Source organism: Lemur catta, chromosome 3 (genome assembly GCF_020740605.2).
Source record: "Lemur catta isolate mLemCat1 chromosome 3, mLemCat1.pri, whole genome shotgun sequence".
Taxonomy (NCBI): Eukaryota; Metazoa; Chordata; class Mammalia; order Primates; family Lemuridae; genus Lemur; species Lemur catta.
Window position 1 is genome coordinate 67,117,010 of NC_059130.1, and position 576,716 is coordinate 67,693,725.

The 576,716-nt window shown below is 39.1% G+C and overlaps 1 protein-coding gene across 1 annotated transcript; it reads right to left on the bottom strand.

Moving 5' to 3' along the window:
- Positions 1-146,753: 146,753 nt before the first annotated feature.
- On the bottom strand, positions 146,754-457,820 carry ST6GALNAC3 (ST6 N-acetylgalactosaminide alpha-2,6-sialyltransferase 3). Its single transcript, XM_045547723.1, has 3 exons — positions 457,646-457,820; positions 238,555-238,749; positions 146,754-147,230 (listed from the first exon to the last, which is right to left on the bottom strand). Exons 1-3 carry the CDS (start codon positions 457,661-457,663, stop codon positions 146,817-146,819), a joined length of 627 nt encoding a protein of 208 aa, XP_045403679.1. The 5' UTR covers positions 457,664-457,820; the 3' UTR covers positions 146,754-146,816.
- Between the last annotated feature and the right edge of the window lie 118,896 nt (positions 457,821-576,716).

A 576,716-nucleotide genomic window follows, 5' to 3' on the forward strand; every position in this document is an offset into this window, starting at 1 on the left:
CCTTCCCAAAGTTAAAATCATATGACAAAACACCTGGAAAGAGCAAGGGAAAGAAAGGACAGCCTGTGTACAAGGGAGAGGGTAGCAGCCATTTCCAAAGTCCCTGGGATACAACATCCCAAATGAGTTAAGAGTAGACATGAATATGTCAAAAGAACTTGGGAGCTAACTGTAAGAGCCTCCTACTGGCCAAAGATGGGACGATTTGAGCATCAACAGGGATAACTAAAATGGATTGAAATACTTCAATAAGTATTTCTTTTCTTTATCATGTTAAAAAATTATTGAATACCAAGGGACACTACCAGGGAACTAACTCATTATTTTTAAAGCTGTAAATAAAAAGATCAAGAAATTACCGTTCCTTGTCTGCACTAACTGTACCACTGGTAACCAAAGAGTAGGTAAGGGGAATTTTTTATTATAGACATATCACATCTAATAAGTGAAGAAGGTACAAAAAATAAAAATATCACTATTTTTAATCTCTGATTAACTAATGGATCTAGGTATTGAACATCAACAGCTAACAAATCCAAAAGAGACAATACATATAGGGTGCTTTGTATTAAGTAGACCGTATCAGATATGTAGGTGTCTTGTCAAAAAAAAATCAAATCTGAATATGATCAAACCTATAGATCTAACTACTGATTATAGTAAATAAGAGATCAAAGAACATGTGGGGGATGCAAACAGCAAAAGCTGGACTGTGAGACTCTACAGGACAAATAAACTTATATCTTCAACAAATGAGCTGCAAGGAAAAAAGAGGAGGGGGGTACCTATATGTTTTTAAAAGTCTTAAAGACATATCAGTCTATGAACAAGCAATGTATGGTCTTTAATTACATTATGATTTAAAAATATTTTATGACACATCAGATAATTGCATTAAATGAATATTTGATGACATTAAGAATTATGGTAAATTTTTTTAGTATGATATTGGCATACTGGTCATGTATAAAAGCTGACTTTTTATCTTATAGAAGTACATAAGGAAATATTTAGCAATGAAATAATATGATCTTGGATTTGCCTCAGAATAACATGGGATGGGAAAGGCTGGGGAGATGTGAGTGATTGCGGAGATGGGGCAGAGTAGACCGACGTGTTGACCTTGGCCGGGGCTGGTGATGCATATGCAGAGGTTCATCATACATTATTCTGTTTATATTTGTGTATGTTTGGAAGTCTTTACAATTAAAAAGCAAAAAGGAAAAAAAATAATACACATAGAACTCATATACCACAAAGACCAGCAGGAACTGGGTAATTTAGGCTATTTCAGATTTTCTGGTCAAGTTACCAGACATCTAATGGTCTAGTTTTCTCAGATCCAAAGCTATACCCAATATGGAAACATATGAATATATGTAAGCATGATAGAAAATAGGAATGAACTCTCTGTCTCAGTGCATTTTTATAGAATATATGTATGTCCACACACACACAAATTTGTGCGTGCGGAGATATATACTCAGATGAATCTATTATAGATATTCTGCATGAAATTGTTTTCAGCCTTGTCAAGGAGTCAGCTCAGGCTAACAACAAAAAACTCCAATACTTCAATTAGCACAAAAACACATTTCAGATTACATATCAGACAAATATTTATCTTGGTGGCATGCATAGGTAGCATATATAAAATATGTCCACGTGAATGAGCATGCAGACGCCGTGCCTCAAAGATTAAGGGAGTTTCACACTACCGAATGCCTGTGTCTAAGTCAATTCCAGCCTGGAGAAAATTACACTAGATCCAGGTATGCCATATTTTAGAGTAGCTTCAAGTTTCCTGGGGTTAATCTTTAATACTAAATGTATGGAATCTTCTTCAGTCCGACACATCAAGCAATAAAAAGATGGTTCAGCTACTTTTCATAGCAAAGGTCAAAGCATCCATTTTAATACTACACTATGAAATGCTAGCACAAGGAAGTGAAAACAAAACAACACAAGCAAACAACAACAAAACCCATACTCCTGAAAAGTAGCAAAGTCCAGATTATTATATAATGACCTCTTGTGTCTGATTGTTTACCACATCTAGTTGTTTACATAACATAGAAACCCTTGTGGGCCCCTGCATTATTAGAACAAATTAGCACGTTTCAAGAAAGTAGTGGATTATTGCAGATGAAAGTGTTTTATCAACTGGGATTTTCTGGTTGGCAAATGTGATTATATATCCATTAGCATCTGCAAACCAAACAAATATGTATCATGTACCTCTCGGAAACACCTCAACATAGACATTGTAATTTCCACCCTTTTAAACAGACAAAAAGATTTTTATCTGGGTATAGCCAAAGACAATTTTTAAAAAACTGGGTAGTAAACTAGGGCAAGTTATTTCTGTCACTGAAACAATTATCAACTCCCCATCTGCTATCTAAGGATAAATAGCAAAAAGAATCGTCTGTCATTGTCATTTTTTGAAATGTGGCAAATGTTGACCATCTACTTAATTAGGCTGCTGTTTTCATCCACTAAACATAATGAAATTTTATAGGAGAGAAACTCGGGGAAAATGGTAATAGTCCCTTTCTCCAACTGAACAGAATAAGGACATAAGGAATCAGAAAGCTGCCCCTCCCACAATCGCTTGCTCTATTAATGCAATTCTGCCAGGGTCTCTGGCACTGAGGATGCTAGTAGTTTCCATTCCTACTAATGGGAGCAACATGTGCATGAAGATGAGCAGAGGGTGTCGATGCTGAATATTTCACCACCTTATCACAGCTTTATTTTTGACGAATACTGGTATGCTGTAATGAACTATAAGTAACAGCTGGAGGAAGAAGACATGCCCAGTTTTCAAGGTCTATAAGAAAATGAATGTTTTTGTGACATGATTTGTAAATGATATTATATCTATGAAATTTTAATGCTTTAATTTTGGGCCACATGGCATGAATTAGTGAGCCAAGATACTATCAGGCCTCGTTTTTACAGGAGCAATTTCCACTAAAAGATTAAGAAGCCATAGCTCTTGCTAAAGGTTACTTTCCCAGCAGGAGGCAGTGGCAACGGAAACCTAGCATGGCCTTTTCTATGGAACAACTCCCTTGGAGGAATCAAAAGCTCTCCATTCTATAATGAAAATCACAGAAATGGGAAGATGCACAAATTTTGCTTGGATTAAATTTAATGAGGACAAAGTAAATAAAGGAAAACAGATAAAAAAAGAGTGAAAACATTTAAAAATATTTACATGCCACAACTTTCCTTCCTCTGTTTTGTTGTTGCCATCATATCTGAATAATTATGCAGCCAGTCTATAAAGGAACAGAACTTTGCATAAAGCCACGATATTAATCTTTGAACCACAGAAATAGATATTTGTTTTGTCTTCTTAGTTTTATTTTGTTTCTTCCCCCCCCCTTCCTTTTTGGGGGGTGTGGCTGCTGCTCAGTCGGTCCACACCGTACACTCACTCCATACCAGACATCATGGGAGTTGAGAAGGAAGGGCAGAACTGGGTTGAGTCTCACAGTCTAGGTGGGGAGGCGAAAGTAACCGTTACAAGCAAACTCTCAGAGTGAATGATCATGCTGTGTTAAGTCACAGATGCCAAACTATGAAGAGACAAGGATTATGGGCTTGAACAGGGTATTGAAGATGACAGAATTTTGATAACTACAAGAGGAGGGGCACTCTAGGCTAGCTAGAGATCCCACTGGATCAGTAATGGAGCTTCTAGACTTTGAATAATGAGTGTGTTTGGTATTTTCAGAAGGCTATACATAATACATACACACATATATATATATACTTACATGTAATGACCCTGAAGGGAATTAGTTACACCAGCAAATCCCTCCTTAGCTATGTGCGAACCTTTTCATTCCTGTGACTGCCCAGGAAATAGTTAATCAGGCTCCCCAGAGCTCATCCTCTGGCATTTCTTCTGACATGTCATCTGTACTTTCCAAAATTTTTATGCAGCTTTTATGAAACTAAGTCTACAAGACAGGCTCTAAGGTGTTACTGATGTCTCTTTTGTAAGCCAGATAAATTTGTACGGCCTGTGTCTCCGAAGGCTAATATATTTCAGCTCTTCTTGGGGTGTTATTACCAGTTGCGTCTGGCTTCTAGAGCGCTAGACTGCCAAGATTCCTTGGTCTAACTACAGCAGGGGAAAAGCTATCATCAATTATGGATGGGGAGCAAACAATTAACTTTGCAGGAAGCAATTCAAATGAAAGCCAAATTTCTTTTTGGACATTCTGTGCTATCAAAACTTTGGTTTATCAGTAGATACAAAAACATTTCATTTTCCACAGTGTCTATGGGTGCTGTTGAGTTCAATCCCTTGGTCTTTCTCTGTGCCTCTGTAAGAATAAAAACACCATTATGGGGAGAAACGCCCATTGCCAAATAACCAATAATCCTGTTCTCCACTGTATCTGACAGTCTCTGGGGGAGGGGGAGGAGAGAAATTTTTTTGAGCAGAGTTGCCTAAGGTTTCCCTAGCTGGCCCTGACTGCACTGGCCACCTGTTCCCTGTTTAGAGAAACCATCCTTTCTCCTCCCCAACCTTCTGTTCCTTGTCTCAGACTAATGATGATATATGGGGTGCTGTGTTCCTCCTAATTATGAAAATTGCTTTCCATTGGTTCCAGGGTTTTTATTTGATACCTTCTCAGAATCTTGGCTATCCTCTGTGCCTTGGGGCCCTTAAGTAAAATTAGATCTGAGAGCCTTCATACGGGATCTGACACACAGCTTTTAACTAGGAGCTCTTATTTAAAAAAGAAAAGCTGATGGTTCAAAGTAAAAGATGCCAGTTCTCTACCGTGTAGTCCACTACATCACCACACCTGGGCTTCCATGTCTGAAGAAAAGTTCCCAGGCCCTGATGCTGAAACACAATCATGGGGTCATGGGTAAATACATCCTTGCCCACCACCTGTTCCCTGCAGGTTTCCTTCAGTACGCTGCTCCTTCCCAGTCTGATCCCTTAGCTACATTTGCAAGAGTACCACTGTCCCCTCCACTCCACAGGTCAGAAACCTGAGAGTTACTCCTAATGCTTCACTACTTCCATAGTAGTTGCCACCAAATTTCTCTCCTCAATATCATCGAGCCCAGTCCACTGCAATCCACCCCCACTCTACTACTTTATTTGAGGTGCTCAGAATTTCTAACTTGGGTTATAGGTAACAGGCAGCAATCCATCCTCAGTCTCCCCTGCTCTCCCTGCCTTGACCCTCACTCCCTTTAACTGTTTCTACACCCTATAGTCCGAATGATTGCCCTGAAGTGCAAATCTGCTATTATTATTTCCTTCCTTCAAACCTTCTGTTGCTCTCTACTGCCTTTAGATGATATACCAGCCTCTTGCCAATGATGCCTGGAATGGCCGCCTTCTTCTGAGTAACTCTGACTTGTCCTTGGGAAACATGTCTCACAGTGTCTTTCATATCCTTGTGCACACCTTCAATGAAATACTGCTTACTAGTCTGTCTCCGGGAGCTCCTTTGGGGGTTGGAGGGGGGTGTACTGTCTTATTTGTTTATGGATCTTCAGTACTGATGATAGTGTGTGAAACAGCCTAGTATGTTTCTTGAATAAATCAATGATGAAATTAATGAACAAAGTATGTCCTCCTTTAGATTGGCCACTAAGGGGCTAAGAGGATAGGACATTAGCTTTTAGATGCCACTGGAAATCATAAGATGGAGGGAAAACTCAATTGTTTTATTTTTTCCAATGAAACTGTTAGTGTGTTTGTGATGGATGTTGCAAAGGAACATGAGAATGATTATCTTTCCATTTGTAATTAAAATGGATTTCCATTTTCTCTGCACATAACAGTAAACTCTTGGTGTGGCTCAAACCAAGACATTTCATTGCTGGTTTCTCTATGACAGCATGCTCTGCATGTTTGAGTCTCTTCCCAGCGATTAAAAAAATGCAATTCCATATTCAGAATTTCTACTAAAGTAGCTCAGCTATTCAGATACCCTTGACCAATGGAAGAGCACAGACAGAGCTTAGAGGGTCAACTTCTTTGCCTTGAGAAAGGCTTGAGAAAGACCACACACAGAGCAGTGAGCAAGGAAGGTGCCACCTTCTCCACTAGCCAAGTGCATTAATCAACTCTGCTGACAAAGAAATGACAGATGTCAAAGCCAGATCACTTCACTACTAGTTCTTCCATATGTCACTGGTGTCCTTTGCTACATTCAATTATTTTTCTTCATCAGTTTTATGGTAGAGTTTAGCACCTTAAACACCTTCAGGGCTCTTTCTGGCTGTTTGAACTCTGAAACTTGGACAAGAAATATGCTCCTGCTTCAACTTCCCTGCCTGAGACAGTTCCCAGAGACTTGTATATTACTTTCAGTAGAAGAAACTATGGGCCTGCGGATTTCAGACTGATAAAAGAAAGATCATTTTAAAATCTGGAGCTAGTGGCGGGTAGAATGGGCTGCCTTAAAATGCAGACAGCTTTCTGTGCCTGGAGATTTTAAAAAGAGGCTGATGATCGCTGCTTAATATGTCAGGAAGAGGATTTGGCCACGGGAAGGAGTGTAGAGTAGGTAGAAATGGAGATGGCAGATCATAGAAGTTCATCTCTGAGATTCTGTGATCCTAATAGATTTTACTCAAATGATGATAAATTCTATGTGCAGACTTAAATGATTGTCACAAAGCTATAAATTATCATCTAGAAATAAGACTGATATAATTGTCTTATTTTTATGTAATCTACTATTTTAGACACACAGTTTAGATAAAAATTCCTGATTCTGAATTTAATCCACTATCACTCAAAACTATACCAGAAACCAGGTCCTGTAAGTGCTTATTTAAAACAATTGGCTACAAATTTTTTATTGAATTGTCAAGTTTTCTACAGGTTGTTTCTACTCTCTCTCTTCTACTTTCCATAGATTATAACTTCCACAAAGGCATTTTTACATTATTCATTACAGTATTTCTAGTATCTAAACTGTGCTTGGCATATAGTTGGTGTTCAATGAAAATTTATTGAATTATGAGCATTTTCTTACCCACAAGATTGGACAAAAAAGATAAAGATATTTACCCAGAGCAAATATTTTCCTTGGTTTCTTGTCTACTGGCCCTTCCACCCCTGCACTCCCACCCATAATTGCTATAAGGACTCAGAGATCATGACCAGACCACTCCTTACTTCCTAGAAGTACAAGACCAGAGGACAAAAACAAAAAATGTTAACAGTATTTATCTAGATAAGAAATGTATGAATGTGTTAATTTTTTTCTTTATGCTTTTCAATTTTAATAATTTTTTCTAAGATGAAATTTTATTACCTATATGATATAAAAATAAAAGGAGAAGGAAGAAGAAGTTACCACTTGATCACACCTTCAAACAAATTGAGCCAATACCCCTATAAACATGGACTCAAGAGGACGTTTTTCCCTTTTCCTGTGCAGGGAAACATAAGCAGTGTGACCTAGGTCACATAGTCACAGATAGGTCTGGGCAAAGAAGGAACTAAGCACTTATGCTCCCTGGATCAGGGCAGGGGCCCTTCTTGGGTTGCCCTTCTACTGTGCAATTCACACACAGAGCCCTGCTCCCTCCTAAGAACACTACTCTGGGTGTTTATATTGTATGTGAGGTTTGCTCCTGTATGCCAATCAATCATGGGATTTATAGCGTGCAAGGAGGAAGCAGGTGGCACAGTGACCTGTCAGCTGGTTCATATTGCTTCTGATGTTTCAGCAAGTGACTGGATGCTTGCAAGAGGACCTGGAAGCCAGTTCCACTCACTAGCACAAGTCACCCCTTAAAAGTTGTCTGTAGGAATTGGCAGGTGCCTCGTATGCTTCCTGGATGAGACACAAAGTGACTTCTGAGGTTTGTTCAGCATTGACTTCAGCCAGAAACACAATTAAAACGATGAAGCCTATTTCTCCATGACTCCCCTGGCAACTCACTTCTAACCTGGCCACATCGATCAATGAAAAAAGATTACCCACTTCTGCAAAATTTAGTTAACTTTCTGGGCTTTGGTCTGTGATCAGCAAAACTTCTCTTTAACTGATAAGACAATTTAATTTTCTTCTCTAGTGAGCTTAAGGTACTTAGTTACTACCTAGAATTCTTCAAAATGGTATCTTCTTGTCTCTTTGCCAAGCTGTGAGACTAACAATACTTTTGACAAGCTGAAAAATGCCTTAGCTGCCTGCTGTCTCTGCAACAAATTTCCTTCATCAACTAATTCACTAATTTGGGCCTTCTTGAGAACTCAGCTAATTTGTAAGAACAGGTGGCTCATTCCATAAGTGTTCAATAAAGATTCACACATGATTACACATACAGCATTGCCTTAAAAACAAATGAAGAAATGTGAGTATTTATGGAGAAGCTAAAGAGACAGACAAGAGATTCTTCAGTAGCTAACAGTGTGCATCTGGTGATCTGGCAAAATTCTTCCCCCCCCTCCAAAAAAAATCTGGTGAGAGAAAGGAACGGAAGCAAGTGACATAAGGATATAAAGTCCTTGTCACACGGACAATTAATTTTTCTTGGGGAAACTAGCAAGAGGTGATGGATATGAAACAAACAAAAAACTACTAATCATAGCTTCACTCTTATTTTTTCTCAATTCTTATGTTTACCTGGCCTTGAATTCCTTTAGTCATGCAACATGTATAGAGCACTGGATAGCACTTAATATGTGTAAGGCACTGTTTCAGTCGCCTAAGTCAACGATCTTCTTTTATTATAAAAGGAGGAAACAGTATGTCATGTGGTTAAGAAAATATCATTATCTTGTTTATAAAATGAATTAGATGCTGAGATATTCCTAGAATAAGTAAGAAAAGAGATAGTTAATGGAAAGAATTGTAATGCCTATCATTCCACCAGTTGCCTGGACATAATCTATTAACAATTCTGACTGATGATTTTGTTGAATTTAAGGAATTGACTGGTTATTTTTTCCATGAGGAAGATTTAACTTTCTTAAGAAAAAAATGCCTAATGTTTAAGAAAACTAGAAGATAGCAAGTGGTGTTGTCATTATGTATTTTACTTAAAGAGGCAATAATTTTTGCCGAAAGAGTTGCTATATGAGAACATAGGAATTTTCCCTCCTCTTTTCTTAGTAGAGAATTAAGAAAATCTACCTGGATGTTGCATAAATCATTACCTTACAAACCTTCAGAAGCAAAGAGTACAAAGTACAGTGAGTTTCACAATAGTTTGGAATTAACATATACAAACCAGGGTGATAACAAATTCAGTTACTATGTATGGTAAACAAAGAGCACCAACTCACTCAGGCACAATGGACCTTTCTTTCCTCCTTATAATCCTTTTATTCTTTTGTCCAGGAAAAAGAAATATTTGCATACATAAGGTAATAAATACTTCTAGTGCTCTGAAGTTCTAAAACAGAGGTTAATGGCTGAGTTGGTGGTGTGTGCCTATAGTCTCAGCTGCTTGGGAGGACCACTTGAGCTCAGGTGTTCAAGACCAGCCTGAGCAACATAACAAGACTCCATCTCTTAAAAAAAAAAGAAAAAAAAGGAGATTAATGGAGGTGCAGAATTCAACACAGTTCCCTAATAAAACAGGATTTCTAAAAGAAAGAGGATCCAGTTTCTACAACCTGTGATAAAATCATGGCTTTGAAAATTCTTCAACTGATACAAGGATTACTGGCCCTTATAAGTAGGAAATTACCTTTTTAAAAAGTAGATGGATACAGTGGTAACCCACATTTTTTGGTCCAAGAGTTAAAAAGGGGTTCAGTCATTTATTCACTCTTTCTAATTTTTCCATTTGTTCTAAAAACAGTTACTGAACATCTAACAAGAGCTAGGTATTACATTAAGCTTAAGGAATATGAAAGCAAATAGCACATTTACCATCACCGACTACAGCAAAGTTCAGTCAGTGCGAAGAGAGGTGTATGTAAACTGCAGAGGGAAGTCTAAACCAGACTTTCCAGTTAGAAGCGATGATGATAGATATAAGGTTTGAAGAATAAGTTAGCCATAGAAGAAGGGGGTTGAGACATAGAAAATTACGGCAAGGGGAAGGCACACAGTGGTAAAACAAAACAAAACATGATGTATTTGTGAAAAGAAAAGCTATGTGCTTTACTGTAGAGATGGGGAGGAGCCATGAAGGTAGAAGACAAATTCAGGACAGTTTCAAAAAAGTTTCAAATGTTGAGCGAAGGGCAAGAGATAGCGGGGAACCACTGAGCGATTTTAATCAAGGTCGTGATGTGATTGGATTTGCATTTTGGAGGAGGACATGCCAGAAACAGGGATAATATTTCAGAAGATATTGTAGTAATTCAGTGGAAAAATGACAATTAAAAGGCAGTGAGAATGGGGAGAGGTGTACAGATATGAGGTAGAATAGATTAAGATTTGTTGTAAAATTGAATGCAGAAGATACTTGGGTAACTGAGATTCTAGCTTTATACCTCGTCAGAAGACTTGTGCATCACCAGTGTTAGGAAAGCAAATCAAAGAGCGGTTTTGAGAGAAGAAAGGGTATGCTTAATTTTTGACAGTTTGAGTTGTAGCTGACTACAAGGGCACTGAAGTAGAGACAACTGAAGTAGAGATCGCTGATATTTGGGTCTGGATCTCAGCAGGCATCGGCTGAGAATACGAATGTGTAAGTGGTACCTAACGACACGGATGGGCCTGGATGGAGGCACCTAGAGACTAGGTGTAGAATGGAAAAGGAGAGAACCAAGCAAAAGTCCTGGGGAGGATGATGTTCTGGGTCAAGAAGAAGATCCAAGGAAGGAGATAAAGAAAGAACAACCAGGGTGGTGTCTCCAAAGCAAGAAAAGAGAACATTTTGATAAAGGGATATGTGTCAAACAACCCAGAAAAATAAATAAAAACAAAACAAAAAACCCATGCACTTTAGCAACATAGGATGTCATCGATAAGCTAGTTAGTGTGGTAATATAAAAAACCAGCTGCATGAGTTAGAAGTAAATGAAAATTAAGGGAGAAATTGAAGGTATATACCTCTTTTAAGCAGCTTTGTTATGAAGTATGGAAGAATTTTATCACAGTAAATAGAGAAGAGTATGGGATTGGAAAAATAAAAAATAAGAAATGATGGATGGAGTTAAGCAACTGCACATGCTGCATGAAGTATAGGAAAATGATTGAAGATAGAGAAAGAAAGGAAAGAAGGGAGGTAGGAAGAGAGGCAAGGAAAGAGGGAGGAAGGTATAATAAGGACCTCTGGTCTGAGGGCAGAAGATCCAAAGCACAGGTGAAGAATTACCCATTACTATACATACATTTTTAATGAGATTCCATAGAGGTTTATATTTCATAATGATATCCCATAAAGGTTTAAATTTCTTATTGATTTAAGATGGACATTATTAGCTCAACAAACATGAGTACACACTAATCAGACATGGCTGGATTAACTACCTAAATTAGATCCATTATTTCCATAGTTCAGAGCTTGGCCCAGCCCTTCTTTAACTTTACTGCTTTATTATAGAAAATGGATTAGCCTCACACCTGGCCTCAGACAGAAAGCCATCAGTGATTTAGACTGCCCTGACATGGATGAGGCACCCTGTCACTTGACACCAAGTCACTAAGTCACTTGATTTTTGAAAAGTAGACATTAGAAACTGATTTTTTTAATTTTATGAACATCAAATCTAAGAACATAGTAGTTTCATGGCTTAAAAAAATCCCTGATGCTAATGGCACAAGTGATAAAATGTGGGTCTAATCCAAATGACTCAGTATTGAACAGTAAGCCCTGCAGCACCCAATTACTCAGTGCTGTTTCTAGTAAGAAATATGATATTCGGGGGTATAACCTAACCTGCAGCCAGAAATAATATACAGGGCGAGAATAAGCAGGAAGAATCTCCCTAAATGCTGTCCTATGAGATCTTAATTGTAGTCTTATTAGGAGAGTAATTACTTGGGGGGGTGTTTTCTTTTTCAAGCAATCAGATTTTTACATTCAGACAACACTTCTCCTAAAGTTGACTTGCTAATAAAGTTGCATTTGCAACTCGCATTAACATGATTTTATTTTGAATGTGTCATTTTGATTTGCCTGGGAATCTTGTTTTGATTTGCCTGGGCTAATTTTGCAGCAGGACAAACACAGCTTTTTATTTAGTTGTTTCAGCTCACACAAGGTTAATCTGGCAGTGCCTGTACTTGGTTAAATAAGTGACCTGCCATATTTCTATTAATTCATTTTTGCCAAGCTGAAATCCATTTTCAGACTGGAATCTTTCTTCCTCCTTGCATTTACTGAACGTGTTTTGTACCAATACAAGAAAATATGTCTTGGAAAGAAAACATAATTTGAAAATAGAGAAACCAGCAGGGTTTTTTTGCTTTGTTTTTGTTTTTGTTGCCTTCACTTCAAACAAGTGTATGTTTGGGCAACAGAGACAGCAGTATATGGCCCTTCATTCATTTCCCTAGAGAATGGTTTATCAACTGCTGAGAAAGGAGTTATGTTATTCTGCAAAATGCACATCAGATCCTTTGACAAGCAGTACTCGTTAAGGTCTGTTCTGTACGCCTGGGATGCTTCTGTAGACAAGTCATCCCCTGGAACAGTTTAACCCCATTTATTCTTCTCAATTTTCCTCCAGGTTTCTAACTACAAAAAGAAAAAAATAAATTTAAAAAAATCTATTTGGAAAATGAATCTTTTGTAATGGATCTGAGAAAATGTTTAGTGCAGGCATGAATAATACTAGCATTTCCACGCATACCCAAGATGACTTTGCTTTGATACATGAGCGGAAACACTCTTGGCAAACCTGGGATTTGAGGCAATGGCTCATTAATGCACCTGCACGCTAAGTAAGGCACTATGTGTCAGTGTTTCCACTGTGCCTCTCCATCGCTTCCTCTCCATGATGCAGAACTTCAGTCTACTATTGTTTGGTTGGGTAGAATCTGCCAGAGTCTGTGGGGAATGGTCATGTGTGTTGAAATAGGTGTTAATCCATGCATTGGTTCAATGTAGCCGGGCTCCCGTAGAGATTCCAAATTACAATGTGACTGCACAGGGTTTACAGACAACTCTCATGCTGGGATAGAGATGGTCTGCAAAGAAATGCCAGGAAGAAAGTACACACAAAACACAGAAGCGGGCTTCAGCACAAACCTTCTGGAACATTTCCATAGATAGGCTTTGGCATATTAAAACAATGTTAAATGCTTAACATACAAAATAGTTCAATTACTGGAAGAGATGTGCAGGTGTCCTGGAAAGAATGCCAGACTGTAGTTAGAAGGGCAGGGTTCGAATCACGTCTCTACTCTTTACTTGTGGTCTGATCTTGGGCAAGCCTCTGGGCCTCTCCGAGCTTTACAAGTAGGGTGTAATAGCGCCTGCTTCACGGGGTGGCTGCTTACAAGATAGAATGACATAGTAGACAAGGAACCTCCTAATGTCCACAGTGAGTTTACAGGGCATCCTGCCAGGCACTGGGAATACTAAACAATAAGATAGGATTCCTGTCTCGAGTTTGAAGTGTTTTCTTTCTTTCTTTAATTTCTAAAGCCTCTTCTCCCATTGCCATATGAACTCATTGTAGCAATAATCTTATGTTTACCATACAGATGCAACTACTGAGGCACAGAAATACATACATATATATATATATATATATAAATAATTATATATAAAAAATTATTTGCTCAGGGCAAATATAACATATACTCATAACAAAGCCTGTGGTCCTGGTACCAAATTGGCAGTTCTACGCTTAGGAATTAGGAAGGCAGGTCCTCCCTTATCTTATTCCACAAACTGATTACAAAACTCCACACCCGCTCTGGACAGGCTGCAGAATTGTCAAGGTAGATAACTGAAATGCACAGTAGGTTCTTGGGAACCACAATTTAAGTATTCAGAAGAGATACCTATTTCTCATAAGTACCAATTTGATTTGGTTTGAGATTTTCAAAGGATATCTTTGAAATACCAAATGAATTAAAACTTCAATATTATTAACTACCCCCACATTTGGATATTATTGCATCTAGTGGAGTGGCTGCCTGGTGGTGCAGCTTTAAAATGTTTTATTGTATGAAAGAAAAGAAAAATACGACATTTTATAACATTGTTTTGTTAGTTTTAGTACATCATTAGAAACAGTCTTTCATGTTGCTTGAGGTTTTTTAGTAAAATGTCATAAAGTAAATAACAATGTTGCTCCCCCCTGTTTCTTTGATTATTGTTCTCTTGTTGGTACCTTATTTTGCCTGACATATCAAAAGTAAGGGTGTGATTGCTCCCATGAATATGCATAATTTTAGAGCCTATACCAGCTTGTGTAGTATATTAAAACTGGTATTGAAATTCCTATCAGATGTGTTATAGTTTTGTGAAACAACAAAACCAAGAATAAGAGGGTCTCGTGGCTTTAAAATAAAACATATTTAATTTGATCAAGGCATTCCCTGAAAACAGAGTACAAAAACACTGTTTTGCTTTCCCCATATATTAATAAAACAGGGAAATATTAACATTCTCTCTCTCTCTCTCTCCCCCTCCTTTCTGTCCTAGCTCCCTCCTTCCTTCCCTGTGTTCCTTCTTTCCTTTCTTTCACTCCCCAGCTATTTACTGAGGGCAGGGCAGTCACCTGTCTTGGATTCACTGGGGCAGAGTGGGTTGCAAGAATGTGGGATTTTACTGGTAAAACTGGGAAATTTCCAAGCGGACTAGGAGGAGCTAGACATCATAACTGAGGGCCTACTCTGTGCGGGATATTATTCTAGGTGCTGGGCATTTGGCAGTATGTAAAGCCGACCACTCTCATGTAGTACATTTTCCAAAGAAGAGAGACAGAAAAGAAATTCTCACAATGCGAGTAAGTGCTAGGAAGCATGAAACAAGAAGAGAGAGAGTGATGGATAAGGCCAGGGGACTTTGTTTAATTTTGGGTGGTCCAAAAAAGGCTTTCTGGTCAGGTGACATTTGAACGGGGTGAGAAGGAAGTGAGGGAGTGAGACACAAGGTAACTCAGGAAATGGTACTCCAGCCATTGGAAGGGTCCTGAGGCAGGGGTGTGGGAGGCTGGGGGAACAGGACGGAGGCCAATGTGGCTGGAGCAGAGGGTGAGGAGGCTGGAGCCAAGAGGTGGGGAACCTGCAGGGCCATTGTAAAGAGTGTGAGCTTTCATTCTGAGTCCCAGGGGAAGCCACTGGATGGTTACTTAAGTTTATAAGAAAAGTTCTGGTTGCTGAGCAGAGAATAAATTATAGAGAGGGAGATGGAAGTACAGAGACTAGTTAGGAGGTTCTTGTCATAGTCCTTCTACTACTGGGATGCTTTGAATATAAATTGCTCTTTATCTTCTAGTTGTTAGGCCAGGTCCTTTTTTAAAGCTACTATATATATATCTGATATACACAGTGCTTTTGTGTGTGTGTGTGTATATATGGTCACTATTTGTATGTATGTAGTCACTATTTATATATAAATAAAAATATGTTTCATGTATATATATTTTAAATATATTTAAATATTTTATATGTAATGCCACTATTTTGGAGTAGAATCTGGGAGATACTTGCTGGTTGGGGTTTGTCTGTGCTCCAGGGTTCCATATGGCCCTGCTGTTCACTGTTACCTAATATCTACTAGCCAAAGAAGTCACTTTTTCGTTAAAAACAAAATTTTTATTTGTCAAATATAAATATGTAATTTACCTGACTAGTTCCTAAGTGATAGCAGAATACCAGCCTAGCACTTGAAACAAAAACAAACAAAAATACAACACTGCTCAAAATAGAAACACTTTCAAAAGAAAACCTGAACAAAGGGCTCTTACTAGTCTCATGGTAGAGATGATAATTTTAAATTATATGAGTGTGCTTTTTTTCTTGCAAATTTCTCTGTGCTCATCCCCGTACCGCTCCAGGGGCATCTCTTTGCCCCGGGCAGGTGAGGCTTGCAGGGCAGGATGCGGAGATAAAGGGAGAGAGGACGTGCAGCTCTGGCCGTCCAGATCCTTGGCACTGGACACAAGGGAATAGTTTTGAACAACTGGTTTTGTTGAAAATAAAAGGGATTGTCTAAAATCTGTTAGCCTCAATGAACACATTAACCAAGCCTGAAGCACAAATCCAGCATACCCCCCCCCCTTTTTTTTTCCTATAATGTAAAGAGGGCATCTCTCTGCCATGTTAGCTGAGCTGGGAGGCTCAGTGTCCCAGGAAGAAGCATATATGACTTAGAGGAAGCCCATTCAAGAGAGGAAGAGAAAATGGAGGGGCCTCCTCTTTCCCAGAGGAATTTCCCTGTGGGAGGAAGCAGGAGAGAGTGAGCTAGGTGAAGCCTAGAATACATGTCCTGATGCCTCCTGGGGGAGGAGGACAGTTAGTTGTGCTCTGAAAGGAAGCCACAGTGGTGGCCCCACCAAAATGAAATGGCCTGAGGTTATCTATCCAAAGTGTTCAACTCCCGCATGGTGTAGAAGGCCTTCGGAAGCTTCCCCTGCACTCTAGAGGACAGAAGCAGGAGGGTAGCCTGTCTGGTAAGCTTTAAGGCGGCATGTCCTCAGTTGCTCCCACCATGGCCAGCCCTCAAAGCTGAGCCATGGGAGCCCAGCAAAAAGCACAGGCACCATCTAGGAGACTAGAGGGGCCTCTCCTGCTGGACACCAGGACCGAGGGACACCCCCCACCATATACCCAACAACCACGTTTGGGTACAGAAAGGGGGAGGGGAAGAATTCTATAAAGGCCAAGAATTGTCCTGCAGGGGAATATTTTAAATAGAAAGAAAAATAAGAAACAGAATTAGCAAGTTGAAGTTTATCTACCCAAGAGTAAGGTGAAATCTCAGGAAAATTAGATCAGTTTCAAAAAATGAAGACGCTGCATTGACTTTGTGTACTTGAGTCTGGCACGTTATCATTTGATGTCATCAGTTTGGCAACACCAGGGGATCCACCACTAGTTTAGCATTTAATGCCAAATCTGGCCTTGCTGAGAAGGTTGAAGTCATTTGCTCTGGTATTCTTTTGAATTAGTGCTCTGCAGGAGTGGATCCAGGTTGTGTGGGACCTATGGCCTATACAAGTTTACCATACAGATGCAACTTTATGCATTGGGAAGTGAGGGTCTTTAAGAAAAAATAAAATTCCAAATACAAATTAGGTACAAAGTAAATATTTAGAATGAAAAACATAAATCACAACAAATTATTGGAGACTTGGAGATTCAGTTTCTTTTGAACCAATGCTGCAAGATTAAGTCCATAGCCTAATTAGGAGAAAACCAGCAGGCCAGGAGAACATGGCCTACTTCCTTTGCATGATTGTCCTTGTTGGAGAAAGGGGGATTTGGTCAAGTTCATCATATGCACACTTCCACTCCTTTTGTCTACCTCCTGGCATCCCTTCCTCCTCCCTGGACTGGGGCTGCTTAATGGATCTTTCTTGCACAAAATGAAGGGAATAATGACAATTCTCTACTGCTGAAGATATTAGGAACATGTTCTGTCTATTAGCCAAAGTATCTACAGGAGCAGAAAGGTGAAAGAACATTTGCTGAGCACTCTCATAGAAGCTGTGCTAATAACCATTCTATGAGTTTTACTATGTTTTCCCATGGAGAAAAACTTTTTTCTTCATATTTTTTCATAATATAATCAATCAAAACATATATTGAACAGCTAAACAGCATAGTTTCCCCTACTGTGTAAATTAAATAAAACAATATATGAATTACTTTGTACCATGCTAAATAAATATAAAATATTTTTATTATTATTATTGTTGTTATTATTTCTAATGTTTTAGGGCATGAAAAGTTAAATTGCTTTCTAAATATGCCTGACTTTGCCCTCAGGGTGTTGCTGAGACTTGAAATTCCAAGTATTACCTTCCTTTGGGGAATAGTGAAGAAAACTGTGTGAGTGAAAATAGCAACATTTCAAAGAAAGTGTCAGAAACAATGAGCACGGCTTCTTGTCATACCTTCCGATCCTCCTGATAAAGGAGACATCAGGCACCTGCCTCTCCAAGTTCGTCCCTTTGTCTGCGCATGGAAATTGATGGAGATTTCAAAGTAGATGCACCAACAAAGACTTAATTTTATCTCTGGCTCAAGGCCTAACCTCCCTTCCTTTCTTTGTCCAGATTTCCTGCTTGTCTGGTTTAGTGAGAGAGTTGCCAAACAAGATTGAAAACTGATTTCCCATTTTGGTACTGCTACATTAATGGTTGTATTATTCTGTGGCAATGTTAGTTACATATTTAGTAGAATCTTAAGAGAAAAATTCTGTCTGTGTAATGTAAACATATTGTTAGTTTGCCTGAAAGGGTTACATCTTGATTAAGCTGATTGTCACGAGTATTGATGGTATTTATACCTTCTCAATAGTCCAGAAAGATGCCATTAGGGAAAGCCCCATATAGAACTGGGGCTCCCACGTCTTCTGTGCACAGCCCAGATGTGTTTATAACGAGAGAGCTGACCCCACACAACATGAGGGCGTGATACCTTTCCTGCATATCTAATTAATAGTTTAGATTTTCAAAAATTCTAACTTGAGAATTTGTCTCTCAAATTCATACATTCTATAATCTACAACATATCTTGATCATTTATTAACCAAACAAGAGTTTTCAAAAGTTAGCATAGTAACATACGTATTTTTACAAGGCAGAATGAAGGACAGTGGGTGGTGGAGGATGTAGACAAGCAAATTTTGCCTTAAACAGCAAAATTAATTTAAATGGTTAGGCAGGCTAACTCAGGAGGTAGTAGACAGAACTCTGGCTCTGGGTGTTTTTAAATAAAGCGATGGTTACTACCCTTCAAAGATGTTGAGATAATGTGCCTAGCTACCTCCGTATAATCCTCTGTTTGCTCTTGCTGCGTCACCCCCATTGACACTATGCTAGTTCAAGTGCTTATGACTCTCCTGGACTACATTAACACGTCTTTGTTTGTTTTCTCATCTGTGATCTCAGCCTCTTACATCCTGTCCTCCACTATGACACCTCGTGATCTTTCTTTTTTGTTAACAGCTTTATTGTGATATAACTCACATACCATATAATTCGCCCTTTTAACGTGGGTTCAGTGGGTTTTGGTATATTCACTGAACTGTGCATCCATCACCACAGTCTAATTTTAGACCATTTTCATCAGGCTAAAGAGAAACTCTGTACTTATTAGTGGTCACTTCTCATTCCTGCTCTTTCCCCTTGGCCACAGCCCCAGGAAACAACTAAGCTGCCATCTCTATAGATTTGCCTATTCTGGACACTTCATATCAATGGAATTATGTAATGTGTGGTCTTCTGTGACTGGCTTGATTCACTTAGCATGTTTCCAAGGTTCATCTATGTTGTAGCATGTATCAATACAATTGTATTGCTGAATAATATTGTATTCTATGGACATGCTACTATTTTTAATCCGTTCCTCAGTTGATGGACATGTAGTTGTTTCCACGTTTTAGCTAAAAACAATAATGCTGCTGTGAACATTCATATAAAAATTTTTGTGTGGACATATTTTCATTTTTCTTAGAGTAAGATTTCTAATCACATGCGACCTCTATGTATAACATTTTATGGAACTGCCAGACTGTGTTCACAGCAGCTGCACCATTTTGCTTCCTCACCAGCAGTGGATGAGGGTTCCATCGTTGCCAAAATTTTGCTGTTATTTATCATTTTGATAGCAGCTATTTGGTGGGTGTGAAGGTGATAAGGAAAACCCCCATCTATTACTTGGCACAGCAGCCACCTGAGACCTCCACCCCTCATGGAAGAACCACATCAGCATAATATTAACCTATTACCTGGCCCATCAACTAATCTATTACCTGGCACATCAGCATAACACTAAACCTATTACCTGGTGCATCAACATAATACTAACCTATTACCTGATACATCAACTAACCTATTACCTGGCGGGCATTAGTCACCTGAGACCCCAGCCCTCCTTGGACAACCCCAACTTAATAAAAGTGGGAAAAATTGGGTAGATGGGGCTCAGAAATTGGTGGTGAGACCCCTCTGAGCCTGCTGGTGAATAAACCTTGATTCTCCGACTCGGTTTGTCCTTGGGACCACCCACTGTAACACTTGCTGTAACAAAGGCATATCTCATTGTGGTTCAATTTGTATTTTTCAGATGCCTAATGATGTCGAGCAACTTTTTCTGTGTTTATTGACCCTTTGTATATCTTCTTTGGAAAAATATCTATTAAAATCCTTAGACCAGTTTTTAAGTTGCATTGTAATAATTCTTTATATATTCTAGATACAAGTACTTTACCTGATATATAATTTGCAAATATTTTCTCCCATTCTGTAAATTGTCTTTTACTTTCTTGATAGTGTCCTTTGAAGCACAAAAGTTGTTAATTTTTATACAGTCTAATGTATTACTACTGTTGTTTCTTATGCTTCTGGTGTCATATGTAAGAAACCATTATCTATCCCACAATCATGGAAACGTACTCTTCTGTTTTCTTCTAGTTTTATAGTTTTAGTTCCTACATCTAAGGCCATAATTCACTTTGCTAATTTTTGCATGTTATGTAAGGTAGAGGTCCAACTTTATTCTTTTGCATGTGCATATACAATTGCATTTGTTGAAAGGTGATTTTTCTTACACAAAACATAAGGGTTCATTATAATTCACATTCAAAATCGTTTTTCAAGACATGGCCTTCATGAATCAACAAAGTAAAATAAACAATTTTGGGAGACTTTCATAGGGTTGCAAGCTTTTTATTACACCAAGTAAGGAGAGCAAAAGGGTAAACAAATACCATCTATGCATTCTCTCCATAATTTAATAAGCTATTTTGCATACACGCATGTACCAGGAAAGAAAATAATCTCAGAAGCCAAGTATTTCAATAATTTTCACTTTATTGAAAACTCAGCATATCGTCCTTCTTTTTTTATATTATTGTGTATTTGGAGAAATACTTATCACAGTTTGTCACCTGGAAACCACCATGGCCCCTCTTACACAACTTTATGATTGAGCTATACTTGAAAATATATGATTTCTTTTCTTGTACTTTCTGCTTTGGGCTGGAATGCCCTCACCCATTCCCATTCTCCTAGTGGGAGAAAGATACATATAAACACTAATACAATATAAATGTTATATTAGTGATAAAAAGGCCATCTGTAGGTGTGCAAAGGTTTCCAGTCTATCTGATCTATTTGCCTCTGGGGGAGGGAGTTAGAATAATTAATGCAAAAAACCCAAGATGAATCTTGACATCACTATTTATTAACTATGGACAAGACTTAATCTTTCTTAGATTCTCATTTATTACCTGTGAATTGGAGTATGTGCCCACAGAGTTACCATGGAAATTAAACAATGAGACACTTAAATTATCCCTTGCAGAAGCTAGATGCACAATAGGTGACCAGTAAATGTTATTTGCCTCCCTCTCAGCCCTTTATCAGTGGTTTGTAACCCTGATTGCACATTAGATTTGCCTGGGGAATTTGAAAAGTTCCATGTCCCATTGACAAGCTAACCTTAAAATTCATACAGAAATTCAAGGAAGCCAGAATAACAAACAAAAAAATTCCAAAAAAAAGAAGAAAAAATTGGAGAATTCATACTTTCTGATCTTGAAATTTGCTACAAAATTACAGCAATCAAGACAGCATGTCCTGAAATAAAGGTAGACACAAAGATCAATGGAATAGAATTGAGAATCTACAAATAAACCTATACATCTATGGTCACTTGATTTTTGACAAGAGTGCCAGAACAATTCAATGAGGGGAAATAGTCTTTTCAAGAAATGTTTCTGAGATAACTATATATTCATATGCAAAAGATTGCAGTTAGACCCCTTCTTCACACCATTCACAAAATTTAACTCAAATCATAGTCCTAACTGTAAGAGCTAAAACTATACTACTCTTAAAAGAAAATATAAGAGTAAACACTCTATACCTTGGGCTAGGCAAATTCTTCTTAGATATGACACTAAAAGCATAAGTGACAAAAGAAAAAATAGATAAATTGGACTTTATCAAAATTAAAAACTTTTGTGTTTCAAAGGACACTGTCAGGAAAGTGAAAACACAATTCACAGACTGGGAGAACCTATTTGCACATCATATATATAATTAAGGATGTTTACCTAGACTATACAAAGAATTATTACAGCTAAATAATGAGAAAATAAATAACCCAATTAAAAAATGGTCAAAGGATTTGACCCAAAGAAGATATACAAATAGTCAGTAAGTACAGGAAAAGATGAACAACATGCTTAGCTATCAGGGAAATGTAGTCAAAACTATAAGGAGATACTACTTCACACCCACTAGCATGATTATTATCAAATTGATAGATAATAACAAGTGTTGGCAAGGATGTGGAGAAATCCGAACCCTCATAATCTGATGGTGGAGGTGTAAAGTGGAACAGCTACCCTGAAAAATAGTCTGATATGTCCTCGAACTGTTGAATGTAGAGTTAACATATTAGCCAACAATTCTACTCCTAGGTATATATCCAAGAGAAATAAAAGCTATGTCCACACAAAAACTTGTGCATGAATGTTGATAGCAGTATTATTGCCAATAGCCAAAAAGTGGAAATAAGTCAAATGTCCACTAACTGATAAATGAATAAATAAAGCATACATGTATATAGGTACATATAATGAAATATTATTCACCCATAAAGATAATGAAGTGCAGATACATGCTATAGAATGGATGAACCTTGCAAATATTATGCCTAGTGAAAGAAGCCAATCACAAAAGGCCACATATTGTAGGATTCCATTTATATGAAATATCCAGAATAGGCAAAACTATAGAGATGGAGAGTAGATTAGTGGCTGCCTAGTGCTAGGGAAATTTGGAGGACTGGGAGTGACTGCTAATGGGTACAATTTCATCTTGGGGTGACAAAAATGTTCTAAAATCGGTAATGGTGATGGTTGCACAACCCTGAATATACTAAAAAACACAAAATCATACACTTTGAATGGGTGAATTGTATGGTATGTGAATTATATATCTCAATAAATCTGTTTATAAAAAATGTTGTCTTACCTCCAGAGTTTCTGATTTTATTTTCTTAGCACTCAGGCCCCTATAAAAAATATTGATCCCTATCAATTCTAATGTGCTCTTTATCAACTTCTTCCTCCAATTTTCCTTACTCAGCTACTTTAGAAAAATTTATTCTATTTGCCACTCCCACCTCCCTTGTTTATAACTGTTATTTTTTCACTCTTTTTTCAGTCTATTAATAGATTGATCCCCTCTACCTTATCTTCAAATCAGAATATCCCCCAGTTTGTCTGAACCCATCAGTGGGGCTCACCTGCTTTTGATCTCAAACTTCACCTCCAGGAGAACTTGAATGGCCAGCTTCACTTTTTTTTTGATCGGCACTTGTCATGTCCTTCACGTTGACCTGTTCTTATACACTCATTGGAATCATCAACTTACGTGGATCCTTTAAGGAAAGTAGTTGCCCACCCCATCCCCATCATTTTATGGCTAATATTAATGATATTAATTCCAGAGAAAACAGAATTCAATTCCAAGTATCTACCTACTTTGCATTTATTGAAATTTTCTTCTGTAACTATTTCAAGTAATTCTTTGTGTATTTTTTTATGTCTGATTAGACTGAAATCTTCACGAAGATCTATAGTAACTCTATTCCACGTGAATTTTTTTGTGCCTGTTAACAGAAAAATACGTATTTACTCAAAAAAAGCTGACATTTCTACTGTCTTCATGAATTCTCCCAATATAATCTTCAAGGAACCTTTTACTTTTAAGGGCATTAAGGCTATTTTATACATGGCAATAATCAACATCTATTTTATAGAAGAAAAAGGATTTAACCTGCCAAAGGAGACGTTTAGGCAACCTTGGGCAAAATTACTCAACTTTTCTGAACCTCGGTTTCTAAACGTAAAATGACCTAATATCTACTATGTATGTTTTTCTTGAGTATTAAATAAGCTAATGCTTATTTAATGTTTAGTGAGTGCTTGTATGTGCGATATGCTCAGGAAATATTAGTTACTTTTATCATCATAGTCATTATGATTAATGGACATATTTCTAGCCTGGAATTAGTCCTTAGCAGCCCCATTGGAATGTATTTTTGCTTCAGAGCACTCAAGGAGCTAGCTCTTCATTGGCCTCTTCGAGTTAATAGAGTTTCTCAGACAGCTAATTTTCTTCCAATAAGTATAAATGCTTAGAAAACTATATGCAACAAATGTTCAAAAATACTGGTTTCCACCCACCCCTACATCAAGCCACATGTCTAAAGGAGCTGGTTTTATTAACCAAGTAAACCTTCTGACTCCAGCCTGTTTTCCTAGAGCACACTGCCTCTATCAAGAAATAACATGCCCTCTGTGAAATGTCCTTGTTAGTTAAGTTCTTCCATCCATTTTCAGGTTGGGTTGTTTTTTTGGTTGTTGCTGTTGTTTTAAGCTAAGCAAAGCTGGCTTAATTGGCTTCCTTCCTGCTGCACCCTCCACCCCCACCCCAGCAGAAGTTTTGTGGGAGATGTATTTCTGAAAATCTAATTACATATCTTAACTGTAACCTGAGAAGTTTAAAATTCACAGATGCACTTTATCTGTCAAATATGGAGACAGTTGGCAAATGTAGGCTATAAAGGTGGAGATTTATACATGAATTGTTGCTGCTTTCCTATGTTTATTACTTCATAGTTAATCAAGGAGATAACTCCCAGGAGTTTGGTGTCTCTTTGCCTATGTTCCATATGATGAGGGGGAGGGAGAAATGAATATTCTCTTTGTAACACATTTTCAATTGAAATAAGGTATTTGGTTCACAAATCCTTGAAAGAAGGACTGGCATTAAATGTTTTAATCAATTTCTGAAATCTTTTTAAAAGCCAATTGGCCAGGACATCACATCGTTATTACTATGTGTATACGGTTCCTTTCTTACAGCAATTTCTCAGTTATTGTATGAATATGTGTATGTAATTAGGACAGATACTCGGAAACAGAACTGCTCAACAACCATCAAAACCATATTTTTATACTGGCTTGGCATTTTACCACCAAGAGCAGTTACACTGAAATAATATTGTAATACAAAAGCTCTAATTATTGAGCAGAACATAGTCTCTTTGCTGAGTTGGATCTACAAAACGTTGTATGTGCATATAAGTCTTAAAAATGATGCAGTTACCAAAAATGAATAAAAAAACAGAGAAAAAACAAAAGTGGCTCTAAGAGAATAAGAGCAGACCCATTCTCCATCACCAGCCAGCATCGGTGCCACCCAGGACGACTTCTAAGAAAACAAGCTGTCCCAGTTGACAAACAGTACCCAGTTACCTTGAGCGAGCAATTAAGAGCTTGTTTCCTAAATGATTCCGGATACAGGTGCCACCAGGTCTTTAGAAAAATGACCAGCACAATTTACCTCCTCTGCAAATAAGATAATTAAGGCCCTGGACCAAGTTACTCCAGAAATCCTTGGCTGATACACTTTCAAATCCTAGTACTTCTGAGGAGGTTCTACTAGCCCTTCATTTCATGGTTCAAAACAAGCAGAGCTCACACTTCTACATTTCTTCTCTCTCACTGTTCACATCTTTCCGTACAATTATACAAGTTTTATGTGTTCCATATTTTAAAACATGGAAATGCCAAAAAATGGAAGAGATAAAGAAATGGTAAAGTAAGCATACAAGATCCGAAAATAACCTATGTGAAGTCAAATTAAAATAATAATTACTCAAAACCCTTCAGATTTCCTATCCTTTAGAAAAAGACCTAAGTGTTTCTTAGAAACACTCTTGATAATCAATGTATATTATCTTAGGAATGAAAAGATGTTTCAACACTAGAAAATCAATTAATGCATTACCTAATATTAATAAATAAAAAACACATTATCTGTGAGAAACTCAATAGATAACAAAAAATATTTCATGAAATTAGATATTCACTTATGTTTAAATCTTAGTAAACCAGAAAGAAAAGGGAACTTTCTAGACCTGATAAGCATTATCAAAAACTTATAGCAAGAATCAAACTTAATAATGGAATTTAACACAGTTACCATTAAAGTTACAATAAGGCAAGAATGCCTGGTATTGCTACTTCTCTTTAATGTAGTTAGAAGATCGCAGTCAACATCATAAGGTAAGAAAACTAAATATGAGGTACATATTAGAAAGAAGGCAAGAAAACTGTATTTAAGTGTAAACAATTTGTTATATAAATAATTCATGAAAATCTACTGACCATTAGTATTAGTAAATGTTCAGCAAGGTGGCTAAATACAGGATCAACACAGAGATAAAAATAGGATTTCTACATCATAGTAATAACTCATTCAAGAAAAATAATATAAAAAATACCTTATTCACAATAGTGACAACAAACCAAAATGTAGCTAACAATAAATCTAGCAAATATACATTGATCTTTGTGGAATAAATTATAAAATTGCTTTCTAATTGGCACAAAAGAACTGAATAAACAAGGAGTTATACCAAGTTTATGGATAAGAAAGCTCAAATTAATCCATTCAATGCATGACATTTGCATTTTCAATAGGCTTTGCCATGAAACCCAATCTTGAAATTTATTTCAAAGAGCAAAAGATCAGCAATAGATAACACCATTTTGAAGAAGAAGAAAAGGGTAGAGGTGACCTGATCTATCAAGTATCACAATTAGTAATAATAAGACTGATACTATTACTACTACTACTACCAGCCAACTTTTATTGAGTATTAAAATGTGAGGCAAAAGCTTTTTATGCATTATGAGTTTGATATGATTGTTGTCACCATTTTACAGATAAAAGAGTAACTGGGGCACAAACAGATTAAGGAACTCACTCTAGGTCCATGGCGAGGCAGTGGCAGAGTTAGGATTCAGATCCAAGCAGTGTGGCTACTGAGCTGTTGCACCTAACACTATACCATAATGTCTCTAAAGCTGTAGAATAATCAAGGTTCCATATTGACACAGGGATCAAAAAATAGATCAGTAAATCATAATACAGAATCCAAAAAAACAACCATGCATAAATGGAAACTTAATATCAATCGGTGATCAAAAATACAGCATTCAGTAATGTTGCTGAGATTACTAGATATACATGTAGAAAAAAATAAAATAAAATTAGATCTTTCTATACTATATAAAAATGATTCCAGCTGGACTACTTGCGGAAAGCCAAACTTTAAAGCTTTTATAAGAAAATATGGTAGGATATCTTTTGGATTTTGGAGATAGAGATGGATTTCTTATATAAGACATAAAAAGCCCAAACCACAAAGTAATATGTTGATCAATTTTATTATTAATATATTAAAATTTTAATACTCCTATTCATAAAGTAACATCATATACAACATTAAAAGTCTAGCAACAATCTGGGAAAAGATATTTGCAATGTGTGTTAACAACAAAGAATTTCTATCCAGAATATATAAAAAAGTTTATAAATCAATAAGAAAAAAACAATCCCTGTTCTTTCAAAAAGGACAACAGATACAAATGGGTGATTTTCATAAAAGAAAACCTGATTGGTCAACATAACTATTAAAAGATCTCAACCTTCCCTGTTGCCAGGGAAATACAAAATAAAACAATGTGATACCATTTCACACCAACAGATTGATAAACCTCAGAGTCTGATGATACCAACTGTTGAGTGCAGAAACAGTTTCTCTCAACCCACTGCTTGTGGGAGTATCAACTGGCATAACTATCTTATAGTACACTTTGGGCAAATCAAAGAAAATGAAATAAATCTATCTCCTTCATCTTGTAAGTTTGCTTCTAGGTACATAGAAAACCTTACATGTGTGACAAAGAAATATGTAAAAGAATGTTAACTGTATGTGGCAATATTTGTAATAGGGAAAGACTGTAAACAAAATGTTTATGAATAGAAAAATGGAAAAATAAATGGCAGTATATTCATACGATGAAAATACTACACAGCGACATGCCAAAATTTAATAACAAGATAAACCTAAAAGGTAATAACACATTTAGTGTTTATATAATCTGTATAGTTTTATACAAAATACAATACTTACATACAACTTATAATACCCTGTAATTTTATCTTGCTTATGGATATGTATTGACACATAGTCATAGTATAAAAACACAACTAGGCTGGTAAAGCCAAATTTAGGGTAGTAGTTACTTCCAGAGAGAGAAAGGCGGGAGCATGGAACCAGGGAAAGAGACACAGGGACTTCAACTGTATTTGAGATGTTTTGTTTGTTAAAATACAACATCAACAGACTTCAAGGGCCTTTAGCAAAATCTGCAAATTTGATGGAGCTGAGTGGTGGGTATTTGAATGTTAATTATCTTATTTCATATATCTCTCTCTTTATATTTGAAATATTGTAGAATAAATAAAAAGGAGATATATTTAAATCAAATTTTGATAACCAGAATCCTATTTTCCCAGGAGGTTGTGATTATATGATCATTTCAGAGGTACTTTCTCTTCCTTCTTCATCTAGCAGCCACACAGCCCCCCAATTAAGCCCTGTTTATAAAGTGCCTGCTATTGGTCAGGCGCAGAGCTAGGGGCTGGGGATACGGTGGTGAGAGAACCAGCCATGCAAAATATATATATCCCAGTGGGATTAAAAATGTACAGCTATAACCATGATAAACACCATGAAGAGAAGTAGAGAAGTATGACAGAGAGTAACTGGCTGGGGCTGGGGGTTGGGGTGAGGTTCAGTAGTCTGAAAGTTACCCGAGTCCCTTCTCCCTTGCCTTCCTCTACTGTGGAGGTTGGAAGCTAATCATGACTTTCCAGACTCCCTTGCACGTAACACAGTTCTAACCAATTACATATAGTCAGAGCCTCTGAGGATGGTGCCCTCTCCTGAAAAAAAAAAGGCAAAGTTTAACTGGAAGAAAGCCTTTATTCCCCTTAACTCCTGCCCAGGGATCCTTCCTGGGGCATGGACCTGATACTGGGGGTGGAACAGAGAGACAGAGGGATGCTGGGTCCTTGACCACGTTGCTGAGTGGCAAGTGAATTAATAGCTCCTGACTTGAACCACTATCAATATGGTTTTCTGGTATTTGAAGCCAAAATCGTCCCAAGCAGATATACAAACATAGGGTGGCCTTTTAGGAAAGATGACATTTAAGTTGAGAGGGGAGGAGCGGGAGGGAGCCAGCCGTGCACAAAGCAGGAATGGGGCAGGGAAGTGGGAGGATACACAGGACCAGCAGAGGCAGGAACAGTGCATCTCAGGCATGTGTGAGGGACTCACGGAAGCCCTCTGAGCCTGGAGCTTCACAGTGGCACTGGGACTGCTCTGCAGTTGGCTGGGAAGCTGAATGCGAGTCTCTTATCCAGGTGCTGGGTTAAGAACAGTGTAGTTAACGGTCCATCAATAAAGACTGACTCAATAGCACCAAGGGGAGGTGCTGTTTTGAGAGACTCCTTTCTATAAAACAAAGAATTACCCTTAATTCACCGACTTGGATATTTGCAGTTGATCTTTTAAAAGTGAAGTCCACCAGGTCCACCTTCAGCCCAGAAGCACAGCCTTCTCTGCCCCTCCTCCACTGCCCAGGGTGGGATGTGGATCAGCATCTTACTTGTTCTCTTTGACATGAAGTAAATTGCAATGACAGGATTTAACCAGAATCTAGCCAACCATGTCTTAGGCATTCCTTGTGCTACAAAGGTTTCTATTTTGTTCTGTATTTGTCTGACTGGGAAGAGGCAACTTTATTGTTGAAAATTGTCTAACTTAAATAACACAACAAAAATCTAGTTCCTTTAATCCTGTCCTTACTGGCACTAAAGGAAAAGGTTGGCTGATTTTTCAATGTGCTTCCACTTGATCTAGTTCCTGGATCCTATACTCTTTCGGCAAAAGGTTATTTTACAAGACAGTATTTACTGAGCACCTGGGTAGATAGTGCTGGTTTAGGCCAGAAGCCTATGGCTTGGAAGAAAATGTCCATTTTCATCTGAAAAATCTTAATTTGATGGGTATTCTGCAAGTTTCCACTTGGCTATTTTAGAACAGACTCGAATATTTATTATTAGGTTCCTGACCTCTCCTTCTTCTTCCCTTGGCTTTCTGCAGCTAAACGACAGCTATCTAATCCTTTTAATCTTTCATCCACATCCTTTCCTCGGGCTCCTGAATTCATTCACTCTTGTTGCTGTTCTCTGCACTTCTTCCAAATTGCCTTAGCTTTCTTCGTAACGAAGTGGTGGGAGCACAACGTGTGGTGCCAGGTGCTGCTCAGCTACAACTGTCCACAGAGGAGCTGTTACTCCGCGCCCTTCTGCACAGGCGGCCTCAACCTGGACTGCTCTTCCACCCTGCCAGGCTGCTTGGCTGGCCTGAATTTAATTTGCAGACCACTGTGCCCCTGGGCCTGCTTTGGCACCACTGCGATCTGGCGTCTGCTTCCCAGAACAGCTCTGTGTTTGGAGTCTCTTTCCCCAGGTGTATTCACTGCCTTGCCTTTTTCAAATGCTCCCCGTTATTATTCCCAGCCTACACACCTCAAGTCTCTCAGGTCATTTGCATTTCATTTCTGTCGCCTGAGCTGCTCACAATACTTTCCAAATTGGAATCATTAGTGAATTCTAAAAACGAGCAGCTTCTTTCCTTTTTTTTCATCCAGGTCATGAACAAGAATGCTTAAATAAGAGTCAGGCCCACAGCGGAGGCAGCAGCATATTAGGTGGCTCAAGCAATCACTCCACCAGCACCTTCGCTCTGAAACTTCTTAGTTTACTCAAGTTTTTACAGGCACTTTTAAATCCATAAACTCAACCTTCCAAATATTTATTGAATATTATTCTGGGTACTGTATGAGGGTCTAAATCATGTAAGACATAACCACTGCCCTTCAGAAGGCTTCTATCATACAGAGTGCCTCAGGTCTTCCATAATTCAACATTTAATAAGCACCTTAAATGTGCCAAGCACCGTTAGGTGTTGAGATTCCGAATAGGAAAAGCATAGAGCTTTGGTCATCAGAGAGTTTCCATTGTAGCAGATGATGACATATAATTACAATACAATATAAAAACGCAAATGAAATGAACACCTGAGATGCTGATCGCTCAGCTCAGTTTCCTCATCTGTAAAATGGCAGCAATGTCCTAAGTTGTAGTTAAGGTTTACATACGACAGCAAACACTTAGTGCAGGGTATGACACAAAATACTAAAAATGTTAATATTAATAATGATAGGTATAAGTATTAATATTACATCATAATAAAATTATTATTACTATTACTATTATGCCCCACATTCAATCTGATTGATCAAGACTGTCTTGAACACTGTAATAGGAGAATTTAGAGACCTACACCAGATGTAGTAGAAAAGAATACCATGACGAATGCCAATACTATGATGGGCAGAGAGAGGTGATACTTATGCAAGTGTTAACTGACCCTGCTACACACAAATAACTATACTACAGTTTGCTATGTAGTCCTCTGACTGAGGAACTCCACAAAGTGCACAGGAAGTAGCTGACTTTGCCTTGTAGGACAGGACAGAACCATATCATGTTGTAGAATCTGTACCACTCTGTGACTTTTGATCCCATACTAAATTGATTCAGAAACTCCAGATGTATTTTAAGTTTGGAAAGCCTAAGAGGTCAGGTGAGGCTGGGTGTGGATAAGGCTTTCTGCTACCAAAATGGGGTCATTCCTGCCTAGGGCTGTTGCAGAAACTCTGGTGCAGTGATTTGCAACTGCTGTTCCACCACAAAGTCCTCACTGATCTGCAGCAAGATGAGAATAATAAGGGCAGGGGAGAGAGGATTTCATGCAGCTAAATGTCCTTAATTGAAAGCGCTGATACAGTGTTCTTTCTATTTTGTGTGTGTAAAATATCATCCTTTTCATGTAAAGATGCACTAAAGATTTCTCCTGTATTGGGCCTCAAAATGTTCTAAGTTCCATAGTGCTTATTCCTGTGAAACCTTATCTACTTCCACTGCTTTAAATACCATCCATGTGCTGATAACTCCTAAATGTGTATCTGGCAGAAAAACACTTCTCTAAGCTTCTGATGCGTGTATCCTCCTCCTGCTGTGGATATTTCACAGGCACCTTAATTTTTTCTTAAATGCCAATATGGGAAAGCTTTTTATTTTACGGTTTTTTTTAGATCAACACACAGTTAAATTGACTTTTTTAATGTACAGCTCTATGAATTTTATCACAGGTATATATATTTGTATAACCACCACCACAATCAGGATACAGAGCAGTTCCATCACCCAGAAAGACTCCCTTGTGCTACCTTTTATAGTCGCACCTTTCCTCCTAATCCCTGGCAAACACTGATCTGTTCTTCATCACTACAGTTTTGTCTTTTTAAGAATGTCATAAAGATGGAATCATATAGAATGTAGCCTTTTGAGAAAGCCTTTTTTTATTGAGGCTAATGCTTTTGAGATTCATCCAAGTTGTGTGTATCAATAGTTCATTCATTTTAATTGCTGAGTGCAATTCAATTGTGTAGATGTACCACAGTTTGTTTATCAATTTGTCATTGAAGGCCCTTTGGGTTGTTTTCGGCTTTTGTAATTATGAATAAAAGCTGCTATGAACATTTTTGTACAGGTTTTTATGTGAACATAAGTTTTCATTTCTCTAGGGTAAATACCTAGCAGTGGGATTGCTAGGTCATGTGATAACTGTGTTTAACCTTTTCAGTAACTGAACCAGTTTTCATTCCCGCCAGCAAAGGGATGCTTTGTATCCTTGCTAGCACTTGGAATTGTCAGCCTGGCTTTTCAAAATTTATCTGGTCTAATTGATCTATAGTGCTATCTTATTGTGATTTTAAAATTTCAATAGATTTAGGGGGCACAAGTTGAATTCCCTTATATGTATATATTGTATAGTGGTGAAGTCTGGGCTTTTGGTGTACCTGTCACACAAATAGTGTACATTGTGCCCCTTAGGTAATTCTTCATCCCTCATCCCCTCCCACCCTCTCCCCTTTTGAGTCTCCAGTGTTCATTATACCACTCTATGCGCCCTTGCATAGCCACAGCTTAGCTCCCACTTATAAGTGAGAACATGCAGCATTTATTTTTTTCTGTTCCTGATTTTCTTCTCTTAGGAATGGTCTCCAGTTCCATCCATGTTGCTGCAAAAGATATTATGTCATTCTTTCTTATGGCTGAGTATTTCTTATGGCTGAGTATGCTCCATGGGGGTGGGGTGTGTGTGTATATTTTCTTTATCCCCTCATCAGTTGACGGGCACTCAGGCTGATTCCATATCGCGATTGTGAATTTGAGGCACCTTAAATTTAACAAGCCCAAAAAGGGACCCTTAATTCTCCCTTCCTGTCTTAACCTGTTACTCTCTTGGTCTTTCTCTCTCAGTAAATGGTATATTAAATGGCAAGGTGCTCTACCCAGGAATATAGGAATCATCATTGCTACTTCTCTCTTTGTCCTCCTTCCCCTCATCTATCAATGAGTCCAAGCAATTCTAGTTCCGAAATATGTTCCAAATCCAACTAGCCACTTGCACCATGGCCATTACACTGCTCCTACTAGGCCACTGAATAGCATCCCAACTGACCTCACTCACTCCCCTCTTGGTTCTCTCCAGTCCACTCCCCAGTAGCATCCAGGGGAACCTTTTAAAAACATTAATCCTGCTTAAAATTCTTTACTTTCTATTACTCTTAGTATAAAGTTCAAAATCTTTACCAGGTTCTACAAGGCCCTGTGTCATCTGAGATTAGTTAAGTCCAAGCATCAATTTTAAAGGGGAAGATTTTCCTGACAGTCTCTGTCCATATAAAATTAACATATTACATGCTTGCAAAGAACCATGTTTATTTCCTTCAGAGTACTTATCTCAAGGTAAATTTTATGTATATTAGTGCAATTAATACTATCTCCCCCACTAGACTATATGATACTTGAGGGCCTGGAATATATCTAGCTTTGCTTTTCATTGCATTCACAAGGCATGGTTTAGTAGCTATAGATAGCATGTGTTTGATAAATATTCACTGAATTAACAAATCAGTGAAAAGAAAAATGTTTAATCATCTTTACTTAGTAAAATAAAAAAATGACCATTCTTTGTAGGATCCAATTAAGAGGAATTTTTGTTTTCCTGTTCTCTGAAATCCAAAGCTCTGTGGTTGAAAAAGATACATCAGCTTGAACCTCTGGATGTCAGCAGGAGGCAAGAGGGTTCTGCACATGGCCTTTGCGTGCTTGTGGGAGGTACTAGTAGGACCAGCTAATGCTGGGCAGGTTCTCTGCTCTCTGGGATGGAGCAGTTGCTTTGGATTAACTCTAGCCCTGCAGCTCTGGACATGGCTCTAGAACTCTTAAGTAAATGCCAAAAAATAAAAGCAACAAAGGGACATAGTACCCATCTCAAATTTAGGCTTTGCATTTTGGAAGAATATATTTGTGTATTTTTGTCTGATGTGCTGACAAAGTCTAAAGATAAAAAGATGTATTTAAGGTGAAACCATGCCCAAACATCAGTTGGCTCTCCAGTATCTCAATTCATAATAAGTGGGCTATTAATTAGACAGACAAGATTCTAAGCCAGCCAATCAGATTTGCATTCCCAGTAGCAGGTTGCATTACAGCACTTGGATTGTTACACGGAACAATTTATTGAGATCCAGATGTTCCAGGTCCCGACCTTCCCTGAGTGAGTGGCTGTCAGGTACTCATCTCTAAACGCGAGGCAGCTGCCACTTAACTGTAGGCTCCCACACTTGTTGAATGTTCTCCAAAGAATGTGAAATTGCTTGTTATCTTTGTCAAAATTACATATGAAAGGGATATTTGCTATCTGTGTTGTAATTAAAAACTCAATTAAAAGAAATTTTGAAATCATTATCAGTTTTTTCAGGCAGGAGCTGTTCTGTGGAAAAGCAAGCTGTTTATAGCTTAGGCATTTACCAGCATTCAGAAGATGGCTGGATCCCAAAACGGGCACAAGGAAAGGGTGAGATCCGGACCAAGGTGGAGGCAGCATAAGGAGCGCAAAAACACGGCACAGACAGCGACATTACCTGTCAGGCAGCAGTTCCTCTCATTTGAGCACTGGTGTGTGTAACTGCAATTCTGTAATTGGACTGTGTCATTTCATTAACATTGAGGACCACTGTCCCTAATGAGTCTCTTCAAAATGAGCAAACAGGAGGCAGCTTATCATTATGGCTCTCATTTATAATATACCTATCTATTAGATGGATATTATTGGAAAAAATTAATTGCCTTGCAGAGGGTGCCACTGAATGTAAGCACACTTGGTTCTTAGGGAAACGATTCCCCTAAGAGGCTGATCACACTAATTGACTAGAGAGAGTCGTCACCAAGTGAGTGTGCATATCTGAGAAGGAGCCTCTCCATTTCATAGCCGGGGGGTGGAGGCTGGGGGAGAAAGCAGTCCCAGCCTGTGTCCGGAGCTAGTTAAACCAGGCAATTTCTTAAATTAAAGCATGAATTATTAATACTAATAATTTAATAGCAGGACCAATTTATTGAGCACTTACTATGTACTAGCAATGAGGCTAAGCCCTTGAAATTCGTGATCACATTTAATCCTCACAACAACTCTATGAACCATCTCACAGCTTGTAAGTGGTAATCAGGAAGCAAATCAGTTTGACTCTAAGACTTGTACCCCTAATCATAGGGTTGTACATTCTAGATCCAGACTCAATGGAGAACAGAGCCCTTGGGGTACTTTTATTATTAGCCAGCCATCCCGTAAGTCTGGGCATAGCCAGTACATCTGAGATGAAGGTATCCAGGTGTGACAGTGAGTCCAAGGAGCTTTCGTGGGTATTTTTTTCTTCCATTCATTTGGAGATGGTTTGGACATGTTGGAAAACACTATTTTTTAGGAGAAAATGGCTTAGCCTTTATTTTTGTGATTGTAATAGTAATCAGCAAACAGTAGTAAACACTGATTTAAAAAAAAAAATTAGCACTGATTCAATTTTCCCTAAGAAAGGGGTGTATCGTATTCTTAGTATGCGGCTGAAAACTTGCAATGAAGCAAGGCAATGTGTGTTGGAGTATGCCATCTCCAGAGCTGCATCACTCTTCACGGAGCTGCCTGTGGCATTTCCCATCAGGTATGATGATGGGGACACCTCAGAAAAGCTTTGCTGTTCTAATTATTACTCCAGCTGTGTGATTTGCATACTACTCCGTTTCTGGAAAAATGAAGATGTAATTCATGACTGGAGCAGAGGATGCTTATTAGAAGAGTGGTTGAATTGAGGTGGCGGTGAAATAAGGCAAGACTCTTGAAAGTCAGAGTGCCCATCGAAAAGCCAGATGCTCCGGGGGAGGTTGGCCCGGTTAGCTGAGTAACTGGTATTTGTATCTCAAAATGAAATCGTTTATGGTATACTTGAATGCAGACAATCAATGGAGAGTTTAAGGGAAGGCACTGGGCATCAGGGGACCTGCAGCACTGCTGGAGAAAAGCTCATGCATGGAGCTGGGAGAGGGGATCAGACGCTTGGGCTGAGCCTCCAGGCAGCAGCATGGGAAACGTGGCTAACTGCAGGGGAGAAAGCAACCCTGAAAAGGTTTGAGAGGGGCTTCTGAAGATGAACTTCACCAGCTTAATCATTGTGTTCAGTCCTTAGGGGAATACTAACAACCTGTGTCCCAAAGCCACGAAGCATGACCTACCTCTCCTGCACTTCTCTATCGCCCACGCCCTTCCTTCCATCTATCCTTCTGGTCCCAGAGTTTAAGTCCTTCCTGCTTAAGACCAACCTCTCCTCTGGATCCCGTCCTTCTATCTCTCCCACTTCCTAGGGAACATGCTACACCATTTTTTGTGTGTGTTTTGTCACACATTTCTACCTTTGCCCACTATGATTTCCTTCCCTGCAGCTTCCAGTTTGACTTAAACTTCTCACTCTTCAAAAATCCTGCTCTTGAGACTGCATTTTCCAGCCTGGGTGTCCTAGCCATCCCTCTCATTCTTCCCATCCCAGTTTTCCATGAAGAAGGACTCTGTGTTTGCTGTCTCTGCATTTACTCCTCCACTGGCTGTTGTTGGGTTTCTGCTGCCACCATTGCAGTGACGCTGCTCTGATAAAGTCACCTAGAGTCACGACCTTTGTAAATGTAAGCGACTCTTTTTAAGTGCTTATACTGGATTTCATTGCTTCAGTCTCTCTTTGGATCACACCACCTACCTGAACCTGTATTCCTCTGGCCTCAATAAGGGACAGTGTCTTTGGTCCCTTGACACCATTTTACCTAGTCCCTCTTGTTTCTTGTTCCTGGCTTTCTCTTCTTGGGCCCACCCTCTAAAAACTGATATTCCCTGGCTCCTGTCCTTGCCACTCTTCTCTCAGTCCTCATCTTCTCTCAGAGTTTTAGCTACCATTTAGGTGGTAACTTTCAAGTGGGAATTTCCTTCCCAGACCTGTTGTTCACAATTCAGGGCCATATATCTGATTACCTCCTGGACACCTCCACTCAAATGTCTTATAGAAACCTTGAAATAAACATGACAAAAAAATGAATCCCCTATACCTGGTTCTTCTCCAGTATTCTGCACCTAAATTTTACTACAAATTAGCTAATCAGCCCAACCATAAGCTTGAGGGTCACCCTCAATAATTCTCATAATATCAATCACCGATCATTGCCTTTCCTACCTGTTTTTCAGGTTAGTCTTCTCTGTTTCACTCAACTATCCCTGCCAAAGTTCAGGCTCTTTCTCCAAGACTACAGTAATACCCTCCTCACTGCTCTCCCTGACGCTTGAATCCACCTTCCATACTTCCCAGAGTGACCACATTATTCCCTAGCTTCACTGGGTTTCCATCACCCAGAGGATAAAATCTGAACCTTTAACATCACATATAGACCTTCTGTAATCTGACCTCTTGAGACTCACCTTATGCTGTTCTCTGATATTTTAAGCTCTTGTAATATTGATCTCTTTACTAATGCAGAATATACCACGGTATTTTTTATCTCAAGGCTATATTCATGTCACCCTCTCCTCTGGAACTCCTTTACTCTATTAATATTTTCCCTAATTTCCTCTGAATTCCTTGACTCTAAAAACTTAGTTAGGGGCCCCTTTCTATCCTCCCAAGCACTGTGGCATATCTGTATCATTGCTTTCACCACATTACATTGACATTCTCGGTTTATATGTCTGTTTCCTCAACAGAATTATGCAACCCTTAAGGACAAACATAAGTAGCATTATTTCTCTGTGAATCCTTAAGGGTTCAAGAAGTCCCTGGTACACAGTAGGCACTCTTCTGGTTTTTACTGAATGAAATAACAGAAATGAATATGTATATAGGACTTGAGATTTTTTTTCAAATTGTCTTTCTATATATTACCTCCTTTAATTCATGGCAACCCATCCTAGGTATTCAAACTAAATATTTTATTTTGGTTTATACAATATGGAAAAAAAAGGCAGCTTCAGCTGAGAATCACTTGAGCAACACAACACAGAATGACATTATTAAAACACAAATACAGCCTATTTTTATTTTAATAGAAAACCATACTACTTCCCAAAATTAAGTTCATGACTAAAAAAAAAAATCCCCATTCATCATGTAAGTCTTATAATTTACTCCAGTGTTTCTGAGCTCTAAAACAAATGAGACATAGTTGTTTTCTTAAGTTGTTCTTGGCAGCTTTACATTTTACCTACCTATTTCTCCAATCTTTTGAGTAGGAATTTTAATCCTTCCTTAATCCAAAAATTCCTAGTCCATATGGAGTCCCCAACTCATTTTGTATGTTTGTATGAGTTTTTCTTAACTTTTAGATGGCAGATAAATTCAAAAATTGGTTTTTGCATGCAAAGCATTAAACTGAAATGATGTTTGATTAAGACTTCTTTTGCCCAGTAGAATAGTAGAATAAACTAGTCATCAAATGTTATTTTTGCTTATAAAGCAAATATAGTTAAGTTATAAAACCTGCAGCCCATTACGAATACCATTTAATGGTTTTTTTCTTTAAGACAAATAAGTTTACCTCCTGAAATAGAGAAAAAGAAGCCTTATAGCAACAAACAAGTTCATGGTTTAAATGCTATTTAGAATTTTAATAATGGTTTGTCCAATATTTGGATTTACTTCCCTGAGGATAAGAGAAACCAAATTAGATTATTTAGTTACTACTTCCTTACCAAAGGGAAAAATATCATCTTTATGCAATATTAATAAACTCACAGTTCTATTCTGTTTCCATTTCTAAGTGACTGCTCTATAAAAGAAATAGTCATTTTTTGATAGATAGCAAATATAGAACTTAGGATTCTGGTCCCAACATCTTTCTTGGCTGCTACATGATCTTGAAGGACAATATTCCTTTGTTTCACTTTATAAAAGCCATGGAAATTAGAACTTGTCCATTACCAGAAAGAGAAAACTGTGCCTAAAAGAAATCAGACTGTTGTCTGGTGATAATTGTCCTAAAAAAGAAATCTATACCTTTCAGCAGTGATACTAGAATTCCTGGTACCCTGGATGGTTCATAAGCTTGATGACCAGACTTCCAAATGGCAGGCAAGAGTTTATTACAAATGCTAGTGGAATTTCTTAAATTCACAAATAGTAGTAAGCACTATGTAGCAGTTACTGTGTGCCAGACTTTTTTAAGCACTTTGCAGGTAGCTCATTTTGTTCTCTCAACCATTCTGAGTGCCGAAGATCAGAACCATAGGACACACTCTCACCTCTACCCAACACAACCTCTCCCATCCCCTACTGCCTAGAGTATGATTATTCCGTAATCCCTAGAAATGATTTCCTATTGAACATTGCCTTACTTCATGTTGAAAAATTGTCAGTGAAGTCACTGCCTCAGCAAGTTAGAGTGGACGAGGATCTAAGAAATCATTTGGTCTAACCAAGACCCAAAGGAGGTACCTGATGTGGTCAGTGTCACACAATCTAGTTGGAAGCAGATTAGAAACTAGAACATAGGAATCCTGACCCCTGTATAATCCACTATTCCATAATCCTTTTCTTATGTGAAAGGTGAGACAATTTTTCATTTCAAACCTATTTCCTGATCACCTACAATATACTAGGTGACATTTAGACACTGGAGATATGGTTATGAACAGAGTAAATACCTGTGCTCATGGAGTGATGCTACTCAATTCACTAAATAAACAAGTATTTATTGAACACCACGTGCATCGCGCTCCAAAGACGGTCTACAGAGGTGGTGATGGGTGAAGTGGGAAGAGAAAAGATTATAAGAGATGGTCCCTGATCTCAAGGAGTCACATAAAGATATGAGAGAAACATAAAACACACATAGGAAAATACAGAACAGCATACTATTAAGAGTTTAGTCTTATAGTAAGTGAATGCCAAAGAATTTCAGAGAAGGGGAGACCCAGGGAGCGAGAGGGATCAGGGCGTGTAAGTTACACAGAGAGCAGAGAGGTAAAGGTGATGGTTGCCTACCATGGAGTGTGCAGCGGCAGCCACAGATTTGGAGACACGGGTGGACTTTAAAGGTATAGGGCTGAGTGAAAAAGTAAACAGATGAAATTTAACATTTGTCATTTATGTGAATTAAAATACATGTACATATAACAACGATAATGTCTTGGCAAGGATGTATGCAATAAAAAAGATGCACATAAAATACAACAGAATGCCTGCCTATGTGGAGAAGGTAAAAGGAATAGGAATAAATGTGAAAAATACATTACTTAATGAATTCATTGAAAATCAAGATCAGGGCCCTTGCAGACCAATGATGAAAATGTGTCATGACCTGAATATGTCAATCCTCTGCCACCAAGTTCAAGTAAAAACTCAAGGTGTCCTGGGATAGACACAATGGAGCTTTGCAGGATGTATAGCCCACATTCAGGGTGAGAGAGGAACGGCAAAGGCAGTCTGGGTGAGGGAACAGGACGGCCAGGGCTGGAAGGGGTTGCAGTGGAGGGAGTGGAGGAAAGATGGGGGCCTGTGTGGCATGGCTGTGAGGGGAACCCTCTGAAGACAGAGGCCTCAGAGTTGACGTGGTAGAAAACGTGGACCGAAGCAGGGTTCCCGAGCGGGTGGGCAACGCAGGAAAGAAGAGGGTACTGGGAGCCTGGTAGCTCAGATAGATGGCAAAGCCCGTAGAAACCCGAGCTGTGGACGTTCACATGTGCACGGAGGAGGGCTTGAATTAGCAGTGTCTGGGGGAATGAGAAGCGGTGAACAGGGATATGTTCCCTGAGAAAACCACAATGCCACGGGGAGGTATTAGTTTGGTTCTTTGTATAGGATGTTTTTGCAAGTTTGCTTCAGAGTAGCCGTGGTTCCTGAAAGCAGTTAAGTGGGTCACTCGCTTAGCTTTCCTTAGTGGTAGATTAATTAGCCAGCTGTAACTCCCGGATCTCTATTTTTAAATAATGACTTGCATAAAATCTCCAAAGACAAGAACTCGCCACTGGTACACAGCACATTCTGGCAGCTGCAAGTTATTATGCCCAGTGGAAATTAAATATCTTTTAGAGAAATCATGCAAGATCTCATGATAAATATGAAATTAACCCCTGCCACCTCTATGCCCACCTCATTTCTTCACTCGCCTACTATCCTAATAGCAGAGTCTCTGGGGTTATGAAATGACAGCTGAATTGACAATATTTTTAAAAAGCATTATTCATCTATGAGCACTGGTGAAACATAGAGCCTTTGTCCCTGGTTGGGCTGGAAGCTCTGGAAATCAAACATTGATAAACATACACAGTAAGCCTCTCCTAAAATACTATTAACCCATGGTCAGACAGACACACTTATAACTCCAGGGATGTAAACAAACCAACCAACCATTTAATTTATCATTTTAGGCATTTTTCGCCCCCTCTTTTTAATACCCTCAAATTCACACTTCTCTTTCCTTCTGACCAAATACATTCCGGTTCTTTATTACTTCTTTATTTATTTATAAGCTCTAGGTTTCAGAAAATACGTGACTTTTTACTTTCCCTTTTCACTCCCCATTTTTACATGAGGTTTGGGTTGTTGTAGTTTGCAGGGGACACGAAACACTGTGGTCTGTGTCATAGGAGAAACAGAAAAGGATGCTGTAGGAGCCAGCCGTAGGTCACCCCTCCCGAGCGGAAGTCACTCCTCAGGCGGAGGCAGACTGAGGTCCAGGGTGGCGTCTGGTACCCAGGTGCCATCTGTAAATGCACATCTAATAAAATGGCAACCGATACACTTGTCAGAATCATCACATGGAGGACGTGATTGGTTTGGCCACCTTCAGCAAAGGGCAGATGTCAGGCCACCCTGTGGTTTTGGCAGGAAGCCTTTCCCTGGGTGGGTGAAAATGCAAAGCTCAAGTTTCCCAAGTTATTGTAAAGACTTCGTAACAAATTTCTGATTTCCCACTTGAGCACAAACAATCAAGAATCCAAGAGAGGAAAAAGAAGCAATGCTTCAGTGTAGGCAGTATGATTTTGGATCAATTGTGCAGCAGAGGAAATCAGTAAGGATCTGGAAAGAGAAACAGCGGTGATGGTTATGCCAGCAGCCCTGCTTGGAGAGGCCTGGGGCTCAAGTCTGCCATATGATTTGGTATTGGCTGCTTTCTTTCCAGTCTCCACTTTGATAACCGGGCCTTTCCTTAACTTTCCACATGCTTGGGGATATCTCTGACTCTCCTAGACAAGGCTGCAAACTGCAACGCTACTGGACAGCACTGTTTTCCTTTTTCTGTCTGAGTCCAGACATGGCTGCAGCCCGGGCCTTCACCTTGGCCTTAGACCTCCTACGTCAGAAAGTTATCACGGTTCCTGCCTCCAGCTAATGGTTTCCAACATTGCTGAATTGAGTCTATCTTATCAATTATGTGAATTTCAGTCTTTGGCAGAAAGGTCATTATTGTGTTTTGCACCTGGAATTATATTGTAATGAGGCAAATCACATTCTCTTACAGTCAATGAGGGGGAAAAAAAGCACACAAAATGGAAATTACTCCTAAAATGACCTTGCTAGATTTCTACATCTGACTAACAAAGCCTGTTTCTATACATCAAGAAACAGACGTGGCAGCTTTGTCATACAACCAGCCAGCCCAATTCCATGTTAGCAAACATGCTATTATGGAACATATGGCATAAGCCCATTAATAGTGTCCACAGTTGATGAATTCCCAGTGTAATTCTCGTGATGTTTACTGATTCACTGCCACCTTGCCCCAGGCTGCTTCCAAACATGTCAGAAAAATAAAATGTCATCCATATTTGCATTCAGGAGTTATTCCATATTTACACATGCTAATAAAAACAAAAGCTTGCTTCTTAAGGAAGGGACAAGCTCCATAATCAATTTTCTGAGAGGCCCAAGAGTTTGACACGTTCTGCATACATTGCATTCACCGGAAGAGCAACCCGAAGACATGGGTGGGCTGGCTCCGCGGCTTCTCACCCCTTGCTGGGCCGACAGCAGCCCACAGCAGACAGCCACCCTCCAGGGCTGAGGGTACCTGCAGATCACTCACTTTCTCTACCTAAATGACTTGCCTTAGAGAGTTTTTCCTCAGTGCCCAAGCAAATATTTGATGAGCCTGTGAAGTAGCTATGAAGACAGCCACAGCTTGAAGGTGTCCTGTACCTTCCCTGCTCCTTTAATTAATAAGCAGCTCCATCTCCCAGCTCCCTGGCCTTGTTCTCTTGACTGGAATATAGCATTTGGGAGTCATTAAATAGGGTATAAAGTTCTGGCTCTGAAAAATCACTGGTGATATTATCGTAAGCAAGTCACCTAAGCTCTCTGAGCCTCAACTCCCTTATCCATAAAATGGGTGAATTACAGCATTTGTTTTGTGAGGATTCTTTAAGTTTCAAGAGATGGAAACCCCATTTTAACTATTTTAAAAGAATCACAAAGAATATGTTTATTAGCTCACCTGGCTGGAGTGATACTGGGCTACCAAATCAAAGGATGAGGACCAAGGTCTCAAATACTGCGATCAAAACTCAAAGCCACCAGAACTCACTCCTTTTTCCATCTCTCAGCTCAGCTCAGCTCTACTTGGCTTCTTCTTCTTTTTTTTTTTTTTTTTTTCTACTATAGCTGTATTTTATTCACTTGGCGATGAACTTGGTCACTTTTAGCCCCAATCTCACATTCTTCTCTCATCACAAACCCAGAGGTGAAGCTGTTTATTCTTTACTTTCAAATCAAATCCCTATTTAGTATGCCAGGGAGGCCTCAGACTGGCCCTGCTGGTTCACATGTTTACCTTCGGCTGAGAAGTTCTATGATCGATCAGGCATGATGTGGTGTCTACCTCTGTATCTGGGGTGAAAGGTACAGGCTAGAGTGTATTACTGAAGAAGGGGACCAAAAACCTTGCTGAGCAAATAAGACCAAAATAAAACCCACCACTCTACTAACCTATTTCACCAAGGTGTGAAGATCCTGGCACACAGCAAGTGATTAGTGGGTTATTATTATAGGTTAGTTAAAACAGTTTATAATATAGTTAAAATAGGTTAGTATAATAAGTAAACGGGCTTTTAAAACTACCAAACGTTATATATGGGTCCTAGTAAAATCACTACTAATTCTATTTATCATTCCTGAGGATGAAACCAGCCTAGGCCAGTGTTAATGACAATTATAATGATAATAGTTAACATTTAAGGAGCAATTGCTACATGTCAGGAACTGCTTTTGTTAGCATCTTATATACATGAACTATGAAGTAGGTACATGAACTATGAAGTAGGTACTATCATTTCCCCCAGTTTTTACATAAATAAACTGATGCCAAGAGAGGAAAATCAACTTTTCCAAAGTCACATCATTAGTGATGGAACCAGGGAGTCTGGACTGGAGTTCATATTCCCAGCCACCAGGCCTTGCTAACTCTCAATTCTTTCTGTACTAGAAGTCTGGGTGATAGATGAAAAATAAACTAATATTTTGCATTTTACTGTATGACTTTTTCTCGGTGCATGGAAAACTCCACGAGATTGGTTACTGTGTCTATCTTACTTATAGTTGTGTAAATATGCCACCCTTAAGGCCTATATGACTAGTAGAAAAGTAGAGATAATTTGGATCAAGCTAGACTTCTATCTGAGTGTCTGAATATTACTCAAATAACAGTGCTGTTGAAAATGAATATGTACATCCATTTTTCTGAAATTCAGAAAAGATGCATAATATTCAGGTGCCTAATAACTTGCCTGCTAGTTAATCATGCTTGACACTTATATAGCACTTCACCTTTTAAAAACATTTCAGAATATGTTACTTCATTAATTCCTACAACATCCATGTGAGATAGGGAAGATTCCTGAACCTGCCTCTGATCTCCCTACCACCTGGTATCTAAATACTTGTTTGACTAGAGAAGGAAGTAAATAATTGGATAAATCAATTATCCAGTTGGATAAATTGGAAACACATGCAACCAAGAATGACAGAGACTCGTGGGCAGTGAAAGTGCAAGGAATACCTTCTGACTTTGTGTAGGTTTGCCCTTGACACGTACACTTTCAACATATAATATTCACATAATTATTCACTTCTGATTAGTTAAAATATAAGAAAACAGCAATCGGCCTGAATCTTCAACTTCAAATGCCTATACACCAATCCCTTCACTTTATCAAGTCATTTCCACTGATTAAGAAGTACTCCTAGTTGCAAATTTTCATGATATTTGTATATTTATCTTGCAAGTGCTGTGTCCCACCCTAATTTCTACTTTCCTCAGAAAAGAATATTCAGAATAGATTCCTTAATGTTCCCTGTCATCTGGCTAACAGCTGTTTCTAGGGGACAATGCTGAGCTGATCCCACCAGCCACCTGAACAAAGATGCTCTTGCCTCTCGTTCTTTCCATTCATATTCCTGGACCACCCTTGCCTCACTTCAGGCATACACGGTGATCATCTCTGGCAATGCAAAAAATGTGGAGAGAGAAAAGTGCCTGAACAAGGTAATAGGCCTAAAAAGATCATCCTAGGATGCTTTGGAGTGACAAAAAAAAAAAAAAAATAATAATAATAATAAACATTAAAAAAAATAAAAATTCAAAATTAGTTAAAAGGAATTACCATTCATAGAATGACAAAAAAATCAGATCCATCCATGTTGGCATATATTGTACATGTCTGGTTAGTAAACATCTTCTTTCTAGCATCAGGTTTTCTCAGGGCACTGAGGATTACAAGGAAGGCAGTAAAGGACAATGGTTATTAGCTCCAATTCTAGCATCAGAAAGACCTGGGTTCAAACTGCTTGAACTAATTACTAATTGTGTGACCTTAGGCAGGTTGCTCAATCTCTCAGAGTGTCAGTTTCCACAGGATAGCCCCAGAGCCTACCACATAGAATTGTTACAGAATTAAATAAGGTAATTACTCACAGGCTTAGCACAGTTCCAGGGACATAGCAAATGCTCAGAAGTAAATATTATTAACTGTCTCTAGGTCTCTTTGATAGTCTCACATTAAATTTTAAGGTATGATACTGAGGCTACCTTAAAATGATAAACTTAAGAATTCTAGCTGTGACTGCCTGGGAAACAGGAATATGCCGTGGTCTGTGTTAACACATAATGATCCAACCAGGCTAGAAACAGAAATGCTCTAAATCACTTAAAAGGTCAGATACCTGTCAGCAGTTAGCAGACTAATATGCAACGTTGACCCTGGGCAAAGTCAGGGAACAGATGATTTGTCTATGATGAGCCTGTATTTTTCTGGTTACACCCTCTTCCCTCTTTTTGAGATTTATTCTCACTCCATTTTATTTGGGGCAATTCAGACCTTTTCAGATGCCTTGGAATTCCTAAAAACTAAATGATCACTTTACCTACCCATGAGTGCTACTCTGGCAGCATAATATTCTCAAGGTTACTAATGGTAGCTTTTGCCCTTGTCCCATAACTACATTATTAACCTGGAAGAGCAATTTTTCAGTTCCTTTTCCTACCTTCAAACAACTGCAGAGATAATCCATGATAAAGAAATTTGACAGGGTCTCTGATTGCCTATTAGCATGGGACACGGCAAGGATGTTAGGAGCTGGGGGAGGTATCATCAAGTTCATGGGTTAATTTGCATTGTCTAAAACAATAGACATTTTTTAGAATCAATCCACTGGGGGAAAATACAGAAGGAAGCATTCAAACCACAGTGCTCAAGCAGAATGAACACTTATTTCACAGACACAATTACAACTGCCAGGGGAGAAAATTTTTCCAAAACTATTTAATCTCTGAAATGGGCAATAAGCTTGTCAGCCTCTTGGGCATTTCAACCTTGATGCAATGGTTCATAGCAAATCCTTCCATAACCAAAACCCATTAGATTCATCAAGTGTCTCCATTTTCTCACAATAAAAGTCTTTTAAGGCTCTGAGGATGAAGCAAGCTTTGTGTGTGCAATATATGCTCCTCTCTGTCACCAGTGCAAAACCTGGGTATGTGCTGGAAAAAGGAGCCTTGAAGAATGAGGGTATTCATCTTGCAAGTGTTTGAGATACTATTTCTAAGCTAATCTCCCCTACAAATCAAGGAGTCCAATTCAAGTCCAATTCAAGCTTGTCTTCCAGAACATCTAATAAATCCTCAAAAACATGAACTGTGTACTTGTTTTGTGTCTCACTTTCTACCCATCCTCCTCTCAGCCCCATGAGTTCATTGTGGCTACAGAAAGTATTAAGAATAAGAACGGAATTAGCAGTCAGAGAATTTGCTAGAACCACTCTTTTTTTCTGTTGTTATCATGTCTATTAATGACTAAACATCATAAACAATAAAGTTTAATTAGGAACTAAAGTGTCTACAGCAATTCAATATGAAGGAAGTATTCAAAAACACAGCAGGAGGGATCATATTTTTAAGGCATTTAAATTGCAAATGATGATATTGACAGAACTTTTAAAAGAAATTTTGTGTTTGGCTAAAAAAATAAATGAAGGAAGTCTAGAGTGAAGTGTTGAGTCCGTGGCATTTACAGACAAATAAATATTTAGGATGGATCAATTTGCAACCATGAGCAGATGCTTCAGGAAATACATAAAGCTAATGGGAGCTGTCCTTAATTTCTACCTCACTGAGTCAATGAGGGAAAAAAAATCAACTTAAAGGATTCCAGAGTAATGACATGACTCATTAGTGTTAAGGCCACTTCAAATTAAAGAATTCATCTTCACTTACAGAGAGAAGAAAATTATTAATGAGCTTCATGCATGAATATTTGGAAAGGACTGTAGCTCACTGTCTGAGCATAAAACAACCCGAAGTTTTAACCACAAGGGGTTTAGGTTTCTTAAATCATTTTCTAGGAAAATTTTGCCCCACTTTGATTCTATGGTTCACTGCTTAATAAACAGTGCTGGGAATGGAAGTTGCGTGCTCACTAATCCATTGAGAAGGTCTGGGAGTGTTGTGAACTTTATAGTCAGGGTCAGTGATGGAGAGGAGTTTTATCATCCTCATGGAGAGACATGCAAAGGAAGAGAGTAGAGGAATTTATTCCTCTATGTTTATACTCTTCCAAAATATAGTGGTAGCAAGTTCAGAAGACAATGTAAGATGAAGAAAGGTCACACATCTCTCTCTGAGTGCTCTGAGTACTGCACAGCTACTGAGTTCATTACTGCTTTCGGTATTTGCTCTTGAGCTTGGAACTTCACAGTACGCTTCCATCTTTAAAACCATCACATATTAGGCCCCCTCCAGAGAGGTGTCCATTTGAAGCCTTTGGTAATAAAAACTGGGTGTTTGGAGGAACTGTGCTGAATAAGTTGTCTTAGATTTTGCAATGAGTTATGAAAATAATTGTGTCACAAAAAATGAAATACTCAGTTGGAAAGTCAAACGAGAAGTCCAGAATTGTGAGAATTAAAAAGGTTGGGAAGTTTGTAGACAGTGGTGGCGACTCCTATACAAGTTGTAAGAAAGACATTAGATTCAGATTCTCTTCACAGCGTTGGAATATTGCCAAAACAACTGTATTTGTTCACTGGCTCATGGGATGACCTATACCATTAATTCATTTCTTAGGGAAGAAATGAACAGAGGCTGACCTTTTGGAATTCCTTTCTAGTGGCCAGGAATGATGGCAATTGTATTTCCTAGCAGAATTATGTTTCTTCCTTATGTGTTTGAGTTGCAAAGAAACAGAAACACAGCATTCCTTGTTGAAGTTCTTCCAGTTGGCAGTTTGATAGTCTGTTCTATTTTTATTTAATTTTAAATTTAAATTCAAAGCCAGTGTTCCTAGGTGCCTTCACAACAAGCTGCAGGCCTGTGGGGAATGCTCCATGACTCCTCTGTGTATCTAAAGTTTGGCCTCCTCATTATGATCAATTAATATTTCAGAGAGTTAATTTTTTTTTGAAATTGGAATAGATGTCACTTTCCAGAAAGTCATTTATATTGCTATTCATTTTCTTTTCAGTGCCTTGTTTATGACTAAAAAATGCACTGATGGTTTCATAATGAGAGAATATTATGTAGAAATGGGAATATAATCTTTGGAAAGGATGACTTTTTATGTGTTAGGTAATATTTCTCTTCAATTTCCCTTTTATGTGATTGTTCTTTCTTTTCTAAAGGGAAATATAAGTGTTAGGAGAGAACTGTAATATATATCACAAATTTTTTATATATATTTCTTCAACAACTATAAAATCTAGAGAGACCAGATGATTAAAGTCCTTCATTTTTAAAGAATTCTCTTTGAGAAATCCCAGAAGCTGGAGACAAATTGTTTTTATTATTGTTTAAGTTTTGTTAGGGACATAGAATATAAAAGGTTCTGTAAAGAAACAAAATATTTGCCTCTATTTCTCTAATATTATATACAGTATTTTGTATTGGTAAAAACAATACTATTTATCATGTGAAAGATACCAGTAAACCCATTGACTATGCACTTCATGAAATCGTTTATTCATTTATGCCATAAGTTATTTAATAAAGACATGAACACCTACTATATGTGATTACACATGCTAAGTACTATGGTAAGCATAAACATGAATAACATACAGTGTTTGCCTTTTAGAAATTTATAATATAGTAGTAGAGACAGATGTAATCAGATAACTATAATATAGGACAGAAGGTTCTAAATATCATGGGATTTCTAGTTCAAGATGGCCTACCGAAGGAATATGTTTGCCTATCTTCTCCCTCAAACTACTACTGGCATGACCTTATAACAAGCCATGGTAAGACTAGAAAGCTGGTTATTCTAACAGCAGAGCAGCATATTGATAGGAATCTGGGGAAGATACAAATGAGAACAGATTGACAGGCTTTTTGTTCCATGAAGATGAAAACAGTTTTCAGTAAACCAATTTCCTAGTTGATAAGGATTTTTTTAAAAAACTCAACAACATAAACACAAAAATCATCAGTTTGAAGGTATGCAATAGATAGTTGTTTAAATAATGACTAGAGAGGCTAATATCATGGAAAGGGAAGCTCTTGGACAGGTGTAATAATAATCCTCAGCTTTATTTTTCCTAGAAGCTTGTGCTGATTCTTGGCATGGGGAGGCTGGGAAATTGGGCTTTCACTGGGCAAAGGGCCCCGCTGAGGACAGAGAAATCAGTAGACATTTTGGCACTACGTGGAATGAAGTCACAAAATCAGATAGACGAGGAGCCTCAAGACACAACGGATTCCCCCACTCAAAATATGTGCCAAATTCTAAAGGTGTACTGGGTAGATCTAAAGAGCTAACCTACAAACTTTGAAAAGTAGAGTGGAGAATTTTGTACTCTCCGTATGCTGAGAAGACAAAGTTCTGTTAGGATGAATGAACCTAGTGAATAAAACAGTGTCTTAATTGCAAGCAATGGAGTTTCCAGAATAAAGAAAAGAAAAACCAGAGAAAGCTTGAGTCTTAATCAAAACTTCACCCAGTCTAAAATCAGCTCATTCCTGACTGAATTAAAGTGATAGCCTCTTACTATATCTGCCTAACAGAAGAAAGGGTAAACCTTTCCTGATGCAAGATTGCAATATCTGGGGCCTCTTTAATATCTATACTCAGTGTTCTGAACTTATTAAAATCATCTTTGGCATGGCAAGAGACAGTTCCATGTCTGCAAAAACCAAGAGGAAAAAATAGGCAATAGAAACAGATCCATACATAATACAGATATTAAGAAAAAATCTATAACTGATTAATATGAACAAGAAAGGAGAGAAATGATAGAGTGAAAAAGATAAAATGCTAGAGATTTTTACGTGATAATTAAAATCTGAATCAGTTATGATCTATCTACCTATTTAGTTAAAAAGTCACTTTAAAGTTGATGTCTTTGTGTTTGATACTGGATCTTTATGTCTCAAGGTTAAGCATCTGGGGAAAAAAGATAGATGTAAAGTTTTGAACAGTGAGAATAAACTGGAATCTATAGGAATAAGCTGGAACACATGAGATGGACTAAAAGCCCATTCCAGTTTCTCACTGCTTCTAACTTTAGTGGTAATTTTTCTACACAAGAAGTTATAATCTTTCATCACATAGTTGACATACATTTGGCTGAGGACTCAGAGAAGCTGAAAGAGGAGTAGAAGAAGGTCTGGCTGCTTCCCAACACCAGTGAGGTGAACCAACAGATCAACGACAATGTGTGTGAGCTGCAACCACATTTGATCTCTCTGCATGATCTTGCAAGTGTAAATTAAAATGGTTACTGCTTCAATTCCACTTTCTAAATCTCATATACAGTGTCTTCATTCCCATTTCAACTGGAAACATGGAAGGAAGACAATTCTGAGAAATGTAGATCTGGCTAACCTAATCGACATAATACAAAGCTACCACAGAATCCATACAAAAGAATTAGATGGGAGTTATGGAAATTAAAAGAGTTATATCTTAAAATGTGAACTAAATTGATGCATATAAAACATCAAACTAGACATATCTGAGGTCAAGATTAGTGAACTTGAAGACAGTCAATAGAAAAGATGCAAGTGGAAAAAAAGAGATAAAAAGAATAGAAGGAGGTAAGAATAGGGTAAAAGAGAAATTGTATAACATATATGTAATTGATATATCAGAAGAGAGAAAAGACTTGGGAAGAAATATTTGAAGAGATAACACAAAAAAAATTTCCAAACTGCAGAAAAATATCAATCCACAAGTCCAAGAAACTCAGCAGAATAAATATTTTTTAAAATCACTAAGGCACATTATAGAAAAACTGATTTTTCTAGAAATAAAATTAATCATAAAAGCAGCCAGAGGAAAAAAAATACACATTATCTTCAAAAGAGCACCAATAAGATTATAGCTGACTTCTCAGTTGAAATGATATAAGCCAGAAGATATTTGAATAATATTTTTAATATGGTGAAAACGGGCCAACCTTGCATTGTACACTCAGTGAAAACATACCTAAAAAATAAAGGTAAAATAAAACTGTTTTCAGACAAACAAAAATCAAGACAATTCATTGTCAGTAGCGCTGAACTATAGGAAATATTAAAGAAAGTTCTTCAGGCATAAAGAATACAATTGTAGGAAAAAATGCAGAAATGGAGGAAAAAATTAAGAGCAATACAGAGATAAATATGCAGGTAAATATAACTGAAAATAGATGACACAAACAACAATTGTTATGTCTGGGGAATTTAAAAAACATAGAGAGAATTAAAATGCATGAAAACAATACCAAAGGGATATATGAAGTCAGCCTTTTAAGGTTTTTGTCATTATCGTGGAAGAGGTAAAAGTAATCTTTTGTATTAGGCTGAAATAAGTCATAGATGCATGTTTTGATCTCTTAATCATTAAAAGAATTGTTTAAAAATGTGAAACTAATAAGGTAATAGAGAGACAAAAATGAATAACAAAAATCACTCAATCTAAAGAAAGCAAGAAAGCAAAAGCATCAAAAACTCAAATAAGATTAAACAATATATAACAAGAAGATGGACATAAAAATATATCAGTAAGTACATTAATAAACAAAATAGTCATTAAGACGTTAATACTTTCAGACTAGATTTTAAAAAAATATGTGTTTACAACAGTAAAAAGGTACCATGTATCACTTACAAACCAAATACAACTGGTATAGCTATAGTGATGTCAGTCAAAATGACTTTCTGAGAGAAAGCATTACTAGAAATAAACAAAGTCATTTCATAATGCTAAGATGCCAGTTCACCAGGAAGATAAACCAATTCTAAATCACAACACAGGTAAGAAACAAACTTAGCAAGTCTCTGGAATATATAAGCCATACAGATAAAAGAGTCTCCAACATAAGTGAATTTTGCCAGAAAAAAAAAATACAAATAACCACAAAATCAGAAGTAGTAGTGAAGGCTGAAAATAGCAGACTATGGGTGGTTGGACTGGTAATTTTTATTATTGTCTGTGTGTGTATACTATGTCAATCCCCTGTTCTCAGAGCAGCTGACTCAAATGTTTGTTTCTAGGATTATGATATAAATATAGACTTATAGCTTTATAAAGTGGGGATTCTGAGAAGTACCTCTGATAACGTATGGTCTCCTGTATGAAGGTGAGAGATATGAGCTAACCTTAAAGAAGGGTCCTTCAAATTATGTATCTCTCTTCCCTTGCCTAGTTTCTAAAATGAAGACCCCCATTATTGGAACCTATATTTGTCAATAGTTCAATAGGAATTCTCATCTATGCTGAGTAAATAAGAGGTCACTATCAATACTTTTCAATCAAGATTCTCATATACACATGGAAACAAACATCCATGTATCATTAAACATTTGAGAAATATATGTGTGTATACATATATATTTATTCATATTTTTCATAAAGTTTCATGATAAAAGCAACTAGCTGCTATCAAAAATAAATGACCAGTGTTTTTGGAAATTAAAAACACAATTACCATAAACTAAATAAATCAGTAGAATAGTTGAAAAATTGAATAATGGACTAAAAGATCAAAATGAGGGATTCTCTTAGAAAAGAGTGCAAATGCCAAAGAATATGAAAGAAGAGATAACTCATTGAAAAGGAAAAGCCATACTGAGTATCAATAAAGATTAATGAAACAACTATATCTCTCCATGGTGTAGAGCTGCACTAATACAACAGTCACTAGCTACATATGGCTATTTCAATTTAAGTTTAAATTAATTAAATTTAATAAATTTTACAATTAATTTCCTAAATCTACTACACATATTTCAATGGTTCAAGAACCGCATGTGATCAGTGGCTGCCATTTGGGACAGTGAAGTAAATAAAGATTACTTACAAAGGAACAAGGAAATGACTGATGTTATTCTCCTCATCAGAAAATTTGGATGCACAGAGATTGTAGAACAATGTCTTCAAAGTTCTGAGGAAACATGATCTTTAACCTAGAATTTTAAATTTAAATTATCTTTCCTGTGTAAAGACTGAACTGACATTTTCAGACACAAGATCTCAGTATGCTTTATCCCATAGGGTTCTTTTGAAGGGAATATTTGAGGATATATTCAAGGGGAAAAAAAATCTAAAAATGGTTGAAGATGTGAAATACAAAAAAAGATGGTCAATAATTTAACCAGAATCCATGTTTATATGTCTAAAAATGGTTGGCAATAAGGTTATGACATGACTATTTCCAAGAAATAATGCCTAAGAAAGTTTTTTAAAAAAGAACAAACTAAATGTATATTTGCTGATGATGTCAACAAAACACAGGAAGGGGCAGGGAGGTGGAAAGGAAAGTACTAAGGGTCAAATTTAGAAGGAGCAGGTGTAGGAAGTACTTAATGTCAACATAAAATTGGAAATTGTAAGTTTATATAGTGTATTTAAATGTACACTATGTAAGAAAAATGGAATGTGTAATTACCAAAGAAAGAATGAAGAAAAAAAGAAAATCCAGTAAAATCAACTTACTACAAAAAAGTAGAAAAAAGAAACACCCAGAATATATGATTACATATTTCAGTTATTACAATAAATGTAAATTACATAAAATATCTTCTTAAAATATATGCCACATAGGACACACATAATAGTTTTAGTTCTATGCACTTTACAAGAGTCATACCTTCATTAACATAGTACAGAATGGTTGAACATAAAAGTTCCACTGATAAATCCAGACTAGTCCTATCAATCATAAATATACTTTAATATGAAAAGAATTAAAAATATAAAGATAATACATCATACATATTTAGCAACATGCAGCAAAAATGTAAGGTGAACTTACTAGAATTTTATATGGAAAAATAAACAAATTCACAATTATATATGGACACTGCAATTATACCTCTCTCAAAAATCAATGAAATGAAGTTGTCAGTAACAAATAGCAACATAGATGATTCAATATTGAAATTTATACTGAAAACACAAAAATAACCCATTTCTAATATCCATAGAGTATTTATGAAGACTGATTATATAAGGCAACAAAAGAATCTCATACATTTTGAAAAGTAAAAATTATGATTTATATTTTCTGGCTAAATAAACAAATAGTAAAAAAAAATGAGCACCTCCTTTCCTGTAAAAACAAAGAACAATAACAAGAAAACTCCTCAATTATAAATTTTAAAAACCTCACTTTTAATAAATATTGACCTTAAGAGGAAGTCAAAATTATCACTATCTGTTGAGAATTGAATAGCCATGAATACATATCAAAATGTGCTTCTCCAAAGACAAACTGAAAGGGAAAAAGTATATCCTTAAAATGTACCAATTAATAACAAAAAATGTTTAAAATAATTAAATAATCAACTTAATAATTTAATAAACAACAAAGAAGATAAAATAAAGTTGAAGGAAAGACTAACAGTGAGAAGTAAAGATAGCAATAATTTATGGTGAACCTTAAAAAGTCTTTTTAAAAATTTTTTTCTCTTTATTATTTCAGCATATTGTGGGGGTACAAAAGTTTAGGTTACATATGTTGCCCTTGCCCCCCCCTTAAAAAGTCTTGATTAATCATAGCAAAAGGTAACTCTTTTCAAGAATTAATAAAATTTGACAAGTCTAATGAAAAACTATATGAGACAAGTAATGTAAAATAAAAAGTAACTAACTTTTCTATATGCCAAAAATAAAACAATAAAAGCATACTTAGTCATATTCACTAGAACAATAAAATTATAAAATAAATCTACCAAAATTGTGCAAGACCTAAATGAAGAAAATGATAAAATTTTACTATAAGACATAAAAGGAGACTTAACTGTATAAAGCAGTATCTCATGTTCTTGGGTGGGAAAAGTCTATTTCATGTGTGTTGATAATTCTGATGTGTATCTATAAAGTTAATAAAATTTCAAACAAAATCCCATATTATTAATCAATTTAAACAGATAATTTTTAGTTTATATGGAACAATAAAATGTGCAAGAATCCCAAAGAAAACTTTAAATTAAATAATAATTAATTGGAATCTGCCTTACTAGATATCAAATTTAAAAACAAAATGATAAAAGGACTTAGAAAAAATAGAGAAAAAGACTGAAAGACATTATTATACATATATTTTAAATTTCTATAGTGAAAAAGCTACAATGAACAAAGTTAAAAGGTAACTAGAAGGAAATAGGTACAATATCTATAATATACAAAGGTTTAATATTCATTTTTTAAGAGTTCTTTCAAAAAGTATAGAGACAAGCTAATAGAAACCTAAACAAGGGTCATTCACAAATTAAGAAATGTATGGGCTAAGAGACATATGCAACATTTGTCAACTTCACTAGTATAGGGGAATAAAAATTAAAATAAGATATTAATTATTTGCTCATTAGATTGAGACTGTAAAAAAGATTAAAAGATAGACAGTATTTTTGAAAATCTAGTGAAAAGAGCAAGCCCAGATACCTCCAAACACAGCTCTTTTTGAAGCTATCTGTCAGTGTGTAGCTACCAAAATATAAAATGCACATAATCCTTGATGTAGCAACCTCATTTCTAGGAATCTTTCCTATCAACTATCTTGCATTTATACAAAAGACATATACACTGAGTAATAGAAAGAAATAGTAGAGAGGAGCTATTTTAATTGCCAGTTATAAAAATCCAATTCAAACAGTTTAAGCAAAAACAAACAAAGACAAAAAGAAAAACCATATGCTTATTAAAAGCAAATAATAGGAAAAAGAAAGTGTGTATATGTGTGTGCATATACATAATGTATATGTATGGATGTATGTATATCTATATCTCTATAAAATCTCCAAGACATATTGTCAAAAAACATTTTAAAAATAACGGGGGGTGACATCAGCCAGATGGTCAAATAGAGTTTCCTGGCACCTGTCCCCACCAGAAAAAAGAACCAAAACAAGAAATAAACAACTATATTTTGACTGGAGTGACTATATTTTGACTGGAGTGACTGGACTAACTATAGTAAGCTGGAGAACAAAATCCCTGTGGAGCATGGAAGCCCAGGATAGCACCATAGAGAGAGAAGCGAAGCATCCTGCCTCTGCCACACTGGTTCACCCGCTGGGATCAGCTAAAGCCAGCATGGACTTCTTCTTATGGGGAAACTGTAAGCTGGATACCCTCAGCAGTTCCCATCGCTGCCACAGATTCCAGCAATCATTGCTCCAGGTGGGTGCCCCAGTCCTTACAGTCTCTGAAGCCAGTGTGGCTAGCTGTTTGAGTCTGCTTGGCAGCATTAGTCTTGAGCAGGAATTCCCTTGGCACTCCACTCCCACAGCATGGCACAATCTTGAAACAAGATCCATCGCTGGGGTGCATCTTGCTTTGGGGGCCAGCAGCCACTAACCCCCTCCATTCCTGTTGCCCCACCATCATTCCACTACATTCACACAGATGCCTTAAGCACCAATACCCCAGCTTCCTGGAGCCTAGCCCTGAAGGAACAAATGAGATCTTCACAACTGAACCCACGAACACCCTGCCTCCCAGGGAGACAGATGGACCTGCACAGAGTGGAATCCCCATTCAGCTTCTTGGCATTCATGTACCAATTCCTGACATGACAGCCAGACTGGACACAGCCCTATCTCACTAGAGAGAGGCTCTGTGCAGCTGCTTACCTATGAGTGCCTGCCCCAGCCCAACAACCAGCCTGTAGGTGGTCTTGTACCCAAGATGGAGCCCCATTGCAGCCACCTGGCACACCATGCCCACCCCAACAGTTGGCCCAGGGGCAGCTCCACTCTCCAGAGTTTACATCATAGACTGCCAGCCTGCTGGTCCCATATGTTTCCAGCCTGACAATCAAGCTGGTGCCCCTGCCTTCAACAAAGCTGTGCCACTGCCATCAAAAACTGCCACACCCTAGGCCACTGAGAATATTGTAGACATCAAAGACAAGGATTACTGCTAAAGAATATGTATGGTGGCCGGGCGCGGTGGCTCACGCCTGTAATCCTAGCACTCTGGGAGGCCGAGGCGGGTGGATCGCTCGAGGTCAGGAGTTCGAGACCAGCCTGAGCAAGAACGAGACCCCGTCTCTACTAAAAATAGAAACAAATTAGCTGGGCAACTAAAATATATATAGAAAAAATTAGCCGGGCACGGTGGCGCATGCCTGTAGTCCCAGCTACTCGGGAGGCTGAGGCAGTAGGATCGCTTAAGCCCAGGAGTTTGAGGTTGCTGTGAGCTAGGCTGATGCCACGGCACTCACTCTAGCCAGGGCAACAAAGTGACACTCTGTCTCAAAAAAAAAAAAAAAAAAAAAAAAAAAAAGAATATGTATGGAGACCATGCTACTAGGTCCACCTAGAACCAAAGCCAATACGCCATGCCCAACAGACACCCTAGGACTTATCTACAGAAAAAAGCTTCTTCCTATGCAATCTATTCCATAAAATTGTAAAAGGCTACTATTCCAGTAGATGTGCAGGTGTCAACGTAGGGATGCAAAAAACATGAAAAAGCAAGGGAACATACCACTAAAGGAACACAGTAAGTTTCCAGTAATAGGCCCTCCAAAACAGACATTTACAAAATGCTTGAAAAGAAATTCAAAATAATGATCTTAAGGAAACTCAGCAACACACAAGAGAATATAGACAAACAATTCAATGAAATCAGGAAGAAAATTCATGATCTGAATGAGAATTTTGATAAAGAGATAGATACCATTAAAAAAAAAGAACCAAACGGACATCTGGAAGCTGAAGAATTCAATGGAAGAAATTAAAACATACCATAGAAAGCCTCAACTGACTAGATCAAGCAAAAAAAATTGTTTAAACTCAAATAATAGTCTTTTGAAATAACTAAGTAAGAGAGGGAAAATGAAATAAAAGTAAAAAAGACTGAAGAAAGCCTACAGGACTTACGAGATACTATTAAGTGAACAAATATTCTCTTATAGACATGTCAGAGGGAGAAACAAATGGAGTAAGACACGGATTATTTTTTTAACAAAATAATAACTAAAAACTTCCCAAGTCTTAGGAGAGAAATGGACATCTAGATTCAGGAAGCTCAGAGGTCCCCAATGAGATTCAGCACAAAAAAGTCATCTCTGAGGCACATATAATCAAACTATCAAAAGTAAAAAACAAAGAGAGAATTTTAAGAGCTGCAAAAGAAAATCATCAAGTCATACATAAGAGAGTCACCATTAGACTATCAGCAGGTTTTACAGCAGAAATTTTGCAGGCCAGGAGAGAATGGGGTGATATATTTAAAGTAATGAGAGAAAAATGCTGTCAGTCAAAAATACTATACCCTGCAAGCCTATCCTTCAGAAATTAAGGAGAAATAAAAATCTTTCTAGTCAATCAAAAACTGAGGGAATTCATTATCATTAAAAGAAATGCTTAAGGGAGTGCTACAATTGAAAACAAAAGGATTATAATTAATATCATGAAAACATGTGAAAGTATAAAACTCACACGATATCAATAATCATACCCATAATACCCCAGTGTTGTAATGGTGCTATGTAAATCTTTCAGTCTTCTAGTACGTAGATTTAAAGTCAAAAAGATGGAAAAGCATCACAAGCTACAATTAGTGGCTAAGGAATACACAAAAAAGATAAAGATGTAAAATAAGGCAAACAAAATACAAATCATAGGGGTGAGGGGAAAAAAGTCTAGAGTATTTTTATGTGACCAAATTGAAGTTGTTATCAGTTTAAGATAATTTATTATAACTACAAGTCTCCACATTAGTCCCATGGTAACCGCAAAGAAAGAAATTAGAACAGACACACAAAAAAGAAAGTGAAAGAAAAGGAAGGTTAGGACCACAGAAAACCATCAAACCACAGAAGTAAACAACACAGGAAGAAAGGAACAAAGGATCTACAAAAAAAAAACCAGATGACAATTAACAAAATGATTAACAAAATGGCAGGAGTAAGTCCTTACCTATCAATAATAATCTTGAATATAAATGGATTTAATTCTCCAATTAAAAGATATAGAGTGGCTACATGGATTAAAAAAACAAGACTCAACTACATGCAGCCTACGAGAGACTCACCTCACCATTAAAGATAAATGGACTGAAAGTGAGGGATAGACAAAGATATTCCATGCAAATGGAAACCAAAGGTGAGCAGGAGTAGGCATACTAATATTAGATAAAATAAACTTTAAATAAAAAACTGGAAAAAGAGATGAGGAAGGTCATTATATAATGATAAAGGGATCAATTCAACAAGAGGATATAACAATTATTATATAAATAAGTATATGTGCACCCAACACCGGAGCACTAAAATATGTAAAGCAAACATTATTAAATTTAAAGGGATAGACAGCAATATAATAATAGTAGGGGGCTTTAACACCCCACTTTCAACAATGGACAGATTATTTAGACAGAAAATTAATGAAGAAACATTAGACTTAAACTACACCCTAGACCAAATGGACCTAACAGACATTTTTTTTTTTCAGCTCATTATAGGGGCACAAAAGTTCAGGTTATACACATTGCCCATACCCCCCATCCCCCCGAGTCTGAGCTTCAAGTGTGTCCATTCCCTAGACAGTGCTCATCGCACTCATCACGTAGGTATGCACCCATCCCCTCCCCCATCCCCCTAGTCAGAACTTCAAGCGTGTCCATTCCCCAGACAGTGCGCATCGCACTCATCAAGTAGGTATACACCCATCCCTTCCCCCCAGCCCCCACCTCTGTCCGATACCCAATTAGTGTTATTCCCAAATGTGCACTTAGGTGATGATCAGGGAAACCAGTTTGCTGGTGAGTACATGTGGTGCTTATTTTTCCATTTTTGGGATACTTCACTTAATAGAATGGGTTCCAACTCTCTCCAGGAGAACCAAAGAGATGCCATATCACCGTTATTTCTTATAGCTGAGTAATATTCCATGGTATACATATACCACATTTTGCTAATCCATTCATGAATTGATGGGCATTTGGGTTGTTTCCACATCTTTGCAATTGTGAATTGTGCTGCTATAAACATTCGAGTGCAGGTGTCTTTTTTATAGAATGACTTTTGTTCTTCTAGGTAGATGCCCAATAATGGGATTGCTGGATCGAATGGTAGGTCTACTTGAATCTATTTACGGTATCTCCATATTGTTTTCCATAGGGGTTGCACTAGTTTACAGTCCCACCAGCAGTGTATGAGTGTTCCTGTCTCTCTGCATCCACGCCAACTAACAGACATTTTTAAAACATTCTATCCAATAGCTGCATAATACACATTCTTTTCAACTGCATATGGAATATTCTCCAGGGTACATCACAAATTTAAGAGGACAGATATTCAAATATATATATATTATATATATATAAAATATATATATCTCAAGTATCTTTTCAGACCACAATGATATAAAAACTAGAAATCAACAACAGAAAACACTTCAGAAACCTTACAAATACATAAAAATTAAACAACATGCCCCTGAATAACCAACTGGGTCAGTAAAGACATTAAAAGGGAAATTTAAAAGTTCCTTGAGACAAATGAGAATGGAAACACATCATACCAAACCTATGGGATACGGCAAAATTAGTTCTGAGAGGGAAGTTCATAGCAATAAATTCCTACATCAAAAAAGAGGAAAAATTTCTAATAAACAACCTAACCATGCACCTCAAGGAACTAGAAAGAACGAAACCCAAAAATCAGTAGAAGAAAGGAATTAATAAGTCTAAGAGCAGAAATAAAATACGGACTAAAAAACATTCAAAAGATCAAGAAAACAAACAGTTTGGTTTTTTGAAAAGATAAACAAAATAAAAAAATCATTTAGCTAGACTGACTACAAAAAAAGACAGAAAAGACTCAAAATCAGAGATGAAAAAGGAGACATACAACTGATGTCACAGAAAAATAAATGTTCATAATAGACTATTATGAACAGGCTAGTGAGTGAAGAAATGAATCAGCACTAAAAAATATTTCATAAAAAAAAAGTGGTCAGCTTCACTGTTGTATTCTACCAAACATTTAAAGAAAAACTAACACCAATTCTTCTTACGCTAATACTTCCAAATTTATTTGATGAGACAAGCATTACCCTAATTCCAAAACTAAATAAGGACACACACACACACACAAATTAGAGGCCAATATCCCTGAAGAACACAGATGCAAGTATTCTCAACAAGATACTAGCAAACTGAATTTAGCAACACATTTAAAAGATCCCTTACTATGATTAAGTGGGATTTATCCTAGGGATGCAAGAAGGTTCAACATGTGCAAATCAATAAATGTCGTAAACTACTATCTTGGTTCATTTTGTATTGCTATAAAATACCAGAGACTGGGTAATTTATAAAGAAAAGAGGTTTATTTAGTTCATTTTTCTGCAGGCTGAGAAGTTCAAGGGGGTGGTCCTGGCTTTTTGCAAGGGCCTTCGTGCTACATCACAATGTGACAGAGAAAATTACTGGGGAAGCATACACCTGTGAAGAGAAGGAATCCTGAGGGGCATCCTGGCTTTATAACAACCCACTTTTGTGGGAACTAATCCATTCCCGTGAGAACTAATATAATCTTGAGAGAGTGAGGACTCACTCACTACTATGAGAACAGAACTAAGTCATTCATGAGAGATCTTCCCCCATAACCCAAATACCTCCCACTAGGCCCCACTACCCAATACTGCCACACTGGGGTTAAATTTAAACACAATCCTTGATGGAGACAAACAAACCATATTTAAAGCATGAAAGCACATTAACAAAAAGAAAGACAAAAACCATATCATCATTTCAATAGATGCAGAAAAAGCATTCAATAGATGCAGAAATTCAACACCACTTCACAATAAAAACCCTCAACAAATTAGGTATCAATGATATGTACCTTAATACAATAAAGGTCATATATGACAAAACCATAGTTAACATCATACTGAGCAGGGAAAAGCTGAAAAGTTTTTCTCTAAGATTAGAAACAAGACAAAGATGCCCACTTTCATCATCCCTATTCAATGTAATATTCAATGCCTTGCCAGAGCAAGAGAAAGAAGTAATAGGCATTCAAACTGGAAAGGAAGTAGTCAAATTGTGTTTGAAGGTGACATGCTCTTATATAAAGAAAACTCTAAAGACTACACCAAAAAACTGTTACAACCAATAAATGAACTTTGTGACATCACAGCATACAAAATCAACATGAAAAAATCAGTAGCGTATCTGTACACTAATAGCAAACTATCTGAAAAAGAAATCAAGAAAACAATTCCATTTACAATAGCTATAAATAATAAGATATCTAGGAATAAACTTTACCAATGAGATGAAAGATCTCTACACTGAAAACTATAAAACACTGATGAAAGAAATTGAAAAAGATACAATGAAATAGAAAGATATCCCATGTTTGTAGATTTGGAAGAATTAATATTGTTAAAATGGCCATAGTATCTAAAGTCCACAGATTTAATGCAATTCCTATCAAAATATCAATGGCAGTCTTCACAGATATATAAAAAAGATTTCTAAAATCCATATGGAATCACAAAAGACCCTGAATAGTGGAAGCAATCCTGAGCAAAAAGAACAAAGCTGGAACATCACACTACCTGACTTTAAAATATAGTACAAAGGTATAATAACCAAAAGGGTTTGGTACTGCCAGAAAAAATAGACACATAGATTAATAGAACAAAACAGAGAGCCTAGAAATAAATTTGACACCTATAGCCAAGTGATTTTTGACAAAGGTGCAAAGAATACACATTGGGGAAAAGACAGTGTCTTCAATAAATGGTGCTAGAAAAATTTGGTATCAGAAGAATGAGACTAGACCCCTATCTCTTACCATATACAATATCCAACTCAAAATGGATAAAAGACTTAAATGAAAAACATGAAGCTATGAAACTATTAGAAGAAAATATAGGGGAAATGCCTTACAACATTGAGCTGAGCAAGAATTTTTAAAATAAGACCTTAAAAGCATAAGTAACAAAAGCAAAAATAGACAAATGGAATTACATCAAACTAAAAAGCTTTTGCAGAGTAAAATGAACAACTAACAGAGTGAAGAGATAACCTACAGAATGGGAGAAAATATTGCAAACTATACTTCTGACAAGGAATTAATATCCCAAGCATATTAGGAATTCAAACAATAGAAAAAATAATCCCATTAAAAAGTGGGCAAAGAACATAAATAGATAATTCTCAAAAGAAGACAAATAGCCAACAGCTATATGAAAAAAATGTTCAACATCACTAAGCAACCAGAAATGCAAATCAAAACTACAATAAGATATAATCTCACCCCAGTTAGGATGACTATTATTAAAAAGACAAAAAAATACCAGATGCTGGTGAGGATATGGAGAAAAGGGAACTCTTATACACTGTGGGAATGTAAATTAGTACAACCGCTATGGAAAACAATATAGAGATTTCTCAAAAAACTAAAAATAGAACTATCATATGATCTCACAATGCCACTACTGGGTATAAATCCAAAGAAAATAAAATCACTATATCAAAGAGATATCTATCCTCCCATGTTTACTGCAGCACATTTCAACAGCCAAGATATCAAATCAACCCATGGTCTAACAACAGATAAATGCATAAATAAAAGGATAAATAAAATATATACACAATGAGATACTATTTAGCAACAAAAAATAAAATCATGTCATTTGCAGCAGGATGGACCTGGAGGACATCATGTTAAGTAAAATAAGCCAGACACAGAAAAACAAATACTGTATTACCTCACTCATTTGTTTATATTAATATATGTATAAAGAGTTGATTTGGGATATATACTTTGTGAATATTTTCTTCCATTCTGTAGGTTGCCTATTTGCTTTGTTGATCATTTCCTTTGCTGTGCATCTTTTTAATTTAATCAAGAACTATTTATTTATTTATTTATTTTTGTTATTGCTATAATTGCCTATGACGTCTTGGACACAAATTCTTTGCCTAGGTCAATATCTAGAAGAGTTTTTCCTACATTTTCTTTTAGAGTTCTTATGGTCTCATGTCTCATATTTAAATCTTTTATTCATCTTGAATTAATTTTTTGAGTGGTGAAAGATAGAGGTCTTGTTTCACTCTTTGGCATGTGGCCATCCAATTTTCCCAGTACCATCTATTCAACAGGGTTTCTTTTCCCCAGTATACATTATTGTCTATTTTTGTACCAATATCATCCTGGTTTGATTACTATATTTTGTAATCCAGTTTGAAGTCTGGTAATATGAGGCCTCCAGATTCGTTCTTTTTGCTTAAGATTGCACAGGCTATTCAGGTTCTTTTCTGGTTGCAAACGAAGCACTGAATTATTTTTTCTAGATCTGTGAAATATGATGTTGGTTTTTTGATGTGGATTGCATTGAATCTAAATCACTTTGGGTAGGATGGACCTTTAAAAAATGTTGATTCTACTTCTCTAATCATTAGGAAAATGCAAATCAAAACTACAACGAGATATCACCTAACTCCAGTGAGAATGGCCTTTATCAAAAAGTCCCAAAATAACAAATGCTGGAGAGGATGTGGAGAGATAGGAACACTCTTACACTGCTGGTAGGACTGCAAATTAGTACAACCTCTGTGAAAAATAATTTGGAGATACCTCAAAGAGCTAAAAATAGAAATATCATTTGATCCAGCAATAGAACTACTAGGCATCTACCCAAAGGAACAAAAGATATTCTATAATAAAGACATCTGCACTCGAATGTTTATGGCAGTATGATTCACTATTGCAAGGACGTGGAAACAACCCAAGTGCCCTTCAATCCATGAGAGGATTAATAAAATATAGTATATGCATACTGTGGAATACTTCTCAATTGCAAAAAACAGTGGTGATCTAGCACCTCTTATATTATCCTGGATAGAGCTTGAGCCCATCCTCTGAAGTGAGGTATTACAAGAATGGAAGAATAAGCAACACATGTACTCGCCATCAAATTGGTACTAACTGATCAACACTAAGATGCTGACATGGTAGTAATATTCAATGGGTGTTGGAGGGTAGATGTGGGTAAACTTACAACTAATAGATGCAGTGAGCATTGTATGGGGGAAGAGTACCCCTCTAATTCTGTCTTGGATGAGGCAAAGTCATAACTTGTAACCAAAATGTTTGTACCCCCATAATATCTTGAAATAAGAAAAAAATAAAAATAAATAAAGATGTAAAAAAATAATAAAAAATGTTGATTCTACCTATCCATGAGCATGATATGTTTTTCCATTTGTTTGTGTCATCTGTGACTTCTTTCCTCAGCGTTTCATAGTTCTCTTTGTAGAGATCTTTGGCTTCCTTAGTTAAGTGTATTCCTAAGTATTTTATTTTCTTTGTAGCTATTGTAAATTGTATTGAGTCCTTGATTTGACTCTCAGCTTGACTGTTATTGGTATATAAAAATGCTACTGATTTGTGTACATTGATTTTGTAACCTGAGACTTTGCTGAATTTATTTACCAATCACAGGAGTCTCTTGGTGAAGTCTTTGGGATTTTCTAAATACAAGATCATATTGTCAGCAAAAAGTGATAGTTTGACCTCCTCTTTCCCAATTTGGATACCATTTGTTTCTTTCTCTTGCCTAGTTGCTCTGCCTAGGACTTCCAGTACTATGTTGAATAAAAGTGGTGACAGTGGGAACCCTTGTCTTGTTCCAGTTCTTAGGGGGGATGCTTTCAACTGTTCCCCATTCAGTAAGATGTTGGCTGTGGGTTTGTCATATATGGCTTTTATAATTGTGAGATATATTCCTTCTATGCCTACTTTGTCCAGAATCTGCAGAGAACTCAAACAAATCAGCAAGAAAAAAACAAACAATCCCACTAAATTTGAGCAAAAGACATGAACAGAAGATTTTTAAAAGATAGACAAATGACCAAAAAACACAAAAAAATGCTCACCGTCACTAGTCAGCAGGGAAATGCAAATTAAAACCACAATATCACCTCAGATGAAATATCACTCAGTTAGAATGTCTTTGTAATACTAAAAAGTCCAAAAATGATAGATGCTACTGTGGATGCAGAGAGAAAGGAACGCTTATACACTGTTGGTGGGACTGGAAATTAGTACAACCTTTATGGAAAACAGTATAGAGATTCCCCAAAGGACTAAAAGTAGACCTACCATTAGACCCAGTAATCCCACTACTGGGCATCTACCCAAAGGAAAAGAAGTCATTTCATCAAAAAGACACCTGCATTCAAATGTTTATTTCAGTACAATGCACAACTACAAAGATGTGGAATTAGCCCAAGTGTCCATCAATTCATGAGTGGATTAACAAATGTGATGTGTGTGTATATATATATATATATATATATATACACACACACATACACACACACACACACACACACACACACACACACCATAGAGTACTACTCAGCCATAAACATGGGCAAATTAATACCTTTTGTAGCAATTTGGATAGAACTAGAGACCATTCTCGTAAGTGAAGTATCTCAAGAATAGAAAAACAAATACCACACATATTTTCTAATAAATTGGAACTGACCAATGGGCACGTATGTGCACAGAAGGAAGTAAAAATCATTGGAAATCAAGCAGAGGGAAGAGAGTAGAAGGGGAGGAACAGAAACCTACCAAACAGGTACAATGAACACTATTCTGGTGATGGGAACACTAATAGCCCCGACTCAAGCATTACAAAAGCTATCTATGCAATAAAAACATTTGTATGCCCTTAATATTTTGAAATTTAAAAAAATAGTCGATTTCATAGAAACAGAGCATAGAAAAGTAATTACTAGAGACTGGGGAGGGGAGGGAGAGGAGAGGATGTATAGAGAGGTTGGTCGATGGGTAGGTACAAAGTTACTGTTAGGAGGCGTAAGTTCTGGTATTGTATTGCACAGTAGAATGACAACGGTTGGCAGTAAGGTATTACATATTATGAAATATCTAGAAGACAGGCTTTTGAATGTTATCACCACAAAGAAATGATAAATGCATGAATTGATGGATATGCCAAATACCCTGATTTGATCATTATACAGATGTATGTATCAAAGCCATCAGATTATACCCCATAAATATGTACAATTACATTGTGTTAACAAAAAGGTTTCAAAAAATCATCTAAAAAGTAACTCAAGTGGCAAAATAATTCTGAACCTATGATTACATCTATAAATAAGAAGAAGACAGAACAAACAACACATATAAGTACATGGTATACACACATGTGTGTACATGCATAGAAAAAGGGATAGGCTGTTAGTAAGGGTTACCCGTGGATGGCAGCATGGATTTGAAGGAGAAATGGAGGCAATCTTTCATATTTCTTTTTCCATTTTTTCATAGTAGTGAACTCCCCCAGAAAAAATCATAACATTCAAGTATGAGGTTTTCCATGTATAAACAACAGTTTAAAGAAGAAGAAATTATGTTATGGGAACACAGTGGAAGAAGAGACAAAAGCTAGATAATAATTCCAAATTAGGAGCCTAAGATACGGTTTCTGTGGTTAGGAGGTAGGAGAGACAAATGTTTCCCAGATTGCCATGATGCACAGTATCACATGACACACATAGGTCCATAACAGAAGTAAAAAGAAACTGCAGAAGTCAGGAGAGAGCTATTACTACAAATATGTTATCTAATAATTCATTTTGTTCCATCACTTAATGTTGACAGGAAAATTCAATTCATTTGAAATTATTTATTCATATCCCTAAACTGAACAGCATATTGATTTTGATATTCATTTTCACTACATTCAAGAGGACTTCAACTTGGAGCCCTTTCCATCGTTAAGTGTTCTCGAATCATCACGATTGTACTTTCTCTCTCTGAATGGCAAAAAGGCACAGTCACAAGAAAGGGAGATGCTTTCCTGCTTAGTTTAGTTGAATTTAACAAACATTGGCTGAATGGCTTTTATGTGCCTGGAACCGTGCAAGGGGCTGGAGAAGGGAAGATGAAAATTCTATGTCCTTGCTCTGAGGAATCTTTAACTCTGTTGGGGAGAACAGCAGCATAAATACCCAAGCAGTGTTCAGGGCACACGGGCTGGGGATGAGAACAGCAGCAGCTTGAACAGCAGGATTTAGCAAGAGGAAAAGGGAAAGGGTGGAGGGAGGTCCACAGGCCTGGAACAGCACAGCTGCCTGCAAGGAGGTGGAATCCACTCTTTTTGGATTGTAACTGATGAGAGTGGGTGGGAAAGAGAGGGTGGAGGTGAGGTCAGAGAGGTGGACCCAGGTCAGACGCTTGAGGACTTCAAATGGAGAGTTAAAGAATGTAGGCTCTATTCTGAGCAATATTTGAAGCGTTTTAAGTTGCCAAGTTAGACTCTATAAATGGATTTCTCTGGTGTACGAGGAGAGAAGAGGGAAGGTATACCAGTTAGGAGACAATGGCAAAAGACCTTGATGTCCTAAACCACCATGGTCACAGTTGGGAGGGGAAGTGGAGATGTATTTGAGAAACCCTACCCAGGAAGAAGTCATTTTACCAGACTTGAGTTATAAGGATTAAATGAGTTAATATGTACAGATGGTCCCTGACTTATGATGGTTTAAAACACAATGTTTCAACTTCATGATGATGTAAAAGCAATACGCATTCAGTGGAAACCATACTTCAAGTACCCATACAATCATTCTGTTTTTCACTTTCAGTACAGTATTCAATAAATCACATGAGATGTTCAATACTTGGTTATGAAATAGGCTTTGCATCAGATGATTTTGCCGAACTGTAGGGTAATGTAAGTGTTCTGGATCATGTTTGAGGTAGGCTAGGCTAAGTGATGATGTTTGGTAGGTTAGGTGTATTAAATGCATTTTCAACCTACAATATTTTCAACTTATGATGGGTTTATTGGGACATAACCCCACGGTCAGTAAAGGAGTATTTGTATAAATGTTTTGGATCCATCATGATCTCTCCATCTTTATCCTTTTTACTTCCACTTCTGGGTCATCCATCTTCTAGTGCCTCTCTCCCGTTCCATAGCTCACTCTGTTGTTCCTATCAGAATACATTCTGATGTTCTATGTGTTATCTCTGGCTGTGGGCTTCTAGACTGCAGAGTCTGTTTCTCATTTTTATTTCCTTTCCAGCACCCGGCACACAACCTGTCATAAGGTCCTCAAGATATTTTTGGTGAAGGGTAGAAACCAAAGGCCACAATATCTTATATGTTCTATATTGAGCTCATATCCATGAGCCACAAATGTAAATAAATTAACTTCAGGGTGAGGATCCATTCTAAAGTTCCTGTCCAGGGTTCCTAGTTTGCTGTGGGTTAAATCATGTCCTACATACTTATGCTGTGAATATGTTACTTTACATGGCAACGAGGATTTCACAGCTGTAATTGAATTAAGGATCTTGAATTGGAGAGAATAAACTGGATTATTCAGGCCCAGTGTAATCATAGGGGTCCTTAAAGGAGAAAGAGAGGCAGGAGCGTCAGAAAAGGATGTGTGAGGATGGAAGCTGAGGTCAGAGTACAGTGGAGCCATGAGCCAAGGAATGCAGACAGCCTTGCATTTTTTTCTGGAAAAGGAAAGGAAACAGATTCCCTTCTTGGAGCTTCCAGAGGAAATGCAGCCCTGTCAACCCATTTTAGACTTCTAACTCCAGAACTGTATGGAAACAAATTGGTGTTGGTTTAAACCACTGACTTTGTGACAATATTTTACAGCAGCAAAAGAAAACTGACACATTCCCTAACTCAAATCTAACTGGCACAAATAATTTCCAGTTTATTTTTTCCCAATGGAGCCCCGATATCTAAAGATGTGTTCTTACATTTCAAAGAGAATTAACATGGCTTCTCATTCTTTTTGTGATTCTAACCAAGAAATTACTGTGGCATCAACCCAAACAACCTCAATATTATAAATTTCCACCTATTGTTAATATTAAGCTCAATTTGACCCAAGCCAGTTCTGCTAATATTCTTTGAACCATTCTTTGAATATAAAGTGATAGCAATTACACGCACTGCCCACTACTCCTCCTTCTCTTCTGTTTTGTGTTTCCTGGTTTGTTTGCCTGTTTGTTTTGCTTTAGACTGCACAGAGTGATAGTGATACTTCCTTAGACCACCAGCATTCAAATCATTTTACACTATATTAACAACTGAAGGATAATTCTGTTGGTCCTTCTAAGATAAATAACTCCATTGCCATTTCTTGACTGAGATTAAAAATGAAAAACTGTTCAACTCTTAGACTCTTATGTTAGAAGCCTTCCAGACCTAGAATATTCTGTCCTACTCAGTAAGTATATATTGTAAATGTATATTGCCCTTACTAGATTGACCATTTAAACTCACCATCTGGTTTATCCTGGCAATTTATGTCTATTTTTATGTGAATTAAAAAAAAGCCTTCCTTATTGGTTTCAGAAATCAGCTGAAAATTTTCAACTTTTTCATAACATAAAAGTGAGAGTGTGTATGCCAGTAGCTATAAAATTTTAGAGGATAAAATGGGGAGAATGAAAGGAGATCACAGGGTATATGCTAACTGGTGATCACCTAGAGATCTGGGGTCCAGGTGAGCCCCCGGCTGATGCTTGCTGGGGAGAAGCCATCCTCCTCTCACTACACTTTCCGGAGCCTCTGTAGATGCCTTTCTCGGCAACACTGAGGCTCTAATAGTAAACTTCTGCGGGTTATACTTCAGCAATACTGGGGCCCAGGGGGCAAACTACAAACATGACACTGGCTTCCCACCTCTTGATAACTGGGTCACTGAGAGAAAGGGTCTTTAAAGGAGATATGAGGTTATGTTGTGAGAGATCTTTCATTTAATTCACAATTTTGCCTGGGACTGAGTTTTCTCTTTCTTCCATTTTAAGGCAATATTACTCTACCACCATTGAATTTCTGTCATATTTCAGTAGTACTATAAGTGGTTGCTTTTCCCTCCCTAGGGATACATCAGCTAATAAAGATTTGCAAGAGACTCAAGATTCAACAGGGTGAAGAGTACTAAGTGTAACATAAGCAGGTGACTATCATAATCTCACAGGCTCCATTTCAAAAAGCCCAGCATGTAAAGTGTCAAATAAAGCCCACGTTTCATATATAGCACCTTATTCAATGATGATTATGTTTCAAAGTGGGAGCCGAACATATTTCATTTTTTCCTCCGCTACCCTCAGTGGCTATTGACAAGTACGAACGGTCAAATCAACACTGTCCCTGGCACTGAAATTAAGTGGCTTCTGCTTCTCCCATGCATGTGCTACTTCACATGTCCACTTTGAAATTATGTCTGACTTCTGAGATTAGCAAAAGTAAAAGATTCATGATAGTTCAGCCTAAGGCCCTCCATTCTGAGCTCTAGTTTCAGTGCTTTTAATATACAACACTGCATTTCAAGCAATACACAGCCAGAGGGACTGGATCTGCTCCTCCAGGGATGTAGAGGTGACTCTACTTCTAAACTTACTGAAGTCCTTGCTTCTTTGGAAGAAAAATTCTCAAATTAGATTGACTGAGTCTTGCCAATCTGGACCCCAGTCTGGGTTTTACTTGGATCTATTCATAAAGTGAAGAACAATTGATCCTGGTAGTGTCAATAATTGATGATGTAGGACAAGCTCTTGTTTGATAACGTGTCTAAATGTTATCTGACATATTACCCTGAGTTTTTTTAATAATAGTTTTGGCTGCCCATTTTGTGCTTACATATCCTAATTAAAACATCCCTACTAAAAATAATGCTTCTACTGGGTACTAGAAAATATTTGGCCACATTACCTAATAGAAAATTGTTTTCTGTTTAGTAGGACTATGATATAAAGATACCTCTCTCCTCACTGGGTATGTTGAGTTTTATATGTGAAATTACAATATGGGAGAGAAGGACTAGAAGCCTCTGACAGCTGTATGCTTGAATGAAGCCACACTTTAAGTATGACAGAAAAAAAATGACAGTAGGGGTGATCCTTTTAAATTGCTTCTGTATGTCAGAACATCTTTCTATAATCTAAATCTTGTTAAAATAACTGAATACCTAGTATCAACACTAATATATAGTACTACTTCATAATTTGGAAAAGCACAAGTAGCAAATAACATAAATCTAACAATAGTAAAACCTATATTGTAACATAATCTATCATGTTCCAGGGTCCCAAATATGTTAGGTTCTTTCAAATCTAAGACTTTATACAGTGAAGACACAAAATAACATGGTGATACTCTCTAACACAACCATCTAAATGTTCTTTGAGCATCCATTGGGTTTCCTATGCTGTATGTATGTTTGATCTGCATTTATATTTTGGTATACTTTTAAATAAAGGTTACTTTCATGTACTATGAATGTATAATTCTTTAATTATTGAATGAATGTTGACCATTCATTTATTCCCCAGATACTTATTCAACACTATAGTGTGTTGAATTGTGGCCTCCCAAAAATATTTCCACCGAGAACCTCAGAATGTGACCTTACATGGAATGAAGGTCTTTGCAGGTGTAATTAAGGTAGGGATCATAAGATGATATCATCCTGGATTAGGGTGGGCCCTAAATCCACTGATAAGTTCTTAGAAGAGAAGAAGAAGCGGACCCCAGGCCACCAAGAAAATGCCATGGGAAGATGGAGGCAGAGCCCTGGCTACATATATGCAGCTACATGTATGCAGCTACATACCAAGCAATGCCAAGTATAGTACCAGAAGTTAGGAACGGATTGTTTCTTAGAGCCTCCAGAAGAAAACAGTGTTTCTGACACCTTGATTTTAGATTTCTGGTCTCCAAAACTGTGAGAGAATAAATTTCTGTTGTTTTAAGCCACTAAGTTTGTGGTAATTTGTTATGGCAGCCTAGGAACTAGTGTAAGTATCAGCAACGTACAGGTGCTGGGGTAAGTAGTTGTCACACAGAGATGAAAAACCTTGGATCCTTCTCTGAGGAGTTGGTGGTCACGTGGGGAAGGATGACCAGTAAACCAACAATGACAATGGGTAGGATGGACAGGGAACTGTGAGAATGCCACGGAGGGCAACCAACCTAGAGAGTGAGCGGGAGCTAGTTAGGGAAGCCTTCCAGAAGAGAGGGTGGTTGAGCTGAGTTTTTAAAGACTTTCCAGATTATTCAGTCTTCATTATTATAGCACCAAACACACATTTCAGTGGACTAGCACTGCCACTGCAGAAGACAGACTGTTTAGAGCAAGCAGTCACTGGCAGCATCTACTACGTTTTTCTGGATTTCAAGACTTCTCTGGCTTTCTCAAAACCCCTTCTCCACTATATCTCATTAGATCATCCACCTCATGGAAAAATAAAGTGATTGAGGTTTCAAGAGAGAATGAAATATAATTGTTAATTTTCCTGTGGGTAGAACAATCTCCCAACTTTATGGTTCGATATGAGAAACACTGGGAATCCTGATTTCCAAAACCCATCCTGTCTGAGGGGCTGGAGTTGCAGTCATTTCTTTGGACTGAGACTGCATCCTCTACAAAAATACAAATCCGCCCTGCAAAATAGGAACAGATTTTTGTCATCACTAGTCAGTAACACCTCAGCAAGAACGAATGCAACAGTTTCTATCTAGGAGCAGGACCCTAGAGGTAGGATGGGGACATAACAAGCTTCAGTAGCGTGAAAGCAAAACAGGCCCACGGTGGGCACTCACTCTCCCTGCCTGGCTGGAGCAGAGCTAAGCCAAACAGGAGGGCAGTTGAGCAGCAGCGTGGTGAGAGTGTGTGGCAATCAGAGCATCGTGGGACGCAGATTTGGAAACAACAACAGAAAAAGTGAAGGCACCAGTGAGCTTAAAGAGAGGCATTGCTTGGATAACTTTACCTTTGCCAAATCCTGCTTGCTGATCGTGTTTGGCCAGTTATTCTCTTTGTCTCTTTCCTTAAATTCTTTTACTGGCTTCATTTATTCTAGTGTATAGAGCTTTAAGTGCACAACTTTTAAGTTCTGCTTCAGGTTACCTAGTCTACAACTATAAACTATACCTACACTGAGGTACTGATTCAAATGTTTCAACTTAAAATGTATTTTTTCCCACACATCCTTATAATATTCCTACATTCTGTCATACACATTAGAAATATTACAATGTTGTTCACTTGCTCTATTTCTCATACGTTGACTTCTGTTTTCTTAGGTCATTGTGGAAAGAGCAAAAGTTTGTTTTACGACAGACCTGGGTTTGGAGATATTGTGGTCTCGGACAAGTTATTTAATCTCTACTAGCCTCAGTTTATCCTGTGGTGTTATGGATCAAATTGTATCCTCTGAAAATTTATACCCTGAAATATATAAATACATTGGTCCTAGTCAGAATGTGATCTTATTTGGAGATCGGGTCTTTATAGAGGTAATTAAGTTCAAATGAGGTCCTTAGAATGGGCCTTAATCCAATGTGACCAGGGTCGTTATAAAAAAGAAGACATTTGTTCATAGAGATAGGGATAAAGATGGATGATGTGAAGAGATAGAGGGGGAAGCCTCCCATTTACAAGTCGAAGAGAAAGGCCTGGAACAAATCCATCCCTCTCAGCCCTCAGAAGGAACGAACCCTGCCGACACCTTGACTTTGGACTTCTAGCCTTCAGAACTGAGACAATAAATTTCTGACATTAAAGCCACCCAGCCTGTGCTGCTTTTTTATGGCAACCCTAGCAAACTAATACAAATGGCAATAAAACTTAGCTCAAAAGGTTGTATGAGAGGATGAAAAAGGTGGAAGATGTTGGTGGCTTTTCCCAAGGCCATCGCCTTTCCTTCCCTGCTAACAGATCTCCGGTCTTTACTTAGGTGTCCCTCGGATGCCGGCCCTGGAATAGGGCCAGCCTGTGGCACCACTGGGGCCAATGAGGTATTAGTATAAAGGGAAGCTGCTGGGGGCGTCTCAGAAAGATATTTGTTCCCCCAAGAGAGGCACAGGGGGAGCGACGCAGGCCTTTGTCGCCCTTTGTCGCAAGCTTTGAAGTGGGTCGTGGGAGAACGTGATGCCCGATGCGGCGGCCGCCTCAGAACCTGGGAAGATCGAGGGAGCCAAAAGTATCACAGAGATGCTGAACTGATCAAGCGCTCTGATTGCACTGATGTGCTGAATCAATTCCAGGGACTGCCTACATCCAGATGCTTGTTCTACGAGAAAAGGAAGCTTCTGCTGTTGGGGCGCTGTTAGCTCGGGCTTCTCGTGCGGACCCAGGCAGGGCGGCCCCCGCCTCCCCGCGCGCTCATTAAACCCCGGCCTCCCCCTCCGTTGGCACGCTTCTTTGACTCACCTTATAAAATGTGCCTCCTTCAGTCCCTTTTCCACAAACTGACATCTACTTTTCCAGCTCAAAAAATATATACATATTTTCTCTTTCCTAGTGTTTGTTTTTATACCACTTGGGTATAAGGTCTTGGGATAAGGACCTTGCTTTTTGAATCATTTGCCTTGTAAACCACCATGTATACATTTGGGGATTTACAAATTATGGACGGAGCATGACCAGGGCTTTGGTGAGTGGCTGCAGTGGAGAATGGATGGGAAAGGGACTAGAGTCACTGAACAGACGCTGGCCTTTTCCATCAGGAGGTCAGTGGTTTAATTTGGCTCAAGGTAATAGCAAGCAAAACTCCAAATGAAAAATAGCTTGTAGGAGGAGGAAGAGGGGAGAAAGGAAAGGCAAGGCGTGCATTTTGAAACTAATTTCCATTTAATACATCACTGCCAACACCGGAACAAGGGTAAAAAGAGAAAACATATGAGCCTGCCTCCTCCTCCTGGGCTTGTCCCCCCACCTCCTCAGAAGTAATCACGATGTAGTATTCCAGGAAAGGTTTATGAATATGTGGTCACATATAATTATAGGTAACGTTTACTGGTATAGCCTTTTTATTTTGTATAAATGGATTCACAGTAAATACTATTCTGCAATCTGTTCTTTTACTTCAGAAAATATCTTGGATACTTTTCCTATGTTTATATACATTCCATATATGCCTTAGTAAAATATAAAGTTACTTTTCTAAAATTATTTTTAAGGAAGGAAAGATAGTTATCTTTGGATCTTTCTTTGTAGAGTCTGAGATTATGGGAAACTTTTGTCTTTACCTACTTTTAAACAAAAGATTGTTGTTTGGTAAAGATGCATTAGCCTGAATCAACCTCAATCAACATGAGTTTTGGATGTTAGTGAGGTCACCTGATGGAATTGATTAAAAGGGGACAAAGAAGTTTACTGCAGATTAGTCTTTACTGCTGGGAGTAAGAACTCAAAGTTTCAAGCTTAGGATTGTGCAAACAGGCCTTTCAAAGATCATTTAACAAGCAATAGAATAAGTGGTTGTGTTGTGAAATCCCACATACACCCCTACGGAATGAAAGATAATAAAACAATTTTCCTGATGTTGTATGAATGGTTACTTGTGGTTTGCAATAAAATTTCTAGTGATAGCGTCATATGTGGGCCAACAAATGCTGTATCTCAAGTAACAGATGGACATAAGGCAAATGCACTCTGAAAAATAAGTGTCAGATGACTCAGAAAGCAGCTCCAGTTTTGTATGAGACTAATGTCAAAGACGTATGTGAAGTATTTAAATAACACTGACTCAAGAAATGCAAAAAGTAGAAATATTTCTGAATATGTTATATGACATGTGATCTTAAATGTTAATGCTAAATGAGATTAATAAATTAAATGTAAGTAGACATTTGATAATTTCATTTATAATTCAAAAAGCATGTATATTTAAGTTGACTAAAGCCTTTTTTAAAAATCTCCACATTGGAGAAGATGAGATCACATTTTAGGCAACTTTCTATTGCAGTGGTCCCCGACCATTTTGGCACCAGGGACTAGTTTCATGAAAGATGATTTTTCCATGGATCGGGGGTGGGGGACTGTTGGTTTTGGGATGATTCAAGTGCATTACATTTACTGTGCACTTTATTTCTATTATTATTACATTGTAATATATAATGAAATAATTATACAACCCACCATAATGCAGAATCTACTGCTGCTGCTGATCTGACAGGAGGTGGAGCTCAGGTGGTGATGCAAGCGATAGGGGACTGCTGTAACTACAGATGAAGCTTCACTCGCTCACCCACCACTCACCTCCTGCTGTGCGGCCCAGTTCCTAACAGGGTGCAGACTGGTACTTGTCTGTGGCCCAGGGATTGGGAACCGCAGTGTTAGAGCATAATGGAAGATCTACCCCATTCGTAAGGGCTGCATAGTATTCCATAATAAAGATGCACCATGGTTTATTTTGTCTGTTGTCTACTGATTGCCATTTACAGTTTTACGTTGTGAAATTACAAACAAGGGTGTTATTACTTTCCTCAGATGTATCTTTAGGTACTCTTACAAGTATGTCTACGCAATAAATTCCTTCATGTGTCATTTCTGGGTCAATTTACATTATAGTTGATTAGAATTCTCCATTTCACCTTCATTTTCACTCTTTTCCACCAAGAGGGAGGCTCTATTAGTACATTACTTTGGAGTGACACTCTAAATGGTGGTCATAATCTATAAGGTTTTATTGTCTTATATATTTTTGCTCTGAAGTCCATAAGAACCCTTCTCCACTAAAGCCCAAAGAATGCAACATGGTCCCACCAAGGAAGACTCTAATAGAACTGAGAATTTGTTAGCTACAAACCCAGGGGAAGACTTGAGAAGTAAAAAGACGACCTGGGGAGGGAGCTCAGAGAGGATAAAAAAAAAAGATTAGAAAGGAAACTCCCTGATTGTCATTGGAGTTGGACTCTGTGTAGTCTCATAAGTATCCCAATGGAAAGAACAAAAACGTGTTTTGCTTCATCCTCTAGGCTCCACGTGTACTTTATTTCTGGTAATGAACTCAATGTTCACACCTTACCAGATATTATGGACATTACTAGGAGGCTATAATAAACACTATCAATTCCTTTCCAGAAAAGCTGTCTCAAATATACTCCCGCCAACAGTTTTCCCATATCCTCACCAATGTTGCATCAACCTTTTTAATTACCATCAAGCTTTTTAATTATTACCAATTAGTTGAAAAATGATATCTCAGTGGCATTTCTTTAACTATGTAAGTTTAAGCATCTTTTCATGGTCATTGACCAATTATATATCTTTTTCTTTGCCTATTTTGCATTTGGTTGTTTATATTTTTATTGGTATATGAAGAGTGTGTTGTATATTAAGAAAATTAACCCTTTATCAAGTAGGGCAAAGCGTTAACTCCCCCATTTGTTATTTATTTTATGTTGTTTAGTTAATCAATATTATGTCTATTCTTATGTAATCAAATTTATCAGGTATTTTTGGTGAAGTGTTGTTATATTTTAATGTCAGCTGCATAATGTATCTGCATACAGAAAAGCAGTTAGAATCTCAACCCAGTCACTTACCAGCCAATTGACCTTGCACAAGTCATTTAAACGTCAATAAATTTCCTCCTCCACAAAGAGAAAGCTTTCTCTTCTGCCTCTCTGTTTTTCTCTGCTGTCTTGAGAATTGAAGGAGACAAGGTTTATCGACAGCTGTTGACCCACACAGTCTAAAATAAATGGTAGTTTAGATATGCAAATGAATTTAAAATGTGAAGTATTCTTAGAAGATGAATACTTAAAAAATAGACCCTCAAATTAGGTAAAAAGTAATACAAATTTGTGGGATCAACAAACTAGGCTTCAAGCCAGGTTAAGAGAAGTTTTCTGAAAACCTCTTTCCCTTGTTAATCAAAACTCCCCCTAACCCATCCCAAACACCATAAACCATTAGTTCACCTTAATGATCCTCACATGCAGGAAGTTTCTCCATGTGTCTCATCAGTAGTGGAGACTAGTGGTTAGAAAAATATCTAAGCACTCACTCCTCCTTTCCTAGGTGTTCTAATCAATTGAGGACGGAAAGAGCCAACTGGCGATCAAAACAGAGGATTGGTGAGGTGCAGTGGCTCACACCTGTAATCCCAGCACATTGGGAGGCCCAGGTGGGAGGATCACTTCAGGTCAGGAGTTTGAGACCAGTCTGGGCAATATAGCACACTCTTGTTGCTACAAAAAAAAAAAAAATTAGCTTGTGTGGTGGCACACACCTACAGTCCTAGCTATTAATAATTGGGAGGCTAAAGTGGGAGAACCACTTGAGCCTAGGAGTTCGAGGTTACAGTGAGCTATGATCAGGCCACTGCACTCCAGCCTGGGCAACAGAATGAGACCTTGTCTCTTAAAAAAAAAAAAATAGAGCATCAGCTTTATTTATGATAAAAGTCACTAAGGAATGCAAAAGGACATCCTGCCACCTTCTCTGAACCTAAATCTCGGGACTCCATGTCTCTGACTCGGCCACCAGGTGCAAACAGAATCACAGAGACCAGGGCTCTTCTCAGAAGCAGCTACTAGAAGCAGCTCCTGTGTGGTCTGTGTACTACACGGATTTACAGGGCAAGGCGCTCGGAACAAGACACAGACTGGTACACAGTGCACAAGAGAGAGCTCAGCCAGAGGGTGGCCTGCGTGGGTTTCAGGGTAGTGGTCCTGTTCCTGCCCAGTGCGGTCAAAGAGCTTCAGGCTTTCCACATTCCCGCCTTCCAGGTGAGGCCCTCCCTTGGAGCTGCGTGAGGGCATGAGAGAGGGGGGAAGGATAGCCCGTGATCCTCAGTATTGCCCACGTAGACGTGCTGAATGGAACTCCCTTGTCTTCTAGTGGAAAGACGAAGAAGGAGAGAGATCAGTATTCAGCTCCTAAGGTTATGGGCTTTGATGCAGACAGCTGTGGCTTTGAATCTATCAACACTAGCTGGGCACCTCTGGGCAGTTACTTCAACTGTCTGAGCCCTAGCTGCCTCCTCTCCAAAATGAAATATGAATACCTACCTGCTGGGCTAGGCAAGAGAATTAAAGACAATATATGTGAGGTACTTAGCAAAGTAACTGGAGCAGAACATGAACTCAATAAATGTTGGTTTTCTTTCTATATCTCCCTAAATCTTTTCCAAGGACCAGGCTTAGTTTTGCTCCTTTATCTTAGTGAAGTTTAGTAGTCACAGATCAACCCTCCACCTACTGTTTAGTTTCACGTTCTTGAAGCTAATTTCTTCCTGTTTTTGAAGCCATTTCTTTTATCTCATTACCTAACCCGGGACTTTATTGGCCCTCTTCAGACTCCTCTTTTAACCCTCTCCACTTCTCTTAATTTGTGAAACAGCAGACTGAAAAGGCTCCCCAAGACTAAGAGGGTCCTTTAGGTGCAGGTATATCTGGTTTCTCTTCCTGTGGTCCCCCATAGCTGCCCACCCACAGTTATGCCTCACTCCTGGACAGCATTGGAGAATCCCTTTCTTTGAATTCACTTGATCTCAGTGATTCCTCATTTTCCTCCATTCCAGATCTTGTGACTCCCCATTCCTCAGAGAATCCACAATTAGGGTTATTAATACTCATGACCAGGTCTCCTAGAGAAAGCAGACCATCTGGCACCTTTTGGCAAGGATCCAAATTGTAATCATTAAAAACAAATCCCTCCAAATAAATGAAAAATAACAAAACTGGTATCAAACTTCTCAGTTTCTTCATCCATCTGAAAGAAGCCAGACAGCAGAATGGCCCCAGCATTGGAGAAAGCTCCCACCTGAGGCCACAGAGCAGTCAGCCTTGGAGGGCAGTGCCTTCAGGATGCAGACATATGGAGAGGTCATTTGTTTCTCATTTACCCAACAGATAAGAATATGGAAATAGTCTCAGTCCATTTGTTTGATGGGCCTCCTAAGCCAATGATAAACAAATCAATACAATGAGTTTTGGCTCATCGTCATTAAGAAATCTTCACTCCTGGGACATAATTGAATTATACTTCTTGCTCCATAGGAAAGGAAACCTTTTAGAGATGGGTGGCTTCTCTTGGGGCTGGAGCAAAGCAAGCGATAGTGGGTGGAGAGGATTGTGGGCAGTGTCTGGGGACGATGGGCATGTGTAAGGCACAGCAAGGTTCTGTTCAGGATGGTCCTAAATGCTCCTGCTACAAGTTCTTGGGAAATCATTTGAGCAAATGTGCATTCTCTGTGAGCTCAGAACTATATAACATTGCTAACAGATTGAAACAATGACTAAAGATTAAAATGACATCTAATCCAACACAAGAATCTGATCAGAAGCCTGAATGGCTGGTGTGGGTTCAAGTGCCTCCCCCACACGCTTTTGTGATAGTGACAGAGTCACTTTTCAGCTGAATCTCTGGCACAGCTGTTATCCTTTAAATAAGACCTGGGAACTCTCTGGACCACGGTTGGTGCTCAGTGGATGTAGAGTTTTGAATAGGACCTGTGTACATCTCAGGCAGATTGTTTCATATGGTTGGAGGGACCACTTCACATCTTTCCACTTGCTTCCTTCAACTCCAAGTAGACCTCATCCTTAAACCAAATCTACAAAGACTGTCCAATTAGGATAATTGAAATTTTGATTTGGAAGTGATATTAGAAAAAAATCAGTGTGGCTAACATCTTAGGTTTCAAATGAGGAAACTAAATAAAGCCCAGAGTGGTCAATTGATTTGCCCAAGTTACTCAGCTTGGTGAGGAAAATCTGGTACTTCAATCCACAACTTGGTTGGAGGGTTCTCTCTGTTATATCAGCCTAACAGAAGAGTCCTCAAGTAACAAAACATCTTGGATATCTAATTTACTATTTAAACCCATAGTCCTTTTCCCCTGGTCCCAAGGAGATCATCAATGAAGAAAAATGATTTGTCCAATATCAAATAGCTCCTAAATTATAAGAGCCAACAATCATTAAATATACAATTTTGGAATTAACTTTATTTCAACTCCCTTCACAAAGCACTGTGTGATACTATTAATTTAAAAGGTTATATTTAAACATATGATAGGGGCATGAATTCTACAACTTGGAGGTGAGTTACTTAGGAGAGTTTCCTGAATTGTACCAGACTGCGAAGTAAGTTAGAAATAGCTTTTTAAAATTAAACTAGCAAAATGCAGGGATTGCTATAGTACTTACCATTATTTATCCTAATTTATCAAACTTTTCACACCATTGTTTGAGATCACAAAGGCAGTCACAGCACATCTTCCAACCAGAACAAGAAATCCTACTCTTAAACATCTGCCCAATACATATGCAACAATGTTATGATAAGTATACTGTCTTCTCAGAAATATTTTTTATAATAGTAAAACTACCAGTAAGAAAGGTCTGTTAAATAAGTACCTGGCAAGCACACAGTGATGATTAATTTTAGGTGTCAACTTGACTGGATCATGGGGTACCCAGGCATTTGGTCAACCATTATTCTGGGTGTGTCTGGGAGGGTGTTTCTGGGTAAGATTAACATTTGAATGGGTAGACTGAATAAAGCAGACTGCCCTCCCTAATGTGGGTGGATTTTAGCCAATCATTTGAAGACCTGAACAGAACACAAAGGCTGGCCTTCTCATCAGTAAGAGAGAATTTCCTCCTGCCTGTTTATCTTGAGCTGAGACATTGTTGTTTTTTTTTTTTTTTTCCCCTGCCTTCAGACTCAAACTGAAATTTCTGCTCTCTCTGGGTCTCAGGCCTGCCAGCCTTCAGACAGGAACTATACCATCAGCTCTCCTGGGTCATCAGTTGGTTGACTAAAGATCTTGGGACTTGTCAGCCTCCAAAACCATGAGCCAGTTGCTCATAAATCCTCTCCTACAGATATATACACACATCTTATTGGCTCTGTTTCTCTAGAGAACTCTGACTAGGACACACTCACTAAATATTTGTGAATGAGCAAATGGATTAGAAAACCTAATTCAAGAAGCTTAAGAGATTTAATAAGGGCAAACTTTCCTCCAGGAAAGAAAAGCAACTTTACCTAAAAATAGGATTCCTCCAGTGGAATGTCAGAAATGAGATTGCTAAATATTTAAGGTGGTATGGATTCTAGGAAGCACAGGATGTGGTCAAGATATCCTTTAGTCCTCAAAAATGGATAAGAAATGCATTAGGAAAATGGAACCAAGAGTGTGTTCAGAAATCTTGCTGCCAAGCTTGAGTCAAGGTTGTGATAAGGCACTAAGGCATTTTGATAAGATATTCTACTATGTGAAAAACTTCATGGAGTTGCAGAAATTTACAGAGATACTGACATAGCAGAAAACCCTGCTAAGGGCCTGGACAGAGATGACAAAGGCACTCTGATGAAAAAGAGGAACAGATCTGGAGGTGTGGGACATCTTCATGAACCTGTTCATATCCCCTGCGTGCAGGAACATTTCAGATTGTGGAGATTTCTGATAAGTTTGTTGATACCCGTTTGAAAAAGTTCTGAATTTCTGAACTCAACAACTCTTCTTTTTTTTAATACACATGTTAAAATGACAAAGTGGGAAAAATAAAGAAATCAATACACGTTAAATATGTCTTAAAATCAGACTAAATTGAAGAAAAGATGAAAATCATATCCAACATTTTCACTTTTATTCTGACGAGCTAAAAACACATCTATACTTGTGATTCCATTTAAAGCAGAGAAACTGGCATTCTCTTTGGATGGTCCAGAAGGGCTCACATGTTATAAAACTAGAAGATTTCAGAATAACAGAGGAACATTTGAGAAATGGTTAATCAAAGTAGGAATCAGCACTTTGAGATCACAATGCAAAATCAGAAGTGAAGAAGGGTAGGCTTGAGAAAAGAGGGCAGAGGTGAAAGGATTACAGCTGCAGTTTTTGAGTTTTCTTGCCAACTAGGATCCTAGTTCTACTTCCGGTAATCCCCTAAATTCCCTTGCCTTCCAAGGCCCTCTCCGAAGGTTATTTTGCAGTACCACCTCTCTTCATTTTCTCTAAGCTTGGTGTGCCCGTAGGTCGCGTCTTTCCGACTTTGCCAACTCTGCGCGGCAGCATCTGCCTCTCCAGTTTCTTGAAAAACCTCCAGCACAAGTGGCTTCATAGCAGATGTTCTTCACTTCCAAAGGCAGCATTCAATTTTGAAAGGTTGTTGAATGATATAAACAATTGAAAAACATCTGAACTTGATTGAAATGATGTTATAAAATAGGTCTCACGGTACTTTAAAAATAAGTCAACAAAAACCAGAAAACTCTTTTTCACATCTGCCCCTTTTTCTGTCACAGGCTCAGTCCTCACAGTGAAGTGAGGCTGTGGTTAGAATTACGTAGACTCCCTCAGTGCCAGGGCACCAGGAGATGACATCTCCATTCAAGAAAATCAGCTCCTTGGTGGAACAAGTAAAGAGACATGGTTCAGGAATGTCATTACTGACATGACCCTGCAACAGATCTGCAGGGCCCCAAAACTTCTCAAAACGTGTGCTTAGTCTTACATATTAATTTAACCTAAAACCCCATCCCTCCTTTATTCATTGTCTTATTTTGAGTCCACCTAGATTCTTGTTCAGTACTTCCCCTCAGGGTAGTTTGTACATATGCTGGGTAGTCGGGTAGTCCTACCCCTTGGCCTACTTCCATGTTCAAGTTAGGCCTACACATCCACTGCCTTGTGTCACCACGGTGTGACAACGTGGAGGGTGTTTTGGTGTCTCACAACACTTTGTATGGCACAGGTGAGGTTCATTATTGGTGATAAGCTACTGCTAATCGGTTTTCTTTCAAATGTGGACAAACCACATTAAGCTTTTATTATCAAATAATCAGACATTTAGTTTTCAATAATGAATTTTTCCTTTTTAATTTGTACTCTATTCATAATTCTAGGTCTGCATTTTTGTTTCTTTTTGATGTAACCCTATTTTCCTCACTTAAGAATACATTTTCTAAACCATCATTAAATAACTATTTTATTTTATTCTACATTCCATCAATTATGTGTGTTATTTGTTTGATGTAAGGACCTCCTAGTAATTTTATAGGCCTATACAACATTGATAAAATTACTCTTGTTCATCAACTCACTGGGCCTCCAGTCCATTCTTAGGTGGGCAATGTGTTAACTCACCGGCAGGGAAGGAGCAAAGTCATGGAGAGAAAATCTATTAATAACTAGTCACGTGCAGGTTACTTGACTTGTCTGAACCTTAGTTTATTCCTATGTCAAATAAGAATAATAATATATGCTGCTGATGCCATGGAATAGTTGTGTGCATCTAATTGTACACACACGTCAGGATGTTAAATCGGAAGTTTGGCTGACTACTGGGCTCTCACAGATATCAGAGACCAAAGCGATTTGTGAAACAGACCAGCCTACAAGACTTGAAAAGGAGACAACTGAAAGTAATTACATGGCCTGTAAGCAATTCAGCCACACTGAGGATATAAAAGGTTTGAGAGAGGAAAGAATTTGAGGGGGGATTTCTTTAGCAAGAGCTGTGCTGTGTAGGCCCTTCCCCAAAGTCGTGCTTGCTCCTTCACTTCTGATCTAGCAAAAGAGACTCTGACAGGAACACTTGGAAATCTGGTATCTGTCCCCTGCAGCTCGGGAGATACAGGGAACTGGCATTTCACTTGCAGTGGCAACAATGGCAGACGTGTCTCTCAGGGTTTCTAGGAGCAAAAGTTGTACGTTTCCCTTAGATTAAACATAGGCCATGTAAACAAGGCAACAAAAATGAGGTTGTGTTAGCTGCAGGCTGTTCAATAGAGCTTTTTAGATGAGAAACTAAAACCTCAGCAAATAGAAGCTGGGGCTGAACACCACCCCCCAACTCCTGGGCTCTGTGGTAGGTGTAAGTAACTAGTCAGAGGAAAATGCATGACCTGTGTCAGGAGAACTGTGCAACTCAGAGGTTCCCAGCATAGGGGTGGGTAAACTGTTCGATGAGAGAAAGAGTTTTGATATTGAGCAGACCCAGAAAACACGAGGCCAGCTTGCAGCAGAACTGTTGAGGTAAGAGCTCGCCTCTCCCCTTTACCTCTTGCTCTGGCTCCAAATGGGCTACAAATACAGCTATCTGGTGCAGAGAGAAGCAAGAAAGAGAAAAGAAACACAATGCATCAAATTCCCGGGCCTCAGACCTACTGGGAAGAGAGAAAACTAGTTGTAATTTGAATGAAGTTGGGGTGTTTGACATGAGATTGCACATTTACAATACCAAATTGTGACAGTATTTTGTTACTTAAAATGACCATGATCCTTTTTATTATCTAAGGGATATCAGAAAAGCCATGGCAATACTCAAGTTGAGTTTTCATTCAGGAGCAGAGAAAGAACTGAATATATTTTAAAGGGAGAGGTGACAAAATAATTTTATCATTGCATTCCACAAGTTGTTTGTGTTCAACACACTTGAGATACACACAAATACATACAATATGCATATATATGTGTACACATTATATAATAATATGCTAAAAATTGAAGTGTCTACAAAGAACACAAAATAAAACAGATGGAAATTTCCAAAGTTGACCCACCATATGCAGATTTTTTTTAAAAAGTCTCTGGGTCCTAGAACTTACTGTCCACTTTGAGAATCCAAGCGGGTGCAGACTGTGGTGAGCAGGAGAGCAGAGTGAGAAAGCTCAGCAGAGAGCTCTTGCCTTGCCGCCAGTCCTCACCACCCTACTTCCACCCCGAGTCTGGGGAGAAGCCTGCAGAGGATCACTGAAAGTTCTGTGGGCTGTGTTTCCTGGCCAGGAGGAGAGGACTAGGCCTAACTGAGCTCCGACTATCCAGCCTGCCTTCCCGGAATCTGTCAGGGAAGGGATGGGAATGTTTCCCATGGAGCAGATGCAGGTCATGGAGAGGAGACAGCAAGTGTGGGATTTTCTTCCTAAAAGTCTGCCTGGGAGACACACACCGAGGCTGGATGTGTATCCTCCAGCTCCTGGGAGCTTAAGGAAGAGCCACAGGGACCATCTAGAGGAGAAGAGATAACCGGTTAGGATAAGGGCCCTCAGAAGAAGGGGCCCCTTGGAGGATTGTTCAAGAGGCCGTGAAAACTTCCTCTGCCAGGCACAGTAACTCAAGCCATCTGCCCGCCTCACAGAACTAACAGCGAATAAGAAGTAGTGAGACTAAGTAAGGTATTATCCCCTTATCTTGTCCATCCCCTCCCACGTTGTCCAACCCCGTGTTAGGGGGCCCTGCAACTGCATCTATCCCGTCAGCATGGTCAGCATGGAGACGATTCTGTCCTCCACGCTGGCTTCCACCTTGGCGAGGGGAAAAGGCTTAATGCTAACTCAGGTTCAGAGTTCTGATTATTCTGTGTAACTAGAAATCACATTTACTGAATCGAGACTGTTGGTAACTTCGAGGCATTTTAGGATATCTGTTATCCATAAGTGAGCAGAAGGGTCATGGAGTCTATTGGAATTTGCATCCAGGAACAAAAAAACCAAGAACTCCTCCCCCCAGAATATTTAACAGGATGTGAAAGATAACAGTCAACAATAATATACCCCACTGGTTGGCACACAGGAGGTACTCCATATTTATTGAATCAATGAGTAACATGCTAGTTTCATACACACACACACACACACATCTGCAACTCTGGAAACTATAAATATTCCAATAGTAATATTTCCTAATAAGTTCATTATTATAATAACTATTAACAGTATTAGTACTCAATTATCTGCGATCTTGATAAGCAAGGTTTGCAGTGGAAAGCGTTCATCCACGCATGCATTCATTCACTAATTTAGGTAATAAATGCTGACTAAACAACTATGTTATTCCAGGCACCACGCTGGGCACTGGAGATATAATAATGATGCAGCTTCTGTCTTCACAGTTCTTACTGTCTGAAGAAAAAGGCAGACAAGCAAACCAGCAATTATTTCTAGAAAGGCTGCAATTTTGACTAGGAAAAGGAAAGGAAGGAAGAAGAAAGTACTCACAAAAAGTTTACAAATGGGGTTTTTGCCCTGGACCAGCTGAGTTCTGGACAGCCAGTGGCTAGCATGAAGGAGAGCATGCGCTTGGAAGACTGCAGCCCCAGCAAAGAATGAGAGAGGACAGAGGCTGTCAAATAGGCATTGGTTCTTCACAAATTTGTGCAGAACTGACTCTAGGAGGGGAATCTCGGTTGCATTACAGAATCATGGACAACTGACAGATGCTAGAATGGGTTAGATTGGATGAGTAGTGGGAGTCAAAGGGCCAGAATTCCCTGTAAATTATCTTACATTGTCTTGCATTGATCCATGCAGTCATTCATTCAACAAATGTTTATTATGTGTTGGCTGTCGGCCAGCCTGTATAACTAGAGGTTGGATCTGAGCTCTGGGAAACCCACCCTAAGCACAACTTAGATGTAACTAAGATACCCTTAGTTACATCTTCTTCCCAAGGCTTCTTGGTCTACTCTTCTCTTAGAGAAGGCAGTAGCATAGTTGAGCAATCAAGAACAGGGACTTTAGAATCAGCCCTCTCTGGGGTTTTCTCTGGGTGACCCCGGTCAAGTTATTCCACTGCTCTGAACCTCTGTTTCCTCACAGGTAAAAATGCCATAATAAAAGCACCTCATTGGAGGATTGTTGGGTGGATTAAATTAAACAATGCATGTGAAGGACTTGGCATGGTGCCTTGCACATAGGGAGCCTGGGAATAAAAGTTAGTTATTTATTACTATTGTTTTCTTCTTTTTTTGTGTGTCCTGCTTCCCAGTAAATTGCACACTTTGTTGTGTTCACCGCAAATGCTGTGGTGTTAAAAATATTCCTATTTGGTGAAGCCACTTAATATTGATATGTGGAATATTTCTTCTTTTCTTTTTTCTTTCTCTTAATCAGTGTTATGGTTAACAACTCAGAAGCAACACAGCAATTATGACTCTGAAAGGATTGAAATCTCAGGGGCTCATAACCTTTAAGAAAATGAAATCTCTTGGGCTGAAATTCTGAATGCTGGCTCTTACTGCAAAGGTGAGTTTTTTGTGTACATGTGTGAAGGAAATTTGATAAAATTCTCTTTGACAAATTTCTGAGTCACTGGAGCATGAAGAAAAGTGTGTCTCATCCCTTGAAAGAAATTCAGGGTGCCTTTTTTAGTGCATGAATATCTCAATAAGCAGCTTGATTTTGAAATGTCAAACTTGCCACAGAACTTGGTTCTTGGGTAGGACAAATGCCTCTGATTTGTTTGAAGAAATTTGATTTGGAAATAGCCAAGTGATTAGTTGTCTAGACTATGGCTTTGAAGTCAGAGTATGGATTTCTATTATAAGCCCTTGTGGAGCCCCAGACATTTGCATGTAAAATATTTCTAGAACTTTTGCATATGCTTAGATATTAAAATAAGCATGCCTAATGCATTTATAAGATCCCATCTGTCACATACACAGTGTACTTTGAAATGCTACCCAATGAGGAAATATCATCTTGTTGTTTAACCTTAATCAGATAGGAGAAAGAACACATAGTGCTGATGAACTATGATTGTTAAAGTCCTAAATGCACAGTTGTGTTTAATTCTGTACATTGCACATTTGGGATACTGTTAAATAATAGCTCTTATGAGATCTCCATATGAAAGAAATTCGCAAACGTGGAGCTGAACCAAAGAGAGTCAAGAATCATTCAAGCATAAAAATAGAAGACTAAAAAGGACCTTGAGAGGCTGGAACATACAATCCCTACTTAAAGTTACAGACTTGTGGGATGTTAGGGTTGGGGGAGTCCCAAGGGAAATCACCTACTCTGAACCATTCATTTTATAAATCAGGAAATTGGACTCCAAGTTAGAGTTTGTTGACACCTTATTTGTACTTTTCCTTCAAATTTTCAGAAAAAAAAAATTCTACAACTTCCCCAGCAACAGATTCTAGTGCTTAATCATCAGGAAATTGCAAATACCTTAATTCCCTCCACTTAGGCCTATTTTCTTGATGTGTGTGGATTTAAAATAACAGCACACCACACACCTTCATAAGGGACTAATGCTGAAACATGACACCATGACAAAACATTAGAAATGGGAAATAATTAATCCAGAGATCAGAAAGCTCATAGAGGACTTAACCAGAGTTTTTCAGTAGATTCACCGTTAGTATATAATGATGCAGGGTCAGAAGGGTTTGGAGTGTATAGTCTGAGCCTGAATTCCAGCTGTGTCCCTTACAAACCATGGAACTGAACAAATTACTTATTGTTTCTAAGTCTATATTTCTTTACAAATAATACCAATAGATAATAGTGGAATAGTGTTAAAAAAAAAAAAAAGGACTCAGAAGAAAGCCTAGCCCATTTAAACATTCAATGTGTAGTGTTTCGATTGTGGTTGATATTATTGTTAAATACAAAATTTTCAGGGTGATAAAAAGAACAGTGACTACCTATTATTACCTCTATCATTTCTAACTAATATATTATTTTAAGCTATATGCATACATTAATATTTAGTGCCATAAAGGGAGTTTGGAGGACTAGTACTTGGGGTACGAGTGAGGAGCATTCTACACTGATTACTCAAGGATTTTTATTTTCTTTGTTTCTTAGAGTTCATTAAATATGATAGCAGCTAGACGTACTATATATCCCCTCCAAGGAATTAGACTAGGTGACATTTCCTTATCTTTCCAATCTATGATTTCCTGACTTTTATCTATCCAACATCATCTTCAAATCCCATCTAATTTTCTTAGTTTCCTGTGGCATTAACTCATGTTTACAGTTAAAGGAAACTTAAGATCAGATAAGGAAAGCAGCTTGTACAAGGTTTATGTCCAACTTCAAGATCCAGTTATAAGAAATAGCTGTTATTTTAATTTTTTTTCAGAAATGCAGGAGATAAATCTTGCTTGTTATCACTGGAGATTCTAATCTGGGTAAAATGAGTTTCACATGATTATTGGTACTGGTAACTCTTATGTAAATCTGTTTCAGTTCAGTAGTTGAATGTTAATTTGCACCACAATAAAAGCAAATCCTCTAAATTCTTATCCTCATCATTTAATACAAATCATTGTCACAACATGACCAGTCAAGAAAAAAAAAATCTTTCTCTATTATTTCCATTTGTTACTTTCACACATTTAATTATATTAGTTGGAGCTGTCCTGTTGCCTTTATCAACCAACAGCTACAGATAATTTTGCTACTTTCAGATCAGGATATGGTATTAAAAAAATGCACATTTTTTACATGTGAATTGAACAGTATAAGAATAAATTTGTGTAATAAGGACTTGCTATTGTTTGAATGTGTCTCCCAAAGTTCATGTGTAAGAAACTTAATCCCCAACACAACAGTGTTGAGAGGTTGGATCTTTACCAAGTGATTAGGTCATGAGGGCTCTGTCCTCATAAATGGATTAATGCCGTTGTTGAGAGTGGGTTAGTTATCACAGGAGTGGGTTCCTATGAAAGAATGAGTTTGGCCCCCTTTCCTCCCCTCCTCGTGTGTGTTCTCTCCCACCCATGTGAAGCCTTCCACCATGTTATGACACAGCAAGAAGGCCCTCACCACATGCCAGCACCATGCTCTTGCCAGCCAAATAAATTTTGTTTCTTATGAATTACCGAGCCTATGGTATTTTGCTATAGCAGCATAAAACAGACCTAAACAGGAGCTGACATATACATACTCAGGGGAATCTTCACAGGGCAAGAGGTAACCAAGGTGTTTAGTTGTATCAAGTTATGTGAGGTTTGGGGAAAAGGGAAGAATTTTTACTTTGTCTGTTTCTATATTCCAATGACCCCCACAAAAGTTACTTCCTCGAGTAACCTCTTCTAGTCATATGAAGATACGCACAGTTCAAAATAGCCTCTCCTTGTATGGAATGGACAGTATTTTAGTTCTGCCATGTCCCCAGAATACCATGTTGAGTGTGGTGACACTGTTCTGGGGAGGGTATTACGAATTCATAAGGAGATGGAACACACAGGCCTGCACATATTTGGCAGACCTGGAGGAAGATGGGCATGAGCGACTGCAGTGAGAAGCAAGGCCTATTTGCAGAAACGACTCTCAGCTCCTTCCTCACCACTCCACACTTGCAAAGAGGATTGTGCCAGGGATTAGTCTGGTTCAAACCCATTCTCCCTGGTCACAGGACCATAAGTTTCACAATGCTGAGCAAAAGTGATCAAGGACAGGGCCCATGGGAGAGTTTGACCTTCAGAGACATCTCTTCAGAACAAGACATGGAGTAAAATAATCAGAGACCTTGTCTCTCAGGTTCACTGCTTTGTCTCCAGAACCTAGAACAGTGTCTGGCACATGACAGATACTAACACTGTGCTGAGTGCATGAGTAGCTGCATGAATCAGGGAGAGGAGGCTGGAGGGTGCTCTCTCCCTTGGTGCGACTCCCCCTGAGAATACTTGGAGTGAAGACCCCCAAGAAGGCTGGGGGAGGAAGACCCTGCCAGCTATGTCCTAGGCACAGGGACAAGTGTGCTTGGGCTCTCGTGGCCTTGAGCTGCTTCTCTTCCTTGGCAACGCACTCTTCCTGAGCCAGCCTTCCCTCACTACTGGATTGGTGAGATGCCAAAGGCCAGGCTCCAGTGGAGGCTCAGGTGAAAAGAGCAAAGGAAGCTGCTTGACCTAATTTGCTCCAGGCCTTACATTCTACTAAGACCAATCCAAGCAAAAGGCATTCTCCTGGTCCAGCCTGCTCACAGAGGACCTCATTAGGGCCTGGGCCAGGACCTCAGCCTGAACTTGTGTTCTTAGGCTGAGGTCAAAGGAAAAGGAAACAGTCAAAGGCAGGACTGGAAGTTTCAGATTGTGAGTCATGGTTGCATCTGTCTTTTTAAACACAAAATATAGTTAGTATTCGCCCAAAACATGCTGGATTAAAACATAAGAATGTGTGGTATTCTCCATATATCCCAAGATAAAAATTTTGGAGTACTGTATATCTTTTCAAATTATTTCTTCTTTTTCTCTGTCTTTGTAGTTCACGGAAAATGGAGGGACAAGCAGGAAAACAGAGTCAAGAGAGGGAGAAAGACTCTACAGGTATCTCCAGGGAAACATACATGGACATGAGTCAGAGAGAAGAGAGAAAAGATGAAGGCAATTCTGGATCATGACTTCCAGGAGAATATTTCCCCCTTGGATTCACAGAAAGACAAAAGCCACAGCCTGGCAGGGGCTGAGACACTAGCTGCTGGTGAGGAAAGCCCTTTCAAAGGCTGGGAGGAAAATGTCTGTAAAACCCCTGCTTGGTAAGACACCAGTAGAGCTGAGGGTGGATGATGGGCTGCGGCTGACCAGCTGCTCATTTTCAATACAAAGGGCAGCGCAATTTTCAGTTTAGGGTTTCAATAGCAGCTTATGCCAGATGCCATAAAGCCCTGTGTCCAAACTGCTCCTCTGAGGAAGAGAAAGAAATTTGTGCAAAGCACAAGGATATGGTTCAGAACTAATGTGCTGAATGGTCCCCAGTCCTCAAAGTCACACCTAACCTCATTGTGTTTCAATGAAAATGGTTCTATCCCATTAAGGAAAATGATCAATGGTCTCATTTCAACCCAGTGTACGTCTGAATGAGAATAAGAACCACTGAAATGTTCTTTATTTAATGCATTTGCTCATTCTCTTTTTAAAAATACTTGTTGGCATAAACACCCTAGTAATAAACAGGACAAATTTACACTAGAGCAGGGGTCAGCAATCTGCAGCATGTGGGTCAAATTCAGCCAGTAGCCTGTTTTTGTCTGAGCTAAGAATAGTTTTTACATACGTTAAAGGGTGGAAAAAAAATAACAAAGAAGTATGCATGGCCTGTAAGGCTAAAATATTTACTATCTGGTCTTTCCCGGAAAAAGTTTGCGGACTCCTACATTAGAACATTGCTTATTTTCTTATATCTAAAATTGTGAACAAAAAATAAGGATTATCTAGTATGTCAGTTTTGGTTTGTCTGAAGGTTTATAAAAATTCTGTGAAATGACATAATTTGTCCCCCAGGAGGGAAATCTTAATGGCACTTGTAAATTGTAAAATTACCTGTTGTTACATAATATTATATTAAACATTTGTTACATTTGAATCCTTGACTAAAATGCAATGAGTCCTCACTTCCTTATATTGTAAACATTCCTGAAAAATAGTCTCAATGAGAAACCAAGTAAGTGAAAGTCCCAAATTACTAATTCCAATGACTACAGTCACCCCTTAGTAACTTGTGCCCTTACTAGACAAGGTGCTTTTCATGCATATTTTGCTTTCTTTTTCAACACAGCCCCATGAAGTAGACAGTATTCTCCCCATTTTACCGCTGAAGTGACTGAGGCTCAGGAGTTGATATCATGTCCAAGGTCTCACAGTTAGTAAGTGATGGGAAAAGGATTTGAACTCAGTTCTAGCTGACCACAGAGCATGAGCCATTACACTGGATTCTAGACTCTGAGACAGTATATTTTTTCCTTCTTGCAAATACTGCACACCTTGGCAAGTGGGAAGTCGCTAACCTTGCCTGCCAGGTGAAACCTCACCACCTCAGCATTCTCAACTTCCTCCCTGTGCCCATATAGAACAAAAGCACCCTTTTTGGCGGTTCTAAGAATCCATAAAAGGAAAGTATCTCTTATGCTTTCATTGTGATTTAAAAAGCTGAGGTTAGAGTTTCTTATTTTCGTTTGGTGCTATTTAAAGGGAGAACCTTTGAATGATGATAATTTTAGTTAAGTGTATATGTTGCTTTCCTTATTTTTACATAAGCAGTGAAGCTTCCCAGAGGTGCAACTAAAATAAAGTGCAATCCCACAGGATGTCAAGTTGGCTTTTTCCGCCCAAGTCCTCTCCCTGTCCTTTCTCCCTCCCGCCTTCACTTGACATCTCCACCTTTGCTACTAAATGCAGGAGTTAGAAAGGAGTTGGAAAAGCCCCTTCAGGCTGGAACTGCAAGGAAGGAGAGTTGGTTGCATCTTTTTGTTTGAAACAAAAACAGTTCATAGCTGTTCTACCAGTTCCAGCCTATAGCCCATCCTCTGCGTCCGGCCTGTATCTCCAGCTGCTCGTGGAACATTCTTATATGAAAGTTATGCTGTAACATCAAGAAATAACAACTGCCAACTGGACTTATCTTCCTCCAAAATCCAGGTCTTTATTTAGACCATACTGGGGTCCACAACCATATTTTCCTAGAGATAGAGTTTCACAGTCATCTTTATTTCTCTTTCTCCTTTGCCCCAGATCTAATCACCAGGTCATACCGAATGTTGCTGCCTACTGTTCTCCCATGTTTTCTGCTACCTCTCTTTCTGGACTTTCTGGCACATTGCCTGATATCTGGGTTATGCCGGTGGTCTTGTCATTTGTCTACCTGCCTTAAAATTCTTTCCCGTCACACCCTACTGCAGCATAATAAAGCTCTCGAAACTCTTCAGCTTAAAGCAACAGTCACCACTTATTTGTTCACAGTTCTGCACGGTGGTTAGGCTCAGTGGCAATGGCTTGTCTCTATGCCACATGTGTTGGCTGGGACAACTTACTTGCAGCTGCAGGAATCAAGCTTACTAGCATGTCTAGTGTCTTTGCTGGGGTGGCTGAACTCTCCGGAGCTGCCTTGGCCTACCTATTGGCTTTCATCCTCCGGGGGCCTGTCTTTCCAGCAGGCCAGGGAAATTGCACGTTTTTACCTGGTTGTTCGGGAGTCCAGGAGGACAAAAATGGAAACTGCAATTTCTCTTAAGGTCCAGGCACAGAACTCATACTGTGCTGCTTTTGCTTTATTCTGGTTAAAGCAATTCACAAGGCTGGCTCTGATTCAATGGGAGGAAATGTAGACTCTACCTCTGGATAGGAATAGTGACAACATTGCAGAAGGCCATGCAAAATGGGAGAGATACTTGTAGGACTGTCACAAGAGAAAATCCATATCATACCATGTATGTTTCCACATTGATGGATTCCAGTTTACTCAAAAATAGAATGATCAGCCCAATAAAAGGTGAATTTCCCAACTATAAGTGCTTTCAAGGGTGGATTGGGTAGAATGGGCGGAGGATCTAATTCAACTCTAAAAGTCTAGCATCCCAACAGCTTTGCAAATTTATAGGAAAGACAATGATAATTCAATAAATCAAGAAAGGTATGGATATAATCAATCATTTATTTGTGGTAAAAAAAAAACCTCACACATTTTAAATTCTAACTTTACACTGCAGACCACAAAAATTTTCATATGGTTCATCTTAGACTTGTCATCATCAGAAATGTTCCACCTGTGGAAGCAAGCAGTACTGCCTTGTTTTGTGAGCACCACTTCTTATACCGGAATACGCACTCCTTTTGTTAGGCTATACATTCTTGCCAGTGTCATCCTGTCTCCAGGAGTTACTGCTGTGTAGCTTCTTCATTTATGAGTCCTACCCTATGCATCGCTCTTGCAACCTTTTCACTCCCACCAGATGAGCCTGTTCCTATTTCACAAAGACAATAAGCTATTTATGCTGAATGCTTTCAACTATCTGCTGTTCACCCACAAAGGCATGCATCCTTAGCTTTTTCCCTCTTTATTACCTCCACCTTAGCCCTAGCCCTAGAAGACAAGAAGCTTCTCCTATGCAAGGTTTACCCATCCATCCATCCACCTCTTCTCTGAGTTCCATTCTTGCTCACCTTTCAGTAATATTACTCCATCAAAAAAAACCCTCTCCTTCCTTCATCTTTAATCTGGCACTCTCTGAGAATCACTTCTTTTCCTCCAGCATATAAAACATTTGTCTTTCACCTATCTAAGGGGTAAGTTTTCTAATCCCTGCTCTGTATCTGACTGTGGCCTCATTTTCTCTTCAATTTTTATAGATAAGCTTCCAAAGTAGCTTCATCTTGCTGTCTTTGTGTATATATCAAAAACAATAGCGGCTGGGTGCGGTGGCTCACGCCTGTAATCCTAGTACTCTGGGAGGCTGAGCCGGGCAAATTGTTTGAGCTCAGGAGTTCGAGACCAGCCTGGGCAAGAGCAAGACCCCGTCTCTACTAGAAATAGAAATAAATTATATGGACAACTAAAAATATATATATATAGAAAAATTAGCCAGGTATGGTGGTGCATGCCTGTAGTCCCAGCTACTCGGGAAGCTGAGGCAGGAGGATCGCTTGAGCCCAGGAGTTTGAGGTTGCTGTGAGCTAGGCTGACACCACGGCACTCTAGCCCGGGCAACAGTGTGAGACTCTGTCTCAAAAACAAACAAATAAACAAACAAACAAAAAACAATAGCTAATATTTACTGAGGACTTGTAATAAAACTGGCCCTATTCTAAGCATTTTACCTGGTTGAACTCATTTACTCTTCATAACAACGTTAAGATCTACTTTTGTTCCCATCTTACAGAAGAGGAGATTAGGCAGAGAAAGAGAGAGAAAGAGATGTAGTGACTTGTGTATAGTCAACAGCTAGTGAGCAGCGGAGTTTGGGTTTTAACTTGGGAGGTCCAACTCCACAGCCTATGACTCACTCACCACACCAGTGACTCAGCAGTGCATGCTATTCATGCCATGCATCCTGGCTTCTGCCTTCATCACCTCCCCAAACTGCTCTCACACAGGTCACTAAGGCCATTCTAGTTGCCAGTGTAAATTGACACCTATTGGCACTCATTTAACTTGGCTGAAAAGTTATTTCTGAAGAAGTCCAGGTGTGATGGTTCACGACTGCAGCCCCAGCACTTGGGGAGGCTGAGGAGGGAGGACTGCTTGAGCCCACAAGCCTTAAGGCTGCAGTGAGCTATGATTGTGTCACTGTACTCCAGCCAGCCTGGATGACACAGCAAGACAAAGTCTCTAAAAAAAACCAAAAACCAAAAAGGTTATTCATGAAGAGGAACAACAGAGAAGGAAAACAAGAAAAGAAAAGAAAAGAAAAGAAAAGAAAAGAAAAGAAAAGAAAAGAAAAGAAAAGAAAAGAAAAGAAAAGAAAAGGGCTTCCAGTCTCTTTTCCAGGGTAGGAAGACAGCTGTCCTTGCCCAGCATGGCTGAGATCAATAAAACTAATCTTTTCTCCCACCCGTCTATGCTTTGTGTATTTTAGACAAAATTTCTGCGTGAAAACATCTAAAATGCTATCAATTCAAATCACCAACTCACAAATGAAGGCAAGTTGCTCAATTGTACTTGCCAGTGATCCTAAAAATCAAATGCTCACTCCATTAAATGCCAAGTTTTCTAGAGCTATTGAATACTCTAACTCACTAACACCTGCACAGACCATGTGCCTGCAAAGCCCTTTGGCTATTAGGAGCACTTTATAAAACCCAGTCTTTTAACAATAGGTCAATAGAGTTGACATATACAATTGTGGACAAAAGTCCTCATTGTTTAAAAAAAAATAGACTTTCATCCTGCTCAAATTAGAAAGCAGAACTTAGACATCCTCATAAAAGCTGTTTGGAAAAGTACAGTGCCAACAAAAGTTTCCAAAATGATGCCAAAAGACTAAAGAATGTAAAACAAAGGGAAATAGTTCATTCTTAGATATTTGAATATTTTAAATTTCTATCATATTTAGAGGGTTGGCAAATGTTTATTAAATGCCCACCACATGCATGTCACTACACTATGTGCAGAGAGAGATTGGAGAGAAAACTGGGCCTTCCTCTCTTAGGTTTTAAGTGCTAGTGCTCAACAAATGTGTAAATTTGATGAGGCATATACCAGTTGCCCATTATGGGTAGATAAGTCACTGCTTTTAAGGACCCCACCGTCAATGAGTTTATAGCTTACTGGGAAAAAAGACAAGAACACCATGAACAATGATACAAAGGAGAAGCAAATATTTTAAGCACTTAGAACAGCAATAAGCACATAGTAAACATTTGACAAATATTTGTTAAACAAATAGTAAGTGCTATAAGATAGGTTCATGTTAAGTGCTGCAGAAATCAGATTATCAAAAACAGTAGGTGTTTCATGAAGACAGTATCTGCACTGTATCTGAACAAGATTCCAATGACCAGTGATTAGCACAGAGGAAGACATTCCAGGGCAAAGCCCCAGGAGCAGGAAAACCCAAGGATATGTGGCCAGTTGCTTTTGCCATGATTGGGAGGTAGATTGGAAGGGAGGTTAACCAAGGAGTTAGTATTTTAATCAATGTGTAAAAAAGAAACAGGAACATTATTGAGGAATGGTAGAACCTGATTAGAACTTTGACTTAAAAAGATGAATTTCCAACGAGATATTAACATAGATCAGATGAGATTCTGAGAGGGAAAGAGATCATCAAGTCATGTTTGCCTTTGTATCAACAATCTGCAAAGGGTTTGGCCATCAGAAAGTACAGTGGACATCTATCATTTGCTTACAACATTCAACTTCTGCTTCTGGTAAAAGTACCTCAGTGCAAGGATCCCTGACCCGTGCTCAGCCCAGTTTGTGTGGAGTTGATTCTAGCTCCAGGACAGAACTGTGACACAGGTACTCTCTTGGGCAGAGTGTTGGGATCTTGGGATGGATGGGTGAGGGTGACCCAGTCTGGTTAACGGGATAGGGCCTTGAGCTTTTATCCAAACTCATGGGGAAGAGAAGCCCTTGACACTTTTTCCCTATTGGATTTAGGGAACCCTGAGGGAAAAACCTGTTTGAAAATAGAGACAACACAGGCTAAAGTGTATTTCATGTTTGTGACATAACTTCCTAAGTTCTTCTAACTTCTTCTAACTTACAGCTGAAAAGGATTCTGCCTGATAAAATAAGATCTTTATTTAATGAATAAGCAGAAGCATGAGTGAGTGGTTTTAGATGCAGAAATAGAATGGATGTAGTGGGCGAGAAGCCCAGTCTTTGGTTAGCCCATCTACTATAACATTTCCTATTCCCAGATGTCAACAATCAATTAGTTTCACATGGAATCTCTTTCACCCATAAGCAATGATTCATTTCTATTCAATAATATTATGATCTATGTTTCTATCAAGTCAGTCACTGAGAATCACAGTGCTAGGCACACAGTTATAATACAACAAATCCTTTGATTGATTTGTTTCAGAACTTAGGCTTTAGAGAGAAAATTCATGAAGGATTCTGCTTCAAAAATAAACATATGAACTATGGGATCCAGATCATTCTTGTCAACAGATCATCAATTTTGACACTGACATATCAATATGGAATGTAAAGTAAACTTTCACCCTTTCTTCAAGATGGTGAGATCTTGGTCTTAAATTATAGTTAAAATAATGATAACAGTGATGATAGTTATGTTAGTAGTTGAAGTCTTATTGTATTAGAATTGCAAAATACCAAAAAACTATAGTTTCACTACAAGTATTATAAAAAGTGGTTCACACTGTATAGATCACTCAGCCGGCCCATATAACCTTTGGGCAGATGCTAGAGGAGCAAGAGGGACTATTTTCATTTATGCTCACCTGAAGCAATGGTGCCACTAATACAAGATCAAGTACCCGTCAGGACATTTCAAACTTATTTTATTGTAGAAGTTTACTACAAACTGGTCACAACCACTCAATATTCCTGTGGTCGCATTACATTGCCAACACTTTGGCTGTTCTGAAATAAAGTAACTCCTCACCTCTGCCTTACCTGTCATTAGACTGGTGGGCTTTATACATCATTCATAAGCCTCCTGGTGTTATTTATTGTGAATCTTTCTGGCTCAAGTCACATTCTATCAACATACTGAGAAACAAGTGTTCCAGCCACTAAACAAAACTCTTATAAGAAGTGAAATGATTTGAAACATATTCTGGATTCAGCTTACGTTAATACAGTTAACTGGATTAGCTGTCAAGGATATGTCTCTTTGTGAATTACTTAATAAATTTGTGACTTTTTTTCCCCTCAGTCTTCTGAATTTAATTCTTTCAATATTTACTGAACACCTACACTATGCAAGACACTGTGCTGGGTCCTGGGGCAATCCCATGTTTTATGCTATTAGATATTGTCCCTCAAATCTGCAAGGCAGTAACAAAAATGTAAATGATGAGGGCATGAAGGAGGAAACAGGAGGAAGTGTGTTGTGTTAAGATAGCAATAAATAGGAAAAATAAGTTTTTCAACAACAGTCTATTATTATAGAATAAAATCATTTTTAGCTAACCCATAGACTAGATCATTGCAATACATAACCAGAGGAATTCAAAAGAAACAGATGCAATAATTGTGTTCTGCATAAATAACTTTGTTTTACTATCTATCTAACAATATTGTAATAATCAACAGTTTACCCTTCAGTGAGATTTTCTCTTTAAAACTACCAAGGTAGAAAAAGCAAATGAGTCCACATCAGCAGATACAGTGGCCAAAGAAAGACTATTACTTTTTCATGTGCAACTCTAGAGTATTTTCCTTCCTCCCTCATTTTTCCTTTCCTCCTTCTTTCCTTCTTTTCTCCATTTCTTAAGTATTTACCCAAGACCAATAAAAAGTTAAAGAGAAATGTTCATAGTTTTTGCTGTTGTCAAATTATATTGATTAGAAACCCTTTCCAATGATTACACTGACCCCATCACACTCTGGATGAAGAATCCAACAGTCCCTCAACCTCGATTGGATTGATAGGCATCCAGCTCTTCAAGTATTACAAGCAGAGAGAATCTTTTGGTAAAAAGTGAGTATAGAACAGGAACAATACCTACCTAAATCCCCCCTCCATCAGTATGTTTGGACAAGTGAGTGAAAGCAGCCCTGAGAGTTTGCATCATTTCATTAACTTAAGGGCTGGCATATTTAGTGATGACAATGAGACAGATTTAGGGGTCGATCTCCTTCACCACCTGTCTGAGCTTCACAAACAAATTTTAAAAATTACAGCATTCTCATTTTCAGGGTATTCTATTTTGTAAGGGCCAAGCCTAAAGGATTCTGTGTTGCTTATTGTATAAATCCAAAAAGCTAACAGAATCTTCAATGTTCCCCAAATAGCTATTTAAATCACAGGCACTGAAGTATTTAGGGGCAAGGTCTATAGCTGGTTGCTAACCAGTACTTAAGTGAGGGTCTTTGCTGTTTGCCACTTTAATGTTTCCAGGATTTTATCAATCCAGGACCTTTCACAAATGGGTAAACACTGAGCTAAACCCACCTTGCTCACTCTGCCTATGTCTGTAGAACTGAGAAGGATGGAAAAAAGGAAGGAAGGAGGGAAAGAAGGAGGGAAGAGCTGATTGATTCTGGTATATATGACACCATAATTTTAACAAAAAAAAAAAGTTCATAATAAAAGAAAAATAAGAGAGTATCAGGAAGAGCTTGTGTATACATAAATAACAATATTTGGCATTTAAATGCAAGCTACTCACTGGTGGAGTTACGTTAAAAGGAAAATGTCCTTACCTGAACACTACTGTAAACTTTTATTCAACTGAGGCAATCAAAATTTTATTTAATTTTATTGAAATTTATATGTTGCTTCCTTTAAAAATTACTTCGGGCAATAGTTCATTCATTATGTATTTGGGTACCCATATATTAAATTCAATGTAAGAAACAATTGTTACAAACAACTTCCTCCTAATTATTTTAGTAATGCACAGTATAGGAAAAAAACTGAAGAATATGGACATGAATAGAGAATTAATTGACTGCTAGTTCAATACCCAGAGGACTGTTATTGACAAGTTTACATGTCTTTTTTATTTCTTTCTTTCCCATGAATGAGGGTGTAAAACTTAAAATCATTTTCTTCCATATCTCTCTTTTTTCACATAACTTTACTATAGACATTTACTCAGGTTAATATATATTTTTTCTACTTTACTTTCAATGCATAATTAATGGGTCATCATATGACCATAGCATGCTTTATTTAACTGATCCCCTATTGTTGAGTATTTAGGTTATTTCCAAAGGTTTTTTTTCTATGTGATGTTTATAGGTCTGATTTAAGCCTGGCAGGTATAGTTCACCTATATTCACATTCCCTTTCTGCCCTGCGGTTCTTTGGGATAGAGCTCCTCCCACACACCCTATTTACCCCACTCATATCAAGATATTTCATACTTTGTGGCCACAAACTACATCGTTTCAACTGTTAAATGAAATGACTTCAGTCTAAATTATCTAATGAGAACTCTTACTCCAGGGGCCAATATTAAAAACCCCAAAAAGAACAAGAATGGGAAGTTTCATTATTCTGGAGGAAAGTCTTCCTCTTTTGTTTATCTGTTTGGTTTCCCTTTTTTGTAATTTGATCATAAATGCCAATTCTCCAAATCATTGACACTTTCAGTCCTTAAAGGTTTATACTTAAGCAACTACAATATTCTAAGGAAAGTTCCAATTAAGAAAAAGCACCACTTTTTCATTGATATTACTCTTCACAGCCAAGTAGTTTTTAGATCCTAATTATTGTTAAATACAAAATGACATTGTAAAACTAAAATGAAACTTAAAAGCTAAATCTGAACAGGTTAGTAAATTTTGCTTCTTATGTGTATGCGATAATTTTATACGTTTGTAATCAGTACTTTTTCACTGAGCACTATATCATAAAATTTTATGTTACCAATTATACTTTATGTATATAACCCATAATACATTTTTAAAAGTTGACTAAAAGTTTCTCCATTGTTGAGTACTTAGGTTGTTTCTACCTGTTCACTAATATAAAAAATTCTGCAATGAACATCTTAGCTTTTTTTTTTTTCTTCTAAATGATTCCTCACACTAAATTCCCAGAAGTGTACTTATGGTATCAAAGGATACAGACAATTTATGTATTTCCAAAATGCTTTCCAAAGCAATTACACAGCCATTTCACCAGTATTGTGCCAGCAGTATTATACTTTAAAAATGTTTTCTAATTTGACAGAAGTAAAATGGCAATTGCTCATGGTTTTTAATTCATATATTTCTTTGGGTTGCTTTCTCAAAAACCCTGGAGAGCTATGGGCAGGATTCTCTGTGGCATTGTGTATCAACTGGTAGCCAGAATAAGCAGATGTATAAATAAAGGGGGTCACTTAAGAGCAATTTCAGTTCATTGAGACATCTCTCCTCTTCTAAATAAAAGATGATTTGGGGACTTGATACAAGTCTGTATCTCCTTATATCTGAGACTGTGTCATCATCACAATGATTTAATCCAACTATTTGAAACTGAAGGTCAGCTTTTCCAGAGACTAACAATATTCAACCTAGATTTATTTGAGATTAGGGCAATTACAAACTATGACAGGGAAAAATGTTTGTTATGACACAATTTATTTTTATATGAGCATCCTTTATACTAAGAGTTATAAAACATTTTACAGTGATACATAAGCTAATGGTCCTTGTAGAATGTTGATTTTTCAATGTTTATTTAACTTGTGATGAAAAATTGGTTGTTTTATTTTCTGGCAGGTAACAGACAACTTTCCAACAACTCTGTTACATAAAATAATCCCAGAGGTTAAAAAAGTCCATAGACCCAGAACATCATGATTTACCTTTTCCTAATGCCTCAGAAGGAACCAAGAAAATGCAACATTGTGGTGAAAACAAAGGGGAATAAAAGAATTAGGGGAAAAAAAAATCAACCCTGACCAACAAGGAAATCTGCCAATGAAGTTCTTTTCCCCCCTCAATAGAAGTGAAAAATACTATCCTAACTTTTCCCAGTAAGTTTTCAACCTCGTAGCTGCGCTCAGTGTTTGGCTCATATGACATTTAAACGATAAAGTAAGACATTCAAAATTTCTCTATCTGAAATGCAGCAACGGCTCTCCAACGAATAAGAAAGAAGAATCGATGGCTATACTGTGGGATGCTTTAGGACTGTGGTATTATTTTCATAAATTAAATTTATAACTGGTTGGATTGCTTTCTTACTCATAATTCTCCATTGAGATGACACTGACAGTTTTCAGATGGACAATTCTCTTTTCTTTCAGCCCCTGTCCTTCCCCCAACGCTGAAACTGAAAAATGCTTGCTTCCAGGGGAATAAAGTGTAGGTAGGGTTCTTCTAAAACCCCTCTGCATAGAAGTGACTCATCCAGGCACTGGTTAAGCCTTTTAGTCTCCAAGACAAAGGTTCAAAAGCTGGAATCTGGAGAAAGGCTCATTCAGTCTCAGGGCAAATGACTCAATATCTAAAATGCAGAAAAGTCAATTTTTGATTGTTATTCACTTGGGAGTTCCCCAGCCCTTTGCTAATATGCAGTTTATGTAGTCCTCCTTCATCTCTCAAATTCCATGCCCTCTCCTCCTTTTCCACTGGGAGAGAAGGAGTTGAATCCCAATCATATTTTTTTTAATGTATAAAATGCCTGATTTATAAAAAGAAAATGTTTAAATCTTTGATAAACTGAAATCTGATTCCTAATGTGACTTTCGGCAAAATTGATGGCAAAAAAAAGAAGTTTTTGGGAGATGAAATAGTGGAAGGAATACTTCTGAGTTAGGTGGAGCTAGGTTCAAACCTCAGCTCTGAAAATTACCTGCGGTGCATCCTTGGAAAAATTACTTATATGCTTTCACCCCTATTGTCTCCATGTATGAAATGGAATTAAGAACTACCTCACAGAGTAATTTTGCTTATTAAATAAGATGATAATTTAAAGTTTCCGGTAGGATGCCTGTCAAGTACAGCAGGCAATGAATAAATGGCCACTGACTCTGCTATTGCTGTTGCCAGGGATTTAAATTATTACCTCATCCTTCTCCATTCTTCCCTGAGAACAGATGGCAACACTTAAAATAGGACTCACAAAGTAGGGGATAGTGGTCAATTTGCCAGCAAGGTGGTGAGCTCTCTTACTCTCCTGCATGACGGTTCCTCCCAGGATATTTACCTCCAGCCTGTCACAAAGCCTAGTGAACTGAGTAATTAACAACAAAGGCTTTGACCTATTCATGGGTCATGATCAGCATCACCCAGGATGGCAAATAATTACTGAGCTTTTCAAGTATCAATCGGATAGAGCTAAACCATTTGTAGGAACCACAGGTTGTGGTTTTAAATACCCTTCCATATTGATTAATAAGATAGCTTCCTGGAAACACATACAACAATAAATAAGTCTTCTGAAATTGTTTCAGTTGTATATGGCAGAAAATTAGCTAAGGCATAAGTCAGGAGTGCTGAAAGGTCATAAAGGAAAAAGTTCAGAGTTAAAGGGGTGCTCAGCGAGGTGCTCACTAGCTGCCAAAGGGATGATTTAGAAAGGTGTGGGCAAGGTGTCCCCAGACCATGAGCGATATAGCACAGTACTCCAGGCCTGGCAACAGTCGGGGTGGAAGGACAGGAAGAAGGCAGGGGAGCAGTCACTGGAACACAGAGACAGGAAAAATTGCATGGAGAGCATGCCTGAAAGGAGCTGTGATTTTCAGGAGAGAGACAGAGCCATCCTGGGGTGACTTGTAAGGAGGGAGCTAGGAAGAAACATACTCCAGCCTCCTTCCTCCCCCTCCCTCTAGGTCCTGCTAGTGCTTCCACTGGCTAAACCCAACCAGAGACCACAGAGCAAGGGAGCCCTGGACTGAGTTCATATTGATCAGCCTCTCAGGGCAAATAGCAAGGTGGAGAAGGGCCCAGAGTGGGCCTGGGAGGCAAGTGGTCTACCTATAGACCCAGGCAAGATGAATCTACGCCCTACGGTGGGCAAGCTCACAGAACAGAAGAGGCTTTAGAGCAGGAGTTGAATCTCCTTCAGTTTCATAACCCCAGGGCACACCAATTGCCTAGCTCAGAGTAAGCGCTCAACAAATACTCGTTTCAGGAAAGGCAGCATTGCTTGATATTCACTTCAGTATTAGATTTTTTAAAGAAGAGCATTTTCAATTTGCTGCTCAACCGATCAAAAGCTTGGCTCTGCAGAGTCATAGAGAAATATGAAAATAGACAAAGTGACAAAAGTTTGGCATGTGAAGTCAAAACTGTCTTATCTCCAATGAGCTGTGCAAGGTGGCTCTGCACATGAATGCATTCCACAGCAAAGTCTGGCTCCTTCACAGCAAGTTAAAGTTGAAATCCTATAAGAATGCCATTGACTGATATAAATGGAGTCCCCACAATTTACCTAAAGCAGTAGGGCACTTAGGTTAACATTTGGAGGAGCAAATTTGAAGCAGAGTATGAAATAAAATAATTCTGTGAATTTCTGAGTTAAGCTCCCACTATAAAAATTCATAGAACCTTCTATGTTTTTTTCCCTATTAAATTCTCTGCAGCATTTATATTTTAGCATAGTTAAAATAATTGCACTGGGATTAAACTTTCTAAACTTTGGTGATAGTTTTCACAATAGCCTTGAGTAAATGTAAGACTTTAGGTACTGTTTCAGCAGGGTAAGGGATGTTTGCTCACAAGTCACACATTGGGACATCATTTAGGACAGTGTATGTCAAACAATAAGCAATCTACTTCACAGAGAAATCTAGTCCACACTCAGGTACATACTAAGTCATAATGTGAAATATTTTCTTTAATGTAGATGGTGATCAAATATTTTGAAATTCTGCCTAAATGAACATCTCACTGTGGATTTGCCTTCCTTAAAACATGCCTTAATGTATGATATTTCATCAGTGCTACTGATACGTACGTATCTTCTATTTATCTATCCATCTGAAACAAATGCCATGTCTTTCAATGTATCATGAATGCTGATAAGTTGTATTATTTTCTTGTCTATTCCTTTTTTTAAAAAATGCTGAGTGCCACCCACTACATTAATTTCAAGACCCACTGATGGGTAGAATCTTATACTTTTAAAAGGCTTTATTTGGCTTAGCTTATATATAAGTGCCAATTGTAGAAAATAAGAAAGCACAAGGAAATCTAAAAAAGAAACAATGGGGACTGAACAAACTAGAGGGAAAAACAATGGAGTGATTTATCCAGGGGCCTGTGGAAATGGCTGGACCCATTTTATATTAAGAGTCAAAAGAGACAGCAGGAAACAACCTGTTAATTCACTCATGCACACATTTATTTTTTTCCCATTCGTTCCATCAACTTTGAGCTCCTGTTCTGTGTTGTATTCTGCAGATATGGAGGTAAACAGCACAGAATCTACACTCTCAAGAGGTTCACAGTCTGGGTAGATGGAGAAAAGCATGCAGATAGTTACTGTACTGATGACAACAGCTGCTCTAGAGCACTACGGGGTGCTGAGGACACAGGAGGCCGTGTGGTCAACCTGACCGGGAAAGTCAGGTACACTATCCAGAGGAGACCATGCCGAAGCTTGCCCAGCTGCCTGCAGCTCTGAAAAAGCAAGAACCCGCCCCGCGTGCTTTTTCAGAGCTGCAGTCAGGCATTCTGTCTTTTACTGCCTGAATAACCTTAACAACCTCTTAAGCCTAGGTTTTTCCACCTGCAAAATGAGGGGGTAATAACACCCACCTGGTGAGGTTTCAATGAGGATGAAGTAGGATGACGTACACAGGGAGGCTAGCATAACCCCCGGAGTGCAACACGTGGCCACTGCTATTGTAAGGATCACTGTGCCAATCTCAAGATAATCATTTTGTTTCTCACCCTCAAAGCTGGTGGCAAGAATTCCCTTGTAAAATGGTATCCCAAATTACCAATTTTTTGAGGCTAGGTCACCCTGAGCTTGTAGCAAGTATGGCAGATGCCCATGCTGAGACAGAAACCTCAGCCTGAAGTCTTTAGAGAAGAAGTTGGTGAAATAAAGTCTCCACATGAAGCACCATTCTTCCAAAGTGAGTTCCTTTTCCTGAAGTTTTAACACTGTCATCCAAAGTGTTTAATTGTGTGTTTTTAAATAATTTGATGCTTTTGAGGCTTAAGGGAACAGGGTATAATTACTTAGAGATGTATAAAATAAGAAATGAAGAGCTTTCAAACTCCAAAGTCTGCCACGGGCAACCACCAGGGGAGAAACTACTTAAATATAAAACACAGCTTATTAAATTTGTACTAAGATTCAAATGATAACTGATGGCTGATCATCATGTGTTTTGCATAGTTAGAGAATTCTGTGGAGGATATGAGCTACCACTAGATACAGAGTATCATAAAGAACATTTCTATAGCAAGAAGAATAAAGCAGAGTCAAATTAAATAAGACAATGACCAATCTTGACTCCCAGGATTCAATTTCTGCCTCCAGCTTTCCGAAGTTGGATCTTTCTGTGTGAGGAACTTATTTCAATAAATACGACACTCAGGTGAAATGACCACAAGCGTTACTCCTACTCACCTCACTCAAGGCCTATAGAAGCCTAACCCAACCACTGTCAAATCCATCCATATACCCAAAATGCTTAAACAAAATCAGAGAGTCTCCCACCTAGTCATTGGATTTAAAAAGGAATCCATCCACATTATGAGGCTAAATGTCTCCAATTGAGAATGATTTTGGAAGAGAATATGCAGAAGAAAAGTAAATGCTCTTTAAAAGACATCCATTTCTATGTATTAAATCAAATGATAGATAATGGGCGGCTGGTTTTGGTTATAATCTTGTTACTGCTTAGAGCAATTGTTAATGCAAATGAAGAATAATGAAGTCAGAGCCATTTACCAATTGTCTTTGATGGCAATGCTAACTCCTGGAAATCCATAGTGATGAAACTTTTCAGCTGCAATAGTGTAACTTGGTTCTGCAGTGTCTCATTTATTTGCTGAAATCAAAGGTCTGTTTGTATATTGATAAGTAAAGCCAGACAATCAATGATCAAAGGAAAAGAAAGGGGAAAGGGCCCTCTTAGTGGATAGCGGGCAAAGAATTTAGTAACATTTATCCTTGAAACTTTGACAAGTTGTATGATTTCTAATAAAATGGCCAACCAGTAGCTTTCATTTTGTCTACAGTTTTTATGCTTAAAACACCATGGCACAAAGACAAACAACCCAATTTAAAAATGGGCAACGTATTTGACATGTCCCCAAAGAAGATATATAAATGGCTAAGAGGCACATGAAAGAATGCTCAACATCATTACTCATTAGGGGAATAAAAACCAAAACCACCATTGAGATACTAGCTCACACTGATTAGTATGGCTATTTAAAAAAATGAAAAATAACAAGTGTTGGCAAGAAAGTGGAGAAATTCACCACTGGTAGGAATGTAAAATGGTACAGTCACTGTAGAAAACAATTTGGCAGTTTCTCAATAAATTAAATATAGACTTACCATATAAACCAGCAATTATACTCCCAGGTATATAGCTCAAATAATTGAAAACAGGTGTTCAAACAAAGACTTGTACAAGAATATTTGTAACAGCATTTTTCTCAAGAGCCAAAAGGTAGAAACAACCCAAATTCTATCAACTGATGAATGAATAAACAAAATGAGGTATATCTATACAATGGAATATTATTCAGCTATAAAAAGGAAAATAGTACTGATATGTACTAAAACATGAATGAACCTTGAAAACATCATGCTAAGTGAAAGAAGCCAGACACAAAAGCCCACATAGCATAAGATTTTATTTATGAGATATCTACAATAGGCAAATTAATAGAGACACAAAGCAGATTAGTGAGTGGTTGCCAGGGGCTGGAGGGAAGGGATGGTGGAGAACAACTGCTTAATGGGCACATTTCCTTTTGGGTGATGAAAACGTTCCAAAGCCAGATAATGATGATGGTTACATGACAGTGTAAATGCACTAAATGCCCCTGAATAGTATACTTTAACATGGCTTAATTAGTAAATTCTATATTATGGATATTTTAACACACACACACAGAGACAATGGAAATCCATAAGTTTTATGTAGAATTGAGGAAAGTGCTTAGGGGTAGCAACATGTTTCAAAGAGATCTAGAGGCTTGCTTCAAAACTGTTTGCTAAGCATGAACTTGATTTTCATTTAGATTGGGGATATTGGGGAGATGGCTAGGAGTAAGTAATTGATGAAGATTAACGAGGCAGGAAAATCAGGGAATCATCCCATAGCAACACCAATGTTAAAACATCCTATAGAATTAGCCAGTTTTTCAAATTTAAAATCATTAACATGGAATGATATTCCTTGTAATGGATGCACATAGAATAAAATAGACTTCATGTACTCAATGGAGTTCATGTTTCCTAATCTCTATTTATTTAAATGAGCATAGCCTATATCTTCTGCAACTACTGTCCCCACTTTTCTCCTCTGCAATATCGAGACCCTGCTAATTTTCTTCTCCATTCTCCTAACAATTTTTATTGTTCTGTATAACAACAGGGAGCAAACACACTGTAATAAGCTACTTCCTCAGCAGCTCACAGTCAATTCCATTCTATCTCCATATTTTTCTCTATATTAGGCAGAGATGCCTTATTGTCTACAGACACTATTTTAATTTGTCAGCCTATCCTGAATCTGGGTGCTCCTGTGTTAGGTGCATAAATATTTAGGATTGTTATATCTTCTTGGTGAATTATTCCTTTTGCCATTATATAATGGCCATCTTTGTCTTTCTCTACTATTGTTGATTTAAAGTCAATTTTATCTGGTAAGAGAATGGCTACACCTGCTTTCTTTTGTTTTCCATTTGTATGGAATATATTTTTCCATCCCTTAACCTTGAGTCTGTAAGCATCCTTGTGGGTTAGATGTATTTCCTGGAGACAGCAGATACTGGCTCATTTTTTTTAATTCATTCAGCCAGCCTATGTGTCTTGAGTGGAGTATTCAAACCATTTACATTGATTGATAGAATTGATATACGGGATGCTGTTCTGTTTATCCTGTTGATTCATACCTTACTGCTTTGTTTTAACTCTTTTACTGTTGCTTTATTTGAGATCAGAGCTTTAGTTTTGGGGTAGTTTTTCACTGGACGGTGACCATTGTGCTGCTCCATGTATAATGCAGTTCTGAGTATCTCCTGCAGGGCAGGTTTGGTCTTGAAAAATTCCCTCAGTGTTTGCTTGTCTGGAAGAGTCTTTATTTCTACATTGGGGAAAATAATCCCTATTCAATAAATGGTGCTGAGAAAATTGGATAGCCACATACAGAAGAATGAAACAGGATCCATATCTCTCACCACTTACAAAAATTAGTTCAAGATGAATAAAGGTCTTAAATGTAAGGCATGAAACCACAAGAATTCTAGAAGAATATGTTGTAAAAACTCCTCCTAGATATCAACCCAGGCAAAGAATTTATGAAGAAGACCCAATGGCAATCACAGCAACAACAAAAATAAATAAATGGGACCATATTAAATTAAAAAGCTTCTGCATGGCCAAGGAAGTAATTAACAAAGCAAATAGACAACCTACAGAAAAGGAGAAAATATTCACAAGCTGTACATCAGATAAAGGACTGACAATCAGAATCTACAAAGAACTCAAGCAAATCAGCAGGAAAAAATCAAACAACCCCATTAAAAATGGGAAAAATACATGAATATAAGCTTTCAAAAGAAGATAGACAAATGGCCAATAAATATATGAAAAAATGCTCAATGTCACTAATCATCAGGGAAACGCAAATTAAAACAACAATGAAATATCATCTTACCCCAGTCAGAATGGCATTTATTAAAAAGTCCAAAAACAATAGATGCTGGTGTGGATGCAGAAAGAAAAGAATGCTTATACACTGTAGGACTGCAAATTAGTAAAACCTCTATGGAAAACGGTGTGCAGATTCCTTAAAGAATTAAAAGTTGACCTACCATTTAATCCAGCAATCCCAAGAGTGAGGGTATTTACCCAAAGGAAAATGAAAAGTCATTTTATCAAAAAGACACCTGTACTTCAATGTTTATCGCAGCACAATTCACAATTGGAAAGACGTGGAATCAACCCAAATGCCCATCAATTCATGAATAGATTAACAAAATGTGGTATATGTACACCATAGAGTACTACTCAGCCATGAAGAAGGATGACTTATTGACTTCTGCAACAATTTGAATGGAACTGGAGACCATTATCCTAAGTGAAGTATCTAAAGAATGGAAAAACAAAGGCCACATTAAATTAGAACTAATCAATCACACGTGTGCACAGAGGGAAGTAAAACTCAATGGAAATCAGCCAGGGGGAGGGAGGAGGAGGGGAAAGATGAAAACCTAATGGGTACAATGAACACTATCTGGATGATGGGCACACTTATAATCATGACTCAAGCATTATAAAAGCAATCCATGTAACCAAAAATATTTGTATCCTGTAATAGCTTGAAATAATAAAAAAAAGAAAGAACTTCAAGGTGTCCTGTAATAGAGGATTAAAGAAATTTCAATATAATCAGCACCATAACATATTACACAGCCATCAAATGCCATATCACAAAATGTCGGTGTCAAAAAGAAAGAATGTTCCTGAAATATTGTTAGGGGGAAAATAAAACTCGGTTACAATAGTATATACTGCATAGCTCTGTTTTTGTAACACACACGGTACGTATGTACTATAGATACAAAACTAAATGGTCCTTACCCTCAAGCAATTTCTAATCCAGTGTGAAGGCACACATATAAACTGAAAGTTTTAATATGATGTGTTCGTTAATAAGATGCAGGGGTTCTCAAACTTGAGTGTGCAGCATAATCACTTAGAGGGCTTGTTTAAGCAAAAATTTGGGGGCTGCATCTCGTAGTTTCTGATTTAGCAGATCTGGGGTGGGGCCCAGGAATTTGCATTTCTAACACATTCCCAGGAGATGCCGCTGCTGCCAGTCTGGGAGTACACTTGAAAAAGCACTGAGACAGTTATATGCAGGGTTCTCAGATACACGTGCCCCAGCACAGGACTCGGGGAAGGGTTCCTGGTGGAAACGCTTCCAAGTTGCATCTTGAGTAGTTCTCAGTAGTCTTTTAAGTTCTCACAAAGTCCTAAAACTACTAAATCTTAATGGAAATTCTTGATTTACCAATGATGAGGTTGTATATACTATCTGCAAACACCATGCTTCCTTGCTTTGGACTAGAATTTTCTAGTCAGTACTGGTTATTTCAGATAAATCAGCCACTGTGCTTGGCATTTTTATATTCTTTTTAATAAGGAAATGGACAAATGAAAATGTTACTGCTTAAGAACTGTAGTTTGATGACCAAAATCTTCCAAGCTATGAATGACTGGGAGGGCACAGAGTGAGTCTGGGTCCTCAATGATGAGAGGAAGGGGGGTCCAACAGTCTATAAGGAGAGGACAATTTGCCAGCTGGCTACAAGAGAGCTGGGGTGGCTCCCTGCTGTGACTCTTCTCAGTTACAAGCTGTTCCTCTGTTCCTGTCTACACAGAAGAGGCAACATGGAAAGTTGAGGAGGACTAACATTAGCAGCTGCCTGTCAGAGCCCAGACACTGCCCTGTGCACTCCATAGTGCCTGAATCAGAAAGGGTATCCCGAGGGGCTTAGGCTATTAAGGAAGCACCAGAAAAATTAATCTTTGCTTATATGTTGGCCCGCTAGTTTCTCATTTATTTTTTTTTCACTTTTTAATTTTCTTCCTAAGGATAAAAATAAAATGGGCTATTCTCCAGTTTCATTACAGTGTTTCATGAACTTGCCTGTCGCCTAATGGACTGTGTGGCTAGCACAGTTCTGGGTCCAGAATTGGCATTGAGTAAAAATTGTTAAGTAAATGGGCAAATAAGCTGTCTGAGAGAATTGGGGAACACATTTAGGGCATACAAGGAATTTTCTTTCCTCCAGCCTCAGAAAATTGAGAAAGAATCTTCTAATATCCCTTAATCTAACTCTAAGGGTCTATAACCTGGTCCAATTTTAGAGAGACAAATGTTAAAGACTGGCTGCCATGCTAGTGGCTGTCAGTTGACTCACGGGGAGAGGAGAAACTCTGAGTGTGGATACAGCAAAGCCTGGTAGCTAACCACATCTATCATAAATTAAAAGCCAATCCTCTTTCTCTAGAAGGATGCAACTTCTTAGTTTCCGATTCCATGAGAAGTAGGAGGCTAATTCCAGTTACCTGAAACATTGGTTCCAATACCTCTAATGAAAATGTGTGTAAGAAATAATTGGAAACACTATTTCCTGCACTTCTGCAGTTATTAAGATGCCAAATTGCACCAATTATAGAGTCTCCTAGAGAGCAAAAGTAAACAGTATTTATGTGAAATACAACTAACTTTCTTGTCATCTCCCTTGGGTGGGAACTTGACTTCTTTGTCATGCATAAGGCAGGACTGAGAAGCTACTTTCTATCATAATATCTTAATTTTCAAATCATTTTCTTCCCAAATTCATAAAATAATTTTTATAGAACACCAGACTGTATGCTTTAAAAACTTGAAAAATGCCAGAAAGCTAAATCATAGTCACCCTCACCCTTTAGCCAAAGTTATTGAAAATAGAAAGGAAAATCATTTGGACACAGGGATTCTTCATAAGAGTGGGGTAAGGAAGGGGCAAGATGCTTAAGAGATACAGAGAGCCACAGGGTCCCTGCCTAGTCAGCAGTTCGGAGAAGCCCTGCCCTGCACTCTGCAACAGAATCTTATAGACTAGAGGTGGAACCATTCTGATTCTGGACTAAAGAGTGTTCACTCTTTAAGGCCAAAGTGGACCACACTGCCTTAGTCTGTCCCCAAGACTGTTTGAATTAATGATGACAGATCTGTCTTTGGCTTTGGTTTGGCCAAGATACATGGATCTTATAATTAAAAAGTCTATCAGTAAAATGTACTACAATAAAACTAAGTTTGGTGCTCCAAGACTTCAGAAATGGAGATTTCCAAGGAAGAGAAATCTTGAGTGATCATAATTGTGATTCTATAGGTGTCAGAGATCACAGAAGGAAGTTACAGACAGCTAGTAATTTAAAGAGTGAAAAGTAAAGATTTTAAACACAGTAGGAGACCATTTTGATCTTCCTTATCAGTCCTATGTGTGAGAAAATGAGGGCTGAATTCAGCAGGAGTCTGATGGAGGAGGAATAGCCAAGCTATTTCTACTCAAATTTTTGAATCTTAAATTCCATTAAAGAAATACATATTCTGATCAGCAGTCACAGTCTGTTGATGAAAATCAAAAGAGGGGTTCTAAAAGGGGCAATGCCAAGATGCCCACTAAATTGGGCACCTTGCTCAGTGTATGACGATGCCAGGCTGGGTGCAAATCAGAGGGTTCTCGTCAAATAACAGATCTGTTATGGGAAGCAGATGGAAAAAGTGGGATGTGTTCTTTGTTGAATGAGCAAAAAGAAGTACCTAATATTTTTTTTCTCTAGTCCACGCCATGACTCACTAAAGCCCGAAAGGAGTTATATCACAGCATGAATACATTGCCACTTGGATGTGTATGAAATGAAATTAATATAATTAACTCTGAACTGTCATGCTAATGAAGGCAGTGACACAGATATTTCAAAAGAGTACAAATTCAAAACATCATTTATTTTTGGTTATGGAATATACCTTATTATTTGAGAGACAGCGGGTTTACCTCTGTGTTTTGCTGTGGAAATGTGAACATGTGTGTGTCCCCCCTACATACACATCAACTGACAGGGAGACAATTGGGTAGGAGGAATAAATCAACCTGGAATGGAGTATTTCTGTAGATAAATTCTAGATGGTAAATTTAGAGTTGACTAATCATTCAATTATAAAAAAGAATGGACATAAACCCATTTTATGGAAGGGGAAACTGCAACGGAGGTTAATTTACCCCAAGCAGGACTCTCACTTCTGATTCTGAGCTCCTCCCACTCAGTCACATGACTTGCCTCATGCACCTGCACCCTAGCATTTAACACAGTGGCCTGGGAGAACTTAAATAAGTTTACTAAGGCTCTGATAAACTGATGGGTGAGAGATCTTCAAAGCATTTAGAGAAATTAAAATGCATTGAAGATTGAGGCTGACATCAAAAGAAACTTATCCTACCAAAGTATGTCTTCAGGGAGCATGGCCAGAGAAAGAACCAGGTTTTATGCTAATGTTTTTTGGGTGCTCTCAGTATAGGACAGCTAATTGTATGGGCTCTAGAATCAGATCCAGGTTGGAATTCTGCCTTGACCACACTTTTTTCCTATAGTTCCTTCCCCTGCTAGCTTAAGCAAGTAACCTTATTTCTCTGAGACTCACTTGCCTTATCATAAAATGAAGATAATAGTTGCACCTGCTTCATAGGGTTATTGAGATGATGAAACGAGATAATGTAGGTAATATGTTAAAGTTATATATGAATATAACATATGCTTGACATATAGTAATGGTTCAATAAATTACATTTATTATCATTATAATAGTAATTATGGGTACAAACACCTTTCAGAAGTTTGGGTTGAGCAAATCCACATTATTTTACATCTCCTTAAAGTTTAATATCTATGTTCGTTTCTGTTTCTCTTTCTACTTAGTAGATCCTGAAAAAAAGTCCACCTTTTATCTTGTTTTCTCTACCTAGCTACTGCCAGACAGGGATTCTCATGATAAAAACAAGTTTAAAATTTCCATTTACTTTAAACAGTTAGTTATAAAATTAATCAATTATAGTTTATGAGGCTATAATGTTCCTGGGTGTTTTGAAGGTAAAAGTCTAAAAACAGAGGTTGATGAAGAACAATAAGATTCTACCAAATACAATTCTATTTTCTAGAAAAGGAAAAGGATAAACCTGTAGTGGGCATTTTGCCCCTGGCGTAGTCTCTGTTTCCAATCCTGGTTCATGTTGTCATTCCCATGGACAGCATGTCCCCATCCTGACCCATCATCTCTAATCTGGGCTATGAAAACAGCCAGGTTAATCACTGAGCTCTGCCGCTCCTTCCTTTCACAAAACTCCATTGTTGCCACAAAGCTCACTTCTTGATCTGACATACAGTTCCCTTTCTGATCTGGTGCCTAACTACGTTTCAGGGACATCTCCCCCATCTTTTCCATTAAAAGAAATTTCTACCAACACTGAACTCACCAGCGCACTTTATACTTTCATGCTTCTATGTTTTTGCTCAGGTTGTTAACCTCTGCCTGGAATGTTCTTTCCCATATTTCTTCTAAAAAGTCCACAATATCTTTTATAAAACCAATCATGATTATATTCTATCAAGCACATACTAGGTATTAGAGACTATTCTAATAACTTACCACATATAAACCAATTTAATCTTCACTACCATGCTGTGAGGTAGTATTATTATTATCTCTATTTACAGAACAGAAAAATGAGACACATAGAGGTTAAGTAATGTGTCCAAAGTCACACTGGAAGCCAGGGTACACTACTTCTGATCAGTTGGAACTCATCAGAATTAATTCTGTCCTCTTTTCTAGTATAGAATCCTGTTTATACTGCCGTTTTGGTACTTATTATATAGTCTGATGCATTATAAACTCCTTGTCTCATTCACCTCTGAGTCCTCAATGCCCAGCATTGTACCTTACAGTCAGCCAGTGCTTAACTAAGGTTTATTAACTGCATGAATCCAAATAAGAAAAAATATAGCTACATTTTCTACAGATTTTGCTAACATCATATGTCCTATTGTATCTTTTGTTGGTTGCCAAAATGGGTTTAGTGGCAACTGAATAGAGATGAGAGTGGGCAGATGAGAGGATATAAACAGTTTCAGAGCTGGTACACTTTTGTTAAAGTACATGCTTCAACCTACAGCAATAACCAAATGCCTAACACACTCCTAAATCCCGAAGAGTTACTGAAGTATATAAAGAGAAATTGAAAACATAAAGCATAGCTTTTCAAAGCCCCAAACCTTTTTAAACAAACTTCCTTTTTTTCATTTCTATACATTAGGTTTTATTGTAAGCCATACATAACAGGAAGAGTTAAGAGCCTCTTGAAAACAGTTTAGTTTAGTTTTGATAGTAACTCTTTTGCAAATACTCTTTATTGCACCATTACTCCAGTACTCTCTTCTCCCCTTAGCTGTTGTAGGAAAACCAGCGATATATGACATTACATGCCCTCCCTTGGAGATTACTTATCTTGACCAACAGTTTATGTGAAGAGTCCATGTTACTATGGAAAATACTCAGACATTTCCAAAGACAACATCTCAGTATACACTTCAGTCTTCCAGAAAGGTATGTAGCAAAGAACAATTTGGTCCTTATTTCAATGAATAAAACATGAACCACGGCACATTGAACTCATCATAATACCGGTTTTGATTTCTAAGTTAATATCTATTGAGCATGGTGTTGCAGAGACAAAAGGAATAAAACTGCCCCTTGCTCTCAAGAAAGCTCACATTCTAACTGGTTACGAGGATATTTACTCACATAACTATTCTGTTCTACAATCTGTCCAGTGCTCAACATAGCCCAGAGAAAGAAGGAACCATTCTGCCTAGGCGTGGGCATAGCAGGGAGGATTTGTGGAGGAGGTGCCATTTCTGAGCATCAAGGAAACAGTAGACTTGGCTCAGTGGAGAGGTAGGGAGGAGGGAGGTGGGAACTGGAATTGTAGGTAGAAGAGAAAGTATTCATGAACACAAAGGCAAGAAGAGAAGCTTAAAATATTGTTATGTTGGAGCATGGGATGCTTCAATGACATAAAGGGAAAGGGAGAAGAGAGAGTAGAAGAGAAAGAAGAATAAAATGATTTTGTCCCACTTATATAAGAAAGGCAGAGCCTATGGATGTGAATCTCACATAAGGATGTGAAGCAGAAGAAATGCAGAGGAATATGTGCATTCCTACAGGAATTAAATGCAATTAAATGATTTATTAGAAAGTCAGAATATGTTGTTTGTTGGCCTCTCATTTAATGATGTCAGAATTATTTAAGAAAAATTGTAAGGTCTTCCTAAATGGAGCACAAGTTGCCAGTGTTTGAAAAATTAGTATCAAGATTTCATTAAAAAAATTTAGAAGATTGATCATCTTACATAAGAATAAGTTTAAATTAAGCCTCTGTCACACCTAGATTATTCAGGTCATTTAGTTTTGACATTAATTTTTTATATAACTCCTTATTGAGAACTTGTTATTTACCAAGTAAAATCTCAGAAATGATTTTAAGAAATTGAAAAAATACAAAAATGAAGAAATTTCAAATGAAACTACATAATCAATATTATTATTAATGTGGAATTACAAATACTTTTGTGTAATAAGTAATTCTCCATATAAAAAAAGATTTCATTGGACACCAAGAGTAAACCAAGGAATATTATATTTATCAGAGAAAAAATTTACCTTAGAAATCGAAAAGCACATTTGATTGTGAGAACAATCAGACAATGGAAAATCTTTCTGAACAGTATTGCTGAGAGGCAATGACATGAAACCAAATAGAGTTGCTCAAATCGAGAATCCTGTGTTTCAGAAAGAAGGTTATGAATCAGTATCTTGAGAGACCTGAGAAGCTGGACTGAAGAAATCATCTTCCAAGGTCATGGTCTTTTCTTCTGCTAGGTGGGGCTTTTGTTTTCTCATTCAGACTTGATTTTATAAAATACATTCCCTTTGAGAATGTGAAGACTTAAGAAGAAAAAAGCAATAGAATCAAAAAGAAATTCATTCATTCTGTGCTATTTTACTTTCAGTTGATGGGTATGGTATATATAGAATCACATGGGATTATAGGTAAAAAGGAGTTTTAAGACCCCTGTGTGACAATAATAAGGGCAGGTCAGCTGAGTACACAGCCAAGCTCAGCCAGGCTAAAGATCCGGTGAGAATAACAGTCCACTTTTCATAATGGCACCTGAATTGGGGATTGGGGATAAAATTCCTAGTACATGCAGAGGTTCATTTCCTAAAAATGGTGATGATGTAATAGTTATTTCAGTTTTCAAAATGGAGTTCATTTTTCAATTTTTAAAATTAACAAAAGAACCCCCAAATATGTTGTATATCGTCTTAGAGGGAGATAAGTTCGGACTGTATGTTAACCGGACTTTATTCAATTATTTACCCAGCATTCAGGATCTACATCACTATGTCTCAATTCTCTCATTTGTGAGGGGAAGGTGGGTATTTTTCCTCATGAAGTTATTAGAAGAATTAAATGAGACAATGTAAGAAAAAAATTGGCATAGTGCCTAGTACAAAGCCAGGGATTCATTAAATGCTCAAAAAAATCACTAATCGTGAGAGAAATGCAAATCAAAAACATAATGAGATAAATCATTGCACCCCAGTTAAAAATAGCTTGTATCAAAAAGATAGGCAATAACAGATGCTGGCAAGGATGTGGAGAAAGGGGAATTCTCGTATACCGTTGGTGCGAATATAAATTAGCACAGCCACTATGGAGAACAGTATGGAGGTTACTCAGAAAATTAAAAATAAAACCACCATATGACCAGCAATTCCACTACTGGGTTTATATCCAAAAGGAAAAAAAATCAGTACATTGAAGAGATATCTGCACTCCCATGTTTACTGCAGTACTATTCACAACAGCCAGGACTTGCAATCAACATAAGTGTCCATCAATGGATGAATAGAGAAAGAAAATGTGGTATATATACATAAACGGAATGTTACTCAGCCATAAAAAGAATGAAATCCTGTTGTCTGTGGCAACATGGATGGAACTGGAGGCCATTATGTTAAGTGAACTAAGTCAAGCACACAAAGACAAACATCACATGTTCTTACTCACGTGTGGGAGCTAAGAAAGTGGATCTCAGGAAGATAGAGAGTAGAGTGGTGGCTACTAGAGGCCAGGAAGGAGGGGAGAAGAAGGATGAAGGGAAAAAAAGAATATAAATGTATTTATTATTATCAAATTATACACTTAAAAATGATAAAGATGGTAAATTTTCTATGTATATTTTACCTTAGTAAAAAAAAAAAAGCCCTAACATGTATATAACCACTATACTTTTGGTAAGAGCTTATATCCAATATGTAATGTATTAAGTAATGGCTGATGCACCACAAACAGGTAAAAAATAAAAACGTTGATTTCTTAAGCGTTACATAGCCCTCATTAAATTAAAAAACTGTGGCACAGGATACTTCAAAAATAACACTGACTAATGCATTATAAAAGAAAGCAATGTCCCTTTAGACTTCAATCCACAACCTCAATGCCTTAATGACCAGCAGTTTCCTAAATGTGATATTCTGATGGACTTTCAGGCCTTCAGGAATTACTGCCATCCTCAATCAGCTGTCCTTTAATCTATCTTAGAACTGGGTCTCATTTAATTATTAGCAGTTCGAGCTTAAGTGAGTTTAGAAAATTGCATCTTGACACAGAGAAAATTTATACTTTTGCATTCAAATGCATTACTACAAACCAAATTGGATGAAAATTTTATCCAAGGAGTTTTAAAAATGAAGACAGTGATTTTGGTTTTTACTCAATATTGAGGAGTTTTAGAAAAAAGTGAAGCATAAGTCAATAGGCTTGTTGTTGATTGATATTCTCTGTGATTCGCAGATATTTACCTATCAACTGAAAATAATTTACCAATACAACCGTGAACGCATCAAAACTGTTATTAGTTTGAAGTTACACTGAAATATTGACCCAAATCCTATGAAAACTACTTTTTCAGGAAGAAAAAAACACTTTTAATTTTAGGGGAATTACAGTTAAGTCTTTTTATCTTTGGCCAAATAACACTATTCAGGGAGAGTATTACCAGCGCTGCAGGATAAAGCACTTCACATTTTTAGATTTATTCAATTATTTACCCAGTATTCAGGACAACCATTATCTATGATCTATCATTCAAACATGGGAATGTCAAGCCTCTAAAACTCCCTTTAACCTTTGCTCTAGCAACTGAATAAGAACGTTCCTTATTTCTGAAAGAGCAGATACTGGATGTTTCTCACCCTTTTGTCACATGCACATATTTATTTCATAAATTTTTCTTTCAAAGTATGCATATATTAAATCACTTGTTTTCTCTGTATACAAGCTAATAACAACTATAATACCTTTCATTCCATATGTATTCTCAAATTGTTTTTAGATTCATAGTCTCGATATTTTTAATCACCTCTTTGATGTATATTTTCAAATATTCCTTACCTTTATATGTTTTGAATATTGAATACAGGAATTATTAACTCACTCATAGATAAGGAAATTGAGATATTGAGAAACTAAATAACTAAGAATACTACATATGAATTATCAAAGATATAAAATGGCAGTAAAAAGCCATTTTCCAGTAACAGTTCATAATACACAGTTGGACACAAACATCAGCCAATTGTAGTGAATTCAACATGAAGACGCTTTTGTTCATATGACAATAAAAATGGTTTAATATAACTTTTTAACTTTAACCTCTCTCTCTATTCTATCCTTCAAAGCTACCTCTTTGAATACAGTTTCTTATAATCCTGCTTTGCATGTCTTTGTTAATATGTTTGTATTCCTGAGTAGAAGGTGTTTAAGAAAATGTCTATGTTTCTCACTGTTGCAGGGTTTTTAGCACGTAGTAGATGTCCAATAAATGCTTGTTGCATAAATATTAATAAATAAAATGCTGATTTGTCATACTATGTAATCTTGATTCTTTAGGATAGAAGCTTACATTTTGTTAATAGCCTGACAGACCAATGCACTTAGAACATGACAGTTTATAGCCATGAAATACCATGCCTGTGTTCACAATGGAGTGTGAATACAATGAGTGACAACAACTTTACAGGCATGTAAACATTGGTCTCCTAGCTGGCCAAAGTTTATCACTTCTGTCTCTGATTTTGGCCACCTTAGAAAACACTAACCTGTGTTTATGATTATACCAGTTAGAAGGAAATTTGGGAGCCTGCATTTTATTCAGTGATCTGTCCCCCTAGTTTCTTGGTGACCCTCCATAATTTGCTTTTTGAAGTTATCTGTGAAGATGGAGCAAATAGCAGCACTTGTCATACAACTTAAATGAGCATGCAGTAGTCAATAATAATGCTAAAACAAATAAATGAATGAATAAATAGATAAAATAAAAAATAAACTCTGCAATTACAGCATGATGCTATTGTAATGAATAAGCATTTATCACGTTTCACCCCTATCCACTATCATCATCAGCTTTTAAAAATAATTATCATGTTGGACTAAGGGTATGAGACTTCTTAAGGCAGTCAGTGCTATTTCCCTGCATTTCTTCCATTTCAGAGCAATTGGCAGCAAGAGCCCGGCCTTGGGGAATCAACAGAAGTGACCTATGACTTGCAGTTTTGTAGGTTCCTGCTAACCATCGGATCACTTTCACAATCCCCATGGACTGCTGTCCGTCTCCAGCTCAGCCAGCCATTATGGCTATGCTTGGTGGTGAAGACAGATAAAAAAAAAAAAAAGGAGGTTTCATGGAGAGCTAGAGGCAAGACTCAAAGCCAGGCACTCATTAAGATTTTTTTCCTTGTCAAAATAGAAATAGTTGTATTGTTTTTTCTTTTTAATGATAAATATTTGTACATATGCACCACGAAACAATTTCAGAAAATATAGAATGCTGCAACAAAGCAGGCAGAAGTCATACATAGCCCCACCCCCCACTGTGCTAACTATCCTTCTGGACTTTAAAACATATTGCATACCCACATTACAGAGCACAACAGAAAGAAAAACCAGGAATAAGAGTGAGGATAAAATCTTTTTCTCTCTCATAGTAAAAAAACAAAAGCAAAAAAAATCTGATGAAAGAATGAAATCAAAACAAGAACAAAATCTAACCCGAATGACAAACATCACCAGAAGCCCAGAAAACGCACAGGACAGAGAATGCTTTCAAAGGGAGGAAGAAAAGACAGTGATCAAATCAGACTCAAAAAACAAGGGCAGTGAAAAGCACAAGTGGCAGAGGCAAGAGCTCTGGGAAAGAACAAAGAGAGAGAGAGAGAGAGAGGGAACAGAGTGAGCATGTACTGGGAAGAAGGAGGAGAGAAAAGACAGCACAAGAGGTCTGAGCAGGAGGGATGGCAAAAGGTCTTGGCCACAGCAGAAAAGATACATAATGAGAATGGAAAGGGCCTCATATTTCACCCTCAAAAACCACTTGTAGAAGCGTGGGGACAGGCAGATTCCTTTCTTTTGTATTTTCATTAAACAATAAAAACATTTTTGATGGTACAAATAAAGGAAAAAAACCTTCTAGTTATACTAAATATCCGTAACTTAATACAGGTAAACCACTCAGCATTATAAAAGAAAACAAAATCAATGAAGGCAGCTCAGCTACATATTTCAGCCAGAATTTTTCAGTGTATAAAACAAACAATTTTTTAACCCAAAGGAGTTGAAAACTTAAGTCCACAAAGAAACATGTACACATATGTTTATAGCAGTTTTATTCATAATTGCCAGAATTTGGAAGCAACCAAGATGTCCTTTAGTAGGTGAGTGGCTAAATAAACCATTCAGACAATGAAATATTATTCAGTGCTAAAAAGAAATGAACTATCAATCTGTGAAAAGATATGGAAGAACTTTAAATGCATATTATTAAGTGAAAGAAGCTAGCCTGAAAAGCCTACATACTGTATGATTCCAACTATCTGACATTCTGGAAAAGGCAAAACTCTGGGAGAATAAAAAGATCAGTGGTTGTCATGGGTTAGGAGGGAGAAAGGGATGAATGAATAGGCAGAGCAGAGAGGATTTTCAGGGCAGTGAAACTCTTCTGTATGATGCTATAATGGTGGATACATGTCATTATACATTTGTCCAAACTCATAGAATGTACAACACCAAGAACGAACTCTAACGCAAACTATGGACTCTGGGAAATTATGATATGTCAAAGCAGGTTCATCAATTGTAGCAAATGCACTACTCTGATGGGGGATGTTGACAACGGCGGAGTCCTGTAGGGGCAGAAGGTATGTGGGATATTCTGTCGTTTCCTCTCATCTCTGCTTGAACCTAAAACTTCTCTTAAAAAAATATAGTAAAAAAAAAAAAAAAAAAAAAATCAAGCCCCCTCCCAAATAACTAACTAAATATAACTTTTTAAAAGGGAGTCAGCTTCTTGTTCTTTTCCTACATCCTATTTCATTTGTAGCTCTCTCCACATAGATGAGAACCCAGCATGCAGGAGATTTCTGGGAAAAACTGATTTGACAGAAAATTACATGTGTGGCTGTGTGTGTGTGTGTGTGTGTGTGTGTGTGTGTGTGTGTGTGTGTGAAGAGAGAGAGAAAGGGAATTTGTGATGGATTTGCCTCTATGAAATGAAGAACTACAAAAAATCAGGTGGACTTGTCTTGATTTTTTTTTTAATCAAAATGAAATTTCATCCAGCCTCTGAGTAAAAAAAAAATTCATCAAATTTTAACGCTGGAATTCTTCACTCATCTTAGAGCAGAGGAAATAAAGCATTTGAGACAGTGGGAAGCCAGCTGCCTGCTCAAGCTTACCAAGTCAGTTGGTGACAAAGCTGAGGCAGGAATACCCAGCGTTCACCTGCTGTTGTTTCTGGGGTTTGCTAAGTGGCATCAGCTACAGATGACCCAGCACCTGCTCTTAGCAGACATAAGGCAAGTTAAGAGCCTTCTAAAATGGGAGTTTGAGACAGCTGTCCTCGGCAGGAAGAGGGGGCTTCCAGGGCCGAGAGGCTGATCCCTGCGTCACAGGGATCTGTCTGTCCTCTCTCGTAAACTCTCAGCTAAAATGATACTTTCCCAAAAAGAAGGTCTTTGAGTGCAGGGCAGAGCGGATTTTGCTTGATTCTACCAAGAAGCTTTACGAGTCAGTCTCCTTTAAGAAGGAGACTCTTTGTATAAAATCAGCTCCAGGAAGACACCAGTAGTTTCAAGAAGGCTTTTGAGTACTGTCTCCAAGTGCTTGCAAGATTGACATTTTCATCAACAAATTTTTGTTAAGGATCTATTAATAATATACACTGAGCACTCTGCATAGAGAGCTGAAAGACATGTTTGAGGGGCTTCCAACATTGCCAATCCCATTGGCCAGCTAGAACCATATGTAAAATATAGGAAATAGCTGAGCCAGCCTGTACCAATGCAAGATACAGGGCAGGAAAAACAAATGCTTGAGGAATTCATGGGGGGCGGGGACAATGGGGCTGTTAGAGATAGTGGCATGAAAGAGTTGACTCTTGAGCTGTGCCTTATAAGATTTATATGACAAGAGTACTAAAGGAAGAGCATTTCAGCTGGGGAAACAGCCATCAAAGAAGCAAGGCTCAGAATGTCTATTGAGGGATAATGAGAAGACCAATTTTGTTGGGCTAGAGGATATCAATAGGTATTAGTCAGTGACAAATTTAGAGAAATAGTTGGGCAAAATTCTTAGAAGAACAAGGATGCCAGGTGAAAGATACTATAGGCAATGAGGAAGCCATCAAAGTTTTGTGGGTAGGCAAATGAAATGCAAAAGTGATCTAGGAAGATTAATCTGGTAGAAATACTAAAGAGAGATTGATGGGCAAAAGATGGGAAGTAGTGAGAACAGATGGGGAAAATTTTAATAGTCTAGGCATGAAATGATGAGAGCCTTGAAATAGAAATAAAGTATATAATCAAGGGATATTATGAAGCAAGAGATTGTGGACTTGATAATTCAATTAGAGGTTGGTTTGGAAAGACGAGCCAAGTTTAGATAGATTGAGTTTCACATAGAAAATGAGTAATAGCCAACCTACTTTAAGAGACCAATGTTTAGAAGTGATATCAGAGACGGACATAACTGTAGCAGTGACGGTTGAAACTATGGGAGTAAATGAGTCCTTCTGAGGAGGGAATGTTTCATTTGTGCTGAACATATAAAAGGAACAGGAGAAATACAAAGACCAGTGTTATGGCTTTTTGGAAGGATAGCTGCAATGGACTGATTTTGCTAAGTTCTATCTGGCTTTCCTTGAACAGCTTCTGATTCCTGAGGCCTCCTTATGACCCAAGTCTGTTGACATTGGCTAAGGGTCATCCTGCTGTCTGAAAAACACCTCATAGTCTATTTTTCTATAAGTGAAACCCAAGCAGTTAGAAACCCTGGTAACTTGGCCAATGCCTTCCGGAGCTCAAGAGTCTTGAAACTCCATTCTGGTGACTATGCCGATCACATACTGGAGGCCCCTACACTGCTGTCAGGGTGATGCATGTGATGACTTCTCTAAAGGAGGGAAAAATAAAAATCTGTATGGTTATCTAAATATAGAATAAAACGTCAGTGGAGGAAAGTGACACCAGTTTGGAATTGTTCTTTTGATATCATAATACAGATGTAAAATAATTCATAATAGTAATATTTACTAACACTCTATGCTAGGCCCTAACTAAAAAATTATAAATTTTTAGTGTAATTCTAATAAAACTATAGACTGTAGATAGTATTATTTTCACCCTCACTTTACACATGGAAAAAGTGAAGCACAGAAAGTTTACACTTGGCCTGAGTCACACAGATATTCGTAGACTATGGTATAGTCGTGTGCTACAACCTATGGCAAGGAACCAGCATCTGCTCCATCCATCATTATAACCCAAATTTAACCTCTAACTTGAGAATTTCATATAGCAATTCTATTGATAAAAACAAAGCACAGCTGAGTCAAGTGCACACACACACACAAATATGCACACACAGATTAGTGGGAGGAGAAGAGCTAAAGTATATTTTACCTCTCATGACACAGTCCAAGAAAACTTTTTATAAAGCTACCGTTAGCAAGAACTCATACTTCCAGCTCATTTAGCAAAAAGGCATTAAGTTATGGTTTTCCACAGGACTGATGGTTACATTTCAAAACTCATATTAGAGATGGACCTCGGCTTCACTAATGTCTGAATATATACAATTTCTAGAAAAATATAGCCCATTTACAAGAAGTGCAGAAATGTTGTTAAACTTAATTAGATCTAATTGTCACACTTTCATTAGCTATTAACATTATGTAAAGATAAACTAATGCATAATGAGTTCTTTCATTGTCACATAATTGTAATTTTAATGATTACATTATGACCATTATAATACAGTGCATATTTTCAATTTTCCCATTAGTGGGCAATTATTTATAAGGTTTTCTATTACAATCTGTCCATAGAGACCAGTTATTAATGCCGCCATTTCCCTGTAATGATGACCACAGTGTTAAAATCGATACCACGGCCACAGGGAGAACTGAAGAGTAACATGGAAAGAACAACAAAACTACAACCGTGAGGCCAGCTCATTCAGCACATGCTTGAGGAAATTTCAAGATGGAGAAAAAACAACATATTAATATTGTTATGAGAAGTTCTGGTTTACAAGGTTTTCTCAAGTATAATTTTCCTCATTTTTTTGTGGCCTTATATCCTCAACTTGTTCCTAAGACTGTTTCCACAGTATAAAATATTCAATAGCCTAGCCCTTGAAAAATATCTTAAACGGTTTTCACCATTCAGAGAATTAAATTAAAATCCCACATAGCCATTTCTGGGAAATTTTTTGAATTGTTCAATTTCAGGGTTGTATGTCAAGAAGTAAAATGCTGATGAACTGTATGATTCATCCCGGAAGACAATGAAGAGTTGGGGGAATTTATTAGCACAAAGGCAAAGGGCAGTGTGACTGGACAGTGATTCTGGCAAGGGGGCTGGGTGCAGGTCCTGAAAGTTATAACAATAATAAAAGTAATAATAACACCTAATAGAGTTTTTGCTTTTAACCACTACCTCTGAGAACTAGCGGGCCTTCTCCCTATTCGTTGCTTGAAGGCTGACACCATTTTGTGGACTGGAGAGATGTCCAGGAGTGCAAAGAGATTTAGGAATGTGCCCTACTAAACACCTAACCTTAGCTGGTTGCATTACTTGGTTCTAAGGCCTCATATGGAGGCAACATAAGCCCTTTAGGGCTTTCTTGTAGCCGCATGAAACCTTGTCTTTCTCCCCCACCTATACTGGGGCTGACCCAGTTACCTTTGAATCCCTGGCACCTTGCACTCTACAAAGGTTTGTGGAAGAAATTAATGAACTAGTTAGATTTAAACACAAAATTTCAAAGTAGCTTGTATTATCTAATTTTAGGGTCAAACTAACCAGATTTTAATGTGGCCTAGTGTCCCTCCCTGAGAAAAGTTGTTGGCCCAAGTTCTCAATAAATATGTATTCATATAGTTTGGTGATATGATTTAAATGTTTTAATTTTTGCATTCCAATGGAGGAGAATCAAGAATCTTTGCCCATAATGGGTCACTGGTTGTCAGACATAGGTATGGGTAAGATACACTTGGGAAGCTGATTCAACACGGATCCAGTCCCAGAGATTCTGACTCCACGGGGCTGAGAGGCTTGTTTTTAGCAGGACTCCAGAAGACTCTGAAACAGGCGGTCCACAGAGCATGTTTGAGAACCACTGCACCTGGTGCTCAGTTCAGTGGTGGAGACCCCTGTGGACCCGTAAACGTGGCACCGATCTAGGATTCAGAAGACCCTGGGAGTGAAGCGTCACAACAAGTGGTGGGACCTCAAGGAAATCACTAAATTTTCCTTGGTCTCAGGTTTCCTTACCCATGAAATGAGTGTGTTGGGCTCATTTCTGAGTTTCTTTACTGAGATCTCTGGACCACTAAGGGTACCATGAAGTTGGCAATAGAGACTCTTGAGCTATGTATGAAATTCCAAAAAGTCAAACAGCAACCATTTATTTACACAATACAATATCATATTGAAACATCCACTGTTTTGGATTGAACGATATCCCCTCCGTGTGGATCCCTGGTTATCAGAATCTCTGATGGGAGTTACGCAGTCAGGCAAAGCAGCATTTCAGTCAATAATGGACCAATTTTATAACAGTGGCCCACAGGACTATAACACAGCTGAAAAAAATCCTATGGCCTAGTGACGTCACAGCCATTGCAGTATCATAGTATAACACTTTATTCATGTATTTGTGGTGAAGCTGGTGTAAACAAACCTACTGCACTTCCTGTCATATAAAAGTTTAACACATATAATTATGTACAGTACATACTACTTGATAATGATAATAAACAAGTATGTTACTGGTTTCTATATTTACTATACTATACTTTTATCATCATTTTAGAGGGTACTCTTTCCACTTATTAAAAAAAAAGTTAACTGTGGAACAGCTGTAGGCAGGTGCTTCAGGAGGCATTCCAAGAAGTGGAAGTGCAAGACAGTAATATCAATGATCCTGACCCTGTGTAAGCCTAGGCTGATGTTATGTTTGTGTCTTAGTTTTTGGCAAAAAGTTTAAAAAGTAAAAAAAAAAAAAATTAAATAGAAGAAAGCATATCAAATAAAGATATAAAGAGAAAATACTTTTATACAGCTGTACACGTTGTTTGTGTTTTAGGCTAAGTGTTATTACAAAAATAAAAAATTTAAACAATTAGAAAGTTTATACAATAAGAAGATTACAGTCTGTAAGGTTAATTTATTGAGAAAGAAAACCTTTCAATGAATTTAGTGTAGCTTAAGTGTACGGTGTTTATAACGTCTACTGTAGTGTACAGTAATACCCTAGGCCTTCACATTCACTCACCCCTCACTGACTCACCCAGAGCAACTTCCAGTCTGCAAGCTCCATTCATGGTAATTGCTCTATACAGGTGTACCCTTTTTTATCTTTTACACTGTTCTTTTACTGCATCTTTTCTATGTTTAGGTATACAAATACTTACCATTGAGTTACAATTTCCTATGGTCAGTACAGTAACAGTAACAGCCAGTGCAGTAACATGGGGTATGGGTTTGTAGCTGAGGAGCAACGGGCTATACCATCTGGCCTAGGTGTGTGGTAGGCTATACCATCTAGCCTTGTGTTAAGTACACTGTGTGATGTTCCCACCACAACAAAACTGCCTGATGATGCATTTCTCAGGAAGTATCCCCATCATTAAGCAATGCATGACTATATTTGTCTCAGATTTACAAAAATGGAGAAATAACTGAAATACCACTTAACAAATGTAGTTTTGTGTAGATAACATCTTTCAAAGTATAAAGCTTGCAGTAGAAAAATTGCACAAAGGAATATTGGTGGGGGAGATGTTGGGACACAGGAGAGTAGAGCTTTCTAAGTTCTGGTCCAACCCTGAGAGTTCTGGATTAATGTTGCTTCTTATATTAACAAACTAACAAACCCTAACAGCCTCACATAGTCCACTCGACACCTGGGTAGTGAATGTCACCTACGTGTCAGATGCTATTCGAAGGGGCAGAGAAACAGTGCTGGGTAAACAAAAAGTCCTGTACTCATGGTGCTTAGTCTAGTAAGGGAAGACGGACAAGAGCAAACACACATATATCAGGCCATAACAAGCGACATCAAGGAAAATAGAGTTTGGTAAGCAGGTTGCCAGGGAGGGTGTTGTCAAGGAAGAGCTTTCTGAGAAGGTGACATTTGAATCAAGACTTAAAGAAAATGAGGGAGAAAGTCATGTAGACATCTGGAGGGACTCCAGAAATACTGAGTTACAGATTATATGCTTTTCAAAATAGGAAGATGATTCATCTTCTATATTATCATAAACTTTACTTAAGCTAACATATTTATGAGCTCATGTTCTGGGCAGACTCCAGGATTATAGAATAAGCACAGGGTCTTGATTTCTTATCAGGGGTATGGGGAACACAGGTGAAATCTCTAGCCCATTGATTGACAATGAGGTAAATCTTGGATTTTGGCACAATATTTACTTTTGCTGCCTCAAGATCACATCTTGGTTTGCTTCACATCCTTGTGGTCAACTATTTTTAGTTCACTTTGGGATTTGGTCTGTCTTGGCAGAGTTTCTCAGCTACTTTCATTTCCTATCTACTGACATCCTGATGAGCATGATTTATAAATATTAAAAATAAGGAGGTGAGACCAGATGCAAAGCATCTGCCAACATATGTCAGAACCTCTGATGAGTTCCCTGTAAAACTAGAGAATGTGTTTCAAATACCGGTGAATTCTCTACCTCTAGGACAACGTCTGACACTTAGCACCCAGGGACTACATGCTCAAAAAATGTTTGCAAAAGACTTGAATAAAGCTACACTTCTGTGCTGTCTGTCTCAAACCAAAATAAAAGCTCTGCCTAAACAGAAGAGCTTGGTGTGAGTGTACGTGGGTGAAGGCGTATGGGTATATGTTAGTAAACAGGATGTTTTCTGTCTTTTATGAGAAAGCATGGCAGCTGCTAGCTGAGCTCCTAATAGGGAAAGCTGCTACTTTTACATCCTTGAAAGCCCCTATTTGCATAGACCCTATACAGAAGGCAAACGTTGGAAATGAAAACAGTATCTGATCACCAAATCTCACTTGTGCTAGAAAGTTCCTCCTGTGGTTTGTGATTTTTGAAATGTGGATATGCTGACAACAAAATTAACTTCTCCAAAGAACTGAGAACTCTCATCATCCCTCTCACTATAATTTACATGACTTGACAAAATTAGACTGTTATTTTCATCGGGGTGATCTGCAAAATCATAAAATGATGTGTATTTTGGGAATGCCTAATTAACTCTCCTCCATCCCACCGAGGGTTCAGCTATGAATATAAGCATTGCAAATATCACGGAGGTGTTAACATCTAGCTTTAGTAATCACAAAGAGACACTCAAAGGACTTGAAAGAAAAATCTCTTTAGAAATCAGGCAATGATGAGAATTCAAATCAAATGGTGAGCCTATGGGTACAATCAGGTACAAAAAGATTCACCAAAACTTGCCTCGCATCAAATAGCAAGAAATACTTTTATCACTGAAGCCAATATTAACAATCAAAACAGCAGAATTACAGACACAGACACACAAAGTCCATCTCCAGACACAGTTTTTATCACAAAGATTAACTAATAACTGATCAAGCTGTTTGTCACAAAAGTTTGCTTTAACATATAATCAGCATCTGAAGTGAGAGCCACATTTCCCAAACAATTGCCAGCACCTTGTGTCATACTTGTAAATAATGGGGTACTCCTATTGAGCACCATCTGCTTAATAGAGAAAAATGTTCATCTTAATTAGGAAGTTCTTCTTATTATTTAATATTTATGGAACACCCACAATGTGCTTGGCAGCAAAAACACTAGAAACATGCTCTCTGCCCACCAAGAATCCACCTGCTAAGGAAATATGATGAACCAGTTATACAGTCATTTCTGTTTTAAATATATTTTATGTATCTCTTCCCAGATAACAGAATTGCAAATGGCTCACTTTTGGAAGGGCCTTCTCTCTTAATTACGGTGGGATGGGGAGCTATCATATGAGTAATGAGTGAAGTAAAGATAAAGAGAAGATAAAGGGCAAATTAATTACAATTGCCATGAAGCAAAAGTGAAATTTGTTCCATGGATGGAAGAAAATCTAATGCACTTCTAAATACAACCAACTATATTTGTTATGGACTCACAGATTAGGACTGCAGAACATATCAGAAATATAGACCATGTAGTGGAAAAGTCACCTTGAAATAGCAACCGTTCTTTGTTTTGTATTTACCTTCAGAGCCTCTGTGCCTCCACAGTGACACAACTGATATACTGTGGGACACTCATTTCATTCCAAGGACATTAACATCTTGGTTAATAAGGATTTAATGGTCAAAGATCTACTGCCAACTGGAAAAATTAAGACAGATTGACAATCCTTCCCAGAAACCCCCATCTATATCCCCTTCTCTCTTAACCTCCAATCAACAAAAGATCAAGAAAATTTCACAAGTTCAATATGAAAACTGTGTAGAGAAGCAATCTAGGAGAAAACAAACAACCTATTCACATCATAAGACTGATGTTACATACACACCTATAATAGTGCCTTTATGAAAATTATCTAGTAATAATGTTAATTCTCCTTTTAGTGAAGATTATAAATAAAAACAAAGTATGTTTTTGCTCCAATTATTGAATATTTCAAATACGATTTTTTTTTCCGGGTCCTGAATTTTAATCAGTTCTCTGCTTCACATGGTTTTTATGTTTCTGGAATAGGTTGCCCACCCACTTTGCCAGTATCTCATTAAGCATTTCAGTCTTGTTTGTTTTTATTTTTGTTTTAACACTTTTCATTAAATAATATGCTTTCCTCATTCTACCTTCTTCGTAAGGGAAACATACAATAAAAGAAAAAGAATGCTTGAAGTTGGTCATAATATTGCTTTTCTTTGTCCACAAGTTTCACTGTTTCTCATAGATCAGGAATGCCAACCCGAGAACTAGAAGCTGCAAGGAAATGACCCCAGTTATCTGTTTACGACATGATGAGTCAGAGAATGGAATATTATTTAGTACCTTAATTTTATAGACTTACTTCCTAGATAACCACCTCACCTAGATAATTCAGGCAAAAGAGAAATTACGTATTAGTGGAGGTAATGCTGTGATGATGGCAGCTGTCAAACAGTGCTAATTTGAACCACATGACAGAAGGAAAATGACTAGCTCATCCATTGTGAGGGTAATAAATACCTAATGAGCAAAATTGTAACGCAAATAGTAGGTTGAACATACACCCAAATGTTGATTCTTGACTGGAAAGTCAGAGAACAGAATGATTTGTCTCTCTGTCTAGAATGATAAAGTATCACTTTCTGATAAGCTAATGAACAGCACCATCTGGCATAATTACAGAGGAGCGAGATCTTAAGAAAGTGAAGAATAAAATGGCAGAGCTGCAGTAGGATTTTCACAGGAGGTTAGAAAATTCCTCACCATTAAAAATATCATAACAAAAATATAATCTTAGATATTCCTACAACAATACACCAATAGTATAAAGATTATAGGACCAAATGTTTTCAAAATAATTGAATATGACTCCTAACATCTCAAAATCTTTCTTTACCACATTAGTTTTCAAAAGGTGGTCCTAGGACCAGTAGCAACAATGTTACCTGGAGATTTGTTAGAAATGCAAACTCTTGGGCCTCACCCAAAAAATACCAGCTCAGACACTCTAGGGCTCAGCCTGACAATCTGTGTTTTAGCCACACTCCAGGTTAAATCCGATGAAGGCTCACGTGTAAGAACCACTGTTCTACCAATCCAAGTAACAATGAGAGATTTTTGCTGTTTCTACTGGACACCAAAGAAATCAGGTAATTTGGTCAATTCTGTTTAAACACAAGTGGTCTGTGTGCTGAAGGATCAAAATCAGTCAGACCAGTTCCTTGAGTGAAATGATATCTGTCTGACATGAGAGCTCCCACCCTAGGACCCTATCACAGAACAACAGGAGAACAAACATGAAACATGTAACTTAATTGTACTGTTTCTGAATGCATTTTTTTTCTTTTTAAGCTATTTTGGTTGACCTAAGAAGTTTTTTCCAGTTTGCCTGAATCCTTTATTTACTTAGTTGTTTCTCCATCTCTAGGTTATTTATTCAGCAAATAGGGAGTATCTATTACATACCATGCACTATTCCAGGCGTTTGAGCTACATCAGTGAACAAAACAGATGGTGATCCCTGCCCTCAAGGAACTTATATCCTACTGGGGGAGATACAGAAAAAACAATAAGCAATAAAATAAATAACTTTGTTAGGTAGAGTGTTAGAAGGTAAAGAGTCCTCTGCGGGATAAAAGGAAAAGTAGAACAAGGTAAGGGAAATTGGGAATGTGAGGCGGGGATTTCAGTTTTAAGTGTTTTCATGGTAGAATCATGGAAGTTGTAAACACTTGTGCTTTTATTCTAAGGGAAATGAGGTACTATTGCATGGTTTTGAGCAGAAGAGTGGCATGATCTGAATTATGTCAAAAATGCTTTCATTAATTTCCCTCTAAGTCTACGTATGAATTCATCAACCATTTATACAGTGTGTTGGAAGACACCACTGCAAATTGTTCCTTTTCTTTATGTTCATCATAAAGCTATTTAAAAAGTAAGGCAATTTACTTTCTTAGTTATCAAAGAAGAAAATGTTTTTTGGAAGATAATTAAAAGATAAAGTTTGGTAGTGAAGCTCAGGTTGTTTTACTAGAGTTTTCAGTTCTCCTTTACTCTGGTATTTCATTTTCTCCCTTCTGTGGTGGTGGCTGTATTTGCCTCCTAAGGCCCAAGAGTATAACATTTGGTTTGGGTATCAGGATTTGTTTTCTCACCAGGAAACTGACAGCTCACAAAATCGTGAGTGAAGTTTTGGAGCCTACCTCACAACTGAAGTGAAACTAAAATGGAAACCTGTGTTTGAGGAATGACTCTGTCAGTAACTTATTAAAAACCCAGTACCCAATCACAAAAAACCCTAGAGAAGGTAATAGATTTGCCAACCTCTGGGTAAGACAGAGCAAGGGGTGGTCTCTCTGAATAGAACTGTGGAAACTTTTCTATCAAAATCCAATCCTAGAACTTGCCTTTTTGTCATTACCGTGACCCTTATAGACTGAATAAAGGTGTTTTGAAATTCACTTGTATTTCAACAAATGGCAAAGAGACTTTTAAACTTAAAGAAACCATCAAGTATTATTTCTTTTATTCATTTGTTTATCCATTCACCCATCAAATATTTACTGAATACCTATTAGAGACAAGTATTGTATCAGGGTGTTTGGTATTCCCTCAAATAGTTTATGGACCTTCTGGAGAGATTAGACATAAATAGTAATAACACATGGTAGAAAGTGAAGATTTCTATAAAAAAGAAGTCTATAACACTATGGATTTTCAGAGGAAATAAGAGTTCCACTTAGGGATATTACAAAAGGCTTCATGAAAGAGGTAACATCTGATTTGGTCGCATTGGGCTGCATTTATGTGCATGGTGATAAGAAGAAGTGTAATTTAGGCAGAGGGAAATATCTCTGCAAAAACAGAGAGGCAGGACTAAATTAGTATTCACCTATGAGAGAGGTAAAAAAGGCTTAAACTAGAACAGTAGTAGTGGTAATAGAAGAAAGAAAATGAGTTATTGCTGAGGTCAATTCAAGGAAACTTGAAACATCTATGAGCCCTTAAGTTGTAAAAAGTAAAATGAAAACAACACATTTGTTTGGTACTGTATTTTGTGGCAAACCACCACTATGCTAAAGTCTGAGATTAAAATGGAGATGTACATACTCCCTATCCTTAGGAAATTTATTGTTTGTGAAAGAAATGGACAAATAAACACAATAAATTCAGATAAATAAGTCCCTTGTTGAATTCTTAAGGACTTCTGAGCCCCATTATTAATTGACTACGGAATAGGGCAGGGTCACAAAATTGGGTTCCAAGTACAAGCAAATTACCAAACTATTTGGGAAACAGCTATTCTTGACTTATTATTTACCTGGTACAAGAAACAAGGAAACACTATCTTGTAGCTTTGTCAATAGCACTATTCAAAGTGCCATTTGCAGACTAAGAGGATTGTCTTGGCCTGGAAACTTGTTAGAAATGCAAATTCTCAGGCCCTGCCCCCAATCACCTCAGTCAGCAGGAGACTTGCATATTACAGTTTGAAAAGTACTGTGTTGATCTAGAGGGCTTACTCTTTGTTAAGAAAAAAGTCAGTAATACAGTCAGTAATACATATCTAATAAGAATCCTATTTCCAGAGAAGCAGAAATTCAATTCAGCAAACATCTGTAGAGCTCCTATAACATTCCAGACACCATGCAGGTTATTTTGAAATAGTTGTCCAAGCAATTAAAAATCTATTAGTACAGATGGAAGTAGTATAGGATGAAAATTCTCAAAACAACCAACTCTGTCTTAAAAAGAGTCAAGGCATCTAAGAATAGAGAAAAGCAAAAGAAAGAGATTGCTCTTGGCTCATATATTTTAAAGACAAATATGTAACCATTCTTAATTTTCTTGATTTTGAACTAAACTTGAAGAAAGATGATCCAAAAAAGAAAAATTAAAAAAAAGGGGACGAGAAATTCAAATTATAAGAGGGCAGTATGTCAACTTAACAGATAAGTCCCATGACAATAAATAAGAAAAAAAAAATCTTTAAATCCTGTATAAAATTTAAAAGTCTGGATATATTTTAATGAAGGTTATAATTTAAAGCTTATTTGTCTTTGAGTTTCACAGCCTTTGTGGCACTAAGAAGCCTTTACATTGAGGGGACTGTTCTGCATCAGTGTCTATTGGGACTTTCTATACAGCACAGTCTGGCTGTGCCTCTGGCCATGCTGTTCAGTCACATCCTCTGGCCCAGGAGAACCTTAGTTCCCTAAGTAGACTCGTTGCCAGTCCTGATTTCCCCAGTCACCAGTGGTCTGTACAGTCTTCCTTTTAAAAATATGTTGCTCTTGTTTTAATCCTAAACTGAGTTGTCTTGCAAATACATCATAGTTTCACCCACTCTATGTGTGTATGTGTGCATGGGCACATGTGTGTGTTTTTAAACCCATGAGAGGTTGGTACTGATATCTTGATAAATTACAAATGTCTCTCCAGCTCCCCATTATTAAAATAGATCTTTCTCTCTTATTTTATTGAATTTTTAATTTCCAGCACGTGTGTACTACAGAGGAGGCCCGAGGTAGGTCACTAAATGCCATCATAAGTAATAGGAAAAAGGAAGTCCCCCGTTTCTCAATGCTTGTTAGCCTGAAAACACAGCTCTGGATGGCCTTATTATGCTTTTTGACTCAGGAGTCCTACGGGTCTGCCCATAACTGAGTCCTACGGGTCTGCCCATAACTGAGGTGTGAACTCATTGTTCCTGCCAAATACATCAGCTAGGGTGGGAATATTAATTCATTTTAACAGGAGCGTGTCAATATTGCTACTGAAAAAGTGCTGAGATGCTGTATTTGCAAAGAGCATCTTCAAAAAGAAAAAAAAGAAAATATTGTTTTTTAGTATTCTGTCTTATCTTTCAAATCTGAGACTTTCCTACTTTGCCTATTTTCTCTTGGTCCAAGTTTTCCTGGGGTTAGGAGCTATATATTCTGAGTTATGAATAATCAGACATCTTTGTATTTGGGATTGAGATATAGTAATAGTACTTTTCTGGATGAAATAGGCACATTTCTGTGTCTCGTAGCTGACTCTTAAGACTAGCATGTTAGTTTTGTTTTGTTTTATTTTTGTTCTTTTGTCCCTGCTTCCTCATTGTACTGTATTTGTTGAGGCAGCTTACTTTGGGTACTGACAGAGGGGACTTGAAGAGGGTTCCCCAATTCTCAGGGAAGAAGGCTCGAAATCCCTTCCCACTCTAGATACTACTAAAGGTTTGCAAACCTAAGGGATCAGAGCCAATTTAATCTCTATTGTTGGTCATGCAACGGCACAAGAAACTTTCAAAATGGCCAAGCTGAAATAGCAAAACCTGGGGTGCCCTTAAAACCCTTGCCAGCTTATAAAACTGTCACCACATAAGACAGTGAGGAATGACAGATCACTGATTTCTTTTTCTCTCTTTAAGATTGAGTGGGGGTGGATGGAGCATGCTGGCAGAGCTTAGCCAGGTAGAGATGTTGATACTGTATTTATAAGTCAGTGTCCCCTTTTGTGTTTTCTGAAAGTGACTTTTGTGCATCCTGTTTCCTAAATGATCCTTAAAAGTGACTCTCTTTCTTCTCATCGTCTTTACCTGAGGCAGGAACATCTTGAAACATCCATTCTATTTGCTGCTAGCTTTCATTAACTTCATCCTTCCCTGAAGGCGGAGCCACGTTGGTGCCAGCTAATTAAGACCTATTTAGGGCAGCTCAGAGTCCTTTATCAGCCCAGAAATAGCTTTGTTCTTTTAATGGGGACTATAGCTTTCTCAATTATTACTTAATTAAATAATGTGCCTATATTTGCCAGCATATTTCTAAAGTGAAATGCAAGCTGCAGTTGCCCACCTGCCCATAGGAAAATAGAGTATCTCATATTGTCTTCCTATTGCTTCCCCAGAAAAGTGAATATTCCCTTTGCATCTGTAAGTGCCAGGCCCACAGTCACATTCTTCAATGTTGAGTGTGGCGCCATGTGCCACTGTCAGCTCTGCAGCACCTCCAGGGTGTTTCGGTCTTAAGATGTATTAATGCAAACATGTGAATGTCAGCAGCCTAATATTATTTATGCACACCAATCAATCCAAGCAGAAAAAAAAGATATTTTGGTCCAGATTCTTTTGAATACAAGATCTTTAGTTCCAAAGATTTACGGAAGAAATGAAAGTTATGTAGAATTCACAATTCTTGCTTTCCAGAAATATATTTGATAAGTGAAAATATAAAGGTGGCCACTACCCAACTGACCTAGAATTCCAAAGAAAATTGGGCCCCAGAAGATGAAGACAAAAAGGTCAAGAAGCCTTCTCTTTCTGTTCTCTTAGTCTGCCACAAGGTCATCCTCTCTAATTGACAAGCCAAATAATTATAGAAGTAACTGATAAGAAAGCAAATTAAATTTCATTTGGTTTGAAAAGGCAGTCCAATATGCTTGTGAGTTGGTCTAAACTTATTCTAAGACACTTAACAGTGTACATATTTCTTCTACTACTTCATGTTTCCTCAGTGAGGAATGCCTTAAGACAAAAAACACAATCCCTGGAAAAATGAAAAGACACCTACCTGCCTTACATGGGAGGGCTATATTTTTTTTAAAAAAGAATTTTGACAATTCGAAGAAGCAAGCTGAGAAGTAAATTTTTCTTTGAGGAACTCCATGTAATCATTTTCCTATCATGCATTGCTTTAACTACTAATGACATATTTTTTTAATTCTATAAATTATCCATAATAATGGTGACATGATCTCTCTGTTAAAACGTGATGATGAAAATGAGTACTTGATAAAAAGTTCCAGTAAGTACAGACAAATCAAGCAAAATAGCGTTACAACAAAAGTAAAATTAAATGGCCACCACTTCTCTTCTCCCTCATGCTTGCAATGATATATCCACCACTTAACTTAGTCATATTTACTTAGGAGAAAAAAATTAAAAACTTTTTTGAAAGGATCCAACTGACACACACTTTGAATACTTGCCATTAAAATGACTTCTTTCTTGCAAAATAATCTTAAAATGTTTACAGTAATTTTATTGCTCATTGTGCTGTTATTCTTATAAGATTGCTGTGTGTGTGTGTTGTGGGATAAAACATGAATAATTACACTGGTGTCTCTGGAACCTGTGACTGTCAGTATAGTAGACAGAAGAAATAGATGTAAGATAGATGTTGTAAAAAAAAAAAAAACCTGGTGGCCTTGGATTTGAATTGAAAGTTTCAGTTTGAACTCATAATATTAACTACTAAAAGGAACTGAAGTTCTCTGGACAAATGCCTGAGTCCAGGCCTGCATCAGGATATGTACAAAAAACCCTGAAACATCTTGTCATATCAGGAAGCAAAGAATCTATGCCACTACGGGCACAGCAAAAGGACTCAAAGGCAATTTGAAGAGATTCCCACAGGCCAAAATAGGACAATATGAGCATAAAGATATAATTTTAATAAATTAAAATACTTCAAATATGTTTAAATCTATAAGTTAACATGTAAATATTAATAACAATAAACTTCCTGGTCACCTTTGGAGGCTGCAATGGAACTATGCACTAAAGCTAGTAAACAAAGAGAAGGGATCAGTAATGTCTTCTATCTCATGGTAACCAAATGGTTACTGAAGGTATGTTTCTATGTATAAAGCATATCAGCTAATCAACAAAAAACATATGATGAAATGTAACCATTTTGCAACCCTAATAAATTATTGGATCTAGACAATAATCACTAATGTCTTCTGACAGAAAAAGAGAGAAAACTAGAGAATATTTCTACTGATAGAAATACTACCTAACCGTCTTGGCAAAAAATTTGGACCTGAATCCAATCAAGCCTTAATAGCAATGTAGAAGAAATATCATGGGGGTGCAATTAGTAAATCTAGATTGTGGAACACTCTATAAGACAAATGCCTAGGTTTCTTCAACAATAAGGGGAGAGAGAGAGAGGAGGAAACAGCCATACAGGTTTAGAGAAATACAGGAAACATATCATTCAGTTGCAATGAATGGACCTTACGCTAATCCTGATTCAAACTAACTGCTTAAAAATATATTAATGAGACAATTGGAAAAATTTGCAAACTGAATAAACATACAACGATATTAAGGGAGCATTGTTGATTTTTGTGTAAGACAATGGCATTGTATTTTATTTTTTTATCTTTTAGAGGTAAACACTGAAATATTTATGAATGAAATGATATGATGTCTGGGATTTGCTTCAAAAAATCCTTGGGGGGAGAGAAACTGTGTAGAGGTATAGATGAAACAAGATTGGGCATGAGTTAATATTTATTCAAGCTGAGTGGTGGTTATACAGAAGTTTATTACACTAGTAGTCTCTCTACTTTATAAGTTTGACATTTTCCTTCATGAAAAGTTAAAAAATATATGCTTGTTTGAAATTTGGCAATGAATGTCAGATCACCATGGGAAATTCTTACACAATAAAAGTCTTTAGCACAGCTAAAGTCAGGATATAGATTTAAATTATAATGGAAACAGTAGCCTTTGAGGTCACTTTGGCCAACCTTTTGTTATCCAAAGAGGTTCTACTTAAATCATCCATTCTGCCTATTTCTAAAACACTAGCATAGCTATTTTTTCCTTTCTGATTGTAGTACTCAGTGAAGCAACCAGAAAGGAATACACTCAGAAAACAAAAAAAGTGCATCACAAAATCATTTTGGCTTTTTTAATTTTTATTTTGTTAACTCTACCAGTTGAGCAATACCTGCAAATTAATTTTACCAAATGAGCAAAATTACCAAGGAATTTTCCCACTATACAAACAGCTTTCTTCATCACAGCCAGGAGAAAAATAATCTCCCAGGGCTATCCCCTCTTCATTCTTATTGTACAATCTACACATCTGTGATGCTGTTGTCTCCCTAAAAGCTCACAGCAAAAGCCAACATGACATAAACACATAAAACATGAACCAACAGCATGCTGAACTCTTCTCTGATACCCCCAAATTATTCTAGGGCTTACAGTTATGACTGGGGGATACCCTGAAGGTTAACTCTAATGAAAATCCAATACATCTAGTTAATTGCATTGCTCAGGGCTAGTGAGAGACCAAAAATTCCCCAGGCCCCTTGAGAATGGTCATATTTATATAGAATGGTAATACATGGGAGAGTATTTCTTTGAAGCACCATACTGACTCCTTTTATCTCAACTGCTTGCCTCTTTGGACAGTTTATGCTACACTGATTCAAATCTAACCTTTGGGATTCTTCTTGCTAACTCCAACCAGTAGAAAGGCACTAGTATTATGGCTATTTCTGTTTTACATTTCATATGAAGCTGTGCATTTTTGGTACTCAGAAGTAGAAAATGCTAAATTCAAATCAATCCACATTATCAATAGGAGAGTTAGCCCACCTAGGATATTTAAGTAATTATCAGCATTCAAATTATATCCAGAGATATCAGAAACGCCTCCACTTCGCCACACACACATACCTCAATATAGTTAAAAGTTTCAATTTGATAATATTGAATAATGAAAGATATACATTTTGAGGAAATCAGAATGCTAATATTAGAACTATAGCAGATGCTCAATTTATCCATGGCATTCCACAAATAAGCAACATTCACAAATAATTTAAAACTTTAGCCATTGGTTTCAACATCTTCCTTAATTCTTTATTAGAGCTAGATACATGAACCAAGAGCAACTGATTTGTAATTCCCCTTCTCTCCGTTATGCTGTCATTTTTCTGAAGAGGGGAACAAATGGCAGGCAATGATACAGTTAAATGGGAGCTGGGGAGCTGGAGAGGGAGCAAAGAGTGGAAATAGGAGAAAGAAGGTAAAGGAAAAGAATGAGCCAAGCAGGACTCAAGAAAAGGAAGTGGGAAGAATGGTCTACAGAATGCTGCAGATGAAGGAGATGTGATAAGAAAATGCAAATTGGTTTATGGATAATTGAGTGAATGGTATCTATACCTCATTTCTCTTCAAGAATCTAACTGCTGGGCCGGGCGCGGTGGCTCACGCCTGTAATCCTAGCCCTCTGGGAGGCCGAGGCGGGTGGATCGCTCGAGGTCAAGAGTTCGAGACCAGCCTGAGCGAGACCCTGTCTCTACTAAAAATAGAAATAAATTATCTGGACAACTAAAAATATATATAGAAAAAATTAGCCGGGCATGGTGGCACATGCCCGTAGTCCCAGCTACTCGGGAGGCTGAGGCAGTAGGATCGCTTAAGCCCAGGAGTTTGAAGTTGCTGTGAGCTAGGCTGACGCCATGGCACTCACTCTAGCCCGGGCAACAAAGTGAGAATCTGTCTCAAAAAAAAAAAAAAAAAAAAAAGGATCTAACTGCTAATGATTTTAAGTGATGTATAATTTCAATATGGTCTTCTGCTTAACAAGTTAAATTCCAAGTTATGATGTTCAAGATCACAGTGTCTATTTGCATGCAAGAAGCTATGTAATCTTATCAGAGAATCAATAGCCTGTTTTGTTTGTGGTCTCAGGTAAAATTTTGCCAGAATTTTCAGAAGAATTTAGATCCCTACATAATCCTAAAGATCCTTAACATTTCTCTGTTTTGAAACAGAAATGTGTAGACTTCCTCTTTCAGCTGAAATCCAACTTAATCAACAGCAAATGGAGCTAAACAAGAAAAGATCTAAAGATATCTTGGCGAAGTATCCAGTGTTTTTTGAAGCCTCAAGCCAATCAAAGTGGAGGTAATAGAAGGTAGTATAGGCAGGAAAAACTGGGACCTCACTGCTGGCTCGTCAAGGTTTCATAACAGCCAAAACCATATAACAATCAGTTTAAAAAATAACTGTTCATTTGATAGCTGGAAAAAGGACTCAGCAAAGATTTAGCATGAAAGATAATAAAAGACAACAAGGCTGCTTCAGAGAGGACTCACCTGTCTTTCCCAGTTTCCTTCTTAAAAACTCCATCACAGTAACTCATGCGCTTCTCTGTGGTCACATAAATTTGGGCATTCGGATAGACGTCAACAGTCTTTTTCAACATGTTGTAAACAATGCCATTGCCATCTTTCCTCATGTTGCGGAAAGGGCCCCAAATAACATAAATAGTAGTGTTTGCTTCCTTGAAAAAATAATCAGGGTTTTTTAACAAAAGAGGAACACTGGTATGGGACACAACTCGAATCATTGTCATGCGGCCAACATCTTCTTCATAACCTTTGGTGGGGGCATTGTTCATTCTCCAAATGCAGGAGGATCGATCTATCTCGTTTCCCACCTTCTGGCCAACCATCTGACCTGAGTTTGACACTATGGCACAAAGCTCACAGTCCAGTTGCAAAGGCTGAAAAACAGAAAGAAAAAGAAAGCAGGGGGAGAAATATGTAAGTTAGTAAATTCTACCTACAAGTTCCTCTGGGAAAACAAAAAGTTCAGATATTGTGTAATTGCTGAATATGGAAATACCTCTGAAGTACATATGTATACACTTATATATGTAGAAATATACATATATATAAAAATATATATCAATCCTACAGCCTCTGCTATAGGTTATCAAGTTAGGGGCATGCTTCTATTAAAAAAGTAAATATATACTGCTAAAAATAATTTTAGTTTCTATAATCCCAATGTGTTGGTTTAATATTATATGGAAAAATAGTCAATTGTTTTCCACCCTAAATGATCCATTTTTTTTATTCAGAACTGTAATTTCCAACGAAATCAGAAAATATGGAAAGATTTGATCACTGTAATGTGGTTGGTTGCTATAAAAGAAATGCAAAGGAAATATATCCAGGCATCAATTCTGTATTTTACTTATATGCATGAATGATTATGTAGCAGCTGATAAAAATATGAAAAGTTCAGCAAATGAAGAGGTTCTGGAAAAGATTTTCAGAACCCAGAACTATTTAAGACATGTCCTAGGCTAACAAAAATATTACAGAGACCCTTCAAAAATTCCCTCAAGTAACCATGTTAATTACGTTTATTCTAGATGGATGAGGAAAGACCCCTTTTCAGAACCCCGGGAAGGCATATACAGTCTCTAGAGTTGGTCTAAGCTCCCTCCTGCCTTTTTATTTAACCACAGAGATAACAAAGACTCATATGGGTAGATTCAAATCTAAATCTTCTAACTCCAAGCCCACTGTTCTTTTCATTATTCCCTGGTTTCTTTCCTCCTAAAATAACCAAATAAATTATGTTTGCTGCTTCTTTCCCATATAAAGAAATCACTCTATCTTTTAAAACAGTGTTAAATAAGCAACATGTTTTGTTGATATATATCTTTCTCATCTCCCTTCTATGAGATTCCACATTTTGTATCTGACATTTGATCCTGAATTTTTATTGTGCCTATTGGTGAGTAGCCCCTCACCCATTGGGTATTGTCCTTATTTTACTTATTATGTTGTACTTTAATTTATTGTTTAATTATGTCTGCCTACTGGACTATAAATTCTGTAAGAACAATGTCTATCTTCTTCACTTTAACCCTCTCCCCAGAAGTCCCTAGGATATATCAGCAGCTCAGTTGGTAGGACATGAAAGGAATTGGATTAAAATAATTATATTGGAAGCAAGGTACATCAAAAAACATCAACTGGATAATCATCATACAATGAATGGTGCCAGATCTTTCCTATCAGTGACAGATACTTACAGCAGTTACTGAGCACCTACAGTGTGTCAGACACAGTTCCAGGGATTAGAATCCAGCTGTGAAAATCATAAACCAAAATTCCTGTCTTCATGTAGCTGACACTCAAATTGAGGGGAGTCGAGAAAGCAATACATAAATTAGCATACTATAAAATATGTTAAATGCTGATGAGTACTAAATGGAGAAAATTGAAGCAGGGAGGGGGCCAGGAAGTATGTGTGTGTGTGTGTCTGTGTGTGTGTGTTTGTGTTGGTGGTGTGATTAGAAAAAGGCCTCACTGAGAAAGTGATATTTGAGGAAAGATGTGAATGAAGTGAAAGTGCTGGCCCTGTGGGTATTTGGGGAAAAGCATTCCTTCAGAGCAAAGGCAAAAGCCAGTGCAAATACCCTGAGGTAGGAGAGGGATAATAGGAAGAGCAATGGGCCCAGGCAGAGCCAGTGTGGAGAGCGAGTAGGCACTGAAGCCACAGACATGGCAGGGGAGAAATCACTTAGGGCCTTTGGCTTCCTGTGACGTGAGTAGCTGCTGAAGGGCTCTGGACAGAGAAGTGACTGATCTGAGTTATAGTTTAAAGCTTCGGCTACTGTGTGGAAAGCTGACTGAAAAAGATGCAAAGGCTAAAACAGCGAGTGCAGGCGAATGCTACAATCCCAGAGAGAGGATGGTGGCTGGACCATGTTGAGTAGCGAAGGAGATGGAGACGCTGCTCATGTTCTCCAACTATTCTGAAGGGAGAGCCCACAGGATAACTGCAGCTTTCTAGTCTAAGCCACTAGAAGATTGGAACTGCCTTTAACTGAGATGGGGAGAAGACTTCAGGAAGAGACGGTCAGGGGAAGAAGATCAGGAGCTCATTTCCAGACCAGTTAGATTTAAGATGCCTTCAACACAGTCTCTTGAATCAAATATTGTAACAAAGCGACTCAAACTGCCTTAAAAATCTTTCCCCCCTGATTGTTATAAGTAATGTGGGCCCATTATGGAAAACTTGAAAAATTTTAAGCAAGAATAGAAAAAATGATAAAAACTTTCCATATTCCCATTACTTGACAACACTACACATATTTTTGTCATTTTTTTCTTTCTACATGTGTTAGGTTAGACAGGTTGAGAAATGTCATTTAGACAATTTGGCAGTCTTGGTTTTTCACTTCATTTCATATCATTAACCTTTCCCATGTCAGTAAGTAGCCCTTAGAGGTAGTTTTAATGCCTGCTCAATATTCCATTGAATGGATATACCAAATTATGTATTTGCCTACTGCTGGGCATTTAGCTATTATTTGTTTTTTTTTTTCTTTCTTTCTACTATAAAAAAGTGCTTTGGTGGACATTCTTGTGCTTCCTGCTATATTTTGGATGCTAACAGTTATTATGTTACTTTAAACTAATTTCCTTGATTTAGTTTTTATTGTGCTTCTATAAAATATGCTAGACTGACAAAGGCTTCTGATTATTTGAGATGTCAAAAATAAGCATTTTGAAGACTTGATTTGCAGAACTCACAGAAGTCCATTTATGAGGTGTCTTAAAACTGCTGTCAAAGGGGCTGTCAATCACCCCTGCCACTATAAGCTTTCTGAAATAAGTTAAGCAGCAGGTGGTCCAGGACCCATGTTAAAATAAGTCCGTTCAAGGTAGGTGTGTATCTCAGGACAAATGGGGTTTTGTAGGCTGGTGCCGTAGTGAAGACTTCACCAGCGACTGACTGGAGGCTCAAGGAGACGCCTGTTGGGGTCAGGCGTTGATCTACCATTCCTCCTCTTCTTAGGAGCCTACATTCTTTCGGGCAATAAGGAATAACATACTATTCTTCCTACCAGGCGACTGTTAGCCGAGTTCTCCAAATTCACTTAGTCATGCAAATCAGTGCCTGATTTAAATTGTGTGTGTCATATGGCACACTCCAACTTATCACCAAGATGCATATGGTGCAGGGAGGTTACATTCCATCTACTGTTCCAAGAAATTGCTTCATTTTATAATACAAACATATTTGGGGTATAGCCTCCACAAATCTAAAAAATCAAAAAGAAGAAAAAAAGAAAAAGCTTTGGATGTGTTCTAATCTATAAAATGCAGCAATTTGCATTGAATTTCCTAGTCATTATAGTGAATTAGCCGGTTCTGCTGTAACAAGGCTTAATTTAACTAATAAGAATCAGCATACTGGTCTCACTTGACAATTGTAACCTCTGAAAGTGATCAATTAAGACATCACAATCTGTTTCACGACAACATATTGGGATGCCACAGCTGTGCAGATTATGAGGTCAGCAGCTAACTAACAACTTGAGGGCAAACACTAGAAAGAACAGCCTCTTGTTCATGTGGCAAATGTGTCATTGGCCAGAACACTATGAATGCAATGGCTTTGAGGGTAGATGGTGATTTTTAAATTGCCCCTTTCTTTTTTGCTATTCACTTGGCCCTATTCACCATGGCCAGAGTCTTAAGAGACTTTCATGTGTCTATACCTGTTGGTCACATTCCCATCTAGCTATCTGACTTCCTGAATAAGGTACCTGGAGACGTGGCTGAATATCAGGATTGCTCTATTTACCACTGAGTTGCAGGAGCCATTTTTAAAGTATGACAGGAGCACAGGGCTGGATGAGTGAAACATTCCTAATCATAATCAGAAGCTTCAGGTAGCACAAAGAGCTTGCTAAGGCCCAAGGGACTCATTTATACATTTGAAGGCACCTTCAAACTATAGTAAGCCATGATGAAAAGAAAGAAAAACCTAAGCACAAATGGACGGTTTGACCCAAAACTGCCCTTATCTAGTTATCTCAGTTTCTTTTATTAGCTTTATCACTACATCTTTTGATCTCAACTTTCTTTGTTACAATGCACTGCTATTTCTTGGACTCATTTATATTATTTGATTTGGGGGCCTTGCTTGAAAATTTATTCCATATGTCTCTACTCACACTGTTCTGCTTCAATAAGCAGTTACTCTTTCTTTCTACATCGAAGCCCTGGATTTTCCAAGACCTTTGTTAACATTTATCTGCCTCCATTTTGTCAAGCCCCATCTTAATTTTGAATTCTCCTTTTTAGTTGAATTATCTCTATTTGTTTCTTTTTATTAAAAACAAACTTCTCTGCTTTACATTCTCTGCCTCTTGTACATTAAAAACATCCTTGAAAAAAACCTGTACACTCAAAGCACTTTCCCTGGGTTGAGCTGTGTCTATAAACTGAGGGCAACACAAATATTCAGCCAACCCTGTCTGGGCAGCTAATTCCCTGTCAAAGAAAGCCCACAAATGTCAAACACTTCCTTTTATTTGAGGTCTAAAATATTGATTATTTTTTAATGATAACAACACTATATTTGTTTTGGGTATTTTCTCCCTCTACAAAAATATACTATCTCTATACCAACATAATTGGTTATAAACACTCAGCTTCGGAAGAGTTAAGAATGTGGTGATATCTATTGAACAACCAAATAATTTTGTGCAAGGAATATGAAGGGTAAAAATTTTAAAATTATAATCAGTGTGAGCTTAATCTTAATACAGAGCTCAGAGGTACATGGAGCAGTTTTGTGATCAACTGGGGTCAATTCCTATGCTGTTTTAGAGTCCTGAGAGACTGCCTTGAAAAACAAATCATTTCTCTGCTAAAATGAATCTTGACATTTTGCCTTCTTATAAGAAAAAAGGACTTGATTCTTGGCTAAGGAACAGGGCGAGGGTGAATGAGGGATGAAGGGAGGAAACAGTGTGAGAGAGACATGCAATTATAGAATAGTATATTTTTTGCTACACACATGATTGGATGCCTATTATGGGTGAGTCATCCTGCTCAGCACTTTATTACATTATTCCACTTAATTTTCATAATAGAGTTTTCAAGTTGCTTTGTTTTATTTCCCATTACAGAGTTAAGGAAATTGAGATAAACGTGATGACCATTGGACACTAGATATCTTTCAGGTTTAAAAAGAGGAGCATATGTTACTGTTCCTGAAATGCACTCACAGCAATATTAAGAAATGGGAGCTATTAAAAAAATACTTATTAATTTTCACTCTTCTTAATATGCACATATGCAAACATGTCAAATGTTACTCAGTATTTTATTAAAATTATTTATATTAAATCATAAATTAATGCTTTAAATATGCTGGTAGCCAAGAATTTCACCAAAATAGGACAAAGACCATCAGTTGATCAAAGGCTCCATAAGAATGCCGTGATCCACATGTGAGCGGAAGTAACCCTTCCTTCCTGGCAGTGGTACTAGCATAGCATAAGAAATTATGTGGAAATGTTTTTCTTAATATTTCCAGTTTGGAATGTGGCTGAAATTTTAGTATAAGATAAACTAATCATGACCAAATTTATTAGTTTTAAAATGGTCCTTCACATCTGCTAATTCAATTTGCTTTTAGAACTGTTTCTTTCACAACCACAGTAAGTTGTATTTCTTATTCAAGCAATAAATGATTACCATGCATGTCAGGGGCAGGGAGAATTAAGACCATGGCAGACAATGTTATTTTCGAAACTGATCTCCATGACTAAAGGGAATATGTCCCCGCTGTCCACAAGACTCCATATGGTAAATTCATGTTAGAAACCCACATGGGCCTTTTGCAAGTCCTTGCAAACCAAAGTTGACTGAGGACTGCCAAGCCAAGCCATTCTCTAACTCATGAATTGCTCTCCCCTCTGTCTTTATGGAGATCCAGGACGCTGGCTGACTGGGATACCATTCTCACACTACAGGTCATTTTGCACCATGCCTGCTTTTATTTTTATTTTATTATAAGCATAAGTATTTGACAGGCACACAAATGAAATATGTTTTTTAAAAATGCTGAAGAGTGTAAACACAGGGGCATTAATTTCCTTTGAAGGTCCTATGTTCTCTGATACTGTAAGTTGGGAGGAAAGGTGTTAAATCTTAACTCTTTGTAAAAGTCTGTGGCGTTTTACTAATTAATTGGCTTTATTTCCTTATGTTTAAACAATATATTTTATTTATGTAGACTCCAGAAATCAGTTTACCATGATGTGCCCAATTGATCCTTTTCTGGTTGGGGGAGGGGCAGGGGGGAGAGAGAGAGAGAGAGAGAGAGAGAGAGAGAGAGAGAGAGAGAGAGAGAGAGAGAGAGAGAGAGGAATGGACAAAATTAACAGGTTATTCTCTGTGACTGGCAAGTTTCACCTCTCATTGAATCAGAGTCACTTTTTCCTTTAAATTAAAGAACGCTTTTGTTTCTCTGTTCTAAATTAGCACACACACACATGCATGCACACACACATGCATGCACACACACACACACCCTGCTACCTCCACTCAGCCGATGCAACAGCTCACTCTCCTAGGCCACTGTTTCATCCTTACCAATCACCCTGGGAAAACTCCTCCTCTCTCTTCTTTGGGTATGAACCTGACAAATTGCCCTGTCCTTTCTGAATGATATATTGGGACAACTGCCAAGAACTTTACATTTTAATCAGTAAGAAGAATGAAATATTTAATCTTTCCCTTTTTTTTCCTCTCTGAATAAGCTTATAGACAATAGAATAGATAATTAAAATCTGTGAAATAAAACTTGCAAAACAGTGGTTTCCCCAGCAAAAAGGAACAGCCATGTACGAAAGGTCACCTGTCAACTAGTTCTAGTTATTAAATCTCTACATTTATCACTAAGGTGGCTCTATGGAAAACGAAGGTCAAGACATTAAATTATGAAACAGTCAGTATTAGAAAAGGTCACCAAAAATTCAAGTAAAATTTAACCAATCCGGCTAATTCTATATCCTAGACACAAGCAGAAAAAGCCAGGTTTTTGAAACACAGTATTGGATAGCTCTAATCTATCTCCCATACATACTTTAGTCCCATACAGAAAATGAATTTTCATTTGATGTCTTAGAGTCTAAAATGAATCTTGCTCATCTCCAATAGAAACAGGAGCTTCAATAAGTATATCAGAACTAAAATTATGTTTGAATTGAACCAGCCTAAATTATTAAAAACATTGTTTTACGCTACTCTAATGGTTGCTTTCATTCCAACCATAAGAATGCAATTTAAAAAATTGGAGATGGGATACTCATGGCACCTTAAATACTTTACAGAATAATTAGCAACTCACCACTCACTAATTTACTACTTTAATGTTGAAACAAAAGAGATCTTTGCTTTTCATTATCCAATTTGAATGAATTTGAACAAAGCAGGTTGAACAAAGCTCCAGAGACACACTCTTCAGTTTACTGTCATTTATTCCTCTACTCTTCCTAAATGTCTTTAGAGTTTTAGCTTTAGAGGATTCAACATGTATAATGACGCCATTGGGGAATAGATTTTGCCTTTATTCTCCTTGATGTTCTTTTTGAGGTCTTTTAAGTGAAAGGTACAAAAGAGGCATTAACAATCTGGCATTGTTTTTATTGCTTGACAAAGAAAAAAATGTATTTTAATTTTTCCCGTGTTTCAGGAATGATTAAGCAAGCTGTTTTCATCTATACTGAGTCACTTTCAGCAGACCTCTAACTGTGAGCAAAGAATTATGATGACTGTATTAGAGAGAAATCAACACAGTTCAGCCAAGCCAACCTGTAAATGTACTTCTTTGCCCCTCCCCAACCCAGTATCTTCCAGTTAATGCAGTTCTCAAAAGCAATATGTATAAATCACACAGCACCCAAAAGACAGATTTGATAACCCATGGTTTAGCTCCAACTCTCTTTAGATTTGGGATATGGCATTTACTTTGGTTCCTACCTGGTGACATTAAATCCAAACATAAAACTTAATATGCAGGTTCATAAAAATGTTAATGTCAAGAAATAATTCTTCAACAGGCAACATAAAGCTATGTTTCTCAGTTGCCACAGATGATGTGTTTCCTTTATTTGTAGGTTCCTTAAGGGAATGGATCTGTGTAATCATGTAGGTGTGCCAAAGGAAAGCAGCTTGCTCTCTCTACACTGGAAGGCCAAAAACAGTCTTCTCAAACTGAGAAAGAGTTTTCCTCCTATGAACTTGAATAATAGAAATAATTCATATTCCACTATCACTATTAGGTTATAGTAAACTTTGGCTAATTTTATGGCCAACTGATTTCTGTATTATATTTATCTCCTTTCAGGAAGATGATCTTAGAATGTATTGCTAACATACCAGCCAGGAATACCATGTAAAGAAAGTAAGAAAACTGATTCATGTTATGGTATTAGTATCATAATACATCACTCAACTAGGGACAAGGATCTCAACTGGTTGCACATTACAAAGGCTAGGAGAGCTTTTAAAAATGGCAACATCTGAACTTCACCTCTGACCAAATGAAACAGAAGACTTTTAAGGATGATACCTATACGTTACGATTTTTTTAAAGTTCTGCACATGATTCCAATGAGCATCTAGGTTTGAGGGACATTGTCCTTGAGGAATTAGCAATGATAAAAGAGGAGACCACAATGTCTGATAAAAGGGATGAAAAACAAAATGGTGACCTTGGATCTCCGAGGAAGATGTTGAGGGTAGGAAATCCTTCCAGTTACCTTTTAAACACTATCAGATTAGTGAACAGCACTTACACCTGGAATCAGTCCTAGTAGTCAGACATTTTAAAGAGCAAATGGAGAAGGTAATAGAAGTTTGCATATAGTGCCAACTATGAGAATATTTACTTCCCACAAAGTTATTGTTAATTATATAGCAGTGGAGATTTTTTTTAATGATCTAGGTAGAATTTGCTTTGGAAGCAAAGAAAATCTTGCTGTCTTACAAATTCTCTTAATCATGATGTGGAATTCCTACCAGCTTGTAAGGCTGGTGGTAACTTGAACATTCATTGACATTCATTTAATACAGGGTTTTAAAAAATAATTTTGTTTTGTTTTCTGGGCTGGAGGATGCTTTAGTGTGTTCGTAGTTTGAGAGGAAGGAGTTGGTAGACATGGAATTATTGAGCACATAAGAGAAGGGCCCACTGATAGAGTGAGAACACATGGAAGGAAGACAAAACAATAATTTAGGAGTATAGTTGGATTGACAGCCTTTGGAAAGATACAGATATTCTTTTTCTGAAACAGGAAAAAAGAACTAAGAAGGAGAGGAGAAACAGATGATTTTATGAGAAAGAACTGCAATTAGAGTTCACTCTAGATTCCATTATATTTCTATAAAGCAAGTAAGGGTTAATAATAGAGAGACAGGGTACTTAGAGGTAAGGTTAATGGGCTTCAGAAAAAGGATGAACTTTTGAGAAAGAATATCTAAGAGAGATGAGAGTAAAAAAGATTGCCAATAGGGTGGGCATGGTAGCTCACACCTGTAATCCTAGCACTCTGAGAGGCTGAGGTGGGAGGATCGCTCGAGGTCAGGAGATCAAGACCAGCCTAAGCAAGAGTGAGACCCCATCTCTACTAAAAAATAGAAAGAAATTTGGCCAGGCAACTGAAAATATAAAAAATTAGCTGTGCATGGTGGCACATGCCTGTAGTACCAGCTACTCGGGAAGTTGAGGCAGAAGGATTGCTTGAGCCAGGAGTCTGAGCTTGCTGTGAGCTAGGCTGATGCCATGGCACTCTAGCCTGGGCAACACAGTGAGACTCTGTCTCAAATAAATAAAGATTGCCAATAATGTCTTAGCTGGAATCTAGAAACTATAGATGTATGATGAACCTGCTATAAGGTTACGTATTCTTTCCAATAAAGTTCAGAAACACAGAGGCAGGAATGAAGAAAGAAGCTAGCCAGCTTGATCCAGGGCTGAAGATGAGTAGTGTACTGAAAGTCTGAAGTTGAGACATAATCATGGACACTAGTAAATATGAATTTCAAGCTGAAAGTGGAAGAAAATGGTGGCAAAATGAGTAAATGGAAGAGGTAAGAAAACATGAAAGTCTTAGTAGGGATATGTACATTCTTTGGAGACAAGGAGAGATATGTTTATATTATAAATACTAAGACTAGTTTTATTTTAGGAATAAGGAGAAAAACACGGTTTGCATAGGCCTTGAGTTAAAGGCCTATGATTCCAACTGGGACAGGTTTCAGGAAGGAAGCTGTAGTATAAGTTATTCCTTCTAGTTTCAAAATGAAAACCCAATGTACGGAGGATATTCAACTTCATTACTGTCTGAAAGTAGTATCATGAGAACATCTGCTTCAATAATGTTAACTTACAAAATTGAGACCAACTTTTCCATGGAAGATAATTCAAACAGTTGAAAAAAATATAAAAAGTCATATCCTCAAAACCATCGAAGACCTAACAAGATGATGAGGAATTTACAGCCAGGAGAAGATTGGAACTCACTAACACCATAGGCTACTGTTGCCACAGGCGCATTAATGCTTCTGGAAGAAGTAGCTGAGCTCTGCTTCTGGTAGCCTCTTGGGCCTAGGAGGACAGAAATCAGAATCCAGAGCTCAACAACAATAAACAAATATCCACTTTAAACTAGCCTTCCTAGATGTATTCTAACAACAAGTCTGAACTGGAAATTCTTGCAAAGTCTTGCAAACTCTGTCATTCTATTTTATGCAATTGGTTGTCTCTGAAAACTTCAATTTTGAAATTATATTATGTAGTCCTAAACTTCTAATGACTTTAGGCACCTAGAACAAACAAAGAAAAATCATCTCTGGAGAAAGAATTTTATCCTAGACCTCAGATTATTATTACAAACAAATTTTTAAATACCATGCCCAATACACTATTTTAAAAACAGGTATATGAAGAGACAAAACACTATTAGAGAAAAACCAACAAAAGCATTCACATAAGAGCTCCACGTATGAAATTATAGGACACAGACTAAAACATTACATTCACTATGTGTTCACTGTGTTCAAGGAGATAAAATTCAAGTGAAAAGTTTGGCAGGGAAATAAAAACTATAAAAAGTGATGGAGCAGATGTGTAACAATGTCACTTAGAAGTTCTAGAACTGATAAATTTAATACATGAAATGAAGAACCCAATAAATGGATTTAACAGCAAATTAAATAAAGCTAAAGAAAGAATTAATGAACAAGAAGATAGAAACAAATGTTTAGGATGAAGTCAGAGATTAAGAAAAAATAGGGTAAGAGTCCCAGAGAAAATGATGAGAAGGCCTAACATAAATTTATTTGAAATTTCCGAGGGAAAAGAGATATATAATGGATAGAGGACAATGGCTGAGAATTTTCCAGAATTTATGAAAATCCACAAAATCAAAAGGTTCAATTACTCCCAGTCAAAATAAATCAGTGTCTAAACATATCACAGTGAAGCTTCATAAAAACAAAAACAAAGAGAAAGTTTTAGAATTAAAATTACCATAAAATAGCATATAACTTGAGAAGAGGTATGGAGTTAAAGTATTTTAAGGTTCTTACATTGTCATGGGAACAGAGTAAATGTACTTAATAACATTATACTTTCATAAGCCTAGGGCAGCAGTTCTCAAACTGTTGGTCTCCAGTTCCATTATTTTCTTGAAGTGACAGGCTAACTTCATTCATTTTTAGAAAATGTCTGCCAAATACTTAAATTTGAATATTCATAGTTTGTGTGTTGGCTGGCATTTCAAGTAAAAATGGTGTTCAGTAAACTTGCAACTCATAAAATTTTTCAAATTAAAAAATTGGCAAGAAAAATAAATCAATGTAATTTACAATATTAACAGTGAAATCATAATATGATCAGCTCAAAAGTAAAATCATATGATCATCTCAATAGATGTGGTAAAAGAATTTGATAAAATTAAGTGTTGACCAATAATTAAATTATTATTGTTAGTTGAGGGAAAATAACAAGGAACTTCCTTAATCTGATAAAATGTTTCTACAAAACAAAAATTCTATCGCAAATATTGTACTTAATGTTAAAATGTTGAAAGTTATCCCTTTGAAATTGGGAATAAAACAATACTTTCAACTATCACCCTTGCTATTCAATACTATGCTGAGGTCCTAAAAACAAAATAAGAACTGGAAAAGAAGCAGCAAAAACGCAATTATTCACAGATGATATCATGGTATAAAAAATTCACATATAATTTGTATTAGAGTTAGCGGGATTGCTAGATACAACTCAGAATGCAAATAAATTGATTTCAGTATAGCAAAAACAATGAAAATTTGAGAAAGAATATCATTTATAACTGCATCAAAATATAAAATACCTAGGTCTAAAATCTCATAAAAGATGTACAAGACTGTGGAGAAAATAACAAAACTTTACTGAGAAGCATTAAAAAAGATCTACAATAATGGAGAGATTAACATGTACATGGAATAGAAAACTCAGTAATATAAAGATGTAAATTCTCCACAAACCGATCTATACATGCAAGGTAATTTGAACCAAAATCCCCAAATACCACAAGATTACTTCCATGGAACTTTGCAAACTGGAAATGCAAAGGGTCAAATAAGCTAAAACACCCTTGATGAAGAGGAACAAGATGGTGTGGTCACAAGGACAGACAAAATAGATCCAAGAAACATAATGAAGAGCCCAAATAATTTGTGACAAAGACACCAAGCAGAGTAATGGGGGGGAAATCAGTCTTTTTAAAAAGTAGAATTGGAATAACTGGGTAACCTCATGGAAAACAGTAAATCTAGACCCTTACTTATACACAAAATTCAGTTTCAGGCAAATTGGAAACCTGTATCTGAAAGACAATACATAATACCTTAAGAAAATATAAGAAAACAATTTTATAATATCAGGGTATGAAAAAATTTTCTTAAACAAGATACAAAGGCACTAACAGTAGAGAAAAATATTGATAAAAGGGACTATATGAAATATAAGAATGACTGTCCTTCAAAAGACATTAAGAGGGGCAGAACGTGAGGAAGGAGAAGATATATGCTAGAAAGGGTTAATATACAAAATATATAACAAATCTCTACAAATAGATAATAAAAGGCAGCCAAAACATTAGAAAAATGGGCAAAAGATTCAGTCATTGCATAAAGAGGAAATTCAAATGGCAAATAAGCATAAGAAAAGGTGCTTATCATTAGTAACCCAGAAAATGCAAATTAAAATAATGAGATATTTCTGCACATTTACTAGCTTGCCTGAAAATAAAATGTCTGACAACAACAAGTGTTAAAAAGAATGTATAGCAACTGGAGTTACAGGCAACAGCCAGTGGGATTGTAAACTTTACACTGACGCTTTAGAATACTGTGGCATTACCTTGTATATCTAAATATATGTCCTATGACCCAGAAATTCTACTTCCTGCTATGGTTCCTATAAAAATGCATTCTTTCCTGTATCAGTTTTCATGTACAAGAATATGTTCAGCAGCATTGTTTATAACACCCTCAAACTGCAAACACAAATTTTTGTCAATATACTTGTGCAAGGGAATACTATCCACCATTGAAGACAAACAAACAACATGGATAAATCTTAAAAATGTTATGTTCAGCCAAAGCCAGATACAATGGAGCATATAGTAGAAGATTTGATTTATATGACACCAGGGAAGCTAAGAGTAGAATATTTTCTTCACATGATAAAGAATATCATTCTGAAACCAAAACAAACATCGCAATTAACAGGGCCCCACCTGAACAGCACTGTTTTATAAGGTGTTAGCAAATATTCTTCAAAAACAATGTTTCATGGTCAAATATGTTTGGAAAAGTCACATACTTTCTCCATCTCTAGGAGATTGTCAATGCATATTAATAGTAAAGGCTATAAAAGAATATTCACTAAAGAAATTGGTCTCATTTTGGTTAATTCAGGGTTCCAGAAAATTATCTAGAGGACTTGCTTTTTTTTTTGTAGGAAATCAATTGGAATCTTATGGAATAATGGTTTGGAACATAATCTGGAAACTCTTAACCAGAAATATTCTTACTAAGACTGGGAACAAGACAAGAATGCCCACTAATATTTATTTTATATTGTTCTGGAAGTTCTACTTAATGTTATAACACAAGCGCAGAGGAGAGGGGGAAGGGAGGTAGTAATATTGGAACAGGGAAGAAAAAAAAATCATCATTATTTATAGATGATATTATAGTAATCCTTGCAATCACAACAAACCAGAGAGAAACTATTAGAACTAATAGGAGAATTAAAAATGGTAACCAGCTATGGTGTGGATATACAAAATCACCAGTAGTACCTCAGCAAAAAGCGGAACTACAATAGAAAGAAATCTAATTGTGCAATAACAAACAAAATGCAAATACTTAGGAAAAATTTGAGTAAGAAATGTGAAAATGCTCTAAGAAAAATAAGTACCTTACATAAGAACAGGTTGCAATAGGCTGTCAGTATAAATATTTAAATATAAGTGGTTTTTAAGAAAAAAATTTAATTTCTACACCCAAACTAGCTGCTTGATTAAGTTTGTTTCAGCTCTAACATCTTGTGATCTTTACTATTAGAAGAGCTAAATGCTTTGAATTATAGGAATCAGATATTAAGATTTAAATATAATATTTATATTTGCTTTGGAGTCTTTCATTTCTTTACTGCTATGGTAATTACAGTTTGAAATCCCTTTCTTGTTTAAATAATTATTTTTAAACTACTTTAAATCTTCTTCTTGATATTATGGGTTATTGACCCAGTAAATGAAATTACTGAGCTCACAGTATTTTTAATGCTTTAATGAAGTGGCATTCTAAAATGCTCAGCCCCTGTGACCATGTAAAGCATAGCAATTAGCTAAGACTGAAAATTACCACCCTTCCAATACTCACAACTGCAGAAACCAGACAACCTAAAGGCCCCACTCAGAGTTTAGAAGAACAAAAGATTGAACCAAAATGCTATATTGACTACGATGATACATACTCACTACAATTTGTAAGAGCCTGTTTCAGGCTTACGAAACTTTCTTAGTATCTTCTCCAGTATTTATGGAACTCAAATTTGTGACTTTCCATTTTGCAATTTTGATAAAGAGCAATAGTGGTAAAAAAGAACAAATTTCAATAAATTTAGTTTCAAGGATATAATTGGCGTTTATTAGTGATTCATAAATCCAGCAGCATGCCATCTACAAAACAGAAAGGTGCTCCAATGAGCTGAGCAGAGAAGGGTGGGCTTGACAGGTAGAAAAAGGTAGAAAGCAGAAACAAAGAACAAAAAGAGACTGGTAGAGTTCCCTACTTTCCTTGTAGGGTTAAAGCAGAGGGGACTGCCTTATCATGTTGGCTCTGGTTGACTGGGCTCCTTTCAATGAGGTGCTGTGAAACTCCTGTTTTTTGGAAAACTGGCTCATTTCTAAGCGCAGTTTGGTTACATGATGTTCAGCATGAGCGACTGCATTCTGGCCCGGTCTGGTCTCTTGGGGCCTAGTGTAGGAGCCTAGTAGTCCAAAACAATGGCCTCTCATAAATTTTATGGAACTTGAATTTATGACTCTCCATGGGATAATTTCAATAAAGAGCAATAATGGCATCTCTTAAGCACTGAATATTGTAGCAACTGCACGTTTCAAAGATGAAAAAAAAAGAATCCCTCAAGTTAAATCAGATCAATTGCCATAAAATGTTAAAGCAAAGCCAATCCAAAGTGTAAACAAACCTTTATTTTGTTTCATTTCACAAAATAGGTTTACTGACCTGCAAGCACCACCCATGAAAAGAAATGGAAGAGAAGTTCTGAACCTCGCCAGTCTTTGGCCTTGTGTTGTGGTGGAGACAGAGATTGTCATCACAGATCTCCTGCCTCACTTTGGGCTCCTACCTATAGCCACATTATCTGAAACACAGAGCCTAATGAATAAGCTAATGAGTTATGCTCAATACATTATTGATAAGCCTGACCATAAAAATAAATAACTTTTCAATACCATTATCATTCACTTGGGGAAGTCTGGGAGGGTAGGCAGTAAAAAGCCAAATAGTTTTTTTAGGAAAAAGTTCTAATTTTTATTAAAACATTTTCATGTGTGTTTTTAACAACTATAAGCAAACAAGTGCTTGCCTTGTAATAATAGCAATACACTACCTATTACTAATAACTATCACTAATTTTCAAGCACAGAGCTTTAGACATAGCATAGATAACATCTCAAAAACTGGAACTTCAACTAAATGTTACTTCTTATTAGAGAGGACAAGAAGTTTTTCATACGGTAGCCATATCATTTTTTGATGGCAAAAGCCCATATTTGTCCATAAACCATATGCGTCAATATGGATTAAACAATAAAGACATAATTTAAAATAAAGGCAATTAGCACCAGGACCTTGAAAGTTTAATATGAAAGAAATATGCAATTGTATAATTTCAATTACAAGCTTCAACATTTCATCATACTCTAGTTCCATCTCATCTCAAATGATTTAAAGTGTTTTAAGAAAATTATAACAGAATCAGTTTCTAGCAGTATAGTCGAATAAAAATAAGCATTGTCTCTGTCATCAGACTTGGGTTCAATTCCACTCTGCTACTTCGTAGCTGCATGCTTTTGCAGGGATTTCTCAACTTCTGGAGACTGTTTCTTAACTTCTGCAACCCATTTATTAGCTATCCAAGAGCAGTCTCTGTATTGGCCCCATGGCAACCCTGAGTAAAATTCAACACTACTACTCATCCCCCACAAAAGGAAAGCCACCCCACAGAGCATCAGGGAACAATGTCAACTTTGCTGAAGATGCCCTGGAGACCTGCAAGAGGCCCCTCCCCTCTTGGATCTTTATTTCTTCCAAGTCACACATCCTACACTCTATTTCTCTCCATTTCTTTATAAAGTACTGTATTTATCTCTCCTAGTTCCTCCAAGCGTCTATCCTCACAACTATTACTTACTCGGCACGCTAAAGACCCTCTAGTTACCAGTATCCTTCTTCTTAAGAGATAGCAGAAATTTATCAATAACAAGTCATGTGGTTAAATAAATAAAAGTACACATGCATACATTTTACATGGGGAAATAAGGCCTTTTTATTTCCTCCATTGTATCATGGGAGGATTCCCTTCAGGACTTGTAAAATCATTCTGTTCTGGTTTTAGCTCTTTGTTATTTTTCTTAGAAGATGCTAGTAATAAAGTTAAATGTGTTTCAGAACACATCATATACTCAATACTTTCATTTTTTTCTACACAAGTCGGCTTGGTAAAAAATGCTACTTAGAAAACATCAGGAGGTAAAATGTCAGATGCAGCTTAAGGATACACAGAGCTAAGGCTTCTATGTAGGTTGGATAATGAATGGAAAACATGAATTGTGAATAAAATGATTCCTCTAACTCATGACGAGAATAATTTCTCAGATCTAAGTTCTCCCACTGCCCCACAGAAAAAATCCTAAGAAAGAAGTATGTTCCTTTCTTAAGACTGCACTACAAGCTTCAAAAAACAACCAAGGCCCAGAAGATTCCACTAATGGTTACCTGTCCCCTCTGAGTGACAACAAAATAATTCAAAATCACTACTCAAACACAGCATTGGGCTTTATTTCTTAGAAACAAAAGGATAGTTTATCCTAAAAAACTTAAAAAAGAAAATTAATTTTACAATGGATTTCCTGGCTGGGTGTTAGGAAGACTGTTCTCAAAATATAATGTGTTATTTGTAGTCCTTTCAGGAAAACTGGTAGGTTTTTATGGATATTATGAATAACCACAGATGGCAGTGAAGTGTATAATGTATGCAAAGGGGAATGGTTCCAGAATGATATTTTTTTCCCTGGAAAACTTTCTAATACTTCCACTTTAATAATGGGCCATTATCTAGAAATTGAAGCAGCCAAGGCCAAACACCACAGGCATTGTAGTTAGGCTTTGAATGCATTCTTGTAATTATCCAGTTGCAAGTAAAATGCAGTGTAGTTTATGGCTTCCCAAGCTGACTTTTGACTTTTATTTTTGGCCAGTTGACCTGTGCACTGGTATTCGACTGTAACATTCAGTCAGTCAACAAAAACATCCTGGATGAATGAGATGACATTGGCACCAAACCCTGAGTTCCAACTCTTAGTCTGGAAGTCTAACCTCTAATTTACTCCAGTCCCAGGCTGATTAAACCCATTATTTAATGAAGTCTCTCTTGGTTGTCTGTCTATCAAATTATTTGTATTCATGAAGGGAGAGTGATAAGCCAAAATGCTAATTATCCATTTTTCTAAAATAAAAGGTCCATGCTAAGAATTACAATGAGTTATTAAAATAGCACTTTTCATCTGACATAATACATCTTAACAAGCTTTTTAAATCCAGGGATTTCCATTGCTGGACATCTTATCTAATAAAAAGGAAGATGTTTACTTTCTACCTACTCATTCTTTGCTAGCATTAGCATCAGCTTTTGAATTTGTTGTTTGAAATAATGAGATAAGATGGGGTGAAATTCAGTCTTTAAAAACGATTTTTTAAAAACCCTATACTTAATGGATTTATTTATATTATCATTTGTCCCAGTACCTGGATCTAAATCAGTGGTTTTCACCTGGGAGCAATTTTGTCCCCTAGGGACATTTGGCAATGTCTGGAGACATTTTTGAGTGTTATAATTGAAGGATACTACTAGCATTTAGTGAATAGAAGCCAAGGATGCTTCTAAAGATTCTACAAAGAGCAGCACACACACATTTGCCGCAAAAAAAAAAAAACAAAAAACAACCCAACCAGATTATGCATCCATAATGTCAGTAGAGCTGAGGTTGAAAACCCAGGTCTAAAAGAAATAAAGAAACCATAATAAGTAATTAGGCAATAGGCCTAATGAAATGAGGCTACATGAGTGCCAGGAATTTAATCTTTTCTGTGTTCCTAGTTTTATTGTTTTTTCCCAAATGTCTACCTTCTTAGAATAATACTAATTATACTAAATGTAGGTCAAGCCCTAATTTCATATGATTCCACATTTATATCTCTGTTTTGTGTTGATTAAGGAGAAAATTTTCCATCTAATGAAAACTGGATGGAGGAAAATATGCACTGGTAGAGAAATAGGAATGAATAGAAAGAAAAATCTAGGGTCAGAAAAGGAGACAGGTACAGTTGTATGAAAGTGAGTAGAGTCCACTCCAATGTTGAAATTCCAATGTCATGGGTCAAGAAAGGAGAAAAAGAGAGAGAGAGAGAGAGACAGAGGGGAAGGAAGGAAGGAAGGAAGGAAGGAAGGAAGGAAGGAAGGAAGGAAGGAAGGAAGGAAGGAAGGAAGGAAGGAAGGAAGGAACCTGGAAGATCCTAATGGCTTCACAACTTATTTCTAAAGAATCTTCAATTCTGTAAACATTTTGTTTACCGTCTGCTGACCTCACCAGCATTCCCTGCTCACATAACCCACATTTATTCACATAAAACCATCCAGCTGTGATGACCTCCACACACTCACAGTACACACTCATACTAGAAGCCCTTCACATGTAGGGACTGCCTTAGCTCAAGAGCTGAATAACCATCACCACAATAACAATTATATTGATCATTAAAAAAATTAACAGGCATTTTGATAACTGAAAAATAAAATGATTTGGAGAGCATAAATCACGCACCATTTTGTTTTATGTATAAAGCTATACCATTACATTTCCAACATAAAGTCCTAAATCATTTTCTAAGCACAAAGTCACTTACAGGTTCAACCTCTTTGAGTCTTCCTAGAGGACAAGTCCAAGAGAAAACATTTATTTTCTAGACAGGTTTCTGTTTCCTTGGCACGCAAACTCCTGGCACTAGAGAGCTGTGAGGTACACAATGGTTTGGGATTGGCAAGCTCTGAGCATTTCAGTTCCCAGCAGCCAGGCTCCTCTGAGTCCTGCCAAAGCCACCAAGCAACACTTAGTCTTCAGAGCCAACAGCCCTAGGGAGGGAACCATCTTCTGTGCAAAAGCTCAATATATGCTCCATTAGCTAAAAGGCTGATAGCCAGTAGCAGAGCTTTTAGTAAACTATAGCTATGTTTTGGAATTTGAAGAATATTAGTGTTACAGGAGTTTGGTAGTTAATAACACATCAGGAATGTAGATAACAGAAAGGGGCAACCAACTCTACTAGTTAACGCCAAAGTCCCTCTCATTGGCCCAGTTTTAATTCAATAAATTCCTTACAAAAGTAAAGAAAACTTGGAGATTAAAGATGATAATTGCTGTAGATAATGGTAGAAAGAATCATGAACATTTGTTTATATGGAACTTTTCCAAAATCCATGTATACCCAATGAAGAAATATCTGTTAGAATAAGAGGTGGCTCTGTGAAAACAAAGTAAAACACATAAATAAAATCGTCAGTAAACCAACATAAATAATAAATCATTTCTACAAATGAATAATACAGGGAAATTTATCAAAACCTATTAAAACAAGAATCATATAGATAACTGAGTTTGTGTGTAAGAGCTGGATTAAAGGCTAGTGTGATACAATGACAGGAAATGGTAGCAGATCATTTATAGGGGAGAAAAAAACACCCAGCTGCTTTAAGTTGTTGGCTATTATGAAAAATTAAGTTATATACATTCTTAATAAATGGCACCAGAATGCTAAGGCTAAGTGTATAAACTCTATAAAAGCAAAATACTAAATCATCCAGAAAACAAATGCACTGGGATGTCTGGCACTTGGCCCTATTTTGTGTTGTTTTCTCCAAGTATTATGATTTTTTCACTTTTACCTTGACAGATAAATTGTGTCCAACACAAAAATCATCCAAAAGTAAGTAATTAAAATGCTATTGATGTATGCAATACTTTCTTAAAAGAGAACATTTTTTTAAGAGGATGGATTAAATGTGATCTCAAAGGTTAAAATGTAATGAAGTGTGTCTAAGATACATGGTTACCAATTAAAAACATATTTGTGGTAATTGGCATTCAAAATAAACGTGAAGATTTTAAGCTCTGGAATCTACATCTCATACTGTCTCATGAGGCATATCAGTCGATAAAAGTAAATGAATCAAAACACTAACCACACAAAGCAAGACACTGCTCTCTGGCATTCCTTGGTAGAAGAAAGCTTGGGGAAACTGCTTTGTTACTTATGTTAACCCAAAAATCAACAAGGGTTCCATTGCATGTTAAATAAACTCCAAAATCCTGGCTTTAGGTGCCCTGGACTCTGTCCCTCTCAGCCATAGTCAGCTGGCACACTTAATTTCTTTCAGTTTCTCAAGCGTGTCATATTCTTACCTCAGCCTAAAGACTGGGGACATTCTATTTCTGTTTTCCTGGAATTCTTTATCTTCCACTCTCCCTCCCATTTTGTAGGTACTGTCATCTCATCATGCAGGTCCCAGCCCAGATGTCAGCTTCTCAAAGAAGTTTTTTCCTGATCACATAATCAAGCTCAGGGTAAATCCTCCCCACTAGACCCTTTCTTAGAACACAGTGCTGCATCCTCAGAGACACTCACCATAATTATAATTTGTGTACTCATATTAATCCATCTACTCACATATTATCAGTCTCTCCATTAGAGCCTATGTTTATTGGAGCAATAGGACATTTCTTTTGCCACCGGATCAACAACACTAACAAAATGCCTGGCTCAAGCCAGGTGTTGAATAAACATTTCTGACTGCCTGAAAGTAGATTCAGATGTACTGTATATATCACATTGCCTTAGATATGATGTTTACCAATAGAGTGGTGTTAACAATATTATCCAACATCAGTGTTAAATAGGGTCCCACATAATCTGCATAGCAGCTTATATTTTTCAGAGCATAAGTCTTATTAATTTTATTTTTAAGTGCAATGAATTCTGAGGAATCTCTATAAGAATATGGAGACTTCTAGTATCCTTGGGACATACATTTTATTATTTATTGAACTGAGAAAAAGTGTAACATATATTCAGTGTAGTCAGTGCCTAAATCATAGAAATACATGCCTGCATGTACACAACCACACGTGTGCACACGTTTCAAAACACACCTATAAGCAGATTCCTAGTCAGGGCCCCTTTGCTAGACAGACTGTCCTGAAATAGATACATGAGGATTTAGCCCCAGAGTTCTTCCTTCTCCTGAACTTTTCAAAAATTTCTTTCATAACCTGCATTTTCTTTTAACATCCAAGAGGCCTTATATGAAATTTCAGATAAAGTACCATATTGAGTTAGAGGGATTGAATTTACAACAGACTTGAATTTGTAATAAAAAGGTTATGATAGCTGCACAAACCAGAATCACTGGGTTTTTTCTTATTTGAGCAGGTTAGTCCAAAGGAGCAACATGAAAATGGAAGGTGGGTTTGAGGGCCAGGAAAATAAAGGATAAAAATACAGTAGGATTATTCATTTACATACAAGATTATAAAATTACTTTTCATCTCCATGTTTAATTGAGGAAAGAAAAAGGGAGATTTTAAGTGTTATTAGAAAAGGATACATGGTATTACTCTCAATTGCAATTGCAATAATAATAATAAGATGATAAGTTTTATAAAAACAAGGGAATTATTTTGTTCTTTGTATAACTCTAGCATCCAAAATAGTGTCTGACATCTAGCAGGCACTCAATAAAGATTTGTTGAATGAATAATAATAGCAACTATTATTAATACTTTGTCAAATACCGTACTAGACAGTTCATAGAAAATATACCAATTAACAATCAACCTTAGGAGGAAGATATATCATTACTATTATATAGATGATTTTACAAAATCTGGATAATTTCTAAAGGATCAGAGCACAAAACCAGCATTCACACCCAGGACTAGTTGACTGCAGAACTCGATTTCTTGACCAGTGCACTAAATGGGCTTCTTGAACATGCAGAATTATATGGAGGAGAAATGTGACCATTTTTAGAAAGATGTGCAGAAAAAAAAATTCAGAATGCAAGATGAACCGCAGAGCTGGAGAACAGGGCCTATTTCTGTGCAATCAGTTCACTGAAGCTGCAAGTACAATGCCAGTGGATATTATGGAGGTGGCTAAAGACAGGACAGCGGTGGGAAAGGGAGTCCGGGAAAAATAGATAACAAATAAATAAAAAGCTTATTCTTTTCCATAGTAACAACTATACCTCTAGCTGCAACATTGCCAGTGCTGTCAAAACCTTACAGAAATGAGGCAGACCCTGTTTTTCAAAAGAGTAATAATGAAAAAATAAAGTCCTGTGGTGCCTTTCCTCTATCGGCTCTGCTTATAAATTCATAGCACAGCATGGAGGTTATTAAAATCCCATATGTGAGAACCACACATAGCACAAAGAGATATGAATTGGCGTTCCATGGAGATAATGCTATCTAATGGGCAAAACAAGTAGTAGGGTTTCATTTTATTCTGAGAACATTTGAAAAGGGCTCAGCATCCCACTACTGTGCATGGATAGCTGACCATCCAAAGACCATTTCCCCCCTTCCTTCCTATGGATTAATAAGTGGTATATAAAAAGTAGGGTTGTTATCTGCCCAAGTCTGGGTATTCCCATGACATTTTCTCTTTACTTGCAACTGTTTGAAATAGAGTGGATTAAAAGCTTCTCAGGCTGCCTTGACACAGCAGGGAAGCAAAGTAAATCTCGCCCTGCACCCTCATATGGCATCAGGCAGGCCAAGGAGTCAGGAGAAACTTATGATTTCTGGTCCAGAGTCTACCAGAGACTTGCCTTGAGATGGAGGGCAGGTTAGCTTACTACTTTGTTGTTTGGGGGTTTGTTTGTTAAAGAATTTTAGTTTTGTTTTTGTTTTTCAGTCAGACAATACTGGTCCTGCTGAATATCCTATCATAAAAAATCAAATACAAGTAAATAGTAGCAGATCCTATTCTATATGATCTGGCAAGGAATATAGAATGCGGGAATCTCAGATCAAAATAATTTTAAGACTATCCTATGACCATAGTCAACAAAATACCCTGTATCTATCTAACATAACTTATTAAGACAAAATAGTAATTATTTTTAATTTTTTTACTCCAAAAACCAATCTTTAAGAGCATGTAAATTTGTGGTCGTAAACCCTTGGACCAAGGGATGGGCAGAAAACTCTACTGAGGAGCTAGGAAGTTTAAAATCCAATTAGAATATAGCCTTCCCAACCTATCAACACCAACAACTAACCAAAAAGCATCTACACAGAAAATCTGAATTGCATAGGAAAAGTAATAACAAAGATATGACAATAACTAAAATGTGAGGGTTTTTTTAGTTGGAACATCATTCATTCATTCAGCAACTATTTAATAAGCACTCACTACGTGCCAGGCACTGCTCCATGTCATGGCAGATTCTGCAGGAAGACAGACAAAGTCTCTGTCCTCATGGAGCTTACATATAGTGCTCAGACAGAAGGTGGAAGAACACCTGCTACAGCCCTACCATTACCATTGTTAAGAAAAATTCGAGGGTTTGGTTACTGACCTAAACTTTCCTCAAGAAAAACCTTGAATCCCCAATGTAAAAAACCTATTGTTGAATCTTTGCTGTTAACTTGAAATGAGGAGCATCAATCTTAGAACCCACGAGATAATTATGTTCATTCAGTTAGGCAAAAAACCAGAAAAAGCTCACCTAAGAGCAAGAATGAAGCAAGATGCAAGGCAATGCTGGAGGGAGGTGAAGGCTAAAAGGAGCCCCAGTGTGGGAGGTTGAGCATGTCAGATCGTTAAGTGAAACTGAGATATCAAGCCTCTGAGACCTCTTAGAAAACTCTACTAACCTATGTCAACCATCTAACTACCACATCTGAAAAGATAGTATTTTCTTTTGCTAGTAACTTAGGATAACACTCCTCTTTCAAGAGTCTTCTACACAGAGGCGATGAATATTCTTTCACTTGTTATCAGGAGGTAAGAATGTAGATAGAGCAGAAATGAATAAAAACCTCAAAGCTGGCATTGAAAACCCTGGGTTCTAGGTTTATCTCTAACACCAGTAGTTATGAGACGGTTAGGCAAATCTCTCTCTGTTATTATCTCAAATGCCAATTGCAGATAATAGCATCTACCCTGTCCAAACCCTCAGGGTTGTCAGGAGAACAGACACAAAAGGGTTTTAAAAAATAAGGAAGGGACACATTTGAAAAGCTTACAGCTAATTTTCACAATTCAGTTCAGTGTGGTTTGAGTCTCTTGGCTGAGAGAAATAAAAATAGCACCCAAACAACAGTAATTGCTATGATTTACTGAGTGCATAATACATATACCAGGCACATTTCTCATTTAGTCCTTACAACACCTCTGAGGGGTTCCTACGATTATGAGCCACATATTACAAATGAGGAAGCTGAGGCCCTGAAAATTTAATGTCTTGTGAAAATTCATATATCTGGTAAATCAAACTCAAATCTATCTGACATCTAAGAGTTAAACCATTAAGCTTTTCTGGTTTTACTCATCTCTCATGATTCACTTCAGTTCAAGCCCGTATAATTCAATTCAATCCACAAACTTTATTTTAAATATCCAGATAACTTACACATTTGTAGAAAATAATATACACATACCCTTGCTAGAAGTCCCAATTTAGCCATGAACGAAGAGTACAATGGAAGCAAAGTGAGTACACAGAGAAGGGACTAATGCCCCATGGCCTGGCACTCACCATTGGGTTTCCCAGCAGGTCACTAAGCTACTAGGGTCATAGGGTCCTGCCTGAGTTGAGAAAACAAATTCTTCCCGTCTTATTTATAACACTTACACTAATTTATGCAGCTCTATTAAAGCTCTTAGTTCATAAGCCAAACTTGTCATCAGTGTAAGCTCATCGTTATCCACAGGGAGAAAAGAGTCAGTTCCCAAAATATTTTTGCTTCCAACTTTGCAGAAAGCCCATCTTCCTGATTGCTCAGTATAGTTCTAGGTATTAGAGGGATTTAAAACAAATATAAGGAATGATCCAATCCTCCAAGGTAATTATAGTAGCAATCATACACATTTATGGAGTGCTTTTGTGCCAGATACTGTTTTAAAGTAATGATATTGATTCACTTAATTCTCAAAACAGCACTCTGACATAGGTATTGCTATTATTTCTATTTTACGGTGAAGAAACTGAAACAGAGAGTTTAAATGACTTGCCCAAATGTTAGAGCTGGGATTTAACCCAAGTAGTCTGTCTCCGGGGCTGTGTCCTTAACCACTACATCATGCTGCCCTCCCCCCCTCCATGTAATCTAGATGGGGAGAAAACAGATTTGAGATAATTAAATAATACCATAAGTTGGTATATTTATTTCCAGTAAAAATAAGATAAGAATGCTAATGGAGTTGAAAAGTAAGAGTTTATTAGGTATAGGATACAGAACTTAAACCCCCAAAAAGTGGTTCTGTTTGTAATATTTGCCCATTTTTCTTCACCTGGAAAACACTTTTGCATTTTGTATCTTGAAATATTTTTTTATTTTGTTTATATTTTTAACACATTTTTAGGGAAGAATAACATGTAAACATAGGAAAAAAAACACTATTCTTACTTGTATCAGTATCGTTTAATTTTGCCTGCTTTGGAACTTATGAATAGAATATAATGGTATGCATTCTCTAAGTCTGGCTTTGTTTGCTCATCATTATAGCTGCAAGACTCATCCATGTTGCCATGTGTAGCACTACTTCATTCATTATTCCATTATATGAATATGTGACAAATAATTTTTCCATTCTACTGTTGATGAACACAGGGTTATATTTAATTTTTGTAAGGATGATTGTACATTTCCCTTTATGCCAAATGTACCCATGTGTGTTAGGTATCCAGGAATGGAATTACTGGATCATAAGATATGTGTATGTTCTCAGTATATTTTTGCTATTAATTTAGAGCTTATTTCTACTGTGATCAGAGGAAATACTCTGTGTGGTTTCAACCAATTGAACTTTTTAAAAGACTTACTTTATTAACCAGTATGTAATCAATTTTGTTAAATTTTTATTTACATGAAACAAATGATTCTACAGCTTTGGGGTGTAGAGGTCTGTATACATCATTTAGGTCAAGTTTGTTAACTGTGCTGTTCAAATCTACAATATATTTACTCATATTTTTGTATGCTAATACTACCAGTTAAAAAGGGAAAAGTCTATTAAAATTTCCAACTACGATTGTCAAATTATCTACTTCTTTTCTTAGTTCTGTCAGTTGTTGCTTTAAACATTTTGTATTATTAAGTGCATTCCTTTTCAGATTACTGGATATTCCTATTGAATTGCCCATGTTGTCACTATGACAGCCTATTTCATTTTTAAAATGACTTCTTTCCTTAAAATCTACAATGTTTAATATCAATATAGATACACAAGCTGCTTTTTGGTTAGTGGTTGCATGTTATATATTTTTTAACTCTTTTATCTTCAACTTTTTTTTTGGAGAAAATCTACTTCTTTTATTTTATTTTTTTAATGATTTATTTATTTATCTTTTTTACTTCAGCATATTACGGGGGTACAAATGTTTAGGTTACATATATTGCCTTTGTCCCACCCGAGTCAGAGCTTCAAGTGTGTCCATCCCCCAGATGGTGCACACCACACCCATTAGGTGTGTATATACCTATCCCCTCTTCCCCCCCCCACCTACCTGACACCCGATAAATGTTACTACTATATGTGCACTTGAGTGTTGATCAGTTAATAACAATTTGATGGTGAGTACATGTGGTGCTTGTTTTTCCATTCTTGGGATACTTCACTTAGTAGAATGGGCTCCAGCTCTATCCAGGATAATACAAGAGGTGCTAGATCACCATTGTTTTTTGTGGCTGAGTAGAACTCCATGGTGTACATATATCACATTTTATTAATCCACTCATGTATTGATGGGCACTTGGGTTGTTTCCACATCTTTGCAATTGTGAATTGTGCTGTTATAAACATTTGAGTACAGATGTCTTTTTTACAGAACGTCTTTTTTTCCTCTGGGCAGATGCCCAGTAATGGGATTGCTGGATCAAATAGTAGTTCTACTTGTAGTTCTTTGAGGTATCTCCATATTCTTTCTACAGAGGCTGTACTAGTTTGTAGTCCCACCAGCAGTTTAAGAGTGCTCTTATCTCTCCACATCCTCACCAGCATTTGCTGTTTTGGGACTTTTTGATACTTTATATCATAAAGCATTCTCACTGGAGTTAAGTGATATGTCATTGTGATTTCGATTTGCATTTCCCTGATGATTAGAGATGTTGAGCATTTTTTCATATGTTTCTTGGCCATTAGTCTACCTTCTTTTGAAAAGTTTTATTTATATCCTTTGCCTACTTTTTGATAGGGTTGTTTGATTTTTTTCTTGCTGATTTTCCTGAGTTCTATATAGATTCTAGTTATCAGCCCTTTATTGGATGTGTAGCATGTGAATATTTTCTCCCATTCTGTACATTGTCTGTTTGCTCTCATGATAGTTTCCTTGGCTGTGCAGAAGCTTTTCAACTTTTCTGTGTCCTAATATTTAAGAGTGTGTCTCTTTAGGTAGCCTAAAATTGTTTTATGTAGTTGAGCACTATGTCTTTTAATAGGAACATTAAGGCCATTATATTTCATGTAAATGTTAGGTAGATAGCGAGGGATTCTGGGTCTCCTAGGGACAAAAGTGGGTGCTGTTGCCTTGGTGCAATTGCCCCTCCTGGGAAGAAGGACAAGGGTGGGCCCCAGGCCCCCATCTTTGTCCTGCCCCACCCTAATCCTCTCCTAGCGACTGCTGTACTGGGGGTGGGGTGGGTGGGAGGATACCCTATGAATCTGCCCATCAGAACTTAGCGTGCCAGCTGCAAAAGAATGCAGAGGACTGTCCAGCACATGGGCCAAGCAGCAGAGATACCACAGAGTCCAGAAATTGACCTAGAACAACCTGCTTGCATAGTAATGCAACTCCCAGCTGTCCAATCAAAGTGGTTCCACAGTGACCTCTGAGTCACTAGGGAGGTTCCAATCCGGGTCCTGTAAAGCAAGTCGCAGACCATAACCAAGCTCTCTCTTTTCCTGCTGTGACAATGGGTCCGGTAGTCTTCTGTGGCACATGTATCACATTCTGTAAATCTATATCTTGCTCTTTCTCTATACTCCTATCTTTCTCTCCTCAATAAACCTCCTTATCATGTTTGCCTTACTTCGGTGTGTCTGGTCATTCTTTGGCCATGAGCGCGCACTAAGAACTGACATTTCAGACTAAAACTTTACATACATACAGACATACTCGGATTTAAATCTACTACCTTCCTATTTGTTCTCTATTTCCATTTGTTCTTTATTTCTACATTTTTCCTATTGTTTTAAAAATTAATCGAGTATTTTAAAATTTTTCCCATGTCTTCTGTATTAGTTTTTGTTATTCTTTTTAGTGATTACCTCAGAAATTGCATTATTCATCCTCGATTTATTAGATCATAATATAATTTAGTACTTTAACCAATTCCCACATGCTGAAAAGACCTTACAACGTATTGATCTTTTATTCTGCTCCTGCATTTTTGTCCATAATTGCATTGTACTTTAATTTCACTAGCTATTATTATTTTTGTTTTGTACAACATTTATCTATATTTTCATTTTTGAGCTCCTCATTCTTTCATTTCTGTACTTCCATCTGGGTTCATTTCCTTTTGCCTGAACAGCTCCTTTTAATGTTTTAGTGTAGAACATCTGTCAACATATTCTCTGCTTTTGTTTGTCCACAAATATACTTATTTCATCTTTATTTTGAAGGATACTTTCACTTGATACTGAATTAGGTTGGAAGTTATTTCCTTTCAGCGCTCTTTGAAGATGCCATTCCATTGACTTCTGTATTCCATCGTTACCACTGAGAAGGCAGCTTCAGTCTATCGTTCTGTTGAAGGTGGAGTTTTGTTTGTTTGTTTGTTTGTTTGCTTCTGGCAGCCTTTACTAAGATTTTTTCCTTTGTCTGAGTTTTTCAGCAGTTTCATTCTGATGTGCCTAGGTATGGTTTTATTTGAACTTAAGCTGCTTAGGGTTCATGGAACTTCTTGACTTGTGCCTTGAGGTTTTCATTAGTTTTGTGTTTTTCTCAGCTGAGACGATTTCAAGTGTAACTTCTGCCCATGATTTCACTCCCCAGTTTCTGGAACTCCAAGTACACTTACACAAATATTTCTCAAACTACTTGTGATGAATATTTTTTGCTTTTATTGATATTCCATTGTAGACTAATTTTGTCATAAAATACATTGAAGATGTTGTGGCAAAGTTCACTGCTATAAACATTTATAAATACTCTGTATTTACTTATCTTGTCAGGGAATGGTACCTGAAGTGGGCTCAGGGTCATACTCTGAGAAGCACCATGGTAGATTTTTCACTGGGTGTCATAGGTCTGTTATGTGTTTTCCTTCATTTTTTGCACTTTTACTCTTGATGCTTCAATCTGTTATTTTTATTAACATGTTCAGCTTTACCAATCATTTCTCCTACTGTGTATAATCTGCTATTAAACACATCTCTTACATTCTTAAGTTTTTCAGTTTTAGGATTTCCACTTGATCCTTGTCTATGGGTTCCAGTTGTGAAATAATCAATTTTATATCATTTTATCAAAGATATTAATCATAGTTATCTTGAAATATGTCTATAATCTCATTATATCAAAAACCTGTAGTTTATTTGTTTGCTCTTAGAAATTCATTTATTCGATTCTAGTTCCTGACATGCCTGATAATTTTCTAATGACTATTGCACATTGTAAGTAAAACAATTATTTAGGCCCCTGATAAGGTTATCTTCCTACAGGGAGGATTCCATTTTCTTCTGGAAGACAGAGCAGAGCCAGATTACCCAGATCCAGTAGAGAACGGTCTATTTCCAGTTTGTGCTACTGCTACCATCTAGCGCTTCAGAGTCTTAATGGAGAGTCTTTCACGTTTACCAAGGCCCTTCTTCCTTAGGGGCCTCTGAACTACAATTTCTATCTCTTTAGTTCTGTGGATTGCTTAAATCTCTGCTTAGATTTTTGGCCTTTAACTGCTGCATTCTTTTTGGCTTCTCAGCGTCTCTGTGCACAGCGTAGAAATCTGCAAATTCCTCAGGGAAAGTCAAGTGCAGAATGCTGGCTCAGATCTCTAGAGTTTCCTTTTCTCCAAGACCTTGGTCCCTCATATTGTGGCTGTCTTGGTATTCCTAAACATGAATTTTTTTCTTAGTATTTCTGAACATAATTTTTGTCTGCCAATTCCACTAAAATTCCTGTAAGATCAAGGTCATTAGTTTCTGTTCAGGCCTTTATAACCTTTTTGTGTATTGCAAATATATCACAGGAAAAAAGCCGGCGGTCCTCCTCACCACAATGCATTTCCTTTTCTCAGTGGTCTTGACCTCTCAAATTCTAGCCCCTCTTGGTCTACTCTGATACCTCCAAACAGTAATTTATCCAGCTTCTTGGTGGGAGGGTTAGTCTGATGACAGCTACTTCATCATGACTGAAAACACTATGTTCTTACGTGGATTAAATAACATCTAAAAAATAGATAACATTACTAAATAGTAGTAAATACTTAATAAATGCTTAGTAATATTATTGCTACCTATTTGCTAATTTTTACCAGGGGCATCTGTTAGTGTAATGTTCCTAGGAGTCCTCATTCCAAACTTCCAATTCCAAGTGTTGTTTATGCCAACACTTGCCCCCGGAACAGCAAGTATGCAGATATTGCCTTTAGGTGAGATGGCTGTATGCACCAGATGTTCTAGTGCCCTGTACTCTTTTATCACCACACCAACAGTCTTCTAAAGGAGTGATTGTCTTTATTAGTCCAAACTATTTTCAAACAAAATCTTATGCAGATCTCCAACAAATGGATGCAAATTGCCTGTTCTGTTCACTCCTATCTCAGCCTTCCCTGTGACAGATAGTTAAAAGATAAATAAATACATGATAGACAGATACACAGACAGAGAGACACTCCTGAGTTATACAGTCTTAGAGCCCAAGAGCTCTGAGGAACCTATTTTAAAAACTACTACCATAGCGATAATTTCAGTACACTGTATCCCTTAGAAAAAAAGAATCCTTAAACATTAATGAAATAATTTTGAAAATATTATCCAGCATTTTATACCATTTACATCCCATTATATAAAGTATGGCTTAACCAGGACTTCTGGTGATTTTAACACATTATTCCATCTCTTCAGAGCTCATCTGTATCCAAGTTATCACTATACTGTCTTCATAATGTGCTAAATACATGTAATGCCCCAAGTACTATGCCTATTTATCATTCAGAATAAATAAGCACCAGATGAAACAGCAGAGTCATCTCGTACATTGAAAGACAACTCTCTGGCCAGGTGCAGTGGCTCAGGCCTGTAATCCTAGCACTCTGGGAGGCCGAAGTGGGAGGATTGTTTGAGCTCAGGAGTTCGAGACTGCTCTGAGCAAGAATGAGATCCTGTCTCTACTAAAAATAAAAAAAAGTTAGATGGGTGTTGTGGTGCACGCCTGTAGTCCCTGCTACTCGGGAGGCTGAGGCAGGAGGATCCCTTGAGCCCAGGAGTTTGAGGTTGCTGTGAGCTACGGTGATACCACTGCACTCTACCCAGGGACACAGAGCAAGACTCTGTCTCAAAAACAAAAAGAAAAGAAAAGAAAAGAAAAGAAAAGAAAAGAAAAGAAAAGAAAAGAAAAGAAAAGAAAGTCAACTCTCACTGAGGATGCTTTAAATGCCAATCTTAGCACTTCCTTGCGAGAGGAGAACTACACAGAAGTGTTTACAGTAGTATTAACATGAAAGCACGAGGAAAGGGAAATGACGAGCAACCAAACATGTCATAAACCTTCTAGGCCCCACGTGACACCTAGATACTGTTTAGATGCAATATCTCATTGAAAGGAATAGAGTTCAACAAACACAATAATTTCAAAACAATTCCAGCCTTACTTTGGTCTCTCAAAAATAAACAAATAAATAAGTAAATAAGAAGAGATCTAATTCATAATCTAATCTTCCCTCCTACTCTCTTCCTGCTTCCTTTAATAAACTTTTGAAATTGAACATATAATCGAGAAAAGAGCAGAAATCATAAACGTACAGCTTGGTGGATTATTTCAAATTGATCGTGGGTATGTGACCACCATCAAAAGTGATGAAATGGAACGCTACAAAGCCCCCAGAAACCTCTCATGACTTTTCCCAATTACCACCCTCCCCCTGCTTCAAATGGCAATGACTACCTCAGACAGAGATCAACTTGGTCTGCTTTTGAAATCCCTATAGATGGAATCATTCAGCATGTAGCTGATTTTTTGTTATTATCTTTGTGAGACTCATTTCATTCTTTTTCATTTCATGTTACATAGTGTTCCATGATATCTACAACATACAAGGGCTGTACACAAAGTATCCAGCCATTGTTAATATAAAAACGGTTACATGGCTGGATGCCTTCCAGATAGCCCTCGTATTTATCTATTCCACTGTTGACGGAGATTTTTAGAATTCCCAAATACAGCCATGATGAATAAAGCTGCTGTGAACATTTATGTACATGATGTTCAGTGGTCACATGGACTCAACGTGCCTGAGTATACACCTATAAATACACTGCTAGGTTATAGGATATCCATATGTTCAATTTTAATAGATAGCAGTAAACAGTTTGCCATAAGGGTCGTACTAACTATCCTCACCCCAGCAGTCTAAGAGTCCCAGTTCCTGCGTATCCTTGTCAACACTTGGTTTTGTCAGTCATTTTTTGTTTAGCTATTCTGGTAGTATTTTTATCTCATTGTGGTTTTAATCTGAGCTACCCTGATGAGTAAGGAGGTTGAGTACCCTGTCACTTGTTTATTCTCCATCTCACTATTCTCTTTTGTAAAGCACCTGTTCACATTTTCTGCCCATTTCAAGAATATTTCTTAAAAGTCCCCTTCTGCCCTTCTCCTCTTGCCCCAGGATCTCCTCCCTTAAACTCCTCTCATTTGTTTTTCTTGATGTAGATTGGCATGGCCTGGCTTCCATAGTTTTCTCTTCATCTCTTTGCTTCTTCATGTACTCAGATTTTCCCCAAGAAAGGAGAGCTCAGGAACCAATGCAGCCAGTAGGTATCCTCTCCTCTTCCTCCTCTGCTGCTACTACCGACAATCCTCCTGTTTTTGCATTACCAAAAGTCTGGGAAACTTTAGACATTTCTTGTACATTCTGTGAGATTGTTTTTTTTTTTAATTCTCTTTCATGACTCTACCACTCCCCTATGCCATGTTGGGCACCTGGCACAGACCGGTTTCGCAGATGGGCTAGGAGAGAAAGGACACACACAGGGGGCCACTCCCTGGTCTCAGATGCCAAATTTGACCATTTGCCAGGAGAAGCCTGTTTTTCTGGGAGATGAGCCACACATTACAAAGAGAATGAGCCGCCTCTCAGCTCTACTAATCTTCCTCCAGGGCAGGCTCATTTCTCAGTAACCCCAACCAAAAGCCATTATCAGATTCTCTGTCTTTCTCCACTATGGAAAACTACTTGGCCACAGTTTGACAGGCACAGATGGTACTACCAGCTGCAAGTTTTTTCAGTTCTTGTTGACTATAAACTGCCCTTAGTATTAATGTTTTTTGCAGTTTGCTCAGTAGAATGGGAGTTAGGGCCAAACTTCTAATCTGGGAACAAAATTCAAGGTGGGAGATTTACCAGAGTCTGGTGGAGGGTAAGATAGGGTTAGGAATATTGGCAAGATGCATGGCAAACAAACCCTGTAAAGAAAATGTATGGATACTCAAAATGAATAAGAAATTGTTAAACAAAGGATCAGGACCCACAAAGGGAAGAGGCACAAGGAGAGAAAACCATTCTCAGCTCTGATGATAATTTTTCTGCCGGTCTGAAATGAAGCCAGGGCTCTACATCATAAAAGTTGTGTATCAAGTAAGGAATGAGGGAAATAAAAGGAAAGACCATTCCAAGGAAGTGCTCATTGCATGATTAGAATAGCCTAAGATGGCCATTCTGATTGTGTGAAGTGCCATCAGACCTGGATGATCCTTTATACTATGGAAAGCACTAAAAAAAGCAACTCTAAGTCATTTACATATATTCTGGGTCTTGTATAAAATAAGTGAGCATCACTCATTCTCTGCAAGAGATTCTACCCAAAAATCTATCAATAAAGATTCATGGAAAGATGGAAAAGATTGGTCATATTTCCTACTACTAGGGACAATATTATCATTTCTGACAACTTCCTCTCATCCCCCCAAAGAGCCTAGGAATCTACAGCCAACTTTTTGCTACTCTTTGTTTTCCATATACAAACTACTATTTCACATACAAAATGCCAACGTTATCATTCTAAGGTAGAGAGAGAAGTGAGCCAAGAGATCTGGAGTAAGATCCTTTCACCTCAAGCATAGTGATACAGTGAAACTTGGTCCTAAAGGGAAAGACTAGAAAGAAGGTGCTATCTGCAGAGTCAGAGGAGTGAGCAGTGTCAAAGGGTCTATAAACGTGTCTGGGGGCAAGACCTTCTCATCCTGAGAAATGGCACCATGTCACTGCACACATGCAATCCCCTGGACCCGGGCAGACACTCGGAGAAAAGTTCAGTTACACAATGGCAATTACTAAGAACTTTATATATATGCTGTGAATCCTCACAACAGTTCTATGAGATGGGTTCTATCATTAGCTTCCTCTTACAGTTGGGACTTAGAGAGTTTAGAAACGGAATGAAGTCCCTGGGTGGTAAGTGGCAGGTGGTAAGAACCCAAGGCCTGGTACTCAGCAATGTGGCTTCCTCTGCTCCATGCTTCATAGGTCCCAGACAGTCCCCAATTTTCAATTTCTCATGAACGACCTGGAAAATTTTGATTTAATGCTTTCTTCTTATTCAAGATTTCTTTGAGCTGTTTTTTCTGAAGTGTTTTAATCTTCATTTCTCTTTCTATCTACTGTCTTACTATATCCAGGTGAGTTTTTGTTTGTTTCTCTCGTTTGGGGTTGACTGTTTTGGTTTGCTAGTTTTATTAATTTTTTTAAAATTTAATTTATAGGAAAGTAACCCAAAAAGTAAAATAGGAATATAATACTAGTAGACTTTGCTAATTTATATATGTAATTAAAATACCTAGAGCAACTACTAAGAAAACTATTCAAAGTGATAGATTCAAAAATACTATATACAAATATGGAATCCTAAAAAGCTAATCTAAAGGTTACAGACTATATGACTCCCTTCAGACACATTCTTCAAATGACAAAATTATGGCTACGGGGAAAAGATTAGTGGCTGCCCAGGGTAAGGAGGGGAGAGGAGGGAGGTGGCTGTGGCTACAGAGCGGTAACACAAGATATCCTTGTGACAGAACTGTTCTGCATTTTGACAGTGGTATTGGTTACACAAACTGATACATGTGATAAAATTGCATAGCACTGAACACCCCCACACACATACATACACATACATGCATGTAAAATTGGTGAAATCGGAATAAGGTCAATGGATTGTACTAATGTCAACTTTCTAGTTGTTTCTAAATATATTAAACTATATTTATGCAGGATGTTAGCATTGGAGGAAACTGGATGAAAGGTATATAAGATCTCTCTGTATCATTTCTTACAATTGCATGTGAATCCACAATTATCTCAAAATAAAAATAAAAAGGTGGAGTTCTTTAAAGAAGAGGCAGGAGGAGGAAATAGACACTGAAAAGTAACAGTCTCCCATCTACCTCTGTCTCCCAATGCCTTTACTCCCCTCTTTAGGAGTAACCACTGTGCTATGTTCATACATATCCTTCCAGAGTTAGTCTATAGCCTCTTCATATATAAACACGCACGAATGTACACACATGAATTTATAGTTTTTATTCAAGTTTTAACATGATACACACTTTTCCCCCACCTTGCTTTACTGATTTACATTTGAGCTTCCCGTGGTGATAGAGCTCCTTGTTTTAACAGATGCATAATATTCTATCATATAAATAAATCCTGATTTATTTAATCAATCCTTTCTTCACAGAAAAACATGATCCAACAAAAACCAGACATTTGGTTTATTTCCCGTTATAAACAATGCTTCAGAGTGAGTCCATGATCATTGAATTGATTTTTTTCTAACGGTGTCAGCCCCACCCCAATCACATACCCTCAGAAATCAACCCTTATTCCTGGGCTTTTGGGGTCAAGTCTAGCTCTCCCAATCCCTTCATGGTGTGCTGTGCCATGAACTTAGGAAATGCTGAGCAGATGCTGTTTATCTGCATGAATGGGGCCTTAACTCTGTATCACTCAGCTTCTCATCGTTATTTTATTCTACTTTTAGACTTGAAAGTTTTCCTTAGCAAAAGTGAACCTATTTATAATTTCCCTCAGCCATTTATTTCCAATCTAGGAACATTTGCCATCTCAGTTCTCCCAATACCTAGAACACCTTCTCTTCTTCTTTATTCACTTCCCTGCCATCTCTTTTAGGACTTGCCCTCCTACAATGAGGAAATAATTTTTCTTAGAAAACCATTTTGACAACCAGCTCAATCAAAAGTATAATTCCAATTTCTCCTTCAATACAGTGGAAGTAAGGTGTTCTAGTATGCCTCACAGGTGTATAAACAAGTATAAATAGCATGGGACATACTCTAATGGGGTTGTAGGCATTTAGATTTTGGAATCATGTGATCCCTCTCCCTTTTCTTTTCATGCACCACCTCCTCTTATCTCCATGGAATTTGCAAACTCTGAAACAGGCACTTTAAACAGAATAGCAGGTATAGATCAATGAATGTTGCTAGGAAAAACAAGAAAGAGTAAAAGAAAAGCTGGCCTCTTCCCAGGGCCTATTGCAGAAGCGCACAACAAAAAGCATTTCTTGATTGTTTACTTTGTTTTCATTACCAAAGTCAGCTCAGCTCTTGCACTGGTTTGTTAGCTCATTTCTGCCAACGAGTCAACAAAGAAAAATGCTGATTGAATTTAATGTGTGTGTGTGTGTGTGCATGTGTGTGTGTGTCAATACTCGTGTAAAATAAAGGTACAAAAGGTAAATAACATGTACCATGAGAGATCCACAATAGTTTTAAAATCATCCCCAAGTAGTTTTTAAATGTATGTTTCCAATGTCCAGTAAATGCTCAATACATATTTATTGAGTGAATTTGAAAGAATAAATGAGAATGCCTGTTCCTGCAAATGGGTTCTTCTAAGAGCATCTGTGTTTACATGTCAGATGTCTGTTTCATTAGTGTTGCATGTGCCTGTGATTAAGAAAGTTTAATAAAAATTAGATGATGAAGCTTTTCTTTGGCTTTTCCTCTTCAGGTAAATATTCTATAGCCCTTGCAATATTCCACTACATGCAAGCTCTGCCTTATCCCTCACCATTATTACTCTGTGCAGCAGGACTATTTTAATGTCTGATCTATTCCACCAGGTGAAGCAAACAAATTAGACAGAGTACTACAGCTGCTTGATATAGGATGTCCTCATGTTTTTGCTCCCTTTTTAAATACACCCAAGCATCACATTTATTTTTTCAACAGCTGCTGCTCATTGAGCAGACTTCTTAATTAGCTAATGTTTGGAAAGCCCTTTGAAGATAAAAAGCCCTATATAAGTGCTAAGTGCTATTATTACCTTGACAAAAGAGTTCTCTTTTACCTTGGCTCACTGTAAAATGTCTGAGCCTTCCTTCTCTCTAACTAGCAGCAAAGTACAGGCGACATAAAGCACACAAGAAAGAACTTGGAAATTCAGCTGTGGCCCCTGAATGCAGGCAACTGGGCACCCTGGAATGTTCCTTCCTGTCCTAACGTAATCTTCACCAGGCACCAAAATAAAAGAATGGTGGAGACAGGAGGTGGTTAGAAAACACATTTTCAGCCTTTCTTAGAATGCTTTGGGGAGGCAGGAAAGAAAATACAGCACCCTCTTTCTTGAATGGACTTTTTGGACATCAAACCTACATTTATTTCTCTTCGCTTGATTTTGGAAAACAAAGCAAACATTTAGCTACTGCAGATTGAGTCCTTGCAAATAGATATCTATGGTTTAGAGACAAAAAGAGATTTGCCTGAACCAAATTTATGTATAAGATGCCTTTTCCCCTTCCCCATTACCAGGGTGCAGGATACTAAAGGAAATCTACTAAAATAGAAGGCAAAAGGCCAAAAAGCCTCCACAGATGAGTGCTCACACCTTACCCCCAACACACTCTCCTTTCCTTGTTAAAAACACTACCCTTCAAGGCATATAAGGTGTAGCTTCTGTCCTTGGGAATCTTCCATTTTAGTATTAATAAAACAACAAAAATAACAGTAACAACAACAACTTCTATTGGCACATATTTACCAGGTCCTGCGCTCTGTGCATGTGCCTTACACGTAGTACCTAATGTAATTCCCTCAAGAACCCTGAAAGACAGTTATGATCTCCATCTTACAGGTGAGAAAACAGGCAGGGTCCAGTGACACACCCCAGGCCATTAAGGAAGTAAGGTCATAATTGGAACCCAGGTTTGCTTGGCCACAAACCTGAGCTCTTTCAACACTTCAAAGCCACAGTCATTAGGGCATGCGAGTGGCATAAATAAGAACGGGGTGTGTTCCTGCTAGGAGCTGTGACTGCGGAAAGACCGGGGAGACAAGGAGCACGTCTGGGTCCCCCTGGTATGCCAGGGACGTCATTGCGAAAGTGACTGTGATCACCTCTGTGAGGAGAGAGGTTTGCTACGTCCAGCACAGTGTGAGAAGTGCCATTCTGTGATCACTATTCGATATTAGACCCATTTCCAAATTTAGTCAAGAGAGAGGAGTGAAAATAATGGGAGAAGATGAACTTAAAAGAACAAACACCTTTGCCATGGAAATCAGGGCTGGCCTTCAGTGCTAATTTAAATATGGCATTTTTATTTGTTAAGTAAATACATTATTTATATTTATTTAAAATAAATTATGTTATTACCAGTTTTTCCTATTGACACTGAAGTTTTAATTCTGGGTACCTGAGAAGCTAAGACAATGGTGGCATTAACTGAGAGGGAAAGGAACTTAGAGAAAAAGGAATTGAGAATGGGGGAAATGATAAAATATACCAAAAGGTCTGAAATTGGAAATTTTCCCATTAAAACCCCCTAAACTGTCTTGGCTATTATGAATAATGCTGCAATACAATGTGTGTGTGTGTGTGTGTGTGTGTGTGTGTGTGTGTGTGCATGTGTCAAAATATTACATGGTACCCCATACATATATACAATTATTTGTCAATAAAGAATACAAATATAAATTTAAATAAACCCAAACTGAAATGATTGAGGCAGGGACTATGCAAGCAGCTTTAGTACCTTCTGCCCAAGCAGAGCTCTTAATCAGCCTGTTTCTCCCATCACTTGAAAGCTGCTGTCTCCGCTTCCTGGTGCCAAAGTACACTTATGGAACAAGGACACACTCGACAGGTTCGCGTGCCAAGATAAAAACACTTTTTGGGTGTCCTCCCTAAATGAGGCTAGGAGTAGAAAATATACTCTCTGTTATTACACAGCTCTAGGGCTGCAAGTTAAACGTTTGTGAAGGTAGAAATCCATACTCCAGCTCAACTTTGAAGAAATCTCTAGGAACTAGGGACAACCAGAGGTCCCCAAGGAAAAGCAGGAGTAGGGGAAGAGAGATGCTCAGTGGTGAAAGTTTATTTGTGGCTAGTATATTAGATAAATTATTCAAAAACAACATCCTTGTGAGCCCTGTAATTACTGCCAAGAAACTGAGCTTATTGACTTACAAAATGTAGATCAAAGTCTAAATCTGCATTTCATAGAAGATTCCTTCCAGGCTCTAGCAAACTGGGCTGACCACATTGCTACTTTGAAACTCAAAACAGGAAGCACACAATATTGTCACTCAAAAGTTATAATGCAGAGGATGGATACAGAGAGGTTCAGGTACCAGAAAGGGAATTTCAGACTCACCACTGCCAACAGGTGACATCCAAGTCCTCCCTAATCTGACCCAACCACTTTGTCCAGTAGATCTTCCATTACTACCTTCCAGATCTCCAGGCCTCCTCTAAGTTAAACCAATTGCTTTTCTATCTCCTACAAACCCCGCATTTCCCACCTTCACTTGTCAATTCTTCCTGTCAGTTTTTTCTACAATGCCTTTCCACAATTCCCGATTTCCAAATCCTTCCCCTTAGTCAATGTCTGTCTCATATGTCACTTCCTCAGAGAAGCCTTTCTCTCAGTTAGAAGTATAAATAACACTTCTGCTTCATTTTTCATATGAAAACAACTTTTTCTCCTCTATAGTGATCCCATTAAAAAGATGTATTTTGGTGATGGCTCTCCTAGCCTGGAATCTCCTTGACAGTGAGATCCATATCTGTTTCATTGTAGATCCTTTTTGGCACTCAGTACAGTGCTTTCAATATAGTGGAGGCTAAATAAATATTTATCTAATAAAAATTCATTCAATATTCCTCACATTTATTATCATTTATTGCCAAGTACTGTTCTAGGCACTGGAGATACACCATGAACAAAATGGACTGGCATTTCCAACTTAATGGAATTTACATTCCAAAGTGTGAAGAAGACAATAAACAAAATTAAAAAGTTGTTTAAAATAGTAAAAGATGACAAGGGCAAATAGGAAAAATAAAGCAGAGAAGGAATATAAAAAGGGTCAGGATGGTTGGAATTATAGATTGGATGGATGGATACATGGATGGATGGATGGATGGATGGGTAGGTAAACGGATTGATTACATAGTAAAAAACTGGCTTTATTAGTGGGAAAATAAACTTTCCAAAGACAGTTTCTATTCTCTATATAAATCAGTTTCTAGGGCCAAAAAAGTGATGGCTCATCTCATCCACAATAATCTTAGAAAAATAGAGGAGAATTTGATTTTTCAATTCATTGCCATATTGACTTCAGGTGCCCCTGAACAAGTCACTTTTGATGACCTTGCAAACATATGTTAATGCCTATGAGTTTATGAAGAAATAGTTTCTTCGTGTCAGGAAGAGCATGTTTTAGGCTGGAGATATTCCTATAAAGGGAATGGTTTCTTCAAATGAGAATTAACCATTGAAAATGAAAATATGAAAAGGCAAATGTTTGGAAGGAAAACAGAAGATTTTTAAATAGAAAGATAGATGAGTTCTCTGCCTACGCTAATTCTATCAAGTCTGGAAGACTTATCAAGACAATTTTCACAAAGCAACAGGGATATAGTATCTTCAAACCTATAGTGACCATTTCCTGTGTCACAATTGAGTTCATCAAACTTACTATTACTACTTTACTAATTTTTATTTCCCACATGGAATAGGGAGAATCCTCTCGTGTGTCTTCCCATCTAGAAATGAAGTGAGTACCGAGTGCTACATTCGACAGAGTGGCCACATTTTTCATGCTTAGTCCCTGCTGTTTTCTCACTTGGAAAAACAGCAAGAGGCTTTATGTTCTCTACATTATTTTATAAATTGATTTCAATTTTAGGGAAAACATCCATTTGTGGCTAAAACTCTGCCTCAGACTCAAACAGTGAGAAACACTTAGTGAATAAGAGCATCCTTTCACTGTTCCAAACTAGCTCTTTGAAAAGAGAAAGGGCACATAGCCATTCAAGGACATTTTCCTCTCCCTCATGATTTTCAAAGCTCAGAATATCGTGAATTTAGAATATTCTGCCTACTATAGAGATAGCATCGCCTAAAACCTAATGTGGTCTGAACATTTCCACTCCAGTCTCAGCCTCTACCATAAGTTATGCACTGCTATGTGTTTTCTGTCCTTTGTTCCTATTATCTGAGATTCTGAGGGAGAAGTGGGTAGACTGGAGGCGACACATTCCATGGGGCTGGGGATGGGATGGGTGAGTCAGGAGGCAGTAATCACAGCACCAGAAGAATGGGTTTAGTGCCTTGATTCAGAATCAGATTGTCTTAGTTCAATTCCTAGCTCCATAATTACTAGCTGTGTGTGACTTTGGACAATGTACCTAACCTCTCTGTGCCTCAGTTTCTTCTTTGGTAAAATAAAGAGAATGCAGTAGAATTGCCAAGAGGGTCTAGATTACCATCTTGTAAATCACTTACAGATGGCAAATACCTGGCACACAGTGAGCTGTACATAAACATTTGTTCTTAGTTGCTGTCCTCTTTGCAGGTGGAAGAGGGAAAAAGAGTGGCCAGGTCCTAGCTTGCTCTGCCTAAGACTCTAAGTGATGTCTGGGTATGCTGACAAACTGGGGAGCAGGCCCCTTAAAGTGTGTGCCTGAGAGGGATAGAGGAGCTTCCTGGGGAATAGCTCTCCCCAAGGGCTGGCCACAACAATTTGGACCCAGTAACAAAGCATTAGTCTTGATGGAGGAGTTATTCTGATTACATCTGGTTCTGATTCCAGGTTAATCTAATGCACTTATCTGAGTCCTAGGGAGAAAATAAACCATATCAACAAGGAAAGAGATATTTCACTAAAAATTCTGTAAAACACTGAAGCACAAACAGTACCATGCCAGGATCCCCTCTAAAAAGAGTGGAAGACACTGATGGTAACAGGGGCTTATCCTCCACCTCGAGGCAGCAGAGCAGCCTTTAAGGCTTAGGGGTAGGGCGGACAAAGTTGTCAGTGGTCACAGACTGTCCAAATGGCATTCTTCACTTAGTGAAACGATTGATTGCCACAGCCCTCTGAACCCTACTGGAGCTGACATATAGTTAAACCTTTGTTTTGTTACAATATGGTAACCCTGTGACATGGTTCATAAACTATAAAGCCTTAAATTTCACCTGCTAGACTTATGATCCTGACAAAATAAGGAAGGTATAAGTAATTCCATTCATTAAGTATTAAACAAATATTTATTAAGGCCCTCCTATGTCCCAGGCACTGGGTGTTATGTGCTAGGGGTACAGCAGAGAGAAAAGCAAGCAAGTCTTTGTTCTCACAGAGCTCATACTCAGGATTGCAGAGAGCAAGTCCCCAGGCAGCTAGAAAAAAGTCAGTGCGCTGGAGTTGGGGGGAGGACCATTGGATTTGGGGCATTGGTGAAGCTTGTTCCTTCAAAAAGTGAACTCTGCTAAAAGCTGAAGAATGATTAAAACCTAGCTAGACAGAAAGAGGGATGAGGAGCATTCCAAGCAATGGAAACGGCATCTGCTAGGGTCCAGACACATACCTTACAGGACTGTGGTGAATAGGGGTCAACCAACCATGGCCGCTGGGCCACTGCTTGTTTTTGCAAATTTAGTTTTATTGGAACACAGCCACATTCATCCATTGGCATATCATCTATAGCTGGTTTTATGCCACAATGGCAGAGTTGAGTAGCTGTCACAGGGACAGCTAAAGCCTAAAATATTTACCCACTGGTCCTTTAAAGAAAAAAAATTGCAGACCCTGAGCTAGAACATAGAGGGCGAGTGACAAAGTGGAAAGCATTCTCTCAGTGGACTTCCTTCAGCATTATTCAGGCGTTGGAGTGGACAGTGGTATAAAGCAAAATGGAATGAGTCCACCGGTTCACTTTTCTGTGCACTTTGCAAGTCAGACTTGCAGCAGTAGCCCCTGTGGCACTATGAAAGGAAGAGGTGCTTTTGTAGCATAATTTCACATTTGTGCTTCATGGAGCTTTTTATAGGATACAATCTTATCCAAGGTACTGGGGTGCACTAACTCACTGCATGCTGCTGAGACCAAGAAATGTGTTTCTACATGGTAGCCTCAAATTTCCAGCAACATGCAGAATAAACATACTGTCTGACAAGCTACACTGCAAGTTCTCTTAAGGCAAAATGCTAAGGGAGGGAGCACACTCCATCTGGCCGCACCATCGGCTCTTGACTAAAGTCACAGTTGACATTCATCTGGTTCAGAAAGCCATCTATAATAGCAGAGAACCTTTACTTTAGGGTTTTATAATAAAAATAAAAGTTTCACTGAACTTCTGCCTCATTCAAAATTTAGTACATACTTCTGCCTGGAACCTCCTCTCCTACCTTCCTGTAATCCTATCATCCTTTGTTCTCAGTTACAATAATTTCCACTAGGATCCAGATAAATATCCCCACTTCCTGTTCCCATAGTGCATGGTGCTTACCACACAGGATTGTTTCTTTCCTTGCCATCTACCACATTCCTGTAAGACCCTGTGCCCTTTGCACCATTGTAGGTCCATGTCTGAGACATCTGTGGGTCCTCAATATATATTTATTTAATGTGTACATGAAAATGAAAAACTAATGATTGGATTTATAATACAGAATGTGAATTTCATATATAGCTTACACAATAGTTAACAAGCATAATTACATAAATAATGAGCCATATGTTTCTGATATAAACTCCCATTTTCTTCACACCAAGGAATTAGCCCACTGTTGCTTAGAGAATGTTCTCTTTTCTGTGGTTTACATCTTGTTCTGCCTTTCGTTGTCCAGATTGAGCAGCGCCACTGATTCTCTGCCTTGGAGCCCTACACTGTCATTTTCTAATACAGATATGCCAGAGTGGTCACTTCCTTGTGCCAAAATTTTTAATACTTACTACAAAGACTTCTCAAATCTCCCTTTTACATAAGCTTTGGTTCACAGTTTGTAGAATAGAGATTTAATTAACTGTATTTCTACGGAAGTTTGTTTATTCTAGTTTGCCATACAAAGTGCTGGCTTCCAAATCTTACACCTAACAATGGTTACTAGCTTCCAAATCTTACACCTAACAATGGTTACTATTTAGCTAGTGTTATGATTTTCTGGTTTTTAGGACTTGTGTTTTTTGGCAGGCCAGAGACATGGAAGGAAGTTTTTTGCAAGATTAAAAAAGTGATTTCTTGATTGATTTCAAGTTATGGTACCAGGGGCACCTTGATGCTTGCTAGGTAGGAACTTTTCTGTTTGTTTTATGTACATGATCACATAGAAGAAGGAAAACCAAACAGAAAAGACCTAGAACTTCTCAGTGAAATAAGATGTCCATAATGGGAGAAATATTATGGTACACGGCAGTCAGTTTGCAATCAGTAACTTTATACATATTCTTATTTTTGTCATGCAATTCTTTGGGTAAGTAGAGACTTTAAGGGGTGGGAGGGACCTCTCAGGTGTTTCTTCAACAGATCAGAAATCAACTAGAATTGACAATGCACATTTTTTGCACTTAAGATTTACTTTAAAATTTCTAACAACATAAATAGTAGATATTTCATTTTTAGAGCTAAATTAAGAGCTAGGACAAAAGATAGAATTTTGGAGAGGTCAATCAGATCAAGTTTTTAAAAGATCATGAGCTTAAATCCACAGTTTTTAACTGCCTTGAAAGCAAAAAGAAAAAAAAGGGTACTTTGGACAAAAATCAAGCTGGGTTAAATTTGAATATTTCATAGGCAGGTTGATTAATAAAGAAACATGGCATGGGGTAAGAAATTCTGAAATGGATTATGAATCAGCTTAGAGAAAAGTAATTCAAGAAATCAATTCTTTAAATAAAGAAACCATCTAAAGTAAACAGAGAAAAGAGAGGGACTCAGTCTGAAATAACAGTGTAATAGCTTTTTCTGATGCTGGTAATTTTGTAATTTTCACACCTAACACACATGTATTGCCAAGGATTATGGATAATATAAGGACTAGAGGGAGAGCGCAGAGATAGAAGAGTGAGTGAAAATGGAAGATTATGTTTATCAGTGCATACATCAATACAGTTGGCACGAGAACTACAACCATGAGTTAAATTAATGAACCTAATCTTCAGAAAATTAGAGACAGGGCAGATGGCTGTGTTAGTTATCAATTCTCAGAGAGTGGAAAAATGGAAAGACTATGCTTGCAGTTGTTGTAAAAGAATTCTAGGACTTATTTTTACATACATACTCAAAGCCCTCGGGAATTATTCTTAGAAAAGATCTTAATCGTGTAGACAAAGCATTGATTTTTTCATTGACACAGACCTCTGAGCCACAGACACGTAGGTCATGGAATAATTTAAGGTATCACAGGAAATTCTACCCATGATAGTATTGAAACAAAAACAATAGCTTTACTTCTAATAAATGTGAAAAAATTAATTTTAAAGAGCTTTTTTATGAGTTTGTCTTAATAATTCTGCCCAAAGTCTCCTTGGTCCTTAAGGAAGTCAAGAGTCATTCAGTTCCACAGTCTAGTCATCTATCTGCCAAACTGTTTTTAGAGTTTTAAATGTTCCTTATACTGAGTTTCACAATATTATTCTGTCTAAAAATATATTTGGTACCATTTTTATCAGAGAATAATAATCTAGAATAAGATTACTTCAGTGACAAAGTTTTAAGAATTTTTCAAATGTATTAAAATATTCTTCCTTTATTTTTATAGAGGGAAAATTGAAAATGGAACTGATCTAGGGTATTTATATTTTCAAATGCACTTAGTTAAAAAGAAAATCATAACAGCCAAGAGTTGGAACCAACCAAAATGTCCACAAATGAATGGATAAACAAAATGTGGTATATGTGTACTATGGAATATTATTCAGCCCTAAAAAAGAAGAAAATCATACCACATGCTACAACATGAATGAACCTTGAGGACATCATGTTAAAGGAAATAAGCCAGTCACCAAAAAACAAATACTGCATGGTTCCACTTATATAAATAACATTAAATTGTTACATTTATAGAAACAGAAAGGAGAATGGTTGTTACCAGGAGTAGGGGGAGAGGAGAATGGGGAGTTGTTGTTTAATGATAGATACCCATTAGTTTTGCAAGATAAAAAGGTTCTGAAGATCTGCTCCACAACAATGCAAATATATTTAACACTACTGAACTGTACACTAAAAATGGTTAAGATGCTAAATTTTGTTATATATTTTTACCACTATTTTTAAAAAACCAAAACCTAAGGTATATTTCTGACTCATTTGCATTTAATTCATCACTCATTTGCACAGAAATCAGAGGGCCATGAAACCCTGCCCTTCAGTCCTTTAATTAGCCTCTAGCTCTTTCTTCTTAGACACAAAATCTCCTATTTTGACAGAATTAAGTGAACAGGAGTACATGAAAGGAAAGGTTTAAATTTTCCTTGAAATTGAGACGCTGACTCCCAGAAGGCCAATGAGGTTCTAAACTTGAAATGTGCACTTGACAATCACTATTAATAACTAAGTTATACCATCAGACAAATTCCCCAACCTACTTATTATGTATGAACACAAGCAATTATGCCTTTGCACAACACATATGCCATATACTACAGAGCATGGAATCAAATTAATGCATAATATAATCTAGCATGGATAATTGATAACAGGAATATTGATTAGCTACCAGAAATAGTTTATCTCAACACTTTGCATTTTTATTATTAAACAAGGAAGTAGACATGCATATTTATTGCTAAACTATTGAATGAAATGGAGTAGCGAATATTTGAAACTGGGGCCTAAATTTGTTCATTCTCAACAGAGTAGCAGTAATGAAGTGATTATGTAGACAGCTGAGTGTTAGGCTCCAAGTGCTGGAGCAAAATAAACAAAATTTGGTCCTTGCTCTTAGAGACATCACCATGAAATGGAAAAGACTGCTAGACTTCTATGTAATTAAAATGTAAAGAGAACAATATGAGAGCTATAAACAAAGAGCTATAGGAATACAAAAGAGAAAGATAAATAGGCTGAAGTCATAGACTTATGGTCATTAAGACACTGCAGAAGACATTGGAGATAGAGACATACCTCCCAATGGTAGATTTTCTATACCATTCCATATTAGGAAGCTATGGTTGATCAAAAACTCTCCTAAGTAGAATGAAAGTTTATCTTCCTTTAACATACAATTATTTGAAGAAATAACTACTTTTCCTTTTTAAACTATTTAATACATGGTAAGCTTATCAATTATTAGATATTATTCTTCATTCATTTAAACATTCATCAAAGTGACTGTGGAAAATCTGAATGTAGTTGAATTGGCATTTGGATATGAGAATCTGGAAGACAGTAGAGAAGTCTTAGCTAAAGACATACATTTGGGAGTCATCAACCAATAAATGGGATTTAAAATTCTCCATCTATTCTCAAGCCATTCTCCTTCTCTCAACTCTGCAAGTCTAATCATTCAGTCATCTTGGTTGACTCTACTTTCAAATTAACTCTCCAATCTTTCCCACAGTCACCATCATCTCTTTATTTTAATAGTCCCAAATTGTCTCCTTGTGTTCAGTTTTGCCCACTTCCTCACTATTCTCTGCACTGCAACCAGAAGTATCCTTCCTATATTAGTTTGCTAGGACTGCTATAACAAAGTAACAGAAACTGAGTGGCTTAAATAACAGAAATTTATTGTCTCACAATTCTGGAATCTAGAAGTTTGAGATCAATATGTTGGCAGAACCATGCTACCTCTGAAGGTGCTAGGGAAGGATTGGTTCAAGGCCTCTTTCCTGGCTTCTGGTAGTTCCTTGGTTCGTAACAGCATAACTCTAACCTTCACATGGCATTCTCCCTGTGTTCTGTGTACATGTCTATCTCTCCACATGGAATTTTTTAAAAAATAAGGACATCAGTCTTATTGGTTTAGGGGCCCACCCTACTCCAGTATGACCTCATCTTACTAATTACATCTGCAATGACCCTATTTCCAAATAAGGTCATGTCCTGAGATATTGGGTAAAGACTTCACCATACAAATTATGGGGGGACACAATTCAGCTTATAACACTTCTAAAATGTTAATAGTCCTGTCATTTCCCTTAAAGTGATTTAATGGTTCTCTACTGTCTCTAGATTATAGTCCAAAATACCTTAACATGTTTACTAAATTCTTCATGGACTGGCCCCTAGGTCCTCTCTTGTTTCATCTCTTGCAACATTTCTTTTCCCCATCCTGCTCCCCGAAACAGTCAGCAATAAATGTGAAATCATAATAGCAGCAGGTGTTTTCATAACACGATACTAGGAGTGACTCTAATAATGGACTTGACCTAATCAGGAAGATCAGAAGATGCTTGCTCAAGGAAGGGATGATTGATGGGTGATGTAAATGATCTGAAGTGGGGGTAGACAGATATATAGAGAGGGGCATCCCAGACAGACAGAGGGAGCATGCTGGAAGGATGGATGCAAGGAAGGTAAGGGGAACATGTGAGATGAAGCTGGAGAGGCAGGGCGGGCCAGAAGCAGCAGCGCCCCGTGGGTCATGTCCAGGAGTCTGGGGAAGGCACAGGGAATCACTGGGAGTCTTACCCAGGCAAACAAGGTAATAAATTCTGCATTTTAAACTGTAGAGAACCATGGAGAACAGAGTGGAGGAGGCAAAGGTGGATCCGGGATGCCCAGTTAGACCTACTGGGGAGGTCCAGGCAAGAGACAATGGTGTCCTGCATGAGGATGATGACTTGGAGATGATCTTTCTCTAAGTAGATTTTAGACATATTCAGAGATAAAAATGGAGAGCTTGGAAGTGGATTGTTCATGAAGAGTAAGAGAGAAGAGGATGTCAGGAGTGACTTCTAGAATTCTGGTGTAGGTATACGGAAGGCTTGCAGTGCCATTCATTAACATTGGAAAGAGTGGAAAGGGTTTATGAGTTCCATATGCACATGTAGGATCTGAGGAACCTTTGAAGCATCTTGAGGGAGAGGCTGAGTGGGCAGTTGGAGGTTCAGAGCTCTTGTCTGGGCCAGAGGTATAATTCTGTGAATCTCTACCAATAAAATTGAAGTCACAGCATCAGTAAGTCAGAACTGAGAAGAGAGAGTCTAAGACTGGGATTAGATTCCAGCATTTAAAGATTGGATGGGGGAAGAAAGGCCAGCAAAAGAGACAAAAACAATAGAGAAATATGGACATTGAGGGGAGAGAATCTTTAAAAAAAAAAAAAAAGTGTGGTAAACACTGAATATTGCTAGAAGGTCACTGAGGCCAGCATGGTGGTTCACACCTGTAATCCTAGCACTCTGGGAGGCCAAGGCAGGAGGGTAGCTGGAGGCCAAGACTAGCCTGAGCAAGAGCAACACCTTCACCACCACCCAAAAACAGAAAAATTAGCTGGGCATGATGGCATGTCTCTGTAGTCCCAGCTACTCAGGAAGCTAGGTAGGGGTATCGCTTGAGCCCTGGAGTTGAAGGTTGCAGTGAGCTATGATGAGGCCACTGCACGCTAGCCTAAGTGACACAGCAAGACTGTCTCAAAAAAGAAAAGAAAAGAAAAGAAAAAGAAGAAAAGAAAAGAAAAGAAAAAGACTAAAAAAGAACAAAAGAAGATGAAGACTGAAAAAACTTACCTATCATTACTTTTCTCCTCTTGAAGGTAAACATTCCAAGTCTTTGACTAATTAGGCATTTCACTACATTTTATCATTTCTAGGACCTTCATCTGGAAGTGTTTTAGTATAACAACATTTTTGAATTGCCACCAAGTAAATATATCACCTGAATATGCCACTGAGCACTTTTGTTAACCATTACTTTATCCATGCTGGACCCCGTGCTGGGCATGGGGGAAGGATAAAAGATCAGCCAGACCAGAAGTCCACTTCAAAGAGTTTTATGTCTCACAGAAATGTTGAGGTCCAAACATATATAAATAAACTGAGTGCCAACCAAGAGTTTGTTATTAACATTCTGAAGAGGAGGTGATTATTTCCATTAAGTTTTCATAGAAGAGGAAGTATCCGATCTGAGTCCCATAGGGTGGATAGAATTTAGACACTGAAAAAAATGGTAGAAAAAGATCTTTCATCTAGAGAAAAACAAAGGCAGGAAGGATGGAAATCAGGAGACATGTTGGGGAGTGTGAAGGGGAGCACTAGGAAATAAGGTTGGAAAACTAGTGTGGAGTCATTTGGTGGAGAGCCATGAATATTAGGGTAAAGATTTTAGACTTTGTCTATTGGCAGTAAGGATTCACTAGACACTATTTATGATCTCCATTTGTATCTCATTCTGGCCTCTGGAAGTCCCACCTTGTATACCTTGATTTACCCATTGTGGGCCTGCCTCTTTGGGTCAACTTACACTTTCTCTCAAGCACAATCGCTATGTGTAGATCTCAATAAGGTTTTGCTGATAGTACTGACCTAGGAGTGGGATGGTTCAGAGAGAGGGAGAGCAGGTTGTGGCTACTGTAACAGCTTGTGTTGCATTATGCTCAGGCATAGATGATCCCTGTGGTTTGGAATCAGGACTAGGAGATTCAGGAAACTGAGCTGATAGAACTAGAATCCCTTTTGATGTATTCTTTTTGTTCATGATACTCCTCTAAGTTTTAGTTTGCTTTCATTATCATCCCCACCACCTGCTTTAGATCTATCCCTTTCCTGTCCACCCCCAGCTCTCCCGATGGCCCTTCATAGCTATACTTTTCTTCATAGAATGTAACAACATCTAACATAGTATATTTTACTTACTTATATTTTGTCTCTCTCCCCGGTTCCCCCATTGGAATGTGTAAGCTCCACTTGGCTTTTTTTTTTTCTCTACAGTTCACTGCTGTATTGCCAGAACTGAGATCAGGGCTTGGCACATGGCAGGCAGTCAGTGTTATTTAATGAATTATTTAATTTGTTTTGGCCTTTATATCTGGATCCCACCAAAAGCATTCTAAACTGATTGCCTTGCCTCTTTGAAGACAACAGTCGGCATCTTGAGTCCCGTAAACAAAAGCAATGGAGGGTAGATTCAAAAAAATATACAGGAGATAGAATCCAAAGGATTTGACAGTTCAAAAAAATGTCTGAAAAAGGGAAAAGAAGAAAATCAAAGATGGTTCAGGTTTTCAGAATGAGTACTGGCAAGAACAGAATCAGGAGTACTAGCAAGGAAACGGGATTCGAATATTATAGTTAATGTAATGTTCTAGGAACTGATCAATATTATACTATCATTCCCCTATAAAATATCACTTTGTTCCATAATATGTTATTTTGAAAAAAAAATGGAGAAACCTGATAAACCTTTGCATTCCAAATAACCTTTTTTTGAGCCAACAGTATACACATACGGGACAAAACCATATGGGAAGGCAAGACAGAGAGAGGCAGAACAAAGAAACTCTGACTTTGATAGATTAAACCCTTGCCTTGATAAATGGTTCATGCAGATCAGCAACGGGAAGGCCTATGTGCCAACACAAAGAGCCAAAAATAATCTTGTAGTTTAAAAGAGTGAATGAATGATACAGCACTCTGAGTTTGGAGGAGCCTCAGCTGTGATCATGAAATATGTATTAAAAGCATTGGCTCTATGGGTGACATGTAAAGTTCCTCTCTGGCTGTGGTGAAAGTTATTTTTTTCTGATACAGCGTGGGACAAATTCAGATTACGGAAGCTACATTTTGTAATTGTTCCAGCATAAATGGTTTCAAACCAAGCAAAATCCAGAATGCACTTTTTCTTGGTTGGTAGAGAAGGTGGCAGTCTATAAAAGGAAATGAGCCAGCAGATTCATCCTCTTTATCACAAAGGGAAATCATAATGCATATCTCAAAGTGGAGGAGAGAAAGATCATATATCGGAAAAAGAACTGAGAGGAAATACACCAAAATGGAAATTATCTTTGGTAGAAATATACATAATTTCTATTTTATTTCCTTACTATGCATATATATTATCCTCCACTTAGGAAAAAAAAATAAAAGGTTTTCTTTAAAAGAGTGCTCACTTCTCGAAAGCTGCTTGGTGACAAGCTTGCAGGTTAATTTTAAGAAAGTCTGACAGCATGGCATCCCCACTGAGAGAAGAAATTGACCCATTGCGGATGGGGGGAGTATTGTAGATTTTTTATTTCATCCCAAATCATTTTGAGTTTATGCAAAAAAGAATCTACATGATTGTTTTGGAAACAACCAAAGCATAGGCAATTCTAATCACCGAGTGAAATGCTAAGTACAATAAATCAAATTCACAGATACATCTTAAACTCTGTTTTCATCAATAAAGTCAACCTCTGCATTCAAAACTTATTTCAAGTAATTTAGTATATTTTACTTCTTTAACTTTGCCTTCTTATCTCAATAAGACTCTACCAAAAAACAGTTTTGGGCTTTTTTTGCTTTGTTTCGCTATAAAGGACCATAATGGAAAAGAAAAACCTCAGAATGGAAAGAAGTAAATAACCAACCTGATAGCTGAATGTAGATAAATGTAGAATTGTCAAGAATGGATACATTCACCCAACCCAACATTCCTAGAAGTTCTGGGGCAATCCTGGAAAAGCATAACTAATCACTCGAAAGAAAATAAAAATCTCTTCCCTATATACTCATCCACATAGGCACATACCTCACCAAATTCCATAAAATTTCACATACATAAAATCTGATGGATTACTTGATTTTAAAACCAACCAACCAACCTATCAATCAACAAAAACCTCTAAATACAGCAAACCTTCAGCATTTAATGATTTCACATTCATCATTTGACTCTATGAGAATTAGGCCAAAAGTCCAATACATAAACTATACACACAACTACCTACTGTGGGAGCAGAACTGTTCTAGGTACTGAAAATGAATGTGCTATAAATAGAGGAACAGGTCCCTTTTTTCATAGAGCTGACATGATAGCAGTGGGAGGCCAACAAAAAAGAGGGAGCCATACTAAACATGAAGATAATTCTAAGAAGACTATGTAGGCTAGGTGGCGCCCAGCCACGGAGGCAGGACAGTCACAGAGGGAAGGTAGTCCCAGCCACAGAGCCCACCCTGGAGCGGGGACGGGTGGTGGGCAGCCTACCTAGGACTTTGGACCAGATTGGTCCTCCCTGGACTCATTGTGGCAGCAGCAGGAGGAGCAGGGCAACTACGGGGAGGAAGTGGAGGGTGGACACTTGGGGACCCACAGTTTCAGCAATGCCTCTACAGCCACAGGTCCATGTCTGAGCGCCAGTGTCTTTATGACTGGCAAAGGAGGATGAGCCCACAATACAGAAGGCAAAGCTCAGCTCGTGGCTGCCCCTGCTGAGGCATTTGGTAGAGAGACAGAATTGTTACTAGATGATTCTTAGTTGCCACTCTTTGGGGATGATGGCTCAAGGGGTTCTCCATGGTGACAGAGGATGGGTGGTGAAGGCCCTGAAGCCTGCCCCTCGGTACCATCTCCAGCTCTGAGGCCCAGGCCCAGACACCCTCCCTCTGCCCTTTCCTGTCTCACCTGCCCAGCCCCGGCCAGGGGCCCTAGCTCAACCTCAGCTAGGGGTCACTCAGTTGGAAGCTAAGCCAGATTTCTGCAATAAACACTCCAGTTCAAAACAAACAAACAACCCATAACAAAAAAAAAAAACAAAACCTGCACGGTATAACTTAATAGTCTGGTAGAAAGGAGCCAATATTTGTCATGGTGCCAGGGGAGAAACCTCTCTGAGGGAGTAACAAATGAGCTGAGACTTTTCAGAAAAGGATGGCCAGCCACATGAAGACGGGCCTGCAGAGTGTCCAGGTAGAGGAAACGGCAAGCAACCGCATGGCAGAAATGGGCGCGGCATGTTCTGGAAATAGGACGCCAGTGTGGCTGGAAGATGTGGGTGGGGTTCCTTATTGGCCATGATAAGGACCCAGTGTTTATTCTGCCTGCAATGAAAGGCCAATAGAGATTTTAAGAAGGGGAGTCAAGTAATCTGATCTATATTCTTAAAAGATCTCTTTGGAGAATGGATGATGGGAGGGGGGTCGCTGGGGGAGAGAGAGTGGAAGTAGGAGACCAGTTGGGAATCGAGCTGAGAGCTGACGATGTCTTGGATGAGAGCAAGAGGGAAAATTCAAAGAAGTGGACGGAGCTGTAACTGGCTGGAATGCTCATGGAGGAAATGTGGAATAAGGAAGGCAGCAAAATCTCTGGAATGCGTCTAAGGTTTTCGGCTTGAGAAACTGATTGCATGGCAGTATCATTTACTGAGATGGGAGGGGGCAGGATCTAGAACAAGGGTGAAGAGAAAACTCAATTTTGAACATGAACTTAATTGAGATAACTATTATACAACCACACGGGAATATAAAGCAGGTGATGGGATATATGAGTCAGGAACTCATGGCAGGTGTCAGGGCTGGAGGTATAAAGGTATACAGAAGGAATTAAAGCAATGGTATTGGATAAGGTCACCTAGGAATAAAATATAGACAGAGAAGAAAAAGGGCTCAGGCTTTTTAGCACTCCAGCAATTAGAGATCAGCCAGAAGTGAACAAGCAAGCCAACACCTCCGAAAATAACTATTGATACAGGGGAAAACGAGGAGAGACGGGTACAGTTCTGAGTGCTTCGCCATCTTAATTCATTTACTCCAATGAGGCTGGTAATAGTCGTGCTATTAAAAAGAGGAAGTAGTCAACTTGGAAAAATGTTACTAAAAGGTGAAGTCAGCCCAGGACATAGACAGGACAAACGTGTTGACAACACTGATATCACTAATGGTGTCAACAAGGGTATTTCAGTGTTGAAACATAACCTATTGCTTAAACAGAAACTACAATTACTTACAAATTATAAAACATCTCAATGACTAAGGCAAAAAAGGAAATGAACTAATAAATGTCAGTGTTCAAACAAAGCATTACAACAGGGTTTTCTCAAGTTTTTTTTTTTTCCATTATTGTCCTTCTAAGGAGCCTGATTTAGACAATTTTGCCCTACTTGCACTCCCACCCCCCTGAAATTTTAATACTGCAAACCAACCGTATGTCTGTCTATGTACCATGGCCCTTTCGATGGGAACTCACCTTTATAACAACAAAAGCCTCTTGCCTTACCCCTACCCCAACCTCCCCAGAATCAATTTTCATACCCCTGTGGATGTGATGTCACCTATAATTATAATTATGCATTGTTATTGTAGGCTGCTATTGTATTTAGGGGAAATTGTATGATTCATTCATCATTAGAGTGGTCATATTATCTATTATCCTACTGACATATTTTGAGGAGGAACGGGGGTGCTACTGATAATTATATAGGGACAGAAGGCATACACAAGGAAATCTCAGACAATTGGGATATGTGAACATGCTACTCATTATAAACTCTGAAAATTTTTTTTTAATTATTAAGGTAAAATTGGTAACATGTGGATTCTAAAGTAGACAAATAAATAAATTCAAAATTCAAAAGCTAGTCTGTCAGAAAAATAGCAAAATGGGCAAACATGAAAAATCTAACAAAGACAAAAAAAGAAAACAAAGCAAATTAGAAGGTATAAAAACAATATAAAGACATAGATATAATGGATTTAAAATGTATCATAGGATACTATATGTACTTTATACTAATATATTTTAAAATCTACATAAAAAGGGCATTTTTTAAATTTTAAAAAATTTACTTGAGTTAAAACCAATATAGATAATCATAAAAGAAATTGAAAATGTTATCAATGAAATATTTCCAAAAAGAAATTTAAGTGTATACATTTCTTTAGAAAAAATTCTTTGAAATCTTCAAAAACACATAATTGACTCTGCTGCATAATCCATTCACAAGCTGAACAAAAAGAAAGTTATTCATTTTATAAAACTAGCATAAGTCTAATGCCAAACTTGACAAAGCTAATACACAAAAAAGAAAACTATAGCCCAATCTTGTGCATGAATATAGGCATGCACATTCAAAAGAAATTCTAGCAAATTAATCTTGTAGTGCAAGCTGATTAGTATGTAAGATCGAGGACAAAATCTGGCTTACTTCTCAACACTAAATTACACTCTGAACTTTTGTATGTAGTTTAACAACTTTCTTAGTCACATAAGCAAGGAGTTAGAGAAGAATGTGATGCTACAAATCCTTAGAATTATAAAAGTGAAAAATGTGTCAGAAAATTGAGATGTGGTGTTGAAAATAATATGAGCATGTCTCAGAATTATAATGCTTAGGAAAGCTTCAGTAACCTAGCATTTGCTTCATCATTGCCAGCCCCTATATTAATGTAAGTACTAAAAGACATTACAGCACCAATATTTCATGTTTTAGGTGAGATAAAGAAATACTTCTAATCCATTATCACAATTTAACCCATGTCACAGAGTTGGTATAATAAAAAGCTTATGTAAGAAGCTGAAAAACATGTTTATTTTCAACCTGTCTTGGTTTAAAAATCTAACATGTGATTCACACATTTACCCACCTTATTGATGATTCTTTTATTAGACTATTAATTGCACTTGAGCTGAAGAAATCTGATTCAAACTAACGCTTTTAAAATGTGTCATTCAAAAGAGATATTTTTGTGTTCTTTTTCTTCATATTATTAGCTGTCAGTAATTATACTTTTAAAAAATTAAAGCTTAAATATCCCTCTTTGAACCCAGTACTTAGTATATCTTGTGAGGGACATGTAAGCATGATAAAATTTATATATTTTAAAATTGTTTAAAAATCTGGACTTTGAAATGGGCTAGGTTTTTCTCTTTAAATTTTTATTTTGAAAAAATACAAACCAACAAACAGAAAAGTGACATGAATAAGAAAGAGAATGAGCATGCATTCATTTAAGAGTGAAACAATATTTTCTCATATACAGTTCATTTTCAAATTTTGCTAATCAATATTATAAAATAAATCCTGCTTATTGGTTTTCAACTTTTATAATCAAGCTATATCTAAAACTTGGAAACTTTAAATACAGTTATAGAACAGAACACTAGCAACCTTGATAATGAAAAAGGAGAGAGAAGCTAGGGGAGCAGATATCCTCATCTTGGTGGACAGACAGGAGAGGCTGCCTCAAGGTGATGGAACAAGAAAGAGAGATCTAAATTTATTATTTAAGACAACAAAGAAAAACAACAGAAGAACCAAAATACTAATATAATGATCAAACTTTGGGAAAGAAAAGAGAAGAAAGATAGGAAGAAAGTATGAGCAAAATCCTCCTTTTTCATAGAGAGGAGTTAATAAATAATATCTAAAGCTGATAATACAAGGAATAGTAAAAAAAAGAAATATAGCAGGATAGTTCTATCTCAAATATTGATCTAGTTGTTCTCTGTACATTTTCCTCTAGATCTTTTGGGTCATTTGTACGCCAAGAGCTATTTTCCTCTTCCCATGCCCACCCCCAGCCCATACCAAAGGGGTAAACAAAGATTCAAAGAGCCAGACTAAGAGGTTTACAGGGCTTTTGTTTTGTTTTGTTTTGTTCCTTCTTGGAGAGCCCAGAACACTGTGAAAGGCGTAAGAGAAGGCAAGGGGTACAAAGTGAATGCAAAGGGAAGACATCCTGAATGGATGCAAAGGAAATTGCCTTCCACACAGGTCTGGAAAGCAGTGCAAAAGGAATTTGAAGATGAGCTGTCCTTGACAGTGGACTCTTGGTGCCAACACATTCCCCTGGACAACAGCTCTGGCATTCAACAGTCATGAACACTTGTAAGAATTCCACTTGGAAAAGGATAAGAGAGAACCTTGCTCATGACCAAGGTGCATTTAGACTGAACAAGCAGAGAATTTCCCTATGAGAATCCAAGGGAGGATGCACTACCACTGATACTTGCATTATTTAATGCTTCATTTGTAAATATCAGAAGAACGATTTTTTTTTAAATTAAGGCTCTGGTGAATATGATTGGGAGAGAACAGAAGTGGCATGGGGAATTGCTGCTTTTTATTTCAACTCTTCTGCACTATTAGATCCTTTACTATGTACATTTATTACTTTTGTAAAAATTTTAAAGAGAAGATTAAAATTAATGGCTTACATTACTGAATATATACTGTGAGCCAGGCACTATGCTAGGTGCATTAAATACTATTCTCTCACTTATTCTTCAGAAAAGTTAAGCATTTTATATGTAAAGCCATAACCACAGTGGCTGCTACATTGTAAAGGGCTCAACATTGATTTAATAAATGGATTACTAAAGGAACGCATGATGCATGTCCATGGACATGCATGCATGAATGAATAAATGTTGCATGAAAAGCTTCAAGAGATTACAGAACTACAATCTTCTCCATCAACCACCTCCTCACACATTTGATCATTGTGCCTAGATTGCATAAAATTAGCATCAACATTTTCAGAATTCTTCATTTTCAGGAAAGAAAAAAAATTAGAAAATCTATCATACAATGATAATTTCAATTTCTGTAGCCTTGCTCTGTCTTAGAAGTTCTCATTCTTCAGTGGTTTGGAAGAGAGGAGGTTCATGCTGGCACGGAAAACCTTAAATTACAGTGAACAAATGGAGACTTGGCATAGCACTTCAGAAAGGTTGCCAACCTTTGCTCAGCTGCCTTTTCCACATCAACTCTCATGTGCAAAGGAAATCAGAATGTACAAGTTGCTGGGAAAGATACTTCCACATTCTGAAATATACAAAAATCACAGGTGATCTCTCACTAAGTTAGGCTTTCAAGGTAAATCAATAGGGTCAGAAAGTGCACAAGATAATAAAACTACAGCCTAGACCAGTCACTACTAACTAGTAAGTTAACCCTGTCTACACCATATTGTAGAAAGTTAGAAAATGCACAATGAAGGCCATTTTTTCAAATGCACTCTGCATGGGCTATTTTAATTTGAAGGGCTCTTGAAGAATAAAACATCCTTCATGGTAAACACTTGCCTTCAGAGCTTCTAGTTGATAGGCTTAAACAGAAAGTTGTCTTATTGTGCAATTACTGCCAGAGTTTGCAGAGGAAGCATTAAAATCAAACATCATCAAGAGATTTGCAAAGTTCCATTTTCTTTATTAAGTTCCTAGAATGAAAAGCAACCACAAGTCATAATAACCAACATTTATTAAATGCCATGGACCAGACACCATGCTAAGCACTTTGTATGCATTATTTCATTTATTCTTCAAAATACCCTCTAAGAGGTACTAATATGGTCTCATTTTGTTGGTATGTTAAGCAACTTGTCCAAGATCATGGAGCTCATAAGTGGCACAGCAAAAGCTTAAACCCAGGCAGTCTTGACTCCAGAGCCATGACGCTTAACCACTATCATATACCCTTCTCTTATCCAGTAAGCAAAAGCACAGTGAAACTTATAAATGGTCAATTTCATCAAGATAGCAATATAGAAACTGGGTATCTGGTAGGGTTCACCAAGATTTAAATAACTTAGGTACCACCAATTCCTTTCTAGGAGACCACATTATATTATATAATTATTCTGTTCTCTCTATATGTGTGTATATATATAAAATAAAAATTTATTCTCATACAAATACATAAGGGGCATATGTTGAAAACATATTAAAATCATTAATAGAGGAACCAGCGAGACAATAAAGTGGATTCAAAGGGGAATGCAAGAAACTGCGATAGGTAGGTAGGAAGGCCGATGGATAGATGGATGGAGAAAAGACTGTTGGAATAACATTTTTAAGTTACATATCCAAAACTGCATAAAGAGCTAGAGGGCAATAAAGGCCTAACATTTGGGGTTTTATACTGTTAGAAATCATTTGCCTCTCCATTGGACAGTAGTGATTTGCATCTTATTAGTTTTCTACATGTTAACATACACTTTACAGAGTCTGGACTGCAAATCAATCAGAATTTTAAAACAAAATTACATTGTCTGGCAGAGTCAGCTGACCCTTAGGATGGCTTGTTAGATAATGCTCTGGTGACGGTGAGGGAATATGTAGTCACCTTTTTGTCTTATTTCCAAATTTTAGACGTTCACTCTTAAAAGAGAATAATAATGTACAAACATAACATTTCAACCAAAACTTTCTGCATTTATATAATGAGTACACTTTATAATGATTATAATAATAGTAAATTTTGCATGCTTATTGAATCCTTACATGAGCCAGGTATGATGCTAAGAACCAGGTATACATTGTCATATTTAATCCTTGAATCAACTCTAAGAGTATGCATTATTCCCATTTATCTAACTCCATCCCATGGAGGAGGAAATGGATGCTCAGAAGTGTTATGGAACTTGGCCAAGGCCTCAAAACTAAGAAATGACACAGTAGGAATTTGAAGCCACTACATCTAAGTCCCAAAACTTATATCATTAATCCCCACACACAACTGCTCCCATAGCTAAAATAAATCACACTGGCCAAGCTTTTAGCATGTTTGTGTCCACCCATCTTGCCCCACAGTCCATGGTTTGCTGTCTCTTCCTCCTGGCTTGGTTTACCCAATTACATTTTCACTGATCATGACTGAGAACAGAAGGGCATCCCCTGAAATACCAACCTACCCTTTGGGACCTAGCTGTCCCTGTCTCACCTTCCCTACCTCGCAATGTTTTATGAGTGTGTGGAAAGCCCCTTGGAATCATATGGCACTGCGACTGAGAGCACGGGCCCTGGGCACAGGCAGAGCCCTGTTAGTGGCCTGACTTCACCACCACCTCTTGGAAAACTTACATATGAACTTAATTTTTCTCTTCTCTACAATGGGGAACGGAAAACAATATCCACCTCCTAGAGCTATTGTGAGATTCTAGTGGGTGCTGACTATGTATGAATCGAGAAGAAGCTCACATAGGCCCTGTACCCATATTCTGGAGGCAAAGACAAACAATTGACTTAAGATAATATTATACACCAGGTGGTAATACAGGTAATACAAAGAAAGTCAAAGCAAAGTAGGGGGTGGGCAGCAGGAGGAAAACGATGGCTATGAGAGCTGACATTTTATAGGGTGTGGCCACAGGGGACTTTTGTTCAGGAAGTGAAGAAAGAAGACCCTCAAAGGAAGCAATGGAGAAAGTCTTGAGGACATCCAGGAGAAGACTCTTCCAAGCAAAAGAAGAGCTGGCACAAAGGCAGACAAATAGTTTGATCAAGAATAGCAAGGAGGGAGCAAAGGAGCTGGGTGTGGGGAATGGGTCTTACTTAGAAGAAGATTAGACATATCTAAAGAATTTTGAGCATAGGACTGAATGACAAGATTTGCCTTCAACTGAAAAGAACATGCAGAGGAGATAATGTAGGTAAGCTTTTAGCAGAGCATATGATAAATGTTATTGGGTTATTACTTTTATCATTAGAAATGCCATTGCAAGGTAGAGCTACTATACCATGCTAGGGTTTGATAGACCTTGCTTTTAGTATCTCTATATGTAAAAGCTGTGCCAACATCTAACAGGCTCTGTTTGCCCACTGTCCCTATTCTTTGTTCCTTCATTCATTCTCTTATATCTCTTCTTCTCTTGCTCCTTTCTTCTCTACCCTCTATACTCTCTCTCTCTGTCTCTGTTCTCTCTAGTCTTGCATTCTCTCTTCTGCATAATTCCATTCTGCTGCTTTTCTCCAGTTGAAAGAATTTCAAGAAGACTTTTCTTGAGGTAAGTCCTCAGCTTTGCTATGGGAAGGGTAAAGAGATACAAAGTGGCACGTCTCATCCCTGCCCAGGGAGAGGAAGCCCAAGCCCACCAGCTGGGTGGTGGTGTCTCTGCTTGCTGCACTCACACACGGCAAGCGGGCCTGGCCTGCTCATGGCAGGGAGGCAATCAGTTAGGGGTTTAGCATGAACTGGTTACAGATTAATCACATGTCCCTTGTAACCCAGAGACAAGGATCCTGAGGGTCTAGGAAGACAGGCAGGTAGGACTTGATGGGACCTGGGGAGAGTAGACAGGTGGTGTGGTGTGTGCAGAGGAAAGCTGGGGGAAGGCACCGGAAAAGACTAGGGGACCCCAACATGGGAATGAAGAAACATTCATTAGATGTCACCTTCCCTACCTCACAGTGCTTTACGGGCCCCACCTCACTGTACTGAGGAAAAGAGAGATAAGGATCCACCAGTGAATGATATTTACTCAGCCCTTCTTATACACCAGCATGGAACTCATTTTTAATGTATATTTTCTCATTTAAATCTAACAACCCTATAAGGAATAGCATGTTATTTCAGATCTGACAATTTTCAAAATTCTAGATCTTTCCTCTATAACACACTCCTCTCCAAGGGTAAAAAGAAATAGCTCAGTACTGTGGGAATGGTGTTCACTGAGCATCTACTATGTGCCACTTGCTCTTCTAGGCACTGGAGACACAGTCATTGTTAACAACAGAAAAAGACCAGGTACTTATTGAGCTAAGCTCACATTCTAGTGGCAGAGACAGGCAATAAACCAGATTAGCAAGTAAATTAGAGAGTATGTCAGATATTAACAATAGCTAGGGAGAAAAAAATAATGCAAGGAAAGGGAATATGAAATGCGGTCAGGGGGACAAGGAACCAGGAAATGTCCCTTTGGAATCATAAGTGTGAAAGCTTTTCTTTGGACCATAAGACTTCGTAAATCAAAATCTCCCTGTGTAAACACAGGCTTTCAGGTCTTCCCAGAAGAGCCAGAGTGAAAATTGTTTCTGTTCCTGGCCTCTAACAATATGCCTCGCTCCGTCTTATAGTTCAGGGTTCAGATTAAATCTCAGGAAGGCTGTTGTTGGCTTCTCTGTCTGAAGTTGGTTCCCTCACCCTTTACCTGCCAGTCATAACTCTGGCAAAAACATCATGTCTGTTTCTTTCATAACACTTGTGACAATTTGTAACTCAAATTGCGTATTTGTTTATTTGCATTTTTATCTATCCAGCCATTTATATTAGAGTTCCAGAAGCCCAGAATAGGGTCTTATCTCATACTTGCTCCCTGTCCAATGCTTCAATGCCTGACGTCTAGTGTATGCTACAACTCTTTGATGAATAAATGAATACATATACCACTTGAAGCAATTCTTATAGTTGCCTTAACTCCTCTGTTAAAACTTGTTTTATAATTACTTTTCCCTAGCACATTAATCATATAATGCAAGATAATCCTGCTCTTCCATGTCATTAACATGCTATCAAATCTTCAAAAAAATAAAAGGCAGAGAATATCAAAGCAGTTTGAAGCTAGAAGCACTTGTTGGGTCTTCACTTCTCCTTTGTACTCTGTAGGGCTTTGCTTCAGATGTTGAGGAGAAGAAAGGAGAAGTAGGATAGGAATTTGTTCTGACCTTGGGGACAGGGGAAGCGGCCTGCATGCAGTATTTGACAGGCCATGGTTCCAAAGAGTTTTTCTAGCCCTTCATCCTGGCTGCATGCCTGGTTTATTTCTGGTCTGGACTACTTTCCCAAGCTTTCTAGGATACAGATTCAGCTCTCACAGAACTCACAGCACACAAAGATCTGACCCTCTTTTTATTTTCATTTCTCCTAAGGTGGAGTTGCCCATCTTGCTTAGGCTTCCTTTATTTTCCTCTTATAGTCCCCTCCAGACTGCAAAGACAACTGGTATAAAAGTTTAGGTTGTATAAAAGAGGTTCTTTCACTAAAAGGGTTTTTTGTGGCTGAAGATGTCCATTTTCCTTTTGTCACTACGGGTCTAAAAAGAGAGAGTTTCCTCACACAGACAATAAGGAAAGCACATTAACCTTTCAGTTCTGTAATCTTTTATCTTATCAAGAAGTAGGAAAAGAGAGATTAAAGAAACTCATAAAGTAAAAAAATCTAACATAACAATTGAATTAATGAACAAAACGTTACAAATGGATTCTTCAGCATAAAGAAGGATGAAATGCACACACATGACCTTGCCTTGGTCATTCCGAGGTGAGAGAATTGTGCACTGGAAAAGCTCCATAAACCCAAGGTGTGAGTGGGCACACAGGCCAGCTCCAGACCCTGAGAGCCTTCTGGGTGCCTCATTCTCTGAGCCTCCTCTAATCCCCACACCAGCTTCCATGGAAAGCTCTCCTCCCAAACACAAAGCCATGTGCAACATCTCGGCATTTTAATTTTCCCAGCCTTGTAGACAAACTAGACCATTTCACTACCTGCCTTGGAAAAAGAAAAGTGTGCAGATTATATTTCAAATATTTCGATTTCATCCTTTGGCAGAGCTTGATTCCTTCTGGGGCATTAGTTGCTGGCCAGGCTGGGCTGCCAGAGGCTCTGCTAACTGCTTCTCTCTGGGCCCTGTCTTTGAATTCCTTGATGATTTCTCTCCTGGGATGGCTGTGTGTCTCCCCGAGGGAAATGCTGACTCCTCTGGGCCCCCTCTGGCTGGTGGGGAGCCCCCTCCTGGGCCGCAGAGGCGTAAGGACCACCTCAGCGAGGATCTCCACCACCACCCGCAGAAGGTTTGCTACTGTGATGGGCACACATAGAATCACTATGGGCTCCACGCTGGGAAAATACTTCTTTTTCTAGGCCTCTGTGCACTATTTCCAGGGCCTTGGGCCAACGCCTGTTTTCTCTTCACTTCTGTGTAGACAAAAAAATGAAGTTCACCCTACAGGTCACTTGGCAGCCCCACAAAGGCACTCTGAGGGACCATGGCAATGATAATAACTAATGTTTGCAAAGCGTTTTGAAGTTCACCATGGGGTTTCATGTATGTTGCCCAAAATTCTCACACCAACCTTGTGAGGTAATTATTATCATTATCCACACTGGCTCCCTCACTGGTCTTTGAATCTCTGAAGCAACGTTCTAGCCCAGGGCACATGTTTCTTCTGTTTCCTCTGCTGAGAAGTTTCCACAGAGGAAGCATGGCTCTCACCTACTTCCTTGAGGTTTTTGTTAGTGCCGTCTTATCAAAGAAGCATCTCTGAATGCCTCATAAGAAACAGGTGTGGACTCCAGTTGCCTTATCCTGCTTCATTTTCTTTTATAACAACACATATTACTTATATATTTGTGGGGGGTTTTTTTGTAGTTTATTATCAGTCTGCTATCACTGGATTAGAATAGTTGTTTGGTTTGTGTTTTTGTACTGCTCTACCCCAAGAGATTAGAATAGTAAACACATAGCAGGCACTCAATAAATAATTGCTGAATGAAGGAGTGATCAAGGCCCATTTTATAGTGGATGGAGCCCTATTTTATAGTGGGACATTCAAGGGAAAAAATGACTTTCTTAATGCATAGTTTCCCGTTGCTGCTGTAACAAATTACCTCAAACTTAGCAGCTTAACACAAATCTTTTATCTTACAGTTACGGAGGTCAGAAGTATGTAATGGGTCTTACTGGATTAAAATCTAGGTGTCAGCAGGGCTGTGTTCCTTCTGGAAGCTTTAGAGAATAACCCATTTCCTTGCTTTTTCCAGTTTCTAGAAACTTCCCACATTCCTCAGCTCTTGGTTCCTCCCTTCTTCACTCCATCTTTGTCTTCAAAATCAGCAGCACTACATCTTTAAATCTCCAACTCTGACCCTCCTGTCTCCATCTTCCGCTTATAAGGACCCACTCAGATAATCCAGGGTAACTTCCCCTTCTCAGGATCCTTGACTTAATCACATCTACAAGTCCCCTTTGCCACGAAAGGTAACATATTCACAGCTTCCAGGGGTTGGGACGTGAACATCTTTGGGGCCATTATTCTGCCTACCGTGCTTAAGGTTACTCAGTAAATAGCAGAGCTGAGACTATAGAGCAGGCCCGGCCTTCCAACCCGTGGCTGGCTCATCAGAACATAGGGGAAGGAAGACTGGGGATGCTCCTCATGACGGGATGGAGACCAGTGACAGTGCTGGACCTCTCCAGACATGTGGCAATGGCCAGGGAGCCATTCTAGCCTCTGCCACTATACACATATCTTGATTCCATCCTGCACGGATATCCTGGAAGAGAATTCTAGATAACCAGATGTGATTCCCATACCTAATTTCTTTATCTGTCAACAGGCAGAATATGGACTTGACCTCATTTTTTGGGGTCAGAATCACAAATAAGAGTGATTTCTAGAGCAGAGTTTCTCAACTTTGAACTATCAATGCTTTAAGCCAGATAACATTTTTGTTGGGGGCGGGGGGGGGGCTGTTCTTTGCATTGCAGGATATTTACCATCAGCATCATTCTTGCCTCTACTCACTGCCCCCCACACTCCCCACCCAGTTACGACAACCAAACTGTCTCCAGACAAAACACACCTGTTAAGACCCCCTGCTGCAGAGGAAGCAGACCTACCCATGCTGTGTGCTACAGCCCCAGTGCGCGGGGGGGTGGGGGGGGTGGGGGGTGGGTAGTGAAGTCAAGCCTCTGGAGGCATCCAGTGTCCGGGAATCAGGAACGATAGGCGTCTTTGTCTTTATCTACATTTATGGACTCGTCATTACAATACAGGATTCTGGCTGAAATACATTTGGCTGCACCAAGCATAAAGTGCTTCCCCATCCCACTGGCAAAACATAATTAACCAAATGACAATGGCTTCCACATACACATTGATTCCTGTAATTTCAAGTCTCCATTTACTAGATAAATCAACAGCAGAATTATATTTATCAGCAAAAGCCTCCTCTCCTGGCAGACTTTTTGTTAAATATATTAATCCTAGAAGAGTAATACTTTCCCTTAGCTTTGCTAAGCAGTCCACCCATAAAAATGTTAATAGCCACAACATCATTTTCAGTATGCTGCTCCTCCATTAGCTGTGCAGTTCCCCCACCCAGGGCAGCTGTTGGCTTTTCTGACTGTAAGGTGCAATATAGCAAGTAGCTGCTCCGTGGAGGGCCACACGGCTCAAGGACTGCCAGGAGAAAGGCTTATGGGGCTCCTGTGACTGCAGATGCCTTGCCTGGGCATGTGGTACTTCACAAACCCTCTTGTGATTTGTTAAAATGCAGATTTTTATCCCATAGGGCTGGGCTGGGCTGGGTCCTGGGATTTCACATTTCTGACCAGCACCCAGGTGATGGTGGCCCACGGGCCATACTTTAGGGATCAAGTACTAGCCAGCCAGCTTTGAGACCCCTTACCCCTTAGACAGCTCAAAAACGCCTGCTTCCAAGAGGAGGACATCTGCAAATGGAAATCACTGGGACACTAGTTCCATCTCATACCTTACAGAGAGAAGTTTCTTGCTGCCTCAGTTACCCTGGATTCCAAGCCCAGTGGGAGAGGTAATTTCCTGCCTTACTTCAGAGCCACTCCAGTAGCACAGCAGCTCCTGCGTTTGTCAGCACGCACATCTGGCAGCTCTCTTGCCTCAGGGCCAGCAGGCTCCAGACTCTGGAGCCCTGCAGAGCCTGGGCAAGCATCCAGTTGCTGACACAGCAGCCGGAGAGTGCTTGGGGAATGCAGGAATGACACGCCCCACGTCCAAGGGGGGTCAGCCTGGCCTCTGAGTAAGCAACAGGAGACAGGAGGAGACAGATCTGGGAGAAAGGAGAGTCCAGAGATCAGAGGCTCCTGTGCCTCGGGGACTCACCGTCCCTCCTGTGAGCGGGTTTGCATAGTTGGGGCTGAGAGGCAAATGCAGATGTCCTCTGTAGCCTGTGAAGTGAGCCCAGCTTGTCCCCACTCTGGCAGCACATTAGGTCATCTGGAGGAAGCCATGGCTACTTGCTAATGCAGCTGCTGTTCACAAACCAGCCACGCCACAGTCCAAAGGAGGAGGGGCGATAACCAAGGAACCCCTTCGGTATGATGGGAGGGGTGCGTTTCTGCTTAGATTCCTGAATCAGCACACACAATGCCTTGCCCTTTGACCTCAACCATGTCACTTGCCTTTCCTTGGCCTCATCTTTTTCTCATCAAACAAGGGGGGATAAAAGGAGCTGCTCTTCACAGAGGCGCTGGGTAGAGCTGCGCGTGACGCAGGCATTAAGCCAGGGGGAAGAAACCTGAGATGTCTCCACAGCCCTCTCCACTCACCAGCTGCTTTCGTTTGGAAAAGTTACTTAAGCTTGTAGTGACATCATTTCCTCCCCTATATAATGGGGTTAATATCTCATTGCTTAATATCTCATGAGTTTCTAATAAAGATCAAATAAGAATGAGACTGTGTTGTGAACTGCCCGACGCACTGAGATTCCATCAGTGATGCCAAATCAAATTCAAACACTAAGAGCCTTGTTTATAACACAAAGATGCGCTACTGTTTGGAATTGCAGACCTCTATACTACTGTCTCTGGATTCACTTATACAGTAAATTTAAGGACATTTCATGACAATCATTAGGGAAAAACAGGAACTATTGTGTGGCCTAAAAATCTATACCATACTAACAAACATGTTTTGGGTCAAAGTCCAATTATTCCAACAAAGCATTGAAATCACACCAAAAAATTTAAGATCACTGAGCTCTAACTTTCTTCCCTCATGTAAATGCAGTCTTCCCTGTGTTCTTCTTGATACGCTAATGGCACTCTGAGGAAATCCACAGTGAGAAATTGCAGTTTCTTCCCAGCCTTCTCAGTCTGCCCATGCATTTTAATCTTGGTTTGTGTCAGAAAGGCTTTAAGAGTGTGACCCTGCCCTGCAGACTCACTTATTATCCTTCCCAGAAATAGGAGTCCTTATTAAAATCCATGCAGTTTGTTCAACTGTGGCACCGCTAGCTGAGCCCAAATTGGAAAAATTGAAAATAGCAAGCAAGAGGAAAATAATTTTTACATGGCGCTTTTTGGATCAATAAAATTAATAATTTTTATCAGAAATAAGTCATTTCAGCATGGTTAGAGATATGTGGTCAGTCAACCTAGCCTGATAGAATATTTTTTATTGTAAGAGATATGTATTCATTTAACAAACATTACTTGAGCATCTATTATGTGCTGGGCAATGGTTGGCAGTGGGAAAACATAATTGGAAAAGGAGACACTAAAACCTTCAATTAATTACAGCAGATCCTCAAATAATGGCATTTCACTCAACAGTGTTTTGTTATAATGTTGAGAGAAAAAAACATCGATTCCCAGACAGGGCCACTGTCTGTGTGGAGTTTGCATGTTGTCCCCATGTCTGTGTGGGTTTTTTGCAACTACTCTGGTTTCCTCCCACATCCCAAAGCTGTGCACGTGAGGTGGACTGGAGTGTCTAAATGGTCCCAGTGTGAGTGGGTGTGGGTGTGTGTGAGGGTGTGCCTTGCAAAGGGATGGCGTCCTGGCCATGGCTGCTTCCTGCCCTGCACCCTGAGCTGCTGGGACAGGCTCCAGTCACCTGAACCGGAATGAGTGAGTTGGAAAATGAAAGAATGAATGAACACAAATTATTGTAAAATGAAAATTTGTAAAGTCTACCATAACCATACAAATGCATGACAGTATACGATGGGGTGCAAAAGGGCCCAGTGAGCCCACCACATCTGTGATTTTGAACATGTGATGGGAGGAGATGCTCCTTACAATTTTTGCTTTGCAAACATTTATTTATTCCCTGATTTCACCGACCACCATGATCACCGCCATCATTCACTGATTCACCAAAAACTGGCTAAAAATTCTTTAACTTGTTTTTATTAATCTTTCTTAAATGTATGTATAGCTCACATTTATTTCAGTGTTTGCTATTAGAAGTGTTTTGGGTCTTTCTTTAGAAGTTTGGCAATGTTTTTGCTACCAGAAATATGTGGTAGGAATTTAACTCTTGTGTATCTCAATTAGACTGTGGTAAAATTTGTTTCATTAAACATCATTTTCTTCAAGTCACAGTTTCCAAGAACCCCTTAATAACATTACATGAGGACTTAGTATACTTGCTTGGTCTTTACTGACGTAAGTTTCAAGCAGAGTTCTACTCCCAAATTATCTTTTAAAGCTAGTAAGTGCACACATTTTCCAGCAAAAAATGCAGAAAGTATTCTAGACCAAACTGATAAAGTCAGTAAGGGATCGAATGGTATCAACTCAAGCACTTGGAAAGAATGAGGTTAATACTACGAATATGTGTGATTTCCGGGTGTGCATTAGAGCCACCTGTGAAGCTTTCTAAAAATACTGATTCCTGTGACCCAGGCTAGCCTCTGAATCTGTAGTTCTCAAAGTAGGGTCTCAGACCAGAAGCATCAACATTACCTGGGAAGATGTTATAAGGGCAAACCCTTGAAACTGACCTCAGATCTACTGAATCTAAAACCTTGGGGCTGGGCCCAGCATGGGTGTTTTACCTAATCCTCCAGGGTAATCTGATGCATGTTAAAATTTAAAAATCACTTCTCTAAATTATACTTTCCAAAGACTCAAGTGTGCTTACAGAAGGAGTCTGTTCAGTCAAGGTTGGGGAGAATCATTGTAACTTACTACCTTCCAACAGTGACATTAGTGACATGATGACAAGATCTAAAACAAATACCAGTGAAGGTCCTTAGAAGGGCATAGTGGTGAATCTCACTTCTGTGATTGGTCATTTCACTTCATTTGACCAACATCATTTTATTTGTATCACATGGTACTTTTTATATGTCTTCTGCTTCCTCCTAGACTGCATTCTGCCCATAGTACACCTTCAATAACATAGAAAGATGGCTCTATTCAAACCCAAAGTTCAATTTGTCATTGGATTATTGCATGCTATTATGGTTTCCACAAAAGCACAATGTAAATAGAGAAGTCTCAGGGAAGGATAATTAACATAATCATGGAAATACACTCATACCCCTATGAGTTCAAACTATAGTTAGCACGCTTAGAAAATCATAAATGGTATGAATTAGATAACCATGGATTTGTGTGGCCAATGCCAGAATATTATAAAGTGGTAACAATGCAGAGAAGCTTGAAAAAAGAAATTTTTAGAATAAGTAAAAGCAAGGACTGTCTTGTCCAGTGAATAATAAACACAGGTAATTATACCAGGTAAAATCATCCTTAAAGGTAAGTGGTAGTATCTTATTATTCATCAAAAGGTAGTAATGCCTAATGGTTATAAGTTCAGATTTAGATCAGATTGCATAACAGCAATATGATCTTATGAAAATTAATTAGCCTATGTGTGCCTCAGTATTCTCATTTATAAAATGGGAAAATACTAAATAGTTCCTACCAGATAGCACTGTTGTGAGAAATAAATGAGTTCATGTGCATAAAATGCCAGTAAGCACTTGATAAACATTAGCAACCATAATCATTATCATATCTTCTTTGTATCTCCTACTGCATCTGGCCCAACATGTAAGTATCAATATTTGTTGACTTAAATTGAAAGATATTTTTTAAAATCTTAGAAATTTTACAGTATTTATAGAGAAGCAAAAGGAAACATTGTCACACAAGGACAGCCAGACTCATTAGAGAGTGAGGCTCTTCATAATTTTTTCCTTGACTTTGATTAATAAAAAAAATTTTAAATGATGGTTGAATAATGAATATCAAGTAAATAATAATGAATATCAAAGCCATCACTGGCAATTATAAGAAGTTAATATTTGAGCTGAATTACAGAAATTAAAATAGACTCTTAAGATTAGAAAGGATCTTGCTAGGCACCTATTCCAAATATAAGAATATATATGGTAGCATCCCTGTGAGTCTCGGTACAAATACTTCCAGTCATTGAGATCTCACTGTTTGACAAGAATGTGCATTCCAATTTTGAACAATGTTAATGCCCAGAAAGATATATTGAACTCAAATCTGCCATTGAACCTTCCCATCACTGGCCCTAATTCATGTGATTTTATGAAATGCAAATCTTACTGAGCATTCTTACTCATCAGACATACCACAATAAAGGAGAATCACATCTCTCAGCAAATCTGATCTCTGTTTCTCTGTTAAGGTTGAAATAAATACTATATGGAAATTCATACATTTTTAAATATTTTTGGATGTACTTCTTCCTGAATGGAGGCAACACTATTGGCAGGAAGGAAGTGGAAGAGGATTTGAGATGCAAAGAGGGTCCGACCTTTCAGGAGCTTATGGTTAATAGAGAGGGAGACAGTTATGCACATAAATAATAGCAATAAATTGTTACAGGTGCTCTGGTAGAAATAGAGGCTCCACTAGGAACTAAAATAAAGCACACCAAGAAAAAGGAAGCAATCAGAAAAGACCTAGATGGGTAAAGATGGGAACCAAGATGGCTGACTAAAGACATAGCTTGTTGGACTGTCCCCGCTGAAGGGTAGAAGATTGGCCTGAGGAGAGTGGAGAACAACTGTGGGTCGGGTGTGGATCACAAGGAGAAACAAAAGGGGTGTCTGGAGACCCCACTGAGAAGGGCTGTGAAACTGAAAAAGAGGAAGATAGGACAATGGCATGGACCAAATACAGAGAGGCCTGGAGCCCAGTGAAAGGGTAAGGGGGACTCCCCTCCCCCACGTGGGTGACTCTGGCAAGGAGCAGGACACAGAACTCTCCCTGTAGAGTGCCACGAGAGACCAGAGAGCCAGCATTCTTACACCGAGACACCTCATCCTCTGTACCTCCTCCATTCCTGGCATCACCAAATGTAATTTTGGTTCAAGCTGGCTCGTAGCTTCGGCCCCTTCTCCCCCCACAGCAACCTCAAGAGTGCTCTGTTCTGTGACGCCTATTTCTCTGCAGCAGGGGTGCATTCCTGGCCAACCCTGCCACTGAGAGCAGAACCACCACAGTGGCATAACTTAAGAGGTTCTTTAAACCTGCTAAAGCACCCCAAAGGCAATTCAGGACCAGCACTCCTCTCCCTGGCACACTCAGGGACCAATCTTCAGGGACTCAGAGACAGGTCAATAAGCCTATTAAGAGACCAGATGAGAAGGAACCAGTGAAAGAACTCTGGAAGTATGAAAAAATTGAAGCAAAAGGACACCCCCAAAAGAAAACAATAACTCCTTACCAATGGATACCAACCTAAATGAAAATATTAAAATCACAGATGAAGAATTTCAAATATGGATTGTAAGGAAGCTCAATGAAATGCAAGAGAAAGTAGAAACCCTATGAAAAGAAGTCATAAAAATACTGCAGGAAATGAATGAAAAATTCTCTAAATAAATTGAATTTTTGAAGAAAAAACAAACAGATTCTGGGAACGAAAAATTCATTCAAGAATTTACACAACACAGTGGAAAGCCTTAATAATAGGCTAGATCAGGCAGAAGAAAGAATCTCAGAGCTTGAAGATAATACCTTTGAGCTAAAAAAGTCAGACTAAGAGAAAGAACAGAGACATAAGAGAAATGAACAAAGCCTACAAGAAATGTGGGATTATGTAAAGAGGCCAAACATAAGAATCATATGCAATCCAGAGGAAGAAGAAGAAAACACAAGGGTTGGAAAATCTATTTGAAGGAATAATTGAAGAAAATTTCAATTATTGGCCTTGATAGAAATCTAAATATCCAGATACAAGAAGCTCAAAAGATTGCTGGGAGATTCATTGCAAAGAAGCAATCACCTTGACACAAAGTCATTAGACTTGCCAAAGTAAACATGAGAGAGGCACTCCTGTTGGCACTAAGGTGAAAAAAATAAGGTAACTTTCAAAGGAAAACCTATCAGACTAACTACAGACTTCACAACTGAGAATTTACAAGCCAGAAAGGATTAGGGGCCCATTCTCCATCTTCTGAAAGAGAATAATGGCCAGCCTAGAATTTTATATCCTGCAAAACTAAGTTTCTTATATGAAGGAAAATAAAGACCTTCTCAGACAAGGAAATGCTGAGGGAATTTGTCAAGACCAGACTTGCCCTGCAAGTACTCAGAATTACATTATAAATGGATCAACACAATAGACAGCCACCAGTGTAAAATCACACAAAAGATAAAGGTCAGAGCCCAGATACCACAATGGCTCAAGATTTAAAACAGAGCAATAAAGGTCTACTCAACAGGATGAACAGAAATCCACCCCACTTATCTATTCTTTCAATAAATGTGAATGACTTGAACTCCCCACTCAAGAGACATAAGATGGCTGAATGGATAAAAATATACAAACCAAATATTTGCTGTTTCCCAGAAACACATCTAACCTACAAGGACTCATTCAGACTCAAGGTAAAGGGATGGAAAATAATATTCCATGCAAATGGAAACCAAAAGAAAGCTGGTGTAGCCATTCTCATATAGATAACATAGCAACAAAAGTAAAGAAAGACAAAGATGATCATTATATAATGGTAAAGGGAACCATTTAACAAGAAGACATAACAATTCTAAATATTTACACTCCTAACACAGGAGTGCCCAGATTCATAAAGCAAATTCTACTCGATCTAAACAAAATGATAAACAGCAGCACTATAATAGCCAGGGACTTCAATACCCCACTGACAGATCCTACAAACAGAAAATAAACAAAGAAACAATGGACTTAAACTGAACTCTAGAACCAATCGGCCTAACAGATATCTATGGAACATTCTATCCCAAAACCACTGAATTTACGTTCTTCTCATCAGCTCATGGGGCATTCTCTAAGATTGATCACATCCTAGGCCACAAACATGTCTCAACAAACTTAAAAAAACAGAAATTATACCATCTATCTTTTCTGACAGGAGTGGAATAAAATTAGAAATAAACTCCAACAGAAACACTCATCTACACACAGAGTCATGGAAACTAAACAACCTACTGCTGAATGATAACTGGGTCAAGGAGAAAATTAAGATGGAAATAAAAATATTCTTCAAACTAAATGATAATGGAGACAAAAGTCATGAAAATCTGTAGGATACAGCTAAAGCAGTCCTGAGAGGAAAATTCATATCTATAAATGCCTACATCCAAAAAACAGAGAGATCACAAATCAACAATTTAATGAATTATCTCAAGGAACTAGAAAAGGAAGAGCAAAACAATCTCAAAAGAACTGGAAACCATTCTTATAAGCAAAATATCATAAGAATGGAAAAATAAATACTTCATGTACTCACTATTAAACTGAAACTAATCACTCAACACCCAGGTGCACCTGTAGTAGTAAAGCTCAACGGAAGCCAAGTAGGTGGGAGGAGGCAAGAGGGGACAGGTAAATTCACAGCTAATAGGTACAATGCACACTACCTTGGTGATTGGCACACATATAAGTTTGACTCAAACTGCACAAAAGCAAATAATGTAACCAAACTATTTGTACCCCTGTAATATTCTGAAATACAAAAGAAAAGAGCTAGGAGGTGAGTAGTTCACCAGGTAAATAGGGAAGGAGCAAGCACTTGAAAATCCAGAAAGGTATGAAGTATGAATACTGTACACTTTAGAATTCACAGTGATTCAGGGTGGCCAGGCATGGAGCACCATATGGACAGGGTGCAACGAGAGATGAGCCTGAGAAGTGGGCAGATACCAGAGTCTGTAGACTGAATGGTCTTAAGGACTACACATGGATTGATTCCCAGCACAGACTCTAACCTTTTAATGAACTTATCCACTACCTCAAGGAATGCCATTAGCCCTGAAACACTTAGCACCACCTACGCATGGTGAAAACCTGACTCACCATGGCCTTATTTCTTTCCAAGGAAGTGGTATCGACTTTGTTCTATAGAAGGCAACTTAGAGCTCAGAGAAGTTGAGTATCTTATCTCAATCTGAAGACTATGGGATGAACATAGAAAAACAATCTCCCAATTTGCAGCATCCTAACTTTTCTAAATGTTTCCATGTCCCTTTCATGAACTAGAAGATGAGAAAAAGAAATGACTAGATAAGGAAAGTACAACACATCTCACAGCCTCAGTGAAGATGAATTAATGAGATGCAGACTTCAGTTGCTGGCAGATTAGTGATGAAACCCCCAGAAGAGCATTCTAGCAGGTTCAGCTCCCACAAGACATCTGAGCCAAGTGCCTTGCTTTCCCTTTGGGGATCCCTGCTACCATTAACCTGGGTAAGCTCCATTAAAAACACTGAGTTGGTGGAAGATGCGCTGCCCACACTAATACACTGCCACAGAATTAACTCTGGATAAGGAAAACTCTAAGTACAAGGAAATTTATAACACTAAGGACTTTAACAAATCTGAGCTAACTAACAGGATGCCATGAACTGAAATCCTTGTGTTCCAAATTTTCCAGGAAACTTCATGAATGCACACTTGAGGGAGAAAAATTCATGAGATATTCTAGGCAGGTCTCTACATAAAGAGAGAGGAATTATCAGAAAAGACGCAATACACTGACAAGTAGGGTGATTATTAGCTGGTGATTCTTAAGTTACCATTCTTTTGGTAAATTAATGTGTATGCTTACATTAATATTTATTAATATTTCCCCAAAAAGGAGTCTTAACACTTTTTCAAAGGCCCACCTGAGACACAGACTCATCAGAGCAAACTCTGCCCTGATCAGTTGGAGGTGGTGAGGAAAATGCGGAGATGGAACATTTTCATGCCAGACGCATTACTGGAATGGGAATCTGCAAGTAACTGGTGAAAGGAATGATTGGTCAGGTGAGGAATTGATAGCAATCTATCCACAGTGTTTAAATAGATAAGTTGCAGAACACTTAGGAAATGACAGTTACAGACAAGAAGTAATGCTAATAAAGTAACCTTTCAAAGGGGTAACAAAGGTTCTATTCAATCATTCTTAGAGAGTTGAAGGATTAAGGACACATTTGGATGGTTGCACATAAAGTGAGTGACTACAAATAGGAGACCATCTGGATATAGCCCTCTGGGCACTTGTTTGCCTGATTAATTTCTCATTAAAGATAGCGTAAGCTTCTCCTTGTAAGCCATAGAAAACATTCACTTCTTTCTTAGCCCTTTTCCCACTACTTATTAACAAATAATCTTTCTTTAAGACATCAAACTATGCGGTTGTTCATCTACCTCCAGCGGCCAGGTGGTACTACTGCATATATGAGTGGTATCACCTGACCACTGAGTGACTCAACATTCAATGGTCATTTTTACAGGGTCTCATTCAAAAGAAATGTCAGTAGTCTCACATCGTTATTATGTCTATGCTAGATATCGTCTTTTGGCACCCAGTATCTATATTTACCTTCTCCTATGCTCTTGCCTCATCCTGCATAGCAGGGGCTAGAAATCTAACAACTACATTTCCCAAACCTTCTTGCCAGTAGGATCTCATATGCCTTTTAGATTCTGCCAGTGGAATGCACTCCTGCAAGATTCAAAATGCAGGAAGAGATGGGGTCAGTCTTCCCGTGGCAATGGTGGCTGAAGTGTGGCCTCTGGCAGTTGTGATTTTGCCGCATTTTCACTGAGTAGACACCAGATCTTTGATCCAGAAAGACTATGACACTCCTAACAGCTTGCTGCAGTTATCTGACCTTGAATAAGTTCCCTACCTTCTCCATCCCTTGGATTACTCATTTATAAGAAGTGGGATAATAATGGTACCTATTGCATAGGGCTGCTTTGAAGACTAAGTGAATATCTGGCAAGATGTTAGCTATTACTTCTGCTACATATAAACCACTTAGAGGAATGCCTGGTACAGAGAAGTGCTCAATAAGGCTTGGCTAAGATAATGACACTTTGAGACCACAGGATACAGTTGGCAAAGGAACAGAGTTGATATTAGAAGACAGAGGACAGCTGTGTGGCACTTAACAAAATATTTAACCTCTCTGTGCTTCATTCATTTAATGTTCTTAATTGAAAATGGAGGATATAATCAAGGCCACAGGATTATTTATTAAATGAGATGATGAGTCAACAAACTTTGTAAAGCACACAGAACTATACAAGTGTACATAATTATTAGTTACCATAAAAAGTGCCAAAAGCATTCACAGGAAGGAGCCATGTCTGCTAAGTAGAAGAATAGGGCAAATCACCATGGAGGAAATGGCCTTTGCACTCGGTTTTAAGGAGTGGGTAGACTTTCTACATGTGGAGGTGGCCTATAGAAGCTTGGCAGTTTGAACTAAGTCATGAAGGTAAAAAATTGAAGGACCAATATAGAATATATTATTATTTACCTAACATCTTTTTCTGGCAGTTACACCACATAAGCATTGAGAAACAGCTAAGAGAAGGAATCCTAAATGGAATTCCCTAACTGGCTTTCTGCATGGTTAATTATCACTTGCAGAGAAAAATGGTTATGGGGGCAGGATGCTTTGAAAAGAGAAGGCTTATGTGCACGATTATGTAGTCTATAGGCTTTAAGATGCATTCTTCTTTGTTAAAGCCCCTCCCCCCAAAAGAAAGCCTCTTACTAGCAGGGAAATGTCAAGGTGGCTCAGATGGTGAATATTGTTCTGTTGCCATGATTATTCCTGTGTTTTGTCAGCATAAAAATTTTTGACATAGGCACCCCACTCTCTGAAGAGATGAATGCCCTTGTGTTAGGTGACTCCATTCCCAACCTCTTAGTAGGCATAATAACTACAGGCTGAGAGTGGGTTATTTAACAAAAAGGAGAATTATAATGATCATGCTGGTTTTGAGAAGCAAATAATCACATTGACCGCAGACCTATGCACTAAAAAAATAAATAAATGAATTCTAGAGATTATGAGGGCAATTGGAGTCTGTTCATATTCATGTGGCTCCCATGGATATCAAAGACGAATCTGCCTCTTTGAAGTAGGTGTTGAAGAAAGAAACACAAGGGCCGTTTGGCACATGGCTCAGCACCCAAAACTTGACCTCATTTTTATCCTCAGTGGATTTCTGAAGAATGATGTCAATTTCCACCTAATTTAAAATCAAGAGCATATATTATATCCCACTAGTTCTTTAATTTGGGAAAGTCACTGTCTTCACTCTGAAAGGCTGTCCTGAACACATCATGTCCGAAAGCTCATATTATTTCAAGAATACAAGGTTAGAAAGTTCAGTGCAGCCAGGGATGAAACACAGTTATCAACTACACTGCTTTTGAAATGGGGCTTAAGTAAACTAATAAAATAGCATGATTTCTTTTGAAAAATGTAGCGAGAGAAATATGAGGTCAATTCATCAGCAAGTTGGCAAAAATGATGTTACTGTGGTTGTTATTCCTACCAGTACAATAGAGTAAAAAGTAAGGAGAGTTTCACTTTTGTACTCAGTCCAGATGTAGACTGCAACAAGATAATCGGCTTAACAGTAGCCAGTACCAGAAGTAAAAATCTCAACTCCTCTACTTGTCATCTGTGAAGTTCCTCAATTCAACAAAAGCCATCAAGATTAAATCAAATATGAGAGTTATAGGCAATTCAATCCCGAGCACAGGAATTAGGTCCAGTCTGGAAAATACTGTGTCAGTACACTGGATGCTCTTTCTCTGCACTTGATCATATGACTAAAACCTGGGGCTCTGGAGTCAGGTTCAAACCTCAGCCCTGACACTTTGAACATATGTGATTTTGAGCAAGTTGGAAAACCTATCCTAGCCTCGATTTCCCATATTCAATATGGGATAACAATTTTACATAACCCAAAAATTATTTGTAAGAAATTTTCAAATTCCAACAACTCATTAAAAGATTTATACAGTGTGATGGTTAATTTCATGTGTCAACTGGACTGAGCCATGATGCCCAGATATTTGGTCAAAAACATTATTCTGAATGTTCCATGAAGGTGTTTTTTGGATAGGATTAACATTTAAATCAGTAGGCTTTGAGTAAATCAGATTACCCTCCATAATATGGGTTAGCATGGTCCAATTAGTTGAAGGTTTTAATGGAGCAAAGACTGATCTTCCTGAACAAAAAGGAATTCTGCCAGCAGACTGCCTCTGGACTGCAAATCTTCCTGAGTCTCCAGCCTGCTCACCTACCCCAACAATCTCATGAGCGAATTCCTTAAAATCAAGTGTGCTCTCTGTGTGTGTGTGTGTACACACACACACATGTGTGTGCACGAATGTATGTGTACATGTGTATATGTATATATGTGTATATATGCACACATACACATCCTGTTGGTTCTTTTACTCTGTAGAACCCTGACTAATACATATATTATAAGAAAAGAGAAGTTAATTACAAAGGTGGTTCAAAATAATAAATACTGTCTTGATAAGTTTCAAGAGAAAAATCATACAGTCATTCAATAGGTGCCAAAAAGTTATTTGATAAAAATCAACACACATAGGTATTATTTTAGAAACAATTTTAAAAATATATGGATTCTTTTTTAACATGGTAAAGAAAACTAACTCAGGTGCACCAATTTTATATTTTTTTGGTCTTTATTATTTCTCCCCAAACCCTTGCAATAGTACTTTCATTTAAACATCCTCTTATGCATTTGTTTTTTATTTATTCTTTGTCTATATGAAAACATATGTATGCAGTTGTAATTGTGGTTGGTGTATATTTAGGTTTATGTCTATTTTTATATTAACTGTTTATCATTTCACTGTGTATTCTATAATCCTTTCTTCCCTTTGTTTTAAGAAGCCCATGTGTGTATGTGTGTGTGTGTGTGTGTGTGTGTGTGTGTATATATATATAGAGAGAGAGAGAGAGACAGAGAGAGAGAGAGAGAGAGAGAGAGAGAGGCAGATAGACAGATAGACACAGACAGGGTCTCACTCTGTCACCCAGGCTGGATTTCAGTGGCATCATCATAGCTCACTGTAATCTTGAACTTCTGGGCTCAAGCGATCCTCCTGCCTCAGCCTCCTGAGTACCTGGGACTATAGGCATATGCCACCATGCCTGGCTAATTTTTAGATTTTTTTTTGTAGATACAGGATCCCACTATGTTACCCAGGCTTATCTTGAGCTCCTGGCCTCAAGTGATCCTCCTTCCTTGGCCTCTAGAAGTGCTAAGATTACAGGCATGAGCCTTCAAGCCCACTCTATATATTTTTATTAGTTTTTTTGTGCTCTTTATTTTGTTTCATTGATCAACATTTTTAAAATAAATACATTTTAAAATTATTATTGCTTGTGGATTAGACCTACTACTTTTTTGCTCATCTTTTTTCAGAAATCTTTAACATATTCACCTCTATATGAATTTTAGTGCCATTTTGTTGCATGAAGAAAATCTTGGTTGTATAGGACAACTATTTGCATAACTGTGATACATATCAAATCACCCCACACTCAGTGGCTTGAACAATTATTTGTTCATGCTCATGTTTCTGTGGATCAGCTGAGGTACAGCCCATCAGGCTGAGATCAACTGGGCTTAGTCCAAAGCTGCAAGTTGGTTCTGGGTCTGCTTCTTCACTGATATAGTTACTTTTTGAAATAAAATATTCTATAATGAATATTTTTCTTTTGTGAGTAAGCTTTTGTAAGGCTACTCTGAAAAATGAGAAATCACAATTTGATGCCACCTACTTAGTGACAAATTATCTTCCAGACATTGAATACAATAGTTTCATTGAAATTACTTGAATATTTGGTATTCTTAACAGAAGTGGAATGAGTCTCTTATGTAAGATGGTTACTCAGCCTTCATAATTACAGGCTGAAATATCAATGCCATCTAGGTAGTATTGTTCCAGGATTCTTCTAACTTAGTCCATCTTGTTCTCTTCCTTGATGCACCTCAATTTTTAACACTTCTTAAAAGTGGGGTTCATTGCTGATTGTTAGCACATTGTCTGGAACAGAATAAGCATTTATTAAATATTTGGTGATTGCCTAATATTCATGGCTAATACTAACTGCCATTTGAGAAATGCTTTTTGTGCTAGTCTCTCCACCAGGCTGTCAGTTTGAGGAAACTTAAACAAAAGCTTTTACCATCGGGATGCTGGTTCTATCATATTTTTTGACCGTCATATCAAGGTAGGTGCACTGTTTTGTTTTCCTTTGCTTGTCACAAATGAGGTAATTCGATATTTGAATTTCTAATAGGCTCCTCTCAAATATGTTAACATGACAGCTGGCAAATGGACATTTTTCTACCCAACCTTCTGTAATGAATAAAATTCCCTTATATCTTCCTGGGGAACCAATTACTACATTAAAAACTATGATAATAATGGATCTTTCATCAATAAAAAATGTGATTTGTAAAGTGAAAATCAATCTATTTTGACTGCAGATGCCTCACAGAAATGGGGAAAATTTCATCTGACAATTATAATAACACTATATGATTTATCAGTGGAGTAAGACCAGAAATTCGGTAATCAGTTTTGTCCAGACATTTTCTGGCTATGTGACCTCGGGAAATTGTGACCTTTATTTTCCACTCTTAAAAGGATAAGCCGGTTTACTAAGCAATATGTTCCACAACAGAAAGAAAGACAGCGTTCACCCCTGGCAGGCACCCGAGCCGACGGGTGGACGTGACTTCTCATGCTCAGCCCACCGGCAGGTTTAAGAGTTTACATCTGGAAAGACAGCTCCCCTTATCCTCCGGGTGGCACTTTGTTTAAAGAAGAGTTACAGAACGTTTGGTGGTGGTGGTGGTGGTTGTAAAATAACTGCCGTGTATCATCTAGGACTCTGTTGGTTGCAAGTGACAAAAACACAGTTCAAACCAGCAAAAGACAAAAAAGAGATTTATTGGCTTATATGCCCAAACGACGGGGGAGGAGAGGGGCTGGCTTCAAGAATGACTGTGCCCAGGACCTGGGTCCTCACGCTGGCCCCACAACTTGTTTCTGCTTCTCTCAGTGTCTGGGTCTCATTCTCCCCAGGGAACACGGCCACTGACACCCAGAGAATCTCATCTCAAGAGCTTCACCACCAAAGAATGCAGGCTCTTTCCCACCAGCATTACCCAGAAAAACAAAATGAAATCTGGAAAGGCTTCAAAATGGCTCATCTTTAGCCACATGTCCATCTTTCAACCAGTCTCTTGATGGGCCAATCACTAGCCTGACTGTTCAGCTCACCCTGTGGTCAGAAGGAAAGGGCCACCTTCTCTAATAAAGGGGACATGGAGGGGAGACAGACACAAGAGGCACTGCATACACCTGCCTGGCTAATTACTATACACGGGCTATCCAGAAAGTATCCAGCCATTATGAATAGCCCCTTGGGCGGAGGGCATTGTGTTCATGTCGGGGGTACACTGAAGTGACATTATTAGAAGTGACCCCCTATGTACTTTGCAGGACCCAGGAAAGAGGCCTCCAAGACTGGGTAACCAGCTAAGCAAAAAGAAGAGAAAGCTACAAGATTAGAACTAAAGGTCGTAGTTCCAGAGAAAGGTAAGAGATGGATCCACAAAGTGTGAGGCAATGATGATAACTAACACAGACATTAGGAGTCTGGCTGGGCGCGGTGGCTCACGCCTGTAATCCTAGCACTCTGGGAGGCCGAGGCGGGTGGATCGCTCGAGGTCAGGAGTTCGAGACCAGCCTGAGCAAGAGCGAGACCCCGTCTCTAATAAAAAAATAGAAAGAAATTATCTGGCAACTGAAAGTATATAGAAAAAATTAGCCGGGCATGGTGGTGCATGCCTGTAGTCCCAGCTACTCGGGAGGCTGAGGCAGTAGGATCGCTTAAGCCCAGGAGTTTGAGGTTGCTGTGAGCTAGGCTGACGCCACGGCACTCTAGCCTGGGCAACAGAGCGAGACTCTGTCTCCAAAAAAAAAGAAAAAAGAAAGTAAAAGAGAAAAAAAGGAGTTTACTGTGACTTTAGGTGTAGTATCCTTGGCCTACTGGGAGTAGTAGGGGCTGGAGGAAGATGCCCAGTGTATACATGGAACTTTTGATCTTTTCCTCAACTCTGCTTTCTCTTGTCCCTCTGTCCCATCCAATTCCTTCTCCAAAGAATATCTCACCTCTCCCACAAAAATTTCCTAGAATTATTACAACAGCAATGTCTGTCCCTTTCATTTGGTGCTGGATTGTGGATTGTCTTGTGATATGGCCATTGATTGAGAGTTGCTATTTCACAATCAGACAGAGAAATATAATGATCTCTTCTCCACTCAACAAATGTATGCCCTAGTACTTGAGAAAAACAATAAATTATCTTTAAAATGACTGATCTAATATACACATGTCAAATAAGTAATCCTTATTATATGTTAATTTAGTTGTTTCCTTTTCCATAACAACTTAGTAGTCAAAATTTCTTTTGCCTTGTATTGCACAAATGGGAATGTTCAGATTCTAATTAACAATTAAATTGATCAATTTTAAACTTTTGGAACATACATTTGCATATAATTGCTCTCAATATACTTAAGTAAAACCCAAAGCCTATATTCCCAAATATAGAAAACCTATTTACATCAGCTTTAGTTACATGTGTACATTTATTTGAATGTGTGGAGTGTGTGCTTTTATTGCCAAGAAAGTCAGCTCTGTTCCTTAATTGTTAGTCTAACCACAATTTGGGAAATTCTATTGCAACATCAATATGTTATACACATCTTTAATTAGGCTAGTACGGCCTGTTTGTCACAGCAACTGATCCTAAATATCCTTATGTAGTCTACTTGAGGCTTTTTAAAGAGGCATATTTTGGCCTCATTAAATTGTTAAGCAAATTAATATGCAGCCCTACATTTGATTCCTGTATTCGGGAAATCCTGAGCTTCTCCACTTAGCACATCTTTAGGCACCCCATGAAAGGACACTCTTCCCCAAATATTATACCAAAAGTCCTCTGTAGCCCTAGCATGACATGGAGTAGATATTATCAGATCTGAGGGAGACATCTGTCAGCCCCACTGATCACCAGAAAGATCTGGCCTTGGCATCCTATTGATCACCAGAGCTTGATTCTCTTATCCAGCAGTAAATTACCAATGTCTTCACACCAGATCACACAACAAAAAAGACAACACAATGACTAAGTCCATTGTAGGAAACTACAAATTAAACCCAGCTCAAAGTTCATTTCCTTCTCTTTCCCCCAAATCTGTCTTATCGCAACAGGAAAAAAACCATACTTGCTTTGAACCATACCCTGGGGTACCTTAGTCCTTTATACCTTCCCTATCTGCCACAATTAATAATTTTAAATGAATAGTTAAAATTTGTGTTAAGGAGAAAACAGGATTCATAGGATTTTGCCAAGCACAGATACGTTTGTTTGGCTTTATTTTTGGAAACACATAAGTAACATGTTTTTTTACCATGGCCAAGGTCAGTTGATAATACAGTATCTCTATCATAATGCTATAGATGGGGTCTTCATATTCACTCCTGTTAAAGATGGGGGGGGTCCAACATTGACACAGTATTGATCTGGCAGAGGAGTATAAGATCTGTTGCAAAATCTAAATTGCTCCTGGTCCAAGCTTCAGTTCGAGGCTACCTTGTGGTTGTTGTCAACATAAATGTTGATGAGGAATTTGGGGTTCTGTGGCCAGTGCAGACTCTCAGAATTTCAGCACTCACCCTGTTGGTTGGTACTCATTTTGCTTTCCTGTTTCTCAACACTTCCCCTCCCCCAAAGGAAAGAATCTTAGCTTGTCCTGGTTGAGACTGGAAGGGGGACTGGGTGAAGAGTGGGACCAATCACTTGTTACAAGAACAGTAGGGGGGGGGTGTATTTTAGTCCTTTCAGTTAACTCCTCTACAATCATCGCCACAGTTTCCACAACATATTTCTTTTCATGGGTTCTGGATCAGAGAAAAAAACACTCAAACAATTTGAAATATAAACAAAGCCACGCACTTATTTTTCCTGTATTCCTTTTACTTTTACTTTTTGTATTTCCATTGGAAACAGATTATTCAAAAAACAGATGAATTGATAAAATGAAGCAGAGTTTGAACTGGGTATAATTTACTGTATGTGAGGCCTTCAGGACAGGCTGTCATAGATACACAAGACTGCATATATTTCCAGTTGGGTCACTCCAAAGGGATCAGAACTCATCCATTTTTTAAAGATAACTAAAGAATCAGATTATGCTCCTAAGCAACCCTACTCTCCACATTGCCCACTAGATCTTTGATCTAAGTCTCCTGCCTCCCACCTCACCTTACTTTAGACAGGAGTGAAGAGACATTCTTTTTTACAAACATTTTAGCTCATAAAATCTATGTCTAGTTACAGCAATGTGTGACCCAGCTGGAGCTCTGGCCAACAAAACCATCATCAGCAACGCTCACATTTGCAGATGCTCTAGGTCTGGTAATCATTGCTGGCATGCCTATGTGTCTAAAAAAATCTAGGAAGTTTAGTGGTTTCCAGAAAGCATATGCATTTTAGGGGAAAGAAACTTCTGAGAAAACCTTGAGGACCAAGATCTTGAAGTAAGTAGATCAGCTTGGCGATCACCTGACTCAATCCAGCCAAGGCTATTGACCCTGCTCAGGATTAGAACAGAATGAATATGGACAGAGGAGTGTGCGGCTACCTACAAAGAATGGTTTGAGGGTCACTATTTAAGCTATTTGTCCCAGAACATCGAATCCACCACCTATCATTTTAGCTATATTACATTGGCTCTTAAAGGCTTTATCATCCTGTCTCTTGTCTGATGTCACCATCTCTGGGAAGGACTGCTCCTGAGGCCATTATTGGTAAGGACCAATGCACGATCATTTAAGAGTAAGAGTGGGGCACAGACATGGGGCTTGGGGTCGGACTGCCAGAGTGAAGGATGAAATCAATGAGGAGGGTGGTAGAAAGTCACCAAGCTTTCCTCCCACCTTAGCCCAGAACTGTTTGAGTTTGGAAGAAAATCCTCCATTCTCTTTGATTCTTCTAATGCTATTTATCATCTTCCATGCAAAATTTTCTGCTCTATATTTATATTTATGTTCATGTTACAATATGGAGCCTCTCTTTCTATCATGCATAAATCAGAACTAGAGGAATAAGTTACCTATATATCTGTTAGTTTTCATGTAAAATGAAATTGCCTACTTCAAATATTTCTGGCTTGTTTTAGATAGCTAATGTCCCATTGCTTCCTTTTAGTTATTTCCTGCTGTTAAATTGGGTGAAATGCTTTGTGTGATTCCCCACCCACAGTAAGTGGTAAATAAATAATCCTTCCTGGAATCAGCATAACTTTTAAAATGAAATAGATACAGAGGAAAGTCCAAAAACATAAATGTATACTTCACAAATAATTTGACTATGAACACCTGTGTAACCTCCAATGGGATCAAGAAATAGCACATTGCTGAATTCCCAGAAACACATCCTGATTACACACTGCACACTCTTCTCAGAGGTAATTGTTATTCCCACTTCTAAAATGGTAATTTCCTTCCTTTTTTTGTTCTTTTTAGTTTTACCCCCATATACATCCCTATGCAAGACCATTTAGTTGTGCCCCTTGGTGTGATCTATAAATGGAATGACTGTGTATGTTCTTGTATCCTCCATGCTGTCACATATAACTAGTTTCTTCCTTGTCATTTATTGTCATTTCTGTATAGCATTCCCGTCTACATCGCACAGTCTTGATCCATTCACCTAGTGATCAACAACTGGGTATATTCCAACTTCTGACTGTTAGGAACAATGTTGCCACGTGTGCTGTCCGTGCCTCCTGGTGCATGAGTTCATGGGCATCTCCAGTGTAGATATCAATGACTGGAAATGCTGGGGCAAATAGTATGCAGATCTTTGACTTTACTAGATAAAACAGTGAAGCTGTTTTTTCCAAAGTGGTTATTCCAATTTATACTCCCATTACTAGTATACAAGAGTTTCTGTTGTTCCACATCTTCACCAACACTTGGTATTGTCAGACAATTTTTTGCCAATCTGGTATTCAGTATATGGTAATACATCCTTGTGCTTTTAAAATTTTTTTCATTGTGGCTTTAATTTGTAAAACCCTTATTACTAATGAGATTGAGAACCCCTCCACATGCTTATTGCCTTGAGTCCAGAATCTTTAAAATTTAAATATAAATTCTGGGACTTTGGACTGTGGTATTTTGGTGTTAGTCATACTGGATACTTCATGGCATACTGGTAAGTACAGAGAAAGCAAAAGAAATGCATTCACTGAACAGCAGTTTGAAGCTGGGCACCTCATGCACTTTGTCCTATTTAACCCTCATAATAATTTTGCTAGGTTGATGTCATTGTCCTTATTTTGCAAATAAGGAAATTGAGACTCAGAGGTTAAGAAATTTACCCAAAAGTAAATATACTGCTTTTATAAGTCAGTGTCAGAACTGAAACTCAAACCACGCCTGTGTGCCTCCAAAGCCTGAAGTATTTTCCAGTAACCATGTTCTCTCCCAAAAAATAACCTCTGCAAGAGCAAAAAAATAGTCAATATCCTTTGGTAGAGTCATTTTATTAAAAACTGTATCAAAAGAATTTCAAAGGTGGCCTGGTGAATAAGACTAATTAAATAACTGCATCCCTAGGTCAGTTTTTCCTTTCACACTCCAAAATCTGATTCATTAATATTTAAACAAATGAAAGCGTCTTTGATATCTGGTAGGATTTCCCTTATGAGAGTAATTTGTGAGACAGGTTAGTCACATGTTTCATTTTCAGCCTGTGACAGGCACTTGTGAAATGATTAACACTGTACAGTAGAGTTATAGACTATCAAATGACAGCCAGAAATAAAAGTAAGAAAAGATGAGAGTGAGATAAACTCTTCTCTAAGATATATATTTTATATAGGTAGTCAATTTATTAGGACACTTGACAAATTCAAGCAATAGACAATTCTAAAAAATTAATTTAAAACCAATTAAAGGATAAACATCAAACAAGGCTCCTAAGAATTTATATTTTATTAATTGTGCTTTTTTCCCCAACTATAAAGGTCTAATAAAAAGCCTGTAAATCCTGAAGATACAGAAACAATTTTCAAAGAGTCAAATTAACCATAAGCAATAACTCTCATGATATTGCCTACAAAAAGGGATGGACAAAGCCAGCATTTACCATCCCTCCCAGGATGCTAAGAATAACTCTCAGGACAGTGGTAGCATTCTGTGCCTGAGCCTCCTCTCTTGTGTCTTTACAAAATGACACTCTCTTCAGAGATGAAGACACACTACTGGCCTGTATCTTTGTCACCAACAGCTTCAGACAAGCTTCAAACCTGGACTTTGCATCTCTGAATATTAACCTCACATTCATCCTACTCCATAAAAAACGAATAGAGAAAACAATTTTAGTAACCACTTCTATCTACTTCACATATTTTGTCAGGTTCATTATTTTTTATTTTGCTTTATAAATCAAATGCTTTCCTGCAAATGTGCTAGCATACTGTGCACTTTCTAGTTGTCAATATACCTCCATCCTCTCCTGTACTACCAATAGGCTACCAAGATTTAAAGGTTCAGTGATTATAGGATTTAAATGATTTTAACCCCTTTAAAATTTGAAAACTCTTTAAATCCCATTATCTCTGCAGCCACTGCGAATTTTAAAATCAGCTTGGCCTTTTCTAGCTCCAGGTCTAAGGATTACAGAGTTTTAAAGAGTATAAATGCGTTTCTGAAGTTCTATAAAGAGCTCTCCCCAACCAGTTGACCTACAGGAAATAAAGCCAGCTAGTTCTCCAGCTGGCAACTGCTGATCAGAGTTTCTAAATGAAAAGATATGTATGTTATGCCACAAACCACCAGGACAACAGGTAATTGCTCCCTTGACTCCATATGAAGCCAGTGAATCAGAAGATTTGAGGTAGGAAGGGTGGCAGCTTTTAGACATTTGTCAGAAAATGTCTAAGAACGAGAAAACAGAAGTTGTTTGCAGGGACCCAAAGCAGCTCTCCAGGGCAGAGACCGTAAGTTCAGTGAGTTGGAAACCACCTTGCTCCTAAACAAAAGCCGTTACCATGGATACTCTCAGAGTCCTAGGTAACCCTCTGAGGTCTTACCTCTTGTGTCCTCACGTTTATGTATCCATAGTGAGTTCGAATGGGCCGCCTGTAGGTGTAAGAGAATGGTATCCATTTTGTCCCAGGTTGTCCAAAGCAGTTTAGCAGCAATGGGAAATTTACTTCATTTACAAGGCGCACAATCAGCAAGAAGAGGAACGCTGCTATGAAGCTCACCGCAATCACAGACTTTCTCTACAAAACATTAAAAAAAAATAAAAGAAAAACAAGAATGAATAAGAATGAACAACATTCAAACAAAACCAGTCACAGAGGACAGATCCTTTATTGCTCTCTCCCTTTCTTTCATAGAGATCAAAGGATTCTGTCATGTAGAATATTTCACTTGAAGACAGCAAATAATCATTTGGTGACCAGTTTGCCTTAGTGTGCTGGGCCTCTGAGAGCGAGCAGAGAGGTTTCCTTGGACTCTTCTGTTCCATCTCTACCCTTCCCTGCCTCCCGACATTCCCTGCAAACTCCTATTTAGTTTTCAAAACCCAAATCATGCATTCCCAACTCTAGGATGGCTTTGCTGATTGCCCATTTTCTTCCCACTGCCATCCTTTCACCCCCAACCTATCCATCCTAACAGGTAAAGTCCCGTGACTCCCATACTTTACTTTGAAGGCACTTCTAGTGGTGTACTTTTTTCACTGTGTAATTATTTATGTGGCTTTTCCTCCACATTATTGTGAGTTCCTGGAGAACTGGAATGTACTGTGTCATACTGATCTCTGTATCCCTGGTTAACACAGTACATTACATACTACAGGCACCAAAAAAAAAAAAAAAAAAAACACTTGAGTGAAAGGAATGAATACATAAATGAATGGATGGATGGTTTTTTGCATTCTTGTAGACTCATTATCACTCATTCTTCTGTTTCTGTATCTGCCACCTTCTACAACCAGGGAACTTTGTTTGTGCTATAGGCTGTCTAAAAGTGAGATTCAAAAAGCTAACAACAAGAGGAGAAAAAATTTCCTCCCAAGCAGCATAAGAATATTCTCTTAAATGTGCTTCCATGGGAACAAAAAAACAAGAGCAACTGCATCTGACTGGGGTGGGAGAAAGCAGAAACGCATTTGAGATTGAGCTTGATAAAAGCATGAGTTGTAATAGGTAGAGATGTGTGAACAGAGCTTTCTAGGCCGAGGGAACAGAGCAAGGAGACAAGAAAAGGTGGGGTTATTCATAGCCATAGAGCAGTTTGTCTTACTGGAGCATAAAGGAGAAAAAGCTAGAGACACGAATGATAACTTTATGGTGAACTGCCTCAGATACCAAGCTAACATATCTGCACTGTGTTTGCTGGGTGATAGAAAGCCAAAGGAGATTTTTTAAAATTCATTTTATTTTGTTGAAGGGGACAGTTATAAGTTACATGAAATACAAGTGTTCAAGATGCATCAGAGCAGGGAGAGAGGAAAGGTGGGCAGTGACTAGCTAGGAGGCCATCCCAGGTGGCTAGGACAGAGGTAATGAGGGACGGAAACTAGGGCAGGGGCAGAGGGAATAAAAAAAATGGAAAAAGATGTGAGAAACTCGATTTAGGTGGAAGGCACGGACCTTGGCTACTGACGAGACAGAAGCGGCTGACGGAAAATTCAGAGATGCCCGAGAGTTTGAGTCTTGGTGACAGCAATAACATGGGTTATATCAGGAGAAACCAGAGTGGTCAGAGCAGGAATTGGTTTAAGAGAGTAAGAAGATAAAGCCCGTGGCTTTCTAGGTACCAGTTTCCAGGGACTGGTGGGTCATCCCGGTGGAGCTGTCAAGGAGTCAGGCAGAAGGTGAAGTCTAGAGCAAGAAGAAAGAGCAGAGCTGAGGACAGATCTCAGGAACCCTGGCATGAAGTGCAGGGTAAAGACACAATGAAATATTCTTTCATGAAGCTGGCTTGACCCCTGATTCTTCTTCAAACTTCAGGAAAGCCACATAACTTTCTGGGAAACACTGAAAAGTTTATTGCTTTTGTTTTCTCTGCTTACCACTTCCTGGTGGAATTAGCTCTTTTTGCTCTCCACAGACCCTTTCCGGGAAGACAAGAAACCCAAAGCCAGTCCCTGTGTCCTCCCTGGGCCCAGGGTCACAGCCTCAGTATGGAACCGGCCCCCAGCAGTCAGCGACACCCAAAGGAAGTCTTCGTTCTTGCTCAGCTCCTGTTATTTGTAAAAGCCTCGTCCCTCTGTCTAGCCAGCTTAATTTTCCAATCACTGAAAGTCCCTTGAGCTCTGACTCTTCAACACCCCTTATCTCACCACTAACTACCACAGCCCTACCTCATTTAACCTTCTAATCATGAAAAACCATTTTAATTTGCTCCTCTGTGGAATCATTATGTCCACAACATTGCAATGTGTCAAGGTAACAGCTTAAATGAAGTGATGGATCTTACAAGTTTAAAGGGACACAGACCAGAACAGATGGCTAAATAAAAGCAAAGAGGCCAGTCACCCATTAAGTAAACAGGTAAGAACCTTGTTTTTAATTGTCACCCGATAGCTTACTGCAAAACAGCAGCTTTCTTTGAGGGAGCCCAGACAGGATTCATGCTTCTGTCTATTCAGAGCCCAGCACGGCTCTCTGGTTCTCTTAGTTGCTGCATTGCATTGCATGGCTGGGGGTTTGGGGACAAAGACGTGAAGGGCCTTTCTGAATCACCGATTGTGAGTAGCAACACATACATAATGCACACATGAGAGGAAAATAAATCAACCATTTTGAGAGAAACTTCAAAACGGAATGAAATCGCAGTTGTAAAAGCCTGCTCCCTGGCAATCCATGTCTGCTTCCCACATTCTATCAAAGAAAACCAAGTAATGAGCACCGAGAGGGTGCGGGAAGCCAGACACTGACTGAGGTGCACTCCGCCTGGGACTGTGTTCTGCAGTGGGCGGAGGTGCTCCGTCCACAGCTCAGGCCCTGAGCCCAGTTTCTGTTGGGCTGCCTGGACCTGATTCTTCACCTTTCTTCTTGTTTCCATATTCTTGTTTAGCATGAAAGTGTTCTCATAGTGCTGATATAAAACCACCCCCAAATTTCACTAGGATAGATATAACTTCAAGCACATCCTGTGCTCCAGATGGCAAAAACAACAGAACCCAACACAAATGTGCATTCTTCTAGTGGTCACTTCCACCAGATCATGACCTTGAGCTTTGTGGTTGAGTCTGCACATAGCTGAATGCAATGAGAGTGTGTGTGTGTGTGTGTGTGTGTGTGTGTGTGTGTGTGTGTGTGTGGTAGGGATGCAGGAGGTGGGGAAGTGAGCCAAGTACTCATAATATGCATGATATATATGAAATAGTCACAACTTCAAGTCACAATCGTTCATTGAGTCCATGCTCTGTGTAGACTTGGCTGGGTACTGAGAAAACAGAAATAAAGCCATAAAAGACAGACAATGCTTCCAAAGAGGCCAACGTAGTGCAGCTTGTCAGTCAATAGAAAGTTATAGCACCATGTATGAAATGAGGTTAGTGGAAGTATGCACAGGGCAGGGTGCTGTGGAGCCCAGAGCAAGGGTGGGTGCAGGGATTCTGGGGGGAACAATTCAGAGAATGCTTGTGTGAGGTGGTGGTATTCAAACAAAGCCCTAAAGACTGAGGCGAGAAGATGGGAACGGCATTCCAGGCAGAGGGAACAGCAGTTTGAAAGGCCGTAACTTGGTCAGAACCCTTCAAGTCATTTGGTAAGAAGGGTATATAGACTATGTGGTAGGAGATGATGCTAGACAGGGTTCAAATCACAAAACAAAAAACAATAAAATATATTGCCAGGTGCATTTACCTGTGCTATCTAACTTACCTTAAGATAATCAAAGGATAAATGCATAAAAAGGCTAATGTTTTATAATTCTAAAATATTCTTCACTTTCCAATCAGGTGAAAAATGTATCAAGCACTTCATTTTATTTGAAATGGCCATTTAACACACTACAACACCTTGTTTCCAATTGTTTGGCTTATTCCATCAAAAAATTTATTCCATCAGTGGCTTCTTCTAATAGCTGTTTTGAGTCCATCAACACTCAGCAAATTAGAAGATGCTACCTGTTTACACATGTGTTCTATGTCTAATGATTTATTTATGGAAGTGATTGCTGTTGCCTTTATTGAAGTAGTCAGAACATCCTTTAGATTCAACAACCACCAATTAGGTTAGAGAAAACAACAGTAAGTGCTTGTCAGTTTATAATGTATAAGACTTGGTTCTACAAATTTTTCATACTGAAAAAAGCAGACATAAATTTAATAAATAGTCATTCCCCAAAGATCAGAAGCATGAAAAATAAATGACACAATGGATGGAAAATGACGAGCACAGTTCCAGGCACATACTGAGCACTCAAGAAACTGAAGATATTATGCTATAACTATGAATTGTTAGATCCTCGGTGGACATTAGCCAGTTATTGAACAGTAATCAGGCCATGCTAAATGCATGATAAGAACTAGAGATCTTTTTCTCAAATATTCCAAGCAGATACAAACCTTTGAACTATTCAGTGTAGCTTATCCCTACAAATTCTGAGAGAATGTCACTGTGCCCAAATAGATCTGATGAATTGCTTTAGGGAAAGCTTTCGCCTCCATTTTGGGCAAGTCTGAAGGGGACTTTAACAGCTGAGACACTCAAAATTTAATTCCCTCTGTGCTGCAAAAAATATGCATCAAAAATGTGGCATTCTAGTTGCTTGTTCCTCAGAGTGGGAATATAATTTATCATTATAGCAGAAATGCCTGATTCAAAACAAAACCCAAAGAGAATTCATAATTTGGGGAGAGAACATTGCAGAGATTTCGATCTAGCAAAGTTGCAAGCTCTATTAATATGTGTATTTTTTTATTCTTTCTATCACAGATTTAGTCTTTAGCCACAGAGTAAAGTCTTTAAATTTTAATCCAGTCAGTTGCTAGACTTTTTTTTTCCTTCTCAGAAATGATAACAGTACAAAGGTGTATTTTTTATTTAAATAAAATTATTTAATGACTGAAGTAGTTGCTTGCCAGGGTAAAATGGTGTAGACTTTTGTTCATATGCTGCCATTTATCCAATAATAAATGTGAAATATGATGTCAATTGTATTACTTATATCAGTGTTCAATCACCTCACACATTGATGAGTTCCTACCCATTGCATATTTGTGACTTTATCAAATGTTAATTTTTCTCACATATAAAAAGTTGTATCATCAATATAGTTCTATCTTGTGCCATTGACCAAGTTCTAAATCTGGTTCTTTCTGAATACAATAAAGCTTCTTGCCATTTGCACAAAGATGAAGTAGCAAAGCTCAGATTATGTAAATAACACCTTCGTTTGCTTTGTTTTATCTATTAAATCAACAATCTGTTTGAATCTTGATTATTAAGCTATGGTGAACTCTGGAAAAAAAGTCTCACTTATTTTGTTGGGGGGTAGGGGAAGAAAAGAAAGTTAACAAAATGGTGGCAAGTCCTGATGGGTCGAGTTCATATAGGACCTTATCAAGGGCAGCCTTTGGCAGCTCATGCTAGAATCTTTGAAATCATCAGGAAAGCAGTAGTACTGTGAATGTCAAACAAGATCAACGTGGGAGAATAAACACATATCACAATTCAGGAGGCTAATGAAGAAGTTGTGATATGGTAAAAGAAATAGATTTTGAGAGCAGGCTTTTAAGAGGGACAAAGGAGTGGAACTAGGGATGTAGGAAGGTCTTGTGTATCACAACAAAGACTCTGGACTTACACTGTATGGTCCAAAGGGGTCTAGATGTGGAATAGACTGGATCAGGTGTGATTCTGGAAAGCTCACTCTGGAGGTAATGTGACCAGTGGCTGGGGAGGTGGTAAAGACCCTTTCAGGAAAGACAATATCAAGAGCAACAATGGACTACTTCATCAGATCACTAACGGACATTATATTATCAGTATGAAACCCAGCAATTATTACTTTCAGAAACTGGCTTTTCTTCTCCTAGTAGGTGCAACTAGTAGGGATATATAGTTCAGACAGAGTGTAAATGCATGAATAACCATCATAGTCTTAACAGAAGATAATGTTTAACAAGCATTATCAGTTAGAGACATACTTATACAATCTCCATTTTCCAGACAAAGAAATAGGGCCACAATGAGGTTGAGTGACTTGCCCAAGGTCACAGATCAAAGAAATGGTAAAGACAGGACTTGAACTCAGATATTCTGCCTCCAGAGCCCATGTTCTGGTATGCGAACTATTTAATAACTAAGTTGTCAATTGTTCTTCATTCCCATGGGAAACATCTTACAAAACTGATTCTGAAATTTAAACAGCTGGTACTAGCCCTAAGTAGATTTTGTAATGTAGTTTGTCAATAAGCAAAATACCTAATTCATATGGAAAATTAAGAGGCTGAGGTGAAGCATAATAATTACATTTACTTCAAAATCAACAATTTGTGGACAAATTTAATTCATTTTGCCTAAATCTGGCTTTATTCCCAGTATGAAAAAGATAACTACACGGTACACTTGGTTAGCATTCAGGGAAAAGAAAGCAATTACTCTTCCACTTCTGCTAGAGAACACTAGGTACCCTTCGTCAGTCAATGGTCTGGAGTCTTATTGCAGGCAGCTTGTAGGATCCACCATGATGGAACGGGATGTCTTCCTTTCTCAGCTCCACAATCCTCTGGCCCTTTTATTAAATGAAGGTGTGACTAAACAGAAAAATGTTCATAGTTTCATTTTTAAAGGTTTAAAAATAATAGAACACCTTCAACATGGTAATCTACTTTAAGGATTTGGAACATGTCACCTTCAGACAAGGATATAGTGCAATAAGAATTACAAATCCAACAAACAAAAGTCAAGGAAATAGAGTTTTCATGGGCACCACTGTCATAAATTCTCTTGTGCATAAAACTGGTCCTAGAGAAAAATTGTAGGTGGACAAAATTTGCTGAGGGATTTTTTTCCCAAAGATTTCCTATGGCTGCAAACATTATTAAGAAGTTCAAATTAATATGAGCATTATGAGTTTATCAGGAGACATGATAAGAGGTCACATCAAACTTTCTAATAAGTATTTTAAAATCATAATAAAAAATCTCAAAGAGTTTTTAATATGCCTGCACATTTTCTTATTTTATTTGGGGACTGGATTTAGGTTTTCCTGATTTACCTAGATTTTTAAGCTGTTGTAATATCTGTCACATGAAAACAATCATGGCTACATTCACTGAGTTTGTTTCATTTTTTAAAATTACAAAAAAACCAGCTCATCTCACTCTGCCTGTTTATCATATTGCTTCAGCATATGTCCTTTCATATAGCAGAAATAAATTAGAGTTCTTCAGAAACAAAAGATAGAACTGAAGACTGACACTAAGCACACAGAATGAAGGGCCCAGAAAGCAAAGTCTCTCAGTGTGGCTGCTCAGATAGACACACAGAGATGTAATCCCAGAGGTCAGTTCTAATGATGAGAACATCAGAGACTGGGGCAGATGGCCCTGAACTTCATTTTTGTTTTTGTTTTCTCATTAAATCCCAGTACTTACGGGAAGAAATGTGCTCCAATCCGCCAGTTGTCCTCACTCAGATTCCCTCCCTGTGCCTCTGGCATTCTATTGAGGGAAGAGGGGTACTTATTAAACATGGACAATGCAGGTAATCAGGCAATCATATCAGGTGTTTTTGCTTAATTCTCAGCCAACTTATAGTCTTCATTGGTTGTATTTGGCTTCTGTGAACCTCTGCCTCTCATCTTCTCATGTATAAGGAAATGCGTTTGTCTCTTAGAATCCAATTCTTACTTCCAAGGTGTTCAGGACACAGACATGGAGCATGAGCACAACTTCTGGTGGTCGTCATGTCATTAGGGAGGGAGTCTTGCCCAGAGACATGACAATGATGAAAATGACTATGATGAGGACGATGATGATGAGACCAACTGGGACCTCGTATTCTTCTGTGAATCTACATGATCTTACATTATGCGGCATTTGTCTTTTCAGGCACATTCACACCTGTCACCTTGTATGAGTCTTTCTACAACCGGTGGAGTAAGAAGGGGAGGTTGGATGCTTGAAAGTGCCCTCTCCCATCTCTCTTGTCCCTGTCCTCCCTGTTTCAATCTGGACCATTCTCCACAGCCCCTTTGCTACCTAGTTCCTGTAGCCTCATTCATGAGGCTCCTCCCCACCCTGTGCTGTATTCTACCATCCCCATCTCTACAAATTCAAATATAACTCAGCTCAAAGAGGGTTTCCTCCTTAAAACCCTCTTTGTTCCTCCTTGGCTTCCAGTTCTTGGATAAGGATGGGGCAGGTGGAGAAGAAAGATAGAGGAAAGCAGGAAGGAGGGCAAAGGAGGGAGGAAGGAATGGAGGGAGGGAGGGAAAGATTCCCCTTTAATTTTGTCTTTGAAACTCCCTTGAAGATATGAACAAAGTCTGAGAAATCTCTCTCATAAGGCAGCACCAGGCACTGATTGTCCTCTGAACTTAGAAGATAATCAGTAAATATTTGTAGAAGAAATGAAAGAATGAAGGAAAGAAGGAAGGACAGAAATGTTATTCTCTTCTAAATATAAATCCTAAATCATCTGAAAAGTTTCAGTTAGGATTGTTAGGAAAAATATGTTTTTCTATGAGAATAAAACACAAATTATTCTTTTCTTTTTCCCTCTAAATTCACCCCACTTGGAGATTTCTGTGTGGATTTGATGTGAATGTGGAGAGATGGGAGGAGAGGTTTAGGATGAGAAACATAAAGTGAAGTAAGAAATTCTCTTAAACTGAACTTTTCACTGGGAAATTGCTTTGAAGTTCCTCATAGAACTTGTAAATCTGAATGGTAGAAAACTAGTAAACCTGCTTAGAGCAATATTCTTTATACGGTACGTAATGAAAAGACTTACAAGAATTCACAATTTTTAGAAAACCAACTCTTGTCTGAGATTAGTTAGACTTAGAGCTAGAATCCCTTATGGAATGAGAAATGGGTGACAAAAGGATATCTTGGCTCATTTTCTAAGGGGATGGAACTTGCAACACATTTGCTATGTGTTCAGCAAGTATCAAGTATTACGCTAAGTACTTTACAGATCTGAAAGCAGATTCTCCCCAGGAGTCTACCTGTAGACTCAGGTGGTCAGATGCTCCAGATGAGTCAACATACATGATCTTGGGCACACTGCTTAGCCTCTGTTTTCTTACCTGAAATTGGGGGAAATAATAGTACCTACCTAATATAATTATTAAAAGTTTAAATGAGCTATGACATATAAAGAGCCCTCAGAGCACTGCCTGGCCAAAGGAGAGTGCTAAATAAATGTTAGCTTTTACTGTTACATTATCTCATCAACTATAAAACACCATCAATTATTAGTCACACTGTTACTCTAAGTATAATAAGAAAGAATATAGGATGAGGAGTCTAATAAGAGACCTCTACAAAAAGCTAAAGCACCAGCTATTCCCTTTGAATTAGAATGTCCCAGAAATAAAGCAGCCATTCAGAAAGGCACAGCAAGAAGAGAAAGAGAAAAAATAAATCTTCTTTGAGAATTTGAATCATAAGCAGGTACTCACGTAGGTTTTTGGTAACAAGTTCATACTACCAGTATGATAAAACAAAACAAAACAAAACACAAACCTCAGCAAACAATTTCATTTAAAATAGTCCAAGGTTGGTTGTGTCCCCAGGTGACCATATGAAATAACACCAACCCTCTCTGGACAAATATAACTTTGTTGTAGGCCGAGAGTGACTGTAAGGTAGTATTGAGTGTAAGCATTCTTAGATATGAAAATGTGGGAAAACATTTTAAAAATTAATAAAATATGGTATTGTTGTCAGTACCATCATCATCATCAGCCCAGGAAACAAAAAGAATCAAGAATGTTTCCTGGACTATTTCAAACATTTATCCCTCATCCCACGCTCTGAAGGAGGCATAACCAGAAGTTCATAAGGAAGGGATCACAGAGTCCTGGAGCTGCCCAAGACACTGGAATCTACCAATATAAAATAGCTATGGGAGTTTTTTTCTTCCTGTCAATATTGCACCTGTAAAAAACAAACAAACAAACAAACAAAAACCTTCTTCTTTTGACCATGGTTTAGATTATAACTGCACACAGGCATAACCCACCCCATCCTCACGCATTAAATATCAACTGTGGCATCTCCCAGCATCTCTCTAAGGAATATACACTGTCCTCATACAGGTCAAAGGTGAACCTCAGCAGAGTAACACACACATGTTAAACAGTCTGTTGCTGAAACATAAGCAGAGCTTTGCCAGAGCACAGGTCTCATGGTGATAATAAATAGTATTGTGCCAAGAACACACTTGAATTTCTAAGTAGGAGAGTTTTCCTATCAATTCTGAACTTAATATTGCATTGACACTAATTTGAATCGCTCATGCAACATAAAACATATTAGTTTATTACTTATGGTCTCTTGTGCTAGAATAGCAAAGGCAGAAAGATTTTCATTGTTAAGCACCACCTAGAAGTACATGCATGAGGTCTGTTATCAGAGAGTATTTGATACATTTTTTAATCGACCCTAGCTCACGCAATGCCATATTACCAACAACTTACTAGCCATCCCAATCTGAATGTCCCAGAAGCAATTCAAATCCAATAGTCCAAATCCAAACTGATGATATGCCCCCCTTCCACCCACTCTTCCTTACCTCTACTGTCTTTCTGAGTTGCTGCCACAAAATAACCTTGGAACTCCAAAAATTAAAATCTTAGCTCTACTTATTGTCTATAGGACTTTGGACTTCTTAATTTTCTTTGTCTCTAGTTCTTCATCTGTAAAATCATAGAGTCATTGTGAAAATTAAATAATAAAATAAAACAGAACGGGCCTCGCTTAGTGCCCTGCACAGAGCAGGCAATCAACAATCTTTTTTTTTTTTTCCCCAGGACAAAGTCTCACTCTGCCACCCCAGCTAGAGTGCAGTGGTGTCATCATTGCTCCTGCAATAACCTCCTGGGCTCAAGTGATCCTTCTGCCTTAGCCTCCCGAGTAGCTGGGACTACAGGCTGCACTACCACACTCGGCTAATCTTTTCTATTTTTAGTAGACACAGGGTCTCACTCTTGCCCAGACTGGTCTCAAACTCCTCACCTCAATCAATCCTCCCACCTCAGCCTCCAAGACTGCTAGGATTACAGGAAGGAGCCACTGTGCCCAGCCAATCAATGATCATTGATTTCCCTTTTTTACCATGTATCAAGTTCCCTACTCAAGCTATTCTTTCTTCATGGAATGTCTACTGCTTTCCTTTCCTTCCTCTTTTTCTTTTCAGGAAAACTGCCACTTATTCTTCAAGACAAAATTCAAATGGCATCTCCTCTATGAAACTCTGCTGCCCCTCCAAAAAGATTTTAGAGCACTTTGTTCTGACTGAAGCATACTTCACATCATGCAGCAATTACGTGATTACCAATCAACCTTCATCATTCAACCAAATTCAGCAAATACATAACACACCATGTCCCACCTTCGCTTCAGACAGACATTGCTAAGCAATCACAGAACCACTGCCCCCTGAGTCAGGATACAATTTCAGAACCCTTTCAACACGATGTTCCAAGCAGTAGTGGTACTAATCAATTTACCACTTAGAACTAAACAGGCAGCAGCTTAGGACCAAAGGCTGTACCTAGATAAGTCTATAACCTATGTGACCACAAGCCAGATTGTCAACCTCTCTGGGCCTCAGTTTCCTTATTTGTACATTCATTTTTTTTTAGGATCCCTGCTGGCTCCCAAGTCTGATGACTCTATAGTGATAACCCAGGGACCTCAAACGGCCAGAGCTGGTGTCACTACAAAAAAAGCTTGCAGCACAGCTCTGTACATGGCTCCCACTCCAGGTCCACACCCAATCCTTATCACAGAGTTAGGCATGCCTTTCAGACACTCGAAAATTGATGCTGGTGTCTATGTAATTGAAATAGAAATGGGGTGAGAATTTGAGATCTTTCAACTTGGCAGATAGCAGCTGCTACTTACCAAAGCCTACCTGATTGCAGCTATTTTGCACCTGCTGAGAAAAAGTTTGCAGCGAAAGAGATTATTTCCTTTTTTAACCCTTGCCTGAGAGCAGGCCTCCATATTTTTTTTCACCTAGTTGTACAGAATAGATCAGGTTCAGTCTCCCATACATAGATGGACCCTGATGGGTTAACACACATGGCATGGTCAAACAACTTCCACTAAGTCCCACATTCACTTGAGAATTTTAAATGTCCACTGAGCTATTTGTTGAAAACCTAAAATCTTATCAGAAATGGTGATACACAAAGCTAAGACAGCCTGAGAATTTTTATTCTATGAATATTTCTAAAATAGGGGAAAAAAATCTGTTTTTATATTTTATATGTGACTGCTTAAAGATGAAAATTTCTCTAGAGATTACTTGTTGATTCCACAAGTCAAATATTCAGATTTATTCAGTAAACATTATCATGAAAATATACACAAAGGTAGTCCCCAGGGAAAAAATTACCAATAAACAGTTGTGAAGAAACAGAAGCCATTTCTCTGAATTTAGAAAACAGATTCAATTGATGGGAGGAATGTTTGTGCTGGAGCTTAATATTTTAACTAAAACTTCTGTTTTTGTGCCCAAGACTCTCTATGTGTCCCAGCCTGGGTGAGCATTCCTCTTTTGCAGAATTAGGCCCCAATGACTTGAAAGGTGGCCTTACTAATAACCTACCTGAGGAAAATAAACTATCAAACAGAAAGTAAGAGAAATAAACTCACAACACATAATTGCCCCTTTGAACGGGAAACTCACAACACAACTACCCCCTTGTTTTGTTTAATTAAAACACCTGTCGCCTAACTTGTTATCTCTAAGAGTTTCGTTTTCTCAGCCTTAAAGAGCCCTAAGCGGACAGTAGGGGTACAAACTTCCCACTCCACCTGTCTGCCTCAGTTCCTGCCAGAAGGAGAATCCAAGCACTCTGATACAAAGTCAGACACAGAGAGAAGGAAAAAAAAACGAAAAAGCAAACACAGCAGCTCCATAGCGGCTTCTGTTATCAGTCTGCAACAACGAAGGAAAAAAACATTTTTACCCTTTAAAAATAGCAAGTCAGTTAGCCTCACTGTCCAGCACTTCCTTCTCTCCTCTGTGTGCTGTGGCCATTCCCTCCTTCTCTCTCTTTCCCTCTTTCTTTCTCTTTCTTTCTTTCTTTCTTTCTTTCTTTCTTTCTTTCTTTCTTTCTTGTCTTTCATTCTTCCCTTCCTTCATTCTTTCTTTCTTTCTTTTTTTCTTCCTTTCTCTTTCTTTCTTTCTCTCTTTTCTTTCTCTTTCCTTTCTTTCTCAGAAAAATAAATGAACTTTGTACTTCTTTCTATCCTAAACTCTGCATGAGAAATCTTTATCCACCTACCTTGAGCATCTAGTATATTTCCACCCTTTTATGACTGAACTTTCACAACCCCTAAAGCAGCCATCTGCAACCATTTTGGCACTAGGGACCAGTTTCATGGAAGACAATTTTTCCATGGACTAGGGAAGAAAGGAGGGATGGTTTCGAGATAATTCAAGCACATTACATTTATTGTGCCCTTTATTTGTATTATTATGTTGTAATATATAATGAAATAATTATATAACTCACTATAATGCAGAATCAGTGGGAGCTCTGAGCTTATTTTCCTACAACTAGATGGTCCTATCCGGGGATGATGGGAGACAGTGACACCTGAAGTGTGTTGCTTATGTCCAGTCTACTCCATAATCTTCTTTTGGTTGCTGCCACTGTAGAAAACCCTGCTTCACAAAGATAGAATGTTGGAAATGGAAGCAGGCTTTCCAATGCTTTTGTGGCAATCTCAGGATATCCTACCTTGACTTTAATCCAGAATGTATGGAGATTTGAAGTCGTCTCAAACATACTTGTAAGGCCACTGCCATTTGCAATCTCAAGCAGTTGATCATCTTCTAGCACGGACAAAGTCGATCCACCTGGTTTATTCACAAATGGGTTGTGGATCCATTCCTTCCCAGTTCAGAGGTCTTTTGTGGTTGGGAAGTAATGCTCAAACTCTTTTGAAAGCTGAGATAGGTGATCAAGCACCAGCTGGGATAAAGGCGGCCCTGGCTCAGTCTCTTTCAAAATCTCTGCTAATGTTTGAAACATGTCAAAAATCCCAGTGTTCACTTGTCACCCCCATAATTCCAGTTTGGCTTTGAATTCAGCCACTTTATCTGCTGATTTGAACACAGTTGTCATTCTCCTCTGAAGTGACAGATTGAGTTCATTGAGCAGGTTGAATATGTCACACAAGTAAGCAAGTTTTGCAACCCATTCTGTGTCACTGAAATATGCTGCCAGTGGTGACTGTTTTTCCTAAAGAAATCTCTGGAGCGGCTCTCATAACTCAGAAACTCTGGCCAGTGATCTACCTTTAGAAAGCCGTCTCACTTCTGTGCATAAAAGAAGACGTACGCTCTGTGTCCATCTCTTCACAGAGCTGTGCAAACGGATGTGAGTTAAGGGCATGTACTTTAATGTGGTTGATAATTTTCATCACATCCTGCAAAACGTTTAGTTCAGGTGACATTTTTCAGCTAGCCAGCCTTTCTCTATGGATGACACAGTGCATAGACTCACATTCAGAAGCAACCTCCTTGACCTAAGTAGTGAAAACAGAAAGCTGTCCAGTCATGGCAGCCACTCCGTTTGTGCATATACTGACATAGAATGACTAATTTAGTTTTCCTGATATGTAATTATTCAAAGACTTGAATAGTTCTGCAGCTGTGGTGTTGGCTGGCAACAGAAGTGCACATAACATATCCTCATGCACATCCTCTTGAAAAATACATCTCACAAAAATAAGCATTTTTGCCTTGTTGTCAGCATTGGTAGACTTGTCAACCTGGATTGCATACCACAGTGACTCATTAACCTTCTTTAACAATTGTGCCTGAATATCCTCTGCTGTTTCATCTAGTTATGGTGCTAGCCAAAAGAGGAACAAGTACCACCTTTTAAACTGCACCCTCTCCTAAAAGCTCATGGCAAATGTCCTTAGCAGCAGGCAGCATCAATTCTTCACCAATAGTAAAGAGCCACTTGGCTTTAGCGATGTGGTTAGCTGCTAAGAATGATGCTTTCAGAATCCACTAAGAATGACGCAGACACATTTGATGAAGTGGTGGCCTTCAATAATTGCTTCTGTTCTTCGTGTTCACATTTTCTTTCTTTTGAAAAACTCCAAAGGCTTCTCTTTTAATGCCGGGTGTTTAATCTCCATGTGACAAAGCGGTTTTGAGGGCTTCATGGCTTCGTTGGATAGCCAGTAGCCACATATTATACAAAGTGGGCTTGGAGAATGTGAATCACCTGCTGCAGTGAACCCTGTAATTTAAGTAGTACTCTGGTATTTTCTTTTAATGCAGTTTTCATTTTATTGGCAGTCTTAATGTCTTCTGCTATCTCATCATTGGGTCTTTCCCCCTTTTCAAGGAAGCTCTCCAGTGACCTTTTTCACTAAGGTTAGCTTGCGGGCTTATCAAAACTGTGACTGAGACAAGTGCACAGTGTGGGAAAGAGATGTGCATGGAAGTGGTAAATGAAATAATGGGTGGGCCATGCATGGACTGAAATAAGTGTCAGATTTTGACTTAAAGCCTGCCACCAGATGCAGCTTTACAATTCAAGTAAGATGCTCACTTGCCACTATAAAGCCTGCCACTAGATGCAGCTTAATTGTCACTTACAGATCACTGATAGGGTTTTGATATGAGTCTGCAGGCAATTCATATATTATGGTCTCCGTGCAGTCAGACTTCTCTGCTAATGATAATCTGTGTCTGCAGCCACTCCCGAGCACTAGCACCACCGCCTCAGCTCCACCTCAGATCATCAGGCATTAGATTCTCATAAGGAGTGTGCAACCTAGATCCCTCACGTGCGCAGTTTACAGTAGGGTTTGCACTCCTAAGAGAATCTAACGCCACTGCTGACCTGACAGGAGGTGGAGCACAGGAGGTGATGTGAGCAATGGGGAGTGGCCGTCAATACAAATGAAGCTTCACTGGTTCACCTGTTGCTCACCTCCTGCTGTGTGGCCCAGTTCCTAAGAGGCCACAGACCAGTCTGCTGCCCAGGGGTTGAGGAACCACAGTCCTAAAGGGTTTAACCTGTGGTACCTGAATCATCCATGCATATCTCACTTTACTATTGCAATGACCTGCTCGATTGCTAGCTCTTAAAGACCGGAAGCTGCCTCTGTTTTGTTTACCAATGCTTCCCCACAGGCAAAAGCAACCAAGCCATAAGCCTCATGTACACAACCCTAGAAAACATGCATGAATCTGGATATTTTGTAGGCCCAAGCAAGAGCTGCATGGTTCATCTGCTTTAACCACAGACCTACTGCCCTAGTGGAGCAAGAAGAGAAAGGCCCCCTCCACATACTCTTGTCTTCTCCAGCACCTGAAGCACAACAATTCACAAGATGATGCTTAAAAAACTCATAATTCACATTCACTTAAGGTCAATGCTGGTCAAATTTGTTAGGTAATTTTTCAAAGCATGAAGTTGACCCCATATTCTTAGCATATTTTGACTTTTTTATGTTTTATTTTTAGGTGATATTCTGCAAATCAGGCTTTGCTCCTGATTTTGACAAAGCCTTTTCTTTCCTCAATAAAATAGATGAGCAGTTCAGCAAGACAGGGCAGCTTTTATCTGCAAAAAATCTGCCTTTTAGCAGAGCAGACAATACAAGCAAAACGGAGGCAAACGCACGCAATATTTCCTATACGTGAATTGTGATTCTTTTTTTCCCATGGGATGTGCAAGTGGCAAGATAGTTTATTCCCAGGTGGTGCTGATAGCAGGTCCTGAATACTTCTGAATATATCACTTTTATTGCCTTTTATATTGAATTACTGTGGAAGAAAAAATACTTTTGTGAGAATTCAAAATCAAAATACTTTAGGAGCTTTTAGAATCCACCTGCAGGACATAAAGAAAAGCTTAAGAAAACAAATAATTCTGCTAAGGGGTACCAGACACCACTCCCACTGAGACAGGGCCCTTTCACAGGAAGGGAGACGTTATCAAATATTTATGCTGACTTTCAGGGAAAAACTGCAGGTGTTCCATTTGGGGTTTAGGCACACTGCACACTGTCCCTGCTGCTTTAGAACTTGACATATAATGTACAAAATTTGCCCCAAGGTGCTTTGGCCTTTAACATTTCGGCACTGCATGGTCCTTCTGAGATTTGGTTCAAGATGCTTTCTAATGGTATATTTCACTAGAAATCTCATCTCTCCATTGTCCATCAATCATAAGGATTCTTGTGCAATACATAGCATTTCTTGGTTTTTCAGGTAACTCTTTAATAGATTTCATCTTCTTTCCATGCAATCCAGAATTCCACAAACTACGGGACGGGCCTGGTGGCTCACACGTGTAATCCTAGCACTCTGGGAGACCGAGGAGGGTGGATCGTTTGAGCTCAAGAGTTCGAGACCAGCCTGAGCAAGAGCGAGACCCCATCTCTACTAAAAATAGAAAGAAATTAGTCAAACAACTAAAAATAGAAAAAATTAGCCAGGCATGGTGGCGCATGCCTGTAGTCCCAGCTACTTGGGAGGCTGAGGCAGAAGGATTGCTTGAGCCCAGGAGTTTGAGGTTGCTGTGAGCTAGGCGGATGCCATGGCACTCTAGCCTGGGCAACACAGTGAGACTCTGTCTCAAAAAAAAAAAAAGAATTCCACAAACCAAGATTTGTTATTTCAAGCACTTTAATTTCCAGATTGTCATTGTCTACTCAGGTGAGAGGAAGCTGTCTACATGGCAAGGTGAAGTCAAAGTGTCTTGGGATGTTATAAAAGCCCCTTTATGATCTGACCTCTGAATATTCATCCAGCCTCATCTCTCAGCCTCCCCAAACTTATAGCCCAGACATTAGCCTTGGTAAGCTTTCTTGTGGTTCTTGGTAAACCTCATGCTTTCTGATCACCTCATACATTGGTAGAGTTTTTTCAATTACAAAATTTAAGTTTTAGGAAAAAAATATCTGTCTTCAGTCTCTAAAAAACTGTACCGCTTCTCTGATATCTCCCCTAGCCTCTTTCTGCTGTCTCATCAGGATGTCATTCCGTAGATTATTCTTGAAGAGTCCACAGTTAGGTAGATAGGTGAGTAGGCAAATAGATAATAGATGATAGATAGATACAATAGAGAGACAAAGTAGATATAGATATACAGATATAAAACAAGTAGATACAGTACAAATTATATATATTATAAATATTATATATTATGTATTATATAAATTATACATATTGTAGTCACGCTATAATTATAGTACCATTATTTGAACATCTACTATGTTTCAAAAATTGTGCTAGACGCTTCACACACATCACCTCTAATCTTCACAATGACAGTGCATGTAAATACCCTTATCCCTCACTTTATAGTTGAGGAAACTGTTAGTCAGGCGGGATAAATGATTTGCCTAGGGTAACAGCTAGTCATTGATGACATCAAGATTCAAACCAGACTTGTCTGTAAAGCTAGTGATCTTGCCATTACACCTCAAGGATAATCTTATTCTGTATTTATTTAGTCATATCACTTTATGTATCCTAAATAAGTATCCTGTATTTATTTAGTCATATTTCTGTCTATTCCAATAAATCATAACGCCTTGAGGAAAAGGACCACTTCTTGTATCCCTGGCTCTGGAAACTCATACTTTGGCACATATTAGGTGTGTAAGAAATGTTGGTGAATCAATAAACTAAATGAATGCAATAACTTGCCTCTGTGCTTTTCAGATTAAAAAAATAGTTACTGTAAGTGGAAACTGAGATGCTTTTATATCTCTTGATATTTTGTTTTAATCATTTTCAAGAGACAATATAGTCGAGAAAAGATGAACGGAGATAAGAGAGACTAGTTTCTGATCTCATCTCCACATTTGACAAATTAGTTCCCATCTACAGATTTCTCATCTGTAAAAGGAAGATAACAAGAGCCCCTTCCTCACATATATATGAGGCTTACCTCTGATAAAGCTCATAAAAAGCCCCTCCTTCACAGACTGGTAAGTTCCATACAAATGTTGACTAATGCTGATGGTCAACTGCACCTGATGATGTTCCTCAGTGACCATTTATTTCAAAATATTACCTTTATAACAAGAAAAAATGAGAACTAAAGAGATCTTATATTTTGTACCCCTCAGCACACATTTATTGAACACCTATCCATACAAGACATAGGATCCAAATTCAATCTGTTCTCCTAAAACAAGAGAATTGATAGTAGAAGAAAATAGGAAGGAAAAAAACTAGAATGTACTTGTTATAAAATAATGTAATGCCTTTCTTTCTAATTCAGGTCAAAATTCCACAAGGGCTGGACCTCTGTCTATTCTGTTTGCCACAACATCATCCCAGTATAATATCTGATATAAAGTGACACTCAAACATTCATTGAATACACATTCATAGTTCATTGTTTAGTAAAATACTGTCATGGATATCTTGGGTTTCTAAGATAAGTCATGGTCTGCAAATGAAGGGTAAAAGCAAAGAGAGAACTGAATTTTCTACATATGAAAAGCAACATGGATTTGCAGATTGAAAACTGGCAAATAAAAGAAGAGAAGGGTCAATAGAAGAAAAGAAGTCCAAGAACGTAGGAGCAAGCCAGGACCTCAGTGGGGTGACCCAAAGGCATTTCCTTAGAAAGAAAAAGGAACACCTGAACTTTTACCATCTAGTGATATTACAGTACTCAAAGCATTTCATTACATGAAAATGTATTTTCTCCTTCCCTCCCACCAAACACACACACACACACACACACACACACACACACACACACACACACAGTCTTTTCCTAAGAAGTTTGCTTTCCAAGCTTTCATTCTCATCCCTCTAATTCCTCCCCTCTTTGACCACCCTAGTAAGGTAACTGTGGATGTTAGAGAAACCAGGTTTGACCTGTAAGCAAGTAAACTTTACCTCTCCGAACCTTTAATCCAGAAAATGAGGATAGTAACCTGCCACTTCTCAGAATATCTGAGGATTGAAAGAAACAAAATATATGAAAGAGTTCAGAGCATATCATCCCCAAATATGCTACTTTGGCGTAAGAGTTATTTTGAGTTAAAAAGCACTTAAAAAAGAGCAGGTGCAAGAAGATCACCCTGAACTTCCCTCTGTTTCTTAAAAGCAAAAGATGAAATTCCAATGTGGATTTCAAGTGAAAAATCCCCGCCCTATACTAAAGAGAAAGCAACATTCTTTTCATGAAGGACAGGAAGTTGGGACTGAGAGAATTCTGTACACACCTTGTCAAAATAGTTCTCACCTTCTAGCCTCTCCATATAATTATTTGCTTTTCCACGAATTATTATTCTTTGTCCAAATCAGTACAGAAATGTTCAACAATCACTGTGTCTTTGGGTCTTCATTTCCTTGTGAAGACGCCTGTGACACATAAAACTTGTCTTAAATAAATTTATGTTTTTCTCCTGTTGATCTGTCTTATGTCAATTTACTTTTCAGGCCCAGCTGGGAAAAAAACCCAAAAGGAGAGAGGTAAAAATTTTCCTCCTTTACGTACATTACGTTTCTAGCACATAGAGAGTGCCCAATAAATGTATATTCGTTTTTCTACTCCCTACTCTCTCTTTATTTATCCTACGTCATGAGGGAAACAATTTATAACTACTGAGACTCAGTTCAGCAGCAATGGGAACTCTCTCTGTCTCTCTCTTTCTCTCAAACACCCTACCTTTTACCAAATGCAATAGTACTGACATCCAACATCTCCAAATAAAGAATAATACAAATAATACACTTGGTAGAACATTTGGAGAGAGTTTTTAACTACAAAGGGCCATGCTAGTAGCACCTTAAAATACAATATTTGGGTCTTTTTAGTTTGAAAAATCTTCAAGAAGCTCTTTGATATCAAAGAACATACCTATTTTCGGTAGCTTTAAAGTATAATTGCTCAGGCTCCCTGGTGGGAGAAAAATAAAATCTCATAAAGAAAAGAAAAAGAAAACATTTCAATAAAGGATTCCAAAAGGGAAAAAAAATCTCTCACTGGTTTGGAAAAATTCTTAACAGAGATTTTCCTCTGCATAGCATGAACTGGGGAAGCTGCCAGGACGAAGGACCAAATTATAACAGGAGAAACCAGGAAGGAATTACAGCCCTCCATACCCTGATCAGTTTTTAACACGTTGAACATCTTCTCTTCTTCATTACAAATTATGTAGTTTGAGTTATTTTACCTTCTAAAAAGTGAACAAAATGTATAAAATAAATAGAATCTTCCCAGGACATTTTCTTTCTTAGAGTGATAGACAAGTGCATCAACTTCACATAAATTATATGCCTAAATAGAGCAGCTAACAACATGCTACCGCATACTCATCACTCTGCTTCCCTTAAGTGGGTTGAACTTGACCTTCAAAGCCCTTGAAATGCAAAAAAACTTACTCTTTTCTGACATTTATGAGGGTCTTTTCTGCTTGACTGCCTTTTACCTCCTGGAAATAATAGTGAAAGCATTGTAGACGAAACCTGCTATAAACACTGACAAATAACAGGAAGGCAGACAGTTTTATTCTGGGCAGGTTAAAGCTAATCTAATCAAATCTAATTCTCTCCTTTTCTGTAAGCCTACCACTATGTTCAATTTATTTTTTGATTAGAAGTGCAATATGATAGTCCTCTGTTGGACTGCAGTTAAACAATACTGAGGTTTCCATTTTCCCTACAAACAATTCTGATGAAACAACAGATTTTAAAGGTTTTTTTTTTTTGAAACCTTTAAAAACCTTTTATAAACCTTTAAAAAAACTACTTTTATACTAAAGATAAGGTCTGAAAAGATTTTAAGAGAAATTTTTTCTCAGTGCTTTTTGACTCTGAAAATGTATTGATTGCTTCTATTCTAACCAATAATAATATACACCTAAGGGAAAAGTGTTCCTTCATCCTGGGTTTCAGAGTTTTAAGAAAAAGAGCTCTTTGAAAATACTGACTATTGGCAGTAAAGACATGACATTATGTGTATTTAAATACTAAATAATGGGAACTTGTGCCTAAAGAATAGTTAGCAATTCAGTTAACAAGGTACAAAGAGCTATTTTCTTTTCATTGAACAAATGCACAGTCCCTCCTCAAAAGGAAAGCTTTCTTAGTGAGTCCAAAGCAAGGACCACTATGTGCCCCCCACATAGTTTTGCATAAATCACCACTTTGCCTTCCTCTGAAAAGTTCTCATTGACCAGTAAATCATCCTGTTTCTCTTACTCAATTATGACATAAAGCAAATGCACATTCACTATATATATTACACATACACCCCTCCCTCACACATACACAAACTTACTTCTACGTATAATCTACCAGTTGTTAGGCAACATAACTATATTTTGGTTTAAAGCTTTATATTTGGAAACAGAAGGAATTTTACTGAAGGTCTTAGAAGAATAAAGAGGAAAAGGCCACCACTTCGCTTTATTTTCAAATTAACAATAGCATATGACCCTCACATAAAAGACTAGAATATCTACCACACTACGTTGGGATTTCAACAAAATGTTTAAATGTTTCTTGCATTGACCTTGCAAATGATATGAAGTGTGGCAACTGTGATACAGAGGAAAGGACATCTGCCTTTGCATTACTTGGTCTTGGTTCTAGCCTGGGTTGTTCTACTAACCAGCAGTGTGGCCATGGGCTTTTTGGATCCAGTTCACCTATGTGTAATGTCATTAGAGAGGACAAATGGATTTAATATTTCCTAAAGTCACTTCTAGCACCATATGAAAATTTGTGTAGGTATAATGATCACATAGCATGGTCGATCAATGCCACCATAAGGGGAGAAGAGGGCCCTAGATGGCATCTACCAAAGTAGCTACATTTTTCTGTTACCAACTCTTTTGATCAAATCTGCAAAAGATACAACACCATGGTGCCAGCATTATTGACAGAATCAGCATTTGGAAAACTTTCAATAAGGTAGAAGTATGGGTAAAAAAACATTAGTATCAAATTTTATAATGACAAGTTGGATTGGTCACAGATTCTGTTAAAATCATTTCTTTAATCTCTCTAATAAAAGATGGATGGAAATGTTTCCTTGAGAGAAAAATTCTGAGGTTTCAGTTGACCAGGAAGCACAAAATGATTGACAAAACTGCTAAAGAAAATAATTAATTTAGGGAACTTGGGATTAATCTGGAGCAGAGTAGATTTGAAGAGTGATTAAGCATCAAAATACTCACATAGAAGAGGGAGTTGGGGGGTGTTCATTTTTGTGCAGGAGATGGAAATAGTTCCACCAAGTGGAAGTTCAAGGAGGCAGATTTTGACTTCATATAAATAATCATTATAGTTTCATATATCCAAAATATTTATAGGGCATTTAATATGTTCTGGGCATAATTGAGATGTGAGACTACAGAAAAAGGCCCAGACCCACACCTCAAGGAGCCCAGGGTCCAATAATAAACACACGACTATGAGAGGAAGTGAAAACCCCAAAGGAAGAAGTAGTCAAGGTAGGCTTACTGATGACTTTTAAAGGGAAATCCTGTATGTATTGGGTGAGTTCTTAAATTTAAACCTTTTTCATCTTTAATTCCAAGCTGTTGGTGCAGGGTATGGCAGGCATTTCCTTTAAAAATTCCATAAGGTGAACCAATCTTACTTAATGGTACTTATACACCACGTGTTAGAACTTCAGTCACAAGGAGAACTTCAATTACAAAAGGAGGACTCACAGTTATCAGTTCGTTCATTCCTTCAATAAACATTTTATAAGGACATCTTGCTCACTGCTCCATGCAGGTCTGCCCTTGTGATGTTGAAAGCTCATTGGTTTTTCACTGTAGCATCCCTCACTGCCCAGGTATATCAGTGTGTCATTTCCCACTATATTGAAGACACCATTTCTAATGAAATAATTTTAAATTGGGACTGAGGATATTTTAACGTCCCATGAGATGGAGCATCAAAAACTCCATTTTCAATGTTGTTGTAATATTACATTCCTGAGAAGATTCACTGCTCATTACTGGTTCAAGCAATGTTTTATGACAGGTTGAAATTAATACAAATCCCAAGAATTATCTTGGAGAGCTCTCAAAATAGTGCTGTAAGATTTCCTCAGTGAGGCTGCTAAGTCTTTTGGCTATAAATCTCCCCCAATAACACTGCTTATTCAATTTAAGGTTGCAAGCCCAAGAGAGATTAATGAGATGAGTTGTCCACTAGTCAAGGGAAGAACACAAGATCTATCCTATCTTATTTCACCTTCTGGTTTAATCATTATAAGTGTTATGTAATGTGACATTCACACATTACTGAAGACGTTCAAGGAATAAATTGCATATCACTAATCAGCAGATCATTTTTCATTTTCTCACATACTCTAAAATTAATGATACCCTCCTTTTTTATTAAATCCTTTTTTTAAAAAAAATGTTATATTAAATAAGAAATTAAACATAGGAACAATAAGCATTTTTTTTCTTTTGAAATTTCGTGCTTTTCTCTAAACTAACCAACCCCAACAGTGTTAGCAAAGAGGCTTACGGAGCAGGGACTTATTTTGTTTCAGTTCGTTAGATCTCTGACAAGCAACTTGCTCTTTCAGGATCCAAAATGTTCTTTTCCCACTGGATTTTTTCATGTCTGTTATTCCTCTTTAACTTAGTGGTTGTAACACACTCAGATGCAATTTCCAATCTGCTAATTGGGTCCTGGGGAGTGTCCTGGCTGGGCTGGGACAGCGAGACCACGTCGAGCAGGCTAGGCTCTGTGCCCTCTGCCAGGATTGGCTCCAGCAGGAATCCCCTCTGACAGAGCTGCAGAGGTGCCCCCTGGCCAGGACAGGAGATGGAGGTGGGCACTCTGCCTCCAGGCACTGCACCCTCAATCAGCCCACCCCTCCGACATGCTGGGGATTTTAATTAAGAAACTCTTTTGATATGCCATTGTAAAATATTGAAGAACGTTCATCAAAAAGAAGCTCAGGTTCTCTGAAATATAAACTTTTAGTAGGCCCTGGGAACCCCTTTTCTTTTAAAGTATGATGGTCACTTATAATATCCATCTCTTCCTTTCCTGCTCAAAACAAGCCAATCTCACAGGTTATTATTCTCCATCTCCTTTAGTACCTGCTTCCTTAATAATTTAAGCATTACTTCCTCCTGACATTTCTCAGTCGGACCTTTCAAATTTCAGCCATGGGTGGATAACACAGCGCTGCTTTGGCACAACAGCTGGATAAATAGGTTGGGTCAGGCATCTGTGCGATCGCCTCCTCCCCCATTTTATTCGCACAGAGCTGTCCACCTCCTAAAGCCGCCTCCCTTCATGGAACACACACCAGCCCATCTGTCATCTAAAGTGAGCAAGAAGCAGAAATATTTGGGTTTGCCTCTGGGATGTTACTATTACGAAATCAGTTGCCAAATGCAAATGTCCCACTCTTAGGATAAGTGCGGAGGCAGCTGTAGTGAGATGGAAGACGATCCATCAATCCTGAATTTGAAACAAAAAGACCTGGATTCTGGTCCTGGACCCACTACTCACTGCCTGCACCACCTTTCTGGGTCTCAGTTTCCTTTGTTGTTAAGATAATAGCTGCCTTAACAAGCAGATATAGAAACATATCCACCTACCCAAAGAGGTAGATTTTTAGCTGTGATAAAAGAAAAAAAATAGAAACAACATAAATATCCACCAGAAGGTGAAATGGCTAAATAGAGAATGGGGTACTCATTCCAGGGCCATGCAGCAGTTTAAAAGAATGAGGTAGATCTGCATGTTTTATTATGGAACAATCTCCAAGACATATTGTGAGTAAAATTTTTAAAAAGAAAGAAAAAAGCTTGTAGTAGAAAGTTATGTGTAATATGTTATCACTAGTGTTTAAAAGGCCTATGAAGCGACACTGTGCTTTTTTCAAGGTCTGAGCGTACATAACGTAGCTTTGGGCTGGACATACACGTTGTTCTTGGCGGTCAGCCCTGCGGAGAGATACCGTGCAGGGAATGGCAACTGGATGTGCTGCTCAAGCGGAATTTTTACTTTTATCGATAATACTTCAATTTTCTTACAAAATAATGTATTCCTTTACTAAATGTGTAATTAAAAATTATTTCCAAAGGCCAAGAGTGCTTATGAGATTATGTGTATGAAACTACCCTGAAAAACAGAAACACTGGGCACATGTGAGCTTTTACTATCCACTCTGCCCAGGCCGAACCACACCCACCCAGGCCAGGCGGCCAAGCAACTCATTCTCCCACCACCACTGGCTTCAAGAAAGACCTTGGGGAAAGGGGAATGTGCTCCCATTGGTGACCTCACTGTGCAAGTGACCAAAAAGTGAACGTGGTGGCCTCAAGGCTGAGCCTATGCCAAACCTTCTGTAAATGCCTGTTGATTAAATCTTCTGTTGACTATTAATGGGGTTAGTTTAATCGAATGTTTCCCAACCACTTTTTGCCGCTGCCCCCTCCCCCCTGCAAGAAGCCTCTTCAGACAACTGTTTTCCTAATAATACCATTCATGAACATTAAATTTCTGCCCCCTCAAGGATGCTATCATCCCAGTAGGGACGCATGATTTAAGCTAACTATCCCATGCTGCTGAAAGCATTGTACCTGAATTAACATATTTAATCTTCAGAAACAGATGAGAAACCTAGACGAGACAAGGTAAGTTCTTACCATAGGTTCCACAGCAGTTAAGTGCCAGTGCTGGGACTAGAACCCAGGCAGTCTGACTCCATCTGAGCTCCCGACCACTGCCCTGTGCTGCCTCTCAGAGAAAATGTGCCAAAAAATACTTGCGAAAAATATCTTGCCTCACAGAGAGAAATCAATGGAGTTTATCCCAAATGAGACTGTCACCTTTCAGTGGTGCTTGTAGCAAATAGAGGGTGAGATTAAAGGTAACACACCAAAGTGTAACATAAGGTCCTATAAACATAGGTTTCAGGAACACAAGCGGGAAGAAAAAATAAGCCTGCTTTTATTGGAGTTTATGGCACTTAAAAATATAGCTTTGTAGACACGATGAGAATATACAATGGCACAAGACATACTTTGGAGAGTGAAGACTGGTTCTATATGCCACATGTGAAAATCAGACTTTTGAGCCTCACACTTCCAAACACAGAGTGAACAAAGTACAACATGTTCGTCTCTTTCCTGAAGTGGAGCCGGGGTCACTGAGTATCTTTCCAGCCTCCTCACCCGGGACTCCCAAAAGAGAGCTCTCCTCCCTGACAAGCCCTGCTCACACACCTCTGCACATGGCATGTCTTTCTCTCCACTCATCCAAGCACAACCGATTTTTGAAGATCCACCTCAAATTGAATCCCATCCCCAACCTGAGACAAGCCTACATTCTGCCCGCTTCTTGGAGACCCCGACCATCCTGATCTGAGTTTCCACAGCATGTGCTGCGTGCACCCCTCATCTGAACTTCTCTGCAGTAAGGGATGACTTGAGGTTTCTGCGTGCTGTTCCCTCTCTTACACCACAAGTTCCTTGGCAGGGAGGATTGGCTAGAACTTACACCTCTAGCTACTTTGTCCAGGGCCCAGCATATAGTGTGATGCCTCCAGGTTTGGCATGTTGGGGGACTGGTGTCTGGTGTAGTTTGCTGTTTAGAATGTATGTGTAAAAGCATCTATATAGAGGTAGTGGGGGAACCATTGTTTTGGTCACTTTGCAGTCAGAAACTGGACCACTGGCCTTAAACACACATTACCATTGGATGTAAGGTTGGAGAGGATAAAATAATTATTTATGCTCCAAGTTTCCTGTGTGATTTTACCTTTCTCCCAAAGCTTCTAAACAACAGTTATAGCTTAGGCCCACAGGCTATGAAGGTAGCCCATTAAAATCCTGGTTAGCAGAATAGTCTGCCCTATTAGTTGAATAATGAATCAATATCCCAAAGCAGAGTGGGAGATGTGATTTTCCATGCGACTTCTCAGCTGGGCAGTGGACTGTAGCCGGCAAGTTCAGGGCTGCCAAGGCAGGCTGATTTCAAAACACAGAACTACTGCTCACAAACTGTGTGACCTTGAACAAAGTTGCTTAACCTTGTGCCTTAGTTTCTTCATCTGTAAAATGGGGTTATAACTGTATTCCCATCTCAAATTAAATGCGGCACACTTAGCAGAGAGTTGTTCTTGTTAGCCACACTGTTGTTTGCAAAAGCGTATATACTCAAGAAAGAAGAAACTATCAGATGCTCTTTATATCTGTGTAATATGGAAGAAGAACGAACCCACCCAATGGACTAACTTTTAACAATGCTTAAACTTGTCAGGTATCCATGTGTACATTTCTCACACAACAGTCATAAAGTAGGCTTGCTTTCATAATGCCCACGATTAGGGCTACAGAAGACGGAATCACTCTTTAATTAGCCTGCTGCTACCAGAGGATCCTATATAAACCAAAGTATTCATCTTTTAAACAGATGAGCTTTTCCCAGCTACTAAAACGAATCCAAAGTAATTGCTGTTATCTTGGGAGGTCGAGGGGAGGCTTCAGTTTACTGTGACCACATAACTTCATTTCTGAGGGGATTTATGCGCCATCCCACACTCCACTAGTGTCAACAAAGGATAGAAAAATAACCTGCAACTGACAAAATGCAAACTTATAAATAACTTTGACTGCCCTCATCCTCTTTGCTGAACAAATTATCTCCATAATGATGTTGGACAGCTTATGACTAAATTCTCAAACAGACACACGCTGTGATCATTTGTGCAAAATGAGAAATCACTTCACCTAAAAACACTTTCCACGACGGAGGACCGGGCACAGGTGAACATGGCTCCTCCCCAGGGCTGGCGTCCTTTCCCCACATGCCCACTGCCTGTTGTTTCATTTCCAGCCCTCAAAGGAGGGAAGATTGAGCCGGACCTGGTTTAACAACTTTTCTTTTTTTAAAGTTATTATTGATTTCTTCCCACAACCATCTCTGGCAAGATTAGAAGACCAGAATTCGGAACAGATTGAAGTACATATACTTTCTAGTGTAAATTATTTTATTTCACTGTGATTCCTTGTAGGGCATTTTAAAGGATGTGCATCTTACAGAGTTTTCTGTAAACAATCCCTCTCCAAGTTTCTAAAGACAATAAAGGTGAAAAGGAACTACCTGACTTTCAATTAAGTGACAAGGTCTTTGGGTTGCAATTGTCTCACTTTCCTGGTGCATCTGCAATCAAAGCAGCCGTCCTGGGGCTCAGGCCAGGGCATTTCCCACCTCAAACCAAACTTAACTTCACAGTTCCCAGCTGGTTTGGCCACTGGTTTCATAGTAACAACTGAGGCACTTTGTGAAAAAAAGGGCAAGTCATTACGTCTCGTTCCACCCACGAAGGGGAGCAACATTGCCAAGGTCTAGGGCAGGGGCTGACACCAAACCTTCCTCTCAAGACTCTTGTGTACCCAGGAGCCTGGAAAAATAAAGGCCAGGAGGAGGCCTAGTCCCCGCCGCTCACTACTTTCTCTGTGGCTGGGAGCAGAGAGTGGGTGGAAAGGCCTGTTGCTCTTCAGGTATGTTTGATCCTGGGAGGCTGAAAGCAAATCAGACTAAGCTGCCGGCTGCTCCCTTCCAACAGAATGTTCCCTGGGATGTCTTTGCCTGTGTCTGTCTAGCTCTGTACGTCTGTCCTGTCTCTTCATCTATCCTACTTTCCCTGCTTTTCTGTATCTGTCAGGATAGGGGAGGAAGAGGATTGCGCTTGCCTGTCTCTCTCTCCCTCTCTCCCTCTAGGTGGGTGGGTGTCGGTCTTTATCTCCCTCGCTGTTGCTTTTTCATTCTGTGTGTCTCTTCCTGTCTCTGTCTCTCTCAGTTCCATCTCTGTTCATCTATCTGTCTGTCTGTGCCTCTCTAAAGGCCTTTCCATTAGTCCATCAGAGCTGCAGGATGACTCCTGTGGCCCTAGGCTCTTTTGCCCCCAGGAGACCCTTTTTCCGTAGAAAAAAATACTAAAACCTATTTTATGACCACATCGGCATAAGGCAAATTCATATAACCCAGGCTGAATTCATTATTAAATATTCATTATTATGATATCTATTTTTATTCCTGATTTTTTAAAAATTTAAATTGGGACATTTCTGTGGAGCCCTAAAATTGTCACGGTTCTAATGCATCATGCCTATGCTGCCTAACGGGTAAGTCTCACACACACACACACACACACAGACACACACACATCCCACCCTCCTAACCAGGGGACTGGCCTGCTGATGTCCCAGCCTAGGAAACTGTAGGCTAGGTCACCCAGTCCACTTCTGCTCTGGGTGTCAGGGCTAACGTTATTTTTTGCCTACATCCTTTTACTTCTCACAGGCCAAGTTGGTAACCTGTCTTTTCCTTATGTCAGAATGTTAAAATCTAAGCTTCTGATTAGAGCCTCATGATAGAAATGAGCTGGGAGTGTGTTTCTGCCTGCTTTGGTTTTAGCCTAGCCGCAAGGAATCTCTACATGGCCAGGTCTAGTCCACGGTCAGGGTGCAGCTGAAGCCCCAGGAAGGACTCAGATGTTCCTCTCCTTGCCTGGTTTCCTGCCTTTCTGCCTAGGAGAGCTGGCAGGGGGAAGGCTCCGGATTGCACAGCCATCCATCCCTTCATCCACAAACATGTCCTGGCACCCCACTGTGATGGGACTTATACCCACTATCATTTCTCTGGATGCCTTAGCATCTCATATGTAATAAAGCTTGATTTGTCTGCCTGGAGGACTGACAGGACAATGACATGTGGTGTGAGTCAGGTGCAACTAGATTTGGTCATCTTTGCTTGCAAAGACTAAGAAACCTTACATGAGAATCCCTAATAAGGGTTTGTCTCCAGACCTAACCATCATCCACACTCTATCCTCAAGAGATGGTTTTTAGGTTTGATATTTGGCTCTTTAACTTGTTCCTATAGTAGTTAATAAAAAAGTCTCCCCCAAAAAAATCTCCAGGCTTTTTGCTATGTCCCTAGGAAAGAGAATAAAATAAAATTGATTTTCTTCTTTATCAGCAAAACTTTTAAATTGAGGCACAAATCCCAGGAAGCCAGCACATTAAATTTATCTTATTGCTGCTAATTTGAGCCCCTAAAATTGTACTTTTTGACTTGTGAAACTTTTGAAAAACAACTAAATCCTACCCATTCAATCGTACTTTCCTATCCATTTTCCTTAACCCCAGTAGAATAATAGAAAATATGTCCAATGTACTCTTTCAAAAAGATTTCTCACTTTTGGGAGGATTATTTAACCACTTCTGCCCCCAAACCTTCCTCTTTGCCAGTTTTTGCTTACAATGATGTACTCACTCATCCCATTTGCTTTTATTTGCTAACAGATTTCTCTCTCTGATCCTTTTGGGTTATCAACACACATTTACCTTATAATTTCCTTCTGGTCTCAAAGACCTGTCCGTAGTTCACCTTATTTAAGACTGAGGAAAAAATTAAAATTATAAATCTAATAATGGTAATATTTTAAAGAATAAATTTCTGTCCTTTCAACATCATATGCATATCTGACTAAGTTCTCTGGCATTTCCATTGGTTTGAATCAACCACAAAATCCTCATCTTCCAACAACCAAGGGCACAGAACAAATGAATGACAAGGAGAGCAGATTCCTTAGTGACATATTCTGGAAGGTTCCCTTATACATGATCACATGAATTCACTAAGTTAGGTTCAACATGTGAAATTTCCAAAAAATGTGAATCACAACCTCTAAAAATAAGTGTGTGAGAGATATGATAACACTTATTCAGAGAGGTTCACTTGGGGACACAAACAAAACAACTGCAATAAAACACTAAGGTGATGCCTGTATTTTTACTTCCCTCTTCCTTCCCACCGCAGAATCACTGAAGAAACAGAAAGTATAGGAAAAATGGAGCATTGTTGCATAGAAAAAGAATATGATCATTTAAAGTTGTGAAAAAACGAGTAGGGTCAACATTTCAAACCCCAACTCAGGCAGAAGATCAAAAGAGGCAAGACATGGAGAAGTACAGTGGTACCAATCAGGCTGGAACTTCTTTTTATTCTTAATTTCCGGAAGATATGGTAGGCCCTGACCAATCGTGCCTTCCCCCAAGTTGAAAACACTGATTTGACCTTGGGGTTTTGCTCAGGTATACGTGACACTTTCAGTGAGCTCTAGACCAGACTGCCTGAATGTGTTTAAGTTTGTTTAAATATAAGGCTCTATTATAACATAAATAGCTAGAAAAAAAGAAAAATTAGTTATCAATTCAATTAACAAATTAGAACATCAAAGCTGTGAGTTCAAAAAAAGAAAATATAGTTTCCTCTTTTAAAGGAAAAAACAAATCTTCAGTACTCAGTAGCATCACCAAATAATAACATCATAGAAAAAAAACCACAAAGCTAGTATCTAGCTCAGTGGCCGTACCACAGTGTGCTGGGGCTTCTTGGGTACTGTGGGAGCTCAGACGCCACTCTGGGGTAGGGATAAGGGTGGAGAGGAAAACCCAAGGAGGAAGGTACCACTTCTACGGGTTTCCTACAGTGGGTGCTCTATAAAATATTATTACAAGAATGATTCCATACTTTAAAGAATTAGTTTGAAGATATAGGTAATTCCTCTGACTTATGAAAAATCATAATAAAGCTGTTTCCTGAGAAAGAGGAATTTGTGCCATTTTAAATGATTTTTTTTCAGATGTCATTCCGGCATTGTTGATAACACTAAAAACTGGGAACTACCTAAACGTCCAGTAATCAAGCATTGGCATATACTGAGTCTAGAGTTTTAGGCAATATTAAAAACAATAGCGTGGTTTTCAGTGTGTTGACATGGGAAAATGTTCATAAGAAACTTGAAAGGATTAAAATGGATTAAAGATTAAGTATGGTATAATTGCATTTTATAATCTCCATGTAGTTATCATGGATATGAAATTATAGATACATACATCTCACATAAAGGCACATATACATATGAATATGTGTCCAGAAGACTCTTTCTTCTTCCTCCCCTCCCTCTCTCCTGAGATGCATCACAAGAGATTAATATGACCAGTCTTTCAAGGCAAGACAAAAGGAAGAAAAGGGACTAAATAAGTGAAACCAGAACTACTTCAGCAAGCAGAAGGGCAAAAAGGTGAGAAACACATATAATTTTTGTCTCCTCATTCAGGGCTATTATAAATTGTTTCTGATCACTTTTAGGTGACTTGAGGGTGTTGACTTTAGAGTTAAAAAGTCTATTTTTCATGCATCCCACCTTCTCCATTAGTCTGTTCCTACCTTTTCCATTACATTCTGAAGTTATTTCCACCTGTCTGGTATCATCAGCTGAGCTAACGTACATAGAAATGCTCACTACAGCACCTGGCACCCGGTATGACTTTAGTATATGTTCCCTTCCTCCCTTTTCTGTCACCTGCATCTAAACAGATCTATTAATGATCTTAAATAATAATTAATCCATGCCACATGAATTGACTTTTCCTTGAAAACTCCTAAACAAGCAGTATAACTGAGCAGCAAATTGAGTTTTGGGACCTACCCAAGGACCAAACATTTCAAAATGAAAACAAGACGCTGAATAAGCCCAAACCACAGCCAGTTTGTAGTCATTATTCTCTGGACCTGGCTCCAACGGACTGATTACACAGAAGGGCGCTGCCTGTTGGCCAGGTTTCATTTTCCGACACCTTCCCAGTGCTCTTGGCCCGGCTTGGGCTCCCATCTGTGCACCCTGTGCCGGTGAGGAGCGCGGGCACCCGGTGCGGATGAGCAGCGCAGACCCAACGCTGGCCGAGCTGGCCACACACTGTGCCCAGCGGGCCGCAGGCATCTTCCGCCAGCCTCACCACTGAAAAGCACCGGGGCTGCACTCAGACGCCGCTTTCAGACTGGAATCAAACCAGAATGTATTTTATGACATTCATTCACACCTTTACTACGTTCACCCAGAAAACAAACTCATGATTAAATGTGCTTTTGTTGAATGTTATTTTTTCCTAAGGCTTCTAAGAGAGGAACTTTGCAAACTCAAGAGAAAAATCTATATCGACTTCCAAGCAATATCTCAGGGCAATAATATTTTCAGTTAAAAGGAAAAAAGCTTCGATTAAGGTGTCTGCACGAAACTATCAGTTAGTGGCTCTGCTATTTATTATCGATGTAGCTTTGAAAAAGTTATCAAATTTCTCTGTGCTTCAGCTTCCCTGTCTGTAAAATGGGATAATAATAAGTAAATACTCAAAGGGTTATTATGAGATTAAAAAGTCAAATTTATAAAGTGTTTAGAATAGTGCATGGTACAAAGTAAGCATTACATAAATGTTTTATTGATAAATATGTACAGACTTGGGTGGAGAGAAGGAAAGCAATATTCAGTAAGTGTCTACTCTGTTGTCAGGTGATTTCATGTATTATCTCATTTGCCTCTGAGATCAACTTATAAATAGGTATTATTGATCCCATTTTACAGAAAAGAAAACCAAGGCTCAAGTAGAATAAAGTTCACACAGCTAGTAAGTGACTGAGCTGGCATACGAACAGAGGTCTGTCTGAGTCCAGATCTTTGTACCACACCATGCACGTGATATTAATAACAGTAATAACACTACCACTTATTGAATTCCAAATCCCATGCCCATTATTTCATTTAATTCTTACAAGACTCCCCTGTGATACATAACTAGAACCAGCCCCTGCATCTGCCGATAGTGCATCCAACTCAATCTTCTATCTCCAGTGGTGGCAATAGTGATGTGCAGCAGGTCATGGTCCTCACCCCTAACCGAAACAGGTATGGATTTAGCTCCTAAAATGGTGCATTAAGCATTCATTTACCAAAAATAATAAATGCTGAAAGTACTACCCAAGAAATACAATCTATCAGCCCAAACCAGAAAGAATGTTGTAGTCAGTCCCAGGCTGAAAACCTAGAGACGTTTAAGAGTAGCAGTCTCCAGTGTTTATGCACTTCATTAGTAAAACGGTTTTGAGAATATATCCCAAATTTAATTAAATAAAAAATAAACATTTACAACTAATGAAATAAAATAAATACAAGTAGAATTTTTGAGATTGTTTCCAACTTTCCACTTAGGTGATCACTGATTCAGAACGTAGCGAAAGCTGGAGTGGAGGAAGGGGGTGTGGAGGAGAGGAGGGAAGAGGGAGAAATGGAGCAAAGCAGAGGAGGGAGCAAGAGAGGAAAGGAGGAGAAGTGGAGGGAGAAGAGAGGAACCAACAGGACTCTGAAAAGTGAGAAAGGGAAGGGGTAGGACAGAGGAAAAGAGGAGAGGAGGGGGGAGAAGAACAGCGTTTACTGAGCACCCACTTTCCCGGAAAGCCCTTTCTGAGAGGAAAACAGCGCTCCTCCCGCTGAGTAGCCTGGGCCTGTGCGCTGTTTCTGAAACTGTGTCTATGAAGAGGGTCTCTGATAGTGTGGTAAACTTCCTTCCTAATTCTTCATATTTCATTTCTGAATTCTGAGGAGACTCCAGTGAGGGTCCTGAGCTGTATTATGCCTGGTGCAAGAGTCACAATTGTGCTCTGGCCCTAAATGACCACTGTGGGTCCACTTCTGCCGCAAACAGCTGCCAGTGCAGATTGCTCCAGGTACCGTGGCTCTGAATCCAGCCCGAGTGCTGCATTCACTTGATTATGGCCACTCCTGCGGCTGACAAGCCATCACAAATACTAGTCCTCTCTTCCCCACCAAAGGCTCCTCTTTCCTCTTTCTTCTGTAACAACATCCCTGCCAGCCCCTAGCCCCCAGCCAAGCTCTGGAGGCCTGTTGGGTAGTGCAGGTTGATTGATAATAACTGTGTCTTCCAGCAGAAGATTCCACCCCTGAGGATCACAGATGGCAAATGACTTGCAGTAATTTTCTAACCAAAGAACACAGGGCTCAGGCATGCAGGCTATATTCAGCAGAGAATCCTTTCCAGTCGAAACCACAGAGGAGACTTTTCGCAGCCATAAGCTTTCACTTGAGCTGTTATCAGAGTTTTCCATCACTGACTGTTTAAGAAAATATTAAAAAGGACTCCGCACAGACTGCTGCTTTACAATTTCAGTTCCTGCCTGGAACTGTGTGCATCCAAATGCAGTCTGGGTGAAGCATGTGGTGATGTCTGCTATCTGCTTCCTCAGGTGTGCAGAAACTCTTCCCTGGAGCCAGGGGGCCTCCTCAGCCAGCAACAGTGACAAGAGGAGATGGATAAAGTAGGCATCAAACCTCTGCTGACTTCAGGGGTGGGAGGATGGAGTCACATAATTGGGCTGCAGAAAGGATTATCCATTCTGGTCATTGTACTCGATGCTTAGAAAATTCTGAACATTCTTCTTGCCTGAGGGAAAGCACCATGTGATGAATAGAACCATTTCGGAGTCTCAGAGTGAAACCCGCTTGATTTTAAATGCTGGCTTTACCATAAACACATAGCTCTGTGACTTTGAGCAAGTTACTTGGCTCTCCTCAACCTTGGTTTCCTTGTCATTAAAATAGAACAAATAACACCTAACTTGAAATATTGTGGTGAGGATTAAATAAAATTATGTAGGTGTAGCAGGCAAATTTACCAAAATTACTTTTAAATTGTATCGTTCTCTTTATTTTTTCTCTTCCTCTCCTTTCAGGCAGGTAGGCAAACTATCATCCCTTGCCTCAGGGATTTGGGCTCCTCGAAAAGTAGAGGTAGCCAGCTCTTCTCAGCTTATATAAACACTGAAGTCCATTGAAAATAGAATGCCCAGTCATAGCTGGAATATGTGATGCTGAAAGATACAACTTATAATAGCAACTAAAGACACTAATGACTTACGTAAGTAGATATGGGTAGAGAACAGACAGAAAGACTTAACACTATAATGTTATAAATATGTCTACTCTTCCCCAAAACTATAAAGTTAATTTAATACAACAAAAATATTGTAAATTTCCAAGCCAATTATAAAATTTATGCAGATATGCAAAGGGCCAAGAATGACCAAGACATTCCTGAAGAACAAGATAGAGGGGTGAGGACGTGGGAGGAGATCTGCCTACTCTGACTTAAAGCTTATTATAAAGGGATAGAAGCCAGTAGTAGGGTGGTTCTGACACAAAGGCAGACAAATAGACCAAAGGTGCATAATAGAGAGCCCAGAAAGGAATCCACACATATAAGGAAATTTTATAGATGACAAGAGACATCATCATGGATCACTGGAAAAAGATAAATGATGTGTGTATATGCATGTATATAGGTGTGTATAGTGCAAATATGTACAATATATATGTGTGTGTATAACTATATATACACATCTTATTCCATTTATGTTTTGAATATGGCCATTAATTGTTTCAGTAGCATTTCCCAGTGATCTGTAATGACATCTTTGTTATTTACCAAATTTCCATATATGCATGGATTCTTTTCTGGGCTCTCTGTTGTATGTCATTGGTCTATTTTTCTGTCTTTGTGTCAGTACTACACTACCTATACATACACACATATACATATATGCACACACACATATACATGCATACATACACACATTATAAAGTTGGAGTAGGGAATAATTTTTAATAAGACACCAAAATATCAACCATAAGGAATAGTTTGATCATTTGACCACCAAAAATTTTTTAAATTTATTAAAATAAATTATTTTAAAAACTGAAAATATAAATTACAAATTGGGAGAAGATATTACAACATATATAACTGACACTAGATTAGTAAAGAGAATATGCAAGAACTTCCACAAATCAGTTAAGAAAGGAAAAACAACCCAGAAGCAAAATGGATAAAAATCATGAATAGATATTGCAAAAAAGATGAAATTAAAAAAAAAACAATAAAAATGAAAATTATCTCAGCCTGATTTGCCAAAAAGTTCAGTTGAATTACAAAGTATAATTTCATATACTACAGTTTGACAACTTTTTAACATGCTGACAAAACCAAGTGTTGACAAAGATGTGGAACAAAAGGACTTCTCATATACTACTTGTATTGAAAATAATTTTATTCTATTTTGGAAAATAATTTTGCATTATATAATAACATTAAAAATTGTGCATGATCTCATTCAGCATTGTCATTCTTAAGTATCTATGTATATTTGAGCATCCTTTCCATGCAAGCACCAGCATGTACAAGAGAAGTTTGGCAGCATTATTCCTAACACTCCCAAACTAGAACCCACCTAATAATCTATTAACAGTAGATAGATAAATAAACTGTGGCTTAATCACACAATGGAATACTATATCACAGTAAAAATGAACAAATAGATTCATCCAACAGCATGGAGGAATCTCACAAATCACGTAGAATGAAAAAGCAAGTTGCAGAAGAATACACATAGATGACACCCCTCATAAAAAATTTAAAATCACATAACACTAAACAAGACATTGTTTAAGAATGTATAAATATAGGATAAAATTATATAGAAAAGCAAGATATTGATAAATACAAAGAAACTTTACCCCGGTAGGGAATTTGGGAGTCATAGCTAGAGAGGTCTAAAAGGGGTCTCCAAAACTGCATTATATTTTTCTTCATATATCTTATATGTTATATATATTCTTTTATATGTGTAAAATACTTCAAAATAATTTCAATGGATTTACAGGATGCAATGAAGGTCAATAAAATGTTAGGAGAGGTTTGATGAGAGTTATGATGAGAGAAGGATTCTTCACATTCTGAAAAGCTACCCAAAGCCACCCAGTCTCTCTACTTCTGGAAATTGTGGTATGCAAATATAAAGCCTGGACATGCTTTAGCTATTTCTCCTTTGTGAAGCAATAGATCTTAGGTTCAAAGTGAAACCAGTACCTTGATGACACTGTTGAACTGCTGAAGCAAACCACACCTGAAGCTTGTTACTATCTATATAAGCTGTGACCCATCCAGATATATATCTGAAAGTCCTCTTATTATTTAAAATACATGAATACTGAAGGGAGATATTTTTCTTAAATACTAGTTAAACCATCAATTAAGAAGAAAATAAAACAGTAGAATCTAATGCTAGGTATAAGAAGAAGGAGGTAAAAGAATTTTAGGGTGGAGGGAGAATCAGGAAGGACAGGAGAAAAAATAATCTACAACCCATCCCCACCAGTGTAGACTCAAGTATGGTCCACAAAGTGTTCTGAGGAAAGACCTCAGGATGGATCCTAGGCACTGTCTGAGACAAACGGCAACTGGTCAAGTGTGGACAGATGAGCAATGACCAGAATGTTGGCATATTACTAAGAGGTAGAGGCAGAGCAACAAGAAAGGCCAAGGTTAAGCTTCCTGCCACCTGGGAGGGATGGGGGCATTAAAATCAGAATTTAATATTTCAGAAAAATAAAATGTGCTATTTTTTGTATATCTGAGTTTATAGACTAAGATTCAAATCTGCTACTTAGGCAAAGCCCCCAATATAGAATTTCCCAGAACAGGCCTTGGAAAACACTAATCTCCCTTGAAGAAGGTTTTGCACTCATATATAGGTTTAAATGTTGTATGCTACAACCTGTGCTATTTGATTCATAATACACCTTAGCATATTAAAGTCCTGCCATGAATCTTTCCCTAAATGCTTTGAGCAATGAACATTTCTAGAGAACATCTATCATAGGCTGAGAAGCTGGAATTGCATGCAACATTTTCAGAAACAGTCTCCATCTATTGTAGTCAGCCCCTCTGTCTACAACAGGATGCCATACAGTTATTGTCTCACTTAGTACACACAGCAGAACCCTGGGATCCATTTACTGCAGTCTCAGAGAGTGACATTTTTCCATCTTCTAGTGAGGCAATGGCCTTCTGCCAGGTCTGAACTCACCACAAGATGAAGTTTGACAATCCCTGAATCTGAGTGCTTTTGCAGTCACAGTAACAAACTGTTGGTGAAAGGCTTCACCAGTAACTGTTAAATCACATGAGTTTGTCAGGAAAATGATAAAAGAGCATCTTGGAAAACCACTCCCTCTCCACCCCCATCCCTTTAAAATACCTATGTTTGCATTTATTGTTTCTTCCAGAGATTAGAAATCAGACATAGAGGAACGGTGCTAGCATTTTTAAAATAATATCAGAATTTAATAAGTTCAGACTATGGAACTGCTGACATCCTTGTATTGATTGAAGAGGTTTAGGCTGCAGAAATAGCTTTCACTCATGTTCCACTCAAGGTTCCTGAATTGCTTACTTGTGGATTCCTGATGTGGAATGATGAGTAATGAGCAAGGAGGCTGATCAGAGATAAGGTTGAGCAAAGTGAAATGCCTGAATTGCCAGAGGTTGGGAGAGGTTGGGGGCAAACTCATAAAAGACTGCCCCACGCTGCTTCAGGCCACTGTGCTGTTAAAATAGTTACAGAGACAGATTTCACAGCTGAGTCCTGTAACATCACTTTGCACAGCAAGTGTGTTTTGAAAAGACTGTGAGTAAATTAGACTTTTTCATAAAAACTTAAAAAATTTAAGATGAGGTGGAATAGGTTCAGAGTTGGAAAATTAGGATATAAACTCATATATGCATATGTCTATATATAATGTACCCACATGTGCACACGTGTATAATCATGCGTAGTTTGAAGGAATTTTCATTATTGAGAGATGACAACTAAGCAAAACTCCCTTGAGCTATGAATATATTTTGCAAAGACTAGAAAGGAAAATACTAAAATATTAACTATGCCTGACTTTGGATGTTGTGATTATGGCTGGTCTTTTTCTTCCTTTTAGTTTTATGTATGCTCCAAAGTTTCTGTGATAAATGGGACTCTCACCTCTGGGTCATAAAACATGTTGGTGCTGAATGAAGCAGTGAGAATTTTAACAATAGACTCTTACAGTATATAAAGCACAGGAGTGGCACAGAAAGTATGCATGAGGGGAGAGAAATTTCCATCACATAAGAATAGCAATATGTGATCATTCCATCACAGAAGTATAGAAAAATTTACTTACACATCCTAACAGTGGATATTTAGATTGTTTCAAATTTCCCCCATTATAAATAAAGCTATGATATAAATTTTTGCTCAGATTTTTGCTTTTTACTTTTTAGGATAAAGTCCCCAAAGTGAGATTAAAGGATTGATGAATAGCAACGTCTAAGGCTCTCAATGAATATTGCCATATTGCTTTCCAGATTGATATACCAGGTAATGTTTACACCAGGAATATGTAAACGAATTTGTTTTAACTTGCTAGCTTCAAGTATTAAAAATTTTACTTAACCTTTACCAATTTAACAAACAAAAAAAATAGTTCTCATTTTAGTTTAATTTTTGTCTTCTTTGATTACTAGGAAGGTTGTAACTTTTCTTGTAAGTTTATTTGCTATCATTATATTTCCTCTTTTGTGAGTTGTAAGTTCTTCCTCTCAGCTCTATTACTTATTGATGCTCCAGGATTTTTAGTCAAGAAAAATATAATGTTTTACATTAACCTTTGTCCAACATTTGTTGTGAATATTTTTCTTGTTTGTGTTTTAATTTTTTATGTGATAAATGTCATCTGTTTTTTCCTATTTTTTTCTTTGCTTTTAAACTTTCAAAGGCCTTCTCTATTCAGAGATCAAATAAACATTCACCCAACATTCTTAGAGTTTAAAAAAAAATTTTATTTAAATTGTAATCCCTTTATCGTATGTGTGACATGTGAATATTTTCTCCCATTCTGTTGCAGAAGCTTTTTAATTTGATAAGGTCCCATTTACTAATCTTTGTTGTTGCTGTGATTGCCTTGGGGTCTTCTTCATAAATTCTTTGCCTAGGCCAATGTCTATAAGAGTTTTTCCAACATTTTCTTCTAGAATTCTTATAGTTTCCTGTCTTAAGTTTAAGTCTGTTATCTACCATGAGTTGATTTTTCTGGGAGGTGAATGTTGCAGATCCTGTTTCAGTCTTCTACATATGGCTATCCAATTTTCCCAGCACCATTTATTGAATAAGGATTCTTTTCCCCAGTGTATGATTTTGTCTGGTTTGTCAAAGATTAAATGGCTATATGAGGATGGTTTTATATCTGGGTTCTCATTCTGTTCCATTGGTCTATGTCTCTGTTCTTGTGATAGTACCATGCTGTTTTAGTTACTATAGCCTTGTAGTATAGCTTGAAGTCTGGTAAATTGATGCCTCCCAATATGTTCTTTTTGCTTAAGATTACTTTTGCTATACGGAGTCTTCTCAAGTGTGGTATATGTATACCATGGAGTTCTTCTCAGCCACAAAAAACAATGGTGATATAGCACCTCTTATATTATCCTGGATAGAGTTGGAGCCCATTCTACTAAGTGAAGTATCACAAGAATGGAAAAACAAGCACTACATATACTCACCATCAAATTGGTATTAACTGATCAACACTTAAGTGCACATATAGTGGTAACATTCATTGGGTGACGGGCAGATGGGAGGGGGAAGGAGGGGATGGGCATATTCACACTTAATGGGTGTGGTGTGTATCATCTGGGGGATGGACAGGCTTGAAGCTCTGACTTGGGTGGGGCAAAGGCAATATATGTAACCTACACATTTGTACCACCGTAATATGCTGAAATTAAAAAAATTAAAATAAATAAATAAATAAATAAATAAATTGTAATCCATGCAGATGTTTATTTCTATCAACAATATGAAATAAAAATGCAATTCGATGTTTCCCTGTACGTCTAATTTTTTCAATACTCTTTTCCTGGTAATACCTTCATTATCAAATATATGAAATTATGCTATATACTAAGATGTATTTCTAGAAAAAATGCTAATGTTTATGTTTATAAATGCATAACTATGAAGTCAACCATTTGTACACTCTTTTAAAAGGCCACTCCTCTCCAACATGTACCTCTGCTATGTTATGTAAATACTGATCCATCCATCAAGTTGCCTTAAACAAAAGACAGAATAAGAAAGATGTTATTCCTCTTCTCCCTGCTGTGACCAACCAAACTAGTGAAGCTGCTGAGTTAGCCTAACCTCTCATTGTTCCCAATTCCTAGGGCACAAAAATTGGTCAGTCAGTCCCAAGGGTGTTCTTTGGGGTGGCTAGGACAGCCCAGGCTCACAAGTTTGAGAAGATGACACTGACAATATAGACGGAGAGAAAAGTAGAATGGAACCATCATGCTCCACCAGTCAGTGGGAAAAACAGAACATTCTACACTTCTGGCACTCACCCAGACAGTGACACTAAGGTGGAAAAGCTATTCATGGTTCAAGTACAGATGTAAGGAAAGAACACTGGACTACAAATGAGGAAGCCTGAGGCTCCCATCCTTATTTGCTTCTAATGACACTGGACAAGTCAATAAACTTTGTAGGACCTTGAGTCTCTCCTCTGTAAAAGGAATGGGCTTGGCCATTAGAGGATGCAGTTTAGAAGTTCACAGGCTAATTGTGCAGATATAATTTGGCTTGAATGGTGTTTTAATTTTTTTTTAATGTAATAGGACATTACACTCTGTTTCTAAAAGCCCCTATTGTTGTCACGCAGCTAGTTTCATTCATTTGTGTTACCTACCTGGCCTCAGAAGAGATCTAAATGATCTCTAAAGTTCCTCCCAGCTTTATTAATGTACCCAATTCATCGGAAATCCACACAGGCTCTGCTTTCACAATACACCAGAATCTGACCTCTTCTCACCACCTCCACTGCTACCACCCTGCTCCAAGCCATCTGCCAGGATTATTGCCATGGCTTCCTAGTGAGTCTCCATGCTTCTTCTACTCTAGCTATTCTCCAATCAAAGCAGCCAAAGTAGTCTTTTTAAAGTGTAAATAAAGTCATCACTCAAATGCCACTTGATCAAGGACACCTACTCTGACCTCCCTGTTTTCAATGGCAATCCCTTTTCCCAAACTCCTGATCACACTTGCCCTGCTCCATTTTCTAGGTAGAACTGTCCCCTTCTCACATACTATGTAATGTTCTTATATGTTGTGGGTTTTGTTTCGGTTTTGGTCTGTTATGTCCCACTGGAGCACAAGATCACCAAGGCCAGGAATTTTTTTTTTCTGTTTTGTTTAGTGGTCACTTTAGCCCCAGGGCCTAGAATAAAGCTTGACACAGAGTGGGTGCTCAATAAATAATTGTGAATAATTATGAACTTATCAATAATTTCTCTCTCTCTTTCCTAGAGTAAATTCTTCTGGTTCCAAGAAGTTAGACCCATGAAGTGGCAATGCAAAATGGAGATAGGATCCTCTTCTCTAACTTCTCCCGTTGCATCAAACCACTTCACTCCCACTCCACACCCTGCAAATTCTCAGCAAGGACGTCACTAGCCAAATCAACAGAGTTGGGGAGACTTTCATGTGACAAACAAAAAGGCAGCCCACAAAGAGATGAGTTCAAACAGGAAGGAGACTTGTTTTCCACAGCCATCAAGCAAGGAATCAATATGAGGACCAATTTAAAAAACAAACAAGGTAGCCAGTCCCAAATGCAGGCTCAGGGATGCGCATATGAAATAGGTCAATAGGTTATATGGCATCATCTATGTTCTGTGAGCCTGTCATCCCTTGGGGCCATCTCCAGGTCTGTTTGCTGAATTCAAACACACTGACAAAAAGACCTTTTGTTTTTCAAGAGTAATACAGTCTCTTTCAAAGACTAGAAAAGGTCAACCCCAAAAAAACCTGAGTTACTTGCAACAGCTTTCGGACAGATCCCTTTCAAGAGTGGACTGAATGAGGACACATTCCCCTCATAAAGGTGACCAAGCTTCCTGGGCATGGACGCTCTTCCCCAGTACCTGGTGCATCCTTCCCTCCCTCCCTTCACCTGTCAACAATTGAGGGTGTGACTCAAGTCTGGTCACAGACTTTTAGATGTCACAGTCCAAAACAACCTAGAAATAAAAGAATAAAGAGAGATGAGGAGAACTATTCTAAGGTTGCCAACTTTTTATTTGTGTCAAGCAAATACATCCACTGGGATACTTTGGCACAGTCACAGAAAAAAAAAATAGACACATAATCTCAAAATAAGTTTAACAATTTTATCTTTATGAATTCCTTGTCTTCTCTCACAATATAAAATGTAGGTAAGAGCAATTTTCTGGGGAACCAGTATTTGAGGAGCACTAATACAAATGCCCTTGAATCCTTTATCAGGAAAGACAAAATCTCAGAGTTAGGCTCCATCTGGGAGCACAGACATGACTCTAACATCATGTTTCACATCAGGGTAAAAGAGAGGACATCTCCCTCACTGGGTTTCAGACATGCATCCGTTATGACATCTCGTCTAAGTCACAGCACTACACAGTGGTTAGGGTCTGCAAGAGAAGACTCAGGGCTCATTGGCAAGATCCCGGATTTTGGAGGGTGTATTCACAGTGACTGTAACACAGTCTGTGTCTCTAGAGAAATAGGCAACTACCTTTTCTTTTTTCTGTTCCTTTCAGAATCCTTCAAAAGCTTTTGCTGATGTGCAAATGGCCCAGGGTCTTATACTAAGAAAGCCACAGTAGGATAGTCAATTCCATTGTAACTGGGAAGCTACCAAATGAAACTTAAAGCAGATTGTGCAAACCAGTGGTGCTCAAGCAGCATATGGCACTCAAATATTTTTTCACGTTGGATGAGGCACCAAGGATATACCCAAACTTTAGCTGCCTATGTTTAAAAATTGTGAACTGCCTTTACCTAAGATTCTGGGTTTCTGACTTCTCTTGAAAAATCTGGCAATTTGGCAACAAGGGTCCCTCATTCCAGTGTGGCCAACAGCAAAACAGACCATGCCCTCTTCCCTGGGCTGAGTCATTATATTACATTATACTACTTGCCTGGTGTCTGCAAGCATCTGTGTTGGTAACTTCTGGCTTAGTGTATGGAAGGTTATTTATACTCCAGCCAATCCCCCAAATGTTTGAAAGATGCTTAGAAAGAATCACCAACAAGGAGGAAGAGTGAAGGAGAAGAAACAATTAGATGAAACCAGGAATAGGGTCATGACTCATAGTATCCACCATACAATTCTATACACTTTGCTGGAAATAGGCTGCAGAGTTGGCTCCAGGCTTCTTCACGGCTGACCACAGCTTAGAGTCTGAGACCAAAACAAAGTCAAATTTCCTTCCTTTAGTGAAATACAACATTTCTGTAGTAGTAACGTTAAATCCCATGAAGCAATAAAACACGAAACAGAGAGCAAGACAAAGCAGCGTGAAGTACCAAAAGATGTGGTCTTAAGTGACAGGGTGATCTGGGTGGCCCTGGTGGGAGAGGGATACTTGTGAGTAATGAGTAGGATAGAGAGGTCTGACAAAGAGGCTCCCAGTTGAACCTGGGAAGACAGCCACGTCGTAGTTAGGCAGATCTCTGCACCGGCTGTACAGAGGAAAATACAACTGTGTCAAAACAACAGGAGAAAATGCTGTCAAATTCATTCAGCCATCAGGTAATGCCCTTCATTTCCAGCACATCTACTTTGCTTCCTGAAGTATTTTCTTTATTTGGGTTGTGTCAAACTATGGGAAACTCTAAGCTAGTTAAAAATGAAGTGCCTCTTAGAGTTTAGTGCATAAGTATCTCAGCTTTGAGACCTTGGAATCCAATTTCTTTCTTTCTCTTCAAATCAAGATCACTCATGCATGGCTAGACTGACTTGTTTTGTGTGGGGACCGAAGGAAAAGGCTGGCGGCCACCAGGCTGGGCTCTGAAAGGAATGGGTCCCCCTCACAGTGGCAGTCTGTGTCCCCCTGGCACAGGCTCCCCAGTGCAGTGGATTGCTTTTGCTTTCTCTCTGTTAACTCTGCATCAAGCATCATCAAGACAAATTCTGGCAAGTACTCGACAATCCCACCTCTATTTCTGCATGTTGCTGATATAGAGTTTTGTGTGGCCTAAATAAAATTAATGGCAAATCCATTTGGCAAAGCAAAACAAATCTAGAATTAACAAACAGCACTACTACCGCGTCTCAGTTTATTAGCAGAGAAAGATGTACTTTGGGCATTTTCTTCAGTTCAATATCTTATCTGTATCAAAATGAGGAACAAAGAGCTCATCACATCAATAATGGAATTTCAAGCAGCCATGAGGATAGGTCTACAATTTTCTTCCCTACATAAATGGAGATCTGTGAGTTCCACAGGGAATGGCCTCCTTCCAGTGAATCAATTAAAAAATTACAAAGCATTTTGGTCGCTGAGTCAGATGGACATGAGCATATCACATACTTACTCTCCTCTCTATACTGCAGAGGTAGAAAGTTGAAATCTTTTCATGAGATATTGACTACATCCTCATATCAAAGCAGTCACAGTCATTATAGAGTCTGCTAGTATTTCTGTAAAAATTTGCTAGTATTTCTGTAAGAAACCCTATCTGGGGAGGATTTACAGAATACTGGCTGCTTTCAATTCACAAAGACCTAATTTTAAAGCTGGGGTCTCAGATGCCATGAATTCACTTCATTTGCATATTACACATAGAGCAAAGCCATTTCTTGAGTTTCTGACCATCAGCAATTTTACAGAGGTGGTGGTTAAGATAACAGTCTGCTTTCTTCGGAAAATATATATGTTTTTCAAGGCCAAGAATCATGAAGATCAGATTCTTGTTCAGCCTCAGTGTGGATATATTTTCCCTCAAAATCTGTATTTCATTTTCAGGTGAGCCCTGAAGAAAAAGTGGTAAAAATATAGGAAGGATGGTTGCAGGTGCTCTTCTCTTGTACAGAGAAAGGAAGAGCAAAGTAGAGAGGAAAGAAAATACATCGGGGGATGCAGTTCTGTCTCGTCTGACTTTGGACAGCAGCAGGACAGATCTTGGGTGGGATGGGAAGGGAGGTGACAGAAGAATCAACCTAGCAAGATCATAAGGGAAGTACACTGGTGACCAAGTCCAGAGAGGTCAGTAACAGCTGGAGGGAGGAGGCAGATAGTTGCACAAGTCCAGCAAGCAAGAGATCATGACCAAGGTGTTGAACCTTGAGGAACCATAACCTGAGGATCAAGAGGTCAGGGATATGGGTCAAAGAAGTCAGGATGTAGGAAAGAGATCCCAACACAGACACTGGCTGTCACATCCCCCAGCACTTCTGGGCTGGAAGGAGAGTTGGGATTTTCCCGAGAGACTGGGTACTTGGCCAAGCTTAGGAAGCTGCCTGGAACAGATGAACCACATGCTGGCATTGCCGACTTCCAGCCCAGTTCTCTCTCCATTCACCATGCTGCCTCTCAACAAGACCTGAATGTGTCCTTATATCAAACACAACCCAAAGAAAATGCTTCTCTGGGCCACTGGGGGCTGGTTCTACAGAGAAGCTGAGCCTAACACTATCGGTGGCCACAGAACCTACCATGGCTGGAGAGACAAACTACTGAATGAGAGGTCATAGATTTCCTCAACATTCTAGATTGTGTCTGCCCGATGTGGGCCAGAAGGGAATATAGTCAGGGACTGGTATCCTCACTGAAAGGATGTCAGAAGCTTAGATATGTGGCTAGAATCAAGATGGAGCAGGCAGATGAGAACTGGAGGTAGTACCCATTGAGCCAATTGTTAGACAAGGTCCCAAGAGCAACTGTTGCATTTTTTTCTTACAGACCAAGCCTCTGCATCTTCTAGGCTTTAGAGGGCCTTGCCCTCATAGGCAGGAAACCACATCTGCTGTTCTAGGAGCCTCTGCTCCATACCTCATGATAAGGACAAGTAAATCTGGATGTAAGCCAGAGATGCAGGGTCTGGTTCCAACAAAGTAAAGGCTTCAGGCTGTGCTTCCTCTGAGACAGCTTCCTTGGAGACCCAACACCTTTCTGGAACAAGGGCCAGGCTCCTGGCTTTGGGGACTTGAAAGTATCTAAAGACTTACTTGACAGAGTCATCCTGGTGCTGAAGGAGACAGCGTGCACTGGGCAGTAGAGCCTTGGGATTCTAGGAAAGGGAGTTACTCATTTAGTGCTGTGTCCATGCCTGCCTTGCTTATCACTGTGTTCCCTGCAGCTGGGAGAGAGTTTGCTAGAGAAGGTGCCTGATAACATACAGCGAATGAATAAATAAATTCTACAACGTCCAGTTTTCTACTACTAGCTATTTGCAGTTGGTCAAGTGATCCCTGGACATTACAACATCTTTCTTTGTAAAATGTAGGGAATTTGAGCACAAACCAGAATAGTTTGAAGACCTTATTATATAGTGCATTTGCTCAGAACCTAAAGCATGCTATTTCTAACTACGATCTTCAGAACACCTACCTCTGAGACTTCAGATTCCAAGGCCCTAACAGACCTACTGCACCAAAATCCTTGGGGGTGGGGATGGGAACAAGAATCTGAAGCTTTCAAAAGCAAAGCAGGTTATGCTTATGGACACAATTTGAGGAACACTGAGGTTTACATTTATTGGAAAATACTACATTCTAGGCCCTACTCTTGAGACTTCATACACATTGTCATTTGATCCTTACCTATAAAGCAGGTATTATCCTCCTTATTTTCTAGGTAGGGAAACTGGTGTGAACGAGGTCACCTAGCCGGCAAGCAGCTGAGCCAGGATCCATCCCTATAATAAATCAAATATTCTGTGTTTCCTCTTCAGTCTTATTTTACTTTAATTTTGATAAAAGTATACGCTTATGGTAAAGAACCAAGAGGGAATTTCGTTTTATTCGGTGGGCACTCATGTCCTCACAGCCTATCAATGTAAGGGGATGTTGGGGAGGGAAAGACATAGGGAGGAAGGAAAATAGTAACATGGATGAGCAAATGCAATGTTTATGCTCAGAAGTGAAATGTTACAATTGAATTTTGTAGTCTTGAATTAAAACGGTTAGCAATGTTGGGCTACTTTCCTATAACATGCTTAAAATATGATCTTGTACCAATATCACCACCCCAGGTAACTATCATGACCTGCCTATAGGTAACCTTAATACCTGATACAGTCACAGTTGGTCTTAAAAAATTGAGTTGTCCCGTCTCATCCAAAAAAAGACACAAAGTCACTGAAACCTGCCACATCAATTTTTTTATCCTTCTTTTTTTTTTGATATAAGCAAATACATATGTGTGTACACATATATTCCTATTCCTCTCTTTATTTTTTTAAATTTTTTTTATTTCAGCATATTGTGGGGGTACAAAAATTTAGGTTACATATATTGCCATTGCTCCCCACCCCCGTCAGAGTTCAAGGGTGTCCATCCCCTAGACAGTGTGCATCATGTCAATTTTTAATTGTGTTTATTCTAGTTAAAATGGCTTTTTTCTTCTTTAAGGCAGGTGTTACTGTCAATTATCATCTGTATAAGCACTCCTGGAGTAAAATGGCATTGAGTATTATCTCGTGGATGTGTAAACAGTTTCTTTATGCTCCTGAAAGAGTTAACTGGCTTCATACAATGAGGAATAGATGATTTATTTTTTGTAATCCAGAGGAATAAAGGCCACTTCTTAAAAGTACCAATGCATTATCAAAGAAAGTACATCTCTAGGTAACATAATCTAGTAAAAAAGCACTGGAGTTAGTCAAGAGTCTTAGAGTATGGTTCCATCACTAATCAGTTTGGTGTTTTTAGGGCCAAAAAAAAGACTTCTCTGTCTTGTTTTAATCACCTGTCACAATATCTACTGCTACTATTTCAGAGGGGTTTAAAGATTCAATTAAGTTAATAAATATGAAAGAGTTTTGAACACATAACTTGTTATTCTAAAGTGATGAATAAGGATCACGTCTGAACAAAAGCAGGTTTCGGTTTGGATTCCAGGAGCTCCGGGCACTTCCCCTCTTCCTACCAAGCACTCCACTGGCAGCTGTTCCATACACCATCTCGGAGCACAGATTCAGGTAAGTGATTCCTCAAGGTACTTTGAGCAACTCACAGAAAGAGACATTTGAAGTGCAAATTATTATTTTTATGGAATATATTACAAGAGCAGGGCAGCAGTTACTACAATTACTATTCAGTGAAGAATCTCCTTAAGTGCACATGGCAGACGTGCTTGGTGAACCCAGGTATTTTCATGGGTCTTAAAGGTTTAAACTAATAACACCTATATAGTTACTGAAGATAATTTGATGACTATAATATATATAGATAGATAGGTCCATTACTACAAAGGATTTCAGTGCAGTATGAAGAAAAATTGTAGCTACGACTATTAGCTTCAGGTTTATGCTGATGTGGCTGCCCAGAGGTAACCCCAACTCCCTTCTGACACCTTCCCTGCCTGTTCTAAGTAATAGAATCTCAGACTATTACCCACTTGCTAAGAAGTCTCCTCATCTGTAAAATGAGGAGAATAGAGGTAATCTCCGTGGCTCCTTCCAGCTGTGTGAGTACACAATGGTTTCTGTACAGTGCACAAAAGAACAATGGTGAGCGTCTTATCCAACAGACACAGAATTTTTAGCAACTTTCCCCTATCTCTGCGCTTCAGATACCCTGATTGCAGCAGTTACATTTAACATGATTTGTCCATCCAGTGCCGCTCAGTTGCTGCTCCAGTTCAAATCTCTTCCTGCCTTGACCAAATGTCATTTGCTGCAAGATGCCACTCAGGCACAAACACTAGTCAACAGATAAAAGGTAAGAAAAGAGCACTTTCCCAGGCCCACAAGAGGGGTGAGGCTTACTTTGGTTCAATGAGTGATTCTAACACACCAACAGGAAGACTATGTTGACTACCATGGATGAACATTAGAGAAACATGGGGTTCAGAGGGGGAAAATGTGTTTACCCAGCAGTCTCCAAAAGAACGAGACTCTGGAGCTCAGAAACTAAACCAATTCTATTGCCAGAAAGGTTATCTGCTATTGTAGGGTATGAATATTTTGTCACTTTCCCAGAGCCTCAGTATTACATGCCTAAATGATCTCCTTTCTTTGTTGACTCCACACTCACCCAGCTACCTTCTGCTTAACAACTCAATGTCCCAGTAACCTCAATAAAAGAATTCGGGTGGGGGACAGAAGAGGTGGCAGAAAGGGCACGGAAAGCTCTGGATATGGAGGTTTGAGATTTGATACCCCCATAAAAAATATTGCAAGATAAAGTAATTCTGATTTATAGATCAATCATGATGATATTAACCTATAATATTTTTCAAGCATTGGCAATGACCTAAGCACTATTCTAAGTGCTTTGCATGTATGGGCCCACTTAACCAACATAGTATCCTATGAGGAAGATCCCATGCTACTATAAAGAAACTGAAGGTGAGAGAGATTAAATAATTTACCCAAGGTTACACAGTTTAGGAGTGGCAGAGGACTTGAGCTCTAACCTCTATATCATTCTTCCAATTTAGTTTTCATGAGGCAGAGACCTTTCTGTACTCACAAGACGGAAGGTCAGATCTAGAATGTGGTGATTCAACTAAGACGCTGTTCCTGAGAGCCCTTGCCTGAGGTACTCTTAGACAAAATCCTGATAAGTAGGGCCTTCAAGTCTCCAGATAACCCCAGACCCAGTGAGCCCTGGATAAAACGAAGTACTTCTTCATTCATGATATGACAAATAAGAGACATGACTCTGAGAGGTCAGGAAATACCATCTGTGAATGTTCTCTAAAGTTTTGAAAGGGAAAATAAGAAATGTCCTGGTACACTTTTCCAATCCCCAGGGAGAGATGACATCCAGGATGATGGATGAAGCCACTCCTCACAAGCCACTGGATGAAGGTCTAATTACTACCTGTGTTATGTTCAACTACAGTGTTTATTACATTTGCTGACTTGTGTCCATTCTCACTGCCATCCCTCTCACCCAGGTTTCCTTATCTCATGCCTAATGACTACATTAGCCTCTTACCTGCCTTCCTTGATTCCAGCTTTTACCACCTCTACCTCATTCTGCACAAAGTAGCCACACCAATCTCTTGAATATTGTCTTCATCATAACACTTACTTAGATGATCCAAATATCAGCATCAAAGAAGAGACATCAAAATTGACAAAGCAATACTCTCTTCTTTTGGCCCTCTGTGCATCTCTCTTTTACTCCCTTAAGTATTACAGTAAATGTTCCCAGTCTCTTTACGCATACAAATGTCCACAAGAACTGAGCCCAACAATACATAGCCACAGCAGCATGGCATGGAATCAGCGTGGTAGCACTGGTGTCATGCAGAGCTGGGCTACAGTCCTGGTTCCACTAACCTGGGAAAATTTGCTACATTTGTACAAGTTTTGGTTTCTCCAAATATAAAATTAGATGATGAGGATACATTCCTCGCAGGATTACTGTGATGATTAGAGGATAGATGGGAAAGGGTGCTGGCCATGTTTTTCTGGCATATAGTAAGTGCTCGATAAATGGTTCCTATCATCACATCGTCATTATCACAGCAGTGTGGCTTAGTGGTTGAGAGCTCAGACAGTGGAATCAAAAACACGTGGTTTGGGCAAATGAAAATGGTGAGGCAAGGTTTCTATAAATTTCACCCCAATCTTCTTTCCATGTGAAAACATTTCCTTGCTAAAACTATTCAAACCACTGGAAGTTCTCCATCCCAGACACTCTTGAAATGTGGTTCAGGGATTGTTAGAATAAAAATAAAGGATGGAAGAGGCAAATATTGCCCAGAACAGTAGCAGTTTCCCAAATCTCTTTTGAACAACAAGTATATATTGTGTCTCTATTACTTGTTAGGCCCAGGTCCTGCCCTCGGAGAGCTCACATCCAGCTCCAGTTGGTGCCTTTTGCTGGGTCCCAGTGACATGGCTGCTCCCGTTGTTTAGCACCTGCCCCATGCCAGGCTCTGTCCTGGGCCCTGTGCACACATTATTCTGTTAGTCCCTGTGGTTATTCCTGGAGGGCAGCACTGTTTCTCTTTTTTCATATGAAGAAACTGAGACTTAAGAGAGGTCAGATGGCTTGTTCAGGGTCATACAGCAGGGAGGTGGTAGGGCCAGGACAGAGAGCAGGGTCTGGATGACTCTCCTGCCTAGGAGCTCCCCTCTGGGCATGCGTCTCCTGATTGTGCAAGCATCGCCAATATTCAATTTTTTTCACATAGTGGTGGAGAGGCAGACAATGGCAGCTTTCAAATGGAAAATGTACTTAACTGTCAAAAAACTGGAAATACCTTGAATGCCCATCAATAAAAGAATGGTTGAATAAATTATGGTGTCTCCAAACCATATTTTTACAGCCTTTAAAAGACAGATACATAAAGGAGGTGGGGAGATTGGGGAGATGTTGGTCAAAGGACACAAAATTCAGTTAAAACAGGAGGAATAAGTTCAACAGGTCTATGGTACATCATGGAGATAAAAGTTCATAATAACATATTACATACTTGAAAATTACTAGGTAATTATATTTTAAGAGTTCTTACCACAAAAAAAAAAATGATATGTATGTGAGATAATTCAAGTTAGCTTGATTTAGCCAGTCCACAATGTGTGTGTGTGTGTGTATATATATATATATATATATATATATATATATCAAAACCTTATGTTGTACAACATAAGTATATACAATTTTGATGTATCAATTGGAAACTTTTTAAAAGATAGACACATATGTATTAACTTGGATGGATGTCCATGGTATATTGTTAAGTTTAAAAAAAAAAACTCCTTTAAAAAAAAGATTTTGAAAAAATGAACCTAATGGGAATAAGAGATAAGGGTGGTTATATTAAATTTATTCAGAGTCTGCGCCTAATTTTCCTTAGCCCTTCCCTGATTTATCTTCAAACTAAAATATCCTTTCAGTATACACTGTACCCTATGAAATGTACATGAAATGTATAGCAAAGTGGTTAAGAGCACAAGCCCAGACAGACCCAGGTTCATATCTCATCTCCACAGCTTACTGCCTGGGACCTTGGGGAAGTTACTTATCTCTAAACCTCAGTTTCCTCAACTACAAACTGATGATGATAATAATACCCTATTTCATAGGGATGTTATCCTGATTGAACAAAATAATGGAAAGAAAGTGCTGAGCACGGAACCTGGAACGTAGCAAGTGCTCAATAAGTGGTGGCTATTACTTTAACTGTTATCTAATTGCCTTAAAGATCAGCCTCTACTAAAAACAGAAATCTCTCTGAAAATTAACATTTAAAAGGCCACTACACAAAGAACATGCTTAGGCTTCCAGGAAGGTACTTGTGAAAGTGTAGGCTGATGAATAAATGACATTTGATTTTCTATTCCAACATCTTTCCATTTCAACAATTTCTGATTCGGCAGCCACATGGTGCTTTCTAGCTTCTCAGCTTCCCTCCCACATTTTCAAAGCAGGGCTATTCCAAATGTGAAGCATGGTGCCCAAGGCTTCCTGCTTGCCATGGTCACAGATCACCCACAGCTCTTTGGGTTTGAAGGCCCTGAAGCAGGTAAGGTAATTAGGTCAATGAACACAGCCCAGTTATTTCATGCTTAAGTCAGAAAGACACGATAGAAAAAAGCAAAACTAGAGCAAGAGAGAGGGGAAGGAGGACAGAAGCACTAGTCTCCATTTACCCTCCAGAGTGCTGTCCAAGGTTCTAGAACAATGATATAAATGAAGGAGGTCACTTTACATTTTGGAAAGAGGTTTTAAGATTTTTGGACAACCCCAGCTGCTTTGTAATTCAGAGCCAATAAATACAAGCTCATCAACAATAAAAATGCTACTGCCCCAAATCCAATCAAATTCAACTTCAGAGTATGTGTACTCAGCACAAGCATTTATATACTAACACAGAGAGGTGTTATTTTCAATATAGGTCATGGCACCATTTCACTTACAATTTTCCCCACTGCACTCTATGGAGCACTGGTTGCTTTTAAACTACTTAAAAGGAGCCACTGGTCTTAACTTGTGGGCTTATTCAAGAGAGAAGGGCTTAACTTTTATTACAGAATGACAATGATGGTGGTGGTGATGATGTTAACAGCTAACATTTACTGAGCACTGACTACGTGCCAGGCATTATGCTAAGTGCTTTAGCAACAATGCATGTGATAGACACTGTCCCACGAAACAGGACACAGAGAGGTCAGGTGAATATTCACAGTCAGTGATGGAGCCAGGATTTAGATTCAAGCGGTCTCTCCTCTGAGCCCATACTCTTACCGCTATATTGCCATCCATTTAGGTCTCTAAAGTCCTCAGTCCCTACTGTATCTAGCGTTTGATTTCTTCTGCCATTACAAGTTTTCATTGCTGCAGCTGCCTTTGATTTTTTGTAAGCATATGGTAACCTAGAGGATTTCATTCTAATGCTTCTCACCTGCATATTTAATTTTTTCATCTCCTAAAAGAAATCATGGCCATTTCAGCTGAACGTCATAATTCTGTATTCTTTTGGAACACACATTCATCTTTTATTTTCCAGAGTAAGGTTTTGTTTATAGCATATGAGATAGAAAAACAGGACTGAAAAAGGCAGGGAAAATTTAAATCTTCTCAGGGAAACAAGATGCTCCCACCACATTTGAAAGAGTTTAGAGTTCTTTGAAGCCCTCACTTCACTAGAAAATACTGGAGGAAGTAAATTTTGACAGTCACAAGTACATCTAAAAAGCCTTGCTGGGTTTTTTAGGTCTGCTGTGTAACCTGGCACTTTCGATTTCCTCAATCACAGTATGCATTCTGTAGCATGTAGAGTCTGAACCCTTCATTTGGGCTTACTGTGTTTTCTTATTGCCAGATCCTTCTTTCCAGCTAGACTGTACACATCTGACAATGCCATCCTTGCCCAGCCCTCCCACAGCATCTTATATATAGTAGGGACTCAAAAAAAGTTTAATTAAGTCAGAGATCATTTATTTTTTAAGCAAATGCCAAACCTCTGAAAAGCCAACATTCTAGAATACATTGCTTCCTCCAATATTGCTTCATCCCAGGGGAGCCTTTAAGTGACAATAAAATTGATTTCTTTCGCTAGCAAAAACCTGAAGCCCTGATGGCTCTGGAATTATCATCTGGATATAAACCCATCCATGCTTAAGGTGCCCATTTCTTTAAAGACCTGTGGAATCCGGGATCTGAAGAAGCAATATCTGATGAGAACATTTGACCTTCCAGGTTAAAGAGGTGTATGGAGGTGTACTGTACCTTATAAACTGAATTATGTCATGCCTAGAGTGTGCTTAATAAATATTTATTGAATGAGTGTCTTCTTCCAAAAAAAATTAAATTTAACACCTCATCTTATTTTATAATTGAATTTCACTGTAAAAGTTGGAGATAAGTTTATGATGAAAAACACTTTAGATTACATGAGAATCATTTTAACTACGGACCAATTCTATCTAGGTTGTTAAATATGAAATGCCCTATTTTGAATCAAAAGTATAGTTTACTATATCGCAAACAATAAGCCGTGCAATTAATCAAAGTATGTGCCTAAACTATTGACACAGCTTTGCCCTCTTAACAGTAGCTTGTTTATGACAGCAATGAAGAAGCCTGGAGAGCAAGTGGCAAGGAAACCTCCAAAGGCATATTCCACAGCTTGGTGAGAATTGAATGTTTTTCCTTACAAGAAGTGGTCTAAAGCCTGGAAGAAGTGATGGTCAGTTGGTGTAAAGTCTGTTGAATATGTTGGATGACAGAGAGTTTCCAAGTCCAGCTTCTGAAGTTTGAGCGGCGTTGTTTGTGCAACATGTGGTCAAACACTGTCTTGCAAGAGGATTGGCCTGTCTCTATGGACCAATCTCAGCTGCTTAATTGAAAGCATCCTCATCATTTCATCCAGCTGGATGCAGTAGACATCTTCTGTAATCGACTGACCAGGTTTCATGAAGCTGTAGTGGATAATACCAGCACTGGACCACCAAACAGACACCATTAACTTTTTTTGGAGAATATTCGGTTTTGGACTGTGCTTTAGCACTTCATCTGCAACCACTGTGCTGAATGCTTGCAATTATCAAAAAGCATCCATTTTTCCTCACATGTAACAATATGGTGTAGAAATGGTTCACCTTTATGTTGTGACAGCAAAGAAAGGCAAGCTTCGAGATGATTTCTCTTCGGATGCTCGTTTAATTCATGTGGAACCCATCTATCTGGCTTCTTTACCTTGCCAATTTGTTTTAAATGGTCCAATATTATTGGAATAGTAACGTCAAACGCTGCTGATTCATGCATAGGTTGAGATGGATTTGCTTCCACTACAGCTTTCATCATTATCCACCTTGGTCTCAGATCTCAAGTCGCCCATGTGGCTCATTTTCAAGATTAAAATCACCAGAATGGAACTTCTCAAACCATCAACGTACTGTGCATTAATTAGCCACATCCTTCCCAAACACTTTGTTGATATTTCAAGCTGTCTGCACTGCATTGGTCCCACGACAGAACTCATATTCAAAAGCAACACAAATTTTTGACTTATCCATGGTTTCACAAAAAAAAATTGCTTTAAAAAAATTTGAAAGATAATCACAAGCCAAAACATGTGTTTGAAAGATGAAGACATACCTTCACAATAAAAATAAAACAAGAAGTGTCAAAGTGAAATGTCAATACTTAAGGAAATCAGACATTTCATACTTAATAATCTATACTTTGAGAACGTATCAGTTATACTAGACTATTTAAACATGAATACACTGCAATATGTTTACTGTCTTTACATGGGACACAAAAACTTAAAGGTCACAGCAGTTTTTGCATTCATGTGACACAGAGGGGCCTGGGACACTAGTGTCTGAGTCAGAGGGAGACCAGATGGGCAGGACTGCCGGCCAGAGCTGTTCCACGTTCTTGCCTCTGCTTTATAGAAGTGGGGTTCTGCATAAGATTCCATTTGATGAGCAGAAAAGCAACCAAGAGTATAAAAATACTGGACAAAAATAAAATAACATCATTAGGCTTCTATCCTATTCTTTTTTCCAACATCACTCAGCAGAATAACCTGTCATTCTTTCTCAGCTTATATCAACTGTGAATCTCAGCCCATTTCAGAAGCTACCAGCTTTCATTAGTGAACAGTGGCTATAAAACAAAGAGATAGGGACAGAGCAGAAGAACTCAAAGTGGGGCAATGAACCAGTCAATGGGGAAGAGATTCCCTGGAATATACACAGTAATAAGAGGAGCTGTTATTACTGAATGGCACAACTAAAGATGCTTGAAAATTCTTTGAAATATTCATAAATCAGTTCTGCCCAAACTAGTGCTTTTCAAACCTATGATTCAGAATTCACCACGGTGCTTGTTAAAAAAATATAGATGCAAGGATTCCACCCCAGATTTACTAAATCAGAATCTTAAGTGATTGGGGGAGGGGGGTACCAAGCAAGTATATATTTAACAAGTCCCCCCAAATTATTCTGATGCACATGCAGCATGCAGGCTTTAGAACCAGTATTACAAGTCACGTAAGTCTCATGGTGTGAATTTTTGGCAATGTAATTCCTATAAAATGAATTTCTTTAAATGAAGAAATACCATGACACTTTGGTGGTAATAAAACCATATTCATGTAGTATAAGTATTAAAGCATCTTTCAACATCCAAGAAAATGAACTGCCATTCTTAAAAATCTGGGGATTAAACCATATGCTCTGAAACCTTCTTTATAAACATGACATTATGATGCAAAGCCTCCCTGTAATAGTTCTATACTTGTAACAGATAAGAAAATTTCCTGGCTCACAAGTAATAACTGGCTGCTTTCTGACAACTGTCAAATTTTCTTATTGCTGAGATTTGGAGACTCATCAAAACCAATTGCCAGCCAGACATCTGGTTTTGTAAGTTTCTTTAGAAATATAATCAGTAGCCCTGAATGTGGACAGGCTATTCAAAGTACTGTGAATGCCTCAGATTACTCTAATTTTAACTTTTGTGACTGGGGTATTTTTCCCACTCCTGTGAAATCACTATTCAGTAGGTCTTGTTTAGAACTTACACAGCACTTGTTTTCTCCAGTCTTCTAGAGATTAAAAATTTTTTTAAAAAATCCCAAGTAATTTTATGTGCTCAGAACTGTATATACTCCAAACCACTTCCTTGGAGATACCCTCTGTCATCCTATGAACCCAGAATAAATACCAAAAGAGAAAATATTTTCTACTCTTTAAAAAAAAAAAAAAAGCCTCTAACCTAACCAAATGTATCCTAAAAATTCTCATTTTTTAAATTGGCTTATATTTTATACAGCTGATACAATTTAAACTCAGGGAAGCAGTAGGACACCACTTACGACTTCACTTTAACATACACCTACCCTGTTGGAAAGCAACTTGTTAGGGACCTGCCTTCATTTCCACTCCTGCCTTTTGCACCCATAATGGGACCTCTTGCTGCCCTTGAGTTGCAGTGTCTTTTTGGTATGATCAAGAAATATTCTAAAAACCTGGCCTTCTCTTACATGGGTATTGTCTTTTAAAATCACTACAATTTTGAAAAATGAACAGATTTGTAATCTATTTAACCATGGCTGCTCCAAATAGTAGAATTGGAGGGAGGGAAGGGAGACCATTATCTTTTTCTTTTCTTTTTAAAATTACAATGGTAATTTAACATTGTTATAACAAATCAAACAGTACAGGTGTACACAAAGTAGCAATATATTTTTAAACTAGTTTAAGGTACCTTAATTTTTATTTTTAAAAAATTGCATATTTTCAATTTTCCCAAGTTAGACTTGTGTCCCTTTTATAGCTTTTCCTAACTGTACTTTAATGTGACTGTGTGTGTCTGTGTTTGTTACCACTGACAATCTTTTAAATTCTTTCATTTTATTGTTGCCTTGTATCATTATGCTTTGTTTTTCTTTTTCCTCTGTAGAAGTTCTCAAAGTAATAAATGTATTTCATCCTTATCTTATTTTCCTTATATCTGTGGTCCTCAACCCTCCGGCCATGGACTGGTACAGGTCTGTGGTCTGTTAGGAACCGGGCTGCACAGCAGGAGGTGAGTGGCTGGCAAGTGAGCAAAGTTTCATTTGTATTTATAGCAACTCCCCATCTCTCCCATCACCACCTGAGCCCTTCCTCCTGTCAGATCATTAGATTCTCACAGGAGCGTGAACCCTACTGTAAACTGCGCATGCGAGGGATCTAGGTTGCACGCTCCTTTTGAGAACCTAATGCCTGATGATCTGAGGTGGAGCTGAGGCAGTGATGCTAGCGCTGGGGAGCGGCTGCATATACAGATTATCATTAGCAGAGAGGTTTCACGGCACAATAAATTGTAATGCATTTGAATCGTCCCGAAACCATCCCTGCCCTATCAGTGGAAAAATTGTCTTCCATGAAACTGGTCCCTGCTGCCAAAAAGGTTGGGGACCACTGCCTTATATCATTATTTTCCTGCCTTGCACATTGTCTTTTTCATTGTTCTTATTGTTTCCTGCTCTGCTAGTTTTCAATTATTGTTCTGGTATAGATATACTTTCTTGTCATACAAGAGAAAAAGAGTAAGCCCTTAGCATAAGCACCCACGGTTTCATAGTAGAAATAAGTTGCTAAACCAAGGGTTGGAAACCCAAATTCATTCAGGGACCAGGCAGGTAACAAAGTAGTGAATCAGGCAGGGTATAAGACATTAAGGAGCAAGGGGAACCATAGCAAGCTGCATTCAAAAGCCATTAAATGCATTTAAATTTAAATTTGTACTAACTGTACAAAATACATACTTGAAGAGCCAGTTTGCTACCCCTGCAAGACTTTACTCCCAATCTCATTTTTTTTCTCTCCAAACAAGGAGTTCAGTTGACTCTTATTTGCACCAATGCAAAAGCACAATAGTATACATAACACAAAAAAGCAGATAATCCAAAATCTGCATGCAGATGGCCTCAAGCAAGCACTGCTTTTTTCTACAAAATTTATCATTTACTGTAATTTGTTCACATTAACCCTGTATTGAAAATAATTTATATTCCTCCCAAACACAAACACTCACTGAGAATAAGGAGAGGTGGTAGGAAATTGGCACAGGTGATGAAATTGACACAGGGGTATAGGCAACATCTGTTCAATAAAATTTGGGGCTAGGCTCCTGCACTAGGTCCCAACAGGGCAGACCAAACCAGAATGGAGTCACTCATGTTAGCTGCCACATAATCAGACTGAACTTAGAAATAGGCCTGCTTTCCAGTAAAAAACAGGAGATTCACAGCAACAAGTCAGAAGGGGTCCAGTTTACCGGCATGATAAGGAAGTCCCCTCTGCTTTAACCTAGATGAAGAAAGTAACCCGAAGTAACAAGATGTTAACCAATCAATTTTTTGCACACTGCTGTTTTCTTGTTCCTGCTCAAGCTACTTTACAAAAACAGACTCTTCTGCCACACCCAGCAGAGCGTCTTTCTATTTCTTCCATGGGGATGCTGCCTGATTCATGAATCACTGACAAAAACCAATTAGATCTTTAAAATCAATATGCTGAAAAAAAATTTTTTTACACTTTCTAGGGAAAAATTAGCTTAAGGGAAAATTTGGGACAACTTTTAAGGCAAGAAATTCACAGGCAAGCAGTGGCAATAACTGGATTCCCAATGTCTATGGGACAGTCTTGAATTTAGCCTCTTCAGAAGGTTGAAGCTGGTAAAATAAAAGCCAACTATAGTCTCTCTCCATTTTGCCATTGTCAGGAGGGAATAATTTTTCACAAAAACAGCCTTTGAAATTTCATCCAGTGTAAACTCTACCCACTGCTTACCAAAAATGGAAACAACACAAGAGGAGGATAATTGTCATTTTCTCCTATCACAAAAGAGAGACTTCAAACAAACTGAACAGGGGAGAGAAATCAAAAACACGGCATGAGACAGCTTTGCCGTCCTGATGAAGGGTGAGTCACTAATTCCACAGCAGCTCCCTTAATTGCAGCTAAGCACACCAGTATCCAGCTTAACGTTCGTTTTCTTCTTAGAGCATTAGAGCACTATTCTCCTCTGATCCACTTAGGTCTAGAAATAGTAACTGTCCTAAGAACAGAGGAAAATCGCATACTAAATGGTGTATATTTAGCATCTGTATAGCATTTTATGGTTTCAGGGTTTCATAGGACCATTTTTATGATTCTTTCCATCTGCAAAAGCAGAGAAATAAAGTCATTTGCCAAGGTCATAGAGAAAATTACCAGAATGAGAATCCAAACTTATAGCCCCTTCCAGACCATTACTTCATTCACGGAGGGCTTCTACCTTATTTACCACCGTTTCCCTCCTAACTGCTCAGTGGCCAGTGAGGAGCTTTGAGAACCCTTTGAAGGATCCCAAGATCTGTGCTGCACATGCCATTCTTCCACAGAATCCCACTGGAAGATGTGAGTGAGAGCACAGGGAACTGATTATGCCCGACAACCCATGCCATCTGCTAGAACACTGAACACTAAGAAATCAGAATGCTCTGCAAAGAGGACCACCTGTGCTAAGAGTTTGGGGTGCCTGGTTTGCCTGCCTTACAGTATTTCAGCCAAGTTTATAGCTAGGCATCACCATGGTGATCCAGGATTAATAGAACCGCATCAATAATTTTCCACGGAGGGCATGCTCCAACTGAGCTCATCTAAAATAATAAATAGTAAAAGAATGCTGCAATTTGATCAAATAGGAGGTACATTCTAGCAGTGTCATGGAATATCCTAAGTCCCCCACAACGCTTTTGAGACCGGATGTGTTGACATCATCTCTTTCCATTATGCTCTCACAAAAGCTTTGATTCTGTGTCAGTTCGGGTTAATGTGAAGCTTTAATGGTGAAAGGCTTCACATTTTAAATGAGCTTCTTCATCTTCATGAAAGCCAAAGACATTAGTGACAGTATTTTTTATTTTATTTTGTCCAGAACTTCAGGGCACTCATTTCCACTCATTTCTACTTCCTTCTTCAGAAAGGTGATAGGACATATTCTTTGTTCTCAATTTACTGAAGGAAGAACTATGGAGAAAAATGCTTAAGTTGAAAATATTTCTAATCATAGGATTCTAAGGTTTCTGGAATTTTTTTAAAGACAAAATTATATGTTTCTCTATATTTCCTTCAGATTTCCACTCTTTTATTGTGGTTGTGTGTGTGTGTCTATATTTTTGTTTCCTAAGAAACTACTGACTGATAATATTCTCGTACAGTGAGCCAAGAGCACTTCTAATGCCATAAAGTAAGTAGCACAATACAGAAGTGGTAAAATTCTATTTTATAGCCTCACTTTCTCTACCTCCCCCACTAGCACATTCTACAATCAAAAAGAGAATCTGATTGACTGGTTCATGACAATAGACAGTGATTTAATTTCTGACACACAGCAATAAGGTAGACTTCATCAGCAATCTTTGGTCCATGAGAGATTGTGTTATGATTCCCCACTCCACAAATCTCATTTAAATTGAATGCTATCACAGAGCAGCTTACCAATTAAATCAAGATGTCTTAATATTACAGAAAAGAGATTCTTAAATGCAATAACAGCATTTCTCAGCTGTGTTTACAGCCTTGGACATTGCTATTTAAATACCCCCAAGGATAAATTCTAGGAAGAATTTCACTGTGCACAATTTTAGTTCACTGGCTTTCACAGCACATCTCTCTCAGCAATCATAGCATTCAGGAATGAGAGCCTGGTCCCCAGCCCAAGAAATTAGGAAGAGAGACTGTTCTCAAGGAAACTGGTCAGATATGTTAGAAATACCATCAGTGTTTTTTCCAAACTATTTAAGTAATACATACATACTCTTTAAAAACAAACATGAAATAGCTCCCATTTGATAAGCACTTGCCACGTGCAAGGAAGGACTTGACTAAGTGCAGCACACGTGTTATGCTATTTATTCCCACAAAACCCTCGGGGGGGGGGGTGTTTGTTTCCTCTAACAGTGGTAGATACTGAAGTTCAGATAAGTTAGGCAGATGACCTCAAATGAGACCTACAAGCCTAGATTCAAATCCCCCTGACTCTAAAGCCAGTGTCCAAATAAACTGCTATACTACAGTGCCACTCATCCCAACAAGAACCATATGCAGGATCATCCAAGCCACTCCAGCTTGGCCCCCTGCCTCCCTGAGCAATTCAGTATCACTAAATTCCTCACATTTGGTTTTTCTAGGTTTAACAAGAACAACAACAAAAATTATCACATAAAAACACTTGAACCATACTGTTGACTAATTTGAAACTTGGGCATGTTTGCATTTAGGTGGGTGAGGAGAGCAGTGTTAATCATATTTGGCTCAGTAAATTCATTCCTTAGACCCTTTATGAAACATTTCTTCTGAGTGTGCTCAGACAGGACAGTCCCTGATTATCTAGGAGCAGATCGGTTTATAGGGGGAGACCTTGGGTGGAGAGGGATTGAGAGAGAGAGAAAGGAGAGAAAGGGATTGAAAAAGGCACTGGATGGACAAAGCAAGAGAGAGGGACTGGAGTGAGGGAAAAATTTGTGCACAATCACAAAAGTATGGTAAGAACCATAAGAGAAGTCTATGTAAGTTTCCAAGGATCTCTAGGAAGAGATCCCAAGCCCACTTTGGGTCCGGGAACTTAAAGACTGAGTAAAAGTTTACCAAACACAGAAAGGATGCTCCAGGCAGAGGAGGCTGGACAGAGGTGTGGGTGTACAGAAGACCACGGCCTGATAAGAGATCAGTGAGGAATGCAGCGCTAGACAAGGACATAAAGGAGGTCAAGGCAAGAACGAGCAGGTCTACAAAAGCTGCACAAAGATTTAGACTTTATTCTCCAGGCACCAGAGAATAACTGAATAACTGAAGATGTGTGAACAAAAAAATGGCAAGCTAAGGCTCATGGTTTTAAAAAATAATTTTGGCAGAAATTGACAAAGGATCAGAGGAGAAATTGGGTATGGAAGAAGCCTAATAATATTGAGGAAAGAGAGGAAGTCTAAACTCAGGCAGTGGGAATAGAAAGGAAGTAACATAATACCTAGAACTAGTGATGCAAGGGGGAAAATGGGAGAACTGGTAACTGGGGCACGTGGCCATGCCATGATCAAAGCAGGAGATCAGATTGCTGAGGGTAGAAGAGGTGAGAAAGAAGGAGTGAAGAAAGTTTGATTTTAGATATGTGCAAGTTGTATTTCTAGGATTTACGTGTAAAGATGTGTAAATTCAGGGCAGGTGGAAATTCAGTGTGGAGCCCAGAAGAAACATCAAGGCCATAAACACAGATTTGGAAAATCATTAAATTTAACACCTAATAGGTTATTGTGACTGTCATTGTTTTTTGAGAGAAAAATTTGAGTAGAGTGGTTGACTAAAGCCAGAACAAACTAAGTCAAGGATTGAATGGAAAACACACTACATTATTAGCAAATGATTTCTAAATATTTCATGTGTGTATTTTCTCATACAGATGCTCCCCCTAGGGCAGGCACCAGGACAGACCTCCCTGTATATACCATAGCTATGTTGGAGGCACAAATAAGCATGTGCTGAACTGAAGAAGTCAGGTTAAGAGAGAGCAGTTAGGTAGGAAGATCTTTGTCCAACAGCCCTTGGAAGTGTACTTGGAAACTCCTGAGATTGCAGACAATGGCTCTTTCTCTTTCACCTCTGCAAATGAAATTCAGCTTTCCTCCTGGCTGAAGGCCTCTGCTTATTTTCCATGGATTAACGCTTCCAAGTGAGCAGGAATTGACTTGCCAAATAGTCTAATTCACTTGGCTGGTGTGTCTCACTTAAAAAGCCATTAACAAGTCAGACTAGAGAGGTGAGGAATGTCCAATTAAGGCAATTGCTGCAGTGTCCAAATGCCTAGCAGCTGTGCCCTCCTCACACCACCAGCTAGCTATGAAAATAAGATTTTAACACTTCTTTGATAGCATAGCCAAAACTTAGTCTGGAAGCCACTGAGGCCTGATAAGGACCAGTTAGAAATTACAAACCATCCTTTTCTACCTATTTCTGTTTTTAAAAACATGAGAGAAACTTCTCTGGATTAGGCCTTGATTCATTACAGGTGACACCCAAAATGCAAATGACAAAAGAAAAGATAAAGTGGGCTTCATCAAAATTAAAATTTAGTGCTTTAAGAGATACCATCAGAAAAGACAATCCATAGAATGGGAGAAAATATTTGCAAGTCATATATCTAATAAAGGACTTGTATACATACTATATAAAAGCACTCCTAGAACTCAACAATAACAAAACCACTCAATTTTTAAAATAGGTAAAGGATTTGAATAGGCAATTCTGCAAAGAAGATATACAAATAGTTAATAAACACATGAAAAGAGGTTGAATATTATTAAATCAACAGAGAAATGCAAATAAAAATCACAAGATACCATTTCACACTAAGATGGCTAGAATAAAAAAGATGGACAATAACAAGTATTGACAAGGATATAGAGAAAAATGTATCCTTCATATATTTCCGATAGGACTGTAAAATGATGCAGCCACTTTTGAAAACAGTTTGGCAGTGAAACAGAGTTACTACATGATATAGCACTTTCAATCCAAAATATATACCCAAGATAATTAAAACCACATATCCACACAGAACCTGCACACAAATGGTCATAGCAACATTATTAATAATATCCTAAAAGTGGCTATAACTGATGAATAAACAAAACGTGGTAAATTCACAGCATGGAATACATTTGGCAATAAAGAGAATGAAGTATTGATACAAGGTACAATATGGATGAACCTCAAAATATTTTGCTAAGTGAAAGAAGCCAGTCACAGAAGGTCACATGTACATGATTCCATTTTTAGAAAATATCTGAAATATGCAAATCCTTAGAGACAGAAAGTAGATTGCTTATTGCCAGGGGCTGCGGAAGAGGGGAATGGGAGGTAACTACTAATGGGTACTTGGAGAGCCAGGTGTAGTGGCACACCTGTAGTCCCAGCTACTCAGGAGGCTGTGAGGCAGGAGGAATGCTTGAGCCCAGGAATTCTAGGGCAATATAGTGAGACCTGTTGTCTTAAAAAAAAAAAAAAAATAGGTACTTGATTTTTAGAGGGCTAGATAACTAAAAAAAAATTAGATAGTAGAGATGGTTGGGCAACTCTTGTGAGTATACTAAAAATCATCGAATTGTATACCATAAACTGGTGGATTTTGTAAGTGAATTATATCTCAATAAAGCTATTTTTTTTTAAGGAAAGAAAGAAACTCGTGAATAAATACCCTACTCTCTCAGAGTCACCCCCTCAGTGAGAACATAAGCAGTCTCCATCTAGGAAGAGGAAACAATTGTCTCAAGAGTATCTTAGAGCCATATTAATAGAAGCCAAATCAGTACTTTACGAAGAAATTTATTAGTGCTGGATCTTAGTGACTTCTTGTTTCTTGATGGCCACAAACAGGACAGTTTTTCAGTCCTCTAAATGTGTCATCCTCTTTCTATCTTTGTGAACAAACAAAGGGAAAAACAGGAAGAGAAAGATAGAAGAAAGGAGAGAACAGGGGAGAGAAAGAGAGAAAGAAAAGGAGAGGGAAGAGAGGAGGGAAGCAGTAAAAAGGAGGGAAGAGGAGGGACAGTAAGAGGAGAAAACAGGGAAAAACAAGTATTTGGTTCCAAGAGAACATTATGGGAAAATACATGCTTCGTGTAAACAGTCAAAATTATAAATTTTCAAACAAACAAAAATAAAACATTCCTGGATTTAGGATAATAGCTGTTTACTTCCACCTCCCTCCTTTAAAATCTAAAGGGCAGTGATTTAATTAAAGGAAAGCATTAGCTATGCAAAGGGCTTTAAGTAGGGATCGCTAGACTTGAAACCCATTTCCCTAATACCAAGGCAGCTAATTGCTCTCAGTTTCCTTAGATTAGATCCAGAGAGAGGTTAGCTGCTATAACTGCATGCTTAGGGAGATGGTGACATTAAAAAGGCTATAAAGGAGAACAAAAATAGTATCAACTTTGATACTGCAAATACATTTTCAAAGAGTTTTTAAAAGAGAAAACAAAAGAATTTGTTCTTAAGTGAAAAAATCCAAAGCCAGATAGCCTGTGATTATGGAAGCTGCTTTTGGATTAAAGGAAAATGTGGGAGAAAAACAATGGCTACCATTTGCTCAACAACTCTGTATATCAGGCACTGTGCATGTAAGATCTTTAATCTCAAGAACACAGCCCTGCAAGATAAGGACTATCACTGCCATTTAAAGAAATCTTTCTCCCCACCCCCACTACCCAGGACCCACATTCAGAGGTATTAGAGAATGTCTGCTTGGACCAAATAATAATACTTTAATGTCTAGAGCAGGGCTGTCTGATAGAAATGTAATGTGAGTCATAGATGTAATCATAAATTTTCTAGTACTCACATTAAAAATGAAAAAAGGGGAATTAATTTCAATAACATTTTATTTAATCCAATATATTTAAGATACTATCATTTCAACATGTAATCAATATTAAAAAATTTTAATGAGCCATCTGACATTCTTTTTTGTGTATTAGACCTGTGAAATACAGTGTGTATTTTGCATATAGAGTATCTCAATTCTGACAAGCCACATTTCAGGTACTGCTATAGTTTGGGTGCTTGTCCCCTCCAAATCTCATGTTGAAATTTGACCCCCAGTGTTGGAGGTGAGGCCTAATGGGAGGTGTTTGGGTCATGGGGGTTGATCCTTCATGAATAGATTAATGCTTTTCCTGGGTTTTGGGATGGTGACTGAGTTCTCATTCTATTAGTTCCCTCAAGAGCTGGTTATCAAAAAAGAGCCTGGTACCCCACCCCTTGTTTTCGGTCTCACCGTGTGATCTCTGCACACGCCAGCTCCCCTTCACCTTCCATCATGAGTGGAAGCAGCCTGAGGCCCTCATCAGCTGCCCAATCTTGAACTTTTCCAGATATCAGAATTGTGAGCCAAATAAACCTTTTTTTTTTTTTTTTATAAATTACACAGTCTTGGGTATTCCTGTATAGCCGCACAAAACAGACTAAGACAGGTACCAAATAGTAACATATGGCTAGTGGCTACCATTTTGGATGAAGAAGCTCTATAAGACTTTACAAACTTAAAATTATGATATGTATCATCCTAATTAATCTTCACAGTAATTCCTTGACACATTTTGCAAGTGAATTATCTGAGACTCAAGAAGTTAAATGGCTGAACAAAGTCAAATAAAGAAATAGAATTTTTTTTTCAATGAGAAGGAGAAGGGTTGAATAAGTAACTAAAAAGATTACATAGCTGTTCCATGCCATCTTGAATCTAGTTCTGCTTGTAAGTTCAGTATTCTTTCAAAAGTGCTTTACAGTTCAGATTTTTTTGGCTATCTCAGTCTAACTTGAAGGTAGGAAAAAAAAATTCATATTAAGGTAGGATAAACTGCCAGAACAAAAAGACCTAAAATTAAATGGCTCAATAGCATTAGTTTATATCCAAATGTTCCATTGTCTTGTGGGTGTGCACGTGCGCACACATACACACACACACACACACACACACACACACACACACACACACGTGTTTATATGCTGGGGAGGCACTTGGCTCAACAGTCATTCAGGGACTCAGGCTGAGAGGGCAGCTCAGCCACCTGGCTGCCAAGGTTGCTCTGGGCATCCCCATGCCAGCTGCATGGAAGGGAGGTAGGACCACAGAGGAGTGCTTGTAGGAAGTCGATGGCCAAGCCTGGAAGTGGCACACATCGCCTCAGCTTACATTTCATTGGTGAGCACTTAGGTGGCCATACTTAACTGTAAAGAAGGCTGAGAAATGGAGAAAAGATGGCCAAACCAAAGAACAACAGGAGAATGGATTTGGGTGGACAGCCAGCAGTTAGTGCTCAACATTGGCTAACTAGATATAATTCTGCCAGGAACCGAGTCAGAATTGCTGGTAAAAAGTAAAACAGTTGGAAACTTTGTATAGGCCTGAAAGAGGAGGAGGAGCTGGAAATTTTAAGCATCTTTCTATGTAAAACACCATGCTAAGTATTTTATATGTGTCATCCCAATTAATTCCTCTCAAAAATCCAATGAGATAGGTATCATTTTCTCAGTTTTCCAAAAAAAAATAAACCTAAAACTTGTAAAAGTTAAATAAGTTGCTGAGGGACAAATAGCTAATAAGTTTTGGGAAGAACTAGTCTCTCAATTTAAAGTTCTTTTCAACATACCACACCACTAATAAGGAACTAACAGTAAAAATATATATACCTACCATTCATTGAATGCCTGGACTGTAAGTCATTATACAGTGTATTACACCTATGTTATCTCATTTAATCTTCCTAGCAACTCTCCCCAGGTCATGAGGCTAAACTAATAGTAGTTCTTGGATCTGAACCCACCTCTGACTCCAAAGTGTATATTCCTTCCCCAGAATTATCAATCATTTATCAATGGCCATCTTAATAGAGAAAGTCAGAAAAGAAGATGAGGCTAAACTGTGCCTGGGAGGTGGAAACAAAAAGTAAAAGAAGAAAGAGAATCCGGGAGACAAAAATTAGATGGTAATAGAAGAAACTGCTATTAGCACAGGGCCTTCTTTGCATCTCAACTCAGTCCTGAATCCAATTTCATAAAAAAGCTGTGGTTGGAAGTTGATATTTTCTTACAAGAGAATTCAAAGTTTCTCACTCCACATCCTCTCCTCATCCCCCGGAGAAGAGGAGTATTGTCACAGACTGGTCAAGTTCAAGATTGCTGATTTGTGCCACATATTCAGAAACTGGGACTTTAGAAGAAAGAGCACCATTGAGGCAAAACGCCCCTTCTGTCTGTTCTCTATGTGATCAGAGAGACAACGGGACTGGATCATTCCCTTCAGTCTCTTCCTTCTAGGAGACCAGTGACATGAGAAGGACAGGAGGTCACCCAGGGCTCCAGGCCTGAGAACCCAGGAGGTAGCTAGTGGCCCAAGCCAACTCTGCCAATGCCACTGGAGCCCAGAGGCTCCTTGCCCTGTGCTCTTGTGCTCACTTCTTGCTTATCAGGCCTTAGCTTTTTATAAACAGGAAAAAAAAAAAAGATTAAAAAAAAAAAAGATTAGCAAGCAGACATAGTAGGAAAATAAAAAGTCTGGACCAAAAAATTCCTAGTCATTATCAGTCCATGTATAATCCAGCATATTTGCATGTGCTATTTCCTGCCCTTGGAAAACATTCTCTCTCACACTTCAACTCTTCCATCTGAAAAAATCTTAGCCATTTTTTATAGTTGAAGTCCAGTGTCATTGCTTTAGTGAAAGCCTCCCTCCTCCTTTCCTTAGTTGTTTCCTTTCCCATCTGAATGCTCATAGCTCTTTGTCTATTGCTGATAGGGGCAACGGCACTGCATTACAATTAGTTATGGTTGCATCAACTACCTCCATAGCTCACTTGCTGAGCTCCTGGACACAGGATGTCTCTGCATGTCCAGTGCCCAGCACTGGCCTGGCAAGGAACAGACCTTCAACTAACATCTGTGGATGTACTAACAAAGGAAGGCTTCAAAATACCCCAAGATGGTTTGCTTGGTCTTTGGTGTTTCAGGAGGCTCAGCTTCTCCTGGCTGAAGGTTGACTCATGCTGTGGGCATCCTCTTGTGCATTTTTCATTCTCCATAATGGCCTCTTTTCATCATGCATTTTATTGATCTGTCTGAGTGATGAAATTTATTATTTATTAGATTTCTGTAATAGCTTTGCTCCGAAAGAGCATGGTGGGATATGTAGAGACTCCAAGGCAAGAGCAAGGAAGACCAGAACAAAAGAAGCACAGTGTGGTGATTGGAGAGGAAGGGTAGAAGGCTCAGGCTAGGAAGGAATTGCAGGGAAAGACACTGCCCTCAGAAAAGGGGCAGCCAGGCCAGCCTCCCAGGAGCCCTGTGCCAGTCCTAGTGTCAGCCCAGTCCTCACCCTTACAGTCTGACAGGAGAAATAATAGGAAAAGCACTTTGAAAAGTTAAAAGCATCCTCCAAATGCAAAGTAATATTATTCCATTATCATTAATCAACATCAACATAACTCATTCAAAAGCAGGAAGTATTTCATACCCAGGCAGGTGAGGTGGAAAATGTAGAATATCTATCTTCCTCTACTAGACTACATGCTCTTCTAAAGCAGAGACCATACCATTTTCATTTTGCACATGATAGGTGCTTAACAAAATTTTTCACAAGATATGGAAGCCAGCATCTCCTTCTCCAAAAACATATTCATTCTACATGGAATCTTGGTGGGTAATTGCGTGTTAAATACTCTATAAATAACTTCCTTCCATTCTAGTCTGAATTCTTATGGCAGATGGTCCTAAGAGAAGATAACTACTTTTTCTCTCCATTTATAGTGATTACCTTATGAATTCTTAGTCTATTACACTTATAACTTTCACCATATTTCGGGAAAATCCAGCATGGATTGATACAGATACATCAAATCTTTCAGCTTTGTTGAATAGTCCCTTCAATGAACCTAAAGGCTCAGCTAAAATGTGCCCTCACCTCCTCCCCTTGCATTGAAAATAAGATCCCCCTCAGTGAGAATGCCTAAATGACTCCCTGACCCCATGTAAGCCCCTTTGCACTCTCACCTGGGCCCAGGGCCCATCTGCTCAGCGTACTCCACAAACCAACTGTGAGCTCTCTGCAGGCAGGAGCCTGCTTTTCTTGGTCTGGGGATCCCTAGCACAAGACCAGGAACTCTGTTCACTGAATGTTAGCTAAATCAGGAATCTGTCATTATCTTAAAGTTATTGACAAGATCAAAATGACTACTGTATGTGTGTTTAATGAATAGTTTTTATGCAACAGCTTAGTTTCCTATCTAAAAAATTATGGTGGAACCTTGATTACATAAACTCAATACGTTGTGCAGAAAATTGCATTTACATACAAAAGCTAAAGAAAGGAGTTATGAATTTTTTAAATGCTCTTCCATTATTCAAAGCGTTTCACAATCAGGTTGCGATTACTACCTTATTTATAATCATAAACAAGCTGTGACGCCTCAGTCACATCAAACTCATTTCTCCTCTCTAAGCTTCAGTTTACCCATTTGTAAACCGGTGATACTGGAGATAAAGAACATGCTTTGAAGGTTTTTATGAGGATTAAAAGTTGTTTATGACAATACAGTGCCTGACAGTCAGTTCTCAATTAGTAATAATAATTGTTAATATTGTTATCTTTAAAGACTACATTCTAATAATAATTAGAGAAAACACTCAAAAAGCACTTTATATACTCATTTAATTCACACCATACCCTATCACGTGGTGTCAAAGGTTGAATTGTAACCCCCTAAAATTCCTATGTTGAAATCCTAAACCCCAGTACCTAAGAATGTGACCTTATTTAGAAATAGGGCCATTGCAGACATAATTAGTTAAAATGAGGTCATACGAGAGTAGTATGGGCCTCTGCCTAATTCAATGTGACTGGTGTCCTTATAAAAAGGGGAAATTGGGACACAGACATACACACAGGGAGCACCCCATGTGAAGGGGAAGGCAGAGAGCGGGGACACCAAAGATTGCCAGCAAACCCCCAGGAGCCCTCAAAATGGAACCAACCCTGCGGACACTTAGATCTTGGACTTCAGGCCTCCAGAACTGTGACACAATAAATTTTTCATTTAAGTCACCCAGTTTGTGGTACTTTGTTACAATAGTCCTAGCAAACTAATATATGTGGCTATTCTTTTCATCTCCTTTTTAAATATGGGGAAACTGAAGCATGGGAATTTATCCATTATATCAAATGAGAGATACCTATCTACTTATGGTTCTAAGAAAACAGCCCTGGCTTTCACAGACATCCAATGCAGGCAAATTTTAGCACTTGACACTCGCTGAAATTTAGGGAGTAATCTTTTTTCCCTTTTGAACAACAGCTCCGAACAGGTTTTCCTTTTCCTTGAGAACCAGAGACCATCCGCTGAGTGACTCATTCTGGATGCCCCTGCGAGGAAATGCCCATGTGTCAGGCCCGTGGGTTTAACCACCAGCATCTCCACAGAGGAGCTGAAGCCCACCCTTCTTGGTTCTGAGCAGAGGTGGACTATATTTGGGGGTGGGAGTGTTAATATCTGATTATCTAGGTAGAGCTCCCCAGGGTACTCCTGTAAAGGACAATGTAAATATGATTGACTTGCTATTATTACTTATATTTTTCACCTTCCATAGGCCCTTTGGGAAGAAGAGAAGGCAATCCACTCATTCCTGGTAGATCGATCCTAGAAATTCTGATTAAATAGCCAAGACTGTCTTTTTTTAAACAACAACAAAGTGTTTCCAGTGGCTGCCTCTCTTTACTACAAGATGTGTTTGGAAAACTGGATTATCCTGGAATTGCTACATAGGGAAACTCAGATACAGAACCCAGTTTATAGAGTAACAGGAGGGGGTTCTAGTTACAAGGTCAAGTGTGGGATGAAGATTCCCAGCACCTAGGGCATCTGCCCAGTGCCTCCCTGCTATCATCTGTGGGGGTCTGCAAAGCACACAGTTCCAAACTGCTTCCCACTGGAGTGGGAGTGACCCTGAATTCCCACTGGGAAAGAGCCAGTTCTTCGGGTAATTCCTCTGCATGGGCATTAAAATGCAAATACCCATTCCTTCGACTCAAGACCAGAAATTACTCTTGGAGTGCTCCTGCTCCTCTACTAACAATGAAACCAAAGAGGTAGGGTCTCAGATCCTAGTGGGAAAGACAGAGCAGTTTAGGAGGACCCAGGTCACTGCCAGGGAAGGGTACAGGGGAATTTGGGAAGAAGGGAAGCAAACAAGCAGAAGTGGAAGGTCAGAGAGCTGAAAGCACAGTGAGGAGGCAATTTGGACAAAACACATGCTTTGGCATCACACAAACTTGGGTGAAAATCAGAGCTCTCCTACCTACTAATTTTATGTTCTTGGGCGAAATATTTAACCTCTCAATCTACATGTTCACATCTATTTAATAAAAATAATAATACCAAGTGGCAGTACGTTATACACTTTTTATTATTGCCCTCCTAAGGAGCCTTTTTAGACATATTTTTTCTAATTGTCCTTGCCATTTAGTTTTAATACCACAGCTATACTATGTATCTGTTTATATACTGTACATACATCTGTGCTTTATACATAAACAAAGTATTTGTTCCCAAGAATCATTTTTGCCCTTGGGAAACATATTGTCCCTGCTGAGAATGCACACCACATCTGCTTGTTGTTAAGAATAAATATTATGTTCTAGATGAAGTTCTCAGCATAATGCTTGGCAGTGGGGATGAAACTCAAAATATTTAGCAATAGGTGCTAAGCTGGCACTACCAAGGAAGCATAGGCACTGCTCATTTAGAAGGGATAAATGCCTTAAAAAATTGGTGAACCATCCGAGTGCATACTCGTTGCAGTAGCTCAAACTGTAGGTCACAATTCTTCACTCTCCTGTAGAACCACCAATACCTTGCCTTGGCTGTATGGTTGATGGACACCCTTCCCAACTCTTTGCTTTTGGCCTTGCTTGTATGTTTGTTTTGGCCAAAGCATGTTAGATCACTCTCAATTAAAACTTGTAAATCTTTTTTATAATGTTGCTGCTAATCCACATCTCATGCATTCCCTATGCAGGTGAATCTTGGCAAACGAAAGCCAGTCTTTATTTATAAATTTCTAAACTTTAATCATATTAGATACCACCAAATCTAACTACACTGGCCTCTTCCAGTGTTAACGTTATATGAAGTAGTAGTAGAAGTGGTTTTAGTTGTAGTAGTTGCAATATTAACATCATTATTACTGAAGAGGAATTTGGGAGGTGAAGAAAGAAGGAACCAGGAATGCGAAAAAAGGAACCAGCAGTGAACATGTGCACCAGGCACTCTTCCAGTCCCTTTAGAGACTTTATTTTTTGATCCTATAACAGTGCTGTAATGCAGGCACTTCTCACGTGACTGTGTCTCAGAGACTTGGTGACGTTAAGTGCAGTGTCCTAAGTCACATGGTTCCCAAGAGGTAAAGCCAGGAGTTGCTCTGGCTCCAAAGCCCAGGCCTACAAGTTCCTGTAAGTAAAGAGACCCTCCTGTATTACATACTCAGCTGACAGTGGCTCATCAGGGTCTATCTCTACTTGGCTGGTTCCTAAAAGCCACTAACACCCAGCTAATACCCAAGTCCATAGGACTCAAGCTAATACTTGAGTCCATACTCAAGTTCATTGTTCAGCCATAGGTTGTATCTGGTTGCTTCTTCCAAGACACAGGTTACCCTGATGGAGGAGTGACAATAGTCACTCAGCACTAGCAAGCAGGGACTTGTTGGTGGGGAGGAGGAGAGAGAGCTGTGGCACAATTTATTCACAGTTCAATGACAGCCCTGCTATCCTGGGGAAGAGTGACCTGAAGCAGGATGCATAGAGGGACTTAGAGAAAGGAGCTCGTCTGGCCGGATAACTGCACAAAGGAGCCTTCTCTGGGAGGACCAATTAGAAAAGGACTCCTTACTCACAGATGTCCAGAGCACAGGTTGGTCCCACCTGAGTGGAATGTGGGCTAGGATCCAGAGCCCTTTCATGCCCTCTCCAGCAAGGCCCTTTGTTCAGTCCCAGCTTGCTCAACTGAACCCAGCAGCTGTAGAGGGGCGTGAATGGACCTCCCTGTACACCACTCAGTACTATAACCACCACCACCAGGGTAAGCCCTGCTGGCAGCACAGAAATAAGCTCAGAGGTTACTCTATGATGGATAAATACTATCAGCTTTGTAACAGCATATTTCCTTGGACTATAGCAGTCATAGATAGGCATCTTTTCCATATTGCTGATTACTGATGCTTCTGTCTGTCCAGTGTCAACCACTATTGACAATTCTGAGCGTGGTTTAGTATATAGTACAGTGTGCTAAAGAGCTGGGGTTTAGTATCAGACTTTATGGTGTTATGAATCCTGGCTCTGTCTGTATAAACCATATGACTTTGGATAAGTTAAGTTTCCCCTTTATAAAATGGGAATAATATTATCTAACTCTAAGCATTATTGTCAAGATTCAATTAGGTGTTTCAGCTATCTATCATGCATAACAAACCGCCACAATTCTTAACGGCTTAAAACAATAACTATTTCAAAAAACTAAAAATAGAATTGCCGTATGATCCAGCAATTCCACTTCTAGGTATATATCCAAAAGAATGAAAGGATGGTCTCAAAGAGGTATTATTCATTAATGTTGAGGCATTATTCACAACAGCCATTTGGATAAAAGCAACCCAAGTGTCCACTGACAGATGAATTGATGAACAAAAAGTGGTACATGCATACAGTGCAATAGGATTCAGCCTTAAAGAGGGGGAAGGCCAGGTGCAATGGCTCACACCTGTAATCCCAGAGCTTTGGGAGGCCCAGACAGGAGGATCACTTGATGCCACAAGTTCGAGATCTGCCTGGGCAACACAGAGAGACCCTGTCTCGACAGAAAAACAAAAGGAGGAAAATCTGATACACAGGACAACACGGATAAACCTTGAGGGACATTATGCTAAGTGAAATAAACCAGTCACAAAAAGACAGATATTGCATGATTTCACTCATATGAGGTATCCAGAGTAGTCAAACTCATATAAACAGAAAATAGAATGGTTGTTGCCAGGGACTGGCAGGAGGGGGCAATGGGACTTGTTTAAAGGGTATAGAGTTTCAGTTTTGTACTATGGAAAAGTTTTGGAGATTGGTTGCACAGCAATAGGAATATACTTAACACTACTGAACTGTACACTTAAAAATGGTTAGCATGGTAAATTTTATGGTAACTGTATTTTACAATTAAAAATAAAATAATAAAAAAATCAAAATTTAAAAAAAATCCCACCACTTGCATGGCTCATAATTCTGTGGAACAGCAATTTGGGCTGGGTCTTGCCTACAGCTATCCGGTGGCTCAGCTGGACCTAGGTTGTTCAAGAAGGCTTCACTTGCACATGAAGGGGTTGGTACTAGTTCTTGGCTGGGCTCTCTCTCTCTCTACATGGGCTTCATCTCCACCCTGTGCTCCAAGAAGATGAATGAGGAAGCAGCAGGGCCTCTCATGGCCTTATCTTGCAAGCTACAAAACATCACTTTCACCGCAGTCTATGGGCCAAAGAAAGTCAGAAGACCAGCCCAGATTCAAAGAGGGAGCAATTAGACTCCTCTCCTGGAGGGGGAAAGGCAGACAGCAAATTTACATTGCAAGCATGCAAGGACAAACAATGGAAGGAATTATTATTGTGATCTTCATAAATAAACTACCACTTTAGGTAACAGAAATGAAGCACCAAGAACCATCCCTTGCATGTAGTAAGCACTTAATAAGCAGTTATTGGTTTGTTGTCACAATTCTTTTTTTTTTTTTTTTTTGAGACAGAGTCTCACTCTGTTGCCCGGGCTAGAGTGCCGTGGCATCAGTCTAGCTCACAGCAACCTCAAACTCCTGGGCTCAAGCGATCCTTCTGCCTCAGCCTCCCAGGTAGCTGGGAGTACAGGCATGAGCCACCATGCCCAGCTAATTTTTTCTATATATTTTTAGTTGTCCAGCTAATTTCCTTCTATTTTTAGTAAAGACGGGTTCTCACTCTTGCTCAGGCTGGTCTCAAACTCCTGAGCTCAAAGGATCCACCTGCCTCAGCCTCCCAGAGTGCTAGGGTTACAGGCGTGAACCACCGTACCCGGCCAATTCTTAACATTCTAAAAATGTTTGCCAGCTGACAAACCAGAGTCGATTCTGATACTTTTCCAATGTATTTCTTCTGATCAGAGAGAAGAGGAAAAGCCATCAGGTTACTAATAGGGGTCTATATTTCACAACTAATGTCTAAATAAATAAATATTAATAAATGAAAACCAAAGACTACAATATGAAATTTTATAATGCTAACCTCACTCTTTTTCTATAAACTGATTCAATTCAGTAGGTTTACCTAATCATAACTGCATAAAATTAAATTATTTTGAAAAAATACTTAGACTTTAGTGTATTGTCATAAGATCCTAAAAAACTCAACTAATAAAATAATTTGTAAATAATGTAGATCTTTCACCATGAATGTTTAAGTATTTTTGCATTCTTCTTTTCTTTCATCCTGTTAAAGCTCCATAATTGCATTTCTTAAATATAGCAATAACAGAGTGAACACAGATAATGAACTCAATGCAATAGAAGCCAAATAACAAAATAAGGTATGATATGGTTTAAAATTGTTCTTGGGCAATTAATCCAGCTTCTCATCTTAATGCGTATATGTAGTCCTTAAGGTGTGGGAGAGGTCACTGCTGAAATGTCATTGAATTTTCATTAGAAAAAGATAAAGGAATAACTTGGCTTTGTTTCCCACTCCTGTTGCACCGCATCCTATTACAGGTACAAACAAAAAAGTATGAGGAAGTTGGAGCTTCTAGGCCAACTCATCTATAAGCAAGTATTAGCCCTTTGGTGACCCACTAAGCTCAGATCTCCTATTTTCAAATGTTTTGAAGATAATGTTTGAAAAGGTTTTCCTTTATAGTTTTACATTTTTAAAAAAAAGCTGTTGGCCATTGATCTCTGTCGCAAAGAGGCCCCTCTGCTCCTCCCTACAGGGGGCCATGAGAATGGGGTTCAATGTGAGACAGTAATGCCTAATGCATGCGCTGACATTTAGTAATGTGCTTTACTGCTCTGCCCTTTCCGCGCACATGGATCGGCATGTGGGAGCAACGGTTCATCTTTTACAGGTCAGCCACAGCCTACTCCAAAGCTAGGAATTGCTAATGTGCTGAAGGAACAACAGCTACCTACAGAGGACCACGAAATTAAAAAGTGCTCCTGGACAATATCAGTTCCTGCCCAACCAGGCCCTGTGGAAATAAATGAAGACCAACCAAATGAGAGCACACAAAGGCTATTTATCCAGAGCTTGCTATAGCCAGGGAGTCAGCCACATTGTCGCTTGTATTTTGGCAGAGACTCAAAGGCAGGCAGAGAGGTGGGAATGCTTTAACCTGAACAAAAGGAAGGCTCCAGCTATGCCCTGACTGGAAGCTGCTGGCATGGGGAAGCCAGAGGCAGGCTAACTGGAAGCAGGGCATCCTGTGTGATTGGGTAGGGGTACATATTTAGCTTTCTCTGGCTGGTCCTAAGTTGGAAACAGGGACATCAATTAAGGGACCTGCCAGTCATTAATCAAGTCCTGGCCATTTGAGGCCAATTGTTATAGAAGTTATTGTTTAGCTTCCTGGATTGATACTGGGGATAGCAGTCTGACTTCCTACAAGTCTAACTTACGGCAGGCTGGCTCTTGTGGGTAAAGGGTTGGTTTCCTGGGCAGGATGCTATAGGTTGTGGGCCAAGGTTCTATTTTTATATATGGTCTAGCCATAGTTCGTTTATATATTCAGTCTATCATTCCTAAATAAAACCAGAGCAGGCACAGTGAGTGTTAGCCTGGTAAGTCTCATTTGAATCGGTTAGAGCCTGTTGGAGGACGGCTCCTTCCCCATCCTGCACTGTTCTCTGCTCAGGTGTCTATCAACATCAATCACCTGAGGATGATCGTCAATGCACACAACTCTCTTCCTGACTGGCATGAGCTTCTCCAGGCAGAAACCCTTGTTTATTTTGCTTCATTTCAAATTTACAAACTAATACATGCCAAACAATTTGAATCAAAATTTACTCTTGGATAAAATAAAAAGGGTTACACATTTTTTATGTTTCCTTGAAGGAAAAAGCACATCTCATTTGTTATACAAAGAAAACATTTTTTCCTGCAAGTAAACCAAGTAGAATGTCCGAGAAATAGATAATTAAAAAATAATTTGTAAGACTAACATAACAGTTCCTCTAGAGCTCTGAGACCCACTTCCTACTGGGTTTTAAAATGTGCTCCTGTGGCTTGACCTAGAGTACAAAGTAGACAAGGAAGTGTGGTGGATTAAGTCAGACTTAAAGGAGAGCAGAAATGAATTTGAAAGAGGGCTTCATATGGTTTCACCCCGAACTGGCCTTTCTTTGCAAGGTTACTGGATCCTCTATGAATTAACCTGGCTAATACAAGTGTTTAAGGAAAAGAATCAGATTTGTGCCATAAACTTCCCAGATTAATGGAAGACAGAGAAGAGCCAGAATATCAGAATAAGTGTTTGAGAGAAAGCTACCCTTTAATGAGAGAGATTGTTCTTATAGGAGTCATGATTTGATTCATAGCATCATTGAAACCACAGGGCTTTGCTTAAAATTTGGCACCCCTGAACTATAATGTTCTTAAAAATCCCTAAGGGGTAGGCAAACCTCTGTGCAATGGTCTATTTCCATGTTTCACTAGGAAAATCCATCCTACTCTAGAGCAAATGTATTTTGCTACAATAGACATCTTTCTGCCTTGACAATCTAACTTCAATTCTCCTGGGCCTGAAGCATAATTGTAGCTGATTGGTGTTTACCTCTAGATACACACTTTGTTAACAAAGTAATGAAATTAAATGTTCCACAAATAAGTACTTGCAGGTTTTAGATTTTTTTTTTTTTTTTTTTTTTTTGCCGAACACAGATTCTAAAAATCACATCCCTTACAAAAGGAGCTCTGCATAATACTTTCCAATTTTCCATACAGTCACAGCTGTAAATCTTTTGCAGCACTTTAGATGTATACTCTATGGTCACAGAGCAAATAATATTAGAAATATCCTAGTAAGTTAGCAGGTGCTGATTATTACTGTAATTGAACTTCCAAAACGAGCAGCAACGAAGTTTTGTAATTTTCTTCCCTTGGGATTCTTATAGAAGCCAGTCCATGTTAGGGTATGGACTATATTGCTGTTAAAATACATTCTAATAACTGGGATTTCAATGCACATGCATATGCATGACACAATGATACATCTTCCTTTATCTTAGAATAAAAATCCTAAATATCCTCTACAATTTTAATTCATTTTGAAAATATTTACCCAATGCTGTCTCTGTGCTAGGCACCAAAGTCAGTGATAAAGATACAGAGACGGGTAAATACAGTCCCTGCCTTCAAGTACTTCACTGTCTACAGGGAAATGAAGCTGGTCAGATAAACAAATAGCTTTAATACAATGTGATAAAATGCCACAAGAAAGATTGATCTTGAAATTCTTGGCACCCCAAATGAGAATGCAATTATTCTTGAGGGAAGGACCAGGAAACACTGACATTCAGCTACAGTACCACCAGCATGCTAGTTGTTTACAGCCAGCATTCACTTTGATTGATCCAGGCCATTGCACTCCTGAATGCAGAGGTGGGAGGCAAGGTAAAGAAGGGAATTCCAATGCACAAAATTTTTAAAAATAGGGATACACGTCCCGAATTTAGTTGTCAGTTTGTACCACCAATTGGACTTTACAGTTGCATCTGATTTTGACTTTCACTATGAACTTAAATCACTTTTGGAAAAAACAGAAGCAACAATAACAAAAACCTGTATTTCTGGGTAATCAAGAAATATTTCTTTTTATCATAAAAGTCAGTTAAACCCAGCCTAGAAACTGGAATTATTCTCTGGTGCTTCCAACTGTTGGGAATCCAGTAAAATTCCATTTGCTATTTCTGATAAGGTTCCTAATAACGGTATTTGCAAAGATTTTTAATTGAATTCAGTCCTCTAGAAGAAAACAAGACCATTCCAACTAGACCAAGTGAAACCATCAAGGCTCCCTTGGAGAGAGAACAGACCCCACACAAGAGGCATCCCATGCCTGGGTTGGCGATTGATGCCCGGCTAAACATCCATCACAGGTGTGCTCTAGGAGAGAAAGGGAATTCTCTTTTTCAAAAGAAACACAGAGCATTAAGTCAAATTTCAATATTTCACACCCTCCACTATCTGCCAGACAAGAAGAAAAACCCCGAGCATGGTGTTTTATACCCACAGTCTGGGTGCAATTGATTTACTTTCACTGGAATCATTTATCTATCTAGGCTGAAAACATAAATGTCAAAGCAGCCATAATATATCTGCACCAATAAAGTCATCAGTTATGCTTTCATACCACATAGAGAGAGAGGACTTTATTAACCTTCATGAGGATTAAATATAAAAATAACATTAAAGGAAAACACTTGGTAGTATTTGGGGTAACTGGTATGTGGGTGGGTAGAGTCGGGTGGAATGAGGCAAGGCAATAATTAGGGTCCTAAGCTGAGTAGAAAAAGAAGAAGTGGGCTCTTAAAATAAAATGGCTCCTTTCAAATCTTAAATCTCGTATGTTTCCATACATTACTCATTGCCTCTCATCCCAATTTGTCACCATTTCCTCTCTATTGTGCAATTCATAGATGTATGCAACTTATTAGCAAACCATTTCCCCCATTTTTCCACAAGCTATTATCTAAGTAATATTATTTCCTTACAAAATGAGGGAACATAACTAGGTTCTCTAAATCCAGTGACGCAGATGGCAAGTTAGAAAACGCCTCTTGAATACACAGGGACATAGGCAATACTATCTTCAGTGGCCTTAAATGCTATTGGTGTGGGGAGTGGGGGTGGAAGGGTCTTCTCTTCTTTAATGAGTCTGTATTTCTCCTGCTCTTCTCTGCCTCCATCAATGGCTAATCTCAGGAAGGAAACTTCTGATAGACTCACTCAGACAAATACACACATCACTTAAAAAGCATAATTTGCTATTCACAGGGGACCAAGCCTTAAGCTAAAGTCACGAGTTTCTAATTATGAAACTTCTGTATCTATATGTAGAAATGAGACCTAGGAGGAGGTGCTTTTTGGATAGAAGGCATACAGTTGAAACATCAGATTAAATAAATCTCATTTCAGGAAATTTAGAGGGCTTTTAAAGTCTTCCAGCAGAGTGAATTTTGATTGTATCAGATATACTTTGAAATAAGGATGGGTTTGCCTCACAGATTAGCAGGTGGGTACTGTTTCTCAGTAGACCAAATAATAAAAGAAAGCTTCAGAAGATTATTACAATTGTCACTGTATTGGTTGTTGCTCGATCAGTGTTCCCAATCCACAAAGCAGGAAGCAGCCCCCTGCGTAGGTAGCTTCCTCTCCTGTAACAACCAGTTGACATCCACAGAGTCTGATATAAACTGTGCTGATCCTCTTAAGTTCTCTGCTGTCATCAGATGCTCACAACATCAACCAAATCTCCAGGATACCACAACTCCACACTAGATCTCTCGGTTCTTAAGGGATTTACCATACTGCTGAAGTAACGTGGTGAGAAAACTGCATTTTAATATAAGACAAAAGAACTTTTTATCAGGCTGATTTAGGGGAAATCTTTCTATCCACTGAGGCCATTTGTCCCCTTGGAGATTTACTGAAAAGCTTATAACTACCAAAATCAATCTCCAGCACCAGAAATCTTTTGTTTCATAAAACCTTGAGGTATTTGTTATAACCTGTTTGTGCTGAGCAGAGAATCAATGTACTATTATTTAATACAGGAGACTGAGATATCTCATCCAGAAGACAGGCAACTTGATATCAAGACTACATAAACCATTCACCCACAAAAAGGCAATGTTGATTCCAGCACTGTGGCTCTCTCTAACTCTACCTTAACACCATCTAAGTAAAGAATGGGTCTTCTATCTTTTTGCTTATTTATTCGCGAAATATTTAAAGAGTATTTACTTTGGGCCGGCACCATCCTCTGGGCTAGAAATACATAGATGAACGGAATACATTTCTTGTCCTCTAACTTACTGGAGAGATGTGATGAGTATTATAAATGAGGCAAAAATACGACAGCAACATTTTGTTCCTGACAAAGTCAGTAAAATCTCTCCAGAAAAAGTGCCCCAGAGTATCATCTTGAAGGTGAAATAGAAGTTAAACAGGCAAAGCTGAGGATGGGGAAAGGACATTACAAGGAGAATGGTCATCAGGTTCAAAGGCAGAGAGTGTGGAAGAACAGAGTAGTCAGGAAATGTTGAATAACAGGTCAGGGGAACATCGTGTGATGGCTGGTAGCTGCATGAGAAGCTGGAAGGATATGTTTCTTACTAAAAAGGATATTCTAGAGTGGATCAATGATGCCTTTCAGACTCTACTCTGGATCCTCTGCACATAAAATTTTGCAGAAAAATTCAGAGTTCATCAATATCCTGACTCCAACTTACAGACTTAGGTTTAAGAATTCCTGCTGGATACAATGGTAAAGCTAGAGAGATTTCAGAGAAAAAAGATTGCATGATCAAATTCTTTTTAAAAATTTCCATGGTGTCAATAAGCAGGAGAGACAGGAAGAATGAATTAGCAGAGTCAAGAAGACAGAAAGTTGTTGCAATATTCCAAAAAAGACCACCACACAGGTTCTTAGCTACAATGACCAACTGCAAGATAATAACATGGATTTATATAAGCTCTGGCCTGGCCTGGACACTTTCAAAAGCCCATTTCAAATGTCTAATTTTTAACACTTAGAGATAGAGCTTTTACCACAGCCAAAAACAGAAAGGGAAAAAACACACACATACACACACGTAGATGAAAAGAAAAGAGGATGGCCACCCAGCAACAGAGAAATCATTCCCCTATGACGACTCACATTTCAGAACCAAAAACACAAGTTCATTCTTTCAACACAAAGCTCACATGCCAAGAGCTGGATAATAGTTTTGTAGGGAGTGTGAAATAGTGGCGGTATTTCTTTAGCCCATGTATTTTTTATTTTAATAACTCTTATACCAATAATCTGTGCATTTAAGTTAAATTAAGTGAGAACTTTGTCTATCACTCATTGTAAGGAACAAACAGAAACAAAGCCAACCTTCCCAAAGTTCATATTCTCAAGTGTCACAAGAAATGCATATCATACCTTTTTCCTCTTTTGAGCTGCTGAACACATGAAATAAAAGGAAGAGGGAAGGCAGGCAAAAATCGGGTAACAGATCCTGGCTGTTAAATCACTTAGGAAAAGGACTATGACTTGGAAGGATGAATGGAAGATGATCTGAAAGACATTCTCAGGGAGCACTGGGGAAGAGAAGCTATGAAGAAGCTGGGAAGAAGCTAGAGCTAGTGAGAGACAGAGTTATTTTCTATAGTATTTTAAAGCATTTAATCGCAAATGGCTACCCTCAGCACAAACAAATGGTAGACTATGGCAGTAACAATTTTATTACAGGTTATTAAATAATTGACCCCAGGGCACGTGGTTGGAACTAGAACCCAGATCCTTTGGACTTTTCTCAAGTCCGGGGCTCTTTGCTGTATAACACATGATTTTATGATACAATATGACTTCATAGTTTTAAGGTTTCTTGGGAAATTAATCAAATTATGGTACATGATCATGATTCATGTGCCTCTAAAATTTCATTTAAAGTTTTAGAACCCAAAGGATTTCTTATACATATTCTTAGATCCCACACCCCTAACTTCTATCTTCCCACTAGGAACAGTCCTGGAACCCCTGATTTCCAAGCATTCCCCACCTTATCTGGGAGGATCCCTACCCCAGGCTACACCCTCTCCATCAGTTGATCCAAAGCCAACCTGGCTGTGGAGTGGGAATAAACTGCTCAACGGGCTTATATTTCAACTAAGGGCAGGGCACTACCTGTGTGACAAGTGTTACCGTTGGACATATCAAACTATGCCCCTGTCAAGGTGGGGATGGTTTTCATGAAGCAGCTTTTGCAATGTTTTTGAAACTGCAAATGTCATAATCAGGAGCAATCCGACGTTCTTGCTCTTGTAAATATCTCTGAGAAGAAGACCCCAATGACACCATGGCTTGTTCCCCACTCCAGACATCTGCATGAGCTAGTCCCTTGGTCTGAAGCCCCTAGCCTACCCCAACAGCTTCACCAGGTTACTCCTCACTGCTCTTTCATGACCTACCTCCTCCCCCAAGGCAGGAGTTAGGTCACCCTGCCATGTGTTCTCACAACACTTTCCTCCAAATTATAATGACCTGATTATTTATTAATATCTTATGGTAGATTATTAGGTCTGGGAAGGCCTGAGTAGCCACAGTACCTGGCATATTGTAGGCACCCAAGTATCAGCTAAATGGAATGAATGGCTCAATTAATCATGCACACAGGCATGAGATATCTTTAAAACAAACCAAACTGCTAAAATACGCCGTGTAAAATGCTTGTTTTCAAAAAAACAACTTTAAACAATGAGGATTTACTTATATAATATGCATGCCCCCCTCAATGCTAATTTTTTTCTGTCTCTCTTGCCTCCTAAAAAATACAAAATTAAGGTAGATAGTCCTTCAAGAAATTATTTATAATCAGACTATTCAGTTGCACGGCAAAAATTTGAGACAGTATTGCCCGGTTTTCATACTTCTGGTGAAATTTACCAGATTATTAGGTAAGATCTTATGAAATTTGTATCAAAGGACTCTCAAAAAAATTAAAAGAAAATTATGACCAAAAAGCAATTAATTGAGAAAAAATATTTCTATGCTAGAAGTTTGCCATTATAGATTTTCAAGCAAAAATGGTGTTTCCAGATAAGAAGTCTCCTCCTCAGGTACTGATAGTTGCTTTCTCTGTAACAACCACCAAGAGTCACAGGAACGGCTCAGGGCTGGAATGCGGCAGCAAGTCAAGAATCCAGAGCAAGATCCGGAACCACTCCTCTGGTCTAGAAATCCAACTTTCCAATCCCAACTTGCTTAACACAAGAATTATAACTGGGTTAGAGGAGATCAAGTCTACATATGGGTCATTTTCTCCCACAGAATGTGATTCAGTTACAGACAGAAACTGGCACACTATCAAATGATGCCACTTCATATGTCATATGAAATATTCACCATATTCAGTTCTACAGCTGCCTCACGCCACTTAGCAACATACGGTCAACACCTTTTCACTCTAGGCCCCCTTGTCACCAGGAAAACTGCCACATGGTGGTTCTAGAGAAAGCTTATCTCTGTGCACGGGGCAGGGCTGGCCTATGGGACCCACTCGGGCCCCAGCCCTTGCTGCTGCAGAGAGAGACAACTCAGGAGAAAACACCAATCAGAGGTTTCACATCTACCATCCCAGAGATTTGCACCTGCCTTTGCCACAGAATTGCATGGGACCTTCAAAACATTTCATAAGTCCTCACTGCTTCAAGGCTTCATTTGGTTTTCTAGGAGGAGAAAAAGAATAAAGTTACAAACTTAAGTGAGGGGCTAGGAAATAGCTAAGAGAGAAGAAAAGAAACAGATTATTCAACCTTAAAGCAGACAGCTGAAGCAGAGGAGGACCAGCCTATACTTTGTGAGCACATTATGTGCCATGAACCAAACTACAAACGCAAAATATTCCATCTCGTTGAATCATCCCAACCAACTAACCAACTTCCATGGCAGAAATTAGTGTCTCCATTTTTTACAGAGGATAAAACAAATCTCAGAAAGTTCAAAGTACAAAGCTAGCCTCAGCTAGCCTCTACATGAGCTTAGGCAACATATTTCATAAAATCTCAAGGCACAGTTTCCTTAGCCATAAATGAGGATAATAATATTACCTACATCATACAATTGTTGTGAGGATTAAGTGCAGAATGCATGCAGCTTCCTTGGTGCCTGATATGGTAAGTAACTAATAAATCTAAGTGGCAGAATTAGTTGTTGTCTATACCATAATAAAAATAATAACAACTATGATAACGATGGCATTAATGATAACAAATACAACAATATTTTTATGAAGTGGCAGAGCTAGGATTCAAACATAGGTCTGTCTGATTCTAAAGACTTTGCTATTAATTCATACATCTGAAATACAACACTTAGCTGGTAAGAAAAAGATGCAGAAATGGATATATCTAAGGGAAGAAGGAAGGTGGGGAAGAGGGAAGGAAGGAGAGAAGGAGGGAGAGGAGACAGAGAGGAGGCAGGAGAAGAAAAGGTCTGTAAATACTGATATATATGAATATGAATATATGAAGAAATATATATATATGATTTTTTCCTGCAGAAAATGGTGAACAGCTTTCCTTTAAAAATGATAATATGCACATGCTGCATTGGTTCTTTAGACTGGGTATTTTATAGAGGATATTGTTTTTCTCACTATACCTGCTTAGGGCTAGGTATCTCCAGCCCCAAGCATAGAATCTCAGGTGCAGAAGGTCCTTCCTTGCCAAGGAGATTTTGATTAGAGCATAAATACAGCTACTGAAGCCTCCAAGGCCTCTGGCACAGACAGGAGGCCGCCTCCTCTGGACAGGCTACAGGGCTACAGGGCTGCTCTGCCTAAAGGTGGCCTCCCGGGCCAGGATGAGTGATCAGAATCACATCCAGCACTAACTTTAGAAGGTCTCTTCAATTTGTGCTTGCAAAGTGAGGCATTCAAGTCACAAGGGAGCTGAGGAGCAGTCACTCTGGATAGGTGAGAGAAAGCACTATTTATGCTCAGACTGAAAAATCCAGAAGTTCTACCAGATGCAGAAATAAATATTTTGCTGAATATTAGACAGTAACTTAGACTATCACATCACAGTAGAGATAAAATATTTGATTCACAAAGCTTTTCAATCTCCTTCTGGATTATAAGTAGAAGAAAAAATCTACTTCTAAAAATGAAACGGATTTAGGATCACAATTTAATTTCTTCTCCTTGAGAAAAACACACAAGAACACAAAACAAAGTAACTGACGATGTTTTTAAATTTTCTGTCAATAAAGGAACAATATTAAAGACGTAGAGAGAGGTTTAAGTTTTTTCCACAGGGATTTAAAGGGTACTATTGTGATTTCAAAACTTATATCTTAAAAGACCTTTGAATTGGTGGATTTAATCATGTATGAAATTAAAATGAGATGTTATCTTAAAAGGCTATATTTATTTTAGTACAATTCAAAAATTTTAATATATGCCCAAGGCTGACTGTTTATCAGAGTTGGCATTTTTAAAATAACAAGGGATGATGCTAATATTTTTTTCCTAACAAGATTTGTAATTTATGTAGCAGGAACAACTTAATGTGCCAGTGATCTGTCAGCCTGCAACTGTACTTGATGACAAAGCACTAATTTTTACACATCAAAGAAATTAAACCTAGCTTTCCTGTGCATTATTGACCTTTACTATACACAAAGTGGCTCCAAAGAAACAAATTACACTGCAGTAAAGTTTTGAATTTCCTTTCCACACTGGATTTCATTCAATGGTTACCTGAAAACTGCTAACGAGTGAATAAAGTTTTGTCTTTAGAAGAAGCTGTTCCTGTTTGATGTTGGAGGAAAAAAGAAGAAAGAAAAGAAAAGCTTGAAAGTGGTCACTCTACCCTCCTATTATTAAATTCACCCTTCAAAGATGCAAATTAGGTGCCTTCTTCACAAGAAGCCTATCCAGGCCAGAACAGAAAATTCAAGCTACAAACAGTGAGATTGCATAGAACTAGAAGATACTGGAGATTTATTCAACAACAAATATTTCTTGAGCACTTCTGAAAGCCTGGTGCTATTCCAGCACTGGGGATACACCAGTAAAAACACGAGGAAAAGTCCTGGCCCATGTGGGGCTTACATCCTATTAGACGAAGGCATACAAATATACGCATGTTGTGTGTGTGTGCATGTGTGGGTGGGTGTAATTTCAGATGGTGATAGAGAAGAATAAAAAAGAAAAGGGGACAAGGAGTTGAAGGAGAGGTTGTAATTTGAGCAAACACCTGAAGGAAGTGAGAGTAAATCATGCAGATATCTAGGGAAAAGTGTTTCAGCCAGAAGGAACAGTAACTGCAAAGACATTGAGATGGCACATGGCGGTGGGGGGTGGCTCAAATATCACCAATGAGACCAGTGTGGCTGAGGCAGGGAATGAAAATGGGAAAGTAGGAGATGAGGTCAGGGATGAAAAGAAACCTTCTGGAAGTTCAATCCACCAATAAATGTTTAAGTCCCTTTATGTCCACAAGAAAATCTGTGGGGTCTAAGTAAATCTCCAATGCCTGGTAATCCCACCATCTCTAGAAAGCATGATTGTCAGCAAGCCTTTCCCTAAATCCATCTCCTAAAGCTTCCACTCTGTACATTCCTTTCTACCTTCTGGAATTCCAAAGAGAAGAGCTGAATCCAGCTTCCGAAGACAAAACAAACAATGTTCAAGACTGCTATCTCTTCCTGCTGTTCTCTGAGACAAACTTCTTTGTTTTCTTCAACCATTCTCGTAGAATATTATAATTGCCAGTCCACTCCCTGTCCTGACCCTTTTCCTGAACACACGCCAAGCTTTGGGTGGGTCATTCAGAACTACAAGCAGCATGCATTTTTCTATGCAAGTAACATTTAGAGACTGTGTAAATATGCAGTGAACAGAGGGAGGCAGGATCTCCTCAGCCCAGCAGGACCAGGGGTCCACCTGGTTCTCAGCCAAACTAGACTGCACATTAGGATCACCTGGGGCAAGAGAGGGTCGCTAAAATCCCAATGCCAAAGCTGCATCACACACCAATTAAATAAGACTCTTTGGCAATGATTCAATTATTAGTATTTTTAACTTCCCAGGAGTTCCAATGTGCTCCTCTGGATGCCTTATTCCTACTGCTAAAGCTTAACTTCTGATAGCCACATCACACAGTGAATGACACTATCTTTTGTTCCCCAAATTTGTTGCACACTGAGGTTAAGCCACGTGTCCTCTGCCAATTACTGTCACATCTTAAAAAATCAAATATTAATACAAGTCATCCATATTTCTCCTAATGAAACTTTGAGGGATTGAATTTAGCCTGTCTCTCCTACCTTTTCAGTCTACTAAGGTCTCTCTGAATTCTGATTCTTACTCCAGCTTGGGTCATCTACAAATTCAATCAGTATATTCTTATCGAAGTCAGAGATATAAACACTGGCTAGGTCAGAGTGAAGAATCACCCCATGAAATTCTACTAGAGACCTACTTCCAGGCTATGATGCAACAAGCCTACTATGCCCAGTTTGAAGATGAGGAAACAGTGATTCAGGGAAGTGAAATAACTGCCTGGGATCACACAGGTTAAGTAAAAGCCAAGGATTGAACGTGGGTCTATATTTGATTCTAAGTCTCATGCTCTCTCCCTCAGCTACTTCTCAGGCTTGGCTAGCTAATTAGCAACTCACCCAACTACCTATTACCCAACAACTATTTCTTCAAGGGTAGCATCAGGACTTTTCTTTTACAACTTGATAAAATTGAAACTAACTACATCAACTTGATTTCTCTGATTTTCATTCGAAAGATATTTACTTAGCACCTACTATGTGCAAGCACTGCAGATATTAGGGACTCGGCTATGAAAAAAATACTCCTTCTTTCACTGAAGCCTAGGTTGTTATGCCAGTCACAGAAGGAAATGAAGTGAATTTTTCATAACTTAATTTTAGTGAACCTATGGTGGCTTCTAATTATCACAGCTTCCTGTTAGGAGTACTCAGAAATCAAGCTTTCGTGATTTGTTCTAGAACCTTTTCCAGAATTTATATTGCAACAATCTTAAAAAAATCTCATGTGCTTTAGGTAAACAGCATAATATTTTTAAGTATATGAGGAGTAAGAAACTCTGGAAATTGGGTTACATCATGAAAAGATGAAAGTATCAAAGCTAACTCTCTAGACCAGTGCTGTCTGATAGAGCTTTCAGAAATGCTAAAAATGTTCTATATAGCTGCTGTCCCACAATGTGGTAACCACTAGCCATATGTGGCTATTGTGCACTCAAAATGTGGCTAGAATGACTGAGGAAATAAATTTTTAATTTTATTTAATTTTAATTCATTTGAACTTAAATTTAAATAGTTACACCTTAGTGGCTGCCATATTGGGCTGCACAGCTCTAGAGGAATCTAGGTTATGAATTCCCTTTACCTCTCAAAGGGAAAGAAAAAAGCAAAATCTTATAAACTCACACCTTATGGCCTTTGGTCATTGTTCTTTCTTGGGTTTCTTTCATTACATTTAATCCTTTTCCCCAAAAATATCCTGAGAGGCAAGTGGACCATTAATACTGTCATAAAAAGTAAGCATTCACAAATTATGCAGTGACCATACATGAAATTGATACACTTTTTCTCTGCAAGCACATCCCTTTCATGGGAATTTCACAAGCTGAGAGCATGTGTCTGAATTGGTGCCTGCTTTCCCCTAATCAGATGGTGGTGTTAGATGAGGAATATGTTTTTAACAGAACAGACACTGGCATAGGTACATTTGATTGCAGTATTTGTTGCTTTCAGGTCAAATATTTCTCAGCATAACAATACTAAGAAACTAAACCATAGTGAAACATTTTCAATTAACACAAGCTACTATAACAAACAACCCCCAAATCAAATTTCAGTGGCTTAAAACACAATAAAGGTTTGTTTCTTGCTCAAAGCATATCAGGGTCTCATGGGCGTTGATGGGGGCTCTGCTCCATGTTGTGCTTCAAGGACCCAGCATGCTTCTATCTTACGGTGCCAACAACCTCTAGCTTTCCCACTGCATCCTGCAGTCCTGTGGTCCCCAATCCCCAGGCTGTGGACCAGTATTGTGGCCTATTAGGAACTGGGCCACACAGCAGGTGAGCAACAGGTGAGTGAGTGAAGCTTCATCTGTATTTACAGCCATTCCCCATGGCTGGCACCACTGCATAAGCTCTGCCTCCTGCAGAACAATAGCAGCATTAGATTCTCATAGGAGCACGAATCCTATTGCTAACCGCGCATGAGAGGGATCTAAGCTGTGCACTCCTTATGAGAATCTAATGCCTGGTGATCTGAAGTGGAGCTGAGGCAGTGATGCTAGCACTGGGGAGTGGCTGCAAATACAGATTATCATTAGCAGAGAAACTTGCCTGCACAATAAATGTAATGTGCTTGAATCATCCCAAAACCATCCTCTACACCCCCCTAACCCCTGGTCAGTGGAAAAATTGTTTTCCATGAAACCAGTCCCTGGTGCCAAAATGGTTGGGGACTGCTGCTCCAGCCAGTAGATAAGGAAAGAGAGAAAATGTGGAGGATCACACGTAGGAGGATTTTTAGGTTTTGAAGTGCCATATGTCATTCCCACCAAACCCCATTGGCCAGAATCCAACTCCAGAGCCCATGAATGTCCAACAAGACATGAGAGTGAGTTATGCAATTCCAGCTATGTGCTTAGGAGGAAAAGAAACACATATAGCATTGTCTTTGCCATTATCACTAATTTGAATTATTTGGAAAATAGACCAGCCTGAATCAATAGAGTCATTCATTTACTCATTCAGGTATTCATTTTAAGCATATGCAGTAAATTTATCTTTACCAAATGTTTCCAGCACAGAAAGAGTCAAACTTTACTATACAAGTCTCAATTATTTTCTTTCTCCCTTCCTGTATTTTAGACCTGCCAATGGCACCCACAAATACTATCTAGCCCAAGGAGTAACTAACAAAATAGTATTAAAAAAAAATTCATGACTAAGAAAGTGGCCCTTATTTCACTAGACGAATGAGCTTCTTTATAAAAACCATGAAATATTTCATGATTAATCCCCAAAGAATTTGCATTCTTAATCAAGCAGTGTATTTCAAAGTGGCCTGAAAAATTCCCTCTTCTCAAGCAAAACACAAACAAAAAAATCCAATTGTTGCATTTCTTCAATATTGCATGGCAGAAATAGAAATAAGTCCTAACGCTCCTTAAATATGTAGAGGTTTAATATTACACAGAGGTCTGGTGCTTATTCTTGGAAAGCTAAGGCCTCAAACTCCTCTTCATGATCTAACATCCAAGAATCTAAACTTCAAGCCATCAGGAGGCATTTTTCAAATGATCAAAAAACGGGAAGCTGCCAAAATAAAGCTCTTGATTAAAAATCAACATGATTCCTGTAAGCACAGGCTGGGAGCTCCGACCTGCCGAGCCCTTCGAGAATGCAGCTTATGGGACAAACACGGTCCAGAAAACACCAATTTAATTTTAACAAAACGAGATCGTCTGGAAGCATTCCACTACACTTTAACATAGGGGAGCAGTTTCCAAAAATGAGGCTTAGAATTTTGGATATAACAATTAGGAAGCTGTCTAAGGCGCAAGATCCAAAGTACAATTATTGCTAAATGGAGTGTTTTTCTGAGGGTGAAAATGAAGTGTTTAACATGGCTGCATGAGCCCAAATGGACAGAAAAGGTATAACTAAAATGTTGCTGTTGTTGTAAATCTACAGAATATGTTTAAATGAGAAAGTCTAGCAAGTGAGGATTATTATGAACTGAATCATGTCCTCCCAAAATGCATATGTTGAAGCACGAATCCCCAATATGACTGTATTTGGAGATGGAGCCTTTGAGGAGGTAATTAAGATTAAGTGAGGTCATAAATGTGGGGCCATAATCCCATGGCCAGTGTCCTCATAAGAAGAGGAAGAGACACTAGCAATACATACGCACAGAGAGAAGCCCACGTGAGGACACAGAGAAAAGGCAGTTGTCTCCAAGCCAAGGAGAGAGCCCTCAGGAGAAACCAAACATGCCAACGCCTTAATCTTGGGCTTGCAGCCTCCACAACTGTGAGAAATAAATTCTGTTTAAGTCACCCAGCCTGTGGATTTTGTTTTGGTAACACTACCAGATTAATACAGAAAGACTCAGACTATGTTAGTACAGGTGTCCGGGCAAGAACATATTAAATTCAGTTCAATAGAGGTAAGGTCCAAGCTGTAGATCTCAGAACAAAGCGCAACATCAGGAAACATCTGCTAAATGGAAGTGTATTATAACTTCAGCATGCTAGTCAGAGAAATGGTATTTGTAGTTCACATGAGAGAAAAAAAAAAAAAACCAAAAACTGAAGTACCTGCAGATTTAGATACAACCACAGTGCGACAAAGAAGGCTGTCAATACACTGTGTTGTTGACTTCTAGAAAATGCAGTCCTAATTGTAAGTGGGCCTGCTCTGGGCACTGACTGGCCAAACTACTTGGAAAATGGAGCTGGCTAGTCAGAGTCCCCGGGGACAAGGTTATCTTAATAGAGCTGTTTGAATATAGCTTGAGGGGCAGCAATTCTGACTCAAAGCCAGGAGCCAAAATAAACCCCAGGATAATTCTCTAGGGAGAGTGGGGCTCAGACTTAGCAGTAAGGGTGACCCAGGGGCCATATAGACTGAAATCGGATCTGTAGCTCTGATTGCAAGTCCCTGACTGGGTAAAAAGTAACTGATGGAACATCATAAATCATTCTAAGCTCACAAAATGCTAGCAAATGCCAAGGGGTTCTTTAAAAACTTTTAAACAATTTTTTTTTCTTGGCCTCTAATGACTTCATCTTGGGAAACATCAAGATTCCAGGTGAGTAAGCTGATCTTAGCTCCCCAGGAGAAGCACCATCACCTCTTCCTCTGCCTTCTGCCCTAAAGATACCAAGTGAAGTTAAAGCAGGGCAGCTGCCAGCCCACAGGACACCTTTGTGTGCGTTAGGGAAACGTTCCTCCTGTGAGGATACAGTCCTGCACCAGATGCGAGGCTCGGCAAGGGAAGCACAGGCTGGCATTCCACACTTCCTTGGCCCCTTGGCCCGGCACGCTTGACCAAAATGCAATCTGCACAACCAGACGAGATGCTCTGATGTAAAAGCCGGAGCTTATGAAGCCTTCTGAGCCACTGTGGTATCAGACAGTAAAAAAGCCATGCTTTTATTACAGCACAAGCTCAGTGGCTTCAAGAAGCATTCAAAATGCCATGGACTCGAGGTGGGAGCAGCCATTATAATGGGCACAACCTCAAAAACCAACTCTCAAGGCAATGCAATCTAGCAATTTACCAAGTAAACATTACAGTAACAGCCTGCAAATTTTAAGAAATCTCTGAAAATAGCAGGACCAAATAATAAAAGGCTCAAGAAAGTTCCAGCAATTAAGCAAAATGAACTACTAAACACAAAAGCTTTGAGCTGAGAACTACAAAAGAGAAATTTATCTTTAAAGATGAAGCATAGAAGGTTTCTGGAGATCAAAGAAAGTGAAAACTGGAAACTGGGACAAGAAGAGTTAAGGAAAATGAGAGAGAGAGAACTCATAGGATCCTTATAGGCACTAATTGTCTCCACAGAAATGTGAAAAAAAAATATATAGAATCCAGGTAAAGCCAGTAGGAGAGGCCATTTAATGTGAAAAATATTTATGATATATATTGCTTCAAGTACAGTGTGAATGGAAAATGGCTGAGACAGGTGATTTAAAAAAATAAGCCAACAATGACTTTAGAAACCCCATCCTTATAATGAAAAAAGAGTCTTGCTCTGTACAAGGGCAATCAGAACCCCACTGAGTTCGAGTTCAGAGACAGTTGCAGCAATCCACCCTACCTTTCCAGACCCATGTATGGACCCATACTTGAGCCCACTCTCAGCCTTTTGGGGTGTGATTCAATGGCTTGACACTACAAAGTCCCCTGAATACCTCCCTGCGAAAGTTAGACTGATAAACCCTTGGCTTTCATCCCGTGAAGCAATTTCATGGTAAAAGCCAGACTCTGGAAGACAGAGACACATGTTTGAGTCTCTGTACTTCCAGTAGATTGTGACCTACTAGCTCCTGATCCTTTCATAAATTCTAATCCTCTAACCAAATATTTGGTTATAAACATGAGCTTTTGCAGATAAGGTAAAAATGACTAAATAGTAGCTAAATCTGCATGACATCTTAACATTTGCAAGGCACTTTCATATAGAGTCATTGTCTTAATGAGCATCAGGACAACCTGCAAGTTGCGGCAGCATCCCAATAGCCACCTGTGGCCCTCCGGCCCAGCCAGGATGTTCCCAGTGCTGGTGACCAGGTAGCCTTCCTGAGGCAAAGCCTGGGGCAGACCCAGGCAAAATGTCTTAGCAGGCCCTGAGATGGGGTAAGGGCTATTTAAGTGGGGAGTTCCAAGGTCTTGGGTCCCTGTGATGTAAAATGAGTGGCAGGGGTTCTGGGTGAGATATTTCCTTGGCTCTGGAGAGGAGGGCCATGCATGGGTAGGGGCAGCCAGAGAGGATTAACATAGGTCTCTCGGAAGCACAGCAGCAGGGCTCAGAGCAGTCCTCCTCATGGCCCAGTCTAAGGATGATGCAGCATCTTCACAAAGCAGGTTCCAAGGTCATTTTATACGTTAGCACATTGGAGCATGTAATATGGGCTGAGGGAGCCAACACTGGAGAGAAGGTAAATATGATACCCATTCTTTAGCATCAGTTTGAATGGGGGCGTGAGACAGGTCACCACCTGCTATGGTTTGAGTGTCCCCTCCAAAACTTATGTTAAAATTTAATTGCCTTTGTAACAGTATTAAGAGATGAGGCCTTTAAGAAGTGACTAGATCATGAAGCAGAGCCCTCATGAACGAATTAATAATGTTACTGAAGGAGTGGGTTAGTTATCTCGGGAACAGGCTCCTGATAAAAGGGTAAGTTCTGCCTCATTTCTCTCTGTGTCTTGCATGGTCACTCAAAATAAGATGCCTTCCACCATGGGGTAACCCCCGCCAGATGTCAGCATTACACTGTCGGAATTCCCAGCCTCCATGATCATAAGCCAAATAAATTTCCTTTTTGTATAAACTATTCAATCTATGGTATTCTGTTATTACAGCAGAAAGCAAACTAAGACACCACCTTTACTGTGTATTCCCCTAAATGTGCTAAACCCCACATACGCAGGAGCGAAAGGAGCAGATATTGAGGCAGTGCAGCCCCCAGCTTGGCGGGATGGGCACAGGGCAGGCTCTGGAGCCAGATCACCAGAGTCCAAATTCCACCTTATCACGTGCTAGGCAGCCAGGTAACGTGGGTTTTAATTTGTAAAATGGGGTTAACACCTACCCCATGGAACTTTTAGGGGAGTTAAATGAGATAAATTGTGTAAAATCTGTAGGGACTGTTAAAATCACAAAAAGATGGTGGAGCCAGAATTCAAAGATAATGGACTGACAATTCCCTTCTAATATGTGGAATGAAGCCACCTGAGACTTCTTCCCTAGGGAATTCTTAAGAAATGTCAATTGAATGAAAAATAAAACAGCATATTGCTTCCTCAAGGGAAGCAAACACCTCTCCATGATATACTGTCTAATACTGGCTGTTTAGATTAACAAGAAGTACTAACTCTGTCATATAAAGAAAGACAGCTTAACCTGACCAGGGTGAATGGAGTTGTTGTGCTGGAAGTTACCTTTTAAGTATAAACTTAGTGGCCTAAAAGCAGCATCTTTACTGTTAATGATTATTGTTAATAACAGTCACCATCTATTAAGGTCTTTTCAATGATAGCACTCTGTTAACCGTGAGCATCAGTGCAATTCCTCATATTTCTGAAAGGCGTGTGTGTATTTAGCTTTGCTCAGAAATATTGTCACCTGCCTACAGTCCTACAACTGGAAAGCGGCAGAGTCAGGATTCGAATCCAGGACTAACTCTAATGATCACACTCTTTCTATCAGCCCCACACCTTCCACAGCCTAGAGAAGAATTAAAAACCACCAGCCCTCAGCTGTCTCAGGCTGACAAAAGAAGAGGCATAATTATACTCATCCTAAAAGGTTGGGTGCTACTTCCCTCACTTCAAAGGATCCTTTCATCGTGGCATCATGGAACTTCATCACGTAATAGTAAGGATTATTTTATGGTCTCAATTTTCTGTTTCTTGAAATACAAGCTTCCTGGGTCCAAAGACCATGCCTCGCATTTTGTTATATTCTTCTCAGTCCCTAGTACCAAGCTGTAACATGAAAGGAGCTCAAGAAATACTATTTGAATAAATGAATGATGTTCCAAAGAGAGAAGTAATGTAAGAACCAAATTGGGAGGCCATAATGGCACTGGCTGTGGTGAGAAACATAAAGGCAACTTCATTCAATTCCAGGATGGAAAATAACACTGACATTCTCTGTTGGGGGATCCATGGTCTAATCTCCTTTAACATCCCTAGTGCTTAATCTGTCAGTCACCACACACAGATTTAGTACTTACTGCCAGGTATTCATTCTCAATTCTTTGAAGCATAAAATCGGCAGCATCGGATAATATAGCTGTAGAAATGCTTTTGGTTTCTTTGGGAGAAAAAAAAATACAGGCACTTTCATTATTTCTCAATGCCATTGTGGATTTCCTTCCTCCTTTACAACATGAAAGCAGCAGCAAGGGTTCCATTCATAAATGCACACTCACTTTCCCTCAGAGGATGCCTGATGGGACCAAACAAGGTGCTCTTTTGAAAGGGGGCTCAGGTGTCCGACTGGCATGTCACTGGGCTTGCTCCCTCTCCTCACCCTGTCTGTCACATCCTCCAGTCTTTTGGTCCTAAGGTCAGTCTTCTGTAGGTAACGATGAATCAGGGCTGACCTGTGCTTAGGGAAGCCCTAGGCAGGCGGGAGGCAGATGGCGAGGTGTGGTGGCCTGCCCACCCTCAGGTCGGGAGAGGGGGTGGCTGTAGGCCACTGAGTGTACAACGGCCCTTTCTTCTAAAGCAGCCATTCTCCGCAGCATTCTCAGGGCAGAGCATGTGGAAGACACAGAGCTCTTCGCTCCGGCAGAGAAACACTGATAAAACACACTTAATATGAATGCATAAGTGCTCTGGGGCTAAATCAGATCTAAGGGGGCCGGTCCTTCACTCAGCACATGTTGAAGAGTGCTGACACTGCGCCAAGCACTGTGCTATGAGACTGGGAATGTAAAGACAAAGACAATTTCTGGCCCGCCCTCAAGGGCCCCACGGCCCAGGAAACAATGACGATGGGAATAACAGCAATGGGGGGAAGTTACAGAGTTGCTAACATTTACTGAGTGCTCACTGTGTGCCTGGCATTTTCCTAAGCGCATTTACAGACACCAGTTCCTCTGAGTCTGCAGAAGAACCCTAGGAGGTAAGGTAACTACAATATTACTATATAAGAATCCAAGGCTATTGGTACTAGATGAAGTGCTTTGGAAATCCAAAGAAATCTCCCATATTATCTCTCACTCAATTTTCTTAAGAGACTATCAGTAACAGTTACCACGGAGCTAAGAGAAGATTACAGCAGGAAAACTTAAAATAAAAGAGTTCTGCCAAGACTTCTATCAAATCTCCCCCACAACACATAGAAAAAGACTGCTATTGCCTGATTTTAGCATTAAGATACACATCCTGCAATAGAGAATATTTAGCATAGCACATGTTTGAGAAACACTGCTCTCCCCCTCACTGGAAAAGGACTTCTTCCGTCAACAGAGCCATCTCAGACCACCCAGCTCCACCCAACTCCCCTCTGCAGACAGCAGTCCTGCTCAGATACATAACTAAACATCCAGCTCTCAATTCCAACTCTTCTACTTTAGAATTTTGAGTAATTCTGGCAGGTAAGAAGATCACGTTTCCATCTACAATTTAGACTACATGATGAAAATGCATAATGGGAAAAAGTATTTCCAAGGATCCCTACACTTTAAAAACACAATTCCCATATGAATCAATATGCTAAATACAAATCATTTTTAATTTATTCATTAAATATTCACTGCTTATATTTTTTTATTAATCCTTGTTGTCTTTTATTCATTTTTTGGCATTTAAACATAAACTGTCTTATACTTTTCCTCAATGGTTTCACAAGGATGTCACCTTTTCCCCTCACTTGATTGTAATCATATGAAGGGCAAGGTCAATACCACTGCTTCTAAACCCTCCATGTGCTTTAGAATCACCTGGGGAGCCTGTAAAATCTACCAACCCTAGCCCAATCCCCAGAGGGGATTTATTTAATTCAATGTTAAGTAGTTTTAAAAGCTTTCCAGACCTTTGATCTAGTCCTCACACAAGATTGCATGTTGGAATTACCTGGGGGGCTTTATGATAGAATAACGCATGGTTCCCCCTGTAGAGATTCTGATTTAATTGATCCAAGTGCCATCTCCATGGATCTGAGTGTGGTCATCATTGATCTAAGTGCTGCTTATATTGATCTGAGTGTGGCCATCATTGATGTATGTGTGGCCATTATTGATCTGAGTGGCACCTTTATTGATCTGAGTGACACCCTCGTTGACTTGAGTGCCACCTCCATTGATCTGAGTGTTGCCTGGATCTCAAGATTTTTCTAAAGTGCTCCTAGTGAATCTACTGTGAAGCCAAGCCTGAGAATGCCCTTGCATTCCTTTGGCATATACCCTAGGATCTAGCCCAGCACTTGCACATAATTGGCTTTCATAAGTTTTCTTTAATATATAATAAAACAAATTCATTTAAAATATTCTATAACTCCCCACAAATTAATCATAACTAATAAAGTTTAATTGTATACTAAAAAGTTACATACTTGGATCCCCATAAAGCTGCAGATTGATTATCTCAGGAAGTATTTTCTTCCTTGACAGGCAATTTCTTCACAATTAAGATGACCTGAAGGACATTCAGATCTCCATATTTAACACCAAGAGCCCAAAGATCACATCAATATATACCCAATAAATCAGCACATTGAAAATGCAACACTCCAAGGCTGCATATAGACAACTTGGCTGCATTTTTTTAAGACTCTAGGCAGATTTTTCACTGGAAAAAATTGATCTCAACATTTAAAACTGAAGGGTTTCCTCAGCATGAAAAGCATGCCTATTGGGAATAGGCAGTCTCTGGTTGCAAACAATTCACACTTTACTGCTCTCATTTATGTTGTTAAGTATCACCGCCACTTCCCTTTCCAACAACTTACTATGCACATGCATCAGTTCCTACTGCGGAGTTTCCTGAGGGCCATGACTGGAAGAGGCTGGGGGAGAGGACTTGGGGTGGAGATGGGGGTGCTCTTCACACACACACACACACACACACACACACACACACACACACACACTTCACCCATACCTCTTTAAAGGATCCCCTTGGAAACATTAATGGTTTCCCTTTCTTTTTAGATAAAGGCCATTGCCATTGAGTTGAACTCGAAGTCAAAGGTGTCTTCATGGTTTTGCTTCACTGTGTATCACCTTTCCTCTTGCAGCCAGAAAATTCACCTGATTCACCCTCTGTGTCCTTCAGGGATATCTCTGACATCTGGTCATTTTACTGAGAAGGAGTGCTGAGTCAGTTAATTACTTTTGCTTTAATGGAGATTCCGTTATTTTACCAAGTCAATTCTCCCAGAGGCTTTTGGATAGTTAAATTTTACTAATGCATCTGCCAATATATTTTGCACACGCCAAATGCTGTGTACATGAGGGTTATTAGTAAGTATAAACTTGATGTTGCCACTAGGCTTCTGAACACAGATTCTTGACCTTTTGTATGTCATTCTGTTAGAATTCCAAATGATACCACTTATAGGCACTTACTAACCTCCTTCCTGTAGAGGCCTCTGATTCTTTTCTCCTTTGTTCTCCTTCTTTTCCCTCCTATTCTTTTAATTTAGTAGCTCTACAGAAATATAGTTTATTCTGCTCCTTGAGGTCTTTTTTGAACAGTTTTTTCTCCCTACCATGTATATCCTGGCTTCCTAAGCAGAGAAACCAATATTTTTGCTAGACACAGAGAACTACAGTTGTCATCGGTGCCAACTAGCATATGAACACCTATAAATTCAGTTTCCAGTGCAATGATGAATTCTCTTATGCTTTCAGGTTCTCAGTCTCAACATAAGGATCTGATAATCTTGACCTTTTCTCCTTCCTTCTTTTTCACACTGCCACACTGGGGGGCAATTTGGTTTTGCATTACTATCCTATGGACAGTAATGCAAAATGTGAGGACATTTATTATTAATGGTCTTCAAATGTCAAAGATTTAAGAGCAGTCTTCTCCCCAGTCACAAAAACACTGTAAGGCTGGGATCTCAAAGCACTTATTCAAGGGAAAAAGAAATATAAGAAAATGAGAAACAAAGTCTCCTGGGAAAAGGCTTGGAAGTGACCTTTTATCCCAAGGGCACCTCTGGTCCCCACACTGCACTGTCTCTTTACCACCACTGAAAGATTGTGCTCTCTTTTCCTGCCCACACATCAAACTTTAAATGGCCTGGATTCCTAGACCTGGAAGCAGCCATCCCACCTGCATGCACAGGTTTGTTTTAAGAATCTAGTTTCAGACTTGTGTGAGTTTTTACATTTCCTATACTAAATGTTGTGTTTTTCCAGAAAATATCAATAACATTTAAAACAAAAACTAGCTCAACTAAAAACTATCAAATATTATTCAATGCATGTAAGAGTTTGTTTTAAGGATATATACAAAATGTGGCAACCAAGACCTAATTGGAAAACAGAAATCTGGACAATGTAGCTCGTTTCATCACTCCCGCATGCAGGAAACCATCGGATCTGGTAATTTATTAGAAGGATAGGACACTCCCCAAAGGCCTGGATGAGCTGGGTCTTGGGAACTCTTTGAAACTGGGGGCTGAAGTGCACCAGGAGTGCCTTGGGGTTCTCTCTCTCTCTCTTTTCCTTGTCTCTGCTTCTTGCCATTCATTCTTCTATTTCTGTAGACCTGATTTTTTAGTTTTCCTATTTACACAGCAGAAAATGACCACCTTCAAAAAGCATGCTGGGAATCTGATAGAACCAATTACTAAGTCCCAGATGCAGGGGCTCATTAAGTAACTTGGTACAGAAGCCCAATCCTGGTCCAATCAGTCATTGCTAAAAAAGCCATAATATACAAAAATAGTTTTTCCCATTCATGTCATGTGGATAGTCGGGCAGGGTGAAATTACCAGGAAAGGGGAAAATGCACTAAGGTCAGGAGATAACCCACTACAAATTTAATGCAAATTTAATTTTGTCCAACCACATTTTTCCATTTGAATACACAAACAAGCTCTCATTTAATCAAGCATCTTAACTCTCCCAGTTGGGATGGCTGTAAATCTCAACTTCCCAACTCCTTCAGGACAAATGGGACACATAAATTAGAAAACGAAGGTCGCCAGACCAGAAAATGTAAATCTTCTAAGGGTTTTAATTCAAATATGAGCTACGAAGTGCATCCCATATTATGTGGAAAAAGTTATGAAGCATCTTATATTAATTAATAGAGCGTTGAAACTATTGCTGAAATTTTTAAGCATGAAATCCAAGCACACAGCACAGAATTTTCAAGTCAAATTAGCATATGGCCACAGGACCCAATTCCAAAATGGTCATGATAAATCACAGCCATTTAGAAAGCACTGGATTTTAGTTTCATGTAAATAATATATTAGTACCTTCAAAGGTCAGATATCTGGAGCACATAACACTCAGGAAAAAAATATACAGTATTGGACAATGCTAATATCTGAGACTCAGTTATATGACATCATAACCCTTCAGTGATAGCTACAAAATCTCTACATTAAAGTGATACTTTTTCATCTAAAGTGGCTTTTAGAAAACATAAACACGGTTCTACTCATCAGCTCAAAGAGAATTTTCCTTAAGGAAGTGGCAAGTTATCTCTGGTTGGGAAGATGTGTCTCCTTTATGAAGCCCCTTACGTAATTCAGCAGTCTGACTCTGCATCAATCCCGTGGAGCTACAGCATCTGTCTTCACTCTAGATTTTACAATTCAGAGATTACTCTTGGGGCACGTCGGGGTTAAATGCAGCAATCTTCATAGCTAGTCCTATCCTTCTGTGTTTTGTAGGACCCAATCACTTCAGAATGACCCTAATCTGGGACCACAGGAAACTTGGAGCCATTGAAGAAAAGAAAGGACTTTGCACCATGGGAAGAAAGGTTGCTTCTCTTCACAGAGCTAGTTCTTCCAAACTTCCTGACACTGTCATACCTAGTTTCCCTCCCCTGAATTCTCCCCTTCATGGAGAGAATTCCCTCCTCTTCCTCTTGCTATGCTCTACCTAGCGTCAGCCAGGACCTGCCCTTGGTTCCCAGCTCTTCCCACACAGTGCATTCTCTCTTAGCCTCACCCAGAGTTTCAACTACCATCTAGATGCTGACTGGCTCAGATCTGTCACTTAAGTTCCAAAACTGTACCTATAGATCAAAATTTCCACTTGACTCTCATAAGGCACCTCGAATTCAGCATATCTAAAATCCAAGTCATCCTCTCCTCATCCTCCAGATAAGTCTACTCCTCCTCCTGTGCTCACTTTCTTGGTGAATAGATCCACCATATTCTTCAGGGCCCAGGCGAAAACCTTGGGTCAGACTTGATCCTCTCTCTTCTTCACCATTTCACGTCCAATTAGTCACTGAACTCTACTGAGTCTATCTCTGAATTATACCTCAAGTCTGTATCATTCTCTCCATTCCTATAGCCACTTCCTTAGATCCACCTAAGCTGCAAAAGCAACATCCTAACATGTTTCCCTGCCTCAAATCCTGCTCACCCCCAGCTCATTTTCCACACTGCTACTAGAGCAAATGCTACTATAGTGAAAGGTGTAAATCTGTCCATGGCACTCACCCAGATACAACCTTATACTCACCCTCCACTGCTCTCAACATAAAGACAAACCTCTGTGGCAGTGGTTCTAAAACAGGGGCAATTTTACTTCCCCAAGGGTCATTTGACAATGTCTAAAGACATTTTTATAGTTGTCAAAATTGGAGGGGTGGGAGTTGCCGCTGATATTCATGACAGAGGTCAGGGATGCTGCTAAACATCCTATAATGCACAGGAGAGCCCCTACTCCCAGCTCAATAAAGAATTATCCAGCCTTAAATGTCAATAGTCCTGAGGTTGAGAAACCCAAAAGGCATAGAGGACCTTACCTAACCTTTCTACCTTTTTGTCATTCCCTACCTTCTACATCCTCACCTTAACCTAAACTCAATGAACCAGCCAAATTAAAACTTCTTGAAGATGGCATGTGCTCCTTCTCCTCTAGGTCTTACCGTACACTGTTCATTCGGCCTTCGATGCTGTTCATACTGTTTGCCTGCTTTCCCTACCTAACTAATTCAAAGTCTCCACTAAGATTTCAGCTCAGACATCAGTTCTGCGAGGAAACCTGTCATGTCCCCCATGGATTAGATGCCCCCTCAGCCCCATTAGCTCCCTGCCTTTCCCTTGACGTTGTCCTGTTTTACAATTTCCTGTTAGACTGAAAATCCAAGTCCATGCCTATCTTGTCCTCTGTTGGGTTCCTAGCATCCAGCACAAAGCCTTGCAACCAGTTGGTATATGCATATTTGTTAAATGAATGTATGATTTAAAATCAACATCACTGGTAATCATGAAACTACCAACACTTTTCAGTTAGCATATCTTTATCAACAGTCTTAAAAACTAGTCTACACTTCAAAGCCCTAAAAAAAAGGAAGCTTTGGCAAGCTCAGAAAAGTAGCAGTGATGCCCGATGACATTAGCCAGGGAGCTTAGAACCAGTGAAAATTATGCTGGTGAGTAAAACTATTGGCAAACCAGGTAAGTCTTTGGAACGCAGCCATCTGGCTTTAATAGCAATTAGGTGCAGCAAAATAGAGCACATTAGAAAAAAATGTAAATACTGTCCCATTGTTCAGATAAAAATAAAACAGGGAAAATTTCAGTTCTTGGGCAAAGTTACATGAAAACAGGAGAGACAAGCAGAGTAAGAAAACATCACTTGCTACTCATGTATATGAATAACTGGCATTGGTTTTCTGTGTAACCAAGAAAGAAAAGGACGTTGCGTGAATTCCCATAATTCAGTTTCTTGTAGTGTGCTGCCCAGAAAAGTAGCATCAATATCACTCAGGAACTTGCTAGATAGAAATGTAAATTCATGGCCTCATCTTAGACCTACTTAATCAGAAACTCCAGAAGCGGGGCCCAAGCCCATCTAGACATTCTGCTGCTGGCTGGCATGTGAGAACAGCTGCCCTACTTCATCATGTAACTAAAGCAAAACTCCATTTCCAAAATAATAACACTTATATAGGACCCACTGTATGCCAAACACTGTTGTAAGCTGTTTATACATAAATTCACCCAATAATAATATTCCTACATTCCCACTTCAGAGATAAGGAAACATAGACATTTTGTCTCAACAAATTACAGAAACCCTGGTTTTCCTTAAAGAGAAATTACCCCAGAATCTGGGCTTCTGGCTTTAGGACGCCTTGCAAAATCCTTTCTCCTTCTTACCAACCTCAGCTAATGGCTTCCCTGTTCCCCACCCCATACTCATTTCAGATTCCTTAATCCTTGAACTTTATATTCAAACCAAGTGCATGCTTGTTTCTGACTTCTCTTATAGAACTCATCCCCATGGCATAATTCCTTGACTCCAGCAGTTCTCAGAGTACAATCTGCAGATTCTGAGGTATGGGAGTTGGCGGGGGACAGGGCATCCCCTTATGACCCTGCTAGGGAACCCCAAAGTCAAAACTGTTTTTGTAATGATACTAAGGTATATTTGCCTTTTCTTTTTTTTACTATGTTGACATTTGCACCAAATATACAAAAGCAATGGTAGGTAAAATGCCTAGTGCCTTAGCATGAATGAAGACAGTGGCTCCAAATTATATTAAATACTAGTAGCAATTGTATTCTTCACCACCACAAACTCTCAATAAAATAAATACCAGTTTCAATTAAGAATGTTCTTGATGCAGCAGTAAGAATTATTAATTTTATTAAACCTTGAGTACACATCCTTTTTAATATTCTGTGTGATGAAATGGGGAAAATGCATAAAGCACTTCCATTACATACGTAAATACAATGGTTGTCACAAAGAAAAGCACTTGAGCAATTGTTTGAGTTGCAAACTCAACTAACTGCTTTTTTCATTGAACACAATTTTTACTTGAAAGCAAAACTAACAAAGTAAAGGTATTTAGACTTGGACAGCTGGCAGATGTTTTGTTGAAAATGAATGAAGTACTCCTATACTTTTGAAGAAAAACAGCTAACAGTAATTGATGTCAATGATAAAAATCTGGTTTTCAAGTGAAAATCAGGAGTTTATAAAATTTGTATCTGCCACCAGGAGCTTGACAGCTTCCCAGTACTTAAAGACTTTTCCTTTGAGATATTTGAGTGGTGATATTAAGGAATGTGATTTTTGGATATTGTATAATGAAATGTGTCAACATTTGAAAGATTTGTATCAACTCAGTGAACCGATATTTTCAAATGACCAATGCAAGATGTTACAAAATCATGCATGGGTGAAAAATTCATTCAAAGTGCAAGCTAAACCAGTGGATTTCAAAGTGACAGAATATGAAAAGTTCATTGATTCGGTTTCAGATTTCACATTGCAACTAACCTTTAAAAAACTACCAGTTGGAGTTCTGCTGTGGTAACAAAGCAAAATGTCCACAATTATCTGAAAAGGCTATTGAATACTCCTCCCTTTTTCAACTACATATCTGTGCAAAGCTAAACTTTCTTCATCTACTTCAACCAGTACATGTTGTAATAGAGTGAATAGAGAAGCGCATATGAGAATCCATGTCCATGTCTTCTATTAAGGCAGACATTAGAAAGATGTGCAAAAATGTTTTAAATGCTATCATTCATATTTTTTTATTTTGGAAAATATAATTATTTATCATAAATATATATTACTTGTGCTAACACATAAATGGGCTTATTGTTAATACTTTTAATAAATTAATAAATATGTTAAAATCTTCCCAGTTTTAATTTTTAATACTAGAAATATCAATAGATACAATTCACATAAAAGAAAGCTTTTTGAGATTCTCAATCCTTTTTTTAAAAACTATAAAAGGGTCCTAAGACGCCGGGTTGGAGAACCACTATTCTAGCCTACAAACCCTCTGCCTTGCATGTAATTCCTTAAGCTTCTACTCTGTATCTCAGATTACTTCTCTTCCAAAAGTCTTCTCTGGTTTACACTCAACCCACTCTAATCACCTCCTTACTCTGTAGTTACATGTAATTATAAGTACCTCATGGTGCATGTGCCATAGTTCAGATCTTTATAAAGATAAGCCCTGGTTTGAGTAAACAAGACCTGTGACCATGACCCAGATTATTTACTTACTAGTGTGACTTTGAGCAAAGGTCCTGGCTCTTAGCATCAGGCTCTTCATTTATAAAATAGAGATAATCATAGTGCGTACTTCATTAGGGCTGTTGGAAAGATGGTATGGACTGCTATGTATCCCCCCCCAAATTCATATGTTCAAGGCCTAATCCCCAGTGCAGCTGTATTATGAGTAAGAAAGTAATTAAGGTTAAATGAGATCATAAGGGTGGGGCTCTGATCTGATGGGATTAGGGTCCCTATAAGAAGAGACACCAGAGAGCTCGCTCACTCTCCTCCATATAAGGACGAAGTGAGAAGATGGCCATCCACAAGCCAGAAAGCGAGCACTTATCAGAAACCAAATTGGCTAGAACCATAATCTTGGACTTTTCACCCTCCAGAACTGTGAGAAAATAAATTTCTATTGTCTAAGACACACAGTCTGTGGTATTTTATTATAACAGCCTGTGCAGACTGATGTATGTTTTGGTACCAAGAAGTGAGTGCAACAAATACCTAGAAATGTGAAGACGGCTTTGAAACTGGGTGATGGGTGGAGGCTGAAAGATTTTTAAGGTTCATGCTAGACAAAGCCTGAATTGCTGTAAAGGAACTGCTGGTAGAATTACAGGCATTGAAGGTGATTCTGGTGAAGGCTCAAAAAGAAAAATGAAGAGCTGGAGAGAAAGCCTCCATCTTCTGAGAGAATACATAAATAATCACGAACAGAATGTTGGTAGAAATGTGGACATTAAAGGCCATTATGGTATGGTCTCAGATAAAGATGAGGAACATGTTATTGGAAACTGGAAGACAGGTAGTCCTTACTATAGTATGGCAAAGAACCTGGCTGAAACTATGTCCTAGTGCTTTGTGGAAGGTAGGAATTTTAAGTGGTGAAATTGGATACTTAGCTACTACGGAGATCTCTAAGCAAAGTATTGAAGGAGTACCTTAGTTCTCCTAACTACTTACAGTAAAATATGAGAGGAGAGAGGCAAATGAAAGATGGGACTGTTAAGCAAAAAGGAACCAGAACATAACAAATTTGAAGAATTCTCAACCTGTTCATATAACAAAAAATAAAAAAAGTCCATTCAAAACGCCAAGGGTGTGGCTGAACTCTCTCTTCATAAAAAGTTTATGAGATTATATGAGCATAAGCACTGCCAGTTTGAACAGAAAGGGATGGAGAGAGGATGAAATGAAAGCTGTCAGAGTTCTAGGGTTCAATAGGACAGGACTACAGAGCTATTCAGCTGCGAGTGTGCACTATTCTTCAAACAAAGGGAAGAATGACCCCAAAGCACTTCAGAGATCATCAGGCCTGCCCCCACCTCAGCTTCATAGAGGGAGGCAGTGGTTTCCACAGGCCAGGCTGCCACCAAGGTCCCTGAAGGCAGGCTGCTGTCCCAGTGGGTCCGGAGGGCAGAACATCCAACCAAAGAAGATTACTCTTGAGCCTTAAGATCAAGTGGAATTTGCCTTGCTAGGTTTTGGACTTGCTTGGGACACATCACTCCTTTCTTCATTCCTAGTTCTCCCTTTTGGAATGGCAATGTCTATCCAATTCCTGTCCCATCATTGTACTTCGGAAGCAAGAATTGTACCTCAAGTCTCACCCATATCTGATTTAGATGAAATTTAGACAAGACTTTGAACTTTAGACTTCAGAATTGGTAGAGTTGCTAATGGAAGGAGTTAAGACTTTTGGGACTGTTAGAATGGAATGAAAGTATTTTGCATGCAAAAAAGACATGAATTTGGGGGTGGGGGTCAGGTGTAGAATGTTACAGACTGAATGTATATAACCCCCACCCAAAATTCTTATATTGAAGTCCTAACCTCCAGCGTGGCTGTTTTTAGAGTAAGAAAAGTAAGGTTAAATTAAATCATAAATGCGGGGCCCTGATCCAATGGGACTGATGTTTCTATAGGGGGAGACACCAGACAGGTGTGCACCCTGTGAAGGTGCACAGTAAGAAGGCAACCAGGGCGAGAGCTCTCACTAGAAACCAGTCACTACCAGACCCTTGATCTTGGACTTCTAATCTCCAGAACTGTGAGAAAACAAATGATAATTTGTTACCAGAGGATTACCCATTATAAGATGGGTAACAAATTTATCACAGTTCCAGGTACATAGTGAGCACAATAAATATTCTCTGTTATTATTACTCATTCAACAAATATTTATTTAGTATCTACTACAGTTATCAAGGCTTCTGCTACCCTGGGACTCATAGTCTGGAGTGGTGGTGGTGAAGGAGTTGTTTAAACCAAAGATTATTCAAATAAATATAGAGGAAATAAATGTAGAGTGCCTCAATTTAGCCACTCCACAAAGTTTACATACTGCACAATATGCGGCACATGATAAATATATATAATATCTGTCAGTTATAAATAAATAAACATTTTTACAAGGGGGAGGAACCTCTAATGTAGACTGGAAGAAGGGTTACATATCAAGGTAGGGATCTTTGAGAAAGTGGCATTTATTCTGTCACCAAAGGATGAAAGGATTTCTTCCATATCTAGACTCATAAAAAGAAGGGTCCATGTCTTCCCTTTGTGGACCCTCCACAGGTGGAAGAATCTGCCCCTATCATTATTTGATATTTTTTTCTACCTAATTTAAGTTATACTCTGAAGCACAAAAGCTTGCTTCTAGTTTTTATATGATGCTTCTAAACTTCATGTTTATTCTGGCTTTTATACGAATGTCCTAAGCTTAGTGTTTGTTGAGAATTACTAAGAGAAGTAGAATTACCTTCTAGGGAAATTGAAAAATGACCTTTACAGGCCAAAAAGCAGAAGATAAAAGAATCAATAAACAAAAGTCCCCAGTTTCCCAATTCGCCTGACTAATGTTACAATCAGAAAGAATTTAATTCATAAGGTCAGACTCTTCAGAGAAGTAAAGACCAGTAGGTGAGAACAAGGATACATGGGAGTCTATGAAAGTAGATTCCAGTCTCACTGTTAAGTGATTTTTCCAGATCAAAGAGTAGAAGCAATGAAAAGCTTTGAAAAATGATCCACAGAGCTGAGAAGTGCATAGCTGTGAATATTCCAGTTCAGGCAGTGTATTTTAAACACCTGTCCTCAGAAACAAAACATCTTCTTACCAAAACACAGGCCCCAGCAACAAGAAGCCAACAGAAAAATGAAAAGCAGCTAAGCCTGCCTGTTGGCAGAGACGACAGCGGGGACCTCTGAGGCCGCATGCTGAGATAATAAAATATTAAAGTCTGTCTCTCTTTGCCTTTTCCTTCGGCATTCCCACAGACGCTCTGTGAGAGCAGGACTCTTCAAAAACTCTTTCCAAGTAGAGTAGAGTGCAGGCTCTTGATAAATCATGAAATGTAAATAGCCTAGTGGAAGGAACCTCTAGCTGGGAGCCAGCAGAGCCTGGTGCCAATCTCAGTTCATGACCACAGGCAAAATTTGTCATCTTTCTACAGCCAAGATTCTCCATCTCTCACATGAGGACCTCTGAAGAAAATTAGTTCAGATACAAAAGAACCTCTCCCTGTTTAGAAATGAAAGTATTAATACAGTCAAAACAGCTCCACATTTCATAACCAATATTATATTAGTTTCTTTAATCACATCATGTTCAGGGCTGGAATTTAATACACACAGATGTGGGGTACCGCTTCCATTCTAGAAATCTAAAAGGTGTTTTGAATTGTCCAAGAGAGTGACTAAAGCCAGCTTACCCTCATTTGCACTTTTCCCCCCATCAGTGTGTTTTTCCAAAGGCCCCTTTATGTTCCTTAAATCCCATGACCAGGTCCACCCCTTTACTCTCAGAGAACGACCTTACCTACATCACCAGTGAAAATAAGCCACCATTTTTGACTACTCTCAATTTTCCAACTTCCTCAACACACAAGCTAGTTTACATGCAGCTCCACCCTCACTTTCTTCCCTCCCATCTTAAAAGAACACAAGGGTCATTCTTCCAGTTTAATCCAATCTCCCTCCTGCGCCTGCATCTCAGCTCCTCCAGGTCCCCAGGGACATCAGCCACCTCTTCTCTCCTTTCTCTTCAACTTCTTTTTTTAATTTATATTTTCAGTTGACATACTGTAATTGCACATATTTATGGGGTGTAATCTGATGTTGGATACATATATAGGTCGTATAATGAGCAAATCAGTGTATTTCACATAACCGTCGCCTTATGCATGTATAATTTCTGTGTGGTGAGGATATTCAAAAGCTTCTCTTCTAGCTGTTTTGTAATATATCATATCTTACTGTCAACCAGTGTCCCTACTGTACAACGGAACACCAGAACTTATTCCTCCTATCTAACTGTAACTTTGTACCCACTGACCAACCTTTCCCCATCCTCCTCTCCACTCTCCTTCCCAGTCTCTGGTAACCACTGTTCTACTACCTGCTTCTATGATATCAATTCTTTTCTATTTTTAGATTCCTCATATAAGTGAGGTTATACAGTATCTTTCTTTCTATGTCTGGCTTATTTCAAAAGTCTCCTTCTCTACAAGTATAACCATGCTCAAGGCTTGTCTAAATTTGAAAAAGACAAACAAATGCCCTGATCCCATTCTACACCTCTAGCTAGGACTTTCTCCACACCCATCCCACTTTCTTCATGGCCAAGCAAGGGTAGTCCACGCCAGCAGTTCTCAAACATTAATGCGCAAATAGATCATCTGAGAATCATAGTAAAATGCAGATTCTGATTCTGTAAGGCTGGGGAAGGGCCAGAGATTCTGCATTTTTAACAAGTTCCCAGGTGATATCAATGCCACTGGTCTGCAGACCACACTTTGAGGAGGAAGTTTCTATATACTAATTTCACTTCCACTATTTCTGCTACCAGAACCGATATCAATTTTTAAACAGGCTTCTGGAGATGGGAGTATAAATATCAAACAAATATAATACCCCCTTACCTCCTCTTCTCGTATGTTCATAAGAACAATGGCAAATAGAATCTCAGTTCCAAGGTTTGAACTGGATGGTTAACAAGCTTTATCTCCTGATGAGGATATCTCTGTGTATAAACAAACCCTCCAAAAATCCAGCAACTGAAGTTTTCTTCAATAAATGATGGGACCATTATTTTACAAATCTGATCAACAAAGGTAGGTTAAATTCTTGAAACCATTGTGAGCCACAGGCAAGAAGCATTTCTGTGCATTTGTAGGAAATTATGAAATTTGTGGGAAATTACCTCACTAAATCATTTTATTTGTGCCTGTTTATGGGTTTTATTTTTTAATGTTGTTTTATTTTGCTTTGCTTGTCTTGTTTTATTTTTCAATATAATGTAAACCAAATCCTTCCAGCAGCAGGGCCTATGTCCCAAAGCTTGCAGAGAAGGAAATATCACCCATTTCAAAGCAGCAAGAAGTTACTAGGCTGAAACCTTGGAGACCCATGCACTTTTCTAAAAAATTTGTATTTCTGTGCAAAAATCCTTCCTCCCCATCCCTAAGCATGCCTCTTACCCTACTCTATCCTTTAATCTGTTAGTGCGTACAATAGGCAATACGGTGCCTGAGTCCTACCAACCTAGCACAGAAGACTTTAGGACAAATTACCATAAATTACTTTATAGGTGAAATGTCATGAGTGTCATATACTACATGATTTTTGTTGAATTAATTAGCAATTAGATACAATGAGTTGTCTTAAAATGAGGATTGTTAAACTCTACCCCGAAAGTCAGAAGGTTCTCATAAGAGAAAGAGAATCCAACCAATAAATTTTCTTTATCTGCCACAATGAGCTCTCAGAATTCACAGTCCACTGTGATCCAAAGACTAGAAACTCATCGCCCCCATCAGGCTCAGGGTCGGGCACTCACAATGTCAGTTTGGGCACTCACAATTTCAGTTCCCACTTAATGGCCTCCAAGTGTCCTGTCATGCCTCTAAGATGATGCTTAAACACTTTAGCCTGGACTATTAATACAAGACACTTCGCAAGCTGTAGGCAGACCTGGCCTCCACCTATCTCTGCAGGAGGTACAACCCTCTTGCACTTTCCACTTGTACTGCTTATACTTTTCTGCAACAGCCTTCCTCTACTCCACCTCCACTTGGGTGGGAGGAGAGGGCATGGGAGAAAAACCTATTTGCAAAGTAAGCTAACATTCCTATCTAAACATAAGAAATTCTAAGCTGGGTGCGGTGGTATGCACCTGCAGTCTCAGCTACTCAGGAGGCTGAAATGGGAAGATCTCTTGAGTACCAGAGTTCAAGACCAACCTAGGCAACACAGCAAGACCCTGCCTAAAATAAAATAAAATAAAATGCAAAAACAAATAACAATAAACTTTGGAAATTTCAAACTCTAAACTCTTGTTATTATTGTTGAATTTATTCTTTGTAGGCTTCTGATCTCTTATTAATCATCCTACTCACTATGCCTCAAAGGGTATGTTTGTCTCAGATTACAACATTCACTATGCAGAACGACCTGTGACTTTTTAAATGAACTTAAATGAGTTCATCCATATTTCACTCATTTGTCTCCTGGACTGTTGGCTTCAGCCCAAAACAAAGTGGGGACACCAAAAAGCCCAGAGTGACTACATTCAGAGGTAGAGACAAAAGAGGCAGAAAGGCCCTACATGCCTGGGGTTTTGGAAGCTGTGGACTTATCACAGGGATGGTGGTGATAAACACAGCAAATGATACACATCTCTTTGCTGTAAGAAAAAAATTCAAGAACCAACTTGCATGAAGATAGACACACAAAGTGTATTCTCACAGCAGATGGGAAAGCTCGCCTGTAGAATCATACAGCCTGGTAGGGCTAGGGTCCCTTAAGGAAGCTCCCTTCCCCATTCTCCTATGGGAAGAAGGAGTAAGAGTTATGCTTTCTTGGCCCCATGCAATTCTACTGGGGAGACTGACTCCAGGCCTGCTGCCCACCAGAAGTCAGTACAGTTGACCCCTGAACAACATGGGTTTGAGCTGTGCAAGTGCACTTATATGCAGATTTTCTTTTGCCTGTGCCACCCCTGAAACAGCAAGACCAACCTCTCCTCTACCTCTTCCTCTTCAGTCTACTTAACGCGAAGATGATGAGAATGAAGACCTTTATGATGATCTACTTGCACTTAATGAACAGTAAATATATTTTTCTTTCCTTATGATTTTCCTAGTAACATTTTTTCTCTAGCTTACTTTATTGAAAGAATATAGTACATAATACACATAACATATAAAATATGTGTTCATCTACTATTATCAGCAAGGCTTCTGGTTCACAGTAGGCTATTAGTGGTTAAATTTTTGGAGAGTCAAAAGTTCTATGTGAATTTTTCATGGTGCAGGGACTGGCACCCAAACCACTACATTGTTCAAGGGTCACTTGTACCTAGTAAGGACCCTAGCCAAGCCCAAGTGTTTCAAAGACTAAGTAAATGGAAGGTCAATTTCTCACACACAACAATCCCTTAGCAGACGTCACAAGGCTAATCCTACACGAGCTAATTCCCTCCTATTCCCAAACAAACCATAATAATCATGTATACCCCCACCTACAGAATAGATAGATATTATTTCTGAATGTACTTGTATCTATTATAGGCTGTTAATTACTACTCCTTTCTTTGAAAATAAATCAGATCCTGAGTTCCACATTCCTTAAGAGCTGAGTCTCAAGAGATTTTATGGAAAAAACAAAAACGAAACTCTAAGGTATGGCTCTCTCCGTCAAAAGCCCAGAGGCTGCAGGGAGGCATGGAAGCTTGTTGGCAACCCAGGATGAACACAGTGACCAGAAGTTAGCTGGGCAGACATTGCCAGGAGTGGGTCTCTGTAAACACAGGGCTGCTTACCACTGTTTGCTGAGAGAGGTGAAACGTGAATGTGGGGTGCAGGGAACTGAAGAGTGAGGAGAGTCTTCGATCAACGTGGCACCAATGCCTAAGCTGCATGTTGATGTCCTGTGACCCTGTGTGGCTACCCCACATCTTCCCCTGCCTTCCAGCAGGATCACGCAGTACTCCAGAGTAGTCTGGAGTAAGTAAATACTTCATTGCTATTCATAGTAAACAAAGCTGCCTGAATTCAGTGCTTTATACAATCAATGTCCAAGGATGTTTTTTTAGTCACCAGTAGTATAATATATAGAAAAGTGATTCTTAGATTCAGTAATTAATTTGTCTGGAGGGTCCTAATTTATCGAATCTATCCAGTTGGTTAACTGGAATGCACATACATACTGAGAGTAAAATATGCATATCTATCATAGCCTATCTTTTACTTTATTCCCAGGCCTCGTCGCAGTGGAATATCAAGTAAGCAATTATAAAACTACAGGATGGAAAACAACCAAGGTATTTTGGTTAAAGAAGCTGTGACTCTGAAGTAGAATACATTCATCTATTGTGTGTCATAATGAAGGCAGTAATTTATTTCAATGCTGTTTAGAATGCACAGCTATTCTGCAGAAAAGCATCCGAAACATTAAGAAGAAGATCAGAAGGAAATCTGTAATTTCCTAGGAACTGATGCCGGAACTAAAACTTAAACAATAGCAAGAGGTTGAAATGGCACATTTTGAGTTTTTAAAAAAACTCAGGCTTGAGAAAGTAGGAGGGGTGGGAGGAAGGGATAAATATGCAGTTTCCTTGGAAACTAAATGTGATATTATTACAGAAATAGCCTCTGGAATCATTGTTTAGAGGGTGAAAATACTGCTCATCTGCTTAAAACTGGACAAGGGTAATTTAGAACCTAAATAATTGTGATCTCTACGAGAATCCTCAGGGAACTCTAAAAACTGCCATAGAATGAAGGTGCCATGTACAAGCTTATAAATCTACAGAGGAATATGAGCAGGGCCCCTCATGAGGTTGCAGAAAGCAGACGACCATGGTAATGAGTTACATGTACAGTTTCCAGGCATGGATATAAATAGGCCCCACCAGGCAGCTCAGTCTCCAGCTTTCCTTGGTCCTCTCTCATGGCCTTGAGAAGACACCATAACCCCAGATAGGCAGTTTTACAAGGAGACTGACTTGCATTCCTTATCCCAGCTCTACCACTCCCTAGCTCTCTGATTATTCCCTAGCTTCTCAGAATTACTATGAGAATTGAATGAAAGAGGAAAAGCCCCAGAATACTGCCTGAAACATGGGGTGGCGGGGGCGGGTGTCACACATGTTAATGTTCTTTCTCTTCTCAATGGTCAATGGATGTATTTTGTCTGCTTCTTTCCACCATGGACATTCCATATGAACAAAGACATAGACTTTGTATTAGAATTCATGCAGGAGGCCTTTACAGAGAAACTCACAGGGAGTGCCATCTGGTCGAGTCAGAGTGAGGGAGCCTGGGCCCTCACTGCCATTCAGACCCTTAGGAAGCAATCCTGCTAATGACAGAGGGGCAGTGGGTGGCAGAAGGTCATGTGCGGGGGGGAGGAGCTGAGCTGATTCCAGAATGCCTGAAGGAGAACTGAGTCTGAGTACAGTGGTCCCCCGGTATCCATGGGGAATTGGTTCCAGGACTTCCCACGGACACACAAATCCAGAGATGCTCAAGTATCTGATATAAAATGGCATAGTATTTGCATATATCCTACACACATCCTCCTGTGTACTTTAAATCATCTCTAGATTACTTATAATACCTAATAGAAGATAAATGCTAAATAGTTGCTATATTGTTTCAGGAATAATGACAAGAAAAAAAAATGGCTGTACATATTCAGTACAGTCACAATTTTTCCCAAATATTTTTTATCTGAGGTTGGTTGAATCCCCGAATGCAGAAACCACAGGTATGGAGGGCGGCCTGTATTCCTCCACGAGGGCAGGGACCTTGCCTAGTCTGTCCATCTCTGTGTCCCTAGTGCAACACAATGCCTGGAACACAGTGTGAGCTCCAGAAAGTTTGTGTGGAATGAATGCTGAGGGCAGCAGGGTGTGCCAGGAGCTCGTGGGCAAAGCCATCTAGGAGTCAGGAGCCAGGAGTAGGGTCCAGAATTAAGCACACAGATGAAAACCACGGATAAGGCAAAAAATGCTTCCCTCCATGACACGTTCATATATGTATTTTGCAAATGTTTTTGAGCACCTAAGAACTGTTTTAAGAACAAAACAAAGAAGCAAGCCCTCCTCGCCTAGAGCTTACATTCTAGCAACACTCAGGTATGTCACATTAAAACGGTGTATGTGTCTGTCTGCTCCACACGTCTGTGAGCTTCTCCAGGCAGAGCCCATATCTTGGTCATCTCTGATTCCTCAGCAATAACCCACTGGGCCCAGTGCCTGCAGGTCTCCAGGGAGGGCACAATAAGGATTTTAACTAAACTGAAAAGGTCAAGGAGCACAGAATCACACTGGCTTGCGACAGGAAGTACTGCAGTCCTAGATTTGAGTCTCAGCTCTAACACTCACAAGCCTGGTGACCCTGGGCAAGTTACTTTACCTTTCTGGAAGATTCTCAGTGTCCTCATCTGTAAAATGGAGGCAGCAGGATAGGGTCCATAGGGTTGTGGTGAAGATTAAAAGAGGTGCTCACTTTAAAGTAATTAGCAGAGAGGAGGGCACTTGGTGGTCAGTAAGTGGTATCTGCTGTGCTCATGCCGTTATTATCAGTCTTCATCAGAGACAGAAGCAGCCATACTCAGCTGAACAGTATGAGTAGAAAATTAGAGCAAATCCTCACCTGCAAAACTTTTAACTCAAAATAAGACAGTTTGATACATAAGAACTCTCCCCTACTGATAACCATGTCTAAAGGAGAACGTTGCCCCCACAAACCCAAGCCAACAGTATCCATTTTGTGTGTCAAGCACGCTCTAACCAGACACAGCACCTGCCCCAGAGGGAGCCCCGATTTCAAGCCCAATTCGTCACTGCATCAGCTCCCACTGATGGTCCACAGCAGTTGGTTTGCTCCCAGTCACTGTTCTCAAAGGGTCATTGCTCGACTTTGTACTGCCATTTTCAGTCTAGGCAAACTCTGAAGAGCTAGAACCCCCCGGGCTGCCCATGTGTTTCTTAACTCAGTTCTAGTGACTTGGATAAGCTGACTTATTATAATAAAGCAGAATCGATTCTCTCAAAGAAATACCCCTGTTGAGATGTTTTTGGCTCACATACAGGGCGATCAATAACACAATTAATGATTGGAAATAAACTAAAGGAAGAAAATTACGGAAGAATATATAAGCAGTTATTAAAGTGGGTTAGTAGAATGGGCTCAGAGTAGAGAAAGGAGAAGTGGCAAGGAAAAACAAGAAAGAGAGACTAACACACATCATCAGTAGCCATGATACTACGTGAATACACACATAAGTAAGACCATTATTTAAGTACATGTGTGTATGCTATAATGAACTTAGGTTTCAATAATATCACATAACATATTCAATAATATACATACAGTCATGCATTGCCTACTGACATTTTGTTCAATAACAGACCACATATGAAACAGTGGTCCTACAAGATTACAATACCCTATTTTGGCTGTAACTTTTCTATGTTTAGATATGGTTAGATATACAAATACTTATCATTGTGTTACAGTTGCCGGCAGTATTCAGTACAGTAAAATGCTGTACAAGTTTGTAGCCTCAGAGCAATAGACTATACCAGAAAGCCTAGGTGTATCGTAGGCTATACCATCTAGATCTGTGTAAGTACACTCTATTATATTTGCACAATGACAAAATTGCCTAACAACTCATTTCTCAGAATGTATCCCCATCGTTAAGAACACATGACTGTTTATGTACTTATACTCATTACTTGTCGCCATCCACTCAAACATATATATAACATATATACTGAATAACACATATATGCAAAATATATATGTGTACATATAGTCATCATTTGTCTTCATCCACCCAAAAGAAAGCCATTTCTGAAATTTAGTACAGAAATCGACAACAAAAAAAGGATATTAAGGCTTGAAGTCTTGTGGTATAGATCATTTTGTTAAGTAAATAATAATGTCATCTGATATCAGTGAGCAAATGAACTGGAGACATAAGCTTAAAATAAATTGTACTACATCTTCTCTAGATGAGTCTACAAATAGTGAAGCAAAACCAGTGTGTAGAAAAGTCTCCTAAATTTTCATTATTTTACCACAAGATTTACAGTAACTACTACTTCATTGTCATTCCTTTCTAGTCTTCTCCATAATCATATATTGAACAGAACCCCAAACAGAACTGCATTATACATGGTGGCATGTGCAAACTGTAATAGTCCTAATGTCTAGCCTTAGACACCAATATCATAAATACAGATTCCATTTCTCAAATGACAATTTTGCACATAGTAAAATAAGTGGCAAGTCAAAATTCAAATGACTGAAGTTGTTTTAGGTAATTCATAGGTTGTAAAAACTAATGAGAAGTAAAAAAAAAATTACGAGGGTATTACAACACTCCCATTAAAATGAAAATCTATGTTACAACTTTATGTTCTTCAAATACCATACCAGACAGAAGCATCAACCAATATATCCAGTGTTCTGTTCCTAAAGAATTACTATGTTTATGTGGAATGATAGCCTTACTTATTAATTTTCAGAGATACCTGCCTAGTTAGCCTTTGAAACCAGAATCATCCACAATTTACATGACCATCAAAGTTTATTTTTTAATCAGCAATTCATTTGAATAACTAAAATGAAAATACATTCAAAAGACTGGAACGTGCACGCACGTGCACACACACACACACACACACACACACTCTTCAAGTGCAACAGGGTAAACTGAAAGCAGTAATCATATTTCTAAAAAGAACAGAAACTCCTATGAAGGCATGATTAACATTTTATGAATAGCACTGAAGGATTTAGCCTGTGTATGAGAAATGATCATACAGCAAGACTCAATCAGCCAGATATTAGTTTCATGCGGCAGAAAAGACCATGTCTAGACTTGTCTGCAAAAATAGCCTTGTTGTTACTCTTTTATTCTTTCCTAAGAGTGGCTGCCCAGTGCACAGAGGACACTCTGCTTTTGGGTGCTGATGGACAAATGATTGCTGATAATCAGGTGGCATGATTTATCTTTTGAAAAACTGTGGAACAATTTCTAAGGAACACCAATAATGTAAATGAGAAGCATAGCTTACTATAGGGAAAAGGCTTATTTCATTTCAGTCTTCAAACCCAGGGTGCAGAGAAAACAAATAGGCAGAGCAAGTTTTGATCCTGGACTCTCAAATTTCTATCAGCAGGATTTGCTGATAACACAAAGCGATACTTGGACACCTCATATGAGAGATTCAATGACCCTTGCAGGTATGAGAAATAAGCATTCTAATTCGAATTTCTGAGTCTCCGTGTCCTGTCACAGCATTAAAGTAATCATGCAAATCTGCCTCCAGCTGGTCTCTGATTTGCATTCATTTTTTTCTGTTGAAATGATTTATACACACTTGTACTAAATTCAAACCTTAACATTCAATCTTGGGAGAACAGACATTGATAATATTTGAACTGAATTTACAATATTAATAGCTAGCAATTATTAGCATTATAAGTGTTTGGCAGACACCAAACCTGGTTAATAAGCAAACTATCTGCATGCATATTCTTCCAGAATTGAGCACTTAACCATATTTTTTTGGTTAACATAAAAATAGCTAGCTAACGTGTATATTACTTCTTAGCACAAGGATGATAAAAGCACATAAAATATTGCATGTTGATTAAATATAAGTAGACAAAGACTGACTCCACAAACCCTATGTAATTGAAAGAATAAAACACTCTCCATTATGTAGTTACATTTAATTTTAACTTGCGTAAGAACAACCTGGAAATTTACACTGTGGAAGTCCTTACTTATTCAAAGATCATTCAAGCAGACACCCAGGAGCCATGGGCAGGTAGCCCCTACCCTTTTAGAACAAGTAAAACAGAAGTGATCAAAACTTTTCTTCTAGAAAAATCGCACAACATCAGAGCCAGTTTTTGGACTTCACTTTCATTGAAATTCTACCCATGCCTAAATAAATTCATATTTAAATCAAAGCTCAGTCAATACTAACAATAACAACAATAATAATAACCATTTTGATTTTAGTGCAAACTTGATCTAACACTTTAGTTGGGAAACTTAAGCATTAGTTCTATTCTGCAAAACAACTCCATGAAATGGAAATTGTCTTTATTTTTATCATGAGGAAACTTGAACTCTGAGAAGTAACTTGCTGAGCGTCACACAATTAAGAAGTGACAAAGCTAAAATTAAAACCCAGATTTACTAATAATACATTCATTTAACAAATATTTTCTGAATACCTACTATGTGCTAGGTACGTTTCCAGACACTAGGGATCTACAGTGGACAAAACACAGGCCCTGCCCTCATAGAGCTTGTCTTAAAGTGTTTGTTAGCACTTTATAAATAATAAACCAACAGAATAAATAAATAGAATATCAGATGATGAAATGTGCCATGAAGAAAAATAAGGCAAGGTAAGGGAAAAACAGCATATGAAAGTAGTAAAGAGGTTCCATTTTTATATATGCTGGTCTGGAACTGACTCTCTAATAAGGCAAAATTGATCAGACTTGAAGAAAAGTGAGGGAACGTAGAAATACCTAATTTAAAAAAAAATCCTTCAGGCAGAGGAAACAAGGGAAGTGACCCTGAGGCAGAAGCATGCTTGGCCAAATGAGGAATAGCAATGAGGAAATCGTGGCCAGGGCAGAGGGATTGAGGCCAAATAAGACAGAGCAGAGATGAGAGAGATCAGGACGGGGGACACTCACGGAGGGCCTTGCAGGACACCATAAAGTCTTCGGTTTTGACTCTGAGAGCCAAGAGTTCTGAGCAAAGAAGGGAGGGACCTGAGTAGTGTTTTAAAATGATCATTCTGATCACTACGTTGGGAAGAGATTCAAGAACAAGGGCAGAAGCTGGCAGAGCCACTAGGAGACTGGCAATAATCCAGGCCACACGTGATGGCGGCTCAGCCCAGGATGTTAACAAAGCAGGCGGGGGAAAATAGATGGCTTCCCGATATATTTCAAGGGATTCACTATTTAAATGTGGGCTATGAAAGACAGAAAGGATTTAAGATTGACTCCGAGGTGTCTGACCTTAGCAAATGGAAGGCCAGGGAGCCATTTGCTGAGAAGAAGCGTGCAGAAAATCTATCAGACTTAAAGTCAATGCTCTCAAGATCACCATGCTGCTTCACAAAGGTACACTATGCATTGAAATTCGTTGAAAATTCAATTCAGACCCACCTTAAGCGTCCAGTACTGTCCTCCTGTCCGCCAGGCTTCGAACCCCCCAGTGGGGAGGTGCCGCTGGGGGGGGGGGGGCACCTGGAAAGTGGAAGTTCTGGTACCGCAGGGAAGTCAAACAGGTGCCAGACTGAAGGCTAACTTGGGAGCCCATGGAACCAAGGCAGAGACTGACAGCACAAGCCAGAGGGACAGCTGAGCGGCAAAGCCAGCACATGTAGAGTTGCCACACGGGGATGGAACAGCCATGAGGGGCTAAAGGTGGTGGCAGCAGACAGAGAAGAGGGAAATACACCTCCAAGGCCCATGGGTGAGGGCTAAGTCTGGATTGCTCAGCATGGTCTTCCCTCATGTGGCCCTTGGGACCTGAGAAAAGTCTCCCACCCCCAGTTCAGCCAGCACAGCTCCACTTTGAACTCATTACAAACTCCTCTTCCTCAGATGTACAAAGGCGTCATTGTCCCTCCTTCTCTCTCTGCCATTCCTTCCCACTGACTCCCCCCAGCCCTGCTCATTCTAATGAAAGCTATTATCTTGACCATCAGTTTTCAAACCTGGCTGTATATCAGAGAACCTTTTAAGAATACAGATTCCCAGGCTCTCATCAGTTGTACTGAATTAAAATCTACAGGGAGGAAAAGCATCCATCAGGCTTAGAAACACCCCATGGTTTGGCAATAAACACCAAGGATAGTTACAACTTGTAACTTGAGCATGGTCAGGTTTCCTCTCTCTGTACCATTAGGGACCCTGAGTTGGTCCATCATCCACTGAATATTTCAAATTTTTCTTCAAGGAATCAAAGGCAGAATATTCAAAGGCAGAATACTTTCCTGAGAAATCACTCGTGCCCTATTACTTCTGTCTCCCAAGGCCAATACAAGACCTGTCTTCCTAAAATGGCTTAACCTGGTGGGGAGGCCAGGTATTTGTCTGTTTCTTTACACTGTTTTTCTCTTGTGTAGACACATTAATTAATGTTTAATCTTTCTGTGTTTGTGCCCTGTGGCAGAGCCTATGAAGGGCACACAGTCCAAAATCCTATAGCCTCATAACACTCCACAGGTTTAACATTAAATAATTATGACAATTTAAAGTAAAAGACCAAAAGCCCACTGTCCACTCACAGCGCCAGGGATGCTGGGTCAGTTTGTGCAGGCCTTCTCTGCTCAATCCATGATTTTCCTTTCATTCTCCAACTGTTACACTGGTGGATGGCTATTTCTGCTCCCTCTTTCTCAGGGAGGGGACGTATTCTGTGAGAAGATGGCCCTGTCACTCAAGAGTGATGAAATCGGTGGAGCAATGCTAGGCTAGAACTGATTACAGAAGGCCCGTTAGGAGACGCCAACGGAGACTCCATATTAACCGTCACTCCCTCTGTACACAGTGATCTGAGTGAAAGAGGAAAGAAGCCTTTCTGCTGCTTACGGTATCTTAGGGAATCATCTGACAGCTTATTTATTAAATGCATTTTAATATTAACTCCCCTCTGCACTCTAGCTGACCTTCAAAAACATCTACTGAGTCTCCGGAACACGAAGCACAATAGCCTAGGGAAGGCACGGATGTGAAGAAAGCTGCACTTGAACTCGATTTCTCCTGTACAGTTACATCAAAATCAGCTAAAATGAAATACTGTGCTAGGTAGCTGATCTTTTAATATAGAGCCTAAAACACAGATCAGTTAGAACCCAATTAATTAGGATCCAAATTCTTTTTCTCTCTGTACATTTTGAGGAAAATGCCTACCAAAGGAATGCACAAGAACCTAAAGAAATTTTAAGCGCTTTCACAGACATGTCCTGAGTCCCAAACACATTCTGTCTTCTTCAGTCCTATAAAATGATAACTGGCAGCCAGAATAATGACCCTCAAACATCCAGCAAATCCACAATTGTATTTAACATTGTATTTATAAGTCAAGGCTCAAACCAGAAAGCTCTCCAATAGAGGTTTCCATTAAACGTTTAAAAAAAAAAAACATTGTAGTAAAATACACATAAGATAAAATTTACCAACTCAACCAGTTTTAAATGTGCAGCTCAGTGGTATTAAATAGGTTGCTGCCCAGCCATCACCACCATAACTCTTTCTCCATTACTCTTTTCATCTTACAAAACTGAAATGCTGTATCCATAAAACAATAACTTCCCATTCCCTCTCTACTTAACCAGAAAATTCCACTCAACAGAAACCCCCACTCTTTAAATATTTTAACGACATTCTATTGTTATAGGGAAAAATCAGGGCTATCTTCTTTTACAATTTCACTCACATTTAAGTCCAGTTTGCACACTGTGCTTAGGAAAGACTGTTACTTTATTCCAGAAAGTCACGTTTAATCCTCAAGTATCTATAAACCAATGCTGATGGGTGACCAATCAATACAGTTAGCCTATGTTAAATTAAAAGTCACCATATCTTTCTTCACCAGCTCTCTGAATCAGTTTCCACCATCAATTAGGATTAGAGATGTTTTCCCAAGGATCTGGGAGATGACTACCCATAAAACCACACTTTAATCTCTTCAAAGCACTAGGAAAAATGACTACCAAAAACTCCATCAAAAAACTGTGCTTATGACCTCCCAGAAATGAGCTTGCCATCAGTCAAACCAAGCCTTTCCTGTGCAATCTAAGCAGGGGCAATACTGAGACTGTCTAGGTGGTGGGCTTTCGTCTTCATCTAGCAGCAAAGCCTATAAGGGGGCGTGAGCAATCTCTGGAGCATTTGCAGCCCTAGCATAAGATGAAGCTCTGTGTCAGTCTTTCTTAGTTCTGAGTCATTAGTTCTAGGGAGGGAAGGCATTAGAAAACCTTTCAAGCCACAAACCACACATCTTAGAAAGATGGCTAATTAGAATTCACCCTAAACTGTGAAAGAATTAACAGACATTAAATAATCATTATTTATAATTGAGGAATCAAGTTACCCAAAAGAAAAAAATGCAAAGCTCAGATTGCCTTGGTTAATGTTTAATTTAGAAAAATAAAAGGGTAAGTAGTTCCCCAAATGACCAATAGCTTATGTTCCCAAAGTTAGTAACCTAGAAAGTATTTTTCTGGAGAAGAGATGTTAAAATTGTGACTATGATTGTGTATAGGACAAATGGTCTGTCCTGAGCTCTGGAATAGTGGCCAAGGGATAAAGCAGCTGAGAGGGGAGAAAGAAATTTTTTTCCTCCTTCTCATGACAAAGCCTTGCCCTAGGGGAATTAAAAAAAAAAAAAAAGTCTTTGATTTCTTTGTTTCTCCTACTCTGTATTCTTTCTCATCTTCAGCTACTTCTCTTCCAAGGACCAGGATATCCTCAAACTGCCTTCATTTCACTCCTCTCCCAACTGTGTCTCCATCCTGGCCAGGCCTATCCCTAACAACCTATCCTGCAGGGCAGTTGACCTCAGGGGATTCAAAGCAAATGGATCAAACCAAGATATGGATGAAATAAGACTTCATGGTTACTGTTTTGCTTTAAAATAATAGCTTTGTAATATTTAGCCTCAAAAAGTCAAAGAAATGCAAATAAAAACATAAAAATATATTTTCATCTGATGGGCTAATAATGGTAAAGAGAATAAGATTATCTGGTGGGAGAGAGTATGGAACAATAAGCACAATAAGCACTCCCAAAGAACTCCTGGAGGCAGTGTAAACTGGTTCCATCCTCTCTAGAGGGCACTTTGGTTACACATACTGAAAGTCTTTTTAAAATGCTTTAATTTGAAAAAAATATTGACCCACCAAAACCACTACAAAGAACTATACAAAGGAAATAATCAAATATATGCACAAAGGTGTAAAGATGTTTAAGATGTCACTTTTTACAACAGAGAAATATCAGAGACCTAAATGTCCAGCAAGAGCAGATTGCTAAGTAAATAATGGAACTTCCCTACAATGGCATACACAGGTATCATTAAGTAGCATATCAAAGAAAAATATTTATTCATGTGGAAAAATCTTCATAATCTGTGCTAAGTAAAAGAAAATCAAACACTAGAAAACATATATATAATGACACAATTTTATTATGTGTGTATAAAAATAAAAAAATTAGAATGACATCTGCAAAAATGTGAACAGTGATTAACTGAATTTTTCTTTGTGCTTTTCTATGATTTTTAGGGTTTCTGTACTAACCACAAAATTAACTAAAATATTCACAACAATAACATTAATAGCTTCACTAGAGAAATGCCATGAGGAGGTAGCTGTCAGCTGGAAGTATGGAGAGTTTATAAATCTGAGTTGTGGCCTCTATGTGATATTATTATTTGGGATAACACTGTCCTCAGTGTGCACACACACACACACACACACACACAGAGATACAGATACACACACAGACCCACACACACGCCTTTCAATGAATAACTATCGGGCTAAGAAAAGAAATGCATTGTCCTTGAAAATGCTTTCCTACCAACATACGGTTCTTCCCTCATATTTTTCCGAAATATTTGGCTATTTCCTCTACTGTAAGAAATTTCATACAACCTGAGGCTTTAGAACACTTGAAATCATGTAAATTTTTCTTGGAGCATGTTGAAAAATTCATGTTATTTACTCCTGAGAGACCACAACAGCGTCTTTCCAGATTGCACCAGACTATTCAGTGAATCAAGGATTTTAATTTCTAAGATACAACAGCAATGCTTTGTGCTCAGATCAATAAAAGGAAATGAAGTACTGTGGTTTGTCTGCCTTTCACCAGACACCACCCTCCAATTCTTATTCACAGTCCTGAGTGTATTGAAACTCCATTTGTAAATTAAACTAGCTTGTCTGATAGAGAAACAAAGCTAAGCCAAGTCCAATGCAAACCACACTCGTGGCTTACTGTCAGAACTTCAGATCTCTCTTCTGGCGCCAAATCCTGGCCAGTGAAGAGATAAACAAGCCAGTAACGAACTGGGCTTTTACAGAATCCAAGGCTTTATATAGACTTTTTAAACAATTTATTTTTTAAACATTTTTGTCCCTTCTCTTCAGCAATGCAGTTTATTATTACTACTACTATCTGCATTTAAAAAAAAAAAAAAGCCTTGGAGATAGATGCCCACATTTTTCAGTGGAATATATTTACTCATTCTGACCCACAAAATCAGCCTTAGCATTGACTAACATTGTCCTTTCTCCTTCCTAATTTATTTACTCCTATTGTTTTTGTCTTTAAGATTACGATAGCAATCCCCATGTTTGCAACACCCTATTACTATGGGCTGGATGTAACTACAGAATTAGAATAGTGTATTTAAAGATTGCTAATACAGCAATCTTTTTAAGTCCACCTGATTTAAGAATTGCATAACAGACCAAGTGATTGCTGGGCTAAGTATATTTAACTAGAAACAATGCTTAGGAATCCTAGACAAATATTATACAAATGCTTTTAAGTGTCTATTTAAGGGGTATGTAATATAAAAACAGAATATTTTCAAACTTTGGGATCACTTCTATTTCTTCTTTAAAGTTGCCATGATTCTCCTTGACAGCTGCCATCTGTTAAAAGCCTACTGGGTGCCAGGTGTCCCCTACTCCAAAAGCTTCCATTGGTTGGGCGGGGTCCTATTGGAGTTTCTCTCCTGGCCGGGGGAGTCAACTTATCCCATCTGTGAGTCACACGTGTAGTCCAGGTCCTAACTCTCCCCCTCTCTCCTTGGGGTGGGCTGCCCACAGACAGCCAGGGTGTCCTCTGCACCTCCGCAGCACCCGCCTCGCAGTGGACTCAGAGCTGCACGGGTAATGCCTGGGTGCAGTACCAGGGGGCTCACTTAACCACAGACACAAGCTGCACACTCCAACCTGGAATTAGTGACATTTAGATTCTCCATCCTCTGGTTCTTCATTTTACTTCTCAACTGGCTTAGAACTTGGGTAGGAGGGTGAGAGGTTCTCAAAGCCCCAAATATTTCAAGCATTCTGCCATGAAGCTTAACAATATGTAAAATGGGCAAAATACATTTGGAGGGATTGAGGCTAAGGGTGGGTGGCTTTGAGCTTTGACATGCTTTATGAAGCATGGGCCATAACAATACTTAACTTCGGCAGTTTTCAAAGCTTATACTGGATCATGGGAATGATTTTTATAGTCAGCAGCTACCTTTTAACTGTTATGGCAACATCACAAATATAAAAATTGTGGATGAATGAATTGTGTACATTAGCTTGAATTTTCAAAACATTCCTAAAATGTAAAAGTTGTATTTCATCAAATCTAAAATGCCACTGGATTTAAGGCACACTTATTTTATGTACCACCAAGAAAGAAAAAGACACTGCCAATTAAACTCTAACATGCTGTTCATTATAAGGCACATCCAAGTTTTAAAGATGTTCAAATGTGAAGGAAAAAAGTGAGTCTTACAGTCAATGAACTACAGTATTATTCTCATTTTTTATTCAAGGCAACCGAAGCTTGAACAGAGTGACTTGTCCCAGATCACACACATAGAAAATGGTGAAGTCAACTAGGTGGATGCCAAGTGCATAGCCTCCCAGCACTGCCCAGGGTACACGATGAGGTTTTAGGTAGAAGAGCTATTTCAAACATCAAGCATCACATATTTGTTAATCACTGTGGACTCTGCATTACGCTAAGCCCTCTAGGGACTCAGATGATATTAAATCTGGGCTCTTTGCTTCTATGAACTTTCAATTAATTTGATTACTAATGAAAGATACATAAAGCTTCAAGAATAATTTTTAAAAGCATATAATTAAGTGTTGAAATATTAATATACATCACAGACTAAAATGCTGTAAGTTTTTAGAGTAGAGTAGAATCAGTTCTGGGGTGATCATACAAAGCTTCATTAATGATAGAAAAAAATGAGAAGAGGAAGGCATTCAAGCTGTGAGTTAGGATTCAGTAGCCTGAGAGGAAACCCAGAATAATTAATCACTGCCACCGAGTGAGCACCTACTAGAGCCATGCTGGACTTCTCCTGGCTCTTCAAAACACAGCTCGTGCTCCCCTGGCTCTGAGTCCACCCACGGGCCACTCCCCCTGCCTTGGACAGGCTTTCCCCAGCTTGGACCTGGTTACTGCCTCTTTCTCCCTCGCGTCATCCTTCAATACTGCATCCTTTGTGACATTTCATGTGATCGCCAGACCTGGCTGTGGCCCCCTGCTGAATGCTCCCATGGCATTCAAATACTTTGCCCCTCTGTGATCATTTACTGCAACACTTACAGCTGTTTATAGTTTTCCATCCATCAGACCAGGCCACTGAGCGACAGCAGGGACTGCCTGGTTTGCTCACCCCTCCCACTCCAGGACGAACACACAACAGCAGCTCAACAAGTTGACGCGTGATTGTCTTGACTGAGCATTCACAAGCCGGATGGATCCCATTTAATGCCCACTAGGACACTGTAAGGTCGGTACCATTATTTTCCCCATTATATGAAGTAAAGGAACTGAGGCTTAAAGAGGCTGATTAATATACCCAAGTCCCACAACAGAAAGAGGGAAAATTTATGCCAGATGTGCCTTACACCAAAGGCCACATTGTTAGCCATGAGGTCATGAACGAAAGCGTGGAGGCATTGCATGGCACAGAAAGATTTGCCTGGCTACGATGGATAACACATGTGCAACAGATTCAAATTAAACATCTATTGAGTACCTGCTGCAGATAGAAGCTACACAGCCCCACCTAGAATGAGGGATACAGGCTGAGCATCCTTGGCATGGGTTATGTACTCTCACAGCTGCCTCTTGGTGATTATTACCTCTATAATGGAGAAATAGGCCAAGGAACATGCCCACTCACACAGCTGGTAAGCAGCAAGGCCAATGGGTAGGGTTGTAGGTTTGAGCAACTATGCACCCACAGTGAATTTTAGAGGATTTGGGAGCATACTTTTTGAAGATTTTTCTTTTTTCCTGGCCTTGTTCCCCAGTCTGAGTGCTGTCTTTGGCCAGTTGGCATTGGCAAATGTCAATTTCTGACAACTTTTTCTGACCAACCATGATCTTCAGTTGAGAGGTTTTGATCAAAGCCTGATCACATTTAACTGAAACACTAATGGAAACCCTAGAATTAAACAGCATTTAGAAAAGGCAATCCAACAGAAACACAAGAATCCAGAATTAGGCACGACGTTGAACTGCAGTGTGTACACACTGTGTCCTAATGAGGGGGGCCCTTTAAGGCAAATGATGCGGCTCACTGCTGGGCAAGCCAGAGTGGGCAGAGCCAGATGAAGGATCAGCTCCTCAGTAAAACTGAATTTGACATGTCTATGCTCCGGAGATTCGGTATTGTCTTCCCACCACATACTTTAAAACATCAGCGTCAGCCCATCTGCAATATAAATTTAGATCTCAGTGCAGTACGTAAAGCATCTTTAGGCCGCGGTCCTGAGCAGAGAGAAAGCCTCCAAAGGTCCCCTCATTCAGTGAAGACCCAGAGCACTGGTTCCTCCCTCCAGGGGACCTGGCGCTTGCCCTGCAGCTCTCAGTGAAGGACAACGGGGAGAGGCTGGGCAGCCAGCGGGGGGCGCTGTGACCGAGGGTTGGGGAAGTCCACATGCTGGCCCCACTCTGCTGTTCGCTAGCTCTGTGACGTGAGCAAATCAAAAAATCTCGGGGTTTTAAAGAATCTTTAGGGGCTATTAGTCCAGTCACTACTGATGTTTTAATAACATGGCTGCTAAGTGACGATCTGGTTTACACTTTACACTCAAGCGATAGAGAAATCATTACTTCCACTCCCTCTTCAGAGCACTCTCCCTGCTGAGAACCTTGGAGAACAAATTGTGGCCCAAGGGTTGGAGGCTGTAAAGAACCTGACTTCTGAAAGGCAACCATCTCTTAATACTGGAGAGTAGAAAGAGGTCACTAGCACATCTCTATGGAAAAAGTTATCAGTTATTAATCAAGGTTGTGGTCACGTAGGGCTCCAAAATTTAAAAATTAAAAGATGAGTCCTTGACCTAAGTGGCTTGCCTGAACGGTGGGAGGAAAAAAACCTCTTAACATGTTGAAACTTTAAAACAATATTTTCCATATACAAGCTTCAGTCATAGGGAAAAACATATTTGAAGTATATAGCCTTCATGTAACCAATAAAATAAATTGATTATAGAGCAATGCTACTCTATTTGTGGTTGTAGGGCGGTGAAAGTCCCCAAGTTGTAATCAGGCTGCAAGAAAATAGGAGCTTGCACTGGAATCTAAACCAACATTGTCACTATGCATACTTTTGGCCTCAGTAGACTGCGTGTGTGTACACAAGACTTTCTCAATGAAGGTATCAGTGCATCAGTTTACATTCTGGTGCAAGCCCCTTCTCTTGGCCCAAACAGTAATAAATAGTTCACAGCCTGGCTAGTATGTGGAGCACTTTTAGAGAGTGAGAAGGGTGTTTCCTGTATCAATAGCACCCCACTGGGACTTTAATGATGCTATGAGATCTTTCTTCATTCTTTGGGGACACCAACCCCCCAAGAGCACCAAGAGCAGGCACTTCCACTGTCCTCTCCAGAAGCTGATGCACAATTTCACCTAGACTATTGCAAAGCCTTCTTGCTGGCTCCACACTGTTCCGACACGTGATCAAGCCAGCCTCCACGGTGCTGCTATAGGAATCTTTTTGAAACAGCTAAACACACACTCCCCTGCTTAAAATCCTCTAAGGGGTCCCCAATGCCTAGGGTATTAGTTTTAACCTTTTGAATATAATCACCAACCATTCTCTGCCATCCTTGACCTCTGGGGTTATTAGTCATTCCTTGAACATACAAATATTTTCATCCATCTGTGCTTTAACTCACTCCTCTACTTGGAATACTCTTCCCTTCTCTCCACCTATAAACTCCTACTCATCCTTTAATACCAGTTCAGATAATACCTTCTCTGAAAGTTTCACCAATATCCCAGAAAGAGCCCTGTAATCAGACGTTCCGTGGGAAGCAGGCTAGTGCCATTGTTAACACAGCAGGCTCTGGAACTTCACTCTACAGCCCCTACCTTTACAGCCTCGGGCAAGTCATTTAACATCTCTGTGCTTCAGTTTCCCCATCTGTAAAGTGGGAACAATCGCAGTACCTCTTTCATAGGGCTGATGTGAAGGTTAAATTAGCTAATCCACGTAAAGCATTTAGCACCGTGCCTGGCATATAGTAAGTATTCTGTAAATTGTGCTCCCAAACACTTGCTTCTATCTCTCTGATACTATATTCTATCATACTTGTTTCCATGTCTGTTTTCTCAAACATACTGTAAGCTTTTTAAAGGCCAACCTTTCATGGGTCTCATCTATCCCTTCCCTTCTATCCCTAGCACAGTGTCTGCCACATAGAAGTCACTAAATCAACTCCTTGCACAATAAAAGCAGCAGGGTATAGATGGGTGAACCCAAAAGCAGGCTTTTCTTTCCACGGGCACTTTCTTTCCATGGTTCAGAAGGCAGTTCAGAAAAAGGACTCCAGGCCTAACTTCCCCAACCTCAAGAGCCACCAACTTCAACCTTATCCTCTATCCCCTGGAGAGTGTCTGTGCTTTCCCACCTCCACTCGTCCCTAAAATGGGAAAGGAAAGCTGCCTCCTTTTCCATCACCCTCACACCCCACAAAACCACACAGGAGCCCGTCACAGTGGAGAGGACCCAGCGTGTCAGCAAACGGCCTCAGTGGGGTTCCTGGCTCAGCCCATTGCCAGCTTTGTGATCCTGGGCAAACCCTGAAGCAGCACCACGACCTCATTGATGAAATGTGGATACCATGTCCACCTTGTTCAAGGAGATGAGCAAGCAACACGGGAGTGTGTGGTTTACATTCTAAGGTACTAAGTAAATATCAAGGACCATTACTAGATCATAGTAAAGGCTACTAATTGCCAGGTATTTACTTACTGGCAGGCACTGTGCTAAGTTCTTTGTACATTATCTTATTTAATCCTTATGACCAGTGAGGTAGTCACCAGTATCTCCTGCAGTAATTAAGGTACCTGTAACCAAGAGGGGCTGATTCTGCCTGGCTTAAGTTAAAAAAAGAAGAGGAATAAAGGAAAGAAGAAGAACAATCACAACAATAACAGGAACCAGAAGAAGAGGAAGAGAAGGATGGATTTTTTTTTTTTTTTTAAGATACTGGAGTTGTTTCAAGAACTCATAAATCTCTGAGCATCCATCCCCGCTGGGCAGGGACCAGGAGCAGCCCCAGGAACTGTAGCGACAGGCGCTGAATGGTCTGCCCTCCAGACTGCAGACAGAAAACTGCCTCCACTCCAGCGGGCCCTATCTGTGGGCTTCAAATTTTGAAGATAGAGAAGTTAATTGGCCTGACTCAATGAGTTGCTACGTCCAGAGCATAAAACTGCATTGCACAGATATTCTACCATTCCTGAAAAGGAAGAATTATTTAGTAAGCCAGAAAGACACCATTAAAGGGGTCTATTACATTCCCATTTTACCGTTGAAGACTCTGACCTTAGAACTCATGTTTGCCCAAGGTTCTGGGACTTGTATTTGGTAGAAACAAGTGTCAACTCAATTCTCTGATATTAAAGCAAGAACTCTGAAACACCCTACTATGCTGCCTATTTTCCAATGAAATGGGTCCAGGAAATCACCTCAAATATTTTCACTAAGTTGTCAAAAATTAAGAAGCATTCCTTTTTCATTACCTTCAGAGGCCATCTGTTGAGCGGTTGTGAGCCAGCCCCTGCAGCCACCCTGCCAGGATTTGAATCCTACCTCCTCCACTTATGAGCTTTGTGATTTGAACAGGTTGTTTAACTTCTTTGGGTTAACCTATGGACTTAAAGTAAGGCCATGCCTGGAGCAAAAAACCTAGAATAGCCAACACAATACTAAAGAAGAACAAAGCTGAAGGAATAAACTATCTGATTTCAAAACTTACAGTGAAACTACAGTAATGAAAACAGCACCTTATTGGTGAAAGAATAGACACATAGATCAATGGAACAAGATAGAAAACCCAGAACAGATTCGCACAAATAGAGTCAAGTGACTTTTGACAAAGGAGCAAAGGCAATTCAGTGGAGAAAGGACAGTCTTTTCAACAAAAGGTGCTCAAACAATTCACATACAAAAAAGAACCTAAACAGAGAACTTATATCTCTCACAAAAATTAATTCAAACTGAATCATAGACCTAAATGTAAAATGCAAGTCTAAAACATTTAGAAGAGAACAAAGGAGAAAATCTAGGTGATCTTGGGTTTGTAGGTGAGTTTTTAGATACAACATCATAAAAGCATGATCCCTGAAAAGTGGACTTTATTAAAATTAACAACATCTGTGCTGCAAAAGACCATGTTAATGCCAGCATGGTGGCTCACACCTGTAATCCCTGCACTTCAGGAGGCCGAAGGCAGAGGATCACTTGAGGCCAGGAATTTCAGACCAGCCTGGACAACATAATGATACCTTGTCTCTAAAAAAAAAATTAAAGAATTAGCCAGGTGTAGTGGCGCATGCCTAGAGTCCCAGCTACTCAGGAGGCTGAAGTGGGAGGATCCCATGAGCCCAGGAATTTGAGGTTGCAGTGAGCTATGATCATACCACTGTACTCCAGCCTGGGAAACAGAACAAAACCCTGTCTCTAAAAAGAAAAAAACAAAGATTGTTAAAAGAATGAAAGAGCAAGCCACAGACTGGGAGAAAATACATCTGACAAAGGACTTACAGTCAAAGAACTGATAAAACTCAACAATAAAAAAATAATTAAAAATGAACAAAATATCTGAGCAGAGACATCACCAAAGAAGATTTATATTAATAAATGGCAAATAAGCATATGAAAATATGCTGAACAACATGTGTCATTAGAGAATTTCAAAATAAAACAATGAGATACCACTACCCACCCATTAGAATGGCTAAAATCCAAAAACCTGACAATATCAATTGCTAACAAAGATGTGGAGCAATAGGAACTCTTATCCATTGCTGGTGGCATTGAAAAGTGGTACAACCACTCCGGAAGATAGTTTGGCAGTCTCCTACAAAGCTAAATATAGTCTTACCATACAATCCAGCAATCACAGTACTAGGTATTAATATTTACTTAACTGATTTGAGAACTATATCCACATAAAAACCATGTATTTATTATTGTAAACATAATAGTAGTTTCATTCACAGTCACTAAAAACTGGAAGCAACCAAGATGTCTTTAAATAAGTAACTGGATAAACAAACTGGGGTATATCTATGCAATGGAACATTTTTCAGCAATATAAGGAAATGAGCTATCAAGCCACGAAAAGATATGGATAAATCTTAAATACATATTGCTAAATGAAAGAAGCCAGTCTAAAAAGGTTATATATTTACTATATTATTCCAATTATGTGACATTCTGGAAAAGGCAAAACTATAGAGACAGTTAAAAGATTAACGGTTTCTAGGGATTGAGGAAGAGTTAAATAAGTGAACAGGTGAAGCAAAGAGAATTTTTAGTGCGGTGCAGCAATTCCATATGATACTGTAATGGTAGATATGTGACACTATGCATTTGTCAAAACCTATTGAAATTTACAGTCCAAAGAGTGAAATTTAACATATGTGTCTTAAAAAACAATTTAGGAGGTCAGTGTAATCCCAGGATGAAACACAGAATGTGCCAAAATCTAACTGTGTTACAAATGTGTGAAACAATCCTCACTGAACAGGGGAGAGGAAAAAGGTATTACCTAAGTAACTAGTCTGTAAAACTAAAGGTAAAATAAATGGTACATAAGCACTGTATTCTAGTTGATAAAGCTATTTTCTATGGGGGTATGAGTTAACAATTCTGTCACTGCTATACGTGAATACTGAATTGAACAATTATTAATAAATAAACGCATGGCAGATGCTAAGAACCAAGTTCATCACTTTTGGAGTAGGAGGTAACAGATCAGCAAGGGAGAAGGCTAGAATGATCCATGTGGTAATGGAGACATCAGTATGAACTCATGTTTAGCTTAACACAGATACAGATAATTATGTATAGTTATCTTTATAGATTAGTATACACACATACATTGATTGGTATACATACATATATTTCCATGCTCTGTCAGCTGAGAGGAATTACAAGCAACAGCATCCCAGTAGCACACGCACACCTAGAGCTCAGATCTTGGTTTCTAATGCCATCCCCCAATAAAAGGAACCAGGACTCCTTGGAAAAATAACTGATCCTAAGACTAGGCAAGGGCTATACAAGATAAGCCTGGAATATCATGTAGTACCAGAAAGAAAGGAGGAGCTCAAAAACAAACAAAAACCCATAAGGATGGGGATATGCCAAAGGACACGGGAGCCAACTGAAAGAGCACCAGTGGCCAAAGCGGGAACAAAATAAACAAAATAAAGTAGTACAATATTTGATTATAACCCAAAGTATAGAATAAATCTCTATGAATCCATACTGACGGAAATAAATAACTGAATAAGTAAATAGGAAAGAAGAGACAAATTTCCTATGCAGAGAAATTCCAAAGAATTTGTATAGGTACTCTGCTCTCAAAAAGGCGGAATGTAACTCCCCACTCCTTAAGTATGGACTACACATGGCAACTTTCTTCTGATAGTACAGTATGAAAAAGGCAATGGGAGAGGATAGTAACCTTACAGGGGAGACACCTGACAAACACTACCTCAGCAGGTGATGAAGTTGAACATCAACAACGGTAAATCGTGTTAACCGTATGGACCCTAGATACGATATGATAACAATGGCATTTCATCTCTATAATCTCCCTCTCAAAAATTTATAAGCCCAGTCTAATTATGAGAAAACCTCAAACAAATTCCAGTAGAGAATTCTACAAAATACCAGACCATTACTCCTCAAAACTATCAAGGTCATCAAAAACAAGAGAAAAATGAGAAACTGCCACAGCCAAGAGGATCTTAAGAAACATTAGCTGTCATGGGCTCCTGCAACAGAAAAGGACATTATGTCAAAACCAAGGAAATCTGAATACGATATGGCCTTTAGTTAATATTATTATATCAATATGGGTTCACTAATTGGAATGAATGAGTCACACTAATGTAATATGTTAATAATAGAGGAAACTGGCGGAGCTCTACTGTCTTCACAGTTTTTCTGCAAATATAAAACTGTTTTAAAACATAAAGTTTATTAAAACAAACAAAATAAACCATGCCTGGCACATAGGAATTCTACATAATTATTAGCTAGTAATGACGGTAGGAGCAGTATTCATGGCTAGGGGTGGGGAGAGTGGAAAGATTTGTTGAGTCCTTTATGTTCTCCGTGTGGAGACTGAGGGTCGGAGGCCCAGGAGACAAGCCACCCCTGGGGGCCACACGGCCGCTGCCACAGCCCGGCCCGGGAGGCTCTGCCAGGAGCTCGCGGCGACTTGACAGGAAGGAGGGCGCTGCTCCATCCGCACGGTCAAGGGGCAGCCCCCTGGCACATCCTCCAAGGCTAACCATACAGACAAAACAAAAACAGACTGGTGGAAATGTGAAGATTTCAATAAAGAGAAGCTTTGTAGTCAGAAGGAAGTTCTGACGGAGACCCAGGGAACTGACTCCACACAGCGGCGCCCGACGGCCTAGGAGCCCCGAGGTCCGAATGGGGTTTTGAAAAAAGGGCAGCGCTTGCTGCGCACCGAGTCCCGTCAGGCTGACCCACGCCGACCACGGCACTCGCCGGCCCTCTCCAAAATGGGTGAGATGAACGCAGCAGGCCGTGTCATCTCCAGTCGGGCCTCCCCGCAGCCCGCCCCTGCCGCACGGAGCCACAGACCGGGTGCAGCACTGCGGACAGGGCGCCCCTGCGAGCGCAAACCAGCCCCGGGGTTACAATGACGTTTCATCAGTGAAACGCAAGGAAGCGGGCACTGTGCATGACTTGCAACAGGAGTTTCCAGACACCAATCTTCCCCATGCCTGGCTGGATTAGAGAACGTTCTTATGTTCATAACAAACCTTGAAAGTAGAAGCTGAGACACAAAGGAGCGGCGTAGATGCAGGCCACTTCCGGGGACTTCGACGAAGACACTACCAGAGTTTTCCCCAGTGCTATAGGTTTAAGAGTGACCGGAGCGCCCTCTTGTGGGGAAGAGAGGGCCCTGCATGCAGGGATGCAGGTTGCAAACCTGTGTCCTGTTCGCTCTTTCCTTTTTCTTTTAAATAGTTTTGTTTGTGTGTTTGTTTGTTGTTGTTTTTGTTTTGTTTTGGTTTGAGACAGAGTCTCGTTCTGTTTCCCAAGCTAAAGTGCCGTGGCGTCAGCCTAGCTCACAGCAACCTCAAATTCCTGGGCTCAAGCGATCCTCCTGCCTCAGCCTCCCGAGTAGCTGGGACTACAGACACGCACAAGCACGCCTGGCTAATTTTTTTTTTTTTCCACTTTTGGTAGCCTGGCTAACTTTTTTCTATTCGTAGTAAAGACGGGATCTCGCTCTTGCTCAGGCTGGTCTCGAACTCCTTCCTGAGCTCAAGTGATCCTCCTGTCTCGGCCTCCTAGAGTGCTAGAATTACAGGCGTGAGCCACTGCGCCCACCCATATTCATTCTTAATGCAGCTTTTTGGTTCCTGCTCTGTTTTCTCCTCTCCATAATCCTGGTGCTGCAAGAGAATTGTCCACCCACATAAGGACAAGAAAACTTCTAAGAGAAATGAATAGGCCATTTTCAAGCGGGCTGGGTGAGGTTTGGTTTCACGTCTCTCCTGATCAGAGTTTGCCAGGGTTTACAGCTCATCATCACTGAAAAAGGCATCCTGACCTCAGAACACAGGACTGACATCTTCTGGTGTTAACAAAGACCAAGCCACCTCTTTCAGCAAGTAGAAAAAGTTCTTAAAGAACACACCATAATGGGAAAAGTTGCCCATTGCTGAGAGGCCCCCATTTGGCAAACAACAAAAAGGGAAAGATTTCCTAAAACCTGGCAGCCGAGAGCATCGTTTCATAGGAAAGTGAGACGTGAAGGGACTCGGAGACAGTGGCCTAATACTGAACACGACTCACTATCCCCTGTCTAGGTCACCTCCTTAGAACACAAAAATTAGTTGCTCAAACAAAGCCATGTTATTGTAAATATTGTTTTTATTTAAAAGTTGGCAACACAAGACAAGCTATAACAACAGCAAAACACAGAAAAATCTGACTTGAGAGAGTAAGAAGTGAATCCTTTGCCTAAACTCATGCCATGTTTTATTGAAATGAATGAGGAATATGCCTAGTTAAAATCCCCTCCCCAGACGGGTTTGTTAGCTGGTGCAGCCATTCTGGCTAAGGCATAATTGGCACGCACAGGCAAGAAAGGCCCTGAGCTAGGGGCATCCCCCAGGGGGTGGTACATCTGCCCAGGGGCTCACAGCTACTCTCTGGCCAGCCTGTAGGATTATAGGAGCCCTGGGGAAGAAACAATAGAGTGTCTAGTTTAGGTTATTCTGGCAGCAAAAAGGAAAGGACAGGGGTGGAGAAGATTATCGGTATCCTTCAAGAACAGGCAACTTCATAGGACACACAAATAGGCACTAGCTACAAGAAAAACATTCAAAATGTTATTCAAAGAAATGCAAATGAAAGTAGGGATGTTATATCATTTTCTACCTATCAGAAGGGCAAAATGAAAAAGCAAGACATACATTTTACTGAAGAAGATCTGAGGAAAGAGACAATAGAAACCACTACTGCAGGGAGTTTAAAAAAAAAAGGCCTTCCTCTTTCTGGAGACCAGATGTGCCCAATACCTTAAAAATGTGCATATCTTAAGACCCAGTAATTCCCTTCTGGGAATTCTAAAATAAGACTTGGACAACCTTTTTCAACGTGAATATCTCTTTTCTAAAAATTTATGAATGGCCACATTATAGAGCTTACACTTTTGGCTTCAGATAAATAAGAAAATGAAGACAGAATTCAACTGCCAAAAAGCATCTAAGAATTAGGGAAAGTGTTGGTGGAACCTCCAGACCTTTTTTTCCGTGTTTCCAGTGGAAATGGTCTATGGCTGATCTCGTGATTAGAAACCTCTGCCTAAAGGTCAAAATGACTTGTCAAATTTTTAGCTAGTTCAGAATCATACACCAGCACTTTATTTTCAATTTAGACGCTTATGGTCTGCAGGGGTCTTTTGTTCTGCCCGGAAGTCATAGTCAACGTCCTCAGTGTGTGTCCTCTTTGGCACAGCCTTTGTAGAAGCTTCAGCTCAGCCTTAGGGACTGTGAACATTACCAGAGGCTTGTGGGCATTTCAGGATCTAAGAAAGAGCCCACCTGCATCTAGTGCAAGGCTTTAAAAACAATCCTTCCCCTTTCATCTAAAGGAGCTCCACAGACATGTGATACGCACAAGGCAGACTGAGCAGTCGTGTGCCTCACCACCCACCTGGGAGGATGTGTTTAGAAGCTGCTTCTCTGTGATAACATTTCCTCCACATCTTAAATAACCTGGGAAGTAATGAGCCATTGTTAAGGCAATAGCTGTCAGATTCTTCTAGGATGGATCAGCAGTGTCCTTGGAAAAGCAAAAAAGCTAGAAGCCCAAGTAAACACTTAAGACATGACAGTGACAAAAAGACATGAATAATAAATGCATTCAAAATATGATCTTCCTGGAAGACTTTATTTAAATAGTCAGCTTTTTTTTTTCTCTCTCTTTCTCTAGCTCCCAAAGAGGATTTAATCCCTTTGACAATTTTTCACTCAGAGAAAGACTAAAGAATCCATGGTGGGAAGGGCAATATTGTTCCACAAATCATCACAAGTTTAAACTTTGGCCTTGAGTAGCCACGTGAGAAGAGCACTGGAGCAGGAGTCAGGAAGCCCAGACTCTTGCCCAGCTCTCAAGAACTGGCTCTTCGCTGTGGGCTTCCGTGGCCCTTCTGAGCTCTGGACTCATTCTCGGTGGAGACAATGTCTGGGCTCCCCTCTAGGACCTCTGGGAAGGTGGATATGGGATGGTACATGCAGGAGAGCTCTCAGTGCCCCTCAGCCATCTTCATTCCAGTGCTCACCAGCCTGAGCGCCAGCGCCGGCCCCTGCGTCTCTTGACCAGAGGCTCTCTGGCTGGCAGGCCTCAGGGCACCTGTGCCACACTCTTTCCCAGACCTTCCCAGTGGAACTCAGTCCCCGTTGCCCACAGGTATTGCTAGCTTGGCAACACATCCTTTACTGGCTTCCCTCCTCCCTGTCCCATTCTCCACTCCCCTTCCCGTGTTTCCTGGGACCCTCTCCCACATAGCCCACGTGCACTGGGATCCTTGTCTCAGGGTCTGCTTCTGCAGGAACCCAGACTAGGACAGGGGGTGTGTGCCTTTCTATCTGGAAGTCAGTCTTTTCAAATGGCCTGGCCTCATGTCTTTAAGCCATCCTTGTGACGTAGGAAGTAGGCAATTTTCTCCAGGGCTGACCCTAACGCAAACTTTGAAAGTGACAAAGCCCGGTTTTAGGATTGCCCCCCAGTATCTCAAGGCAGTTCTGAGGGCTCTTCCCAGTGATTCTCACCAAGGAACCACCAGGGAAGGCAGAGGGCCCCTAAACACATCTCCTCCCTCCCCTCATGATTTAGGGTCCCCACTCCCTCCATGCCAGGGATTATCAACATGTTACCTCATTCTTAGAAAGTGGCCCAGATGCCAAGACTGCCAGATGTGAAGCAGGCTGAATGGGAGTTTTGGCTGAAGATTTGAGGCCCAACTACACCTTTTCAGAGTCTAAGTAGTTGAAATGTCAGAATTATAGCCTGGTTTATAACAACGGTGCAAAACACCCAGCCCCACTGATATCCACACAGTTCCTGGCTTGGCAGAAACAGGCTCAACTACAACCAAAATCTCCTGAAACAGCCACCTTTTGGTTCCCAGCCTGCTGTACACTCAGGCCACCATGAGACCATTGCTGTCTGAGGCACTGTAATTGTCATTGTCCAGATAAAATAAAGGTGAGAACTCAGCAGGGAGTGTACGCCATCTATGGAGCTCTGTACTCACACAGCCGGCAATGCTGCGCAGCACCCACCATTGTACAAGCAACCCTGGGGGGATCTGCCAGACATTGTGCTGCGGGAAATTGGAGCTAGCCACGGAAAACCCAAAGTCACAAAGGGAAGCACGTAATAAAGGGAGAATATCGTAAAACTTCAAGGAAATTCCAAGGCAGAAGATGTGAATGATCAAAAGGAAAAAGGCAATTAGGAGGGAATAGAATCTACCCCGACTGAGACATAACAAAACCCAGCCCCACTCATGGGTTTCACATCTCCAAGAGAACAATGAACCTGACTTATCCCTGTTGGCCTTACTTGACACCATTAAGGAAGAGAGTGAGCAGGAACAAAAGAGAAAAGGTTAAAGAGGAAAGTTGAAGTCAACTTGAAAGAATCATGCCTTTCACACCGAAGCACTCAACGTAAAAGCCTGCCCACCAGGGTAGTGACAGATGAAGATGCCCTTACAGGAAACAGAAAGAGGCTCTTAAATAGGACTGTTAAAAAAAAAAAAAAAAAAGTAGGATCTGCAGCACTGTAAGATCCTAGAGATAGTCTGGCCCAACCTCCTCACCCTGCAAGAAGGAAATGCCATCTGGAAAACTGCAGACTGTACCTGTGCCACACTGCCAGCACGCCGAAGAGCCGTTCTCCTGAACAGAGCTCTTTCTAGCACCATCCCACTCATAGGAAGAGCAAACCAGGTTACCCCAGGCTCTAGGGATGTCCCTTATATTTAAGAATCTCCCCACGTCATTCAGGAAATGCCACCCAACATACCAGATGACTCTTAGAACTACCTTACGATCTAGCAATCCCACTTCTGGGCACATATCCAAAGGAATGAAATCAGTATCTCAAAGAGATATCTGCACCCTGTGGTCACTGCAGCATGATTCTCAATAGCCACGGTATGGAACCAACCTAGGCACCCATGGCCAGATGAATGAATAAAGAAACATAAATACACAACGTAACATAAATATGCAATGGAATATCATTCAACCTTTAAAAAGAAGGAAATCCTGCCATTTGCACCAATATGGATGAACCTGGAGGATAACTATGCAAGGTGGTAATATGTTAATTAGCTTACTTGTCATGATCCTTTCACAATGTATACATATTTCAAAATGCCATGTTGTACACCATAAATACATGCAATTTTTATTTGTCAATTATACCTCAGTAAAGCTGGGGGAAAACAATCCTGAAGCCCCTCCTGTGGTTATGGATCTGCTTAGAGACTAAAAGAAAACACCAGGCTCCTAGAAACAGACTCTTCCACTGCACTATAGAAGGTAACTTTCATATGTGAGCTTTTTCTTCTAATGTTTAGATATGGCACAGTGAGATCAACCATGAGCTTTTCCTCACTATATATGGCTTATTAAGGCAAACCCTTGCAAGTTTGTCTTTCAGACAAAAATGATTTGACCGTTATGCATTAGGCACACAAAGATAAAAAACATTCGGGCCCCATGACCTCACATGCCAAAAGAGCAGACAGCATCCTTAGCAATACCTTGTGTCACAGAAACAATGGTTACCAGGTACCACACACTGTGCTCCAAGTTTTACATGAATCATCTGATCTGATTCCTAGAAGAACACTATGAGGCAGGCATTGTTACCCCATTTGATAAAGAAACTGAAGTTTAGAGAAGGGAATGAACTTAACTCTGGTTATACAAGTAGTAAATAGAATCTGGGGATGAAAGACAAGTCTGCCTGGTTCCAAGCCTTTGCTATCCGACCTCCAGAATAAATGCATATTTTCACTCATTTAGTTAATCCTTACCTTAGAAAACAACAAATTTAAGGTGGTGATCCGTGAACTGGGGGATTAGGGCGGGTTTATGAAAGAGAGGACAAGTTCCTGCGTGGCCTCCACTGAGTCCCCTGGGGACAGAAGGCAAGCGGTGGAAGGAAAGGAACGACACACTTTCCTGTGGCTGGATGGAAAAGCCTTAAGGCACACACCAGGCCTGCGCTTTGCAAAAAAGAGCACAGCAATTTCTCAGCATCAGTTTATACACTGTGGTGAGTGTCTGAATTCTCTTGGAGGGAAAGGAGAGGAAGCAAACAATAATGAAAAGAAAATAAAGATATTGGAAGGAAAATCAAACATATTTTCCCTAAAATGGGCAACCTGTTTTCCCAAGAGGGGAAAAATAGATGAAACATGAAAATGAAACCAAAAATAAAATAAAGTCCCTAAGCCCCTCAAACCCTCCTATCTCTGAATTCTTAGACCATTCTCTCCTATTGTGATGAACAGTTGAAATTCTTATAAGAGAGCTTTATTACAGACCAAAGAAATGCATTTTAGGAAAAAATAAACTTTGGGAAAATAAAAGTCTCCATTAACAGCCTCTTGATGCTACCACGCATTCCTCCGAAGGCTCAACCGAGGAGCAGATGCACCAAGAACACTGCCTCAGTCCCCTGGGTACAGACTGAGACATAAACGGGGGTTACTTTACTGGAAGCACAATGTTGGGTTTGTTCCATTCATTATAAATTTACTGAGCATATTCCACAGTGATGTGAGAGGCAAACATGAATACCCCATTATCCTTTTTCGGGGTTAAAAGTAACTTTACTACAAGGCAGAATGTAACTTACTGATAAAACAGGTATAAACAATAGCATTCCAAAGGGAGGGACCCATACAAAGAGAGAAGGGTCATGATTAGAAAAGGCTTTTTAAAAGAAATGCTACTTATAGAGTTAGACTCTGAAGAGTGCAGGGAGATGAGGACAGATCAAGACTGAGGGCTGACGGAGAATGAATGAAGGCAACCGAAGAGCAGGGAGCAAAGGCTGAGCACAGGCAGAAGATCAAACTGACAATGCTCCCTCATTTATTCAACCTATATTTAAAACATTAACTGAACACATGCTATTTGGTAGACGTTGTGAGTGCTTGGGATACAGCATGAACAAAACAAACATCCCAGTTTCATGGAGCTTATGTTATAGTTGAGGTAAGACAGACAATAAACAAACAAACAAAAAATAAATAAATGATATAGTATACTGGGAGGGGGAATACAAAGTTAACCCCTATTAAAAAAAAAAAAAAACAAGCACAGAGAAGGATATGGAATGCTAGGGAAGGGGAAGTATGGTTGCGAGTTGGTTGGTCTAACACACATGGTCTCGTATATCAGATTAAGGTATCTGAACTTGATTTCATGGACGATCGAAGAGCCAAAATGCTTGTAAAAGGCTTGGCAGTAAAAGTGAGTGATCAGTATAAGTTAGCTAGTGATGGTGGTATTTAATTTGGGATACATTTGAGGATGCTAAATTTGCAGCAGCACGTGGAATTATTATACATAGTATGGGATAGAGAGAGAGACACATAGGAGAGATACCAAGGAGGAGGTCAGAAAGTGCATTTCACCAAACATTGCTCTTGCTAGATATTTCCCACGAAGTTTCAACCGGGAAATAAATTTGGGAATGAGACAACCACCCAACACCCTCCTGGCAGCATATTAAAGGTTCTGATTTGCCCTGAGGTTAAACTAACAAACAAACTGATATTTAATTCTGTCTAAATCCACATTTTCCACTTTGCCCTGACCAAGAAATTTTTTTCAGGTTGGGAAGAGGCAGAATCCCTATTAAAACCTGGCAGGACAAACTTTGTGCAATGCTGATCAAAAGGCAAAGTGATAAAATTCTGTATATTGGAAAGAGGATAGATTTGGGGGTGGAGGGGGATTGAATGACAGGCTTAGGGAACCTCCTGACTGGCAGTGTGGATGAGAGTCAGAGGGAGGAGGGGAGCTGTCAAAGGCAGAGAGGACAGGAGCACGCCAAAATGCTACTAACACAGAATCCTCAAGAACATCTCAATCAAAAGTTAAGCCACCTTCAGGGAAAGGGCAATGCATGCCAACTCACTTCTTCTGGATGCCTCCCCTCTGACATCAATGAAAACAAGGAATTAAGAAAGGGATAATCTTCCTTTCATAAAAAGAGAGAAGTTAAGGCCTTAGACAGGCACCATCCTCCATCACCCCTGCAATCAATCCTGAAGGGAGGGAGAAGGATGGTGAACTTTGAAGAAGCAAGAAAAGGAGAAAGTGTTAGAATTAAGCCTTGTTTAATCAGGCTAGGAATGTAAAGAACAGCTTAAATCATTAATCCTGACAAGCACGTCTTGTCCACTCACACAGACATGTATAATTCAGGCATCTCCTCTCCTTGGCTGTTAGCAGGTTGTCTGTATTTATTAAATTGACTTTACACCTTTTAGATGGCCAGAAGTTTTAGAAAGCCAAGACTCAGTAAGCCATTTCTGTTTATTTGCCAACGAGTCTTAGGCACAGGCCCAGATTATTGATGTCACCTCCTAATCAGAGAGTAAATTTGTAAATTAATCACTCTCGTAGATCCACATTAAAAAAAAAAAACCTTAGAAAAACACATAAATTTCTTTTGTGATCCCACTGTTCAAGAAAAGCCATTGAGAAAGCAGAAGATGACTTATACATGTTAAAATTGTAAAGCCTCTATTAAACTGTCACCTAAGTTCTTATTTACCTAATTTTTCAACACATACAGAATTTATCTCTAGCTCATAACTGCCATCAATTCTGTGATGTCATTATGACAGCATTAATGCAGATATTAATATATTTATATAAGCAGCCATATAGTCCTGAATCAGAAGTGAGTTTCAAGTCACTAATTATTATCATAATTGAAAAAGAGCAATACACCTGAATAGTATGTGCACCTGGAGGTATTCAACACACCGGTGCTTCTCAAACAGTAACATGCGTAAGTGTCACAGGAAACTTGTTGCGATTCAGATTCTGATTCAGCAGGTCTCCGTGGCGATGCCAGTGCCGCTGGTGTACATCCCACACTCTGAGGAGCACGGAAGTAGATCATCTTCCAGGGCTAAGGCGGGCTTGCATGGTCGGGGGAATTAGGCTGGGTGAAAAGGATGGAGTTGTTTTTTTTAGCTTGCCCAGGGATTTCTGCTGGACTCTCTAAAAAGGCATTATTGTCCCTTTAGTCTAGAAAGACTTTAAAGTTCAGGTTCTAATGTGATATGTGCAAAATGTGGAAGAACAAGTGTTAAGAAGAAACCTGGCCAAGCAGGCTTAACCCCGGGCAGTCTGGCGTTAGAGCCCCACTCTCTACGCTGTGACTCTAAGGTGCCTCTGAGTGGTGAAGCCTCAATAACCCCACAGTCCTCATCATGCGGTCAGATTCACAGTCTTCCTCTCAAGCGCTTTAGCCTGCGGGCAATGACCCCATATGCTCCAGTAGGAAAGACAGTCTTTATTTCTTTTCAAACAAAGACTTTATTTCTTTTCAAACAAAGGCTCAATATTGCTATTAGATAACAATTTTTCTCCCCAAAACTTTTCACATCATCATGGGAGTGGGCCAAAGAGTAATTTATTTGAATTGTTTGAAAAATGTTTATGGAACATGTAGAGACAGGGGTGGGGGGAACAGCATAGCATTTGGTATTATATTCCAAAGGAACCACTCGTTGATTTTTCTTTTTTTAATATTTTAAGTCCTCTTCCAGGATATAACATTTTATCGGAGGGGGCCACTGGAGAAAAAAATGGGTGCCATCACTCGTCTATACCATCATGTGCTCAAACCCAGGTTGGTCCTGGGACAATGCTTTTGTGACCACCTAACAAGACTTTGACAGATGTGTTTGCTAATAAGACTATCAAACTACTGGAGAGGAACCGCATGTTCCACAAGCACTGTAAAAATTCTCTTCCCTTGAAAGACAGAAGACAAGTTAGTCGTAAGGAGATTACTTTTTACATAAACCCAAAGTTAGTTTTAAGCCCTTTACTGCCAAGATCCATTTCATTAAGTACAAAAATAGGTTCCTTCCCACAGCCCAAAAAGGCTGCCATAAAAGTAAACAGGATAAGTTCAATTTTCCTAAAAATTGTTTAAAAAAAAAAATCACTCCAATCACTGGCTTAGGCATCTAATTTCCTTGCGATAAGAAAATAATCCCTCCTTTGCCCTCTCCCCGTCCTGGCTGCAGGCCAACATTTCCAAGCAGAACAAAGTCAAAGAAATAAAAGACACATAAAAGACATGGTGTACCCACATCTAATCCTTCACATGAATTGACCCAATGTGGCTCGCAGCAATGTGATCCTGAAGCAGATGCAAAATCTAAAAGAAAAAACACCAGGCATTTAAGACAGCGAAGCACAGCCAGAAAGTTCTGCCCATGGCCCTCACCAGAGAGCCAGAGCTGGCTGCTCCTCACCGGCTGACAAGGCCTGAAACGTAATTCGTCGATGTCTTGAGAAAGACTAAAAGTTCTCTGATAAGGCATTTAAGATCTCTCACAGTTTTCATGCTCATCTTACACACCGCATGGTGGCAGAGATGGCTGGCTATGTCCCCTTCTGTCTCTAGCAATAGATGTCCCTCCCCTTACGCGTGGGGCCACATCGCCATCTCTTCTGAGAGTGTCCTGTGTAACTTCACACCTGACATTAAAAGGATGCTGCCTCTTCCCCTGCCTAGCGGTGGCAGTGGGGAGCCGCTGTGACCACATGGAGGTAGACAACACCCTAGAGATGGTGGAGCACCAAGGCAAAAGAGCCTGGGTCCCTGGAAGGCACACCGGGCACCATTTCTAGTGCACACCGGAAGGCACCATTTCTAGACACCCAGCTACGTCTACACTGTCACATGAAACAGAAACAAACTTCTACTTGACTTAAGCTACTGACGTTTTAAAACTTGTTCTAACGGCTTAGCTTCCTACCCTAACCAAGATGTAATTTCTCCACCCTTCCCCGCATTCCCCTCCCCCTCCACGCCTTTGTTCTTGCGGATAGCTGCCCCTCACGGGGGTGTCCTCTTCCTGAGTAAATGTCCCGTCCTCTGAGGCCCGTGTGCTCTCCTCCCTCCCCTCTCCAGCGTCCTCCACCCGGTCCCTCTTTCGCAGAGACTCGGTTGCTCTTTTCCTCTGAAGCTTTGGCACCTGACCAGGCGCTGACGCGCACAGGACTCTTACCTTGCGAGCATATTCCTTCATATCTTCACGGGAGGGGCGAGGCCACATGTTGAAAAAGCCTAAACTGAGGCCGTGGCCTTGGGTGAGTCGCAGCTCTAGGGCCGTGTAAAGGGGCAGCCCGCGGAGCCCCTCTGACCGGACCCTCCCCACCCTTACAGCTTGGCTGTGCGAAGAGACCCACATGCCGAAGTGCCTATGGTAATGAAGATGCTCCATCCCTTTTGCTTGTTCCTTTCATTTCCAGATGGGAGAGGTTTATGTGTTATTTATTTCCCCCAAAACTTTGTTATAAAACAGGGATTTTCATACATCCTTTACATGGCAAAAATCCCCAACTGGCTTTTTAGGGGTTTTTTTGCCACAAGTAAACATGATGCTGACCATCTGTACAAAAGGCCAGCTTTAGTTTTTCACACTTTTTTTTTAAATCACATGATATCTTTTGTTAGATCCTGACTCCCTTCCTCTGACCTGGAATCTCTAGAACGTCAAATGACTTGAGCACAAGCATCACTGGGCCTTGCAGGACCTGGGCGGTACTGTTTGCTTCGGGGCTTGGCTCTAAGTCTAGCAGGCCAGTTGCTGGGGCCACCTCTCAGCCTGACCCAGGGCAGATGCACATCTAAGTTCACTTCTTTCCTGGGTTGTAGACAAGACAAACTCTCTCTTATCTGAGAAGAGAAACAGCTCTTAGAATTTGTCACCATCACAGAAATCCCTGGCTATGCAGGGTGTTGCAATTCAGAACTATGAAATAGACCATGCTGGCCAGTAAAACTGTGCTTTAGGCCTGTCACAAAGGAGACCAGTAAGCACCCTGGTGCCAGCTCAGTGGATGGGGCTGCCAGGGACATCTCAGCATGGGGCATGGAAACCAAGTCTCCAGGCTACTAAAAAATGCCCTTCATCCATTCCTGCTTTCATCCAGATTTTTTTATTACTTCAAGAAATTATTCATTACTTCAAGAAATTATTAATTACTTCAAGAAATATTTATTGAGTACCTCCTATAGGCAAGTCACTGAGTATACAATAAGGAACAAGACAAAGCCCCTGTCTTTGAGGTCTTTACCAATCGGTAGGAGAGGCAGAAATAAACAGGCAATTTCAATATAAGCCAATAAACATTACGCTAACAGAAGTGCCAGCATCAGTGGGAGGACATGGAGGTGAGGACAGAAAGTAAGCAGGGACCATCTGACCAGCAGGGGCAGTGGCAGCCAACCTGAACCCATCAGGCTCCAGGTGGGTTTGGGGGCTGCCCATCTTCTTGCCCCTCACCTGGCAAAAGAACGGCCTCTCTTACTTCAGAGTCACCGCGAGGGCAGCCAAAAATAAAAGGGGCATGAACTGCTCACAGTGTTAATGAAACACCTTGTAAATGCCAAACAGGCAGAATGCAAAACATCTCTCTGCTCGAGAGATCTTGATATCTACTTCCACAAAGCATCGGATTAATCTCTTTCACCATCAAAATCAATAAGAGCTGAGACAAGAGGCAGGCAGGGGAAGCATCCGCTTCTGCAGTCAGAAAACCAAAATTAGACCAATTATATTGTTCAAGAGCCTAGATTTCATGGTGAGAGGCACCATATGAATAAAACAATGATTGATAGATACGTCTAACATGAGCACTTAGCAGTGAGGAAGCAAAGAGGTTCTGTCATTTGGTGTTGGGATTGATTTTCTTCCTTCTCAAGACAGATGAGGATTCAGATCTTATTCACATACAATTGCCACCCTAGTCTGCTTTGTATTTCCTTAGTCACTGGGAAAGAGACATGCGCGGAATTTCAGAGCTAAAACCCGAGAGAGCATCGTCATATGGGTGAGAAAGCTGAGGCTCAGAGAAAATAAGTGACTTGCCCAGCTGATTCGTGTCAAAACCAGAACTAGAACTCAGGCCCTGGACCCTCCGTGGAGTTCTTGTTCCATTAATCCACTCGGAGCCCAGAAACCTGGCACTAGACAAGTACTTATTTGGGAAAGATTATGATTTGCTGAGAGACCTTTCTCCTGTACTATCTTTCCTGCTCTCTGAGAATCTATGTCACTAGGACATAGCTGTCAGGACAAAAAGCCGTACCTGTGTAAAAGCTTTCAGCTTGGCTTCCTACAGGGATGAAGGCCAGTGAGCAAATCTACAGAGAAAAGGAAGCCAGTCACTGACTGAGCATTTCTTCCCAAGAATAGTGCATGTATGTTTATGTGTGTGTAAATGTTTACACGTAAGGGCATGTGAGTGCTATATATATATATATGAATGTCTAGGAATTATGAATGTGTGTATGTGTGGATTTGTGTGTGTAAGTGTACATATATGTTTGCTTATGTTTGTGTGATTGTGTGTGGGTGTGTATTTTTTTTAAAACTCTACCTTATATTCATGGGAGGGAGAAAGGAAAAAAATGGAATCTTTACAAACTGCTTTTGGCTGCCTTTACAAAGCTATGCATGTGTCCCACTGGAGAGTTTCCTGGGGGTCTACTTACCGGGCATTGTGTCTGGCAGATGAAAAAGTCACTGTTCTGAAGTTCTAAAGAAAAAAACAGAAGCCTGAAGAAACATATATAACAAGCTATGGCACACCAAGTAGACAAGTACTCAGGAGGTTTCACTTTTCTCCATTTTAGAAAGAAATTATACAAATGCTTTTCGAGCAGGGCAGTGACTCTCTATTTGGAAGGCTGTTTGGCTTTGCATATAGTGGCCAGTTTGGGGAGGTGCCTGTGAAGAGTGTGAGGAGTGCTGTGAGGCAGAGCACAAGGGTCTGTCAGCATCACGCTCCGGCCCTGTGGCTAATGCTGCCTCTTAACATTGGTCTTGAATCATGCATTTGTCTGAACGTTCTGGCTTCTCTCAACCCCACCAAGCCCAGGCTGCACATCGATACTGCACGTCACCCTATGTCTTCAAGGAGAAGCTTACAAGGAAACATCACTCTGGGGACACTCTGCTGTCACCTCACTAGAACACTAAGGGTTCAATGATCCTGTGTTTCTTAAGGGCCAGATATCTCTCCTCTACAAGCCCTTCTGAAAATGATTTTACCTTTTCTCATGTTTAAGAAAGGGTGACATCTTTTCCACCAACAGTTTTTTACATTCTGAGACTTCAGAATGTGGTCTTCTTCACTGGACTTTAAGGCCTTTGAGAGCAAGATCTTTGTATTTTACCTCTGTACCTCAGGACCTGTCATGCTTTCCAGCAGTGGTCCCAATGTTTTTGGCACCAGGGACCGGTTTGGTAGAAGACAATTTTTCCATGGACCAGGGTTGGGGTGGGGGGGGAGGACCATGGTTTTGTGATGATTCAAGCGGATTGCATTTATTGTGCAGTCAAACCTCTCTACTAATGATAATTGGTATTTGCAGCTGCTCCCCAGCGCTAGCATCACTGCCTCAGCTCCACCTCAGATCATCAGGCATTAGATTCCCATAAGGAGCATGCAACCTAGATCCCTCATGTGCGCAGTTTACAGTAGGGTTTGTGCTCCTGGGAATCTAATGCCGCCACTGATCTGACAGGAGGCAGAGCTTATGTAGTGATACAAACGATAGCGAGCAGCTGTAAATACAGATGACGCTTTGCTTGCTTGCCCACTGCTGTGTGGCCTGGTTCTTAACAGGCCATGGACCAGTACCAGCCTGTGGCCCAGAGTGGTACAGCATGTATTTAGGCAACTAGAGTTACTGATTCATAGATAGATGTTTGAATATAGAGTGAAGCTTTACCACAAAAGAATGAAGGTTTGTTCTTGAGATGGTGCCACGGCATTTAGAGTAAGGCTCCTAAGTCACTTGAGCTATGCTAGTGGTTTAACAAGGAGTGTTTGGGTCAAATATTTGGGAAAGGCTTCCTTGGGACACCAGTAAATTCAGAGCTGCAAATGGCTGAAAGCAAGACATTCATATTCAAATAGACATTTCTTGCTGAACCAGACACACATTTTGGTTTTGGGTGAGAGACTGAATCCCTTGGAAGGATTTCTAGCCTAGAGAATCACCGTCTTGAAACCCTTGGCAGCCCACGCAGACTAATTTCCTTGCAGGGGCATGGCCACAGCTTAAAGAGAAGAAAAACCAGTAACACCTTTTACTCACATCCTGAGGTCTGTATGTGAAGACTAAGGATTATTAAATCAAAATCTCCTTTGAACTCATGGGGGTGGGTGGGAGGGAGATTCTGCTCTACTGGAAGTTTCACACAAAATGTCCTGAACTTTCATTGCATTTGTTTGGATCTCTATTTCATGCTTCTTGATCATCATCACTTAGATCATCTGTCTCCCAGAAATGTGTTCTTACCAACACACTTCCCCTGCCCAGCAGGTTTCTTTAGAGCAAGTTAAAGAAACTTTTCTAATCTACATGCAACTGGCCACTGGATCCCAGTAACTCCCCAATATCAGGTCCGTATAGCAGCTAGCAGTTGAGTGGTGCCTAAAATCTGGGCAAGAAACCCTGCAAACACTCAGGCATCCCAGACAGACATGATATAATAGGAAAAACCCACTCTGCAGAGTTTCTGCAAGGTACTCATTCAGCCTCATGGTCTCCTCCTCTCTGCACCCACGGGGAGCGCAGTGGAGCAGGAGGCAGCAAAGCGAGAAAAAGCGGCACAGGCTCCCAGGCAGGCTGACCTTACACCCAAGTCCTCCTGTTACTTCCTGGCTCTGGAATCTTGACCAGGTAACTAAACCCATCTGAGTTTGAGCTTTCTTGTTGAAAAACTGCGACAAAAGTGTCAACTTCATGTGCTACTGTAAAGAATAAATGAGATGTTGCTCTTCAAGCATCTAGAACTGACATTCTGACATGGGCCAAATGAAGTTAGGTTCATTATTAGGATATGTATAAGAACAGCCATTTCTGAGGCCTATAGATTTGGCAAACTTTAGGAAAAAATCTCCCCAAGGGGTTAGTGACAAAGTGTACAATTCCAAATCATCCAAACCAAGGGAGCAAAAGAATAAATAGCTTCCTAAATATTTCAAACTTTTCCTAACCAACAATAAGGTTCCTGGAATCGGCACACACTGACACGGCATATAATTTGGGGGCCAAATGCCTCCCCACCTCCGATGGCACAGTTTCACAAACTGTGAAAGCTGTTTATTACTAGGCATCTTCTTGAGTTTGCTCATCTAAAAAGAATATTTAACACACACACACACATACACACACATGCTCTCTTCGTTGAACAGTCCTCGTAGGGAATTTTTTTCTCCTGCGAAAACCAAGTAGGGTAGGATTAGCTTAGGAATCTCTACAGAGAATCATAGAAGATAGCACTTAATTAGATTAAAATTGAGTTTGTCAAAGATGACTAGGTAATACATTACAGACTGCAAAATTAGCACTAATATCAACACTTTCAAACATATCAAGTCCTATAAATGCCTTTATTTGTAAGCTGTACGTCAAGGAACAAAGAGTCCATTGACAACAAAGCTATTTTGTAGAACATTTTCCTCCCGACAGAAATAAATGCATTTAAAACAGCTGTTGACCAGGTTCCTGCCATTTAGTAAATCTTCTGAATTTGGTTTCTGGAAGTGCATTTATAAATGGCCTGTAGCTGTCACTTTTTATTAGCTATTTACAATGAAGAATATAAACTTCTGAAATAAAGCACCTGTGCTAAAAATTCCACCATGAGCCTGTTAGTGGTGGGCGGTGTATGTCCCAGCCCCGAGTGGCTGATTCCAGAAGACTGCACATCAGCAAGCACAAAAGGCCTGACCTCAGAAAGGACCCCACCCTGAGCAGAGGTCTTTAATGGAGCCAGAGCAGAAAAGCCTGGGGTATGCAATCGAATCACATATTTAAGTCACAACTCGGATGAAGCTGAGCCTTGCAAAAACACTGCTATGGTGCTCCTTCACAACGATACACAGAGGGACACATGCAACACCTGGAATCAATAACGTGTACCCAAGATTACCGCAGAGCCCTGTGGGTGGAAACCTATGCCAGGATGGCAGGCAGTCACCTTTCTACCTGCACGTCCTGCTGGATTGGGCCTTGAAGACAGAAGCTCTGTGAAAGGACAGTTAGTGCCTTGGTGGGGCACGTAGCTCGATTATGGGTGCTCTCACTGATGCATAGCTAATTAGATGGGATACTTGGTAGCCATTGAAATGCATGGTCCAAAGAACATAGGTTTGTAAAGTCAGCCCCAAGTTAGATGACTTTTGACTCTGGCCATTATTAGGACTTTGCCCTATATGATCTGGGCAAGTGACTTAAATGTTCCAAACCTTAGTTTCCTCAACTGCAAAATGTTCACCTCGCTAGAGTGCTGTAATAAGTGAGCAAATTTATGTATAAACACCCAATGCAGTTTCCGTCATATCAGTAGATACTCAATATTGGGTTCATGTTTAACAGAAGTTATTCATGCCAGCCACCTTGATGCTTATACCCCTATCGATCGCCCAAAAGGTTAGGATCTAAAAGTATGTAGACCGAAGGCCCCTAGGATGGAGCTCCAAACAAATGAGACCCGTTTTCAAGATGAAACTGTGGAAATGTGCTCAATCTCTGAGTGTGAGATAAAGAGATTAATGGATGGATGCGGGCAAAAGCCAGGAGAGTCCCATGCTGCCCGCCTGATGTGCCCGTTTGGTGAGGGGGCCTTGGAGACCTGAAAGTCTCCAGCAGGGAGGCACAGTTCAGGGAAACTGACCACTAGCCCCCTACTACAGCACACTTTCACCCCCATCAAATAGGACAATCAACAACCGACTGAGATGACCTATTAGTTTGGGTGACTAGAAACATGACAGTGGTGTATCCTACCACGGGGAATTTTCCCAGAAGCAAGATGCCCTGGAAAACAGTTCAGGATGCCATTATGGCCATTAAGGTAAAGGACATTGACACCTGGTTCTACCACCTGCCCGCAGACAGGATGTAGAGGAAACTGTCCTGTCCAGTACAGCCCTAGAGGCCTTTAGGAGGCAGAGTTTCCCACAATGGAAGACTCCCTTGTCCCTTCTACTGTTCCCTGGGATGACAGTGGCTGAGGTGGTGGAGAAACAGCACTGCAATGTCCCTTAGTGTGCAGGGAAGGGCAATGGCAAGGTGATAGTCATCACAGCTGCAGACAAGAGACCTGAGGAGCAGAAACCTGGCTAAGTCATCCCCCAAGGGCCAAAAAGGGACACAATGACAAGGGGCAGGACTCATGTGAAGGGCAACGTGGTTCTGGCTCCTAAAACAAGGAATTGAGAAGACTGAAATAGAGGGACTCCCTACCGAAGACCTTCATCCAGGTTGTAAAGTGAAGGGGGACCCTCTAAATTAGAGGTAAAGGACCTCCTATAGGCCACTAAGGAACAGGAGGAGGGGAGCTCACCAGATTGGCAGGATTTAGAGTCTAAGACTGCCACTCACTCCGAGGGCTCAGATACTGTCCCTTCCACAGGCGGGAAGGCAACCTGTTGCTAGACTGTTCCGGTGCCCTAGCTCCGACAGGGAAGACAACGGTGGTTCCAATTACAAGCCAGACTCAGATGAAAAAGAGGAATCATGCCACCTGTATCCATATCCTGACTCCTTTTAAAAAGAATGATTAGGGGTAGGGCCAAAGTATCCCCACGTGCTGGAGGGGAGGGGTGGGGGGGTATTACAAAAACAATCATGGGGCTATTAGACACAGGTGCTTGGGTGACTATCAGTCCAAGCCCCCGCAAGGGAACAGGTGGAACGATGGCCTTGGGTGGTTTTGGGGAGGCTGTGGTAGTCCACAGAAGACAAATACACGTGCATTTATGGGCAGAACCGTTTTGGCACTGCCGCAACATGCCGTATGAGCAATGCCACTTTGGCAGCCAGAGGCACTGAATATCAGGATCACAAGAAGGAATTTGTACCTCCCAAGGCAATGTTTGAACCATGTGGGCCAGGTACACTCCTGCTCTCCCTCCCCTCAGAACTGCCCAAGCCGCTGCACCTGGTGGGGAGAAAGATTACTTGGATTACTCTGTTAATCCAAGACCTGGTACAAGCAGGAGTGCTTCAAACAATTTCACCACAATTTAACAGCCCTGTCAAAAAGGCATCTAAGGCACGGAAGCTGCACTGTGCCTTGGAGGCTGACGTAGCCTATCACAGGCTGAGTGCCGAGCTTCCATCCTTGGCCCCTGAGTGCTGAAGAACATCACCTTTTTGAGCCAGTGGCAGCACATTCTGGAGACTGGTGTGCTGTCACAGACCTGGCCAATGCCCTTTTGTCAATCTCCCTGTGGGAAGAACACCAAGCTCAACTTGCATCCTGTGGGATGGCTTGCAATACACTTTCACTGTCTTCCCTCAGGGGTCCCTTAACTACCTTACCATTTGTCATAAAGGGGTAGAGCCTGATTTACAGCAAGCCCACATCAGGTTTAATAGATGACATCTTGTTTGTAGGTCCCACCAAGGAACAAGTGAGGCCTTGGCTTTTTGCTTAATCTTTAATGCAAGGACTAACACCAGTTGGGTCATAAATCCAGATAAGATTCAAGGACTCACCCAAGTACAATTTCTCCAGGCCACCTGGCCAGGAAACCAACAAAGTATTATGGAGAAATTTAAATAAACGTTACAGTCCCTGGCTGCACCCACTAATGAAAAGGAAGTACAGCAGCTGGTGGATCTCTTCATAGACCAGAGACGGCACACACCCCATCTGGGTGTCCTTCTGACCCCTTAGTCAAGGTGGCGCAAAAGGCAGCCTGCCTCACGTGGGGCTCTTCTCAACAGTGAGCACTGAAACTGTTCAGCAATCCACGGCTCAGGCACTGCCCCTGGGGGGACCTTTGGAGCCTGCTAGCCAGATGCGACTGCAGGTGTCTGCACGCCCAGCATGCTGACCGGAGTCAGTGGCAACAGGAAACCACCACTGGAGGGCGCTGCCTCACCGATTCTGGGATTCTGGACACACGCTGCCTGAAGCTGCTGCGTGATGTATCCCTTTGTGTGGCAGCTTCTCCCTTGCTGCTGGGCTCTGGTGGAGCTAGAATGTCTCACCACCAAAGCACGTAATGTGACTCTGAGGCCAGAGGTGCCCATCCTAACTCGGGTTCTCACCAATCTCACTAACAAGATTAGACAAGCCCAGCAGAGTTTCACCATCACATGAAAATGGCACCTCTAAGATTGAGCCAGGCCAGGACCCCAAAGGGTCAGTCAACTACATGAACAGGTAGCCACCCTGGTGGAGAGAACAGAGCCCCGGCCCCTCCCCTGGTCACCTGGGGCCACAATTTGAAGAGGTTTCAGCTGAAGGCATGGCCTGGCTTAGCAATGGCTCTGCAAAATTAAAAGCTGAGGAAATCCACTGGGCCACCACAGCCATCCACCCACGGATGGCCACGTCTTACCTGAAACTGGAGGACGCTTGGCCTGATGGGCTGAATTTTTCGTGCAGTGGTGGTAGTTGTGGAAGCCACCCCAACCCTCACACCCTACTACATCTTTAATGATTCCTGGTTGGTGGCAAATGGTCTAGCCATTTAGTCAGGAGACTGGCAATTAAATGACTGGACTATTAAAAATCTGTGTAGGGACAAGGACTATGGCAACAGCTTGCCTCATGAGCTGGGCAAATCTTTGTGACTTATGTGTGTGCTCATGGTAAAGGGCCTTTCAAACAAGAACACAAACGGAATTCCAGTATAAAACAAGTTGCAGTGGTCACCCGCTGGCTGCATCAGCAAACCAGCCATGGAAGCCCACCACAAATGCAGGAATGGGCCAAATCATGACACAGGACTTCCTCAGGCCATCTATGGATCTGCCCCCAGAGCAACCCCACTGATACAAGTTCAGGTGCCAGCCTGTTCCAGTGTCATCTGCTTTACTATCACCTATAATATAATTAGAAAGGACCTCCACATGGTCACACATTACAGACTCATGCTGGCACTTTGGGTAGGGCTGAATATGTAATTTTTCTCTTCAAGCCACAAACTGGCAATAGGCAGAGACAACATATGACAGGACTAGGCCCGAATATAACAGCCACACCCTGGCAAGGTCACCTGTGCACTCCCATGACATGTTTCCTTGTGTGCCTCAATGGGCAATGGAATGCCTTTCCCCTGGAGAAGAGACCAGGTCTTGCTGCCTTGGGGTCCTAGGTCCCACTGTCCATGTGAATAACCACACAGAGGGTTAGAGGGACCCCACTCTGCTGGTCCATCACAGGGGGGGCATCTGACACCCTTCCCAGGGGGCAAACTGACAGTTGGTTCCACTCGACTATCCAAGGGCATAGGCATGCAGATCCCAGGAAAGGTGATAGGAAACCTCTCTTTGATCACAGCAGAAACACCTAATGCTACGGCCCCGGCCATTCGGGACCAACAGGACACTGAATTTACCAGCCAAAGTGGTGATGTTTGAATAACCAGAGCACCCTTGATTATCTATGGGCAGAACAGGGTGGAGTCTGTGTTATTGCCAACATCTCTTGCTGTGTGTACATCAACTGCTCAGGGAAGGTAATCTACACTCGGCAGGATGGTTGTTGTCTATTAACTGCAGTCCCCCTTAGACTCATTCTTTGACCTTTTTAGGGGCAAAACAGGCACCTGGGGCTCTTTGTCGAGAACCATACTGCAGGAAGGACTGACTACCTTCTTTGGACTGGTCCTGTTAGTGGCCCTGACAAAGTGCTCTCTCAGTGTGCAGAGAGTCTCTGTGAGCCATGAGAACCATCACTCACCACACTGGACGACACCTCCGTCTTCAGTGGTGAATATGGAATCACCTCATATTTGGGGTGACTCTTAGTCCTATTGTGTGTGACATGCTTTGGACGCTCTCCTGGCATCTTGATGAGGGTAGGGGGATGAACAGCTGGGGAGGCAGCCATTGCCCAACCTGTCATTCCTCCCACTCCTAGGATTCCCCAATCATCGCTCTAAACCCAGAACATTCCCTTATCTAGAGCTGCCTCAGGGCCCCAGATTTTTCTTCCTTGTTAGGAGGAATCTTTTCTTGCTCTGCAGCTTCCTTGTACTGCTTAAGTATGTGCATCATATGGCACCCGGCCAGCCCACTTGCGTATCTGTCTTCGATGGAGAGGAAACCAGGTGTCTCCTGCAGTAGAGCAGACTGCATACGGTCCATCACCCTGTGGCAGCTACTGGGAGGGGCCACTACCATGGGAGACTGGTGCACACTGCAGATGGTGAACTTGCTGTGTCTTCTCTCCTTTCTGCAAATAAAGCACTGGTCCAAGCAACACCTCACATGCTGTGTCCACCCTGGGGACTCTAAGTCCATATGTGGTACAGTGGGCCCAGGTCGGTGGGCTCCAACTTCTTGTGGTCAGCATTGTTGTACTCCTTGCCATCCTCCACGGGTTGGGAATCCTCACCCGGGATTGGTAGCTGGATCTTCCTGCTCGACACATAACATTGGGTACATAGAAACATCATGCAGGGTAAGAAAAAAGGAGAACATGGAGAGAATAACAGATGGAGTTGGGTCATTTAGGGCCTTAAAGGTGAGAGTAAAGACTATAGATGCTATTCTAATGCAATGAGTGCAGTTGGAGGGTGTGCATATAGTCACCTGCCTGTGTTGACAGTCTCCAGGCACATACTCTATGGCTCCTAGCTCTAATGGGAGACGAGCCCGCCTCTCTATGTGGGCAGTCAGTCCTTTTGTTATTATCCCATCTCAGAAGACAGACATCACCAATATAGTACCAGACGCCCTTGCAGACTTTACTCCAACCTCTTGATGCTACCAAAAATAGTAAGAATACTTTCCTGAGAATCGTGGTAAGGAATAAAGGAGATAACCCATGCAAAATATTTAACACAGTGCATGCCATAGCTTATAATAAATGTTTATTATTTTGTCACACAGTAAAATATAAGAATAGACAAGTCCATTTAACACATAAAATTTATTGTAAAGAAAGACAGAGCCTTGACTTTATTTCCATTTCATATTTGCAATAAAGTCTACACTTTGAGTAACACAGTTCTTGCCATACTTGCTCTAGTTACCACGCACCCCTCACCGCCATCTGTTACAAGAGAGCAGGAAATTTATATGTTTAAGCCAAAGTAGATACAGTATTCCTCGGCTGCCAATAAAAATATTACTAATGGCTTGGGGCCCCCATGACGGCTTTTCATGCTGATTGAAAGCCCCAGAGGAAGTCAGTCTTCCCCAGGTCCAGTTGTTTGGGCCTCTCCGTGCTGCTTGGGCTACATGACAGCAGCCTCCTCATTTATACCACCACCTACACCTTTGAGGACACGCAATTTACATAGTGCATTGCAATGAGCACACAAAAATCTTTAAGATGATTCCAGAAATCTACTTCCTACCTCAAAGCTTGCCTTTTAAAAGATCAGTGCAGCACTGAGAAATTTTGAAATTTGTTGTGGCCATTTTTGTATGTGCCTAATAAAAGGGTTTTGGAAGTCCAGGATCTAGTTTACTGAGGGCATGAAGTACCATCCTTGCTAGACTCAAGAAGGCCACAGAAGACACTTATCAAAGATCCTGGCTGGAGTTGTTTAGAACTGCCATTTGAACGCCCACTAGGTGTAGGCCACTTTACATGTACAATCTCCTTTAATTCTTAACACAGCCTGGTACTGCAGACATTGTCATGGCCCCATTAGGGACGTGTTAATGGAAATACAGGGCAGTGGTAACATTTGTCCAGGATAAAAGTAGAGCTGGCACTCAAACTCATGGCTCTGAATCCAAAACACTCTTTTGTTCTGTTAAATGCTGCTTCCCGGAGCAACAGTCAGGGGACAGCATCCTTTATGTAAGGAAGAAGGATGTCTACTTGATTTAGAAAATAAAAGTGTACTTCATCATGAAATGTATTCATTGTGTCTATAACGGACATTGATTCTTCACCAAAAAAAAAAAAAAGAAAGGAAGAAAGAAAGAAAGGACAGAAGGGAGGGAGGGAGGAAGGAAGGAAGGAAGGAAGGAAAGAAGGAAGGAAGGAAGGAAGGAAGGAAGGAAGGAAGGAAGGAAGGAAGGAAGGAAGGAAGACTTTTCCCTTGAGGGTATCATTTACCAAGTTTCATGGTTAGTAATTAATTCCAAATGAAACAGGGGTCTAAGGTTAAAGAGTGAGTGAGAGAAAGAGGGAAAGAAATGTAGGGGAGAGACATTAAAAAGACACTAAAAAGACGGAAAGGCAGGGAGAAAAAAGTATTGAGAAAATAGAAGACTTTTTGTGCTCTGTTTCTCTTGAAATATTAGACATAACCTCCTTATCAGCAAGACTCTTGAGACAGACCTCTAAAAACGTCTTTCAAGGCAAAGAAATGGGACTCTATACCATTTGGGGGGGTCTCTATATTAACTTAAGTCTTGCAAATCCAATAAGATTTCCAGACAGAACCCTAGGGGACCTTGCTGCCTCCAACACCAGCAGGAAGATTTACACTAACTGAATATGGCTTTCCGCAGGGCCCGCTCAATTGGCTCCATCTATCTAAATAGGATTCTAACATAGAAACCGGGAATAAAAAAAGGAGACGTGGTGAGTGTCACTGAATACTTTAGCATGGACACAGATGGTATATCTTGATTGGCATTTAAAAATGCATCAGGATGAAGTAGATCTTGGCGTTCAAGAAAACGGGCAAAGAAACAAAAAGGTATCATCCCCAGATTCACAAAAACTGAGAAGATGCCAGAAGCAGTCAACAACAAAGATTTTGACCCTGGCTACAAAAGAGTCTGCTGTCTGCTGATGGGAAACACATGCCTTGTTGCACAGAGAAACCACTTCTGATCCTCTGACTGTATTCTAGGTACTAAAATAAGACGACAAAGGAAGCTTTATGGCTCTTTCCAGATGGACCACAGAGGCTTGCACTGCCCGCTGAAAAGGGTTCAATGTGCATCTGAGTCCCAAACCAGGGGAGGAGAGGACAGAACCATGAGGATCACTCACATTTTGGGATGGTACCTGCAGAGGAGCCTAGCGAGGAGTCCCAGAGAAAGACCGGATGAGGGTGAAAATGAAGCAAAGAGCCGACCAGCAGCCACCGGGTGGTCGGTAGGTTCTGTGCCTAAAGCTGACCTGATGAGGAGGCCCAGGCAGCCGACAGGAGAGGGGAGGAAAATCCCAGGGGCAGTATTACCTTTACCCAACCTTTAGCTCTAAATGTGGATTCCGGCAGCCAGAAACCTCGGTGGCTGCTCCTGGTCAGATGGGTTTAAAGAGAGGATGCCCCAGGAAAATACAACACAAGCCACAAATACATGCCACATAGGTCATTTGAAATTTTCTAGTAGCTACATTAACAAACAATAAAAACAAACATATGAAATTAATTTTGATATCAGACTTTACTTAATCCAAAATATTCAAGAGGTAATCAATACAGAAGTTATTAATGAGATATTGTACCTTTTTCTGTATTAAGTCTTGTAAGCAGACATGTGTCTTACTCTTCCAGCACACACAGCTCAGACTATCCGCACTTGAAGTGCTCAGCGGCCACATGCAGCCGGCGGCTACCATAACAGACAAAGAAGATTTACAGTTGTACACAAATACCTTACCTCCTCCCAAATTTTATGAAAACAAAAAAAAAAACATGAAGTATATGATCAACAGGAGCTATCTGAAAGGCCTAGGTAGCAGGCAGAGTATCCAATCCAGAATATCAAAACTGGGACAATTGGGAGCTTTTTTTTTTTTTTAACACCAGCACAGAAGGGAAGAAAGCTGGGGACAGCTGACCCCGTGTTTGTTGCTGAACAGTACAGCAGATGGCAGCTGCTGTGAAACGGAAATCAGAGCCGATTCCCTGTTAGGAATAAGTCAATACCGCTTCTGAATACACAATAGGAGGAGAACTGCACGTCCCCATCAAGGGACACACTACACTATGCGAGGCCAGGTGGGCAGGCCTGAGGACTGCAACTGCCCCACGGAGATGCCCCCTCCCTGGCCCCGTCAATGCCTTCTAAGGAGATTTCTACCTGCAACGTTTCAAAACCTTTTAGTCATCTCTTCACATCACCTTGAAGGAATGTGCGTGACTTCTTCATCATGGGGATGCTAACGGGACTCGGTTTCACGGCTCTCTACCTCCATCTCATCAGCAGCGAGGCAGGCTCCCCAGGAGGAAGGGCAGACACGAGATGAATGGAATTGCCCAGCTGGGGATCACCTGGCGCTCCAGCAGTCAGAGTGGGGAGCCCAGCTAAATTCTGCCTGCCTCTCTGCTGCAGCTTTTGAGACCCTCCCAGCTGCATCTGACACCAAGAACATTCCTTTTCTCTTCAGATAACCCCAAAAAGTGTTCATTAGAAACGTTCACCCCTGAGGGAGGAAGAGAGCAGAACATTGACACCTAAACCTATGAAATGAAATCAGATTCCTGCCCACCTCTCCAGCCTCGTCTCCTGCATGTCCTTACCTTCCTCACCTCTTATTTTGTACTTTAGTAATAACCCACAGCTGGTGGGCACTCACCCTCTCTCCCTCACACACACGCACACACACCCAAGGGGAGAAGAGACAGAATAGTGGTCACGTACTTAATAAACCAGGTTTTGAAGACAAACCCACATCCCATTGCTAACATTTGCTAGCTGTGTGACCTTGGGCAGATTACTTGATCTCTGTGAGTGAATTTCCTTACCTACAAAATGGGATGATGATTACCATGCATACCTTGCAAAGACATGTAAAGATTAAAATAGGTTAATGTATTAAAACGAGTGCATTAGAAATTAAAATGAGTACAACTGGGCCTGCAGCGTGCTAAGAACTATACAAGTGATTACTATTAATTATTACACCATTATTCAGTATTCAATAAGTGAAAGCCGTGATTATTATTATTAAAATATTTACTCATTCCTTCAACGTTTACCGCAACTATTACTTTCATTCTGTCAGCTTTTCCTGATCAATCACTATACCAACCCCTGACCTGCCACACGCAAAAAACACACTCACACACTGGCTTAGATTTGATGCCCCACTCTGGGCAGCAGGACTTCCTGCTCTTCCCATTCTTAACCCAGCCTTATCGTGTATGGTAACTATCTGTTGATGTGTTTGTCACTTTCCCTATAGCAACGCTTTTTAAACATTAATGTGTAGATGAATCACCCGGGCATCTGTTAAAATGCAGATTGTAATTCAGGAGATCCGGGGTAGGTCCTTCAATTCTGCGTTTCTAATGAATTTCCAGGTGATGCTGATACTGCTGGTCTGTGGACCACACGCTAAGCAGCACCGACCCAGGCACGAGCAATGACTCGAACTGTTTGCTCTCTGTGTCTCCAGCTCTCATCTCAGTCCCTGGCACACAGCAGATGGGTAACAAATTCTGGCTGAACTGATGGAAGTGATGCCACCTATTCCAGGAGCTCAGGTGCCTCCTCTGGAGCTCGCCCCCACATCCAGAATATGAGACACGCTGTGCGGTCAAGTGGATGTTCTCAAGCATCATCACCCCCATATTAAACTCACCCAAAAAGCTGTGCTTAGTCGGGGAGCAACTCTGCGGTATGAAAATACTACACACAAGGGCACCACCTCTCATGAAAGCGTAACAAAATGTGTGCACATAATGACAAGTGGTGCCCAGCCAGTGAAGGAGGCTTTCAAAAAGTCCTTTGGTTCACCTTGGGAAGTTCTCAGGAACCTGGTCAGTGCTTCACCAGAGAGTGGACAGCCCTTCATTGGCTTGAGAGCGAGAGAGCTGTTCACCTGACCACTTATCCACCTCCCAGCAGATGCAGGTGCATGTTTGGCCTGTGCTGACTGATACCTGGAAAGTCGTCAGGAAAGCAAACACTTTGTAGATGTTACAAAATCATACTATTCTTTAACCACCTATGAAGAGGAAGCATGGGGAGGGGAGAGCAGACCTGGATTTAAACCCCAGGTTTCATTTATATACTGATTGTGCTCTTACTACGTGCAAGGCATCATCCCAGGTTCTGAGAAAGTGCGAATTCTCTGCCCTCATGGAACTGCCCTCTCAGGGAGGAAGACAGAGGAAACACTTACAAGCAATGTATGTGCAATATACCATCAGGAGTGCTAAGTGCTCAGACGGGAAAACAAACCAGGACAAAACGACAGAGTGTCAGGGCAGGAAGGGTGACGTGGAAGGTGGCTCTGAGGAGGTAAACTTTGAGCAAGAAGTGAAGGAGGGAGCCATGTAGACATCTAAGGGAAGAACGGTCCAGGCAGGCATGTTCCAGTTGTGGTTAAGAAACAGCAAGAGGCCTGGTGTGGCTGGAGCAGAGGGAATGAGGCAGAGAGAAAAGGAAAGCAGGTCAGAAATGTAAGGTCAAACGGGGGCAGACAGTAGGGCCCAGAGCCATGAGAAGGGATTTGGGTATTTTTTTCTGAGTAAGACACAAACCTCCTGGAGGGCTTGTGTGCAGGGGAGTGGTGTGATCTGACCCACATTTTTAACTGTGCTACTGCATGGAGAACAGACAGTGGGGAGGCAAGGGTGGAAGCAGGGAGAGCAGATGGGCTATTTTGGCATAAATAGTCCAGGTAAGAGAGGGTGGCAGGTGAGGTGGTAGTGGTGGAGATCCCAGCAGGACTCACTGATAGAATGGAAGGAAGAACAGAGGGTGACCCTTTGGTTTTGGCCCTATAACTTGATGTAGTAAGCAGAAAAATAGCCCCCAAAGATGCCAACATCCCACTCTCCTGAACCTGTGCATATGGTACATTCCACGCCAAAAGGGACTGTGTGATGAAGTTAGGGCTCTTGCCATGGGGAGATTGTCCTGGATCATCTGGGTGGGCACAGTGTAATCACGGAGACCCTTATAAGGGAAGGATGGGGGCAGGACTTCAGAGTTCACACAATAAATCTGTACTGATCTAAACTGGGGGCAATAATAGGAAACTAATGTACCTGGGCTCTCTGTGCTGCCATTTATTGAGACAGAGCACTAAAGAAAGAGCAGGAATCAGGAGCTCTCTTTAAGTCACGTTGAATCTAAGGTGCCCATTATCTGTCCTGTGGACGTACCAAGTGGGCAGATGATAACCCACCCTGGAGCCTGGATAACCCACCCACAGGGGGCCTGGAACTTCATGTCACCTTAAGCAAGTCCCTTAATTTCTCCAAGCTTCAGTGTCTTCCCTAAAAAGGGGGTTATAGCTTCTTTATCTACCTCAAGGATCAAAGGAGACAGTTTATGGCAAGTGTTCAAAGTGTGCCACTAATATAAGGCATTTGTTATTCCTATAAATTGCCCTCGCACCCTGAAGGCAATGGGAGTCATTTCTCACAGAGACTTTTTAAAGTCTTCTGTCTCCACAAAGCTCATCATATCCCATCAAGTGCCACAAAATGCAGAGAGCAGCACTTAGGGCAGGAAGCGGCCCCAGTTCTCAAGGGACACCAGCTCACTCCAGACACATCCAATTAATAGAACTGTAGGGAAAATCCCACCCTCAGCACTCTCATGACCCACCACTTTCCCTAGTCCAGCCTTGTCACACTTTAACTGCAATGAGCTTATATCCAACAGCCAGGGATGGGGATGTGTGTTTTATTTCCTCCTAAATGATCAGTGAGTTTGAAAGGGCCCTTAGTGTGCAGTCAGAGAAGCCCGAGCTCCCACCAAATGTAGGATCCATTCATTTGTTCACTGCACAACCAGTTGCTGAGCACTGGCTGAGGCCAGGCCCTGTGCCAGGCACTCCGGGTAGAGTGGAATACACGGCAGGCCTGTGCTCACAGAACCTCTTCTTCCCACAGCCTCTCGTCTGTCCTGTGAGGGGGACATTTGGTCTTCAAGAGGCTCTGAGTCCTGTGGACCTGCCACTTAAGGGCCAATTCCCAAACCTACTTGCATCCTAGTTTCAACATCTATAAAATAGGGATTACAATCCCTGGAAAGCACTTAGCATAGTGCTGGGTACTCATTAAGCCCTCAATAACTGGCAGTCTTAATTATCATAGTTATTATTGTTATTCAAGTTTCACCTAAATTTTTTTAAATAAACAGCCTAAATATGCCTTCCTGAAATGTCCAGTATGACAGAGTAAGTAAGATCCCTCCTGCCCTGACAACCTTAAAATATCTTAAGGCAGCTTTTACTATCCCTCTTCACATTTCTTCCAGGACAAATACACCACCCCTCACATAACTCACATCCCAGAACTCCTTCCCTTTCTCACGGCTTGTCCTTATGTGCACTGTGTGGCCACAGCTCTCTTAAATACGGCCCTCAGTGGAACACAATGGTCTGACCAATGTCAGGTATAATGGGACCATTATGGAGTAAATATTTAGCATTAAAGGACTTAACAACCACTGTTTCAATTACTCACGAGCAATTCCAAAGACCCACGAACACGTTCTAGTGTGAAATTTCACTGAAGTACAAACTTGGAGCCCGGGCTGATGCAGCCAGTGTTTGCAATAGTTATTTAGGTCCCAGCAATAGAACTTGGAGATTTCCTCCTTGTCCTTGAGTGCAGTAATGCCTGCGAAGTGATTACATACTCAAATTCCTTGTGAAAATTTGCCATCAAGCAAGGGAAATCACTTTAGTAAAACTGGATTCACATAAAAGGATATGAACAGGAAATACAGGAATCCTTATAGAAATGTGATTTGGGAAAAACAAGGAGCCCTATAAAACATTTCCATATTCACAACTTTGGATGTTTGTGACTAACTGTGCCTTTTGCAAATGTCATGTGTCCTCTGTACACGTCAATGTAGCCAAAGAGTGTTCTAGGTCTTGTGCATACAAAATAGGCACTCAATTAGGAGGCAAGCCCCTGAGCTCCTGACCCAGCTCTGCCAGACACTGCCTGATTCTGTGAAATTGCCACTCTTTTGGGTTTCAGTCTCCCTGCCTACAAAATGAGGAGGTTGGATAAAGTCAGGGATCCTTAACCTGCTGTCCAGAGACAGGTAAATCAGGGGAGATTTTTACTTACTGAAGTTTTAGAGATACGGATATGACGTGCATTTTTAGGATAAAAGAGCAATACTATTTATCGGCATGTGGTAACTGTTTTACATAATAATCCATAATAATTGCCAATACTTAAAAACTTACTATGTGTCCCATAAATATCATTTGACCAAATCGTAATAGTCCCATGAAGTAGGTACTATTATTACCCCATTTTGCCAATATGAAAGCTGAGATTCAGAAAGATCAGGTAACTTGCTTGAAGTCACTTAGCATGTCAATCGCAGAAGAGGGATCCCCACACAGGTCTGAATCCACAGAGCCTGCTCTAATCCACACACTATACTGCTGTCCAATTATTAGCTCAGGCACCAGGTAACCAGACTAGTAGATTATCACGCCACAGTGTGGAATTGTCTTTAGTTTGCCCATCCCTAAGCTTAACTTTCTCAAAGCTCAACAGTGATTGGAAGGGATTGTTCATTTAAATTAGCAGGCCCAGAGGCCAGTCCAGCATGAATGACCCTGCCATTAGCAAAGCAGCAAAGACAGAATTAGGAAAATGCAGTTCATCACACTTATAAATAAACTACATTTTAGGTTTATGCTAATCCTATTGCTGTTTGCATCACCTTCAAAAAGAATTAAGAATGGAGTAGACTATGAAGACTCAGAAGAGAGAGAATGGTACAGGTAAACGTTCATTTCTTATTAAGTTTTTACTCTCAAATACATAAATTATCTTACTCAAGTGTTTCTGCTTCGGCAGCAAAGTTCCATTTCTGCACATTTCCAATCTTAGGAAATGTAAGATGAACTTAACTTCTCCTGTCCCTTTGTATCCTCAAACTAAACTAGAGAGTAATTGACTTTCCATGAATTGACAAGCTTTGAGGCCCATTTGCAATCAGAAAATAGGTCTAAAGCAAAATTATTACGTATGCTGCAAATATCTGTACACACAGAGAAAATAGTTTTGTATTAGAAACTGTTATACTATAGAATCCGAGATTAGGATTCATGCTGGAAAGGTCCAGAACCAGGCCCTGGAGTGGGTGGAGGACCAAGGAATACACTTTCCCTCCTGATTTCACCTCAGGGTCTCTGTGGATTTCCATCATTCTTCCATCTCTGCTCCTCCAGCCACTTGACAGAACACAGCCTCCAACAGTTCTTCACCTTCCAGGTCCTCTGTTTTAGCCATCAGGCAAGAAACTAACCTCTCTTTCTCAATTCCAATTCTAATACCCTAAAGAATTAAATAATAAAAACCCCTGAATCAATTAACTTTGGTGCCTAAAGCAACATGGTAACTTCCACGGTAACCGCGGAGCTAGAGTAATAGAGAAGCAGTTTCCAGAATGGGTTGGGGGAGCTAAGGGAGAGGTGGTCAAGCTGCAGACAAATAAAATAACATGTGTCCTCACATGTGTTCCTGAGTTAGACACTTCTATAGATTTGTTTGTTTGAGACAGGGTCTCGCACTGTCACTCAGGCTGGAGCACAGTGGTACCATCATAGCTCACTGCAGCCTCCAACTCCTGGCCGCAAGCCATCCTCCTGCCTCAGCCTCCCGAGTAGCTGAGACTGCAGGTATGTGCCACCACACTCTGCTAATTTTTTTTAAAAAAATTTTTGTAGAGATAGGGTCTCAGCATATTACCCAGGCCAGTCTTGAACTCCTGGGCTCAAGCGATCCTCCCACCTCAGCCTTCCAAAGCTCCAGGATTACAGACATGAGCTACTGCGCCTGGCCTGGGCACTTTTCTTAAGTGGGCAGAATGCTCCTAGCTCATAGAGTCCAGAGTTCTCACCACAGCCTAGGAGCCCCCATGGCCAGCCCCTGGCCTCCATCCTCCCCTCCTTTGGGCAGCTCACCTTCCCGCACTGAACTCCAGTCCCATCTCTGCAATGATAGATGTGCCTTCTCACTTCAAGGCCTTCTTACAAGAGCACCAGCACTCTCTAACCACCTCCCCCTCAGCCTGTCTTCTACTTAGACTCCCTCAGGACACTCTTTCCACACCATAGCACTGATCATGATCACAACTGCAATGAAAGGGCTATGTAATCTTTTAGTTACTTTTTTTCTTTTCCTATCACACAAGCAGCTCAATGAGGGTAAAGCCCATCTCTCGGTTTGTATCTAATTCCGCAGTGCCTAGTACAGTGCCCTGCAACAGTCAATGCTCAAAAAATATTTAATGCATATTTTCAGGTAAAAAAATGAGCACGTGAACTAGGCCACATCCTAAACTTTCAAATGTAATAGTATCCAAAAGGTAGGAGTGGCCTAGAATGGAATAAAGTATTTCTCACACCTCATTTTCCAACTCAAAATACTGACATAGACAGGAACCAGTTGGCAGGTGACGGCTGGCAAGGACAACCCCAAAGGCATAAGGGATGCTTTGTTACACCAAGGCAACCCTGAAAACAAAGTCAAACTGTGGTCCACCAAGACGCAGAATTCCTGCACTCGAAGAAGCCAAGTACATGTTCCCATCCCCAATGCCTTTCTAAAACCAGCCTATTAGCCACTCATCTGAAAACCAGAAATCTCACAACATCAAGGCTCTTTTTAACCTAAAATCAAAAGATACATTACCGAATGATCATTGCTTAAGACCCACAGCTTCTGTTAAATATAAATGACTTCTGTGGTTTTAATACTAAGTGTGGCTTTGGAATATGATTGGCATGTAGTAAATTTAAATTCTTTCCTTTCTAATTGACATTAAAAAAAATTACAGCTACCCCAAATCAGTCATGAATCATGCCAGGTGTTGAGGGGAATGTGGGGGGAGGAGGAGCTACCCGGTTCACTTAGAACATCCTGAAATATACTGACATGCACAAAATATACCAAAACCAAGCCTAAGCTCCAAGGGCCAAATTTCCACCATGAAGTGCCTGGAAATATATCCTGAAATGTAATATCTGACAAGCAATCCTATAGTAGCAGTGTCAGTTATTTTTTTTCTTGAAAACACAAAACCCAATTCTAAAGGGTGGAGAACAAAATACAAATTGTGCCATTATTTTAAGTGAAGGCAAGACAGGGTTGCCATGTCAATCACTGCCTATTGTGAGTATGGACTCTACTCATTCTCAGCACACTGTAGGGTCTCCTTAGGTTCTCCTCTACTAATCATGCTCTTAGATGTGGGACTGGAAACCTACCCTTTATATACATTTCTCAATCTCTTTCTTTCCTAGTTCTTTCCATGTAGGTCTTTTCTTCAGCTGCACAAATATAATTTCCTAAAAGTAATATAGAGCACTTAGTTATGCATGGTTCATTTTAGTAAGATTTATATTTTGTAATCAGGAAGATAATATGTTCATTGTAGAAACCGTAAAAGCAGAGAAAATCAGAAAGGAAAAAATAAACACCTCTCATTCTATCATTCAGAGGTTTTGTTTACACTACCCTAGACCTGGGGGCAGGACAGATGCTCCATGTTCTAGGAAAGAAATTGATAACCAACCACACAAATAATGAATTTCAATTTTTATAAATGCTACAATGTACAAATACAGGATAGGATGCTAAGAAAACTATGAGGGGACCCTTTACTTTAGTTAATGAATATTTTGGTACCCACACTTCGTATATTTTTTCAGAGAATTGTTAAATATACATACATTTTTTTTACCCACCTGGGATTAGATAGTGAGTACTGTTTTAGAATATAAATTTCATGTGTCATTTCCAAAGCTAACTTTGGACAAACAAAGGAGTTGCTTGTCTCAGAATTTTCCTCAGAAAAGAATTTTCCTCAGACAGGACAGCAGCCATCTCTGAGTTACAATTGGCCACAGATGAAACCAGGGAATTGTGTTTTCCAGAACTCTCTGAGGCAGGCAAATACCCTCCAGCCAAAAGGGGGCCATTGTTGAGAGCTGGATGAGGTCATCACATCATCTCAGAGGTACAATCAACTGTATATAAGAACTCATTCCAGATTCTTCTTTCTTCCAGGGTCTCACAGATTTGTTAAAATGGCTCATTCACCATTACTTCATCATATTGTTCTGGGTTTGCAGATAAGACCCCATAACAATGTCACTTGGGAACCTCCCACCTGACCTACCCTGGGAAGATCCAGATAAGATTAGGTAGGAACCGCCAAACCCCATGTTCAATGGAAATGCAAATTTCTCAGGAAGACATCTGCAATTTTCTAGGTGGGACTATATTCTCTGGTCACCTCTGCCTGCAAGATTTTATTTCCACACCAGCTAGCTCTATTCTACCCTCACATTAATCTAGATACAAAACCTCAATGCTTTCCTCAGTTTCCACAAAATAATCCACTGTAAAACCATTTTTGAATAAAATTGGAGTTACTAAAGATTGCTAGATCACAGAAACCAGGTAGCACGACACACACCAAACTAAATTAATACCTCACAGTAGACATTACAGTTCTTAAATATCTGTAGGGTTTCCTCATTGGTCTTTTAGAACACGTAGCACCCAGTCTTCTGCCATCTTTCCAAATACTCTCTTTTCCTCCCTCCCTTGTCTCTACTCCTCCATTTTCTTTTCTACCCCTGCCCAGTGCTGAACAAAACACAAATTTCTTTTACTTTTTCATGTACAAAAGATTATCTTTGTGTGGCTTGGGTTCCCATTCACTAATGCTTTTAGTGTTTCACCACCTATTCCAAGTGTCACATCACGGTAGTTTCCCACACAAAGGGAGTTCCCTCCCTAAGGGAAAGTCTGGTACTGTTTGTTAAAATTATAACATTTTTTCCTTTTTATATTGGAGTGGTAGGGACCAAAGGCCGTGATGAGGCAGCCTTGTTATTCCAAGACCATCCACTGGTGAGCACCTGCAGTCTGTCTACACAGCCTGTTCCTTTAGCACTGAACTTCATCCTTGGACTCTCAGGTCTAGAAGGGCCCTTAGAGATCACCTAACACAACTTTCTCATTTTATAACAATGCAGTGAGCTGACACTCCCAAAGCCATGGTGCAAGTTAGTGGCAAGCCAGAATTTTGCAGGTCCTCATCTCTCCCCAGACAGTGCTGTTTATGAGGCTTAATCATACACACTCTGTGCTCATAGAGCCATAGTATTAATCCACATAATTCAAAAACAGGGCAAAGCACAAAAGGTACAAGTTTATTTTTGAAATCTATTGAAGTACTGGCTTCTACTTCCTTTATAAAGGAGGTAAAGTCTTCTAATTCACAATAAGTGATACATTCAAATGTCCCTGGGAGTATCAATATCCAGGTTACACAGTATCTTCATATTCACAGTAAGGTGTATAAGCTATAAGTGATCAAAATCTGTTTCTTTCCTAAGAGCAGGATTCCAGGGGAGGAAGGAACGAGGAGAATGTGAGGGTGCTGAAGGAATGAAGAAGAATTAGAATGAGCCCTCTGGGCAGAAGAAGGGGAAAGAAAGAGGAACTCAGCATGTCCAGTCGTACTGGTTTCTGTCTAGATACCTGATAAACAAGTAAATAAACCAATTACACTTCAATGATGATGCTCAGCTCACTGCCTGATATTCTCATAGTCTGTCTTATATGCTTCATAATGAATGTGCGCTCTATTACATTTTCAAATACTGGCCATTTTTTTTCCAGTGGAAATTTACCTTAATGATTTGTTAGTAGAGGAAACAATAGAAGTAAGAGCAATGTGATCCCTTTCTAAACCTATGCTTGAAAGAACACACTCCCAGCTTACTTCTCAGCTAGCCATTTCTAAACCTTCTTCAGCAGTTCCTACTCGATGGGAAAAATTTCCCATCTCCGTTTTCAGGGAAGAATGACTTCACCCAAAGTGTGCCTGAAAGCCCAGGCTCTGTGTGGTGCCCTGGTAGGCAGGCAATGCCAGGAGCAAGCAAGGCAGATGCAGCCTCAGCCTTTTCTTGTCAGCCCGAGAACAGATCTGCCAGGCCTGAAAAGAAGCTAGCTCCTACACGCTATATCAAGACAATGAGTGTGGAGCGGAGCACACTGCCCAGTGGACAGGAACCACCAAAGACTTTGGAAAGGTGAAGACACACCTTGGCTGCTTTTGCTTTGCGTGGAATATTCCAGAATAACTTATAGCAAGCTCTGGACAATGAGCCTCTTTAACCAATTATGCTGCAGCTCTTAACAACAAATGACAAACCTCCAGCCCTTGGGTTTCATGCCCTTCCTACCTCAGCTCAGCTTACAGGAGCAGGAGGCTTTGGTGCTCTGCTTGGAAACACAATGCCACTCTAGTTGAGGAATTCTCCTGTTACTCTTAATGGGGAGGGAGCAGTGAGAGTGTAACCAGGAAGATAGTCAGCAAGAAGTTTTCTCTATTGTTTTGTAATCTGCCAACTTCTGTTTATGTTGATGGAAGTCAGACATATCGAGTCAGCAACATAAACCATAACAGCAAGTAAGGCCTAGGTGCCACTGTTCTCTTCCTGTATTCCAGGACTCCAGGTTATGTAAGATTCCTCCCAGAGGCACAAAGGCTGCACCAGATTTGTCAGAGAAACTTTAAATCATTTAATTAAACACTATGAAAACAGAGTCATAGGTGTGGCAGCTATCTGATTAGCTGTCATACTGCTGTGAACTAAAGAACCCCAAAGGAAAATGCTCCTTAACTTTAGATATGAAAAATTTCATTTTCTTTAGACACACACACACATACACACACACACACACACACACACACCCCTACAGATTTGAGAACTCATTGTATTTTCAAAATGACTTTATCAAAATGATCAAAACTTTTGCAAATACCTAACCCACTACTGAGATTTTCTTTTTCCTTCCTCCTAGAATATTTGTTTCAATCAAGGTATTTAAATTTCTCATGAAATATTTTAGAGACCTTTCACACCAAGGCTCAGAAAGCAGCTCGTTTGAAGATGGCACCTTTGCTATGGACATCTTTTTGATCATTAGTAATTCTATACCGTTATTCTGTTTCTTTTTTAACTATCTCAGAAAGCTTCAGTGATGAGCAAACAGAATGGGGCTGAACACAGCTCCATCAAAGAGTCTGGGTTAAGTTTCTATATCTACTTATAATGGAAAAGGCCTTGATTTAGAGGCTATGTGATTAAACAAGAAAGGTAGGGGTTCTTGCTGGGGGTCTTCATGTGGGCTGCAAAGGATCTTTGAATCTCCTCAAATTACATGCAAAACTATGTTATATATTCTGTGGATTTTTATGAAGACAGACTCCATAGCTTTCAATAAAAGGGTTGGTGATTCAATGAGATTTAGAGATCTTGAGGAGCGTAGGCTGGTAACGGCTTAGTGAATAATAAATGAACTCAGGGAGAGCAGCTTCAGCCCACTATCTGTCCCAACCTTCCATGATCACATTTTTCTTTGGAAGTGATTTAAGGAAAATGGTGGAAGGACTGGAGACATTGGACCATTATCACATAGCTAAGCGTCAGGCTGAGACTATGTCACCATCCTGTCTCCCACCTCCTTTACCAAATATTGTTCTACATAATTCTTAACTCAAACAGCCCCAATACGTAATCTAAATCATAGCCATTTTCCCCACTTCTGAAAATCGATTCAGTATTGGGGATCCACAGCCTAGATGCCAGGAGATACAAATGACTCCAGACAAAATGCCAAGGGAAAAGGCTCTGAGACTGATGGAAGGGGATACTGGAGCAGAAATGGACAAAAAAAAAGCACACCGGGGTGCAGAGGGGAGGAGGAGGAAGAAAAAAGAATCTAGACCTTCCATAGAAGCTTCCATTCTTCTGCATCACACTGCATCTTCCTATGAGCCTATGCACATGGGCTGCCCACACTGGTCCTCCACAGGGCTTTATTCAAACACAGGGTGGGCTGGGGGGTGGCAAGAGAAAAGAGGAGCTCAGGCACAAAAAGGTCCATACTGATTAATCAGGAAGGAACTGGGAGCAGGGGTAAGAAGAAAGAAGCTCCTGTACACAATAAATAAGAAAACAAGGATAATACCACAGACAAGAACATTTTTAAGACAAGAAGACAATCACGGTATCAAAAGAGAGTAGAATGGTGGTTAAGAACACCAGAACACAACCTCTACAGTCAGACTCATCTGCGTTTGAGTCCTGGCTATACCTCCTAAAATTGTGAGCTTGGGCAAGTTATTTAATTAACCCCTCAGAGCCCACCAATTTCTCCTCAGTGAAATGAGGATAAAAATAAGACAGATATCATGGGATTATTGATTATTGGGAGAAAAAATGAGAATGCATTTAAAGAATAATGTATTTGATTAATACTTAATTAGCAGTATCTGCTATTGTTCTCATCAGCCATTCTACTCAGTGGATTAGTCAGGGAAGAAATTAGTCAGGAAAAAGGGGCCAAGTTTGCTCCGGAATTAAAGAAATATATGTGCTACAGCTGCACACGAGCAATGACAATTCCCTCGGTGCCCAATCAAACCCTACCCAGTTGGTGAAGACCCTGAATGAAGCCTGTGTTTCTTTCCATACACTCATGACTGCAGAGCATGTGATGATTCCTCTTCTGACTCACAGGAAGGGAAAAACAGAAGTTAATTTCTCAGGAAGATAGCAAGGAATTGTCTCCAGGCTCTTTAGAATGTATGCATCTTGGGCAAAAAGAAATACCTATCTGTATTCCTATTTCAGAATGAACACTGCCAGGCACACATTTCCCATGACAATGGCAGTAAGCTTGGGGGAGGAAAGACACTTAGGAAGTGCCACTATTTCATTATTTATGTACTTCAGCAAAAGGATTTCAGTCATTGCTCTCTGTCCCAGGCTTTCAGTTGTTGTAGTAGTTGTTGTTGTTAAATCCACTCTCTTCCATTCAAAAATTAACATTCTTGGCTGGGCATGTTGGTTCACACCTGTAATTGTAGCACTCTGGGAGGCTGAGGCGGGAGGATCACTTGAGGTCAGGAGTTTGTGACCAGCCTGAGCAAGAGCAAGACCGGTCTCTACTAAAAATATAAAAAACTAGCTGGGTGACTAAAAATAGAAAAAATTAGCAGAGCATGGTGGTCTGAGCCTGTAGTCTCAGCTGCTTGGGAGGCTAAGGCAGGAGGATCACTTGAGCCCAGGAGTCTGAGGTTGCTGTGAGCTAGGCTGACACTGCAGCACTTTAGCCTTGGTGACAGAGCAAAACTCTGTCAAAATAAAAAATTAAAAAAAAAAAATTAACATTCGACATATTTGAATTATGGATTTTTCTGTTTGCTTAATTCAAAAACCATTTTGTTGCTGTTGCTCTGTATCACCCCACCAAGTGACAGGACAGTGTCAGCTTTTGAGGAACATGGCAGCACCATCCAGTTCCTACACAAAGCACTGGAGCCCAAAGACAGGATCACACAGAAAACAACTATCCCAAGCACAAGGTATAGTGTGAAGTCAAAGCACAGACTCAGACTCCCACAAAGAGCTCAAAGTCCAAGAAGCACAGAGTGGAAGGGAAATGGCACAGAGTTTCCAAGATTATCAAACTCTTTGGACTTATCAAAACTCTGCTCTGTCAGCCCCTCTTGCATCAATCAACGTTGTTCAGCTCATTTTGCAAGGGATGAGGGCTAGAGAGAAAACAAAGACAGATTGCTCTGGAAGAGAATGATCTGTTGGTAACAACAATCAAAACAACAACAACATTTTTAATCTTACAAATAATCGATTAGTTAAAAGAAAAAAAATCCCACTTGCTTTCATTATCACCAATCACAACTGGTTATTATGTTCAAGGCAATATGCTAGGTGTTTTTAATATATAAATCCTAAAAGACAAGTAATATTATTGCTGTCATTTGACAGAGGAGAAAACTGAGGCTCGGAGAGGTTAAGACACTTGCCTAATGCCACAGAGCTAGTAAATAGCACAGCAAATATCTGCACACAGATCTGTCTGACTCCAAAGCTCATACTCTTTCCAAGTTACCTGACAATTCTAGTTTCTCTAGCATGTGAAGAATTGTCTCTCGTAAAAGAAAGCTAACCTTTCCAGTTTAAAAAAAAAAAAAAGAAAATTGTTTGAAGGGGTATTTGTGCAATAATTTTAAAAAATGTAATGGCCAGACAATAATAGCTCTAGCAATCCAGGATGTGTTTTATAGGGCTATTAATATATGCCTCAAGTGGTCAAAGGCTTTGCCACTCACTTGAGGCAAATTGTAATGGCCAATAAAACTTGCCTTGTCATGTCTTAATGCTACACTGTATCATCACACTCGTAATGAAATGCTCTTAAATTTCAGTGTTATCAGAAAAGAAGAAAAAGTGGTTAAACAAGCAAGCATAGTGAGGAAGAAATGTAGAAAAGTAGACAGAGCCCTGAGCTGCAGCCTTGGCCTAACTCTACCATGCACCTCATGCTCTTGCAGAGGACTATGGAATTTCTTTAAACCATCTCAACTTCTGAAGCTAAAATAAGATTTCCAGAATGCTAATGCCACAAGTGCTTATAGAAGCAAATGTGAATCCCTTCTAGGGTTGAATAACCTCAACCTTGACCTCAAATTATATCTTTAAAGTATTATGCAAATATAATATCTTATACACAATTAAAAATAACCACGCACATGAGGAGATAAGAAGATATAAACAACAACCAGCAGAAATAACAAAAACAGAAACCCACCTACAAGCCTCCAGATACTAGAATTATCTGAAACAGACTTTCTGTTGTATGTCTTACTATTCATAGAAAGACAAAATTACAAGGTTGAGAATTTCAACATAGAATGGTGTAGTGGGCTAAAAGATGGTCCCCAAAAAGATATGTCCACTTTCTAATCTTTGGGACCTATGAATATTACCTTATATGGCAAAGGACTAAATAATACCTCATATGGGAAAAGATATGAGTAAATTAAGGGTGCTGTGAGGAAGAGCTTATCTTGGATTATCAAGATGAGCCCCGAATGCAATCACATGTATCCCTATAAGAGAGCAGCAGAGACAGTTTTAAGACAGACATACACAGGACAAGGCAATGTGAAGATGGAGCAGAGAGAGATATGGCTCTAAGCAAAGGAATGCCAACAGCCACGAAAAGCTGGAAAAGGCAATGGATAGATTCTTCTCTAAAGCCTCTGGAGGGAACATAGCAACTGACACCTTGACTTACAGCCTTCAGAACAGGGAGAGAATAAATTTCTGTTGTTTAGGCCACCCAGGTTTTAGTAATTTGTTACAGCAGTCCTATGAAACTAATAAAAATGAGAAACTCAAAAACAGAGAGAGTCAAATGGCAATTTTACACCTAAAAATAACTAAAATTATTTAATAAATGAATAATAGACACTGTTGAAGCAGGGATTAGAAGCCAGAAGAAAATGACTATTACAGAATAAAGCATAGAAAGACGAAAGGATAGCAAATACAGGATAAGACACGTTACAGGATACAGTGAGAAGGTATAACACATATGAATTAAATAATTATAGCCCAAGAAAAGAGGAGAGTGAATGGAGCAAAGCAGTATTTGACAAGGTAATAGCTGAGAACTTCCCCAAACTGAAAAAAGATATCAGACCTTAGCAGAAGGCAAGACAAGGAGCCCTAAAAACCCCAGGCAGGATGTGTGAAAAGAAAATTTCACCTAGACTCGTAAAAATAAAACTGCTAAAACCACAAAGAGAAAAGCTTAAAATAAGCCTAATGGGGAAAAAGAAACAAAAATTAGACTTTCAGCTAACTTATCAACAGAAACAAAGGAAGCCAGAAATAAGTGAAATTTCTTTAAAGTATTGAAAGAACATAATTGACAGACTAGAATTCTACACCCAGAGAAAATATCCTTAAGAATGATGGGAAAATAAAACATTTCAGAAAAACAAAACTGAAAGAAGTTGTTACCAGCACACCTACAATAAAGGAAATACTAAAGGGTGTTCTTCAGGCAAAAAGAAAGCACTCCCAGACTGAAGATAAATAATACAAGAAGAAATGAAAAACAAAGAAATGAATAAATATATGAGTTGTCAAAACAAATTATGATTGAGTAAAGCAATAATAATAATAACATCTTGGGCATTTGAAAAGTATCGAAGTATACACATAACAATGCCATAGAAGTTGAGAGAAATGTCATTAAAGTATTCTAACACCTAAGTCAAAAATGCATACTATAATATCTAGTGTAAGCACCAAAATAATAATAAAAGAATGTAAAACTTCCAAGCTAATAGAGATAAAAAGTGGACTTGTTAAAAAAAATCTCACTTCAAGAGAAGAGAGGAAAAGAGGAGAAACTGAACATGGAATAAGGAAGACTAAAAGAAAGGTAGCAAATTAATAAGATAGTAAATTTCAACCCACCTATGTGTACAATTACATTAAAAGTAAACAAACTAAATGTTGCAATTAAAAGAAAAAGTTTGTCAAACCCAGCTATATGCTGTATACAAGAGATACATCTGGGCCGGATGTGGTGGCTCACACCTGTAATCCTAGCACTATGGGAGGCCGAGGCGGGTGGATCGTTTGAGCTCAGGAGTTCAAGACCAGCCTGAGCAATAGGGAGACCCCTTATCTACTAAAAATAGAAAGAAGTTAGCTGGACAACTAAAAATATATAGAAAAAATTAGCTGGGCATGGTGGCGCATGCCTGTAGTCCCAGCTACTCAGGAGGCTGAGACAGAAGGATTGCTTGAGCCCAGGGGTTTGAGGTTGCTGTGAGCTAGGCTGATGCCACAGCACTCTAGCCTGGGCAACAGAGCAAGACTCTGTCTCAAAAAAAAAAAAAAAAAAAGATACATCTGAAAAATTATGCTATAGAAATGTGGGAACTAAAAGGAACACACACACATATACCAGGCAAATACTAACCAAAAGAAAGCTGGTGTGGATTTACTAATATCAGATAAGGTAGACTTTAAGGCAAAAAGTCTTGCTACGTATATTTTTTGTAATGGCAAAAAAAGACAAGTCTACAATCATAGTATGGAATGTAGATATAGCTCTCTCAGAAAGCTATAAAACAAAAAAGACAAAAGAAATTAGTGATGATAGAAAATTTGAATTATATAAACAGCAAAGTGCACCAAATAAATATATAGAACGTTAACACCCACAACTAGAGATACACAATATTTTCAAGCACAGATCAAACATGTACAAAAATATGTCATATGCTATGAAATCAAACACATCTTCACACATTTCAAAGTACTGAAATTGTTCAGAATATGTTCTCTTTCCGCAATGCAATGAAGCTAAAAATTAATAACGAAAAGATGGCTAGAAAATTCCTGGTAAAAAAATTAGAAAATACTATGAAAGCTTCTGAGCACTGTCATGGAGCCCTTGGAAACTTCAACTATATACACATGAGAGAGAAGAGTGAAAAATGCAGTAATGTATTATTATGAAAGTAGTTTTGACCTCATGGGCACCCTGAAAGCATTTCCTAGATCAAACTTTAATACGAATGATTGCTTCTTTATATTTCCTCAGGGCTCACCAGAACTTTTGCTCCCAGAACATTCTGGAACGGGCCAGAACAGTTCATTAATGAAATTAACTCTAAGGTCACACTATCTAGAATAAAAATTCACTCTCAATTCTCTTTTCTCATTCTCTAATTGTCTGTCCTATTGTCCAAGAGAGCACTCCAGAGATGAAGCAGTGAGCTTCAATGACAACAGAAATACCCAGTACCACCAACGTACACAATCCCTAAATCTGAATAGTATGCATATCACCTCATTTTAAAATTTCCTGGGAAAAATTAATGTCCCAAGATTAAACATCCTTTCCCTGAAAAAAAAATTAGAAAATACTCTTAATTGAAAAATAAAATAATTTCATGCAAAACTTGTTGTATGCAGCAAAAACAGTATTTAAAGGAAAATTTATTGTTTAAATATATATACTACAATAGGACAAAAACTGAGAATCCACAAACTAAACATCTAATTTCAAGAAATCACTTTTAAGAATCAACAAATTTCTCCCAAAGAAAGTAGAAGAAGGGAAATGGATGAAGAGCAGAAATAAGAGAAGTCAAAACAAACATACAATATAAAAGATCAACACAGGGAAGTGTTGAAAACATTAATAAAATTAATAAACCTTTGGAAAACTGACCATGAAAAAACAATTTCAGAAATAAAAAAGGGGACATATGTATAGATGAGAATATATTATGAACAAAGTTATACCAATAAACTTGAAAATTTAGATGAAATGAGCAAAGTTCTAGAAAAATACATCTCACCAAAACTGACCCAAAAGAAACAGAAAATCTGAAAATCTGAAGTCTTAAACTACTAAGAAATTATACTGCACTTGCAAAAACAATGAATCTAGACAGAACCTTACACCCTTCACAAAAATTAACTCAAAATAGACCTATGATCACACACACACACACACACACACACACACACACACACACACACACGCCTCCTAGAAGGTAATATAAGAGAAACTATAGAGGACCTTGGGTTTTATGATAACTTTTTAGTTGCAACACAAAAGACATGATCCATGAAAGAAAGAAGTGATAAGCTGGACTTCATTAAAATTAAAAATTCCAGTTCTGCAAAAGCCACTGTCAAGAGAGTGACAAGACCAACCACAGACTGGAAGAAAATATTTGCAAAAGACATATCAGATAAGGGACTGTTATCCAAAATATACAAAGAACTCTTTTTTCCCCCTACTTATTTTTTATTTGTATCTATTCGTGCGACACAAGTGCAATTTTGCTACATTAATATATTGCATTGTGGTGAAGTCAGAGCCTTCAGTGTACATATCACTGATGCAATACACACTGTACTCACCTAGCAACCTCTCATCATCCACCCTTCTCTCACACCCCACCCTCCGAATCTCCACTGTCCATCATTCCACACTCTGCTTCCCTATGTACACATTATTTAGCTCCCACTTAGAAGTGAGACCATGCAAAATAAAAGAACTCTTAAAACTCATCAATAAGAACACAACTTGATTAAAAAATGGGTCAAAGACCTTAACAGACACCTCACCAAAGAGGATACACAGATGAAAAATGAGCATATGAAAAGATGCTCCACATCATATGTTATCAGGAAAATGCAAATTAAAACAACAATGAAATACTTCTACAGACCCATTATACTGACCAGATTCCAGAATACAAACAATACCAAATGTTGGGGAGCATGTGGACCAATAGGAACTGTCATTCACCACTGGCGGCAATGCAAAATGGTACAATCACTTTGGAATAATTTGGCAGTTTCATACAAAACTAAACATATTCTTACCACACTATCCAGCAATCGCTTTCCTTGGCATTTGCTCACAGGAGTTGAGAGCCTATGTATGTGCAAAACCTGCACACAGATGTTTACAGCAGTTGTATTCATTATTGCCAAAACTTGGAACCAACCAAGACATCCTTCTGTATGTGCATGGATAAATAAACTGTGGTACACCAGGTAATGTAATAGTATTCAAGAAATGACCTATCAAGCCATGAAAAGACATAGAGGAACCTTAAATGCATATTAGTCAGGGAAAGAAGCCAATCTGAAAAGGCTACGTACTATATAGTTACAGCTATATGACATTCTGGAAAAGCCAAAACTATAGAGAGAGCAAAAAAGATCAGTAGTATCCAGGGGTTATGGTGGGAGGGAGGGACGAATGAATAGGCGAATCACAGAGGGTTTTTACCACAGTGAAAATACTCTGTATGATGCTACAATGGTGGATACCTGTCATTGTACATTTGTCCAAACTCACAGAATACACAACACTAAGAGTGAATTCTAATGTAAACTAGGGACTTTGGGTGATAAGGATGAGTTAATGTAGGTTCCTCAATTGTAACAAATGTACCACTCTGCGGGGGGTGGGGGATGTTGGTAACGGGAAAGGCTGTGCATGTATGGGGCAGGGGGTATATGGAAAATCTCTGTACCTTCTGCTCAATTTTGCTGTGAACCTAAAACTGCTCTTAGTGAATTAAAAAATTTAATGCATAATTTAAAACCTTACCACCAAGAAAACACCAGATTCTGATGACTTCATCACAGAATTCTACCAGAAATTTAAAGAAGAAACAATGCTGATCATACTCAAATACCTCCAGACAGCAGAAAAAAAGAAAACATTTCCTAACTCACTTTAAGCATAACCTTGATAACCAAAACCTGACATGGACTCTGTGAGAAAGGAAAATTTCAGATCTATCTCATTCATGAATATAGAGGTAAAAAGCTTAAACAAAATATTAGCAAAACAAATACAGCAATATATAAAAATGTTAATCTATCTTGACCCAATTGAGTTTATTCCAGAAATGCATGGCTGTCTAACATTTTTTAAAATGTTATTCTTCACATTAATAGAATTAAGAAGAAAATACATAATGATTTTAATAGATACAAGAATAGCTTTGATGAAATTCAACATACATTAATGATTAACAACTCTTAGCAAAAGCGGAATAGAAGGGAAATTCCTTTAAAATGTATCTTTTAAAAACCTACTGCAAAACTAACACATATTGGTGAAATGTTGAAAGCTTTCTCTTTGAAATTGTTCTAGCCAGTTTAATCAGGTAAGAAAAAGATATAAAAGATAAAACAATTAGGAAAAAATAAAGTGTCATTTTTAGCAGTGATAAAGATAAAACATAAAAGATAAAACAATTAGGAAAAAATAAAGTGTCATTTTTAGCAAATGATATGATTGGGAATGCAGAAATCCAAAGAATCTACAGATAAGTGAATTTAGCAAGATTGCTGGATATAATGTTCAATAAACAAACATGAACATGTTTATGTACCAGCTATAAACAAAATGAAATTTAAAAAAATAACTTTCATTACATCAAAAACACTTAACAATACCTCAAAATCAATGCCTAATAATATATATAGATATATATATATTACACTTGTACCCCATGAATAAATACATATATTAATTGTATATATGTATTTTTTAAAATGTGAAAGATCTCTATGTAGAAAAGAGTAGAGTATTTTTGAGAGAATTTAAAGGCAATAATACTTGGAGTTATAGACCATATGCATAGATTGGAAGACTCAATTTGTAAAAATATTAGTTCGTCCTATACAGATCTATAGAGTAATGGAGTCCTTAAAAACGAAGGAGGAGGAGGAGGAGGAGGAGAAGGTGGGTGGAGGGGGAGAGGGAAAAGGAGCGGGAGGAGGAGGAGGAGAAGAAGAAAAAAAAGAAAAGAGAAGAACCCTACCTTATTAAAGCAGCATTCACTTACAATAAAATACATACATTTTTAGGGTATGGTTTGGTAATCTCTGTAATCACCACTTCAGGGAGTATTCAAATGCCTCTGTGTAGCTCATCACCCTAATCTCTCCATTTCACCCCCTAATCCAGTCAACCACTGATTGATTTTTATAACTATAGAGTAGTTGGAGCTGTTATAAAACTTCATATACATAGAATCACACCATATATACTCCTTGTGTCTGGCTTCTTTTGCTTAATGAAATGTTTTTGAGATTCACCCATATTGTTGGATGTATCAATAGTTCATTCCTTAGTAGTTTTGCATTTTATAACTATAATATATTAGTTGTTTCCAGTTTAGAGCAATTATGAATAAAGGTCTTATGAATATATATGTACAACTCTTCTGTGGACACATGTTTTTATTACTCTTGGATAAATACTTAGGAATAGAATTTTTGAGGATTCAATGCAGTCTTCAATAAAAACCCAATAAATAAAATGCCACAGTGTTGTGGAAAATGATGAGCCCCTTCTAAAATTCAAAAGGAACTATAAAGGGCCAGGATAGCCTTAAAGCAGAACAGCAAGGTGGGAGGGCTGGCTGTACCAGAAATAAAGATTATAAAACTTATTATAAAAGAGTTTGTATTGGTATAAAAATAGTAAAGTAGATCAATGGATCAATGACACTTAACCAAAGATCCACAAACAGACTCAAACACATAAGAACATTTGGGTGTCTCTGCCAAGCAGTAGTGAAATACAATCTTTTTAATGAATGGTGCCAGGAAAATTGGATATCATATTAGGGGAGAAAATTGATACCCTACTTTACATCATTCAGAAAAATAAATTCTAAATAAGATTTTAGATCTAAACATGAAAGGCAAAACCATGTAGTTTCTATAAGTTAATATACTAAAATATTTTCATGAAATCAAAGTGGTAAAAGACTTCTTAAGGAGAGATTTCAAAAAATCATTAATTATAAAATAAAGGATTAAGAAAATGAGGTGAAGTAGAACTGTTTCATTCATCAAAGACACAAGTAAGGGAATGAAAACACAAGCCAAAACGTGGGGGATGATATTTGCAACACCTATAACTGGAAAATATGTATTAATCTATACAGGTATTCCTACCCCCCAAAAAAAGAAAAAAGAAAAGTAACCTTTTTTTTTTCCTTTCCTTAAGATGAAAACCTGGTGGCATTCATCTGCCTTCATTTTTTTTTAATTTTTTCTTATTTCAGCATATGATGGGGGTAGAAATGTTTAGCTTACATATATTGCTTTTGCCCTACGCGAGTCAGAGCTTCAAGCGTGTCCATCCCCTAGACAGTGGCACCGCACCCATTAGGTGTGAATGTACCCATCTCCACCTCCCCTCTCCCATCTGCCCGACACCAGATGAATGTTATTAACACATGTGCACTTAAGTGTTGATCTGCTAAAAACAATTTGATGGTAAGTACATGTGGTGCTTGTTTTTTCATTCTTGGGATACCTCACTTAGTAGAATGGGCTCCAGTTCTATCCAGGATAATACAAGAGGTGCTAGATCACCATTGATTTTTGTGGTGGAGTAGTACTCCATGGTATACATATACCACATTTTATTAATCCACTCATGTATTGATGGGCACTTGGGTTGTTTCCACATCTTTGCAATTGTGAATTGTGCTGTTATAAACATTTGAGTACAGATGTCTTTTTTATAGAATGTCTTTTGTTCTTTTTGGGAGATGCCTAGTAATGGGATTGCTGTATCAAATGGTAGTTCTACTTGTAGCTCTTTGAAGTATCTCCATATTACTTTCCATAGAGCTTGTACTGGTTTGCAGTCCCACCAGCAGTGTATGAATGTTCCTGTCTCTCCGCATCCACGCCAACATTTATTGTTTGGGGACTTTTTGATAAAGGCCATTCTCACTGGAGATAAGTGATATCTCATTGCGGTTTTGATTTGCATTTCCCTGATGATTAGAGATGTTGAGGATTTTTTCATATGTTTCTTGGCCATTAGTCTATCTTCTTTTGAAAAGTTTCTGTTCATGTCCTTTGCCCACCTTTTGAGAGGGTTGTTTGATTTTTTTCTTGCTGATTTTCCTGAGTTCTATATAGATTCTAGTTAACAGCCCTTTATCAGATGTGTAACATGCGAATATTTTCTCCCATTCTGTAGGTTGTCATAAACCTAAGGCATGAAACTATAAGAATTCAAGAAGAAAATGTTGGAAAAACTCTTACAGACATTAGCCTAGGCAAAGAATTTATGAAGAAGACCCCAAAGGCAATCACAGTAACAACGAAAATAAATAAATGGGACCTCATCAAATTAAAAAGCGTCTGCACAGCCAAGGAAACTATCATGAGTAACCTACTTTTTTAAAATGGGAAAAAGACTAGAACAAGCAGTTTACACAAGAAAATATTCAAACAGCCAATACCTAAAAGGTGATCGACTTTATTTTTAATCAAGGAAATGTAAATTAAAACCACAGAGAGATAATGACACTGCACACCTACCAGTTTAAACCAACTGTTGGCAAGAAGCAACAGGAACTCCTGTACATTTCTGGTGGGAGAATAACTTGATAAAATAACTATGGAAAACAATTTGGTATTATCCACCATGAGGAAATATTGTGAAAGACTTTGAACAGGAAAAAGAAACACGAGAGTACTGAGTGTCCAGTCTAGTGCACCCTTCTATGTTATCCTGCCTTTCATCTTTGAGCTATTCTGCAACTATTTAATTTGCAGAAAACAGATAATCATACAATTACTTCTTGTCCATAAAAATGCAAATGAACTGCGTCTGGTGGAAAGCAATCAATTTTTGTCTTTTGGATAGATGCATTTTGCATCTACTAATAAATTTATGTCCTCCTTCCTTATTGCCTATGTATGCCTAGATTTTTCAATTCTCCCTTGAACCAGTTGTAACATCTACTGATTCCCTCATTAATTAATGAGTTAAATGAAATCTTTGACACATGTTCATTTTACAGTTCTAAGAGAGTAATCATTTTGTGTTTTGTGAAAAAAAAAATTACCTTTTTACATTTCTAAGGCCAAAGATAACATATTTTCTATGCCCCAGCAATTCCACTCCTAGGCACACAACCAACAAAAAAACATGCATATGTGCCTTGAGGGAGAGGTATAAGAATGTTCATAACATCATTATTTATAATAGCTAAAAACTGGAAACACCTCAAATACCCACCAATGGTCAGGTAGATAAATAAATTGTGGAATATTCCTATAATAAATAAAACAGAGTAAGTAAGATGTATGAACTATAGCTATACACCATAACACAGATAAACCTCATAATGTTGAAGAAAGGAACCAGACATAAAACAATACTGCATGATTTCATCTACATGAAAGTCAAAAACGAGACAAAACCAAACACAGTGTTTAAAAATAAATGCTTAAGTGATAAAACTTCTAGTAAGAACTTCTTTGCTTTTGTTTAGAAAGTCAGCACAGCTGTTTCCTTTGGGGGAGTGAGAGAAGGTGAGGATTGGGAGGGCTCAGGAGGGCATTTCTGGGACATCTGCAATACTGTGTCTTCACCTTGTTAGTGGCAGCAATCATAAATATATTCAGTTCATGATAAATCATTGGGCTTTTTAATTGTTTGGTGTACTTTTCTTAATGTACATTATATTTCACAATAAAGAAAATATTTTAGAAAAAAAGGCTTCAAGGAGTTAAGGACCTAACAGCCAACTAGAGACAAAAGCCATAGTATTCACTGTATTGTCCAACAAGCAAGTTTTTCACATTAATATTCCAAGTCATTAAAGAAATAGCCTTCAGAAACTAATTTCTAATTCCTCAAAGCAGTAAAATGAATGCAATAATCTGCTGAAAAGACAGGAAGCCTAATAGTTCAGTGTCAGGACTGTTTTATTTATCTAAGAGGCTTGCCAGGTTCGCAAACTAAGTATTTTCAGCCAGAAGTTCGTGTTTAAGCTTTACCTTGCCTCTCTGAAAACAGAAAAGTAACTGCCATTGGAAAGAAATTAACACCTGCATCTAAATCATGTCAAGAGAAAACTGTTTCGTTCCATCTCTCCCCAAACTTGATATACTTCTGCAGGCACCAGGCAGCAGTGGCAGACCCAGCGTCATCAGCACAGGTAAACGTTGCCGAGGTAACCAAGCCCTCCGCCAGCAGAGCCAGCTCCCGCAACTCTGTGCCGGCTTCACCAGGCAGAGGCCACCAACCCGGCCTGTGAGGAGGTGAAAATTCAGAAGATTCAACCAGCGACTCTTGGCCATTCATGTTTTCATTCATTATATCAGAGTGTTACAAGGACATGTCTGAGGGCCACAGGGCAAAGGCTGGCGCATGTTTACAAGACATCCAATTTCATTCAGCCTTGAGGGAGAAAAAGATTGAAGATGGGGGAAGTGGGAATGAGGGAGGGTGACTGAAAGGACAGGAAGGAAACTGTGTGAATACCTCTTAGGTTCTTTCCCCTACTCTTACAACACTCAGCACTGGAATACTAACTGCTTTTTTTTTTAGGAATAAAAACAGTAACAATTAGCATTTATAGAACACTTGCTATGTGCCAACCACTTACATAAAATATCTCATTTAACCTTCTTCAGGATTATCCTAACAAGTTGGCAGCTTTGTCTTCTTTTCCCAGAAGGAAACTGAGGCTCAGAGAGGTTAAGTGGTGTGTCCAAGTTCACACCTGGGGAGCAGTCTGGCCCACTGCCTGGAGAGAGCTGTTCTCCTTCCCACCTACCCACCTCCATTCTGGCAGTGAATGACCCAGTCTTCCTAAAAAGAAACTAATTAACGACAGTCTGCCTAGATCTCGCCAGCTTTGAAATGATATAATATATACAGTTGCCATGAATGATACAAAAACAAAACAAAAGTACAAATAGTAAATAAAATTTCTTCCACTAGAAGCAATTTCACCAACAAACATTATTTATACAAATTATATAATTTTACTACATATTGTTTTTGACAACCAGTGGAGAAGATATGATCATTATGCCCAGTTTATCTCTAAGGTTTAGAGGTTTGCTGCCAGCCCCAGATCCCAGGGACGTGGATAACAGAGCAAGGACTCCAACTCAGATCCTGCCTCAGAGTCCCCAGTCATTTCACACACTAATGACCACTGAGTATGCACATCACACCACCTACCAGGGATATGTGTGACCAGGGACCACATGCATGTTTGTAACATATGGAGAAGTACCAAGAGGAAGAAAAAAGAACTAGGTTGGGGGGGACGCTGAGTAATGATCAAGTGGCATAAAGGTCAGTGGGTAAGGGACAGAAGGAGAAGGAGGGAATTTGTTCAGAGGTGGAGTGAGAGGCAGAGGAGTTTTTTAAACCAGCACTCACGGCCGCAGCACACCAAGGCGGCAGAAGGAGAGAAGCCGTTGTTGCAGACCGTGCCTTCCAGCTTCTGCAGTGGAAAACCCAGAGATGCAGAACTCCCTGCATGCGACAGGCCACGCTTCCACCAGAACCATCTTTGGAAATGTACATTATATCTATTTTTTCCTCTATTTAAAATTCTTCGGTCACTGGAATCAGTATAACATTTCCATACAGAGCCAGACTTCCTGGGTTCACAGTATTGGCTCTGAAACATACTAGTTGTGTGACCGCAGGCAAGTTACTAAAGGTCTCGGGGTCTCAGTTTCCTTCTTTGCAAAATGAGATTAGGATCTAACCCCAATGCGGTGTTGGAAAATAAAGATATTATGAGGCTACATAGTGCCTAGCACATGGGAATCCCTGGATAAATGTTAGCTATAATGATCATCATCTCCAATGCCCGGGGATATAAATCCATACTCCTTAACTTAGCACAGGAAAGCCACCAGCATTTGGTCCCCGCCTACCTCTCCAACACCATCTCCAGCACTTCACCCAGGGACAAATATTTGCAGTTCACCCTGACCAGGATCTCCCAACCTCCCTGCTCTTCTTAGTGTTCCCTCCATCTAGGATGCTCTTTCCCTCTTGTTGCCTGGATAATTTCCCTGGGTTTCCAGACTCTTCTTAACTTTTTCAGCTGCTTTCCTGTACTCCTGTGGCAAATGCCTGCCTCTGGCAGAGCCCCAGTTGCCCTATGGTGACTCCTGGGAAGGAAAATAATTTTTGCCCCTCAACTCCCATGAGTTCTCGGTTGGAACGGATGCCTGTAACAAAAGACCAATTAATAAGAGAAAAAAAAAAAGGTGTATTAATGCATGCACCCTACATCACGGAGAAACCTCAATGAAAAGTAGCTCAAAGCAGCAGCTCTGAACTCTGACTTACACAGCATCTTCAACAAAGAACAATACATTTATAGAGAAATGACACACAAAGGAAAAGAGCAGGAAACTGGGGGAAGGTAAATATATGGGAGGAAACTAATGAACTGACGTTTGTTTGCAGATTCCTCTGGTGGTGTCCTTAGGCTGATAAGAGTCTAGAGTTGTCTCCAGCAGAGGAGAATTCATATCCTGTCTTGAGGCAGAAATGTGGGGGGATAGAGAGAGCTTTTCCTCCATTTGCAGCTTCTGAATTGCCTTCAGCTCAAAAATAATTTTTATGTCCAAGAGGCAGATTTGGGGGTAGCATATTCTGGTTTCCTTCATAACCATACTTATTTCCTTGGCAGGTCTCTTTCCCACCTTCGAGCTCTCAGGTTTTGCTGGCCTCTGCCTCGTCAGAGAGTTCTCAGGAAATGCTGAGGGACGGAACTCGGGCAGTTTCAGGCTCCAGCCATAGACACCATGGAGGAGCAATTTTTGCCAAAGTGATGGAAATCCTCTTCTATCTTTCTATATTTCCCTTTACTGCAATCCATGAAAGGCTAAAAAGCAGCTTCTCATGAAACAGTCCATAAAACTGTACGCGGTAATTAAGTGTCGCGGGCCACAGCGCAAGGCATGCAGATACGCAGCACTGAGTCGCTGCCTTCGTTTCATACGTGTTGGAGCTTGGTATCTTTTCTTCTTCTAGTAAAGTTGAGCAAAACAAATATGCTACAATATTTCCACTTTACTCTCGTTTATTTTTAGGCTATGATTTTTCACTATGGCAAGGATGTGCAATTCTTATTCCTGCTCTCTTACAAACCTAATTGGAAACTGCAGGTATCAGACACTCGGCCCAACAAACAAAGCTCAAATACGAAGAATTCAACTTTGACTGAGGAGTCAAACTACCTGCCTCTAAGGAGAGGCTCAAAGAAAAAGAAGACAGAGGGACCCTGCTTTAAGAATATGGGAACAGGCCGGGCGCGGTGGCTCACGCCTGTAATCCTAGCACTCTGGGAGGCCAGAGTGGGTAGGCGGGTGGATCGCTCGAGGTCAGGAGTTCGAGACCAGCCTGAGCAAGAGCGAGACCCCGTCTCTACTAAAAATAGAAAGAAATTATCTGGCCAACTAAAATATATATATAGAAAAAATTAGCCGGGCATGGTGGCGCATGCCTGTAGTCCCAGGTACTCGGGAGGCTGAGGCAGTAGGATTGCTTAAGCCCAGGAGTTTGAGGTTGCTGTGAGCTAGGCTGACGCCATGACACTCACTCTAGCCCGGGCAACAAAGTGAGATTCTGTCTCAAAAAAAAAAAAAAAGAATATGGGAATAGAGCATCTTGGATATATTTAGAGAGACACAGCTTCCCATGGTTTCCCAGCTGAAAGGGATGGTCATAACGAGGTAACAGGAATAAAGAAAAAAAGAAAAGCAAAACACCAACATAAATTTACTAAGGAAGAATTGCAGAAACTTAAGAACATATTTACATACATCCTTTATCCCGATTTTACAACCAGAGAAGAACTGGCCAAGAAACTCCATTGTCAAGTGAATGTAATTGATAATTGGTTCCACAATAACAGAGCCAGACTTCCACCTGAAGAGAGACACAGAATATTTGCTATTTGGAAACAACACAATTTCTTAGTCCAAGCCCATCCACTTTTAAGCCTCCGGGATACCCAGGCTGCGGCTCCCAACTACTACACCAAGCAGAGCCTCTTCTCTGCCCAGAAGGTTCTGATAGGTAGAGCTGGTTGCTCCCATCTGGAGAAACAGGGGATTCCCAGTCAACAGGTGGGCTCCAGTTGCTTATCTCTGGTCACAGATACTAAAAGGCAACCAGGCGGTGCTTTGGAGGATAAAGGTGACACAGGAAGTAGGGATTCTCCTGCCTGTCCTTTTCCAAGCTACAACTCAACAGCATGCCTTCATCCTCCTACATCCTCTCTGCCACATTTTGTCAGAGAAAGGATGGAGATCAGGGAAAGCCAGCATGCGAGACCTTTTCTTTCACATTATGCTCAAAGTGAGTATAGAGTGAGGAAGCAGCAGGAAGAGCAGGAGAAAGAACATCATCATTGTTCACTATTACAAGGACAGCAGCAGAATGATTGGCAATGTCACCTGAAGCAGCACCAATAGCCTCAGAATTATCAAGAGAGGATGCTGTTCCAGGAGCAGCTGCCAATGAACCCAAGTCCTAGGGATCTAGGGCAGCACTTGACCTCCCCTCAGCTGTAGCTGCAGGGTCAGTTTCCTCAAAATAATGGAAAGGCCCTGGGCTCTCCATTCTAGCAAGTGCCTCCCCAAATAGTTGCCAACTCACCACTGCTGCCTCTGGGGTGATATATGAGGCAAGGGGCTTCAGATCCACCCCCAGAGCTCAAATGCAGAAGCTTTGGGTTGAGATATCTGCAAGGGTCCACCTCGGGGACCAGGGAGGCAGCTCTAGGAAGTAGTCCTAAGCTTCAGAAAGCCACAGCCATGGGTCAGTCCACAGTCATTGTTCCCCTCAGAGACAAGATATCCAAAAAGAGGTACAAGAGCACCAGGAAGCACCAAGGAGCCCCGCAGCGGCTGCTTTTGGAGGGGAGGTCTAACAACAACTCCTGCAAAGCTCTCCACGCCACGGACCTAAGCGTTATCTCCAGGATGTGGAGCGTGTCCTGCCAGCTCTCAGCTCTGTCTGCCCTGCAGCCAGCCCCACTGAAGAAGCTCTGACTGTGAAGGCATCGCGACCGCATCAGCCTGGCCTCCAAACATCTTAAAGGCAGCCCTATTAAAGGCAGGAGCTTTTAATTTAAAGGGATTTGAAGACAGACGCTGCACCGGAGCAGGTGTACAGCCCCCACCAGCCCTCTTAGCTGACAGCAGCTGCCCAGGAAGCCAGCGTTGTGACTGCATTATCTAGGGATGGGGGCAGGGGCATGGTTTTGACTTTGGCTGTGCCTCTGCCTCAGCCTACCGCCATTCAGTCATCTGTTTAACCTTTAAGAACCCTGACGACTCAGTGGAAATGCCAAGGCTTTGTCATTGCAGATGAGGAGAGAAGGCAGCTGTTAACTCAGGATTCTCTCTAGGAAACTCAGAAACACTTAAAATAAGTAATATTTACTTTTTTAAGAAAAAAAAGCATATGGGAGGCAGGAGAACACGATGGAAAAAGTTCAAGCTTAAGGCCAGACAGTCTGGGTTTGAATCTTGACTCTACTACTCACTGCTGAGTGACTTTGGATATCTCACCTGGGCAGGGCCAGCTACATAATTTATGAGACCCTGTGCCAAATAAAAATGCACGGCCCCTTGTTCAAAATGATGGAGAATTTTAAGACAGCAATTGTAGAATACTAAACCAAGTGTGAAGCCCTTCTAAGCATGGGGTCCTGTGTGATCATACAGGTCAAATGCCATGAAGCCATCCCTGTATTTAGTCTCCGTCACCTCAGTTTCCCCCTCTGCTAAATGGACACAATAACAGCACCCATCTTGAAGGGTTATGGAGGATTAGGTTAGAAGCTCCCATTAAAAGCTGCTTATAAGAGCACCTGATATATACCAAAACACTTCTGCCATTATTATTTCTTTCGAAAGTCCAGGTATGAAACAGAATAACTAAGGCATTAATATTCAATTACAAAATACTCCTCTACTTTACCAAGGGATTAGCCACAAGGTCCTTCAAATAGCAAACTTCCTTATTTAACTCTGATTGAATTTACAAAAGACTCATGCCTGTACTTATTACTAAAAAATTATATTAGGCAAAACAAAGTATATCTCTAATCAGAAAAACAAACCCAAGACAGAAAAACGGGCTTCATACAAAATGGTCTAAGAGACATTTCCATTTAAGGTCTATAGGAAAAGAAATCTCTTTCTCTGCTCCTTCCTGCCCTTCTGGCCTGTATGTAGGATGGTCTTATGTCTTGGATGTGGCTGGTGTTAAGAGCATAAGTTTTGGAGTCAGTCAGAATTGAGTTGACTCCCGGGCTCTAGATCCCCTAACTCTTTGACTTCAAGTAATTAACTTCTCTAAGCCAGCATTTGCTCGTTAGCAATCCAAACGCACAGGGAGATTAAAAAACAGATTCGCAAGGTTGTTATAAGCTTTAACTGACATATCCAGTCATGCATGGCTTAAGGACAGGGATACGTTCTGAGAAATGTAACCTTAGGTGACTTTGTCGTTGTGTAACCACCATAGTGTGTGCTTATACAAACCTAGATGGTACAGGCTACTACACACCTAGGCTCTGTCGTGCAGCCTGTTGCTCCTAGGCTGCAAACCTGTACAGCACGTGACTGCACGGAATACTGTAGGCAACCATAACACATGGTAAGTATTTGTGTACCTAAACATATCTAAAAATAGAAAAGGTACAGTGAAAACACGGTATTATAATCTTATGGGACCACTGTCATATATGCTGCCCATTGTTAACAAAAACATCATTATGTGGCACAGGACTGTACATGGTGCTTAGCTCAAGGTTTGGAGCATAGTATTGCTCAATAAACAGCTGCTCTGAGGGAAGAATATGGAACCACACCCCAAGTCAGTAACTGGGAAACAAACAGTAGGCATTTAACATGCAATGGGCCAGAAGTGCCTCACTCCTCCAAAATTACAGCCTAAGATCACAAGCATTTACTGTTCGTCCATATCAGAAAGAACCTCAACTGTGTCATCAATGATCCAAGGGCTCAAAGGGTTACTTTTAAAATTTAGGATTGCCCTGACTAAATGAAAATTTCAACATCTATGTTGATAGCTTTATTTGCCAAGAATATCTTACTTTTATTAGCACTTTCAAACAGATTGACATACTTGCTTTGTCTCATTTTACAGATGATGCATTCTCACTGAAGTGTGGTCACACAGACTGTGGTCCGGGGCCAGTCCAAGACCCTGCCCAGCTCCTTGATTTCAAGGAATATGTGCCCTAAATGTGACTGACTGATGCACACCCAGGGAGAGAGATGCCATTGCCATGTTTTAACTTACAACTTTCTAACAGAAATTCTGCCTGTGTGATTACTAAGGCTGTCATAATTGAAACAAGTAATTCCCCAACACAAAGGACAATGACCAGAGCCAATCCAAGCACTCTCAACACTCTAAAAAGACAATAAGATGATAGAATATTCTACTTACCAGCTCAATGGCTCCACCACATTTAGCTTTGTGCTTAAAATGTCTCAAAGGTGTTCCATTACCTACAAGGGCAAGTCCAAACTCGTTAGTTTTCCTGATCTCCCACTAGCCCCTGGAGGGAGTACAAACTAAACTCCAGCCATACGGAACTACCCACCGTTTTTCATAAATATCATGCTTCAGATCCAGAGCCTGAAAAGATCCCGGAGTAGCCAGAACAGAGAGAATAAGAAGCTGAGTGTCTTCAAGGAGACCAGAGAGGGAAGCAGGAACAGATCATGTGGGCCTGTGGAGTCATAAAAAGACTATAATTTATTCCAAATGAGAGGAGAAGCCATTGACCAGTTAAGAGAGGGAATGAGATCATTTTATGTGCGTTTTTAAAAATTCCTTGTGGTTGCTGTGCCAAGAACTGATACAAGAGCGATGAGTGAAGAAAGGGAAGCCATGGTGGGGAGACCAGGAGCACAGGCACCCCGACAGCTAGCCCGAGTTGAACGTTCACGCTTATCCACCACACTTCTTTTCAAGTATCGGCTCATCAGTGAGACTAATTCCACTAGGTCTGAATTGAGCTAAGCAAGTTAAATAAACTCTCTTCTTAAGTGTAATCCAATTTAAAAGTTCTTCAAATCAAAGTTCTAGGAATTTCTTGATTTTTTTTAATATTCAGTTTCACTCAGATCAAAATTATTTCCATAAGCCCCTTCAGTGTGTATTGATGTTTAGTTCATTTCAACAGTCCTGTAAGATTCTCCTCCCTCCAGAAGTAGTATAGCAGATGATTAAAAGCAGGGTGTGTTCAGTCAGACAGATCCTGGATCCACCTCTTAATTGGGATAATTACTTAACTGCCTTAAGCCTCAGTTTCTCCATTTGTAAAATGGGATTATATCTACCTCAAAGGGATGCTATAGTTTTTACCCATTATATAATGTAAGATGGTTAGTTCATTTGTCACATAGTAGGTGCTTAATAAATATTAGTTGTTGCAAGGACAATAATAGTGTCCTTCTAAGGCAGGACTCAAAGACAGTTGCTGTATAATGACCCTTAGGGCATAACCACCTAACATTCTCCTTAAGAACAACACCGTCATCCTAATGTAAGAGTCAGCTTTACCAAAAAGAGCATAAAGTCCACCATATATCACCTAAATGAACCAAGAGGTAATGTCCACACTTAAGATTCCCTTCATTAAATGGAAAGTTCAACAACTTGAACAACAACTAATAGCTTATTTGTATAAAATGCTTAGTTTCATTTTATCATTGGCTTGCCCCATTTGATACCCACAACTCCAAGTGCTGCCATGAGCAAGCACACTTACATCTTTGGCATATTTTAATTTTCATTGTTCTGTTTGAAATTCTGCCTGTGCAGTCACTGTAGCAAAATCATAATTGAGATAAGTAATTTCCAAATTGCAGAGGATAATGAGGAGAGCCAACCTAAGGTCTCTGGCATAGTTGAAAAGATAATAAAACAACATTCTTTTTTCCTGCTCAATACCTCCATGGCATTTAATGATCTGTTTATAATCCATTAGCATTTCCCCATTTCTAGAGGATAACATCTACACTCCTTGACAGAAACTATATGATCCTTCATGAACTGATCCCAACTATATCATCTCTTCCTTGCTCCCACAACCAGCTCAATGCCAACCATCCACAACTTTTCACTGTTTCCAAAAGTGTCCTGTTCCTTCATGCTTCCACATCTTTGCACATGCTATTCCTTTGACCTAAAATTAATTCCTTCCATCATTTGTTTGTTGACTGCATTGTGCCAGATGGTAGGTACACGGTGATAAACACTACAGTTATGGTCTCTTCCCTTTTAGTCTTTTGACTGACAGGCAAACAAACAAATACACATGTATTCATACATTAAGAAAGTGGACAGGCATGGTGGCTCACGCTTATAATCTCAGCCCTTTGGGAGGCTGAAGCAGGAGGATCGCTTGAGGCCAGGAATTCAAGACCACCCTGGGCAACACAGCGGTGAGGCCCCATCTCTACACAAAGTAAGAAAAAATAGCCACGCATGGTGGCACCCACCCGTAGTCCCACATACTCAGGAGGCTGAGGTGAGAGTATCACTTGAGCTTAGGAGTTTGAGGCTGGAGTGAGCGATGATCATGCCACTGCACTCTAGGCTGGGTGACAAAGTGAAACCGTATCTCAAGAAAATATATATATATATATAAATATATATAAATACACAAAAATATAGATATTATATATATATATATATATAAAGTGCTGTGGGCATGAATAAACAGGGGGGTGTAATAGGGAATATCAGGAAGAGATCTATTTTATTGGCATAATCATCAAAGGCTGGTCTGAGGCGTTAAAACTATATTTTGGGACTTGAAAGGTGGGAAGAAAATGCCTGCAGAAGAACCTGTGGGCCAGACACAGCAGGCAGGGGAGCAGCATCCCAGGGACTCTGAAGCAGGAAGGAACTTGACATGGACCAAGAACTAGATGGAATGAAAATGAGCAGACCAAGGTCTCAGAGGTCTCCAGAGTACGCAGGAGCAAGATCAGGAGCATTGTGCACCAGAGAAAGGAGTTTAGATTTCATCCAAAGTGAAGCGGAAGGCCACTCAAAGTTTAAACAGGGAACTACCATGATCTTATTCACTTTTCAAAAGATCACTCTGGCTGTTCTGTGGTGTTATCAGGGGATAAGCGATGAAAGGGAGAATGGGAGAGCAGTCAAAAGGGAAAACTGCCTGGCATTCCCCACCCAGCCAGAATGATGGGCTCACGCTCAAATACCACCCCTGTAAGGCAATTAATCTACCAGGTCTGACTTGACCTACGTGGGTCTTCCTAACTGTGATCTGATTTGAAATTCTTCAAAGATATTTTGTTCAAAGCCTCGAAGGATTTCTTAAATTCAGTTTATCTCAAGTCAAAAATCAAATCATCTTTTTTATTTTCACCAGCTCCTTTGAAGTAGGTTGATTTGATACTAGAATGGATTTCAATAGTACTAGGGATTTTCTGCACTAGGATGTAGACCACCAAAGTGGCAAAAAAACAGTTTGTGGCCATATGCGCATTTGTTACATATATACACTCCACAGAATAGTTTTGTGGCCTTAATCACTCTGTCTCAGTTTCCTCACCTGTAAAATGAGGATTACATGAATTAATAAGCATAAAGTGCTGCAGTGAAGGTTGTGTGCCTAGTCCTTACTGCACTAGTGTCAGGTTGGGACAAGGAGGAAGGGGAACAGATGCTTTGTCTGGGGGGCAGGCGGAGTGTCCATTGAGAAACAGACAACGTTAGGAGATGCTTTGTCTACTAGGAAGAACAAATTGACCAGACAGGGGGCTTCCAAGAAGAAACAGATGATGTGTCAAGGGGTCCCCAAGGATTCACCAGATATTTGGTGTACGATGGGCATCTCCCAGGACTGACCAACTAGAAAGAGGTAGAAAGGCCACAAAGTGGAGAACTGATCAAGGCCACAAATGAGGGTGTCTGGAGCATGCGTACAAGTAAGGTGACAGTATCCTCAAGTGACCTACCCTCCTTAACATAGTAAAAATCACACCATGAGTACCATGACAGTTTACAAATACCATGACAACCCCCGGAAATTGCCTTTCAAGGTTAAAAATGGGGAGGGTTTTCAGTTCCAGGAATTGTCCACCCCTTTCCAAGAAAAACCATGAATATTCCACTGCCCACTTAACATAAAATTAAAGAGTCAGCATAAAAGGGAAAATCTTGTTATACTCAAGGTCTCCTCCACTCGTGGGGGTTGACCCATTCCTTCTCTGCAATGAACTATGCTTTAATAAACTTTGGCAGTTTGCTTGCTTGCATCTGCTTGGTCTGCTCATTTGCTCCCTCGACTCGGTACCAGTGACCATTCTTCAGTACTGGGAACCAAGAATCAGGGAACGCGGACCTGACATCTGGTCCCCACGCCCGACACTAGTAACTGTTAGCTATTAATAATAACAAATATAAAAATAATATGGACCCACAGGTTTTCTACTCACTAGCCACAGGACCTTGGGAAAAGACCTTGAGTTTTCACTAAGCCTCAGTTTCCTCAGATAAAACAGGTACAATAATAATAATACTTTTCTAAGGGGACTGTTGAACATTAAAAGAAATCATGTGTATGCCTCAAATATAGTACTTACCACATAGTAAGTGCCCTGAAAAAGTTTTCTGTGTTATTTTATCAATAAAGTTATTATTATTATTGTAGGCAAGTTACAAATAGGTTTGTACATATATGACCTTAGTAATATGGTCTATGAAATGTATCAGCCAAACTCCTAGATTCAAAGCTTATTCCCTCTTTTAGGAGTAGTGTGGCCTTGGGGAGGTGACTTAGCTTCTCTAAGCCTCAATTTCCTCATCCAAACGGGAATTTATAATAGTCACACCTCATGAGCTTGTAAGGATTAAATGAGATAATGCACAAATATAATGCCCCAATGCAGTACATGTAAGCACTCAGTAAATGTAAGCTATTACTATAATTACTATTATTATTCATACAAATCCTAAATTCCCTTAGAAAGGAATTAAAGTTTCAGCTTCTCTTTCATCTTCATTCTCTCTACCCCTCCTCTCACCCATAGTACTTGAATTCTCTATGAGTACTTGACACATAAACTTCCTCTTCATAGGTCTGCATTTGCCAGAGATAAGTGGGGAAAAGGTCAAACACAGATCCCTTTAACCTGTGGAAATCTGGAAGAATGTAGGGTGACTTTCAACAGTTCTATATAGAAATCAAGATTGGTATATGGTTTGTATGTGGTTTCTTTAAATAAAGTTTTAATATCATGGGTCAAATATAGGTAAGAGGAAAACAAACTTTAATTTATCAACAAGTTAGAAGTCACATGCAGGAATCTTGGCTCAGATCAAGCCCTCAACCAGGCTGCTATGGTTAAACAGCATGGCAGAGTCAAATAAACATCAAACCAGCCAAGGAACAAATAATTAGGCAACATAAACCAGGGTAGGAGAGAGAGGTTCTCTTACTCACAGCTGAAAGAATGAGAGGAAAAATAAATAAGGCAGCACACATAAATGACAATGGTTCAGGTACTTGCTGCCTCCAGGGAATGAATTTTCTCCTAGAAATAGGGAGAAAGGAAAAACGACAGGGTTGACAAGGTCAGCAATAAAAGAGCAAACACAAGTAGTAGTAAAGTCAGCCTCCGGGCGACGGCAAAGGTGTGAGGGATGACATCCCTAGGCTGTCATGAATGCCAGGCCAATGATTTTATACCAGGCATAGAAATGATTCACATTTCCCAGAGAAGAACTCCTAATGGAACGGCTTACATCCTGGAACTCTGCAAGAGGGCTTTATCTCCTCGGTAATAAGAGTTCCACAAGCTTCCCTGCTCTAGGGCTAAGACTATGGTTCTTTAGACATATTAACTAATGATCCCTACAATACCCATATTGGGAAGGGGCATGAAGGCCAGTGATGAAGGGGAAATCAGAAAAATGGTAGACAAAGGCATAGAAATATAGAGCCAGGAGAAAGCAAACGGGAAAACTTTACAGAGCAATTTCCTTCTTTACACCAACATGAGCCTATAAGAGGAGATTAAATCAGCAGTATCCAATGGTTTTTGTTACCTATTAAAATCCCAAACAAGACAATGAATCATCAACATGAAAAAAAAAGCTATCATCTTTCAACCGTCTTCATTCTTCCCATTCCTAATCCTTAAATAATGACTTTTTAACTATGAGACTGACTAAGCCAATAATTAAGATAGTGAACTCTAGCATTAGTGCATTAACTTTTGTGACCAAAGCCAGCATAATCTGACTATAGAAGCTGTTTCCTGCACCCCAATTCTCCCTGTCAGCCAGCAGAGAAACGGGGGTGCACAGAGCAAAGAAGGATTTGACATGCAATCAGGACACACCAACATCATAAACTGATTTTCCAGAAACGCATGAGTGATGCCACCAGCCAGTGGTTAATTTCAATCCCAGCCTCTTGCTTGTGCACAAGCTTTTCAACATGCAAGGTGGCCTGAGCCCCACAGCGTCAGAAAGCTTAGAGTATCAGAAGAACAATGGAAGCAGAAATCAAATGATTACAATGCCTAAAAAGTTCACTGGAATGCATTGTACTTAAATTTCTAAATTGGCTTAAATTTCTAGTCAATTTCTTCTGGGGAATGCATGGGTTCAAATTCATGCCCTGCAGCTTCCATAACTCAGCAGCTATTTATTGAACTGGATGTCCCATGGCAGGGCTACTCAAAGTGTGGTCCGCAGAAGGACATCATCCACCTTTACCTGGAGGCTTGTTAGAAATGCAAATTCTTGGGCTCTATCCTAGACTGACAGAATCAGAATCTCTAAGGTGGGGCCTATCAATCTCTAGGGTAACAAGCCCTTCCAGGGCCCTGACGCAGTTCAAGTTGAGCAGTGCTGTGGGCAGCAAATCTGCTAGGAGCACAGACTTTGGGTCTGCATCCCAGCCCCACTATGAGACTTTGGGCAGTTACATGTTCTCCCCACGCTTCAGTCTTCTCTTCCACATACTGTGCTTGGCCCCGTCCTCAGTAAATATCCCCAACATTTACAACATGAGGCACCATGGCTAGTGCTGGCCGGACATGGGAGAATTGTACTGCCCTTCACCTTGGCTCTTAGAGTCCACTGAAAGAACAGTCCAGCACAGGAGGAGGCAAACTTTATCTGTAAAGAGACAGATAGCACATATTTTTGGCTTTATAGGCCATACAGTCCCCATCTCAACTTCTCAACTCTGCCATTGTGGCATGAAAGCAAATATAGGAACTCGGAAATGAATAAGCATGGCTGTGTTCCAATAAAACTTTATTTATGGACACTGAAATTTCAATTTCATATCATTTTCATGTATCATTAAATCTTATTCTTTTGATTTTTTTTCCAACCATTTAAAAAAGCAAAATTCTTACGCATGGGCGATGTATAAACAGGCAGCAGGCCAAGTTTGGCCCCAGAGGCTATAGGTTGCTGACCCTGGTCCAGCATCTCACATCAGTGAAGTTGTCAAGCCAGAGTTTCCTCCTGTGTCTCACGAAAGTAATACTGCTCATCCTGAAGGTTTGTTGTGAGATAATAAATATCTGTAAACTACCTGGTAGGTTGCCTGACACAGAAAAGGCACTCAGCAAATGGCACCTACTGTCATTATTAGGATGAAATGTTTATCTCATGAAAAATGCTAACACTCTATGATCTAGGAAAACCAGTTGGAGCAGGGCAGAAATACAACGTGAAAATGTAGGCAAAACTGAACTGTAGGTTTACAAATTGATTTGCTCTAAGCACCATCAGACATGTGCCTATTAGCATATTGTTGAATTTATATACACACAAATAAGCAGCAAAAAATAAGCAAACCGTACAAAGGAACTCCAATCATCTTACTCTCTTGACTTCAAAGAAGATAGATGGTTTATTCTGGACGTCTAAATTGCTCCCATATGTGTACTGCCCTCCTGGAGCAAAGAAACAACTCAAATAAAAGTGTATAAAGTCTGTCTCTGACCTCAAAGCCTCCAGGAGTTCACACTACCACACTGAGACCAAAGAGCCAACTCACACATCCCACAAAGCAGCACTCCCTTGGGAAAATTAACAGCTGCACAACATCTGGAGGGAAAATCAGGCTCAGGATATGGAGAAACCTAGGACCCCATTTTCAGATAAAATTTCAAGGGCCCATCAAAGGCTCAAATCTCGCTCTGGGTCAGGCACTCATTACTTGCTCACCATTTGCCTTCCTGTGGCTGCTAAGAGTCTAACCAACAGGTGTGTCCTGCCTGTCTGATCCCGACCTAGTGGGCAATCTTTCCCCATCCCCTTACACTACCTTCATTGTCTCTGAGTTCAGCAGTCTCTTCTGATGGTGAGGACGAATACCTGAATGAGCACCTGTCAGTCCCTTAGCCACTAACTACATGTGGCTATTGAGCCTTGAAACATGGCTGGTATAACCTAGGAACCACATTTTTATTTAATTTAATTTAAATAAATTTACATTTAAAAACTAATATTCCATTCAGCTACTGGGAAATGTCCAGGCATATTTGGAACAACTTGGATATGTGAATCTAATTTTTGACTTTAAATTAGTAAAATCTAAATACAGATGAAGCATTTCTGATGAAAAGTTAGCATCTCAGTTGAGAGATGCTATAATGGTAAAATACATACCAAATTTTGAGGACTGTTTATGAAATAAGAATATAAATATCTCATTAATAATTTTTATTGATTACATGTGAAAACGAAAATATTTTGGATATATTAGGTTAAATAAAATAAATTATTAAATTCTATGTGTTTTTTTAATGTGGCTCTTAGAAAATGTACAATTGTGTAAGTGGCCTGCATTGTATCTCGGCTGGACAGCATTGCTACACAGCAGTAAATAAAGGTATTATTGTTTCACTCATACCAATCACAACGCTGGAATCAGACTCAGAGTCAGTCAGTCAGGCTCTGACCTCGGCATCCCACAGTTTTCTTACTGCCTGTGTCTCAGAGAACAGCCCCTGTGTCTTCCCTCCATTACCATTTTCTCTGATCTATAAGGCAAACCCTTCACAAAGAGAGACTTTCACTTCCCTGCCTTTAGAGTCCAGCCCATTGTTGGGACCAAGCACACAGCACACAAGGACACCAGGAGTCACAGCCCCGCTTTCCACAGGTGCATGTCCCACCAGGCCCCAGGACAAGGATTGACTCAGAATAGTCATTTGCTCACTCCACTTCTTAAAACCTAAGATGCACACAACAATCAGATTGTAAACCGAGATCAGGCCTCATTTCCCACCCAGGACATACACATTTTACTTCCGATTCCACTGTGATCATGGTCTTCTCAGAGCAAGATACAAATACAGTTTTCATAACTGACCAAAGAAGTTTTCATTTTGTGTCTGGGAAATGCACAGCTAATATATTCATTAAGAAACAAAATAGCCTTTGAAATTAGAAGGAAATCCCTTCCAGAAAAGAATTTTACATGCAACAGTTTTCAAATCTGAGTAAATATTAAGATAGGATTAAATGAATGTGAACATGTATTTATATTTACTGTGTATGCACAGAGACACACACTTTTTTTTTTTTTTTTTTACAAAAACACCAGAATCACCCAAGTAGACTCTTTTCTTGGCCCACAAGCATCTCTTTAAGAGTTAACTTCTCCCCAACTCTCCCAAGTACCAGATGTTGTGGGCCCCCACCCCTCCTCATCACACAGGAAATGAGAGGCCTGGAAATAGGGGGTGGGGGCCAAGGGGTCTCACAAAGAATGTTACCTACCCTGAGGCCACTGTTTATTAAAGGCTCTTGAAGTCCTAAGCCAAGGTCCCTGACTTAGTGACTTTAAATCAGTTTAAAATTGGAACCAGAGCCTACTCTCAATTCTTGAACTCAGAAAAAGAGACAGCAATCGTGAAAGCATAGATAATCCCTTCACCTTATTTGAGCCATTTCCTATAACCACCTTCCTGCTGACAAACTTTACAGAGCTGCAAACAAGGAGAAAAATGAACTAATTTGGGGTTTAGAGCCTCTTTCTTTCCCTGCTCAGGTGAAGGTGCTAATTGGCAGTAAAATGCATAAAAAGTGTACATCACAATGGCTGGAGGCAAACGGCGTCTGGATAATCCATAAACTGAATAATGAGCCTTTTAATAACCAAGAGCTAACTGCAGCTTTTGGTAATGGGATCCAGGTAGCACTTGTAAATCTACTCCCTCCAATTAGAAAAATGCCTTCCTCCCCTTTTCCCTAAAGCCTGTAAACAGAAAAGAACCCAACCAACTCCCAGCCCTCAGGCGCAAGCATGTGTTAAATTCTCACTAACAGAAATTTTCCTCCTGGAGAGATTTCATAACTCTGCTCAGTCATCTACTAGAAAGCTCAATAGCTTCCTCCATTTTCCTCAGATCTAAATCCCTTCTTTCTCCCACCAGTCCCCAAGATAGGTTTCCTCAATTCCGGTTGTTACCATTATTAATAATACTCATAATAGTTTTGCTGTTTCCACTTCATATGTGTACGGTGCATTCCGCTCTGCAAAGTGTATTCAGAAGCATTATCTCTTTTGGTCTCCAACATCACCCCAGGGGCAGATCCAGGTTGGTGAGCCTGAAGTTTTACAATTTGTGGGTCTCTTTAAGAAAATGAATATAAAATTACAAAGACAAAAATGCTAGTGCCTCTTTCCAGAGCCTTGCAGGGCGCTGAAGTGTGGCCTCAGGGTAAATCCAGCTCTACACCACCCCACTCCCTCAGTCCCACCCCCAAAGGGACATGTTGGGGGCAGGCAGGTTCACGTGGCTTGCCCAGGGTCCTAGGGCTTTGCAGAGTTATACACAAAATTAAAGCCTTCTTATCTCCCCAGTGTCTGTGGCCCTTCTAGTTCCTCTGTCATAAAGGAAACTAGGAGGAAGGAACACATAAAAACAACACAGCTAAAAGTGGTCCCCATCAGGCCACCAGGTTAGGAAGTTGTCTAGACTAAGGACTGCCTGGGGTAGAAGATGGTGGGGAAAAAAAATCCCTACAAACATTTACTGAATTGGCATTGAAGGTGAAAGACACCTTCATATCCACACAAAGCCAGGGTGAACCCCACCTCCACCGCTTATTGACCATGGACCCTGGAACAAGTTACTTGGCTTTTTTGAACCTTAATATCTTCATTTGTAACAGCAGTTTGCTTAGCACAGGACTCTGGCTGTTCAATAAATGGCAACTATTGTTGCTGCTGTTGTTATCAATTCCTCCGAAGAGCACTGCTTTACATAAGCCACTCATTCCCTAAAGTGTGCTGATGTTACACAGCAAAAGTATCTGCTCAGTCGCCGTGAGACGGAAAATTAGGCCAGGGAGTTGCTGAGACTTCAGCATTTCCCGGGCAGCAGTAAGAATGTCATCGCAGATTTATTAGACAAAGTGACTTGTCTTGTCTACTAGCTGTGGTTATCCTGTAGTTTCAGATTTATCATCTGTGTACCTGTGAAGTCCCTGTGGCTTTCCAGTCTCAGTAAAGCCATGTCATTTTCAAATGCTTTGAGACCACATAGTTTGAGAACCACATAATCGCTAGGTTGTGAGTGTTTGGTTTTTGTTCTGTTTTGTTTTTTGCTTTTTTTGTTTGTTTGTTTCTGTTAATCTAGGGAACCAAAATGATCATGCCAAAAGTTAAGCCACCCCTACACTTCCCATCTTTCTTCCTTTCAGTTCAGTTCTCTCTTCTTCCTCCCTCCAGATCTCAAATTGGCTCCAGATTTTATAGGAGGAGTGATAACAGACCTACAAGAAACACACTGAGAAGGATTAATGGATAAACTCTAATCTGCCTACTATAAATTTAAGTGAAAAATCCACTCTACATCCATGAAGAATTCAGCTGTTTACAGAAGACAAGTTGGGTTGTTCGTAACGGGCAACTCAAAAAAAATTAATAACACCATTTATACATTCAACAAACATTGAAGGAGCACTTGCTGTGAGCCAGGCTAGTTCTTAGGGATACCAAGTTCAATCAAACAGGCCTTTCCTGCCCCCTAGATTCAGCTGGGTAACCACCACAACCCCACTCATATACTCCTATACCATGAGGTATAACTTGCAAAGGTACCTTAAATTACTAGTTTAATTATTTGCCTTCCCAATGAGCCTGTAATCTCACTTAGGGCAAGAACAGCATTCATCTACAGATGCTCAGTAAACACTGGCTGATTGACCTATTGAAGGCCCCTGTCCTACAGGTTCATAGGCAAACAAAAGGGTTGGGCATGTAAATAGTTCATTGACAGTACAGGGCAATACCTGCTGCTACATAGATAAGAACTAAGACCAAAGGAAGACAGAGGAAGCCTTGTGAGGCAGGGGAAATCTTGACCATAGATGTGACACTGAACTAAGAGCTGAAAGACGAGCAGAACTTTTGTCAGTGGAGGAAAAGTGATAGCACAGGGAATTTCCCACACAGAAAACACACGTACAGTAACAACTAAGAGCTCATAATTATCAAGAACTTATTATATGTCAGGTTATATTCTACAGAAATATTAGCTCATTTATTCCTTGTAGGCACTATTTTTGCTACCATTTCACAGATAAGGAAACTGGGGCTTAGAGATCTCACTGCTGGAACAAGTTGATCTGGCTTCAGAGCCCAAGTTCTCAATCCCTATACTATATTACAAAAGCATAGAGCCGTGAAGAGAGGTGATACATCTAGAGACTTAGGACACGTTTAGATAAGTGTCTAAACCATGAGTGAAGGAGTAGCATAGCAGGTTGTAAGGCCAGATATGTGGGCAGGGGCCAGATTCTGAGGGAACCTGAATGCCAAGCTAAACAGTTAGGTTTATTACACAGGGGTTGGGAAGCCAAGACAAGCATTTAAACCTACAAGTCACTTCATCAGCACTGCATTTTAGCACAATTCTCTGCAAGTGATGGGGAAGGTGGGTAAGACTCTGAGAGTCCTGAAGAAAGGGAGGCCATTTCAAAAGCCACATATGAGGCTCTGGACCAGGCAGAAGGATTAAGGAGAGAGATTTTTCCCGAGATAGAGCTGATGCAATATGGTGAAAGATTAGGTCTGGGGCAGAGGAGGAAGAGTAAATAAGAAGACACCAAGCTCATAACTTGATATCACCATTCATCTAATTTCCCATCAATCAGGCTAAATTGGTGAGGACAGGTCACTGGAGAGAAGGTAATTGTGGCTCAGTCATGCATCCATTGTGTTATCATCTAACTGCTTCATGTTCATAAGCATCATCAACCTGGCAAAGCCATAATCTTCTCCGAGGCAGAAATGACTCACAAGTATCTTGTGCCCACATGTCCACTCAGTGTCCACTTCAGTACTGGATACACAAATTAATATAATTCACCAAATATTTGTTCAGTATCAAAAGTGTGGAAGACACTGTGTTCAAAAAGTACCTGCTGACCAGAGGTGGAAAATTGTAAAAGAAAATATGAACAAGTTTTAGTACATACAATTTTAAAGTCTGTAATTTACTAAAGAAGAAAAACAAATGGCTAATATAAATTTAAAAGTTTAACTTCACTAATAATGCAATAAATACAAATTAAAGTAGATATCTTTCTTATCTATCAAATTTCAAAAACTTTTTAAACACCAGATCTTCCCGGCACTCTCTCTCTGCTGAAGCAGATGAAAGCAGAGAATCTAGCAGAGGGCGCTGGGGCCCTACGAGACATCACAGCCACTTGATGGAAAGAGACTGGTCCTTGAGCTGATTGTTCATTCAATGGCAGAGCTACCAAGGAGAGCTGCCTAACCAGGAGTATGGCAAGAAATGACCCTACTAAGATTTTCTTTTTTTTAAGTTTTTCTTTTTCTGCAGTATAATTAATACACAGATAATCTCATTTAACCTTTAGAATAACCCATTGAGGAATGTATGATCATTCCCATTTTGGAAACTGAGGCAGTGAAATCAAGAAACTTGCTTATGGTTCTACAATTAACAAATGGTGGAGCCATAATTAAAACCCACATATTTCTGGCTTCAAAGCCTATGCAATGTGCAGTATGTAGTCCACAATTAAACTATTATGAGGCAATCATCATTCTGTTATGAGAACCAGCCCCATGAATTGGCAGAATGGGCCCTTGGCATGTACAGTGCCTTGAGGGGATAGTTCCACATTCCCTAAAAGACTGACATTAGCTGCCCAAAGCATGGGTTTCTCTTCTTAGCTAGGGTCACTATTGTATAGGCAATAATGACACTAAGACATCAACATCTATCTCAATTTTCTCTTATGTAAAAATGGATAGTAAAATCTAGTTCAAAAATCTGTTGAGAAGATCAGAGTCTCAGTCCACAGAACAAAATTGATGCTGCCTTAAAAGTTATCTTTCTAAATTACAAGTTTCATCACAGGAAATCCTTCCTAGTCAATCTTCTAAACCAGCTTCAGTATCATTGGTAGGAAGCCTGTCTGGACCATCTGATGGTAGGGTTCATTGCTCTCTCCCTCCATGCCTCCAGTGTGCCTTCCACAGACAGACCTATGTTATTTCACTCTTCACATTGTAACCTAAGCATTCCTTTACTTTTCTTTCTCTCTCTCTCTCTCTCTCTCTCTCTCCCGCTATGCTGTAAGTCACTTGAGAATGGAGTCAATGGTGTAGACATCTTATGATGTGAAAGAAATCAGAACATGCCACCCCACAATATGCCATTTTGCCATATTTATTATTTTGAGCTGAAGGCAACTGAGAAAAAGCAGATACAGGAAAGGCTTTCTGACCTCCACCTTTCTATCTGAAAGCAGAGCCTAACATTTCCCATGAGAAAAGTGCCTTCCCTATACCAGAAAGAGAAGAATATTCTTACCACAAAAGACAAATGGTCAACATCAAGATAAATCCATTTCCAAGAAAACTCCAATTTTCCATAAGTTTCCCCCATATACTTCCCAGTCACTATTCCACAATTTACCACCCCTATCTCAAACTCCTTTTTTTCTTTGTCTTATCATGTTTTCACAATTTAGCCTTGTTTATTAAAATGGTACACAAGCTCTCAGGCCTATCCCCTTCTTTGGGTCTTTTTATCATTTATAAAGCCCTCTGTGTACATGTAAAAACATTAACATCAAATAAAATTTGTATGCTTTCTCTTGTTAATTATATCTTTTGTCAGTTTAATTACCAGGCCCACGCACAGAAGCTAAGGGGGTAGAGGAAAGTCTTTCCTTTCCTACAATGTCAATACCAAGTCCAGGGCCAGCATATGGCAGAAAACGTGTCACTTAAAAAAACAAAAAAATGTCCATCATTTTACCCTCACAACAACCCTGTGAGGCAATTATTATAATTATATGCTACTACAACTTGGGAAAACTGAGCCTCCAAGTTGTAGTGACTGTCTAAAATCATACGCAGGAGGCCAGTCTTCAATGGAACCCAGGTCTCTGGACTGAAACCTGTACTCTCCACTGCTCCATCAGACCATCTAGACCATAACTACAGGAAACAAGTGATTTCTCAAACGTGCTCAAAGGTGGTAAGGCCTGAATGGTATTAGGACATCTGAGAAAGGTATCACCTGGGAAAGTACAGCGACCAGCTTTAAAGTATAAGAAAGGTTGGCAGACCTGGGTCTGAATCCAGCATCACTCTCCTTAACGCTGTGCGGCCCTGGGCAAATCTCTTAAACTCAGGAGCCTCAGCTTCCTCATCTGTAAAACGTGATTTAAAACAATGTTACTTACTTTTCACTTTTTAAAGTCTTTTTAATAAGAATAAAAAATATTTTATAAAAAATAAAAAAGAATAAAAGAGTTATATGAGGTTGGGCGCGATGGCTCATGCCTATAATCCTAGCACTCTGGGTGGCCAAGGCGGGTGGACTGTTTGAGCTCAGGAGTTGGAGACCAGCCTGAGCAAGAGCAAGACCCCATCTCTACTAAAAAAAAAAAAAAATAGAAGGAGATTAGCTGGACGACTAAAAATATATAGAAAAAATGAGCCAGGCATGGTGACACATGCCTGTAGTCCCAACTACTCGGGAGGCTGACGTAGGAGGATTGCTTGAGCACAGGAGTCTGAGGTTGCTGTGAGCTAGGCTGATGCCATGGCACTCACTCTAGTCCAGGCAACACAGGGAGACTCTGTCTCAAAAAAAAAAAAAAAAAGTTACATGAAACAGACTGAGAATGTAGTAAGGATTAACTAAACTAAAGTTATTATACATCAGGAAAAAAACAGCACATATTAAATCCCTGTACCACAAAGTATTTTTCATACTCTATCTTATTTTATCCCCTCAGCAACCTTGTGGAGTAGGTACCATTACTTTGATCTGATATTGAAGAAAATGAGACTCAGAAACATTTAAGTAACTTGTCCAAAGTCATGACAGATAGCAATGAGCAGACCCACCATTCAGAATAATGTCTTTCCTCAGTCCAAAGCCTCTACTCTTTGCAGTATACCTATCCGCATCCCAGATTAGTTCCAGTGGAAAAAAGATAAGGAAGACTCAGATATGCCCCAATGTTTGAGGTCAGTGTGAAGTACCAGAAGACAAAGGTTGGATCAGACTCATGTGTAGCTTGGGGTGTGCATTAAAGATGTTTGAAATGTGTAGGATGAGGCAGGGGAGAAGCCCAAAGGGAAAAGGATGGCAAACAATAAATGTCAGGCTCCTCAATTACCCCTGCAGCAAATATCACAATAAATAGTGGAGATGACTCATATTCATATTTCAGTCCTTGTGCCAAGAGTCTCCAGGTTAAAAATTCCATATTATAATATCAGTATATTATTCCCTCATGATTTTGCTACCCTTTGGTATATCCTGGAAAATTCTAAAACAAAAAGAAGTTCAGAAAGGTCACAGGAAACGTCTGATCTTTACTCAAAGAGAAGAAAACAAACTCTACTAGTTTAGTCTCTTATCTGCATCATTAACACCAAGGCATGTTGGAAGATGATTCAGGTAACTAGAACAGAAGTAGATGACTTCAAATCATCCTACAGAGAAACAAATGCTATTTCACAATAACACACAAAAAAAATTGTTTACTGGTGTTTTCCTCTGTCACACACAGCTCCCCCAAACTTGGAACAAATAGAATTCTGCATTCTCCAGTCAAGGCCCAGGAAACCTTCATGCTGTGAATGTTTTTGAATCATGCAGTCAGGTTAGGTACTTGTAGAAAGAAACAGCAGTGCAGAGCAATGCGGGTGGGGGCTCCCTTTCCCAGTGGGATGCAAAGTTCTTCTCAAGTGAGGCCCTCACACAAAATCCTCCCACCTGAGCTCACAATGCTGTGAACCCAAAGAGAAGCTCAGTCCAGGCTAAGAATATAGACTTAGAAAAAGAAAACTCAACAAGGGGTGGCTGAGCGGACTCTGATAGGGTGTAAAATCATTTTATCTGTTTAAATTTATGAGCATAAGGAGAGTCCAAGGGTCTCTGCTAATAAATGCTCCCTCCTGTGAACTTTTCCAAAGTGGAGTTAATGGCACATAGAGCCAGCAGATCCCACAGAAAACTCATTGCTAAGGGACTACCTGTAAACTCAGAAGTTTCTGTCTTCACATGATCAAATGCTCAGTGGAAGCCCCCTCTGCTCATTCTCCCCTGCATTCAAAGCACTACGCCGGCTACCTCCAACAACCCATGCCTGGCCACTCCTCCCCTCCCCGTGGCCTCAGAAAGGCCTCCAGCCCGTCGGAGCCGCGGGACCCGCGGGAACACCCCTACTCTCCTGCCGTCCCCATGATTCGGCACGCAGCCCTGCTCTCCCCCTGGAGCCAACAGTCTGCAGCTCCTTCAATGCGGGCGCGAGCAGGCAGGAATGGTGGGGAAAGAAGCTGTGCCAGCTGCATGTTTGAGAATCTCCCTCCATATGCATTTGCCACAGGAACAAAAAGAAAATCAATGCCAGGAAAAGACAACTGAGATGAGGATGCGGTGGGACCGCGGCTGACTCCGCGCCTCTGAGCAGCAAGGGGCTGGCCAACCACGCGTCCGAGCCACAGATCCGAGTCGTTACCTTCAGGATGCAGGCCATGGCGCTCCGCCGGCCCTCCTGCCACCGAGCAGCGGGCGCGCCTGGGTCAGGGGCAGTCCCGGCGGCGGGCTGGAGGCTGGCACCGCTGCAGGACCGCTCCAGCCCACATTCCCGCAGATCCAAATCAGGGGACCGCGGCGCGAGCTGCGCGGCCACAGGCCCCGCCCCCGAGCGGCGGCCCCGCCCCCGGCCCCGTCCACTGGCTCGCGGCCCGCTTGGCCCCGCCCCTGGGTCACGTGCCGTCCGGGCGCCGGCGGCGACCCCTCGGAGCCCGCCGCTGCTTTTCTCTTTTCTGCGAACGTTCTGTGTTCAACGTATGCAAAGTCCGCTCAGCGTCAGGCGGGGGTCTGAGTCCCGCTGGGGAGAGAGAAAGCCTTTTCTTTTCGGTTTGGGCTCCTCTCACACATCAGGGAACTTCTTGCAGACATTTCACACTTTTTAAGAAGTTCAATGGGTTTGGCATCGCCTCCCCACAGATTCTGGGCACATCAAAGGATTCTTCAAAAGTAGCAACGAAGAGCTCCCTGGGCTATTTAAGGATAAAGCCCTCACTCTGCTTAAAGGTTGTGTGATGGGCTTGTCTAAAAGTAATACTTGGCCACTGATAAGGGAGCACAATGAACCTTCTACCCTGTGTATGGCATATTGTGTGTGTGTGTGTGTGTGTGTAGTATTGCCCTTTCCCGATACGAGCTTGTTTATGAAAGTGTATATACACAGATATAGTATATAGACACGAAATGTATATGTGTATTATTGTATTATGTATGCACATATTGATTGTACAGTATACGTATAAGTGAGTGTGTGTGTACATGCACAGGACTTTGGTCTTTGCTGCAAGCTTAGAATTTTAAAGAACGTTGTTGCAACCGTAACAAGGTCAGATCTAAGCTTTCTTATTAGAGTCAGAAATCCAGAGAGATCATTTTTCAACCATCCAACCTGAACTCTCCCTTTGAGGCTAAAACAAAGGGTGATACAGCAGCTCTGCCTAAGAGGCAGAAGGCTGGAAGATGTTTGGGGTCCTCTTCACCCTTCCTCAACAGGCCCTCTTGGAGTGAAAATCAACAAGGAAAGCCCGAATCCCAAGCAAGAGCTGGCTAAGAGAAGCAGAGTTATTTTCTACAAGGAAAGTAACGTCACAGGCATAGCAGAAGAAAGGAGAGAGCATTCGGTGCATATACACAGATTTTTACCAGTTGTTCTGTCAGAAAAATCTTAAAAGCAGCCCCAAAATATTTACCCAAAAGAAGTTTCACTTGCTGGAAGCCCTGTCTAGTTTGCCTACATGTAGTCAGGAAAAGCACTGTTGCCTGGTGGTGGCTGTGGTGTCATCAGCCTGGCTCACAAACCACAAGGCAGAAACCAGGCTTTCAAGGAACTTGGTGTCTTCTTGATGAGAACATTCAGAATCCTTAGAGAGCAGGAAGAACCACAGGAAGGAGAGTGTGGAGGCTGAAACTTGAACTGCCTACTCCCAAGGGAAGAGCCTCTCTTCAGGCTCCCAGAGAGACCACACACATCCTGCTCTCGCACTTCTTCCTCCAGGCCCTCCCTCCTCTCCCTGGAGACCCTGTATTTTCAGTAAGAACGCCTTGGTCAGGACTGTGTACTTTAAACTGCTGCCCTAGCTCATGTTCTCTAGTGGACTAGGAAAACCCAGTATTTCATTCATTAGTTCCTTTGTTAATTCAACCACTTTTTGTGGAGCTACCACTAACTGAAGGAAATATATTGAGGTACTACAGAACCTGTCAGGGATGAGAGAATGACTTTCAGGACATCTAATCACAGGCTCACAGTTAAGTGAGAAAGATAAGAGATACATGATAATATGACATGGTAAGGACCTTAAAGTGGAAGCAAAGCTCCCAGGAAGGAGGGACTGGGCCTGGCAGGGCAGCAGGGCGAAGCGGCAATGACAGCCAAGGCACATCATTCTCCCTCCAGGAAGTCTGTACAGCTGGGGAGTAACATAGCAGACTCTAGTGAACAGCCCTGCTGGGTAGCCTTGATCAAGTTTCTTGACCTCTTTTTAGTCCTTACCTTACATAATGGTATCTCTCCTCATGAGAGTTAAATGAGATAATAATGTTTGTTAAATGCACTCACCTCAATTCCTGGCACTATAAGCACTTTTTAAGTGGTAGCTCTTCATGTAAAGAATAAAAATTTCCGCTAAAGATAGTTTGTGGGAGAAGATGAACAGAATGCCTGCCATCGACCTTGAGTGCCTCAGGAGATGAACACTGATGGAGCAACCACTTAGCATCTTGTGTCTTGGATATGCCATCATAGGGGCTTTACTAACTCCCTCAGTCTATTTGGGTATGGCTTTCTCAATTAAAATTCCCACCATACTTCCCAAAATGTTTTTTTTTATTAGCACCCACAAGTTACATCTAAATACAGGTAGGGGCTGGGCGCGGTGGCTCATGCCTCTAATCCTAGCACTCTGGGAGGCCGAAATGGGAGGATCATTTGAGCTCAGGAGTTCGAGACCAGCCTGAGCAAGAGCGAGACCCTGTCTCTACTAAAAATAGAAAGAAATTAGCTGAACAACTAAAAATATGTAGAAAAAATTAGACAGGCATGGTGGTGCATGCCTGTAGTCCCAGCTACTTGGAAGGCTGAGGGAGGAGGATTGCTTGAGCCCAGGAGTTTGAGGTTGCTGTGAGCTAGGCTGATGCCCCGGCACTCTAGCCCAGGCAACAGAGTAAGACTCTGTCTCAAAAAAATAAAATAAAATAAATACAACTAGGAATACAGGCACATTTATAACAATCTAAAAACAAACTCCACAAACTCTAGAATAAATCTGGACCTGAAATTTTACAAAACGATATTAACAATCCCTGTTTTAGATGAACCACTCCTAACATCTGAAAAAAAGCTTTTGAATGGAAATAAAAACAGGTTCTGAACCTACCAGAAAATGAAGGTACAGCCAGATTTATGGGGGGTGGGAAGGTAGGATCCTGTGGCCAGGATTTTTTTGTTGTTGTTGAAAACTGGCCAAACTACAGGAACAGCTTAGTGTAGCCCATAGGTGTAGCATAATTTCCCAACTCTCAAATTATGTGACTTAAAGCCAAGAGCTTCTGTTTCCAAAACTAATAATAACAAATTGGCATCCTACAATCAAATATCCCATTTGATCTTCAGAACATCCATATGGATGTTATCATCCCCAGCCGGAAAATGGGGGAACAGGGTTTGAACCCAGGGACTTTTAGATGTTTCATCCAAACTGCTACACTCAGGTGCCCATTATGTTAGGAGCCCAATCTCTGTCATTTGGCATCTCCAGATTTAGTCTGTTGTCTTAGTGTGGTCACAGGAAAACCTAAGGCAAGTATTCATCCTCCCTAGGATACATACTAGGATACAAAACCTAGGGTAAGTGTATAAGTATGTGGAGAATAGATACATTCAATCTATCTGAGTGTACACATAGTTACAGTCACTCTATGTTTTTCAACCCCCAGCCCCTGGGTCATATTTTAACAAAGACACTGCACATCCCATCATGGTCTCCCGTACAATCAAGCAGTTACCGTGCCCAGGAGAATGGCCTTCCATCAGACTCTCACTGCCATATCTCACCTACTACCTGGAGCCTGCCACATAGTAGCCCACCCCCCCTTGCTTCCCTTCAAGGTGAGATCCTTAGGGACTGGCCCTATCACTACATCAGCCTCCCTAGGCTCCAATTGGTCCATCTTCCCTTTCTTCATGGCCTTTCACCAGTGAGATCTCAACATGCCTTAAGGCTGAGACTTCATGAGTTATGATGAGTCATGGGCTAAAATTTGCTATTTAAATTCAGTTTTGCTGCATTGTAAACAGCCACTTTACCAAGTAATTCTCAGAGTTATAACATACAGTTAGTTCCCTGATAGAAATAGAATTAACATGCAGACTCTCATAACTTTTCCAATTTCATCCTGCACACACATTAATTTAATATATTTATATGCAACACAGAGTCATTTATTAAGGTTTTAATTGGATCTCGATTTTTCCAATCTAAAGATTTTAAATGAATTCCAGATATCATAAAACTCTACTTGTCATCCACTACATAAATTATACTTCCATAGGAGAGTGTGACTGGAAGATCCATTAGAAAATGTTATGGGAAAGTCATTTTTTTACATTCTAAGCTAGAATAGGAAATAGCTTCTCTTTTATCTAGAAACCATTGCACTGTTACAATTTTGTCCTAGGAACTTTTTCAAATCCTAAAGCAGGTGTCTATCTGTCCATATCAATGTGTGTGTCTGTATCTATATCTGTGACTAAGTGCATGTGTGGTTATGCCCTTCTAGGTGGATATTTATGAGAATATACTGACATATGAGGTTAAGCTTCATTTTCCTCATTTTGGATAGTAGATCATTCCGAAATGTCATCCAGTTTGCATTCCCAAGACTTGAGCTTACTGCTATTTCAAACCTTTACACAGTTCTAATCCAGAATTTGTCATTATCCCTGACTATACTGATACTTATCTGGGATGAACTCCAAGACAAGTCATGCATGATTTAAAATTGCGTTTTTAAAATATTATCATATTTTCCCATTCAGTAACATTCTCCTCTAACTTCATCTCAACTCTACCCTTCCTATTGGAAGTTCCCATCTTTTCTCAAAAAAAAATTTTTCAAATGAACCAATAAAGAAAAAAAATAAGAAATCTTGTTTTTAATTAAAAGAAAAAATCAGAAATTAATGTTGTATACCTAATTTTCATTACCTAGATGAATGCACCCTTTAAACAGACTTGTTTTTCTTAAATAATTCTCCCCTAAGATTTTTTCTAAACATCGTCAAATGAAAGAAAATATGGCTGGAAGCACTGCATATAGTTTGAATTTAGTTTGTATTGGATTTCTCCAAGGCTATTGAAGCCTCCATTATTAATTGAGTATGATATTTCTTAACCACGTTTCCCAGAGTTTGTTTTCTTTTTATTATGAGGTTCTTTCCATGTGTGTTTTTCTATACTCCTCTTAAATTTCTCCTCTTAGAGAGGCCTGGGTACATGGCTGCCCTAGAATATTAGAGTGGAAAGTTTGTATTTAAAATGCATCCATGGTAGACCTAAGGGGAACACCCACAGGAGAGCATCTAACAGTCAGTCTCCTGCTGCAGTTTGTTTTGCCGGAACCATTTTTTCTCTAATGGTCTGGCCTTACAAACCCAATAGAGAGAGCTAGAATTTTTGCTAATTCTTTGTGTCAATATCAACCCCTTCCAGGGATATTCCCCAAACCTCACTTTTTGTATCTCTGTCAGAGCTGTTGTAGGAAAGGTAGGAGAAAAACAACATCATACAATTTGAAGAAGAAAGGTCCAAAAAGAAGTCACCTAAATTCACTCTTAGAGAAGTCCCAAAACACAAGGTATTGCTATTGTGTCCAACAATGTCAAAATGGGCCATGCTGTTCACAGTACAGCTGTGTGAAGTTGGGCTGTACAACCTGAGAGAGTAAAGGGGCATGTCACCTGTAGAAAAGCCATTCACTGTTTTCAAGAGCAACAGGTATAAAGCAACAGTGGGCTTAGGAGTCTGAAAATTATTGTTCATTTGTTGACTTAACAAACATTTGCAAGCCTAGGTGATGTGTTTAGGAAGCAGAGACAATTTGCAAATTGATTTCCTTCTATATTTAAGATAAGTGGCCTCTCTTTGTCTTCAAAGTTTGGTATATTTATGGGCCTGCCAACATTCCTTTCTACCATTATTGCCCATTATTCTCTTACACCAAGGTTCGTCGTACTTTGTCAGGAAAGGGACAGATAGTAAATATTAGGCTGTGTGACCCATTTTGATCTCTGTCACAACTACTCAACTCTGCCATTGCGGTATGAAAGCAGCCATACACATAATCAAATCGGCAGCAGCTGTGTTCTAATAAAACTTTATTTGTGGACATTGAAATGTAAATTTCATATACTTTTCAATGATATAAAGCATTATTCTTCTTTGATCACTTTTTCTAACCATTTAAATATATACAGTCCATTCTTGGTTCCCTGGGTATACAAAAACAATCTGCAGACCTCATTTGGCCCACAGGCGATAGTTTGCCAGGCTCTATCTTGATCTTTGCATTCTCTGTTTAGCTAGATTTCACCATCCTTCAAGAATGGATCAAATCCCACTTGGTCCTTGAGGCCCTTTCAGACCACGCTAGCCTAGTGTTGTTTCCCCTCCTTGAATTCCAACAATTTCTGTTTGCAAAATTCTTCTGGCAACAAATCACGTCCTATCTGGTGGCATTTCTTCCAGTGTTAACTTGACCTATTATCTACCTCTTTATTTGGCCTTTTATTTATAGCCTTACTTCCTGAATAGATTGTAAGCTTACTGGCTTATTTTTTTTTCTTTACATCCTTCACCTCTGTGTGCCCCTAGCAAGGAAATACAGTGTCTTTCATGCTCAGTGAATGTTGATTAATTTGATTTGATTCATTCAACTCTGAAGAGATAACTAAGAATGCCAGGTGACAAGATGCTAGCCACCATAAATTTATAAAATTGAAAATCAGATCATTCTACCATTCCAGATGCCACTAAAAGATTTTAAGTAAGAAATTTTGAATGTATCTACTGCATACGATATTCTCAGATCATCTTATATTTCTGTACAAGGCATGTATCAGATCATCTTTGTCTTTTTTATTTTTTAATCAACAGCGTGATTACTTGATTTAGATGGGTTTTGCAGTTCATGTTTAACAAGAGTGGCCTATAATTACCCCTGCGGGTGTTCTCAGTTGATTGAGAAATCAGCGATGCTTTTCTTCTAAGTGGAACCTACCTTATTTATATCATGATTTTAAAAAAAATCACTATATAAGTATTTTTAAACAGTCATGGTGCATTATATTTATTTGATATTTATTTTAGTTAAAAATGACTCACTGACTTACACTGATTTTATTCAGTTTGTTCCACTTAATCTTTATTTTCATTAAGATGAAATGAATATAAGCTTAGAAATAAATCTGTTTAATAGATGAAGAGATCTAGATTTTCAAAAGCATCAAACATTTAAATAACTGAGTTTGCAGTGTTTATGGACACCTTTGTAATTAAGAAATGGTAAGATGTTACATGGTAAATAATGGCATGTTGCAAATAAGATTAGTTCTCCCTTCCAAGGGGACAAGCAGTATTCAAGACAAGCACTGCATGATTTGAACACTAGAAAAATGTCTATTTCTTTCTTCTTTTGTCAGCTTACATTTTAAATGAGTTATTCACAGCTCTCTCTATTCTTAAGTCATAAGAAAATTTTGCCATTTAAAATTAGGTGAATAATAGTCAACTATCTCTCTCCCTATAAACTAGCCTGTCTGTATTTCAACAAAAGTATAGCTATTAGCATAGCCATTGGATGAACCTAAAATTAAAACCAAAAAAAATGTACATCTGTCTAAATTCTTTTCTTTGACCTGTTTTTCTTTTTTACTATTTTTGGTATACCCATCACTTCATTTTACCTCTTCCTTTTTTTATAACATCCTTTACTCATTTTCCCCTGGGGAAATTTTTCAGTTTAAATTTAAGAAAAATTTAAATACCATGGAGGATATTTTACCTTGAGAATGTACTAGTTTAGCTCAAGTATTTGTCTGAATAAAATGCAGATACTCAAAGAAATTGGTAACATTTGTGAAGAGTCTGAAATTTTACCCTTACATGTAAACTAAGAAATTGCCACACATTTTTATGACTCTTGGCTAAAGCCACAAGATCCCTGGGCCAGAGATACAGGACTATCTGTTAGTTAGTCACAGAACTATTTATTACAGCAATTACTCGTAGGCAGAGTATCACCCACCATTGGTACCCATTCTCCAAGCCCCAGTTCCTGCAAAGTAACTTGAAGACCAACCCGCTGTGGATTGTATTTAAGAGAAAAAAACTGAACTTAGGGAATTCAAATCTTTTATAATGGACAATAAGCATCTCAGCCCATTGCTCTCAAGGGAAATACTATCTCTGTCTGTCTGTCTGTCTCTCTCTCTCTTCCAAGGCTGGGAGATATACAAAAGTCTTTGAAAAGATAATCCAGTACAAAAGTGTTCTGTACTTCTGTTCAGAAAATAGAAACTTAAGAAACCCATGGAGATGTGTCACTTACTAGTAATCACATACATTGTATATGCCCTTATGAATTTTGACTGATGTGGTGCTCTGTGCCCCCGCTCAAGAAATTTAGGCAAAGCATTTAAAAAGCATTCAGTAGTGTTTGTTGAATAAATGTGAGCTGCCTTAAATAATTTTTTAGTAAGCAGAGTTTGTAAAAATAATAATGATAAGTAATTCTAAATAAGCATACTCAAGGTTCATAATATTTATCATTTCTCCTGGAAATCATATTCTAGCCCTAGACATCATATTGCATTAAAACACTCTATGCTTTAAAATGAAATGTTTGCTCATTAACTCTAAATATGTCCTTTATTTTATTTTCCTTCCATTTTCTTCTGCTACTCACACACACACAAACCCCTTATCTTTCTCTTGGCCAGAGAATACATAAAATATTACTAAACGTTTATACTATCTGACCACATACAGAAAAAAATATCCTAAACATTTAACAACGTAGAGAACAGTGATCGAATTGCTTGTGGAGTAACTGATATGCTGTTAAATATTCAAGGTCCTCATATCACTCAAATAGGTTTTTTTCTTCTAAATTATACTTCCTTTTTTTCCCCTTATTTTCAGAAAACCCAAAAATCCACTTGTTAAGTCCAGGAAGGAACTAGAGAAAGCTAACCTGGCAGGGCCCTTTATTTGCAAAAATTGCTCTATTTTTTAATGATATGAAGTAGTCACACAGACCTGGCTACTGCACAAATGTTAATGGTGTCTTAAGTAGACATACGAATTTTTAGGCAAGTCAATACGAACTCAATCCCTCTGGAAAGGAGAGAATTCATCATATTTGAAAAGGAAATTTTACAACATTCTATAGGAACATTGTATAGGAACCCTCAGATCCAATACTTCTAATCTTTTCAAAATCCTTTCATGTGAAACCTGAAATTTTTCTTGCAACAAATTAAAGCTCTTTTATTATATAGAACTCTGATCTTCCAGTCTCTTCCTGGTCCTGCATTCCACTTGGATTCTCTACACTCTTATCACAGAGCCCATGTATGTCTGCGTGTTCAGCGCCCTGGCTCCTAAAATGTAAGTCTGGCAATGAGCCACTGATGAGAGACATGAAATAAACACTTTCTATTTCCCTTCAATGGTAAACTTCCTCCTTTTCTCAGGCGTCTCTTGCCTGCAGCCAAGGATGGGCGTGACATCACTAAACATGTAATGTGTGGAGTGCTGTGGGGACAGCCAAAGGGTGATTTCTAGGAAGCATGCCTATTCAGAAGACAAGCCAATGTTGGCATTGAGCAGGGGCACTTACTTAGAAAAATGATGCATTTGAGATGACATTTCTGCAGGCACTTCATGCACCAACCCAGCAATGCTAACGACCAGCACGCTAGGGTTCTTCAGGGGCACCTCATGTGGCTTCTTTATGGGTTAGGAATAGCGAAACAGTGAGATTTAGCCAAGGGTCCATCTTGAATGAAAGCGAATACATGCTGCCAAATGAAATAATCCTGGAGTCCTGCAAAGCTTTCTTTTGGCTCTGCACCTTAGAGTGAATGTGCCCCGATATCATTTTGGTTCAGGATACTTTAAGGCTAAAACCCAAACTGACCCTAACAATAAGCAATCTTCCTTTTCCTAATTCAAAATTGGGGTGGGGTGGAGCAGAGTTAACAGCAACATGTGGAACAAACATGAAATGATCTCTCTCTAAAACCTTCATCAAGTCTACACATGAGATAAGGCATAAGGATAATCTACTGAATAACTTTATCCAAATTTATGCAGTTTTTTTCTCTCATCCCTCACCTCCAAGTTTTCGTTCCACCCCTACATTTTTTACATGCCATTTCTCCACCTGAATGGTTTCTCCTCTTCAGCAATCAAAATTCAACTCATCTTTAAATGCCTAATTCAAAAGTTGCAATCGATATGATAACAATCCTAGTAGGAAATACTTATTAGACAAATTTATTTGAATGCCTACTATACGCAAAGACCTGCACAAGGAGCCCTGCAGAAGGCAGACACAGTTCCTGGCCTTAGGGCACTGGCAGCATTCAATTCCTCTTCCAGACTCCTGTGGTCTTAACTATAATTGACTTATTTGTCAGTTGGGATATACTTCTTTGTAGTGTGAGCTAATTTATTTGAGAATGATCTCTCATTTTCTCAGCCACATAGTAGGTAACTTGCATGCAGGGAGTTGGGACCAAAGCTAAAACAGAAATGCCTAGATTTAAATCTCAACTTTGCTACTCTTTATTTCACCTCTCTGCAACTTAGCATTCTTTTGAATTTCTCCAACTTTTTATTTTGAGAAATTTCAAACCTGAGGAAAAGTTGAATACAAGGAACACAGTACATACACTTCACAGAGATTCACCAATTGGTAAAATTTTGCCACATTCACTTTCTCTCTCTCTCTCTGTCTCTCTCCCTCTCTTCACACCCATGTCTGCACGTGCATACACACACACACACACACACACCCCTGCAACATTTGATAGTAAGATACAGACATTGACACTTCACTCCTACTTTAGCATGTCTCTGTTAATGTGAAGAATATTCTCTTACATTATCATGTGTCATTATTACATTTAAGCCCATATTTTAATGTTCCCTTTTGTACCAGTAATGTTCCTTATTGTTGTTGTTTTTAATCAGGATCCAACAGGATTATGTACTGCTTTTGATTTATCGCTTGTCTTTCATCTCCTTTCATCTAGAATAGATCTCCTAATTTGCCTTTCAAGACATTGACAGTTTTGAAGAGTTGTTTTTAAGAGTTGTTTGAAAAGTTGTTTTGCAGAATATCCCCCAGATTTGATTTGTCCAATTATTCCTTCATGATTATATTCAGGTTAAATATTTTTGGCAAAAATATAGATAGCATTCTTATCTGAAAAATGGAGATTATAAGAATGCAAATATCTCTGAAAGTTTTTGTGAAAAGTAAATGAAGTAATATAGGTAAAGCAATAGGCAGATAGTAGGTGCTCACCAAATGTTGGTTTCTCTGTACTCACTTTATAATTCTTTTCTAGACCAGCAATCCAGTCTTAGGGTTTTTTTCAACTCTATGAGATTTTCCAAAGGGGGAGTAAAGATTTTCCCCTAGGAAAACACTTTTTGGGCACATATCTGGCTTTGTTGATGGATCTCTTTGGTAGGCCTATTTAGAAATGTTGCCATACTTAGAGACCCTGAGAAAGATGTCAGGCCAGACATGCAAAAAAACTATTACCTCAATGGTGGGAGTAGAGTTAAATAAGTAAAACTGTAGTTTCAGTAAAATGAACTAAGAGTTACATAGAAAATTCATTGCCTAAATGCTTATGGTTAAAAAACTTTCTGAATCTGCTTGTCCACTTTATAACAGCAATATTACAAACAAAAATCATACTTCTTTAAAGGTTGAGGTTTTCAGGGTCATCCTTAGCAATAGTAGTTTTCACTAAGCGGAACTGTAGGTGGAAGAGGGCCAGGAAATTGAGTTTACTATATACTGCTCCAGAATCATGTTCAGGAACTTGTTTGAAAAAAATCTCTCTTATGGGTTGTGATCACAGCACTGCTTCTTTTTCATGAAACAAAAGTGCAAGCAAAAAAATGCAATTATTTGGAGGCTCCAGTTAGTTGGGTTTCGTGTAGCTTACTCCCACAGTCATTAATCTATTGGCAATAGCCAGGCAAACTTCAACTGTAGGGAGATACTCTCTGATCATCTTCCTGCAGTGTGGTGGGTCATTTCTCATGGCATGTAATCAGTAACTGCAAATTACCCCTATTTGGAACAAATGGATACTTAGCAATTTAATAAAGTACTCTGTCAACATGAGAGTTAACAACACAGCCAAACAAAATGAAACATCAAACACACACAATTATAACTAAATTATATACTGGTTAGGTCTCTGATTGTTTTCTGGGTATATGTCTCATGCTTGTGTAAGTCATAACCTCCTTATAGGAAGGGGCTCTGCCTTTTCCCTCATTGATTTCCTCCAAGGCCTACTATGATGCAACATAACTATAATGTGACATATAATCAGGCCTTATTGTGAAGTTTAAAGGCCCTAAGCACTGAAAATATTATGGTGCCCCCTTCCCCAATGTATAATTCAGCATGGAAACCCTACTAAAACACATACAGCCATGAGTTCTTTAATGGCAGGGATATGTTCTGAGAAATTCATCATTAGGCAATTCTGTGGTTGTGCGAACATCATAGAGTGTACTTACACCAGCCTAGACGGCATAGCCTACACACCTAGGCTATATGGAATAGCCTATTGTTCCTAGGCTCCAAACCTGAACAGCATGTTACTGTATTGAATACTGCGGGCAATACAATGGTAAATATTTGTGTATCTAAACACATCTAAACATAGAAAAGGCACAGCAAAAATATAGTATAAAAGATTAAAAAAATGGTACACCTGTACAGGGCAGTTCCATTATAATCTTATAGGACCATGATTGTATACATAGTCCATTGACAAAAACATCATTATGTAGTGCATGACTATATTAGCTATAAGAAAGTCTAACAGAGTCTCATTTTTCTCTCTCATGGAAATTACCCTGGTGCCTTTATATCAATCTCTTGACTACCCTAAATTGTTTCTTTTTTGGCACCTCTATTTTGTTGATGCTTTTGAGATATGTACAGTTTGCCTATTGGGTAATCCAGAGTTCCATATAATAAAACAACATTGGAAAAAATAAACAACAAAAAGCATATTATATGCACAGTAACCTGGGTCAAATGTCCACAACTGGTTCTGCCCCTGCATCACTTCTCTTAAAGAAAATTCTTCATTAACGTAATAGTATACTATTGAGTAGCCATAACAGACCATTTGTCTTAGAAAATAAAATTTCTTGGATGATGTGACTTTCATCACTAAGATATGGAGATGCCAACCTCTCTTAATATTCTTGCCCAAGTTAATAAAATTCCAGAAACTGAAGTTTTCACAATCTATACCATTTTCCTGTTGTATGAATGTACTTAGAATTGAAGATGCCTAAGAAAGAAAAAAGCAACTAAGAATCCATTGTCATAAAATGCACTTCTACTTTCAGAAGAGAATAGTTTTCATTCCATTTTCATATTCAAATTATCCATGTGTGTTATAGTTCCCCTCAAGCTGATATAAGTCACATACCAGCAAATTTCAAAGTTAAAGTGAACTTTTTACAGCACCCTCTTTGCAGCTCTTGGTTCCCAAAAGCCTGTAACACTATTTGTTATATTTTCCAGAGCAAACATCTCCTACCCAAATTCATATGCATCATCCAAACTGTATTTCTCATCACAGTTGTGTGCAAACACACTGAGTTTAAAAACAAATATGATTTTGAATGACACTGTGTTGCCCTAACAAAGGGAACATTGTCCATCTTCCCTGACAGCTTCTCTCTAATTAAAGAGGCTGTGATGCTCTGCAGAATGCCAGGCTCCTTACGCTCGGCTCCCACCCACTGTGCTCACTGCACAGACAGTGGAGAAAACAATTTGTAGCTTACTGTAGCTTCCTAGAAGAAAATTTAGTAACATCCAGAAGGGATAAAAAAGCAAAATTTCCTCATGGGACATACATTATTTCTTTTAAACTACCACTGGCTGGGGGGTTTGCTTAGAAAGAGGGCTCCCTTCACCACCCTCTTTGAGCTATCGGTGTGCAGTCGGCCTCATTTTTTGTTTGTGTGTGTGTGTGTGTGTTTAACAATGACCTCTCATTTATTTTGTCCATACTGATAAACTATCTTTGACATTCCATTTTCCAAAATCTGTCTCTGCAAAAACACAAAAGCTGAGAGATCCTTTCATGATAGAAATGACAATGTCAACTTCTTCACTTTTAAATCTCGTCTTCAGATAGACGTTTTGCACAAACAATCAAAGATGTGCTGGTACATGCTAACCTGTGTCTATTCTGTGGTTACAATATTCCACATCAGAGCTTACAAATGGAAAGTTTTCTCTGTTTCTCTGGGTTTAGTATACATATTTGCTTACTGAAGCTCATGTCTAGATCACCTTGCACGTGCACACATATCTATACACTGTTGTAAAAAGAATGTAACAATATCTGACAGAACACAACACTGTTTCTAATTTCTTTCCATTTCCTTATGAGAACTGTCTATTTAGTTAGAGGCAAACCATAATATACTTTAAGTTAGGGTAAAAGTAACAGCAGTAGTAATACTCTGCATTCAAGCTTTATACATTCCAAAATAGTCCACTCATATTTTGTCACTTGGCCTTCACAGCAAGCCGTGGATCATACAGCTGGTAAATGTTAAGGGGTAATGTGAAATCCAATTTTCATGCTCTAAACCAGGGATTGTCAACCTTTTCCTGTAATGGGCCAGATAGTAAATATTTTAAGCTTTTTGGCCATATGGTCACAGTTGCAACTAATCAACTCTGCCATTGTAGTGTGAAAATAACCATAGACCATATATTAATGAATGAATGTGACTATGTTCCAATAAAACTTTATTTCCCCAAACATATAGTGAGCTGGATTTGGCCAGTGGGCTGTAATTTGTCAGCTTTTGCTTGAAACTACTGTGCTTTAAAATCCTGAGAAGCTTGAAATCACAAGACAGTGACAGGTAAAAAATATTAGTATTGCTATATTAATATTGCTTCAAAGGAGGAAGCAATTACAGCTTGGGCTATCAAAAAAGGGAGGGGGGTATAGAAGAGGAAAAGCTTTAGCAGGGCCTGAAAGATGGGTCAGCTCTACATGTAAACACTAGAGGTTTAGATATTTCATACAAAGAGGACAATGTGAGCAAAATTCTGGGGACAGGAAGTGGAGTAGAGTACATACAGTAAGAGGAGATATAATAGTTCAGGTTGACTGAGGAACAGATATGTAAAGACCAGTGGGATAAGAAAAGTGGGATTTCATTCAATTAAAAACATCTTGGACTAGGCTGGACATGGTTGGCTCATGCCTGTAATCCTAGCACTCTGGGAGGCCGAGGCCGGTGGATTGTTCGAGGTCAGGAGTTCGAGACCAGCCTGAGCAAGAGCGAGACCCCATGTCTACTAAAAATAGAAAGAAATTATCTGGCCAACTAAAATATATATATAGAAAAAATTAGCCGGGCATGGTGGCACATGCCTGTAGTCCCAGCTACGCAGGAGGATGAGGCAGTAGGATCGTTTAAGCCCAGGAGTTTGAGGTTGCTGTGAGCTAGGCTGATGCCACGGCACTCACTCTAGCCCAGGCAACAGAGCAAGACTCTGTCTCAAAAAAACAAAAAAATCTTGGACTGAAAAACAAAATCTTTATTTCATAGAAAATTGGAAACCATTATGTATTTGTGAACAGAGGGGTGGCATGAGAGAGGAAATAATTATTTTTTTATGCTTCCTTATCATGATCACAGACAGTTGTACCAGAGGGGCTAAAAGTTAAGCTCGGCCCTAATGAGTGAAGATGCATTTCCAGTGATTGCTATAAACTGATCTGACCCACAAGGGCCCCAATGAAAGATGGACTTGAAAGGCTGCACCCACTAGACTAAGGAAGTAAGTGGAAAAAGTCACCTGTAAGAATCAGAATACCAAGGATATGTAGTGAATTCAAATTATTTGCTCATGATCTGTTAGTCAGGAATTCAGGTTGAACTTGGCTGGATAGTTCTTCTGCTTCACTTGGGGATAAGGTCATTTACTGCCCCGCATTCAGCTGGTGGCTCAACTGGACCAAGTGAGCCTGAAAGGGCCAAGAAGTCTTCACTCACATGTTTAATGCTTTGGTTTTCCTCCAGACATGGCCTCTCCCTCTCTTTGCAGATAGTGTGAGCTTCCTCACGGTATGATGAGCTCAGGTTAGTCAGACATGATGACTTGTCTCCAAGAGGGAACATTCCAAGTGATGAAGATGAAAGCTGAGACTCTCATAAGGCCAGGCTTGGAAGTGACATAGTGTCGTTTCTGCCACATTCTAGCCATTAAAGACAGTCACAGGCAGCCCAGAACTGGGGGAAGGGGTCATAAACTCCTCCTGATGAAGGAGTTGCAAGATCATTTTGCAAAAGCCCTTTTGGGAGAAGTGGTATTGTTGTGGCCTTTTCTAGAAACACAAGCTACCATAGAAGTTTAGCAGAAAAATTAGGCAGAGACCAGTGAAACCTCTGTGAACCTGGCAGAGGCAAGGCCCAAAGCACTTCCATAGCCTAGGCCATAAGAGAGTCACATGGTAAACAAACCCGGCTGAAAATGTCCTTGTGATCAAAAATTACAAACCAAAAAAGAAAACAGGATGTAGACACAGCAGAGAGCCCAATTAGCACACTGTGACCTGGAATAACAGAAGAAAATGAAAAATACTTAGAAATAAACACATTTAAAGGTGGAAACAGAAGTCATAAGGCAAGAACTGCAAAGTATAAAAAAAAGTCATGTTTGAAAAGTATGAAATTGAAATTGTAGTGACAACCAATGTAATAATTGAAATAAAAACCCCAACACAGGTAAAAAGAAAATTAAGATAAGATATATCTAAGGAAATTATTTCAGCACAAGTGTAGCACAAATAAAGATATTGAAAATATTAAATATTAAAGGGATACTTAAAAAACTAGAAGGTTGAAATAAGAGAATCTAACATACATCTAACAGAAATTCCAAAAAGAAGGGATGGAGAGGATGAAGAAGAGCCAATATCCAAAGAGATAATGGTTGAGAGCTTTCCAGAATTAAAGAAAGTCATTAGATTTATGAATTACACAAAATCTTAAGCAGGATACATAAAACACAAAATTTACAACTAGATGTATCTAGTTGAAAATGCACAACATCCAAAACAAAAAGTAAATCTTCAAAGCTGCTGGAAGAAGAAAATAAGACACACTAATAATTGGACTGACTTCTCCTCAGCAATAGGTAGATAATAGCATAATATATTTAAAATACTGAGGGAAAATAACTACCAATCTAGAAATCTATGTGATACTAAGCTATCAATTAAAAGGAGGGGAAAACAAACTCATGTTGTAAAAGACAGGAACCATCAGATCAGATTTTTTTGGCTATTTAACTTTATTGAAACATTTTATATACAATAAAGTATAGCCATTTTAAAAGTACCATTTGAATGAGTTTTGACAAAATAATGCAACCTGTAACTACCACTACAATCAAGATACAGAACATTTCCATCACCATGAAAAGTTCTCTGTATCCCTTCCCAGGCAACTTCCCCACCCGACCCTTGGCCCCAAGCAACCACTGATCTGCTTGCTGTCACTGTAAATTAGATTTATTTTTTTGAGAGTTTTTTTTAACGAGTTTATACTGCTGGTAATCTTTGTGTCCGCCTTCTTTCACTCTGCTTAATGTTTTTTGAGATTCATCCATGTTATGTGTATCACTAGTTTATGCCTTTTCATTGCTGAGTAATATTCTATTGCACAGAAAAGAAAACTGGTGCTTCATTATTAATTTCAGACAAAAGAAAACTCAAATCAGAAAGTACTCTTAGGGTTAAAGAGGGACTGTACATAATGACCAGAAGAAAATTACATCAAGAAAGTAAAATAAATATGAATTTGCATACTTCTAACAATATAACCACAAAGGATTTAAAGTAAATCTGATAAAATCACAGAGAGAATTCAAAAATTCACAATCATAGTACCATATTTTAAAAAGCACTTCTCTCAGAAATGGGTAGATCAGGCAGTCAACAATGAATAAGGATGTAGAAGACAGGGAAGAGGGGGGTTGGAATTTATAATAGGTGGATGCTTGCCTGAGAAAGTCATCAGTTAGTTGAAGGGCCTCTTATACTCTCACATGCTTAATCACGCTGGCAAATCAAAGCATAATCATGATAGCTCGACTGGAAACAATATTAGTAGAAAGGGGATTGATGTGGAGGAGTTACCACTATTAGCTATTTGGTAGCTGTGCTTCTGTGGTCACTGTGCTTCTGTGGAATATTTAAAAACAGAGTGAGCAGCTTTATCCTTTTCCATGAAATAAAAACCAAAATAACAAAAATAATTTAACATTAACTGAGCGCTCAGTATGTATCAGGCAATATGCTAAACATCGAACATGCATCATGTCTTTCACTTCTTGCATCAACTTTTTGAGTTCACAGAAGAGGAAACTGAGGTTCAAAAGAGGTGGCTAATGAATAGCAACATCAGGACTTAACACTCGAGTCTAACTCTCGAATCCACACCTAATACTACTAGACCATATTGTGTTAACCCAAAACTGGGAGTTCACAAATTCCCACCATTACCTTCCTCTTCTGACAGCGTAGCGCATTCCTGACCCGAATCCCTACTAAACCACAGGCCAGTTCATTCTTATTCAAACTGAGGAGCAAAGACTCAGCTGGATTATTTCTCACGTAAAACATTCCATCTGCAGAGAAGCAAGATAGGCTTATTTTTTTAAAAACAGTCTGCCTGGGGCTGGCCGTGTGATGGAAGTGAGAGGCAGCGGGGTGCCATGGCCATTGCTGACAATGAAAAGCTGGAGATCAGAGCTAGGGAGTGATATGCAGACACAGCACATCAAAGCCACAAGAAGTGGCCTGAAAACAATAAGCTCAGTGTCCACCTAGGTCCTGCTGCTTCCGGAGGAAGGATGCTACAATAGTCCTTAACCACTGTCTGACTGCCCATAACCAATAACCAAAGCCTGGCACTGAATTTTCATGGACCCTTGTTTCCTGTGACCTCAATTCTTACCCCTAGATCATCTTGCAAAAAAAAAATTTAAAGCAGACACACTGCTTTAGGTTTCATATGGCTTTTAATAGAAAGCTGTAAAAACTAGAACCTGAATGAATTCCACATGTTTGTATGTTACCTCACCTAAACTTAGGTTTATGAAATCAGACCTTTCCATAACCTGAATTATGTCTTACACAAAAGAATAGAAAGGAATAACTCATTGGTATTCTGCAGCCAGCTTGTAATTTTCTGCAGGAAGATTATGAGGAGATATAACATTGAAGGGACCCAAATAAAAAACAACCTTGAGAGATAAACATTACCTCAGCTTTTGCCAAACACTGTGTATATTAGCCAACTAGAATGAGGCCTGGCATGGGATTGGTGTAAATAAATATTTTGTGACAATAATAAATAATTATGACACTTTAGAAAGCTTGGAGCAAAAGTGTTTGTTGAATTAAGTAAAAAGAGTACTATACTGTGTTCATACGAGCAAAATAAAGAGACAAGTGGGAGTTGTTAAATGAATTTAATCGACCTGGATCCTAAACTACCTAAGTTCAAATTCCCATTCTTCTGTTTGACCTTGAACATATTAACTGTACTTGACTTCTCTGTGCCTTGATCTCCAGCTCTGTGAAGTATAAATTATAATGTTATCTGCTAGGGTTGCTATGAGGATTACATTAACTTATATATGTAGGTGCATGGCATGGTGTCTAGCATGCAGTGAGTGTTTGGTAAATGTTGGCTCTTATAATAATAATTTCTCTAGGTCACTTTCTCAATTGTTTTACCTTTGTGAATAAAATGTAACCATAGCAACTTCAAAGAGACTTTCTTTACAAGAGGACTCTAAACACTTATAACCCCAAACTCCACACTAAAGCTAACTTTCTTGCCATGGTTAATGTGATGGTAAGTGTGGCCCAAGGTTTCATTAAACACTAACTTTTATTCTCCTTCTCCTCAAAAAAGACGTGTCCTTAATGGAAACAGAAAACTGATTTTCTAATTAACATTTTAAAAAATATGGTCCTAGTATGCACCATTCATAGTCAAAATAGATAAGTATGTAAGAGATATTCATGTAGGCAATTAGGCTAAAATCAACATGGATTTCAATGTAAGGACTAGACAGTAGGTTTTATGAGGAAAGGGTTTGTCTGTCCCCAATCACTGTAGCTTAGGTGCTCGGCACAAAGCCTGGCATATGCTAAACACTCAATAAGAGAATATATAAAAGAGCTCTAGTAGATTCTTCTCTGTGATATCAAGTTACTCTCTATGACTTCATCCTCCAAAAATCTTGTATATTGGAAAGAACCTAAATCAAACAGATTGGGATTAAAATCTCCAACCTCTTACTAGACCTGTCATCTTCAGCAAGAAAATCTTTCTAAGCCAAGTCACAGTTATCCATCTGTAGATGGGGCAATGCTTGCAGGTAAGAATTGGGGATAACACATGTAAATACCTCCTGGACATAATAGTGCTCCATAAATGGTACCTGTATTAACTTCCTGAAGGTTTTATCATCCATGGATTCATCCAAATTTAGTTGAGTCTATTTAAATCATGCTTCTTCTTCCTCTCATTTTTCCATCTTTGTGCATGAATGCAGAATAATATAAGGTAATGAGCTTATATTCTGGAAACCAACAGATCTAGGTTCAGAGCCATCTCTGGCACATAAGGAAGAGGGTTTGCTCCAAGGGAGATAAAGACAGAAAAAAGACCCTGCCCTATTATTTACTAGCTCAGTGACCTTGGGCAAGCAAGGACTTAACATCCCTAAGTCTTGATTTCTTAAATGGAAATAATAATAATAATCATAATTTAAACTTGACCCATGGGGTTGTTATAAGGATTAAAGGTTCAGTTAGGACTTTGTTTTATCTTCACCTTTCACAGAGAACCAAGTGCAGTAAGCACCTAAGGTAATCAATAATAGGGGATGAATAAATGGTTGAATGAATGAATGAAAAGGAAGGAAGGAAAGAAATAAGAAAGGAAAGAAGGAGGTGAGGTGGGGAAGGAAAAAACATGCCCCACATATATTTCAAGACATAAGTAACTTACTTTGAGGTTTTTTCTTTTAAAACATAGGGTAGTGAATTCTTGAGAGCATATCCTGAAAGAAGCCATTTGTAAAAATTAGCATTTCCTATAAGCCTGTCATCCCATCCTTACCAGACCTCATTAAACATCTAGAATACCTTGGAAAAGCACCAAATTCCAAATCATGAAAAATGGGAGAAAAAATTCCTGAGACAAAAGGACTATTTTCTATCTTCCCAAGCATCTGTTCCTTCATACTGAAATATTTCATGCAAAACATATTTCATGTAATTCAGATAATTAACAGAAACAAATATTAAATGAGTAATAGAGAGCAACAAACAACAAATATCTTCTGATTTCATTGTCATTGTTCTAAGCCTTCAATAAGATATAAACATTCTTGTACCAAAATTGCCAACAAAATTAAGAATGCATTACCAGTTTTACTAGAAAGAATTGTTTGGAAGGAAATATCATTTCAGATTTTTAATTGTAGAAGAGCAAAACAAGCAGGTAGTGCTATGTGCTATTTAATTAAAAAGCCAAAAAAAAAAAAAACTATTGAAATCAACCTTTTTTTTTCTCTTTTGGTATTAATGGAACATTCAAAATGCATTGAAGGGAGGGAGACAAGATGACTGACCAAAGACACCAGCTGCCAGATCATCTCAGAAAGAAGGAAAAGTTTCATATGAAAAAGAAAAAACAAACAAACAATCATAGATTGGGTGTAATTCTGAGGGAAAAGAGCCAGAACCTATAAGAGATTCCACAGGAAGACGTGGTGAAGCAGAACAAGAAGGAGCAAGATATTGGAAGAGGAACAACCCCTGAGAGGCTTAGAGCCCAGCAAAAGCGGTAGGTGGAGCAGTTTGTTTCTCCCTCGCTCACATCTCTGGCAGTCAGCAGGCTCCTGAGCTGCTGGAGAGCCGTTCTATCCTCACCAGCCCAAAATCTGCTGCTCCCAGTGAACTGGGAGCTTCTTGAGGACAAAGCACCAGGTTGCCAGTCCCCTTGGGATCCCTTCCTGTCACACCAGACCCAAGGTGAGACAGCAGGATCATATTGCTTCTTCACCCAGCATGCATCTTTGTCCTCCCCAGGGAGCTTCAGCCCCTCAGTTTTTGTCTTGCTCATTCCCACACAAACGTTTTCCAACTCCGGCCCAGACTGCGGGAACCACACAGGGCCCATGGGTCCCAGGGAACCTGCAAGACCCCAGAGCCTGGATATTCCGAACAGGCTACCTTCTAGAGAGAGAGACAGAGATCACCAGAGTGCTAACTTTCCTCCATCCAGACACTTTTTCTCCCCTTCCCCTCCTCTGCCCATGGCTGCTGAGAGAGACGATTGAGCCAGGGCTCGTAGGAGCTGCTGCTTCCACTCTGTTGGTGAATATACTAGACAGGGGTTTCCACAAAGAATGGACCTCAAACCTTGCATCTTAGAGACCTACAGAGGACTAACGGGTTCTTGGACTGTGAACTCCCTGCTCACCAGCCCTCCCTGGTGCTGCTTGCCCAGCCGCTCCATCAGAGCAGGTTATAACCCGAAGCGGAGGGACATCAAACCTGCTTGAGCACTCCATAAGCAACTTGGGATCAGCATGTATCTCCCTGGTATGGTCAGGGATTGATCTTCAGGGACCTGGGGATAGGCCTAAAGGCCAGATCCCTTACCCCCAGGACTTGATCCTGTTGCTTGGGCACACAGAGATTAGTGAACTAATCTTGGGAGGTGAGGGAGCCCACATGTTCAGAACTGAAAAGTGAATGCAGTGTGGGTCCCAGCTGCAGTGCATTCGTGGACCACCCCTACCCCCAAAGGAAGGCCATGCTCTCCGTCCAGAGCAGGATCCTGGACAGAGAAGCTACCAGCCTGCAGTGCCATTGCTGGAGAGCTCAGCTAGTTTGAGCTCCTGGCTGCAGGCAGACACCAGAGAAAGACCAGAGAGCAAGGGAGCAGGGAGAAGAGAGAAACCCTCTCCTGACAGCCAGACTGTGAATCTCAGACAGCCTCACCTCCACAAACAGACTTTCTCACTGGATAGGGCCACTTCAGCTCCTCCCTGGCAGCTCTCTCCAGAAGCTGGGAGCAAACCTTTGACCCCTGCTGAAACAGCTAACTTACCAGTTTTTGTGGAACCTGAAGGCAGGTTCGCCCAACCCAGCCCCACCCAGCCTCACACTTGCCCACCTGTCTCTGCTGTGGCTGAGAATAAGGAATCACCTGGAAGTTCCAGGGCCCCACCCACCACCTTGGGCATTCAGGTGCTTCTCCTGAGGGGTTAGAACCAGTCACAGGTCCCAAAAACAACATTGCAGCTTGTTCCTTTAGGTAAGTGCCACCTACTGAAAGGGAGGTTAATTTGAACAGTCCTTTACAGCATTTACTGACTCAATCATACAGGCTGGGGTCGATTCTTACCCACAAGCCCCACCTACTATATCAGAGATTAAAGTGGGAGTGCCAATACAATTCACACTGTTAAGAAGACCACAGTGTTTGGGAAAGAGAAAGGATTTCAAAGACCGTCACCCTCCCTCATCAAAGAGAGACAGGGAATCTGCCCTCACACATAGCTCACATTGCCATAGCCTACAAACAATGAGCAACTAAGAAAACCATCACACTAAGGATATCTATAACCAAGGATCCATCCAGAGCCTAGACCACTATCAAAGCACCCACAAGCAAAGGCAAGTATTCTTATCCAACATATACTACAGACACACCTTTTTTGAGGGGAAGTCCTATTTAAACAAAAGAAAATCCAAAAATAAGAAGTGACAGCTGCCCCAGATGAGAAGGAATCAGAGAAAGAACTCCAGAGGTATAAAAAATCTGAGTGAAAGGATATCATCAAAGGGAACACCAGCTCTCTAGCAATGGATACCAACCAAAATGAAAATATTGAAATAACAGATGAAGAATTCCAAATATGAATTGTAAGGAAGCTCAATGAAATCTAAGAGAAAATAGAAAATCAACTCAAAGAAACCACAAAACCCAACTCAGGAAATGAATGAAGAATCACTAAAGATATTGACATATTAAAAAAAATAGAATTTCTGGAAATAAAATACATTTAAGAAAATACAAAACACAGTGGAAAGTTTTAAAAACAGACTAGAACAGCCAGAAGAAAGAATTTCAGAGCTGGAAGACAACTCTTTCAAATTAACTCAGCCAGTCCAAAATAAAGAACAGAGAACTAAGAGGAATGAACAAAGTCTACAAGAAATATGGGATTATGTAAAATGGCCAAATGTAAGAATCACAGCATCCCTGAAGGTGAAGAATAAAATGTACAGGAGTTGAAAGACTTATTTGAGGGAATAATTGAGGAAAACTTCCCTGGTCTTGCGAGAGATTTAGACATCCAGGAACAAGAAATTCAATGAACACTTGGGAGATTCATTGCAAAGAGGCAATCACCAAGAAACACAGTCATCAGATTGGCCAAAGTCAACCCAAAGGAGGAACTCCTGTGACCTATGAGGTGAAAACATCAAGTAACTTACAAAGGAAAATCCATTGAGCTAACTGCAGATTACTCAACTGAAATTTTACAAACCAGAAGGGTTTTGGGGCCCTATCTTCAGTCTTCTTAAACAGAACAACTGCCAGCTTAGAATTTTGTATCCTAAAAAACTAAGTTTCATATATGAAGGAGAAATAAAGTCTTTTCCAGACAGGCAAATACTGAGGGAATTTGTCAAGACCAGACCTGCTCTGCAGGAAATACTCAGAACTGCATTATATATTATACATGGATCAGCACAACAGATACCCACCAGTGTAAAACCACCCAAAAGCTAAAGCTCAGAGCTCATATAAAACAATAGCACTAGTGGTAAAACAAAACAACACGGTACTACCCAACAGGATGAACAGAACATCATCCCATGTATCAATTTTATCAATCAATGTGAATGTTCTGAATGCCCCACTCAAGAGACATAGGCTGGCTAAATGGATGAAAAAACACAACCTAAGTGTCTGCTGTCTTCAGAAAACACATCTAACCCACAAGGACTCATACAGAATCAAGGTGAAGGAATGGAAAATAATATTGCATGCAAATGGAAACAAAAATAAAGCAGGTGTAGCCATTCTCATATCAGCTAAAATTGACTTTAAATCAACAATAGTAGAGAAAGACAAAGATGGTCATTATATAATGGGAAAGGGAGCAATTCAACAAACCATAACAATCCCAAATATTTCTGCACCTAACACTGGAGTGCCCAGATTCATAAAGCATACTACCCTACCAGAGCTAAGCAAAGAAATAAACAGCAGCATCATAATTGCTGGGGACCTCCACACCCCACTGACAGAGCTGAACAGATCATCCAAGCAGAAAATAAATGAAGAAATACTGGACTTAAATAGGACTCTAGAACAAATGGGCCTAACAGACATTTATAGAACATTTTCCCAAAAACCTATGGAATATACCTTCTTTCCATCAGTATATGCAACATTCTCCAAGATTGATCATATCTTAGGCCACAAAACATGTCTCAGCAAACTCAAAAAAAAAAAAAAAAATAGAAATCATACCATGTATGTATCTTTTTAGACCACAGTGGAATAAAACTAGAAATCAACTCCAAGAGAAACACTGAATTCTACACAAAGTCATGGAAATTAAACAACCTGCTACTAAATGATTGGGTCAATAATGAAATTAACACAATAACTGCCATGTGAGTTGTGTTAACTCAGGCTAGTTTTGAGCCTGGGGTCTCATGAAGCATATGTAACTCATGTCTCTTCACCTTGGGAGCCATCAGAACTATTTTTCAAGTTGCATATAACTGATGCACAGAAAACAATAAAAAATAATTTTTTTATTAAATTAGAAAAGATAAATTTGTTTTCAAAATTTTTATTCTATTTTCATAATAAAACACCATGACTCCAAGGAAAAAAAATTGTTTTTCTAGCGTGGCAGTGAATGTGTTAAGATGAAAATCAAAGGATTCCTTGAACTGAATGAGAAACAGGACACAAGCTATAAAAATCTATGGGATTCAGCAAAAGCAGTCCTAAGAGGAAATTCATAGCCTTAAATGCCTACATTAAAAAGACAGAGAGATCACAAATCAACAATCTAATTACATGCCTCAAGGAACTAGAAAAGAAAGATCAAATGAAACCCAAACCAGCAGAAGAAAAGAAATAACTAAGGTCTAAGCAGAACTAAATGAAATGGAAGAAAAAAATACAAAGGATCAATGAAACAAAAAATTGCTTCTTTGAAATGATAAACAAAATTGATAGACCTCTTTCTAGATAAACCAGAAATAGAGGAGAAAGGACCCAAATAAGCTCAATCAGAAATGAAAAGGGGATATTACAAGTAATACCTCAGAAATACAAAATACCATCTGTGAATACTATGAAAATCTCTATGCACAGAAACCGACAAATGTGGAGGAAATGGACAAATTCCTGTAAACACACAACCTCCCAAGACTCAATCAGGAAGAAATAGAACTCCTAAACAGACCAATAACAGGAAAAAGATTAAAGCAATAATAAAAAAGCTTCCAACATTTCCCTGATGATTAGAGATATTGAACATTTTTTTATATGTTTGCTGGCCATTAGTCTATCTACTTTAGAAAAATTTCTGTTCATGTCCTTTGTCCACTTTTTAATGAGGTTTGATTTTTTCTTGTTAATTTTCTTAAGTTCTATAAAGATTTTTGTTATCACCTTTTATTGGATGTGTATCATGCAAATATTTTCTCCCATTCTGTAGGTTGTCTGTTCACTCCAATGATAGTTTCCTTGGCTATGCAGAAGCTTTTTAATTTGATCAGTTCCCAATTATTTATTTTTATTGCTGCTGTGATGGCTTTGTGGGTCTTCTTCATAAATTCTTTGCCTAGGCTGATGTTTATAAGAATTTTCCCAACATTTTCTTCTAGAATTCTTAAGCTTTCACACCTTGGGTTTAAGTCTGTTACCCATTATGAATTGATTTTTGTGAGAGGTGTGGATCCAGTTTCAATCTTCTGCATGTGGTTATCCAATTTTCCCAGCACCAGTTACTGAATAGAGATTCTTTTCCCTAGTGTATATTTTGCTTGCTTTGTCAAAGATTAGATGACATTATGAGGATGGTTTTATATCTGGGTTCTCAGTCCTGTTCCAAAGGCCTATATCTCTGTTCTTGTGCCAGGACCATGCTGTTTTGGTTACTATCATCTTGTAGTAAATCTTGAAGTCTGGTAGATTGATGGTGGGAAAGGGTAAACTCAACAACTAATGGGTGCAGAGCACACTGTATGGGGGATGGGCACACTTGCAGCTCTGGCTTGGGTGAGGCAAAGGCATTATATGTAACCAAAATGTTTGTACTCTCATAATATTCTGAAATTTTTTTTAAAAAAAGCTTCCAACAAAAAAAAGCCCCAGACCAGAACCCACATTGCAGAAATTATTCCATAACATCGAAAAGGAAGGACTCCTCCCCAACACGTTTTACGAAACCAGTATCACCTTAATACCAAAGCCAGGAAAGGACAAAACAAAAAAGGAATAGAATACTATACACCAATATCCCTTATGAATATAGATGCAAAAATCCTCAATAAAATACTAGCAAACCAAATTCAACAACATATCAAAAAAATAATCTACCATGACCAAGTGTGCTTCATCTTAGGGATGCAAGGATGGTTCAACATATGTAAATCAATAAATGTGATTCACACATAAACAGAAGCAAAAACAAAGACCATATAATCATCTCAACAGATGCAGAAAAAGAATTTGACGAAATTCAGCACACTTTCATGATAAAAACTCTCAACAATCTAGGCATAGAATAACATATCTCAAAATCATAAAAGCTATACATGACAAACTCACAGCCAACATCATACTGAATGGGGAAAAGTTGAAAGCATTCTTCCTGAGAAGAATGTCACCACTTCTATTCAACATGCTGGAAGTGCTAGCCAGAACAATCAGGCAAGAGAGACAAACAAAGGATATACAAATGGAGAAAGAGGACATCAAACTATTACTTTTTGCTGATGATATGATCTTGTATTTAGAAAACCCCAAAGATTCCACCAAGATACTCCTGGAATTGATAAATTCAGCAAAGTTTCAGGTTATAAAATTGATGTATGCAAATCAGTAGCATTCCTATACACCAATAATAGTCAAGCTGAGAGTCAAAATCAAAGACTCAATACCATTCACAATAGCCACAAGGAAAATAAAATACTAGGAATAGACTTAACCAAGGAGGTGAAAGATCTACAAAGAAAACTGTGAAACACTGAGGAAAGAAATTGGAAGCGATATAAACAAATGTAAAGACATGTTCATGGATTGGTAGAATCAACATTGTTAAAATGTCCATACCACCCAAAATGATTTACAGATTCAATGCAATCTCTATCAAAATTCCAACATCATATTTCACAGATCTAGAAAAAATAATTCTATGCTTTGTTTGGAATCAGAAAAGAGCCTGAATAGCCAACACATTCTTAAGCATAAATAACAAATCTGCAGGCATCACATTACCAGATTTCAAACTATATGACAAGGCTATAGTAACCAAACAACGTGGTATTGGCACAAAAATAGAGACATAGACCAATGGAACAGAACAGAGAACCCACATAAATAACCATCCACATACAGCCAACCAATCTTTGACCAAGCAGACAACAATATATACTGGGAAAAAGAATCCCTATTCAATAAATGGTGCTGGGAAAGTTGGATACCTACATGCAGAAGAATGAAATAGGATCCACATCTCTCACCACTCACAAAAATTAATTTGAATTGGATAAAAGACTTAAATGTAAGACATGAAACCATAAGAATTCTAGAAGAAAATGTTGAAAAAACTCTTCTAGATATTGGTCTAGGCAAAGAACTTATGAAGAAGACCCCAATAGCAACCACAGCAACAACCAAAATAAATAAATGGAACTTGATTAAATTAAAATGCTGCTGCACACCTAAGAAAATAATCAATAGAGCAAATACACAACCTACAGAATGAGAGAAAATATTTGCAAGCTATACATCTGATAAACTGATAATAACCAAAATGTACAAATAACTCAAGCAAATCAGCAAAAAGACCCAAACAACCCCATTAAAAAGTGGGCAAAAGACATGAACAGAAGCTTTTCAAAAGAAGATAGACAAATGGCCAATGAACATATGAAAAAACGCTCAACATCACTAATCATCAGGGAAATGCAAATGAAAACCACAATAAGATATCACCTTACCCCAGTTAGAATGTCTTTTATTAAAAGTTCCAAAAACAATAAATGCTTGTGTGGATGCAGAGAGAAAAGAACACTTATACAGTCTTGGTGTGGCTGCAAATTAGTACAACTTCTATGGAAAACAGTATGAAGATTTCTCAAAGAACTAAAACTAGATCTACCATTTAATCCAGCAATCCCACTATTGGGTATTTACCCAAAGGAAAAGAAGTCATTTTTATCAAAAAGACACCTGCATTCGAATGTTTATTGCAGCACAATTCATAATTACAAAGATGTGGAATCAACCCAAGTGCCCATCAATTCATGTGCAAAATGTGGTATATGTATACCATGGAATACTACTCAGCCACGAAGAATTAATTAAGTCCTTCTGCAACAATTTCGATGGAACTGGAGACTATTATCCTAAGTGAAATACCTCAAGAATGGAAAAACAAACACCACATGTACTCGCTATTAAATTGGAACTAACCGATGAGCACACATGTGCACAAAGGGAAGTAAATCTCAGTGGAAATCAAGTGGGGGAGAAGGGGGAGGAGGGGATGGGAAAAAAACCTATGTAACTTGTACAATGAACAATTTCTGGGTGATGGACACACTTATAACCCTGACTCAAGCATAACAAAAGCAATCCATGTAACCAAAAACATTTGTACCCCCATAGTACCTTGAAGTAATTTAAAAATTACTAAAAAAGCATTGAAGATAGTCTAGTTTGAGCAGTCATAGTTTTCACTTTTTCTTAAACATATCAGACATAGATTTCACAGCTCATAATTAATTCCCAGTGCCCACATCACTATTAATTTTTAATCAAAGCAGAACTGCTGTGATTGCTGCTGCTATTTCACCAAGGTTAGCAGGGGGTTGTTTCCAGGCTAAAAAGCCCTTATTGGTTCTGCCTAACAGAGACTGATTTCTACAAGGATGGCCAGATGCCCCCTGCAATCCCAGCTAATTACCCACAGGTGATGGAGACCAAGCTCTCTGTCTTAACTCACATACACACAAAAAAATCTAGTCTCACAGATAATTACTCATTACATAGGCTAGAGACTAGGAGTTTATATTCTTGGTGCTGTTGGACTTAGGAAGTCTATATTGTTAAAAAATATTCCTCTAAATGTATAAAGGGAATTCTCCACAATCTGTTTACCATACTTATGCTCATCAATGTATATTTACAGGAGCTCCCCAGATAGCACAGTAACATTGCACCAGGGAGTAAATGTGATACAAGTTTACAAAACTTTTCTGACATAAAAATCACCAGACAAGGAAATGATTTCAATGTAGGTTTAGGAAGGCCCCAGGCAAGCTATTCTCCAATCCAACATCAAACAACAAAAAGCAAAACCAGAGGACTAATACTCAATTTCAAACCAGGTAAGTATTCTAAGTAAAAATAAGTACTATCAACTAAATAGAAACCGCACTGTAAGAAAATTTCTTAGATTTAATACCTCTTCATGAAAGATATAACTTGGTCATTTAGATTTAAACAACTACATTAAGTTCAAATTAATTTCTTTTTGGAAAAACAGAGTCATTTTTATTAAAAACCTAATAAAATGTCTAATAAGAAAAGATTAAATCTGGCTAACTCAGCTGAACATAAATAAAAACCAAACTGTTTTAAAATACTTATGAACTATATACACATATACATACAAAGACATAACTTAAAGCTATACATAAGCATACATAAAAGTATATATATTTATTAGATATTTTCCAAGATACAATTATTAGTGATAATTTTAATTTTTATTTGTTAGTCTCTGTATTTTCCACATTTTTAAGATGAACATACATTGTTTTTTCGCAATGGAAAAAAAAAACCCTGAGCTCTCCCAGAAAAGAAAAAAGGCTGTTTTTGGAAAGGCAATATGAATGAAGTCACCAAGGAGGGACCAGCCAGGGAACAAAGCATTCGCACTAATGAAGGAACTAGAGCTACTGAGTTAAGCCAACTCCAAAGGCCACCCAATCTTGAACTTCCAGGTATGTCAATAAATTTCCTTATTGTTTAAGCCTGCCTGGGTCAGGTTTTCCATTACTTGCAGCCCAAAGCACTTTCCTAACACTCAGAGGTAACAATTATCCTAAAGCAATTATCCTAAACAATTATCCTAACAATTATCCTAAACAATTATCATCACTGTGAGTTTCTCTATACTTACTATAAATATACAAATCCCTAAAGAACAGTTGTGTTTTAAAGGGTGCTATATTTACATTAACATAACCATATTGTATATATTCTTCTACAACTTGCTTTTTCTGTTCATTGTTACACAAGTGTGATCCATTTATGTGAAGGTATGTAGATTCTGCTTGCTAATTTTCACTGCTGCATAATATTCCATTATATTCATTTATTCTCTTGCTCATGAAAATTTAACATGTTTCAATTTGAATCATTCTATCCACAAACATATTTCTCCTCTTAAAATAACTTAATCTTTACTTCCTTAAACTTGCTTTAAAAACATCTGTTGGTTTTTTCATGGTATCACAGAATAAGCACTCAACTGGTGTGTCAAAAGTCTAGCCCTGAAATTCTACATGCTTCATTTGTTGCTTATGTGTGGATTTTTGGTCTGAGTACAATTGGAATGGACCTGTGAAGTACATCTCTATAATGATTTTCTTTATGACATCCTTAAATATTAATATTTTTTCTTTTTTAGTACTGAAATTACAGTAACATACAAGCATGATTATTCTGCAGACTTAGGAGAGAGGAAAATGTTAGAAGCCTTTGTTCCTATATGGTTATAAAGACATGTCAGAAAAGGCTATCATTATTTAAATTCATGGCATGTCTTTCTTCTAAAAAGTACTTTAAAACTATATAATTGAATTTATCCTGAAAGTACTCCTGAGAAATAGAGGTGCTTTTAGCCCAATTTAATAAGTGACACTAAAGTTTGTTGGATCACTCCAAATCACACAAACTAGCTTTGGTTCTTGCTCTAAAATGGCATATACTCAACTAAGCTGTCTCATGCAGCTTTCATCTTTGACAGAATTGTTAAGCCCACATTATTGTAAGTTGTGGCACTAGAAAAGCTATTTCAGCAGCTGAATTGGCCAAGGCTTCAAATCCCCTTGGATCGCTTTATCAGTTATGGTCCATTTGTCTGGCAGTAAAAGAAACTCAATGGTGTTAACAATAGGGAAATTTATTATCTCACAAAGAATGAAGTCTAGAGATAGTTAGTTGATTCAGTGGCTTATCATGGTCATAGAAAGGCCAGATTCTTTTTAATTCTGCTACACCTTCTTCAGTATCAACATTAACCTCAGGCTGATAGCAAAATAGCTGCAGCAGTTCCAGGCATCACACCAAGATACAACAACATTCAGAGGAATAAGAGAAATATATCTTTATAACTCTCTCTCCCAAATGTTACTCAGAACCCTTCTTCCACCCTCACTCAGCAGACTTTGCCTCTAGTTTCACTGGCCAGAGCTATGTCCCAGGCCCATCACTGAACCAAACATTAGCAAGGGGGTGAGATTCATGTTTCTGCCAGTCAGTCCCACACTTACAGCTGGAACTGGAGTGAGCTTCAACTGAAACATGTGACTACATGGGACAGGAGGAGATACTGAAACAGAACCAGGGTTCTGGTAGAAACAGAGAAGAGGAAAGGACACAACGTAGGCAACTAACAGTGTCTATCAGAGTCAATTCTCTTCAAATTCCAGGTTACACACTAAGGATAGATTTCATAGACAAAGAAGTGAATTCCAGCTGATTTAGCCCCATGGCAGAATTTTACAAACTACAGATCCAACCCCCAGAAAACTACTCTACTTCAATCCCCCAAAGCCCGTAGATCCTCAGCTTCAATCTGCAAAGGTGGTTATTGATATTTGGTTATTCATAGTCCAAGATAAAGAAGAATTTGAGCCTGAGCATTAGAGTTAATTAACACTAAGAACCACTGTTTTAGGTCCAGTCTAGCTGCAATCTGGTTTGAGGATGTGCTCCCATTACATGTAATGTTAAATGACAGATTAATATTTTACATTTACTTGAGGAACTCTCTAATGTTCAACATAAATTTTAAAGTATATACAGTTCAGTTAAATCACTGGATACACTTCCTTTCCTTTCCCTTCTTTCCCATTCCCCAAGTATGAACTGATACATTTCCAGGCCAACTTGGAAAAAATAAATCAGACTTCAAGTAGGTAGTTTGGATTAACTTGAAAATTAGCTATCTTTTTTGAGTGACAGCTCGGTATTTGCCAAATGCTATAGATAGACACATCCAGACACCCTTCAGGAAACTTGCCTGATCCAACAGTTTGCATACACACATCTTTTCACATTCAAATGTTCTTTTTAAAAAGTGGATTTTAAAATGATGCCAATATACCTGAAGATGCCAGTTCATTTTAGACAGAATTTAACAGACTGCCTCAATTTGAGTGAGGCAACTGTCAAAAATAAGAAGGTACCCAGAAAATCTAATGATCAGGTTCTGGAAAGGTACCCTGTAAAATATTCTCAACTATTTCTAGTGCCAGGTTTAGATGTCTTGTTAACAACTCAGGTCTTTAAATTCTAAGGGGCCTCCAAAACTGCAAAAGTTTACAACAAAAGGAAACTTCTGATGCCCGTGTGAGTTTTCCATCAATTTCTTCTAACCCTGTGATAAGCTTCTGTGAGGCTCAGCTATAGGCAGTATATTATTGCACTCTTTCCCAAGTCTCATGAGTTCTTCAAGGTCTATTTGAAAATACACACGATCCTCTCACATGGCTTTAGCATCAGCTCCAAGACAGTTCTGCTTTCATCCTTAAACAATGCCAACATGTATTTCTTTCAAATAAAGGTTTACTGTCTTTAAAGTATTTTTTATGTCAATAGCAAGACACATCCTTGGACTTCAAGAAATGAAACCTGTAGATTTCATCAATGTACATGGCAATTGGCTGTTTGGATGCTGTTAATTTGCTTTCTTCTGGACTACTGGGGGCAGAGTGGCCTAGCTGGGAAAGCCAGGTGAAGTTATTAGATTCGGCTCCCATAGATTAAGAAAGACTGCCCATGACCCCAAAGCCTGGAATATGATTTTAAGCCATTTTACTGGTTAATTCCTGTGATTCTTTTTTCATTAAACCATTGTTTCTGCTCCCCACCAGCACCAGCCTTTCCAAAACTAAATTCTGTACCTTCAACAGTAGACAGTGGTCAGAGAAATATACACCATGTGGCCTTCCTGACTATCACCTGTGTTAGAGGGCAAATAGCATACAAGGCACTTAGGGAGATGACAGTATAATCAGGAGGCAGAGAGAGAGAGAGAGTTTACTTGCAATCTGGAATCTCTTCTCTGTCTGCCATTTCCTTAGCTGCAATTCATTTTCTTATTTTCTCTTTTCTTTTTCCCTTATTTTCCCCCTTTGTTCTCCTTCTTCAGTCTCTGAAACTTATAAAAACATTTTAAGATATTGTGTCACTCAGTTAACAGAAGATAATAAATATATCAGTTATAGTGTTTGCAGTCTGCTTTCTTCTGCCTCCCACACTCACATTCCTCATTTACTAAAAACGCCAAAACCCAAAAATCCTTTCTTGGGAAGAGCAGCTCTTTCTCCCTTCCTCTCTCCATCCCCAACTACTCCCAGGGAGGATGAGAGCTGCCTATGGGTCACTACATTTCACATATGGAGATCAGGATACTTGCTAGAAAGAACTAAAGAAACATGCAGGATTAAAGACCTTGAAGCGGGGAGGAAGCCATGGAACTCGAGCCCCCTGTGCCTGGGCTTGGGAGTCAGTTTGGGGTTGAGAGCTGAAGATAAGGAGCAGAGAGGGCATTTGAGGGGTGTGGGAGGTATGCAAGCTCTGCAGGCATGGAACCTAGGCCACTCCAGAAGTGCACCTGACAGACAGGAAACATTTAATAAATACTATTGAATGAATGAATGAAGAACAAGAGGAATGGAGAAAAAAAATCTAAGTACGGTGGGACTTACAAATTAAATCTCCTTGTATATTTTCTGAGTCCCATAAAGATTTGAATTGTTTTTAATTACTTTTGTTTGATGGATTGGAGTTCTTTCTGTGAGACCCTTTGCCCTGGCTCTTATTCCAGTTACATACATACCTTGTCGTCCACCATGTGGAGATGTTGACACCATTTAGTGAACTGCGGAGATGGGGTTAGAATTGGGTTTGTGATTATTGCCAATGAGCCTCTCAATGACACGATAAATTTGCTTTTTACATATAAAGATGTCTCCCCAAGAAAATCACAGAGTTCTTATCACTTTAGCATATAATTTTAGAGGGGTAATAGTACCAAATCCTATATTACACAAAGTACTAAACTAAGTTATAGACTTCTAGATAAAATGTGAGAAAGCACAAAATATCTATAATGAAACAGTGAAGTGAGGGTAAAAATGGGTGAAATGTATTTATACTTTCAAGAATAATGGTTGAACATCTGCTGGGTGCCAGCCAGACATTGTGTTAGGTGTAATTGTAGCATAAGGAAATGTGGTTTGAGTATAATAAATTCCAAAATTCTGATTTAAATTAGAAGCATGGCAACGCATTTCTACCCCTATGAAAATATAAGTTGAAAATCATACAAGGAGGTCCCCTTATAAAATTAGGGACAAAGTGGTTGGAGCTTTCTATTTAATCACCTCATTCAAGTCTCTGTCTCCCAGTGTGGAAGGTCATGCGACCCTCCTTCTGGGAATGTTAACCCCCTTCTTTTGGGAAACTCTCTCCCCAATTCCAGACATGCGGAGGTTTTAATGAGGGCTGCACATTACAGGAGCCCATTTTTTTGGCCACAATTGGTGAGTCCAGAGATGGGCATGTGACTCAAACCAGGCAGGGTTGCTGGAGGAGGCTTTATTTCCCACTATGTGAAGAAGTTTGTCTGAAAAAAACAGTTGAAGCTGGTATGCAAAGAGAAAAGACAAGAGATGGACAGAAAGAAAGGCCTTGCAGAGCAAGAGTCCCTGGCTCCAGTGGGCCTGTGCCTGGCCACACTGTGCTTTCTCCTGCAGATGAGTGGACCAATAAATTCCCACTTTTTTTTACTAAACTACCTTGAGTTCAGTTTTTTGTCACTAGTAATCAAAATGTTTCTAATATACTTAATAAGTTTAAAGTGGTTTATAAAAATAAACAAGAGCCTTAGCTAAACCAAATAATTATTTTGAGTCTTATCAAAATAGACTTTGGAAACCAAAGACTGCGGTTAAAATGCCAAGTTTACCCCTTACTTGTTGAGTAACCTTGGGTTGCTGCCCTTGAACTGTGGTTTCAACACTACCTGTATAAAGCAATAATGATATATATATATAATTATTATAGATACTATATATATCTCATTCTGAGGATCCAATGAGATAGTATACATTAAACACTGTGTGTAGTCCACTCAATGAAAGGAGGTCATTGTTTTATACCCACTGTGAGGAGCCCAAATTAGAGGAAGCAAGAGTTGCAGACACACTCTTGCTACACTGAAAGAATGAAGACTGGAATGATTAAGGGAGTTTAAGAGCATTCCTCAGTCAGATGGGAAGAGAATTATGGCTGTGTTAAGTGAGCTCACAGAAATTATTCAGAACAAAGTCAGCAGAATTCTTTTGCCACAGATAAAAGACCTGATAGACCAAAGAGATAACCTCCTTATAGAGTTAATGAGAAAGTATTTAGTGATATGAGAAACAAAGTGGAAAAAATAACATTTCTAGAGGTAACTAATGCTTCTCTGAAAATTGCTGGGTTTTTCAGGGATCTCAGCATATCAACTGGACATCTTGATTAGACTCTGTGTAGAATACTGATGTCTATGCATAGTCAAAACCAGAGAAGTTGCACTATTAGAAAACTAAAGAACTTTAAAAATAATCATAACTATTAATTTATGCAAAGGATCCTGGCAAGTTGTCTTAGATGAAGAATCAGTGCTAAAATGGCATTTGCAATTCTTGGTTGTGCATGAACTCAATGTCACACGTTCTGGTTTGATGATCTATTTTTCAAAATTTGCCAAGTGGTCCAGCCATTTGCAGTAGCTATAAAGCCATCATCATTATGAACTTAAACAATAAGTGAGCCAGTTGAGATGACAGCCAGGGAAGATGGCCCAGGGTGAGGAAAAAATAGCTTTTCTGAAGTAAAGTAGAATGTGCCTGAGGCTATTGGTCATGCAAGTTGGGTGGAACCCTAGATTATTTCAAATCTGGATTATTGTACCAGGGTACTTATGATATTCCACTAATCTGCTTTAACTTGGCATAGGGAATGTAATTTGTTTATCTAGATCCTAGAGTATTAAGAGAATTTTGTACAAATGAAATTTCTAGGTTTGTTTTGAAGATTTCAGATGTCTCATTATTTTTCATAGTGTCAAATACTTCATCATATACAGGTTTGGGGTCAGGTTTTCTATTAAGCCATAGCAGGATAAAACATTGTAATCTACCTTTAAAGAAAAGAATTAACGAAAGAAAGATATTTGCCTTCTATATAGAAAAACTATTTAGCAATCACAGAGCTTTGATAAAATTAGGATTTCCAGAATAGTGGTTTCTGGAGAAACATCAGAATGATTTGAGCCTTGCTCCACACCTTTGGAATTAGAATTCCAACACAGGATTCTTTTTTATTTATTTGTTTATTTATATTTTTTAGCCCCACCCCTCCTCCCAACACAGGATTCTGAAGCAGGTAGGGCCTGAGGTTTGAGATCACTATTCTAGATTAACTTGTTTCTTGTCTAGAGAATATATTAATACAAAAGAAAAAACAGAAGCCTCAAGAAAGAGCTTGAAAAGCCTGCCTCTGTATATTTCACAGCAACAATTCTCTACCTTTGTCATCATTTGCAGCCCTAATACTTCATATTCCCAGAAGCAGCCCAGCCTCAGAAATCTGCATTTTAACAAACCTCCCATGTGATTCTGGTTTAGGTGACTATTTCCAAACATTGCCTATGCACTCACTTTAATAAGGATGTGGCTCTTGTTAAACAAAATGCTTTGTGCTATGAGAGGAGAATGAGAGTTGAAGCAATAATATTCAAGATATGCAGTGTGGTTTCATGTGCTGTTGATTTATTAATGATAAGAGATGGGTTATTCTAGTCAGTCAAATTATATGTCAGCCACTAGTGGTGTGTTCCAGGATTGAGCAGCCCATGGTCAATGGGCCTGTTTTGACTTGTGAGCTAATTTCACAATGAAGATTAGAGAGTTATTCCCTGATAGCAAAATTGCTGTGGATAGTAAGCATGCCATTTTCTCGCTGACATTCTTCTATTAAATAAAGTAGGTAATTTAATTTATATGGGTATTCATTCTTTCCAAGGGACTTAATATATTTTAAATTTCAATTTTTAAAGTGGCCCATAAATAGTTAATATACCCTAAAATGTTCTTCATGCCAAAAGCTTGTAAGAAGTTCTTCACATACATCATCTCATTGTACCAAGATAGATACTAAGAATATTCCTATTTACATATGAGGAAAACAAGGCTTAGAAACGTTAAGAAACTCGAATAGAGTCATTTGGCCAATAGGTGCTGGAGTCAAGGTTTGAACTCAGGTCTGTCAGACTTCAGACTCATGTGTCTCAAGAACTAAAGGTACATCCAGGCCTGGCTGGTTCTCCCAAGTGGACTAAGGAAATAGGAAACAGTCAGATTTTATTATACGGTTAAGTTTAAACTAAAGAGCAAGAAAGTTGCTGCTCCCTTTCTGGGCTGGGGAAGAGTATTGAAGAATGGTTTTCTGTCTTGTTTTAATGCATGACAGTGACAATGCAGGGATTCAGAGGGTCTCTCAAAATCCAGTCTTTAGCCTGAGCACAGCCTACTTGCAAGCCCTTCCAGAGAGCATATCATGTGCATGTCAATGGAAAAGCTCACACCTTGATGGGGCTCTTTGTTTAATTTCTAATATATTGCTCTAAATAGTTTTCTGTTTGGATATCGAATCATCTGACAGGATATATGGAATGGGTTGAGAGTAAGTGGAGATTGTGAAACTCTCAAAGACAAACAATGCAAGGCCCTTAACTCTATGTTAGCAGGCAAACTGATGCCATCTCCTGGCAAAACCAGTGTATTTTAGACTGAAATTATAGAGGATTGGTCAGTTATGAATACAAATGCTAACTGGAAATTACATCTCTGGCAATCCCAACTTCCAGAACATAGCCAGAAACTAGAAAACAATGACAAAGGACTTCTGAAAAGGCAAAAGAGAAATCAAAGCTTGTGTGCTTTACTCATATAATGAAGCTTAACTCTCACTTAGCTCTTATTGACTCCTACTTTATAAACAATTTTAACAAAGTTGATAATCAGCAGCAATGAGTAGAGCAGATGCTAGTGTAAGCACATTAATAGGTTCAATAATTGCTGATAACCTGGCAGAGGAAATTTTTTAAAGCTATTTTTAGAAATTCAAAAATTGAAAGTTACCACAGTGTGAGAGTAAGACAGGACAATAGTTCAAAGCCCTGTGTGCCTTGTGATCATAAGGACATCACTGCCTATTAGCTTCCATTGTATTACTGATGGACATAGCAGTCATGAGTCTACAAGAAAATAATTCAATAACATTCCGCCTGTTGTTTTAAAGTCAGGGAAGGATATAATCATTTGAGAGAGAGGCAAGGGTAAGAAGGAGACTTTTTACTGGTACCCTTTAATCTTAGAACCACGTTGTCTTAGTCTACTTGAGCTGCCATAACAATTATCAGAGACTGGGTAGCTTAAACAAAATAAATTTATTTTCTTACAGTTCTGCATGTTGAAATTCCAGAAGAAAGGTGTCAGCAGGATTGTCTCTGGTGAGGCCCCTCTTCCTGGCTTGCAGATGGCCACCTTCTCACTGTGTTTTCCCATGGCCTTTCCTCTGCACACATGCAGTCCTGGTATGTCTACCTCTTCTTAGAAGAACACTGATCCTATTGGATTAGGGTCCCACCCTTATGACCTCATTTAACCTTAATTATCTGCCTAAAAGCCCTAACTCCAAATACAGTCATGTTGGAAATTAGGGCTTCAAAATATAGATTTTGGGGAAGAGAGGACACAATTCAGTTCATAACACATGTGACTATAATACTTATCAAAAAATTAAAAAATAAAAAAGCAAAGACTATCTTGCTGCCTCCCTCTCGCCCAATTTATTGAGTGTCTACTATGTGCTAGGTGTATGTAAGTACTCTGGAAGAAAATTAATCACAATAGAAGAAACTTGCCATAGAGTAGGAAAAATAACAACAAAAATGTTTTGATATTTAATTTCCTGGTAAATTGACAGTCATTTTCTAATGATGTTTCTAAGATATTGCTATATACAATATATCAAACATAATTCATAATGTATCAAATACTCTCTTCTCTTTCCATCCTTGTCTTCTTTTATTCCTCTCTTTTCCCTTCTCAATTCTTCCTCTCCTTTTTCTTGCTTATATTTTCAATAACATTTCTGTGAAATCATTAATTTGATTGTTCCTGAGTAAGGTCTCTCATTCAAGAAGTAAACTAGACACTGCTGAAAGTTTCGATTCAGTCTTGCTCATTTAAGATAATTTAGGGTTCAGTAAAAATTCTGCATTTATTTCACCCTCTTGTTTAGGGTAGAGGGCAGCAAAAATTCTGACTTCCACTAGGGATTTGCTTTCCCTTCTTTTACCTTTCTCACAATATTACAATTTCAAATTATCTGGATAAATCTTCAGCTCTCTGTTTTACCTACAGAAATATATCCAATAAAGTATGATTTTGTACACATATCATTCCAGAGAAATGTAATTCTGGCTTTATGACTCTCTGTCATAAAGACCTACATAAGGCCAAGAAGTCAAGGCAAGTGGGGACAATTCTGAGTCCAGCAACTGCAAAATGCAGAGTTCCTGGCTACAAAATGTATCACTTAGTATTCTAATGAGATATTAATTCATTGGCAGAGTAACGGCAGTTGTTGAACAGGCCTAGTCATTTCGAAGAAATGTTTAAAAGAAATATTTTTTCCTCTTTGATTTGTGAGTTAAGGTTCCTTTTTTAAATTTGTTTTGCCAGATATCCAAAGTACGCAGGGGAGGTTATAATCTCTGTTCTGCTACAATAAACCAGCCTGTACATTAGACTACTAGGGATGGGTTATAAATATCCTATAACTTGCTGAAAGTACCGAAGCACAGCTTTACATCAGGTTTTTCTTATTCTTCTTCTTCAGACCTCTTGGCAATTCTCTTATCAAGATTTGACAGCAGTAGGCCCGTAGCTCAGCTGCCTATTTATGCTTTTGTACAAGACTAAGAAAACATCCCACTGCTATAGACAACTTTCTAAAAAGTTAGATTCCTATTTAATGTGGAAAGTTCAAGATTTGCCTGCTTAAAATTGTCAGTTAAGCAGTCACCATGAAAATTACATTTACTGAGGGGGGAAGACAAGATTGAAATGGGGAGCAGATGTTAGCCAAATGGCCTTTGAAATAAATTTTATCATCGGGGCATTAAAATTAATGGCCATAAAATCAACTTGAGTGAGCTCCAGGCTAATGACCAGCTGCAGAGTAAACATATCTCCATCTTGACCCGCCTATTCTCCCTATTCTAATAACAGCTCTCACAAGTAAAGATTTCCAATAATGTCAAATATGTCCCATGCTGGTGGGGAGTTCACTGGGATGAAAAAAGTCACAAATTGAAGTCCTAGTCCCAATTTGCATTCTGGATTCAGAATGTTCCTAATCTGTTTAAATTCTGACTGTCTAGCTGAAAGATAAGCTTGCCTTTTAAATTTGCCCAATAAACATGATGTTTTTGAGAGCTGAAATTTAGTGGTATGAAGACTTTTGTGACTTGAAGGCTACTTCCACTGGAAATGCTTTCTTGCAAAATGTGCATGGTTCTAACATACTGTGCCTGACACCTAAAATTCACTGCCGTGGGGGCAGCTGTCAATGTCAACACTGAAATGCTTATTTTGCTGCCTCATTATTCCAAGGAAAGTGTGTGTCTCATCTTAATAGCTAACAGGGGAAGTGGGTGGCATCTTAAAGTTGTGGAGCTAGAGGTCATCTGTCTAGTGATTCCAAATCACAGCTTCACAGCTGGTTCCAGACTGGCTGCAAAGGAGCTTGTTAAAAATACTATGTCATAGGTCTCAGCCCTGAAAGATTCCAGTGTGCGCCATAGGAGTTTGACATTTTTAAGGCTCCCTTGGTGATTATGATGTGCCATCAGGATCAGGAACCATCCCTGTAAATCCAATCCCTCATCCAATACAGACAATTCTGTTCTATCCCCATTTATTTTTCCAAATCACACACTAAAACTTCCTGGGCTTATAAAAGGCAAAGTACATACAGGGACAGACCACTGGAAATACAAATAACTTGGTAATGAGGGATTAACAAAAATAGTAACAATAGGAAAACATTAGTATGGTTTTTAAAATGTTAAATGTCTAAAGAAATAGGTATAGTAAATATAAGACTTGACCTTTTAAAAAAGTGAAATTAGTTTGATGGAAAGGAGTATGAGAAAGGTTAAGGTTACTGAGTTTAAAAAACCACAAAGATTGAGAAGAACTGCATAACAAGCACTTGTAAGTCAGAATATGTGGTCAAAGTGAGCCAAGAGGAACCCGGACTGAATGGACACTGGGTACTGCACCGTCCACTGTCTCCACGTCTGGCTGTTTTCAGCAGCGCGGGGGCACGTTGCATTCAGGCATGGTTGCTTGATGGTGCAAAACGTCAAAAGGCTGGTGAGAGCCCTGAATGATCCAACATAATGTCTATATTATACTGATATCATTACACTAGTGGCCAGCTGAGTATGAACTAAGTCACATTTAGAAACACATGTCACAGCATAACAGACCTAAATTGATCATTGAGGCAGCATGTCTACCAAGTGTCTATTCTGCTTGTACTTGAACACTCTGCCTGAGATAGCCTAGTCCATTTTTGGTTAGCTCTAATAATTAAGAGCTCTTCTGTATGTTGAACTAAATTTTTTCTCTCCATAGTGCCCATCCATTTATCCAAGTCTAACTGTGCTTCCCCGTGACAGAGAGTTTTCATATACTTAGAAATGGCCATCTTACTTCCCCTACATCTTCTCACTACCAGGCTAAGCATTCCCCAGTATTTCACATGCTTATCACAAGGCATCACTTAGAGTCTCTGAACACTCAGCCTACCTCCCTTGAAAATGCTCAGGGTTTTGATATCCAGAATTTTTTACCATAATACTTTGGATTTGGCTGATCAGAGCAGATACAAGTGAGACTATAAGCTCATTTGAGTTAGACACTATTCCTATTGATGCAGAGCAGGCTGCATGGGATTTTGGCAGGCAAATCACATCAGGGGCTCTTATTCTACTTGCAGTCACCCAATCCCTTAGCTAGAGAGTGCCTTCTAACCTCAGGGCACACCCTTCCCTTGGTTACAGAAACCTTCTGCCTGGCCTCTGTGGCTTCCAGATCATTGGCTGAGGCAGCTCTGTCTGGCCTCACCTTCCCAGGTCCCTCTTCACACCTCCCCAGGCAACAGCCATTTGTGATTCTGGAGTCTCCCTCTTACCACATCATGTTTTAGACTAGTTATCTAATTTTAGGCATGTCTCGGCAAATACCCTTCTCTTCCTCATATCCAGGAGGGATCACGCTCCCAAACAGAAACCAGATCTCCAAGTTAATTCCTGCCAGGCTCTGGGGAACCCGTTCTGTCCACAAAAGGAATGTGGATTACCTGAAGGGGCTAAGCATATTTTTAGAATGCCCTTCTGTTAAATCACATCTCTTCAGGCATAGTTATGGAGGTTGTTTTTGGTACACAGATGTTGGGTAATACATTCATCCCTATAAAGCTTTATGCTGGTAGTTTTGCCTATCATGTTGCAGTCCTCAGGGTTCTGGATTATCATACAATGTATTTGTTACACTCTCAGATCTATATAACCTGCCAATATGATTTTCATGTCAGTAATAATCTTTTCTAAATCATTAATAAAATTGTTGAAAGAGAAAGGACCAATGACAGATTCTGTGAGCATGTGCCTAGAAACTTCTATCCATATAACATTGATCTATGAAACCATACTCTTTGGTTATTGCGCTTTAATAAGTTATGAGTCTATAAAGTAGCCAGCTCAAAAATATAATTAAGTGAATTATACCAACAACTGAGGTCATGAAGAAAGAAGAAAAGCCTAAGAAACTATAATAGATCAGAAGAGACTAAGGATACATGACAACTAAATGCAGCATGGTACCCTGGATGAGCTAGTACAGAGAAAGGTCATTAATCCAGATGAAGGCTGTACAGTATCTAACAGTATTATACCAATGTGCATTTCCTAGGTTTGATAAATGACCATGATTATATCACATGTTAATATTAGGTGAAGTTGAGTGAGGGGTGTATGAGAACTCTGTACTATCTTGTAACTCTCTGTAAACCTAAAGTTATTTTAAAACAAAAAGCTTTAAAAGTTTAAAATATAAGTATTTTTGAAAAAAGCAATAAATACTCTAAACTCATCACTTCCTAATTGTTTTATCATTATCCATACACTTGAGGTTATTTATTTCTATGCTATCTATATGCATACATTGTTTATTTTCTGAAGAGGGAGTTGTTAAACACCAGCACACCACTCTTCAAGACCTTCATTACTAATTATAAAAATTATAATAGCCTTTGCTCACACCTTTGACCATAGTAAACATTTTCTTATCAATTGATTATCATGAAAGAATCTGACCCTCTGCTTTACTCATAAACAAAATGATTGCATGATGTTGCAGCCTGGAACTCGTTTGTTTTTTTTTTAATAGGCTTTAATTTTAGAGCAATTTTAGGTTCACAGCAAAATTGAGCAGAAGGTACAGAGATTTCCCATATTCTCCCTGCCTCCATATGCATAGCCTCCCCCATCATCAACAACCCTGACCAGAGTGGTACATTTTTTATAATTGATGAACCTACATTGATACGTCATTATCATCCAAAGTCCACAGTCTACATTAGAGCTCACTCTTTGTGTTGTCCATTCTATGAGTTTGGACAAATGTGTAATAACGTGTATCCTCCATTATAGTGTCATGCAGAGTAGTTTCACTGCTCTAAGAACACTCTGCATCCTGCCTATTCATTCATCCCTCCTTCCTAACCCCTGGAAACCACTGATTTTTTTTACTCTCTCTATAGTTTTGCCTTTTCCAGATTGTTATATAGTTGGAATCCTACAATACGTAGCCTTTTCAGATTGGCTTCTTTCACTTAGTAACATGAATTTAAGTTTCCTCCCTATCTTTTGATGGTTTGATATCTCATTTCTTTTTAGGGCTGAATAATACCCCATTGTCTGAATATACCACAGTTTATTTATTTCAGATCTCTTTTTATAATTGCAATAGCTTTGTTAAAATTCTCTGATAAATTTCTGAATGGATTTTCTGTGTTATCTGGGAGATCACTGAGTTTCCTTAAAACTACTCTTTTGAATTCGTGGTCAGAGAGTTCACATATTGCCATCTCATTGGGGTTAGTCACTGGTTCCCTGCTTTGTCTGCTTGGGGCAGTCATGGCTCCTTGTTAACTGTTGCTTTTTGTGGATGTACTTTTTTGTCTTTGCATTGAAGGATTGGTTATTTATTCCAGTCCTTTCTGTCTGGCTTGTTTTTGTTTTTATTGGCTATGTTTCCTTAGAGATTTTTTTGTAATTTACGTGTTAATTTACTTTTTCTTTTTCCTGCTAGGTCACTGCCTCCTTTTAGGTTCTAGTAAGCAATCAGAGAGCCACCTGTCCTGAATGGGGAAGTTCCCAAAGTGAATATGCCAATTGTGTGGAAAGGCTGGCTTGGGGTTCATGCCCAGGGGAGCTGTGGAATGAACCTCCTACAGCATGGTGCTCCTGAACAGACACCCTGATTTGGTGTCTCCTTTGACTGAGTTATAGAGCAGAGCTTCCAGGACTGAGGACAGTAATCCTGCCTCCCTGCTTTGTCTCTGGCTTTCTTCAGGAATATTTCTCCCTTCAGACACTTCCAATGCTTCCCACAGATTGAGGCAAAGGCAGGTCTCCTACCAAGGAAACCAAGATGGTGGCAAAGCCTATTGTTGACCTCGACCTCACTTTTTTAGGTATAGAAACTGTGAGTCAGGGAGTAAATTTTCCACATGCTTAATGCCAGGCAGATTGGGAGACAGGGCATCTCAGACATCAAAGGTCAGTTCTCTTGCCATCTGCTCACAGTTTATTCACTTCTCTGTTGTCCTAGGGACTGTCTCCTCCTCATATTTGAGTTCTGGGATATTTGTGGTAATAATTTCACCAGTGTATATTTGTTTTTGGTTTTCTGTGAACAGAGTGAAGCCAGTTTGCTTCTATGCATCCATTTTGGAACCAGAAGTCTAGATCTCTTTTCATCTGGATAATCAATGAATCTGATTTTCTCTCATTGCTACAGTCTTTCTGAAGCAATCAAGGTTTTCTGAAATCTGTAGTTATTTGAGGAATGTTTTAAAACTACAATGAGAAGAATCACTCTGACTCGCCTATTGCACAAAAATATTACACCATTAATCATTCCCCTGAAACAACCACTCAAAGCATTACTACCTAATCACTTCATGTCCTGTATGGACCGGTTTACAATCTTACCTATTTAATTATGGCATGGTCAGGACCACATTTCCCATGTTGACTACAAAGCTGACACAATGTATCCTGAAAATGCTCTTCTGAAGTCAGACATATTGTGTTTATGGAAGTTCATGTGCTAAGTGGACTAGTAACTCATTAAAAAAAAAATTAAGAAGGCTGGGCGCGGTGGCTCACGCCTGTAATCCTAGCACTCTGGGAGGCCGAGGCAGGCGGATCGCTGGAGCTCAGGAGTTCGAGACCAGCCTGAGCAAGACCGAGACCCCATCTCTACTAAAAATAGAAAAAAATTATCTGGCCAACTAAAAATATATATAGAAAAAATTAGCCAGGCATGGTGGCGCATGCCTGTAGTCCCAGCTACTCGGGAGGCTGAGGCAGTAGGATCGCTTAAGCCCAGGAGTTTGAGGTTGCTGTGAGCTAGGCTGACGCCACGGCACTCACTCTAGCCCGGGCAACACAGTGAGACTCTGTCTCAAAAAAAAAAAAAAAAAAAAAATTAGGGTACTCTGATGTGACTTGTTCTTGTTAAACTCTACACTTACATATCATTTTCTTCTAAAAAGTGTATATTATTTTGAATGCAAACTCTCTGAGACTCCGACAAATGTAAGAGAACTTCAGGAAATTGCTTCCTAATTGTCAGATTCCCACACAGGAAAACACAATCACAAGGCTTGCTTTAGAATTGCTTCTATTTACCTCCATTTTAATCAAAAGTGTGTAATTAAGAAATTTTCTCTCTGGAAGATTTCTAATAAGCAGATTTCCATTATCTTTAACCACATAGTGTGAGAGGACTTTTCTTTTCTTAGTGAATCCTGTAATGTGGACATGAACATGCATTAATCTGGCCATAGCTGAGCAGAGCAGAGCCCACTGAAGACAGGAATCAATGGTCCTCCTCTCTTGGAACACAGATTCATAAGGGCAGGATGTAGATTTTATGATCCAAGAGTTGAAAAAGGACAAGAAAATCTGGATCTCTTTCTAGCCCAAGGGACTAGACATTATTTATGTTTTTAATGTAACCATGTTATATTGACACAGCTGAAAACGTGACAAATTGGAGCACAACTTGAATAGTGGATTTTGCAAATGATAATAGATACTATTTATTGTGCCAAACACTCTCAAATACACTGTAAATAAATTACTTAATTTAAAGTAATGGGATTAGTGTCCCTTTTTCACAGACGAGAAAATTGATGTTCAGAAATACAAACTTGTCCTAGGTGACCAGGATGGTAAGTGGTCCAGTTGAGATCTGAACCTAGGTCTAATGGGTGCCAGTCTTCATTCTATCCTTATTGCTTTACCTTTGGCTCTGTATTCATCTGAACTACTGAACAATCAAATGGGGAACTCATTTTTCTACAGTGAGAGCCACATGAAGTGGTTCTCATGTCCCATATGAAAGTAAAATCTTTCAAATGCATACATATAGATTCATAAATTATATACTTGTGGTGCTACAATAACACAGTATGTTATTATACAAAAGATACAAAAAGAGAAAAACTGCAATATGCTACAAAAATTTAAATATTGTCTAATATTATTTTCCCAACCCAGTGGGTCACTTTGTATACCCTTGTAATCTATGCCCCCCTCCCAACATAGAGACTGCCCTTTGCCAAATTTAATTAATTATATGCTGTCTTGGTATATTCTTGTGCAATTACTTTAAATTAGTATTTTTACATGAGGGTTTGTGATTCCAAATATAATTAATCCCAGGCAACACTGGCTACTTTTCAACTGTAGGTGACATGAAAGGAACATGACTCTTGGAAAGGATCAAATGGTAAAAGCCAAACCTTATTTTGATCCTATCCCATTCCTAGGATAAGACCCATCTCCTCACAATAGCCTCTGTGGTCACCTTGCACCATCTATGCAGGAGTAGCAGCAACATCACTAACCAACAGGGGTTGGGGGAATCCTGAAGATTAACAAAGGGTTATAAATCATTGGGCTCTTCGTGGCAATCAAAATGCTATGTTAATACGTCCTTGACTCAGGTTCATCACCTGTTTTGTGTACTGATATAGACTTGTACTAAATGACTGAAATGTTAAGAGTTCAGGCAAACCTAAAGAATTTTGCAAGTGAAAGTTCCTTTGTTTTTTCACAAGAATCATTTATATTGTTGCTAGGATGCTTTATGTTTAGTTAGAATATTATTCAGGCTGTGCTTTCCTACCTTAAATTCCCAGGACTGGAGGGAGAATTTTGCAGAAAGAATAAGCATATTATTGGCAACATAATTTGTCTGGGGAGAAGGGTACAGTTGGGGCAATTACACTACAGAGGAAACCCTGGGTGAATGACAGTCTTTAAGGTGACACAGTTCAATGTTCTTTTGTATCACTGTAATTCAGTGCTTATCAAATTTTGTTCAGTGGCGTTCAAGAATGGTACCTGCCATGAAGTGGGGGAGGGGAGAAAGGAGAGGGACCCAGCAGGTGGTGCTCTGGGAGGACCCCCTCCTCTAACTTGCAATTCTATTTTGATCTGTTTTTTATTAGTATATATTGGGGATGCCTAGAGGATTCAAACAACAGAGTCTGTTTTTAAAAATTAAACAAAGCCCTAATGTACATTGGGCAATCTTAATATTATCTTTGTAAGTAAAATATAAAAGCTTCCTGCAGCTCATTTTAAAACTTGGGCAAGAATGTGAGACAAAAACCAGATTTGATGAAACTCTAATAGCAAAGAATAATGTAAACAAATTCAACAAATTAATAATTTTATAGCTTCTACATATGTTCCCTGTTTAAGAGACAGGATACTTGGATCACCAAGTTAGAATTTCAAGTGGAGATACACAAACTTAATTGCCACCAAAGATGACCTCCATGACAAAGTCACCCAGGCCAGCACACACTTGAGTTTTCATGCAGACATATCTGGAAGATAGATAAGGGATGTACTGGGGTTTTGAACTCTGAATCACTGATTATCAGTCTTTGTGGGACCTTTGGGAGCAAATTCAAGATAGATGAATCTTCTAGCATGTGGGGGGAAATTGTAACAATTAAAACATACTGACTTGCCAGTGTCCTTGCTCTGAAGGCTTTTTTCCTGCAAAACATATTGGTGGAGAAGTGTCATTTTCAGTGGAGTGTGACATTTTAGCTTGTCAGTGTTGACAGTCCACTCAATGTGGGCCTTGTTAGCCATTTTCTATAGGCAAGACAGTGAACATGCAGTCCCAGGTAGTTGTAACAAACCACGATTACAAGCATAGACAAACTGCTGCTGCACACCTGGGGAAACAGAAGTTGCTTTGGCATAACTGACTCAGTCTCTCAGATATTTCTAGTGCCTATGCTCCAGAGGAAACTCCTTACTTGGTCAACTCAGCTCCAACGAATCCTATTGCTAAATAATTTACAACAGGAAACATACCTTCCTGCTGGGAAGGTCTGCCCTGAGCTCATTACCACACCAAAACCTTTGCCCTGTTAAATCACCCTCCTGAAATGTCTTTCTGTTTTTACCCTGATCATCTTCATTCATCAAGAACTGATTCAAATACCCCTGCTCTTTAATCAGTTTTGTGTATAGTAATATCACTCTTCTCCAAATTCATTCATTCATTCAACAAATCAAGCATCTACTATGTGCCAGGAACTATTAAAGTTGCTGTAAATACAATTTTGATCAAGACACACCAAGTCAATGCCCTTATTAAATTGAAAATTCTAGTAAGGAAGACCAGGACAACAGTAACAACAAATACATGCAAGTATAGATAGAGATAGAGATAGACAGATAGATAAATAAATACAGACAGAGATACAGTTATGTGCTGCATAACAACATTTTGGTCAATAATGAACTGCATATACAACAGTGGCCCCATAAAATTAGTATAGAATATCACATTTTTACTGTAACTTTTCTATGTTTAAATACACAAATACTTATCATTGTGTTACAATTGCCTACAGTTTTCAGTACAGTAACATGCTGCACAGGTTTGTACCCTAGGAGCAACAGGTTATCCAACACAGCCTAGGTGTGTAGTAGGCTACCCCATCTAGGTTTGTGTAAGTACACTCTATGATGGTCACACTATGATGAAATCACCTGACGACACATTTCTCTGAATGTATCCCCATCATTAAGTGATGCATGAATGCATATACACATAGACACATATCTTCCTGATATATATTTATATTTATATATTATGACTTTAAGAAATAGTACTATGAGGAAATATAAACCAAGGTAAGGGGAGCTGGTAATGGACACACTTTCAATATAACACCTTGTATTCTGATTCAACCTTTAATCAGTGACTGTTTTGTAAGAGTTTTAAGGGAGGGATGTACTATCTTTGTGTATCTTCCACAAGGGTCTAGCTCAGGTCTTGCAACAGATGTTCAGTAAGTCTTTGTTGAATTTCCTTACTTAAATGATATCCATCTCCTGGCATCATCATCGACAGGAATTTCTACCTGATACTGACTAATGGGCTGGTTTGGATCCCACATAAAGATGAGAAGCTTTGGGAATGGTTTGCAGCTGTCATAATGACAGATGCTAATTTAAGTAACAGAAATTTTGTTTTGAAATATGCATAGGTTTCATAGATTTTCTCCATTTTATGGAAGAGTCCTGAATCCACATGTTTTTCTCCTTTTCAAAATAAAGTTTGCAACTATGTTAAACTTGTTAATTATATTGGTAACTTCAATTTTATATTTAATAATTATTCATATAAGTAAATCTACAAATCAGGGGGAAAAATAACTCTAAGTAAAACAGTGTCTGTAGGTGCTCCTTTTCTGTAATGTCTTCAATTTCCTTACACAACCAAAATCTGAATGGCATGTTCTTTGCACTATTCTTTGTTCTATGAACTAGTTACATTTTCCAGCAAGTCAGTCTATTAAATACCTTTGAGTGTCCATGGCCACAAGACTATCATGGGTGAAGGATATAGAAATAAAGGCAATGATGAAATGCTGCACTCACTCTGGGGTGTGGTGACCAGCCAGACACTTAATGTGCTAACTTTACCAGAAGCTTTCATTCCCTTCCTTCCGTCTCATTAAGATTCAGAAAGCAGAGCACTCTTCCAGGACGACCTTCACGTGTGGTTATAGTAAACAGAATGTGTGTTCTGAAGTAAAACAAATGGAGATTCAAATTCTAATTCTGCCATTCACTGGCCAGGTGACCTTGGTCAAAGTGCCCGATCAGTCTGAATCTAAGTTTTCTCATTATAAAATGGGCATAACAATAGCCACCTTTTAGAATCACGGTGAGGATTAAATGATATGTGTAAATGCCTATTAAGTGCCTTATGCATAGGAAGCTCTCATTGTATTATCACTATTTTTATCATTATTTCTCACTTGTAATCACCTTTTGCTAAGCACTGAAATAGGGATTTGAATAGTTACCTTCTAAGACTTCAAGGAACTTATAGTCTAAGTCTAGGTGGGCAGAGAGAAACATAAGCAGACAATTCCAACTAGTAAATGAACTGAAAGTAATGAGTGGAATGATGGAAGGTGCCCAGTGTAGTTTGGGAGCTTGGAGGAAGATTATCTAACACACAGAGTATGAGAAGTGTTCCTAGAGAATATCACAGAGGAGGTCTCAAAGGGTAAATGGAGTTCAAGAATGGAGAGAACGGAAGAGCAGTCCAGGTACAGGGAATAGTATGAGTTAAAGCACGGAAGCAAGACACAGAACGGTGTGTGCAGGGAGCTGCAAGGCAGTGTTGCTGCCCACAAGGTCCAAGGCAGAAAGCAGTGAACACGGAAAGATGAGCTAGAGAGAAAAGCAGGAAGCAGCTCATGGGGTTAACTCATGGAGCTCTGCATGGTAAGGATCTTGAACGCCACATGGTAGAAAATTGATATAAAATGCAATTGAAGCATTTAAATAAAGAATTGACATGGCTATATTTGAAGAAAATAAATCACACTGGTAGCTATGCTGAAAAGGGATTGGATGAAGATATTAGGAAGTGGAGAGACACTTAGATTTCAAACTAGGGCATCGTGGTGAGACAGGATAGGAGATGGACTTTGGCTACCTGCTTGAGCCGTGAGCCACTTAGAATACTGAACAAAAGCTTTGAAAATGACTAACACCCAGCTTCAATAGAAAGTAGTTCTGCTTTCTTTAACAGGACATGGCAACCATTGGTGCAGGGGTCCCCTGGCCCCAGTCAAAGCCAACACAAACTGGTTACTGGCAATATGAAGCCCGAAGTTGACTGCTTATAGACCTTTTGACTCATTTTAATGCTAAAAGTCATGTCCAAGGGTGGAGATTTAACATGCTAATGAGACCTGTGACGTATGAAGAAACATGATTGCTGACGGGCAGCTGCCAACAAAACTCCAACTCTACATGCTATGATTTCAATGCTAGCATCAAACTTTCTCTCTCTGCCTTTTAAAAGTTCCCCAGCCTGGGCCGGGCGCGGTGGCTCACGCCTGTAATCCTAGCTCTGGGAGGCCGAGGCGGGTGGATCGCTCGAGGTCAGGAGTTCGAGACCAGCCTGAGCAAGAGTGAGACCCTGTCTCTACTAAAAATAGAAAGAAATTATCTGGCCAACTAAAAATATATATACAAAAAAAAATTAGCCGGGCATGGTGGCTCATGCCTGTAGTCCCAGCTACTCGGGAGGCTGAGGCAGTAGGATCGCTTAAAGCCCAGGAGTCTGAGGTTGCTGTGAGCTAGGCTGATGCCACGGCACTCACTCTAGCCTGGGCAACAAAGTGAGACTCTGTCTCAAAAAAAAAAAAAAAAAAAAAAAAGTTCCCCAGCCTGTTGTTCAGAGAGCCAGTCTGGTTGCTCCTTAACCAGCACTGTCTCCCTTTTGTTCGAAAAAAATCTCCCCCTCCCCACGATAAGCCTTTTCTGTGTAAATTCCTTTTTCAGTCTCATGCCAATTTCTATCAACTAGGGGACCAAGAACTGTGAGAATGGTAACAGTGGTAGGAACGGACTCAAGAATCAAGAGATAAGTAGGTAGGGCTTGATATAGAAAGGAAGGAGTCAAAGAGAACTCACAGGTTTCTATCTAGGTGGTTGAAATGCATTAAGTTTAGAAGGTCCAGGGAAATTGTAAGCCTCTAATAGGGTTTGGATCATCTATCCTCCAGGGTGCCAAAATACCGTACAATTATGGCAGTGGTTGGAGTAAAAAGTGATAGTGAAATCTAGAGACTTCTGTGAATCAGAGTGACATTAGGGCTCCATAAGCAACAGTGTACCAGGTACGCTGTGGCACAGCTTAGTGGTATCAACCTTCCCACGCATGAGTTTTATATAGGGTAAATGCATGCCTGTGTGAAGTGGCAGTGGGGTGCCTGGGAACGCTGATTCAGCCCTTAACCTTCCACCTGTAGTGCAACACTATAGGAAAATAATAGCCAATAGCCCCAGTGAACAGGTCTGGAAGGACAGACTTGTGCTGGGGCTAGAGTCAGGGTTCAGCCAAGACCTAACAGGGAAGCAGGATTCTTTGAAGAGAGCTTAAGGATTTAGGGGGTTTGTTAGCAGTAGCACAAGATTTTCCCTCACCCCCAGACCAATCAGTTCCCATACCACCATCAGTGGTGCCAACATTAAGTGCTCTCTAATTTATTATCCTTTCCCCTCTTAACAGCGCAGACTATTAACAGTTCTGACCTCCGCAGCCACGTGCTCCTCTTCACGGAGGCAGTGATCAATGCTTATAATATATCTTTTTTCTAAGAAGTTTCAAGCACCTCAGAACTCATCACAGTGGATGAGCGGCTTAAACTGTTTGTTCCTGGAGCCTCGACATGGTCAAGATAGCGACTGTCAAGGGGCTGTGGTCATGATTGAGTCCCCTGAGGGAGCCAGGTGCAACCTTGACTCAGACCCTCAGGGATACATCTCACTGTCACCCGAAGAGGGGGTCGCACTGCATCCTATCTCTCCCCACGAAACAAGCCCAAGCTGGCCGAGTCTTTCTGAGGATTTCCAGTACTGTTCAGCATTGCAAGCAGACTCATTAACCATTTTGAACTTCTGACTTTAAAATCCATTCTTACTGAGGCTGTGAATGCTCTGATTCAGCTAACAATATATTTATAGGGAGAGATACCTGTAGAAGCCATCAAAGGGTTATATAAATTGAGGGACGAGTTCTATCCCTGACTATATGTAAATTCAAAGCCATTAATATATATCTGTAAAACACACTGAGTTCTCTTTATCCTCTTAGGGCTGGAAATGCTGCCCTTTTCCGGTCTATCAAGGCCAACAGTAATAAACATGTCCTACTGAAATGTGTTACTCCAATACGGAGGTTATTGAAAGTATAAGCAGCACAGGAACTAAGAGTAGATTCATTCCATTTTTTAAATTCTACATTCAGCTACACTGGGGAAGTGGATGTGTTCACAATCATACTTTTAAGAAAACTCCAGATAGCACATACAAGGACAGAGACAAATCCAAAGTTTTGACTCTAGGCTTATCCTTCTCACAAAGTAACTCAGCCATGGTGTTCATGGTGCTGATTCCTGCTCCTCCACCTTCTGACTCCCTTCTTGGCTGTTTTAAGAAAATAAAGAATTAACTCCAAGTACGCAACTAAGAGACACCTGACATATCACCTATGAACTCCCCAGGTGGTGACATTATTTTGAGGGTGGCCTTGCCAACCTTGTAAAAGAGTGAATGAAAAGCACATTAGCAAGCTGTTTATGATCTGAACAGGAGAAATTGTAGAAGCAAAGCAGTTGCTTTTTAGTAAGGCTGGGTTAGCAGAGACTACACTTCCCATGGGTATGTTGTCTGGCCACCTTTTAGAATCAATTTTAGGGCAAAATCATGGCAGACTGAAGGCAGAAAATGGAGAAAATCATGTATAACAGCAGGTGTAAGGATACAGTCACTTCTCGGCAGAAAATAAGAGAAAGGACACTGACAGCTTATGTAAACAGAATGACTGCAGTTGGGTTCTGTGAACAAGGATTTGACAGAACCTATTCTAAGCACATTTGCAAACAGAGAACATGAAGAAGCTGTTTGCGTTTTTGTTTTTGTCTTTCAGAGTTGAGATTTTGCTTTTCAAATTCTCTGGCTCCCCCCTCCCACCTGAACACAAGTTTGTGAATGCATACCCAATTGAGGATATGTTGGCATTTATATTCCAATAACATTCACAAGATTAATTTTGCTTTTTCCACTGCTGTGTGCTATGCAAAGAGCTTTTTGTCTGTTCAGAATAATCACAGTTTTTGAAATCTGTAGTTATGTCTAGAGGTTATAGATTCAGGCAGGAATCTATGAGGTTCAGGATTTGTAGGTTGTAGGGTTCCACACACTATAACTCCTACAGACTTGAAAAGTCCCATTCAGCACTAAATGTCTGTGGCCTTTCAATCCCAGCATGGAACAAAAAGTGACAGGTAACCAGTGTTTCCCCCTTGGCCAGCCAAACGTGGCTGGGTTAGAGATGTTATCTAAGCTGTGGTATTTATGGAATGAAGTGCCAGTTTTCTCTACGTCTACAGAGTTAAATTTATGTATTGAGGTTAAAGACCTACTTTTTTAAAACATAAAGGACTGATTGGACTTTATCTTATTTAATTTTAATTAAACTCAACATTTTATTAGGTATCTTGTGCATGCCAAGCCAAGTGGAAGATACATGCAAATGAGTTAAACTAAAATAGTATACTGAGATGATGATGCATGGAATACTAACAGTACATGAGAAAGAAATACGGTATATGGCATTAAAAATAGAATGCCAATATTTTAGTTCTAAAAGTTGTTTTTTAATGTATGTGTAAGAAAAATACTAAGTGCAGTTTTATAATTGTTGTTGTTATTAGTAGTGATCCACCTTTAAGAAACTGTGTCTTGTGCCCAACACCAGAGAATCCCGTAAAAGATCCTCTGTTGCTGAATGTAGTATCTCCTCATTAATGCATAGACAGCATTCATCATTAAAACCCCCTGAAATATATATTCCCAGCTGGCTACTTGCTGGTCTCTGTATGCCAGTGGTCTTCAGATTTTCTCACTCATGTGTCCTCTAAAATAAGTATGAAAAGCTAGAAACCCCTATACATGTCCTTAGGCTGTTACCTAAAATTTTTCAACATTAGTTTAAATAGTTGCAAGGACTTAATTTCAGCCTATTATAAATATTCACATTTATAGATATCAAGTGTTTCATTATGTTTTTACATAATGCAATGGAATCTAAATGACATAATGGTTTTATTCCCACCATCATCTACTTAAAATGTACATGAAAATGCTCTTTCATGATTGAACTGTCTACACAATACTTTGCCTCTTTGTGAAGTTTTTTTCATACCACTTCCCTCACATTATTTTATACTACTGTAATATAATGTTATGTTTGAAAATATTATATTGATCACCCTGTCATATTTCTCTGCTACAAATATATTTTGAAACTAAAAAATATAAGAAAAAATGTATTTCTTTTGCAAACATGAAACTCTAAGTGTTAAATTACTTTGTGTTAACATTGCAATCATTAGTCATACACGGTTGATTAAAGAAACATAACTATGTTTCAAATTTTGAAATGTAATTATTGGACAAAAGAGGTAAAATGCTATTGGGAATCCACTTCTCAATGCAGTACATTTCTTTCTCAGTTCATGTAGGCTCGGATGAATATTATTTAATGCTGAAATGAAACAGGATTCAACATCAGTTCAATCCTTATTCTCTTTTAAGGCATATAAGTGCTGAGGAATCATTCACTGGAAATGGACACTGTTCTGTTGTCACAGTTACTCAGTTTTTGATCTCCTGAGTTAGATGCCAAAAATGACACAGTGATATATCATCAACAATTACTTTTCTCATTATCTATCTTTCATCTGACAATTTAAAGGGGTCCTCCTCAATTTTATTGGCCCTAAGGAATTAGGAATCTAACAGAAAAAGGTATGTTACCGAGTCATTAGAGTGATTTTTGGTTTTGGAGAACTGTAGCAACCTATAAAATCATTACAAAGACTTATCAAGTGATATTTAATTGTTAATTAAACTCAATATATTCTTTCACTTAAAGGCATCTGTTTTGTACCTCTTTAAAACTAAGTCAAACTGAACTTGTACATTTTAGGCTTTTTCCCATTGCCTGTGAACAAAGACCTATATCTTCTTGCCAAACTTCTGTTTATTAGAACATATTAAAGTAATTTTTAAAGGGCATGACAAATAGACACGTGGTATTCAGACAGATTACTATTTTCATTTCATAGATTATTAAGTGTATGGGTGGTATGAATCTGAAAGAATGGGAATAGCATATCAATACCTGAGAGGGAAACATTGATCCAGTTTAAATGAACTTGGCTCTCTAATGTCCAGTGCATTCTATGCTAGATTGCATTTAAGAAAAATTTTATTCTATACTTAGACATTAACATGAACAACTAGTAAGAAGAGGGCTTAAAAGTGAATATGGATGAATTAATGATTGTTGTTAAGTGTATTCTTCATAATAGAATCCAAACATATTCTGGTTAAATTAATTTATATCGTATAAGGAGAAGATCAAAATAAAATGAATTTGCAGACAAGCAGATGAAGAATGACAGTGAGCAGAAGTCTTGTTCCCAAGTCAAAAAAGGAAAGAATAGTGATTTTTAATATTCATTTTTTTTTTGGTAGAAGGTTGTGAAATTATTTTTCCTAATAACTCTAACAAGTGTTTGTTTAACAAATGTTTAAGAAAAGCTACCCCTGATATGTGTTTCATTTTCATGAAGACGTAATGTTGCTCTGTTGAGAGTAAGCATGGACATTTTTACTTTCCCTTCTTTGGATCATGCAAAATATGCAAATAAATAAAAGTACTCACTTGCTCTTTTTTCATTATTTGAAATGGTGAATATACCAAGATAATGTGCTTCATAACCCATTAATATTCCCCAGCATCGTTATTACAAATCTTAGATATCTTAAGATAAATTGGTGTGGTATGGGAATGTTAGGGTCCAGTCAAGAAAACAAAAGCCACATGAGGCATTTTAACATGAAATTTACCGCAGGGAGTTGGTTTCTCAGATGGTGGAGGGCTGAATGGACAAAAGGGATCACTGAGGTAACTGAAATACAGCAGCAGGAGCAGCTGCTACCCAGGGAAGAGGTTGGAATTATCACAGCCGAGAAGCTCAGAGAAAGAATCCCCACAGCGCTGGGGCTCAGACCTCTGAAGAAGAGCATGACCCAGCTGTTGCTATTACTCCTGAGAACAAACCAACAGGCTGGCTCTCAGAGTTCCGAAAGAGGCTGGAGACTGGACCCAACTGCTGCTGTCAGGCCAAGGTCATTGCTGGGACGAAGCTGAGAGAACAACAAGAAAACAGGGAGAAGAAAGTCCCTTCTCCACCTCCCTAGTCTTCCTCTAGCATCCCTATTCACAGGCACTTACAAAGGAGAGAGTTTAGGAAGTCCCAGCCCAGCCCCACAGAGCTATGTATAGAAGGGAGATTTGCAGGTGAAAGGTAACAGCTTAAAATCTGGCTCAGCATAAGGCTGAGCTTTGAGCCTGTCACCTGGATGCTGGTTGCTGCCTCCCTGACTAGCAGGTGGTCACCCATGTTTGTTTACTTCCAACGCTTGCATCCCAATGCCTCTAACAGAGTGTAGCATATAGTAGGCATTTAATAAATACTCGTTGAATCAATAAATGAAAGAATGGAATTCAATCATAGATATGATTGCAAAGTCTATGATATTAATTCTTTTTACTGTCACTACAACACGCACTGTCTTTGAGAGGAAATAAGCCAGAGCATTGCTTCCTACTTTACAAGTTTGCCTGCAAGTGGCTTTGGCAGCCCACTTTATTAATGTCTCCAACGCTACTAGAGTAAACCCACAAGAACTGACACAATATTGTCAGTGGTTAATGACTTCAGTCTGCCTCTTTTCACAAAACAGAATGAAATTTTATCCAATGACCAAGTCAACATGAAATAACAGTCCAGGTTGTATCAATATTTTATGCTAAACTAGAACTGCAAATAAAACAGTGATAATTTTGTTTTAAGAATCTTAGGAATGTTTTAGACCTGCTTATTTTCCAAAAGAGAACAATGTACTTATATTACTCTCTATTAAAACCTACAAAAACATAAATGACATTAGTGGCAAATATCAAGTTGTAAATGAGTTGCAGCCTTACCTTGCTCTTGAGAATGTGATGTTCTCTAACCTCTTTGCTTGCTTTGAGTCACGCACCACTGCACAACAGGCGGTCTGCTTTTCAAAGCCCGGAGACATCAGTGCAATTCTCATTTGCATTTTTAAAAAGAAGAAAGTCTTCAGATTAAAAAAAAAAAAACCCAAACTGATTAATTCCACACAACCCTATGACAATCCACTGGGCTATACATGTTCTAGCCGCAAGCAGCTAGGCATTTAGACTTCTGCCACCAGCCCCAATGGGCTTAAATAACCTTTCTCAATGGTGTCAGATGCATGGCAGAATACCAAGGCCCATGTCCCCAAGAGGAGTAAGCGGGTCACTGAAATTTGGGCCACCTTTCACCCACCACAGAAATTTCAAGCTGCATTACTTTTAGCAGCAGCTGTGCTTGTGTTCTATAAGGCTGAATGGAACTCAGTAGAACTTCTTTGGAAACTTGTACCTGGCACATTAAAACCTGTTCCGATGTCTCTCACATCATTTTGATGTTTAAGGCCATGAAATGATGTTGTGGATTTCTGTAGCTCCTTTTGGCAAAAGTTGAATGCTAATATAGCTTGGTTTTGAATGTCATTTACCGATGCATTGTATTTTCTGGAAAGAAAAGCTGGTTTTGGCCTGATGCTCATTTTGGAAGGATGAAATTTCTCCCTCTTCTTTCACTCCTAAGGTTGTCTGAGTGTACTCCCCGGATTTCTGATCCAGGCAAATGAGGCAATGGGGTATTTTACATTCAGTCACACTCACCTATAGTGGATTTTATGACAGTTATGGTATTAAAGCCAAAGTTTCACTTGGAGAAATGAAGTGTTGGCATGTGAGCTGGAAAAGCTTAGGCAGAGGTTATTTTTGCACCCTATAGAGTCATGTTAGACCAACATATGGCTTTAGACATACGGGTGTCTCCTCCTGGGGGCCCCCTCTGTGGGGAAGGCTTCCAGGCACACCATTTGGAACCAGACTGCCTAAGCAAAGCTGACTTTTTAGATCAGAATGGGTAACGGATGTGAGCCACTGAACCATCCGAAGGCAGTTTTCATCATTAGTCTCCCACTCCTGCAACAGATAGCCTTTCTCTTTTGTTGCCTCATTCTTCTCGTTGGCCTATGACTCTGTTTCTTTTTTTTCCTTTGTTTTGTTCTCCTCTATCAGAATATTTGTCATTTCATGCTTAACCCTATTAATGTTATCCAGAATTAAAAGGTTATGGACCCTTTAATTTAAAGCAATCTTTAAAACTGCTTTTAAAGATTTCACCGTTTTCATTGCCTACACATAGTCCACTTTTCTGGAGCTCTTTTCTCTAAAGCTATTTCATTGCATCCACTGGTACCCCCGCTGCAATTCATTCTGGATATTGCAGTTAGGATGACCTTTTCAAAATGAAATGCTTATCATGTCTTCTCCTTGTCTAAACCCTCCATTGGCTTTCCACCAAGCTAAAAATAAACGTTTGCATGGCCTACGAGATCACACATGATGTGGCTCTGCTGATCTCAACCTCCTCTCTGATTATTCCTGCTGGTCACACTGGCCTTCTTGCTGTTCCGCTCATGCCATTCCCACCACCTGAAGCGCTCCTGCCTTAGATGTCTGTATGGCTTCATTTACCCCTGTGTCATCTCCTCTGAGTTTTCCTAAAATAGTCTCCCACCCCCATCCCACTTCATCCTCTTTATTCCCCTTTCTTTATTTCCTTGTTGACATTTCACTGCCTGACATTTTATAATATATTACTTGCATATTGTCTGTTTCTCCCACTAGAGTGAAACCTCCATGAGGACAGAGACTTTGACTATCCTACTTATCACAGTATATCCAGTGCCTGAAACAGTGCTTGGTACAGAGTAGATGCTCAACAAATATGTGTTGTGTAAGTAAGGACTAAATGCCTCTGTATCTTTGTAGTCATGTATTAATTCAACAGTGTGCTACATACTACTTAGTTCTATACCCGGTACTGGGATGTGGAGATGAATAAAATACAGTCCAAAACCTACATTGCAAATCAGAATGAAGTCAAACTTAGAAGAAAGATAGAGGTAAGGGGCCCAGGGGGAAAGTGTAAAGGATAACATTATTTATTACAGCTGGGAAGTTCAAGGAAAGCTTTGTGATAAAAGGAATAACTGAAAATGTTTAGCAATATTGATTTCAGTATTATCTTGTTTGGGCTTTGCAAAATGAACTTTTCACTTTCTTGTAGTTCTAGCTGCAACCATTCAAGGCTTTTGTCTCAAAACAAACAGTGGACTCCTTGGTTAATTCCTTCTACCAAGAGTCAGTTCTTTCAAGAGGCAGCAGAGCAAAGGGAGCCAAATTTTACTGAGAAAGAGAAGCAGAAGGAGAAGGAGAAGGAGAAGCGGGAGGGGGAAGGGGAGAAGGGGAGGGAGGGGAGGGGGAGGAGGGGGAGGAGAGGGAGAGGGAGAAGGAAAAGAAGAAAGAACATGTTGAGCCAAGACTACTCTGGCTCCCTGCTGTTGAGGTTTCGAGGCCTTGAGCCCCTGACACTAAGCCCAGATGGTTTTTATCTTGTAAACAAACAAACAAAAATAAATGACTAAATTTCACAAGCTCTGTCTAGTGTCAGGAAAACCCACAAGATCCAATCAACATCTTATAAAAGTCTCATAAAAAGCATCAGATGGATGTGCTGTAAAAATTTCCATGAGCATAAAAAGAAATGAAAATTAAATGTGTCAATGCACATTTCCCACCTCAGTACTGCTTCTAGAATGGGAACCAAGGATTTGAAAGATTAACAGAGACCTGGAGTCAGAGGGAGAGAGAGATAGACCCAGGGCAGGCAGGAAGGAAGGAGGGAGGGAAGGAGAGGATGAAGAGTACAGCTCTACTGAAACTTCCTAGTGTTTGAAAAGAATAGGAGTTTTTGCAATAAATAGCCTCAAATATCACATAAATCATATCACTGCTAAATATTAGATGACTTTTTGGTACCATTTGTCTCAGAACAGAGGTGAATCTAGTGTCTGAGTATTCCATAATGGAGAGCTTTCAGTGACATCCCTTTCTCCAACTTGTACAGATTTTCTATACAGCACCCAAACCTGTCACAACCTTGATCTTTATTTCTAAACGCCATGTTTGAAAGTAAGCCTGTTAGTATATTTTAAAACTAGTTCTTTCTCATCAGGCTTCATATGTCACTCTCTAACTCATCAATTCCATGTAGTAAGTTTGATTGCTGGACCACAAATCCTACCATGTCAGAAATTAATTATAACCAAACATTTATTGCAAGTGAACAATAGCTCATGTTTAAACACTAGGTGACTCATCCTTGTATACTATTGTCCTCTCTGAAATCTCACAAACCACAATTTTAAGATTGAGTGGCCATCCCTTGAATGTTGGCCTAGCCAGGGAGAGCCATAATTTCTCTTGGTGCCTGCCTCAGGGTCTGCCAGAATATATCACAGTGCTTTTGGCAGCAAGATTCATCAATCAAAATCAAACTTAAAACAATAAGAATAGGCATTGGTCCATATAATAAGAAGTCCAGAAATAGGGCTTGCCTTATTGGTTTATCCAGGGACCCCAGTGATGTCATTAAGGACCCAGGCTATTTTTCCATGTCTTCATTCTCTCCTCCACAGAGGCTGCTTACTTCTAAAGCTGCTTCCCCTCCTAGACATAGGAAGGCTGCTGGTGGCAATCAGTGCCACATACCATTTTGTTCACATCCAGCAGAAGAGTCATTTCCAGAAACTGTCTTAAGAGTAAGAATATTCTTTGCCAGAAGCCTCTAGCAAATCTTTCATGGTGCCTCATTGCCCTGAATTGGCTTTAGACCTACCTGTCCCTGAACCTATAACTGTGGAAAGGAGAATGGGCTCACCCTGACGGGGGGTCAGCTCCCTAGACCTCATGGCTGAGGTACTATGGGGAGACTGAAATTGGGGTGACAACCGTGGTGTCCACTACAGGGAGTCTGTTGTCTTACACCAGTTCAGGGCAGTATTGGAACTTCTTTCATAGTCTTGGCTGCCTAACTGTAATTCTCTCTAGCTCTGCAAAAGAAAACAACATTTGATGAATGAGCACTCCTACTGCAGATAAGTAAACACTCCCAGATTCTTTAATTACTTTATTTGTAACAGTTTGTCTGCATTCACCATTTCTCTCCACCAAGGCCCCCTTTACTTGGGGATAACCGGTTGGGAAGATATTCTCTGGTTCTTTCTTAGAAAAGACAGGCCATATCTTCATTTAATCCTATGGCTGCATGAAAGAAGGCATTAATTAATGGACTACAGTTGACCAGCTCCTGAAATGACCCTGACAGGTGGGGTATGGTATTGGTTCCTTTTCCTTCTGCCTGTGGGGACATTCACTAAACATGGAACATCTGGAGGAGTCATGAAGTGACTTCAGGGGTTTAATTACCTTTATCACTTTGATGCTGAGACTGCAGTTATTCTCTTCTATCATAGGCATGGTTTAACAATGGCAATTCACAATTCAGGTTACCCTATTGGTATAGATATGTGCTTCAATGGATATTTGCCATATGGATGATATTTGGTTCATCCAAATACTTTAAAGCTTCTGAGGATGGTGCGGGAGCACTGGACACAACACCATCTCCAGGGAGGTCCGAGATGGCCTGGAAGCATCCTGAAGGGAGATCCTCTGCCCAGGTAAAACCTCCTGTAGAAGGCTGCCACTCTAGGCACACTCAGGCATTGCTTGGGTACACACAGATGCTTCCAATGGAAAGAAACAAACAAATCTAACAGGATTCCCAGTGGGCTTCCAGTCATACTGAAGACTTCTTCCATGTCTGCTGGAATGTTCCACTTAGACATTTGTTGCTTTCTCCTTTTAGGGAAGGATGATGATTCTTTTAAATCAATAATACCCTCATATGGACACAGACTTTTACATAAGCTGTTTGCTTCTCTTGCTGTTCTTTTTTGTTTGTTTGTTTGTTTGTTTGAGACAGGGTCTCACTCTGTCACCTGGCTAGAGTGCAGTGGTGCCATCATAGCTCACTGCAACCATAAACTCCTAGGCTCAAGCAATCTTCTTGCCTCAGCCTCTCAAGAAGCTGGGACTACAGGCACCCCCACCACACCCAGATAACTTTTCTATTTTTTGTAGAAAGGAGAGGTCTTGGTCTTGCTCTTGCTCAGGCTAGTCTCCTGACCTCAGGTGATCCTCCTGCCTTCGCCTCCCAGAGTGTTAGGATTACAGGAGTGAACCACTGCGCCTAGCCCCTGCTGTTCTTTCCTAATGCAAGGGACAATTAGTTTAAAATTCAAAAAAAATCTCTCTCTTAGCTTGCATATTACCAGCACCCTCTTTTACCCAGAAAAAAGGGGGAAATGCTTGCTTATATTCCTCTAACCATGGCTTCATCATGTAAAACAGTTCTTCTTTATAGACATTTTGTTCTCTTCTATCTTCACAATACAATTTTAGAGGACTGCTTTTTGGACATTCTTTGATCCAAATATTTGTTCAAGACACTGTAAACATCTCATGTGACTGGATACCAGACCACGTTATTGAATCTCAACTGAATCAGCACTGTAAACATCTCTGTGAAATCTCACGTACAGCAATTTGAAAGTACAGGATCCTGGGTGAACCATGATGCAGCCCTAGGGAAGATCCTAAATGATGGCTTTGCACTGCACAAAGCCACAAATAGAAAGAAGCCAAGAAACATTTGCTTGTCATCCAGATCTCCACTAATATTATGAAATAAAAGAGACCAAATTCCATAGAATGCAACTGCTCGCCTAGTTCAAGTTTAAAGTTCATTAATAAAAACAGAAGAAAGGGCTTTTGGGGACATAATTAGGAGCTGCAGAGATTTTTTTTTTAAGTCAATGCCACTGTCCAAGATCATGACAGTCATTCAGGCTCATCCAGTTTGCTAGCAAATTTGTTAAAGATGAGATAACCAAAGTTTTTGTACCATAAGCATAAGTTACCACCAGCAAAGCTTAGCCAAAAGGGGGATTAAAAGACATATGCTTGAGAGCTAGGGGCATTTTCCAAGAGGGAGGAACATCACTCAGCATCATCACAGAGCATAAGTGTTGTCTATCGGTACTGACATCTGGGCTGGCTTGAAATTAGACAAGCCAATAGTTTTCCAAACTGACTTAGAAAATGGACAATATATTGGATATGTCTTGTTACTGCGTGTCAGCATAACTTACCTTCTATTTTATCTATCAATCTGAAATATCCCTCAATAATAAAAATTTCAAGACTTAAAGTTTTCCTCTAAATTTTCCATTGGAGCCAACTCACTATTTTTCCACTCACTTAACATCAAAAGAGAGAACCTCATCAGGACCCCATCGTGTCTGCACCTCTGGCATGAACAGAGACTCATTTTGAAGTACAGGAAGGATCTGGGCCCTGCTGATTTGGACAAAGAGAAAAATGATAGTGAATTATTGTCCAAACCTGTCTTTACTCTTGGTTTGGTTAGGAAGGCCTCACCTGGAAGTCACTTATTTTATTCATTTATTGAGCCTCTGTTGAACACCTACTAGCAGGCCTGTGATGGACACAAAAGTAGAAGACATTCACCCAGAATGAAGGTAATTGTTTACTTCTATTCTAAAAATGGGGGAGGAAAAAAGGGTACCTGCTTACAAATAGAAGTCCAAGAGAAATTTGGGGTAATCTGTCACATCTTCCTCTGTAGTCCAGGCTACTTTGTGCTTGTCTAAAGTGAAGTGCCTGGGCAGTTTACACACTGGTTAGGGGCACAGAGTCCAGGCCTGTTGAGAAGCCCAGCCTCTCCACTCTGTAGCTTTAGGATCTGAGCAAATTATTTAACACCCCTATATCTTAGTATCCAAATCTGTAAAATAGAAATATTACTACTACCAACCTCAGAGCACTGTTGTGAGGATTAAATTAATTTGTATATGTAAGACTAAGTAAAACTAAGTAAATTGTGTAACAAACAATATACTACATATAAAATATAAAAATATATATAATAAATAGCTAAATAAAACTACCATATTGCCTAAAATCATTTGACAAATGAATGTGTAGTTCAAGTCTTAAAAAATGGATAATAAAGTAACATCTACACTAATTATAAAAGATATCCAAATGTAGAAAACACATAAAACTACATGAAAAGTCCCAAAACAACAAATGTTGGCATGGATATGGAGAGGTAGGAACACTTATACATTGCTGGTAGGACCGCAAACTAGTACAAACTCTATGGAAAGTAGTATGCAGATACCTCAAAGAACTAAAAGTAGAACTACCATTTGATCCAGCAATCCCACTACTGGGTATTTACCCAAAGGGAAAAAAGACATTCTATAAAAAAGACATCTGCACTCAAATGTTTATAGCAGCACAATTCACAATTGCAAGGATGTGGAAACAACCCAAGTGCCCATCAATACATGAGTGGATTAATAAAATGTGGTATGTGTATACCATGGAGTACTACTTAGCCATAAAAAAAATGGTGAACTACCTCTTGTATTATCCTGGATGGAGCTGGAGCCCATTCTTCTAAGTGAAGAATCATAAGAGTGGAAAAAAAAAAACACCACAGGTATTCACCATTAAATTGGTACTAATCGATCAAAACTTATGTGCACATATGGAAATAACATTTATTGGGTGTCGGGCAGGTGGGAGTGGGGAGAAGGGGATAGGTAAACTCACACCTAACAGGTGCGGTGCATGCTGTCTGGGAGATGGGCATGCTTGTAGCTCTGATTCAGGTGGTGCAAAGGCAATTTATGTAGCCAAAGCATTTGTACCCCCTTAATATTCTGAAAATTTTTTAAAAAGTCTGACCTAGAACCTATATGTTAGTAGCAATAAATTTACAAACAATGAGTAAGAGGAAATCTTTTTTTAAGAGGAAATTTTTTAAAGACCCAGATCTATCCAATGAAGAGTAAGCTTATACTTTCTTGTTCAAAAAAACACAAATCCTTTTTAGTATTGAGTAGAGTCATTAAAATAATTTTATTTATCTCATAGTTAAATGTAATATAATAGATACTGAATAAACATTTATCATTGCTAATAATTATGATAGTGATAGCTCTCTCAAAAACAAAATAATAAAATTTCATTACAGACAACTAACACTTGATTAGCTCTTTACAATGCACATTCAATATATTATTTTGATAGAGCCTCATAACTAAAGGCCAAATGTGAGCTTGTGTGACAGGAAAGAACTCTGGAAGCCCTGGACACAGAGGAAGTCCTACACGCTCATGGCCCCAAGCCACCACAAGGAGGAGTGAGGACAGATGGGAGACCGGAGAGAACCCACTTGGATAGTGCAGGTGTGCAGAAGAGGATTGATCCTCTCTGAGGGCAAAAGAACCTAATCTGGATCCCTTCCCAGGTCTCTTCTCCCATAAGAAGCAAAAGTCTTAAACCACTGGGGGAGAGCAGCAATTCCTGTTGCCCCACCCAAAGCACATGTGAAGACCCATTACTGCTGGAGAAAGAGTAAAAGAAGAAAACCCTCCACCTATGGGGAAGCAATAGGAAAAGTTCCATACTGAGGTCTCCTATCACTGGGAGAGAGGCAGGGACTCTCTTCCATCCAAGATGCACCGTGAATACAAGATGCCTTGGCAGCTGCTCTGGTTTGAATGTGTTCCCCAAAGTTTATGTGCTGCAAACTTAATCCCCAATGCAACAGTGTTGAGAGGCGAGACCTTTAAGAGCTGATTATTTCATTAGGTCTCTGCCCTCATGAATGGATCAAAGCCATGATTACAGGAGGAGGTTAGTTATCACAGGAGTGGCATCCTTACAAAGGGTGAGTTCACCCCCCTTCCTTCTCTTGCACACATGCTCTCTTGCCCTTCTTCCTTCTGCTATGGGATGATACCTCACTCGATGTAAACCCTTTGACCTTGGACTTCTCTGTTTCCAGAACTGTAAGAAATATATTTCTGTCCTTTATAAATTATCCAGTGTGTGGTATTCTGTCATAGCAACACAAAACAAAGACAGCTGCCAAGAAGAGAGGGAGCAGAAACATTGAGAAAGCCTTACCACAAGGCCCAAGCATACAGGGTCAACCTAGGGCTAAGCTTGGACAGGGCAAGACAGTGGTGAAACAGGAAGCCAGTTAGGAAGTTATTGCAGGAATCCAGGGAAGAGACAACGGTGGTGACTTGAAGCAAGATTATAGCAATTGGCAGTGGTGAGATGTTGGTGAATTTTGGATCAATCCTGGAGGTACAACTAACATTTCTTGGCGGGGTAGGAATAGGGTATCACAAATCTGCTTTGCCCTGAACAATGCCAGTTTAAGCCACTGTCTGGTAGTAATTGGTAATAGTACTTGTTTCATTCTGAAAGTCTCCTGGTTTGCATAATAACTTACGTGGACTCTCTAAGTTTGAGACACAAAGATAAGTGAAGGATGCCTCCAAGTGTTTTGGCTGAGCAATTGAAAGGATGATGATCCTCTCAAATAGAAAAGTCTTCAGGTGTCACAAATTGCAGGAGGGTGGTCAGAGGCTCAGTTTTAGGTGTGTTGAACTGAAGATATACATGAGGCACCCAAGTGGAGATGTCACGTAGGTAATTTATTGTTCAAGTCTATAATTTGGGAGGAAGAACAGGGCTTTACGGGTCATCAGCATATAAATGATATTTAAGAGACTGAGAAGGCTCAGCTACTAAGGTAGGAGAAAAACCAAGAAAATGTCATATCCTGGAGACTATGTGAAGCATGTGAAAGTCCATTTTTAAAAAATATTACATACTTGCAATTTTATACTAGGTCATATTGACCTTCCCCCAAATTAAACCGTTGGGAGCTTTAAAAAATTTACAAGTATCTGGAAGAAGTGTTTGTCTTCAGAGATGCACTAAGGGACAACATGACATATTTACCAATTCAGGAGACAAGCTTTAGTTCAAATTCTAATGTTAACTTGCTCTGTAACCTTAAGTCAGTCAGAGTGAATTTGTGTTTCAAGTACCTCATTTGCTAGGTTTTTTAGTACTTCTCTTATTCAGCAAGTATTTATTGAGTGTCTACTACATGCAATGTCTAACTAGGATCAATAACACATCACCTAATTATTAGGATAAATGTGATTAATGTAGGTGCTCTGGGAAGTGCACCGTGTAAATATGGTACCTATTTCATACAATTTTGCTGACTATTCTTCTCCAAAGACTCTTAGAATATAAGATACACTACAATTATGCCTCTTGGATGCCCTGATGGGAATTAGAAACATGATCCAGGTGCTTCTCTCCACACACATTCATTTGTTTTCATCTGTTGAGGATCCACTGGGTGCCTAGCCCTGCACTGGCTCTGGGAATACAAAAATGAATAAGACACAGTCCTTGTCCTCAAGTAGCTCACCATCTATTAAAATGGCAGTCAAGTGAACAAATACATACAATACAATGGGCTTTCCATTGCTCTTAACTAAGCACTGGTCAGATATAATTAAGAAACCACAGATGGTAAAGCTTCCTCATTCCTACTGACAGATTTATATTTTAAGAAATTGCATGCTAGAGAAAAAACTCTGTTTCTCATCAATTTAGAATAGTTAAAGAAATCAAAATGCTTTAAAAGCCTTCCGGAAACAAGTTAATTCTCTGACAACTATTATTTTAAATGTGTCTTGACTGGGGGGTGAGTTTTGTCCAGGCAAAATAACGCAGAATAAAGTCGGAAATAAAATGACAAGAAAATTAATGTATTAAAGCTCCAAAGATTGACATCCATCCAGACAGTTATTTCCAGGAGTGTTCACTCTCCAAAAGACAGCCAAAAACACTACCTTAGAAATCTCTCAGGGTTCCTCTGAAGTTCTGCAGACCAGCATTCTCTGTAGTTTGGCCCTTGTTGATAAAGAAAATATTTTGCTGATTTACAATAAAATCTCATCAGAACTGACAACCTCAAAGATGAGAAAGCATGTGAATGAAAATGCCTTGAGGAAAAAAACTGGCATATTTTCATTGTCTTACTAATAAGCTGTTACTTTGTTATTGAGAAAGCGAGACCTCGTTAATATTGGAGAGACAAATATTTGACTTTTCAAAGGTAATGGCAAGAGGTGATGAAGCAAATTTTGGAAGGAAGAATTAAAACTAAAAGTCCAAAATATTAAAGGAAAATTACTTGAAAAAATACTCAGCTGGATTAATAACTACATGGTTTTTATAATTACCAAAGGGTTTATTTGCAAAAGTAAAATATAAAACCAGGCAGGAATATGTCAACAAGCTATTAGCACTAGCCAGTATGGGACTAGGTGTTAGTAGCTGGCCCCTCGGAAAGAAAAGAATATATACACCTCATTGCATTATTGTGAGGGTTAAAAAGAGTTTTCTTTTCTTTTTGTTTTTTTTTTTTTGAGACGGAGTCTCGCTCTGTTGCCTGGGCTAGAGTGAGTACCGTGGTGTCAGCCTAGCTCACAGCAACCTCAAACTCCTGGGCTTAAGCGATCCTACTGCCTCAGCCTCCCGAGTAGCTGGGACTACAGGCATGTGCCACCGTGCCCAGCTAATTTTTTATATATATATATATATATATATATATATATATATATATATATATATATATATTTAGGTTGGCCAGATAATTTCTTTCTGTTTTTAGTAGAGACGGGGTCTCGCTCTTGTTCAGGCTGGTCTCGAACTCCTGACCCTGAGCGATCCACCCGCCTCAACCTCCCAGAGTGCTAGGATTACAGGCATGAGCCACCGCGCCCGGCCAAGAGTTTTCTTTTAATAATAATGTCACTCACTATCTTATAAAAGAAAGAGACAGTTATTTGTCCAGAACACTAAACATTCTCAATTTCCAACAACCACATGGGGGTTAATTATGCTTATGACTGTGACCTTTAAGGCAAAGCACTTGATTGGCTTATTTCAATATAAATCTGTTTAGAAAAAAGTTCTTCTGAGTATAGATTTTCCATCTCTACTGTTGCCATTGCAGTTTGTTAAATTAGTGGTTGCTTGGTTTTCACTCAGTTTCTCTCATCTGTTACATTGGGGTGTTGATTTACTGTGAGTTTAAGAAGAGAGATTGCATATTTCCTTTGCAAAATTCAATACATGTCATATTCAAACAGTAACATTCTAAATTGATCTCTAAGGCCAACCTATATAATTTTCAAATATGTGAATAGACCTCAAAGAATGAGATTACTTATAGGCATTATTGCAGATGAGGTCTCCATTAAGACTTTTTTCAGCCTTTAGGAAATTTTAAGTGACACCCTAATAATAGTTAACTTCCAAACATAAAACATTAGTGCTGACACTAACCAAATAAAATGTATGGTTAATGTATCGCAAAAAATGCTAACACTTCACACCTCTACTACCCCTTTATGCAAACAATAATTTTAAAAAATTACAAAAGTAGGCAATCTCCCACATCTAGCATTATCGCTATAATAGGCAATGTGGTAAAAATGCTTGAGAACCAAAAAAAATGCTACGCTTGACTTGAATCACATTAGCCATAGTGCATGACTCTGCAAAGTCTTCCAGGAACTATGTGTGCAGCCAGCACAAATAGCCAGTAAGACAGGGAAGAGGATGGAATTTCAGGGATGCCAGAATGACCATCTGCTGTGTCTCCCCTGCTAGCCTCTCGTGATACTAAAGATTCCTCCCCAGAATGGCTCTGTTCAAAAGTGAAAATTAATACATGGAAAGAATAGTGCTTGCAGATTGTATGTAGTCAATAAATTTTATACACACACACACACACACACACACACACACACATCAATAATAGTTATGAGTATTGAATAGAAGGTTGTTCTGTGGTCCAAAGAATACAAGTGAGGAAGAAACCCAAAGCACTGTGAAGCTCTCTCTCCTACCCAGTGATACTAGGGGAAAGGCTTAAATAGGATAGGTAATGGAGAGTTTATAAAAGAATAAATTACACCCTTATATTCTAAGTTGGGAATCATGACCACCATTCTATGTCTAGCCCTATCTCTTCCACAGCTGTTAACATTTGTGAGTGTCACCTGAAGCTTTTGTGTTCCAATTTTAGTATAAATATCTTATCTAAAAAGTGTCAAATCCAATGTATTTATTTACATTATTAGTGATGGATGATTCAAGGGGTAATTCCAGGTATATCTATATGTGCTGATACCCATTTTCAGGGGTGCTGTCATCATATGCACCATGTGGATATAGGACAAATTCTATAGAACCTATGTAGAAGTAGAAAAGCAAAGCATCCAAGACCTTAAAAATCCAGGCATCTGGACAAAAAAATAAAAGGCACTTCAACTCTCCTCGTTTTACAATAATTAAAATATTTTGAATGCAAAAGTGTACGAAATCCTTTATCTATTGAGCCAGGGCTGAATCTTCTGGATGAACATTAAAAACACACAAAAAAATTCTTCAATGAATAATCATTTCCAGACAGCTCTGTGCACAGAACATTTTTAATACAAGTCAAAACCAAAACAAAACACTCAGCTTTACCTCTCAGCAGAAAATTCTTTTTGGGGGCTATATGACATGAAATCTTTTTCTGGTGAGGTTTTATACCCTAACAAGCATGCGCTTAAGACAAAAGAAAGACCAGTGCATAGAAGAACACACAATTTCATTTATTACAAATGTTATTTCAACATAGGTCTTTCCATAGAAGCAAGCTGAAGGCGATCTTTTGCCATTTCAGAGGAGTGGACAGCAAGGACTTCAGCAAGGTTGTATCCCCATCTTGATTACACTGCCATACTGAAAATCCAAGGAAGGCCCAAGACTCAACAGCCTTGAAAATAATCCAACTGGTCATGTTCCCTGAAACATCAGAAGACTGGCTGGCTGGCACTTCACCTCTCCTTCTGGACTCCTCTTAAATTCAAAGACTGCCATACTCTAACTCTTCCCCTTTTCCTAAGCCCTTTTTCATCTATTCATATTAGTTTTTGCAGTGAAAGAATATCCTTAATACTAGTTGATTTAAAAGAAAAAGAGAAAGGATTGAGACAAGCATCCTTAAGAGCATAAATAATAAACTGTTATTTTGAAAGTTGCCCGAGGAAGTTGTACATTTTGATGTAACTACATCGACATTTCTTATGGCTATGGCCCTGAGGAAAATCTCAGGAGAGATCCCTGGCTCCATGCCCCCAGAACAGAGATTTCAGAAAACAAAAAGAACATTGCCATCTGAGCTAAAGCCACAATACACCAAATTCAATGACTATAAGATCCTAACTAATAATTAATAAAAGTGAACTTACAGAGGTCCCTGAATGTACAATTCCCATTGTTCCAACAGAGACATTCGAAAGAAATTGAATCAAATTAAAAAGCTTCTGCACAGCCAAAGAAACAGTCATGAGAGTAAACAGACAACCTACAGAATGCGAAAAAATTTTCACATACTACACATCAGATAAAGGACTGAAACAAGAATCTATTTAGAACTCAGGAAAATCAGTAAGAAAAAATCGAACAACCCTATCAAAAAGTGGGCAAAGGACATGAATAGAAATTTTTCAAAAGAAGATATAAAAATGGCTAACAAACATATGAAAAAATGTTCAACATCTCTAATCATCAGGGAAATGCAAATCAAAACCACAATGAGATATCACTTAATTCCAGTGAGAATGGCCTTTATCAAAAAGTCCCAAAACAACACATATTGGCGTGGATACGGAGAGACAGGAACACTCATACACTGCTGGTGGGACTGTAAACTAGTGCAACCCCTATGGAAAACAATATGGAGATACCTTAAACAGATTCAAGTAGACCTACCATTCGGTCCAGTAATCCCATTATTGGGCATCTACCCAGAAGAACAATAGTCATTCTATAAAAAAGACACCTGCACCCGAATGTTTATAGCAGCACAATTCACAATTGCAAAGAGGTGGAAACAACCCAAATGCCCATCAATTCATGAATGGATTAGCAAAATGTGATATATTACTCAGCTATAAGAAATAATGGTGATATGGCATCTCTTTGGTTCTCCTGGAGAGAGTTGGAACCCATTCTATTAAGTGAAGTATCCCCAAAATGGAAAAATAAGCACCACATGTACTCACCAGCAAACTGGTTTCCCTGATCATCACCTAAGTGCACATTTGGGAATAACACCAATTGGGTATTGGACAGAGGTGGGGGCTGGGGGGAAGGGATGGGTGTATACCTACTTGATGAGTGCGATGCGCACTGTCTGGGGAATGGACACGCTTGAAGTTCTGACTGGGGACGATGGGGGGAGGGGATGGGTGCATACCTACGTGATGAGTGTGATGAGCACTGTCTAGGGAATGGACACGCTTGAAGCTCAGACTCGGGGGGATGGGGGGGCATGGGAAATATATATAACCTGAACTTTTGTACCACCATAATGAGCTGAAATAAAAAAAAAAAGACCGAAAAAAAATATGAAATCAGTTTAGTCTATATGTCAGGTCAAGTTACATAAATAGGGATGTAAACTATTATATTCCTATTTACATGCCTAGTTACATAAATAGGTTAAATAGGAGGGTGGAGTGGCCTGCTCGTTTCTCATTGTTCAACTTTAAATACAATTCCTAACTCCCAAGAATATGCAGATCACACTGGACTGTCTTGCATTATTTTACCTATTTTCTCTCAATATCTCTCAATTCCTCTCTCTGTCTCTGTGTTTCTCACTGCCTCTGTGTGTGTCTCTCTTCTTCACATACTCTCCACTCCCAATCTCTCTTTTTTCAGAAAGATGGTCTGAATTAGTCAGAATTAACTTGTCCAGTGATTCCTAGGAAAGCTGTACCAGATACAGATTTCAGTAAGAAAATCGCCTATAAATCAAAGTTTTGGGAACGGGAGATTCAAAATTATCATGACCATTGATTCTGAGGCAGTATGATCTTTCAAGTGGCAAGTACCTAGGCACTCCACTATCAGGAGTTAAATTTTTGTTTCAACTCCTTCTCCACTCCTGTATATACAGTCTTTCTTCCAACTAAAACAAGGAATTGGTTGCTTGCCAAGTAGTAGTCTGGTGTGGTATATAAGTACATGAAGTGTGATCATAAAACATCAGAATGAACTTTTTATCAAAAATATCAATCTTGTGTATACTAGACAGTTTTTAGAGAGTATTTCTCCCCTATCACATTGGGAGGCTGTGTAATTGTGCCACTGCACCAGATATTTTTTGAAACTCATTTATAATTCTCTTTTGTTATTGCAGTATATCAATATCTTTAGCTTGAAGTGAATCTTCAAACTTTGAGGGTTTATTTTTGAAATCCTTTCAAAGTCATTTAAAGTTAAATCTAGTGATTGAAATTTGAGTAAATATCATTTGAGGTCAAAACAAAATATGACTATAAAGTTCTAAGTAGGCTGTATTATTCATATTTTATCCTTTTCAACATCTAATATTCTACCTAGCACGTACTTGAGAAGTGCTAGCTGTTATTCCAACTAAATGTCTAAAATCTAAAATCTATGGATAATAGATTTTCATTGCATGGCTCATAAACTAGTTCTAAAGACCATTCTGAGAGTTTTAGAATAAGTATAGACTCTCTCTAGGTGTCTACTTTGGGTAGAATCGCACTAATTTTATAATGTGGAAATTCTAGTGCTTTAAAAAAAAATCTCATTGCTTTATAGCCACATTCCTACTGTGTATCCATTGACTGGATCTGGCCATTTACAACGAGGTGATCTATTCACCCTAACTTCTGTTCATATATCCTGGTACTCCTGCTAATGATTGAAGCAGACTAATCCATAATTTCCATTTTGATCTAGGGTAGGGATCAGCAAACTTTTCTGTAAAGTACTAAAGGATAAATACTGTAGGCTTTGCAGGCCAAGCAGCAAAATTGAGGACATTATGTAGACATTTATGTAACAAGAGAGAAAACAAATTTCTACAAATGTATTATTGGCAAAATTCAAAATATAGTTATAATAATTGAGTATATTTTTATATTTTAATAATATAGGTGTACAATGACAAAAGAAATACTTTTAGGAGGAATAACATTTTACTTAATTGAAATCATAGTTAATGCTTCCTATCATCAAATTGATTGCAAATGTTCATCTGTGAAAACCATACTTAGCTTCTGGGGTGTAAAAAAACAGGTGTTGGGCCAGATTTGGTCCAAGGGCTGTAGTTGGCCAACCCTGGTCTAGTGGCTGCAGTGAGTCATCATTGAATACAAGGGTCATTTAACCCTCCAAGGAGAAGTGGAAAGAACCAGTCTGCATTTTCTCTCACTCATTTTCTGTGTGAGATGAAAACTAATTTCCTGGAAGTCCAGTAGCCTTGATTGTTTCCAAGCCCAGCTCCTAGGTGCTGCAGATTGAAGGGCAGGTTAAATCAACTAGGAGGCAACTGCTTCTGAATACTGTCCTGAGAGTTACCATATTTTATTGATTCAAAAGTACCAAGTTTTTTTCACATTTTAGTTATCTCTGAAATCAGGTTGGGCCTTACAATCAACGATTCAATTTAATTGGCAGGATTTTTTTTCTTTCTTTTTTTTTAAAATTTTTATTTCAGCATATTGTGGGGGTACAAAAGTTTAGGTTCTTTATATTGCCCTTGCCCCACCCCCCCGCCCCGCTCCCAAGTCAGAGCTTCAAACGTGTCCATCCCCTAGACAGTGCGTTAGTGCAAATAAAACAATGGAGAGACTTATAATCAATGACAGCTTCTATGAAATATAGTAATATTTCTCATTCAAGGCTTCAATCCAGTTCCCCCTGGAGTCTCTTTACTCCGTCTGAGTAACTACCTTTCTCATTAGAGCTTATGTTCTGCTTCCTTTTCCTGTTGCCACAGAAAATGGAACTGTCTTTCTCAGTAGAGGCCTTGCATGAACATTAGGAAGCTATCATTTTGGATTACTTGGTAGCTGGGTGTGATAGGGCCTTGTTTAGCGGTGGACTTTAAAATTAGACTTTACCTTATTTTAAAAAATTAAAAATTCCTTTCCTTTCCAAATGACAAGAGGGAAAAGAGAATTCCTGAAGGTTAGTGCTTCCAGCACACAATCTCTCCCTTCTGGATTAGCATCCCTGGAGGAGAAAAGCCAGCCTGCCTCCCAGGCTGGCACAGAGCCCGGTTCCCTTGACAACTGCCTTTCCAAAGCTGATGCCAGGCGCCACCTGGTGTCCACATCAAGCAAACACAACAAATAGGCATCCCGTTGAAGGAAAGCAGCGAGGGGAGAAAGAGGTTTTTTTGGAGTGTAAAGGAAGTTTGAAAGATATGCCAAGACTGGAAAGTAACAAATAGAACCCGGAAGACCGTCTCTAACCAGATGAGGTGTTACAACACAAGTATCTGCTTTGCCACATGGAATAGGAAGGCACCATATGAGTGGTCATAATGTAACATAATTGATTTTTTAAAAAACAAAAAGCTAACGTGAAAAGGGCCTCAGAATGGAAGTCAGATGTCCTTGGTATTATTTCTGGTTTTGCCAGTAATCAGCAGATTGTCTATTATGTGGTGGGCACTCTGCTAGCATGGTAAATGCTCCATGAAGATTTTTTTTTTCATTCAAATCTCAACTACCCTATGAGGGAGACATTAAAATTCCATTCAGAAACTAAGCTCAAGGAGGTTAAATAACTTGCCCAAAGTCACTCAGCTGATAAGTGGAGGAGCTGAAATAAAAATGTTTATCTTGGTGTCGCACCTGCTACACACAGTAGGCACTCTATTAATGTTTGTTTGGTGAAGAAAACCCATATCTGCACACCAGAGTCAGCACTCATAACCACTGCACAGACCGGCATCACTTCCACATCCTAAAACAACGTAATCCATGGCTTAGGATGTCTGTCTCTCCTTTCTATGACCTCTGCAATATTCTGGAAGTGGCATTTGAGGCAAAACTCAGGAGATTTAGCTCCCTGGAAGGCCTCATCCTCTTAGTCAAGGGGCATCAAGGGCTAAAATCCATGTCACTAGTAGTGGAGGTATTTACTCATAGCCAAGGCTACCCTGAAGTTGTTAAACAAGTTTGCTATCAATCTTCTTTTTTGTGATCTCATGGCCTCACCTAAAATCAAGTTATTTCCCAGTAAAAGTCAGGGTACCTAGAGCTATTTCCACCACTCTGTGGCTGTCTGAACTCTGCACCTTTGTGCAAATGCCAAGAATTGCATCACATCCCTGCAGCAACAGTCCACACCATTTCTGCAGCCCTTCCAGCCATCAACCCCCAGCACCATGCATCTCTTGAGGCAGAGATGAATCACGAACATAAGGAAAGAAAAATGTATAAACATATGGAGGAAATAAAATGCTCCTGGAAAGTGGCAGAATTTATTTTCACTCTCCGGGAGCTGTCCTCCAGACTTGCAATCCTCCACCTTCTTCAAAAAGTATCTGTAAGTTCAGAATTACTTTCATCTGGCAAATGTATGAACTGTGACTCCTATATTTTGTATCTCTTTTCTCACTTAAGACTTTGCAGAGCACTACAGGAAGAGCATTTCTCTCTTCTTTTACCATTTTCACTCTTGAGAGGCTTAGGGTTTGTTTATGGAGACTCATAAAGAAAATAATAATAATAATTTGAATCCCAGGAAAGCTTTGAAGTAAATGAGATCATGTCTATGTAAGTTATGTGTAAGATGGAAAGTACTGTGAGTGTATCAGGGTTCAGTCAGGAAAGCAAAGCACTGTGGTATGGGATTAAAGGATTTACTGCAGGAATTAGACTTTACAGTAAACATGGAAGGAGCTGGGGAAGTGAAAGTCTGAAAAAGGAAATAAAAGAATGGGAGAAAGAGTCATTAACCAATGTACCTAAAGCCCTGGCCCCGATGGACAAGTTATTCGCCTTCTCCAATCCTTGCTTTCCTCCTCTGTCGTGGTAAGGTATGGGGGCTCCAGAACCTGACTGCCCACATTCAAATCCTGCATCTGCCCCTTCCTGGCTGTATAGTCTTTGGCAAGTACGTTTACCTCTCTATATCTCATCTCCTCATTTGAAAAGTAAGGATAATAACAGCACCTATCTTACAGTGCTGTTGTGAGAATTAAACGAGATGATAGATCAGTGCCTGGGTCATGTAAGCACTCAGTAAATGTAGCAATCTTTACCACCAAAGGAGCATGACAATAACTAAAAGAGATGGACATCAAGCAGCTCGCTCACTACCTGGAATGTAATATAACTGTTCATTGTAAGGACAATGTGGAAAAAGTTTAGAGGTTGGAAATGCTAGAACATGTTGAGGAACAACTAATATAGCCAAAGGATGGGTTCTGAGGGGGGACTGATGGGAATTATGGTGGGAGAGACATTCAAGTCTAAATCAGGAAGCACTTCACTATCATATAAACAAAAAAGAGCCAGAGCATGTCCTTGAGACTGATATAATGAGAGATGTGTTTCTTAAAGATTACCTGGCACAGTCTGTATGCTACAATGGGAGAATGGGGATGGGAATCAAACTACAGAGAAAAAGACTAGTTAGATAGTTCTTGCAATAATTTTGGAAAGCAGTAATGAGGACCTGGTTTATGACAATCAGGATGGAAATTAAGAGATGAAGTAAAATATGCCACATGGCAGAACTACAGGCCATGGAAATTAATTGGATATGAGATACAATAAAGAGGAGAGATCAAAGGTGATTTTTAAGTAAAGGAAGTCAGAGAAAAGAGTATCCATTGGTAGAAGATGATTTTTGAGCATATGCAAAAGAAGTGTTCAGGTGAAAATATATGGTCTGGAGCCCAAGAGAAATACCAGGCTGGAGATAACGAACTGAGAGTCATCTGGTGAGAGCTGTGAGAGTGGAAGTTAAAATGCCTTCATTGCCAATCTCACTTTAAAATGTGGAAAAAAGAAAAAAGGAAATAAAGAGAAAGGAAAAAAGAAATATAGTAAGTCCTCACTTAATATTTGATAGGTTCTTGGAAACTGCAGCTTTAAGCAAAACAACTTATAATGAAGCCAATTTCACCATAGGTTAATTGATACAAACAGGAGTTAAGTTCCTATGGCATATTTCTGGTCACAAAAACATTGCAAAACTTCTAAATAAAGACCCCAAACTCTTCTAATATTAAACACTGGAATAAATGTGAGCCATGCATATATTTAAGAAAGATTAATAAAAACAAGTAAAATAATTATTTACACAATTATTCCAGTTCACAGTTGAGGGTAGCTGGAGCCTAACCCAGCAACTCAGGGCACAAAGCAGGAACCAACCCAGGACAAGACACTATCCCATGGCAGGGTATGCTCACACCCACACCCACACTCACTCACAATGGGACAGTTTAGACATGCCAATGAACCTAACTTGCACATCTTTGGGGTGTGGGAGGAATCTAACATGCACATCTTTTAGGTGTGGGACAAAACCCATGCACACATAGGGCAGACATGGGGAGGACATATCAACTCTATACAGTGGCATCAATTGTTTTTCTCATTAAGTTTATAATAAAATAATGTTGAATGAAACGGTGTTATTTGAGGAATTGTACTAGCAAATCTTATTTAACAATGTATGTGTGTGTATATAAAAAGGTAAATTGATATAGATAGAAGAATATTGTGATCAGTGAAGATTTATTCCATGACTTTAAGGATGATTTAAGAGTCTACTAGTATGGTTTACCAGATTACCAATTAAAATAAGAAAAAAAAATGTGCTTGTCAATAGATGCATTTGAAACGTTTAATAGAAAAAAACATTTGCTAGAATTCAACACCCATTCATTACATTTTTTTAAAAAACTTAGCAAACTAGGAATAGAAGAGAAATTGCTTAACATGATAAGGAATGTCTTCCAAAATCTACAGCAAACTTTATACTCACTGATAAAACATTAGAGTGTTTCTTTTAAAATCAGAAACTAGACAAAAACACCCTCTATCACCATTTCTATTCAACATTGCACTAGATGTTCAAGCCAATACAGCAAGATAGAGAAATAAAAGGACAATAAAGTAAGAAATAAAATATATTATTCTCAGATGATGTGGCCTACAGATAAATTATTTAAAATTAATAAATCATAAATAATTTGTAATAATTTTCCCTGCAAATTTGCGGAATATAAGATCATATATAAAACTCAAATGCATTTCTAAATGACATCAACAGAGAAATGTATTTTTAAAAAGATATCATTTATAATAATAGCAAATATATATCTATATAAAAGATAACAAGGAATAAATCCAAACCAAAGATACAGAAAACCTTTATGGAGAAAAAATTTTTAAATATTAAAAGATACAGATATCCCAAATAAAGGGAAAGATACACAATGTTATGAATTAAAAGACTCAATATCATAAAGATGTCAACTTTCCTAAAATTCATTCATTAATCCAATGTAATTTCAACTGAAAATCAAAACGTTTTCATGAATTTAACAAGATGATTGTTAAATGTATAGAGGAGAACAAAAGACCAATAGTGAATATAAAAATTTTGAAGAAGAAAAACAAGATTGAGGGATTTGTCCTATATAATATCAATATTTATTATCTAACTATAGTAATTAAGACAGTAAGATATTGGCCAGAGATAAACAAAAGACAAAACAGAAATCCCAGGAACTGACCCATGCGTATCTAGAAACCTAATGTAGGACATATGTAGCAACATAGGTCATTGAGTAAAGGATGAACTGTTCAATAAGTCATGCTAAAACAATTGATTGTTTTCCATATGGAAAACATAAAAATATACCCCAATCTCACACTGTAAACAAATATAAATTCCAGGTGATTAAAAACATGAATATGAAAAACTAAACTTTTAAAAATTAGAATATATTGACCGCAGGCATTTGGGATTCTCACACAAAACACAAAAATCACAAACCATGAAGGAAAATACTAATAAACTCAAGGTATTAAAATTTGCTATTTCAGTTCATTACATACCACAAAAATAAAAAGATAGGCTAAGTAAATGTATTTGCAATGCATATAACTGCAAAAGTGTAATGCTCATAATACCACAATATTAAAAGACTCAAACAAATTGATAAGGAATAAAACAAACAACTCAGATGAAAAATGAGCAAATGATGCAACCAGGCAATTCGAGACAAGAAAACCCAGTGGCCAATAAACAGTATAAAAAGTAGGTCATATATTAATAGATGTTAAGCAACTGGACCATGAATCCACTGTGAGTGGATGTGTAAGTCAGCAGGGCCACTTTGAGACACTGCTGTTTCTAGTAGAGTTGAAGGTGAGCACATGTTTCAACCTAGAAATCTCACTTCTGGATGTGGATCTCAGAAGGCACAGTATTGTTCCCTGGGTGCATTTGGAAATCTGTCAGATATCACCAGACTTCAAATTGTAAAATTTACCTCCAGTCATAAAGACACTAGAAAATTAACAATTTTGTCCTGAAAAACATGAATATAATGGGTTATATGCACTTAGCTATACAAATAGCGAGCTTTATTTCTGCCTTTGCTATCTTTTAGTGAATTGCCTGAGATGGGCATCACATTCTGGTTTAATATTTATTCAATAGTAAAACTTTTCTTTCTCTTAAAAAAGGAACTGAAACTCACTAATAATCAGGGAAATGATAATTTAAACAATGAGATGTCATCACATATCTATCAAAAAATAACAAATAAGAAAATCTGACAATAGCAAATGTAGGTGAGGGCATGGAGAGGCTATAAAATTTCATACAATGCTGGTAGAAGTGTAAACCGATATATCCACTTTGGAAAACAGTTTGGTGCTGTCTAGTAAATTTGAAGAAATGCATAACCAAAACAGTCAAAACCTAAAAAACACCCAAATGTGTTTAAGAGTAAAAAAGACAAACTTCAGCCACCTGCAACAATATGAATACGTATCTCAAACACAACTGTGTAGTGAAGCATTAATCTTACCCAAAGAGAAGACTAGACTTTGCCCCTCAGCTAGTGGGAGTTGATCTCTAGGCCCTTGGAATCTCATGCCTGACAGGAGTGTCTTTGTTTGCCAGTCAAACAGTGTGAATTATACCAGGGGCTTTCAGCCAGCTGGTACCCACTCTACTCCTGGAAGGGCTGGAGGCTAGAGGTCAGCCACACACAGTCAAGCATGGAGTCTCAATAAAAACTCTGGACACCAAAGCTTTGGTGAGCTTCCCAGGTTGGCAATACTTCATGCATATTGTCATATATTGTTGCTGGGAAAGTAGTGCTATCTATGATTCCATGGGGAAAAGATGACTGGAAGCTCCATATTTAATAGTTTCCTGGACTCTGCTCTATGCTTCTCTTTCCTTGACTGATTTTACTCTGTATCCTTTCTCTATAATAAAACCATGAATGTGAGTAAAACAGCTGCCAATGAGATAAGCGAATATTCTAGTGAATTATCAAATGTAAGGGTGGTTTTCAGAACCCCCTGAATTTGCAATTGGTGTGAGATATGAGAGTATCTTTTGGATTGCAATAATGTTCAGAGAAAGAAGCAAGTTATATATATGCATACACACATACACATGTACATACATGCAGTATATACCATACATAAAAGTCCAAAAGCAAGCAAAACAATGAAGACCCCGAATGTCTTTGGGCAGATTGCATATTGCACAATTTTAGGGAGCACTTTCCGTATCATAGCGTTTGTACACAGTCACTCCTTAGACTCATGCAAGCACAAGCTGCTCAAGTGGACAAGAAAATATCATAACAAACATCTCAGTAACAGTATAAAGGCATGTATCTGAATGATAATCTCAAAGTTCAGGAAATTTGATACTTTTTGGTGGAGAAAGAGGAGAAAACAATCAAGAAAGCATACACAGAGGACTTCAGCTATAACTACAATATTTTCTTTCTTAGGCTGGGTGGTGGGCATATGGGTATTCTTTATGTTCTCTATACATTTTTATATGTATAAAATATTTCATTATTGTAAAATTCTATGTTGAAGGAGCAAAAGGTGGAAAGTAACTCAGAGAGGGAGAAAAGGTCAAAGATACAGAGATAAGGGGGAAACTAGCAGAACATATTATCAGGAAAAATTTTTTAAAAAGAAGTTTTAAATAGGACACAATGTTCAATAGTGCTGCAAGGAAGATAAGGATGATAAGAAGTGATTTGTGGATTTGCCAATTAGATCATTTTGATCCTTCAAAGAGTAGTTTCAACAGAGTAGTGAGGGTGAAATCAGATTGTAAGAGGCTGAGGAAAGAGGAGGAAGTGATGAAGTGGAAACAATGAGTGTTGATGTCACTATCTGGAAGTTCAATAGTACAAAAAAAGAGGTGGAGCAGGAACTGTAGCTGCAAATAAAGTCATGGTTGAAGTTAAGAGTATTTTTTGGTTTATTTTGTTCGTAAGGAAGAAGGGACTTGGAAGCTGATATTAGAAATAATAAAGATTGGAAAGACAAAAATGTAATTTCATTGTCATTCTTTGGGAATAATTACTTTATTTTCTCATGTACATCCCAAGAAGAGGGTATAGTAGTTGCAAGTGATTTACAGTTTCCTTAGTGACATCAGCAAGATGGCAGAATAGGAAGTTTCAGGCTTCACTGTTGCCTACAGAAAGTTAAACTAGCTATCCACATACCAGAACATCTTTTTGAAAACACCAGTACTTGAATACAAGCCTGAGATACTCCCCTAGTTCACAGAACTTAATGAAAACTAAAATAGAAGGTCTCACTTTGACCACACAGCCTTCTTCCTCCCCCGAGTCAGCACAATGACAGACAAAGGATTTCCTTGGGCCTATAGTTTCTACATGGGGAAAAGAGAATTGGAGGCAGTCATCTAGCTTCCCTAGCATTCTGAGATGCTTCCCAGTAAACCCCCTCCAGTCTCACCTCATGAAGAACACTTGGGTAGTGGCAAGGCTAGACCACCTAAGGTCAGGTAGAAACAAAGAAAGGAGACAAAAGCCATAGTAACCAGCATACAGATCTTGGTGATACCTCTGCGTTCCTATCATCTGGGGCACCCAATCAGAGATATCAGCCAACTTCATAGCCCATCCACAAAGCTGAACTGGTTACCTTCAGAAGCACAGTGGGAGTTCAATCTAGCTTGAGTGCCTAGGCAGCTAGTCTCCATACCTAGCAACTCCCCAACAATCCTTCCTAGGCACAGAGATGCCCACCTCCACCTGTTTTGAAGAAGTGATGGGGCCAGATCTACTTGATCCAGGAAGAAACACATCCACTCAACTCAGTCAAAAGCCCATTCCATGGCTCCATCCTGACAGGGAGGCAATCTTCAATTGCACATTTCTGAAGAGCATAACCTCTAGTCCTGCCTGCCCCAACCCCAAGCAGTGAGTTTGCCTAACCTCAGGGCCTAGCCTGCCACCCTACTCAACTTCAGATCCCAAATAATCCCAAATTCCGATGAATTTCCCAGCCAGGGATTACATCCTCTGACTAGCCTAACCAGAAGCCATCACGATACCTAGCCAGCAGCTTTGCCTGATAGAAGAGCCCAGTCAGAGTTCTTGCCAAGCACCAGAGTCCAGCCAGCAGCTCCAATCAACATCAGAGCAAAGGCAGCAACCCCACCAACTAGTAAACCCACAACAAGCTCTGCCTGACTGAAATTGTCACCAGCTGGCCCTTTAAGATCCCAAGATAGATTAAATAGTGAAGGTCTATCCCTGCCAAAAAATACCTGTAAAGCCAGAAGAGAGGACTGTCTCCTCAAATGTGCAGGCAACAATGCAAGGATGCAAGGATTATGAAGAATCAAGGAATGATGTCATCACCAAAAGAAACTAATAAAACTCAATAATGGACCTTTAAGAAATAGAGGTCTATGGAATGACTGACAAGTAGTTCAGAATAATCATCTTAAAGAAATTCAATGGACTACAAGAATACATGGATAGAAACTTAAACAAAATTTGGGAAATAATGCATAAACGAAGCAAGAATTTTGACAAAGAAATAGAAACGATAAAAAAGAACCAAACAGAAATCCTAGAGATAAAGAATACAACGATTGAAGTGACAAATTCAGTAGAAAACTTAACAGCAGATCAAGCAGAAGAAAGAATCAGTGAGCTAGGAGACAAAACATTTGAAATTATCTAATCAGAAGAACAAAGAGCCAAAAGAATGAAGAAAGCCTGTGGGAATTATAGGACATCAATGAGAGACCAAACATTTCCACAATAGGAGTTACAGAAGGAGAAGAAGAAAAAGTGGCAGAGAGCATACATAAAGAAATAATGACTAAAAACATCTCTAATCTGGGGATAAATGCTAACATGCAGGTATAGGAAACATGGGTGTCTCCAATAAAATTCAACCCAAAGAGGAACTCACCAAAATACATAATAACCAAACTATCAAAAATGAAAGATAAAGTTTATTTTCTCTATTTCTAGGAAAAAAAATCAAAGACAAAGAAAAAATTCTCAGAGCAGCAAGAGATAAGAAGCATATCATATACAAAGTAGTGCCAATGTGGCTATCAGTAGATTTCTCAGCAGAAACCATGCAGGAGAGAGTGGGATGATAAGTCAATGTGCCAAGACAGGGAGGAGGGGACTGAGCCTGGCCAATGTGACCACTGTCATATAGGAGCATTCAGAAATCTAACATAAAAGACAAGACTACCTGTAAAACTACTGTCACAGAACAAACATGGTAGACCCGCTCCTTCCTGGATAGTAATCCCTGCAGCATTTACAGGCTTTTGTAGAAAGCAGGACTGTCTAACATCATGAATGTCATAGATTCATTCCTGCCTAATACATGACTTAAAATTCCCCATGCTTGTGAAAGGTATGGAGCTGAGCAGAAGGAGAAAAAGGCAGCAAGTTTCCTGTGGAATTGATGATACTATACAATGTCTATTGGGACAGGGCTGAGCTGATCCGTTATCACAGCTGTAGCTGATCCAGTATCACAGCTGTAGCTGGTCTAGAAGGGTTACCTAACAACATATGTTACCTGATTTTAAATTTCAATTGTTTCTGTGTTTATACTATTTACATAAATAACATCTAGCTTTGGTTATTAATAGTCAGCATATTGTTATTCTAGACTGGGATGGAACAGAATACAACCTGGAACAAATATATTTGTTTTCAGCCAGATATTTTTCTGTTTATCAGCTGTCTGAGTCCCTCATGATGTCAGAGGCTGAGTCCATGCCCTCTTAGAAACTATGGACAGAGTCTGATATGCAAATAGGATAGGACCAATGTTGGGCAACCCCTGGCCACCAGAGGAAGCAAGTATATTTCTAGTTCCACTCTCTCTTATTCTAGGTTCCTGGAACCCATTTTTTTTACTCATCTTTTGAGCTTTCTGGCCCTTACTTTTCAGTAGCTGCCTCTTACAGACCTATTTCTGATCATGGGTCTTTATTGCTGAATTTCTTTGGAGGGGTCCCCTACTTCCCCATTTCCACAACCAATCCCCTTCAGCAGCTGCTGCTTGGCTGTTTTCTTCCCTGCTAGGTACCATCTATAGGCTCCCATGACCTTGGCCATGCTCCAAAGTAGCTGATGAATCAAAGTCATACCAATCAGTTACAATACTTATTTTGTCCCCAAGACTAATTTTGACCATTTTCCTCCATGCCTGTTAGAGGTCTCAAGAGGCAACCCCATATTTATACAAATCAGTGTCAAACTCAAACCTATAGGGACCAAAGCAAGTAACATAAATGATTAAAGCAATTGGGAAAGGAGACACTAGGGCATGGTGGGGACTGAGGCAAACCAGAGAGTCCACACCCCATCTCAAAAAGATGTAGCTAAAATTCAGCTTGAACCAACTGTTCCCATGTGGGAACAAACCAAGGCCCACCTGTTCCAGATACTTTGATTTTTCATTAATCTCCCAATTTTTTTATGCTGGAAACTAATTTAACATTTAAAAAATACACCGTATGAATTAACACTATGGGAGCCAAACAAAACACATCTGTGACCCTCATTTGTGAGGTCTGATATGTTGCTTAATAACAGAAGTGTCAACAGGGCATTTACTTACAAATCTGTGATGGACAGCAGCAGCGGATCATGACCATGAGCCACAGCATGATTCTCTGGTTTTTATCATTTTGTAATGAGCAGCATAGATGTAGCCTACAGAATGTTATTTGTTCCTCTCCCCCTGGTTAAATAGAAAAAGGAAAGAGAAAAGCAATTGCTAATGCATTTTAGGCACACCTCAATCAGGCTAGATAGTGATAAGCTGAATTCTGGTTCCAAAGTGATAGGCAGCCCCAGAGAAACTAAATTCATGTCTGTGGACCCAGGGAGGTTTCATGGATCTCAAAACCCTATGTTGGGGGCCAGGTTTAAAGTGAGACATTATGATTTGGAGCCTAGCCTTTGATTTTGTAGCAATTAAGGCACTCAAAGAGTGAGCCTTACACAAATGTGACAGAAGGGATTACGTTTACTTCTTATAGACCAGTGACCACGTTCTTTTCCCAAATGATTCCTGTCATTTTGTACCCATCAAAATATGCCCTTAAGAACTTTATTCACCACCTCCCAAGCAGTGTTGTTAGGCTCGGTTATATAAATGGGTTTGCTAGAACTCTGATCCTCTTAGCCCCCAGGGTTGTCTGGTGGCCTTGTGGCAGCTGAAGACCCTAAGCCTGACACCTCTGACAAGCAGCCTAATCCATTTACCCCAGTGCACCATAAAAATATTATTATTTTTGATATGCCACAATGAGGACAAGATCAGAAAGCACAGCTAACTCATCTGTCTGCAGGATTCTTTATGGATGGCTTTGCCTTGGATGTGGCCTTCACCTCCGTCGTAGATGCATTGCTCAGTTCTTTCCCTCCAGGACTGCAGCACTTGTTTCCCTACCTGATGGGAGTGTTGGCAGCTGACAGCTCTCAGCTGAGTTCCTTAATAGGGCTCACCTTCCTCTTAAGAGAACCACCTCACTCAAGGTCATTCTCCTCCTCAAGGGCAGCCTGCATGCAATGACTGTTCAACAATGGTAAGAGAGCCACCTCAAATCCAGAGTTTCTGTAAGTTTGGCTGAGACCTCTGTTTCAGTGCATTGCAGTTTAATTTCCCTTTCTGCTCAATCCTGCTTTCTTTGCTCCCTACAGGTGTTGAACCCAGGAGTCCACTCAGCAATCCTCTCTCATGCAAATCTCCATCTCAGAGTCGGCCTCCTGGAACTGACCTGCCAAACCTCCTGATTAAATCTCTCTTTCCCATAAAACTCATCCCCTCTGGAAACATGTAGAAACATAACTAAGCATGGCCTTGCCATCTTAGATGAATCTCATTTCAACGTCCATTTCCCACATAGGTTATTAAGGTCCTAATTCTTTCTAAATCTTTTTTCTCACATAGGTCATGAGGTCTGTCCTGTTTTCACTAACTTGGACTTCTTCAGTGAGGTTTAGAGAACAAATTTTACACAGTGGAGAAGAGAAATAAATCCACAAGAAGTAAAATAAAACTCCCAGTTCTAACACCCTCCCTCCATCTCAGGGCAGCCACAACCATCAGATATTGCTGTCCAGGGGTAGACTCAGGATTGGCTTGTCCATGCTATTATCCCTACTTATATAATAATTACAATAATAATGACCATTACTACCATCAATCATATGCTTGCTATGTCATAAGCTCCACGCTAAAATATTTTTTGGTATGTTATCTTTAACTTTTCCAACAAACCCAATGAGGAAAGTATTATTAACCTATAGAGGAATAATGTGAGAAGAGCCAAATTGCCTGAGATCATATCATTCTGGAGCTGGGACTAAATGCAAGATCTTTCTCCCCTCAAAGCCCTATTGTGTTCCCCTGCTCCACACTCTCCCTGTCCTCTATTTCTTCCCACCTCCTCAGTTCAAAGTTTACTTTGGAAAGAAAGCTTCCTGAGGGCAAGGAGTTCCATTTGTTTTGTTCTCTGTTGTGTCCTTGTGCCCATTCAGTTGTTTGCTGAATGAATGAATGAGGTCTGGTGATACAAACTTTCCAGAGTGGACTCAAGAATCAAAGAATTCTGAGGAATGTCTGAACTCATTATTTTTGAGCAGGGCTGCTGCTAGTCATACAGCACTTTAGTGCAAATTAGAAAGGGAGCCCTTTCCTCAAGACACCTGTATCCACCTATCAGAAAATTTTCCCAGTATATGGATTTGTTAGAACAAGACACTTTGCTGCCGTCTTCCCCCCCACCCCGCCCCCCGCAAAATAAATACACAGGCCTATGCTGTGGGTGGTGCTTTCTCCAAGGCGGTGCTGTTGTGCACCTGCACAGCCATGTGTGGCTACCCTGCCTAGGACTGGCCAGACCTAGTTTATGCTTTTGCCTAACTAGGTACTAGACTCAGGTTTATCTTATTTTTTGTTGGACTTGAAACCACATTTGCTTTTAATTCCTCACTGATCCATCTTTTCTCAACTTTGAGATAATGGGCAAAGTCTCAGAAAGTTTATTAGATGATAGTCTTGGTATTACCTGGGCTTCCCACTCCATAAGTTCATGCTTTCAGAGAGCTCTCTTATCACACTTTGATGGAGAGCTATTTTCAAGAGCCATACAATTTCCTGACATTCTTCTTTGCTTGTTGAAGACAGATTCTCTTGAGAGAGTACAATATCTTAAGTACTTTAAAAACACTGTGAATGCCATTGCCTCCCTTCTGAATCAAGCTTTCTTTCTCCTTAGTAATCTTCCCCTCTGACTTGCTTTTTACAGCCTGTTTTATTCCCTTTGTCCCAGCAAGATGAAACAACTGGCCTGGAAAAGGTCAAATTCAGCATGTCAAAATAATATATATTTCTACATTTCCAATGAACAGAAAGGCAAATTGATGGATAACATTAACCAATTTATCTCTGAGGTTCCTGAGGAAGAGGCACTAGAAATGTAAAATCGTGAATAGTCTTGATGAGGGATACCCAGATGCCAATATGTAAACCAACTGAGTATTTTATTTTATATACAGTTCTTCATAAACAAGGCCAGGAGGAGAAAAACCAAACCAAAAGAAAACAAACAAAATGGACCTAATAGGCTATCCTGCTGTTATAAAATGCAATAAAGCCAAGGCAAATCTGATAGGAACCAACCTCTAGTTGGTCTACTATTGGTCTATTATCCTAAGATTATAAAGTGATATTGGCTGTATAGATAGGTCACAGTAAACAAATACCTACTGCACTTTGATGATCAATTCAGCAACTAGACTAAATCTTTTTTTTATTTTTTATTGATACATAATTGTACATATTCATTGAGTACACGGTATATTTTGATACATGCATATAACATATAATGATCAAATCAGGGTACTTGAGACATGATTCACCTGAAACATTTATCATTGCTTTATGTTGAGAACATTTGAAAACTATCCTGAAATATAATAAATTATTGTTAACTATAGTTGCCCTATTGCACTATGGAACACTAGAACTTTTTCCTCCTATTTAACAGAATTACCCCTTCACCAACACCTCTTCATTACCCCTTCCCACCTAGACTAAATCTTAACACCCCAGGGAGACCTAAATTGCTCCCTTGCTTGAGAACCCTTTGCATTTTGTTTGATCTTCTGTTGGAATATTTAATCCATTGTGTGGAATTTTCTGCTCACCTATCTATCTTCTCTTCATTGGACTAGGAATTCCTTGAGGACAAGAACCACATCTTACACATTTTTATGTTCCAAGTGGTGAATATAATGCCTGGTATATCATGAGTTTCTAAAGTGCTTTGTGGGAGTCAGTTGGATGTTTCTCTGTTGCTGCAGAGGAATTAATTAGAATTAATTTCATCATAATTCCTTATGATGAAATCAGGCTTCAGGATAGTAACAGAAGAGATGTCATTAGCAGCTTCCAGAAGGCTCAAAGGATGATGTCCTTAACAGAGTTTTTTTCCCTTCACAGTGTTATTAATCCACTGATTATTTCCTATAACCTCTCCTGAATTTGCTAAAATTCATGTATTTCTCAGAAATCTCTTGTGTATTATTCTAGTGTGTATAATGACTCAAGCAAAGAAATGCACATGCTTAGAATCTATGACCCTCACCATGCTGGGCATGAAGTGAATGGACAAAATTTCCCTAACTCGTATGCCCGGGAGATGTTTCATGATGCTACATGGCAAGTGGCACGGTGCTGCGCAAATGCAGGCTCTCAGAAAGCACCCTACCAACAAAGGACTTTTAAAATCCCTCTTCATCATTCCACCACACTCAAAGATTGCAGCAAGATTGCAGCCACCACAGCAAAGAATACCTATTCTGTGAAAAGCATGTGATTTCCAGAATATTACAATACAGAATGTTATAGTCAGGAAGATAGCAAACACCACAACTAACATTTCAGAGCATTTACTATATGCCTGGCACTTTGCCATGTACTTGCATTCATCCTTGGAGCCACTCAAAGAGGGAAGCACTCTTAGTATCTCTATTTTATAAGTAAGGAAACTGAGGTTTATTAAACAGTTTAGTAATTTTTCTAAGATTTCAGGGAAAGGAAATAGGAAAGCCAGCCTTGAACCCTAGTCTGTCTGCTGGAACTCTGTACTTTAATCAAATGCATAAGCAGAAACTCAAATGTGGTAAATCAACTTAAGTGTGGTAAACCAGCGGTCCCCAACCTTTTTGGCACCATGGACTGGTTTCATGGAAGACAATTTTTCCACAGAGCAGTGGCGGGGGATGGTTTCAGGATGATTCAAGTGCATTACATTTATTGTGCAGTCAAACCTCTCTGCTAATGATAATCTGTATTTGCAGCTGCTCCCCAGTGCTAGCATCACCACCTCAGCTCCACCTCAGATCATCAGGCATTAGATTCTCATAAGGAGATTCCCTCGCATGTGCAGTTTACAGTAGGGTTCAGGCTCTTATGAGAATCTAATGCTGCCAATCTGACAGGAGGCAGAGCTTATGCGTGATGTGAGCAATGGGGAGCAGCTGTAAATATAGATAAAGCTTTACTAGCTGGCCTGCCACTCACCTCCTGCTGTGCAGTTCTAACAGGCCACAGACTGGTACAGGTCTGCGGCCTGAGGATTGGGACCTCAGTAATAAACAACATCAAAGCTCACCCCATGTATTTGAGTTCTTCTCCCCTTCTGAGCACGTGGGAGGATTACATGACTCTATCCATTTATGGTAGTTTTGATCTGCTTTGGCCAAGAAAATGACATAATATACTTCATTGCAGAAGTTTTTAAGATCTTCAGATATGGGGCCAGAGCTGATAATAGAGAAGGAAGGACCTCCTATAGGGCCAAGCCAAAGGATGTGGAGATTGATGGCCTGGGAGTCTCTCCTAGGGATCAGAATGAAGTTCAATCAAGGAATGTTCTCTACTTCCAAGGTAGGAAACCATCACATGCCCAGTGAATTTTCAGAATTGCTCCAGACCAGTTACTGTTGCATGTCTACCATTCTTTCTCTCACAGAATGTGAACATATATTGAAGTTATTGGGAAAGCAAGTGAGGACAGATGGATGACTTGTCTTTGACGGTGTTTCATGGGGACTTGAGGTTCTCCCTTGTAGGGAGTGGGGGGAAGAGCATATTCTAGATGTGGGAAAAAAAGTGAACTTGATATTTGATTGTCAGATTATGGTAGGCATTACAAATACTCCCGAATATTTCTCTTCTCTCCTTCTTTTGGGAATATTGGAGGATTGTACTTCCTTTTTCTCTTGAAGTTTTGTATAGACAATGGCTTGCTTTGGCCAATGGAATGTGAGCAGAAATGATGTGCCACTTCTGGGTAGATGCATTTAAGATCCAGTGCATGGTCCTTCATGCTTATTTTTCCTGTCACAGTAAGCCTTGAAGCCTTGTGTTGAAATAGGAATGTTATAAAATGATAAAGCTTCCATCAGCCTGGGTCCCTGGATGAACATTAGTGAGCACTGTCCCTGCCACCACAAGCTAGCCATATAGTATTAGAAAAAAATAAACTTTTGTTTTTTAAGCACAGAAGGTTTGGGGGTTGTTTGTTACCACAGCATAGCCTAGCCTATCTTGATACTACCCTAAAACTTAGCCTTAAGAGACTCCCTAAATTAGAAGCTAATCTCCCAGCTCAGAGTGGACTGCAAGGGATAAGCGCAGTGGACACCTAACAGAGATCTTAGAATGAACCTGAACCTTTCCTTAGTCAAACTGCTCCTTACCAAAGAAGAGATGGAAGAGACCCAGCAGAGTTTATTGTAAATACACATATATGGTAAAAGATTTACAATTCATGGAGTCAGTCATTTGCTAAAAAGTATTTTACTCATCTCCAAAAACAGCAAAGTTAAAAATCTCTTTAGGGATTCCCAGAGAGGACACCCAGGTAAGGAACATTTGGTATAGCACTATTTCTCACAGTGTGGTTTGTGAACATCTTACATCAAAATCACTAGGGTCCTTGTTAAAAATGCAAATTGCTAGGCCCTACCATTGAAACCCACAGCCTTAGCAAATTCTGTTTCAGGAGCCTATTTCTGTCCGGGTATACTATTAATAGACAATATGCTTTGACTTTTCCTAGAGTTACATAACTCCCAGCCGAGTATTGTTAAGTATCTCTTTAAGTCAATAACTGTTTAAGACCATTAACAATTCCTTAGGAGCTAATGCCCAAGCTAATATTTAAAAAAGACTCATAATCATCTGGCCTTTCAGTAGTCCTTCTCGATGGACTTGGAATAAGGAAGAACCCATAAAGACTAATGAAATCAATATTTGAAATATCCTTTGGTATTATTGTCAAGAATATTAAGCACCAACCATGTGCTTATATTAACCATTATGCTAGTGTTAGGTATTGAAAGACAATGGTCTTTCTCAATCTCAAGGAATTCCACAGGCACCCAAATAAGCAACTAGAGTTGATTCTTGGTATTTGTGAGAGTTACATTCTATAACCCACTCCAAATGCTGAACTAGCAAATATTGAAGCGTCGTTCCTAGGGAAAATAATCAGGTTAGGTTCCTGTGAGTCTCTGATTGCAAGATTTTTTTGTCAACTGATCAATATGTAACTTTATTTTATATGAGATTCTGTTTAGAGACACCTTATTTAATATATATTGTTGGTTCATTTAACATTGCCTTTAGTGCTGGCCACTCATGCCTGAATAAAGTTTGCCTATCACTTATTTTCGCCATAAGGCACGTCAGAGGCTTCTTGTAGAGCTACAGCAGTATGCTTGGGGGCCATTTTAGACAGGAAAATTGCCAGCAAAAAGCACAAGAATGAGAAAATATGACACTAAATAGACCACAAAGAAAACCAACTTGTTCACAGCGTGAGAGCTGAAACAAGAAAGCAGAGTGGTACTTCCTTGACCCATTAGACCTCAGCTGGGAATGGGTGTGTCAAGTGACACAAAATGTCTGCCATTGTGTGTGTCCACAAATAACTGTGAAAGTGCAGCAAGTATTGATTTAGGGGTTACAAATAAATTTTAGCAAGTAGGCAAATTCACAAATACAGAATATGTGAATAATGAGGGTCTACAGTGTGTGCATCCATTATGAGCTGTAATGGAAGCATAATAAGGTACAACAGAAGTGCAGGGGGAAGAAAATTTGAGAATTTGGAGGATGGGGATGCAGAGAAGGCAGAAAATCTATCAGGGACGAAGTTATGCTTAAGCAAAGACTTATGAAATAAACAGCAATTTGAGCCATAGGCAAGGAAGAAGAGAATATTCCAGGAAGAAGGAAGTGTGTGTTGGAGGAATATGAGACTGAACAGACTGACAAAGTAAGACTCTGAAAGGCCTTGTGTGGCTATGCTAAGGAGGTTAGAGTGTATCCTCTGTAAATAGCAAGGAAGGATATCCTGCTTAATTGAGTGGACTCCCTCAATCTGTATTTCCCTTCTATTTGCCACATTGCTACTCCAACACAAGTACCAGAACTGTAAATAATTATTTTCAGAATAACGGTTGTTTGCCCTGTCCCTTTTGTAATTTCTCCCACTTAAATTTCATTTCCTAAACATGGCTTGCCTGTAAGCTTCACAATATGATTTATTCACTGAGTAATTTCACATTTAGGAGATGATGTTTTGGCAATGTTTTGATTAGATGAGAATCTAAGACATGGAACAGGACGTGAATCCATACCTGTCTAATCCTCAGATAACTACAACTCAATCAAATAAAGCCAGTTAGAGTGGCTATGATGTCTACCATATATCACTAGCATGCTTTTGACTAAGCAGGGGAAAATATCATCAAGGAGGGAGTTTCTGTGTATCTGAGAAAGTAAAGTATTAAATAAACCAATTCAAAGGTTTGGCAAGTTAAATGTCCAGCCAACTGAGTGGAATTTGCTTTACTAGGGGCCCTGTGGTTGTTATTGGGGTTGTTTTAAGTGCCTGCATCAGACAGTGCTCAGGCAGGCCTACATTTTGTTAACAAAAGGAACTCCCCAGTTGCCTGGATAACCAGATGTGGTTACCAGGCATCAGTTCTGGCCACTGTCATCCAGCACCTCTTTTATTACTTTAAGGTCCTAACTGCTCTTCCTTATGCTAGCTTCATTTTCTCTCCCATCCATTCTCCACACTCCTACCAGAGTGCCCTTTTTAAAATAGCACTACAGACTGAGTTTTGTCCCCTAAGATTCATATGTTGAAGCTCTGACCCCAATATGACTGTATTTGAAATAAAGCCTTTAAGGGAATAATTAAGATTAAATGAGGGCATAAGAATGGAGCCCTAATCATATAAAACTGGGGTCCTTATAAGAAAAGGAAAAGATCTTGGTGATCTCTCTGTGTGTGCGTGCACACACACACACACACACACACAGAAAAGGTCATGTGAGAGCATGGTGGGAAGGTGGCCATTTGCAAGCCAGGAAGAAAGGCCACACCAGATACCAGCCCTGCTGGCATTTTGATCTGGACTTCTAACATCCAGAACTATGATAAAATAAATTTCTGTTGTTTAAGCCACCCAGCCCATGGTATTTTGTCATGGTTGAGCAGACTAATAAAGGTAGTATAGCCAATGCATTACTATCCCGCTTGAAAATCTGCAAGGGCTCCCCTTAGCATGGTCTCAAGGTCCAGCTTACTCAGGTTTGTTTCCCTGAACTCTCTAATGACTGCATCCTCACTCAGCATTTGAGCCATACTGGCCTATTAAACAGTTCCCTTCCAAAGCATGACTTGTCCTACCTCCGGGCCTTGTCACATGCTGCTCCCTCAGCTGGGAATGCTGTTCCCTGTTCCCCTCCACAAACTCTTACTTATTTATTCTGTGTCACCTTAGACATCACCTCTTCCAGGAAGCTTTTGCTGACCACCCCATCACTCCCTCTGCCCCACCAGGTTATGTGCCCCTCTGGGACTCCCATCATTCCCTGTATTTTCTCTCACAAAGTATGGACCGTTATATGTTATCATTTCCTGTTTGCTTGACTACCTTCCCCCATTAGACTGTAAACGTCACCAAAGCAGAGACCGTGTCCTATTGTTTCTTGTATTTAAAGAGCTCACACAGTGCCAACACTGTATTTGTTAATGTTTGTTAAATGCTCAAATAAGTAAGCAATGAGTGAATCAACAGTGCTTCTTCCTCGGAAGAGACAAGATACAAGAATCTGGAAAAAAATGAGTATGAGTTCCAGTTCCACCATTTATTAGTGTGTGATCTTGGGTAAGTCCCAAGTCTCATTCTTTCTGTGCCTCAATTTTTGTCTGCAAAATAAGGAAGACAATAATACCTACTTCACAGGATTGGGGTGATGGTTGATTAAAACATGCATAAAGAGGCATTGTAAAGTGTAATTTGTTAAACATATGTTAGTTAATACATATATATAAGATGTATGTTTTTATTATCCAGAGGGTTAATTTTTTTAACCACTGATTTCACTTAAAAAGAGAGTTTAATTTGGTACTACAGTTGCAATTTTATCCTACAAATGAAAATCATTGTACTGTGACTGGATTAGGATATTAGGACTCATGAAATACAGCAGGAAATTGGAAATATTTTTTAAAAAGGCTAAATAAAAGCAGGCTGTTTCAATTCTAAACTTCCAGCATTCATTAACAACAACAAAAAAGAAAAACCCTCAGAAATACACTATGCAAAGATAAAAAAAAAAAACTCTATCCAGCATAAAAGAAAAAAAATGTGGCCATGATAACTTTATTTGCTGACACTCAAACAATAATTTATAGCCAACCCATTTTCTGTGTGGTCAAGTGGAAAACTGGACATTGCAGATGATCCTGGGCCATGTAGACAATGGGCATTCTGCTCTTTGGCTTATTCAGCCATACAGAGCTTTCAACTCCCTTCTCCATAGACCCTGCACAAAAAGCTTCATGGGCAATAGCTCAGCTTCACTAAATGACCAGGATAGCTCATGGACAGTCACGCTTATCTGAAAGCGGACACAGAGTATTTCTCGCTGATGGGCTTTCAAAACCATTTCCAAATCTACTTCTTTTTCCATTTCTAAATCAGTAATCATTTTTAAATTCTGGGGAACTGATTGGTTTATCAGCATATGACCTAGCAGTGAACTCCAATATGGAAAAAACAAGTTGTTCAAATAACAGGGAACTATTCAGACCAATTCCTGTTCCCAGGCCTCAACTGTGAATGATTTTTCAGTTGTTTTTACTAAATTGCTAAGATGAAGTCTAACGGTCTAAAAATATTTCCCCAATAGTTTCCTCTGAGTCCTGATAATGAGGTGGGTGGTCCTCAGCTCCCTGTCTTTTTTTAAAAAACATTAATAATTTATTAAAAGGGGTAGATTACTTTCACCCAAAATTAGCAAGCATGGAGTGGAAAGGATAACACAAAATACTGGTGGGAATGTAAGTTGGCACAAACTTTAGAGTAAGCACTTAAGGAAATCCTGGGTATGCACACAGAAAACTGTTTAAATACAGTAGCATTCCTAAAGGACACCCTTCTGGTTCATAAAAGTGATTTGAATGTGGTTAGCTTTTTCCTATTTACCTATAGCTTGCTTAAGAGATTTGCCAAACTACTAGCCCGCTGATTTCTAATTCCTAGTTCAACCACTTACTTCCTGAATTCTTGGTTCAGCCTATACTGACTGGGAAAATACACATTAGAAAAGGCTTAATTCTTCCTGTTGAAAATAAAAGACCCCGTCCTTAAGACATGATACAATTTATGTAAAAAATATAGATAAAAGCTAACAAGCTGGGTGATGGGTGTCTTATCGTTTTTCAGAAACATAAATAAAATCCACGTATCTGTTTATCTGTGTTGGTATAAGTTTGTATGTAAAAGACATTGGTAAGGAAAAGGACAAAGCAGGCTGTTAATAATGGGTTACTTTAGGGGGTTGTGGGGAATAGGGGAGATGACTAGATATTTCTTTTTGTACAGCTGTACTACATTGTTTTATTTGATGAAATAAAATTAGTTTTAATTTGAAAAAAATCAAATTTAAAAATGGTTTAAAAAAGTATATTCAGTCTACAATGTGGGGAATACATCATCAGCTGGAGAGGCTAGAACCTGGGAGACCAGGTAGGAGATTTTGGCAATAGGCAAGAGTTGATGGTTGCTTAGAGAAGGGTTGAAAGTAGCAGAATGGGGAGAAGTGGGAAGTTTTGGGTTATATTTCAGAGGTAGAACTAATGCCTTGAATGTAAGGAGGTGAGGGAGTAGTGAATACAATAGTGGAATCAAAAATGACTCCAAGGTCTCTTGTTTGAGCACGTGGGCAGCTGATGGTATCATTTCATGAGAGTTAGGGCTGGGAAAGGAGCAGGTTTGGGGAGGGGTCCCAATGGATGCTCTATTTCAACATCCCTATGGGGCTGGATTGCCCTCTGCACTATGTTATTCACACATGAATTGAGAGGCAATCTCTTCTTTATGAACATCAGCATCACTGAGGAACAGCATGGAAGGGGAGCCGTTCTTCAACTCTGCCTTCTTCAGGGTACATCTTTCCCACAGACCAAGAGTTGCTCTTGCCTAAGAGAATGTAGAACAGAGATAGCTAGTTTTCTATTTCAATATTTGTTCTCTCCCTCTTCCTAGGTCGTAGAATCTCTAATTTGTACTTGGGCGTGTGGCCAAATGAATAAAAACTACATTTTCCATCATCCTTTGCAACTGGACATGGCAAATAGACTAAATTCTTGCCGGTCAGCTATAAACAGCAGTGCTCTCTGGTAATTTCAGGGAGACCACATTAAAGTACAGTTGGTATGTGCCTCTTGCACCTTTCCCCTGTATTCCTTTCTCTATCCTGCTGCTAGAGATTGATATGAATGTTGGAGCTCCAGCAGCCACCATGGACTATGAGAACAACGTCTCTAGGAAAGACAAAAGAGAGCTGGACAAAGCTGGGTCCTTGATGATTTGGAAGAGTCAGTGTATCAACCATGGAAAACCTTGCTCTTGACTTCTTTTATGAAAGGGGAAATTAAAATTCTGTCATGTTTAAGCCACTCTGATTTTGGCTATTCTGTCATGTATCACCGTCAAGCCTAGCAGAAAGAAGATACTACTATTTTCAGAATTTAATACTCCTAAAGTCCCCTATCCTTCTCTTCCTGATGCTCACAGTGGCAACATCTATAATAATAATTGAAATTGGTTATAATTTGGGGTTTTCTTTACTATTTTTTTCAGGTTTGGCTATTAAAGTTTTGCTGGACTCATAAGATGAATTGGGTTTATAAAATGAATTTGAACACTTTCCATCTTTTTCTACATCTGGAATAGTTTGTAAAAATACTGGAATTAACTGTTCTTTAAAAGTTAGATAAAATTAAGCTCTGAAACTTTCTGCTTCTGCTGTCCCTTTTAAACAGTTGATCTTTAGTCATATTTCCAATGTCTGCTATAGGATTGGTCTATCAAGTTTTCTATTTCTTCTTATGCCAACTTTGATAATTTGTATTTTACCAGGAAAACATATATTTCCTCTAGGTCTTCAAATTTATTATCCAAAAGTTGCACATAGTATTCTCTCTACTGTATCTGTAGCTTCTTTTTTATCTCCTTTCTTATTTTATTTAGTTTTCTCTCTTCTTCATCTTCCATTATATTGAAGTCTCTGTTCCAACTCCTTTGCTTGCTTTGTCATTCCTCATGTATTTTCTTTAGGTGGGGCACAGCCACAAACATCTTTCCTTTGGCCTGACTCATTATTGGATCCTTAGGTTTTAGTGCTTCTTTCTTTCTTTTTTTATTTTTTTTTTATTTTTTTGAGATGGGGTCTCACTCTGTCACGCAAGATGGAGTGCGGTGGCCTCATCATAATTCACTGCAGCCTCGAACTCCTGGGCTCAAGTGATGCTCCTGCCTCAGCTTCCCAAGTAGCTGGGACTACAGGCATGCACCACAACACCGAGCTAATTTTTCTATTTTTTGTGGAAATGTGGTCTCGCTGTTTCTCAAGCTGGTCTCAAACTCCTGACCTCAAACAATCCTCCTGCCTCAGCACCCAGAGTGCTAGGATTACAGGGATGAGCCACCATGCCCAGTCCCTTTTTCTAAGTCATCTGTGGATGTTATTCTACCCCTTCAAGTATTGCTGAAGTTCAAAGCCAGTCTGATTGTTTTGCCTTTGTAACCACCTTTTTCTTTCTGCCTGGAATTTTGTGAGATTTTCTGTTTATCCTTTAATTCAGGAATTTTACCAGGATAGGCCTAGATAAGACTTTTCAGTCTTTCTGGAAATGTGGTATGCACTTTAAACTGTAGTCAGGTCTTTCTTCAGCTCTCTCATCCGTCTGTTGCTTTTTCTTTACTTGGAATTTCTATTACTCCCAGGTTAGGTTTCATAAATCTTTCCTCCAAATCTGTTCTCTTTTCCATCATGATTTCATTTCTTTGAATGTTCTCTTTGTGTCTTGATAAATTTGATATCTCAGACCCATATACACCTCTAGATTGGGACTATGCTCTTCTTTCTTCATCTACTGAATGTTTTCACTTATAAATCATGTTTTTAGTTCCAGAAAATCTGTTTGGCTCTCCTTGTATATCCTAAGGTACTATTTTCAGTGTTTTATCTAGGTCATCCTTTGTCTTCTCTAGAAGCTATATTGCAACAGGAGTCCATGCCAAGAGTCATGCTTATTTCTCCTCTCTCTACCTGTGCCCCTGGGTGTGCTTAGTTATTTTCCTGTGTCTGCTTATTGGGGCTCAGATGCAGCTTCTGGGGCACCCTAAATGGCCAAAGGCTGAAAATGGAAGAAGGTACACCTGGACTCTACTCTTCTGGGCAGGTGCTATAGCAGCAGACAAGTAGGCAGGTCCATCCCTCCTCTCCACACCCAATTTCCCCCCATTTGGTCATTGTTTTGGATAGATAGGTCTCTGCCCACCTGTTCAGCTACTCCTCAGCTCCTCAAGGTTCAGGGAAACTGTGTATCCTGATCTCAACTCTCCCCTGGGACTGACCCAGAGCAAAAATGTTCCCACACCGGCTCTCTCTAACAGCTTCATTCACACCCCCTGAGCCTTCTCCTGGGAAGCCCCACCTGCCATTTGGGTTAGAAATGAATAGGTTGGACTTGGGGTTGGAGATGAGTAAGGCCATGCTGAAGTCACCATCTTCCCCAAATCCACTCTGTGTGTGGGTGAGAGTGTATTTCGTGTTTGTGGGGGGTTTTGTGTGTGGTAAATTGGGTGAGTGTGTTTTAGCTAACATTTGTTACATGCCTACTAGGTGGACTGAGTTGAATAGTGTTGCCCCAAAATTCATGTCCACTTAGAACCTGTAAATGTGACCTATTAAATTAAGATGAAATTGTACTGAACTAAGGTGGACTCTAAGTCCAATGACTGGTGTCTTTATAAGGAGACCATGTGAAGATACAGACAGACACACAAGGAGAATGCCACGTAATGACAGAAATTAGAGTGATGTGTCTACAAGCCTAGGAATGCCAAGGACTGCCAGCAACTACCAGATGCTAAAAGATGCTAGGAATGACTCTTCTCTAGAGCTTTCAGAGGGAGCACGGCCCCGCTGACATTTTGATTTCTGACATAGCCTCCAGCGCTGCGAGAGAATAAACTTCTGTTGTGTTAAGTAACCCAGTTTGCGGTAATTTTTTATAACAACCTTAGGAAACTAATACACTGGGTTTCAGGTGCAGTGTGAAGAACTTCATCTCATTTAATTCTCATATCAATCCTATGAGGTAGTATTATTATTATTCCATTTTATAGAGGAGGAAACCAAGGCATAAAGAGTTTAATCCTCTTTCTCACAAACTGTTAGTAAGTGATTACTCACACCTAAGCAGGTCAATTCTTCATCATTGCTCTCCCAGTGTCTTAGGAATTTAAACAGCCTGAATGTGACTGTTTCTGCAGGCAACTACATGTCAAATACTGCTTGTTGGTATGGTTGTGAGGACTTGGCTTGCTAGCCTGAGAGAATCTTCAGTGAGCACCTTTCCACATTGGGGGAAGGAGGCTGGGATGCATGAGATACAGCAGCCCCTTCATTATTGAGTGTGAGACACTGAGAGGGAGAGAGACCAAGAACTAATGGAGCTCATGTGTCTTACTACTGACTTTTGTAGGAAACATTCCTTATGATATGTGTTTTCATTGGTTCTATTAGACTAAAATACTACCTTTTGTAACTATAATGCATTGGTTACTTGACAAAGTTAGAGAAACTAAACTGTGTGACACAATGCCCAAGATGATGTGGTTTCTAAGCAACAACAACGCACCCTCACAGATGGGTACCCCTCCCTTTATGCTCCTACAACACCCTGCGCCACCCTGCGTCACCTGCTGCTATTCAGTCCTCCTCACTGTATTATATTTTTCTGTTTATCTGTCTGTATCCCTTACAAGAAGATAAGCTCTTTGGGGGTGAGGACGATGACTCAATCACCGGCCCATGCACAAATGACTATTTGTTGTATATTACTTTATACTATGCTATAGTTTTTTTTTTTTGAGGATAGTTCATTTGCTCAGTTAAACCATATGTGTTGGAAGGAGGAGGATTTTGATTAAGGTGGACTCAGATGAAGTAAGGGGCGTGAATTACCCAAAAGCGGAGTGAAAGGCAATTTGAGTGAAGATAACAGCATTAAAATCACTGGTTTCTTCTGTACCACTAGTTTCTTTTGTACTCTTGGTTTCTAGATGAAGAAAGCACTAGTATGAATCAGGTAAGTGTGGTTAGCATTGTGATTAGTGTGGCTGAAATTAGAGCCTGTATTAGATAGAAAATGAGAAACGAGCAGGCTGGCCTTAATGTCTAGGAGAAGCAGAGAGCAAGCCTGTTTTCTATACATTGTGATTTCAGCACCTCCAGGAAGGCCTCTTTGATTGAAGCAGATGCCTCCTCAGTCTCATTGATGCCTAAAATTACAGATTTTTAAATTATAAAGCTTTTTAAATTATAAAGGGGATTTGTAGAAAGAGCACAATAATTCTTATTACATGAGTCATTGTGTGCCAATGCCTACAAGTACCACATCCTTTGTTGAAAACACAAAACGTGAAGATGAAAGAACACAAGGATTTTGGTCCCTGAGGGGGATGGAAGATAGGAGACCCAATGGCAGAAGAAGAAGAATATATATGTATGTGTATGTATGTGTATATATATATATATATATATATATATATATATATATATATATATATATATATAAAACTTTTACAGTTTTGCCAGGAGTCTTGTCCAAGAAAGGAGGCTGGATGTCTGAAAAGACTGTTTATTCCTTAGAAGGCTATATTTTATTTACACATTAGAGAACATGGCTTATTAATTTATCAGCACTCCCTTTACCAACATTCTCCCACACCCTAGGTGAAAAAGGAGGCTAATATCCCAGTGCCTAGTCATTGACGTGAATAAGTATTTTATTTGTATCACATAGAGTGAAGTAAGGAAGTATACTTAAGTGATTTTTACTCTTTCCCAACTGCTTTTGATCTTACAATAGACTTGCTAGGAGGCCTTTAAAAAAAGTACTCCAAGGACAAACAAGTTCAAATCTGATTATTATTTCTTTTGACAATACTTATTAAAAACTGAAAAGACAGGGACACTATCAATTTCTCATTTTGGTTGACCTTGTCATTCTCTAATGACATCAGCAGGAATAATGTATATCTCTGCCAAAGGTAATATTATCTTCACAAGGGGATATGTTGGGGAAATTGTCTAGTGACTCACAATTTTTTATCTTTATATCACAAAAGCAAGGAACAGAATAGAGATTAATATCGGTCAAATACGTTTTCATTTAAAGTCCATTTTGGATCCCCACTATCAAATATTCTACAGGGACAAAATTTATATTAACAATCTAGTAATAACTCTTTTAATACTACTACTACTACTAGCTATAATGAGTTTATGTGCCAAGCACAGTAATACTTGCTTTTATATTTATTTTTAAAGATTTTAATTCTCACAAAAACCCCAGGTCTGTCTAAATTCCAAACCCTGAACTCTTTTTTAAACATTGTGCTTTGTTTAGTCAGACCTGGGTTGGAGCTTTCTCTGCCATTTACCAGCTGTGTGTGAGTAGGAAGTTATATCACCTCTTGCTTTTTCTCTTTGTACCCTTCTAAAAGGTGCGATGATGGTTAATTTTTTATACATCAACTTGATTATGCCACAGGGTGTCCATAATATTCTGTCAAACATTATTCTGAGTGTTTTTGTGATGGTGAATTTTGATAAAATTAACACTTAAATTGGTAGACTGAGTAAAGCAGATTGCCCTCTCCAATGTGGGTGGGCTTCATCCAATAAGTTGAAGGCCTGAGTAGAACAAAAGGCTGACCCTTCTCTAAATAAGAGAGAATTCTCCTGCCTGACTGCCTTTGAAATGGGGCATCAGCTTTTTTCTTGCCTTTGTACTTGAACTGAAACATTGGCTCTTCCTGGGTCGCAAGCTTGCCAGCCTTTGGACTGAAACTAAACCATTGGTTCTCTTCGGTCTCCAGCCTGCTGACTCACCCTGCAGATCTTGGGACTTGCCAGTCTTCATAATCACATGAGCCAATTCCTTATAATAAATCTCTTTAAATATATATATAAATAAATATTATATATAGGGAAATATGTATATATAAGTACATATGTAATATATATTCTTATTGATTCCATTTCCTTGGAGAATAATACAATAGAGTAGTAAGGTCTAAATGAGGCAATAAAATAAAGTATTTACTGAGTAAGCACCAGGCACATAGCAGCACAAACTATTATGCAATTGCCTTTGTCATAATAGTCAGAATACATGGATTGTTTTAGCTCCTTTATGAAATGAAAATATCCCAGTATTGTTCTCTCAGACTCAAGACACAGAATGAATATCATAGGATTGATCATCCTTGCTTATCATTCATTTCATGTGTCTTTGTTGGCTGAATTATTTGTTTTAAAGAAAATACAGATTGGGTGATTTTCAGATCTATCTTGGCTTAGTTATTAAATCAATGCTATCAAAGTTGGCTTATTACAGTGTCAGAAATTTAGAGGCCGACTACATCTTTTCTCATTTCTTATATATAGATATTTTAGGTTCTTCATATTTCAAAGCTGTATTTTTCTAGAAGAAAAAGAGTCTATGAAAAAATACCAAGTCAATAAATAAGCTATTCAGTCAATGCAGTGATACTAACCTACATCATGAGTGACAGGAGAAGTACTGTCTATAAAATACTCTTGCAAACTGTATGCAATCAGAGAATGTAGAAAGAACATGATGTAAGCTGTTTTAAATGACCTGTTCCTAAAATGCATCTTCTATGTAAAAATAGAAGAGTAGACATAGGGGTCCTTACAAGAGTTATGACCAAACTGGATATGATAAATCTTCAGAACCTCGGTTCAGTTCGCTATGTATTGCACACTTACTTTGTGCCAGGCACTTTGTTTGGTACTAGGCATATAAAGGTGAGTGAGACTCAGAAGTGCTTTCTGCTCTCAAAGTGGTCACAGTCTAGTAATCATTCAATGTGGAGTCCAGAGTTTCATGAGGATATGAGGAAGAACTGGTCTACTCAACCTGGAAAATAAGGATGGAGTGGAGAACAACATGGTCATGATGTTGAAGAGAAAAGGAGAGGGAGAAGGAAGAGCAGTTTTAGGGAGCTGGAAAGCATATGAAAAGTCACCAAAGCATAGAAACCACATGATGTGTGGGGAGAGTACAGAAGTGGTCGGTGGTCCTCAGATTATGGAGGGTCTTCAATGATATGCACAGGAATTTAGATGGGTCACAAAAATCATCTGTGTTAATCCAACTGATTGGTGTCAAGTACTGTGATAACACCTCCCTGCTAAGAACAAAAGACGTTTCCTTCACCTTTCAGAGTTCACTAGTCTATTAGTGCTAGACTTCCCACCACACGCTTTGCTATATTGTGGTCTTCTAGCAGAATCTATTTGATGACAACCCTTCCTTTATCAGCTGTATGAAGAGAGCTAGAAATGGGGAGAGGGAAAAAGAGAGTTGGAGAAGGAGTCACAGTTTGATAATTGGTCTTTTTCCATTTTAGCATTTCCCTGATGGTGGAGGAGTGTGTGGGAAATGTAAAGATGTTTCACTTGCCTCCCTCTCTCCCCCTGGAAAGAGTTTGAAGTCTCAGGAGAACCATCACCCAGAATTTGGTGATCCACTCTGGAATGTTAGGCAAGGGTCTTTTTCTTGCCTGGAGTTGCTGCAAGCTGGCTCATTATAGAGCTGATACAAAGTGTGAAGAATAATTAGTGGCTCTAAGAAAGGGAAACAGAAAGTTTCCACATTCCTTAGTGCTGAGGATTTGGAGAATAGTTAAGAGAAGCATCAGGGCTGCCTGGGACAGATGCTCACTCACCCAGAAGCCACGTGCCTGAGAGAGTATGGGATACATTCTCTTGAAGGGGGGCTTATGTGAGATGGGAACACATTCCTCTGGGGGTCTCCTGCCTGGTGCCAGGGGACAGTAGCATGGCTGAGGGTGCACATCACCTTTGCTAAGACCAGTCAGGTGATGGGGAGCTTACTTCCTACTGCATCGAGGTGGAAGGACGATCTGCAGATATGGGCTACTCTATATGTCACCAGCATCTGATGGTGATCAAAATTATCAACAGAAAGAGCTTCTTCACCTCCTTATCTTCAAGGTGTGGCAGTCACCTAAGTAGACTCCTCTCTCTCCCCTCTGTACCCCCATTTATGCCATGAAGGGCACAAGTACAAGAAATAGGAAGGAAAAAGATGGAAAGAGAGATGGCCATGTCTTTTTGTATTCTTCGCTGGCCCTACTCTGAAAGCAAGGATAGAAAATTTACCTGAAATGAGACTAAGATTTTAATAGCAAGATTAGACTTCCAATCACTAGATTGGGCTAAATCCTTCAGGGGGACTGAAATATTTTTTAATTGGCATCTTTGTTTACTCACCTTTCTCTTCTCCCACCTAGTTACCTGGGTTTCTGACTTGGAACCAGGGAGTCGTGATTAATATGGAAATCGGTACCTGGAAGGGGGGAAGTGATGCAAATGGAAGACCCTAAAATGTGGCATTGGCTCAACCAAGTAAGGGTGTGGGAGCAGTGGGGCTTCCCCTCATCCCCAGCTGAAGAATTGGCATTCCTTATAATGTGGTAGGAAAGTCGCTGATTAAACCTGCTGGTTAAACTGTCACCTATTGTGTCTTAGGATCTCAAACGTACCAACTGTGGCTTGTCTTGACCACTGTCACTAGCTAGTGGGGACTTGGGTCTGAGGCTTCTTCTGTGGGTCAGGGCAAATGCCCCTCAAAACAGGCCATGTGCAGCAGAAAAAATAGTAATTGATTATAAGCAGGAAATTTTAAAATTCAATATGATGGCAAAAATTTGGAGCATTTTTGTATTGTATTACTGTGTTTTGAAGCCATACTGTTAAATCATGCTCATTTTAATTACCCTGTTTTATTGGCCAATGCAGTTGAACATCTTTGAGATGGCAGGACTGAATAAAAGATTTCACTGAGGAGTGAAATCAGTATAATGCATATGGTGGCCATGGGATAAACTTTGTCTCCAAGCTTAGTCTATTTTAGAAACTTCTAGAGGCAACATCAAGAGACATTCATAAAGGAACTCAAGGCCTGGACTGCCCTTGTATTAGACTTCAGTTGCGGTAGTAGTAAAGATTGCTAACGGAGCCCACAACAGGAATGAGTGGGACTTTTCTAGTGTTCTGCTGATCCTTCCCCCATGAATGCCACAATCATACTAGAGACTGATGGTAAGTATGGGTAAATCAACTAGATTCATAGGATAAAAAGCATAAAAAAAAATGGGGAAATGCTAATCCCATCCCCCCAGGTTATTGTACTTTGAAAGGGGAGATGTCTGCTGCTATGATCTGGTCAGTTTTCAGGACATTATACTCAGCACTGTACTACTGGGTAGAGTCTCTTTGCTAATTAAACATCACAGGATACCTATGTTGGGCCATTCCTCTTTTTTCTTTTCACAGGCCTTATGTAGTGATAAGAATACCACAGCTATCTTATGACACCTCCATCATCTATATTTCCCTTTTTCCAAATTTTTTTTCTCCAACACAGTGGAAGACCTGGAGTAACTACCTTATTTGGAGAAACCTGAGGCAAGCAATTCAAGGAAATAAAGGAAATACACTGTCTCAGCTCTCTCAGGCTTCCTATCTTCTGTCCCAGGTGCTCCTTGTACTTTTCTTCCACTAGAAGGGTTAGCTTTGAAGTGGAAGCACACCAAAAAGTCTTCTGGCCTGCTCTTTTTTTTTTTTTTTTGCTCTGTCACCCAGGCTAGAGTGCAGTGGCATCATCTCAGCTCACTGCATTCTCAGACTCCGGGGATGAAGTGATCCTCCTGCCTCAGCCTCCCGAGTAGCTGGGACTATAGGCATGAGCCACCACACCCAGCTAATTTTTACATTGTTTGTGGAGACAGGGTCTTCCTCTTACTCAGGCTGGTCTTGAACTCTTGACCTCAGGCAATCTTCCTTCCTCAGCCTCCCAGAGTCCTAGGATTACAGGTGTGAGACCACTGTGCCCTGCCTACTTTTATTTTGCTCAGATCCATCTAGCCTCAGTAAAAAATCTCTCTATAGACCTGGGGTTATGTGTTGGGGGTTGGAGTCAAATTCCAGCTTTGCCTTGCTTCGCCATTTGTGTGTGTGTGTGTGTGTGTGTGTGTGTGTGTGTGTACATTCCCTTGGGGATCTTTTTGGAGGGATTATTGGTTAAGGGAAGGATTTAGAGTGTGGTGGTTTTAGAATATGTCTGTAAAATCTTAGACATTCCTTACTTTGATTCCCCTCCCTTTGATTGTACATTGGACTTAGTGACTTTCTCCTAATGTATAGAATGTGGCAGAAGTGGTGGTTTGTGACTTCTGATACTGTCATACATGGTATTGTCACTTCCACTGTGCTTTCTTGGATTGCCTGCTCTGGAGGAGGCCAGCCTTCATGTCATGTGGACACTCAAGCAGGCCATGGACTGGCTCACGTTGGAAGGAACTGAAGCCTCCCACCAACAATTAGCATCAGCTTGCCTGCTCTGAGAGTGAGCAACCTTGGAAACAGATTCTCCAGCCCCCGTCAAGCCTTCACATAAATGTAGGTCTGGCCAACATCTTCATTGCACCTCATGAAAGACCCTGAGCCAGAAGTGCCTTGCTAAGGCACTCCAGAATTCCTGACCCACAGAAATTGTGAAGATAATGTTTATTATTGTTTTAAATTACTACATATTGGACAATTTTTTACAAAGCAATAGACAACTAATGAAGATTTTAGTGCTGAAAATAGTATGATGGTGTAATAAAAACCTCAATTTTGGGAGAGGTTGTGGAACCAAGAACTGAGAGGAAACTGAAAGGACTGTGAGAAGAGTGTCAGCAGAATCCTGATATCCTTTGAGGAGGCTAATGGTGAGGGCTTAAAGCAAAGTAAGGAAAATGTTACTGAAAACTAGAGGACAGGGTTTTTTTTTGTTATGTAGTAGCAGAAAGTTTAGTGACACTATTACCTGCAGTTACATGGTAAATAGAAAATGTACTAATGAACTGGATTATCTAATTCTCTTTCTTTTGTACATGGGCTGAACTTAGTGACTTCTAATCAATAGAGTGTGGCAGAAGAGATAGAGTGTGATTTCCAGTACATGTTGGAATAATTTGTCACACAGCAATAGATGATGAATCCCCTTCCCAAATAGTGTCACAGTGCTATTCCTGAACATTCTCTAAATAAAAATCAGTACCTGGTGTAATTGAAAGGTACCACATTTTACAATGAATAGGCTCTCCTTTCATTCAAGACAACTTACAAATAATTCCTTCTCTATCAATTCTTCATTTCTCCTCTCCATACCTACAATTTTATTGTTAAGGTCTTTTTTATGTTTGTCTCCCAGACTAATACATAGGCTTGTTGAGAATAGGAGTCATTTTTATAAGACCATGCATATAGTAGGTGATTAATATAGTTTATTATCCAAATAAATGAAATCCAGGACAGATACTATGTAAGCTAAAATTTTACATTAATAATAGAAGAATGACTTTTATATAGAAGGTATGCCAAAATATTAATTGTGTGATTGTCTGATTGAACATGATTTGCAGCAAAATGTTTAAAAAAAAGAATGGAAAGACAGAAAGGTTTGTTCAGCTGGCAAAGATAGTACTAAAATTGGGAGATGGATCAGTACTTTAAAAAAAATTAGTAAGATGTTATCGGACATTTCCAAAAAAAACCAAACCAAAACAAACACCCCCCCCAAACCACCATATTGTAGAAAGAATTAAGATAACAGAGAAAACAAGCAAAATAAATGACTAAAAGGGAATTCAGGTAAAAATGAATTCTCTTTTTTCTCTTTATTTTCAACCTTATTGCTTTTTAAAAAATCCAATAAATCTTTCTTACTTTAAAAAATCAAAAATAATAAACTATTCTGAGGTAGAAATTTTTCCCAAAAAGAAGTTATTAATCTCCTTATTAAATTGAAAAACATAAATAATAATTCTTTAAATTTGGATGGTGCCTTATAAACACCAAGGCATTTTTTTTATGTTCTCTAATTTGTGTTTTGCAACAATACCATGAAGTAGTTATGGTAATTGTTTTTTTTTTTTTTTTTGGTAGGTAAGGTTCAAAGAGGTTTAAAGAATTTGCTCAAGGTCACATAATGTGAGTGGCATAGCCTGGTCTTCTGACTCCAGATCCAGTTTTCTCTCACTACTATCACACTGAAAAACTGAGTTAAGTACATGAGAAAGTCAATTCAGTTTATCAGTGAATGAATGATCTGCAAGCACAGCAGTATTTCTTAGCAAACCATAGCCATAAAAGCTCCATCTGGAACAAACTGCCCAATTCCAGAAATATAGGCCACATAAAAATCAGACCTAACCTGAAATTAGAAAGGAAAACTCACAACACTGCTGAGTGATAGCCTAGTCTCACAAGGTGGCTTCCTTGATTTTATAAAGAGCAGTACTTTCATTCATCACCATTACACTGACTCATATTCTCATCTAATAGATGGTGGCTATGAACATAAAAAGAATAAAGGTATTCTTTAAACAATTTTATCACGCATTTGAAACTTATTTCAACTTTTTCAGTGACTATAACTTTGAATCAATATAATCCTTATATTGAAAAGCTATTACTTCCAGTAGAAAGAAACATTGGATTGAAAATTATAAAAGTATATGCCATAAATTGAATATTTGATCACTAGGAAAACTGGATATAGAGAATGATTCTAGTGGTATGGGATAAATCATAAAGGAGGTGATAAACATAAGCCAGGGGTAATCATTTGAAGTATTTGAGAGGAAGGCAATAAGAAACTGACAGCAGAAGAAGGGAATGGCAAGATCATATATAGAAGACAAAAATCGAATTAATTTAGTTGGAGCAGAGAGGCTTGTTGGGAGACTACAAAATATAAGGTATTATGGGACTACCACAACAGGTTAAGGATTTTAGATACTAATAGGTGACTAGGAGTATCTGCTCCAAGGCGATAATGAAAATGATTAGAAGACTTAGCTGGCAGCTATCAACAGGACATTGAATCAAAGAAATATAAAATACATGAGCTGAAGGGGGCAGGCAAAAGGAGTTATCTGGTAGTTTCCATCCTAATCAAGAATCAAATTTCTCATCAGTAATAGTAGGACAGTCAGACATCATGTGCATTCTGGTATACTTCAATATAATCTATGAAGGATTTTTGCAAAAAATGCTTACACTGCATCTTATGAGTTAGGTTATAGAAAATGCAAAAGATGGAGAAAGAAATTATATCTCAGTATAAGGAAACAATCAGACAAATCCAGAATGTGGGATATTCTATAGTCATCATGAAGTCAGTATCAAGAAAGAAGTTCAAAACTGTTTTAAAGTCCAAAAAGACAAAAAATTAAATGCAGTGGGTGAATTTCTATTGGATTCATATTTTTTAAAAAGCTCTAAAGACATACCTTGGGACACTTAGGGAAATTTGAATGTAGACTAGATATTATTACATAATTTGTAGATGAGCTGGGGAACTTAGAAATTATGTAGTATAACAATTAACTTACACAAGAGAAGCCTAAGGTCCAGGGAGTTTGCAAGTTAATTAAATTACACATTTAATTAACCATAGTACCATGTTAAAACCCAGATTTTCTCATTTCCTATACAATGCTAATGTAACTACTAGAGGTAGATGCCATTTATATAGATCATGCTATTATATGGGAAAATAAAAATAACTAACCATATAGGAAAAAAGGAAAGAAATGCTGCTTTTTGGTTATCCTTTTTACCAATGGAATTTATTAGTTTGCTTGATGGGGATGGGAGGGCTGACTAGTTTTCCTCTTAGTGAGATCTCCAGCCCAGATATTTTGCATCAAAGTATTGCTCATGTCTTCTCAATCCTTTAGAATTAAATTACAAGTTGTCTTTTCCTCTACTGGTCCAACAATTAAAACCATAACTGAGCAACAACAGCAGAAAGCACAAAGGATTCTATCTTGTTCCTCTTAATTATAAAATTGTAGGCTGCCTCCTAGAGAAATATAAATGTAATGAAATTCTGGAACAAGAACAAAGATGTACAACATCTACAAGTTTAAAACTTGTGTGCCATGTGTCCATTATTGTCTTTCTTTCTCTCTCCACATCTGATATGCAGTCCTTTTCATTACACAGAGAATGGTCATTTTTCCATGAATATATACCCACGATATGAAAGACTTACCCAAACATAGGTAGAGGGGCAAAAAAAAAGCTTTCCACAATTACCAAAGCCCTAACTCTTTTTTATCTTATTAGGGGGCTGACTAAAACTGTAGATATGCTTGTTTGTTAGTAATTGACTTGTGGTTTTGCTTGTTTACTTGCTTGTTTTGGAAAAGAGAGAAAGCTTTTGTTCTTCCATTTGTTTACAAGAAAATGGATCAATTCCCTTGTAAGCACTGAAATGACAAGAATTGATAAAATTCAGTGATATGCTACAACAAAATAATCTTTTCATTTCAATATGCTTTTGACCAAACATTTTATTTTTAAAACAAAATTCGTTTTAAGAAAGCATCCAAACATATTGATTTTAGTTTACATCATCTGCTACATACTGCCTAGATAGTCAATAAATATTGGTACAGCACGTCCTTGAATAACGTCATTTCATTCAACATAATTTTCTTATTATGTTGATGAGAAAAAAATCAATTCCCAGCAGAGCCACTCAGTGTGGCGTTTGCATGTTCTCCCCGTGTCTGCACGGGTTTTCTCTGGGTACTCCAATTTCCTTCCACACCCCACCGTTGTGCCTGTGAGGTGAACTGGCATGTCTATGTGGTCCCAGTGTGAGTGTGTCTGTGTATGAATGTGCCCTGCCACTGTCCAGGAGTCGCATCCTCATGCCCTGAGCTGCTGGGATAGGCTCTGGCCACCTGCGGCCCTCAACTGGAGTAAGCAGGTTGGAAAATGAATGAATGAATGGATACAAATTATTGTAAAATAAAAATTGTAAAGTCTATGATAATCATGCAGACGAAGTGACAGTAAATGATATGGTACCAAAACTTTCAGCAAATCTGCCCTGTGATTGTTTTTGAACTGTGTGGTGGTAGGAGGTGCTCCTTACAATCTTTGCTTTGCAAACATTTATTCCTTAGTTTCACCACCACCACTACAACCACCATCACTCATCGATTCACCAAAAATTGTTAAATAATTATCTTGTTTTTATTAATCTTTCCTAAATGTATATAACTCACATTTGTTTCAATGTTTAATAAAAGAAGTGTTTTGATTCTTCGTTTAGAAGTTTGGTGATGTTTTTGTGACCAGAAATATGTCGTAGGAACTCAACTCTTGTTTATATCAATTAGCCTTTGATAAGATTGATTTTGTTGTTAAGTCATTTTACTTAAAGTCCTAGTTTCCAAGAACCTGTCTACAATGTTAAGCGAGGACTTACCTTATGTGTTTTCAACTATCCAACCAATGACGCTGACCAGCAGAGTGATACTTGAGACCAAATGACCAAGACTCACTAGCCTCACTTCTTGTACCTGCTGGCCTGGAAAACAGAAAGGATGATTTGGGCAACTGGTACCCTTAGGTGCTGATAGAGATTGAAAACTTTGTTCTAGTGAATAATTTAATCCCCCCATGAACTTTTATGGATTTCCATTGTAAATTATTTTGTCCAGTGGCTTTCATTGGACAAAATGGCTTTCATTACGTCTGCCTAGATGATCAGGTATACAAAAATAAGAGTTCCAATTAATAATGTTTTACTCATCTTTCTTATATCTTTTAGTCAGTTTCTCCTTTTTCCCTTAAATGATTTGTAATGCAAATGAATGATTCTGAGAAGTCACAAGTTGGATTCTGACTTCTTAAATTAACTTCATTTAAATTGCTCTAACTATAGGAAAGATCAGACCTTCTTGCTTTGGGGGTGAAAAGAATCACAATTTGAAATGTCAGTTGCCTCAGGCAGGCACATCACATTGAGTTGTATTTAAAGACAGCTTCAAGCTAGCTTCGCTTTGAACTATAATGGAAAAGTCACTGTAGAAGTGACATCTACAGAAGAAAAAGAATTTTAGTATTACTTAACATGGGAAAAATGGTTTCTGGATATATAACAGTCCATTAACTTTACCTTTGTATAATAGTTTTTCTCTGAAAATCCAAAAACCTATAAAGTTATCCAATAATTGATATACTTTGGTATAGTATCAGTATATACATGAATTAATGTGATGAAAATATAGAGATAAAATTAACCCAGTAATTGTTTTTGTTGGCAATGATGAAAATTTGTAGTTAATGACTACAAGGGGGACAAGACAAAAGCTTTTTGAAGTTTAGGAATATAAATCTATGAAAACAAGTAAAGCCATATCAGAAAAAAAATAGTTTTAAAAAGTGGATGTCTCCTATTATAAGTAGATCCAGCTAAAGATCTACAAAACATTCCAGGTTAGGCCAGTAATACCTTCTCACCATACATTTTTTATAACGCTAGTGGGGTTCCCAAAATATAGCACATTGTCATTTGAGAAAACAGCAGAGGTAGGCAGGCCACTCTTACCTTCCTCTCTCTCCCTTCTTCCCTGAAGCAGGCCATAAAACCTAGGAAGGTCACTTTCTGGCCTTCTGCTTCTTTTATTCCATGAAGACCATCACATGAGAGGTGTCTTGGTCTATACTCAGCAGGAAGGAGAATTCTCAGGAATTCTAAAAGGGTAGAAGATTTAAAAAATAGAGTGGCATAATATCAATAGGCCAATGGAGAAAAAGCATAATATGATATCAATAGATAAAGAAAACAGACATTTGATCAAACTTAGCACATGTTCCTGATAAAAATACTTAATTAGGAATAGCTAAGATCATACTTAACAGTAACACAGAGGAATAGAAGAGGGCATAGAGCTCCCATTACCTATACCATCTTCAACTGACGGGTAGTAGCTACCTAAAGTACTATGTGAAGAAGAAGTCTTAAACTTATTCTAGGCTCAGCTGGAAACCCTACCAAGATCAACATCTGCCAAGGAAGTTGCACTGGTGCACTGCAGACATTTCCTTTACGGGCAATAGCACAGCAAGGAAGCCTCTGTTAACAATTATTTAATACTGGCTTGAAATTTCTAGGCAATACAATAAATAAGGCAAGAAACAAAAATGTGATCTGTAACTATTGTACACAAAGAGTCAAAATTATTTTTATTTTCAGATGATACTACTTTCCAACTAAAAATAAAAGAGAAAAAGCTTTTTTATTGTTAAACAAAAGACTAAAGCTTATAGGAGAGTCTAGTAAGATTTCTGATAACAAAGTAAGTTTGCAAAATTGAAGAGTTTTCCTATATTCCTAAAATAATCAGTTAGAAAATATAATGGGAAAATTCCATTCAGAATATAAACAAAAATTATAAAAGACATAGGAATAAATGTATCATGAAATATATTAACGTCATATATGAAAAATAGAATGAAACTGTATTGAGTGACCTAAAAGGGGGACTTAAATGAATGGCCATCTCAAGTTTCTAAATGGAAAGATTCATTATCGGAAAGACGTTTTATTCTCCCCACATTAATTCATGGACCTATCAAATATGAGGGACCTTGATCATGATATAAAAACAATTTTAAAATATTTATTATAGAAAGAAGATGAACTAGCATTATTCAAAGAAATCACAAAACTAAAAATTGTTTGGTGAAGTATTGACCCCAAAAGACACAAATAAATAAATCTAATAACTAGAAAGCCCAGAAACATTCATTTATGAGATTCATATATATGGTATGTGATAAAGGGAGTGTTTTGGTGATCAAAGGAAAACAAAGGTTAATTTGTTGGAAACAAAGTTAGATCTCTTCTTCACGCAAAACTAAAAATT

What these genes read in the sequence shown, in the direction of transcription:
- ST6GALNAC3 (XM_045547723.1), bottom strand. An exon ending in TAAACGTGAGGACACAAGAG is followed by an intron (nt 147,231 to 238,554) that starts GTAAGACCTCAG and finishes TCTGTTTTTCAG; the next exon opens with CCTTTGCAACTGGACTGTGA.